Here is a 542,361-nt window from a genome sequence, read left to right as displayed (position 1 = left end):
GGTCATGGGGCAAGCATAGTACCATTAGGCCAAATTTCTGGCCTTCTTTTTTGTCTTTTTAATGCTCTGGGTTGAAGCTGGAGCTTCATAATCTCAGTACCTTTACCAAAATTAAAAAAAAAAAAAAAAAAAAAAAAAGCTTAAGAGTTTTTGAAAAGCTCAGAGGTTTAGTCCAGGACATGAGATCTCCTCAAGCTCAGTTAGAGATTAGAGGCTGATTAGCTACTAATCCAGGTCGCAGCAGCAGCCAACTCAGTGCTTTCCATTCTCCATTTACCCAGAGCTAGACCCCATGTTCAGAAAATGCCGAGGACATAGAATAAGACGAAGCAACACAAAGAACAAATGGCCAACAAACACTACACACACCGTAATCTCAGCACTGAGAAGGCAGAGGCAGGAAGATGGAAATTTGGAGGCCAACCTCTGCTACCCAGCAAGATCCTGTCTCAAAAACTGGGGCTGGGAGATTGAAAGGTGGCCCACACATATTATGCCCAGTATTGCTAAAAACAAAACAACAACAACAAAAAACCATCCAAGGCTACCTACCACCTTTTATGGTTAGCTGAGTAGTATTTGCACCAAGATTCCTTGTTTCTTGGTACAACTTTCAGTTTTGTCCTGCCTGATATCGTCCATCTCAGGCGAAAGGACCCCCAGCTCCCTGTCCCGGAGCCCCCTCCCCCCAGCCCCTTACTACCTGGCGCTGGGACCTTCCCCACCTGTCCACTCGTGGTCCTTCTGTGACATTGTGGGTCGTGACTGTGTGAGGGGGTCCCCAGAGACAGCGCCGCTGGAGGGGGTGTCTCATCCTTCTGGGGTGGGAGACTAATGCTGTGTTGTGTCGGCCCCACTCCCAGAACTCCAGCCTCCCTACCGCCTCCGGGAAGCGCAGGTCACCATCCTGAACAACTCCAGGTGTAACGACCTGTACATCTCGCTAAATCTACTGGACATCATCCAGGGGGACATGATCTGCGCCGGCGCAGAGGACGGCAGCGTGGACACCTGTAGAGTGAGTGCCTCTCCCCCAACCCCTCCCCCCCCCGGGGTCTGAGCCCCCTGCCCCCTCTCCTTTACCCGCCCCTCCTGGGTCTGCCCTGCCACCAGGGGCAGAGGCAGAGGCTGAGGCTCCATCCTCTGTGGTGGGGAGTGGATTCAAACCCAGCTCCACAGCTACCCTTCTGCTGCTGCCTCTTCACAGCCCGCCTCACCCCTGCCCCCTCACCCCCGCCCCCTCACCCCCCCCTGCCTCCTCACCCCCGCCCCCCCTCACCCCTGCCCTCCTCACCCCTGCTGCTCCCCAGGGTGACTCAGGAGGACCCTTGGTCTGTGATCTGGATGGGCGGTGGTATCAGGTGGGCGTGGTGAGCTGGGGCCTAGGCTGTGGTCGGCCCAAGAAGCCTGGCGTCTACACCAACGTCAGTCAGCACTTTGACTGGATCCAGACCATGACCCCCAGCAGTGCGCCCAGGCCCAGGCCTTCACCATCACCGCTGCTCCTCATTCTTCCCTGGGCTCCCTGGCCCTGAACGTTGGCCTGAGCCCCCAAGCCTGGAAGGTGCAGGTCTGGATCAGGCGCAGCTACATTTCCCAGGCGTGGGTCTGCCCCGCGGAGCCAGAGGTGGGCTCTGTTTTGCTTTTGTTAATAAACGCTATTAGGCACATGAGCATACAAGCTAATTTTTCAAGAAGTGTCGTCAGCTCATTGTCTTGAAAACCGCCCTGGGTTTGCCCTGACCCTGATCCTGTCCTTGGGGCACCTAAACCTGGTCCTGGTTTTGGTTCAAACCCTAGAGTCCTTCCAATATGAGATAATTTCCAAAGGGATGGCTGTGGCTTCAGGGTGGATGGGGCCTGGGAAGACAAAACTGAGCAGATCACGGCGGTGGCTCACGCCTGTAAACCTAGCTACTCGGGAGGCTGAGATCTGAGGATCAAGATTCAAAGCCAGCCCTGGCACAAAAGGACCTGAGACACTTATCTCCAGTTAACCTCTAGAAAATGGGAAGTGGGGCTTGGCTCAAGGGTACAGTGATAGCCTTGAGCTGAAGAGCTCAGGGAAGCCTTGAGCTGATGAGCTCAGGGACAGCGCCCAGGCCAAGTTCAAGACCCATGACCCACAAAAACAAACAAACAAACAAACTGCTCAGCCTGAGCTCACTGACAAGGGCACAGACACAGACCCTGCGCCTTAAGATAGCAAAAGGGCAAACCTGTCCCCCACCCAACCCCACAAGTCAGATACCTACAGTCACATGGCATGGCCAGAGCTCTGAGGACCAGGCAGGGAGGAGTGGTGATGGACAGGCAGCACTGGAGCAGGACCTGGAAGGGGACCCACTGGCCCCACTCCTTCCCTGTCCCTGCCCCACAGCCCTCCCACCACAGGACTGCTCTGATTTGGCGACCCCATGCCAGAAAGTGTAGCATCTCCCAAGAAGGAGGCAGTTTCTGCCCATGCCCAGGCAGGAAGTGCTGCCAGTTTTGAGCCACGCACTTTCTGTCTCAGCTCTGGGTGGGCTCGGGGGGCGGGGGGGACGGGGGGGGGGCGGGCAGGCTCTAGAGCCTGGGGATGCAGAGGAGGATGGCTGCTCCCAGCTGAGCTGGGATTATCAGACTGAACAATAGAGCTCAGAAGCCCCAGTGCCCAAGCGGGGGGCCAGGAAGTAGGATCAGGTTCAGAGATGACCTGTCCAGGATCCTCCGGAGGTCCCAGCTGGCCACAGCCTCCCCTCCCTAACCCGCTCCAGGTGTCCTTTTCCTGCCTCCTCCAAAGTACAGCTCAAAGCATCTTTGTTTGCAGCTGCTTAGGGGAAGCCACAGCCCCGCCTCAGCCGTGTTAATCATTCCCTGGCTGGGCCTCTGCTTCTCTGCCCTTTAAGCCCCCCAGGTCCTCCCCTGGTCCCCAGTACGCAGAGAGGGCATCCAGCGGTGACGGTGAGCGCAGGCCTCGGGCTGCTCGGGATGGGGCAGGAACGGGCAGGTGAAGGGTCATGGAAATGGAGGACAGGATGATGAAATTCTAGGACAATTCTCAGATACACCTGGCCACAGATGCCCACCTGGGCCTGGGCAGGGTAAGGACGTAGAGTCTGGGTGACAGAGACAGAGCTACAGACTCGGAGAGTGGGGCGAACTCTAGGGCTGGGCTGTTCTCTGTTCCCTACCAACTTCAGACCCGAGTCCACGCCCCGGGCAGTGCCACCCCTGAAGATAGAATGAAGGGGACCCCCTGCCTCTGGGTCCTGTTCCTGCTGTTGCTGGGTGAGTGGGGGCAAGGGCAGGGGTGCTGGGCTCTGGCCTCACCCCTCTCTGGACCTTGAACCTGAGCACTGTGGTGCATTATTTTTATTTTTCTTATGTTGTGTTGGTCCTGGGGCTTGAACTTAGGGCCTGTCCCTGAGCTTCTGCAGTCAAGGCTCTGCACCACTTTAGCCACAGCTCCACTTGCAGCTTTTCAGTGGTTGATTGGAGATCTCACTCCTAGGAACTTTCCTGCTAGGCTGGATTTGAATCTTGCTTCTCTGGTCTCAGCCTGCTGGGATGACAAGCACAGCTAGTCCTAAGTTAATTCAGAGTCAGTTCCTCTCGGAGGTCCTGGAAGGAGCCCAAGTCCCACCCTAAATCAGGTTTAAATCAGTTGACAGATGGCTCAGAGGCTGGCCCCTGGCTCAGTCTGCTCCACCTCTTCCTAGCATCTGACCTTGCTTGTTTTTTGACACTTGATCCCAGCAGAGGCTGTGAGGGTACAGACATCTGCAGGTAAGAGAGCCCCACAGCCTGCCCCTCCCGGCCTGTCTCCTCACCCCCACCTTCTAGGCCTTGTCCCTGGCCCACATTCGCTGTCTCTTTGTCCTCTCACAGCCTGTGGGCAACCCCAAGTGTCCAATCGCATTGTGGGGGGCCGGGATGCCCGTGAAGGAGAGTGGCCGTGGCAGGCCAGCATCCAGCGCCATGGGGTCCATGTGTGCGGGGGGTCACTCATTGCACCCCAGTGGGTGCTAACGGCGGCGCACTGCTTCCCCAGGTCAGCCCCCGCCCCCAAGCCCATGCAGGGAAAGCGAGGCCCAAGGAAGAATGGGGGAGGCCTTGGCGGTGAGTGGCCGGGCCCCTTCCCTCTCCACATGGTAGCCCCAACTCCTTTCTGCAGACGGGTGCTTCCCTCTGAGTACCACGTGCGTCTGGGGGCGCTACGCCTGGGCTTCGCGTCACCCCATGCAATCTTGGCCCCCGTACGCCGGGTGCTGCTGCCCCCGGACTTCTCCGAGGATGAGGCCCGAGGCGACCTGGCACTGCTGAAGCTCCGTCGCCCGGTGGCCCTGAGTGCCCACGTCCAGCCTGTGTGCCTGCCCCTGCCTGGCTCCCGTCCACCTCCCAGCGCACCCTGCTGGGTCACTGGCTGGGGCAGCCTCCAAGCAGGAGGTGAGACTGAGGCAGGAGGCTCAACGGGGAAGCCCCCGCTGACTCCCTGTGACTGGGGATCCACTTTCCCAGCCTCAGGCCAGGGCTCAACCTTCTCACAGCTGGCCCTCCTGGCCCTCTGCCTGGCAGAGGGGCCCACAGCACTTCTGCTGCACACACACTGCTGTGGGCTTCGGCCCCTCCTCACTCTCTCCCCTTCTCCTAGTGCCGCTCCCAGACTGGCGCCCTCTGCAGGGAGCCAGGGTGCCGCTGCTGGACTCCAGGTCCTGTGACCAGCTCTACCACGTGGGCACTAGCGTGCCCCAGGCCGAGCGTGTCGTCCTGCCAGGCAACCTGTGTGCTGGCTACCTCCAGGGCCACAAGGATGCCTGCCAGGTGTGTGTCCCCCCGCCTCCTCTTCCCCATGGTAGCGCCTCACCTCCCCAAACCCAGGCCTGGAGATCAGATGTCCAGTGTCAGGTTTGGGGAGCTGCCTAGAAGATTGGGGTGGGGGGTCGTGAGTACCTAAGCCTGCCTTCCTCCTGCAGGGTGATTCTGGGGGACCCCTGACCTGTGTGCAATCTGGACGCTGGGTCTTGGTGGGTGTGGTGAGCTGGGGTAAGGGTTGTGCCCTCCCCAACCGACCAGGTGTGTATACCAATGTGGCCAAGTACAGCGCATGGATTCAGGCTCGTCTCAGCCTGTGATGGCCCAGTGGTGCTCTGCTGGCTGGGGCCCGTCACTGTGGCCCTCCTCCTCCTGGCCTGTCTAGACACCCACACATAGCCCACCCCTTCCGATTTGAGGCTCAGAAGCCACCCAGCCGTCCATCCTCTGCGTCCGCTACTCCATGGGCTTCACTGAGCCTCTACCACCATCTACTCAGCAATCCTGAACATCTCACCGATGCTCACACTTCCCCCCCCCCCTGGTCCCGTAGCCTGGGATGAGGCCAGGACACTCAGAGATGGTCAACCCAGCTGGTGGCTCATCTGCTCTGAGTGCCCCTCACTTCTTGGAGGAAGGCACACAGAATGGAGACAGGAGAAGGAGCCTTTGCTATTGGCTGTGGAAGGACCAGGACCTGCAGGAAGCCACCAGGGCCTGGCAGCTGGGCCTGGCTGGCTGTACCCTCAGACTTCTGACGACCAGAAAGCCATTTCTGCCAACATGTTGGCTCTTGCAGATAAACTCCCAGCTCCAGAAAAGAAACCTGAGCCCCTCCCCCTCTCCTTACCCCTGGGATCTCATCCACAGAGTTGTGGTTTAATAAATTTGTGTTGTTTCAAACTACTACTTTCGTGGTGGTTTATTATGAAGCCATAAAAGTGAATATAGAGCCAGGGGTGGTGACATATGCCTGTAAAGCCAGCACTTGGGTGGCTGAGGTAAGATGAGAGAATTCTAGGCTAGCCTGGTGACAAAGTGAATCCCTATCTCAAACAAAAACTTCTATAGATTTTGCATCACTGAGTCCAGGTGTCCTGGGGGAGGAGCGGCCGCCCCTCCGCATCTGAGGAAACTCAGGAACCCGCAGACCTGCCAGGTCATTCCCTAGGTAGGTCCAGGCAGGTCAAGAGCTCCCAGAAGGCCCAGCCACGGGTCCTGCTGGTGGTGGACACAGTCCACTCCCAGGTAGGAACTAGGTCCTGCACCCAGGCTCGCTCTCCCTCCCTCACACGCGCACTTCTTCCTGCTTGGGACCTGGCATCCTACCTCCTTCCACCATGCTCTTGTCCCTGAGCCCAGAACACTCACTTGTTTCTTTGTTGTATTGTGTTTGTACCGGGGCACTGTCCCTTTGCTTATTTTGCTCATGGCTAGTGTATGTCCCTTTTCCCCCCTCTACCCCCTTCCTGGTTGTGGAGCTTAAATTCTGGAGCTGGATGCTGTTCCAGAACTCTTCAACTCAATGCTATTGCTCTACTACTTTGAGCCACAGCGCCACCTCCAGTTTTCTGGTAGTTATTGGAGATAATAGTCTCATGGAGGGCTGGGAGTTTGGCCTAGTGGTAGAGTGCTTCAATTCCTCGGTACCATGTACATAGAAAAAAAAACCCAGAAGTGGTGCTGTGGTTCAAGTGGCCTTGAGAAAGACCAAGGACAGTGCTCAGATCCTGAGATCAAACCCAGTACCAAAAGAGAAAAAGAGAAAAAGAAAAAAGCCAGAAGTGGTGCTAAGGCTCAAGTGGTAGAGTGTTAGCCTTAAGAAAGCCCAACGACAGTGTTCAGGCCCTGAGTTCAAGGCCCAGGACTGGCAAACAAAAAAAAAAAAAAAGAGAGAGAGGAGACCAGGCCGGAGGCCTTGGGCCTGCCATGATCACATCCAGAAAACCTAGCACAAGAGGCTTCTGAGACCTGAGCAGGGCAGGGGAGGGTAGTGGTGAGAAGCACTCAGTGCCCCTGGTCAGACCCACCCTTAGTGTAAACCACATGATGGGGTGGGCAGAGAGGCCAGTCACAGTTGTCTAGACAGTAGACTAGGATTCATACCCTGCTGTCTGCTTCTAGGATCCGTTGTGAGGACCCTTTAACTCTACTACCTCCCACCCCAATAGTGTGGTCTCCCACACGGTCCTTACCCAAGTTGCAGGCAGTGGTAGCTCTTCTCCGTCTTGGAAGCTGTGTCCCATCCGGCCAGCAAGGCCAGCCTGGGGGCAGGGAACACGGCATGCTGAAGCTGAACTCCCTCACTCCCTCAGTCACGTCTCACTCACTGGCCTGCTAACAGCTTTAAACCCTTTCCTGTGGGCCTGAAAGGCTATGAGTTGGGGGGCGAGTTGGGGGGGAGAACCAGCCCTGATGAAGGGTGTCATAGGATGGGAAAGAGACATTACAGGCTCAAGGGGAATCCAGTAACATGTTATAGCTCTGGAAGCAGGTACTGAGTGCTAACCATGGCAAGACCGCTCGTTCCCCATCTTAGGAGGAAGAATTTCTGGATGAGGCTGACTGCCCAAAGCTGCAGCACAGCAAGATCAAGAGCCCAGACTGTGTCGTCAGTCACTAGCTGGAGGCCGTAAACACAACCAGGAGAGGAGAGTGCACAAAGGTTTATTGCTTCCAGCAAGTATGGAGATGCTGGCAATCTTTCCCTCAGCCGTGTAGCTCCGAACTAAGGAAAGTTCACTGAAGAAACACGTTCACCCTGGAAACACTGACATTACCCGTACAGGCCGGCCCATCCCTGCGCACACATTTTGAGACAGTGCATCCCACATGGCATGATTTAAAATGTCAGATGGGGGGAGGAAAGGGGAGCACAAGAGTTTGGTCTAGTGGTAGAATGCTTGCCTAGCATACATGAAGACCTGGGTTCCTCAGTACCACCTACATAGAAAAAGCCAGAAGTGGTGGTGTGGCTCAAGTGGTAGAGCTCTATCTTTGAGAAAACCCAAGGGCAGTGCTCAGGCTCTGAGTTCAAGCCCCAGGACTGGCAAAATAAATAATAAAAAATAAAATGTCAGGGTGTTGGGAGTTTGGCCTAATGGTAAGAATGCTTGCCTAGCAAGCATTAAGACCCAGGTTTGATTCCTCAGAACCACACATATAGAAAAAAGCTGGAAATAGTGCTGTGGCTCCAGTGGCAGTAGAGCTCTAACCTCGAGAAAGCCCAAGGACAGTGCTCGGGCCCTGAGTTCAAGCCCCAGGACTGGCAAAAATAAAATTAAAAATAAATAAATAAAATGTCAGATGGTAACTCAGGGGAATGGCAGACTACTTGCCTAGCCAATTTACTAGTCACAAAACCTAGGATTTAACAATCCTTGAACCCACTACGGTGGCCAGAAGGACCAAAATTATATACCTGTCACTGGCTCAGACATTAAGAGATTCCTCAACTTCTCAGTTTATGCACAAAATCATGGAACTTGTAATCTGTTCACGTGACTTTTAAGGTGTCTCACAAAGGATAGATTTTTAGCAAGGACTTATTTCAGTGTGGTAAGAAAAAGTAAGCATAGGGGCTGGGAGTGTAGTCTAGTGGCAGAGTGCTCACCTAGCATGCATGAAGCCTTGGGTTCAATTCCTCAGTACCAGACACACCAAAAAAGCTGGTTCAAAGTGTCTCAAAGGTGGGCTCATGCCTGTAATCCTAGCTACTTAGGAGGCCGAGATCTGAGGATCAAAGTTCAAAGCCAACCCCAGCACTAAACATCATGAGACGCGTTATCTCTAATTAACCTCTAGAAAATGGGAAGTGGGGCCTGGCTGCAGGGTGGGGCGGTCACCTTGAGCTGCGGGGCTCAGGGACAGCGCCCAGGCCGAGCCCAAACCCCACGACCCACAAATAAATAGACAAGTAAAGCCACAGCAGCATTTCGTGCCCTACCTAGCCTTCCCCCTCGAGCCTGCTGCGGGGGGGCCTGCAGCGCTGGGGCCCGACTCGGGCCCGCACGGCCCCGACTCTGCGCTCGGGGGTAGAGTGCCTCCCTCGAGCCACGGATCCACCGAGCTGGCGGTCGGCGAACCCCGCGGGGCGGCGGTGCCCTGCGAGCGCCCTGGCACCCGGCTCGGGCGGGGTCCCCACGCCGCCGGCGGCTGTGAGCGGGCAGGGGCGGCCGCGTTCCCTTCCGGGGTCGAAGGTCCGAGGCTGGCCCTCTGCCTGTTGACCGATTGCAGTTTCCACCCCACGCCTTCCCAAGATGGCCACCGGCGTCTCTCGAGCCGCACGCGCTCCCCCCGCCCCCCGGCCCCCGCTCGGCGTCCGCGTCCCGGGGCCCCGAGAGCCCGCGGCGAGGGTGCGCCCGGCGCCTCCCGCGCCCCGCCCCCCGGCGCCCGCGGCCCGTCCGCACCCGCGCCCACCGCCCTACTTCCTAGTCGCCCCGGCAACAAGATGGCTGCTCCACCCGGCACCGCGCGAGCCACTTCCGGATTACCTAAAATGGTGGCGCCGCCGGTGGGCGGGGCTGCGCGCAGGGCATGCCGGGCCGCGCGCGGGATGCTGGTAAAGGGGCGGAGCGAGGCCGCGCCGGCGCGTCGAGCCAGAAGCAGCCGCCGGGATGGTGAGCGGGCGCGGGGGGAGGGGCGGCCCGGCCGGGCCGGGGGGCGGCGGGGGCGGTGGGCCGCGCGGGGGGGCCGGCGGCCGGGCGCTGACGCCGCCTGCTGCCCCCCAGGATGTGTTCCTCATGATCCGGCGCCACAAGACCACCATCTTCACGGACGCCAAGGAGTCGAGCACGGTGTTCGAGCTGAAGCGCATCGTCGAAGGCATCCTCAAGCGGCCACCGGACGAGCAGCGGCTCTACAAGGTGTGGCACGCGGGGGCGTCGGTTGTGCGCGTGGGCATGCAGCGGGGGGAGCGGCGGGGGTCCCCGATCGCCCCGAAGAGCCCGCCCGGACGGCCGCGCCGCGCCCCGCCGGCTCCCCCGGCTCGACCCTGCCCGGGAGGATACACGCCGACCGCGGCTAGGCGCGGGGGTCTCAGCCAGCCGGAGGTCATGGCAGAGCCCGCTCCGTGTCGCCTTGAATGCTCGGTCCCGTCGCGATCACGCTGCCCGGGCTGGGAGCCGGTCGATGCCAAGGGAGAGACTGTGTGTCTAGATAGGTCAGGCCCGCGGGCGCTCCGGGGAGCGACACCTGTGTTGTTACCTGCCCGTTTCCTTTCAAACCCACTGCGGGTTTTAGGGAGGATGGCAGCGAGTTGGGGCCCTCGTCGGGGAATTAAGCGCGTCCACGCTTGTTTACGGTTTCCAGAAGCGTGAGATCACCCAAGTGAGCTGATGGCGTTCTGGCTGGGAACTTGGGAGCGGACCTTTCCCTTCTCGAGTGTGTGAAGGGCTTTCCTCGCCGAGATCGGCCAGGATTCCCTGGTACCGGGCCCCAGGAGTCCTGCCCTATGCATAAGTGCTTTCGGTGCCTCCCTAATTCACGGAAACCTGGCAGAGTTGGGAACTCAGGAATTCCTATTTTAAGTTTCTGGAGACTTGGACAGGCACGATGGCCTGTGCAGTAGAATCTTGATGCTTGAGGCTGAGGCAGGAGGATCTCAAGCTCAGGGCGGGCCTGGGGTATGAGACATTGTTTAAGGTGATATAGTTATCAACTTTTCACTATTCAAACGAGGCTAGAGGCTCCAAATTAGATTTGCTTGGAGAGATGGTAAACATATCTCCTCTGTGTGGTTTTGATTTGAAAATCCTTGGGTGTAGTGCTGGAATCTGTATTTTACTTACTCAGGAGTTGTGATGGGCCATACTTTGGGGATGCCTGTCTTCCCTGACTATGTAAGTTGTTGGCTTAGAAGCCTGTGGGATATATCCCTCTGGGACCCCTTCCAAATTCAAGTTTTTCTCCTCAGGATGACCAGCTTCTTGACGATGGGAAAACGCTGGGCGAGTGTGGCTTCACCAGCCAGACAGCACGGCCACAGGCCCCTGCCACAGTGGGCCTCGCCTTCCGGGCAGGTAAGGGTTGAGCTGGATGGGATGTGGTCTGATAAGTGTTTTAAGATACCGCCCCACTATCAGCTCAGATTCATTAACACTTCTGGGCTTGATCCTGCACTATACATGTTACTTCCCGGTCCTGCCTAATCCCAATGGCTCTGGCCAGCCCTGTGTACAAGGTCAGTTTGCTTTTAGAAGATGAGGATGCCAAGGCAATATCCTGGGGCTGGCTAAGGTAGGATTCTAAAGCCAGACTGCATGGCAAGGTCTGTGCAGTGCATTTCTTGAGACTGGGACTGTGCCCATTTTAGATAACATAAAGAACCTGAAGTGGTCTGGTGGTTACCTGGGGCACTAACTTTCAGGATCAGATCCAACAAAGCTTGTGATTTAATCCATCCTGCCCAAGCCTTAGAAACTTGAAAAGTGGCTTTCTTCCCAATAAAAAGGGAGGGGGGGGGTTGGAGTTGTTCTTTGCCTCTGGGAATAGAAGCATAGACCTGTAATTTCACTGTTTAGATTTCCTATAGTTAAAGTTCATTAAGAAAATGTTCTAAGAGCTCATACTTAAGGCTGTGGCTCCTGCCTGTAAATCCAATCAACTCAGGAAGCTTAGATCTGAGAAAGGCGGTTCAAAACCACCCCATGCAGAAAAGTCATAAATCTCCACCTAATCACCAGAAAGGCCAAAGATGGAGCTTAGGCTCAAAGAGGTACAGATCTAGCCTTGAGCACTCAGGGACAGTACTCGGGTCCTGAGTTCAAACCCAGGACAGGGACACCCACAGACACACAAGAAAATGTCCCAGGTGTAATTTGAGGCTGGCGAAGAGTCTGTAAGGTAGGAGGGAACATGGTAAAAGTTCATTTTTTTCCTCACTGGAACAAGGGTGGGAACTGCAACCACTGTTCCAAGTGTGGAAAGCAGATAAGTTTCTTGTGCCAAGTGTTCCTGAGGTGTGATGCCAGGTAAGTTGAGGTACAGAAACTACTGGCAAGCTGGCAGGGATTTTGGGGAGGGGGTTAAACTAAACTTCCACAGCTCAGATTAGCATCAAGCATGGTCAACAAGGGCAGGAAGTTAAGATTCCATTCTGTCTAATGAGAAGGAAACCTTTGGAAGGTTTTTTACTTGCTTACTGCTTTGTAGAAATATGAAAGCAAAAACAAAACATTCTGGGTAAATAGTGACAGTGGCTTTTAGACAAAGAAGGTAGAATGAAGCATTATGGCCACTGGCTGGCTTACTGATAAGCCACTAAAAAAAAAAGAATTCCAGGTGGGGTGACAGTGGCTGTAATCCTAGCTACTCTGGAGGCTGAGATCTGAGGTTCAAAGCTAGCCTGGGCACAAAAGGACCAGAGACTATGTCCAATTAACCTGTAGAAAATGGGAAGTTGGGTTGTGGCTCAAGGGTAGGGCCTGTAATCTTAGCTACTCAGGAGGCTGAGATTGGAAGTTTGAAGCCAGCCCTGGCAGTCAGAAAAATCTTATCTCCAATAGACTACTCAGAAAAGGTTTTGAGTGCCCCTGAGGCTAAAATAAAATCCTGAGCAAAAAAACAGCTTAGGGATAGCACCCAGGCCCTAAGGCCAAGCCCAGGAACTGCATATAAATGAGGATGCAAGCCCCGCAGATAGCCAATTGATTGGGGCGAAGAGTAGAGGAACTGAAGGAGTGAGAGACATTTAAACATTTAGGCCAGCCTACCTGAGGTAGGGAGTCAGGGCTGAAGACATTTCCCTTTGAAGCAAGTGGACAGGAGCGTGGATCAAGAGGCAGGGAACCAACTCCAGCTACCCTTCCCAACAGATGAAGCCTTTGAGGCCCTGCGCATCGAGCCCTTTTCCAGCCCTCCAGAGCTTCCAGATGTGATGAAGCCTCAGGATTCCGGAGGCAGCGCCAATGAGCAAGCTGTGCAGTGAGGCCCAGGCATGCCCCAGAGGCCCACTCCCCACCCAATAAAAGAGATTTGGTGTCTGTCTGACTGCTGCCTCTTTCTCTGTACTCGCCTCCTTAGTCTAAATATCAGTGTTTTGGGGACCTTGTTTGCCAGGCTGCCTGCCCCTCAAGGGTCCTGTGGTGTCCTGGTCTGCCCTCAGCCAGTAGTCGCCCTTCTCCAGGTATTCCAGTTTAGAAGCCAGCAGCTGGAACCAGTGTCTTGGTTGGTGTGAAGGAGCTAAACTATGGAGATCTGTGGCATTTTGGTGGCAGCTCCTTTTTACCATACCAAAATACAGTCTGCCAGGTGCTGGTGGCTCATGCCTTCACACCTACTCTGGAGATGGGAGGATCTTGGTTTGAAGTCACCCCAGGAACAAGGACAGGGCCTAGGCCCTGTTCAAGCCCCAAGATTGTAAATAAAAGTCTGGACAACAAATTCCTGCATTTCTCATTTTTATTTGACAGAAAAAGTTTCTCTTGCTGTACAGATTTTAAAAAACCAAAATGCCTTTAAGAAACATGAAGAAATTTTTCAGGGGGAGGGGCCTACAACTTCATAGGGGCTCACTAACTTCAGCTCCTGCCCCTTCCAAGAGTACCAAACCAGCCTTGCAGGACCCAAACCATCAATCATCCCTTAGTAACCAGGCTAGGGAGTTAACATTTTCTTCCCCTCCCCCAACTTCCATTTGCAATCCCCCCCACCCCTGATCCCTCCCCCCACCCCAACACGAACCAGGGAAAACTCACAGAGATTAACATTTCACAGAAACAGAAAAAAATGGAGGGGAAGAAGGGAGCCCTCCCAGAAGATGCTGTCAGGGATCAAGGGGGAAACAGACAAGGACCCCCTACAGCTCCATTGGGGACAAGGGACGTTCCACGTGGCTCCAGAATATGAGGTGATAGAAACCCCAACAGTTTATGGAGACCTGCAACAGAGGAAGATCAATGTGAAAGCCTCACCCAGCCCAAGTTCCAAACTGGTCCACAAGTGCTGCCCCTAAAGACTCAACTCACCTGGAGGAGCGATGTCGTGTGGACCGAGGGCTAGGTGTCTCCCTCCTGCGTTTGTGGCTGGGAGAGCGGCTGTCCCCACGCTGGCCTCTCCGGGAAACCCGCTCACTGCTACAACACGAGACAGGTATCAGATCCCAATGTGTCTTTTAAGAAGCCTCAAGAGCTCTCTGTACAGGCGGATGATGGCTGAGGCAACGCTGGTAAAAATAGGCTATATGGAGTCTTACCTCTGCTGCTCCTGTGGTGAGGGCTGGGGCGAGGGACAGTGGCGCTCCACAGGTGAATAGCTGAGGGACCGAGAGTCCCGAAGGGAGTCTATCGGCTTCCTGGGACTCCGAGACCTGGGGAGCAGAGCATGACTCTATAGCACTACACCCTTCCAAACCCACCAGCTAGCACTCAGGACCGCCCACCCAGGTCCTGACCACCAAACCTCACACCACGCAGGGCCAGCCTCAGACCCACCTTTATCCGCACTCACCCATCCGCCCGCACACCATCCACCGAGTGCCCCCAGTGGGCAGGGCACAGGGTGCAGCGGGGGACGCAAAGATAAAAGACAGTCCCTGCCCTTGAAGGAGCTCAGTCTGGTAGTGAAGGAGGCCAGCAAAGGAGGCACACAGGCCTGGTCCCCATGTGTGGGAAGCAGCCCCGCAGGAATGGATGTGCATGGGTCTGGGGGCCCCGGGGAGGGGAGCCTGGGCTGGGTGGGGCAGGGAAGGGGCAAGGCAGTCTTCTCGGAGGTGCTGTTTGAGTGGAGTCTTGCAGAACGAGGAGCTCGCCAGGCGGACAAGGAAATCCCAGGCAGAAGGAACAGCATGTCCAAAGGCATGGGGCTCTCCTAGACTGCAAGGCGCGGGCATAGCCGGATCACAGGGCATGTGTGGGGGGTGGGCAGGAGGAACACAAGGTGGACAAGAGCATGGGGCGGGCAAGGGCAGCTGGTGAAGAGCCTCACACGCCATTCCCGCAGAGGTAGGGCTTTATCCTGCAGGCCACAGGGCGTCCCGGAAGGATTTGTGGAGTGGAGGGAAGTAGCCAGATGTGCGTTTTAGAAAGATCCCTCTGGCTACGAGTGGAAGAGAATGGCGTGGAGGCAGGGAGACAGGGAGGAGGCTGTGGACAGAGTCGGGAGAAGATGACGGTGGCCAGACCAGAGCCCTGCAGCAGCAATGGGGAGACTTAGCTAGAACCCCCAGGACCAGGCTGCACGTCAGGGGAGGGAGGGAGGGAGGGACAAGAGGAAGAAAACTAGAACCTCCCATTTCTGGCACGGGACCCACTTGGATGGTGCAGCCCTTTTCCAGAACAAAGCACCTTGGGAGCAGTGGGCAAAGGTATTTGCCCGAGTCCTCCCATACAGCCAGACACCGACGTCTCCATGAGGCACCCCAGCAGGGACCTCACCCAGGGTCCCTTCTCTGGAGATGTCACCCCCACCCACCACTTCCACCTCAGGCAAGGCAGCACTCACCTCCGCTCGCCAGGGGGTGGCTTCTTGGGGCTTGCAGGTTTGGGTAAGGCCTGAGGGCCAGGCTTGGCAGGAGAGGGGGGAGAGGAGGAAGAGGAAGACGAAGAGGAGGAAGAGGAGGAAGAGGAGGAGGAGGAGGAAGAGGAGGAAGAGGAGGAAGAGGAGGAGGAGGAGGAAGAAGAACTGGAACTGGAGCTGCTAGAGCGCCTCTTTCTTTTAGCTGGGACTGGCTCCTGAGGACGGCCTTCGCGAACAGTCTCCTTTGGGGCTGGAGTGGGGCTGGGGACCCTGTGGGAAAAGAGCAGGGTCATCAGTAGACAAGCTGCCCCAGCAGTAACCCTACCTTCCTTGGTCTGGAGGAAGGGCAGTGGGGGAGGGGTGCCTGAAAAAAGGCCTCGGGAGCACACGTAGGCAGGCCAGTGAGCACTTCTCTGGAGCAGTGGCCTGAGCCGACCCCACCTCTGCTAACACAAGCATTAGGCTGAGGCCCACAGCACAAGGGATCAAGGTTAAACCTCAAGAATATCCCTGATGGAGGAATAAGGCCCCTGGGCTCAGATGTGTAGGGTGAAGCTAGGTGGTCTCCCTGGTTGGAGAGCCGCAGCTTGGGGAGGGTCCCTGTGCATGGCAGGTGGGCTGGGAAGAGCCGTCCTGCCTGGAGGCAGGGAGAGGGACGGGATGACCTCTGAAGATCCTTCCAGCCCAGGGAGTTCCTCTTGAGGTCTAACTGCCATCCCTCCTGCTGTAAAATTAAGTCCATTTCCTCTAGTTCTGTCCTCTGTAGAGATGGAAAACTTATCATTATCCTCTGGAGAGTTAACCTCTGGAGCCTTTTATCTGTTCCATCCCACCCCCAGTAGCCCCCCACCCAGTACTCTTCTGCCCCCAGTTTGAATGTCAAAGTCCCCAAAACTCCAGGAGTCAAGGGACCGACAATTATTTCCTCCCCATTCCTGCACCCATCCCCAATACCTTCCCCACGGGTTAGAGTCTTTAAAATTCCCTCACCTTTTCAGTGCCACCTCAGGTTGGGCAGGAAGGCTAGAGCCCTCCGAGTCACTAGAACTGGAGCCAGAGGAAGATGATGATGATGAGGAAGAGGACGAAGAGGAAGAGGAGCTAGAAGATGACGATGATGAGGATGAGCTGCTCCGACGTTCCTTTGGGGGCTGCAGGGCAGCCAATGCAGAAGGCTGCTGGGCCCCAGTAGAGGTAAGTGGCTCCCCGCCCTCAGGGGCATGGCCAGAGAGCATGCCATTGTGGTCACTAGCAGAGGATGTTGTCTTTGTCACTGCCCCAGAGAGGGACTGAGACCCTGCTACAGGGGTGGCCTGACGGGATTGATCTGTCATAGCTGACGGCACAGGAGACCGTGGTCGATCCTGTGCTGGAGGGAGAAGAGATTGAGAAGGAGTCTGGCCCATTCTCGAGGCAGGGGAGGAAGCCCGCTCAGAGGTCATTCTAGACTGACTCGGGGCAGCTGGTGGTGTTCTAGACCTGGCCCGATCAAGCAAGGGGGGTGAGGTTCTGCCACTGACACGCTCGTAAGCAGAGAGGGGCACCCTGGGACTAGTGAGGTTAGCCCCAGACAATGCTGGAGCCATCCTAGCACTGGTGAGACTTGCAGAGGCCATGGCTGTAGGGGTCCTAGAGCTGGCAATATTCACAGGAGCTGTAGCATGGGCAGATCGAGGACCTACCAAGTTTGCTGGGGCTGGAGCCTGGGGTGTTCTAGAGCTAGAGGGATAGTTCGCAGCAGCTGGAGGTGTGCCAGAACCCGTGAGACTCAAAGCTGCCAGGGCAGCTGGGGTTCTGGCACCTGCTAGGTTCACAGCTGTAGCGGTGGGGGTTCGAGGGTCAGCAAGGTTCACAGCTGAAGGTGCCACTGCTGTTCTGGGGCTGGCCAAGTTCATGGCTGCTGCAGCAGTTGGTGCTCGAGAATCAGCCAAGTTGACTGCAGTTGGAATGGCAGGTGTTCTGGCACCAGCAAGGTTCATGGCGGCTGCAGAGGCTGCAGGAATCCTACTGGCGAGGTTGGCAGCTGGGGCTGTTCTGAGGCTCATGAGAGGCACTGGAGCTGGAACCTGAGACATTCTTGCAGCGAGTCCAGCTGCAGACATGGACGGAGGTGGCCGGGCAGTGCCAAGACTGATGGCTGTCAGAGCAAGTGCAATTCTAGACTGAGCATGATTTTCTGGCACCGATGTTCTTGGATGTTCAGGAATTCGTGGACCTGGACCGTCCATCATGGAGCCACCAGTTTGCTGCAGGACAGACATGGGTGTTCTAGCACTGCCAAGAGGTTCAAGCATTCCAGGTGATCTGCAACGGTCCAGAGGTGTTGGTGACATGCTAGGACGACTGAAGCAGCTCATTCTGGAACTACTGAGTGCTGCTGGAGGTGTCCGAGAACCAGAATGATTTCTTGTTGCTGGGGGAGTAGCAGAACGTGAACGGTCAGAACTACTTCCAGATGCAGACCGTCTACGGATTGCTGGAGGAGACCTTGTTAAAGACCGTTTCCCCCGAGTTGCTCGTGGAGTACGAGACCTAGATCGGCGGCGGATGGCAAGTGGTGAGCGACTTCGAGAACGCTTGCGTGGCAACAGTGGTGTTCGAGACCTAGAGCGTCGCCGAATAGCGGGAGGTGTTCGAGACCTAGAGCGGCGGCGTGTTACAGGAGACGTTCGAGAGCGGGACCTCCGCCGAGTGACTGGAGATGTACGAGATCGAGATCTTCTCCGAGTGACTGGGGATGTTCTGGATCTTGACCTTCTGCGAGTGATGGGTGAAGTTCTGCTTCGAGATCGTCTCCTGGTTACTGGAGGAGTCCTAGATCTGGACCGCCTGCGAGTCACTGGAGGAGTTCTAGAACGGGAGCGTCGGCGTGTTGGTGTTCTTGACCTTGAGCGACGACGAGTTACTGGCGGTGTTCTGGATCTGGATCGCCTTCGACTCACTGGGGATGCTCTTGACCGAGATCGTCGGCGATTGACTGATGTCCTGGACCTTGACCGCCTTCGACTCACAGGTGAGGTCCGAGACCTAGACCGGCGTCGGCTGATCAGAGGTGTCCTGGACCTCGATCTCCGATGTGTAGCTGGCGAGGCTCGAGACCGAGAACGTTTCCACGGAGCTGGTGATGTGCGTGATCTGGAACGCTTCCGACTGGCTGGTGGTGTCCGAGAACGACCTCTGCGGCGTCGAGAAGAGGTTCGGGAACTCTCCTGACGAGTAGGGGACCTTGAGTGGTAACCGGAGCCTCCCCTCCGCCTACGAGTTACCCGAGATCTAGACCGGCTCCTCTGTCTTCTCCGAGAAGTTGACTGTGAAGATCCAGACCTATCTCGCCGTCGAGTTGTTCTGGTTTTCTCCCTGCGTGAGCGAGAACGGGATCTCTGGAGTCCACGTGGTTTTGGTGAAGGAGACCGGCCTCTCCTCGAAGTTGTCTTAGTGCGTGGAGATGAAACGGAGCGTCGCCTCCGTGAAGACCTTGACTTCTCAACTGGCTCTGGGGAAGACACTGAGGGACTTCGTCGGCGCCTTGGAGGAGTTCTAGATCGAGTTTCTGGTGATGATGAAGCAGAGCGGCTTCTTCGAGAGACTCTGGCCTTCCTAGTTAGCTCAGGAGATGATCGAGAGCTGCGCCGTCGAGGTGGTGTGCGAGACTTGGTCTTCAGCTCTGGTGAGGACCTAGAGCCTCTCCGAGTAGCTCTGGGTTTGGGTGGGTGTTCTGGAGAAGAATCAGAACTACTGCTTCCTTCAGAAGGACCTCTGCCTTTGCTTGATGAGCCTGATCTGCTTTGTCTGGGAAGGGCTCTCGGGGCAGGTACTTTGGGCTCAGGAGAGGAATCAGAACCACTCTGGGCCCTGGGCACCAATCTTTGTTTGTCTTTTGCTTCGGTGGATGAGCCAGATCTACTGCGTCGAGGAGAGGGTCGAGACTTGACGTCAAGCTCGGGTGATGATCCAGAGCGACTCCTCTGTCTAAGTGGACTTCGCATCTTGGCTTTAGAATCCGGGGAAGAGTCTGACTCAGTTCTTTCATGAGGGGACATGCTGGGTTTCCCATCGAGTTCCTGAGAAGATCCAGATGGACTTTCATGTCCAGGAGGGGTCCTAGTCACAGGTTTCTGTTCAACTGATGATTCTGACCCACTTCTCTCTCTCTGGGGAGTGAGACCTTTGTTGAGCTCTGGGGATGATGGAGAATGACTTCTTGCCCTAGGAGTTCCTGGCAACACTTTTGGTTCTGGTGAAGAGTCACATTCACTTTGCCCCCTAGATGGGGTTCTAGGTACATCCTTCATCCCAGGAGAAGATCCAGAGAGACTATGCCTAGAGGGAGTCCCAGACCCATCCCTAAGTCCTGGGGAAGACCCAGATCTGCTTCTCCTAGAAGGAGTTCTCGGCAAACCATCCTTCAGCTCAGGAGAAGATGCAGAACTACTTCTTTCTCTGGAGGGCGTTCTGGGTACAGCATCAAGTACAGGTGAAGAGATGCTTTGATTTGAAGACATCCCTGCTTTTTCCACTACATCTGGGGATAACTCAGAACTGCTGCGTCTGGAGGACCTTGTGGACTGTTCTTTCATTTCTAATGATGGGTCTGTCTCCAACTGACTCAAGAAAGGTCCATTTAAATCTTCCTTAACCTCAGGAGAAAGTTCAGCATTCGCTTCTGTACCAGGGCCCGAATTTCTAAATTCTAATGGTGACTCAAAGCTATTCTCCCTGGGAGGGGAGTGAGACAGTTCCTTATGTTCTGGAGACAAGTGTGGTCCACCCCAACAAGAGGCCACTGCAGGGACTTCTGCTTCCAAAGAAGGCTGTGACTGGCTTTGGTCAAAAGCCAATGATACAACAGGCCTTTGTTCTATTTCAGGAGACTGAGATTCAAAGTTACTGCAAGCAATTTCTTTAAGTTCTGGGGAAAAATGGGGCACAACTTGGTTTGAAGGTTGTTCGGGTTTCTCTACTACCTCCATTAATTCCTCATCTTGGCTTAATTTAGGTAATGTATTATTTTGATCTCCTGTGTCTAAAGGAGACACTGCAATACTTCTTTCCCTTGACTGGGGTCTAGGTGTATCTTTTAGTACTGGTGAGGACTCAGGCCTATCCTGATCCTGCAGAGGACTTAATCTGTCTCTTGGTCTAGGAGAATGCATGGTAGCTTCCTCCTGAAGGGATAAGCCTATTCTCTCTTTTGTTTCAGAAGATTCCAACCTGCTCTGTGCCAAAAGAGATTTAGAGTCTATTGCAGGACAAGGAGAAGAGTCAGGCTGAGATCTATGCTCAGGAGACATTCCCGTTTTCAGCCTTGGACCTGTTGATATATCATTTCTATCTTGTCCCACTGGAGATCCAGTGACTGGAGATGAGGACCTGGATCGGCCACTCTTAGGAGATGTTTGAGATTTGCTCTGCAATGACACGGAGTCCAGGTGACTCTGTCTTACTTCTGGACTTGAAGTGTCAGAAGTGTGGTCTGGCGAAGTTTGGCTTTCTACTTTCTGTTGCAGAGATGAGTTGGCAAAATAGCTCTCTCCTGGTGGTACACTAGATGTTACTCCAGGACAAAGAGAGAAAGTTTCAGAGCCACTCTGTGCTGACAAGTCCTCAGAGTTTTCTTGGGGACATGGTGACTTTGATCCAGATAGACTCTGTGCTGGTGGAGTTTGGGACTTTACTTTGGGATATGGTGAGATAGACCCTGAGTGACTTTGTCTTGGCGGTGTTCCAGGCTTTACTTTGGTATCTGGTGAAGAGGATCTAGAATGGCTCTGTCTTTGCAACAACCTAGATTCCGCCTTAGAGCAAGGAGACACTGATCTGCTTTGCCTTGGAGGTGTTCTGCAAGTCGCTCTACTAGGACTTGGAGAAGAGGAACCAGAATGGCTCCTCTGTCTTAGTAACATTGTCTTCACTCTAGATTGTGGGGATGACAAGCTAGATGGGCTGTGTCTTGGAGGTGTGTTAGATTTCACTTGAGGAGAAGACTCAGAGCAGCTATGTCTTGAAGGGGTTCCAGACTTCATCTCAGGATCAGGTGATGATTCACAATGGCTCTGCCTTGGTGTCACTGCAGACTGTTCATTTGCCTGGGAACTAGTTACAGTCTCTTGCCTTGGTGGCGTTCCAGACTTCATTTTAGGATGCGGAGATAAACTGGAACGAGCTTGTCTCAATGGTGTTTTAGACTTCTGTTCAGGTGCTGGTGAACCAGAGTGACTTGGCTGTGGTGTTATGGATCTAGCTTTAGGTTGGGATGATCCAGAACGACTACGCCTAGGTGGTGTCTGAGACTTCTGCTTAGGACATGGAGAAGACCTTGAAAGACTTCGCCTCAAAGACAATCGAGATTTTGGTTTGGATCGTGACGAAGAGAGAGATCTGCTCCGCCTTGAGGAAACACGGGATTTTTTCATTTCTGGGCTTGAATGGGACCTGCTTCTTCTTTGAGATGATCTGGATTTGTTCTTCCGCTCTGAGGATGAGCCTGACCTGCCTCTTCTTTGTGGTGATCTAGAGTGTGATCTTCCACGCCTAACTAGACTTCTACTACGAGATCTTCGTCTTGCTGGTGTTCTAGACCGAGATCTCCCTCTCCGAGCTGGTGTTCTAGACCGAGACCGGCCACGTCTTGCTGGAGTTCTGGAGTGTGACCGGCCACCACGTCTAGCTGGTGTTCTGGAGCGCGACCGGCCACGTCTAGCTGGCGTTCTGGAGCGCGACCTGCCACTTCTCCTGGCTGGTGATCGACTACGAGATCTTCGTCGTACTGGTGATCGGGTCCTAGATCTGCGCCTAGCAGGCGTTCTAGAGCGAGATCTGCCTCTACGTGCTGGTGTTCTTGACCGAGACCTACGCCGGGCAGGTGTTCTGGATCGTGATCTCCTCCTGGCAGGAGTTCTAGATCGTGACCTACCTCGCCGGACTGGCGTTCTAGAGCGAGATCTACCCCTAGTGGCTGGGGATCTAGAGTGTGACCTGCCTCGCCTTCCTGACCTAGACCTGCCTCTTCTCTGGGTATTTCTGCTTCTGGACCAGCCTGGACGCTGAGGAGACCGGGATCGGCCACGCCGTTGGGGGCTTCTAGATCTTCCCCATCTCTGGGCAGAGCGTGACCTACGCCACTGAGGGGACCTAGACCGAGAGTGGCCTCTCTTAGGAGTTCGAGACCGAGATCGCCCCCGCTTAGTAGCTGCAGGACTACGGGACCTTCCCATTCTTCTGGAAGGAGTATGGGAATGAGATTTATCCCTCTTTGCTCGGCCATGTGAACGGTTCTTCGATATGGGAGAAGATGACATCTCTCGTCGGGCTGTTGAAGGAACTGCTGCTGGTTTAGGACTTTCAGGGGAGGAGCTGGCATGGCGAGAAACTTTGGTAGGTTGAGGGGATGGTGGGCAACTTTCTGAGGAAGATGACCGAGTAGGTTTCTCAGGAGACTTAAGTGGTGAACGGCCCCGGGTTGGGGAGGCCTCAGAAGGGGGATTCACTGGATCCTGACATAACTGGGTTGTTGCAAGGGGTTGTGGGGAGCCACCATGTTGCTCAGCGAGGAGCGGAGGGGGAGCAAGTGGTTCTGGGCCCATGCTGCTCCTTTCCGGAGAGGGGCTAGGTCGAACAGCAGATTTCTAAGAGTAGAAGAAAAAGCAGGGATACAGATACATAAGCACCCAAACTCTTGTTATCTCACGTAAGAAACCAACATCCTTTCCAATGAAATTTTTCTTCTACAAACCCCATTTCCTCACCACCAGCAATCACTTCTATTCAGTAACAAGACATCATACGACATAATACAACGGGAAAGATGTGAATATGTGAACAGTATGACTTCAAGAGTTATAACCAAGAAATGACAATGCAACTGACACAAATTACAAACAAACAGTATTATAAAAATGTTCTGAGAGAGGGTGGGGGGAGGGAAATGGGGACCAAGACATGAGAAAAGGTATCAATGTATATGAATTAATGCACCTTCTATCTGGCAAATATAACGTAACCTTTCTATTAATGACAATAAAAATATATGAAAAGAAAATGTTCTGAGAGCAGAGGGGAAAAAGTTTTTTTTTTCTTGTTTGTTCCAAGACCTGAACTCCAACTTCATACCTGATACTTTTGCACAATGACTGGCACTGTTACCAACTGAGGCACACTTACACACAAAAGTTTTTATGGGTTGAAAGACATTTTCTAAAGTAAGACAACCTCATCTTTGATAAATAACTACATTCAGTTAAAATAACAATATACAGTTTGACCCAATGGTAGAGTGCTTGCCTAGCATGCATGAAGACCCAGGGTTCAATTCCTTGGTACCACACAGATAGGCTGAGTCCAAGCCCCAGAACTGGCCAAAATATAAATAAATAACATGCCCAAGGGCAATGTCCACACCCTAAGTTCAAAGCCCCAGGACTGGGGGTGGGGGGGAGAGGGGGAGGATGAGACAGAGGTGAGGCTCTAGTGGTAGAGCACCAGCCACAAGCAAGAAGTATGAGGCACCAAGCTCAAGCTCTAATACAGGCAAAAGAAAACAAACAAGAAGTCAATTGCCCAAGTAGGCAAAGTACTGAAAATATGATTTGTGTGACAAGTAGAACATCCGAGCTAAAACTCATGCCTCTAATCCTAGTGGATCAAGACCAAGATCTTGAGAATCAGGGTTCAAAGCTAGGTTGGGCAAAAAAGTCCACCCACAAAACTCTATCCCCATTTAACTAGCAAAAAGGCAGAATTGGTGGGCGGGAGTTTAGCCTAGTGGTAGAGTGACTGCCTAGCATGGGTTTGATTCCTCAGTACCACGTACATATAAAAAAGCTGGAAGTGGTGCTGTAGTTCAAGTGGTAGAGCACTAGCCTTGAGAAAAGTCCAAGGATAATGCTCAAGCCCTGAGTTCAAGTCCCATGACTGGCAAAAAAAAACAAAAAATCAGGCAGAATTGGAGGTACAGCACAGCTCAGGTAGAAAACACCTGTTAGCAAATCAAGACCAAAATAAATAAATAAATAAAACATTAATAAGAGACTTGAGAATGTATCTCGGTGGTAGAATACTTTCTCAGGATTACATTCTCAGGACTAGGTGGGAAAAAATAGTTCCCCAGGATGCCTGGGAAAAGAGAAATGAAGACCAGAGTATTTAATGTGCTGGGCACTGTGGCTCATACCTCTAATCCTAACTACTCCACCAGTTAAGATCTAAATATCACTGTTCTAAAACAGCCCAGACAGGAAAAGCCTGTGAGACTATTATCTCCATCAAAAAGCCAGAAGTGGAGCTATGGCTATCAAATGGTAGGCTCAAATAGCAGCTGTCTTGAGAGAAAAAAAAAGCCATGCTGAGTTCAAGCCTCAGAATTACACTCCCCTAAAACACACACACACACACACATTGAAGTAACATAAAAGCAATAATGGGCCTAGTGGTAGAGTGCTTGCCTAGCATGCACAAAAACCAATTCCTCTGTACCACATGCATAGAAAAAGCTAAAAGTGGTGATGTGGCTCAAGTTTTCTTAAGGTCTAGCCATAAGAAAACCAAAGACAGTGCTCAGGCCCTGAGTACATGCCCCAGGACTGAAGAAGGGTGGGTGGGAGGGAGAGGGAGAGAAAGCATTAAAAATCCAACTGACAATTTAGAACGTATCTCTGGACAACAAGACAAAAATAGACAAGTTAAAGGCTGAAATAGTCAGGACTCATAAGGCACACAACAACAGAAACAATTGAAAAGACTATTCTTTAGTGTTTCCAGACTGCCAGTAGCAACATAGTAGTGTACAGCAACTCATTACCATAAGGAAAGGTAAACTAGCTTAAGAAAAACTTTTGTTCTAGCTCAAGTGGTTTAGCACTTGCCTATCAATTGAATCAAGTACCCTATATTCAATTTCTACTGCCGCAAATAAACAATTAAAATAGACTCCTTGGGAACGGGAGTTTGGCCTAGTAGTGGCAGTGAAATTACACACAGTCCAGGGTTGATTCCTTTGTTACCACATATACTGAAAAAAGACATAAGTGGTGCTGTGGCACAAATGGTAAAGCACTAGCCTTGAGAAAGCCCAGGGACAGTGCCCAGGCACACACCCCCCCCCAAAAAAAAACATTTCCCACTACTGTCTATGATTGTACATATATATGAACCACATAATAGTGATATAAAACTTGTAAAATCCAGGCTTCAAATTCAGTGAGTTATGATGCTAAACTTTGCAAATGTGTAAGAACTTGGTAACTAAGAGGAACACATCTTTTCTCCCCTTCATACTATTCCTAAAACCCAAAACCTGGCAAGGCAACAAATATTAATTCAACACATACCTCCTTCTTATCTTTGTCTCCATAAGGGCTAGCAGGCTGCTTTGTAGAGGGCTCTGGGCTGCTAGGCCGCTGTTGTATGTTGGTTGTGCCGGGTTCACTGGAAGGTGCATCTCCCTCCCCTCTACGCCCTGAAGCAGGGGAAGGACTTTGCCCAGACAAAGTAGATGTATGGGTTTTAGTTGCAGCACTTCGAGACCTATGAGAGTTAAATGAAGGATGGGGGAGTGCAACGAAGTCAGCTCAATGGACAACAGAAGTCCCCTCCCCCTCACTCCCCATCCAGCTTTTCTAACTGTACAACCCTCTTCCAGAAATGGTCTAGCCACACGACTCAAATCATTCATCAAAATGCAAATTGTCCCGTTCCTTCCATCTCATCCCAACACAATCTCCCTCTTAACCTTTTATTCACCTCCCCCAAACATCCCCACAAACCCTCCACCCAGCCCATTCCCTACCCACTTCATTCACAACTCACCTCTGAACCCACCTCCTTCAGGAAGCCTTCCCCGATTAAGGAAGCCAGGGTAAGGATTCCTTCCTCCCCCAGACACCACGAACAAACCACCCCTCCCCCTATTCTGGCAGTCCATATACATCATAACGAAGCAAAAAATAAAAATAAATAAAAAATAAAAAGACAAGGGGAAAATGTATATGTCTGTCCATCCTGTTGCTTTAGCCTGTCAGCTCCTAGAGGGCAGGGACCGTGTCTTCCGAATGGTCTGTGCAGCGCCTAGCACACCGTGGGCGCTCAATAAATATTAAATTAATTAACCCACCATTCCCTCTCCCTCCCCTTCCTGTTGGACTACCCCTTACCGACTTCGAGAAGTATCAGAGGAGGATGCAGAGTCAGCAGAAGTTGAACGGTGAGCCCGACGGCTCTTAGGAGCTGGTGTTGTACTTCGAGACCTGAGAGACCAGCACAGAGCTCATCAGGCCAAAACACTTGGCATTAGATTCTTCTCTCACATCATCTAACTCTTTACCTTCCCCTCCCCTAAAGAGGTAGTCATTTACTTACTAAGCAAATCCCTCCCAAATTTACTCACCGCTTCCGCTTCTTGTCCTTAGATTTACGTTTGCTCTTTGGAGTGGGAGACCTAGAAAATAAGGTAATGATGTTAAAAAAAAAATTACAGAAATTGAGAAAGAACTAGTCAGGCATTGGTGGCTCATGCCTGTAATCCTGGCTACTCAGTCAGGGGGCTGAGATGTGAGGTTCACCATTCAAAGCCAGGTTCAAAGCCAGCCCGGCACTTAGGTCCGTGAGACTCTTATCTTCAATTATCACCAGAAAAACCCCAAGTAGTAGAACACTGGCCTTGAGCTGAAAGAGCTCAGGGCAAATGCCTAGGCTCGGATTTCACTATCCACAACAGACCAAAAAAAAAAAAAAAAAGGAAATAATGCTAACTAAAATTAAAAGATTGAGGCTGGGAGTTTGGCCTAGTGGTAGAGTGCATGAAGGCCTGGATTCAATTCCTCAGTACCACATACATAGAAAAAGCTGGAAATGGTGCTATGTCTCAAGTTGTAGAGTGCTAACCTTGAAAAAGCCCAAGGACATTGCTCAGGCCCTGAGTTCAAGCCCTAGGACTTGCAAAAAAAAAAAAGACAAAAGTTAAAAGATTGAGCTTAAGGGGGGGGGGGGGGGGAGAAGATCACCACTACCATGTAAGGCCAAAATAACATCTTACCTGTGCTTCCTTTTCTTTGACTCAGATTCTGACCTATAGGGAAATATAAATTATACATTAAACAAAGCCCATTAACTCACACCTATGCCTGAACTCAGTATCGTAAGTCTCCTCAATCACCCCAAAAACTTCTACTTCATACCTGTGCTTCTTCTTCTTTGAGCTCTTCTTTCTCTCACGACGAGGAGAGCTGCTCTCTGACCTACTAAAAACCGGTTCAGAAGCAAGGTCATTCTCTATTTGGCTTTGTCTAGCACTCCCACTTACAGTCCGTCCCTAAAAATGTTTCAATTTTTACTAGGGCTTACCCTTAGTATTATTAAGCAAAAACAACTGTTTTCAAGCCCTAACATTCTTAACATTTGAGCCCAGACCTAGCCCAGGACTTATTCTTCATTTCTAAGAATAGTTTAATCAACAAATCTCAAAATAAAAATAGAAAATAGAAAATGCTGCTGACTATTCTTCAATGGCATGGTAGACTCACCCTTTTCCCCACTAAACACAAAAATTTCTTCCAGTTGAGAACTAAAATAGTGACTCCCTTTTTTCCTGGCTTTTCCGACAGTGGTCTCCTTGCTCCCTAAAAGAATTCTCAATAGAGAAAATACACCAAAGGATTAATCCTCTAAATACTAGAATGACTTCCCAATTTACTTACCGTCCTCTATCTTTCTTCTTTTTCTTCTTCTTTTGCTTTGGGGTTGGTGAACGAGAACTACTGGTCTCCCGTACAAGGCTAGGAAAAGTTAATAAAAGATGTGGGTGTTAAGGATCAAACGTTAAGACTTTTTCAGTCTCACAAAAATAAAACCTAGGGCTGGAAGTTTGGCCTAGTGAAGAATGCTTGCCTAGCATGCATTAAGACCCGGGTTCAATTACTCGGTACCACACACATAGAAAAAAGCCAAAAGTGGTGCTAATACTCAAGTAATTGAACTCTGTCCTTGAGAAAGTCCAAGGACAGAGCTCAAGCCCAGGACTGGCATGCATAAATAAATAAATAAATAGGGCCAGGAGATTAGCCAAGTGATAGCATATTTGCCTAGCATGCAGGAAGAGCCGAGTTCAATTCCTCAGTACCACATACATAGCAAGAGAAAGCCAGAAATGGTGCTATGGCTCAAGTGGTAGAGCTCTAGCCTTGAGAAAGCCCAAGGATAGTGCTCAGGCCTTGACCTCAAGGCCCAGGAATGGCCAAAAAAATAAAGTAGGGCTGGGAGTTTGGTCTAGTAGTAGAGTATTTGCCTAGCATGCAGGAAGACCCAGTGTCGATTCCTTGGTACCACTTACATAGAAAAAAGCCAGAAGTGGTGCTGAAGCTCAAGTGGTAGAGCTCTAGCCTTGAGATAGTGCTCAGGCCCTGAGCTCAAGCCCAGGACTGCCCCCCCCCCAAAAAAAAACTAACTAAATAAATAAAACCTAATGTTTGAGGAAACAGTTAAAACAAAATAACAGCAGGATGCTTAGAACCAGATCCTGAGTACCTGTAAGGCTTTGGAGGCTCAGGAGCTGGTTGTTTAGCCTCTCGAGCACGACGCTGAGGATCAAAAGAACTTCCATCCACATAGGAATCACTGATGCCAAAGGCAGCACGGAGTCGTTCATTCTTCTTCTCATTCAATTCTGCCAACTGATGGGTCTCAGTTACCCTAGAAGAAAAAAAGGCAAATACCTGTCAAGGATATGGGTAAAGAGCAGATGTATACTTAATTAGAAGCGGAAGCCAAACAGTCATGAAATAAGGAAGACAAAGGCAAGGAAGGATTAAGGGCAAGAGCAACAGCAGCAGCACACAATGTGGAGAACCAAAGGAGAGCTCAACACTCACGCTGGCCTCTGCCCTGGGGTCTCCTCCTTGCCCCCAGGGTTCACATCCTTCTCCAACAACATGAGTCGAAAGGTTGCCACTTTCTCCTGAATTTGCTGTTCCTCGTACCTAAAGAACAAATCCCTTCAGGGTTAAGAGCTTGACAGGACCCTTTCCCCAGCATCAGATTTACATTTCCCTCATGTGCAGAATCCCTTACACCTCTATGCACACATGCAACTTTTCACTCACTGTTAACCAAAATTTTCTTCAGTCCTGCTGACTTCCCCGCATTACCTCCCTTTTATATTCACTATAGCCCCTAGAACAGTGGGTTTTAAACATGCTACAATTGAGAGGCCTAAAGAAGAAAGTCAGTTGATAATAGCGTTTTCACTGCTCCTTCCCAATTTGAAAATGAACAGATCCTTCATTTCCTAGAATTTCAAAGGAAGGTATATTGTATAAAGGGGTACCATTGCTCAAGTTTGAAAACCACTGCTCTAAAAGGTTGTCTGAATGTACACCTTTTCCAAAACATTTCCCTACCTAGCCCAAGATATCCTCTTCGTATATTTTTTCTTTTTTTTTTGCTTTAAGGCCTCAGTCTTGAATCCATTTGCCTTTCTCTTTCCTACCAATGACAATATCTATCACTATCAGATTAGTTTTCCACTCTGTCCTTTGCAGAGCATTTTGCTCCTCTATAATCTCTCCTTTCCCATGCACATCAAGTTAATTCAGACCCCTCAAGTATTCATGCTCTCGACAGTTTCCTCACCTCCCATTTCACACTGTCCCTTAACTCTTCACTTCACTAGCTCATTTATCTCTTCTACAAATTCTCTCTTATAACCAACTCTAAGCTCCATACATCCCTCCTAATACCCAACTCTGCACTCAATCAGAGCTTTGTTCTCCCCCACTCCTTCCCTCACCCCTGCTCTTCCATCATCTCCTCCAGCTCGAGGCATCGCAGCTCCACGCGCCGCTTGCGCTCGTGGTCCAGGATGTCAGGATTAGGCCGCTTCACCAGGGCAGCCTCCAGGCGCCGCAGTTCCTCCTCTCCCTTGTAGTCTGGCCGCTCACCCCGGCGGCCCCGTACCAGGGACAGGTTGCGCTGGACGTAGCCGTTGGTGCCGCTGCCCCGGGGCGTCGGCAGCCCGATCCCGTTGTACATGGCCCTGTGCCCGGGGGGGCACCACCGCTCCTGAGGGGGAGCGGGGAGATACGGGTCAGGCCCCTGGCCTCAAACTAGCCACTTACCACCTCCCACATCACATGCCTGATCTCCTTTATTCCTAGTACAGCACTTGTACTGAATCTGCTAGCATGGGCCATACTCATTCTCAGGGTCTCCTAACACAATTCTTCCTCCTTCCAGATCATAGCCCAATCCAAACAATCATTCTCCCAATACATTTTAACAGAATTCTAAACCATTCCTCTTTAATACTACATTTCTTTTTCCCAAGGAGTTTCTCTGAAATCCATTTGACATTTAATGCACTCAAGCGAATCTTTACTGCTGTTAACATCTAACCTCTAATGAATCAAGTTAGTCATCCAAACACAACCAACACCAGACAGATCTGTGGCACCTAAAAGCACCTGCAATCCATGCCAAAGACTTCCAACAATATGCCTAAAGCTTTCAGGCTACCCTTACATAAACACAAAACCAAGACTAGTCTCTTACACAGGTGAACAAGTACACTGATTAACATAAAATATCTTATGTAGCCTTACACTCTAACCTCAGGACAACAGGAACATTAAAAAAAAATACATGAATCACTGACACTATTTGATACTTCACCTCCCTTCCTTTAATTCCAAATATTTACAGCTATCAACTAGCCTAATGTTTTACTTTAGTTTCCTCTCCAATGGGATTTACCGTATGACTTTTAACTCCTCCAAGCCTGGCTAGATTTTTGTTTTTTTGTTTTTTTTTTTAAACCAGTCCTGGGGCTTGTACTCAGAGCATTGACCCTGAGCTTCTTTGCAAGGCTAGCACTCTTACCATTTTGAGCCACAGCACAACTTCCAGCTTTTTCTATGCATGTGTTAAAGAGGAATCAAACCCAGGGTTTCGTGCATTTTACCACTAAGCCACATTCCAAGCCCTGACTTAGTATTACCTGTTTTCAACTCAATGTTCTTCAACCAAACCAGCCTTCTGTGATCCAACTGTTCCTATACTTTCCCTAAATTTACTTAGAAAGCTCACAATCACACTTTCATTAACTTTCTAAACCAATCCCCAGCTGTAGCACCTTTACTCTCCCAATCCTATCTTCCCTCTAACATATTAACTGTATGCCTCCTAATAGGTTCTACGCTCTCAACTAGCTCCACGCCAGCAAGACTCTCAAGGAGTGCCCAAACCGAGTCCATTTTCCTAAATTCATTGATTTCTCATACTTTATTCTTTCTTCTGCTATATATGTAACATTTCTTTCTCTAATGCAGATATTTTACAGAGCATAAATGTGTAAAGAAACATCGCCTCATGAAAATTCCCAAGGAATAGGCAAAAATAAGATAGATGACACAATTTGATGACAAGATTATTACAGGGCTGGGAGTTTGGCTTACTGGTAGAGTGCTTGCCTAGGATGCATGAAGACCTAGGTTTGATTCCTCGGTACCACATACACAGAAAAAAAGCCAGAAGTGGTGCTGTGGCTCAAGTGGTAGAGCACTAGCCTTGAGAAAGCCCAAGGACAGTGTGTAGGCCCTGAGTTCAAGGCCCAGGACTGGCCAAAAAAAAAAAAAAAAAATTATTACATCTATAAAGTTCCAGAAAAAAGAACTACCATATAAATGCCTAGAAAAAGATACTAAAATGCAAAAGGGGGGAGGGAGAAAAAAAATATAAGGAGATATTGAATGAAAGGAATGGATGTTGCAGATGGTTCCCAAGTCTTAAGGATGAATCCTTAAGAGAGAACCACAGCAGACTGAGGAAAAAACAAGACTAACTGTTACAAGTGTAAAAGAATGATGAAACTAAACCCAACAAAGAAGACAGGAAAACCTCTTTACATGTCAAATTAATTTCTCCACTTTCTAATTCTCACTCTTAGCTTGAACTCAGCCAAGGTGCTCCCTAAGTTTTACTCTACCACTGGAGCCAAAGTTCCACTTCTGGCTTTTTGGTACCTAATTGGAGAGAGTGACTTTCCTTCATAGGCTAACATCAAATCTCAATCCTCAGCTCTCAAACCTCCTGAATAGTAAAAACTACAGGCATAAGCAACCGATGCTTCCTTTTTTTTTTTTTTTTTTTTTTTTGCCAGTCCTGGGTCGAGCTCAGGGCCTGAGCACTGTTCTTGGACTTTCTCAAGGTTAGAGCTCTACCACTTATGCTTCAGCACCACTTCTGGCTTTTTTCCTTTTTCTTTTTCTTTTTTTTTGCCAGTCCTAGGCGTGGGCTAAGGGCTTGAGCACTGTCCTTGGACTTTCTCAAAGCTAGAGCTCTACCACTTGAGCCTCAGCACCACTTCCGGCTTTTTTCTACGTATGTGGTACCGAGGAATTGAACCCGGGTCTTCATGCATGCTAGGTAAGCACTCTACCACTAAGCCAAACTTCCAGCCCCTATGGCTTTTTTTCTATGTATGTGGTACCGACGAATCGAACCTGGGTCTTCCTGCATGCTAGGCAAGCACTCTACCAGTAGGCCAAACTCGCGGCCCTATCTCTTTTAATTTTCTAAATCCAATCCTTCCCCAGTCAGAACAAGGTCTTTTATTGCAATCCTATACCCTACCTAATGTGTAACTTTCTTTACAACAACCAAAAACAGCAACAAAAAAAAAAAACCTGACTTAAAATTCTTCAGACTGACCACTTACCTACACTTCCACACCTCACACAAAAATTCTCTATTAAAAAAGGAAACCAGTAGGTGCTAAACAAAGGGAATTAATTCGCAAGATTTTGAGAACTTTTAGGGGAGGAGCCAAAATAAATGAAAAAAGAAGAAAAAAAAGACAGCATCCAGAACAGTACTATGACATTTAAACAAAACAAACTACCAAAAACGGACAACTCTAAAATCCGGAGTCCATAAAATGAGCATGCAATAGTCACCCAAAAGAAACAAAGAATTTCTTGTTATAAAAATCACTAGAATGCCAACTAGTAAAGTAGGAAGTCATTATGAAATTAAGCTGCTTAAAAATCGGTACTAAAAAGGGGAGTAGGTAAAATTGTCCAAAAAATGGTCGTAGCTAAGCACAAGGAGCTCAGCACTATTAGGTGAATGGACTCCAAACATCTGGGACATCAATAAACAGAAACTGAAGCTTCATGTCAATTAATGTCTGAAACAACAAGCTGACAGTATTAAACAGGATTCGAAGTTCTTCCCAGCAAACAGCTTGTTACAGACCTCCCTAGCTTTAAAGACGGAATAAAAAGGAGCACCTCGCCGACCGTACCTACGAAGACGTTATTTTTTCAAGATCTGGTAGCCCCACTCCCCCAGGGAACCTCGAGGCCGTTACGAAGGACCGAGCCCGAGCTCTATTACACAGGGCCACCTAGTTCAAGGCCTGGCCCGGACCGCCAACACCTATTTTCGGCCTTGAGCGGTGGGGGAGGGGGCTGCACGGCGCCCCGCAGTCCGGGAAGCTCCGGCCGCTGCTCAGGCCCTCCCGAGGGGCGGGGAGGCCTAACGCCGCAGTCACGAGGGAGCGGGGATGGGGCGGGCAGGAGAACGCATCCGCGAGCAGGCCGCAGGCCGTGCGCCGCCGCCGCCGCCGCCCCCCCTCCCACACTCCCCTCCACTTAACAAGACCAACCAGGGCAGCAGCTCGAGCGAGCGCAGCCCCGACCGCACGTGGGAGGGGGGCGAGAAGCCGAGTCTCGCGAGCTCTCCTCCAGAGGGGAGCGCGCGAACCTGAGCGCGGGCGGCGGCGCGCGCCGTTGCCATGGGGGAGGGGCGCGCGCCGAGGGCGGCGCGCGAGAAGCACCGCAAGAGGTGCGGGGGGGGGCGGGGGTTGGTTAGGGAAGGCTGGCAGGCGAGCGAGGCCTCCCGCGCGGGCCGAGGGCCCCGCGGAAGCGCGACGGCCTGGCCGTTCTCCGCGCGCCCGGGCCTCCGGCGGCGGCCGCGGCCGCCGCCCCTCCCCCACTCGGCTCGCGAGCTCCTTCTCGTTCTCACCCGCCGCCGCCGCCTCCACCCGCCGCCTCCGAGGGGGGGGAGGTCCTGCTGCAACTGCTGCTCGAGCTCCCGAGTCCTTCGGGGCCTGGAGCCGCCGCCTCGCCTCGTCCGTCCACCCGCCTCAGCCGACGCGGACGCCTCCTCGCTGCCTCAGGGGCCGCAGCGGGCTCCGACTGCGCCACTCGCACCCCGCCTGGGCCACGCTTGCACGTCAGCACGACTTAAATGCGTCAGCACGCAACCGCGAGCGCCGCAGGGCCTGTCGGGAGCCGTAGTATGCCTGATGACGTTATGCGCAAGCGCCGCAGCCTCACCAGGAAGTATAGTTTTTCGAAGTCGCAAGGGATGTTCGAATCCGTTGACCCAAACACTTCGAGTCCCGTCGGCCATTGCGAGGGAGGGCGGGGCGAGGGGAGGGACCGGATCTTCAACGTCTGCCCGAAGCCTCCCGCCAGGGGGAGGGGCACCGGGCCTTGAGCCACCGGGAGGAACTACACCCCACCCCCACTCCACGCCGCCTTCGGCCCAGAGCTTTCTGGGAGCTGTAGTTCCACGGTGGCGCGGTACCCGTATGTAGCCTCCGCCTAGGGGCGGCAGCCATTTTGTTTCCCCATCTTGGGCCGCCGTGGTTCGTCGACCCCGGCCCTGTTGCCGCCCCGAGCGGACCCGTGGGTCTCCGCACCAAGGCCTTAGTGGCGCAGCGCGGGCCTCCGACCGGGAGCCGAGACCACGGGCATTTCAGGAACTGCCGAGCTCCGGACTCAGGGTCCAGAGCGAAGGCAGGACAGCCGGCCATCATGTCGGCCGCTCTCCTCCGTCCACCGAGGGGAGGCGGGCGGCGAGCCCCGCAGGAATAGTCTTGTGCGGGCAGGGTGGCCGGTCGGGGAGGCCATCTTGCCCCGCACACCCCGAGACGTGGCGCGGGCTGTTCCTGGGCCCGGCGGGCGGCGGGAGCGGGGCCTCTGCGGGGCCGTGTCCGGGCCCGGCCCGGGGGCCGCGAGGCGGAGGCCGCGGCCTGAGCCCCGCCGCCACCGCTGCCGGCCCCGTCCTCTCCCCGCCTGCGTCTTACCTAGTGTTAGTTTCCTCCCTTGAAGCATTGTTCTTATACAGGCGGAGGATGACAGGTATATCAGGACTTTTATTTTACTGTTGCCAGCCACAGCATCACTTGGGGCTTTTTCTGAGGCTTTCCTCCCCTGGCTGGCTTCCACCTGCCATCCTCGGGTATCACAGGGTTAGCCACCTGGGCCCAGCAATGAGCACCTTTTGTCTTCTGCCTTTTTTTTTTTTTTTTTTTTTTGTCGGTGGTGGGGCTCGAACTCAAGGCCTGGGCGCTGTCCCAACAGCAATTTTTTTCAGGCTAGGGCTCTACGACTTGAACCACAGCCTCACTTCCAGCTCTTTGTGGCTAATTGGAAATTAAGTGTCTCAAGGGACTTTTCTGCCCAGGTTGGCTTTGAACCATGGTCCTCTGAGTAGTCAGATTACAGACATGAGCCACTAGCGCCAAGCCTGATTACCTTTCTTTTTGGACAGTCTCATCCCTTCCTTCACCCTTTCTTAGTTTTTCCCTCCCTCCTCCATCCACAAGTTGTATAGTTCATTTTCAACGTAAAGTCCCGTAAATACCATTGCTACATTCGTTCAGCCTCATAATCCACAGTACCATTTTGAAAATCAGGAAAATAACATCATGCTAAACTCTATACAGTATAATGAAATGTCAACTGTTTTGTCTTTTGCTTTGTTTTGGTCGTGGGACTTGAATTCTGGGCCTGGGTGCTGTCCCTGAGTTCTTCAGCTCAAGGCTGTGACCCTAACCCTTGAGCCACAGCACCACTTCCGGTTTTCTAGTGGTTAATTGAAGGTGAGTGCTGGGGCTGGCTTTGCACAAGGATCCTCAGATTTCAGCTTCCTGAATAGCTAGGGTTACAGGCATGAGCCACCTCACCCAGCAAAGTCAACTGTTGTGATACAAATATTTTTTATAGTAAAAATTCAAAATTGTGGATACAATAGGCTTAGTTGCCAAGTCTTTTAGATTATGTGGAACAGCTCCTGACTATAATTCAGGACATCTTGTTTTGGAGAGTACAGGCCATTTATCTTGTGGATATTTTGTAGCAAAGAACCCCAATTGAAACCAGGCACTAGTGGTTCACCCATGCAATCCTAGATACTGGGGAGGCTGAGATCTGAGCTCTCCTCCAGTTAACCAACTAAAAGACAGAAGTGCAAGTGTGGTGAGAGTTTGCTTTGAACTTCAACCTTCAGACCTCTGATTCCTGAGAATCTAGGTGTGAGCAACCAACCCCCAGTTTTGTTGTTGCTGCTGCTGCTACTCCTAAGATTTGATCTCAGGGCCAGGATGCTGTCCCTGAGCTTTTTGCTGTAGGTTAGTATTCTACCACTTGAGTCACAGCTCCACTGGTTATTTGGAGATAAAGGTCTCATGGCTTTCCATCCAGGCTGGTTTTAAAAAACTCAGCCTCCTGAGTAGCTGGGAGTACAGGTGTGAGCACTGGTGCCCAACCTCCCAGCTTTTATTTAGATTTTCAAATAGTGAAACTAACATTGTTCCAAAACCCATGTCTATACAATAAGGAATATTTATTCAGCGAATGGTTGTCTTTTCATCCACAGTCCTCCCCAATTACTGCCCTTGTCTTCTTGGTAACAACCATCACTGTCATGTCTTCCTTCCAGGTTTCCTTGTGCCCGAATTAAGTAATTATATTTTGTTTACTTCAAAGCACTAAAGTTATTTGCGCTATTTTTTTTTTTTTTTTGCCAGTCCTGGGCTTGACCTCTGGGCCTGAGCACTGTCCTTGGACTTTCTCAAGGCTAGAGCTCTACCACTTGAGCCTCAGCACCACTTCCAGCTTTTTTCTATGTATGTGGTACCAAGGAATCGAACCCGGGTCTTCATGCATGCTAGGCAAGCACTTTAACCACTAGGCCAAACTCCCGGCCCATATTTGCGCTATTTTGTAATTCCAAACACTACTACTGTAAGTAACCAAGCACATGTCTGTTTTTACCTCACCTCCTGGGAGGTCTGTCTTACTGTTGTAAATTTCTTTTTAAAACAAAAAAACAGTCCTGGGGCTTGATCTCTGGGCCTAAGCACTGTCCTTGGGCATTTCTCAAGGCTAGAGCTCTGCCACTTGAGCCACAGCATGACTTTCAACTTTATCTATGTATGTGGTACTGAGAATTGAACCCAGGTCTTCATGTATGCTAGGAAAGCACTCTACCACTAAGTCCTACTTCCGGCCTGTACTATAAATTTCTAAGGTATGAATGATAGAGCAAAAGAAAGGACAACAGTTTTGATCATGATGCCAAATTCCTCTGAGGCTGTATCCTCTTCCCACTAGCAAGTATGGCCACTACCTGCTGGCCCACAGCCTGGCCTTGAGAGGGAGTACTACACTTGGGCACATCCGGGTAGAGAAATGTACAGAATACAAAGTATCTTATTTTACCTCTTTTAAGTTATGCAATTCAAGAGCATTAAGTGCCTTATATCGTACAACCATCACTATATCCATTTCCAGAATTTTTTCAACATTCCAAGCAGAAAATCTATATGCTTTATTTTTTTTTGTCAGTCATGGTGCTTGAACTCTGGGCCTGGGTGCTATCCTGAGCTCTTCAGATCAAGGCTACCACCCTATCCCTTAGCTTCAGCACCTCTTCTGGTTTTCTAGTGGTTAATTGGAGATAGAGTCTCATATTCTTTAGTGCCCAGGCTGAATTTGAACCTTGATTCTTAGACCTCAGCCTCCTGAGTAGCTAGGATTACAGACGTGAACCACTGTACCCGGCTTAAATCTATGTACTTTTTTTGTGTGTGTGCCAGTCCTGGGGTTGGACTCGGGGCCTGAGCACTGTTCTTGGCATTTTTCTCAAGGTTAGAGCTCTACCACTTGAGCCTCAGCACCACTTCTGGCTTTTCTCCTATGTATGTGGTACCAAGGAATGGAACCCGGGTCTTCCTGCATGCTAGGCAAGCAATCTACCACTAGGCCAAACTCCTGGCCCCATCTATGTACTTTTTTTTTTTTTTTTTTGCCAGTCCTGGGCTTGAGCTCAGGGCCTGAGCACTGTCCTTGGACTTTCTCAAGGCTAGAGCTCTACCACTTGAGCCTCAGCACCACTTCCGGCTTTTTTCTATGTATGTGGTACCGAGGAATCGAACCCGGGTCTTCATGCATGCTAGGCAAGCACTTTAACCACTAGGCCAAATTCCCGGCCCCCATCTATGTACTTTTAATCTGCCCTTTTCCCCTCTCCCAAGGTTCATGCATGTTGTCGTATATATGAGAATTTTTCCAACTAAATATTTATATATTTATAAATGTCCTCTCATCAATGGACATTTGGATGGTTGCTATTATGATTAATATTGCTGGGAACATTTATGTGCAGATATATATATATATATGAGATATATATATATTTTTTTTGCCAGTCATGGGCTTGAGCTCAGGGCCTGAGCACTGTCCTTGGACTTTCTCAAGGCTAGAGCTCTACCACTTGAGCCTCAGCACCATTTCTGGCTTTTTTTTTTTTTCCATGTATGTGGTACTGAGGAATCGAACCCGGGTCTTCATGCATGCTAGGCAAGCACTTTAACCACTAGGCCAAACTCCCAGCCCTTGTTTTGTCTTTTCTTTTGATCAGTCATGGGGCTTTAATTCAGAGCCTAGGCACTTGTCTCTGAGCTCTTTTGCTTAAGTCTGGCACTCTACAACTTTGAGACACAGTGCCATTTCCAATTTTCTGGTGGGTAACTGGAAGTAAGAGTCTCGTGGAGGGGCTGGGAATGTGGCCTAGTTGTAGAGTGCTTGCCTAGTATGCATGAAGCCCAGGGTTTAATTCCTTGGTACCACATACACAGAAAAATCCAGAAGTGGTGCTGTGGCTCGCTCTGGGACAATGCCTAGGCCCTGTGTTCAAGCAACAGAACTGGCAATAGGAAGAAAGGGCGGGGGGAGAGAGAAGAAAGTGAAAAGGACTGCTAACTTTTGATATTTCTATGTTAAAATATTTTTGAAAGCATAGAAAGTTTAAAGATCGATCAGACAAAACATCATTTAAAAGTTGTAAAATAATAAAATTATAAAAACTAAGTTGAAGGTCTGTGAATCCTCAATTCTCTCTGAAGAGGTTGCCTCCCTGGAGGCAGTACAAAGCAGAGGGCCTGAGTGTCACAGCCCAGCTTTGCTGAAGAACAGCTCACTCTCCAAGTGTTCCAGTCATTTTCTGCTTGAGCGTGGTGGTGGCTGGAACTCACAGTCCTGGCTGAGGGAATCTCTTAGGACCTTGTCTCATTGGTCAGGCCAGGATCCACTTTGCCTGAAAGGAGACACCACCCCCCTTCCCCAGCCCTGAATGGAGTTAGGAAGCAGTGAGGAGGGGTCTCCTTACTGTCCTTTTTCCTGCAAGTGTGTCCCCAAGGCCCATAATCCTCATCCCCCTCCCCCCCAAACCACTCACCAACCCTACCTATTACTGTGGGCAGGTAGCAGCCTGCAAGGCCAGAGGGACAATGCAGTATACATGGCAGGCCTGCCAGCCAGCTCCAGACAGAGCTTGGGTACTGACGGGGGGGGGGGGGGGGGGGGGGATGTCTGACTTTCCCGCCTGGGGCTGGCTTTGAACGGGGACCCTCAGATCTCAGCCTCCTGTGTTGCTAGGATTACAGGCACTGAGCCATGGTGCATGGCCCAAGTGGTTCTTTAAGGAACTTTATTACTTGTACTGGAAGTAGTCCATCTGCTATTATTTCAGAGCAGCTGAAAAAATAACAAAAGTGAAACTCAAGATCAGAATTCACCACACCAGTCCTTAGGCTATTTCCGGGAGGGAAATGGGTGGGGTAGAGGCAGCTACTCTTACCCTGTTTTCAGCTACTGGCACCAGATTGAGGATCTTTTAGAACTGAACAGAACTCATCTCCTGCCAAGGTAAGGTTGGAAATACTGGCTCACAGAAGCATGGAGAACCATGTCTCCAGTGTAGGGGTTTCCTGGATGGCTCATTATTGGAAATGGGCAGGGCTTGTCAGGAACAAGCAGCCCCTGGGGTGGGAGGTTCAGGCTGAAGAAGGGTCTTAGTGAAGGGGAAGCCTAGGTGAAGGGCATAGGAATGAGACCTTCTCCCCCCTTGCATGCTAATACATGCTAAGTTTGTGCATTTGTTGTGCTTGAACAGGGGCATGCGCTTAGGGCCTGGGTTCTTAGCTTCTTCCACTTCAGGCTAGCACTCTAGACCTTGAGCCTCAGCGCCATGTCAACTTTTTTGATTAACTGGGGATAAGAATCTCATGGGCTTTCCTGCCTTGACTGGCTTTCAATTGTGATCCTCAGATCTCAACCTCCTGAGTAGCATATAGGCATGAACCACTGGCCCTGGCAATGTATGGTAATTTTTAAAAATCAGACCTTGCATCTACAAGGGTTTGCAGGACCAGCCCTAGGGTATCCTGAGATTTGAGGGACTGAGAAGTGGCAGAGAAAGTGTTAAATGACAGCCTGCTATTATCTTCACACCCACCCCTGGTCTCCTGCCACCCGGTCCTCTGCCTAAGTACAGCACCCCCAGGACCCAAAGGTGGGGGCCAGGCATGCAGGCAGCAGAGGAGACCTGCTAAGGATAAGAAGTGGCAGCAGTGTGTCACCTGAGCCCAGAGAGCCAGGCTCAGGATGCTGGGTGAGAGGACACTGGGGTGCAGAGGAGGTACAGTGAGGAGCTGCCCTCTGAGGGCATACTGCTTTCCAAGATGACTGAAGGAATGAGATAGCAGGAAGCCCGGGGATGACACCAAAGAAAGGGGTCACCACCCCACAGCCTGTAGGGACCCTGACAGGAGTCAGCCTGGGTTGTAGTTTAAGGAGGGAACAACCATAGAAGCACAGGCAGCTGGGGCCTTGTGGGAGTACAGAGCTCCTGCCTCTGCTCCATCTTCCTCGCTGCCTCCTGTTAGAACTATCCTCCAGAAATCGGGAGGCACGTGGACAGCAGCTTGGTGACACCCCTGTGTAAGACAAGCAATTGACGTGAGGGATAGGAAGGGGCCCGGGCAAGACAGCAGCCCTTGGTGGGAAATGACCCCTGTGCTTCCTGAGGGTTTGGAGCACTCTCCCTCAAGCCCAGCAGAAGCCAAGGCCACACTCGGAGGACATGTGGAAGGTGGGCTGGGGTAGCACATGGTCTCCTAGCCAGACCTTCCTCCCTGCAGGACTGACCATTCTGCTGCCACGAAGATGTCCTGCGTTGTGATCTCAGTGGTGAGGATGAAAGACCCTCAGGGACCTGCTGTGGGCAGTAAGGGTGGACATCCAGCTGCTTTCCCATAGGCTGAGGCCCCAGGACACCTGAGATGGGATGTCCTTGTCCCCAAGCCTGCAGCTGTCAGGGACCACAGGGCTTCCTCGCTCTGCCTCCTGGTGAGGACCCCAGGCTGCTGGGCATCTTGCTGAGCAGTCAGAGGGAACTGGACCCTAGGAGTCACAAGCCCCCTCTAAGGACTGCCAGCGTTCCTATCTCCAGTCTGATCTGTCAGCCTGGTGCAGGGACAGAGGGAGGGGTCTCCTGGCACTGTGGGAAGTATAAAAGGGTAAGTGGCCATCTAATGCCGGGGCAGAGGGAGGGGCAGCTGGGGATTGGGGGGAGGGGGTGGCTGTTCTTCCCCTGGAGCTGGAGAGAGCCATCTCCAGGGTCACTGGGACCTTCCCTGCTCCAGTGTCCTGAGGGAGCTGTGATGGGCATAGAGCAGTGGAATCAGGGGCCCATCTTTCTTCTACCAGTCGCTGAAGATGATATCTGCGACCATAACCTTCACGGGACCTGTGGCGTGGCTTATTGCAGGTGCGGTGGCTGTGGTGATCATTGGTGGTGCCACGTACTATGTGGTGAAGCAGGTGAGTGCTGGCAGCTTTCCTCTCGATGGCAGAGCCTGGCCTGGGGTGGAACTGGAGCCAAGGTTCTCATGAGTAATGGAAGGTCTGGGGGTGTGGGGCGACTGCTCAGGTTATGTGTGCTCTAGGAATGGGGCCCTTGTGGTGCTCCTCCCTCAGCACATAGGTTCCGCTGACCTGCTTCTCTTTTTCAGGACAAGATGAAGGCTGCCTAACAAGTGTGAAGCCCCAGATTCAATCCCCAGTACCTACAGGAAAAAAAAAAATTAAGAGATGGCACTGGCATCTAGTGATGGGAAGGCCGCTGACTCAAGAACACGTGGACAACACATGATACATGTTCCAAATTTTTAAAAGTTTCATTAAACACAATTAGATGTACTTACTGTATGCCTGAGTTTCTTTCTTTCTTTCTAGAATAGACTCCAAACTGCAGGAGTCTGGGTCCTTGACACTCACCTCCAACCCCACAGGGTCTGGAGCTATCATACTGGGTGAGTCTCTCCTGAGGCCTCCAACCCCTGACAGCCCTTTGCCCTGGTTGGCCTAGAAAACCAGCCACTGGCTGTGAAGTAGGCAAAGTCCCTGAGGTTTCTCTTTTCTGCTTCCTTGGTGATAAAGGCCACAGTGGGAGCTCCGTCTTGGGGCCTCTGGGGAATCCAGGAAGTCCTCCCACATCTACAAGGCCTGCAGGACAGCTCTGTGAGTGGCCTTGGGCCAGACCAGTTCCTTGACTAGGAGTCAATGTAGAGACTAATGGGAGGGCAAAGTTCTGGAACAATGAAAAACCACCTGAAACCCAGGGCTTCCTGCTTCTTCTGGAGATCTTAAGCTGAGCACAAGTGCCTGGAACAGCCTGGGCTTGCTTCCTCCCCTCCTTACAAGTAGGCCATTTGTCCTTAAGAGCTTTGGAGTCCTCTCCTAGGGCTAAATATACTGACCCTGTCTTCTGGGGTCTTTCTCTGGGAGCCCTCACCCCTCCTCCAAACCCTCCCAGGATAGACATCTTCCCTTCCCCAAAGTCCCCCCAGACCCATGGCTGTCCAACATCTGGGTCCCAGCAGAGAAGAGTACTAAGCAAGCATCCTGCCACTGAGCTATTTCCCTAGCCACAATAGGCAATATTTTAAACGAGGTTCTTTTTCATAAGTCTTAACAATGGTTCTCTAATGTGAACTTTTTCTGTGGTACTTTGCTTTTAGAAAATTGCTTCTACATTCATATGACCTGTTCCCACATTTCTAAAAGTTGCTGAGTCTGAGTGGCAGAGGTCAGGCTGCATGCTGCTGTCTCCACCCTGAGGTGTTGACATCATAGTCTGCTCACTACGTTTTATCCACTAGGACTAGGAGGTAGCCATTAAGTCATTGTCTTGCCAGAAAAAATTAGACCCTGTGAACATTTCAACAGAAGAGAGATCTACAAGGTATAAATCGAAAGTACAGTCTTTGTATCTTATCCCCCCTACTGTAGTGCCTGCTTCCAGCAAATTCCACCACAGCCCTCCAGTCTGTTTGCTGTAGACCATTTTAAGGCCACCATGAATTGGGTGGCTTTGAGTAACAGTTTGTTCTCTCACAGTTCTGGAAGACAGAAAGACCAAAATCAGGGTGTCAGCAGTCTGGCTTCCTCTGCAAGCTCTAGGGAAATGGCTTCCTTATCTCTTATGGCTTGTCCTATCTGCTTGTAATCCCTGGAGCTGTGTCTCCATGTCTGCCTCTATACTCCATCTACATCTCCACTGTCCCATCTGTCCTCATTTCCTGTTCCCTTTGTCTTGAATAGATGCCCCTCACTGGAGGGCTGGGGCAACAGCTTAGGGTAGGGCTAGCTTGAGTATATGAAACCCACGGCACCACAGAAAGAAGACAGAAACAAACAAGTCAGGAGCTGGTAGCTCATGCCAGAAATCCTAACTACACAAAAGGCTGAGATCTGAGGATCATGGTTTAAAGCCAGCTTGGGCAGGAAAGTGCCCCAATGACAACACAAAAAGACAGACCCAAGTCTGTCTTGATGACAGCCTTGAGCACAAAAGCTGAGGACAGCACATAGGCCCAGGGTTCAAGCCCCAGCACCAGCACAAAAATAAAAAGCAGGTGAGAGTGTGTGTAGCTCAGTAGGCTGCTTACCTAGAGTGGGAAAGGCCTTACACTGGATCCTCAAGAATTAAATAAATTCAACCAGCAAAAATTAAATAAATTCAAAAGGATTACAGTTCAAGCCTGTAATCCTAGCTACTCAGGAGAATGAGATCTGAGGATTGAGGTTTGAAGCCAGGCTAGGCAGGACAATCCAAGGCTCTCAGCTCCAATTAACCACCAGAAAACTGGCGTGGCTCAAAGCAGTAGGGTGCTAGTCTTGAAATGAGGCACTGAGCATGAGAGGAGGCATGAGGAGGCTGGAAAGCCATGGCAAAAAAAAAAAAAAAAACCTAGACAAACTTGTAAAAACAAGTATTGGACATAGTTTGTGGGCAGCCAATTTTGAGACGTGAGCTTGGCATCCCTGCAATCTTGCTGACAGCTAGATAGTCTGCTTCTGTGTTTTGCTTAGCTTGTATAATACAGGAGAGTTGGAAAGGTTCCATTTAATGCATGATACCCTCCCATCCCATTTTGGGAAAATAAAAACCCCAGCTTATCGTTCCTCAGGGATGCTTCCCGGTTCCAGAGACCTAGGAATAGTCCTGACCAGTTATAAATAGCCATTGAAAAATTCATTTTGTTACCAATAAATTACCTCATAATTAAGATTTGATTTTGAGTCCTTGGTCTGTTCTCTGGGGATTTTTCAACTCATTGCAGTCTTGAGCAGAAGAGCTCAGGGACAATGCCCAGGCCTTGGGTTCAAGCCCCACGACCCACAACACTAAATTAACATAAAAAATAAATTCCAAAGGTCACTTTTGATATTCCTGAGAAGCGAAAACTACGGTGCAGCAAATAAGGGTGGAGCTGTAAACTGGCACGCCCAGCAGCCAGGATCTTCACCCCGAGGGTGGAGGGTGGTCTAGGAACTTTTCCTCGGGTCTCTCTGCACCGAGAGGGGGCCACGGCTGCTCCCAGCTTCCAGTCTGGGACGCCGGGCGGCCGACGCTCCTGGCGGGCTCCGCAGGCCTCAGCCCAGCGTGCGGCGCTCGGGCGGCCACTGGTGGGCGGCGGCCAGTGCTAGGGCGAGGGGAGGGGAGGGCCCTGGCAAAACCGCGCCCAGACCCACCCTCGAACCCACAGCACGGTGCTGCTGAAGAACTACAGGGGTCTGGTGGTCAAAAGGGAGAAGGCTGGAACAATGGCCGGGGTGAGGGGCGACTGCGCTGACGCCAAGGGCTCATGGACGCCACGGACGCCGGAAACCGGAACTCAGGCTGCGGGTCCCTCCGAGGGAACGCCCCTTTCCGACAACACCCAATCATGGGTCGCCACGCCCCCCTCGGTCCCGCCCCGTACGCCTATTGGTCGGTCTGCCAGGCCCGCGCCGCTCAGGGAAGCCCCGGAGAAGCGGCCTCTTCCGAGGAAAGGGCTCTGAAGCCCTGCTGCGCATGCTCGCGGCTTGACCCCAGCCTGAGGTGACGGCCGGAGCCGAGGCGGGTCCCCCAGCATCGAGGCCGAGGGACCCGCCGCGGCTCCGTCGCCGGAGAGGGAGGGCCCGCTGCCGTCGGTGAGGACGGGCCCCAGCGGGCGGGAGGGTCCGGTCCCGCGGATGGCCCCCCCCGCCCGGCTCTGCGGAGTCCCGGGGGGCTGGTGCTGGGGAGGGGGGCCCTGATGGGGCGTGCCGGGCTCCTGCCTCCTCTCCCTGAAGGCCCGGACCCTGGGCCTGACGCCCCCAAATCCCAGAGCCCCTGCCGTCCTCCGGCGGCGTCCGCCCCGTCCAGGGTCCTGGCGGGTCCTGGCCCGGGGGCTCTGAGGGCGCGGCCTGGGGACGGGAGACTGCTGTTCCAAGCCAGCCTGAGCAGGAAAGTCTGTGAGACTCTTATCTCCAATCGACTAGCTGAAAGTGAGCCTTGCACCAGTGATTCATTCCTGTAATCCTAGCTATTCAGGAAGCTGAGATCTGAGGATCAAAGTTCAAAGCCAGCCTGAGCAGGAAAGGCCATGAGAGTCTTTATTTCCAATGAACCACCTGAAAAGCAGAACACTGTGGCTCAAGTGGTAGAGCACTAGCCTTGAGTCAAAATAAAACAAAACTCAGCATTCAAGCCCCATGACCAACAAAAAGAAAAAGAGAAAAAGCTGAAAGTGGAGATATGGCGCAATGTTAGAGCACCAGCTTTGAGTGAAAAAGTCAACAAGAATGACTTAGTGCAAGCCCCATTGCCAGCACACATGCACACGCGCGTGCGCGCGCGCACACACACACACACATGCACACACAATGGAGGTGTGAGTGGGATTGCATTCTGTATTCCTCAGTTTGTGGTGCTTCCTCTCAAGGTTCAAAGCCACATCTCACCTGTGGGCCTCACCATCATCACATGCCCCTCCCAGTCTCCTGCCTCCCTCTTTCACTTGGAAGTAGTCCAGTGGTTACTTTAAGCCCCAGACCTGTCAGTGTGGGAATAATGTCCCTGGCTCCTGCTGTGCTGTGATGCTTGGTCTACCTGAACTGTGTGGCAAAAAGCCCGGAGCCAAGGGGCCCTTCTCCGGCAGTCACAGGAGGGGCCCTGGAGATGCAGGTGTCCTGTTACTTCTGGTGTTGATCTTGATCACCTGGTTGAGGAGTTGTCTCCCCTGTATAGTTGCTGTTTTCTTTCTTTTTACCATTCCCTCTTCTTGGAACGGAGTCACTTAAGCCTACAGACAATTCAGAGAGAGTAAGTAGTGCCACCTCCTGGAGGAGAAAGTTTATCCAGTTCTTTAAACCAGTGTAAGTTTGGAATTATTTGATTTGGGGGAGTTATACTTATGATCACCTACTTAATGGGCCTGATCCCAGCTCTGTGGAGCCATTTTTTCTGATTCTGGCATCTCTTATTTCAATGATCAGCAGGCAGAGGACTTTGAGATGGCTCCAGCCCAGCCCAGGTGTTCTCACCAGCTGAACATTCCTGGGCCACTCATGTAAGTGCCTGAGGCCCAGGCAGAGCTGACAGAGGCCAGGGCCAGACAGAGTGAGAGAGGGTGGTGCTTGGGAGATTGTTGGGGCACAGGGCTGAAGTTGTAGGCTTTTGTTCCTGACTCAGGGCACTTTTGTGCTGCACATGGGGGAGAACCATAGAGGAGGGACCTGCTCTCTGTCTCTCACTGTCTCACCATTCCATCCAGGTCTCTAAGTCTCTACTGTGCCTTTGTAATGCCTCTGTGTGTGTGTGTGTGTGTAATAGTAGTAGTATTGGTAGTTACATAGGGCTTAAAATCAAGTCTCAGATACCATCTTTTAGGCTTTTTGTTCAAGGCTGGCACTCTACCATTGGAGCCACAGCAATACCTTCTGGCTTTTTGATAACCAAGTGGAGATTATTTCACATACTTTTCTGTCCTCTTGAGTAGGTAGGATTAACAGGTATGAACCACTAGCACTTGCTTTCATTTTCTTTTATGATAGTATGTCACATTCAAATAGAGACTCTCTTTTTTCTCTGAGTAATGAACTAATGAAAAAAATTTACCTTGTGAGTAAATGTATAACGTAGAATTATTGGTGGATTTTTTTTTATTGGTGGCTCTGTGCTTTGCACTTGCTAGGTGAGTAAGTCCATCGCTTCTTGAACTAAGTTTCTAGCCCTTTTGGCTTTAGTTATTTTTGTACTCTTTTTTTTTTTTTTTTTTTTTTGCCAGTCCTGGGCCTTGAATTCAGGGCCGGGACACTGTCCATGTGGCTCTACCACGTGAGCCACAGGCCATTTCTGGCTTTTTCTGTGTATTTGGTACTGAAGAATTGAACCCAGGACTTCTTGCATGCTTGGCAAGCACTCTACTCCTTGGCTACATACTCAGCCTGTCCTTGGACTTTCTCAAGGCTAGAGCTCTACCACTTCCGGCTTTTTTCTATATGTGGTACCGAGGAATCGAACCCGGGTCTTCATGCATGCTAGGCAAGCACTTTAACCACTAGGCCAAACTCCCGGTCTATTTTCCTGTGAAATCACTCCATCCACTCCATCCTTGCTAGATTCACGAGGACCACGGACTTCTGGGGGTCTGCGTGAGGCCTGAGAGCCAAGCTGCAGGCTCAGAATGCCCTTGCCTGCAGCCAGTGAGCAGGATGGAGATCAGGAGCCTCCCGGGCCCGGCAAGGCTGTGCTGCCATCAGCCCCCAAGAAGCCCAGGAAATTCTCCAAGCTCGTCCTGCTGACAGCCTCCAAAGACAGCACCAAAGTGGCTGGGGCCAAGCGCAAGGGCGTGCACTGCATCATGTCCCTGGGCGCCCCAGGCCGTGCCACCCTGGCCAAGGCACTCCTCCAGACCCACCCGGAGGCCCAGAGGGCCATTGAGGCAGCTCCCCCAGAGCCTGAACGGAAGCGCAGCAAGCTGGACCTGGGTGAGGTTCTAAGACCAGGGGCTTCCCCTCGTTAGAGTTGTCTGTACGGCAGACCAACTCCTGTCCCATGGGTCTCTGCTGCTCCTTGCGTCCTCCCAATCCTGGACTCCTACTCCTCTGAGCACACGAGGTTAGGCAGGTGGCACTGGGGTTGTGGTACTGGCTGTGTGTTCCTTCCGAGTTCTAGATCCTGTCCTGGATCCTGACATTGCTTCCAGGTAGCCATGCCCCCTCCACATCCTTCCCTGCAGCCTGCATGCCTCCCATACCTTGACCTATCTCCATATGAATGTGTAACTGGGGCGGAGCTGAGGTCCTGGCCTTCATGGTCCACCTTCCACATGTTCTAGAGGCAACATATGGCCAGTGTAGAAGGCTTCTAGCTGGGCACAGTGGCTCACACCTGCAATGCCAGCTATGCAGGAGGCTGAGGTCTGAGGATCACGGTCCAAAGCCAGCCCGAGCACTAAAGCTGTGAGACTCTTATCTCCAATTAACCACTAGAAACCCGGAAGTGGCGCTGTGGCTCCAGGGGTAGGGCAGTAGCAAAAGAGAAAGAAAGAAAAAGAAAAGAAAGTTCCTTTGTTTCTATGGTATGCTGCACTTCCTGAGTGTACTAAGCACCGCGACTCAGAGAGGCCAGAGGCCCATGGCCTTGTGCTGGCTTTACTAAACCTTTTCCAAACTCACGTGAGGTTGTCCATGGCCTGGGAAGTCAGGGCTTTCTTCCTGTGCGTGGGTAGCCTCTGGGGCTCAGCTGGGCACTCACCTGGAGCCCCTGGACATCCCAGGGGTCCTGCCTGGGCTCCCACACTTAGGGATCCCTGCTGGGGAGTCAACAGAACCTGACCTGATAGATATCCTACCTGCCAGGCCTCTGAGTGCCGACTTGTGACCCCTGAGTCTTAGCAGCCCAGGGGTGGAGGCAGAGTCCCAGCGACCTGTGGGAGCCAGTGGGGGAGTGATACCACAGAGGGGAGGGGAGCAGCTTCTTCCCACTGACCTGGGTGCGACAGGCTACCTTGGGGCCCCTCAATAGATAGCCAGGCTTCTGCAGGGGTAGTGTTGCAACTCAGCCACTGGGAGGCCAGGCAGGCCCTGCTCTGGGGTCAGTAATAGGAAGAGCAGCAGCTTCCCCGAACTTCCTGGGAAGCTTAACAGCCTGGGTTGTCCTTGGGTTGTGAACCTTTGGGTCCCTGGAATGGAGACTATTTCTCTAAGTCAATTATCAGAGGCTTCTGGCGTGGGAATGTACCCTGCTCCACCCATCTGGACTGAGTGGTAGGGCCAGGCTAGGTAGGGGACTCACAGTGCACGCTAGCCCCTGGGGTACCCACGACCTGCCCTCCCCAGCCCTCTAGCACCAGCCTGACCCACCCGCCTCTTTTCCAGATGCCAACACTAAAGAAGACAGCGGATTGACTGGGGTGGCTCCCATCCTGCTTCCAGACAAGGCTGCTGGGCCCCTGGCCCAGTCCACTGTGTCTCTGTAACCTCAGCAATGGTGGAGCCTCGGATCTATCCTTGGAGGGCCATCACTGGGCAGGGGTGCCAGGAAGTGGGCAGGAGCTGACCACAGGGCTCTTAGAAGTCCAGGGGAGGTAGAATGGAGTTCTGTTTCTGAAAAGATGGAGCGTAAGTTACTTTTTGTAAGAAAAGACATATTCAGAAGGAAAATATAGGACCCCTATGCTGTTTACCATTGTGGACAGGTCTTTAGCATTTCAGGACTCTGGACTCCAATCCAGTCCCACCAACCTGGAGCCCTCCTCCCTCTAGCAGTCCTTACCTGCTTCCTGCCTCTCCAGAGGCAGCTCAGGGGACCCATCTTCCATGGCTTCTAACACCAGGCCTCACAGCTCTGGGCCCCTTTGACCTGGAAAAATGACCACTGAAAGCTAGTAAGTGGACATCTCCCAGGTTTCCTCTTCCTGTTGTTCTGGGTAGGAATGGGGCCAGTGGAGCTCATGACCTGAGGTTGGCCAGGCCCTGAAAGGCCTCAGACTCCCTCCTGCTGGGGTCTCCCAGGATACCAGAGGTTACCTCCCTCCCTGGCCCAAACCAGCTTCCCTCACAGATGGCTCTGGGCCTTTCCCCCAGCCTACTGGGTACCACCATACTGGGCTAAACACGAAGGAAGCAGTTACCTTCCTCCAGCCCAAGGTCAGGTCTCCTCCACAAAGAGTCCAGCCTTCCGTTCTTCACCTTAACATCCTTATTCTTTCAAAAATCACCTCTGAGTACAAAGATGCCTTCGTTCTTTTTCAGTGTAGCATGTGGATGCTTTTTATTGTCAAGTACGATGCTTTCGAAACCAGCCAGCACCTATACTATTTCTTTAGAAACTCTCAGCATATTTTCTTCTTCTTCCTCTCCATTTTGCTATATTTCTCTTACATGGAAACGTACTTTTGCCTGGAAACTTCTGCTAATTCTATGTTTAAATAGAATCCACTGATTTCTTCTTTGCTGGGAGTTTGTGTGTGTGTGCATGGGGGGGGCTGGGACACCACTCTGGTGGCCCTGGGAGGTGGTGTGGGGGTGGCAAGCATACACCTGGGCTTGAAGAATGGCCAGTAGTAATGAGCATCAGGAGTGCAGTTCAGGCAGTAGGTCTGGCAAAGCTACTGTCCCAAACACGCCTGTAATCCTAGCTACTCAGGAGGCTGAGATCTGAGGATTGAGGTTCAGAGCCAGCTTGAGCAGAAAAGTCTACGAAACTATGTCTCCAGTTAGCCAACAAAATAGATGCCAGACTTGAAGGTAAGGCTGATGTGACAGAAGAGCAGCCATGAGCAACCCAAGCAAGCCAAACAGGATCCGAGTAAAACCTACAGGGGTGGGGCTTACATCTACAATCCGAGCTTTACAAGAAGCTGAAAGCTGAGCATTGTGGTCCAAAGCTGGCACAGCTATGGAAATCTGACTCCCCCCCCCCCCCAGTCCTGGGGCTTGAAGTCAGGGCCTGTGCACTGTCCTTGAGCTCTTCCGCTTAAGGCTACCATCCTACCCCCTGAGACACAGCACCATTTCCAGTTTTCTTTTTTTTTGCCAGTCCTGGGCTTAGGCTCAGAGCACTGTCCTTGGGCTTTCTCACTGCTAGAGCTCTACTACTTGAGCCACAGCACCATTTCTGGCTTTTTTTCCATGTATGTGATACCAAGGAATGGAACCTGGGTCTTTGTGCATGCTAGGCAAGCGCACTACCACTAGGCCAAACTCCTGGTCCTCATGTCCAGTTTTCTAGTGGTTAATTGGATTTGAGTCCCACAGTCTTCAGTGCCCAGGCTGACTTGGAACTGGTGATCCTCAGATCTCAGCTTCCTGTGTAGCTCGGATTACAGGCGTGGGCCACCACTCCTAGTCTCAGACAGTTTTTGCTCAAGGCTAAAGCCCTGCCCCTTGAGCCACAGCACCACTTGCGGCCTTTTCTAAGTATGTGATACTGAGGTATGGAATCCAGGGCTTCGTGCATGCTAGGCAAACACTCTAACACTAGACTATACTCCCAACACCAGAAAGCTGAGACTCTAATCTCCAGTTAACCACTAAATCCAGAAGTGGATATGTGAGCAAAAAAGCCAAGTGATAGTGTGAAGCCCTGAGTTCAAGCCCCAACACCAACATCCACACACACAGCACAAGCAAACTAGGGAAAAAAATTAAAAATCATGAGCCAAGTGTAGTAGTATGCCTCTGTAACCCCAGCATTTAGGAGGTGGAGATAGATCCTGGGGTCCAGGCCAGTCTAGGCTCTCTACGGATTTCAAGGCCAGCCTGAACTAGATAGGCCCTGTTGAAAATGCAAGAGCTGGAGACTGGCTCAGGGGCCTGTAGGGTGGATAGGTAGCCTGTAGGTAATGAGATAACATATGGGCAACAGCTAACAATATGAAACAAACACATGGAAAACAGAATTGGATGCCACTGTCCTTCAAGCTCAAAACCCTGAGTGCAAAACCCCAGAACCACCAAGAGCAAAGTCACGCAGATCAGTTGGACTTTATTTATTTTTTTGCCAGTCCTGGGCTTGAGCTCAGGGCCTGAGCACTGTCCTTGGACTTTCTCAAGGCTAGAGCTCTACCACTTGAGCCTCAGCACCACTTCCGGCTTTTTTCTATGTATGTGGTACCGAGGAATCGAACCCGGGTCTTCATGCATGCTAGGCAAGCACTTTAACCACTAGGCCAAACTCCCGGCCCCAGTTGGACTTTATACAAATGAAAAATTTCAATGGTTCAAAGGACTCCATCTGAACTGGATCAAGTATCTGATGAAAGATGCACATCTAGGATATATAAATAATATAAGAATATATAAAGATTATATTCAATGACAGCCCAGTGTAAAAGATGCGCAGCAGGGGCCGGGAGATTGACCTAGTGGTAGATTTGCTTGCCTAGCATGCACACAGACCTGGGTTCGATTCCTCGGTACCACATACATAGAAAAAAAGCCAGGAGTGGTGCTGAGGCTCAAGTGGTAGAGCTCCGGCCTTGAGAAAGTCCAAGGACAGTGCTCAGGCCCTGAGCTCAAGCCCAGGACTGGCAAAATAAATAAAATAAACCCACAAAAGATGCGCAACGACACCAAACACAGGTCTCTCCAAAGAAGACTGACTGAAGGACAATAACTACCTCTGAAACTCAGCCTCACAGTCCCCGCCACCAACTCTGCCTCAGCCCCGCCCCCAACCTCTCCCGCCCAATCCCAGGCTGGCCCCGCCTTTTTCGTGTTGGATGGCCACGCCCCTCCGCACGTTCATTGGCTGGGCCGACCGTCAGCTCGGCGGAGGCGGCTCCGCGGTCTCACTGCGCATGCTCGCTGGAGAGGCCCGCACTGCCTCGGGGCCGCGCTCGCGCGCGCGGGCACAGAGCGCGCCCTCCAAGGGGCCATTGGAGGCGGGGAGCCGGCGCTGTGGGGTTGTGGTGGCCCAAGTGGCCGGGGCCTCCAGGTCGACGCCTGCGGCTGTAGCGGCCGAGGCCAGGGACCCGTCGCGGGAGAGGGAGGGCCGGCTGCCGTGGGTGAGGACGGGCCCTAGCGGGGCGGGGGGGGGGGGGGGTCCCGGCCGGCGGATGGACGCCCCGCGGGCGGGGCTGGGGAGGGGGTTCCGGCCCTGCGTCACGGCGCCGCCGCCTCGCTGTGGGCCGCCCGGCTTCGCCTCCTCACGCCTCGCCCCCTGTCCCCCGGGTCGGTGGGCCCCGCGATCGCCCCTCCGCGGCCCTCCCCCCGCGCGTCCCCGGGGCCCGGTGACCTTGCACCGCGCGCTGACCCCGTGAGGCTTCCAGGCTTCACGTCTGCCTGGACCTGCCGGGCCTCAAGTTTGAAAGGGAGCCGCAGCTCCCGGTCCCCGTGACGCAGGTCTATTCCATCGCTCTTCTGACTCCTTCCGTCCCCGAGAAGGGGCGACCTAGGGGAGGGTCTGAGAGCGTTAAGCCCTCCTTTCTTTTCCACTGATGGCATTTGGCGGGTGCGGATCCCCCCCCCCCCCCCCCGCATTCAGATCATCACACATAAACTTCCATTTCTGCTTTCCAGGGCCAGCATCGTTTCTGGAGCGTGGTTTAGATTTTCTGGTGAGGTTTGATTATGTTTGTCTGAGTCCTTTTCCAAATGCCACTAAATCAGACTAGTGGAAGAAGTCCAGGTCTGACGTTGGTGCTTGACTGTCTGGAGCTGGCACTGTGCGTAAGCTACACCGCTAGAGCTGTACTTTACTGGGAAATGCCTGGTGAGCCTTGGGCATTAGTTAGAAAGAGGAACCTGCCAGGTGATCCTGGCCTGTCATCCTAGCTACCTGGGAGGCTGAGACCTGAGGACCCAGGTTCAAAGCCAGCCTGGACAGGAAAAGGCTGTGAGACTCTGATCCCCACTTATCTATCAAAAAACCAGACATGGAGCTGTGGCTCAAGTAGTAGAGTGCTCACCTTGAACAAAAAAGCTCAAGGACAATGCCCAGGTTGAGTTCAAGCCCAAGACTAGCACACAGACACTCAGGAGGAACTTGCCTGCACCCATGGAGAGAACTGGTGTGAACAGACAATGAAGGATTGCTGTGCATTGTGCTGAAGAGGAAGGCCTCAGATGACAGGAAAGCAGACAGAAGGCAGGTGTGTGAACAGGTGCACAGAGGAAGCTCTGAAGACACATTAGGTCAGGAGAAAGAGCAAAACTAGCTGAGATTTTGGTCTAGGGTGCAACTATATTGTTAAGCCTTCTGTAAATACAACAGAATATGTCAGGCTCTGTTGAAGATTTTGGTCCAGCACTGCGCAGAGCACTTAGGGCACTGGTAAGAGTAGCGGTGGTGAGGAGTATGTGGGGGTGAGGGCCAGAAAACAAAAGAGAGGAAGAAGCAGGGGCTCCTGCCTCCCCAGTGACCTAAAGACCTCCCACCATGCTCCCATCTAACAGCTTCACCTCTCTGGGGAACACTGGCGCAGGAGAGGTGAGGTGGGTGGAGTCTCTCATTTTTTGTGGTATTGGAGTTTAACTCAGGGCCTCCCGCTTGCTAGTCACTGTGTCACTGTACCACTTGAGCCATCTATTCTGTTTTGTTTTCAATAGAATCTCACTTTTTTTTTTTTTAAATCCAGGCTAGCCAAGACCTCAGTCCTTCTATTCATGCTTCCCCTGTCTCTGGGTGACAGGTATGCACCGTCATACCCAGTTTGTATTGGTTGAGACAGGCATCTCGAGAGCCGCAGCTGGCTCCAAGCTGCAGTCCTCTCAGTCTCTGCCTCTGGCATGACTGGAATCACAGTGTGTGCCTCCACGCCCAGCTGGGCTCTCCCCTTCTGTACCCTTTGCGTTGCTTTGAAGCAGTGGCTTGGCTCTCAGGAAGGTATGCCTAATAGGGGACCTTTCAGCTATAACTTGAGGGGCATCTGTCTAGCAGGCAAAGTACAGGGGTGCTGCTGAATACCCTATAGTGCCGAACAGCCTCCCCCACCCCATATATACATACAACAAAGCCGTGTGTGCTCTGCACAGCAGTGGCCACTGGTGCTGGGGTTGTGAGTAGTACATCATCCTCTGGGGATCAAAACCAGCCTCCCCGGGATGACTGGCACCCAGTCTGTGCATGCATCACAGGAGGGTCTGGACCCGGGCGAGGCCCACCTCTGAGTCTCATAGTTCACTGGGCAGGGCAGAGGGCCAGGTGGAACTTCGAGATCCTGCAGGAAGGGTTTTACCTCTTCTTGTTCTGCGACAAGATCTTGCTGTGTTACACAGGCCACTTTTTGCACTCCTGGCCTGGAGTGGCCATCCTGCCTCAGGCTTTCTAGTAGTTGGAATGCTAAGCTTGCACCACTGGCTGTGCTTGACCTCACAAGCCAGGCCTTCCCTCCTCTCCTCCACGGTAATCCTAGCTACGCAAAGAACTGAGATTGGAACATTGATACTTGTTTGTTCTGTGCTAGTCTTGGGGCTTGAACTCAGGGCCTGGACACTGTTCCTGAGCTTCTTTTGTTTAAGACTAGCACCCTACCTCTTAAGCCATAGCTCCAGTTCTGGCTTTTTTTGGTAGTTTATTGGCGATTAGAGTCTCACAGACTTTCCTGCCTAGGCTGGCTTCAGACTGTGATCCTCAGAACTCAGCCTCCTGAATAGCTAGGATTACAGGCCCGAGCTGTTGGCACCCAACAATGACTGACATTTGAAGCCAACCCTGATAGAAAAGTGAATGAGGCTCCATTTCTGAAATAACCAGTAAAAATGTTGACTGGAGGCATAGCTCAGATGTTAGAGTGCCAGCTGAACAAATAAGCCCAATAAGAGTATGAGACCCTGAGTTCAAACTTCAGCATTAGCATGGGGGGAAGAGGGGGGGGAGATGATAAAGGAAAGTTGAGTTGAAGTTATAACTCTAGATTCTAGAAGCGGGTATTAGCCATAGTTCAACTGGGAAGGCAGACACTTTTGCTAAGATTTTACCTGGAACTTAGTGGCTCTCCTGGGAGCAGGTGACTAAGAAGCTAACAGGGAATTCTAGGTAACCCAGAGCGTAGACATGGCTAGAAACTGCCACTCCAGCCAGGTTGAGCCAGGGCAGGCTGAAGTGCTGGGTGATGAGGGGTACAGTGGAGATGCTGCAGGAACCCCAGCTTCTCGAAGGCCTTCATTGGCCAAGTTCACCTTGAAAACCCTGAGAGCTGAAAGTGATCGATTACAAGGAAACTGGAAGGGCTGGAATGTCACTCAGTGGCAAAGTGCTTTTCAGCAAGTACAGCATCCCAGTACCAAAAAAAGATAAGAAAGGTTAAAAAATAAAGGCCAGGCGCAGTGGCTCACGTCTGTAATCCCAGCTACTCAGGAGGCTGAGATCTGACGATCACGGTTCAAAGCCAGCCTCAGCACTAAAGTCCATGAGACTCTTACTTCCAGTTAACCACCATCAAACCACAAACGGAGCTGTGGCTCAGGATGGTAGAGCACTAGCCTTAATCAAAAGAGGTCAGGGATAATGCCCAGGCCCTGAGTTCAAGCCCCGTGAAAAACATTAGGGAAGAAAGAAAGAAGTAGCAGCTGGACTGTGGACACAGGAGCACAGCAGACTGCTTTCTGGGGAAGGTGAGCCCGGCGCTGTGGAGCAGTCTTCTTCGTGCTGTTTCCTTCAGCAGTTTTCTTTCGTACTTTAAACACCACTTAAGGGCAGGACACATTGGGTCTGGGCAGCCAGGCCTGGGTTCTAGTCCTGACTTTCACCAACTGGGCAGCCCTAGGTCATGCAGGTAAGTGCTTGAGACCACTGCCTCCCCAGGGGCAGAGTGACATGATAGTGACCCTAGGAGAAAGCCCGGGCTGCAGTAATAGAGGTCAGGGTTGACGCCACCGAATCTACTGCCTCACAGATCTAAGGCGAGGAGTCTTAGGGCAAGGCCTATTGGGGTGAGGCTGGGCGAGTCACGTGGGCAGAGGGGCAGGATGTGGGCAAGTGTCTTCACACGCACCTTCTCCCCATGCTGTGCAAAGGTCTCTGGGAACTTTGTCCCTGACACCATATTTCTGGTACCAAATTTGAACTTAGGGCCTTATACTTGTTCTGCTTGATTGCTCAGCTGGTACTTGGTGACTTAAGCCATGCTCCCGGCCCTGCTTTTTTTTTTTTTTTTTTTTTTTGCCAGTCCTGATGGGCTAAGGGCCTGAGCACTGTCCTTGGACTTTCTCAAGGCTAGAGCTCTACCACTTGAGCCTCAGCACCACTTCCGGCTTTTTTCTATGTATGTGGTACCAAGGAATTGAACGTGAGTCTTCGTCCATGCTAGGCAAGCACTCTACCACTAGGCCAAACTCCTGGCCCCCCTGCTTTTTTTTTTAGTGTGTGTGTGTGTGTGTGTGTGTGTGTGTGTGTGTTTAATGTGTACGTTTCCTTTCGTACAGTGTTTTCTGTTTCCTCACTCTCAGTCTTGCTTTTTCCTGGTTATTTTTGGAGATGGAGGGTTCATGGGCTCCCTCCCCCCCCCCCACACCCCTGGCTTTGAATTTCAATCTCCCAGATCAGTCTTCTGAAACTTGACTACATAGCGTAGTGGCAACTCACCCATCATCCCAAGTACATGGAAAGCTGGGGCAGGTAGATAGCAAGTTTGAGGCCAGCCTGAACAACTTAGCCAATCCTTAAGTCTGTAGGTAAAAGAGGATCTGGGGGTGGGGCTCAGTGGAAGAACGTCATGAGCATGCTCAAGACCTGGGTTTAAAGCCAGTATCACAGAAACAAAGTAAATCTAGTACAGGGACTCCCACACAGCTGTCACCCGGCGCCTTAACGAGTAAACCACAGAGGTCAGCTTGGAATACTGCTGTCAATCACTGCCCCTGCTGGACTTTGGATGCGACTTTGCTAGTGTCTCTGATGCGGTCTGATCCGGTGTTGCAGTTGGTCATCACATCTTCTCCACCTTCCATGACTGTGGTACTTTACCAGTGTCCAGGTCAGCTCTTCAAGGAATGATGGGCAGTGGGCAGATGGTCTCAGAGCTGGTGAGGCTGACTCTGCCCACTAGAGGGCGTCAGTTGAGGCGTCACGTTCTCTCCCTCTGTGGTTCATATGGATCTTAAGATAATTTGGGGCTCCTGGCCCCTGGCTTGGACATTTCCTAGAAATGAATTCCTGTAATACTTGGCTTTTGGTTATTGGCTTAAAAAAAAATCAGGAGCTGGGAGCCCACAATTTCTGAGCTGCCCCAGGCAAAGGCTGACCAGTTTACCTCCTTCTTTAGGACACAGCTCCTGGCCAGGGAAGAAGAGGAGAAAGTCGCCTTCTGCCAGGGAATGGAGTGTGGCTTTAGGATGCCCCTGCCTCCGCCCAGCGGGCCTGAGGGCCAGAAAGCAAAGGCCGGGCAGGAGCCTCGCCCCCAGAGAGTCACCAGTGTGATCCAGACAGTACCCAAGATCCTCACAACCTCCAGCGTGGATGGATGCGGGGTGGGCTCTAAGCCCATGGTTGGGCGCTCTACTGTGTCCCCAGAGACCTCTGCGCCCCCCACCCTCACCAGCACCCTCCCCACCCCGCCGGCCAAGGAGCAGGTGCAGACAGTCCCCAGGAAACGCAGCAGAGTGGACGCAGGTGAGACGTCCAGGCCTGTTGCCCCTGACCCCAGCACCCCAAAATCCAGCTAGGTGAGCTACGTCACAGTAGAGCCTCTTGATGTGGTCCCCATGCCAGGCTGGGGTGCCCACCCTGTGATGCCATCCCTAGGAGGGCAGAGATGGAGCCAGAGCAATGCTTCCTAAACACCTCCAAAACCTACACTACACCCGAGAAGCCAGCTGCACGGTCGGTCTGAGCTTCTGGCCTAGCAGCTGGGGGGTCCAAGGAGGCACCCCAGCCATGCAGGCCATGCCCCCTCCAGAACCCCTCACCCCACCCTGGCTGGCTTGTCTTACCCCAGAATGCTAACCCAGCCCTCTCCCCGCCCCCAGCCGCCCCTCAGCCCCTCGAGTTCCTGAGAACCCCGTTTGGAGGCCGAATCCTGGTGCACAAGGCCTTCCTGTACAAGCAGGAGAAGGCGGTGGGCGACAAGGTGTACTGGAAGTGTCGCAGGCAAGCAGAGCTGGGCTGCCGGGGCAGGGCTGTCACCCGCGGCCTGCGGGCCATCGTCATGCGGGACCACTGCCACCCGCCTGAGGAGGAGGGCCCCGAGGAGGGGTGCGAGAGGGAGGAGCTGCCCGAGGGCTGGGGGGAGCTCCCCGGTCCAGAGGGCGCTGAGGGCCAAGAGGAGGAAGTGCTGGACGGTGTGACCCTGTGGCCGCTGCTTGAGGAGCCGGACCCCATCCTCCAGCAGATAGCGAAGGAGGAGGAGGAGAAGGCCTTAGCTCTCTCGCTGCTCAGACTGCCTCTCAAGAAGCGCAAGCGGAGGCCCGGTGAGTATGCGCCCCTTCTTCCTTCCAGCAGGCAGGAACCTGCCTGTGCACATTCGTGCCCAGGCAGAGATGGCGGCTCCCTCAGGGCTGGAGGCATGGCTCAGATGGTAGAGTGCCAGCTGGCCTAGCACGTGAAGGGCCCGGAGCTCAAGCACACAAATAGAAAGGAAAAGAAAATGTCAGGCCAAGAGTGTGGCCTAGTGGAAGAGTGCCTGCCTAGCATGCATGAAGCCCTGGGTTTGATTCCTCGGTACTACATACACAGAAAAAGCCAGAAGTGGTGCTGTGGCTCAAGTGGCAGAGTGCTAGCCTTGAGAAAGCCCAAGGACAGTGCTCAGGCCATGAGTTCAAGCCCAAGAACTGGGGAATATATATATCACGATATATCACATATATACATGTATATATATATATATATACCCTAAACCAGCTGTAATCCGGGGACCCAGTCCTCCCAGAATTCTCTGATGCAGAAAGACCTGGTATGGAGGCTGGCAAGTCTGAATTGCAACAAGCCCCAGTGACCTGGATGTGGTTGAATCCAGGCAGGACCCCTAGAAAGGTTCTTCAGTGGGTCCCAGGTTCAAATTCCAGCCCCACCCAGTGGTGGCCCTGTCTGTGTCTCAGAAAGCTCGCTTAAACATTGGTTTTTCTGAGCTTTATCCCCAGGCAGACACAGCAACCTGGACTGTTAGGGAAGCTCTGGGAAGTTCTTGGCCCCCAACTGAGCAGGTGGCAGTTTGGTGAGAGGCAGATGCCATTCTTCTGGTGTCTTCATTACCAGCAACTAGGCAGTGAGATCCAGAGGCCAGATGGACCCAAGGGTCCCGCAGGGAGGGCCAGGTGGCGGGATGGGGCGGGACTTCCTTTCCGCCTTTCCGCTGGGTAAGGGACCTCTCAGGTCTACTTGACTTTCACAGTGGCACACACATGCACTTGATTTAAAAAAAAAAAAAAAGTAAACCTAAATGTCAATCTCTTTATACAACTACTTATAGCTAATAATAAGAAGAATGTTAAATAAACCCCAAAACATAAAAGCCCAGCCAAGAGTGAGCAGGACCCCTGCCGCCCCGGGGTGGAGCAGGAGGGAGCCCAGCTCTTCGAGGGTGGCTCCAGGGCTGTGCTGGGATGCACTGGTGCTCTGCCAACGCACATCCACACCCGCCACACCCAGCTTCACCACAGGCTGCCCCTTCATTTTTGTCAGTCATGGGGCTTGAACTCAGGGCCTGGCGCTGTCCCTGAGCTCTTTCCTTCGACGCTGGAGCTCTGCCACGTGGAGTCGCAGCCCCACTTCCAGTTTTCTCTTGGTTAATGCCCCGGGCTGACTTTGAGCCATGCGTGACTCTCAGATCTCAGCCTCCTGAAGGGAGGTTGACAGGCGTGAGCCACCAGCCCGGGGCCACATCTGTCCTCCCCGTTCCCATCCAGGACAGGGCCGGAACCTGGAGTTCCTGACGACCTGCTATGGGGGCCGCTTCCTGGTGTACCGCTCCTTCCTCTACAAGCGGGAGAAGGTGGTGGGGGACAAGGTGTACTGGACGTGCCGGGACCACGCCCTGTACGGCTGCCGCAGCCGCGCCATCACCCAGGGCCAGCGCGTGACCATGATGCGCCGTCACTGTCACCCTCCGGACATGAAGGGCTTGGAGGCCCGTCGGCAGCAGGAGAAGGCCATAGCGGAGCTGCAGGGCACGGCGGAGGACTTCGAGTTCGGCGGCTATCTCATAACGCAGGCTGTGGACAATCTGCCGCCTCCCAAGCCCCAGAGCAGAAAGCGGGCCAAGGCCAGCGATCAGGAGCTTCCTGCCCAGCCCGAAGCCCCGCAGGAGGCCTCTGAGGAGGGCCAGGGCGAGGACCCGGGTGAGGCTCCCGAGCTGGCCCCTCTGCGGGCTCTGGTGCTCCAGTCCCAGCCAGCACTTGGCTTCTGGACGCCCCTTCCCTGTCCCCCGCTCCGTGCTTGACCTTCCTTTCCGACTCCCTCCAGGAGGCCCCGAGTTCCTGAAGACGCCTCTGGGGGGCAGCTTCCTGGTGCACGAGTCGTTCCTGTACCGGCGGGAGAAGGCCGCCGGCGACAAGGTGTACTGGACCTGCCGCGACCAGGCACGCATGGGCTGCCGCAGCCGCGCCATCACGCAGGGCCGGCGGGTGACCGTCATGCGGGGCCACTGCCACCCGCCCGACGTGCTGGGCCTGGAGATGCTGCGGCAGCGGGAGGAGCACCCCAGCCCCACCCGGCGGGGAGCCCCAGGTACCCAGACCAGCCCCACCCGCTCCAGGCCACCCCTGCCTCACCCCTGTCACCAGCCCACAGGAGTCACAGGTCTTTCCTCCACCCTGTCCCCCTCCGCCCCCCTCCCCCCCCCCCCCGCGTCCCCGCAATGCGCCAGTCCTCACCCTGTGAGAAGAAGAGCTCTGCCACCGCCATGCTGTTCCTGGGGTCCCAGGCGCAGGGCCACCTCGCTGTGCCCAGGCCCTAGGCCAAGGCTAGGGGGACCGCGGAGGCCAGGACTCCTCCAGACCTCTTTGGTGTGGGTTCTGGGCCCCTCCTGACGGCCTTCCCACCCCTCGGCAGGAGGCCCCGAGTTCCTGAAGACGCCTCTGGGGGGCAGCTTCCTGGTGCACGAGTCGTTCCTGTACCGGCGGGAGAAGGCCTCCGGCGACAAGGTGTACTGGACCTGCCGCGACCAGGCACGCATGGGCTGCCGCAGCCGCGCCATCACGCAGGGCCAGCGGGTGATGGTGATGCGCAGGCACTGCCACCCGCCCGACATGGGCGGCCTGGAGGCCCTGCGGCAGCGGGAGCACTTCCCCAACCTGTCCCAGTGGGAAGGCCCAGGTGCGGGCAGGGCAGGCAGGCCCAGGGCCCCCGCTCCCCGCTGCCCACACACTCGCCCCTGCCCGCCCCAGAGCGCGGCCAGCCCGGGCCGCCTGGAGGGCCTCGAGCTCAGAGCAGCTGCACCCACGCCCAGGGCACCGACCCTGGGAGAAAGCCAAGGGGCAGCGGCTAGGGTGACATTCCCACCAACCACGGACATGCCCAGCCTCTCAGCCCTCCCCCCCCCTCCCCCCCCCGCCACGCACACTGGCCTGTCTCGAAGCTCCTGAGAGGCTGAGTCACTTGGCTGCCAATTAGTGGGAGAGTGGATGGAAGTCGTGGGCCCTTGGAGGTCCAGACCAGATCAGAGAGGGGACCTAGGCAGGCAAGGGCCTGTGGCAACAGGGACTAGCGTGGGGTGCTAGGGGATTGTAGTCTGTTGGCTGGGGGACAGGCCGCCCACCCCCTGTCCCTGGCACACTGTCCCCGGCACCTGAGCTCCACCCGCCCTCATCCCCTCCCAGAGCCCCTGAAGCCGCTGGAGTTCCTGAGGACGTCCCTTGGGGGCAAGTTCCTGGTGCACGAGTCCTTCCTCTACCGCAAGGAGAAGGCGACGGGCGAGAAGGTGTACTGGATGTGCCGGGACCAGGCCCGGCTCAGCTGCCGCAGCCGCGCCATCACCCAGGGACGCCGGGTAATGGTCATGCGTGGCCACTGCCACCCACCGGACCTGGAGGGCCTGGAGGCCCTGCGTCAGCGGGAGCAGCCGCCTGGCTCCCCCCAGCAGTGAGCCAGGTAGGACCCCAGCCAGGGGCCCCGGTGCCTGGGTCTCCACTCCCGGGACATGAGCTTTGTGCCTTCCTCCTTCCTTATTACTGGTCGCTTCCCTTTAAGCTGAAACCACACCCGCACCTCTCCCATCCCAACCGCTGCTTCTTTTATTCTAAGGCATTTTATCTTGTGTGTGTGTGTGTGTGTGTGTGTGCGCACATGTGAGTGCATGCACACTCGCATACACATGTGCCAGTACTGGGACTTGAACTCAGGGCCTTGAGCCTGTCCTCAGCTATTTTGTTCATGTCTGGTGCTTTACCACTTAAGCCATGCCTGCCTGGCATGCTCAAAGCCCTAGATTTCAAGGAATTGTCTGTCCTGTGTATTTCACGGGTAAAAATAATCTAGCCAAGCCTTCAGCAAAAAACCTCAGCACCCAGACCCTGAATTCACTCCCCAGACAGAGGGCGAGCACCCCTGCACGTGCCCGCGCACCATCTAGATGCTAGGAAAGAGACTCCAGGACTGTTTAACCTCCCCTTGTTACTCATTTCGGCAATATTTGAGTCTTTGGAATAACGCGTGTTTCCTTGTAATCAGGGAGGTGGAAGATAAAAATCCAGGCAGCCGAGGAGCCCTGGAGAAGCTTCTGGTCCACTCAGGCATCCCCAGCCACCTACAGCTGCTTGGCAAAACTGCTGTCACTCCTCCATGGCGATGCCTTCGCCATCCCCAGCGCTGTCCCCAGCGGTGTCCCCGGAGGCTGCTCCAGGTGTCCTTGTGTCAGCAGAAGGTAGCGCCCAAGCTGGAGGGGCTGTGGTGAGGCGGGCCAGGGCACGGCCGCCGCTGCCGTCCTGAGTTTGGAAAGCTCCGGGGAAGTCCACCTGGCCACAGACGCCATGACCCTGCTTTGCACTACAAGCACCCCGGATTTTCCAAGCATGTGACTGGAGCGTCGCGAAAAAAAAATGCTCAGAGCCCACTGCACATGTGCGGGTGGCACGGTCTTCCCAGCATGCACTGCTGCACTGGGTCTCTCAGGGTGGGCCTGGGGCCCCCTGCTGCTTCCGGAGTACAGAGCATCTGTCGGGTCTCTCCATCCTTCCCAATGTGACTGGCCAGAGGTTGGCGCCCGGGGTTGTCCATATGGCAACGCCCAGTGCACTAGGAGAGTGGCAGCCTGTGCCAGGACCACCCCCTCTCCTACCTAGACAGACCTGCCCAGGCAGTCCACCATGCTCCCACACTGTGATGCGAGGGACCGAGCGATGTCGGCCAGCCGGGGAGGGCTGCCTGTGGGCCCGTGATGGCGCAGCACCCCCTCTCTGCTCATCTGCTTCCCCATTAAACCCGGTTTGGTCTCCCTGTGCCCAGTGGCTGCGCTCACCTGACCTTCTGGATGACAGCTGCCCCAAAGCCACAGTCTCAGCACCACCTGCTCAGGATGTGACGGGCTTGGGGGGACAGTGCGGCAGGGGTGGTATCTTCTTGGCCTCCACCATCTCTTCTTTACAACCTACACTGATTTTTTTTGGGGGGGGATGGCAGTCCTGGGGCTTGAACTCAGAGCCTGCGCAGTCCCTGAGCTTCTGCTGTTCAAGGCTACTGCTGTAATACTTGAGACACAGTGCCACTCCCAGCCTTTTCTGTGTATGTGGTACCGAGGAATCAAACCTGGGCCTTTGTGCATGCTAGGCGAGCACTCCATCACTAGGCCACATTCCCAGCCCCCTACCTTGCTTTTTTTTTTTTTTTTTGTCAGTTGTGGGGCTTGGTCTGGGCGCTGTCCCTGAGCTCTTCAACTCAAGGCTACCACCCTATTTCTGAGCCACAGCCCCACTTCCCATTTTCTGGTGGTTCATTGGAAATAAGAGTCCCAGGTTCTTTTGTGCCCAGGCTGGTTTTGAACTTCGATCCTCGGACCTCAGCCTCCTGAGGTGTGAACGACCACATTCAGCCCCCCTACTTTTTATTTTATTTTATTTTTGCCAGTCCTGAGCTTGAGCTCAGGGCCTGAGTACTGTCCTTGGACTTTCTCACAGTTAGAACTCCACCACTTGAGCCTCAGCACCATTTTTGACTTTTTTCTACATATGTAGTACTGAGGAATCAAACCCAGGTCTTTGTGCATGCTAGGCAAGCACTCTACCACTAGGCCAAACTCCCAGCCCCACTCCTCCCTCCCCCCCCACTTTTTAAAATGAAAATCCCAACACACCCCTGCCTAGGGAGGCCTCAGCCTGGCTATTTAGTTATGACTCTGTTCAAGCTCCACAGGCCAGATGGCCCCAAGAGAAGCCAGCCAGCTCCCCAAGGAGAAAGCCCCTCACTGTTCCTTTGTAAGGCCCAGCTCATTGTGAGCCCACTTAAGCCCGGCAGGGATTAAGGCTGTGCTGGGCTGTGTCCGCAGAGGACAGGGGGACCTCGCAGACCTGGCCTCCGTACTCTGGGCCCTGGACCCTGCTCCAGACTCACTCTCCCTGACCAGGTCAGGCTACACAGAGTTCTCCATCCCATAGTGAGACAGGGTCTCACTGCACTGCCCAGGCTGGTCTTGAACCCTTAGGCTCAAATGATCCTGCTATCTCAGGCTCCCATGTTAGCTAAGACCACAGCCCCCATCCCCCGTGCCCCAGCCCATCTCCCTTCAGATGAAGCCAGAGACAGAGACCACAATTCCATGTGCAGAAATCCCTCTGCGCTGCCACGCGGCACGAGGTCACCATGAGCGATGCGTCTGGCATGTGCGTAGTCCACCCACAGTCCAGGGGTCTGCTGGACTCCGGCCTTAAGGGAGCCCTGATGGGTTAGGCCTGGTGGCCCCGGGCTTCACTCTGCACACTGTGTAGGCCTTTGTGCAGCCCTTGGCTTTCCTTTGGGTCACCCCATCACTCCCAGGGGAATACTGCCAAGAGGGAAGGGTCAGGGCGGCTTTAGACAGTCAACACCACAGGCCAGGGAGGGGAGCCGCTGACACCAGCCCAGCACCTGTGCACCAGGGGGGCCACGCCACGCCCCTCCCTCCCCACAGGCGTCCCCGCCGCCAGTCCCCAGTAACAGATTATTTCTGAATGGAGATGCCAAGCAAAGACTCCAATCTTCTCTGAAGCACTGGTGACCAGGGCTCCCCACCGCCAGAGCCAAGGGCCCTTCTAGAACCTTTCAGAGTCCTCAGGAGGAGGATAGTTGGGGACACTGGGCTCCCCAGATGGGCTTTCCAGCTGTCCATTTGCTACACTATGGACAGAGTTGAGCTGCAGGCCCTCCGCAGGGTTGGGGTGCCTCCGGCGCCAGCATGGGGGTCTCCACTTGCTCTTGCAGGCCTGGGAGAAGAGAGCGCTGTGAGGAAGAGGGAGAGATGGCGAGGAGTGGGCAGGGGTACAAGGGCAGAAGCGGCACCTCTTTGAGGCAGTGACAGGCCAGGGCGAGGAGGGCGAGGAGAGCCAGGACTCCAGCAGCAATGGGAATTCCCAAGGGCATTTGCAGCCCATCACCGTGCTGCTGAGGAGAGGGAACAGAGTGAGGGGCCTGCAGAGCCCGGGGGGAGAGGAGCAGAGGGCTGGGGCTCTCACCTTGTGGCTCCAAGCCAGGTCTTTCTGCAACCAGGTCATGGTGGTTTCCTCATCTGTCACCAAGAAGTGAGGCAGCTGATGTGTCCCCTGGCAGCTGGCTCAGCTCCCCCATCCCTAGATCTTACTCCTCCCCGCGGTCCCCCACATTCTCACTCAGGCCACGCCCTGCAACACCTCCAGGCTCAGCTGGTCTGCAAAGGAACATACTAGCCTCTTCTGAGCCATCTCAGCCATCGAAACTGAAACCCTTCTTTCCCAGAGGACGGGGAAGGGAGCAAACAGAATGGCCCTCTGGCACGGGGCTTCCCTCCCCTCACTCCAATACCAGGGGCTGGGCAGACAAGAGTCCCAGCCCAGCACCAAACAGCTATTTCCCGAAAGTCATGTGGATTCCTAAAGGGTAGACTTTCCAGGCGCCTGTGTCTGCGTGGCCATTGTCAAGTAAGACCAGGGCGTCCCCTGCCGGCCATTACAACAATCTGCAGGAAGAGAGCCAGGGGTGGCCAGTTTTCCCCAGCTGTGGACATTTAGTGGAATTTTCATAGGGAAATGGAAGCCGAAGGAACCCAAGAAACTTGTCTTAAGGGAGCGTGGTGGTTCAGACCTGCATTTTCAACATGGGAAGGATGAGAAAGGGAGATGGGAAGAGAATGGAGAGCCCCAGCTCTATGTGAGTTTGCAGTAAAGCCTCTGTCTCAGATAACAGAGACAGAGAGAGAGCAAACCTTCCAGCAGATAAAAGGCAAAGTTGAAGGGAGATTCCTGAAATCTGGGGCTCTCAGAAACCGGGCAGCACAGGAGGCAGTGGGAGGGGGCCATGGATGGCTGAACGTAACACATACCCATGGAGACCACCAGGTGACAGTGAAGGCACACTCCTTCCAACAGTCCACGGACCTACACAGCTTGCTGCCAGAAATTGAGAAGCATGAGATCTCTCCCTCCCTCCCTCCCTCCCCCCACCTCTCTCTCTCTCTCTCTCTCACACACACACACACACACACACACACACACACACACACTTGCTGAACTCTAGGAAGATCCCTTCCCTTCTCAAGTCTCACTTAGGACAGGTGGACAGGGAGTTTGGAGGCCAGGCCTGGTCAAACTCCCCCCCCCCAACCCCCCCGGGGACCCCTGGGTCAGTTCACTGCACACAGCATATGTCTGGTGTTTCCTTTTGTCTTGGCGCCAAAGATATGCTACTGCTCCGACAGCTGGGCTTGACTAGAAAGAAAAGTGTGGGGACAAGGTCAGGTGCCCTGACCCCACGTGGGGGTCCACCCTCCCTCTGATGGGCTCTCAAAAAGGCTGGGCCCAAAAGGCCTAGCACCTGCCCCTGCGCGGAGCTGAGCCAGAGGGCCAAGCTGATGGGCCTCTTCTCTTCTTGGGAGGAGGGGAGCCACTGGGACAAAGTAACCTGACTCCCCTTACCTACAGCCCCCCGCTTTTTTGCTCCCTACCCTACTAGACTGGGCAAGTCTACATGCCTCAAAGGAAGGGCGCTGCTCACCCACTCACGCAGCTGCGACTCCGTTCCCTCTGCTGCCCCCACGTGGCCAGTGTGTCTCCCTGCTCCCCGCTTGATTAGACAAGCCAGGGCTGCACCTCAACTCCTCAGGTCCCCCAGAGTCGGGGTCTCAGACTCCAGTGACCCTCGGCTGGTCCCTCCCCCATCTGTGACCCGTCTTATGGGAGATCCTGACCAGGGGGTGTCCGTTTTCACAAGAGACAGATGCACAACCCCACGCTTGAATCCACGCTCTTGAACCCTGTTCTACTGACGTGGAAGACGCGGCAAACACACCAGTTGATCTGCAAAGTGGGGGAGATCCGACTGTCCCCCCAGGGCCTGGGGTGTGCAAGCACATCACTGCTTGCAGAGCAAACGTGGAGTGCAGACTGCTGTGCGTGTGCATGTGTGTGCGCGTGTGTGCATGTGTGCGTGCATGTGCGTGCGTGTGTGCATGCATGTGTCCGTGTGTGCATGCATGTGCGCGTGTGTACGTGTGCATGTGTGCGTGCGTGTGCGTGCGCATGTGTGCAGGCTGTTCTTCCCGTGGAAAGAACAAAGCTGAGAACAAAGCTTACCGCAGAGACACCCCTTGCACACGGGGTCGCTGAGTCCCACTCGCCTGCCCTCACTTCCTTGGGACCAGGACTCAGCAAAGCTGCACCTAAGCCCTTTTTCGTCCACGATGCTGCCAGAGAGGCTGCCTGCCCCTCCCCCATGGTTCCTGTCCTTGCCCTGCCCTCCCCCGGGGGAGGGGGAGAGGGGACACTGGCAGGTTGTCCCCAGGCTTCCTCCTGGTGGCTGTCAGGCCATTCTGGGGAGGAAACTCCCAGTCCTGTGCTCAGCCCGGCCAGCCCGGCCACCCTCATGAAGTCCCCCAGTGCTGGACGCAGCAAACCCATGGGCTTTGAATGTCCCCAGCGCCTTCCCGAGAGGGACAGGGTTCCAGGGCCGGATCACGGCCGTGGGCATCTGGCTCTCTCAGAATCCCCACCACCCGCCCATCGGGCTTCTTCGTGGGCTCATCGGCAGAGACAGGGGAGGAGCGGCCCGGGCCGGGCCGGCGGGACGATGGGTCGGGGCTCTGGGCGGGCGCGGGCGCCGGGTCCCGTCCCCACCTCTTCCTCCTCCGGCCCCCGCCCTCCCACGCACCTGCGCTGGCCTCCCCCCAAGCCCTAGGGGCAGCGGGCAGGCGGAGCCGCGAGATCAGAGGACGGGAGTGGTCGTCGGCGGCGGGAGGGGCGGGGACTTTCCCCCCACGCCTGCCCGGGCCTGCTCCCCTCCCCCTCGCCAGGTGGGGGGCACCGCCGGGGAATTCCACCGCCCAGGCTGGGGTCCTCGGAGGGGACGCGCGCGCCGGGACCCGGCACAGCTGTCTTCCTCCCCAGACACCAGCTGCCCCTGCCCGTCCCGGACTCAAGTCCACGGTCCCTGCCTGTCTCGCGGGTGTGGGGGCGGGGCGCTGCCTGCTCCGCCGGCGGGGACGGGGGAGGGAGGGAGGGGGTGTCACAATGAATGGACGGCGGAGTGGGAGCGCCTGCGTGCCCCGGCGTCCTCCCCCGCCCCCCTCCCCCCTCCCCGCCGACCCGCGCGGACCCCGGAGAGGGGCGAGCGGGCGGGGCGAGGCGGGGGCGCGGGGTCCGGGCGGGGGCGGCGTGGGAGGCGTCTGGACCTGCTGCCTGCGCTCCAGCGCCGGGCGGGGCGCCGCGCTCCCGGGGGCGGGGAGGGGGGATGGAGGGGCGGGCGGGGAGGGAGGGCGCGCACGGGGGACGCCGGGGGCCGGCGCGGCGCAGTTGAGACCCGGGCGCGCGAGCAGCAGGGTGCGAGGCGCCGCGGGAGGGAGTGGGTGTGGAGGCCGGGGCCCGCCGGGAGCGCAGTGGTCGCCTCGGGGGTCGGAAGGGAGACGACCTAGGACGCAAAGACCTCCCTAGGAGATACGTAGACGGGAGGCGCCACCCCGAGCGAGACGGGATCCGAGGAGGGGCGGGGGGACCCCCGGCCGCCGGGGAGACAGACCCCGAGCGGCCGCGCCTGGCGGCGGGCTATGGGGACCGGGGCTCTGCGGGGCCTCCTCCTCCTCCTCCTCCCGCTGCTGCCTCCGCGCGGGTCCTCGGCGGGCAGCCTGCACAGCCCAGGTGAGTCCGGCAGCGGCCCGGGCAAGGGTTCGAGGCCGGGGAGGCGCGGCGCGCGCGGGCAGGTGCCGGGTCCGGTCGGGAGTTGGCGCCTAGTGGGGAGGTGGGGTGGGAGGAGACCCCGAGAGGTACAGACCTCCCTCCACCCCGGCTCCTGCTGTGGTCGGCAGGCCTGTCCGAGTGCTTCCAGGTGAATGGCGCCGATTACCGAGGCCAGCAGAACCACACGGGCCCGCGCGGCGCGGGGCGCCCGTGCCTCTTCTGGGACCAGACGCAGCAGCACAGCTACAGCAGCGCCAGCGACCCTCAGGGCCGCTGGGGGCTGGGCGCGCACAACTTCTGCCGGTGAGGGGCGGGGCCTGCGCGGGGCGGGGCCTGCGCGGGGCGGGGCCTGCGCGGGGCGGGGCCGAGGGCTGCGCGCGGTAGTGCGGGGTCCGTCCACCCTCCCGTCGGAAGTCGGCGTTCAGAAAAGGAGAAGGGGCGGGCGAGAAGCCCGCAGCCTCCACCTGACACACAGGGCCTGACCTCCTCTCCCGCCCGCAGGAACCCGGACGGCGACGTGCAGCCGTGGTGCTACGTGGCCGAGACGGAAGAGGGCATCTACTGGCGCTACTGCGACATCCCCACGTGCCACAGTGAGTGGACTGGAGTGGACGGCGCGGACGGGGATGCGGGTGCCCCCCTCCGGCCGGGGGTCGCGTTGGGAGGGCGCAGCCTGACTCTGCTGCCCCCTCAGTGCCGGGGTACCTGGGCTGCTTCGTGGACTCGGGGGCGCCCCCAGCTCTCGGGGGCCCCAGTGGCACCTCCACGAAGCTCACGGTTCAGGTGTGCCTTCGCTTCTGCCGTATGAAGGGCTACCAGGTACTGCCCGCGGGACCCCTCACCAGGGACCCCGGCTCCCTCTCCGAGCCCCACTCTTGAGAGCCCAACCCCACTCCCCACCCCGCGACCCCCGCCCGGCACCCTGCCTCTCGGTCACTCGGTCTCTGCTCCCAGCTGGCCGGGCTGGAGGCTGGTTACGCCTGCTTCTGTGGCTCTGAAAGCGACCTGGCCCGGGGACGCCCGGCCCCTGCCACCGACTGTGACCAGATCTGTTTCGGCCACCCAGGCCAGCTGTGCGGCGGCGACGGGCGGCTGGGCATCTACGAAGGTGCGCCCCGGGCAGGCATGGGGGCCGAGGGCGCCGCCCTAGGTGCCCGGCCCTAACCGGGGTGGGCTTGGGGAATGGGCCACCGGGTTGGAGGGGATCTGGGGCGCACGCAGGACCCGGAGGGGGCAGCGCGTGAGAAGGGGCCGGGCCCGACCCGGGGCTGGGGTCTGCTGGGACCCCGCAGGGGTGCCGGGAAGGGAGGCCCCGCTGGCCTCGGGGGGTGCTGACGGCCGCCCCGCCGCCCGCAGTGTCCGTGGGCGCCTGCCAGGGCAACTGGACCGCCCCGCAGGGGGTCGTCTACTCGCCCGACTTCCCCGACGAGTACGGGCCAGATCGGAACTGCAGCTGGCTGCTGGGCCCCGCGGGAGCCGCGCTGGAACTCACTTTCCGCCTCTTCGAGCTGGCCGACCCGCGGGACCGACTGGAGCTGCGCGACGCGGGATCCGGACGGCTGCTCCGCGCCTTCGACGGCGCCCGCCCGCCGCCGGCGGAACCGCTGCGCCTGCGCACCGCCGCGCTGCTGCTGTCCTTCCGCAGCGACGCGCGCGGCCACGCGCAGGGCTTCGCGCTGGCCTACCGCGGTGAGCCGCGCCCCGGCCCCCGGCCCTGCACCCCGATCCCGAGACCCGGGCCCCTTGTCCCCGCCCCGTACCCAGACCCCGCGTCCCCGCCCCGCACCCCGACCCAGGCCCCGTGCCCCGGCCCGCGCCCAACCCCCTCATCCCGGGCCCAAGCCCCGGCCCCGCACCCAGACCCCGCGTCCCCGCCCCGCACCCCGACCCAGGCCCCGCGCCCCGCACCCAGACCCCGCGCCCCCTCCCCTCACCCCGGGCCCAAGCCCCGCACCCAGACCCCGCGTCCCCGCCCCGCGCCCCGGCCCGCGCCCCCTCCCCTCACCCCGGGCCCAAGCCCCGGCCCCGCACCCAGACCCCGCGCCCCGGGCCCCACGACCCGCACCCCGGACCCGTGCTCGCCCCGACCCCGCGCCCCGCACCCGACCCTGGCCCCGCACCGTGCCCGCCTCACACCTCTCTCCGCAGGGCTGCAGGACGCCCCGGGAGACCCCGCCGCTGCCCCCGAGGGCTCGGCGCAGACCCCCGCCGAGCCCCTCGACGGCGCCAACGCCAGCTGCAGCCCCAAGCCCGGGGCTCCGCAGCCCGCGGTGGGAGGTGAGGGCGCCGGCGGGGCGGGCCCGGGGGAGTCGGGAGCGGCTGCCGCCGCCGGTCCTCACGACGTTCCTGTGCCCGCAGCTCGGGTCTTCTCGACGGCAACGGCCATCTCCGTGCTGCTGCTGCTGCTGCTGTCGCTTCTGCGGCTGCTGCGCCGACGGTGCGGGCGCTGGGGCCGGGCCTGAGGGCGGACCCCGCACCGGGTGCCTAGTGCCTCGGTATCCCGGGACACGGAGGGACCCTGGAGGGGAGCTGGGACCCCAGAAGGGAAGGAGCCCGGGAAGGGACTTCTGGCTTCTTGATGGGGGGCCCTTGAGGGGATCCCGCGTGGGGCTGCGAGCAGGACAGGCAGGAGGCTGAGACGGGACGGGGCTGGGGTCCAGCTGACGTCTGCCCCCTCTCTAGGAGCTGTCTGCTGGCTCCGGGAAAAGGGCCCCTGGCCTCGGGGCCTTCCCGGGGGCCCGGGAGAAGCTGGGCTGTGTGGTATCGCCGGCCCCGAGGGGTGGCCCTGCCTTGTCCCCCCGGGGACCCCCAAGCTGAGGGTCCCGCCGCAGGCTACCGGCCCCTGAGTGCCTCCAGCCAGAGCTCCTTGCGCTCACTCATCTCTGCTCTATGACTCCGGACCCCGGGGTCCGTCATCAAGATGGACATCTGAGATTCCATGCCACAGCCTACCTCGGCCTTCTCCTTTAATGGCGGCTCGGCCTGTGGAGACATTGGACAGGAAGCGTTTGGTGCTATTATGGAACCTGACCCCCCTCCCAAAGAGTGGGCCTTGATGGAGGGGCTGGCTGCTGGGTCCCGGGGGCGGGAGGAACCCGGCCCCCCTCCCAAACCGTGGACCGTGATGCCGGGGCTGGCTGCGGGGTGCAGAGGTCTTTGGGCCCCTCCGGGGCTGGTCCTGGACTGCTGTCCCCGGAAGTCACAGGTGAGCAAAGGTGGACAGAAGCTCCACCGTCGACCTCCAATAAAGGGCCTCGTTTGGTACCGGCCTCCGTTCTTCCGCGGCGGGAGGGGCTGTGCGGATGAGGGCGCGGGGTTTGGGGCAGAGTTCGGTGGAGCCTTCTGGGAGGCACAGGACCGAGGGGCGGAGGGTGGGGCAGCCGGAGGTGGGCTGAGCGGTCCGGGAGAGGCCCCGACCTTCTCCTCCGGGCCTTCCCGTCTGCCTGCTGCCGGCCTTGGGCGGGCCGAGGGTGCGCCCGGTGGAGGCGGACGATAACTGGGCGTGAGCTCGCTGGAAGCGGGCTGGAGGAGCCGGGCCTAGCCCGGCGGCTTCAGGAGCGCCAGGCATCTCCGAGGTGGGTGCGTGGCGGCGCGGGCGGAGACGGCAGCACCTTGGACAGAGCCCCGCCTGCTGGGGGAGGCGCGGTGGCGAGGGGCTGCGCCCGGGAGGGTTAAGTAGGTGTCCGAAGGTGCGACGGCCTGGTCTGCGCGCGGCGAGCTGGGCGCGCGGCGCGGGGTGCGGGCTGGAGGGTCGCCGCGGCCAGAGCCTGCGGGACCCGGGCGCCGGGGGCCGCGCCGATGCCACCCCCCGGCCGGCGAGCCCGGAACCGCGGGTCCCACGCCGCGAGCCGAGGCCGGGCAGCCCCGGGGCGGAGCCACCCGCGGACGGCGCCCATTGGCCCCGGCAACGGCTACGTCAGGAGCCCAGCGCGCGAAACGCGGGGCTGGGTGGCGGGGGCGAGGAGCCGGGGTGGAGCCTGGCGTCCGCGCCCGCGTCCGGCCGCGCCCGTTCTCCGGGCTGCGGGGAGCCGACCGGCCGCGGACCCCGGCTCTCGGTGCCCGGGGCCCGCGCCACGCCGCGCCTGCCCGGGCGGAGCCGCAGCCCCGCGCTCGGGCGCGCGCAGCGCGAGGACGGAGCGGACCGGGGCCGCGGGCGGGGGACCCGCGGGCACGCGGGCATGAGCTTCCCCGCGCCGCGACCCCGCTGAGGAGGAGGCCCGGGGTCCGGAGGCGCGCAGGCCGCGGGCGCGGCGCGGGCCATGGCGTTCCTGGCGGGGCCGCGCCTGCTGGACTGGGCCAGCTCCCCGCCGCACCTGCAGTTCAATAAGTTCGTGCTGACCGGCTACCGGCCGGCCAGCAGCGGCTCGGGCTGTCTGCGGAGCCTCTTCTACCTGCACAACGAGCTGGGCAACATCTACACCCACGGTGAGCCGCGCTCCCCTGCCCGTGCGGGGCCCGGGATCCAAAGGCCGAGCAGCGCCCGGCGCCCCGGTCCCGGGGTGTCCCATCCCCGCCCGGCCCGGGGCCCGCGGCGACAAAGCTGCCATTGTCCCGAGCCGCGCTGCCAGCTTCCGCTCTCCCGGCGGGACGGAGGGCTGGAGAGGGGAGCGGGGCGGGGGGCCGGGCCCGGCGCCCTGGGCACCCCCACCCCGCGCGCCGGAGCCGGAAGGGAAGCCCTCCCTCTCGGGCCCGGGGCCCGGCCGCCCGGCCTCCCCCGCCTCCCCCGGCCAGGCAGCCCAGCCTTGGGGCTCCGCCTGGTGGTGGCTCCTTCCCCCCCGCCGCCCCTGCAGCGCCCTGCTCCTCCTCCACGGCCCGCAGAGGCTTGCTGACACAGCCCTGCCCGTCCTTGAGCTCCGCCGGCCTCGGGGAGGGGGGGCAGCGCCAGCTGGCTTTAGTCAAGGGTCCTTCGCCAGCCAGGGACGATTGTCAGGCCTGACCCCACCAAGAGGGGGGACAGCTGGCGCCCCCCGGTGACCCCTGAGAGGACAAGGCCAGCTCTGGGGAGGAGAGGTGGGGATCCCCAAGAAGAGTCCGGGCTGGCCAACGGATGGACTCCTACCAGGCACTTGGGCTTTTTTCAGGGGCGGGGGGGGGGGGGGCAATGGGACTAGCTCCCTCCCTCTGGCCTTTCTCGTCCCTGAAGACAATAAGGCCCGAACCTCCATCCCTGTGGACGCTTGGGGGAGGTGCTCTGTAGCCTTAGGGCTGGACCGGCAGCCTCCAGAGGGACAGGCCAGGCCAGGCCGGCCTGGTGGGGTTCTGCCCTCTGTGGGGAGATAGACTACCCGGGCTCCCCCTCTGGTGTTTGCATCCTTGTGGGGTTTACCTGGTGGTTACTTGGCTTCCATCAGCAAAGTGGGGCTTGTCACCTCTGCCCCCAGAACTGCTGAGCCAGGAGGGTGAGTGAGCTATTTCCCAAAGGCTTTACCTGAGGCCGCCTGGTGCTGCATGGCAGTGGCATCACACCTGCCCTGCACCCGGGCGCCTGTGACCCAAGATCTGAAGATTTCCGTTCAAGCCAGGGAGACACATGCAAGAGCGTTACCTCAACTGACCGGCCAAAAACCAGATCGGAGGTGTGGCTCAAGTGGTAGAGCACCAGCCTTGAGAGGGAAAAGCTGAGAGCCAGAGGCCCTGGGCTCCCACACACAGAGAAGAGCTGGGCTGCTGGGCTGAGCTGCTGGACAGTGGCTGACGCCTCCCTCCTCTGCAGGGCTGGCTCTGTTGGGCTTCCTGGTGCTGGTGCCCATGAGCGTGCCATGGAGTCAGCTGGGTCAGGATGGCTGGCTGGGGGGTGCACACTGCGTGGCCTGCCTGGCCCCCCCGGCTGCCTCTGTGCTCTACCACCTCTTCATGTGCCACCAAGGGGGCAGCTCTGTGTACACCCGGCTTCTCACCCTGGACATGTGTGGGGTCTGCCTCGTCAACACCCTGGGTGAGCAGGGGCCAGGGTGGGCGGGCAGGCCGGGAGAGGGGCTGGACGGACCCCGGCTGACCCGGGTGTGCTGTGCTCTCCCTCCCCAGGGGCTCTGCCCATCATTCACTGCACCCTGGCCTGCAGACCCTGGCTTCGGCCCGCCGCGCTGCTGGGCTACACTGCACTGTCGGGCGTGGCCGGCTGGCGCGCCCTCACTGCGCCCTCCACCAGCGCCCGGCTCCGAGCCTTTGGGTGGCAAGCTGGGGCCCGCCTCCTGGTATTCGGGGCCCGCGGGGTGGGGCTGGGCTCCGGGGCTCCAGGCTCCCTGCCCTGCTACTTGCGCATGGATGCGCTGGCTCTGCTTGGAGGCCTGGTGAACGTTGCCCGCCTGCCAGAGCGCTGGGGACCCGGGCGTTTCGACTACTGGGGCAACTCCCACCAGATCATGCACCTGCTCAGCGTGGGCTCCCTCCTGCAGCTGCACGCCGGCGTCGTGCCCGACCTGCTCTGGGCCACGCGCCACGCCTGTCCTCCAGACTGAACTGAGCCAGCCCTGGGACGCCTTCCCCTTGCCAGTCTGCGAGGGCCTGGCTCTCCAGGAAGCTTCCAGAACAAGGGACTTCCCGGCTGGGCACCCTCATCTGCTCATGGTTTCCTGTGGAATTACCTCTTCCAGGCTTTGGAACTCTCACTACCCCTCCCCTCCTACCTCCCTCCAGGATCCTGTTTTGCTGTGCCAGCTGGAAGGAAACTTCCCTGCCCATGCCTCAGCTTACCCTTTGTGACCCGTGAGGCTTAGGCCAGAAGGCTTCTAGGGTTGTCTTGCCCTGACAGTTGAGTCTTCCCAATTGCCCATGCCTGCCAGCCCAGAGCCATCTCCCTGTCCCACCCGACCACAACACCTCACAGGTTCCTGAGTGAATCCGTGCTTCCATTTCTGCCCTGCATGCCAGCTCTCCCAGTGCCACGACCTCACCCCTTCTGGTCCCAAACTGGATGGAGTGAGGGTGAAGGCAGCGGGACCAGCCCCTTCTCCCAGGACCAAGCGGACCCTAGCCCTTCTTGTACCAGCTGGCCAAAAGGCACAGGATGGTGGCTGCTTGTTCTAGCAGCAGGTCCAGGAGTAGAAAGAGCAGCCCTGGACCCAGGCCCCCTGGAATAAGGCTCGTCTCCCACCTTCAGTGCCATGGTCTGAGGACCTGCCCTGCCCACCAGAGATGCGCCCACTCAGGAAATCTGCTTCACAAGTGCAGCTCCAGCCTGCTTGCCAGAGGTCCGAGAGCATGCTGTGCGCAGGGCTCAGGCTCAAGGCCAGACCATCCAGGGACCGGAACCCTAGGCAGCTGGGAAGCATCAATAAAAGGACCGGAAGTGCTCTGTTGCCATGTGAGCGGGCTTGGGTGCTCCCAAGATTCAACTTTTTATTAGACGTAGGAGTTCCCAGAGGGACCCCAGCTTGGGGGGGGGGGCGGCGGCTGAAAAGGGGTAAATAGTTAAAAGCACTGAAGCTGGGCCCACAGCTCAGGCTGGGTCCAGTGAGTCCTCAAACAGGCTGAGGAGGTTTCGAGGTTCAAAAGACGGGTAGGAACCCCGAGGAGGCTCTGTGTCCGTGTCATTTAGGTCCTGGGTGTCCCTTGGGGGAAGGAGGAAAGAGGAATGACACTTGGGACCCCCAAGGCCAGTTCTGGCCAACCCTGTCCCCAGGCTGCTCACCCCACATGTACCTGCCCTGGGGCGTGGAGGTGCTCCTAGCTGCACGGGAGGGGACGGGCTCTGGGGAAAGCGAGGGCCTGTGGGGGAGTGGGAGAAACAACCAGGGGTGACAGGTGACAGTAAAAACCCATTGCCCTCTGAGCAACAGCCTAGCCCTTCTGCCTGGCCCTCCTCCAAGGCCCCTTTCCCCTCTTTGGACAGACATGCTTTGAGCCTGATGTCAAGCGGGCTTTCGGCTCTGAAGTGTCTGGAGGAGGGAGTCCTCCGGGTGCCTGAGTGGAGCATGCGGCGTTTCTGTGCTGTGGTTTCTTAATTACTGGCGGCACCAGCACCAGAGAGGTCCTCTCAGGTCAGCTGCCCACCGGCTCTGCAGGCTTCTACACCAGGGAAGAGCCCCATTTGTGCCTGGGTGTGCACCCCGCTGGCCCAGTGGGGACCCTGGCCCCTGCCCTGCACTCCCTAGTGCCACGCTGTGCTGCAACTACTGTTCTTTGATTTTTCTTTTTCTTTTGGTGGATCATGGGGCTTGAACTTGCCCTGGGCACTGTCCTTGAGCTCTTCAGCTCATTGCTACCACCCTATGCTTGAGCCAAGCCCCACTTCCCATTTTCTGGAGGTTAATTGGAGATAAGATTCTCGGGTCCTTTTGTGCCAGGGCTGGCTTTGAACCTTAATCCTCAGATCTCAGCCTCCTGAGTAGCTAGGATGACAGGCGTGAGCCACTGTGTAGAGCTTAATTATTGTTCTGTACACAGCCACATTCATACAGGCCAGGCCATTACTGCCCAGGGGGTGACAGAGGCCAGGCTGGTCCATGTGTCAGTCTCCATGAGGCCCCTGTGTCCTCACAAGTGCAGACGGCAGGGACCCGCTGCCCTGGGGGCAGTGCCTCACCCCACTATGCTGTCCTCGTCCCAGCCACTGGAGAGACTGCTGTCCAGGAGGGGGCTGCAGGACGGCGAGCCGGGCGGGGTGGTCGGCGGCCCTGGGGGCTGAAGCCAACTTGTAGGGTGAGCCAGACTATGCCAGAGCCAGCACAGCAGCGTGAGCAGGGCCTGAGGAGATGAGAGGACAGCGCAGTGGCTGTAATCCAGGCACGGGGCTAAGCAGGAGAACTAGGAGCCGGAGATGACCTGGGCCACACTGCAAGTAGGGAAGGCAGCCTGACGTGGCCGGAAGCACGTGGGCAGCGTACCTGCCACAGGGCCCAGCCACGGCTCAGCGCGTCTGCAGCCATGCACCAGAGGACACTCCAGGGCCTCGGCTGCCTCAGCATGGGCAGGGCCAGCAGGGCCTCGGCCGTGGCCCGCAGCTGGGGATCCGGCTCCAGCATCATGACCAGGACAGAACGCAGCTCAGCAGACAGACCTGCGCACAGGCAGGGCTGGTTCAGGGGTCCGAGCCCAGTGGAACCCCACCGCCGGCCCTGGGACCCCACTCACCAGCAGTAAACTCGGGGGGCAGGTAGCCCTGGCGCAGCTGCTGCCAGCCTTCCCCGCCCCGGGGCAGCTCCATGTTGCAGGCCACTTCCAGGATGGTGAGACCCAGACTGGGAGGATAAGGACGAGGACAGAACTAACCAACTCAGCCTTGGGACAGACCCCCGCAGACACCATCTCCAGTCCCGTGCGGGGATGAAGGGTGGGAGAGGTTCTCCCATAAGCCAGGGAGATGGAGCAGGGAGGGTGGGGGGTCTGAGGAGGCCCTGGGGAGCACAGACATAACGGGCTGCAGTGGAGACCTCCAGAGCCCTACCCACAGGCACCCTGGTTTCTATGGTTACTACACTGTCACAGTCTCGCTGGCTAAGACCCAAGGTACCACCAGGGGAGGATGGCCAGTGGTTGCTAAGAACCCGGGGCCTGTGCCCAGCCACAGTGGCTAAAGGAGGGGTGGACAAGGTGAGGCCCTAGCATCTGTCACTCCCTCCTGGATGAGGTACAGCCGCCATTCCTCCTGCGAAGCTGTGAAACGCGGGGCTCCACAGGCTGGACTGCTTCGGAGCCTCTTCCTCGGGGATCTCACAGCTAGAGGGCAGGCAGCAGCTCCGAGGCCTGCGGCCAAGGGCGTGACCTAACGCTAGGCCGGCCATTCTCTCCTGGGAGTCCTTCTCTTTGGTGACCATCTACAGTGTCCTCCAAGCCCCCGTCCTCACCTGAAGACATCTGCCGCTGTTCCGTATGAGCCCTGGAGCAGCTCTGGGGCCATGTAGCGGGGGTCTCCCTCCTGGGCCTCCACAGCGCCAGTGGTACCCAGCTCTACCAGCAGCCCAAAGTCACCCAGCTTGCAGCGGCCCCGGCGGTCAAGAAAGATGTTGGCAGGCTTGACATCAAGGTGGACCAGGCCCTGGCCATGCAGGTGGGCCAGAGCCAGCAGAGTGTCCCGCAGATAGCCCCAGACCTGGGCCTCGGGCAGGCTGGCACCCCAGGCTTCACAGTGTTGCTGCAGGCTGGGCCCACACAGCTCTGTCTGCAGGTACAGGATGCCGCCCTCTTCCCAGGCCTGCTCCAGTCGCACGCAGCGTGGGTGTTTGCCCACCTTCTCATGGCCACCTACCTCAGCCAGCTTCCGGGCCCGGTCCTTGGGTCCCCGGAATGGTGACATGGAACGTTTGACTGCATACAGCCGGCCATCTTCCTTGGAGCGTACCTGGAAAAGAGGTGGCAGCCACAGGCAGGGTGGAGGGACCGTCAGCTGAGGCTGGGAGGATTTCACACTCGGAGACACTTGTCTTAGGGAGACCCTGCCAACAGAAACTGATACACTGACAAACCTCCATGGGAGGTGTGCCAGAGACCCAGCAACGGCACGGGTGTGGTGAACCCATCGTGCCAACCCGCGGACTGCCCTGGGTGCAGGGCTAAGGGAAAACCCTGGCACAACACAATGGGGCAGTGTGCTGCAGGACACAAGCTTCCCTCTGAGGACAGCTGGTTCAGGGGTCATGCTGGCATTTACTATAAGATTGCCTCTACATAGTACTGTGCCAGGGAAAGCTATTATTTTAAATGAAACGTAAATCAATGGAAAATGTGTATTTTTTTAAATGGTGGTAGGCGCAGGGTAGCTTGGAGCCTGCCTGTCTGGGGGTGTAGGGGAGGGGATGGGGTATACTCAGGCCAGCTCCAGGAGCTAGGTGAGTTTGCCAAGAACCCCTGGACAGTTGGATCAGGATGGAGAGATGTCGTCCAGGAGCGCTGTGGGCTGTGCCAGGCCCTGGACAAGAGGCCAGAGTGCATGGGACAGCCCTTGGGGGGCTTGCGTGAAGGCTTGGGAGAGAGCTAAACAGAAGAGTGCAGTCAGTCCAGGGGAGACAGACTGAGAAGCGGGGAGTGGGGGGGACACACAGGCTGGTGTCCTGTCTCAGGGAGTGAGGGATGGGATTCCTAAGATGAGCCTGGGATGTGGCCCCTAACTCACCTTGAAGACCTCTCCATAGGAGCCGTGACCCAGGCGGCTGAGCCTCTGGAAACTCTGCTGGAAGAAGGACTCTGGCCGGCCGGGGTCGTACCCAGGGCTCTTCAGGGGCTCTGATACTTTGTCCTGGAAGGACACCCTCCGGGGCTGGGGCTGGTGCCAGCCGGGAGTCCGAGGAGGGAAGAGTCGGCTGATGGGGACGCTGCCCTTGGCAGGAGGCCGGGGTGGGAGACTTCGGCTGAGGCCCCCAGGTCTCTTGAGAGAGAAGCCGGGCTCTGCATGGCGGAAGTAGGCGGGTACTGGAACAGGGGTACCACTCAGGGGCGGCGGGGTACCCTCGGTGGGCACAGGCATGGCCAGCGTGAGAGGCTGAGTGCAGAGCGGCGTGTCCTCTCCAACAGCGCCTGGCCCTGTGAGTCCAGAGCCAGGTCTACTCACACACACGGAGGCCCGGGGGCCACGGCACCTGCAGGAGTGGCAGAAGACAGGAGGTTGTACCCTTCCCTTCCCCCCCCAGCAACATCTATACCTTGGGGGAGGGGAAGGGGTGGAAACCTGACATGAAAACCATGGGGCCAGGAGTTTGGCCTAGTGGTAGAGTGTTTGCCTAGCATGCACGAAGAACCGGGTTTGATTCCTTGGTACCACATACATAGAAAAAAGCCAGAAGTGGTGCTGTGGGTCAAGTGGTAGAGCTCTAGCCTTGAGAAAGTCCAAGGACAGTGCTCAGGCCCTGAGCTCAAGCCCAGGACTGGTAAAAAATTTAAAAAGGAAAAAAAAAAAAAGGAAAAGAAAACCATGGGCTTGTATCCCCAAGTGCCTCCCCACTCAGAGCAGGTATGAGAGAGAGCAGCTTGGAGTCAGATGTCTGCATGTCCAGCCCTGCTCTGATTCCTCCCAAGGTCTTGAGGGGAAAAGCTAATTCCAAAAATAAAAAAGAAAGAAGCCCTGAGTTGCAGACGTTTCTTCTCTTCCTTTCTCTCACTCCCACAGTTGTGGCAGAGCTGATTCAGCGGGGTTCCACTCTCAGGACGGCAGCATCGAGCCCCATGAGCCTTTCCCCAAAGATACAGGAAGAATAGGTGACAATTACAACCAAGCACCGAGGTCTCTGAACATAGCAAAGGAAGAAACCTTTACCACCGAATCTTGGTAATTGAACATATGTGGCTCCTTGGAGCACTGTGGGCCAAGAAAATGGGGCTCCCTATTCTTCCAGTCAGTTAAAAGAATAGCTATCCGTGCTAAGAGTCTTAACACTCCTCACCCCGTCTCCCCTACCCCCAGCTCCACCTGGCAAACAGGCCAGGGGATCTGCTACCTGCCACCCTCAGGAAGGGTCTTCCCAGATCCAGCTGTGGAACCTGATCCCCCAAACCCCAGTTCATTCACAGAAGACTGGTTGGTAGAGGAAAGCAGAGGATCAGAGGCCACTGCCTTGTGCAGACCTCCCCAGGCAAAGTGCTTCCCTGCCCTGTCCCAGCTCCATAGCACAGCTCCAAGATCATGACTGGGGACAGGATTGACACAAAGAGCCCTGATTCTGTGTAAATATTACACATTTTGTGACACTTTAGGATGATGCCTCAGGCATGTAAGTGCTGTCACATATATGCACTAATAGATAATATAATGCCTTCTCAATTAGTTTTCTAGATCTGAGACTATTTGAATTCTGAGATTCAGCAGGGGCCAGGAGCCTGCAGACCTTTCTATCCTGGCTCCATGACAGACTTAACTTGGTGCCAGGCATAAATGCTAAGTGCTGTCATAAACCAGGCCCTGGGTCACCATCAAAAGGTCACACCAAGCACAGTTAGCTGTCCCATGGTGTCAGTGGGTGTGTGAGTAGCCAGGGGCAGAGAGGGCTGTGGTGTTGTTACAGTGTTGTAATTGAAAGAAAAAATAAGAAAACAACTTGAAGGGAAGCCACAATGTATCCAAAGATGCCAAACCTACCAGGTATGGTGTTGGCTTCAGAATCAGTCACCTGAAAAGTGGCCTGCGGACTGGGGGAATGTGCTAATGAGGAGAGGGGCACTAAGAGGGGAGGAAGGCTCTCTTACACCCTTGGGGACCCTTCAGCTGCCTCCAGGGACTTCTAGGAACCCATTGCAGGCTACCAGTGTAGCTCTGTGATGGTGCACTTGCAAAAGGCCCTGGGTTCTGAAGAGCCCCACAAACAAGAAAAGAGAGAGAGAGAAAGAGAGAGAGAGAGAGAGAGAGAGAGAGAGAGAGAGAGAGAGAGAGAGAGAGAGAGCGAGAGAGAGAGAGAGAGAGAGAGCGAGAGAGAGAGAGAGAGAGAGAGAGAGAGAGAGAGAATATCAAGGCAGGCACAGTGGCCCTCACTACTCAGGAGGCTGAGATCTGAGGATCAAGGTTCAGAACCAGCCCGGGCACAAAAGGACCTGAGACTCTTATCTCCAATTAACCTCTAGAAAACAGGAAGTGGGGTTTGGCTCCAGGGTAGGGTGGTAGCCTTGAGCTGAAGAGCTCAGGGACAGCGCCCAGGCCCAGTTCAAGCCCCCGTGACCCACCAAAAATAAATAAAAAATAAGGAGAACCCATACCCCACCCCTTCTCAAAGTGAAGAACTAGGATGTCGGGGTCTCAGCACACTGGACCGCTCCGGACCCCAATCTTAAGGCAGTTCCAGGACTGGTGTGATGTCAATTGTCACCTGAGTCCTCCCACCACTGGCCTGGTATGGGACAAGCTGAGAGAGGAGCTGGGGCCTGGGAAGGGACCCCGGCCAGGGCCCCCTCCGCGGTTTTCAGGAGCCAGGACCTCACCCTCTCGCTGGACAGGACCTGCCGGCTGGTCGCGGTTCCTTCGGCTAGACTGTGAGTTCCTCCTGGGCAGGGCAGCGGCTGAACCGGTTCGTGCAAGAGGGGGAGGAATCTGGCGAACAATCGGGGAGCCCGGCTGTCTCGGGGAGAACCGGCGGGGCAGGGGACGAGGCCCCCCGGGGAGGGGCGAGCCCTGGCAGCGGCCAGAGATCCCGGATCCGAGAGGGAGGACGGGAGGGGCGGGCGGGCGGAGCCTCCCGAGCCCGCGGGGCAGGGCCGGCCCCTGGCGGAAGGAAGGCGTGGGGCAGCCCCGGAGGGCGGGCGGACCACTCGAGGTGGGCACCCGAGGAGCGGGTGAGGGTGGACGGGGCGAGGGGCAGCCCGGGGGCGCGGGGCCGGGTGGGCCGCTCCCGGGAGCCCTCGGGGCCGGGTCTGAGCTCACCTGGGACGGCGGGGCGGGGCGTCGCGCGACGGCGAGGTCCCAGATTTCGGGTCGGCGAAGGCCACGGGAGGCTTCAGGAGGGTCAAGGGAGCCGGGGTCTGCCGGTGGCGGCTCCGGGCGCCCCGGCGAAGGGCTCTCCCGGCGGGGTGAACGGCCCGTGAACGCGCGCGGAGCCGGCTCGCGCCAAAAATTCCAAACCGGCCTCGAGGCCCCGCCCAGGACCGCCCACGGCCCCGCCCCCTCCGCGCCGGCCAGCGTGCCCGCGGCCCCGCCCCCTCCGCGCCGGCCAGCGGGCGCCGCGGCCCCGCCCCCTCCGCGTCTGCCAGCGTGCCCGCGGCCCCGCCCCCTCCGCGCCGGCCAGCGTGCCCGCGGCCCCGCCCCTCCGCGCCGCCGGAGCGCCCTATGCGCAGGCGCGCCGCGTCCCGCCACCGTTTGCGGCTGGGGCTGTGGCGGCGGTTCGAGCCTGGCCCCGGGCGAGCTGCGCCGTCGGCCCGCGTCCTCCACGCCCCACCAGTTCCCGACTGGACCGCTGAGCCGCCACCTCCACCCGGAAGCCCGCATCCCAGCCTCTCCTCTACTTCGCATTTCCTGGAGCTCGCCTCCCTAACTAGTATTTGACTCCCTTTAGCCTGCGTGGGTGCCGGAGTCCTGGGCCAGGCCACGTCCTGCGCCCAGCTGAGGCCGCCTTCGGCCGCCCTGGCCCGTGACCTTGAGGTAACGAGCTCCGGATTGGCCTCCCTTGGAAAAACCCAGCAGGTGATGCTGACGGGGCTGGCGGAGGGCCCACCCAGGCCAAGCCGGGGTGGGCCTTCCACCCCTGACAGGGTGTGCTGGGGTCACCGGGGGCCTTCCACCCCTGACAGGGCGTGCTGGGGTCCCCGGGGGGCTTCCACCCTGACAGGGCGTGCTGGGGTCACCGGGGGCCTTCCATCACTGACAGGGCGTGCTGGGGTCACCAGGGGGGCTTCCACCCCTGACAGGGCGTGCTGGGGTCACCGGGGGCCTTCCACCCCTGACAGGGCTTGCTGGGGTCCCCGGGGGCCTTCCACCCCTGACAGGGCGTGCTGGGGTCACCGGGGGCCTTCCACCCCTGACAGGGCGTGCTGGGGTCCCCGGGGGGCTTCCACCCCTGACAGGGCGTGCTGGGGTCCCCGGGGGGCTTCCACCCCTGACAGGGCGTGCTGGGGTCACCGGGGGGCTTCCACCCCTGACAGGGCGTGCTGGGGTCACCGGGGGCCTTCCATCACTGACAGGGCATGCTGGGGTCACCGGGGGCCTTCCACCCCTGACAGGGCGTGCTGGGGGTCCCCGGGGGGCTTCCACCCCTGACAGGGCGTGCTGGGGGTCACCCGGGGGCTTCCACCCCTGACAGGGCGTGCTGGGGTCCCCGGGGGCCTTCCATCCCTGACAGGGCGTGCTGGGGTCACCGGGGGGGCTTCCACCCCTGACAGGGCGTGCTGGGGTCACCGGGGGGGCTTCCACCCCTGACAGGGCGTGCTGGGGTCACCGGGGGGGCTTCCACCCCTGACAGGGCGTGCTGGGGTCCCCGGGGGCCTTCCATCCCTGATAGGGCGTGGGGGGGGGTCACCGGAGGCCTTCCACCCCTGACAGGGTGTGCTGGGGGTCACCGGGGGGCTTCCACCCCTGACAGGGTGTGCTGGGGGTCCCCGGGGGCTTTCCACCCCTGACAGGGCGTGCTGGGGGTTCCCGGGGGCCTTCCACCCCTGACAGGGCGTGCTGGGGGTCCCCGGGGGCCTTCCACCCCTGACAGGGCGTGGGGGGTCACCGGGGGTCTTCCATCCCTGACAGGGCGTGGGGGGGTCACCGGAGGCCTTCCACCCCTGACAGGGTGTGCTGGGGGTCACCGGGGGGCTTCCACCCCTGACAGGGGTGCTTGGGGTCACTGGGGGCCTTCTACCCCTGACAGGGCATGCTGGGGTCACCGGGGAGCTCACTGGGGGCCCTCCACCCCTGACAGGGCATGGGGGGGGGTCACCGGGGGCCCTCCACCCCTGACGGGGGTGCTGGGGTCACCGGGGTCTTCCAGCCCTGACTGGGGTGCTGGGGCAACTTACTGAGGGCCAGCCTTCCCAGCCAGTCTCACCCTGGGATATCCGCATTGAGGGTGGTGAGGCCCCCGGTTGGACCCAAGCCTGCCTGGGCTCCCCTCCCTTTCTGGTAGCGTGTCTGGCATCCACCGCCTGGTGACTCAGGCTGGTCCAGACACCTGCAGGACCAACTACCCGGAGCGACTTCTGCCAGCCCTTTTTCCAAGACAGGCCACAGTCTATTGTGGTTGCTAAGTGTGTGGTGTGTTGTACATTTATGTCTGTGCGCTCCAGGGGTTCCTGGAGGTCAGCTTTGCACACGGTGAGGGCCTGGGGAATGCCAGAGGCAGTGACCCACGCTGTGGCTCAGGCCAGGGCTAAAGGGGCAGGGCAGGGGTGGGTGCCGAAGGTGTCTGCCCACAGGCGCCTTGTCTCCCCTGCAGCTGTCCTCCCCACTTCCCACCCTCACAGGTGCCCAGCAGCTGGCTGAGAATCCTTTCACACAGGCAGTACCATTTTAGGCAGTGTACTTCCTGAGCCTCTGTCCTACACTTTCACAAACCCAGCTGTCCCTTCATCCTTGATCCCTACCCCAGCCCCTCAGAGTTGCTTAGTGCCCTCCCATGTCCTTTTTAGGCCACTGTACCTGATAGCCCAGGCCGGAGCTCTGCCTCAGCCTCTCCAGGTCTTGCATTCTCAGGCTGAGCCTGCCCGCATGGAACTGTGCTGGGAGTGAGAGTATCTTACACTTCAGGTCTTAAGCCGCTGTCAGTTGGTCCTGGCGGTCTGGCATTTTCCACAGGTCCATGTCAGCATCCAGGCAGCCTGGCAGTGGCTAAGCAAGAATTCAGCCTGTACCTCCTGCATGGCCCCTCTGAGTCTCTCTGTCCTCCTCCTCCGGGCCAAGCTTTCCTGGCATTCTGTTGGTGATCCCCATACATCTGTACTTCTGGGTCTCTGGGGCTGTGGAGGGGAGGCTCTAGGCTTTCTCAGGTCTCAAGGAGCCTTACTTGTCGCCTTCACCGAGCACCTAGAACATTCAAGAACAGGGCACCATAGACTCTCAGCTACTTGGGAGGCTGAGATCTGAGGACTGTGGTTTGAAGCTAGCCTGAGCAGGCAAGTCTGTGAAACTCTTTCCTCCAGTTAGCCAGCAAAAAGCATGAAATGGAATTCAAGTGATGGGGTGTGAGCCTTGAGCAAAATAGCTAAGGCACAGTACCTGTGAGGAGCATAGAAAATATCTTTCTATAAACCTATGATTAGCCATTTGTATTTTTGTACTTGTATTCATTCGTATTTTTATACTTGTACAAGGTCGGACTTGCGAGGGCCAGCGAACCAGGCACAAGCCTGTTAGCTGTCGCGTCTGGCCCCTTGTCGGGGGTCTTTCTCCACTGACCACATATTGGGTCTTTCCCTTCACCCATTAGCCAATCAGTTCAAAGCACGACAGCTTGCTAAACGGACCAATGATTAGTCACGACCCTCTTCCCAGTTTGTATTGCACCAATTGATTTGTTGCCAATGCTTGCTGGGACCTGCCCCCTACCAAAGAATGTATTAAAGGTGCTGTAATTTTGTGCTCCTGGCCTCTGGTCTGCACTCGACTATCATTGCGCAGAGACCCGAGCTCGTCAATAAATGACTCATTGCAATTTGCATTGATCTTCGGTCTCTGGTGATTCTTCCTGGGGGCTTCAAGTTTCTGGGCATTACACCTGCATAAAAACCAACAACAACAACAAAAAACAAACCCAGGGCCAGGAGTTTGGCCTACTGGTAGAGTGCTTGCTTAGCATGTACAAAGACCCAGGTTTGATTCCTTGGTACCACATACATAGAAAAAAAGCTGGAAGTGGTGCTGTGGCTCAAGTGGTAGAGCCCTAGCCTTGAGGAACGTCCAAGGACAGTGCTCAGGCCCTGAGTTCATGGCCCAGGACTGGCGCGGGGGGGAGGGGGGCAAACTATCCAAGGAGTAGACTTGGCCCTTGGAGTTGACTGGGGTTTGATTTCCTGTGTGTGGGCAGAGATAGCAATTGGGTGCAGCCAGTTGTGGAGGAGCCAGGAGGGAAGTGAGGTGTGGGGGAGCCTGTAGAGGTAGTGGGCCTCGGGTTTCCACACAAAGACTGCTTCTGTCCTTTCCTCACTGAAGGTGTCTTCTAGACCCTCACCCTGCAGGCCTGGCGGCCTCCTCGGCCAGCAGTGCCAGGAGGGGCTGCCAGGCAGGGACTGGGCCAGCACACGGGCAGGGTGTGGGGCCTTCTGGACTTGGGCCCCGGGGCTGGGGGCTGAGTCAGTGCTATCCGCAGCCAGCTTGGTGGGGTCCGCAGACTCACTGTGCGTCTGGAGAAGACTGGCGCCTGATGTCTAGACCCCCCACGCAGGCTTTCCTATTCCCTGCATGATGCCCTTCACACAGCCCAGTTCCAGGCCCTTCCACCTCCGCCCCCCCCCCCCCCCCCCCGCCAGAGCTATACCCACATCCCAAGTTCCCCTCTGCAGCCAGCCCTAGCAATCCTGCCCCACTCACCCCAAGCCACAGACCAGGACAGCCACAGCCTGAGTACAAGGTGTGTGTGTGTGTGTGTTTGTGTGACAGAGAGGGAGAGAGCAAGCACATTGGTGTCAGGAGGAGAAGCATGGCTTGGGGTCTAAGGCATAGGTTCTCTCAGAGCCCATCCTCCACTGGGGACAAAAGGCCTGTCTGCTGTGTGGTCTGGGAGGTGTCAGCATCAGAGGGGATCCCTGAGGACCCCTCCACCTGTCAGACAGCTTTTGATCCACCCTGCTGTCTCCCTCCATAGCACAATAACTTTCTGAGCTCAGTGCCAGTTCCACCCCACGTTTCTGGCTCTGACTCCCACTCTGTCTCTCCCCAGCTGTGTTTGGGCTGGGCCTAGGATGCCAGCTTACTCCTTGCCAGCTGCTGAGGAGACATGTGAGCCCTCCAGGCCTGGCGCCAGGGCCTGATCACCCACAGGGGTGGCCCTAGGAGGAGGGGACAGGTGGGAACCCTCTCTTAGCTGTCAGCACCCATGATGGATGAGGGGTATGGTAGAGAAGAGGTCCAGGGAGCCAGGCGCCTGTCCGCTGCAGGGGGAGGCAGGGAATGGACCTCCCGGGGTCTATAGGCAGAAATCCTGCCCCTTTTTGCTGGGGGGCCTGCAGAGGGCCCCCGCCTAATAGGGGTGTTTAAAGACCCAAAGGGTGCCCAGCCTTCCCACTCCACCTGGCATCATGGGCACGGGCGCCTTCCACACAGCCTTTCTCCTGCTCTGCCTGACTCCAGAGAGCCTGCAAGGCGGTGAGGGCAGGTGGCTGGGCCAAGGCAGCTGATGGGCTGGAGGTCAGACGGAACGTGGACAAGGTGCTGAGGTTCCAGATCCAGAGAGGGCTGGCACGTGGGGATCCTGGGCCGGAGAATTCGGACAGGAAGGACTTGGGGTTCTGAGGCCCTAATCCTGAGTAACACACCCTGCTTCCCCAGGGCTGCCCCAACTCTTTCCTGGCCTGGGACAAGGTAAGCGCCTCCTCTGGACACTGGGGTCCTGGTGGATCTTGCCAGCCTGTCCCCAGTGTCACTCAGCACTGGGAGCCCAGCTCCTGGAAAGCAGTGCCGTGGCCAGTCCACTCAGGGCTAGGGAGGACAGATGGAAGGGGCCTGAACTGGTCTTGAAGGGAGGACAGGCGGTGGCTGGAGAGGGGAGGGATGTCCCTGGCAGCAAGAAGAAACAGGCTTGAAGGCTGGACAGGAGTGGGGGGGGAGAGTTTGCAGGGCTCAGGGGCAGGGCCAGGGGGGGCTGGGTGTCTGGGAGCCTGGGGAGAAAGGGCCCCTCCTGAGACCCACTGTGAAGGAGCAATTGGAGGAAAGCAGGTGGGAGCAGGAGGAGAAATGCTAGGACTTCCAGGAAGGAAAACCTTACAATTGGAAGGGAGGGTGTGGGCTCTGCCCTTGACCCGTTGGAGGTCAGACGCCTTCCTCTGCACCAGCTTCTCTTGCTTGGCTGCCAGACTATGCACCTAGTTCTATACTTGCCCCTCCTGTGCCCAGTGGGGAAACTGAGCCCCAGAGAGGGACTGCGGCTTGCACACTTGGCTCTTCTTGCCCCTCCTAAGTTTTCCCCTTCTCACCAACCCCACAGGCTTCCGGAGCCCAAATAGCTACCGATGAGGTAAGACTGGCTGAGGGGTGGCTGAGAACCAGCATCTGCCCCCCCAGAAACTAGACCTCGCATTTCCCCCAAAGGTTATGGCGCCCCCAGTGGAGCAGGTGAGGGCAGAAGCGGGGAGTCTGAGGGGCAGAGGGCAGGGTACTTCTGGTCTCTCTCAGCAAAGGAGGGACAGGCAAACAGGCATGGCACTTAAGGTGGGGATCCTGGCTAGGGTGGTGATGCATACCTGTAAACCTGGAAGCTTGGGAAGCAGAGGTGTGGAGGACTGGGGTTCGAAGCCAGCCTGGGCAGAAAGTTAGCAGGACCCTATGCCAACCAACAAGCTAGCCATGATGACTCAGGTCTGTGATTCCAGCTATGTTAGAGGCAAGAGTAGAAGGGTTCCCCGGAGGCCATACAAAAGGCAGGATCCTACATGAAAAATAATACAAGCAAGAAAGGGGCTGGGGAATGGCTCAGGGAGTAGAGCACCTGCCTAGCAAGCTCCAGGCCGTGGGTTCAAATTCCAGTATGGAGAAGAAAGAAGAAAAACACGTGGGGTCATATGTGACTTCCATGTGTCCTCCAGTCACACTGTGGGGTCATATGTGACTTCCATGTGTCCTCCAGTCACACTGGGGTCATATGTGACTTCCATGTGTCCTCCAGTCACACTGGGCACCAGCTAGGGAGAGGATGGAGAGGAAAGAAGTTCAGCTCAGCTGGTGTAGACATGGAGTTCATACTGCCCCCGTGGGTATGAGCTGGGTGTGGGCTCTGCGGACCCCCTCTGCCAGGGTTGGTCACGTGCTCTCTATCTTAGCAGCGGGGGTGCTAAGCCTCAGAAGTCAGGTGAGCCCCACCCCCCCTCAGCTCAGTGTTCCAGCTCTCAAACCTTTCTCACACTCTGACCTTGTTCTGTCTCCCAGGATTCAGGAACGGGCTAGGAGCCCAACCAGGTGAGACTTGGGGTCCCTGGGAGGGTCAGCACCCAGGAGTCCTCTTCCTGCCTCCCAGAGCCTCAGAGGGGAGGGACAGCACTGCTGAAGGGTGGGAGCAGGTAGGGTGTCCTTCGGGCTTGATGGGTTCTGGCTTAGTGCAAAAGAAGAGTGTTAGGATCCTGCACCCCTATGTCAGCCATGACCCCACACCTCCTCAGCTTATCTCTCCCCATAGGCCTTACAGCTCAGAATGGCTGTGGCGGAGGTAAGGTGGAGAAAAGGGAAGCCTAGAAGCAGCATTCTGGGGGGAAGGGAGCCCTCATCCCCTCAGCTGACCCTTACCTCTTCTGCAGGTGTTGCAGCAGGTGTGACGCCCCAGAAGCCAGCTGAGTCCCTCTGGGACCCTGCCTGTCCCCCCTCATTCCTCCCTAATTGCCCCTCTCTGTCTCCCCAGGGTTTGGAAACAGGAATGGCAATGGTCTGGGAGCAGGGGCCATCCCGGGGGCTGCTGCCCAGCCAGGTGAGGTGCTAGAAGAGGGGGGGAGCTTGAGGAAGGCAGAATTGGTGACTCCTTAAAGTGGGCAGGTGGGGTATGGGGAGGTCTGATGTTGGGTTTGGGGAGGAGACAAAAGCCTCAGATACCACCTACTTCTCCCCTCAGGCCCCTCTGCTCAGAGTGGGGTCCTGGCGGGGACCCCTGGTGGTAGAGTCCCCTTATTTCCTCTATCTCTCCCCAGGGCTTGGAGGGGGCTTGAAGCCCCAGAAATCAGGTAAGTACTTGCTGTGTGCCTCTCCCTCCGAAGTCCCAGTCACCTCCTTATCCTTCCGTCTGGCTCTGTCTCCCAGGCCACCGAGTGGGGCTGGGAGCCGGTCCTTTCCCAGGGGTAGGACCCCAGCCAGGTGAGGACAGAGGATGGGCAGGACCGTAAGGGGCCCAGGACTGGTTCTGGAGGGAGGACAGGGGCTGGCCCTCCCCATGTTTTCTAGACCTGAGAATGAGTAGAAAACCCCCAGGCCTCTCTCCAGCATGGCTGGACACTCCTACCAGTCTCCCCAAATTCCTAAAGCACAACTAGCTGGGGCATCTGTACTTTTCCAGGGGTGGGGAGTTCCGGCAGGTGGGAACTAGGGTAGGGGCTACCCAGGGGTGAGGGAGGAGAGCCCAGAGTCCCCATTCTCATCCTTAGGGGAGGGGCACTGGGAGTCCTTCCTGTTCTAGGCCTGGGAGGGCCCATGACACCTCAGAAGCCAGGTAAGAGGAGGCCCTGCCCCTTTGATTGGCTGTATGGCCAACTCTTCCGGTCCCCATGTCTGCCTCGGTTTGCATTATGCTGCAGAGACTGGTTCCCTCGTGAGGCCTCCATGGCCTCACGCCCAGGTGGGGTTCCAGGCTCCCTGGGCATATTTCCTGAGAGAAGAGATGCCTGGGCCACAGAGGCCTGCCTTGGAGAGAGAATACCACAAGAACTCAGGAGGCTGAGATCTGAAGATCACATTTTGAAGTCAGCGCAGGCAGCAAAGTCTGGGAAATTCAGGTACCAACCTAGAGGGAAAAAACTCAGGGCAGTGCCCAGGCCCGGAGTTCAAGCCCCAGGATATGGTGTATACACACACACACACACACACACACACACACACACACACACACACACACGACATTGTCAAGACTTCCGTTTCATACCAGCCTGGCTCCAGCTTCTACCTCTCTCTCCCCACAGCCACTGTACCTCAGAATGGCCAAGGACCAGGTAGGGGAAAAGAGGCATATGAGAGGATCTGGAGGCTCTGGGTACTTGAGGCACCCATCTGGTCCTTATCTCTTTTTCAAGCATTGGAGGAGGTGCGGAACCTCAAAAGCCAGGTGAGCCTTGCCCTTTGCCAGGGTCCCTGTCCACACCCATCTCTCACCGATGCCTCACCTGGCCTGACCTTGCTCCTTCCTGCTCTGACTCTCAGGGTTTGGCACCAGGAATGGGATAGGAGCCTGGGCCTTCCTAGGAGGCGGATCCCAGCCAGATAAGGGCACCGCTCCCAGGTGGCCAGGCCCAGGGAGGGGAGAGATCGAGGGGGAGGTCAGAAGCCATTTCTAGTAGAGGACTGAGGAGTTGGGTGGGGTCTGCAAGTGGCTCAGCCTCTCCTGGTCTCCCCGCAGGCTTGGGAGCTGGCACGATGCCCCAGAAGCCAGGTGAACAGAGCCTGCTATCCCCATCCTATTGTTTGTGGTTCCACCCCTGGGTGCCCCTGTCCTTCAAAGTCCTCTCTGTTCACACCCCACTTCCGTTCTAGGACTCAGCAATGGAAATGACCTGGGGGCCCAGCCAGGTGAGAGTATAGAGAGGGGGTGGTGCCCCAGCCCCATCCTGGAGCCCAGTAGTCAGGCTCTCCCCAAGTGTACCCCTGTGCCAAGCAAGGCTCATGAGCTCAGGCCAGAGGCTAGGAACAAAGAGTCCACTTGCAGGCTTGACCAGGGCCAAAAGGGAAGTCACAAGATTGACTGGGCTCGTGGGGCAGTGTGGGGGCCACAGCCCCACCGGAGGAATCCAGACCTGTGTCCCCCTCCTTCGCACACACCCCATCAGGTCCTGCAGTACCCACTGGTGCAGAGGGAATGAGGGTGGAAGGGGTCACCCAGAGCTGAGTTTCTAGGGGATACGTGAAGGTGAACCCTCACCTGTTCATCTTTCCCTCAGGCTTTGGAGGGGGCAGAAAACCCCAGAAGCCAGGTGAGGTCCTCCTTGCTGTCTTCCTCTGGTCTGCCTGTGCGTCTCCCAGATTCAGATCCCCTCCATCTGCTTTTGATCTGACTCCCCAGGACTGGGAAATGGGAACGGGGTGGGGGCCAGTGCCATCCCCGGAGCTGGAACCCCGCCAGGTGAGGCCTGGGTTCTGAGAGGGTGAGGGATCCCCAGCGTGGAGGTGCTGACAGTCTCCCCTCTTCCCCAGGCCTTGGGGGAGGACTGCCACCGCAAATATCAGGTGAGACCTGCCTGTGTGCCTCTTGCCACTCAATCCACGGGCTCATCGGTTCTGAATCAGCCAGGGGCTAGACCCCAGGGGCTGCTGGGAAGGCAGACAGGACAGCAAGGCCCAGGCTGCCAAGGAAGGACACCCTAGGCATTCTGGGACAGAGGAAGAGGAGGACAGGAGAAGAATTAGCCATAGTTCTCTAGACAGCTGGTGGGCCCTGAGCTGGAGTGTTGAAGAGACCCAGAAAGAGGGGCAGCAGAATCTAGACGTGACCAGGGGTGGGGGTCCGGATGGGAGGGCCACATGCTGCTCCTTGTTTTTTTGTTTTTTGTATGGAGCTGGGGTGTGAGCCCTGGGTGGTTGAACTCAGGGCCTTCTACTTGCTAGGCATCTGAGCCACACCTTTATCTCTCTTACCTGAGACCAGAACTCAGAATCAGTACGTGACTCTTCAGTTCACTGGCTGGCACTCTACCACCAGAGGCATGTCTTCAACCCCCACAGTTCTTTTTGCCTTAGGTTATTTTTCATATAGGAGCTTGAGGGGTTTTGTTTTATTTTGTTGTTGGGGCTGGCCTCTGGACCTCCATCTTTCTGTCTTGGCCTCTTGCATAGCTGTGACCACGGGTGGACATTGATATGCTCAGCTGTCCACCCCTGCCCCTTTTTTTTTGGGGGGGGGACTGTCTCACGATGTAGCCCAGGCTGAGAAGTAGCCATTCTCCTCCCTTCACCTCCCAAGTTCTGGGATTGTAGGTGTGAACCATCAAGGTGGGGGAGGAGGAGGCCATCTTCCTCCTTGCTGGTTGTGACATCCAAAGACCCAGGCAGCCGGACGGGATCCAGAACTCCCAAGAGGGAGGTGAAGAGATCATCATAGAAGGCTGGGGACCCAGCCAAGGGAGCAGGCTGGGGAAGAAGGGGGGAAGGCCAGAGAGTGAGGGGAGGAGGCAGAGGGTCAGGAAAGATGATGGTCAATAGTGAGAACAGGACTTGGCACTCAGAAGACTCAGGGACTGGCTCCCTTGGGACAGAAAGGAAGAAAGGTGCCAGGGAAGAGTCTGACCACCTGCTGGGGTTCAGAGCCCCTTTCCTTCCCTCCCAAGGCCCTGCATCTTAAAACAGCTCTGGGCCAGTATGGGTTTGGGAAGGCCTGGAGATGGGAACCCTGGGGCCCTCACCTGCTCCCTGTCTCTCTTCTAGGCTATGGAGGAGGCATGAAGCCCCAGAAACCAGGTGAGACCTCCCATAGCCAGTCCCTGCCTCTCCCACCCCTAAGCTCCCCTCCTCTCATCCACACTCCTCTCCCTCTGTACCCCAGGATTTGGGAACAGGACTGAGCTAGAAGCCCAGCCAGGCAGAAGTGATATCTCGGGGGGGGGGGGGGGGGATGGAGGTCTGCATTCGCATGCATACAGCCTCTTCCCTCCTCCCCAGACCTAAGAGGAGAAGGCTGGTGAATGAGAGGGGGAAGGAGGGGGGTCTTGGGATGCCTGGTGTTCTAGCCTGACCCTGAAGCATCTGAGGGTGGGTCCTTACTCAGAATAGTACAAAGTAGGAGCTCTGGGCTGGCTCTGCCATTCTGGGGTGCTTTACCCACTCCCCCATTTTCCCCTAGGCTTTGGAGGGGGAGTGAAACCCCAGAAACCAGGTGAGTCTTGCCTGGTTCTATCTCTGGCTGCCATGCCCCTGTTCCCCACGGCTCCCTAGGCTTTGAGTCTGTCTGGGTAGGTTGGAGGAGGGTCCAGGCTGGGGCCCAGAAGAGGCTGGAAGCCTCAGAGACCCTGCACCCCCCCCCCATGCCATGACTGTCTCTGAGGCTGCCTCCTCCTGGCAGCCTCCACCCTACCCCACCTCTACCCATTCCCCCCCTCAGGATACAGTCACAGGAATGGACTGGGAACCTGGCCAGGTGTGTGCTGGCGGGCTGCGCCCCCGGCTGGTAGAGTGAGTGGAGTCAGTGATGGGAGGATGGAGGCTGGGATCTGAGGTTCCAGAGCAGCTGCCTGCAGCCACAGTGGCCTCTGGGAGTAGACCTGAGACCTCAGAGGCCAGGTGAGAGAACAGCTCAGGTCCCTTGGTCCTGACAGCTCTTGTCGCTGATCACATGGTGGGGGGGGTGTCTATGCCTAACTTGGAGGAGAAGCCCTTGCTCTGTGGGTGAAATGCAGCTGAGGGGAAAGAGGCCCATGGCAGAGGGGCTGGCACAGAGGGAGCCCCCCAGTGCAGCTCATTCCCCTCCAGCCCCACTGCAGCCCCTTCCTCATTCCCCACAGCTCCGAATGCCACAGCCCAGGTAGGGCACAGTTGGGGCTCTAAGGACACGGCAAGGTGGGGAGCCCCTCATCCCCTAATCCCCCACCCTCTCCCTCTCACCTGCAGGCTATGGAGGGGACATGAAGCCCAGAAACCAGGTGAGTGCTGCCTCTGCTGTGCCCCCAACCCCGAGTTCTTCCCTCCCTCACCCCTTCCCTCTGTGCTTCTAGGATTTGGGACGGGGCTGCAGCCAGGTGAGAGGTGCTCAGGTCTGTGTCCACCCCTGTCTCCAGATGTCTCTAGCACCCCAGGTTTCTGATGTGACTTGAGGAGGCACTAAAGGCCCTTTCTCCTCCGCCCAAGCCAGGGCTCCTTCTGGGGTGGAAGGTGCCCAGTCTTAGGCCCTCCTCCCTGGCTTCCACCAGAACTGAAAAGGCCCCTTGTCCTCTAGGCCTTGCTGTGCCCACAGGCCCTGCAGTCCCTATTGGTGGTGGGAGGTCTTGGGGGCCAAGGGTCTGCAGAGAGGCCTGTGGTGCTGGCATCCTGGCTTCCCAACCTGCTCCCCAGCACTTCTCTTGGCACTGGGGAGAGCATGGGGTCCCCAGATGCCAGGAAGCTCTCTCCTCTCTGTGGTCCCAGAAACTCCACACAACCCCTGAAGCCCTCCCTGTCTTCACAGGGTAGAGAAACGGGCTGCGAGCTGCAGCCTTCCTGGGTACTGGAGCCCAGCCAGGTGAGATGGCACAGCCATGGGAGGGGGAAGGGGCCAGAGCACCCGGGGCAGAGGTGATCCTGGAGGACGGGATGACACCCACCTGCCCATCACCCCTCTTCCAGGTCTGGGACAGGGCATGAAACCTCCCAAACCAGGTGCATTCAACTCTGTCCTTCTCCAGGCCACCTAACCTGATGTGCGCCCCAAGTCACCCCCTGCCCTCCTGTCTGCTTCTCCTTCCAGGGCACATGCCATGGCCCATGCTAGGGCCTGGGCGGGGTCTGAGCTGGGGAGGGGAGGGAGAGAAGAAGGCTCACTTCTGGGACAGGAGGCCTGTCTCCCCAACCCCAGGCCTGGGATGGTATGGGGAACCCCACATCCCATCTCCCCCTGCACCCCTCACCCTGCCTCTCATGTCCCCACTCTTCTTCTGCACGTTATGCCAATGGGTATGGTCTGGCAGCCCAGCCAGGTGAGGCAGGGGACCAGGAGGGAGAAGGGGGAGGACCCCATGCCCGCTTGTCCTCTGTCTCCATGCTAGCAAGGCTTTCCTGGACAGCCGTGTCTGTAGGCTGTAGCTTGGCAGGCCAGGGCCTCCTGGCAGCCAGGGCTCACTGCCCACCCCTTGCTTCCCCCCCAACTCAGGGCCTTGCAATGGGGGTGTCATCCCTCGGCTGCCCCCCAGGCCTCCCACCCCAGCCGTCCCTTCAGGCGAAGTGGGAGGCTGGGGCCTGAGGTCCCAGCCCCCACCTCCCCCAGTGCAGAATGGCAAACTCCCAGGTGAGTGTGGAGCGGGCACTGGGGAGGGCACTGGGAGCTCCTGGCCTTGACCCCATGCCCCATGCTGCCATGCAGTCCTACACTGAGGCTCAGAGGAGGCAGTGATGTCATTGTGTCAGCAGAGGAAAAACCCTGACTCTGTTCCTGAGACCCCCCCCCCACCGCTCCTCCCCACATGGTAGTTCTGTGGCAGGCTGCAGCCCCCTCGGTCCCGTGCTGGGCTCACTCCTACTCCCCAAACGTTCTTCCTCGCACCAACTCCAGCTGAAACCTCAGAAAGCAGGTGCGAGTCTGCCTCCCTTGTCTCGGTGACTTCCCGGACTCCCCAGTCCCTCTCCTTCTCCTGTCCCATGCTCATGCGTCCTAAGAGGATCCATCCTCAGTTTCCCCGCTGCCTCCTGAGCGGTCTACTCTGTGGGTGGGGACAGCTCCTTCCGTCCTTGGCGTCTGAGGAGTCGGGGGAAGTCCTCCCCTTCGCTCACCCCACACTCTTCACAGGGTTCCAGCTGCCCACTGGCTATGGACCAAGGGCAGGACTGGGTGAGAAGTCTTCTTCCTTCCTTCCTTCTACCCCCACCCTCAGAAAAGAGATGGCAAAGCGGGGCCATCTCTGAACCCCAGTCTCTTCTCTTCCCAGGCTTTGGTGCTGGCCTCAAGCTGCAGAAAGTTGATGAGCACTGCGCAGTGCCCACTTCATCCTGACAAGCTCCTCTTTATACCCGTCTCTCATGCCTCTTTTTCTAGTCACTCAGCATGTATTTGCTACTCAGTCAGCTACTGTGTTGGCTGGAACCCCACACAAGCCTATCTCAGAAGATAGAATAGTCTGAGCCAGATGGCAGGGTCAGAAATTGTCTAGTGGGAAGTCTTCCTGGAGGTGGTCGTAGAGAAGTGCACAAGAGTCTCCCAGACTTTAGTGCCCAGGCTGGCTCTGAACCAAGATCCTCAGATCTCAGCCTGCTGAGTAGCTGGGATTCCAGGCGTGAGCCACCCTTTTCCTCTTTCTTACAGGTTTTAATTATGGGAATGGTGCTCTGGGAGCTGGGCTCTTCACTGGGGCCCTCCCACAACCAGGTACCTGGAAGGCTGATATGGGGGTGGGAGAGTAAGCCAGGGTACCTCACCTCTGACCCCATCTTTCCTCCTCCTGCATTCCCTGGGGTCACTGGTTTTAGGAATGGTGAGTTAGAAGGGACATGGCCAAAGGCTGGACAGAAATAACTGGGGTCTCCTATAAAATATGGGGAGGAGGTTCTTGGGTACCCCAAATTCACACCTCCAGTTTCTGGGAGAGTTGGGCCTCCCAAGAGTCCAGCACGGGGAGCAGGGTGCCCATATCTCCCGCAGGTCAGCCGCTGCAGGCCTCTCCCTGGTCAGCCCTCCAGCCCTGGGAGGCCGGCATGAAGCCAGGATACAGATACTCAGGATTCAGGAGTCAGCCAGGTAATGGGGTGTGTGTGTAGAAGGTGGGTGCCCTTGAGGAGACATCAGAGCTCCGAGTCCAAGTGTACCCGTGACCCTGTGGAGTTGGAGGACCTATGGGGCTCAGTCCTTGCTTCCTTCTCCCCAGGGCCCTATGGTCAGCTGGCGCCCAAACTGGGCCTGGGGCCTTTTGGTGAGTGAGGAGTCTGCTGGAACCCAGGGGGAGGTTGGGTGGACAGAAGTCCTCTGGTGATCCAGGAGCTCTGGTTTGTTTTCTGGTTTTTTTTTTTTTTGCCAGTCCTGGGCTTGAGCTCAGGGCCTGAGCACTGTCCTTGGACTTTCTCAAGGCTAGAGCTCTACCACTTGAGCCTCAGCACCACTTCCGGCGTTTTCCTATGTATGTGGTACCGAGGAATCGAACCCGGGTCTTCATGCATGCTAGGCAAGCACTCTACCACTAGGCCAAACTTCCGGCCCTGGTTTGTTTTCTGTTTTGTAGGGGACCCTGAGGTGAGGCCAGGCACCAGTGGCCAGCTGGAGGATGGTTATGAAGGTGAGAGGACCCACACGATCCACCATTGTTCCCTCCTCTGGCCATACTGGGGTGTTCCCAGTGCTTTAGACAGGGCAGCAAACTCTCAAACTAGACGGTGAACTCAGACCAGAGACAGGCAAGACTCCGCAGGGCCTGCTCCTCCTTGCCTGCTCTCCCTCTTCCTAGGCTGATGCTGCCTTGGAAAATGAGGGGCACGGGAGCCAGGCCCACACCCGTCCTCAAGGCCTCTGTGTCTCAGGCGAAGGGGAAGGCGAGACCTGGGAACTTGGTCTCTGGTGCTGCCTGGCAAGGGGTCCCCTTCTGGCTGAAGTATTAATAAATGCAATGTGCGTCTATGAATGCCTCTGTGTGTCTTTGGGGTTCTGGCTGGGGTAAAGATAGCAGGGCTAGGCCGGGTGCAGTGGCTCACGCCTGTCATCTTAGCTACTCAGGAGGCTGAGATCTAAGGATCACGGTTCAAAGCCAGCCTAGGCATTAGAGAACTTGAGACTCTTATCTCCAATTAATCACTAGAAAATGGGAAGTGGGGCTGTGGCTCCAGGGTGGTAGCCTTGAGCTGAAGAGCTCAGGAACAACACCCAGGTCCAGAGTTCAAGCCTCATGACCCCCCCGCACACACACACACACACAAATAGCAGGCTGGCAGCAACCCACTCAGCATCTCACTCATTGACTCAACAAACACCAATGTAGTATTGTGCCCGGGCCCATGCTCCAGACGGGAGACACTGTGAGAACTAAAGAAACCCAACATCTGTTCTCAGGGAGGCACTCACAGCTCAGCCCCCGGAGTTTACCTTGGATTACGGAAGTCCATTTTGACATACAATGTACTTGGTCAGATTCATTCCCTCTGTCGTTTTTCCCTCTTCTCCCTCCACTTCTGCGTCCAGTCTCACCCATCCGTCATCTCCAGTCCTTAGAAACTTCACATGCTGAACACTGTCCACAACTTATCTTTTCCATAAGATAACTTAAAATACAGTTGTCCTACAGAACTCTTGACCCATAAGGGACATCACTGTGGATAAACAGCCACAAAAGGAGGCTCCAGACCGGCCCAACGCAACCGGTACCGCACCCGGCCAGGCGGGGGCGCACACGGCGCGCCTAGCCAGCCGGATCCTCGCAAGGGGAGACCGGGGACCCAGTGATTGGCATGGAGCGGGGCGGGGAGAACCTGACTGGGGCGCGCTGCTGTTTCTGATTGGCTGTTAGGGATAGATGGTGCCAGCGGGCGGGAGGCAGCAGGCGCACTGGCTCCTGATTGGCTGGAGCATCCAGTCCGGCGCCTCTGATTGGCTGGGATGGGATGCCAGCGCCGAGCCTCCACGTCCCGGGTGGAGACCGCAGTGAGCGGGGCCGTCAGGGCCCAGGGGTGGCTGGCGGCGACCAAGCTGGCTACGGGATTGCCCCGCTCGCGCTCGCACCCGCGGTTCTCCCGAGCCCGCGTCCACTCTCGGCCAAGCCGGCCCCGCGGGTCGCTGCCGCCCAGCCCGCTGCCGCACCCGCCGCTGCCCGGGCTCCCGCCGGGCCAGACCTCCGACCCCCCACCGCCCTCGGCGCTCGTCCAGGCCGAGCTGCCGCCGCTGCCCGCGCTGCCGCTGCGGCCCGAGCTGCTGGCCCCGTGGAGCCCCGGCGCCCACCTGGCGCTGCCGGAGCTGCCGCCCCAGGCCTGCGCGGCCGCGCCGCCGCCCGCCGCCCTCGCCCTGCAGGCCCTGCCGCGCCTGCCCGCGCCCGCGCCGCCGCCCGCGCACCTGCCGCTGCCGCCGCTCCCCGAGGCCGCCGTCCACGCCGCGCCGGGGCCCGTGGGCGCGCGCGGCCGCCCGCCGGTGCCGGGCGAGCCGCCCCCTCAGCCGCTGCCGCCGCTGCCCGCGCGCCCGCCGCCCGCGCTCCCGCCGCCGCCCGCGTTCCCGTGGCCGCCCGCGCTCCCGCCGCCGCCCGCGTTCCCGCCGCCCGCGCTCCCGTGGCCGCCCGCGCTCCCGTGGCCGCCCGCGCTCCCGCGGCCGCCCGGCTGACCTGCGCCCCCCGGACAGCACAGCACAGCACCGGTGAGTGGGGAGCCGGCCGGCCTGGGGCGGCCCCGGGGCGGCCCAGGTTCGGGGGAAACCACCCCCAAGAAGGGGTGTCCAGCCGTCCGCCGTGGCCTCGGGCTTCCTCCCATTTCCCTCCAGCGCTCAGGACCTACGGAAGGACAACAGGGCTCCCGACGCCGGGCCACGGTGGTTGACGCACCTTTTCCTGGCAACTCAGGAGGCTGAGAGCTGAGGAGGGTGCTTTGAAGCCAGCTGGAGTGGGAAAGTCTGTGAAACTCTTATGTCCAGTAAACCACAAGAAAGAAAGAAAGAAAAAAGAAGTGACACGGTGGATCAAAGTGTTAGAGTGTTAACTTTAACCAAAAAAAAACAACCGAGGACAAGGCCCAGACCCCGAGCTCAACCCCCAGTGAAAGGGGGGGAGGCAGGGAGGGAGGGAAGGCCAGTTTCAGTGACATGCTTCAGCCAGCATCCCTGACGCCCCATTTCCTGTCGCAAAGGGTCCCCGTGAAGGCCTTTAACTGTTTCTGTTTGGAAATGCTGATCTTCCTTCTCAAGTCTCATGGAGCCAAACTTTCTTCTGAAATCCATCCGGGGTCCCACTGGGCCTCATAAGTGTTGATAGACAGTCGATACTGGGCAGGAGGGTCACATGCAGAGGCTGTGAAGTCATCCCATGGACAGGAGTTTTCCTGGTCCGGTCTCCATGGAAACCTCCTGTCTGCAGCATTTTACTGGTTCTCCACCCCCACACTGCCAGTTTCTGTGCAGCCAGTACACCTCAATATAAAGTTCTCTTTGTTCCACAGGTAGCCTGGCCTCAGGTGACAAGGCACATGTCAGCTCCATGGGCTCTTCTGAAGCAGCTCAGGAGTAGTATCTGGAAGCCAGCCTTGACCTTGGGGAATGTCTGAGATCCCAGGACCCACCAGCGAGAAGGAGTGTATATTCGTTTTCTGTGACCAAAGTAACCAGATTGCAGGAACTGAATGGGCCTAAGACGACAGAAATTTGTTCTCTTACAGTTCTGGAGGTCAGAAATACAAAGTCAAGGCTTGGCAGGCTCTTGTTTCCTCTGCAAGTACCCAAGAAGGGCCCTTTCCTGTTCTCCAGCTTCGGATGGCTCCAGGCCATCCTTGGCTTATGACTGCACCACTCCAGTCTCTGCCCCCTCTCCCAGGCTTCTTCTCTGGGTCTGTGCCCACTTTCCCTGGTTCTCTCTCACAAGGATATCTGCCATTGCTCCAGTCACACTGGTTCACACTGATCTCGTTTGGAGAGCCTTCGTTTTGACACCAGATGAGATCACACTCCCGGGGTCCACCTGTGTCTTGGGGCCAGCCTACAGGCCATGTAGGTGGTGTCCTCTCCCCGGTGGCTGGTTCTTCTTCCTACCTATCATCCCAGAATTTCCTGTGGACAGGGAATGGTATGCTCTCCTATAATCACAACATTCAGGAGCCTAAGACTGAAGATTTGAAGAGTTCAAGGCCAGTCTGAAAAAGAGTGAGTCTGTGACTCGCTCCTGTAATCCTAGCTACTCCAGAGGCTGAAATCTGAGGATCTTGTTTTGAAGCCAGCCAGGGCAGGAAAGTGTGAGACTCTTATCATCAATTAACTACCAAAGAAGCAAAAAAATGGAGCAGCTTGGTACAAGTGGTAGGGTGCTAGCCTTGAGCACCGAAGCTCGGGGACAGGGCCCAGGCCCTGAATTCAAGCCCCATGACCCTTGTTGTGCATGCATGCACCTAGAAAAGAGGAAAAGGGACCGGGAATTTGGCCTAGTGGTAGACTGTTTGCCTAGCTTGCACGAAGACCCAGGTTCAGTTCCTTGGTACCACACACCGGAAGTGGTGTGGTGGCTCAAGTGGTAGAGCACTAGGCTTAAGAAAGCCCAAGGACAATGCTCAGGCCCTGAGTTCAAGCCCCAGGACTGGCAAAAGAAAGAAAGAAGACAAAGAGAGGCCGGGGATTTTGCTCAGCAGAGGAGCCCTTGCCTGGCAAGTGCAAGGCCCTGTGTTTGGTTCTCAGCTGCCCTCACTGCACTGGGACCTTGGGTACTGCTGGAGCCATTTCTTGGGCCAGATCCCACAGCGCTGATGGTCTGACTAGCAGAGGAAAAAAATAAGTGTCTTTCCCCACCAGTTGGCTTCCCAAAGTAAAGGAGTGACAAAGAATGTCCTCTGTAAAGACAGCTGAACCAGAGCCCCACCCCCAAGGCTGGGAAGCCAGCTCCCGGGAGAGAAGTTGATGGCTTCCACTGATAATAAAGTTAATTGTTACACCTGTCCAGGTTTTCAAGTGAAACTGCCCTTATGATTTAACAAAATACCTGTCCCTACAGTGATCCCCAGAAGTTGATGGCTTCCACTGATAATAAAGTTAATTGTTACACCTGTCCAGGTTTTCAAGTGAAACTGCCCTTATGGTTTGAACAAAATACTCCGTCCCTACAGTGATCCCCAGATCTCACCAAAAACAGTGGCCTGGGAGTGGAGCCCCCTTCCCCCAGAGACACCTGGAGTTTGGCCCTTGTGACTTCCCCAAGGAGGTCCTGGGGGGTGGGCAGCCTGTGGCCCACTACTAATGGAAAGCCAAGGGCACTGTGCTTTTTCTGCCTGGGACACAGACGGAGAGAGCAAACCAGAAGATGGGAAGACTTCCGTTCTCTTTCTAATCATCAGGTTCTGACAGGGGTCTCAAGCAAAGAGGGAATAGAGGACCCCAGAGGAAAAAGCGGTACCCCGGAGAAGGCTCTGCTGGGGGAGGAGCCTTGCCCCACTGCCTGCTGGGAACAGGACAGCAGAGACCTGGGGACTGAGTCAGTCTGGAAGTCCCATGTTCCACCAGCGCCCACAGCCAACCTCCTCAGTGGTTCTTGGGGCTGAGGATTTCGAGGCCTGAGGGTGGGTTTCACCTGAACATTTTCCTGGGCTGGGAGGTTCCAGCTTGGTTCCTCCTCCAGTGAAATGAAGCCCTCGGGCTCCTTTGGAAGCCTCCTGATGCTGCCCTAGGGTTCTTCCAGGGAACTCCCTACCCTTCCCTGTCCTGGGGCCACACTTTCCAGAAGGAAGCTGGGAAATCAGGCATGTAACTATTCTGTTTTCTTCTGTCCCACCGAGCCTTCCAGCCAGTTTCTAGGCTCTCCCAGACCAAACAAAGAGAAGTTATTTTGTTATTCACTGGGTTTGGGACTTGGGTGCAGCTGTGGGGAGATCCTTCCCCCACCTCTTTCCGGTCTGGGGTGGGGACCTGCTGAGGAGTCTTCTAGGTGGTAACTGCTTTCCTCAGCCCCACCTCTCCATATCAATGGCATTCCAGAGTCCCCATCTTAACCCTTTGGTTCCCAGGACCTAGCCGACTAGGTTGGACAGGACCCGAAAAGAGAGGAGGCCCCAACTAGGCTCCTGGGGGGAGCTGAGGGCCCAGTGTGGCAGACTCATGTCCTGGGACACTCAGGAGAGCTGTGACACAAGCCTTCTTTTGGCCTGCAGGTCCTGTCCCCGCCAGAGTGGACTGGTAAGGGGAGCACCCCATGTGTTAAAGCAGAGGACTGGGCTATGGAGAGAGAGCTTTACTGCCTGTATGCAGCCAAGACCTGGTGACAATGTTGGGGGTCCAGGGCTGTTTGTGGAACCAGTGGGCTACCCAGGCCAGCCCTGCTGCTGAACAAGCAACTGTCCCAGAGGTAGAGTCTACCTCTATCTGGGAATGCCCCAGGCTAAGGCGGGGGTGAGAAGGTCCCTGTGAGCCTGAGGGGAGACTTTCTGTTGGGCTGGGAGTACAGGAGGTGGGGTTGGGGGCCCTTCTGGAGACCCAGGCCTGCCTCTGAGGCCAGACACCTGCCCAGACCTGTGTAGCTGGATTCCTGGCGGCCCTTGGAAGGCAGCTCAGGAAGCCCACTGACTGGCTGTATTTGCTCTTCTTCTCAGCCACCTGCCACTGGCCCTCCACCTGTGAAATCCAAGCCCCAGGGGCTGCTTGTGCAGGACAAACCCAAACCTTGCAAGCCACGATCTGGCCTGGCTGGGGGATGGGCCCCAGGCCAGACCTCTCCCTCTGGGGAGTCTCAGGATAGGGCTGGAGAAAGTCCCCCAAACCACTCCACCTTCCGGACCAACTTTAGCGCCTCTATTTTTTTTTTTTTTTTTTTGGTAGGGGAAGTTCTCTAATGCAATGCTCCCATCCCTAGATTCCAGTGGAATAATCTGGAAGCCAGAGATCTTTAGAAAGGCCGGGAGGGGGTGTGGTAGTGTTTGCCTAGCATGCACGAAGATAGGGGTTTGATTCCTTGCTACCACATATACCAAAAAAGCTAGAAGTAGTGCTGTGGCTCAAGTGGTAGAGCACTAGCCTTGAGGAAAGCCCAAGGACAGTGCTCAGGCCCCAAGTTCAAGCCCCAGGACTTGGTCTGGGGGTGGGGGAAGTCCTGGGTATGGGGGAGGTGGGCTCTCAGACCTGCCCTCACTGTTGTGGGATGCTGTTGGCCAGGTCAGACCCCAGGTTGGACCCAGCCCTCCCTAGAAGAAGCTTGGGGTAAAGCCAGAGCCTTGCAGGGGTGCGATGGGCAGGGTGTCTCATCTCCTCATCTCCTGGAACACATGTGTGAACAGTGACAACCCCCATCACTTCTGTCCCTTTCCATAACTGTAGTCCCCACTAGTCTAGGTCTTAGCAACCAGAAAGGGGCTCTGGAAGTTCGTAAACATCCCAAATGAGAACATTTGTGCGAGTATGTTTCTATGAAGACTGTGAGCCCCGAAAAGGGTCTCCAATTCAAAGGGGGTCTTGGCCTTCCAGGATGGACTCTGCTACAGATCAGGGGACTAGAACCAAGCCCTGTGTGTCTTGTAGGCTGTCCCCCCCTTGAGGGGAGTTGCAGGCCCCAAGGGGGTCTCCCCTGGTGATTCAGGGGTACCTGCGTCCTCTAGGCCTTCCCTCCTGGCTTGCCTTCATGATCTAAGCCTGGTTGGCCACTCAAGCCAGGTCTGAGGCTGCACCCTCACCTGGGTTCCCTTTCTCCCCATGCTTGCTCCAGGCCTCAGTGCCTTTCCCTTTCCTGTCCTGGCCCCTGTGTGCCCACCCCCTTGTCATCCAGGTCTCTGCGTGTCCTTCCCCACCCTCACAATGGTCTCTTCATCCCCTGGCCCCTAGGGACTGGCGGCAGCGGTGGAATCCATTCTCCCAGTTTCTGCATCGGGGGAAGGGCAGGCACATCTGAGCTGGGAGGGGGTTGTCTTTCTAGGCTGTTGCCAGGGTGATGCCACCTGAGCTGGGTGCCAGGCACCTGTTGCCCAGGGAACTGTGCGGGCGGGGCCCTCCCCAGGGAGCTGCTGGGCTACTGAGCTGAGACGGGAGATAGATCAGATTCCAGACTCTTGGGGCCAGGTGGGGCTCCAAGAAGGGGTGCAATACGGTAGAAGCTGGGGCATGGTGGGATGTTGGGGGGTGGAGGGTGGGTTCAGGCCCAGGCCTTATCTATCTTCAGTGTCCAGACCCAATCCCTTGTCTTTTTTTTTTTGCTGCCCCCACCTTCCCTGTCCCTGCCTGATCTCAGTGACCCCCCCTGACCCGAAAGGCACCCCACCCCACGCACCTCAGGCCCCTCCTCTCTGCTCAGCTCTCTGCCACCCAATCACAGCCTCTCAGCCTGGGCGGCACTCCTCCCCTGCCCAACTCTTAAAACCCCGCCTGCAGCCAGTGCCACAGAGGCCCTGCTGGCACTGCAAAGGGTCCCCTGCCCAGTCAGAATCAGCACCAGCCAAAAGAAAGGACGGAGGTCTCCCCGGCTGGACATCAGGTTGGAGGGTCCAGAAGGGTCGGTGGCTCCGCTGGAACTTAACCATAGGTGTCGATGGGCGATGGGTCCCCAAGTGGACACAAGCCACTCAGCCAAGGAAGACCCACAGCTTGTATTCAGTGAGTACCATACACCTGGAAGCCCACAGATGTGAGGACTGTCCTGGACCAAAGACAGCACCAAGACCCCCAGCTGGGCCTCTGACTCCTGCTCAGCCTCAACTGGGCTGCCTAGGGCCCAGGAGATCGAACCCAGAAGCAGATGGCTTCCACCGGCCTTGAGCTCCTGGGCATGACGCTGGCGGTGCTGGGCTGGCTGGGGACCCTGGTGTCCTGCGCCCTGCCCCTGTGGAAGGTGACCGCCTTTATCGGCAACAGCATCGTGGTGGCCCAGGTGGTGTGGGAGGGGCTGTGGATGTCCTGCGTGGTGCAGAGCACCGGCCAGATGCAGTGCAAGGTGTACGACTCGCTCCTGGCCCTGCCCCAGGACCTGCAGGCCGCCAGAGCCCTCTGCGTGGTCGCCCTCTTGCTGGCTCTGCTGGGCCTGCTGGTGGCCATCACCGGTGCCCAGTGCACCACCTGCGTGGAGGACGAAGGTGCCAAGGCCCGGATCGTGCTCACGGCGGGCGTCATTCTCCTCCTGGCCGGCATCCTGGTGCTCATCCCCGTCTGCTGGACGGCCCACGCCATCATCCAGGATTTCTACAACCCCCTGGTGGCCGAGGCCCTCAAGCGGGAGCTGGGGGCCTCCCTCTACCTGGGTTGGGCCGCAGCGGCCCTGCTGATGTTGGGCGGGGGGCTCCTGTGCTGCACATGCCCCCCGCCCCAGATGGAGCGGCCCCGGGGACCTCGGCTGGGATACTCCATTCCCTCCCGCTCAGGTGCCTCAGGGCTGGACAAGAGGGACTACGTGTGAGGAGTCCTGCTCCGGGAGCCTGAGTCTCCAGCATGGCCTCCCTGAGGCCTTTTCTTCTACCACCATTCCTGCCCCCCAGAAAAGCTTTCACAAGCTCACCCAGGGCTTGCTGAGGCCCCGGCGTGGAAGCCAGCCGGGAAAGCTCGAGTGCTCTGGTTCCCCCCCATCCCACTTCGCTGCTGTGTGGATGAACATTACTGTGTGGAAGTTTCTGGAGGGCACTAGCTGCTTGCCCTCCTCGCCCTGAAATTCACCCAGGGGAACTGAAACACCACTGCCAGAGGCCCAGGCTTCTCACCAGTCCCCGCTGCTCCCCCACCCCCAGCCCAGGAATAAAAGAGCGTTTGTAAGCAGGCATCTGATCTGTGAACAGCCTCCCTCCGCGGCTGCAGGTCCTACTCTGTGCATGATCTCAGGCAGGCTGGGGCAAGGGTCAAGCCGTCTGGGCACAGCGCCTCCCCTCCGTGGGGAATTCAGCCCCCACAAACACCCAAGGCATATCTTTTTTAAAAAATGATTTATTTAGTAAAAAACAAAAACAAACTTCCAAAAAAACCTTCTGTGGGTAGGGAATGGGCGAAAAGTGGGCAAGGTTGACGGTGAGATGGGAGAAGGGGTTGTGGTAACCAGATTTGGGAGGTAGGGGCAGATAGTTCTTTGGTAATTTATTACCTGTCCTTCCAGGCCTGGGGGGGAGGCCTGATCAGAGAGGGTGTGGCCATCCCTACAAGGTTAGGTGGCTACAGCAGGAACTGCTGGGACAGGCTGTCTGGTGACCACAAAGGCAGACCTGCAAGCAGCCTTCCTTCAGGGCCCACAGCTAGCTCCAGCTGGGCTTTCCAAGATGGTGATGATGTCCGTGGTGAAGGAAGATCCAGAAAAAGCACCATTTGGCTCCATTAAGAAAAGGTTAGAAACAGCACAATGCATTGGATTGGGGGCGGCGGGGAGGAGACAGCGGGGAGTCTTTCCCATCTTGGTTAATTGTCAGGTGGGTTTAAAAAGATTATCCTTCCCTATAAAAGCAGATTAAAAAAAAATCCAAACCCAAAGAGTATGAACAGCCAGCCCTGAAGGAGCAGAGGGAGTCATCTCTTGGGTGACTCTGGCTCAGAGGCCGATGGAGCCCTCCCACCTCCATGCATGTCACACGTAATTCTTGGTGGGGTACTCGGAGGGCCCACGCGGTGGGGAATGCGGGGCCGACGTGGAGTAGCGGGCCATGTAATGGCTGGGACCTCGGGACCCTCCGGAGGGGGAGGGGCAGGTGCAGCACAGAAGCCCTCCTCCCAGCAGAAGGAAGCCTGAGGCCGCCCAGCCCAGGTAGAGGGAGGCCCCCAGCTCCCGCTTTTGGGCTTCGGCCACCAGAGGGTTGTAGAAGTCCTGGATGATGGCGTGGGCTGTCCAGCAGACGGGGATCAGGGTCAGGATCCCCGACAGGACGAAGATGATCCCAGAGATGAGCACCAGGCGAGCCTTGGAGTTCTTGTCGTCCACACAGTTGGTGCACTTGGCCCCGCCGAGGTAGATCAGCAGACCGAACAGGGACAAGAGGAGGCTGATGACGCAGAGGGCTCTGGCGGCCTGCAGGTCCTGGGGCAGGGCCAGGAGCGAGTCGTACACCTTGCACTGCATCTGGCCGGTGCTCTGCACCACGCAGGACATCCACAGCCCCTCCCATATGATCTGGGCCACCAGGATGCTGTTGCCAATGAAGGCCGACACCTTCCACATGGGGAGGGCGCAGGACACCAGGGCTTTTATCCAGCCCAACAATGTCAGGACAATTCCCAGGATTTGCAGACCAGAAGACGCCATGGTGAGGTGCAGAGGGCTGTGCTGCTGGGAGGGGGGGGGGGAGAACAAAAACAAACAAGTGTTAGGCGGTGCAGGCCCAGACCACATCCTGTGCTACTAGTTTAGTTCCAATCGCATGTATCCTGAAGTCGTCCATATGTCTCCCAATGCAGGGGATAAACATTCTCTGCTCCTTGTTTTCTGGTGGATAAACTAGGCATTTAATTAATGAGTCCTTGGTAAAATGACAGGCACTGATTTATCTCAGCAAATAAGCAGGAGGTCCTGGCTGGTTTGGGTGCAAATGACAGGTAATAGCATAAAGCTGATTCACACAGGGCAGAAAAGAATGGAAAGACATTTCCAGGTAATCTGTCTCTAGCCATCAGTTTCAGGCTCTAAACTTCTTGTTTTAAAATCAGAGGAGATCCTGACCTTCCTCGCACCACCCAAACCTCATTGCTCTCAGGAGGACACTGTCTGGTATCCCAGGCTGGCAGGGCTCAGACGCCCTCCACAAGACCTGGCAGATGGCTGGGTTCTTCACTGGAGGTGCCCACCCGCGAGGCCTTGGAGGGACAGGAGAGGCAGGAAAAATCCAAATGCGTTGTGCACCTGAGGCACCTGCAGACTACTTGTGTCCCCCGGGGGAGGGCGGGGAGCATGTTCTCTGGCAGGGGTCTGTTCAGTGAGCCTTTCTTGAACCACCCTTGTTTTGGGGAGCACAGGGGACCAGCTCTGCTCACTGCCCCGTGTAGACCGCCGTTACTCTTGGCTTTTCCAGAAGGGTTTGGGCCTAAGGCTGACGGCAGCCCAGCAGTGGGTGGTGGGCAGTTTCTGACTTCCTTCTCTCTTACCTTCCGGCCAGGTGGCCGGGCTCACGACCTCGGGCGACGCTGGCCGCCCCCTACTTCCCTCTCCACCCGACAGGCGCAGCTCCGTGCCAGGCGCGCGGTGGAAGGAGCCCCTCGGCGCGCGCTGGGGCTGGGCGCCGGGGCGGCCTCGCAGGTGAGGGGACAGCCCCACCCCGGGCCGGGCCGGCGGGGGAGGGGAGCCGGGCTCCGGTGCCTTTGTCCTGGGGAGGGGGAGGGGCGTTTCACCCATCCGGGGCCGCCGCGGGGCGCGGGCGCCCGGCCAGGTGCGGTGCCGGTCCCCGGCCCGGGGACTCCGCGACCCGCATGGCCGAGACCAGGAGCGCGGCGAGGACCCCGGCGGGCGCCGTCCCCCGCGCCGCCACGACCCCCGGCCCGGCCCGCCGCCCCCCCAGACCCGCCCCGGGCTCACCTGCGCCGGACACCTGGGCGGACCGCGGCGGAGTGTGCGGAGGGGGCGGGGGCGGGGGTCTTAAGGCCGCGTGACGTCACCGGACCACCTCTCGGGAGGGGCGGGGACCCCGGCCGGGGCGGGCGGGGCGGCACCTGCTGCGCACGGCGGTCCTCGCAGCCCGGCCTCCTCCGTGGCGGGGCGGCAGGCCGGACTGCTGCGCCACCGTCGCCGGGGTTTCGTGGGTCCCCAGCCGGGCGGCCCTCGGGAGGGCGCGAAGCCGCCCGGCAGCACCGTCCACGCGAGCCAAAGAGCTCGGGGACAGCGCCGAGGAGCCGAGTTCAAATCCCCGGACCCGCTAGGGAAAAAAAAAACACACACGCTGCCTCTCGACGACTGAGGGCGTCCGGGCTCGAGACCAGCCTGGGGCACATAGAACAACGAGGGGTGAATAAATAAAAAATACACTGCGATGAGGTCTTCACTATCTTTTATTCCAACTCCTGTCAGGAGCCCGGAGAGGGCGGAGCGCGGCTGACCAGAGACCGCCCGGGGCGGGCAGCGCGGGCCGGCGTCCCGGGGGCGGGGCCGGGCGGCGGGGGCGGGCCCGGGGGCGGGCCGAGCCCAGGCCACGCCCCGGAAGGCGGGGGCGGCCGCCTAGGACCCGCGGGCCGGCGGGCGGCGGGCGCAGACCGCGGCTGCCGAGGACGAGCGATGGCCGCGGCTCCGCTGCCCGCCCTGCGGCGGCTCCTCACGCTGGGCTTCGGGCTGGTGCTACTGCGCGCCGCGGCCGCGGAACAGGCTCCGGGTACGCGGGGTGCCCTGGGCCGGGGATCGGGGGGCCGGGCCGGGTGCCTGAAGGGCCGGGCGGTCCTCGCACACCGAGGTTTCCGGCGGGGAAGGACGAGTCGGTTTCGCTCCTCGCGTCACCCGCCGCCCCGGCCTCAGTTTCCCCGCCTGTTTGATTGGGTGGGGCGGTCTGTCCCCGAAGCCCGCTCCAGAGCGGAGTTAACGGGCAGGAAGTGGGGTCGGGGCCGGCCTGGTACGAGGTCACGGTCCGGTCCGGTCGGGGTCTCCCAGCCGGCGGGCCCCACACCTCGGGGGGCGCCGCGGGGCACGGGGGGCGGCGCCCTCTGCACCAGGTGGGTGCCCCCTTCCATCCGATGACTTCAGTGCCCAGCTATGTGGGGGGAGGGATCAGGGTCGGGCCCCGTGCCCGGGAGTGAGTCACCGCCGGCGGCGGACGGGGTGGGGGGGACCCGGTCCCGCGCCCCACTCCGCGCGGCCGCGTCCCGGTCTGGCCGTGCGGTCACCTGTGAGGAATGCCGGGGGGAGGGCGCCGGTGACTCACGTTATTCGAGCCGGCCGACCCTGACCTCAGCCCTGAGAATAGACGCGCCCGCCCCTGCCCCGCGCCCCCTCCCCAGGCGCCGCCCCCTGCTCCCGCGGCAGCTCCTGGAGCGCGGACCTGGACAAGTGCATGGACTGCGCCTCGTGCCCCGCGCGGCCGCACAGCGACTTCTGCCTGGGCTGTGAGTGGGGGGGCGGGGCCGCCGGCCAGCGAACCCCGGGAGCGGGCTGGGGTGCTGGGGTGCGGGGTAGCGGAGCTCGGAAGTGGGGAATTACTCGACCAGAAGCAAAGTGGAGAAGGGGCTCAGGTCATGGTGGGGGCACGCCCTAGTTCTAGGGGACAAAGTCTGATGTGGAGTCTGGCCTCTAGGTGCCACCGCACCTCCCGCTCCCTTCAGTTTACTTTGGCCCATCCTGGGGGGCGCCCTCAGCCTGGCCCTGGTGCTGGCCCTGCTTTCTGGCTTCCTGGTCTGGAGACGGTGTCGCAGGAGAGAGAAGTTTACCAGTAAGTTTGCCTCTGCCGGTCGGTCCACTCATCACCCCCCTCACACACGCGCACACACGCACACATGCACACACTCTATCCCCCTGCTCACGGTAATCCCATCTTTTATCTTGTAGCCCCCATAGAGGAGACCGGTGGAGAGGGCTGTCCAGGTGTGGCCTTGATCCAGTGATTGAGCTGCCAGCGTTGTGCCACTCGTCATTCATTCATTTTGGAGTTGGCCTTGGCCACTTAGACACAGCCTGCCAGCTCCAGGCTCTTCCAGCCACAGGGGGTGGGGTGGGGGTGATGAATCACCTCCCTGCCCTGTGGAGCCTTCTGAAGTGTCTGATTGCCCTGTCTGGCTCCGGGGCAGAAAAGGAGCCTCATGCTGGCTCATACAGAGACAGTGCAGTACTTGCACAAGGAGGGGGTGGGGTGGGGAGGTCTCCTGCTGCCCTGGAGCCCCAAGGCCTGGCTGACTTGAAGGGCTGACACTACCCCCAAGCACTTAATGGACTGAAATGTCACCTCAGGGCCTCAGCCCAGGGGGCTTAGGAGCCTGTTGTTAACACTAGGGGGCTGGCCCTCCATGAGGGCAGGTCCTGATGTAAATCCTCCCCCACCCCCCAAGGGGGAGGAGATATTTATTTTGGGGAGAAACTTTGGAGAGAATTTATTAATAAAAGAATCTTTAACTTTAAATGGTTAGAGCACTGCTTGATCCCCAGCTTGACTTCTTAAAGCTGGAGGGAGGGTGTGAGTCACCGCGGGGGCGGGGGCGAGGCTCTGACTCACACATTCTCAATGCCTGGAGCTCAGCCTGCCAGGACCTGGCCTGCCCTGACCGTTTTCCAGGGAAAATCTAGAGGAGAAATGCCGGCATCCAGCACCCCACCCTCTACCAAGGGCCTGGAGTTCCAGACTGAATGAAACCATAAACTGTTCAGCCATCTTTATTCATTTCTAGGAGTGTGTGTGTGTGTGGGGGGGTGAATACCTGCCTTCCCGTGCTGCTGCCCCTCCACCCAGGGTTCCATTGAGCTCTGGGTCCTCTATTGGAAAGGTCCTGATGCCCTGACACATGGACTGGAAAAGGAGAAGCCAGCACCTTGTCTGCCAGGAGTTGTCTCTTCGGTGTTGGGGCAGGAAGCAGGTGGGAAGTAGCACAGGCACCAGTACTCAGGGCTCTGTTGTGTCCCCAGTTGGTGTTGCTGGGTAGTGGGGACTGGGGGTATCCCCCAGCCTCAGCAGCCGGAGCGCCTCAGGAATCAGGTTCCCAGGGTAGCGCCAGAGAAGCAGCTCGGAGCAGGGGCTTCTGGAAAAGGAAATACTTCCATAGTCACGGCATGGAGCTGAGAGCTGGCCTGGCAGGACCGCCTCCCACTAAATCCGAGTCCTGAGGCCAAGATGGGAAACGGCACACAAGTTAGTCTGGAGGCTAAAAATAGCATAGTGAGGCAGGACGTGGGGAGGCGTGGCTCTTAGGGCAGTGTGGTCCTCCAAAAGTCCTGGCCGGCGGAGATGCCTACCTGAGTGGGGGCAGGGCTGGCGGGAAGGCCGCGGGGGGGCTGCAGTAGGGGTGGTCATTATGTAGGCTCAGTCGAGAGAAGTGGGTGGCCATGTTCTCTTCCGAAAGGAGCTGCTTGCGCAAGGGCTCCCTGGGGAAAGACGTAGGGGAAGACAGGCAGAAATATTGAGAGGGGGAGGCAGAGGTCTGATGGCGGCCAGAGGTGACAGATCTTGGGAGACCTCCCTGCCCCCAAACTCACTGCTCCTCCTTCAGACGCCGTTTGGTGCTCATGGGCACAGCTCCTCGGAGAGGGGAGCTGGGAAAAAGAGAGAGCCAGGTGCGCCCCCACCCTTCCGGCCCCTTCCTGGGGACCTGCCTTAAGCCGTCCCCCTCGCAGCCCACCTCCATCGTCCCAACCTTGGGTCGCCAGCTTCAGTGGGCCCCAGCTCAAGCCCAAGCCCCGCGGCTTGCCGCATCCGGTGTCATCCTGCAGGCCAGCCCGGGGTCTCCAGCCAAGCTCCTGAGCCCTTCTTCGCCCTCACCCCCCCCCGCACGTACCTGGCATCCAGGCCCCGAGTCATCCCCGAGGTGGCCCGCGGGTCGCGGAAGGCCCGGCCCGGGGGGCCCCGCTCCAGAGGCTGCTGCAGGATCATTAGGGCCCGGGGTCCGGAGGACAGAGGGGTGGGATCCAGGCGTCGGGGGCGGGGCCTCGGAGGGCGTGACGCGACGCTGGAGGTGTGGCCTTGGGCGTGCGTGCGCGCGCGCGCGCGGTGGTGAGGTTCGGCGCAGGCGCGGAAGGAGAGCGGCGCGTTGCTGGCTGGCGGGTTGGCTCGGCGGGGCGGGGAGGGGATCCGGCGCAGGGAGTAACCGCGGGCAGGCGGTTCTTCTAGGTGTAGGGGCTTGTTGGCATTCTCCTCGGTTCCTGGGGTATCGGGAAGCCCCAGAGGCTGCCTTCGCGTCGGGCCGTCCGGCCGTTGAGAGGACCGCGTAGAGCCACTCGCGGGCACGTCCGGAATCCCCGGGCCGAGCTGCTCGCAGAGCAGTCTGGGATTTGTAGTTCTGGGCGGGGGGAGGAATGGATCGTGCTTCGCTGCTCGCGGGTCCTCTGGGTCAGGTGAGTCGTAGCTGCGCGCGGTACCTTCTGGGGTTTGTAGTCGGTGCTTACCGGCCTCCTACGGGGTGGGTCTGGATGGTGTGGAGGCCAGCTCGAGGGCCTTGTACAGATCCTGTGTGCGGAGTCAGAGCCTAGCCTATGCTAAGTGTGTGCTCAGCAGCAGAACTGCCCTCCCTCAACCTCTATAAAGCTTTGTTTTGGGGGGTGGGGTGGGTCATGGGACTTCAACTCTGGGCCTGGGCGCTGTCCCTGAGCTCTTCAGCTCAAAGCTTCCGCTCTACCCCTTGAGCCACAGCGCCACTTCCGGTTTCCTAGTGAGTAATCACAGTTTTTAGTGCCCAGGCAGGCTTTGAACCTTGATCCTCAGATCTCAGCCTCCTGAGTACCTAGGATCACAGGCGTGGGCATCAACTGTCCATTCCGGAAACCGGGAGCCTCCCCTTGATGCTTGCTCAAGAGTTGCATTAGGCCTCATGCCTCAGTTCTCCTTACTTCCCCCGCTTCTTGGAGATACCACTGGGATGACATGAGCAGGCACCTGTGGGGGAGTGCAGGGGGCACCTCAGAAGAAGGCTGAGGAGTCTTGAGGTAGTGAGAGGCTAGAAAGCCAGGCCCATGGCAGGGCACTGGGGCTCAGGACGGGAATCTGGGCAGAAGGCTCAGACCTCCCAGACTGGCCTCATCCAGCCTCTCCCCACAGACGGAGGTGTTTCAGGCCCTGCGAAGGCTGCACATGACCGTCTTCTCCCAGAGCATCTCACCCTGTGGGAAGTTCCTGGCAGCTGGCAACAATTATGGGCAGATTGCCATCTTCAGGTACCCTGGGCCCTCGATCCCCCACTGCCTGTGCGCCCTTGCGTTTTATATTCCTGGGACTGACGCTTCTGACCCCTGGCCTCCACTTGCTGGTCTCTGTCCATCAGCTTGTCTGCTGCTCTGAGTGCAGAGGCCAAGGAAGAAAGCAAAAAGCCCGTGGTGACCTTCCAAGGTGAGGACAGCTATTGAATCTGGCTTAGGAGACCCAAGGTGGAGGGAGAGACTGGACGGACTCACACTGATTCTGTTTCCCCCAGCCCATGATGGGCCTGTCTATAGCATGGTCTCCACTGAAAGACATCTGCTCAGTGCTGGGGATGGAGAGGTGAAGGCATGGCTTTGGGCAGAGATCCTGAAGAAGGTGAGTCTAGACCCTGGGAAGGACAGGGTTACCCTACCTGAAGTTCACTTGAATTCACATGGTGTTTTCTACCGCATGCCTCCCGTGAAGTGCTGTAAGGAGCTGTGGCGTCGCCAGCCCCCATATAGGTGAGTCATGGGTCAAGACCCCCTGGGTGGAAGGCATGGTGGGGAGAGCACTGACCTCCCTCTTTCCCTTCGTCCCCAGGACCAGTCTGGAAGTGCCTGAGATCAATGCCCTGCTGCTCATCCCCAAGGTCTAAGCCCCCTATGATGGTTCTCAACCCAAGCTTTCATCTTTCCGCCTCTCCCGGTCTTAGCTGGAGGCTGACTTTCGCCCCCTCTGCGCCCCTGGGTAGGAGAATTCCCTCATCCTGGCTGGTGGAGATTCTCTGCTGCACACCATGGACCTGGAAACGGGGACCTTCACGGTGAGCAGGGCCCGGGGGCTGAGGAAGTACAGCCGGGAGGAAGCCACAGGTCTTCTTCCCTGACCGGTGCCTCCCTGCAGCGGGCCCTGCGGGGCCACACCGACTATGTCCACTGCCTGGCGCTGCGCGAGCGGAGCCCAGAGGTCCTGTCAGGTGGCGAGGATGGGGTCGTGCGACTTTGGGGTAAGAGGATAGCTGGGCTGGGGGCAAGGTCATGACGAGAGAGGCTGGGGTCCACATGGCTCCCTGGGATCTTTGTACCCACAGACCTCCGTACAACCAAAGAAGTGCAGACTATCGAGGTTTACAAGCATGAGGTAAGGGCACCGTCCACCCCCACAGTCTGTCATATTCCCTGGGCTGTCTTCATCTTTCCACTCTTCCATCCCAGGAATGCTCTCGGCCCCACAACGGCCGCTGGATAGGATGCTTGGCAACGGACTCAGACTGGATGGTGAGCTGGGCAGAGTAGGGTGTGGTAGCAGCTTTGGGCCCTCTCAGGCGAGAGCTCTTGGCCCACTCTGGCTGCGGACCCCTCATTTTTTGCCCAGGTCTGTGGCGGGGGTCCAGCTCTCACTCTCTGGCACCTGCGATCCTCCACGCCTACCACTGTCTTCCCCATGCGGGCACCACAGAAACACGTCACCTTCTATCAGGACCTGGTGAGGCCCTCTGCCTTGCCCCTGCCACCCTTGCCTGCCCATCGCTCCCCCCAGCTCCATCCCTGAGCCTCTCCCCATTCCACGCAGATTCTCTCAGCTGGCCAGGGCCATTGTGTCAACCAATGGCAACTCAGTGGGGAGCTCAAGGCCCAGGTGCCAGGCTCCTCTCCAGGGCTTCTCAGCCTCAGCCTCAACCAACAGCCAGCAGCACCGGAGTGCAAGGTGAGTCCTGCTGGGCACGTGGATCCAGAGGGTTGTGAACGTGGGCGGGCCACTCATGCCTCTTTGCCCTCAGGTCCTGACTGCTGCCGGCAACAGCTGCCGGGTGGATGTCTTCACCAACCTGGGCTACCGCGCCTTCTCCCTCACGTTTTGATAGCAGACACCCTGCCCTTTGCAGGGTGAGGTGGTTCCTTTTCTATTTTTTTTTTAACAATAAAGCTTCATGTTTCTCATCTATGCACTTGCCAAGAATGGAAACTTGAGTTGTTATAGTTGACTTATATATTACTCTCTCCAACCTTAGTTGATACATAAATACCGGTTCCCACGCCTACTCCCGGAGTAGGCCAGAGCAGGGGCCTAGTGCTAACGATAGACCTATACAGATTGGGGAAGTAGCTGTGCCGCTTGCCCCCCGCCACCCACCCGGGGACCCTGCCCCAAAGCCGGCCCCTGTTCCCAAAGAGCTGCTGTCCGCCTCTGCGGGCGCTGGAGGGGGTGGTGGGGGACCCCATGGAAATCTGGGCCTTGCTGCTCCATCAGCCAGCTGTTAGAGGGAAGTGAGCCCAGGACTGGCAGTCACGGTTGTCCAGGCCTCAGGTCCTTCGGAAGAGGTTACTGAGGAAGCCACCGGCCTGCCCCGGGCCCCGGCGCAGGGAGAAGCGGGTCGGGGCTCGGCGTGGCGTCGCCGCGCTCAGCTCCTTCTGGCGCTGGGAGCGCAGCTGCTGCCCTATCACCACCTGCATGTCGTCCTGGGGGCAGAAGGGGGCGGCTGTGTGCGCTTGCGCGCATAGACACACAGACACATACACAGACACACACCGGCCCGCCGCGGCCCCGCGCCTAGGTAGCCGTTCATTTGCATCGACTCGGCCCCGCCCCCAGGTAGCCGTTCATTTGCATCGACTCGGCCCCGCCCCTAGGTAGCCGTTCATTTGCATCGACACGCCCCAGCCCGCCGCGGCCCCGCCCCCTAGGTAGACGTTCATTTGCATCGACACGCCCCAGCCCGCCGCGGCCCCGCCCCCAGGTAGCCGTTCATTTGCGTCGACGCGCCAGCCCCGCGCTGGCCTCACCTGCCAGGCCTCGAGCTCCTGCGTCAGCGCCACCTTCTGGCGGATGGCGCGCATCAGCTCCCGGGACAGCGAGTCGCGCTCCAGCGAGACGCGGCTCAGCTCCAGCGACAGCTCCAGGGCCCTGCGGGCGGCAGGGGCGGAGAGCGGTCCGCGGGGGCGGCGGGGTGGGGGGATCCGGACCCAGCGCGGGGCCGGGGGCGGCCGGCTCACCTGTTCACCGCCTCGTCCCGGTCGGCCAGCGCGCCGCGCACGGCCTGCCCGGGGTCTTCCTGCGCGCGGAGCTCCTTCTGCCGCTGCAGCTCCTCCCGCAGGCTCCGCAGCTCCGCGCTCTGCAGCGCCACCTGCGGCAGGCGAGGGCGGCAAAGGATGGAGGAGGCTGGGGCGGGACCGGGAGGGAGCGGCCCGGGAAGTCTTCCTGGAGGAGGCCGGTTCCCGGAGAGCAGGGGCCCGGGTACAGGGGGAAGAAGGCACGGACACCCCGCGGACCTCTGCGCCCAGCCCCCCTCACCTCGTCCTGCAGCCGGGCCACTTCGGCCTCCTTCTCCTCCAGACTTTCCCCTGGGCTCAAGGGCGCTCGCTTCTTGGGGGGCTCCGAGCTGTCCTCTTGGGGCGAGGTCTGGGGGCTGGGCAGGGCCGGGGTGGGCTGCGGGCCACAGGGGTTGGAAGTCGGCGGGAAAGGACGGCGCCGAGCCGGCCCCCCGCGCGGCCGAGCCCCCGGCGTACCTGGCCGTCTCCAGCAGCACTGGCGTCCGGGCCCGGGTCACCGCCGAGGCTGTGCGCGAGCTCCGCCTGCAGAGAGGCGCCGGTCGCGCCGGCGTCGCGGAGCCGGGACTCCTCCTCCAGCTCGGACACGCGCCGCTGCAGCCTGCGCAGCGCGCCCCGCGCCTCGGCGGCCTCGGAGCGCGCGCGCTCCAGCTGCGGGGGCCGCGGTCAGCGGGGCCGCCCCGGCCCGGCCCGCGTCCTCCCCGGCCTGCGCCCCGACCCCAGGCCGCCTGGGCCGTGGTCCTGACAGGCTTCCTGTCGTCTGAGCTCTCCCCTGGCCTCCCAGCTGTCCCTCCCGCCTGCTCTGGGGCCGGCGGTCATGTTCCAGTCAGCTGCCAGGCTCCCGGTGGTGCAGCTCGGAGCCCATCTCCCAGCAACGCCCAAGGTCATCTCCAAGGACCCCACTTGCCGCCTCTCACCCTACGGGTCACCCCCCTGTGGCCCCCCAGCCCCACAAGTCACCTCCAGGCTGCTCTCCTTGCTTTCCCGCCTCAGCAGCAGCAGCTCCTCATGGGTGGTCTGCAGCCGGCCCTGGCCCTTGTCCACCTCTGCGCGCAGGCCTCGGATTTGGGCCTCCAGGTCCTGCCGGCGGCTCTGCAGCATTTGGTTCTGGAGAAGGGCCTCAAAGCTTGTGCCATGGGGCTGGAGCAGCCTCATAGAACCCTAGCCCCGTTATTTTCTGGTTCCAATAGGACCCCAATCCTTAACTCTCACCTACAGCCCCAGTTGCCACTCACCTCTGCCCGCAGGCTCTCCAGCCGTGTCCTCAGCTCGGCCTCAGCCAGGGCCTGCGCCTGCCACTGCCCCCGGAAGCCATCCAGTTCTCTCTGGAGCTCTTGCTCAGTCTGGGAGGCCTGGGGGGAGGGGAGATGGCCAGTGGCTGGTAACTGACTCAACACCATGGCAACGCACCCACTGACCCACCCCTTCCACTGGTGCCGGGGCCAGCACCACCTCTCCAGGGTCAAGGGCACCCACCTGTGCCAGCTGCTGGGTGAGCCGGAGATTCTGCTCGCTGAGCTCGCCCAGGGCCCGAGCCCGCTCTCGCCCGCTGTCCTGCTGCTCCGAACGCTGCTCCCCCAGTTGGGCCCTCAGTGCCTCAACATCCCCTTCCAGCTCCACAGCTCTGGCCTCCCACTCGGCCCCCCGTGCTGCCAGGCCCCTGCGGAGCTCATGGTTCTCCTGCTGCAGCCGCTGCAGGGTGGATAGAGTGGAGCCAACTCAGACTGTGCCAGACAGACAGACAGACAGACACAGAAAAAAGAAAGACAAGAGGCTGGGAGGAAGAGACTGAAACCCAGGGATCCAAAGGACAGCAGCAGAGAAGGTTCCATCAAGCCAGAGAAGGGGACAGAAGCGAGAAGCCTGACCCTGCTCACCTCAGGCTGCTGCCTGAACTTCTGCACCCGAGGTCGAGAGCGCCGTTTAAGGCGCCTAAGTCTGGCAGAATTTAAGCCGCGGCCCATGGCCTCACACACCTGCTGTGTCCTGGGGCTCTGAACCCCAGCTTCTGCCCAGTCCCTCTCTCTAGTTCCCTCTAATTAACCCTGGCCTGCCCCACCCTGGACTCACCTTCCCACCCACTCCCACCTGCCCTCCCCCAAACCTGTCTGACCAGCAGAAGGGACGCGCTTGGCACACTTAGATGCCCAGCTTGGGGAAGCACAGGACTCGAGGGGGCCATTGTCTGCTGGCTGGTGAAGCAGGAAGGGCCAAGAGCCACGATGACAACCACAGCTGCCTGCTCCAAATTATGAGCAGGCCCCAAGCACCAGGGTCTGCACTGCTCCAGCGCATCTGCTAGAGGGCGGCTCAGAGGTTCAGCCACCTTGGTCCAAAGACACATGGCAGATGAGTGGCATGGGATGAGGCCAGCCCTAGAGCCAGTGTTGTGTTGGTAGTTTCTGGGTTCTGCAGTGTCTGAGTAGTTTGGGAAACTCCCTTTAATATCTCCAGGCTCCAGCCTCCCACTTTCTCCAACTCCTATTCATATTGCATCTTGTTGCTATCTCCCTCCCTCCCTCCCTCCAACACTCTCCACCCCTCCTGGTCTGGGACCTGGCTGTTCATGGTTCATGGAGGCTGTTCAGGTCATCTCCTCTAGCAGATGAGAGTCTAGAGGACCATAGACAAATGGAGACATGCTTGAAGCAGGAAATCTCAGAGGAAGAGTCCAGGCTGTAAAGAAACCCAGGGAAGTGAGAGAGGAGTGGAGTGGGGTGGGGTGGGGACAGGAGTTGATGCTGGGATCGGCTCCTGTAAGGCCAAGAGGAACCAATCAGAAAAGAGGCAACGTTAAGAAACAGCCAGTGCAGCCAGGCACACGGCTCACGCCTGTGATCCTAGCTACTCAGCAGGCTGAGATCCGAGGACCGCCAATCACCATTCAAAAGCAGCCAGGCAGGAAGAGTCCATGAGACTCTTATCTCTAATTAACCACCAGAAAACCCAAAGTGGCACTGTGACTCAAAGTGGGGGATTGCTAGCCTTAAACGAAAGAGCTCAGGGACAGTGCCCAGACCCCAAGTTCAAGCCCCGGGACTGGCAAAAAGCAAACAAAACAAAACCACCAAGTACTGCTGGGTGACAGTGGCTCACGCCTGTGATCCTAGCTACTCAGGAGGCTGAGATCTGAAGATCAAGGTTTGAAGCCAGTCTACATAGGAAAGCCTGTAAGACTCTTGTTGCCAAATAATCCCCAAAAAGTCAGAAGTGGAGCTGTGGATCAAGTACTAGAATGCTATCCTGACCATAGGTACACATGTGCATGTACACACACACACACACAGAGGTTTACAGAGGCTGGGGACAGCATGTGTACATGGAGAGCCCAGTCCCAAGAGGCAGCCTGGTGGAAAGGGTGGAGGGTGCTTGTCTGGCAACACAGGTCCATGAGGGTGTTTAGGGGTCCTGAGGTGAGCTCCAGCTGCAAGTGGGTCGTGAGCCAAGAGGAGCCTGTGAAGAAGTGTTCCTACTTTGAAAGGTTTGTCAGGAGCCACTGGAGCCTGAAAAGCACTTAAGCCCTGTGGACGGCAGCGGCTGCTGCCCTCTGCTGGCTGGGGTGCGCGGTGTGATGCACTAGACCACCGCAAAACAGGACCAGTGGCTTGTCTCCAACTCAGTAGGGAAATGTGCCCAGAATTTGGGGGTTCCCTCCCTCTCCCCTCCTTTGTTTCTTCATTTCTTCCTGTGTCTGTCTGTCTACTCTTCCTCTTTCACTCGGTCTCTCTGGTAGTATTGGGGGTTTGAACTTGAACCCCTGCCTCTCTCCGGCTCTACTACTTAAGTCACTATTCCACTACAAGTCCAGCCTCTGGAATTCTTGTTTTGTTTTGGTGCCAGGACTTGGGCTTGAACTCAAGATCTGGCTTTGCTTTTCTGCTCAAGGCTGATGTGCTACCACTTGAAACTCTTCCAACTTCCCACTGCTCACTTGGAGGTAAAGTCTCATGGACATGGACTTTCCATCCGGGGTTGGCTTCTCAGACACCTGAGTAGAAAGGACTACAGGTGTGAGCCACTGGCACGGGGCCGGACTGACCTTCCCTCCCTCCCTCCCTCCCTCCCTCCCTCCTTCCTTCCTTCTTTCCTTCCTTCCTTCCTTCCTTCTTTCCTCCTTCCTTCCTTCCTTCCCTCCCTCCCTCCTTCCTTCCTTCCTTTTCTAGTCCTGGGTTTGAACTCAGGGCCTGGGCACCGTCCCTGAGCTTCTTTTGCTCAAAGCTAGCGTTCTACCACTTGAGCCACCTTGCCACGTCTGGCTTTTTCTGCGTCTGTGGTACTGAGGAATTGAACCCAGGGCTTTTCTGCTTGCAAGGCGAGCCCTCTACCACTAGGCCACACTCCCAGTCCCTGGACTTGTTGTCTTCATGACTGGACCACCCTGACAGAGGGGCTGGGCCCGGCCGGGGTTCCCTCCGGAGGCATCCTCCTGCCATCCCATCGGCCCCTGCCCTCCCCCTGTCCGGGATTCCCTGGCCTGCCCTGGCCTGGTGGCCTGCCCTGCCCCCCGCCTGCCCCCCTGCCCAGCCCCTGGCCGGCTCACTTCCTCGCGCTCCGCGTGCTGGGCGCCCAGCGTCTCCAGCTGCCGCCGCAGCTCCTCGTTGCGCTCCAGCAGCATCTTGCCCAGCTCGGCGGCCAGCAGCAGGTCCTGCTCCTTCTGCTGCAGCTGCAGCGCCAGGTCCTCGGGCTCCCCGGGCCCCGGGACTCCTCCGTCCAGCACGAAGGGGAAGAAGCCGTCCTCGGCGCCGGGGGAGGCGCCCCCCGAGAGCGGGCCCCGCGAGCCCATGGCACCTGTGGGGACAGGTCACTGCGGGCGCCCGGCCGCCCTGGGCCACCCGAGGCTAATGATCGGGTCCGCCGCCAGGCTCCGTTAATGTCCCCGGGGAGACGAGGCCGGCTGCAGAAGAAATCAGCGCCGCGACCTGGGCTGGACAGGCGGTCTCTGACCCCAGGAAGCCCTGTCCAGCTCTCCACCGCCAGTGCCCAGCCGGGATCCAGGGGCCCGGCCCGCCCCTCCCAGACGCTCAAGCCCCCCACTCCCCGGCCCCCTCCCAGGACCCCGGACCCCCACTCCCCGGCCCCCTCCCAGGACCCCGGACCCCCACTCCCGGATCCCCTGAGACCCCCACTCCCCGGCCCCCTCCCAGGACCCCGGACCCCGCCCCACTCCCCGGCCCGCCTCTCCCGGAGTCGGGTTCGGGGCGGTCCCCTCCCGGCCGGCCTCGCCTCGCGTCGCCTCGCCGCCCTCGCGCAGGACCGGAGCTCCGGCCGGGCGGGGCGCGGTAACAGGTTGTGCCGGCCGGCGCGCCGCGCGCCCGGTTTCTGTTTACAGCCAGGCCAGGCCCCGGGGAGGGGGCCGGGCGCCGAGGGCCGCCGAGGGCCGCCGGGCCGGGCTCGGGGTCCGGGCGCTCCGGGGTCCCGGGGAGGGCTCCCGCGCCGGGCGCGCCCGTCCCCAGCCACCTGCCGCCTCGCCCTGCGCCGGGACCCGGGGCGCCCGGACCGGGGCCGCCCAGCACCGCGACGCCCGGCGCTCGGAGCCCCGCGGGGTCCCCCCGACCCCGGCCCTGGGGTCCGCGGCCCCGCTGCGCCTCCCGTCCAGCCAGTGCCGGGTCCCCGGAGCCCCCCGCCCCTCGGGGCTCCCCACCTCCTCCGCGCCCCCTCCGCCGGGCCCAGGCGCGCCCGGAGCCCCGGGTCCCCGACCCCGAGCCCCCTCGACGCTCACCGGCAGGCACAGGTCCCCGCGGCCCGGGTCCCCTCTTCCGGAGGCGGCGCCAGGTGCGCGGCCGCACAGGTGGAGGGGCGGGGCCGGGCGGCGGGCGGGCGCCCCCTGGCGGCCGGGGGGAGGGGAGGGCGCGGGCGGCCGCACAGGTGGAGGAGGGGCGGGGCCGGGTGGAGGGGCGGGGCTGGGGACGGGCGGGCGCCCCCTGGCGGCCGCACAGGTGGAGGAGGGGCGGGGCCGGGTAGAGGGGCGGGGCCGGGCGGCGGGGGGGGCCGGGCGGCCGCACAGGTGGAGGAGGGGCGGGGCCGGGCGGCGGGCGGGCGCCCCCTGGCGGCCGGGGGGGCGGGCGGCCGCACAGGTCGAGGAGGGGCGGGGCCGGGTGGAGGGGCGTGGCCGGGTGGAGGGGCGGGGCCGGGCGGCCGCTCAGGTGGAGGAGGGGCGGAGCCGGGTGGAGGGGCGGGGCCGGGCGGCCGCTCTGGTGGAGGAGGGGCGTGGCCGGGTGGAGGGGCGGGGCCGGGCGGCCGCTCAGGTGGAGGAGGGGCGGGGCCGGGCGGCCGCTCGGGTGGCGGGGCGGCTGGGGTGACAAACGCAGCGTCCTGTCCCCTGGTTCTCACCCACTCCCTCGCGCTTGGACGTGACCCCCAGGCCCTGCACGCCCCGGGCGCAGCCCTGCTGTGGATCCGCCCCAGCCGGTCGTCAGCCCGCGTGGGGGACCAGCGTCAGCTGGGATGAAGACCCTTGAGTCCTGGGGCTGGGTAGAGCTGGGGTGCCCGGCTGTGGGAAAGGGGGCACCGGGACTTCGTGTCAGGGAGGTTCAGGGCTGGGCCAGGCTTCCCGCCAGCGGGGCGGAGCCCGGAGGCCTCGGAGGTGAAAAGCCTGGCACGGAGAGGATGCCCGGGGGCGCGGGGCGCGGCGACCTCCCCCTCGGCACTGCCATCCTGGGAAATAAAAGTTCAGAGTCTCCTTGAACTTCCAGGGTCACCTGCGCACGCGCCACCGCCGCACAGCTCTCCCTAGCTACCTGGAGCAGAGGACGAGGCTAGGCCTGCTTGGCCCCCTCCCTCCATCCGGGACAGAGACAAACCCACACATCTACAGCGCACAGGAGCGGGCCTCCTGGGGTCCTGGCACCACCCGGCCTCGGTCCAGATCTCAAGTCGGCCATGTGGCAGGTGCAGTGCTTGTACCAACTGGCCCATGGGTCTCTGCAGGCCTCAATTTCCCCATCTGTAAAATGGGGTGGCAAGGGATGTTAGCTTATAGGCATTACACGACTTCTATTGTCTGGGCGGCATGTGTCTGGGGGACTAGAGGTCTGGTCCCAGTTCCTCCTCCTCTCTGCAGCGCCTGAGGTCACACTCCCTGGGGCCCTGGGCTGGGAGAGTCCTCAGGGAGACAAATCACCTGTGGGTTCCCACACCTAATCCACCCACCCACCACCTCAGCTGGCCTGGTCCCAGGCACTCTTTGAACTTTTTTTTTTTTTTTAGTTTAAATTTAGGTTTGGGGCCAGAAGTTTGGCCTAGTGGTGGAGTGCTTGCCTAGCATGCACAAAGACCAGGATTTGATTCCTTGGTATCACATACACAGAAACAGCCTGAAGTGGTGGTGTGGCTCAAGTGGTAGAGCTCTAGCCTTGAGAAAGCCCAAGGACAGTGCTCAGGCCCTGAGTTCAAGTCCCAGGACTGGCAAAAAAAAAAAAAAAGGTTGCTCGGCAGGCACCACTTGAGCCACTCAAGCCCTTTCTGCTTTCAAGTATTTGTTTCTCACGTGGGGTCTGGGGGTCTTCGTCCAGGGCTGGCCTGGCCAGGACAACCCCCAGGGGTAGCAGAGGTTGCCCAGCATCGTGCCTGCTGGGTTTTGTGTTGCTTATTTGGAGACAGAGTCTTACTTCAGGCTGACCTCAAACATGCAGTCTTCCTGCCTCTGCCTTCCAGGTTGAATCCAGTTTCTCTGCAGTCCCAGCCTCCAGCTGGACTTGACTTCTGGGTTCCTGGACAAAAGCTCTGACACCTAGAAGTCAGGGGGGACCGAGTGTCCCTAGGGAAGCCGTGGAGAGCTGGGATGTTTCCAGATAAGAAGCAGGAGACGAAGCAGGGCACTGGAGACTCACACTGGCATCCTTGCTACGCAGGAGGCTGAGATCTGAACAGTGAGCTTTAAAGCCAGCCCAGGCAGAAAAATCATCTGACGCTTATCTCCAATTAACCAACAAAAACGCAGAGGTGGAGGTGTGGTTTAAATGGTACATCCCCTGTCCTTGACCAAAAAAGCTCAGCAAGTATGAGGCCCTGAGATCAAGCCCCCCCACACACACACACACGGAGAGTTAAACAGCCAGCGTTTACTTTCTCTACTTGGATATCTACCTTGACCAGCGGAGATAGGGTAAAGCTGCCTCCTCCCCAGATTTTACCACAAGACCAGTCAGAGGCTACAACACTCCACTGCTTGCCCAGAGCTTGGGTACAGAAGACAAGTCAGGAATGGCTTTTACAACGCATATACAGTCTATGAACAATGGCTAGTATTGTTTGGAGCATTTCAACCTTTATATAGCCCTGTACAGTGCTAAGAGGGACAGGGAGCATGGCCTAGTGGTAAAATGCTTTCCTAGCATGCACAAAGACCGGGGTTCAATTCCTGGGTACCACATACATAGAAAAAGGCAAAAGTGAGACGGTCACATTGACTCACACCTGTAATCCTACCTACTCAGGAGGCTGAGATCTCAGCCAAGAAAACAGACACCACCAACCACCTCTGCCTCTGTCCCCAAATACTCTTCCAGAGCCACTGGATTTCACCTGGCATTTTCTATCAAAGCCATCTACCAACTGAGCCACAGCCTCATTTCCCGATTTCTCATGGTTCACTGGAGGTAAGCATCTCATGGGCTTTCTTGTCTGGGCTGGCTCTGAACCCCCATCCTCAGATCTCAGCCTCCAGAGTAGTTAGGGTGACAGGCGGGAGCCGTCAGCGTCGGGGCTCTGGACTTTGTATGAATCTACACAGGCTTCCTCTCTGTGGTCCTCCTGCCTCAGTCTCCCTTGCGCTGGGATGCGAGGCAAGCCTAGCTGGTCCTCTGATTTTTAGGCGATACTAAGAACAGAACAAGAAAAGCTGAAGAAAGCTCTTGGGGCACTGGGAATTCTTTCAGTTTTCCCGTGTGTTTCCCCTTTAGGGGGGATGTGGTTTTTATTTCTCTTTCAGCAGACCTAGTGTACCTTTGCTGTGTCTTCAAATCTCTCTTCCTCTTTAGCAGGCACGGTCTCCCAGCTCCCTAAGCCTTTTCCAGGAAATGCCGAGGAGCTGCGTGCGAGGGTGTGTGCATGTGTGTGTGTGTTTCTCCTCGGTGCCTTGCAGCCACACTACACAAAGAAAGCCATGACATTTTGTCTGTCTGCTCTTTGGGCCTCACTTGGCTCACGTCTAGATGTTTTCCTTTGGTGGGACACAGAGTGCCCCCACCCCCTTGTGCACCTCTATATGTCACATGTCCCAGCTGGAGGCTCTGAGAACAAAGCTGTTCCCCGTTTTTCCTGGTGTTGGTGATGGAGGTCGTATGCCCGCCTTGGCTTATGGCTGCATCACATCACTCTGCCCGGGTGCCACATGGTCTTTCCTTTTGGGTCTTCTCCGAGTCTCCCTCGATTCCCCTTTCTGTTTTGTCTTACCATGTAGCCCTAACTGTCCTTGCACGTGCTACGTAGCACAAGCTGTCCCCAACTTCTCATTCGTACCTCAGCTTCCAGAAGGCTGAGATTACAGGCAGGAGCATCCCACCATTCCTCTCTCTTAAGACTTCACTTGAGGGGTTTGCACAAAAGTACGCCACCACCACAATCATAAGCTGGCACCCCCAAACTCTGCTATGCCGTTTGTCATCCACTGGCCTCTCCACCTCTAGCACTTGGCATTTTCTTTCTTTCTTTCTTTCTTTCTTTCTTTCTTTCTTTCTTTCTTCCTTTCTTTCTTTCTTTTGTCGGTCATGGGGCTTTGAACTCTTGGCCTGGGCACTGTCCCTGAACTCTTCAACTCAAGGCTACCCCCCTACCCATGAAGCCACAGCCCTACTTTCCATTTTCTAAAGGTTAATTGGAGACAGGAGTCTCTCATTCTTTAGTGCCCGGGCTGGCTTTGAACCATGATCCTCAGATCTCAAGCTGCCTGAGTACCTAGGATTACAAGCGTGAGCCACTGCGCCAGGCCTCCTGGCAATTTCTAATCTGCTTTCAGCTGCCCTGGTTTTGGCTTGAATGACCCATACAGGAAGTCACTGCAGGGATGTGGTCTCTCAGTCACCAGCACGTTTCTGGTTTCTGAGTTTCTTCTGGGCTGTGTGTGTGTGCCTGGAATCAACACCTCTGCAAGTGGAAAAGTGAGGGAAGGCAGAGAAGTTGCTGGAAGAAAAGAATGGATATCCTCCAAGCTGGAGCCTCGTGTCTCTGCCTTGGCTAGGACCATGATGAACTTTTTTAGGTGGGGATACTGGGGTTTGAACTCAAGATCTTGTATTTGCTAAGCGGGCATTCTACCACTTGAGCCATGCCCCGGCCCTCTTTGCTTTCGTTATTTTTCAGACAGAGCCTCTCACTTTCTGTCCAGGCTGGCACTAGACCATTCTCCTCCTGCACTGGGATCGCGGTGTACACACTTGCACTGGCTAATGGCTTGAGGTGAGAGCTTACTCTTTGCCCAGCCTGGCCCCACGCTGCCATGTCTTTATCTCCTAAGCCTTCCAAGTAGCGGGGGTGACAGGCACGAGCTACCGTTCCTGACCACGGAGCTGTGCACGATTCCATCCGCTTTGTCTCTCCATTCTCTTCCAGGGGAGTGTTTTGGCTTTCTTTACTTCTTTCAAAGCTGTCCCAGGGTTTGTCGAGTGACTTGGGGACACACAGGCAGGGTCTACTCAACCCACTGGGAGGGAGAGGTGGAATTCAGGAGGTGCAGGGCTCCTGGCATCTCTTGCTGCACCATCACCAGGGCCCAACTGAGGGGCAGGAGACAATGGCTATGGTTTATTGTTGGCCTGGCTAGGGAGAGCCCGGGGGAGCCTGAGGCAAATGCCCCACCCACGAGGCACCGGCTTGGCATCCACCTGCTCCTTGTGCCCCAGGCCTGAAGGCTGCCATGATGCTCCTGCTGGGTGCTTCTTGCCGGGATTCTGTGAAGTTGCCGGAGCACCGTGCTGGCCCCTGGAGTGGAGGGCATTTCTTCAGCAACAACTGGTTTCCGGTGCATGGTTTCCATTGCATCCTGTCATAGTCTAACTCCATTAAAAGGATAAAATGGCAGCCGGCGTGGTAAGACCCCACGCCTCCCTCTTTCTGCTTTGACCACTGCAGGGTCAGCTCCCACCCGGCCCTTCTTCCTCACACAGGAGGGAAATTCAGATCTACAAAGCCTAACCACAACAAAACCCCCTCCTGGGCCTCCCTGCCCCAGAGAGGGACCATCCAGGAGTAGTGAGCGGGTGGGGGACTGGAGGGTGAAGGTGTCCTTGAGTTCAAATCCAGGCCCGGCCTGGGGAGGAGGGACGGAAGGGTGCCCGGTGACTGTACTTCCTCCGTCCCCAGCTGCAGATGTGGGGTGCAGCGAGGATCTTATCACAGGACACCCACAGAACCCTGCCATCCACACGGCAGGCTTTCAGGCTGGCCCACAGGGCTAAATGCGCTGAATCATGTCCCTCCCCACTCTTCCTCTTCTTCTGATGTGCAGGGCCTGAACTCAGAGCCCTAACGCTTCCTCCGCTTTTAGCTTAGTGGTGGCACTCCACCACTTGAGCCACGCCTGGCTTTTTGCTGGTGATGGGTGCTGAATCCTTTTCCCCGGGGGGGCTCCGGGCCGCGCCCCTCCCCGCTCCGCCTCCATCCTCCGGAGCCGCCCCGGGCTGCAGGTGCGCCCGGCCCCGGCGCCTCCGGGAGGGAGCGGGCCGCGTCGACGGAAGGACCCGGGCCGGGACCCCGCGGGGACCCGAGGCTTCCTTCCCAGCCTCCCGGAAGGCCCCCGGCGCGCGGGCTGCCGGCTCGGCGGGGTCCGGGGAGGACGCGGAAGGGGGGAGGGGAGGGCGAGAAGGAGGAGGGGGGACGGGGGGGACGAGGAGGAGGGGGCGGGCCGGGATCCGGGAAGAGAAACTTGGGGCGGGGGCCCGCCGCCCGTCGAAGGTCCGGCCACTTCCCCGCCGCGCCCCGCTCCCTGCGCGCCCCGGACCCCGGCGCGCGCCCTCGGCTCCCCTCCCCGTGGACCCCGGCGCCATGCGGCGGCGGCGGCCCGGCCTCCCGCGGGGGCCGCGGCTCCTGGCGCCGCTGCTGCTGCTGCTGCTGCTGCTGCGGCCGCCGCCCGCGCGCGCCCCCGGCCCCGGGGCGCAGGCCGTGCGCCTGGGCGTGGTGAGTGCGGGGCGGGCGCGGGGGCGCAGGGCGGGCGCGCGGGGGTCCCGGGGTCCCCCTTCCCCGCCTCACCGGGCCCCTCCGCCGTCCAGGACTGGCTGACCCGCTACGGCTACCTGCCGCCGCCCGACCCCGCCCAGGCGCAGCTGCAGAGTCCCGCCCGGCTGCAGGACGCGCTCCGGCTCCTGCAGAGGTTCGCGGGGCTGCCCGAGACCGGCCAGCTGGGTAGGTGGCCCCGCCGGGCCGGGCCGGGCGCCTCGGGTCACCGCGCGCGTGTTCAAGGCGCGCCCCCCGGGCAGCCCTTTGGGGGTTCACTGGAGCCTCCTCGTCCAGCCCGGCTTGGAACTGTGGAGGTGGGGTCTCCACCTGCTCCGCAGCCTTTCCCTCTCAGCACTGACCGGACGCCGGCGCTGGGGCGCACGCTGCCCCCCGCAGCCCGCCAGCATTCCCGTGACCCTTCCTGTGACCACAGTGGGCAAGGCAGACCAGTGTGCCCGACGACATCAGATGGGGCCCAGGGCTGCCTTGGTCTCTCAGACTTGTGGCCCCGCTGTCTCGGCCTCCCTGGGTAGCTGGGATTTCAGGGCCAGTGTTCCAGCTCTGATGTTCGCTTTTACATGGTTGCTGGTGCGGTGTAGAGGGCCGGGAGTGGGCAGGACAGGAAGGAGAGGGTGGTGGCGCTGGGGGAAGGGAGGGTGGTTGGCTGGAGCAGGGATGAAGGGTGGCTGGAAACAGCTGGAGACCATGGGGGTTTGGGGGGTAGGGCTGAGGGCTCCCCTGTGGGGCAAAATGTGGAGAAGGGTCCGGCTAGCTGCAAGGCAAGGTTTGTGTGGTTCTGCACTGTTCACTCTGAACCGCCCAGGGCAGGGCCTTGGCATCACAACCTGTCTCTGCAACCAGTGTGGTTTGACCTTCATTTAAAGATGAGGTGGCGGCTGAGAATGGGGCCCCCCTAGAAAAGGGAATTCCAGGCAGACCTCACCCAGGAAGGCTGCCTGCCACACAGCCGCAGGCCTCAGAGCCTTTGCCCTGGAAATTTCATTAGACTGGGGGAGGGGGGAAATGGACGGCGTGGGGGAGGGAGACAGGTACCTCAAAGGAAGGCACCTCGCCTAACTCCAGCCTCCTTCCTTGAGGCCTCTGAGCACTGCAGGAATGGTGGGCACTGCCCACCCGGGGCATGAGCAGCTTCCAGAGAGGTGCAGAGGTTCAATCCAGGCTTCAGAGCCTGTGGCACTTGACTGAACTCTAAGCATCGGGCTCTTCAAGTAGAAAGGCTGTGGCACACGGTGTGATGGCACACACTTGTAGTTCCAGTGCTAGGGAAGTCAGCCTGGCCTGCATAAGAATCCTGATCCTGGGCAAGGAGGGAGGGGAGGGAGGGAGGGAGGGAGGGAAGGAATGGGTCACTAATGGCTCAGGCCTGCAATCCTAGCTACTCGGGAGGCTGAGATCTGAGGATCATGGTTCAAAGCCAGCCCTGAGGGGAAAGGTTCGTCAGATCGTATTTCCAATTAACCACCAGAAACCTGGAAGTGGTGCTGTGGTTCAGTGTGGTAGAGCACTAGCCTTGAGTGAAAAAGATCAGAGACAGCGCCCAAGCCCTGAGTTCAAGCCCCAGGACTGGCCCCCCCCAAAAAACAGAGCTCAGGCCCACTCCCTCCACTGTCCCCTGCAGACCCAGTGACCATAGCGGCCATGCAAAAGCCACGCTGCTCGCTGCCGGATGTCCTGGGGTCTGCAGGGCTGGTGAGACGCCGCCGCCGCCGATACGCCCTCAGCGGGAGCATGTGGAAGAAGAGGATTCTGACGTGGAGGTCTGGCCCTGTGTCCCCCACACCTACACACCCACCCCCGGGTGGGGTGGCGTGACCCCTCCCCTTCCAGCGCCCTGCTCTGTGTCCTCTCCCCAGGGTGCGGTCCTTCCCTCAGAGCTCCCAGCTGAGCCAGGACACGGTCCGCCTCCTCCTGAGCCACGCCCTGAGCGCGTGGGGTGTGGAGTCCAACCTCAGCTTCCAGGAGGTGTCTTCCCCAGAGCCCGACATCCTCGTGGACTTCGCCCGGGCCTACCACCAGGACAGCTACCCCTTCGATGGGCAGGGCGGCACGCTGGCCCACGCCTTCTTCCCCGGGGAGCACCCCATTTCTGGGGATACCCACTTTGACGATGAGGAGAACTGGACTTTTGGATCAAAAGGTAAAATCTCCCATTTCCAGGGCCGGGAAGCTGGCTCAGCGGCAGAACGCCTGCCTAGCATACACAAAGCACTACGTTCCATTCCTCAGTACCACACACACACACACACACAGAAAAAGCTGGAAGTGGTGCTGTGGCTCAAATGATAGAGCTGTAGCCTTGAGAAAACCCAAGGACAAGGCCAGGCACCGTGGCTCCTGCCTGCAATCCTAGCTACTCAGCAGGCTGAGATTTGAGGATTGAGGTTCAAACCCAGTGTGGTCAGAAGTTGACCACAGAAGTTGACATGTTAGGCTGATCACGTTGCTTAGAGCAGATGTCAATAAAATCTCCAATATGCTTGAGCACTATCTAGGTTGCTGTTTGATCAAACTCTCGGGCATCGCCAGAGGTCTGCTGGGTGCTGTGTGAGGTGGGCCGGTAGCTTCCAGAGCTCAAACAACCTCTGTAAGTCAGCCCAGGTCTCAAACAGCTGAGGCAGACCAGACATTGGTGACTGGCGCCTATAATGCTATACAGGAGGCTGAGATGTAAAGACCGCAGTCAGAAGCTCGCCTAGGTGACAAAGTCTGTGAGGCTCTTCTTTCCAATTAACCACTGAAAGCAAAAGAGCAGCGGTGGCTCAAGCCATAGAGTGCCAGCCTTGTGCAACAAAGCTCAGGGACGGTACCCAGGCCCTCAGTTCCAGCCTCAGGAACCAAAACAAAACAAAGAAGCTGATGAGACAGAAGAGGAGACTGGCAGTTACTATACACTCCGTGACACAGCATCCTGATGTCACAGAGGAAGTCCTTGAGCCTGTTTGTGCCCACAGGAGGCATCCGGGGATGATTCAGTGTCAGGGCCCTTCCCTCCGTGTGTGTGTGTGTGTGTGTGTGTGTGTGTGTGTGTGTGTGTGTGTGTTGGTTCTAGGTGGAAAAGTCTGTGAGACTCTTCTTTCCAATTAACCACTGAAAGCAGAAGAGGAGCTGTGGCTCAGATCTCAGCCTCTTGAGCCGCCACGTGACAGATGTGAGCCCGGCCGCAGTAACTTGGACTCCTCCATCCCCAGAACCACATGGAAATTGTCATGCAAGCAGTTTCCCAGGGGAAAGAGAAGCAGGAGAGGGTGAGAAGCTGAGCCAGGTTGTGGGCTCAGGCTGAGAGAGAACAGTCTAGTCCCACAGAGTTCCACAGCAGGCACACTGCGTGTGTGTGTGTGTGTGTGTGTGTGTGTGTGTGTGTGTGTGTGTGTGTGTGTGTATGGTGGGGGTAGCTCTCCACAGTCCTGTGCCATTGGTTGCAGACCGCTGCGGGTGCCTGCGAGGAGAAAGGGCAGCTAGGGCTGGTGTCAAGGCACAGGCAGGACAGAAATGCACCATGACAAGACTGTCCTGTGACAGCACACAGGCTTTGGGCGCTGATTGTACTGGGGGTACCCTGGGCCTAATGCATTCTAGGAAAGTGCTACTGTCGAGCTACCCCTGAGCCCAAGCTGGTGGGTTCTGCATCCACTTGGGGTTCCTCCATTTCTAATTTGTACAAGTTCCTCAACCTTAGCGCACTGTTTTCTCAGCTGAGAACTGGGAAGAGGGGTTCCTGGCAGCATTGTGGTTTGTGGGCTCTTTACTTGCTGGCGGCCTGGTACCCGGTGGTGCTTTCCCTGCTGCCGGCTGCAGTGGGACTGGGAGATTTGAAGATTCTTGGGGGTTGGGAAGGTCAAGTTCAGAACCTTGGAGAGCCTCAGGCTGAGAGGTGGGCAACGGGGAGGAGATGCAGAAAGGACAGGCTGAAGGCCACAAAGACCAAAAGCGAAGGAGGAAGTGGTCAGCACAGCAGTCAAGTCCAGTAAGTTACCCCATACGGAATGACCATCCGGGAACAATGATCTTTTCTCCTCTCTCTTTTTTTTTTTTGTGCCAGTCCAGGGGTTTGAACTCAGGGCCTGGGCTCTGTCCCTCAGTTTTTTTCATCCAGGGAGGTGCTCTAACACTTGAGCCACAGCTCCACTTCTGGCTTTTTGGTGGTTAATTGGAGATAAGACTCTCAGGGACTTTCCTGCCTACAATGGCCTTGAACCAAGATCTTCAGATCTCAGCCTCCTGAGTAGCGAGGATTACAGTGGTGAGCTACTGGCATTCAACACAAGTGACTTTGCTGTGGCTGCAGGCTCCCTGCGTGGGGAAGGATCCCAGCTTCCCTGGGGTCCAACATGAGAGCAAGGGAAGAAGCTGAGTTTAGATCGCCACTGGGGAGCCCAGGGTACCAAGTGCAGAGAGCATGTCTGGATGGCATTGGGATAAAGCAACAGGAAGAGGGGGCGTGGCCTGGGTGCATGGATGCAGGGACTGCTGGGATGGGAAGAGCTGCTGAGTTGAATCAAGGTTCTGCCACAGGGCAGGACAAGAGGCAGGAGATGGGCATGGGAGATGTGAACCAGTCTACCTCCCTCCCTTGGGCAGAGAAGCCAGCCTTCAGTGCATTGATGAAACAGGGTGCACGTGTTGGTCTTTGCACCCAAAGGCAGGACTGAGGCTGAATCCAGGAACAGGCTAAGATGTTTCTGGTCCATCCCAGGACAGTGATGAGAGGATGGAGGAGGGAACTTTCACACTGCCTACCAGGATTCTCCTGGCTGGGCATCCGCAGTTGTGTCATTTCCTCCAGCCGCCTAGCCTAAGAAGGATTCAGGAAGGGAGACCTCAGCTGGAAGCTCCCTGTGACCAAAGAAAAGCAAGGCAAGAAAAAAAAAATGAGCTGCACTTCATAGAACTGAGATGACTTCCTCAGAAAAAGTATAGCAAGCTGGGTGGGTCACTGGGGGGCCCACACCTGTCCATCCTAGCTACTCCAGAGGCTGAGATCTGAGATCACAGTTCAGTGCCACCCCAGGCAGGAAAGTCTGTGAAACTTATCTCCAATAAACCGCCAAAACACCAGAAGTGGGGATGGGGCTCAAGTGTTAGAGTGTCACCCTTGATGAAAAGTAAAGGACAGAGCCCACGTCCTGAGTTCAAACTCCAGAATGGCGCACATATGTAGGCATGTGTACACACACACACACACACACACACACACACACACACACACAAATGGACACAGGGCATAACAAGATGTACAGTTAGAGCAGAAGTTCATCCTCCATTTGCAGTTGGTGCAGGCACATCTGGAAGTGCTGGTCACACTGCCAGCCTGGGCTGGCTTTGAATTGCCATCCTCAGAGCTCAGCCTCCTGAGCAGCTAGGATTACAGGCGTGAGCCACGGTGCCTGGCTCACCCTCATACTTTTTTGTACCTCAGTTTTCCCCTCTGTAAAAGGAGAACAGAAGGTAGACATTTGGAAGGTAAAAGAGGTCAAGTGTTTGCTATTCCTTAGATTCCCCTCTCTCCCCCCCCAATTATTTCACTTTTTAAACTAACCATTGCCTGGGATGAGGACAAGTTGCTTTTCCTTTTTTTTTTTTTAAGTCTTTTTTTTTGGTGAGTGTACTGGGGTCTGAATTCAGGGCCTTCTGCTTGCTAAAAGTTCTACCACTGGAGCCACACCCCCTAGTCCAGAAAGTCAATGGATTACATCATTTCCAATAACCACTTTCAATGCCACTGACCCCAGCTAGAGATTTCTGCGAAGTAGATCAACCTCAGCAAGGGTTCTCAGCTGTCCTAGGTCCCTTTGGGGTGGGGCCTCTCCTGGCTGGAGCCAGAGCCCAGTGGATTGATTGGCAGGCAAAGGCTCTGTCCTGGCTGGGGCTGGATCCCAGGGGAAGCCTGCAGAGTGGGAAGAGGCAGGGAGTGAGGCTGAATGTAGAGGCAGCAGAAGACTGTGGTCTGAGAGTGCCCGCTGCGGTGAAGATGGGCAGGGGGCCAGTGTGGGGGAGGGTAAAGACCCCAGACGAGCAGAGGGAGAAGTAACACAGACTACACCTGAAAGGAGGGAAGGCTGCACAGGCTGAGTCTATGGAGAGAGAATGACAGGCACCCAGACTTCCTGCCTCAGCTCCCCTCAGAAGAGTGTGAGTCTTCCTTTTCTGAGGGAAAGCTTTCTCTGAGAGGAGAAAGGGCAACCTCCCTTGTGTTTTCTCTGTGGGTCTCTTCAGTCCTGTACTCCAGTGTTAGCAACACACACAAACAAGGCTACTCACAGATCTTTGCTGTTGAGAACTTGTACAGCAGGGGCACATCTGACACCTCAGCTACTGGGGGGCAGAGGTGTGAGAACCCGGAATTCCAGATCAGCCATGGGAAGTGGGAGACAGTACAAGCAAAAGGTGCTGGGGCATGGCTCAGGAGGTCCTATTTGCCTAGCAAACCTAGGTCCTGGGTTTAATAATGAAAGGGGGGGAATAAACACTGTTGATTGGCTGAAGGAAGGCATGACAGTCTAGCTAGGGACGACCCCTTCTGAGGGTCACCTGACCCCACTGCCACCTTGCCTGGAATGGGGGGCCTTTATCTCAGCCCACTGTCCCCCTCCCTAGATGGTGATGGAATTGACCTTTTTGCCGTGGCGGTTCACGAGTTTGGCCATGCCCTGGGCCTGGGCCACTCCTCTGCGTCCGACTCCATCATGAGGCCCTTCTACCAGGGCCCAGTGGGAGACCCTGGAAAGTTCCGCCTGTCTCAGGATGACCGGGATGGCCTGGTACAGCTCTATGGTATGATGAGCCGGGGCACCGGGAGAGACTGGATGGGGGCCAGGGAGCCCACCCGTGCCTAACTCTGCCCCACAGGAAAGCCAGCGCACACCCCGAATGCCAGGCCAACGAGAAAGCCCCTGCAGCCTCCGCCCCCGCCCCCCGCCTTGCCCCCGGACAGGTGAGTGCCATGGGCTGGGTGATCTTGAGCCACCAGTTTGTTTGTTTGTTTTTTTGCCAGTCCCGGGACTTGAACTCAGGGCCTAGGCACTGTCCTTAGGCTTTCTCAAGGCTAGCGCTTTACCACTTGAGCCACAGCACCACTTCCAGCTTTTACTGTGTATGTGGTACCGAGGAATCCAACTCAGGGCTTCATGCATGCTAGACAGGTGCTCTACCAGAAGCCCTGCCCTCAGGGCAGTGCCCCAGGGTGAGGAATGGGGGGCTCAGGGTGAGGGCTGGGGGTGCTCAGGCCTCTTTCTTTCCTCCCCAGCCCCTCCACACCTGTCCCTGATCGATGTGAAGGACATTTTGATGCCATTGCCAACATCCGTGGTGAAATCTTCTTCTTCAAAGGTGGGTGTCTTGGGGTGCCGCAGCCCTCCATCCCACACTCAGCTTCCTGCACCCTGTCAAGGTTTCCTGAGGGTGGAACTTGTCATAGCCTAGACCAGCCTGTAATCCTAGCTCCTGGGGGGGCTGAGATCCGAGGGTCTGGGTTCAAAGCCAGCCCAGGCACCAAGGCCAAGGGACTCATCTCTCATTAACCACGGGAAAACCGGCTCAGGCGGAACGCAGCCACCCTGGAGCCCGAAGCGCAGGACGAGGCCGCCGCGGGCCGGCGCTGCTCACCCCGCCGCCCCGCCCCGCCCGCAGGCCCCTGGTTCTGGCGCCTGCAGCCCTCGGGACAGCTGGTGTCGCCCCGGCCGGCGCGGCTGCACCGCTTCTGGGAGGGGCTGCCGGCCCACGTGCGGGAGGTGCAGGCGGCCTACGCCCGGCCCCGCGACGGCCGCATCGTCCTCGTGAGCGGTGAGCGGGGCGGCGGGGCGGCGGGGCGGCGGGGCGGCGGGGCGGCCGGGGCGGCCTGGGTGGCCGGGCCGGGGGGCGCCGGGCCGCGGACCGCGGACCGCGCCGAGACCAGCCCGCCCCCCCCCCCCCGCCCGCAGGGCCCCAGTTCTGGGTGTTCCGGGACCGGCAGCTGGAGGGCGCCGCGCGGCCGCTGACGGAGCTCGGGCTGCCGGCGGGGCTGGAGGCGGACGCCGCCTTCTCCTGGCCGCTCAACGGGAAGACCTACGTGATCCGCGGCCGGCTCTACTGGCGATACGACGAGGAGGCCGCGCGCCCGGACCCCGGCTACCCGCGCGACCTGGGCCTGTGGGAGGGGGCGCCGCTCGCCCCCGACGACGTCACGGTGGGAAACTCAGGTGAGGGCGCGGGCCGCGAGGGGGCGGGGCCACGGGAGGGCGGGGCCACCGTGAAGGGGTGTGGACTACGGGGAGGGGCGGGGCTACGAGGCAGGCGGGGACCACGGGAAGGGACCGGGCCGCGATGGAGGCGGGGTCATGCGGAGGGGCGGGGCCACCGTGAAGGGGTGTGGACTACGGGGAAGGGCGTGGTCATGAGGAGGGGCGGGGACCACGCGGAGGGGTGCGGACCCTGGGGAGGGGCGGGACCCTGTGCGGAGGGGCGGGGCCACCGTGAAGGGGTGTGGATTGCGGGGAGGGGCGTGGTCATGAGGAGGGGCGGGGCTACGAGGCGGGCGGGGAAAACGGGAGGGGGCCGGGCCGCGAGGAGGGGCGGGACCGTGTGAGGAGGGGCGGAGACGAATTGGTGGCGGGACCATTAGGAGGGGGCGGGGACCACGAGGAGGGGCGGAGACATGAGGAGGGGGCGGGGACCCTGTGCGGAGGGGCGGGGCCACGCGGAGGGGACGGAGGCGCTCGCGGAAGGACGGAAGGACGGACAGACGACCGAGCCCCTCAACAGCCGCCTTCCCCCAGGGGACACCTACTTCTTCAAGGGCCTCCAGTTCTGGCGCTTCCCCAAGGGCAGCGTCAAGGCGGAGCCGGACTCCCCGCAGCCCCTGGGGCCGGCGTGGCTGGACTGCCCGGCCCCGCCGCCCCCCAAGGCCACGCCCAAGCCTGGAGCCTGCGACTGTCGGTGCGAGCTCAGCGGGGCCGCGGGGCCGCGCGCCGCCCTCCTGCTGCCCCTGCTGCCCCTGCTGGCGCGGGGCGCCGCCTGCTGAGCCGGGTGCTGCTGGCGGATTCCTGCCTTCCGGACGGGGCGGACGGCCTCGGGCCCGCGGGCCTCCCCGCGGCCTGCCCGGGCGGCCGAGGCCCTGCCCTGCTCACCGGAGAGCTCGGTCCCAGGCCGAGTCCCAGCGTGACCCCGCCTCCCCAGCACGGCCTTGGCCATCGCCCCCCCCCCCCCGCCCTGCGGGCCGGGTCCTGCTGTGGAAGGACGGGGTCTCTTCCTTGCCCCCTCTCCCCCAGGGTCCCCTCCTTCCCTACCCTCCTCCAGAGCCGCGCTGACCGGCCTGACCACTCCCTGCACCTGGAGTGACTCTTGGTGTCACTTGGTGGCGGCCAGCCGGCCTCGGGGCCCCACAGGGCGTCCAGGAGCTCAGGCTGAGGGAAATGCCCTCAGAGGTGCCTGACACCCAGGCCAGCGGGACAAGAGCCAGCTGCCCCCAGCAATGCTAAGCCACCAAGGAGCCCTCTGTGCCTCCCTCCAGCCCCTCTCCAAGTGGGAAGCCTCACAGGAGGAAAATAAAAATGGTGAACAAGAGCCTTTCCTTTCTTCTGAGCAGCCAGGAGCTGGTGGGGGGCCGTGGTAGCCCCGAACTTGTCAGCTGAATCTCAGTCTGCTTTGTCCAGGAGGCTGGAATCCAGGGTTGATGGATCCGGCTGGGGCAGGGGAAGGAGGAAGAGTCAAGACACTGATAAACTCAGAAAGTCATTTGACAAGATGGTCTGAGAAAAGATAGTCCTGTGAAATGCAGATGTTTTTAAAGCTATATGTACACTGCTCCTCAGGGCCATCAGTACTTTACTGAGTCTATGCACGAAGACCCAGGTTCAATTCCTCGGTAACACAGAGGGGAAAAAAGCCGGAAGTGGTGCTGAGGCTCCAGTGGTAGAGCTCCAGCCTTGAGAAAGTCCAAGGACAGTGCTCAGGCCCTGAGCTCAAGCCCAGGACTGGCAAAAAAAAAAAAATAAAATAAAAAAATATATAATATAATATAATATATATAGCAGAATGATTCTAATTTTTAATAGTACAAGTTATATATAGTGTAGTCACATGACCAAGGTTATAACTTGGAAAGACGAACTATAGCATGGGAATGATAGTTTGCAATTTATATATCTGAAAAGAACCCTTACAACTTTGTGTGTGTGTGTGTGTGTGTGTGTGTGTGTCTGGGGCTTGAACTCAGGGCCTTGACAATGTCCCTGAGATTATTTTGCTCCTTTGCTCTCCGCTTGCACTCTACCACTTGAACCACATTCCCAGCACCCCCTTACAACTTTATCATTAATAAATAACTTGCTGGGTGCTGGTGGCTCACACCTGTAATCCTAGCTACTCAGGAGGCTGAGACCTGAGGATTCCCATAGTTCAAAGCCAGCTCAGACAGTACAGTCTATGAATCTCAGCTCCAGTTAATCCCCAGGAAACTGGAAGTGTCTTTGTGGCTTAAAGTGGTGGTAGAGCAGTAGCCTTGAGTAAAAGAGCTCAAGGACAATGACCAGGCCCTGAGTTCAAGATCCATGACTGGAAAAAAAAATGCTCACAGCTAGCACTCCGGAACTGAGCTCAAGCTACAGTACCAGCTCCAAAGCACTGCCTCCAAAATATGTATGAAATGGACAGGCAGGCTAATCTGCACCCCCACTCCCTTATTTTTTTCTTTTTTGTCATTGGGCTTGATTTGGGGCCTGGGTACTATCCCTGAGCTCTTTTACCTAAAGCTAGTGCCTTACCACTTTGAGCCACAGCTTCCCTTCTGGTTTTCTGGTAGTTAGAGATTAGATTCTCAGAGGACTTTTCCTGCCTGGCCTGGCTTTCAATTGCAACTTTCAGATCTCAGTCTACTGACTAAGCCACCAGCAACACCAGGCTTCTGACATCTTTTTTTTTTTTTTTCTTTTGTGCCAGTTCTGGGGCTTAAATTCAGAGCCTGGACACTGTCCCCGAGCATTTTCCGTTCAAGGATAGCAGTCTACCATTTGAGCCATAGCTCCACTTCTGGTGTTCTGGTGTTTAATTTGGAGATGCGTCTCATGGACTTTCCCGGCTGAGAGTAGCTGGGATTACAGACATGGATCACCGGCGGTCATCCCCCAGGTTGCTTTTTCTTCAAATGGTTCTACAGTAGAAATAAGCAGATACAAAACCAAACGAATCAGAGAGCCTAAATCATGGTATGAAATGATTGCCCCCTCCAGACCTCAGGGGTATCCCCACCTCAGTGACCCCAGCTTCTGCTGCCTCCTCACCCAACACTTGCCTGCTCCTCTACCAGGTTCAACCTCTTGCAGGCACCTGACCCCCCCCCCCCACGCCCTGCTCACCCGGCCTCCACTGGATGCTGGAGATGGCCACCTGCTGACCTCAGGCTGGACTTTACCCTGCGCCCCATCCCTACCCCAGGCAATATTGCAGATGGAAACTTTGCCTCCCTCTTTCCTGAGGCCAGCCTTGTGCTAGCTCTGGGACCCCAGCCCAGCGTGGGGGAAGGAGGAAATCATGGGCAGCCAAATCTCTCTCTCTTTCTCTTTCTCTTTCTATTTCTGTCCCTGGGAGCCTCTAGCCCTACAGGAAGAGCAAGTGCAGGTTACAGTCCTCCCCCTCCCTCTCTGCTCCTTCCTGCCTCCTCTTCTATTTTAGGGCAGCCTGGGTCTTCCTCCTGGGCATATCTCAGCTGGCCTTTGAGCTAGGAGGACCGGAGAGAAGGTGACAGTTTCAGTGGGGGACTGAACTCCTGACCACAGGACAGGCTGCAGGGTGGTGGCAGGGTCCCTGGAGAGAGCCTAAGGACTCCCTCACTCCCTGGGGAGAGGCTTAGGGTGGGTGGTGTGGTGGTGATTGCCTCTGAGCCTCTTTTCCTTTCCTCAGGAACTTCCCATCAAGCCCCTGGCTCTGGAACCCTGAGCTGCCATGTGCTACTCCAAGGTGAGTGAAAACAGGACTTCCCTATCCAGACCGGCTTTGAACTGTGATCCTGAGTGGCCTCTGAGAAGCTCTGATTATAGATGTGGGCCCTGGCACCAGGGCCCCCTGTGTACTTGATGGTGAAGAAGTTCTTTTGGTCAGGAAGTCCTGGGAGCAGAAAGAAGGGGGTCAGGCCTGGAAGCCCAGTACCAGTGTGCACACGCAAGCACGCCGCCATGACCGCCGTGTGGACAGACAGCCACCTGTCCTTCTCCACAGTACAAGTCCTGTCCCCAGGCTCTTGGAATCCGAGTAGGGGTGGGGGCTCCCCAGGCCTCTTCATCTCTCCCACTGCCCAGGACCCCCGCAGCCCACAGCTGTGTTTACACTTGTGAGAGACACACCGTCCCTGGGGGAGGCAGGTGAGGACAGAGAGGGGATCCCCAGCTCCTGGCTGGAGCAAGTTAGGGGCGAATGTGGAGAACTGAGGACAGGCAGGGAGCTGGAGACAGGGTTGAAAGCCAAGGAAGCCAGGGTGTTGTTTGAGCAAGTGCTATTTTTCCCCCAACAGGAACTGTCAAGATTGGAGGTGAGTTGGTCCCTGCACTGTGAGCCCCAGCTCGGGAGCCGGGCCCCTGGCACTCGGGTGATTCCCCCTGGAGGCCACAGTGCCACCAAGCCAAAGGTGACATGGCCAGCCCTCGCTCTTCCCTCCCCAGAATGTCCTCAGCAGAAACCTGCTAGACACCCTGGATTCTGTTCATGCCAAGAACAGCCAAGTGAGTTAGCCTGGCTATTTAAAGCAACCCTCCCCTCCTTCCCTCCCCTCTTCTCCCTCCCTTCCTCCCTTTCTTCCCTCCTGTTCTCTTTTTCCTTCTTGTACCAGAGCAGGCCTGGGCACAGGCAGAGTAGTATGGAGGATGGAGGGCTGGGAGGGGGTGGCTGCCTTGTCGTATCTCAGTCCAGGCCTCCCTCCCCCAGGCAGGCAGGGCAGGAAGGAGCCCAGCTAGTGAGCAAACATTTGAAACCATTGTGATCTAGGCCACCAAAGAGGGGGTTTGAGGGCGGGGCCCCTGGGAAAAGTCCAGGGGTCTTTCCTGTCCTCAGACTCCTAGAGAGGCTGGGCAGTCCTGCTGGGGTCAGTCTTGAGCTGACCACCACCCTGAGCATCCAGACACTGACCTGCCACCATCTCCCTAGGACTCGAGTCCTCTCCCCTCTGACGTGAGGCAGAGGTTGCATCGTAGACTGTGCTCTGGCTCTGACCCCTCCCTTGAAGATGAGGATTCATGGGCCTCAATCCCCCAGGATGGCCATGGGAACAAGGTACTGAGCTGCCTCCAGTGAGCCCTGGTGTGACTGAGGCGGGACTGGCGGGGCTGGCTGCTCTCTCTCCACCTGCGAGGATTCTCAGCAGCCAGGCCAGCCCCGAGTTCAAAATCCCTGTGCTGCTAAGAATCACCAAACCAACTAAAACAGAAAGAATTTCTTAGTCCGTGACAGTTATAAAAACCCATGGTTTGGCTAAATTAGAAATATGTTTTCATGGAATCACATGTGTAACTCCAGGGCTTGAACTCAGGGCCCACCACTTGCTCGGCAGGTGCTCTACCACCTGAGTTCTGCCTCTAGCCAGGTGCATTGTGTTTGTTTTGCTTTGCTTTGCTTTGAGACCCTATCTTGAACTCAGGTATCTACACGTTCTTTCACTGGTGGTCACTCAACAGATTTGTGACCACCAGAAGAGAGGAGAAGAACTTGACAAACATTCCAAAGTTACCACACAATTTCCCCCTCGCCAATCTTGGTGGTTTTTTTTTTTTTTGGCCAGTCATGAGGCTTGAGCTCAGGGCCTGAGCACTGTCCTTGGACTTTCTCAAGGCTAGAGCTCCACCACTTGAGCCTCAGCACCACTTCCGGCTTTTTTCTATGTATGTGGGACCGAGGAATAGAACCTGGGTCTTCGTGCATGCTAGGCAAGCACTCTACCGCTAGGCCACACTCCCAGGCCCCCTCACTCCCCCAATCTTAATGTTCATATAAAATTCGACTTCAGTGCCAGAGGAATGTTAGCAGCTTCCTTCTGTCTGGAGCAGGCCTGACCTAGCACGTCCTCCTTGCCATTCCTGTGTTCGGGGTAGATGTCATCAGCAGGCCCTACAGGGTTGTGTAGGAGCTTCTGGGGTGGAGGAAGAGGCCTGAGTGTCCTTGCTTCTTCTGCAGATAGATGACCCCAACCTGATCTTTGAACACAGAGCGGTAAGGCTGTCCCCGAGGTGTGCTGGGGGGGGGCGGTGGTTGTCCTGGGTCTCAGTCTGTTGATGTTGAAGAAGACCCCCACTCACCTGAGACCCAGGAAGGGCATCTACAGGCCTGGTGTCTCCAACTCAGCCTCTCTTCTCAGAAAGCAGAACTTGAGAGATTCCTTATTTCTGTCCGAGTTTTATCTACAAAAAATCAACAGGTAGGTGGTTTGCCAACCGCCCCTGAGCAGGCGTCCCCACCCTCAGCAGCTCCATATTGGGGTGAGGGCTGGTCTTTGGGGAAAGATGACAAATGCTCCCCTGGACTTGCTTGTCTGACGAATGGCTGTGACAGGCATTGGGGGATCTGAAGGCCGGGGAGACAGGAGACTGAGGAAAGTCCAGGGGTGCCAGCCTCTGCTCCTTAGCAATGGCAGGAGCTGGTTCAGCAGGGATGTGGACATGGAGAACAGGAATCAGAGGGGGTGCATGGGGGAAGGGGCGGGGGGAGGAGCGTGGGGACAGGGCCACCTTGTGATTCTCCCCATCAGGCCCAGTCTGACTATTGGGACAACATAATGAGAAGTCTCAAGGAGATGCTGCAGACAGTGTACAACAAGATCGTGGAGGCGCTGACCTGGATAAAGGACACCTTGAGCAACGCGGTCCAGGCCGTGTGGGACGCCATCCAGCGGTTCTTCCACAGACTGCAAGATTTCTGCTGTGGGTCCTAGGAAAGCCACATGGGGCCAGGCCTCCTGGTGCCTGGGGCCGGAAACCCTCCTCCCCTCTTGCAATGAATGCCCTTTTGCCCGGGATCGATCTTTATTTTACCTGTCCTTGCAACTTCTTATACCCAACTTCCACACTGCCCAGGCTGTTCAGATCTCCCAGTCTGGTTTTCCCTCCATAAGTTGGCTTGATGCTCTCATTTTATTGCCTTTAATAAAAGTTGCTTTGAAGAATCAAATCTCTGGTCCCAAGCCTTCTGTGACATAACAGGCAGAAAGACAAGACGGGGCAGGAGGCAAGAGATAGAGAACCAGGGGTCACAGACAGCGGCTGTGGGTCAGATGGTTCATCTGAGTTTCTGTGTTCGAACGAGCGAGCAAGGACAAGGCACATCTGTCACCATAGTGCTGGGACACTGGTCATTCACTGGGCAGCCCAGGGCTTATGTGGAAGACTCCAGGACTTCTGCCTGACGCATTGTTCTGACCGTGTCTGACACATAGTAGGTGCTCAGTAAACAATCCTGGCAGCTGGGACTATAGGGGTCTGCTGTCTTCCCATTTCTCATCCCGGGCCTCTATCTTCAGATCAAGCCCTTCCAGAGCTGTCAGGTACCAGGGTCAGAGCCCCATCTGCCCACAACAGCCTTTTAGGGGGTCGGAGACAGAGCCCTTCGTAACCCTTTCCTGCCTCAGCCAAATGCACAGGCCTGGGACCCTCAAGGCTTCTCAGTGTCCAGCAGCTGCTGAGATAAATGTATGGTGGCCCAGCCCCTGGCAGGAGGTGCAGGCAGTGGGAGGAGCTGGTGAGGAGGGAACAGTCCAGTGGATTCGCCATACTCCCCCCACCTGGGACTCTTCTCCTTGGGTCTGGGTGAGTGGCTGCGGGAAGGAATCAGACTACCACTTCCTCTCAAGTCTTGGATCACAGGAGAACAAATGTTCCCCTGGTCCCAGCCAGTTCAGTGGTAATAGCTGAACAGTGAATCTCTTGGTGACCCAGGAGGGACCATGCAGGCTCCAGCCTTTTCTGCAACTCTGGCCAGGGGATGGGATGTGGATGGTGCGTGGGGGGCGGGGGGGTGCTGCCCCTTCTTTCCTTCCGGGAAAGAATGGAAGAACAAGCTGAGGTGGGGGTGCATTGTGTAGAGGCCCAGCAGACCCTCACCTTTCACCTCTCGCTTCCTGGCCACCTATCTGATGTTTCTGTAGACTGGAGGGTTGGACTCTGACCTGAGTTTGCCCAGGGGAGCTCACCTCCAGATGCTCACCCAGCTAACTGGCCGTGGCCCTGACCCTGGTTTCCACAGCGTCAGATCCCCACCCACCTCTGCTCTTGGCTAAGTAGGGCCCAATTGCCAGCCAAGCACCTCCCTTCCCAGGAGGTCTGCAGATATCCATCTTCTGGGATGCCCCAGGTCCAGTCATGTTTGTTTTTGTTTGTTTGTTTTGGCTTGAACTCAGGCCCTGGGTGCTCTCCCTGTGCTTTTTTTTTTGCTCAAGGCTAGTACTCTCTCTCTCTTTAAGCCTCAGCACCACTTCCAGTTTTCTGGTGATTAATTGGAGATAAGAGTCTCATGGACTTTTCAGTCTGGGCTGGCTTTTAACCATGATCCTCACATCTTAGACTCCTGAGTAGCTAGGATTACAGATTACAGGTGTGAGCCACCAGAGCCCAGCTTGAGCTTAGGCCTGGGCACTGTCATTGGACTTTCTCAAGGCTAGAGCTCTACTACTTGAGCCTCAGCACCATTTTTGGCTTTTTTTTCTATGTATGTGGTACCGAGGAATCGAACCCGGGTCTTCCTGCATGCTAGGCAAACATGCTACCACTAGGCCAAACTCCCGGCCCTTTTTTTTTTTGGGAGCCATGGGGCTTGAACTTGGCCTGGGCACTGCCCCTGAGCTCTTCAGCTCGAGGCTACCACCCTACCTTTGAGCCAAGCCCCATTTCCGGTTTTCTAGAGGTTAATTGGAGTCTCAGGTCCTTTTGTGCCCCGGCTGGCTTTGAACTTTGATTCTCAGATCTCAGCCTCCTCAGTAGCTAGGATTACAGGCATGAGTGTGTGCGTGTGTGTGTGTGTGTTTTGCCAGTCCTTGGGCTTGAACTCAGGGCCTGGGCGCTGTCCCTGAGCTGTTTTTTTTTTTGCTCAAGGCTAGCACACTACCACTTGAGCCACAGCGCCACTTCTGGCCTTTTCTGTTTTTACTGTAGCTGGGATTCCAGGCATACACTACCACATCCACGTAAAGCTTTAAACCCTGTGGCTATAGTCTCCAGGTTAACTAATCCTTTCTCACCAGGATTTTTTTCCCTTAAAGTCATCTATGAGATTTGTTCTGGTACATTTTGCATCTCAATCATCCGTATTTCTCCTCATGAATCATCTTAGGCTTAGAGGGCAGATCAGAGGCCTGGTTTGTGCCTAGCAATGTATGCAGCTTTATCCTCAGCACTGGAGGAAAAAAATAAAGACTATGCACTTTCTCCCAGGTAAACTCTGGCTGAAGTTTAGCTCTTCACACAGCTGCCCCAGTGGGTCAGATGACCACATTCCGAATAGTCCTTGCAATGCAGCCAACAAAAGAAACAGGAAGCCAGCTTAAATGGGAGGCTGGGAATGCCCCACATTGTTTATTTAAAGTTTGGATTTTAGAAGAAATCACCTGACTTACAGTTACAGAACTGTGGATGTAATGTGGTTGGAAACACCAAAGGGTGGGTTGGGTAAGAGGACTGTGGGTGGTATCCGCCCTGCAGCTGGACTGGACTGCTAGGAGGTATTGCTCACCTGCCACTTCCAGTTACCAACATTCCAGAACAAGAGGCTCTCCACAACAGCCCAGAACCTGGAATTCAACACTTCATTACATGTTACTGCTTTTTGGAGGGAACCACAAGTGTTCTGTTGCCTTGTCTTTGGTCCTTTGGCTCTGTGTCTTGTGTGTATACGTATAAGTACAAGGTCTGGAACTTGGGGTGTAGATGTGGCCCCTTAGTTTTTTTCACTCAAGCGCCTGGAGCTGTATCACTTCAGCCATGTTGCTGCTTGATTGGGGGTAAGAATCTTTTGGCCTTTTCTTTGAACCACAGTTCTCAGGTCTCAACCTCTTGATTAGCTAGGATAAAAGGCCAGAGTTCCTTACATCCAGCTGTTTTCAGTGTTTTTTTTTTTTTTTTTTTTTGGTGCGTCACGGGGCTTGAACTTGGGCTGGGAGCTGTCCCTGAGCTCTTCAGCTCAAGGTGACTGCCCTACCCTGGAGCCAAGGCCCATTTCCCATTTTTTTAGAGGTTAATTGGAGATAAGAGTCTCAGGTCCTTTTGTGCTCAGGCTGGCTTTGAACCACAATCCTCAGATCTCCACCTCCTGAGTAGCTAGGATGATAGGCGTGAGTCACTGCTCCCGGCTGTTTATAATGTTGTTTAAAAAAAAAAAATTGTGGTAGGTGTCAGAGACATTGACATCTAGCCTAGTTTTTTCTTTTTCTTTCTTTTTGTCGGTCATGGGGCTTGAACTCAGAGCCTGAGTGCTGTCCCTGTGCTTTTTTTTCCCCCGCTGCTCATGGACTTTCTGCCTGGCTTGGCTTTGAACTGTGATCCTTGCATCATCTTGGCTTCTTGAGTAGCTGGGGAAGACAGGTGTGAGCCCCCAGCACCTGGCTTAAATTTGTTTGCACAGAATCTTCCACCAACTCGGTCAGGCCTAACCTCAAGCCCGAATCCTCCTCCCCCTCCGCCTCCAAGCACACACCACCCGGTCACTGCGTGCAGATGGTCTGCAGACGGGCCGCGTCGGGCAGGACCGTGCGCGCGGGTGGGGTGGCCGGGCGGGCGCGCCCGGTGGGCTCTAGTACAGCGTCTCGCGCGCGTGGGTCCGCAGGTGGCGCAGCAGGTGCGAGTTGCGGCTGAAGCTGCGGCCGCACTGCGCGCACGAGTAGGGCCGCGCGCCCGAGTGCACCAGCAGGTGGCGGAGCAGGTTGCAGCTGCGGCTGAAGCTCTTGCCGCACTCGGGGCACTCCTGGGGGGCCTCGACCTCGGGCCCCGTGTGGGTGACCAGGTGGCGCTGCAGGTGCGCGTTGCGCCGGAAGCAGCGGCCGCAGGTGTCGCAGGCGTAGGGGCGCTCGCCGGTGTGGCTGCGGCGGTGGCGGGCCAGGTTGGAGCTGTTGCGGAAGCGGTGGCCGCAGGTGTCGCAGGCGTGCGGCTTCTCCCCGGTGTGGATGCGCTGGTGGCGGGTGAGGTGCGCGTTCTGGCTGAAGCCCTCGCCGCACTGGCTGCAGCGGCACGGCTTCTCCCCGGTGTGGCTGCGCAGGTGGCGGGTCAGATCCTGGGTCTGGGTGAAGGATTTGCCGCACTGGCCGCAGCGGTGCAGTCGGGGCCCGCCGTGGGTGAGCAGGTGGCGCGCCAGGCCGGCGCGGCGCAGGAAGCGCTTCCCACACTGCGGGCACGCGTGGGGCCGCTCGCCCGAGTGCACCTGCTGGTGGCTGGCCAGCTGCGAGCTCTGCGCGAAGCTGCGCCCGCAGGCCCGGCAGGAGAACGGGCGCTCGCCGGTGTGCACGCGCCAGTGCGTCTCCAGGTGCTCGCCGCGCCGGAAGGCCTTGCCGCAGTCGGTGCATTTGTACGGCCGGCTCTCCCGCCCGGCCCCGGCCCCGGCCGCCGCAGCATCCCCGGGCCCGTCCGCGTCGTGGATCCGCAGGTGCCGCTTGAGGCTGGAGCGGCGCTGGAAGGTCTGTCCGCAGCGCGAGCACAGGAAGCCGGGCGGCTGCGCGGGCGGCTCGGGCTTGGGCTCGGGGCTGGGCCCGGGCGTGGCGGCGGCGGCGGCGGCGGCGGCGTCCGGGGCGATCGCAGGGTCCTGGGAGTGCGCCAGGAGGTGCTGCACCAGGCTGGCGCGGCGCTGGAAGCCCTGATTGCACTCGGCGCAGCGGAAGGTGGGCTCGGAGGAGTGCGTGAGCAGGTGCTTGGTCAGGTGCGAGCTCTGGCGGAAGCGGTGGCCGCACAGCTGGCACGCGTGCGGCCGCTCGTCCGTGTGCGTGCGCAGGTGCAGCTTGAGGATGGAGCTGCGGCCGAACGTCTTGGCGCAGTGCGGGCAGGCGAACGAGCGGTGGCCCGGGTGCGAGCTCAGCTGGTGCGCCTCGAGGCGGGAGAGCTTGGCGAAGCTCGCCCCGCACTCGGTGCAGGAGAACGGCCTGGCCCGCTTGGCGGCCTCAGGGGCGCCCCGGGCCCCGGCGCCCTCCGAGGCCGCAGCGCCGCCTGCCTCGGGCTCCGGCCTCGGGGGAAGAGGTTCGCGGCCCCCCGCGGGGCTGTCGGCGGCGGACTCTGCTGAGAAGACCGGGGGCCAGGCAGCGTCTTTGGGCTCTGCTTGTTTAAATTCCTCATTGTTTGCAATTCTGCTTAAAAATTCTGGGAAAGAGGCAAACAGGGGAAGCTGAGATCTTAAGTATCATGGTTCCAAGCCAGCTTGGAGAGAAAAATTACAAGAGGCCCATCTCCAGCTATCCACCGACAAGCCCGAAATGCAAAATGGAAGCGTCTTGAGTAAAAATAAAAAATAAGGGGCTGGGAGTTTGGCCTAGTGGTTAAAGTGCTTGCCTAGCATGCATGAAGACCCAGGTTCAATTCCTCAGTACCACATACATAGAAAAAAGCCAGAAATGGTGCTGAGGCTCAAGTGGTAGAGCTCCAGCCTTGAGAAAGTCCAAGGACAGTGCTCAGGCCCTGAGCTCAAGCCCAGGACTGGCAAAAAAATAAAAAATAAAATAAAAATAAAAATAAAAATAAAATAAGCCACGTGAGAACGTGAGGCAGAGTTCAACCCCAGTCCTCTTCCTGCCCCCATCCCACACCCCATACACACAAAGAAAAGGGGAAGCAAACTCGGAAATCAGCTTCCTCTAAAACCTCCCGGGAATCCACACAATGGGACACGTCTGGAAGAGAAAAGACACCCAGGACCCTGCCCCGTATCAACCTCAGGAGGCTGAGGTCTGAGGACCCCTGCCCCAAAACAAGCTTGGACAAATCTATGGGAGAGACTCATATCCTGGATCAACCAGCAACACTTTGTACGTAGAGGTATGGCTCAAGGGGTAGAACACCAGCCTTGAGCAAAAAAAACAAAAAAGCCAAGGAAGAATATGAGACCCGGCATTCAAGGCCCAGTGCACGCACACACACACACACACACACACAGTGTGTCTGGAGATGCAGGCAGAGCCTTTGACTGCCATGACAAGGAGGGGAAGGCCTGCTCACCATGGGGGTATACAGTCGTCTTCTCTGGGGCATCCTCAAAAGACAAGGTCTCCTACAACGAAAGCAAAGACCCCCAGAGTGAGAGGGAATGTGCTCTGGGATCTGCAGGGAAGCCCTTTCCAAGATTAAGTTAGGAACTCAGGGGTGGCTAGCACAGCGAAGGGCAGAGAAAGTTCTCATGCTGGAAAAGGGCGTGGGGCGTGGGATCCACTCAGCTCACCAGCACAGCTGCCAGCTCCTTATCTCGAGAGTTCTCCTCTGGCCATGCGTGGTCCTGGGCTGCTGCCATGGGGGGAGGGAAGGAGGAAGAAAATGCAGGCAGGCAGGTAACACTCCCCATCACCCAGAGCTCCTCCCACGCCCCTCCAGCCCTCCAGCCCCAGCTCCTCACTGTTCTCTTGGGGGGTGGAGTGTGTCCTCTGTGGCTTGGGGCTGAGGGGCGGCCTTGAACTTGGAGCAGATCTCCATTCCACAGACTCAGCGGGCATGGCGCGGAAGGGCTGAGTTGGTGGCAATTCACTGGGTGGGGGAGGCGCCAGGGAGGGCTCTTCGGGGGGTGCTTCTCTTTTGGGGCTATGGCTGGTGGTCTGGGAAGGCCCCTCCGGTTGCTCCAGGGGACACTTCTTGATCGCGCTTAAACTAAAATCCTGCGAAAACATGGCCGTGTTAACTCCCCGACACCAGGGTAAGAAGCTGACGAGTGCAACCAAGTGGGGAACTCAGTGGTCTCTTCTTGGGGTGGTCAGTCCCAGTCCCTGTCCCCCTCTCACCAGCGGCCCCGCGTGGCCAGTGTCCCTGGACACTCCTTCCAGCAGCAACACCACCTCCTCGCCATCCTTCAGGTACTGGCCTTGCAGCCGGCCCAGCAGGTGTGGCGGCAGCACACTGAGAAATTGCTCCAGCACCAGCAGCTCCATGATCTGCTTCTTTGTGTGCAGACCTGGCTGCAGCCAGTGGCAGCAAAGCTCCCTCAAGCGGCTCAGAGACGCCCGGGGCCCCATGTCTTCCTGGTACTGGAAACATCTGAAGAGCTGGTGGGCTACCTCGGGCCGAGGCCTCGCCTCTGGCCGCCCGTGACCCTCCTGGTCAGCAGTGTCCTCATCCTCCAGCTTGATAGCTGGGAATTGCTCCTGCTCGGAGGTGGCTGAGATGGGCTCTGTAAGCATCCTGCTTTCAGGGGGACCCCTGCTCCGATATAGGCCTCTCTTGTCCCTTTCTTCAGCTGCCACACCTGTGAGACTAAAGATGCTGGGTTAGGATGTATGTCAAGGAAGCTGAGCCCATGTGTTAAAAGTTTCTCTTTAGTGCCTCAGCTGGCTTTGAACCACGATCCTCAGATCTCAGCCACCTAAGTAGCTAGGATTACAGGTGTGAGCCACCGTGCCCAGCTTAACTTCCAGCTTTTTTGGTGGTTAATTGAAGATAAAAGTTTCATGGGCATTTTTGCCCAAGTTGGGTTAGAACTTTAATCCTAAAATCTCAGCCTTCAGAGTAGCTAGGATTACAAGCCTTTAGCCCCTGACACCCCGATACTTTATTTTTCCTACTTTATTTATTTATTTATTTATTGTCCAGTCCTGGGGCCTGAACTCAAGGGCCTGACCCTGAACTTCTTTTGCTCAAGGCTAGTACTCTACCACTTGAGCCACAGCACCACTTCTAGCTTTTCCTGTTTATATAGTACTGAGGAATCAAACCCAGGGGCTTCATGCATGCTAGGCAAGCACTCTACCACTAGGCCACATTCCCAACCCTATATGTTTTTTCCTTCTCACATTCTGGATTTTACTTTTCATTCTATCATTGGGGTAGTCATCCAAATCTCTTGTCAATTAGCAATAGAAAGAATCTCCAGCTAGGTGCTGTGGCTCATGCCTGTAATCCTAGCTACTCAGGAGGCTGGGATCTGAGGATGAAAGGTCAAAGCCAGCCCAGGCACAGAAGGACCTGAGAATCTTATCTCCAGTTAACCTCTAGGAAACAGGAAGTGGGGCTTGACTCAAGGGTAGAGCAGTAGCCTTGAGCTGAAGAGCTCAGGGACAGCGCCCAGGGCAAGTGCAAGCCCCATGACCCACAAAAAAAAAAAAAAAGTGTCTCCAGATGGCCATCAGGGGACAGTGCTTTGCAAGTGCAACCTCTCCTAGCCCAGGCCAGTGGAGCTACTTCCCCAACTCGGAGACTGGAGTATTTTGTTGAGGGGGGGGTGGAGAAAGAAGGGGGTACAGAGGCCTGGATGCCCTACACTCAGCACCAAGCACCAGGATTCCATTCAGTCGCTCTGACTTATTCCCTGCAGCATCACCCAGGAGGTTTAAGCTTTTTCCTTCTTCTCAGTGCTAAGGATCAAACCCAGGGCCTTCCCAAGTGCCAGGGGAGCTCTGGGCCGCAGAGTCGACACCCACCCCCACCGCCCCACCCCCTTGGGCCTAGGCTTCCTAGGGCAGGCCCTCACTTTTGTTATCTTCCCCAAAGCAGGGGGATGGGAAGAGAGGTTGCGGCTCATTTCCCCCCACCTCCCCACAGGGCAGGGCAGAGCAGGGCAGTGTTTTCTAGCATGCCCACACTAGCGCTACTCACCATGGGGACAGCTGAGGACCCTCAAGCTCCAGGGTCCAGACCTGGACTCCACTCTAGAAGGTATTCTTGCCTCTGGGACAGAGGTGGGAGAAGGCTACCTGGTTCTGAGTTAGGGGGGGATGGGGAATGGGTGGAGCTGGGATTTGAATGCAGCAAGCCCATACCCCACCTCGCTTGCTAATAAGCTGGCTCTCTAATGCTGAGCCAGGACTCCAGCTTGCTCTACATTTTAAGCACTTGATCTAAGTTCCTTTGCTACTTTTAATGTAGAAGAACCTCCAACCCCATCCAAGCCTCCCTTTCTAGAACCTCCTGTCCTGAATCGCAATCCTGGTTCTGTTGTTTCTCCTCCTGGCCAGCAAAGAGGCCCCAGGTTTAAACTAGTGAGTGTGGGCCCGTTTAACAGTCGTGAATGAAAGAGAGGACAGTCCCTGCGGGAGATGGTAGCGACCCCATCCCCATACTCTGTGCCTACACGCTGGAAAATTATGGGTGAAGCCCCCAAAACTTTATACCTCACTGCTCTTCCCCAAGAAGGGCGAAACTGTATTTTCTGTAACGACAGGGTAGATGGCCAGAAACCGCAAAGGGCTGAACACTTTCCCTTCAACTGTTCCTCCTGATCTCCCCAGCACATCACAGCTCTCCTGGGCTCCACTCAGGGAAACAAGTGTCGCCCCAGTTCAATGAGCACTAAAACTTGGCCCATGGTTTCACTTTGTACAACCTACTCCTGTCCTTTCTCCTAACAATGCCAACCTTGATGTCCTGGACACCGAGGGATGCAAGCAACATGGTCTAGGGCAGAGATAAAATGTTCCAGAAAATGGGCTTTTTGTTTCATTGTTTGCACATTACATGTACAAAAAAAAAAGAGAGAGAAAACTAGAGCACCAATCCCTTTTCTCAGCTACCCTCCAGCTGACCAGCACTTAACCCTTATCTGACCAGACAGTACACTGAGACTCATTCTGGCCCAGACTGTGTGCTAAATCATAAGGAGATAGATAGATAGAGATATTTATCATGAGCAAAGACCAGGGACCCCTAGCTCACGTTCACCCCCTACGCATCTAAGATAAAGATGTAGTTCTAAACCCACCGAATCTGTGAAACACAGGAGACCACAGTTCTACCCAGAAAGGAGATTTTGTCCCCTCTAACAAGAGTCACAATATCCTAGCACAAATAAGCAAATCTCAAGATCCCAAATTGCAGCCTACAGGCAGAGCCAAGCCAGGCGGCAGGAATCTATCTCTAGGTGAGGCTCTCGACAAAAAGGTTGGCAATAGGTAGAATTCAAGCAAGTAGGCCGGCCCTCCTTCCCCCACCGCAGGACAAAAGCTCCATTAACATGCATATCTGCAGGGGGTCTGTTGGGTGTGGGGCAGAAAAGAGGCCTACAATTAGGTTTGCAGCCCAGACTAATGGAACCACTCTGGTGGAGGAGCGCTATGCTGGCCACACGACCAGGCACACAACGTGAGGCCCGACAGCCGGACGTGTCCCCTTCTCCCCGCACCCACTTCCAAGTGTCTCACTTGCTCATCTTTGTCATGGAGGCTGGCAGGCCCACCTTGGGATGGTGGTACCTGCCTTCCAGGGTCACAGGACGTCCTGGGACTCTCTAGGTTCCCCCCAAGACCACCTATCTGATTGGTACTGGGGTCCTCAACACAGTCACCCACCATCATTGTCCCCAAACTCTCCCAGCCACCCTCCCCCACGCCCCCCATCACCAAGGCCTGGATTCCTCTTCTTTCTTCCAGCCTGAACCCCAGGTCTTCAACTCACCACTTCAGGTCCCCACTACAGAGGCAGAGGTGTTTGGGGGGGGGTGTCTGTGAGGGCGCCAGAACCAGAGCCAGCCTTGGCCTGCCTGGTGAAGGACTGGGGAAAATGGAACAGGAAGCTGCCTCTCCCAGTCCCATTCAGGTGTTGAGGGGGCTGCCTCGGGTTTAACCCTTGACCTCCCGGGGTAGGATGGGGCAGAGGAAAGGGCGGGGCCAAAGACAAATGCTTTCACAGGCATGCCTGTGAAGGCCTAAATATCCTTCCGAGCCAGAATACCTTGCCTCTAAGTCAGGGTTATTGGCTTTGGCATCCTGGAGCGGGCGGGGTGGGGGGTGTCCTGCCAGTCTGTCAACCATATGGGGTAAGAGTTGCTCTGTAAAGTGCCTGGGCTTGCTGATTTCTTAGTCTCTCCACGCGTGTGACCCATGTCTGCCCAGGACTGGCAAAAAAAAAAAAAAAAAAAGATGTTGCAAGATTTGCGCTGCTGCTTATCCTGGTTTTTGCGGTGGTTTTCCCCCAGTGCTGGGCTTGAACTCAGGGCCTGGCACTGTCCTTGGACACTTGTTGCTCAAGGCTAGCGCTCTGCCACTTGAGCCTCAGCACCACCTCCGGCTTTTTTCTCAGTATGTGGTTCCAGGGAATCGAATCCAGCGCTTCATGCATGCTAGGCCAACCACTAGGCCACATGCATGCTAGGCCACACGCCTGCTCCTTGGCTGCTTATCTTTAAAGTGGCTTTTTTGGTTTTGTTGTTTTTTTTTTTTTAACTCAGGGCCTTCCTGAGCTGCTTTTGCTCAAAATTAATGCTCTACCACTTGGGGTGCAGCACTACTTCCTGGTTGTTGTTGTTTGTTGTCTATTTTTGTTGGAAAGTCTGTTGGACTTTCCCTCCCAGCCTGGCTTTGATCCAGGATTCTCAGATCTCAGCGCTTTTATTTATGTTATTTTATTTTTTTGTCAGTCATGGGAGTTGAACTTAAGGCCTGGGCCCTGTCCCTGAGCTCTTTTGCTTAAGGCTAATACTCTACCAATTTAAGCCATAGCACCACTTTCAGGTTTCTGGTAGTTAATTGGAGATTCAAGTTACACAGACTATCTTGCCGAGGCTGGCTTTGAACTGCAGTCCTCAGATCTCAGCCTTTTTTTATGTAGCTAGGGTTACAGGTGTAAACCACTGGTGCCTGGCTTTTGGGGCTTTCTTTTTCAAGGCTTGTTTGGAATCACTGTCCTCAGATCTCAGCCTCCTAAGTAGTTAGGATTTACTGATGTGAGCCCCCTGCCCCCAGTCAATTAAACAAGAATTCTGGTAAGTGGTTTTTTTTTTTTTTTTTTTGGCAGTCCTGGGCTTGGGCTCAGGGCCTGGGCACTATCCTTAGACTTTCCCAAGGTTAGAGCTCTACTGCTTGAGCCATAGTACCATTTCTGGCTTTTTTTCTATGTACTTGGTACCAAGGAGTTGAACCCCTGTCTTTGTGCATGCTAGGCAAGCACTCTACCAGGAGGCCAAACTCCTGGCCCTCGGCTAAGTTTTAAGCATTATAAAAATTTGAAAAATGAAAGTAATCCATGTGAGCACACCCAGCTCCCCCTGAGCTGGTGCAGGAGTATTGTTATTTTTGGGGAGGTAAAGCAGCAGTCTCCTAGGACTTGAATGAGCTCAGGGGTGCAGGCTACATGGGACTTCCCAACGTTTTCAGAGTCTTAGGGGGAGAGAATGTGCCAGTCTTGATAGGAACCCCGAGGACCCCCTAGCCTTAAGTGAACTCTGGGGTCCCAAGGTCACAGGCTCTTGCATTAAGATTGGTCCTGCCTGTTCTAGCCACTCCTCTGAGGATGTCTGCAAAGGTTTCTTTCCAAAGTTCATCTTGGCAGTTTTCCTTTTTATGTATGTATTCGTTTGGTTGCCCTGTGGGGTGGGCATGGCGAGGACCTGCTGGCTAAAGTAATGGTCACGAGTCAGTGCTGACGACCTGGAGCCACCTCCTGGCCAAGAGCAGGTGCAGCTTGTGCTCGGAACCCCAGACCGGAACCCTCTAAGCTGGGAACTCTGTAGGCTCACTGCTGTGTGGGGAACCGGATCTGGGAGGGACTTCCTGTTGTCCCTAATCCCAGTCTCCACCCGGTCCCCCCCCCCCTAGTTCTCCCGGTGCTGGCTGCAGAAATTCTCCTCCTGGGGGTGGTGGGCCCGCTCCCTCCAGTGCCCTGTCCATCTCTACCTTGGTAAGAAGGTTGTTCTGGGCAGACACGCGAGCCTGGCACGGTGTCCAGTTTGTAGGGGAGGACATGGTCAGAGGTGCACTGTTTCAGGCTGGCCGGGTAGAGGGGGGCCTGGCTCTGGAATTGGGAAGAAGGACATGGTCCCCCGGGCAGTGAGAAGGATAGACCTTCTGAAGTGGGCTGTGACAGTCACAGGGGACTGCTGAGAGTGGGTAGGTTGGTTTCTCCATGGCCCAGAGGGGCTTCGAGGTGGGGTGCAGCACAGCACAGGGCCTGAGGACCGCAGCTGGGATTTCTCAGGCTGTGACAAGAGGGACCCTGCCAGCTTGGGTTTTGAAGGATCTCTACAGAACTCCACCCTCCTGATGACAGAGTACTTATTCTCATGTCACCCCTGTTTTTTTGCTGAGCAGGTCGAGCTGAAATGTAGAGCTCTTGGTTCCACAACACAAAGGACAGTGCACATTTGCAGTGTTTAGACAGGAGCTTAAATCCACCGTCTCAGGGGAACTGGACAGGGCCCTGTAGACTTCATTTCTGGTTGGGACTGAGGAGCTCTGAGCGGGTGTGGAGAGTTTCAGGACATTTAGGAGGTATCTGAGAAACGCTGGCTGACTTCTTTGTGTTCTCCAGGTTCCTGGCCAGAAACTGGATGGGGCTTGGCCAGCAGGAGAGAAAAACAACTTGCTTCCTTTCCTAGCTGTGAACTAGAACATGTCCGCAAATGGCAAAGGCATGACGGCTACCCAGAACAAGGAGGAAGCAGAAGAGGTATGATGTTGTCCGAGGTGAGGGAAGGATCCTGGACGGAATTTTGGATCTGTGGACCAAGGAAAGAGTTAGCATCTCTGAGAGAGCAGGGTTGGTAGATGGGTATACTGGGTCGGCACGTCACTCCTCTAGCCTCTATTATGTAACTTTTGCTTTTCCCTCACCCATATTATTTATACATATATTGTGCACCAAGTACTGGTGCCACTATTTTCACACCATAGAAATTCAAAGGAGGTGCAGCTGTGCAGTGGCCCTTTCCCAAACGCCTTTGATACGCATAGTATCCCAGACTGGCCTTGTGCATCGCCATTCCCTGCTGTTAGAAGATTTTGTGAGGTGCAGTCATAATTAACAACAACAACAATAAATTATGCATGCCATAGAACCTGTCTAGAATCTTCTAGCTCTTGCAGCAATCTCATTTAACTGGGTGGCCACTTTCTGTCCACTTTGCATCCAGTGAAGAGACTTGAGATCATCAAGCAAAGCAGGGGCAGTGCAAGCCTCGAGAAGGCCGGTGGCATCGAGGACTCTTGAAGAGACCTCTTGGGGAGCAGGAAATGCCTTCTCGGCAGCTTCTATGCTGTGGTCGTGGGCTGTTGTGTTGCCTGTGGTCTCTGGCTGCATGACTTCTTGTGGCTTTGGTCTCAAGTGATGGTAAAGCGGGCTCCTTTAAACAGCCATGATCGATTATCTTCCCTGGCTGGAGGCTGAGGTGTCAGCGTGGTCACCCCTGCCGCCCCTCCCTCACCCCCCAGGGCTCTCTGCCAGGGTCTCCCTTCCTCTTTCACCTCTGGTGACTCCTGGTGCTCTGTGGCTTGTCTCATTTCCTCTCACTTCTTTCTCTGTCTCTAGGTTTTCTCTTCTCTCCTTCCCCTCCTCCACATCCCCCCACCAGCTGTACTCAGGGCGTCAACTTGTTAGGTGCTCTGTCACTAGAGATGTTTTTGCTTTTGTGTTTTGAATAGACTCTTTACACCCCCTCCCAAACCAGATTGGACTACTCTACTCCCAATTATACTTCCTGTGTAGCTAGGATCGCTTTTTTTATTGGTTGAGATGGGGTCTTTTGAACTTTGTGGGTATGGGTGTGTGTGTGTGTGTCTTTGTCTTTGCTGGTACCAGGGCATAAACTGAGGGCTACTTACTTTTACTCACTCAACTTTTTTACTCATGGTTGATACTGTACCTCTTGAACCTTTCCTCCTATCTGGCATTTATTTGGATGTGGAATCTGATGTTTTCTGTCTAGGCTCATTTCAAACTGTGATCCTTAGATCTTAGCCTCTAGAGTAGCTAGGATTACAGGTATGCCCTACTGAAAGCCCCACCTAGAGCTTTCAATTCCTATAAGTACCTCTGTCATCAGATTTTAGGGCTTAAATCCAGGATGATTTCATTTCAAGATCCTAAACTTGATTACTTCTCTTAAAGACTCATTTTCCAAATAATTTTTCATCCTGAGGTTTCAGGTGGATTTGAGAGGATACTATTTAAATCCACTCCACTTGGTTTTCCCATGTATTAAAAATACCAGAAGCTGAGTACTGGTGGCTCACCCCTCTAATCCTAGCTGCTCAGGAGGCTGAGGTCTGAGGATCACAGTTTGAAGCCAGCCTGGGCAGGAAAGTCTATGAGACTCTTATCTCCAGGAAACTATCAGAAAAATCCAGAAGTGTTGCTATGACTCAAGTGGTAGAGCGCTAGCCTTGAGGAAAAGAAGCTCAAAGACAGAGCCTAGGCCCAGAGTTCAAGCCCCAGGACTGGCAAAAAGAAAATACAAAAAGCCCCCCAGGCCCTTGCTCACCTCCACTGTGTGAAGGGTTGCCTGGTCTCTGTCTTGTCAGCCATTGTGCTGGGGGAGTTAGGCAGCAAAAGGCAGGCCGTCCTTCAGGTCACTTGGGTGTGTGTTCCCTCAGCTGGGGTCTCTCCTGAGCTCTGCTGGATGCTGATATGGGGGTGTTGTTCCTAGGTTCCAGTTCCCAGGCATCCTTGTCAAGAAATGCTTGCCAGACGGGGAGAGGCAGCATCCCTGGGAGCCATTCACGAGTCGACACACGTGAAGTCAGAACCAGAAGAGCCTCACCCTGAGGCAACTCCACAGGACGGCAGGACTGCAGGTGCTGAGGACTGGGGGGCCTCTTAGTCCTGGCACTAAAGAAAAAGCTTGGGCCGGGAGTTTGGCCTAATGGTAGAGTGCTTGCCTAGCATGCACACAGACCGGGGTTCGATTCCTCAGTACCACATACGTAGAAAAAAGCCGGAAGTGGTGCTGAGGCTCACGTGGTAGAGCTCTAGCCTTGAGAAAGTCCAAGGACAGCGCTCAGGCCCTGAGCTCAAGCCCCACAACCAACACAAAAGAAAAACAACACAAAGAAACATAGGTGCGTGCGGGTAGGAGAGAGATGTAAATGAGGTGCCTTCCGGAATGATGGCGGCTCACCTGGGGAGGGCCCGAGACGCTCACTTTGTGTCGCCTGACGCTCCCAGGTGCCCCTTTCTGGGCCAGCTTGGGGGTGGGGTTTGAAGCGGCTCTGGGGAGCATCAGGAGGAAGTGCAGGACACACTAAGGCCTGCTCTCTCCCTTCAGCTCCCCCCACCTCCCCGACCGCCATGCTTTCCAGAGAAGGGAGGACCAGAGGCCGCCCCGGGAGGACCAGAGACAGGCAGATGGCTGCGGCACTCCTCAGTGCCTGGTCACAAGTGAGTGTGTCTGACGGTTTCTTCACACACACACACACACACACACACACACACTCACCACCAACGCTATCACCACCACCTCCACCCAACCCCTGAGCAGTGGCAGGGCCCTGCCCTCCCCACATGGCGCTCAGCCCTTCATGCGTCTGCTGGCTCTTCCTGTGAAGGCAGGAAGACAGGACATTACCACACAGCCGGGGCCCGCTGTCCGGGATGCTCACTGAGGCGCTGGCCAGGCCTGGGCCCACAGTCAGGCCTGCCCAGGGTGGGAGGGAAAGCAGAGGCGAAGAGATGGGTCTCTGGCTGGGAATTGTCCTCCAAGTGTGAGCTGGCGAGGGGGATGGTGTGGGTGCCCCGGGCTTCGGCTGTGGTCCCTGGAAGTCCTGCTCTGTGAGTGGCTCTCCTGACCCCCAGGTCTGAGTGTCAGGCCTGCCATGGCCAGGGTCCTGTCATGTGTCTTGGCATTGTCCTTCCATCTCACCATCAGCTGAGTGTTGGATGTCATTTCAGATGCCAGTAACCTTTGAGGATGTGGCTCTGTACCTGTCTCGGGAGGAGTGGGGAAGGCTGGACCATGCACAGCAGAGCATCTGCAAGGACATGCTGCAGAAGAGAAATGGGCTGGCCTTAGGTAATGCCTCGCCTCTCAGCTCCCTGCGGCCTTGGGGTGTCAGGGAGGGGCCTTGTCCTCCCCTGCTGCCTTGTTACCCCCATTACCCTTCTCCTTTCCCACTCATTGTTCATCTAGACAGCACTGTTCTCTAGAACCTTCCATAGGGATGGAAGTGTTCTGTGGCTGTGGCCACAAACTAGGGGCTGGTTGAGCACTAGAAATGGGACAAAAGAAACCGAGTTTGAATTTCTATGTGACTGTGGTCATTTGAGTTGAGTCTGTGATGGCTGGAGGACATAGCAGGGGAGAGCCTCCAGGTGCCAGTTCAGGAGTGGACAGTCCTTCCTGTTAGCCACTGCCGGGCACACCACCTGGCAGCTGGATGAAGAAAGAGAGTTCCACTCTGACCTCATAGAAAACCAGAGGCAGAGGCAGCTCAGTGTTGCACAAGGGGATGGAACCAGGGCATCATGCAACCAGGAAGCCTCTACCTCCAAGCTACTCCTGGAGCCTCCTAAAGGGATTTTTATTTTAGTGTACTTGAGACAGAACCTCTGTATCCCAAGCTTGCCTGTCTCAGCCTCTGGAATGCTGGTATTATGGGCATCCTATAGATTCCCTACCATGTCCCTCCCTAAGAGAAATTTTTTGGGCAAGGGTGGGTGTATTCTATTACGTGGCTTTGAATTCAGGGCCTGGGCACTGTCCTTGAGCTCTTTTTGCTCAAGGCTACTGCTCTACCACTTGGATCCACAGCTCCACTTCCACTTTTCTGGTGGTTACTTGGAGATAAGAATCTTACATACTTTCATACCCGGGCTGGCTTTGAACTGTGATCCTCAGATCTCACCCTTCTGAGCAGCTAGGATTACAGGCGTGAGCCACGGTGTGCCAGGCTCCCTAAAAGGACTTTTAAAGGGCATTTAATGTTGTTCCTCCATGTTGTCTCATTAACTTTTTGTGGGGGACGGCTGGCTGTTTGGTGTCAACACAGTGTCTCTCTCTGGGCAGCGTTTCCCCTAGGCAGGCCTTTCTGGGCCCCCCAGGTGCAGGTGAAGGGCGAAGCTTCCTGCTCCAGCCGGCCACCGGGATCTGGGAAGGAGAGGAGAGGCCCTGCTTCAGGTGAGCGGCTTGGCTTGGGGGAGAGCCTCTGGGGAGCCTGTCCAGGGTGGCCCTTGCCTCTGTGGCTTGTCTGCACTGTGGGTTCAGAGGCCACCAGACCCCTTCTCCTTAGGGTTCCCATGGGTCCCCCTTTCCTGTGTCCCAGAGCCCAGCCCCTGGGTCTTCAGCTCTGCCCCCCTAGTCAGCACCGAAGCTGTCTGGTTGGACACCCAATCTTTTCTCCAGGCGCTGTGGAGGAGGACGAGGCGCCGGCCAGGCCCCTGGCAGCGCTCGGGGATGGGAAGCCCATTCGGACCAGAGCTGGGTGGGCCTCGGAGGGTAACGCGCCGAGCAGGCTACCGACGGCCCCCGGTGAGATCGTGGGGCCGGCCGTGGACACGGGGCCGCCCGCGCCCCTGGAGACAGGCCGGCCCCAGCACCCCGCCCCGGCCCCCGGGCCCCAGCCCGCCGGCGAGGAGGGGAAGGGCGCCCCGGAGGGCGGCGACGGTGCGCGGAAGGCGTTCCAGTGCGAGCAGTGCGGCAAGGGCTTCAGCTGGCACTCGCACCTGGCGACGCACCGGCGCACGCACACCGGCGAGAAGCCGTACGCCTGCACCGACTGCGGCAAGCGCTTCGGCCGCAGCTCGCACCTCATCCAGCACCAGATCATCCACACCGGCGAGAAGCCCTACACCTGCCCCGCGTGCTGGAAGAGCTTCAGCCACCACTCCACGCTGATCCAGCACCAGCGCATCCACACCGGCGAGAAGCCCTACGTGTGCGAGCGCTGCGCCAAGCGCTTCGCGCGCCGCTCGGACCTGGTCACGCACCAGGGCACGCACACGGGCGCCAAGCCGCACAAGTGCCCGGCGTGCGGCAAGTGCTTCACGCAGAGCTCGGCCCTGGTCACGCACCAGCGCACGCACACGGGCGTCAAGCCCTACCCGTGCCCCGAGTGCGGCAAGTGCTTCAGCCAGCGCTCCAACCTGCTGGCGCACCACCGCACGCACACGGGCGAGAAGCCCTACGCCTGCCCCGACTGCGCCAAGCGCTTCAGCCACAGCTCGCACCTCACTGCGCACCAGCGCACCCACCGCGGCGTGCGGCCCTACCCCTGCCCGCTCTGTGGCAAGAGCTTCAGCCGCCGCTCCAACCTGCACCGCCACCAGAAGGTGCACGCGCCGGGGACCCAGGCGCTGGCCGTGCTCGTGCTGGGCGCCGCGCCCCCGCCGCCGGTGCCCACCTAGGCGGGACCAGGGCTGCGCCCCCCCTCACCCCTCCGCCGCCCAGTTTCTCCGCACTGATTGGCTGATCCCTCCCCAGCACATGGGAGCGCGCGGCCAATCAGACGTCAGGGGAGGTGGGGGTGTGTGTGGAGGCTCCAGCAGAGCCCACCAGAAGCCCCAAGACCTCCAGCTCGCCAGGGCAATGGCTCCAGGTGAGGGATTTGAAAAGTTCCTTCCTTTCTTCCTCCCCCACACCCTTTCTTCTTTTCTTTTCTTTTTGCCAGTCCTGGGGGTTGAACTCAGTGCCTGGGCATTTTTGTCCCTGACCTTCTTTTTTTGCTCAAGGCAAGCACTCTATTATATGAGCCCCAGCACCACTTATTTCTGTTTTTGTTTTTTGCTGTGTGTTACTGAGGAAATAAACCCAGGGCTTCATGCATGCTGGGCCAGCCCTCTACCACTCGGCAGAGCTCCCGGTCCAAAGTTCTTTTCTTGATGCAGGACATTCCTTAGAAACAAAGACTGGTCTGCTGGGCTCTCCACCCCTACCCATTTTTACCAAAATGGACTATTATCACACCCCCCCCCCAAGACCATAGTTGGGAAAAATGCTATCTCCAACGTTGCCCATTGCCTGCGATTTCGGGGGGACTCGCCTTGTGGTTCCACGTGGGTGCTTTCTGCTACCTGAGGACTCTAGGTCTCATTCTACAGCATCTGGTGCCCACAGCCCTCTCCAAAAGCCTGCTGCTCAAACCAGGGTCTCCACCACCTCCATGCACCGCCCAAGGCACGGAATTACTTTACGGCGCAAAAGGGAAGCCGAGGGAATTTGACGGCCTTCTGCACATTGTTCAGTGGAAACTTGGTGGTGGTGGAACGCTGACCTTAAGCCTCTGCCAGAGGGCGATGTAAGAACGGCTGTCAGGCCAGCGGTGCAGTGTCTCCCCAGAGCCGGGCTCTGGCCGCAGGCGAGATCGCCGCATGCTCTTCCCCGGCCCAGTTCAAGTTTCTGCCGACCCCAGCTCTGTATTCTGGCAGAAACTCTTGTCCTCTCTGAGAATGTACTCTATGCCTTGCTTGAAACCCGACTTGTTTTGTGTGTGTGTGTGTGTGCGCGCGTGCACGCGTGTGTGTAAGTTTCTCTTTTCTCCCTGGAAACTGGGCAGAAGTTGCTTCCTTTGCAGTTGCTACTTCTTTAATTTTTGAAACTTTAACTTTTGAAACTTACCCCTTTTATTAATTTGGAATTCAATAATTCTCTCTTTTCTAAAAGACATACAAGCTATATATGCAACCACAACCCCCCCCCCCCACTTAGGCTATTGAACAGCGTGAGCAAAATACTGAAAACACTTGCCCGTCAGCCCTGGCATCCTCGCATTTAACACTCTACAAATAGTAACTATCATGAATTAGAACTTTAGCATCCATTATCTTAGCTTTATCTTTACCAAGTGCTTCCCAGCTGAATAGACTTGACTTCCACAACAGCTGGACACTTGGCCATGTCCAAATTTTGGGGACAAGAAGGTAAACATTTGTTCTTAAACAGAAGCTATTTGGAGGACAATAGGGAAATACATATCCTCAGGTGAATCACCAAGTATAGGTCTCGGTTCCCCTAGAAACAAAATATCCAAGCGAATACTTAAAAAGTATAAGGTTAGCTACAAACACAGAAAAACGGGGACAATGTCCAAGGGTAGTGACATGAAATTTCCAACCTATAAAATACTACCCCGTGACTTGCAAACCTGGTGACTTTCATTGGTAAATGCTGAGAAGGTAGGGCATCCAGCAAGGCTGTCGACAGTGAGCCCCGCCTGTGTCAGAAATACACTCAGAGATGTGGGACTGTGTGAGCACATTGGACTGTTCACCGCGCCGTCTTGATGGTCACGTCTGCAACAGGTTCGTTCATTTCTTGTTTAAAAAGCACTATTTGGCTTTATGCACTCAACGCAGTGGAACCCGGGAGGCTGGAGCCCAGGCTCGGGCTCCAGCATCAGCGTGGCAGCCCCTCGGCCCCTCCACCCACAGGCTGGAGCGGGCGTCCCATCCACCGGCGGAGCCCAGCTGGGTGGCCTGCGTGCGGCTCGGCCGGCCCGGGGGCCTGGGTTTCGGGCTGGAGGGGAGGGGCGCGCCCGGCGTCGCTGCCTTGTGATTGGCCAGCACTGGGACTCCTCCCCGTTCATTGGACACCGGTAGTCAGCGGACGCCTTTCAGCTCCTGGTGTCTGCCACTGCGCAGGCGCCGCGCGGTTTCCCGGCGACCCCTGCGAGAACTTCCGGTCCCTGGAGCCAGCGCCGGAAATGGGAGCGCCTGGGCGGCGATGGGCGGTGTAGGTCGGGGGCGTGGACCGGCGTGGCGGCCCCGAGGGCTCTGAGGTGCAAGGCTGAGCTCCGCCTGGCCCGGAGGCCGGCGCCCCGAGGGCGAAGCTGGGCCGGAGGAGAGCTTACCGGCGCCCCGCGCGGCCCTCCCTGGGCGCCCGCCGCCCCTCGGCTTCTCGCGGGCCAGGCTGCCCGGAACAGGCGCGGGGCAGCCACCGCTTAGCGCCCCGTCCGTCCAGAGCGACCCTGGTGAGTCCTGGTCCTCTGCGAGGGGACGCCCTCGGCCCCCGGGGGACGAGCGAGGCTCGCCAAACCTCCCTGGAGTCCTGTGAAGAACAGAGGAGCGAATAAAGTGCTCAGTGTGGGGGAGAGGAGACTGGGGACAACCCCGAGGCCCGTCCGTCCGCGGGAGCTCGCGGGAGAGACACCAGGTCGTATGTGCAGTCGGGTCAAGCACGCTTCATCATCTGTACCGGTAACATGTTCATTAAACGCACGGGAGGTCAGGGGGGTGGCTGCAGACATGGGGGCATCGCCCTTAGAGGTCAGCCATGCAGAAAAGTTCACGGAAGGCTCCCTGTCAGTGAATGGCTGGGTCAGCCTGTCACGCGCGGTGACAAGAGAAAGTACAAGTAAGAACACAGTTTGGACATTAAGGAGAGAGAGAGAGATTCTACTTCAAAAATAAGGCAAAAAGCCGGGCGTGGTGGCTCACGCCTGTAACCCTAGCTACTCAGGAGGCCCAAGGCTACTCTGAGGACCAAGGTTCAAAGCCAGCCAGGACACAAAAAGGAGTCCGAGACTCTTATCTCCATTTAACCTCTAGAAAATGGGAAGTGGGGCTTGGCTCAAGGGTAGAGTGGTGGTCTTGAGATGAAGAGCTCAGGGACAACGCCCAGGCCCAGGGGTAGGGTGGTAGCCTTGAGCTGAAGAGCTCAGGGACAGCGCCCCTAAGCCCGGTGACAGACACACACACACACACACACAAAAGGAAAAAAGGGTCTGAAGGCATGGGTTAAGTATAAGAGCACCTTCCTATCAAGCTAGAAGCCCTGAGTTCAGTCCCATTGGCAGTATGAAAAGTTCTATTTTTTGTGTGTTCTTTAAATGTCGTGTGTGTGTGTGTGTGTGTGCGCATGTGTATACTGTTGAAACAACAGAACCCCCCTCAAAATGTTTCAGAAATCTGGCCAGATAGTTTTGGAATTCAGAGGTTTTCAAATTTGAGAAAGATACGGTATATCAACACTTCCAGAAGCATTTGAGGACCTCAATAAGCAAACAAAATAATTAGAAATGTTATGGTTGGCGTGTGGGTCAAATGTTAGAGCTACTGCCTGATAAGTGCAAGGTCTTGAGTTCAAAACCCAGTCAATATTGCAAAAAAAAAAAACCTTGAAACATTAGTATTTCTGCCTTAAAACACAGGAACATTTGCATTACTCTTAATGGAGATTGAAAATACTTTTGGTAGTGCTGCCAAATGAATGAGATTAGGTTTTTGTAGTCCAGAGAGTGATGAAAAACCCAGGTTTTGGATTTCAGATTAGGGGGTATGAGTCATGGCTTCATATCTCCATAGGACAGTCACACAGGGCAGGCGTTATGATAGAATCTAGACAGGTTTCAGAGCCTGTCTAGGACAGGCACTAGAGTCCCTGCCTGGTGATTTGCATATTCCAGCCCTTCCCAAATACTGCTGTTCTGCTGTTTCGCAGGTGTGTATGTCCTGATGCCAGCTTGGCCACCACTGAAAGGGTCACCTCTGGAGCCCAGGCTAAGGCCAGGGAAATGGCGACCCTCCAGGAGTCCCCCAACCCAGCCTCTGGGGAAGGAGAAGGACTTTTGATTGTGAAGGTGGAAGATTCCTCCTGGGAGCAGGAATTTTCCCAGCCGCAGGACAGCAGGGACTTGGAGGCCTGCCGCCAGCGCTTCCGTCAGTTCTGCTATGAGGATGTGGGGAGGCCGCACGAGGCCTTCAGCCAGCTCTGGGAGCTGTGCTGCCGCTGGTTGCGGCCTGAGCTGCGCTCCAAGGAACAGATCCTGGAGCTGCTGGTGCTGGAGCAGTTCCTAGCCGTGCTGCCCAGGGAGATCAGGACCCAGATGCCAGGACAGCACCCGGGCAGTGGAGAGGAAGCTGTTGCCTTGGTGGAGGACCTGCAGAAGCAGCCGGTGAAAGTCTGGCCGCAGGTGAGAGGTCCCTTCCACAGCTGGCAGCACCTCGATGGTCTGCAGGAGGCTCACAGAACCAGGGAGACACAGAGCCCGAGGGAGTGTGCGCAAAGCCACTCTGTGAAAATGTGGTCCAATATGAATGCAGTTTCTTTTTCATGGCTCCACAGACGTTCTGCAAGTGTTTATTCATGTTCTGCTCTAGGCCAGGCCTTGGGGATACAGTGATATGCTTGAGACTGCCAGACGGGTGTGAGAAGGTAAAACACCCAAGGCGGGGGATAGAGTTCTGCCCTTGGCATGAGAGGTACCCCTTCCTTCCTTGCTAAGTTGCTATGATTCTGGCCTTTGGGGGCTGGTTCTTGCTGGATTGAGTTGTCTTTGGGGACCTAGTTCCACACGGTATCATATTCTTCTCAGGTCTTTCTTGGGGCTCCGTATGGATCCCCTCCACTCCCCCTCCTCCTCACGGAGGCCTCCTTCCCAGGGACTAAACTCAGTCCTCACATCTGGTCTCAACACTCATGACGATGTTGTGTTTCCTGTGCAGGATGTGTGCTCAGAGGAGCTGGAGTCTGAAGTGGTGTTTGAGGGATCCCAGACTGAGAGGCCCCCCCTGATGGTGGGGGTGCAGCCACCTGTACCCCTGGGGCAGTGCTGCCACAGTGAGTAAAACCTCTGCCTTGGAGATGGCAGAGTGGAGCCTTTGCTAGTCAGCCACATGTGTGGTCTGTGACGCCCTGTCACATGTATGTGCATGTGTGTATTCATGTCGGTGTGCAGGGGAAACTGTGAATCTCAGTGCTAGGCCTGGGCAGACCTCTGTGAGGCTCTCTTCTTTTCTTCCAGCCCAGCTTCCTGCTCATGTTAAAGAGGCAAGAGGCAGGGAGAGCACCAACATCCATGTGAGTGTGCCGTCCCTGTCCTGGGAGGTTGTCTTACTTTCCAGTGACGCCTTCCATCTGGCCAATCCCATCCTGACCACGGCTTCTGGGAGGCCAGAGCCGGGCGGCTGAGCCAGGTCTTCTCTCATGCCAGGGACCTGTGGCCTTGGGCGACATTCCTTTCTTTTTCTCCCAAGAAGAATGGGGCTCCTTGGACCCAGCTCAGAGAGATCTTTTCTGGGACATAAAGCGGGAGAACTCGAGGAACCCTCATCTAGGTAAGTGGGTCCAGGGGGCTCTCGTCCTGTGTCCCCTGAGCCAACTCCAAAGTGGCCTGTTCCAGGTCTCCGGGAGCCCAGTGCAGTCCCGCTTCCTGCCCCTGTGTGTGGATTATGCGGGGAGTGCCAAGCTGTGCCGAATCTTGTGAGGGTGGACTCTTCTCTGACTCTCTGACTCCCCCCCCCACATCATAGTGGTGCTGTTCCTTACTCACCTGAGACACCTTAGGCCAGGGACAGAGTGAGACCACCCAGCCACCAGCTCCTCACCTTTTGGGGTTCCTCTCTAAGCAAGGCACATTCTCAGCAGTATTTGGCATGGTGTTTGTTTTTCTTTTTTTTTTTTTTTTTTGCAGTTGTGAGGCTTGAACTCAGAGCCTGGGCTCTGTCCCTGAGCTCTTTTTTTTTTTGCTCAAAGTGCTAACACTTTTTTTTTTTTGCCAGTTCTGGGCTTGAACTCAAGGCCTGAGCACTGTCCTTGGATTTTCTCAAGGCTAGAGCTCTACCACTTGAGCCTAAGCACCATTTCTGGCTTTTTTCTATGCATGTAGTACCAAGGAATTGAACCTGGGTCTTCGTGCATGCTAGGCAAGCACTCTGACTCCTGGCCTGTCAAGGCTAGCACTTTATTACTTTGAGCCATAGCACCACTTTCAGTTTTTCAGTGATTAAAGAGAAGGGTTTCATGGGGACTTTTCTGCCCGGGCCGGTTTTGAACCGGGATCCTCAAATCTCAGCCTCCTGAATAACTAGGATGACCGGTGTGATCATTGCACCCTGCTTGGTATTGTGGGATTGTCTTATTTACCTGGCCAGTGCAGCCTGGGTCTAGGGCTGGGTGTCCTTGAGTTGAAGAACTGAAACCTGTGCCCTGGGGTTCAGCGGCTCTGGGTTGGCCAGGAGAGCTGGGACAGTTTACAGCCTGGCCAGATGGGCTGGGACCGGCCATGGTCATAGTCGCAGGTGGGTGCCTCCATAGGCACAGCCGGACGCCCCAAGGGTTACAGGAGCTGTCCCCATGCCTGCCTGCTTTTCATCCTTACCCCCTTTTATGAAGGGGGGAGTGGGCTGGGCTGGAGGAGGGGACCCGAGGGTAGGGAACTTCTTCCCCAACCAGTCGTGACCCAAAACCACCTGGGACCTGAGGCACTTCTCCCGACCCTCGCAGATTTGGGGCTCAGAAGCCTGAGTGCTAAGACGGGGCTGGAAGAGGTGGCCGTGTCCCTGCCGGCCTCGGCAGGTGGAGAAGCAGGCGGCGCAGCGGCCGTGTCCTGGAGCCCTGAGGAGGAGGCAGAGGCCTGGGAGAGCCAGACGAGGCCTGGCGCAGCCCCGGGCAGGCCGCCCGCGCGCAGGCGCCAGTTCCGGGACCTGGCGACGGAGAAGCCGCACTGCTGCGCGCAGTGCGGGAAGCGCTTCCGCTGGGTCTCGGACCTGGCCCGGCATCAGCGCACGCACACGGGCGAGAAGCCGCACAAGTGTCCCGTGTGTGACAAGAGCTTCCGCAGCTCGTCCGACCTGGTGCGGCACCAGGGCGTGCACACGGGCCAGAAGCCCTTCTCCTGTGCCCAGTGCGGCAAGAGCTTCAGCCGCAGCGCCTACCTGGCGGACCACCAGCGCATCCACACCGGCGAGAAGCCCTTCGGCTGCAGCGACTGCGGCAAGAGCTTTTCCCTGCGCTCCTACCTCCTGGACCACCGGCGGGTGCACACCGGCGAGCGGCCCTTCGGCTGCAGCGAGTGTGACAAGAGCTTCAAACAGCGTGCTCACCTCATCGCCCACCAGAGCCTCCATGCCAAGATGGCCCAGCTTGTGGGGTGACCTGCCCGTGGGCACTGACACCTTGCTGCCATTCCAGCACTAGCTGGTCTCCACTGGTGGTTGTCTATTACCTGGATGCCCGTGGGAGAGACCCGGTGTGACCCCACCCAGAGTCAGCCCTCCCACACCCACCTACCTGCAATGGTGCTTTCCCTGTTTCTGCTTAGGGCTTGTCAACCTTCCTCTTTCTGGGGGCCTTAGCACTTTCCTGCTGCCAGGGTGAGAGGACAGAGGCAGGACCCAGAGTTCCCTCCAGGCTCCCCTCAGCCTCTCCTGGCTGAAGGCTTTGTGCCCTGCCCTCCCAGGTGGTTCCCTCCGCCCTGCCAGCCTGTGCCTGCCAATGGGAGAGGAGGACTGGGCTTGGTCCCCTAGATGTGATCACGGGGGCTGGTGGCCTCCCCTCTCCCTCTTCTAGGCCATGAACAGTTTATCATAGCCTCAAAGCCCCCCACCTACCAGTCTAGAGATGGTAGAGGTGGCGGTGGTGACCGGAGGCTGACCTGGAGGCTAAGAACAACTCCGGCAGTGGTGTGGCTGGCCGCACCCACAGTAGCTCTGGATCACCACTGGCTGCCGAGTCCTCTGGCACCGCGCCCCGTCTGTATCATGTGCAGAGTTCCACAGCCAGCACTGCCCAGAAGCTCAGCCCCGCAGGAATCGGAATATACGTGGGAATGCACTCTGCTCAGGGCAGTCTGTTCTTTGGGCGCTGTGGGGGTGGGGCGTCTGTCTCAGGGCCTCTTGTCCTGGTAGTTCACTGATGAGAGCCACTTCCCAGGCTGGCAGGCGGGCCGGGTTTCTGTGGATGGCCTTGAATCCTGAGACGTGGCCTCAGCCCTGGTCTGGTCAGGAGAGGGGGCAGAGCAGGCCTGGCACTGGTGAAAGGTCAGAGCAGCGGGGTGGAAGTGGTGTGACGCTCCAGCTTCAGAGCTGCCCTGTGCTCAAGGCTCTGTCCTTGCCCCCCATCCCCAGGCTCCATGGCTGGACACCTGGGTCCAGGCCAGGGCCTGCGCAGAGTTGGTGGTGCCTGGAGCTCTGTCCTTCCTCCCTTGCTGAGGGGACAGCTCAGCTCTCCTGAGGACAGTTGGGAGCAGGTCGAGACATGGTGTCCCCGTCCCTTCCTGGCTGGTCTGTGTGTGTCAGTCCCTGGCCCAGGGTCATTTCTCACCAACCTGAACCTCGCTCACCATCCTGTGTCCACAACGGCTCCTGCTTCCCAACATCAAGTTGCGGGCCTGGTTGGTTCCAGTCCAAAATATGAGGCTGGTGCAGGAGGTGCCCACACTGGGAGGAAGGAGAGCCGGGGAGATGTCTGCAGCGCCAGCGGCTGCCTCTAGAGGGAGGTGTTTAAGTGTAACGTGATCAGATAGGAGCGCGGCCCATGAGCTAAGAGGACTGGACTCAGGTTCTGGGCTCAGGTGGGGGTACATCAGTGCCAGCGGGAAAGTCACCAGGCAGAGGCGGAGCCCAGGGCTCCAGGGGGCAGAATTCCCCTGTCATAAGTAGCTGACAGAAGGCAGCTTGTGGAGTGGGCAAGTGTCAGGTCCCAGGGTGCCTGCTCTAAGACCAGTCAGGAGCTTAACTGGGCACCTGCTCCTTCCTGTGTCCTGCCCTGCAGCTGCAACCCTGCAGGTGGCTGCACAGTTGTGAGATGCACAGGACAGCCCAGGGAGGCCCCACCTCCCCAGCCTCTTCTCCACACCTGGGTGAACCCTAGTCCAGCCCAACTCTGGCCTTCCTTTACCAGGGGAAATACGGTGTGCGGGGCCTAAGGGCAGCCCTGGTATTCAGGGCGCTACTGCTTGTGCCACCTCTCCACGTTTTGTTTGTTTTTTTCCCCCTGATTCATTGGTGATGAGAGTCTCATTTACCCCTAATCCTCAGACCTCAGCTTCCGGAGTAGCTAGAAGTACAGGTCACCAGCACCGGCCTTGTCAAGTACGTCGCATGCATCATTCCCTTCAACCCAGAAGCTCTTCAAGGGCAGGACAAATCTGTTTGTCTCTGGGCCCTGGGCAGAATCGGCACATCATGGGCCTGCGCAAGAAGAGAGCCTGCCTCTGCTGGGTTCTCGAGCCTGTTCCTCAGATCTCCTCCTCCCGCAGGCCCCGGCTTCCACCCGTGACCGGGCTCTCGGGGGTGGGAGGCAGGGGTGCGGCCCCGAGGTGGACTTTCTCTGGTCCTGGTTCCCTGACCTGGGCTCTGTGGCCTGTGGAGATGAACAAGGACCAGCGCCAACCCTGGGGAGGTGAGCGGGAGCTGCTCACGGAGGTGCGCGTGGGAATCACCTGGCATTAGCCCTGCTGATGAGGAGGAAATCACCGAAACGATGACACTGGACTGCTGGTCACATCCGATCAGCAGCCGCCATCACTCGCACGGGCCACCGTCTGGGGAGCAGGGGCTGGGGCGGGGGGATTCGTTCTGCAGGGAGGGTGAGGTGGACGCAGCTGGCCTGGCTGGGGGGTCAGAGGTGGCGCTCCTCCAGGCGGAGAGCTCTGCAAAGACCGCCAGCAGGGGCTGTCCTGGGTGCCAGGCGGAGCCCCGAATGCGGCAGCACCCTGGGTGTGGCTGAGTGTGGGCCCTCGGGTCAAAGCGAGTGCGCGCGCGAGTGTGGAGCTGGGCCCGACCCCAGGAGCTCCGGCCGCCTGCAGGCCCGCCGCTCACTCCGGAGCGGGGACAGCCGGCGGCCACCGGCCAGTCGGAGGGTGAAGGGACGGGGCGAGGGCTCGGGAGGGCTCCGGGCCCAGAGCCGGCCACGGGCTGCCGGAGGACGAGGTCTGCGCGGCGTCCCGGGGCGGCCCTGGCGGGGCGGGGACGGGCGCAGGCGAGTGGGGCGGGGTGCCGCGCGCAGGCGGGGTAGCGGGGCGGGGACGCGCAGGCCCAGTGTCTTCCCACGGTACGCATGCGCGTCAGGGCGCAGCGCGCAGGCGCCTCAATGCGCTTTATGGAGAAAAAGCTCCAAAATGGGCGAGCGCAGGGCCGCGTGGCCTAATGGATAAGGCGTCTGATTCCGGATCAGAAGATTGGGGGTTCGAGTCCCTTCGTGGTCGCTGTTCGCTCTTTTTTTTTTTTTTTCTCCGCGGCTGAGCCCCAGGGACGCGTCCAGGCCCGCGGGGGTGCCGAGTGGCTCCAAGAGCAGCTGAAAGGGCTGCATGAAAATAGAACGCCGTGATCCGGCGCCGCGGCCCCCGCCTGGCCTCCCGGCCGCCCTGGACGCTGAGATCCGAGGACCGGGGTTCAAAGCCAGCCCGAGACTCATCTCCACTTAACCTCTAGAAAACGGGAAGTGGGCTTGGCTCAGGGTCGGGCGGCAGCCTCGATCAGAGGAGCTCAGGGACAGCGCCCAGGCCGAGTTCAAGCCCCATGACCCACAAAGATAAATAAATAAATAAAATAAATCACTTGTGAGGCCATTTGGAAAATAACGCTCAAAACAGACACATGTATTTTATCTATACGTGACAAAAAAAATACAAGAAGGAAGCAAGGAATCCAATAGATCACTTGGATTTCAGACGATGGAAGTGGCGACCCGGAGAGAGAAACATCCCGCCGAGCTCCACTCGAGGAGGCGCCGCGGCGGTCGGCCCCACCCCGGGCCTCCTCGACCCGTTCTCCTTCCGCCCTTCCCGCCTCCCAGGACGATACGCCCGGATGAATGCGGAGTTCTAAGTCTTCGAGCTGTTTTTCCCACTCTCCGCCTTGGCTGGTTCTCGAGGATATTCCAGAAACTGAGCTTGGGAAGCAATTCCAGAAAGTGCAGGGAACTGTAAAATTAAAATTAAAAATATATATATTAACGAATGTGTAAAAGATCCTGAGCGGCATAGGAGGCTGGGTCAAGACCTGTACCGCCGTCTGCGCGCCGGCCCCGGTGGCCTAATGGATAAGGCATTGGCCTCCTAAGCCAGGGATTGTGGGTTCGAGTCCCACTCGGGGTAGGATGGCTTGCGTTTTAAGCCTCCTTGGAGACCCTAGTGGAGTCAAAGTGCTTCTGGTGTCCCTGGCTCTTCTGATGTCGGGAAGTATCTTGCATCGATACATAGAGATAGCGAGGCCGTGGCTTCAGTTTTGTAGAGATGATGGGGACTCAGCCCGAATACCCCCTGCTTAAACATGAAGACACAAGCCAGGTGACGTCTGTGTACCCGCGGCGTGAGTGCTGGGGCCGAGGACGCACAGCTGTCCCGCGTCCTCCATCGGAACGCCCTCAGGTGACTTTCTCTTCAGTCCTTCGCCGTGGATCGCCCCTCTCCCCTCGGGGAGCACCGCCTGGAGGGTCCGCCCGCACCCCGCTCCCCGCCCCGGACTCCGCGGCGCCCTGGCCCGGCCCTGCCGGGTCCCGGAGCCCCAAGGACCGGCGTCGGGGCGCAGCGCCCTACCGGCTCGTTGGTCTAGGGGTATGATTCTCGCTTTGGGTGCGAGAGGTCCCGGGTTCAAATCCCGGACGAGCCCCGAGCCTTTTGCTTGGCGGGCGTCTGTCCTGTCTCCCTGGAGAGCCCCAGCGCACACACAGGCAGCATGGGGGGCCTTATCCAGACCCCCGGACCCCCCGCCTCTGCGCTCCGCCGCGGGTCCATCCGGTCCCCTCCCTGGCCTCAGGCCTGCGGGCTCCCGGGTATAAAGGGAAGCCTCTCCCGCCTCTCCTGGTTGCAGAGCTCAGGTCTCCGAATCCGAGGTGTCCTTCCTTCTGGCCTGCTGCCCTCTTCCCCTCCAGCCACATCGGGGTTCTGGTCTCCCCCAGGCAGCCCCAGCCACAGCCTGGCTGCCCCCTCCGTCCAGAGACCGCCGTGCGCCCCCAGAGGCCGGGCGCCTCGGCCGTCATGGACCCTCGGGGAACTTGTCTTACACCGCCTTGGGCTTCCAAGCTCAGAGGCGCCGCAGGTTGCTTTTCTGGTGTCCCCAGGCCCAGCAGATGCTGGACTCAGATTAGTCCTGGGCCCCAGGTCCGGCCAGGACCCTGAGACAAGATGTCCAGGAGGGTGGAGAGGCCACCTGCCCAGGTAGGCCCGGGTGTCTGGTTGTTCCCTCCTCCAGCAGCACTCACCCCCGCGCCCACAGACCTCTCTTCTGCCAGCTGCTGCTCAGCCTCTGGTCTGGAAGCGGGGCTCTAGGCACAGGGACAGCAGCGGGGGCTTGGGAGGGGGCTGAGACCCAGCCCTCCCTCCTCTGGATTCAGGATGCCCGGGAGGTGGAGACGGTGGGAGGCAGCCAGGGCGGGCAGGTCCCGGAGCAGGCTGTCAGGGAGGAGATGGAAGAATTCCAGCAGCATCTTTGGCGGCAGCAACCCTCCTGGGGAGGCCAAACCTAGCTGCAGCCTTTTAGGGGCTTGAGAGGAGGACTTGCTCTGTCAAGGAAACCGACTGGTAAATTTCCCATGTGGAGTCTCATAGGACGCACATGCTGGAGTATTCTCCTTGCCATGATGGAACCAGAGTCTACTTTTCCCCCTATAAACAACTGAAAAAAGAAAAGAAAAAGGGATGATTCATGGAAAAGAAATATGCACAAAATCTGCTGGTTAGGCACAGGAATGGGCAAAGCCAGGGTCGTTTCATAAAGGGAAACAAAGAGCACTCTTGGCATCTGGCTCGTTGGTCTAGGGGTATGATTCTCGCTTAGGGTGCGAGAGGTCCCGGGTTCAAATCCCGGACGAGCCCTTCTTTTGAAGACAGCGAGTGTGTGTCCTGAGAAGAACTTTCAACTCATGTATGAGGCCTTTATGGAATGCTTGCAGGCATTGTACTTGGCTGAAAGTAGTAATCGGTGGCGTGATTATAGCCAAACTGGCACCAGTCCTGTCTGTCAAGGCATAGCCTTAGCAGTCTTTGGTGTTTACAACTTGGCTGGCTTGTCCTATGGATAATTGACAACAGGGTGGCGTCTTTATTATTATTATTATTATTATTATTATTGTTATTGTTATTATTATCTTTTCTGGAAGCTGGGTGTGAATCTTACATCCTCCAGCAACGACTTTTTCTTTTACTTAGTATTTAACTGATTTAAATTAGCTATGTGGGAATATTTCACTGTGACATTCCCACATGAGTTCACAGTGTTATTAACTAATGGGTTTTGTTTCTTAAGCTGTCATTGATGAGAAAGGACAGTGGACAAACGTCAAAAAGCACTGAAATTAAAAACAGCACACCGCCCAACGTGGGGCTCGAACCCACGACCCTGAGATTAAGAGTCTCATGCTCTACCGACTGAGCTAGCCGGGCGACTACAAGGGTTTGTCGAGTCTTGTATAAATGTCAGGGAGACAAAACAATTCCAGCAGGCATTCTGAGAGGATTTGAGTGTCCCCCTCAGGCACACAGGGCCTGGCTCAGAGCTGAAGCTAATGGCTCCAGGGTAAGAGAATCTAAGGAGCAGAGATTGCACAACTTTTTTTCCCCCCTGGTTTTTATAAGTTTTATTAAATCCTTACAAAACAATACAAAATTCTGGCGTAGACAGTTGGTGTAAAGGAACTTTTGTGCTCTACCAGTTCACATGATGCTTGGATGTTTTTGCCCCACTTTTAAAATAAGTTTTGTTTTTTTTTTTTGCATTTGTTTATGTGCCTTTTTAACCACTTTGTTATTGGCCCGTCCCTTTCCATGCACCGGCCAGTCTTCACAGTAAAGGCTCTGAGCAGTCCCCAGGTCGAAATATGGAGGTGACGGGGAGGAAAGAAAAAAGAAAGAAAATGGCTCCAGGGTAAGAGCAACTAAGCAGCAGAGATTGCACAACTTTTGCAGGGAGCTGTGACGGGGTGGGGACGGTGGGGACGGTCAACCCCCACCATCACGCTGAGGACAGCGTTCAGTGCCGAGTTACCATGAGAAGAAGGAAGAAACTGCAGACAGCAGGCCCGGCTAGCTCAGTCGGTAGAGCATGAGACTCTTAATCTCAGGGTCGTGGGTTCGAGCCCCACGTTGGGCGGGTGAAGTTTTAGTTGGAGTCTATCCTGAAACAGGAAGTGAAACCTACCCCGGAGTTCATTAGCTACCTGATATTGAATGGCTTCAGATAATCCACAAACAGATCCTGGAAACCAGAGGTCAGTCAAGGTCAACCCAATAATACCCATAGCTGTCGACATACACACAAATCCCTGAAAGTCTCACTACAGATGGGCCCTTTCGATGTTTATTCAGTGTGTATGGTTTATACTGGGAAATGAATAGTGAACATGTAGTCACTTATGTGTGTCATTCTAGCTGCTGAGGTATCTGAGGACTGAGGACCCAGTCACCGCCCTGTGGCCAGGCAAATTTCCCCAAAGGGCCCTGACCTGACCAGGTAATGGAGATTTGACTCCAGCCTCTGCTTTAGAACTGGGGCGCCCTTAGCGTAGGGCGACACTCAGGACTCCTGGCTTGCTCGAGCGCCACAGGCTTGCCATTCCTCTTCTCCGCATTCAGGAAACCCAGAAGTGACGTTTTTTTGGGGAGGGTACAGAGGAATCGAACCCCAGATGTTGCACCTGCTAAGCGAGTGCTTTGCCAGTGAGCTACATCCCAGCCCAAGGAAGTTAAGCAATTTCAAATAAAAAAAAAAACCCTCAGGGCTCGTCCGGGATTTGAACCCGGGACCTCTCGCACCCAAAGCGAGAATCATACCCCTAGACCAACGAGCCGTCGGCTCTTGCCCCCCTGTCCTTTCTTCTGTCCACAGACTGTGTCTCTAGCTCAGCTGCTACAGTGTCTCTGAGCCCTGCCTGTGCCGGGGCCAGCCGGCAGAGAACCGAGATTCCTGATTTAGAGGGTGAAGACTTGGAAAAGAAATAGACAAGAAGCCAAAGATGGGGTCAGCAGGACTCCAGAAGTCAGCAACCCAAGAAGGCCGCGAGCTCAAGACAGTAGCCCCGTTGACCTCTAAATCCAGGGGCTACCTTCGCCCCGAATGGTAATCAGGTCTCAGATCACTCACGCAGAGGTGATAAAGCAATCACACATTTGTGCCACATGGTAATCAAGTCTCAGCAGAAAGGTAAAGCAATAAACCAATAACGCCAGGAGCTCCCAGACCTCACAGCCTGGCTCCAGCTTCCTAGCCATGGCGCCACACAGGGCGGCAGCTCCCTTCTTCGTGTGGTTATCTTACGCGGTGATGCAGATTCATGGCACAGTCTGACCCCACTCCGACTCCTGACACATCTGCAGGGAAGGGGGTCAGGCCTGGGCCTGGCCGGTGGCGCCGGGGCTCCTGGGCGTCGGTCTGTCTGTCTGTCCCTGCTAGCCCGGGGCTCCCTCCTCTTGAGCACCCCTTGTTCGGTGACTTTGCTGTGGACCGGAGAGGGAATGGTGGACAGTGGTGTGTGTGTCATCCAGCCCGGCTAGCTCAGTCGGTAGAGCATGAGACTCTTAATCTCAGGGTCGTGGGTTCGAGCCCCACGTTGGGCGTAGTTTTTTGGGTAGATTTTCAAGTCACTGGTCCCTTCTTCTCGTTCCTTCGGTGTTGGACCTGGAGTCCAGGGCCAAGCCTCCCTTCTCCCCAACCAGGCCTCCCCATTCCGCCACCTCTCTCCCCGCGTCAAGTCCTTCTGAAGGGGTCAGTGTCCAGTTCAGCCGCTTCCAAGGGGAGGGCTTCCCACCCACCCCTGGCCTGGACGCAGAGGGCAGAGGAGGACAGGGCAGGGAGGGGCGGGGGAGGGGGCCGGGCCAGCTGAGGGCCCCTGGACCGACTGGAGCCGGGGACGCCATGACCTGGAGACAGGGCCTGGTCAGTGGACGGGCGGGCCAGCGCCCCCACGATGCCTGCGCTTCCTGGTGGGCGTTTCCCTGATGGTGCCCCCGAGCTTGGGGTCCACCCTTCACCCAGAGCCATAGGGGGACTGCAGTCTGGCCTCCTCCCCTCCAGTCATCCCTCCTCCTCCTCCCCCTCCAGTCATCCCTCAGCCTCCTCTCCCCCTCCAGTCATGCCTCCTCCTCCTCCCCCTCCAGTCATCCCTTGGTCTACCCCCTCTCCAGCGGGCCCTCGGGACCTAGGGAGGTCCTCTCGTTAGCTCTCTATGTGCCCGGCTAGCTCAGTCGGTAGAGCATGAGACTCTTAATCTCAGGGTCGTGGGTTCGAGCCCCACGTTGGGCGCAGCTTTTTGGGTAGATTTTCAAGTCACTGGTCCCTTATTCTCGTTCCTTCGGTGCTGGACCTGGAGTCCAGGGCCAAGCCTCCCTTCTCCCCAACCAGGCCTCCCCATTCCGCCACCTCTCTCCCCACGTCAAGTCCTTCTGAAGGGGTCAGCGTCCAGTTCAGCCGCTTCCAAGGGGAGGGCTCCCCACCCACCCCTAGCCTAGACGGCAGAGGGCAGAGGAGGACAGGGCAGGGAAGGGTCGGGGGAGGGGCCAGGCCAGCTTAGGGCCCCTGGACCGACTGGAGCCGGGGACGCCATGACCTGGAGACAGGGCCTGGTCAGTGGACGGGCAGGCCGGCGCCCCACCACGCCTGCGCTTCCTGGTGGGCGAATCCCCACGGGAAGGTTTCCCTGATGGTGCCCCCGAGCTTGGGGTCCACCCTTCACCCAGAGCCATAGGGGGGCTGCAGTCTGGCCTCCTCCCCTCCAGTCATCCCTCAGCCTCCTCTCCCCCTCCAGTCATCCCTCCTCCTCCAGTCATCCCTCAGCCTCCTCTCCCCCTCCAGTCATGCCTCCTCCTCCTCCCCCTCCAGTCATCCCTTGGTCTACCCCCTCTCCAGCGGGCCCTCGGGACCTAGTGAGGTCCCCTCGTTAGCTGTCTATGTGCCCGGCTAGCTCAGTCGGTAGAGCATGAGACTCTTAATCTCAGGGTCGTGGGTTCGAGCCCCACGTTGGGCGTTCTCTATTGCTGGCATCTCTCCGGCCACATCATCTTTTCCCAGCCCCGTAGGTAACTTTTATTTAGTGCCATCTTGGCACTGCTCCCTGGGACCCTCTGTCCCCTGCCCATGGGCCCTGAGGTCCCCTCTGGATGACCAGGACGCCAACACTGAGGCGTCCGCCCTCCCGGCCTGGAGGAAGCTGCACCGGGCTTTGAAGTCCGACTTCCTTGTCCCGGGGACCGTCGCCACGTCGGTCATAGACCGGCTCGGGGAGTTGCGTGTCACCGGCTCGTTGGTCTAGGGGTATGATTCTCGCTTAGGGTGCGAGAGGTCCCGGGTTCAAATCCCGGACGAGCCCTGTTTTGTTTTCTCTCCTGGGGTGTTTAGTTAGAAACCTACAATTTAGACATGGGAGGAGTGAGCTGAAGAGCAAAAACAAAGAAACCAAGCTACCAGGCAGCCAGAATTAGAAGGTCAGCTGCTGGTCTTTCCCCACTAGGTTTTGAAGCGTAGTTCTGGGGTCTGGAGAGCCTGGGACACCCCAGAATCCCGCAGACCAGGCTGGCCCGGGAACCTCAATCCTCCCGCCTCAGTCCAGGAGGGCTGGGGTTACAGACCACTGTACCCATAAATCTGTTTAACACATCCTATATAGAATGTGGATACACTGGTGTAGACTCAACAGGAGAGCCGAGCCAGCCAGCGCCTTATCAAAGGGATGACTACCTCATAAAACCCACCACTAGTGTAACAGACAAACTCCAGCTCTCCACCACACCTCTACCTTCTTCATGAGTACAGTCCTAGCACATCCGTCCCCAGGCAGCTGTGGGCCTCCTGGACATGTTTCTGCTGGCCTGTGTGTCGTTCTCTGCTTTGCCAGGGTCCCGTTCCAGACCCGAGAAAGAGGATTTCCATCCCGGAACCTCAGTTTTACTGACGGATACCTGAGCCTCCACTTTCTCCTGCCTGGGTTAAGGCTAGAGAGATTTTCAGGAGATAAACTGCAAGCTGCAAGCTGGAGGGTGAACAGGGAAATCAGTCCAGAGTCACCCGAGAGTCCCGGAAGAAATGCCCTAGGTAATCCTCAGCCAGCATCAGAGCCACCGCCAGGCCTCACTCACACCTTCTGACCTACTTACAAGTTAGGTCACGTTTCGCCCCAGTGGCCTAATGGATAAGGCACTGGCCTCCTAAGCCAGGGATTGTGGGTTCGAGTCCCACCTGGGGTAGAAGAATCATCATGGCTAGAGTGACATTTTGTAATGTAGTACTGAGTAAAAAAAGTTGTAGGAACAACACAAGCTTGGAGACTATCCAAGAGGGAGTTGTTTTGGATGTTTCCTTCAAAATTCAGAAGAACTGGTTTCAGATGAGTGAAACCTTGCAAATGCAGAATAACACAGGCTGCCTAGTTTTCTGTATCCTAAGGGTTATTGCCAATAGTTTTAAGAATAGATTATTTTCATTCTTAAGTCTGGAATGGCTTAACTGAGAAGACAGCACTTCATTATCAGGGCTGAGCTCCAGGGACAGGACGGAGAGACAGGACAATTACCCTCTCCTCATCCTTACTGAGGCCCCAGGGAAGCCAGCCCTTTTGCAGGGCTCCTGTGAAGAGCCTGCCGTGTCCTCACCGCAACATGAACATTTGTGTCTGGTGAGTGGATGTAGGGTCTGTCTGACTCCTGAGGCTTCAGAACAAACTCTGGACAGACTCAGCGATGGGAAGCCAAGCTGCACACAGCATCGTTCCATCTATGTGAGGTGAAAGGTGGCCCTTATACGAAACCCTGGAGGGATCGAGTCCAACTCTGCCAAGCTACTCTTTGTTCTCAACCCTCAACTGCCAGTGTGGGACTGAAACCCCCTTCAGTGAATGAGCAGATAGGAGGGGAAGAGTTCTCTCAGGTACTGGTACCAAGTTCTCATTTCAGTGCTAAGAAAGGAAGAAGAAAAGTTTTCTTATCACTGACTTCAAACTTACACATCTCAGCTGATATCAACAAGAGGATGAAATGGGAGTTCTCAGGAAAATTCCTCTGGGATTTATCTCCACCCAGGATCTCTCCACTCCCCAAGACCTGACCCAGGAGTCACACAACAGGCTGCTTCAAGAGAGTCCACAGGGACCGGAAATGAGGTGGAACAATTATTTTCTGTTTGTCTCTAATGATATTCTCAGGGGTCCAGTACCCAAGGGGCCATGGATGCTATGGTAAATGTGTCTGATCTCCCCCTCCTTGGCCTCCAAACATGTATTCTTCACTTGCTCCTGGTAATTTGCAGTGTAGAGGCATGTATATAATACTTATGATTTTAATTATCTTTGCCTAAAAATTAAGACAATATAAAAATAGCAAATTCAAACATTAAAATATTAGATAGAAATAAAATACAGTATCTCATCAGCAGATGAATGCCATACTGTACAGAACAGAAATGCAATATGCCACTACTGCGGGCTGATGGAATAGAGGGCACTGAACCACAGTCAGTACTTTCAGGGCGGGCATTGGCCAGCGACTGCAGCCCTGGTCTGTCTGCTCTCCTGCACTGTGCCCATGTTTGGCATCTCTCCTTATCTCCTTGATCGCTGCGTGTAGTTGCTCTGCTGCGTTTTTTTTTTTTGCAAAATTTTTGTAAAAGTTTGATTCCGAGAACTTCAATGCCACCTTCTGAGGCATCTGGCAGTGAACCCAAGCCCCAGAGGAGGAGGAAACGTGAAACTTTCTTACCATGTCCAAGGAAAGCGAAGGCTACGTGGCCACAGGCCACCGGTATGGAATCAACTGCACTGTTCACGACATAAAGATGAGAGGATTAGGTCTAGGGCGGGGATGACTTTTAACAAGACTGCAGAGACAGAGGTCATTACCATAGGTCACCGTGAGGGCGGAGTCTGCACTGGCCCTGTGGATGAGTGACGGCAGGAAAGACTACCGGGCTGGATGCCACCACCATCAGATGAAGGCCAAGCCCAGATGTTCACAACAATGATGAGGACAAGGACAATGACACCGAAGCAGGACCGTGCAGGCCTTTTCCCACCAGACCAACCCCCTTCACTGCTAGCGGGGCGAGGGTGACAAAATTCAAAGGCACTTTGGATTCTGGAGTATTTCTGTGTATGGAGATCAAGCCGGAGCTGCGGTTTCATGTTCAAATCCATCACTGAGGAAGGGGGCTCTGAGGCTGATTAAGCTCTTCACATGGATGAGACGATGTCAGCAAGTGAAGAGGACACTGCACCAGCTGCCAGCGTGCCTGATGAGGTGGGGTCTGCACAAGAGCGGGAGTGCTCTGCCTGGGTGCGGTCTGATCGTGTCATTGTCATACTGGCATCAGTACTGCCAAGCTACGTGACTCATCACCCTCATCATTCAAGCTGCACACTTTACTATAAATACCCAGACAGAATCTCATGTTGCTAAAATCATGTAGGTTAAGACTGCAGAATGTGGGCCAGGAGTTGGACCTAGTGGTTGAGTTTGTGCCTAGCATGCACAAAGCCCTGAATTCAATTCCTCCATATCACACACACAGAAAAAGCCAGAGGTGGAAACCAGGAGTTTGGCCTACTGGTAAAGGGCTTGCCTAGCATACATAAAGACCAGGGTTTGATTCCTCAGTACCACATACATAAAAGCTTGAAATGGTGCTGTGGCTCCAGTGGTAGAGTACTAGCCTTGAACTGAAGAGCTCAGAGATAGTGACCAGGCCCAGAGTTCAAGCCCTGCAACTGATTAAAAAACAAAGCAAAACCACCACCACCACCAACAACAAAACAAAAACAACAAAAAACTAGTGTGGTTTTTTTTTTTTTTTGGCCAGTCCCTGGGCTTGAACTCAGGACCTGAGCACTGTGCTTGCGTTTTTCTAAAGGCTAGAGCTCTACCACTTGAGCCACAGCATCATTTCTGGCTTTGTTTCAATGTATGTGGTACCAAGGAATCTTCATGCATGCTAGGCAAACACTCTATCACTAAGCCAAACTCGCAGCTGACAGGTGTTTTGGTAAACTTAAAAGCTCAAGCAAAACCAACCTGATGGCCGGGTGCAGTGGCTCTCTCCTGTAATCCTAGCTTCTCAGGAGCTTGATTTGAGGATCAAGGTTCAAAGCCAACCTGGACACAAAAGAACCCGAGACTCTTATCTCCAATTAAGCTCTAGAATATGTGAAGTGGGGCTTGGCTCAAGGATAGGGTGGTAGCAAAAAACCTGATGATACCACAGAATTGTGGGATGTAAAGGCACCACTGGCCTGGCCTCAGGGCAGTATGGTCACATGACAGGCCAAAGACAATCACTACTCCAAAGACCTGAGAATTCTTGTCTTCCCAAGAGCAGGGGGAGCTGACCGCTGGACACACGATGCTGATGCTTGCTCTCTCTGTGAGGTGGTGACATCCACCGCCAATGGTCCGATAACTGGGCATACGGATCCCAGCCAGCTCCTCCCCGGCTCCAGACCCATGCAGTTTCTCTCCTAGAGAAAACTTAGCTCAGGGGAGGAACAGGTTCGCAAGGACTTGCTTACTAGTGAGACTACATGACAAAGCTGCATGATCCAAACATGTTTTGGCAAAAGAAAGGCACAAGGCAGCTGGTATAGAGTCCAACAGCTGGACACTTTTAAGGGAGGGTTGTAAAGATTTCTGGAGAATAGTGAACTTTTATTGCAAATTGGAAATGCAATTCAAATTTGGCTTAACATTACCAGTGAGAGAAAGTCTTCAACATTCAAATGCTGTACTTTCCTTGCCATTCCAGGCTACTGGCTGCACCAGCTCATGTTTCCATTCCAGATTGGGACCTACACATGATTTCTGTGCTCAAGTGTGAATTTACACGTGTGTTCTGCTTATTTTGCATGTAAGATGTGCCTGGACATTCATTTTCAATCACTCCCAGGAGAAAGTGATTTGCTTACTATAGTTCAAAACCACAAAGAAAGCTCCTGTGTGCACAAGTCTGAATGCTACCTGAGCCACATAGCCCTTAGGACTCCTCAAGCTTGGGAAATTTTTTTTTTTTTTTAAAGATTTGAGGCTTCCACCAAAATGAGTCTTGATCAAAATTTGGCTATGGTGAGCGTTTCACACGTCTGTATCTCTTATGAAGATTAGGAATTAAAAATGCGTCCTGAAACTTCAGGCAGGGACAGGACCTTGTTTCTGCTTTGGTTCTCATACGCTGAGTGTGTTCTCTCATGCCGGGTACTGTCTGACAGCCGACCGAATCTTCTCGCACAACTTTTGCAATCGTAAGGTCTCTTGGTCTCACGACTGCAGATGAAGCACAAGTTCTTCCTTGTCTGGGAAGTTTTGCCCATATTCTGGACACTTAAATGTCTTCTCCCTGACATGTATCCCTTCATGTCGACTCCGATGGGCATTCTGACGGAAGGTCTTGCCACACTGCGAGCAGGAGTATGGCTTCTCTCCCGTATGGATTCGCTCATGCTTATTGAGGTTCGTTTTGTAATGGAAGCTTTTCCCACAGTAGCTACACTGGTAGGGTTTCTCATGAGTATGAGTCCTCTGGTGGGAAATAAGGTAAGAGCTATCATTAAACTGTTTGCCACACAGGGGACAAGTGTGCCACCGCCTTGTTCTCTGGTTACTTGTCAGGGCAACGATACTGAGGTCCACGTATTTTGAGAGCTCCTCCAGTGGGGCATCATTTACAACAGTAACTAAAAGATTTCTCATTTTCCTTTGCCGTGGCGCAAGTGCGTGTCGTCGTTCTTCTTGGCAACCCGGGCGTTGTTCAGGGGATAAGGAGTAGTCCAATGCATCACCGCCCGGGGACTTTTCCCTCCAGTCTTCTTTCTGCACATCTTCACCCACAAGGTCACTCCCACTGACTGCTGAAAGAGAGAATGCAATAGTTTTGAGGGAAATGCCACCACCAGGAAGAAAAAAGGCATGCCACTTTTGAAATAAGAACCCTGAAAGTCAAACTCTGGCAGATGATAACCTGTAGTAGTTTTTTCTACTCTATTCATCCTACTTTCTCACCTAAGCAGCTGATCGTGGACTGAGACTTCTGACACTGAACCAAAATAAACATCTCCGGCCTTTGTTTCTATCAGGTATCCTGTCAGTTTCAGAAAGCTGACATGTACCTGATACCAGAACTTGCTCTGTACCTCTTCCTTTCCATTCTCTGGCTGAACATATTATTTTTCAAATTGAATTCCAGGTCAGACTATCTAGCTCACTGATAGTTTAAAGGGATTACACATGGGCTGGTAATGTGGTTTACGGTGGAGTGACTGCCTGAGGCCCTGGGTTTGATTCCTCAGTACTACATACACAGAGAAAGCTGGAAGTGACACTGTGGCTCAAGTGGTATAGAGTGCTAGCCTTGAACAGAAGAAGCTCAAGGAAAGTGCCCTGGCCTTGAGTTCAAGCCCTACAACTGGCACAAAAAAAAATAAATAAATAAAAATAAAAATGTAAAAATAAAGGGATTAGGGCTGGGCATAATGGCTCACGCCTGTAATCCTAGCTACTCAGGAGGCTGAGATCTGAGGACTGTGGTTCAAAGTCAGCAGTGGCACTAAAGACTGTGAGAGTCTTATCTCCAACTAACCACTAGCCTGGAGCTGAAGAGCCCCATGACTGAAAAAAAAATAAAATTAAATTAAAAAATAAAAATGAAGGGATTATACAGAATTCACATATGTATTTGGGGAAAAATGACTTTTTTATGCTACTGAGTCATCCTAGCCAAAACCATGTTATTTCTTTCCATTCATTAAACCAACTTTTCCTTTGACCTTCACAAGTTTTCACATAAATTTTACATAATGCTTAAGTTTATCCCTATTTACCTTGCATGCTTCCTTCCTTTGTACCTTTTAGTGACTATCCATAGCAGTTATGAAAGCTAATTTAATTTTACACCACCTTACTAAATACTCTTACTATTTACAATGAATTTTTCTAGTTACATGAGTCTTTTATCTTTCCCTCAAAGTTTAATACATCTAATTTCTTTCTTGCTTAACTAATACCAGAAACATGAAATTAAAATAATAGCAGTCAGGGACAGGGAGTTTGGCCTAGAGGTAGAGTGCTTGCCTAGCATGCATGAAGACCCGGGTTCGATTCCTCGGTCCCACATACATAGAAAAAAAAAGCCAGAAGTGGTGCTGAGGCTCAAGTGGTAGAGCTCTAGCCTTGAGAAAGTCCAAGGACAGTGCTCAGGCCCTGAGCTCAAGCCTTACAAATGACAAAAAAAAAAAAGTAGCATTTTTTAAATACAATGTTTGTGACTGACTCTTAAGTATCATATAGGGAGAGATAAGTTTGGGGAAGACAGTAAGGGAGGGAAGAAAGGTGAGAATTGAATCTCAGACCCCCAAGTAAAATGTCTCAGCAGCTGTGTCCAAGATTCAGTTATTTGGTATTTGCAGGTAAAAACTGTAATCCAAAATAAATGCCATCTCCCCCCTCCTTTTTGGTCCAGTCCTGGGAGCTGAATTTAGGGCCTGAGCACTGTCCTTGGACTTTCTCAAGGTTAGAGCTCTACCACTTGAGTCACAGGACCACTTCCAGCTTTTTTTCTATGTATGTGGTACCGAGGAATCAAACCCGGGTCTTTGTGCATGCTAGGCAAGCACTCTACCACTAGGTCAAACTCCTGGCCCATGTCTTCTCCTTTTAAGTTGTTTTTTTTTGCCTGTTTCTAACAGGGATGCAAAGCTGACTAACAAACAGGGCTCAAGGCTCTCTGCTCTTGCTTTCCTACTTTCTGGTTAAATTAAGCATTGTTTAGCTCCAGTGAAAAACTATTAGTGCTATTGTTAAAGGGTCCATTATTAGAGTGCAGTTTACAAAAAGCTCTCTCCATTGACTGGGAAATAGCTACCATAGCTCCTCATGGAATAAAACATGTGCAGGCTCTGATACATGGAACTAAACACAAAGATAAGGTGTGTACAATTAGTAACCCAAAAGCTGCAGAGATGAAGGAACATGCTTTTACTAGAGCATCTGAAAACTCAAAGGACTAGATTCTTACCTAATAGTGTCATCTCCCCAATATCCTTCTCCTCCTTCTCTGCGATGGTGTGATAAGCAGGATCCACACTCACACATTCTTCTTGAGAATGAAACACATTCAAATCCTCAAGGACTACTAACTCCTGAAAGAACAAGAGGCCAACTTCCTCTCAGTCAACTGAAGTTTCTTGGTAGTCCTACTTGTAAGACAGACAGAAAGATTAAGAGAAAGGATAACTCAATACAAGAGAGTTCCTAGTTCTCCTAATACAAGGAGAGTGAAGCTGTGAGGAATCAGAAAAAAGAGAAGAGAGATAATCAAGGGAACTAACTCTCAATAAAGCATCATATGCCTGGTACCATACGTGAGGCATGGTGGCTCATGCCTGTAATCCTAGCTACTCAGGAGGCTGAGATCTGAGGAACAAGGTTCAAAGCCAGCCCAGACACAAAAGGACCTGAGACTCTTATCTCCAATTAACCTCTAGATAATGGGAAGTGAGGTTTGGTTCACGGGTAGGGTAGGTGGGCAGCCTTGAGGTGAAGAGCTCAGGGACAGTGCCCAAGCCAAGTTCGAGCCCATGACCCACGAAATAAATAAATAATAAAATTAGAACAAAATAAAGCATCTTACATGGTAAGGCTGTAAGAACAAAAGAGGAGATGCAATGAAGACGGCAAAAAAACCAAACCCACCTTAGAGTCAGCTTTAAAACACAAAGACACTGCTTCCTGTTTTTGCCGGACTCCTCGCGGCATAATCTTCACTATAGGGTAACGGTGAACTACAGAAAGAAGGAGTTTAGTCAGTGAAAAACCTAAGGCACTATTAAAGATACTTTGCCTACATCTTCAGGCCAAGTTTTCCTTGCTCCTCTGTAAGCCCTGATAGAATTCAATCCATAAAACCACAGCCTTGGATTCATATGGGATCTTCTCAACTATGAAAAGGATTAAACTATCAACCTTTCAAATTTCCCAACAAAGTCATCATAGAAGAGCTTGAGGAGCAAAGGGTAATGATGCTTTTAGCAAGCAAAATTTTATATATATAGGTTCTGAGGCGTAAACTCAGGTCCTTGCACTCTCCCTTGGCCTTTTCACTCAAAGGGACGCTCTAGCACTTGAGATATAAGTTCACTCAACAGCTGTTGCTGGTTAACTGGAGATAAGATTCTTAGACATTTCTGCCTCTACCGAGTTCAAGCTGGGATTCTAAAATCTCAGCCTCCTGAGGAGCTAGCAGTATAGCTACTGGCAGATTTTTTTTTTTCTTTAATGGTGCTGGGAATCAAGTCCAGTTTAAAGTGATATCTCAATGTATTAAATTTGGCTCCTTTTGCTGAGTACTAGTGGCTCACACCTGTAATCCCAGCTACTTGTAGGCTGAGATATTTTAGATTAAGGTTTAAAGTCAGCGTAGCATAAAAGTTCATTAGAGTCCATCTCCAAAATAAGCAGCAAAAAGCAGGGCTAAGGTGTGGATCATAAGGCAGAGTGAGAGCCTAACAACTGCAAAGCACTGAGTTCAAACCCCAGAACTGCCAAAACAAACGTTTTTTTTTTTTTTTTTTTTTTTTTTGCCAGTCCTGGGCTTGAACTCAGGGCCTGAGCACTGTCTTGGGCTTTTGTTCTCAAGGCTAGAGCTCTACCACTTGATCCACAGCACCATTTCTGGCTTTTTCTATGTATGTGGTACCAAGAAATCAAACTCGGGTCCTTGTGCATGCTAGGCAAGCACTCTACCACTAGGCCAAACTCCCAGCCCTACAAACATTGTTTTTATATCCACTATCCTAGTTTAAATTCATGGAAGTCTATCTCCCATAGTTTAGGACCACTTTTCTCTTCAAGTGAATCACATCTTCTCACCTCTGTTCTGATGGCTTGAGCTCGTATTTTTCATAATAAGGAAGATTTCCTTGCCTTTCTGACGAGGCTGGACCAGGCTTTGCTTGGGCAAGAAGTGATAGATCACCAGCTGCTGAATGGTCTTCGACTCATCTGTGGCATCTTCAAGTTCTTGGGCCAGCTTGGAGTCTGGAATAACTCTTAGTAAAAAAGATTTCTTTTGCTTTGGGGATATAGGAACCACTTCGGTAGCCATTGTGGCTTGCAACAACAAAACCACACTTTGAGAGAGGCGGGCTTCTACAGTCACGTCTTAATACAGGAAATTTGCCAGAGAGCCAACCTGCGGACACAGAAACCACGGATTATCCACGGGGCACGCTCGCGACTACGCTTATAGGCAGTTAGGGTAAAGAACATCTGGGCTCTAAAACAGAAAAGACAGAGTGTCTGATCAAAAGGAAGAATTTTGAACATGAAAACCAAAGCTTTAAGGACACCAAGCCAGAAGGAGAAAAGGCGGCCTGAGGCCATCTTCATGGGAAGTACAACGTGTAAAGTCCACTGTGAGGAGCCGTTTAACTCATGCGTGTACTAGGAGCAAGGGGTTAAAAACTCAGGGAATCTGGGCTAGTGCTGCCGGGACAGGAGCCGCTCCGAGGCTGGCAGGGGCAGTGGAGGCCGGGCCTCGGACGTCTCGCAGGGAGCGGGGAGGCGCGGGCCCACTGCCCGGCCGACTTCTCCCCACATCCAAGCCCTGAGGAGTCGGGCAGGGGATAGCACACCGGGGCTCTCCGGGCCAGGGCCACGCCGGACGTTCTCTCCTCGGCCTCAGGCTGCCTGAGGGTGAAGCCCGGGCAGCGGCTCCGCCAGGACGAGGGCCCGGGCCCCGGACCACCGTGCCAATCCTCGCCCCGGCGGCGCTCCGCGTCCCGAAGCCAGCCAGGGCGGCCGGACGCCTGCCCGGGCAGCGCTCACCTCCACGAGCTTCACTGCCCCAGGCCACTCGCTAAAGACAGACGACCCCTGGGCTCGGAGGACGACGAGGAGCCAAGGCGCGGGAGGCAGAGCCTCACCCGGTCCCGGGAACGCTAGGGGACGCCGCCTCCATCCGCCGAGCGGTCTCCGGGGCCGCAAGGCCTGCTGGGAGGCCCGGCGCTTCCGCTGGCCTGACGTCACATCCGGCGCCGCGCGGCCAGCACGGAAGTCGGGTCTCCCCGCTGGGAGCCGGCGGTGCCGAGGCTCCGGAGCTCTCGCCAGAGCCCGCGGGAGTCCGGGCCGGCGAACGCCGTGGTCTCGGTCGGTGACTTTTGACGGGAGGTAGAAAGCCCAGGGATGGCTGGCGCTCTCCGTGGCGGCCAGCTTTCCTCCAGCCGCGGAGGCCCGTCAGGCGGCGGGGGGCGGAAGTCGGGGCGGAGGGCGGGCCGGAAGCCGGGCCGGAAGCCGGGCGTCTCCGGCCGCGGCGGGCCCGGAAGTGGCCTGCCGGCTCCTGGAAGCCCCATCTGGAGCGCCGTCCCCGCGGAGTCCGCGCGAGCCGGGTGCGCCCGGGTTCCCGGCGAGGCAGCGTGCTGGGTGGGGCTGGGGGACCCTTCTTCCCTGCCCTCCTCCGCCAGGAAAAGGCGCCAGCCGTGCCGCCGGGAGGCCCATCTCCTCAGACTGCCTCGGGTCCCCGTTTGACGCCCTGCACGGCGTCTCTCCCGCCCGCTGCTCGGCTCGCTCCCGGGCACGGAATCAGGTCTGGAAACAGTCCGTGGGCAGGGTTACCTCCGTGTGGCTCCCGTGGCCGCGTCCACCGGCTCCCTTCCCACCCCCTCCCGACACTCTCCACTGTGAATCGCGATCGAAACGGGACAGGCCACCCTTGGCCACGCTATTAACCACAGACCGTCAAGGCACCTCCTGAAACTTTTCATCTCTCCAGCTGCCTTCTACTTCCACCTGCTTAATTCCCTCCGCCACTGCCACTATTACGACGCCTGTCTCTCCACGTCCTTCCCCCCACCCCCCAGAGCTGAGGACAGAACTCAGGGCCTTGGCTTTTCCACTGAGCTAAATCCTCATCCTCCATAGCACCCTTCTTTAACCTTCATTAAAGTTTCATCTGGTCTGTTGGGATCTGTATCCTTATCAGCCTTCATTCTTGCCTTTTGAGTCCACCCTTTTCCATAACAGGATTTGCCTTCAGTCCTCCATATACATAAACATCCGCAGTATGAGCCTATTCCTCTCTTCTCTCCCACAATCTGATCTCAGCCTACCACTCCCCTTTTTGAACTTGAAATCTTCCTGCCTCACCTTTCCAAGCACTAAGATTTATATAGATAGATGCCACCTCTCCTGGATAACACGATTAAAAGAAAATAACAATAAGCTGAGTGCCAGTGGCTCATACTTGTAATCCTAGCTGCTCAGGAGACTGAAATCTGAGGATCAGCTCTGTCACAGAAGACCTAGAGATTTATCTCCAGTTAACCACCAGAAAACCAGAAATGGTGCTGTGGCTCAAGTAGTAGAGAGGTACCCTTGAGCTGAAGAGCTCAGGGACAGCACCGAGGCCCAGAGCTAAAGTCCCATGATTGACAATAAATAAAATAAATAATAGTGTTATCCTATATAGTATGAACACATTCTGCCTTGCCTCTCATACTATGATTTGCTCTTTTACCTGAGCACATTCACTAGACCTCATTTGCATCCTCCATAGTTACTTAAACATTGTAAACTCTGGCCTAGATAATTATGCCACAACACCCAACTCTACTTCTCTTTAAGTGGGGAAGATACAGGTAGAACTCCCAGTATTTCACGTTTTTCTAATACAAACCAAGACGAAATAATGTGACATTTAGAATAAGTTGTGTTTTTCCATTGGATTTCAGCTGAAAAACGTGGTATTTATTAGAGAAACGTAATACCACAGTGATCAGTGGAGTAACAAATGCAATTATGGTCAGTTTTTCTACTTGATTTATTTAGGAGGTCCATTCAGTACTCTTGGGAGTCATACTGCATTAATCCAGCCAGCCATGTAATGGTTTTGTAACAATACAGTCTGCTTATATCCTCTGTAGGTTTTCAGAATCCTCAAGACAGGGAAGATGGAGAATGAGGGATATGTCCCTGGCAGTGGGAAAGGAAAATGTGAGCAGAATCCCATCTTTCAGATACATCTGAGAGTACTAAATCATACATGCTTTTTACCTAACAGCCATGTACCATGTACTTTCTCCTCTGAAATCCACTGGGTGCCACCAACATGTGTCTTCACCACCTTTGCTCACTAGCACTAACTTACCTGTCTCTGCTATGGTTCCACAAATTCCCTGGGCATTAAGATTATGTTCGTATTCATTACATCTCTTTTTTTTTTGGTTGGTCGTGGGGCTTAAACTCTGGGCCAGGGTGCTGTTCCTGAACTCTTCAGCTCAAGGCTACTGCTGTACCATTTCAGCCCCAGCACTACTTTTGATTTTTCTGGTGGTTAATTGGAGATAAGAGTCTCATGGACTTTCATGCCCTGGCTGGCTTTGAACCACAATCCTCAGATCTTACAGCGCAAACCACTGGCTCATTGTAATATAGTAGCTCTAATCTAGTGGTTGGGGTGTGTGTGTGTGTTGGTACTGGGCTTTCATTTAGGGCCAGGGTTCTATCCTTAAGCTGTTTGCACCCAGTGCTGGTTTTCTGCTACTTGAACCACAGTTCCATTCCCAACTTTTTACTGGTTGATTGGAGATAAGAGTCTCACATATTTGGCTGTCAAGGCTGACTCTGAACCACAGCTCCCAAATCTCAACCATTTGGGTAGCTAAGATTACAGTTGTGAGCCACAGGTACCCAGATCAAATCTAGTTGGTATGCAGTTAGTGACTGTCGAATGCAAATACAAGATCAGAAGCCAGAATGGAGGTGTAATGATGAACGCTTAAGCCCCTGGCCTTCCACTCGGCAGATGGTCAGAGGAGCGGTGTTCTTTCCTCCGTCATGTGTCCCAGGGCTGAAGATAGGTTGAAGGGGCCAAGAGGAGGAGAGGCCAGTGAACGTGTAGATGTGGGATCTGGCCGTCACATTATAAAAGGAAATACCTTTAGCTGGGTAGTCTAGGAAAATGCCAACCCGTGTGGGGGGTTCTCTTATTTGCAGTCGGGTTGGGGGAATGGTGGATGCCTGGTATTCATTTCGCTTCATCATCATCATCACCCAGTAGCCATTCTCTGGTGATAGAGTCATGCTCCCCTTCCTGTTTATGGTTGTTCTGCACACTCCCAAGACCCACGCTGTCTTGTTTCCAACCTCTACCTCCCAGTAACAGCGGCCAGAGAGAAAGGTAGGAGAGCCCAGTGTGATGATGCAGCTGTCAAATCTCTCTGGGCTCTCAGGTAGCCGGTCCCCCTTGTTCCCAAGTCTCACGCTCTTCATGTCATTGGAGAAGATGAGGTTAGGGTGGGCAGTGGCTGGATCCAGGATTACGCTAGCTGCATCGAGAACAAGAATACCTCGCATGAGGGCTTTTGTGGACAGTAGTCACCTTAGATTCTACCCACCCGCCAGGTGACAGAGCAGGGCTGCTGTGATGGGGACACCGAGTCCCAGCCGGCCAACACTATTTGTCTCCATCTGAACACTTACCAGCATGTTTCTGAGCATCAGTCAGTTCCGGAACTACAGACAATGAAAGAGGTAGAGAGGAATAAGATGGTGAGTGTTCCCATCGGAAGACCTGAATGAGGCTGTCCCTATTACGGATTCTCCTGCTTTGGACCTATGTTAGGGGAGGCCCTAAGGCTTCCCAGGCACCCGCTCCCATCTATGGAGTTCACTCAGCTAACAAGGCAGGCGCAAAGTGACTTCACAGCCAGGGGGCCTGCTTTTGTTGCTGAAGTTTTTCTCTTCTCTAAATAATGGCCCCGAGTACACAGCATGGGGACTGTCACAGTAACCCCGGGACAATCACACTGTACCACCATACTCACCATTGAAGGTTTCCATTTCATAACGTATTGCTTCTAAATAGGGGAAGGGGAGAGAGCATACAGGGAAGCACAGTTAGGCCCCCTTTGTAGAAATGGATCCAGGGGAAGTTGCAGGGTCATAAAGGTCTTGGGAGATGGAGAAGGGAAACAAAGGTATTCTGGGATACCTAGGTTTCAGGTAGGAGCTGGTCAAGCTCTTCCCTCCCATCTAACCCCAAATGCACCTACCAGAGAAGCGCTGGATGCTCTTCTCCACAAACTCTGACTTCTTGTGGAGCAAGTGGATCTTTTCTTTCATATCTTCAGGTATGGCCCATGGCTCAGGGATTGTCATTGTCCTCGCCCTAGAGACAAGAGACTGGACTGTCGCCAAAGGGAGGCAGCTCTGTGGGGCAGTTTTCATAAGGTAAATGAATGTAATCTCTGGGAAGCCATTACCGAGTTCAATTGGACTGGCCTAAATTCATTCTTCCCAGGCTTCTACCCCATGCTTTCCCTCCTGCCCAGGCTCCCATTCTCCCCACACAAATCCAGGAAGGAGGAGCTCTGAGTCACACACCCAGCTCCCTCCAGGGACTGCCTCACCAAATGCTTCCCTCTAAACAGGAAAACATGGGGACACCACCAGAGATGTCTGCGTACCTTTGCAAGGTGCCGCCAATGTCCTAGGAGAGAAAAGAGGAAAGCGCTCTTGTTTACCAGTGCACTGGGTCCTCTGTGCCTCTGTGCCTCCCCCTCCTCGGCTCCCTCCTTAGTAGGACTCCCAGGTCTCTGTGCTAACTCCCATCACCCAGGCAGTAGCCCTGCCAGAGCCCACAGTGCAACGCCACTCAAACCCTGACTATTGACATCTTCTCAACAATGTCAGGAGTGCCCTGTGCCCCCAAGAGGGAGTAGTCTGGGACTTACAGGCATTATGAGTTACCAGGATGCTACCTCTGGCCTCAGGAGCCTTGCGTCTTGTCTTTGTCAGAGCTAATGGCAGCGACAGGAGCCTAATTCATTCCCCCTGGGCACAGTGGGCAGGTAAAGGACAGGTCCAGAAGCCCTCACCTGCATGAGCTCCCATTCAGATTGGTCCTTTCTGGCCTCTAGGTCTTGAATGAGTGCATCAAGGCTGTCAATGTCCCTGGCTACCAGGGTGTCGTAGGTCTCCCAGGCCCTGCTTATGGTCTGGTGCAGCTCCTCTAGCCAGGCCACAAAGAGCTGCTCCTGCTGCTCCATAAAGCAGGACAGCTTCTCCAGGTGGCACCGGATTTTCTGCTTCTGGGTTTCAGTTTGTTTCTGGGGAAGCAAGACAGGCAGATTTAGCGGCTTGAGCTGTGGAGTGAGGGTGTGTGTTCAGCCTCAGAACTCCATCTCCTAGAGGAGGACAAGAAGCAGATCTTCCCCAGCCTCTTAAAGGCTCCAGAAGTGGGAGCAGTATTGAGTGGAAACATTGTGACAGTCTGAGGGTAATGGGCTAGCTCCTAGAAATAATCTTCAGCCTTGTGTTGGAGGCTCAGTAATTTCCCCTAGAAAATTCTTGTTTGGAACCTGCAGCACCTCCGGATGTAATCCTATTTGGAGATAAGACTCCTGCTCCAGCATCTGTCTGGTGTCCTTGTAACATGGGGACTTTAGACACAGAAACACACAGAGAACACCTTCATAGAGATGGCACTGTTCCTGAGCAACCTTTCCTTCTTCCGGAGAAAAGGGCCATACTGCTGCACCAAGCACCGTCTCAGGGACCCCTGCTTGCTTCCAGCCCAAGCCCTCCATCTCTAGAAGTGGCGGGCAGGTGCTCGGGCAGGATGCTTTACCAGGAGGTTTCCATTCTTCTTATCTCCTTGCAGTCTCTGCTCCTCCCCAGATTTCCGCAGTTTCTTCAGATGGTCTAGCTGCTTCTGAATCTGCTCCTGGAGAAAGAGCACTTCATGAGACAGACGTAATTCATGCCATCGCTAGCTGGTATAATTCTAAAGGGAGAAAAGCTGCTTCCGAGAACAAAATAGAGAGCGCCATAGTCAAGAACATGAGGAAAAGTACTCAGGAAAAAACAGTGTGCCTATCACCAAGGGAAACAGAGCCAAGCAGACAGCCCCTGGGAGCCTCTGGATCCAGCCATACCTGAAACCAGAACCACAAGACTTCTGAGCAGTGTAAGTCAGTTAATTCTGTCTTTGCTGGCTTGGTTTGTATTTTTTATAGCTATTTACAGCTCAAGAATCCTGACCAGTGCGCCCATACCACAGAATGGCTGAGGAAATGAAACAAGGAGGGGAGAGTCTGATGTGTCAGGCAGAGGACACTTACCCTGTATTCTGTGGCTGCTTCCTGGATGGGGCGCACCCAGTGGCCTCGGTGCTCCTGACTCAGCCTGCAGATGAGACAGATGGCCTCCTTGTGGTCTTCACAGAAGAGCAGCCGTACCTGCTGGTGGTGCTGGCAGTGTGGGGGGGGCTGGAGGCTGGGCTCTCCGGAGCCCTTCCCTGTGAGTGCGGCCTGGCACTGAGGGCAGATGAGTGAATGGTGTTCGGTGGCCTTGGGATCCTCAGGCACAGGGGGGCAGCTGCAGGAGCCCTGTACACACGTGTCACCCTGCACGTCTCCATCTTGGGTGTGGCAGAGATGACCTGCAGCCTCCTCCTGTGGCCTCCCTGGGGAGATAGCAGTGGGAAAGTCACTTGTGTGATGGTCTACAAGAGCTCCTGGACTTAGAACACATGTGTTTCTGGAGCTACCCAGTCTACTTCCTTGTCCGTTCTGCCCTGACTTCTGTCCAAGTGAAGCAGTGAAGATGTCACTGGGACTGAGAGCTAAGGGCCAGAACTGTGACTTGAATTTTTTTCCCCCCGCTTTTAGATCCATAGTCCTTTGCTGTATATCCTATGCCTTTTCCCTGCACAGATACATAGAATATAAAAGCAAGTAAGATACGTTAATAGTATTTGCTTTGCCACCCCCTGCTGCCATGCTGAAGTGGGAAGTCCTGGGATGGGAGACCAATGCCAGCTCCTCGCAGAGTCTCCGGGAGAGTGCACAGTAAGCGTTGGTAGGGTGGGTGAGGAATGAGTGTGCATGTGGATCACTGCCCACATCCAAGTTCAAGAAGCATTAAGTAAGGCAATAAGCATAGGGGATGCGTTGCACAAAGAAGACGAATGCCTCTACCCCAGCGTTTCTCACAGTGGCTTCATAAAGGCCTGCTAGCGGGGGCAGTGGACTGAGCTGCTGGCCGAGGGAGGCCCAGGGCCCCAGAAGCAAGTAGGTAGCTTCAGGAATCATTCAGGACACACACACACACACACACACACACACACACACACACACACACACACACACAGAATCCATTCTTTCTTTCTCCCCTTCCTATTCCAGGCATTCATGTCACAGCGGAAATGAGTTTGCTAGTGGACCTTCATGCTTCTTCCCTTGTCATAGAATGAATTGCATATTTAAATGGCTGCTTCTCACCTTGCCACCCCAAACTCAGAGTTAGAACTTGTCTTTCTATTACATTGTGGTGGAAGACGTCTAAAAAAGGTGTCTTAAGCAGCTTCTGGAAACTTCAAGAAGCCTTCCAAAATGATGCTATTCCTCTTTGTCCTCCTATTCTGTTGTCTGGAATGAGAGTATCCCCCTCTGGGGCTGTGAGTTTCAGAACAAACTCTGAGTCCTGGCTCATAGATCTGTCCTGGACCACATGCATGATATTCTATGAAAGAGGAACAAATGGTTTCATTTTGTATGCTATTTGGGTTTTTTGTAACAAAAGCCCCAGCATCCTGATGACTAACTCATCAGTAGAGCAGGGGGCCGGGGGCTCACACCTGTCATCCTAACTACTCAGGAGGCTGAGCTCTGAAGATCATGGTTCAAAGCCAGCCTAAGCAGGAAAGTCCATGTGACTCTTCTCTCCAGTGACCCACTATAAAACCATAAGTGGTGCTGTGGCTCAAAGTGGTAGAGCACTAGCCTTAAGCGAAAGAACTCAGTGACAGCACCCAGACCCAGAGTTCAAGTCCCACAGACAATAACAACAACAAAAAGAGACAGGATTTCTCCCATCGTTGAACCCTCCCCTGTCAAAGACAAATGGCAATCTCACATAGTGCCTTAAGGTAATAGTGTGATGGGGCTATTTTTTATACAGTATTTTATAGATTTTCAACCAGGAGCCCCTGACACCTGTAAATTCTAGAGAAGAATCTCCTGAGGGTCCAGGAACAAATCTAAATTAGATGTAATTGATGCAACATCTTGTGATGATCTCCACCACTCCCCCCGCCTCTGCATCAATGGCCTGCATCTGATTTGCAAAGGGACCCTAGGAGGCACCCAGGTACAGCAGTGATAGAAATACAGTACACCTGTACAGGCCACCATAATCCTAAGGACCTCCTTTCTCACCTGGAGATGAGGGTTCATCTGGATTTGAGGACATCTTCACCAGGGGACTGGAGATTTCTGGTCCCCCGATTCCATTTTCCTCCCAGGATGCTGTGCATTTCTTCTCTCCAGCATTGGCAAGTGTGTTCTCGAATGGCCTCGCTTCCAGGATCAAAGAGGAACCTGGATTTCTGGAGCCTCCCTGGGTCACTGGAGCCTCTGCTTCTGTACTAGCTGCTCCCCGAGGGAAGGTTGCCGAGTCTGAAAGCACATTTCTCTCCTGTTGAGTTTTCTCCTGAGTCAGATGGATTTCTGTGTTGGGGGGTTCTCCTCCTGAGGAGATGGGAATTTCCAGACTTTTGGGTCGCTTCTTTCCTGAAGGTAAATACTGCTCAGATTTCTTGGACTCCTTTCTGCCCAAGACCCCGTTGCAGAGACCCTGGAGCCTTCCTGCAGAGCTGGCGTTCCTTCGGAGCTGGCCACTCTCCCTTCTCTCCTTGTCCCCTGCCAGCTGAGTGGGGACAGGGCTTCTCTTGGAGTTTGGCACTGGGACCCTGGACCATGGCTTGCTCTGTGTGTCCTCAGGGACCTTCGGGTCCTTCCGTTTGCTTGCACACTTTTTGGGGAGCGCTCTCCCCACCTCAGGCTGTACGGACTGTAGGCTGGATGCCACATCGCCTTCCAGACCCTCTGGTTCTTTCAGGTTCTTGGGCTTGTTCTCTCGAGAAGAGGACCATGTTGAAGTGTCCATGCCACTTTCTGGTATTAAATACTCTGAGAAGACAACCAGATAAAAGACATGAAACCATCTCACGCTCAGTGGGTTTAGGGTAGGAAGAAAGAAAGAAAATTGAAATATCGTTTAGAGGGTGTCAAAGAAGAGTTCTTGCGATTGTTTTGCAGGCCCTTTCTGCAAGTTCAGGACTCCTGTTTCCATGAGTGTTTATTCAAATGACTGACGTGTTCCCTAGGAGGAGGTATTTCAGCCACTGCCTTTCCTGACTCTATGTCACATTCAGAAACTCAGTATTTTTTTCCCCCAGTCCTGGGGCTTGAACTCAGGCCTGAGCCTGAGTGCTATCTCAAGGCTAGCACGCTGCCACTTGAACCACAGCACCACTTCCGGCTTTTTCTAAGAATATGGCTTTGTGTACTTTAGGTACACTCTACCAAGTAGGCTACACTCCCTGCCCTCAGTCTTTCTTTTTATTTTATTTATTTACTTTTTTTTTTTTTTTTTTGGTCGGTTGTGGGGCTTGAATGCTGGGCCTGGGTGCTATTCCTAAGCTCTTCAGCTCCAGGCTGGCACTCTACCACTTGAGTCACAACACCACTTCTGATTTCCTGGTGGTTAATTGGAGATAAGAATCTCATGGACTCTAGTGCCTGGTTGAACTTTTGATCTTCAGATCTCAGCCTCCTGAGTAGCTGGCATGACATGTGTGAGCCACCGGTACCCGTCTCAGTCTTTATTTTAAAAGCCTTGAGAAGCAGCCTGGCTACAGTCCAGAAAGAGCAACAGAGCATGCTTGACTTTAGATGCTCAGATGTGGTAGACAGGGTCTTCACATCCTCAACCTGGACTGTTTGGCACGAGGGTCAGAGAGGGGCCTGATCACTCACTTACCCTGGTTGGTGGCCTTGTGGAGCTCCTCTGCTAGGAAGCGCTGGTTGATGCCCCTCAGGATCTGAAGGGTTAGTCTCACGGCATACTCCTCCCCGTAGTGGGTGATCAGCAGGGTAGCCAGCTTCACCGGCCTGGCCATCTGGAGGTGGCCTCGGGGAATGCGGGAGTGATCCTTTTCCAGGTTGGTGTTCTGCAGCTTGAACTTGAACTTTTCAAAGTCATAGGGTACCAGCTCCTCCAGGGTGTTCAGAAGGTGGTCACTTAGGTTTTTGGCCATGATGGCCAAAAAGGGCAAGAGCCAGTTGTCTGTCTTCTGACAAAATAAGAACCTGGACTTGGAGAGTGAACCCTATAAAGACATCTTGTGAAATAATGGAAAACGCACAGGAAGTGCGCTGTGCCTCTGTGGGAACTGAGAGTAACAGTGAGTGCGTGGCTCCCCCCTCTCTGCAAATTCAGAGGATTCTTCGAAGGGTGTGTCTTGCCAGTTACGTGAACCTCCCTCCCCCTGAGCCCCAGATCTATCTGGAAGAGAGGTGAGCAAGTCTGTTAGGGAGGCTCAGGAATTGAAGTCCAGACCCAGATCTGGAGGAGGAAGAGAGAAGAAAGCCATGCTGGGAGCTAGCTTCTCTCATCAACCGCTTTCACTTAGGTTTTCAGGACTCGCGGACCCTCCCCTCGGCCCCAGGGCTGCCCCTTAAACTTTGCCTGGTTCTTCTCAAGAAAGCAAGTGGCTGCAGAGGGAGCAGTTGAATGCCAGAACACCAGGATTGGTGGCACCCTTGTTAATGCTGTCCTAGCAGCACAAACACCTCCAGGCACAGTACCCAGGACCACCATTCTTATCTATCTGTCTCTAGAGCTGACCAGGCCCTTGTTTCTGGGATCACATTTTCTGAACACATGTTCTAGGTTCTTTGCTGAATGCTGGAGATACCTGAGTGAGAAGACATACGACTCCCAGAACTCCCAGTCCAGCTTGGACGCTGGGGGCTTGGCTCCAAAGCAGTTGTGGATCACATGGGAAGCCAGCCTCTACTTCACTCAGGCACTGCTATGCATGTGCTTGTCCTTGTTTTGTTGTGGTTAATCCTCCACCCTTTGTTTTGACAGTCACAGGGAATGGAGAGTGTAATACAAATTACACTTACATGCTTTTTACCTAGATTCACCAAATGTTATTTTACAGTATTTTTGCTTTCCTTATTTTTCTCAACTAAGAAAACCAAAAAGATAATCATTTATTACTCCAGATACCCTAAAACCCCTAAATACTACTAATAAGGATACAACAGTATTGTTTTAATTAATCATAGTTAGGAGGTAGGAGTTTGGCCTAATGGTAGAGTGCTTGTCTAGCATGCACGGTGAGGGGCGGGGGTCTGCACCCCAGTTCGATTCCTCAGTACCACACACATAGAAAAAAAAAGTTGGAAGTGGTGCTGTGGCTCAAGTGGCAGACCACTAGCCTTGAGGAAGCCCAAGGACAGTGCTCAGGCCCTGAGTTCAGGCCTCAGGACTAGCAAAAAATAAAGTAAAACGAGTAAGTAAGCAATCCTATTTATTATAGTCAAGAAAAGTAACATTTCATTTCTAATGACAGCCTTTCTCCAGTCAGTTTCAGAGACTGAATTCATTTTTGTTGTTGTTGGCTATGGTCTTGAACTCAGAGGCTGTGCACTTGTCCCTGAGCTCTTTGGTTCAAGGCTAGTGCTTTCACTTTGAGTCATAGTGCCATTTCCTCTGAATTTATTTTAGTAGTCCAATCTCTATTTTCTTCTGTTAACTACAAAATGTCACATTTCCTCCATTTTTCCTTTTAAGACCCTGATTTTTTTTTATTATTTGGAGAACTCTTTATTAATTTCTGTAATCAGTGTAAGACCTTACATGTATATGCCTGTATAGATGAAAAAAAATAAGTTTTAACATTTCTAGACTAATACAGCGTGTGTGTGTGGGGAGGGAAGGTATGCCTAGGACTTGAACTCGGGGCTGAGGAGATTTTTTTGCTCAAGACCAACATTCTACCACTTGAGCCACAGCTCCGTTTCTAGCTTTTTGGTGGTTAATTGTAAATAAGAGGCTAGCCAATCTATCTCAGATCTCAGCATCTTGAGTAGGGACATTAAAGACAGTTCATAGAATATCCATTACGTGAGATTTATGTGATTGATTCCTTCTAAGTAGGATGTGGGTAACTCTGATGTGCCCTCAGCTCTCTCTAGTGTAATTGGATATATTCTTCTTTGAAGGTAATAAGTTCCCAAAGTCTGTGACAACTTCTGCAGCCTTCCACCTAGTAATTTTAAGGTTCACTGGTGTTCCTTTCCTAAGTCAATTTTCCCAGTGGTGACTAACAAACTGTGCTCTTTTTTGCCGAGTATCGGCATTACTTTTATATATTGGTTTTCACTTTCTGCCCTTCCCATGAAGTTTTTGTCATAACGTTGTTGTGTGGATGCTGAAAGGCATCCACCAAGAACACTTCTGCTCCAGTGTTGCTTTCTCCATAAACATCCTTTTAAAGCTCTGTAGCTGTCAGGTGCCAGTGGCTCACACCTGTAATCCTAGCTACTCAGGATGCTAAAACCTGAAGTGTAGTTCAATGTCAGCCTGAGAAGAAAATTCTTTGAGATTTGATCTTCAATTAACCACCAAAATGCTGGATTTGAAGTGAAGCTCAAGTGGAAAAGTGTCAGCCATAAGAAAGTCAGGCAAGGGAGCCAGGAGTTGGGCCTAGTGGTAGAGTGCTTGCCTAGCATGCATGAAGACCCTGGTTCGATTCCTCAGTACCACATATATAGAAAAAGCCAGAAGTAGTGCTGTAGCTCAAGTTATAGAGGAAAGCCTTGAGGAAAACCTAAGCTCAGGCCCCGAGTTCAAGCACTAGGACTGGCAAAAAAAAAAAAAAAAAAAAAAAAAAAAAAAAAAAAAAAACCAAGAAAGAAAGCCAGGCAAGAGGCTGGGAATGTGGCTTCTTGCCTAGTATGCATGAAACCCTGGGTTCAATTCCTCAGTACCACAACACCAGAATAAGCCAGAACTTGTAGTGTGGCTCAAGTGGTAGAATGCTAGTCTTGAGCAAAAAAAGGTCAGGGATAGTGCCCAGGGCCAGAGTTTAAGCTTCAGGACTGGAAAAAGAAAAGAAAAAAAAAGCCAGGCGTGACTGGGTGTTTGGCCTAGTGGTAGAATGCTTGCCTAGCATGCACGAAGATCTGGGTTTTGATTCCTAGGTACCACGTACATAGAAAAAATCTGGAAGTGTTGCTGAGGCTCAAATGGTAGAGCTCTAGCCTTGAGAAAGCCCAAGGACAGTGCTCATGCCCTACGCTCAAGCCCAGGACTGGCAAAAACCCCAAACAACAACAACAACAAAAGAAAGCCAGGCATGAATGTAAGACTCCATCTTGTGAGGCTGAGGTAGGATTGAGCCAGAGGCTCTGCATACGTGGGACACCCCATCTAAAAAAATAAATAAAACACCTGAGGCAGCAACACTCTCTCCCTGTATGATAATAGTTAGCTTTCTTCACTAATCAGGAATGTCCTTTTTTCAGCTGAGCACTGGAGTCAGAAGAGGCCACTCTCACAGCCATCTGTAGCTCACACTTGTGTGTGAGCCCCTTTGGTTGCAATAAGGTGCTGATATGTTCTGGTTGGTGGATATTTTGTCCAGTTGCCTTATTTTGATTGACACAGGGTCTTGTGCTAGTGCTTGGGTATCTCTCAACCTCGAGATCCTGCTGCCTCAATCTCTCTTACTGTAAGGATTACAAGCACGTCTAGCATGCAGTTTAGTGTTGTGCTTTTAGTTTGTTTTTTTTTTTTGTAGAACTTCCCAGTTCTAGTGGATTCTGCAAAGAATCCCTCCCTCCACATAGGACATTTCCCCTAAAAACTGAACTTTAGAATGCAGATTTTTGGTGCTGATAGCAGATGTGTCAATTCTCCAATTACCCCAGAGTGTTGACTGACGTTTTTGAGCAACGTCTGTACTGGACCCCAGAAATTTGTCCCCTTGTCCCTCCCACTTCTAGATGGAGAAACACAGAGAGGTCCAGTGATATGTAAAGTGCTGCCAATTCTTGGAGATCTCTCACACTGTCTTGGCTTGTGGGGAAACTGCTCTGGGCACCCACAGCAGGACATGGTAGGGAAAGGGGCTTTCCAGCCTAAAACAGGATATGTTGCAATCCCAGTAACAGTTTGTTTACAACAGGTTCTCTTCTGAGCCAAAAGACTTGTAGATTGCTTTGATGTCCCTGGGCTTTTCAAAGCCAAATGAAACTCACAAAAACTTTTCTTTTTTGAGGTTCTAGAACTTTATAAGCTAAATATGAGAGTAAGACTATAGCTTGTATGATGGGTTGCAGTTAACAGCAAAAACAGAGCATTGATGAGATCTTTCTTCTTGCTCCTCTGCCTAGATATTTCGAATTGTCATTGGGTAAACCCAACACAGAGACTACACAGAACCCTTTGCTTTTATTGTCATGTCGTTCACAGCTCACAGGTTCTCATAATTTTTCTGCCAGTCCTAAGTCTTGAATTCAGGGCTTGCATATTATACCTGTTTTCCTGTTTGTTTTTTTTTTTTAATTTTTTGGCGGTCATGGGACTTGCTGGGCCTGGGCACTGTCCCTAAGCTCTTCAGCTCAAGACTACTGCCCTACCCCTTGAACCACAGTGCCACTTTGGTTTCTGGTGATTAATTGGAGATGAGTCTCATGGGCTTTAGTGCCCTGGCTGGCTGTGAACCGTGAACCTTAGATCTGAGCCTCCTGAGTAGCTAGGGTTACAGGCATGAGCCATCGCTCCTGACTTTTTTTTTTTCTCCCCCAGGCTAGTGTTTAGTACTTGAGCCACAACTAGCTGTTCAGCTTTTGGTGGTTCACTGGAGATAAGAATCTCATAGTTTGCTGCCCAGGCTGGCTTTAAACTCAGGTCTGGGTTCCTGAGTATTACAGGCGTGAGCCTGGCAGATGTTCCCACTTTTATTCCATTCCTGCTCTCCATCCAGAAGTTTTCCTTTCCACTGCACTCATGTCTGTGTCATCCCCCCTCCCCAGTGCTAGTGCTTGAGATTAAATTCAGAGCCTCAGGCAAGCCTGGCAAGCACTGTACCATCCCATCCAGTCCTGTCTGGAGATTTTTTTTTAATTGGATCTTTATTTATTTAGTCATGGGCTTGGACTCAAGGCCTGGGCCCTGTCTCAGTAGCCCGGGTGACAATCGTGAGCCACCATGCCTGGCTTATGGAATTCTTTTCTTCCTAAATGAGTGTTTTAATCTCCTTTTACGGCCTTTGGGGGTTAACTGGAGGTCAGGCTCGCGGCCTTGCCATCCTCGGATCTCGGCTCCGAGCCGCTCCGCTCGGGGGGGCAGCGCTGGGACCCGGGTGCGGACCGGGCGCCGGAGGGGGCCGGGGCGCGGGGCGAGCTCGTCACGCGGCCGGCTGACGAGTCCGGTTGCTGCAATCGGCGCCGGGCCGAGCGAGGCTCCGGGCCGAGTGACGCAGGTGTCCGCTCGGAGCTTTCGTCAAACCAGGCGTTTCCGCAATCCGGAGCCGTCAGGCCAAGAACGCCTCTCCATCAGGTGGACCGGCCATCGCTAGGGCGCAGGCGCAGAAGCAGCACCGCGCTGCGGACTACATCTCCCGGCGGGCCTTGCGCACAGGGGCAGGACGACCCTCCCAAGCCGAGCAGCCCTAGTTCAGTTGCTGCTGGAAACCGCGTGAACACAGGATTTTTCAGGGGATCTTGTGACAGCGTCGCTCTCAGGCCGAAGGCTTAGTCCCGCGGTCCCACCTCTTGGTTCCAATTGGGCGATCTCTCGTCCCGCCCCTTTAGGCAAGCCGCGCCTTGTAATTGGTCGGCGTTGAGTCTGGCAAGGCTGTGACCCAATGGGAGCTGGAGTCTGGGAATGGGGAACCGGAAGTCGGTTTCGAGAAGTCACTGCTGGCTCGTGACGCCTAAGCCTGCGCGTGGAAACTTCCGCCGTGGGAGCGGAGTCTTGCGTGGGTCCCGCGGCTGCCTGGTACCGCGTCCCGCCGCCCCGGACCCACGCAGGCCAGCACTCCGGGCCGGGTTTTCCCTCCCCCCCGCCCTGGTTGAGGCGTCCGGAGCCCCCAGGCTGCTGCCGGCGGCCCGCTCTCGCTCGGAGCCCGGGGCTCCTGCCAAGAGGGGCGCAGCTGGTTTGGGGCCGAGGCTCCCGAGGGTGACGACGATGGCCTCGGTTCCGGGCCAGGAAGGTCTCCTGATAGTGAAACTGGAGGAAGACTGCGCCTGGAGCCAGGAGCTGCCCCCGCCCGACCCCGGGCCAAGCCCAGAGGCCTCCCACCTGCTCTTCCGCCGGTTCCGTTTCCAGGATGCCGCTGGTCCCCGAGAAGCCCTCAGCCGGCTTCAGGAACTTTGCCATGGGTGGCTGCGGCCTGAACTCCGCACCAAGGAGCAGATCATGGAACTCCTGGTGCTGGAGCAGTTCCTGACCATCCTCCCCCAAGAGATCAAGGGCCGGGTGCAGGAGCTGCATCCCGAGAGCGGCGAAGAAGCGGTGACGCTGGTGGAGGATTTGCAGAGGAAGCTTGGGAGTCTGCGGCCGCAGGTGAGAGCGACAGAAAGCCGTTTTAACTTCCTTCTGGCCCCGAGAACCGAGACCTAGTTCTTCAGTTCCTTATACTTGGTGTGCCCAGAGTAGACCTTACGCTCTGGGAAGAGGGCATTTTGTGGTGTCAGCTGCCTTGTTTTTCCTCCAGATTGTCCCCGTTTGAACGGTGAAGATTATGCCGTTTTCACCCGAGGCAGTGTTTGGAAATAGTTGTTAGAGCTTTTGACTGGGCCAGTTACTTGATCACTTTGGGTCTCAGTTTTCTCACTGGTAAAATAATGACGGTAAAATGGCTGTTTTGAGGTTTACAGGGAGAGCAAGAAGACACTGCTGGTTTACATTTCATGCTCAATATCTTTCTGTTATGTTAGGGCCAACTGTGTGGTCTCCTTTGCACTGCTGGATCTCCATTAATGGAACGTTGAAAATCCATGTAAAACTGAGGCTCATCAGGGCGACAAACTTTAGCATTTCTAGTAATGAAAGATAGAAACATCTAGAAAGGGACCACCTAATGAGTGAGGAACATCAAAGGAGTACAGGGAAGACATACACTGGGGGTGGAACTTTCTCCCCTTCATCCCATCCTATCTCTCTGTCCCAATGTATGCATGCATGCACACATGAATGCTTGCTTGCTTGCTTTCCTTCTTTCTTTCTTTCCTTCTTTCTCATCCTGGTGCTTGAACTCAGGGCCTGGGCACTGTCCTTGGACTTTATTTTGTTCAAGGCTAGCGCTCTGCCACTTGAGCCACAGTGCCACTTCCAGCTTTTTCTATGTTTGTGGTAACCAGGAATTGAACCCAGGGCATCGTGTGTGCTAGCTAAATGAGCACTCTACCATTAGGCTAAACTCCCCGCTCCACTTTTTTTTTGGCAGCCTTGGGGCTTGAACTGGGCCTGAGCACCATCCTTAGGCTTCTTCAAGGCTAGAGCTCTACCACTTGAGCTACAGCACAACTTCCAGCTCTTTCTATGTTTGTGCTACCGGGGAATCAAATTCATGTCTTTGTGCATGCTTGTCAAGCACTCTACCACTAGGCCAAACTCCCACTTTGTCCCACTTTGTCTGATACTTTTGGAACAAAGCAAAACAAAAATTTGAGTGTATCCCAACCCTTTCTCTTCCTGAGTCCAAAGAGATGGTCTGCATCTCTCTGCTGAAGCCTTGCCCTCAGATGCTGTACTAATTTCCACTTTCTGTTGACCCTGTTGTGATGAAAAGTGATGTGATTGGTTCCCAGGTCATAAACCAAGGGCGGGGAACAGAATTACTTTTGGAGGAGCCTTTGCCACTGGAAGCAGCAGGAGAGTCACCGAGCTTCAAGCTTGATTCAATAGAGACTGAGCGAACCCATGGCCCCAGGCTGCAGGAGCTGCTAGACCCCAGCCTCAAAAGGGACCAAAAGGCTGTAAAGGAGAGGGGTGAGGAACAGTTATCTGGGCAGGGGGGAGGGAGGAGGGGCTTTGGGCTTGTCCCTGACACTAGCCAGATGTAGTACAGATGCCCAAGAGAATTTCTGGGGCTGAGGTTCTCAGATGTATTAGGAAAGATCTAAAAGTAGTGTGCTGGGGTTGGACAGTGGAGAGGCGGGAATGTCTTACGTAGAGCCCTTTCCTGCACAGAGCAGGCAATTAGATAAATGCTGGCGGGGGCTGGACTGCTGCTGGCCAGCACAAGAGATTTCTTGCATTCCTGATCCTGTCAATTTCGATATTTATCACGCCCGTTCATCACCTTTTGTTTAGTCCTAAAATGAGAGCTTGGGTGTTAGTGCATACTGCGTTGTAGTAATCCGAGAGTTGCCAAGTTGTGGGAATGCTGTTCTCATTCTGATCTTTATTACCTTCAGCATTATCTGCTCCCTGGCTTTCTCTCTTTCCTGCTGAAGGGAACATGGAAGACAAGGAGATGACTGGGCCCCAGGTGAAGTGAAGGTTCCCGTTGACTGTCCTTTCTGTCTATAGTGCTTCTTTTGGGGAGGGGCCCTTCTAGTACTTGGATGGTCTTTTTCAGTGATCAGATGTCTCCCTCGGCTTCTTCATCTCCTCACCTATCACCTGTAGGCCTGGGAGCCTTCTTCCTCATGACATGTCTTTGTCACTCCTGGGTTTCACCCATTTAACCCCTGATTCTGCTTGATCAGTTCTTGGTGCCCATAGACTAATGGAAGTCTTGTGTTATTTCAGTTGCCTGAGGCCTTAGAGGACGTGGCAGTGTACATCTCCCAGGAAGAGTGGGGCCATCAGGGTCCTCGCAAGAGAGCCCTCTCCAGGGACACAGTACAGGAGAGCTATGAGAGCTTGGACTCACTGGGTAAGGACTTCTTTGTCAGGGTTGGTAACTGCCATTTCTGACCAGATTCCTGCCCCTTGGACATTACCTCCCAGCTGTAAGCTCTGAGTTTTGCCAAAAAATGACCACAATAGACTCTTATCAGTTGGTCTCAAGTTCCCCAAATGAAGTCAGTGAAACATCTTCCTTGTGGCACAGTTGACTTATCATAGGCAGCCTTGTACTTGAGCTCTAGCTGCCAGAGCCTTGGGCAGAGTCTGAGCTATATTTTATTTTTCTTTTCTTTTCTTTTTCTTTCTTTTTTCTTTTTTGGGCCCGTCCTGGTGCTTGACTCAGGGCCTGAGCACCGTCCTTGGACTTTCTCAAGGCTAGTACTCTACCAGTTGAGCCACAGCACCACTTCCAGCTTTTTCTATATATGTGGTACCAAGGACTTGAACCCTGGTCTTCATGCATGCTAGGCAAACACTGTACCACTAGGCCAAACTCCCAGCCTGTATTTGATTTCTAAGAGTAGAACAAATTAAGTTTTGTGTTTTTTTTTGGCAATGGTGGGATTTGAACTCAAGGCCTGAGTTTTTTTGAAGGGTAGAGCTCTACCACTTGAGGCACAGTACCACTTCCAGCTTTTTCCTTTCTTTTCTTTCTTTCTTTCTTTTTTTTTTTTTTGCCAGTCACGAACCTTGAACTCAGGGCCTGAGCACTGTCATTGGGCTTTCTCAAGGCTAGCACTCTACCATTTGAGCCACAGGTCCACTTCTGTCTTTTTCTATGTATGTGGTACTAAAGAATTGAACTCAGCTCTTTGTGCAAGCTACGCGAGTACTTTACCACTAGGCCAAACTCCCGGCCCAAACAAATGAAGGTCTGTGACCTCCTGTCTACATGCTCATTTGGTGTCCCAGGACTTCTAAGTTCTTAATTCCTTGTGATTCCTTTTGATTCCTTCTTCTGAGCTCACTTGGGTCTTCTATGCTCTGTTAGTATTTTTAGGTTGTTTTTCAGGGACAAACACATGAAAGGCACTGATGTCAACATATCACATACCAGCTTTAGTTGTCACAGCCTATAAAAATTCAGGAAGAGGCTTTGTGGAAATTTGGAAATAATGCATGTGCACAAAGTCAGCTTGTATGAAGTGTACATTACAGTGAATCTCATAGTAGAATTTTTTTTTTTTCAGGCAGTCCTGGGGCTTAAACTCAGGGCCTGAGCACTGTCCTTGGCATGCTCAAGGCTAGAGCTCTACCACTTGAGCCACAGCACCGCTTCTGGCTTTTTCTATGTATGCGGTACTGAGGAATTGAACCTGAGTCTTTGTGCATGCTAGGCAAGCACTCCACCACTAGGCCAAGCTCCCGGCTCTTCTTGGTTGAACTATTTTTTTCTTTTCTTTTTTCTTTGTCAGTTGTGGGATTTGAACCCTGGGCCTGGACACTATCCCTGGGCTCTTCAGCTCAAGGCTTCTGCCCTACCCCTTGAGCCACAGTGGTTTTTCTTATGGTTAATTGGAGATAAGATTCTCATGGACTTTGCCTAGGCTGGCCTTGAACCTCAATCCTCACATCTTAGCCTCTCAAGTAGCTAGGCGTGAGCCACTGTGCCCAGCTTCCCGGTTGAACTCTTATGGAGAGATTTAAAATGGTGCCTGCCACTGGTGGCACACTTGTGTAATCACACTTGTGTAATCCTGTCCACTCAAGAGGTAGACAAATCAGGGTCGTGGTTCAGAGGTAGCTCGATAGGAAGATCTGGGACACTTTTTTACCTCCAATTAACCACCGCCAAAAAACCCAGACGTGAAGCTGTTGCTTAAGTGGTAGAGTGCTAGCTTTAAGCAAAAAAGCTCAGGGACGATGCCTACACCCTGAGTACAAGCCCCAAGATTAGCACCAAAAGAACCCCAGAAAAGATCCTGTCAAGTAGGAAAAAGTGATAAGTGCATTTAGGTGGAAGGTATTCAAGAGAGCTTTTCTGAATGTATGAGATTTCCCAGAAAGTTGAGGGAAGTCTTAAAACAAGATTGTGAGTACAGTATGTCTGGGTATGTTGAGGTATATACCAATCAAAGATCATACCACATTTTGGTTTCATCAGGTTCATATAAAGCGAATCACAGCCATGAACTTATTTGTACTAATTCTGCAAAACAGTTACTGCTGGCTTTTGTTTCTCTTGATAGGAACCATTTCTAGGTTTTGAAGTTACTAAAAACAAACCAAACCAGCAAGAACCTCATTCTTCAGAGGTAACCAGTGGGAATAGATTAGTGTATATTCTGAGGAATTTGTGTCGGACTGACAGAGCATTCTTTAGTTCTGCCCACTGAGAACAGGGAAACAAGGTTGTTTCCCTGCTGATAGAAGAGAACCATAATGGAACCTATCTGTTTTCTCTTTCTTTTTTTTTTTCTTTTTTCTTTTGCCAGTCCTGGGATTTGAACTCAGGGCCTGGGCACTGTGCCTGAGCTTATTTTGCTCAAGGCTAGCACTCTACCACTTGAGCCACAGTGCCACTGCTGGCTTTTTCTGCTTATGTGGTACTGAGGAGTGGAGCCCAGGACCTCATGAATGTAGGCGAGCACTCTACCACCAAACCACATTCCCAGCCCTATGTGTTTCTTTAATTGTGAACAGACTCGCACATTCCCAGCCAGGAAGCTTTGAATGCTCAAGTGGAACAAGGAGGGAAGCCGTGGGACCCCAGTATCCAGAGCTGCAGGGAAGGCATGGGTTCCAGGAGCCCAGTTCCAGGTAAAGATTGGAAAGGGACAACTGTCCAGTATGTTTGCGTGTAAGGGGTGTGTGTGTCGGGGGGGGGGGGTGTTCTGTCCAGGCTTTTGAAGAGTTGGGTTTGGGGTCAGTGCACCACCACTGCCATGAAAACCTCCCCACTTTCCATCTCATGAAGAACCCCATGAGGAGGCACATGCACTTGGGTTCACTTTTCTCTTTCCTTGTTTCAGTCCTACTCAATCCAACCATTCTTTTTTTTTTGGGGGGGGGGGGTTCATATGTCTTGAACTCGACCTGGGTGCTGTCTCTGAGCTCTTCAGCTCAAGGCTACCACCCTAGCCTTGAGCCAAGCCCCACTTCCCATTTTCTAGTGATTAATTGGAAATAAGAATCTCAGGTCCTTTTGTCCCCCGGCTGGCTTTGAACCTTGATGTCAGAATTCAGCCTCCTGAGTAGCTAGAATTACCGTGAGCCACCGCGCCCTTGCCTGTACCCCTGTCCGGATCATTTCACCATTCTTAAAGGAGTTAGCTCGTGACACACTTGGAAAGGGGTTGGAAACTCCAAGTCAGAGCTGTGATTCCTTGGGCGATAGCCCCACCCCTTCCCACTTGTTTCTGTGGAGGGCTTTACTTACAAGGATTGGAAAACTGAGATACAACTATCTGGTTAGGGCTTCGGACCTGGTAGGCATGCAGGATTTTCTTTTCTCCAAATAATGTAGAAGTTTGTGTTTTTTCTCTAGCAGGGGAAGACAAGTTTGAGAATCCAGACGTAAGCTCTCAGTCTGTCTGTTCTGAGACACTGCTCCCCGGTCACGACAGAGGGGAGGTGCCTTGGAGTTCTGAGCAGGGAAGGTCTAACGACAGGGTAGATGGGAACTGGGACACTCCTCTGGAGGACAGCATGGAACAGTCCTTAGTGGGAGCCACAAGTTGCAGAGGCCTGGGGCAAGCAAAGGACCTGCAGCCAAAGAAACTGCATTTGTGTCCCTTGTGTGGGAAGAATTTCTCTAACAACTCAAACCTGATCAGGCACCAGAGAATACATGCGGCAGAAAGACTGTGCATGGGTGTGGAGTGTGGTGAAATCTTCAGTGGGCACCCACATTTTGTGTCGCTGCCCCGAGGACACCTGGGAGAGGAGGCTCATAAGTGCCTTGAATGTGGAAAATGCTTTAGTCAGAACACCCACCTGACTCGCCACCAGCGTACCCACACGGGCGAGAAGCCCTATCAGTGCAACGTGTGCGGAAAAAGCTTCTCCTGCAACTCCAACCTCCACAGGCACCAGCGCACACACACCGGCGAGAAGCCATACAAGTGTCTCGAGTGCGGGGAGATCTTTGCTCACAGCTCCAACCTCCTTCGGCACCAAAGGATCCACACTGGAGAAAGGCCTTACAAGTGTGCAGAGTGTGGGAAAAGTTTTTCTCGGAGTTCACACCTCGTCATTCATGAAAGAACCCATGAGAAAGAGAGACTCGACCCCTTCTCAGAGTGTGGAGAGGGCATGAGGAGTGAGGGTGCCCCCTTTCTGGCAAACCATGTGCCCCACAGAGTGGAGAAGAAACTTTTTGAATGTTTGACTTGTGGGAAGTGCTTTCGGCAAGGCATGCACCTCACCAGACACCAGAGAACGCACACAGGAGAGAAACCATATAAATGTACCCTTTGCGGGGAAAACTTCTCTCACAGATCTAACCTGATCAGGCACCAGAGAATTCACACAGGAGAAAAGCCCTATACCTGCCATGAGTGTGGAGACAGCTTCTCGCATAGCTCCAACCGGATTCGTCACTTGAGAACGCACACAGGAGAGAGACCCTACAAGTGTTCCGAGTGTGGAGAAAACTTCTCTCGGAGTTCACGTCTTATGAGTCATCAGAGAACTCACACTGGTTAGAAACTGGGATATCTCTCTGCCCTAGATTAGATGGTTTGTATAGAGGGGTCTTATTATTAAGAGCTGGCACTCTTTGCCCAGGTAATTGATATGAGGAAATTAAAGCTTCTTTAGAAGGAGTACAGAGGCAGCAAAGAATCATCACAAAAAGACGTTCAGACTGCAGAGTGTGAGTTCTTAAGTGAACTGCTCGGGGCCATGTGGAAATTCAGCATGCCTAAAATGCACCCATCTTCTTGATGGGCTTAATCAAGGTATGGTGTGGGTGTCTTGCTGTGTCCAGTGCAGACTCTAGCACTGTTGGGAGTCCCTGTGGCCCTTACCTTCTTCCTTACTCGGGACATTTACCTGAAACATTTGCATTCCCCAAGCCCCTCGAGACCAACCAGGAGGGACCTGGGCTGGGAATCCAGCTCGAGACCACAGAGGTTATTTGTAAATGCCGGCTTTCTTGAAGGACATAACTGGAAAAAGTCAGTTGCAGGGTCTTGGGGAAATATTCTTCCCCTCTGGGTTGGATAGACCTCCACCATGGCACCCAGCCCCCTCCCCAGTGGCCCGACAGAAGTGCTGTGCGGGCACGTTAACACACGTGTGACTTCAGACAAAAAGGAACCAGACACCGAAGACAAACAGTAAACTGGAACTTGCAGATGAGCCTAGAAATTAACAGATGAAATGTGACTAATCTACCTGTGCAGAGACTAGGCTCTCATTGTGTTCAAAAACAAAGAGCTCTGAGCCTTCTTGTTCCTGGGTGGAGGGTTCCATTAAAGATGGATTCCCTAGGGAATATTTAAAAGATGGATCCTAGAGAACTTGAGATGTCTTTTTCTTGTTGAGAAGGTTTGGATAGTAATAAATGTGTTTAGGAAATGAACGCATAAGTCTTCATTGAAGGCCAGGTACCTTGCGTGCTCTGTCCCAGAGGTTCTGAGAAGGGCGGGCACAGATCAGATAGGCTGGGGCAGAGCTCCGGGTGGGGAGGACGGCAGGGCCCCGCTGATTCAAGATGCACTGTACTCAAAACCCGACTTCCGGAACCGACGCCCCTTTGTACATCGACTTAATAAAAGTAAGTTCTTTCTAACGTGAAAGCACACTCCTCGTCACTGAGGGACCCAGGGCTGGGAGAAACACCGGAGAAGCCCCACATTTCCATGTCGGCCCAAAGCAAGTCGCTTTTAGGTGTCAGTTCGTCAAGGAGAACTAAGTCTATTTCACGAGTTAGAACCGGGAGCCAGGGCCTCGTGTGCGGTGCTTGCCTGACTTGCGTGGGTTCCTGGGTGCCGCATACACAGGCTCGGGTGGTAGAGCGCCGGCCTGGAGGAAGCTGGGGGGGGTTGTGCGCACCCCAGGGCCGCCTCTCCCGGGGGTGACAGCAGCGGGGGGTCCCTTGACGAGGCAGGAGAAGCAGCTGCGCCCCGCACCTCGCCCGCTGCCTTCCCGTCCTCCCACGGGAGGGAGAGCGAGCAGAGCGCAGGCGCGGCGGGGCGGGGCGGGGCGGGGAGGCCGCCGCGCGACGTCACTTCCGGCCGGCCGCACGAGGGCTCCAACGGCGTTCCGGGTCGGCGGGGTCCGCACCGTGCCGCAGCCCCGGGGCCTCGCTCGCCGCTGCGGGGCCTCTGCGGGAGCCGAGCTGCCTGAGGTAACCGAGACGCTGCTTTCCCTGCGGCGGCCGCGCGCGCGCGCCTGCGCGGAGGGAGGCGGCGGGCCGGCCGGCGGGAGCCCGGGCCCGGCGCGCCCCGGGGACCCCCGCCCCCGTCCCCGCTCCCGGGGCCGCGCCGGGAACGCCGGGCCGTCCTCCCGCCGGCCGGCCCGCGGGGCTCGCCCGAGCGACCCGCTTCCAGTCCCGCCGTGCCGGGCCCGGGCCCCGGCCCCGGGCGTCCACACGGCCGCCCTTCGGGCCTTTCCCGGGCCGTGGCTTGCTAGACGAGCTCTCCACCGCTAGGCTGCGCTCCTGCCTGTCAACAAAAGCCAACTGCGGTTCTTTTCCCCACGCAGAGTTCTACATAAAGATGCTTGCAGAGAGTGGCACCTGGGCTGCCTCCCGAAGAGACACTTTTTATTTATTTTTCCAGTCCTGGGCTTGAGCTCAGGGCCTGAGCACTGTCCTTGGACTTTCTCAAGGCTGGAGCTCCACCACTTGAGCCTCAGCACCACTTCCGGCTTTGTTCTATGTATGTGGTGCCGAGGAATCGAACCCGGGTCTTCCTGCACGCCAGGCAAGCACTCTACAAACTGAGGAAACATTTTTTGAGAAGAATGTGGCTCTTCCCTCCTCTCCTCCCTTTTTTATTGTCTGTTTTGCTGACAGGGTCTTAGCTCTCTGCCATTGTTCATACAGTGTAAAGTGGCAGAAAGGTTGAGGTTGAACACTACTTCTTGGGGTGAATTCTGGAAGTTTAGGAGAAGTTAAGGATACACACTGGTCTGTCGCAGTGGCTCACACCTGTAATCCTAGCTATTCAGGAGGCTGAGATCTGAGGGTCAAAGTTCAAAGCCAGCCTAGGCACTAAAGACCCTGATACTTTTATCTCCAGTTAACCACCTGAAAAGCATAAGTGGCTCTGTGGCTCAAGGGGTAGAGTGGTAGCCTTGAGCTGAAGTGCTCAGGGACAGAGCCCAGGCCCAGGTCTGACCAATAAAAAGAAACAAAACCCAGTTATTTTGTCTTTTTCTTATAGGAACAAATACACAAATCACTTGTATGGGTAGCTTTCACTCCTTCCACCCTCTTGATGCTGATTTTTTTCAATCACCTGCCTTTCCTGAATTATTTTATTATATATATATATTTTTGCCAGTCTTGTGGCTTAAACTCAGGGCCTGTCCTGAGCTTTCTCAAGGTGGCACTCTACCACCTGAGTCCCATCTCCACTTTCAGCTTTTTGGTGGTTAATTGGGAATAAGACTTCTAAGTACAGTCATGAGTCACTGGTGCCTTGTTCTGGCAGTTTTTTTCTTTTGTGGATCATGGGGCTTGAACTTGGCCGGAGCTCTTCAACTCAAGGCTCTACCTGTGAGCCAAGCCCCACCTCACATTTTTCTGGTGGTTAATTTGAGATAAGAGTCTCAAGTCCTTTGGTGCCTGTTTGGCTTTGAACCTTTATCCTCAAATCTCACCCTCCTAAGTAGCTAGGATTACAGTTGCTTTCTAAATGAGAAGGTAGCTGGGACCTTTTCTGTTTTTCTCTCCATAATTAAGTAGCAATCACTACGGTTCATGTGATTTTATTGACGTACTTTTTTTCTCCTCTCTGTGACTTTAGGAAGAAGATACTTTTACTGACTTTTGTCACATACCAGACAGGACTTTGGTTGTCAGAGGTGGCCGTACTTGTGCTATAGCAGAATGAGGAAGGTAGATCTGAAGATTGAGTATTTGGATCCTCATGCCAGGGCCCTGTGGGAGACCAGTGGGCCTGTGACAGAGCAATTCAGTCAAAGTAAAGTATCTTCTTTACAGTCATATGATTTCAAACACAGGAACTTTTACTGGCACTTCCAGAATTTTAATTATCACAAAGCAGCCGGACCCCGTGAAGCTATCAACCAGCTTCAAGAATTATGCCATCTGTGGCTGAGGCCCGAAGTGCACTCCAAGCAGCAGATCTTGGAGCTACTGGTATTAGAGCAGTTCCTCTTCATTCTGCCGAGGGAGATGCAAACTCAAGTACAGAAGCACCATCCAGAGACCATTGAGGAGGCTGTGTTCTGGGTAGAGCACTTGCAGAGGAAATCTGATCAAATAAGGAATGGGGTGAGAAGAAAGATCCCTGACACATAGTAAAATGGGATGAAGGTGGCTATCGTGGGGATGGGGCTAAGTTACTGTTGTTCCTTTAGTGAAGTTGAGGTTGGAATTGAAACACATAAGTGCACTAGAAAAGCCTGTCCATTGGTTACAGAAAGTCATAGTGTATACTTCTCTTGCTTCTAAGAAAAAGGTTTTTTTTGGTTTTTTTGTTTTTCCCTCTTAGAATAGCAATAAAAGCCAGGGGGAGTAATGTCTAGAACTCTAGTTCTTTTTTTTTCCCTTAAGGAAAAAAAAACTTGCCAGAGGCTCACACCTATAATACTAGCTACTTAGGAATTTGAGATCAGAGAATTGCAGTTTGAAGCCAGCTTGTGCAGAAAAGTCCATGAAACTATTTTTTTTTTTTTTGCTACTTGTGGAGCTTGAACTCAGGGCCTGACCACTGTCGTTGGGCTTTTCTCAAGGCTAGCATTCTGCCATTTGAGCCACAACACCACTTGTATGTGGTACTGAGGAATTGAACCTGGGTCTTTGTGCAAGCTAGGCAAGCACTCTTACTACTAGGCCAAACTCCTGGCCCGAAACTTTTTTGTTGTTGATGGTGGTGGTGGTGGTTGTGGGGCTTGAATTCTGGGCCTGAGAGCTATTCCTGAGCTCTTCAGTTCAAGGGTACCACCCTACCCCCTGAGCCACAGCCCCACTTCCCATATTCTAGTGGTTGAGTGGAGGTAAGAGTCTCACAGACTTTAGTGCCAGGGTTGCTTTGAACCTTAATCCTCAGATCTCAGCCTCCTGAGTAGCTAGGATTACAGGCATAAGCCACCAGCACCTGACAATGAAACTAATAAACTCAAGAAAAAGGTGGAAGTGTCACTGTGGCTCAAGTGGTAGAGCACTAGTTTTGAGTAAAAGAAGCTTAGGGACAAGAGCCCAGGTCCTGAATCAAGCCCCAGGACAGGCATAAAACAAAAAAGAAAAAAGAAAATATATATATATATATATATATATATATATATATAAAAAGACCCAAGAGGCACAGTGGCTCATATCATTACTCCAGAGACTTGGAGGTGTAGATGGAATTGTGGCTCGAGGCAAGTATAGGCAAAAATCTGTTGAGACCTTAACTGTAGGAACAAGTGGAGCATGGTGGTACACTCATGCCGGTTATGTGGGGAGTGGAGGGAGGAGGGTTGTGGTGTGAGGCTAGCCTAAGCTCAAAGTATGTACTGTACCTTAAAAATAAAAGCAGTGGGGGAAGGGAGTTTGGCCTAGTGGTAGAGTGCCTGCCTAGCATACACGAAGACCTGGGTTAGATTCCTTGGTACCACATACAAAGAAAAAGCCAGAAATAGTGTGGTGGCTCAGGGTAGAATACTAGCCTTGAGGAAAACCCAAGGTCAGCGCTCAGGCCCTGAGCTCAAGCCCAGGACTGAAAACTAAATAAAAAATAAAAGCAAGGGCTGGGAGTTTGGCCTAGTGGTAGAGTGCTTGCCTAGTGTGCACAAAGACCTGGGTTCAATTCCTCGGTACCACATACATAGAAAAAAGCCGGAAGTGGTGCTGAGGCTCAAGTGGTAGCACTCTAGCCTTGAGAAAGTCCAAGGACAGTGCTCAGGCCCTGAGCTCAAGCCCAGGACTGGCAAAATAAGTAAATAAAAGAAAGGATATGGAGTGTGGCTCAATTGGCAGAATCTTTATCTAGCAAGGGCTAGGCTCTGAGTTCAGATCCCTTTAAAACTGTAAGAAAAAAAAGGAGCAAAGAGTAAACAGAATCTGTGTACCAGTGCCTCATGCCTGTAATCCTAGCCACTCAGGAGGCTGAGATCTGAGGATCATGGTTCGAAGCCAGCCTAGGCAGGAAACAAAGTACTCAAGCCACGAGTGTGGCCTAGTAGTAGAATGCTTGCCTAGCATTCCCTGAGTTCAGTTCCTTTGTGTCATATAAACCGAAAACACTGGAAGTGGTGCTGTGGCTCAAGTGGTAGAGCATTAGCCTTGAGAAAGTTCAAAGGTTCAAGCCCCAGTACTTGGGTGGGTGTGGGAGGAACTATATATAATAAACTACTCAGGAAAGCCAGAAGTGGAGGATCAAGTGGTAGAGCCCTGGGATTGGCAAAAAGAAAAACAACAAAATAGGAATGCTGCAGAGTAAGTGGAAAAGAAAAAAAAGGGAGATTTTTTTTTTTTTTTTTGGCCAGACCTGGCTTGAACTCAGGACCTGAGCACTGTCCTTGGGCTTTCTCAAGGCTAGAGCTCTACCACTTGAGCCATACCACCACTTCAGGCTTTTTCTGTGTAGGTGGTGCCCAGGAATTGAATCTGTGTCTTCATGTATGTTGGGCCAGTACTCTGCAATAGGCCAAACTCCCGACACTGAGTGTACCTTTTTTTTTGTTTTTGGTGAGTCATGGGACTTGAACTCTGGGCCTAGGGGTGCTATCTCTGACGTTTTCAGCTCTAGGCTATCTCCTTAGCCCTAGGCCTGGGCATTGTCCCTGAGCTCTTCTGCTCAAGGCTAATGCCCTTTCCCTTGAGCCACATTCCCACTTCACATTTTCTAGTAATTAATTGGAGATAAGAGTTTTCTTGTTCTTTAGGGTACTTTAGGGCTTGGGGTTAGCTAGCTTCTTTTACTACTGAAAATTCTTTAGCTGGGCATTTTTCCTCTCACCTGTAATCCTAGCGACTGAGGAGGCTGAGATCTGAGGATAGAGGTTCAAAGCCTGTGGTAGAGCTCTCTAGCATTCTTTTTCCATTCTGCTCCTGCCCCATCTATTAAGGGTTTTTTAGTACAAAGGAATTTTAGTCCATTAGGATATAAAGAGGGCTAAGTATAAAATATAAATATCCTTTAGGAAAGTCCTGCTTAATTATAATTTCAAGAAGTTTCCTAAGAAGGCTTTCTTTTTTTTTTTTTTTGGCCAGTCCTGGAGTTTGAAGTCAGGGCCTGGGCACTCTCCTTGGACTTTCTCAAAGCTCCTGCAAAAGAAACTCAGGGATAGAGACCAAGACTCTGAGTTCAAGCCCCAGGACTGGCCACGAAAACAAAACCATACATGTCAAAATTAGTTGAAGTAGGTTAAACCAATCTTCATTACCTTTTTTCTATTCCCATTCCCTAAAAAACCTTTCCTGGCTTGGGGAAAATCTGCTAATAGCAAAAATGTCATTCAGTTCTTTAAATTTTAGAGAAACTATTGAGATAGACAACCACTATAGGAGGAATGTAAGTCAGGAGAAAAGGCCAGACAAGCAGTATGTGAAAAGTGTGCCTTCCCAGCCTTCTTAAGTGGTCTCATGTGGATGATAGGTTGTTGTGGTATTGGTAGAGTAGTGGCAGTTATTTCCTCTCTCCTCTTAATTTTCCCTCATATCTAAATCCTTTTGTGGCTTTCTTCCATGACTCATGCTTCCGTTTTGGATGTACACTTGTTTATTTGTGTCTCCTCCCATCTCAAAGTAGTTCTGTGGTAACAGGAAGGGATTTATTTCTAGGTCACAGTCCCTGGGCCAGGGAAGGAGACAGTGTTCTTGGGAGAAACAGCAGAAGCCCCAGGCTTCAAGTGGAAGGCAGAAGAGGCTCCACCAGAGGGCTTGTCCCTTGAGGAAGAATTTTGGAATACATACCAGGGTCCACAAGAACATCAGAGCAAGAAAACTCATAAGGAAGCAGGGCCTGTATATGAGAGGGGTAAGGAGCTTAATAATTTCTTAGAACAATCAGCAGTTTGTTCATCCTAAACATTCATAGGGCATTTTTCTGCATACGTAGGTCCATGGATCTGCCTAGACTCTAGGAACGTCCAAATCACAGAACCCTGTGCTGTGTTCCTTAGAAAAGTGAAGAGAAGAGAAAGAAAAAAAGATGCAAAGTTGGGGGCTCTTTTCATCCTAAAGAAGGAATTGTGATCAGGATAGGGTTTTTTTTGGGGGGGAAGGGGAGCATTATTGTCAGAATCAAGTGTGTATAGGGCAAAATTATATTGACCATATATTGGAGTCAGTACTTCATTTGAAATATGTTTTTCTTAATAAAGGAAATTCTATGTCCTGAGGAAAAACTGGGGAATTGTATTCATTTCTCATGACTACTAAGAAAACAACTTTGGAACTGAGCCTGAAGCCTGATAGATACTTGGTTTTTACACAAAGGTTATTTCAGACACCACACACCTCTTAAAAAGACATCCCATCTTTTCTTTTTTCTTTTCTTTTTCTTTCTCAAAGAATGAGGACCAGTATTATACAAAAATGAGCTTAGGGGCCAGGAGTTTGGCTTAGTGGTAAAGTGCTTGCCCAGCATGTATGCAGACCCAGATTGGATTCCTTGGTACAACATGCATAGAAAAAGCTGGAAATCAGGCTGTGGCTCCAATGGTAGAATGCTAACCTTGAGAAAGCCCAAGGACAGTGCTCAGGCCCTGTATTCAAGTCCTGGGACAGGCAAAAAAAAAAAAAATTCAGGATGTTTATAAAGAAATTTCCTCTGGTTCTTTCTAACCACAGCTGTGCCTGCTCAGCCGATTCTAGCCTTTCCAGAGCAAACTATCACCAAAGACTGGACAGTGGCACCTAAGTTCATATTGCCTGAATCCCAGGTGAGCTGTGATTTCCGCCTGTTAAGAGCTGCCTTTCCTTGCTACCCATGCATCATATGCCCAGGAGGGCCTCAGAGGCACCCCGGAATTAGGTGTCTTGTGGGCTATTAGGTGCTCCCTTGGCTCCTTTTTGCATTCTCACTTGAAAAACTATCTTAGTCATATAATTATGTGGGTGTTTTCTGAGAAACGTAAATGAAGAAAATTAGTCAGGTAATGATGCTTTCTGAGAAATGACTTTTGTCATTATACAGATTGAACTTACACAGATTTAGATGGTATACGTCAGTTGCTTGATGAGGCTTCAATAAGAAATGAATACATGAATCAACTTGATTATTTCTAACTACTGTGTAGTATACGTAACTACACTTTGAAACATCTCATAATCTCAGCAGTTTCATGTGAGAGGTACATTGCACTAATTTCACAAAGTAGTAGAAATTGTGCACATCCACTATCATCTTATAGGACTCTATTTGAAGCCTGTTGTATATGTCACATATTGTCAGTTCCATGGAGCTGTGACCCACCATACACTTTTAGCCAGGTAGCTGGGCAGCTTCTGTAGTGGAAAGTACTGACCTAAAATCTAAAATCCATTCTCTTCTGTAGACCTTATTGGCATTTGACGACGTGGCCATATATTTTTCTCAGGAAGAATGGGAGTTATTGGATCCTACTCAGAAGATTCTCTACAATGATGTAATGAAGGAAAACTATTATTCTGTCATCTCCCTAGGTAATGATCCACCTTCCCTTGGCATAGACCTCTGAGTGAAATACTGTCTTGCTCTTAGCTGGTTGTATCTCAGGCAGATGCTGAAGGGGAGAGAACCTAAATTGAAAGTATCTGGGAGAGCTTTTTCCAAACTTACATGCTCATATCTTTTCAATTCTTCATCCTTTCCAATTTCCTCCATAATCTATAATCTCTACTAGTTCGTAATATTCTTGACTCTACCTTCAAAATATAGCTTGGATCTAACATCTAACCGTATCTCATTTTCTTTTACTGTTTTTTACTGTTAGCACTATAGTCAAAGTAAATCTTTCCTCACATCAGATAGGTTTTTGGCTGGTGCTTCTGCCTTCACTTTTGTCCTCCAGCTTTTTTCCACATAGCCAGTGATCTTTTAAATTTTAAAAACCCTGTGAGGGGCCGGGAGTTTGGCCTAGTGGTTAAAGTGCTTGCCTAGCATGCATGAAGACCCGGGTTCGATTCCTCGGTACCACATACATAGAAAAATGCCGGAAGTGGTGCTGTGGCTCAAGTGGTAGAGCTCTAGCCTTGAGAAAGTCCAAGGACAGTGCTCAGGCCCTGAGCTCAAGCCCAGGACTGGCAAAAAAATAAATAAATAAATAAAAAATAAAAATAAAAACCCTGTGAGCCAGGCAGAGTGGCTCACACCTGTAATCTTAGCTACACAGGAGGCTGAAATCTGAGGATCAAGGTTCAAAGCACAACCAGGCACAAAAGGACCAAGTCCAAGAGATAGTGCTAAATAAATAAAGGTAAATTAACTACAATGATAATAGAAATCACTTATGCATATGATTTCTATTATCATTTTTTTTTTGCCAGTACTGGGGCTTGAACTCAGAACTTGAGCACTGTCTTTGGGCTTCCTCAAAGCTAGCACTCTACCACTTGAGCCACAGCATCACTTCCATCGTTTTCTATGTACGTGGTACTGAGGAATTGAACCTGGGTCTTCATGCATACTAAGCAAACACTGTACACTAGGCCAAATTCCTGGCCCTGGCCCTGATTGTGTGTGTGTGTGTGTGTGTGTGTGTGTAAATATATATGTATAATATATATATATATATATATACATACATACATACATACATACATACATACATGTATCCTGTGATACGGTGAAGCTCCTATAAGTCTATAAGTCAACTGTGACATAGCAAGGGATGACTGTATATATTCGATGTAAAGAAATTTCTATAGTCAAAGAAACTAGACTTACCTTAGAATGCCAGTCAGATAATATACCATAAGATTGGCCCTTGCCAAAAGCACTAATGAAAGAAAATGGGACTTTAGTATATCTTTTGATGTGACTGGTTTGTTACTAGGAAGGAAGATAGTTACATGTGCCTGAGAACTGGAATGTGTGTTACAGCAGGATCCTGTTGTTTGGTTGCCGTGGAGATGTAGGTATCTAGGCAGAAGGAGGTGGAAGTCTTCTGGAAAAGAAAGGTTTGAGAATTAATCTTCAGTGTTGGACTAGGATAGGAAACTCTGCCTCTATGCTTTATCTACTATTCTTAACACTGGCTTCATTACATCTGCTCTTACAGAGGCTGAATCCTCCTAAGGAATTATGAGGACCAGTCTGTATTCCTTGTAACCCCACTGACTCATGCTTCCCCTGTTGGGTGAACATGGTAAACTTCTGGTGGCAGAAGAGGGGAAATGTGCACTGGATCTCATTTCCCATATCTTTTCATTAGTCTATCCCTCCATGAATATCCGCATATCCCTCCATGAATACAGTAGAGTAGAAATGATTGTGGATGTACACGATTCCATTCACTTATTTAGAGTAACAGAATACCTGTAAAAGTGTTCTTTATTCTTCCTGAGTAGAATTAGTAGAACAGATTACTATTAACTTCTATTGCCTAACCCCATTTTTTTCATTTCACAGCATTATTTTTGCTTCCCAAACCTAAACTGATCTTCTGTCTAGAGCGAGGGGAAGAACCATGTGTTCAAGGATCCTCAGATCTCAAAGATGGTCGTAGAGGATCTTGTACAGGTAAATCACAGCGCAGGAGGAAGCATGTTCATGTGAACCTTTTCAGGTTCAGGGAAACCTTTCATGTTTTTCTTCTCTTTCTTTCTTTCTTTCTTTTTTTTTTTTTTTTTTTGCCAGTCCTGGGCTTGGGCTCAGGGCCTGAGCACTGACCTTGGGTTTTCTCAAGGCTAGAGCTCTACCACTTGAACCACAGCACCACTTCTGGCTTTTTTCTGTGTATATGGTACCGAGGAATCGAACCCAGGTCTTTGTGCATGCTAGGCACTCTACCACTAGTACAAACTCCTGGGCCTCATGTTTTTCTTCTACTTAAAAATAATTTCTCACTCCATTTCTGTTGTTTTCTTGTTCAGCAATACAGGTCCCTGAATCTTATATTTGTTCCAACAGGGTTAAAAGTAAAAAATGGCAATGAAAATCATCAGCCTGTATCTCTTTCTGACTTAGAAATACAAGAATCAAGAGATAAAGTATCAAAAAAGATGAAGGTAGAAGGTTCCCAGAAAGCAGCAGGCAAACAAAATCATGGTGATATACACAGAGTGGGAAAATGGCACAGAGACTTTCCAGTGAAGAAAAGAAAGAAATTTTCAACCTGGAAACAAGAGCTGCTGAAACTTATGGATCTTCACAGGAAAGATTGTGAAGGAGAGAAGCCTTTTAAATGCCCAGAATGTGGTGAAAGCTTCAGAGTTAGCTCTGACCTTATTAAGCACCAAAGAATTCACACTGAAGAGAAACCTTATAAATGTCCACAGTGTGAGAAGAGGTTTAAATGGAGTTCAGCTCTCAGTAAGCATATAACCACACACCAAGGAATAAAACCATATAAATGTTCTTGGTGTGGGAAAAGCTTTAGTCAAAATACAAATCTGCACACTCACCAAAGAACTCACACCGGAGAGAAGCCCTTTACTTGTCATGAGTGTGGGAAAAAGTTCAGTCAGAACTCCCATCTTATTAAACACCGGAGAACCCACACAGGAGAGCAGCCTTATTCCTGTAGTGTTTGTAGGAGAAACTTCAGTAGGCGCTCAAGCCTTCTTAGACATCAGAAACTCCACCAATGAAAGGGAACTTCTCCAGTGTCCTCGTTCTGAAGAAATTGACCAAGTAGAAGGAAGAACTTGATCCTTAAGTTGAGAAAATACAAAACTGAAGCATGCAATTCCACCAACAGAAAATTGGAGAAAATAAGCCTTGTGTTTCACGGAAAGGAATCAAGTTGGCTTTGCAGGATTGACCCTAGTTCTCTGATTGTACTAGTTGCTGGTTTACCTTTTTATGTTGTTTTAAAATAAGCAGTCCCAGGGCTTCAACTTGGGGCCTGCACGCCACTATCACTGAGCAACAATTTTTTGCTCAAAGCTGGCACTGTGCTATTTGGCACAGCTCTACTCCTGGCTTTTTGGTTAAGTGGCGCTAAGAGTCTCATGGACTTTCCCACCCAGACTGGATCACACTGCAATGTTCAGATCCTATCCTCCTAAATAACTAGGATTACAGGTGTGGGCCACCAGCGCCCATCACAATTTTACTTTCAACTATTAGGGAATACTTTAGGAAGAGAGGTGGTTTTTGTTTTTTTGTTGTTGTGTGGGTTGTTTTTGTTTTTTTTTTTTTTGGTGGGTCATAGGGCTTGAACTCGGCCTGAGCTCTTTAGCTCAAGGCTACTGCTCTACCCTTGAGCCAAGCCCCACTTCCCATTTTCTAGAGGTTAATTGGAGATAAGAGCCTCAGGTTCTTTTGTGCCCAGGCTTGCTTTGAACTTTGATCCTCAGATCTCAGTCTCCTGAGTAGCTAGAATTACTGGCGTGAGCCACCACGTCTCTCAGGAAAAGAGGTGCTCTAAGAACTTTCTAATTATGGAAAAGGACTGCTTTGTAATTAATTGTACCTGAAATATCAGTCTTAGCTTTATATAGCAGATACAGCCAGTCAGTAGACTTCTGTGATCACAGATGCAAATATTGTTGGGCCTGTGGGTTTTCTTCTCTGTCTCAGAAATCCACAATAAATCATTTGTAGCATAACTTCCTAAAGCAAAACAAATTTAGGATTATAGGCATGAAATTCATTCTAGTAACCATATTAGATTTTCTTTCTCTTGTTGGGCACATTAAAAAGCTAGATATTACTGTGATCCCTTACCTATCCTGGAGTTACATGCCAGAGGCCCCCCTCATAGATGAAAATCTATGAAGTAGCATTTTCTTTTAATGTATGTATATCTTTTAAGGCTTTACAAACCCCACTCTCCTATAAATCCTCCCTAGTTTCTTATTAACCTTTCCCACACTTGGTGTGTGTGTTGGTCGTAGGTCTTGAACTCAGGACTGTGTTCCTGAGCCTCTTTGTGCTCAAGGCTAGTCGTCTTATTGCTTGAGTTACACAACCACTTTCATTTTTTGAGTAGTCACTTGAAGGAAGTCTCCTGGGGAAGCCAGTAAGTCACTTGCTGGCGCAGTCTTGTAATCCTAGCTACTCTGGGGGCTGAGATCTGAGGATTGCCAGCGCAGGCTCTGAAGTCCTTGAGTCTCTTCTCTTATTAATCTCCAGAAAACTGGAAGTGGTGCTGGGACTCAAGGGGTAGGGCAGAAGAGCTCGAGGCAGTGCTCAGGCCCGGAATTCAAGTCCTACAATGTACCAAAAAAAAAAAAGTCTCGTGGGGAACTTTTCTGCCCAGGTTGGCTTTGAACTTAATCCTCAGATCTCATCTTGAGTAGCCAGGATTCCAGATGTGAGCCACCACACCTGGCTCCCATCCTTATGCTCCTAAACACTTTCTGCTCTTAAACCATACTTTTTTGTTTTTCTTTGTATTTTTTAAAATTTTTGTGGGTCATCGAGTTTGAGCTCTGGGTCTGGACGCTGTCCCCGAGCTCTTGAGCTCAAGGCTCTACCATGTTGAGCCATCGCACCACTTCTGGTTTTCTGGTGATTAGTTGGAGATAAGAGTCTCACTAACTACTCAATCCTCAACTCTCAGCCTCCTTAGCAGCTAGGGTTGCAGATGTTCCACGTTCTTGATCTGATTTAGAAATTGTATCTGGGTACTCACCAGCTTGAATGATGAGGGTGAAGAGTCACGTAGCTCTGCAATACTGATGCCAGTACTGACAGTGACACCCAGGCGGAGCATCCTGCTCTTGTGCAGACCCCACCTCATCAGGCACGCTGGCAGCTGGTGCAGTGTCTCGGCTCTGGGCTGGAGACCTATTTCTGCTAAAAGTGGAGACATAACTGATCTCTGAATGGACGGACATAGTTATGAGGAGCTACTGTTGCTTTTTCTTCAAAGGTTTTACAAAAGCACAACCCAGCAGAGCAACAATACCTGCAGAGATCGATGTCCATGTGAACTGGAGAAAGGAGAGACCAGAAACACAGGCACAGTCCAGGAAAGCAGACAGACCCATCTACAGTCACGGGGCCAATCAGAGCTCAGAGATTGGGGCACAGCACATCCGGTGTGGTGGGGAGCCTTCCCCTCCTGTCAGCCAGTGGTGTACTGTGTACGGTCTCACACTGGCACGCTTGTGCAAGCAGTATACTGTGACACACTGCCTTCCCATTGTGCACAGTGTGGTGTTCATCCACTAATGAAATATAGTACATCCTGTATTTTGATTAAAGTCTTAAATATGTAAATATACTGTGTACTGCAAAATCCTGCAATATAGCAAAAACTCCATGCTACAGAATTCTAGTGATCCTTCACCTATCACAGGATTTACATTCCACAGACCTGTATGATAGGTGAAAATCTGCAAAGTAGCAATATAATAGTGTGTGTGTGTGTGTGTGTGTGTGTGTGTGTGTGTGTGTGTGTGTATACACCTTTAAATTTTGTCAGTCGTGCTTGAACTCTGGGCATGGGTGCTGTCTCTCAGCTCTTCACATGAGCCACAGCACCACTTCCAGCTTTTTCTATTATATGGTACTGAGGAATTGAACCTTGGTCTTAGTGCATACTAGGCAAGCACTCTACCACTAGGCCAAATTCATAAATATATATATATATACACATACATACATACATACATACATATATATTGAGTGAACTGTGACCTAGCAAGGGACAACTGTATACAACGTAGAGAATTTTCTGCAAAGAAACTAGATTTACCTTAGCATGCCGGTGAGATAATATACCATAAAATTGACTCTTGCCAAAAGCACTAATGAACGGAAATGGGGCTTTAGTATCAGCAATTTATCTTTTGATGTGACTGGTTCGTTACTAGGAAGCAAGATAGTTACATGTGCATAAGAACTGGGATGTGTGCTGCAGCAGCAGCCTGTGATTTGGTTGCCATGGAGATATAGGCATCTAGGCAGAAGGTGGAAATCTTCTGGAAAAGAAAGGTTTGAGAATTAATCCTCAGTGTTAGATAAGTATAGGAAACTCTGCCTCTATGCTTTATTTTCCACGGAAAGCTCTCAAGGAGGCAGGGTCTACCACCCTGCAATCACTAGCACAAAAGTAGATTGTCTCTTCTATGGATTTTTTTTTTTTTTTTTTTGCCAGTCCTGGGCTTGAGCTCAGGGCCTGAGCACTGTCCTTGGACTTTCTCAAGGCTAAAGCGCTACCACTTGAACCTCAGCACCACTTCCAGATTTTTTCTATGTATGTGACTTCTTGCATGCTAGGGAAGCACTCTACCACTAGGTCAAATTCCTGGCCCCGCTATGGATTTTTTTTTTTCCTGGCTACTCATGGGGCTTGAGGATTGAATTCTGGGCCTTGGTGCGGTCCCTGAGCTCTTCAGCTCAAGGCTAGCACTCAACCACTTGAGTTACATCACTACTTCTGGTTTTCTGATAGTTAATTGGTGATCCGTCTCTCTGACTACCTGGATCTTCCTTGGATCTCAGCCCCCTGAGTATCTAGGATTTCAGTCGTGAGCCACTGGCGCCAGGACTTGTTTTTTTTTTTTTTTTTTTTTTTTTTTAATAGAGTTTTTTGCACTTACTAAGCAAATATCCATCCCTTTTGCTTTTGATTGTTATTAAGATACGTTTTTAGGTTTCTCCCAAGCCAACTCTGACCATGATGCTCTTCTATCTGCTTCCCCCATAGCAGATCAGACAACAAATAATGTATCATCATATTTAGCTTCTTTTGTTCAGATGAGGTCCCAGCTGGCCTTCTGCTCCCATGGACCTACTTGTTTATAACAGTGACTTAAGTTTTTATCTGTGAGGGCTTTTGTGGATATCAGGAAATGTTAAAGATATTCTCTCTTCTAAGTATATTATAAATAAAGTTCAGACCACAGGAATTTGCTCAAGATGTCATTACTACAGCTTCTGTGGGCTGTCAGTGTAAGATATGAAGGCAGAGTTAATAGGGCTAATTTGTTACTTAATCCCTGAACATGCAATATAGATAGTATATCTAATTTTATAAAAATATACCTATTTTTACAAATTATTTGTTTTTAGATGGATTTATACTAAGTCTACATTTTTTTCCCCTCTAAATTAAGAGGTAGTGACCAGGAGCATGGCTTAGTGGTTAGAGAGCCTGCCTGGCCTCCATGAAGCACTGGGTTCTGAAATTCCTTGGTACCACATTCACAGAAAAAGCCAAAGGTGGCCCTGTGGCTCCAGTGGTAGATCATTGGCATTGAGAAAGCTCAAGGACAGGGCTCAGGCCTTAAATTCAAGTCCTAGGACTGGCAAAAAAAAAAAAAAAAAAAAGAGAGAGAGAGAGAGCATTGGGGTCCAGATTGTTGTGGTGAGTAGGTGGGTTGATTAGAGCTGCTATAATGTAGCCTGGTCCATACAATATGGCCAGTATACTTGTTTCCCTTCTTTACCCTGTTTCTCAGTAGTACATGGGCTGACTGACCGATGAGAGGACCAGGTGGATTTGTGGCAGATCCATACAGGAGCTAAACACTTCTGGCGGGGTTTTGCTAAGTTGTTTTGATCCTTGGTTTTAATGCTTTATGGCCTGTGTAAGAAGAGATACTTGATCTGTGGGTCTGGAGTGCTCAGTAGTAGTTTTATTTCTGCGAAATTGATAAGTCCTATGTCTTAAAAATAGCCAGCTCTTTATCAAACATCCCATTTATTTTAGAACCTTACAACCCTCTCCCAATGACATATGGATTTCCTCCTGGCACTATATTTCTTTAGTTTGACTTAATAAGGACCTACCATGTTCAAGGCATTGTCCTGGCCATATTAACTCAGGGACGACAAATCCCTTGATGGAGTGAGGGAAAGAAGCTGAAAGTAGAGGATGGTTTTGATTTCTGCCCCGCTGTGGTAAGATTTGGTCACAAGATTGTTTTGGTCATTTGATTTTACACAGAAGTCTCAACATCTGGACTGATGAAAACACAGAAGACCCATGAGATCAAATCATTCCAGACAACAGTTCCACAATCCTTAGAGCTGTAATGGAGTTTGTGAACAATAAATGCTTGTCGAACCGTGGAGCTGTTTGTGCTGTGTGTGCTGGCCTGTCTTAATAGACTGAGAGCTTGGAGGAAGGCAGTGGAAAGTTTAGATCTCTCACTTTTTTTTTTGTCAGTCCTGGCTTGAACTCAGTGCCTGAGCGCTGTCGTTGGACTTTCTTGAGGCTAAAGCTCTACCACTTAAGCCACAGAACCACTTCCAGATTTTTTTCTATATATGTGGTACCAAGGAATCGAACCCAGGTCTTTGTGCATACTAGGCAAGCACTCTACCACTAGGCCAAACTCCTGGCCCCTTTAGATCTCTTGTCTAGATATTGTTGACAGGGTGGTCTTAGAAGCCATGGCCCCTCTAAGGAAGACCTAGCCATGACAATCTAGTCCTCCAAGATCAATACAAGCATCTGTAGGTGATCTAGGAGTTTCCCCAAGAAAAGGCTACAAAACCTTCCAACGTGTCAAGGCAAGAGTTTGCAAAATATTTCACTTTTGCAAAACCACCAACACCAGCCTAGCATTCAAATGAAAAGATCTTACAGGTTCTCATCTACTTGGATCACTTTCAGGTCAAAGAATATGGATTACTTCCTCACTTGAGAAACCAATTATATAAGGCAAATGACAGGAAGTGGCTAGCCAGCTCTGTTTTTTTGCTGGTTGTGCTTTTACGAGTCTTGAAGATTTTTCCTACCAGGCGGGCTTAAAACTGTGATCGTTTGAATCTCAGCCTTCTGAATAGCTAGGATTATGAGAAGGAACCACCCAGCTTCTTTGGATTATTTTCAAGGTAGATTCTTGCTTTATCCTCAGGCTGGCCTGGACTGCTTTCCTACTTGTGTTTCCATTAGTTACTAGAGGTGATGGGGGTCCCTGAAGCACCTAGCTATTGAATGGAGTCCCAAGGATGTTTATGCCTAGGCAGGCCTCTAACCATGGTTCCCAAATTTCTACTTTTGGGTAGCTAATATTACAAGTTTGAACCACCCATTCAGCTTTTGTATTGAGTTTGAAGTCATTTGCTACACAGGAAATCTATTTGAGTCACTGACACTGATGGAAGGTGTGTGTGTGTGTGTATGTGTGTGTGTGTGTGTGTGTGTGTGTGTTGTATCAATCTGGGGCTTGAAATAAAGGCCTGGGTGCTGTCCCTGAGCCTTCTTTGCTCTACCACTTCAGGCATAACTCCACTCTGGCTTATTGCTGATTATTTGGAGATAAAAGTTCAGAGGATTCTCTGCCTAGGGTGGTTTCAGTCCTCAGATCTCAGCCCCCTGAGGAGCTAGGATTTCAGGCGTGAGCCGTCAACTGGGTGAGGATTTTCATTTTTTCTTGAAAAAAAATTTTTTTTGTTGGTCATGGGACTTGAACTCTGGGCTGGGGCATTGTCCCTGTGCTCTTCAGCTCAAGGCTGCCACCCTAACCCTTGAGCCACAGTGCCACTTCCAGTTGCCTGAGATAAATTGGAGATAAGAATCTCACATTCTTTAGTGCTTGGGCTGGCTTTGAACCTTGATCCTCAATTCTCAGCCTCCTGAGTAACTAGGATTACAGGCATGAACCACCAAGCCTGGCTTGAATTTTTTTTTTATTATTACAAAGGTGGTATACAGAGGAATTATAGCTACCTAAATCAAGTAAACTACATTTCTTTTTGACATCACTCCTTCTCTATCTCCCAGTTTTACCCTCAAGGGTTTTTTTTATTAAAAAACATTTTAAAAACAAGCTCATGAAATTCCCCTCCTAATGTACTGTAGTATTTTTTTTTTTTTTGCCAGTCCTGGGCTTGAGCTCAGGGCCTGAGCACTATCCTTGGACTTTCTCAAGGCTAGAGCTCTACCACTTGAGCCTTAGCACCACTTCCGACTTTTTTCTATGTATGTGGTACCGAGGAATCGAACCCGGGTCTTCATGCATGCTAGGCAAGCACTTTAACCACTAGGCCAAACTCCCAGCCTGTACTGTAGTATTTTTAAAATGGTGAATGAGTGGCATTTTGTCATATCCTGTTGACATCTATTAATACAATGGTATGGTTTTTCTTTATCCTGCTTCTGTGATGGGACTCGTAATTGATTTTCAAGTCTAGAAACAGCTATACAGGCCTTCAGTAACTTCTAATGTATGTATCTTTCTAATTTGGTGGAGGTCTTTCTGGAGAGTGGCTATGCATCCTCTTTTCTGTTGGGATGTGGGTGTTTACAGAGTCCTCGGTGGCCTAGTGCCTATTTCACATGTGACCAAGTGTCCCCTCATGAGAAACCTGTTTCTACTGCTACATGCCTTTGTGACTCTTGTCTCACCTGCGTCCAGCTCATACTTACCAAGGTACCCACTTTCTAGGAGACCTAAAATTGGGAAAGAAGTTAGTTTTGGAATGTTACATCAGACAAAAAAAAGAAAAGAAAAGAAAACAATAAAACCAAACAAAATAACAGAAGTAGTTTTGTTACTTACAGATCCCAGAGAAGAAAGTGGCCTGCCTCACAGGACAGTGGGAAGTGGGGAGCCATCTCTGAGACATTCACCCAGTGACTGAAGAAAGCAGGACAAAGAGAATAAAGGTGTAACCCCAATTTCCAAGCAGTTTCCTGTGGAAATGATAGTCAGTAAGAGAAAGATTCTACACCCTTGGCTAGATGATGGCTGAAAGCTGAACATATCTTTCAGATGGTGCCCTCTGGACTGTATGTGTGTGTATGTGTGTGTGTGTGTGTGTGTGTGTGTGTGTGTGCCTGTCTGTCTGTCTGTCTGTCTGTCTGTCTATGTTGGTCCTAGGGTTTGAGTGCTGTCCCCGGGCTTCTCTGCTGAAGGCTAGGGCTCTACCACTAGAGCCATATCTTCAGTTCTACCTTTCTGATGGTTAGCTGGAGCTGAATCTCATGGATTTGTCTGCTCAGGCTGACTTCAAAACTCAGTCCTCAGCTCTCAGCCTGCTGAAAGATTTTAATAAAATGATCAAGTATACATAACAAGTAATAGTAGAAAGTAATATGGCTACATGCTGATGACACACATCTATAAATCTTAAACTCAGGAGGCTGAGATCTGAGGACTGCAGTTCAAAGCCAGCTTGGGCAGGAAAATTCATGAGACTGATTTTTAAAATTTTTTGTATTATCATTACTATAAAGGTAATACACAGAGGGGTTACAGTTTCGTAGTCAGGCAATGCATACATTTTTCCTTCATTCTCTCTGCCTTTGTTCTTCCCTTCCTTTGTTCTCGCCCAGATTTTTCTTCTCAGCCCCACCCACAGTTGTATACATTTTCAGTATAGCGGCTAATTAGTATCACAGCTGTAGTTGCTTGCTCTTTGTCCTTCATTTCTGTACTGTGAGACTCCTATCTCCAATTAATCACCTAAAAACTGAAAATGAAGCTGTGGCTCAAAGTGTACAGCATTGGCCTTGAGCAAAAAAAATGCTCAGGGATAGTGCCCGGGCCCTGAATTCAAGATGCAGTCTGGTTCAAGCATTCATGCGTGTGCGTGTGTGTGCATGCGTGTGCATGCATGTGCACGCACAGTAATATAATGAATGCCAACAAGACCTCAGAGATGATCAACATTTTGCAGCTTTGTTTCATTTATCTTTTGAGTTGGTTGTGAAAGGATTGTTTGCTTTGCAGTCTGTTAAACCTTTTTCACCATACTTTGAAGATATGAATAATTTTGACCATCTCCATGCTACACCATGTTTGAGGAAGTTTCCACTCAGAATAGCTTTCTCTCCCAGGGGAGCTAGGTTAATTGAAAACAGAGGAACTGTGTCTCTCCCCTAGGGAGTAAGCAAACTGGATCAACTTTCACAATGACTTGGTCAGAGGCTCTTGTGGCCTCCTGTCTGGGATTCATTGATGAGAATGCCAGGCGTCCCAAATGCTTCATAATGAGCAATGGTCCAGGGGGGGACACTGTCTGCTTGTAATAATCATGAGAGCAACAGCTAGTTAATGACTTGAAACTACATGATTAACTCTTGCACTTTTAATGAGCCCCAGAGTGACTCATTTATTAAAAGTTCAGTGGCGTTAATGAATAGTTGGTTTCTTGGAAGCCTAAAGCATAAAATCATAATAATCACCCTCCACCATATAGGGAGTGATTCCCGAGTCATTCACAGTGCCCTCAGAATAATTCCTGATTTACGTACCTGAGTTAGCTTAAGTAGCTTAAATAATATGTACATAAGGAGTCTAAACATTTTTTTTGGGGGGGGGGCAGTCTTGGGGCTTGAAATCAGGGTCCGGACACTGTCTTGAGCTTTTTGTTGTTGTTGTTAGTTTTAGGGGTTGAACTCTGGGACTTGGGCGCTGCCTCTGAGCTCTTCAGCTCAAAGCTAGTACTTGAGCCACAGAGCCACTTCCAATTTTCTGGTGGTTAATTGGAGATAAGAACTTCACGGAGCTGGAGCCAGAGCCAGCACGGTGGCTCACACCTGTAATCCTAGGTACTCAGGAAGCTGAGATCTGAGGATCAAGGTTCAAAGTCAGCCTGTGCACTAAAGGACCTGAGACTCTTATCTCCAGTTAATGTCCAGTTTTCCACTGGTTAATTGGAGATAAGAGTCTCATATACTTTCGTGCCCAGCCTGGCTTTGAACCGCAATCCTCAGATCTCAGCCTCCTGAATAGCTAGGATTACAGGTGTGAGCCAACAGAACCTTGCTTTGGGCTGCTTCCTCTGTTTCCCCCCCCCTTTGGAATTTACTCCATTTATTTTCTTGGTATCTATTTCCATTAATCTATTTTTCTCAAAAGTACCCACGTGGTACTTTAATACCTATGCCCTGATAGACAAGTGTGGCACAAAGTGCAGTGAAAGATCATTTACGAGATAAGAAATTTGCTGGCATCTCAGGAGGTGATCTGCATCTCAGGTAGTTAAACCAGGAATGCAAGGGGACCTGAGGTCCACGTGAGGTTTAATTCTGTCTGTCCTGTACATGATGTGTCGGCCACTGCTCCTGCTGCATTGTGGGGTGCAGCACCTCCCCATCTGCACATCTGGGTCACAGCACCAAAATGTGTCAGGGGGTGGAGGTGTGCCAGATGTTCCTCGGTACCTAGGAGACGATGTGTAAAATCAGGATGTAGCCCACATGTCAAGAGAACCCTAAAAAGTTGGAAGATAGCAAAGTGTGAGTTATTTAGGAAAGCAAAATTACATCTTGAGGGATCCCAAAAATTAGTTCCTAGAAAGCTGGGTACCAGTAGCTCACATGTGTAATCCTAAAGTGCCCAGGAAGCTGAAATCAGAACAGTGGTTCAAAGCCAGCTGAGGCAGGAATATCAGTGAAATTCATATTGCTAGTTAACCACCAAAAAAGTTGGGAATGGAATGCTAGCAATGGGGAGACTGCTAGCCTTTAGCCAAAGCTCAGGACAGCACCCAGCCCCTGAGCTCTTCAGCTCAAGGCTACTGCCCTACCCGTGAGCCACAGTGCTACTTCCACAAAAAAAACTTTTTTTGTAAGAATGCTCTTTAACTTACCCAGGCCAGGGGCCAGGAGTTTGGCCTAGTGGTAAGAGTGCTTGCCTAGTATGTCCAAAGATCTGGGTTCACTTCCTTGGTACCACATACATTGAAAAAGCTGGAAGTGGTGCTGTGGCTCAATTGGCAGAATGAGAAAAGCCCAAGAATAGTGCTTAGGCCCTGAGTTCAAGCCCCATGACTAGCAAAATAAATAAGTTACCCAGGGCCAATAAACCATACCCAAGAGGTGAAAGTTGATTTTTCTTCCTTCCTTCCTTCCTTCCTTTTCTTCCTTCCTTCCTTCCTTTCTTTTCTTCCTTCCTTCCTTCCTTCCTTTCTTTCTTTCTTTCTTTCTTTCTTTCTTTCTTTCTTTCTTTCTTTCTTTCTTTCTTTCTTTCTTTCTTTCTTTCTTTTGTTGGTCCTTGGGCTTGAACTCTAGGCCTGGGCACTGTCCCTGAGCTTTTGCTAATCACTTGAGCCACAACTTCACTTCCGTCTTTTTCTGAGTAGTTGATTGGAGATCAGGCTCGTAATGGTGCTGCTGGTTCACGCCTGTCATGGTTTCTTCTCAGGAGATCTGAGAATCTTGGTTTGAAGCCAGCTCAGGCAGAAAGTCTGTGAGACTTATCTCCAGTAAACCACTCGGAAAAAGCCAGAAGTGGAGCAGTGGCTCAAGGGGTAGAGGCTAGCTTTGAGCACAAACGAGGCTCAGGAACAGTGCCTAGGTCTTGAGTTCAAGCCAAAGGGGTGGAAAGGTTTGGGGGAGACGGGGACTACTGCCTGTGCTGACAGTGAACTGCAGTCCTCAGATCTCATTTGTTCTAACCACGGAGCCACTCCTCCAACCCATTTTACTTGTGGGTTTTTGTTTGTTTATGTTTTGCCAATCCTGAGACTTAAACAAAGGGCTTGGGCACTGTCCTTGCTCAAGGCCAATGCTCTGCCACTTTAGCCATAGTGCCACTTCTGGCTTTTTTGTGTATGTAGTAGCAAGGAATCAAACCCAGGGCCTCATGCAATGCATGTATATTAATTGTTCAAAGGGGAGAGAGAACAATAGAAGAGATCATCTAACGACGAATGTCCATTTGTGAATTACATAACAACTGCCTTAACACTTTCCAAAAATCATTTCTATCTGGGCCGGGAGTACGGCCTAGTGGTAGAGCGCTCGCCTAGCATGCACAAAGACCTTGGTTCGATTCCTCAGTACCACATACATAGAAAAAGCCAGAAGTGGTGCTGAGGCTCAAGTGGTAGAGCTCTAGCCTTGAGAAAGGGCCTGGGCACTGTGGTTGCGCTTTCTCAAGCGCTCTATCACTTGAGCCACAGCACCACTTCCAGCTTTTTCTTTTTCTTTTTTTTTTCCTTTGCCAGTCCTGGGGCTTGAATTCAGGGCCTTGGAACTATCGTTGGGCTTTCTCAAGGCTAGAGCTCTACCACTTGAGCCACAGCACCACTTCTGGCTTTTTCTGTGTATGTGGTACAAAGGAATGGTACCCAGGGCTTTGTGCATCCTAGACAAACACTCTACCACTAGGCCCCACTCCTGGCTTCTTCACCCCATCCCCCAAGAAAGTTTTAAAACATGCTTAACCTACCAAGAGTTCTTTGCCACTGGCTACTGTTTATTATCTTTGAACTCTGGGCCTGGGCATTGTCCCTGAGCTCTTCAGCTCAAGGCTACACCCCTAACCCTTATACCACAGTGCCACTTTCAGCTTTTTTTGTTTATGTGATACTGATAATCAACCCCAGGGCTTTGTGCATGCTAGTGAAGCACTCTACTGCTAAGCCCCATTCCCAGTCCTCCCCGGGCGTTCTTTTTAAGAGGTTCATTGGTAATAGAACTGTCATAGAGCCAGGCCCCAGTGGCTTACTCCTATAATTCTAGCTACTCCGGAGGCTGAGATCTGAGTCACAGGTTTAAAGCCTGCCTGGGCACAAAATTCCGTGAGACTCTTATCTCCAATTAATTACCAGTACACCAGAAGTGGTACTGCAGCTCAAAGTGGTAGAGCATTATCCTTGAGCTGAAGAGCTCAGGGACAGTGTCCAGGTCCAAAGTTCAAGCCCCATGACAAAAAAAGGCTCTCAGAGTTTCCTGCCTGGGCTAGTTTCAAACTGCCTCAGACCTCAGCACCCTGATTACAGGTGTGTGCTAGGATTATAGGTGTGAGCCACGGGTGCCCAGCTTGTGATTCAATAGGAATAGTAGTAATAAAAATCCACCTCCAAGCTGTTCTAGGCCATCAGGTTTCCTAACTTTTCCCCTAACTCCTATGTTATGTTTCTTCAAATAGTTCAAACCATTAAACTATGTAAAAAAAAATTTATTTTTGGTCTGTTGTGGGACTTGAACTCTGGGCCTGGGCACTGTCCCTGAGCTCTTCAGCTCCAGGCTAGCACTCTACCACATTGAGGCATAGCACCACTTTGGGTTTTCTGGTGGTTAATTGGAGATAAGAGTCTCAGGGACTTTAGTGCCCCAGCTTTGAACCTGGACCCTCAGATCTCAGCCTCCTGAGTAGCTAGGATGACAGGCATGAGCCATCAACGCTGGCAAGCTATGTAACCTTACAAGGAACCTGGCCAGAGACCTCTTCAGGAAGTGTTTCTGGAGGACAGGGCATTGGGCTTTACTTCTGAGGCAGCTTTCCTCCTTGCTGCCATCCGGGCTGAGACTAATGTGCTCGAACAGGAGACAGTGACCTGCCTTAGAGGTCCTGCTCCTTGATGAGGCGCATCTTGTGGTGCTGGCTGAAAGCTCCGGCACATACCACGTACAGGAAGCCCAGCAGTGGCATTTGTCATAGGTTGCCACTCACTGAGGTCACTGCCCACTGCAGGGAGCCGGCCTGCGCTGATTTTGCACGGGGCATTGTTCCACCCCCATTTCGTTAGGGTTATTTACATGGTTATTTACCTTTTTAAATCTTCTCCCTCCCCCCCCCACCACTGCTGGGTCTTGAATTCAGGAATATTTGCTCAAGGCTAGCATTCTACCATTTGAGCCAGTGCCACTTCCAGCTTTTTCTGTGTATGTGGTACTGAGGAATTGAACCTGGGGCTTCATACACACTAGGCAAGCACTCTACCTCTAAGCCACATTCTCAGTCCTTAAAACCTTAACCTGTTCTCTCCTATAAACCGGTGGTGTCGTGTAAGAAGCCTTGAAAGAGTCATCTGAAGGTCTCTTGCAGTCAATGCAGGTGAATTAAGTGGGTCTCAGTGGGGAATGGGGTGTTGAAGGGAGCATTGTCAAGATTCACAGCAACGGGTAAGTTCCCCCAGACACAGAAATGACAGTGGCTTTCTGAGTGGACCTGTGAATTTCCCAGCCCCAGGCTCTGCTCTGCTTCAGGTTCCCTCCACGGGTCCCCTCCACAGAGCGAACACTGGAGGATGTCTGGTTTGAGCATGTTCATTCAACAGTTTGCTAGAAATTATAGTCAGAGAAGTCAGGGAAGAAAAAGAAATTAGTTATCCCAAAAGGAAGATGGAAATTTTTATTAACAGATGACACAACTTTTTTTTTTTTCTTTCCCTAGTCCCAGGGTTTGAATTCAGGCCCTGGGCCCCGTCCCGGAACATCTTCAGCTCAAGGTTAGCACTGGACTAAACTTGAGCCACAGCACTACTTGCAGCCTTTTCTGCTTACATGGCACTGAGAAGTTCAGCTCTGACACGAATAAGCCCGGGCTTTCTCCTGGTTAGTGCTACACAGGTACATCTGGCCAGAGAAATAATAATGAGAAAAAGCAGGCAGGGACAATGAGGCGAGACTTCAGAAAGGAGCCTCTTCTTCCCTCAGTCAGGTTCTCTTCCCCTCCCCAGAAGCCTTCTCAGTGCTCCCTTCACTTCCCTGTTTCGTAACGTGTAGATGAGAGGGTTCACCATGGGGGTGACCACAGAGTAGAAGAGGGAAATGAATTTTCCCTGGTCCTGGCTGCCACTCTTAGCGGGAAGCAGATACCCATAGATGGCTGAGCCGTAGAAGAGGAACACGACCAGCAAATGGGAGAGGCACGTATTGAAGGCTTTCCGCTGACCCTCTGTGGAGCGGATCTTCAGCACAGCCTGAGCAATGAAGCAGTAGGAGCCGAGGATGATGCTCAGGGGAACTGCTGTGAAGAAGGTACACACTCCGTTGAGCACAGCCTCATTGACACTCGTGTCTCCACAGGCCAGTTTGATCATGGCAGGCACCTCACACAGAAAGCCATCCACCCTCCGATGCCCACAAAGTGGAAGCCGCAGAGTGAGGGTTGACTGGATCAGAGAGTTGCCCAAGCCTCCCAACCAGCTAATGGCAGCCAGGAGCCAGCACAGCCGAGGACTCATGATGGTCAGATAGTGCAGAGGCCGACAGACTGCCACATAGCGGTCAAATGACATCACCACCAGCAGGATGCACTCGGTAGCCCCTAGCCAAAGGAACACATAGAGCTGAGTCAGGCAGCCGCCGTAGGTGATGGTCTTATCTGGGCCCCATAAGTTGATGAGCATTTGGGGGACGGAGCTGGTGGTAAAGGCAAGGTCTAGGGAGGAGAGGTTGCCGAGGAAGAAGTACATGGGCGTGTGGAGTCGAGCGTCCAGGCGGGAAAGCAGGATGATGGTCGAGTTCCCCACGAGAGTCAGCACGTAAGAAGAGAGGATGACGAGGAAAAAGAGCGTCTCCAGCCGGGGGTGGTCAGATATGCCCAGCAGAACGAAGCCCTCCAAGGACCCATTGCTGCTCCCTTCCATCTCTGGGTGCCTTCTGTCACTTGAAGACTCTTTTCAGGGGAAAGCAAGGCAAGAAGCTCCTGGAGAATCTGTATCAGAAAATGGCTAAGGACTAGGTACCGATCCCTCCCTCCCTCCCTCCCTCCCTCCCTCCCTTCCTGTGTGCTGACCCTGGAGCTTGAAGTCCTTGATGATGAGGTTGCCACCTTAATCCCTCAGAAATCGAGGAGGAAAATTACTTCTGACTTTTTTTTAGATCAGCAGAGAAATTATTCCACTGAGTCAGAGATGTTGAGGAGGTGGGAAGACATCCGTTCGGAAGAGCTGATTGCTTATCTCTATGGAAAATCAGTTCATCTCTCTGTTCTAAAGTGATTACTCAGACCTGTTTCACCACCTCCTGCCAATCATGTGTTGAGCCCCTCAAATCCCATCAAGGTTTTAAAACAGGCACTGTTTCCTGTCCTTCCCATGAGTCTGGGGATCTGTAGCTGATCAGCAGGGCCAAGGTAGGTTCCTTTAGTCCTGTTCCAGGTCCACGGAGCAGGCTAGCCCAAGACAAAATCACTCAACATGTAAATGCAACAACTATTAGAATTTTTTCTTTTGTGTGGTGGAGCTTGAACTCAGCGCCTGTGCTTTGTCCCTGAGCTTTTTATGCTCATAGCTAGGGCTCTCCCACCCTGAGCTACAACACCACTTCCAGTTTTCTGGTGATTAATTGGAGACAAAGTTTCATGGGCTGAGCTGGGAATGTGGCTTAATGGTACAGTGCTTGTCTAGTATTCATGAAGCTCTGGGTTCAATTCTGTAATATCACATAAACAGAAAAGGCCAGAAGTGGTGCTGTGGCTCAAGTGGTAGAGCGCTAGCCTTTATCAAAACAAGCTCAGTTCAAGCTCCAGGACTGGCAAAAAAAAAAAAAATGCTTTGGCTGGCATTGAACTATAATCCTCTGGTCTCAGCCTCTTGAGTAGCTAGGATTATAGCACCGGCTACAAGGGCTATTTTCTAGAGTGGGAAATCAGCTTAGCAAGTTCAGGAGGAAATGAATACTAAACCAAACACCGAACTGCAGCCTCAAGCAACTTGACTGTTTTTCAAGGCCTTCTGTCTCTCTAAAGGATAGTCTATAAGACTCTTATTCCAACCACACACACACACACACACACACAAAGTCTGAAGTGGAGCTGTGACTCAACTGGTAAAGGGCTAGCCTTGAGCAAAACAGCTGAGACAGTGCGCTGAGGTCCTGAGTTCAAGCCCCAGGATCAGCACGCACGCACACGCACACACACGCACACACACACACACACACACACACACACACACACACACACACACACAGATTATGATTTTAGCACTCCCCTTTCCCTATCTGCTCTTCTCTCACTGTCTTCATTGCCCCCTCCCACTTTGCCTCCCTATCTTCCACTAGGGGTTGTCTGTGGAATTATACCTTTGCCTTCTGGATTTCTCCATCCTTTCTTCAGTGCGTAGAAGGAGCGTGTAGATGGAGATGACAAATGTGGGACTTCGGAGTAGAAAGCAAGACGAGCCACCGGCTTTTATCGTGGTGCTGGCCTAAGCAGCCTCAGTCTGCTGCCCAGGGGCCTGGCTCTGGGGACTGATGCTGAGGGACAAAGAGGGACTCATCCTCCACCTCTCCCTCCACCGCGGGCAATTAACATGAAAATGGGAAAGAGATGTCCCAGAAGAACCAACATGGCCTTCACTTGAGCTTGGTTTATTAGCATATGGTGCGACATTTCCCCTCAGCCCCCCCAGCACTCTCATTTAGTCCACTGGCCAGTTTCACCAGTCTTCACTGTTCTGTTTTCACATGTGCAAATCCACTACTTACCCTGGAGCCGTGTTCATCCACCCTGCCATGACAGATACCCTCACCCAGACCCCCATACAGCCTCCTTTGCTTTCCTGTCATTCCTTTTTTTTTGAGGGGGGGAGCGTTGCTTTTTGGTGTATATTAATTACCCTAAAGATTTTCACTATGGTATTTCAGAAAAAAAAAAAAAAAGAAGAAAGAAAGGATGCAGCTGGGTGTGGTGGCTCACGCCTGTCACCTTAGCTACTCACGAGGCTGAGATCTGAGGATCAAGGTTCAAAGCCTGTGTGGGCACAAAAAGACCTGAGAATCTTATCTCCAATTAACCCTTAGAAAACGGGAAGTGGGGCTTGGCTCAAGGGTAGGATGGTAGCCTTCAGCTGAAGAGCTCAGGGACAGCGCCCAGACCACGCTCAAGCCCCATGACCCACAAAAAAAAAAAAAAAAAGCCCGCCACTAAAGTTCCAGAGACTCTTACCTCCAATTAATCAGTAGAAAACTGGAAGTGGTGCTGTGACTCAAGGGGTAGGATGGTAGCCTGGAGCTGAACAGCTCAGGGACAACGCCCAGGCCCAGAGTTCAAGGCCCACGACCAACAAGAAAAATAAAAATAAAAGGTACTTCTTCAAACGATTCAACTTTGCTGTCTGCAACACTTCAGTTACTAGAAGAAACTCCATTCAGACATGGGTGCTCACAGGAAACTTCAGTGCCAGGAGTGTTAGCTGGTGACCAGTTGAAGAGTTCTGGGAAGTGTCAAGAAGAGTTTAGAAAGCATTGGGCTGGGCGTGGTGGCTGGGCTGAGACTACAGAGGTGAGGAGCTGCCATCCCTGCAACTGGAAGGTTTCATCTGCAAGCCACTGAGGCACCTGGTGCAACTGAGGGAGCTTGACACTCAAATTTTGGAGCATTAACACTAGCTGCTGAATGCTGGACCACTGGAGTATAAGGCCCAATACAATAAGCTTCTGGCTTTCATAGTGCATCTGATGTGGAAGGACAAAAGAAGCTGCTGGATGATACTGTGAATATTTCTACCCTAGGAGATGAGTATTTGACTATTTGGGCATTCTCGGGGAATAAGTTATTGTAAGTCACTGAATTTGATGTGTTTTGTTTTAGGCCTAAGGATTTTTTTCTTTCCACTTAAAGGAATTTTATTTTTGTTATTTTTTAATATTTTTTATTGTAATTAATAAAAGGGTTACATGATATTTGCCAGACAGGAGGTGCATTAATTCACATACATTGATACCTTTTCACATGTCTTGGTACCCATTACCCTCCCCCCCACCCCCCACCCCCCCAGGATTTTTTTTAAATTTAAAATTTAATTTTTTTTGGTGCCAGTTGTGGGGCTTGAACTCAGGGCCTGAGCACTGTCCTTGGATTTTTCTCAAGGCTAGAGCTCTACCACTTGAGCCACAACAGCGCTTCCAGCTTTTTCTACGTATGTGGTACTGAGGAATCTAACCCAGGTTTTCGTGTATGCTAGGCAAGCATTCTACTACCAGGCCAAACTCTTGGCCTCCGAAGGATTTTGAACTCAGGGCCTGGACACTGTCTGAGCCTTTTTTTGGTCAGTCTTGGGACTTGAACTCTGGGCCTGGGTGCTGTCCCTGAGCTCTTTAGCTCAAGGGTGGCACTCTACCACTTGAGCCACAGCACCAATTCTGGTTTTCTGGTGGTTAATTGGAGATAAGAGTCTCCATGGACTTTTGTGCCTGGGTTGGCTTTGAACCATGATCCTCAGATCTTAACCTCCTGAGGAGCTGACATTTCAGGAATAAGCTAATGGCACCTAGAACCTGAGCTCTAGGCAAGCACTCTACCACTTCAGCCAAAGCACCACTTTCTACTATGGTTCTAGACTAGCAATAATAGCTGACAAATGTAAAGATCAATATAAAAACAATGGGGCCGGGAGGGTAGCCTAGTGGTAGAGCGCTCACCTACGTGGACGAAACCTTGCGCTCGATTCCTTGGTACCACATATACAGAAAAGGCCACAAGTGGAAGAGCGCAAGCTTGAGAAAGCCCTACAGCAGTGCCCAGACCCTGAGTTCACGCCCCAGGACTGGCCAAAAAAAAAGGTTTTGGAGAAGAGTCAGCTGAGAAAGGAGCTCCCACGTGTAGTTGTTAGCGTGGTCCGGGTCTCAGCTTCACGCGAGGGCTTCATACACACACTCTATGGGAGACCGTGGGGCGCAGGGCTGCCCTGTGGCCGAGGTCTGTGCCCAGCCCGGGTCCCCGCGTCTTCCGTGACCCCTGGGTGGCACTGCCCAAAGCCTGCTGGGTCCTAAAGAATGAAGATGCAAGGCGAACTGCAGGTCCTTCGTGGCAGGCGGCGTGGGGGGAGCGTGGAGGGAGGGGGACCCGAAGGCCCAGCGGCCGTGGGCGTGGCGTGGCGGATGGGGTGGGCGTGGCGGATGGGGTGGGCGTGGCGGAGCGGGTGGGCGGGGCCCAGCCGGCAGCTTCTGGCGAGGCGCGTCTCCAGGGCCGGTTCAGGGAGCTGGCTCCGCCTGGGCCCCATCCCTCCGCCCGGGGCGGTGCAGACCGGGGGAAGGCCTGCGGCAGGGTCGAGGCGACCCACCGATCCATCTCCACCGCCGCCGCCGGCTCTCAGAAAGCCCCTGCTGGGGGCGCCTTGGTGATGGCGGGCGGCCAGGGCTCGAGGCCGGAAGGCTTCCAGGTGCTGACCCTCCCGGGAGCTCCAGAGCTCGCCCCGGGCACCCGGGGCTTTACGGGGGAGAAGCAGGAAGAACCCAGGGCTGTGGACACTTCCTCTCAAGGCGAGGGTGCTACCCCTTGAGCCACAGCGCCACGCCCGGCCTTTTCCCAGGAATCGAACCCAGGGCTTGTGCACACGCCCAGGCCCAGGCCACGCGGCCCGACCAGCACCCGTCAGCCTCGGCCCCACTTCTGGCTTTTTTCGGGGTGGTGGTAGGACAAGAACCTCAGGGCTTGCTTCTCTGGGCTGGCTTCCAACGGTGATCCTCCTGACGGCTGGGGTTACAAGTGTGAGCCACCCATGTCCAGCCGTACCAGTCAATCTTAAGACTCACATTTGGTTTCTGCCACTTTTCATAGCCTTTCCCCCTTCCACACTTTTTTGGTTTCTGCCACTTTTCATAGCCTTTCCCCCTTCCACATTTTTTTGCTTACTTATTTATTTATTACCAGTCTCGGGGCTTGAACTCATGACCCGGAGCTTTGTCCCTTGAGCCACAGCACCACTTCTGGCTTTTCCTGTGCATGTGGTACTGAAGAACCCAGGACTTCGTGAATGCTAGGCAAGCACTCTACCGTTAGGCCACACTGGCAGCCTCTCATCTTCTTTGTTGGTCACAGGGCTTGAAGCGAGGACCATGCTGCCCCTGAACCTCCACACTCAAGGCTAGTGCTCTACCACTTGAGCCACAACTCTTCTTCCAGCGTTTTGGTAGTTAATTGGAGATAAGAATCTCTTGGGACTTTCCTACCCAGTCTGGCTGGCTTTGAACTACAATCTTTCTATCTCAGCCTCCTGAGTAGCTAGGATTACAGGCTAGGCTCACTTTTTGTTTTTGTTTTTTTCTTTCTGTCAGATCTTGGAGTAACTTCTTATTCCTCTGCCTCTACTTCTCAGTAAGGCTCAGATCTTTTCCCAACCCAAACCTTTTCCTCCCATCCCCCAATTTCCTGTCATTGTGACCTCTTCCGCCTGTCTTGCCCTGAAGGAGATTCTGCACTGAGATCTTTGTCAGGACACCAGAGTCCCATAGGAACAGTAAGTTTCTCATGAAGACAGTTACAACCAAAGGCTAAGGACGCAGAGAGGGAGAAGCACCTTTATTTTTATCAGAAATTATGATGCATGAAAACTTGTCCATCCTACTTTATAAACTTAATCTAATAGCATGCTGTTTTTAAACTGCGGAGAACAAGTAGTCAACAAGGATGGAGTCAATGGTGAGATGGGAACACTTGAAAACATCTCTGAGGTTACACTAAGTCCCTTGGGAAGCAGATGGGGTATTTATCCAATAAGTGTAACCTTCTTTCCTTTCCTTCACTGCCTTTTTGGTGTTGGTGAGTTATAAAGAGCAGGTGAAGGTTGCACAACCTTTTGAATGTACTAAATCGCCTGTTCACAGTGGTTTTATTTATGGCATTTGAGTCTTCAAGGAAGTTTCTAGCCAGGTGCTGGTGGCTCACACCTATAATCCTAGGAACTTAGGAGCCGGAGATTTGAGGATAACAGTTCAAAGCCAGCCTGGGCAGCAAAGTCTGAGAGACTCTTATTTTCAGTTAATGACCCAAAAGCCAGAAGTGAAGCATTTACTCCATTGGTAGAGCACTAGCTTTGAGCAAAGAAGGTCAGGGACAGCACCCAGCTCCCGAGTGCAAGCGTTACGACTAGCATAAAATTGTTTTTGTTTTTGTTTTCTAAAAGACCCAAGACAGGGCTAGGAGGGTGGCTTAGTGGTACAGTGCTTGCCTAGCATGCATGAAGACCTGGGTTTGATTCTTACGGTACCATATACATAGAAAAAGCCAGAAGTGGTGCTGAGGCTCAAGTGGTAGAGTTCTAGCCTTGTCTAAGGACAGTGCTCAGGTCCTGAGTTTAATCCAGACTGGCAAAAAAAAAAAGAAAAAAAGAACCAAGGGTAGACCCTGAAGTGCTCTCCTCCCAGTTTTTACTACAATTGGCTCCTGTGGGAGAGGTTTGGCCTCAAAACCTTTCTTATTAATACCTAACTTGTCTATTTCTTTTCTGCTACTTAATCTACAACTGTTTTTATCCTTTATTATTATTTTTTTCCTTCTGTTGGTCATGGATCTTGAACTTGGCCTTGGTGCTGTCCGTGAATTCTTCAGCTCAAGGCTTGTGCTATACTACGTTGCACTACAGCACCACTTCTGGTTTTCTGGTGGTTAATTGCAAGTAAGAGTCTCATGAACTTTCATATCCTGGCTACCCTTGAATTGTGATCCTCAAATCTCAGCTTCCAAAGTAGCTAGGACTAAAGGCATGAGCCACCAGCACCCAAACCTGTTTTTGTTTGTTTCTGTCATGCTTGTTTACCCCCAGCACAAAGGCCTGGGGACCAGGCCTGCCTTGGGCACTTGGAAAATCCCTCATCTCACAGTAGCAGCAGTCATAGCTGCAGATGAGAAATCCTACCTAGATGATAAGGACATGGAATCAAGCAAACCTACCAGGATTTTGTGGCTGAGGGACACTGCATTTCATGCCCAAGCACTTCTAGAAACTGGGCCAAAACACCAACATTCCAAGTTAATTTTCTTACCTGTTCAGAAGCACCGTGTACATCGATCACCATTTTCTAGGCACAGCTCCCTCGCCCAGGTCTGGATCTTCTCCGGCAACATGGCCAGAAACTGTTCCCAAACCAGCAGCTCCCGGATCTTCTCTTTGGAATGCACCTGAAGGCCTCGGTGACTGACCACCGAATTCCTGGAGTCTGAGCATGGCAGTCACGCAGATGCAGAACTGCCTCGGAGTCAGTGCTATGCCCCTAACATGCTGGTTTCAGTCTGTGTGTCCTATATGTGCTGTTTTCTGTCTCTGTGTGTCCCACACCTAGTGGATGAGGTTTTTATCTGCCGTATTAACAGCACCCCTCCCCCTCTTTATGGCCATAGCAACATCCTTTGTGAAAGAGCCCCTCTGCCTCACTGGTTTTGGGAGCCGTATTCATGGCAGTTCTTTGTCTTGCATCCCAGGAATGGGTACAGCACACCAGGGACCATCATATTCGGAGGCCAAAGTTCTCAATTTCCTGGGAAATGCTAACATGAGACCTGAGCTCTGTAACTACCACTTACCATTCCATTCTACTACAGACGTGAGCCCCGTTACAGGAGGGCACAGCACAAAGTATTGGTAAGGTCATTTATGTAAAGTAGATTTTTTGTTTGTTTTGGTTGGTCGTGGGGCTTGAACTCAGGCCCTGAGCACTGTCCCTGAGTAGAGAGAGTGCCCCTACCACGTTGAACCACAGCTCCACTTCTGCTTTTCTGGTGGTTAATGAGTCTCATGAACTTGACTGCCGCGGGTGGCTGTGAACTGTTATCCTCAAATCTCAGCCTCCTGAGTAGCCAGGATTACAAGCCCGGGCCCCCAGTGCCCTGCATAAAGCAGGTTTGAATTACTTGAAACACTTTTCAATCTCATCTGATTTGGATTTTACAGGGGACCTGACATACCCCAAATGCAGGATGAAGACGGATCGAGCTTTCCCAACAGCGTGGATCGTTCCATTCAAAACGGCCAAAATGGTAGCCAGCAGCGGGCCTGGGGGCAGCGCGGGGTCTTGGGTTCGATTCCTTGGTACTACGCTCACAGAAAAGGCTGAGGCTCAAGGGGTCGAGCACCAGCCCTGAGAAGGCCCCGGACAGTGCGCAGGCCCCGAGTTCAAGCCCCAGGAGTGGCAAAAATGAGCAACGACGGCCAAAGCGCTTTTTAAAACACCGTTTGGATTGTCGCTCGCTCGGAGGAGCGAGACAGAAACACCAGCGCTGCCATTCTCAGCACTGCAGAGCCCAGCCGCCAGGCCGCAGGCCCGGCGGAGAACCTGCAGCCCGCGCTCGCGCGCTCCGTGCCGCCGGGCCTGGCAGAGGCTCCGCCGGCCCCTCGTGTCCCCCTCCCGGCTAAAAGGCAATCTGCGGGTTTCTCGACCACGTAGTCCATCTGCGGACGGGGAGACACAGACCGAGGGGCGCGGAGCGGTGCCTTTCCACCCAGCAGGCACCTGTGGATTGGGTCCCCGGGGTCGGCTAGCCCTGCGCGCCCCACCCAGCGCGGCGGTGGGGTCCAGGACGAGGCTGACCTGCCCGCAGGCGCCCTAGCTCGGCCTCGCCACCTCGCCACGGACGGGACCACGGGCAGGTGGCAGACACGCCGGTCCCCAGGCTCCCCGAGCGGGGGGTGCGAGTCAGAGGCAGACACCGCCCACTGCGCACGCTCGCGGCCGTGGGTCCCAGCCTACGATTCCCGTCGTGTCCTGCAACCCCACGGACAGCCTGAAGGACCAATGAGCAGGGGAGAGCGGGCGGGAGAAGCCAATCCCCTGGGGCCGGGGGCGGGCCCTCCCGCACGTGGCCCCGCCCTGCAGTGGGCGTTCCCGTGGCCAGTGGTCCGGCCCCGCCCCTGCCCCCCACCCCCGCTCCCGAGTTCCGGGTCCCGGCCGCGCAGAGGTGAGTCTGCGGCAGGTGGGCGCGGGCCCTCGGCCCCTCGGCTCCGCCGCGTCCGGAGTCAGCCCGCCGTGGCCCTTGGCCTCGCGTGGAGCGGCGCCGCCGTCCTGCCAGGTCTTGTCAGGCCCGGGCCCGCTGGGCCTGCGGCGCCTCCCGCAGCCTGGGCTCGCGACCCCGGGCTGCGAGCTGGCGAGCTCGGCGGCGGACTTGGCGCCAGCTACCTGTCCCACCGCGGCAACTTTGCCGGCCCGGCCGCGCGCCCTGCCGGGCAGGGAAGTGAGATCGTTTCCTGGTGGCCTGCCTTGACTTTCCTCCTCCAGAAGACGGCGTCAGGGGCCGCAGCCCCCTCCCAGTCCCGGGGACCGTGCTGGCCGCACAGGCCCCGGCCCCGCGGGGAACTTGGGGCGTTCGAGAGACTTCTACAGGGCCATGATCCCAAAGGCTTGACGGCGACGAGGCGAGAGTAGTGCGGCCTGACACCCCCAGAACATGGCAGCCAAAATGGAAATAACTTTGAGCTCCCACCCGCAGGCTTCCTGCAGGCAAGAGCGACACATCATAACAAAGCTGGAAGAGAAGCGCGTGCCTGGTGAGCAAAAGCCCGGCCTGGATCCCGAGCTCTCCCGCCAGAGCTTCCGCCGCTTCCGCTACCAGGAGGTGTCCAGCCCCCAGGAGGCCCTTTCCCAGCTGCGACAGTTCTGTCGCCAGTGGCTCCAGCCGGAGCTCAACACCAAGGAGCAGATCTTGGAACTCCTGGTGATGGAGCAGTTCCTGATCATCTTGCCCCCCGAGATCCAGGCTCGGGTCCGGCATCGATGTCCAGAGAACAACACAGACCTCCTGACCCTGGTGGAGGATTTTCACAGAGCATCCAAGAAACCAAAGCAGTGGGTAAGAAAGGGACGGGCTTCTGGCTATGTCTTTCCCACGTGGGTAGTAATTTTTTGGCTCAATAGTCACCCCTGCGTACAAGGGCTAGATAACTTTAGAACATGTGTCCAGCCTGTATCTGGGACCTTTTCCTGGCAAGTTATAACAGGTTTTCTAAAAACACTTGGTGAGGGCCTAATATCCCCAGAAATAAGTTTTACTTTCCCCTCCCCCTCCTCCTCTTCTCCAGTCCTGAGGCTTGAACTGTCCCTGGCACTGCACTCAAGGCTAGCTGTCTGGCAACTGAGCCACAGAGCCACTTCTGCCTTTTTCTGAGTAGTTAATTGGGAGATAAGAGTCTCACAGGCTTTCCTGCCCAAGGTGGCTTTGAACCAAAACCCTCAGATCTCAGCTTCCTGAGGTGTTAGGATTACAGGTGTGAGCCACCAGTTCCTAGCTAGTTTTATGTTTTTGAATCTCTGTGGTCAAGATTTCCCTGGCCCATTCCTCTGGAAACTGACCTACAATCAGAATTCTTAGCAGGCAGGATGCACCTGTTGGATAGGAATTGACTGGTGGAATTTCATTGGACTTTGTTCAGTTTGTTAATTGATACTGTAAAGTAGGCCAGATACTATGAAGTATCTGCCATATTGCCTTTGAATCCGGAGATTTCAGTAAAGTTCACCCAGTATCACTATTCCATCTCATCCCCCAAAAGCAGGCACCTGTTAGAGGGCTTCAGCAAACAAGGTGTGTTTTGGAAAATGAAGCCTGAAAGAGAATAGATAGGGCAGTTCTTAGATGCCTCATGCTACAGGACCTTCAGCAGAACAACTTCTTAGGGTGGTTTTCAGGGGCCCTCGCCATACTGCTTCGTGTTCCTACGGGAATTGTAACGACTGCCCCTTACTGTTGTACCATCTAGGCCCCAAGCTTTAAGGACTGCCACTGAGGATATATGGTTTGGTCTGAAACAGCCTGATTTCTCATCATTTTTGTGCCCCCTCCTTGGAGGGAGGGTCTCAGTGCTCTCCAGGACATCATTAGAAGTTCCCGAAGTAAAAGAGTACATGGGAAAGACTGTTCACATTGGTTTTTGAAGCATTAACAGATGGGGTTTGTTCCTAGGTGGCTGTCTGTGTGCAGGGGCAGAAGATGCTTTTGGAAAGAACTGGGGCTCAGCTTGGTGATCAGGAACTGCCAGACTTTCAACCACAAACTCCTACAAGAGATCTCAAGGAGGGCTTTCCCGAGGATTCTTCCCAGGAAGTGTCTCACGAAGCACCCAGCCCCCATCACTGGGAACCAGCCCCCAAACTGACTGGCACAGGTAAACATTCTGCCTCCTCATCACTATCACTCCCTCTCATCAGCAGTCCTGGGGCTTGAACTCAGAGCCTGGGCACTATCCTTGGGCTTTCTCAAAGCTAGAGCTCTACCACGAGAGCCACAGCACCATTTCTGGCTTTTCCTGTATATGTGGTACTGCGGAATCAAACCCAGGGCTTCGTGCATGCTACTCTACCACTAGGGCACACTCCTGGCAAGTATATTCAAAAAAATAATAATCTGCCAGGAGAGGTGGCTCACACCTATAATCCTAGTTACTCAGGAGGCTGAGATTGCAGTTCAAAGCCAGCCTGTGCTTATCTCCAATTAACCACTAGAAAACTGGAAGTGGCACTGTGGCTCAAGGGGTAGAGGAGTAGCCTTGAGCTGAAGAGCTCAGGGGTAGCACCCAGAGTTTCAAGTTCCACGATCAACCACAACAAAAAATAATAACAACAATAATTTTCTGTTAATGAATATGTAATAATGTAGTGCATGGCAAATGTCTTCTTTTACTCATTAGTTGACATTCAGATCTGATGGGTTTTCTTTTCCTAAACCTTTCCCTAAAAATAGGAAAGAGGAAAGGGTCTGGCTCCCAGTTGTTGGATTTTTTAAAAATCTTTTTTGGTGTTTCTGGGGATTGAAGTTATTAGGGCTTTCAAGATAGGGTGTCACTTTATGCCCAGGCTGGCCCAGACTACCACTCTCCACTTGTGCTTCCCTTTGCCACGAGGGGAGTAGGTGTGTGTTACTTGGCCTCCTGCATCTGCTTTCCCTGGATAACCAGTGTGTCCCACCACACTTAAACAAGCCTGAGCTGGCCTCAATCCACAGTCCTCTGCCCTCTGCCTCCCAAGTAGGTAGGATTATAGGCTTTTGTGCTCAGCTTCGTTCTTCTTAAGCTATGACAATTTCTAGCCAAACTTGTCAAAAGATGCTGGTTCAGTAGTTTTGAGGGAGGAGGTAGAAGCCTGCCTGCCTGCCATCAGAAGATTCTGATGCAAGGTGCCAGCAGAGGGCCACCCTTTGAGAAACATCACAGTGTATGTTGTGACTTTTTGACTCTTCCTCTAAGTGCAGAAAATGAAGCATATTGTTTCTAATCACAGAGGACTCTGGGATGAAAAGTGACAACAAGGAGAATCCGAAACCAGACGGTGGCAAAGGAACAAAGCCAGGTGCTGTGTCGGCCAGCAAGTCCAAAGGGAATGGTCTGCAGAGCTCAGAGCCAAGAGGGGCGAGCCTGAGTGAAGCCCATTTGTCTGGGAAGCAGGTCAGTCCCTCGAATGCTCAGAAGCCATTTGCTCCCCACAAGCGACATCGCAGGGAACTGGAATACAGCAGCCCAGTCAAAAGCCACCCACTGAGGGAGCTGAAGAAAAGCAAAGGAGGCAAAAGAACCCTGAGTGGCCGCTTGCAGCGTATCACTCACCAGCCAACCTACACGCCTAAGAAACCTTACAAATGTGACGACTGTGGGAAAAGCTTCACGTGGAATTCAGAGCTGAAACGACACAAGCGAGTGCATACGGGAGAGAGGCCCTACACCTGCGGGGAGTGTGGGAATTGTTTCGGGCGGCAGTCAACCCTGAAACTGCACCAGAGGATCCACACTGGGGAGAAGCCCTACCAGTGCGGCCAGTGTGGCAAAAGCTTTCGCCAAAGCTCAAACCTCCACCAGCACCACAGGCTCCATCACAGGGACTGAAAGGCTTGGTCACTTTAGGTCCCAGGGGAGGCCTCCAGCCGGTGTCGCTCCTTCCCCTCCCTTGCATGTAAATCACAGTCAGTCAGTCAGTGTGACTTACCAAGAGAGCAAGTGGCCCTCAGGGTGTGGTGTGATGTGAAGAACTGAGAAGAGGCTGCGGTGGCCTGGCCAGGCCCTGTACCTGCACCTTCACCAGGTCTGGTGGAGATGGCAGCTCTGGTATTGGGGCAGAGAAGTAGTCTCTCCCGAGTGAAGCAGCGTGAACCCAGGGAGAATCAGGACGACTCTGCAGGTGGCCTCTCCTCCCTCGTGCTTTATTTATCCTCTAACGTAGGTTAAAGGGGACATTTCAAGCAATTTTACATTTGCTGTCATTGCAGACAAGTATTTTCATTTGTTCACTTGAGCAGCTCAAGGCAGTGTTCACTGGGAAATAAATCCCCAATATTCTCTCTGCTAGGCCCCACTGTTCGTAACAAAGAATAGATTGGGAACATACATTTCTGTGAAGACAGAATTTCCATGCAGGTAGGTGGTGCCTTTAGAAAACAAAGATTGCATTTGAGGAGGATTTTAGTGGCAAAGCATCTTCAAGTTAGAGAAAATCCACACAATTGCTACAACTGCAGATCCAAGAGTTGAAGAGACCCAAGTAGTGGACGAATACTGATCTGGAGAGGTAAGAGGGAATTCTGCCTGTTCTCCCTTCTCAAGTGAGCCATTTAGCATTAAGAATGCAGTGACTGGAGTGATGTGTTTAAAATTGGATTTTAGTAGTGGTTGCACAACCCAGTGACTTTACACAAAGTCATCGAAATGGGTTAATTTTATGATATATAAATCATACCTCAATAGCCATGTTTGAAATGACAAAATATATTTATATACAATGTTATTTGTGGAAGTAAGCCTGGGAGACTCTCTGATCCCACCCCTGGTTTTCTGAAGTAGAAGGAAGCCTAATCAGTGTGTAATTCCAGGTCACCCGTGCACTTCTCCATTTACAGAGGACCGCATAGGCTGGCTGGGGCACTAGTTCCTTGTGCAGAATGAGGACCTGCTAGCATTCTTGAAACCCCTTCAGGTCAGTCACCTCAGGGCTGTAACTTGTGTTCTTTCCTTCTGCTGAGGGACGCTGTGAGAACTCTTGAGGGTCGGCGGGGACACTTCCTATATTGTTCCCTTTGCTTTTCATTTCTGCCACTCCCACTTTGTCCTCCCTGTGTTTTACAAGAGCTACTGCAGGCAGCCTGGCACAGTGGCAGATGTCTGTAATGCTAACGACTTAGTAGGCAGAGGTAGGAGAATCACTGGGTGGAGCTGGCCTCAGATCGAAAAAGTATGAAATCCAAACTGGCACTTAAAAAGGAAAAAAAAAAAAAAAAAGAAGGTTGAGGCCACAGCTCCGATGATCTCAATACCTGAGCGTAAACCCTAGGATAACCAAAACAAGCAAACACACACGTACACACTGGCCTGCACAGAGCCCCAGGCAAACTGGTGGCAAATTTGGGTGAGCCCTCCCCCTTCTAGATTCCATAGTAGGTGCTCAGCCTAGCAGCAGTCTGGCCCCCGCCCCCAGGGTACCTGACCATCCCTAGATATGTTTTGCAGTTGCTATGACTCCGGGGAGGATGGGTTGTTCCTGGCCCTTCCTGCTGAGTGTCCTCCAGTGCACACAACAGCACCACAGTCATGTTCCCAGCCAGTCAGTGCTGTTCTCAAGCTTTTAAGACCAGTGTGTAGGCTAGGAAAGTGGCCTAGTGGTAGAGTGCCTGCCTAGCATGCAGGAAGCCCTGGGTTTGATTCCTTAGTACCAAATAAACAGAAAAGACTGGAAGTAGTGTATTGGCTCAAGTGGTAGAGTGCTAGTTTTGAGTGAGAGAAACTCAAGGACAGTGCCCAGGTCCTGAGTTCAAGCCCTAGGATTGGGGAAAAAAAAAAAGTCTAGTACCTTATTTACCATTATTTTACTTGGGGATTTGGCCTATGCCCAGCCAAGACAAAGTAACTGAATGGTTGAGGTTCTTGCCATCAGAGCCAACTTCTGCCTGACTGTTGAGAGACAGTGTGACACAGAGATGTGACAGTGGAATGCACAGATCAAACCTTTGCCTTTTGTCAGCGTCTAACTGAAAGCCTAGTGGCCTTCTTCCTAGCTTCTGACAGCCCTGGAGACTCCTAGAGGGACTCCTTTCCACCTATGTTAAATCGTGGAGGAATTAGATCTTCTGCCTGCCCCATGTCTTGTCTCACAGCCATCCTAGCCAGGGCCTGTTGCTGCTCCTTGTATCTGGCTTGTCCTACCCTTTCCCTTATTCCCGGCCTATTTTACTATTGTCTCAGTAACTTCCAAGTCTTAATGATGTCTGTAGTTTTCCATTGTTGCAAAACTTGGTGGCTTAATATAGAACACAGACTTCCTTCATTGTTCTGGAGGTTAGAAATGTGAATCCCTTTCATTCGGGCCAGTCAAGCTGTGCACAGAGCTGGTCCCTCCTGGAGACTCTGAGAGGCCCTGCTCCCTTGACTTTTTCAGCTTGTGGTTGCCTGCATTCTCTGGCTTGCAGCCCCTGTCATACTTTACTTGCCATTACATCACCTTCTCCGGCTCTGCTTTCCTCTTAGGGGACTCTTGGCAGTAGATTGTGGCCACTGGGATAATGTCCCCACCTCAAGATCCTAAACACAGGCCAGAACCCTTCTGTCATATAAGGTAACATTTGCAGGCTCCAGGGATTAGGATGTGAAGACGAGGACCACAGAGTCCCACTTTTCTTACAGGGTTGGCCTGGGGATTCATTCTTAAATAACAATTCTTGCTGCTAAGTGTGTTTCATAGAACCAATGAGTGTGATTCTTCTTCCGATTACTGATCAGAAGATGTCTAAGTGTCTTTGCATACCTGTTCAGTTGTGGACCTTGAATAAATGTGGCAAAATCATGTGGACATAATTCTTTCCCAAACATGTGTGGTGCTGCCTTGCCTCTGTCAGCCAGCCTAGCTCTCCTTTGATGTGGGTCTCACTGCTAAAGGATCAGCTGCAGTCTAGTGGCCCAGATGAAGGCCCCTGGATGCAGACGTAGAGACCAGTTGTGCTCCTCACTACCCATACGGGCTCACCAGGGTCACAGCATAAATGCTGGCTGTAGCTTACGACCAGCTTTAGTAACAGAATCTCAAGAAGAGGGCCTTTCCCCATTGCCTGCGGTCTTTACCCACAGGGACCGTCCTTTCTAGGATGACAGCCATGTCAAGGTGGGGGTGTCTCCTGCACTGGGTGTTTGGTCCTTGTGTTGCCCCACGAAGACAGGAATGAAGCACTGGCATACAACAACCTGACTGAACTTTGAAAACATTAGAGTTGGTGAGGGCATGGTGGTAGAATTCCACGAGAGGAAGTTGGGGAGACATTAACATTCAAACTGTCGTGAGGGGAAGGAGTGTTTAATGATAGCATACACAATTGGTGTGGATGGGGCACCAAGTAAGGAAGACAAACAGGTAAGAGGCTAAACCATGTTCTATTGCAGAAATTTGGACTCTGAAAGACATAGAATCTCTGTATGAAACTTGAATATAGGAATTTTTTTTTTTTTTTGCCAGTCCTGGGCTTGAGCTCAGGGCCTGAGCACTGTCCTTGGACTTTCTCAAGGCTAGAGCTCTTCCGCTTGAGCCTCAGCACCACTTCTGGCTTTTTTCTATGTATGTGGTACCGAGGAATCAAACCTGCGTCTTCATGCATGCTAGGCAAGCACTTTAACCACTAGGCCAAACTCCCGGCCCGAATATAGGAATTTGTAATTCAGGCAAGAGGAGAAATCTGGGCTGACATCTGAAGTATGTGTAACCACAGAAATGGCTATGGTCATTTCAGGAGCCCATTCATTTGCCCATAATGAGCAGGGGTTAGACTCAGGCTAGCCAGTAAACGCATCAGAATCTAGCTGAAAGAAGATGCCTGGGGTGACATGTCATCCGGTTATTCAGGACGCTGATGTGGGCAGATGGATGGCAACGTAATGAGACTCTCAGAATACCCTCTCCGTAGCTGTCAGGACGCACATGCGCAGGTCTGTGTGCAGACACACAGGTCTGTGCTGTGTGGGGGGAGCGCGCATGCGTAGATCTGTGCTGGGGGGGGCGAGCGCGCATGCGCACCCGCACACGAACGCGGCACATTTGCGCAGAGTTGCTCTACGGCAAAGGAGAGAACTGGAAAGCAGCCTTCGGCAGGCGCTTGCGTGCGCATGCGTGTGCGCGTGTGCGCGGCAATGCTCCAGCTCACGCCGCTGGAGGAGGAGCGGGCAGGGTGAGAGCCGAGCTCCTCCCCTGGTCCAGCGGGGCCAGCGCCCAGCGCTGGGAAGGAAGCTCAGAGCCCAGCCGTGGCACCGCGATGCTCCGCGGGGTGAGTTCCGACGAGCACGAGCTCGTCATGGACGCGGATCAGCCCTGCGGAGGCCCAAGGCAGATGCTGCCCCCGCTTCTGTTTCTATGGAGGACACACAGGCGGTTCGTGGGTCCTGGGGGGGCGGGGGAAGAGACGCCCAACAACCGGCCCCCCAGACAGAGGACTGCGCAGGCGCGACCGGAAGCGGACGCCGGAAATGGCCACAGCTTCCGTTCCTGCCTCTCGCTGCCGTGGCACCCGGATCGGCTGGCATCGGCCGCAGCACAGCCGGCGCGGCCTCCGGAGGCCGCGGGAGCAGCTCACCAGCCCTGCCGCCGCCTCGGCCCGGCCCGGCCCGGCCCTGCTGCCGCCTCGGCCCGGCCCGGCCCTGCCGCTGCGGCCCGGCCCTGCCGCCTCGGCCCGCCCCGGCGCCGCGGCCTACGACGACCACACTGGCCATCCGCTGCCCGCGGCCTGCGTGACGGACCGAGCGAGCCAGCCCTGAGGTAGGTAGGTCAGGCCTGGAAGTGGCGCTGCACCCGCGCCCGAGGCAAGGCTTGGTTCCTTGTGTCCAGTGGCGTGAAAGGCCTGCTCGCGCGCTCGAAACCGTAACCTAGGAGTCCTTCCTACCCGCCCCGCGTGCGAATTCACTCGGGCAGCCGGGCGCGGTGGCTCACGCCTGCCATCCTAACTTCTCAGGAGGCTGAGCGCTGAGGATCGCGGCTCAAAGCCAGCCCTGGCGGGGAAGTCCGTGAGACTTATCCCCAGGTAACCACCAGAAAGCCGGACCTGGCGCTGTGGCTCAAGTGGGTGGAGCACTGGCCTAGAACGGAAGGGGTCAGGGACAACGCCCAGACCCACCGTTCAAGCCCTAGGACCGACAAAAAATAAATTCACCTCACTTTCATCACAAAATACTATTTATTACGATGAAAAATTGCACATGACATAGACACCATCAGTCTGCTCAAAGACTGTAATCTAGCACTAAGAACAATGAGAACGCACCAAGAATAGCACAGCCGCATCATTAAATAAATGAAAGTGCACATGTTAAAACATTAAATAAACGAAAGTGCATATGGTAAACATACTTCTTAGGTTCCAAACAGCAGAGATTGTACAGTACATTCTTAAAAGTTATATGAACATGTATTTATGTCGTCTTCTCCTTTTCCCCTGAACTGTTCATGCTAGGAAGGCTTTCAATTCAAAAAGACAAAGGGCCTGTAATCAGATGGTCCTTGGAAAGATGGTAATAGCTCTCCTAAACTACAAGAGTGAAGCAACAGAACTTGATACTCCAGCAATCACGTCAAAGAACTGTTACATACACATTTGCATCACTGCATCAACAACAAAAGCCACTTGGGCACTAAGTTTTCATTGTAAAAATACAGCCAACTATTCACAGCAATGGTTTTTCATCCCTGTATAGGCTTTTATGCTGTATTCAACAAACCCTAACATGACAGCAGTAATGACTAGTAACATTTGTTTTAATAACAATCTTATGGGGGCTGCCTCTATCATTTGACAAGACAGGATGAAAAGACTATATTAAAAATAGCCTGAACAACACTGGTCAGAGAAGCTTGAATACATGTAACCAAAGATTTTAGGACCAAGTACACAATAGAACAATAACTGATAATATACTTATTTCACAGTAATATTCAGGCTTTTTTTTCTATATACTAGTCATCAACAGTATTGTTACTCTCACAAGTATGTTTTTCTGTAGAATTGCTATATTTTTCTAGTTTTTATGAATATTTGGCAAAAGCTGGCAAATACAGAAAGCTGCGAATACTAAACGGTAAATGCTGAAGTAAATCACATCTGGAAAGGTGAATTTCTGTAGTAAGGTGCACAACTGCATTTGGGCAAGTTCTTTTCTTCTATACTTTCCTATAACCAAAGAAAACACAACCACTTCTGACTTTTCTATCACTCTGTTCAAATGCTGGCTGAGATCTTCTTTCTGTAGCAAATCTGCTGGTGGAAACCTCTTTTCCAGTCACTCTTTGCCTGACAGCTCTTTTAAACAGAAATATTAGAGCATATGAGATATGCCAATTTCTTCCATTGAGAACAGAAGAAAGGCAATCCTCTTTTTGAGTAAACATCCGTGTACCCTAAATTAGCTGCAGTGAAAACTGGGGAACATCTTCCATGATTCAAAGCTTGTCAGAGAAACCCGAATCCCTGTCAGTATAGTATATCCCTGTCTTATATCCTAAAAGTGGATACAGTGTGACCTTGACATACAGGGGCAGGGCACAGGGTCTCAACTTGGAATCCACAATTAATAAACAAGTGACACATAGGGGGAAAGGATAGATGAACTTGGGGTCAATCTGTTGGTTTCAGTCTCTCACTCCTGCTGCTGGTGTTAAAGCGATCACCTGCAGCAGCTGGCATCCTTCTGTACATCAACATCTCAACCTACTCTCTTGTAGGTCCGTCATCCATCCAACTGATGGGCAAGAAGACCATGAAACTTTTCAGCAATAATTCTACCATAGTAAGTACTGCATTTGTATAATCTATTTAAACAGAATGAGGTCATTCTGATAATTAAACACCATTTAAATACTGCTTTGCTATCAGTATACAATCCGTTTTGCTGTAAAGAGTAATTCCAGGGCAGGGAGGATAGCCCAGTGGTAGAGTGCTTGCCTAACATGCACAAAACCCTGGGTTTGATCCCTCAATACCACATACACCAAAAAAGCCAGATGTGGCCCTATGGCTCAAGTGGTAGAGTGCTAGCCTCAAGCAAAAAAAAGCTCAATACCTGGGCACTGTCGGTTCATGCCTGTGATCCTAGCTGTTCATGAGGCTGAGATCTAAGGATCACAGTTCAAAGCCAGCCTGGGCACACAAAGTCCATAAGACTCTTTATCTCCAATTAACTGCCAGAAAACTTAAGTGGCTCTGTTGCTCAAGTGGTAGAGTACTAGCCTTGAGCTGAACAGTTCAGGGCTAATGCCCAGGGCCAGAGTTCAAAGCCCCACAGCTGACAAAAACAAACACAAAACAAACAAAAAAATCAAGGACAGTGCTCAGGACCTGAGTTCAAGCCCCAGGACTGGCAGGAAAAAAATAAAAAGGAGTAATTCCACATTAACATATTCATAATGTCCTCTGGTTCTTGAGCATTAAAGAGCCATACTATGTAGCAATGTTTTCTTCCAGTATTTTTGTAACAGTATTTAAATATCTATATCGTCAAGAGTTTCGGTAAAAAGTCAAACATTTTTTCTGTATGTGTTTTTCTTTAATAAGCTTTCATAATGTACTCTTATGGGGTTTAAAAATTTTGGTCTGGTAGGAATAGGGAGTTTAAGCTGGAAGTCCTGCAGAGTCTTTTCTTTCCTTGTATGTGTACTTGACAAAGTACCAAGGCAGTGAAAGGATTCTGGGATGTGTGTGTGTAATAGTCATCTTTCCATCCTGTCTCAGCCTCCTTGACTCCTGGAAATGCTGTGACACCAGGGCCAAGAGGTAATGCAGTATCTAAAAGTGCACGGTCTTTGAGATAGGATACCTCGGTGTAAGTGTCAGCCTCGCCACGCTGTGACGCTTATTAGCAAAGTGCTGACCTTACCCTCCGAGGACTTCGTTTCCTGATTTATGAAACAAGTACATCCCTTCTTAGATTTAAGCTTTAGTTAGTTAGAAGCTCAAGTTTTTAGGATGCTCACAGAAAATAAAAAGTCATGAGAGCTGGGTGCCCATGGCTTCAGCCTGTAGGCTTAGCTAATCAGAAGGTTGAGATCCAAGGATCACAGCCAGCTCAGGCAGGAAAAGTCTGGGAGACTCACATCTCCAGTTAGACACCAAAAAGCCAGAAGTGGAGCCGTGTCTCAACTGGTAAAAAAAAAAAAGGTAAGGGACAGCACCCAGGACTTGAGTTCAAGCCCCAGTAGCAGCGTGTGGACCCTTGCGTGCATGGGTACACACACACACACACACACAAGCTCGTGTACGTGTATACACACAGAGTTAGGATTATTTACACCAAGTCAGGTTTTGTGTTACCGTAGAGTTCTGGAGGCAGATCCTCCTAGAGACAAGCCAGGGTTTAAGTCAAGTTCATCCAACCTCCTGGAAAGGGCTGTAATTACATCACTAAACTCCTGCAAAGCACACAAGTCACAGATGGCAGTACCTGCCTCTGCCAGGAGACTTGAGAATGGACACTCCATGGACTATTACAAAGTATCAAGCAGCCAGCCATGGTGGTGCATGCCTGTAATTACAGCTCTCAGGAAGTAAAGGCCAGCCTGGGTTACATAACAAGATCCTGTCTAGAAAAAAAAAAAATCAACTAGTTCATCGATGAGGATCCTCAACTCTCATAGAAATTTCTCTTGTAAAACAATGATCTCCTACAAACATTACACTCAAATCGTCGTAAGAAAGGTAGAAAACAGACACACACACAAAAAAATTCACTTTCCTGGACACGTGCAAAACTGGCAAAAAATAAGTTTTCCCTCTAGAACATTCTTTTTACCAAATTAAAAAAAAAACCTAAAAGAACACTAGCAATAACCTTCATTTTACTAAAAACTGGATTTTTTTAAAATTCAAAGTTCTATGGTTCGCTGGCTCATATAAATGGAATTTGATTAGTAACCGAGTTCAAATTGTGGCTCCAGTAGTCAGTGTGTATTAGTGGTATTCCTCAGTTAAATTAGAATAAGGAGTAATACTGCCTAACTTAAGGTTGTGGTGATAATTAAACATATAGTGGAATGTATGTAAAGGCCTTTAACATAGTGCCTGGCACAGGGACAGTAACTTTCTCACCACAGAGATCCCCTAGGCATTAACAAAAACTTGTAATTATGCATTTTCCTTGTGGTTTCGCCTATGAATAGCGAGATGCATGTACATTTCAAAACTCTTGCCACACGTGGTACATTTATAAGGTTTCTCTTCTGTGTGGCTCTTTCGGTGCGATGCAAGTTCTGACTCCAAAGCAAAGCTTTTTCCACATATTTCACACTTAAGGAGCTTTTCTCCAGTATGAATGCTTTGATGACAAATGAGCTTAGAGAAACAAGGGAAAGTCTTATCACAGTCAAGACACCGTAATGGTTTGAACTGGGAAAAGATACTATCTTTTTCATCATCGGAGCTGCTCTGATCAAGTTCACCTTTGCCACCCTGCTCCACCGGGGGAGGACTCGAAGACTTCCCAGAATTCTTCATGCTTGGAGTGTTCTTGCAAGCAGAGGTCTGTCTGCTGGAATTTTCATTGAAAGTCACATTTGTTTTCCCAGTAGAATATTTATCATCATGAGCATATGGAGAGTTCTGGTAAGGAAAGGTCTGTGTGCTGGAATTTTCATCCAAAGCCACATTTATTGTCCCCATAGAGTAATTTTTATCATCATGAGCATATGGAATGTTCTGGTAAGGAGAGGTCTGTGTGCTAGAATCTTCATTCAAAGACATGTTTATTGTCTCAATAGAATATTTATCACCATCATGAGCATATGGAATGTTCTGGTAAGGAGAGGTCTGTGTGCTGGAATCTTCATTCAGAGCCACATTTATTTTCCCAATACGATATTTATCATCATGAGCATATAGAAAGTTCTGGTAAGGAGAGGTCTGTGTGCTGGAATCTTCATTCAGAGCATATGGCCCAGCATCCTGGTAGGAAGATGGCATGCTCACTTTTTTGTGCCAAGCCGCATTTGTTTTCCTATGAGAATATTTATCACGGTTCTCACAAGGATCTTTCTGGTAAGGAGAGGACCGTGTTCTGTTTTTTTCATACAGAGCCACATTGGTTTTCCTACCAGAATTCTTATCACGGTTAACAAACAGATTGTTCTGGTAAAGAGAGGTCTGAGTGCTGGTTTTTTTACACAAAGCTGGACTTGTTTTCTTTTCAGAGTGTTTGTTACGGTTATCATACACAGTGTTTTGGTGAGTTGAAGTGGGTGTGCTGGTTTTCTTAAGCAAAGCTGGATTGGTTTTCTTGTCAGACTTTTTGTTATAGTTAGCATACGCAGTGTTTTGGTGAGTTGAAGTTGATGTGCTGCTTTTCTCACGCAAAGCTGGGTTTGTTTTCTTATCAGAATGTTTATTACGGTTAGCATACATAATGTTTTGGAGGGTTGAGGTGGATGCACTGTGTTTTTTACCCAAAGCTGGGTTTGTTTTCTTGTCAGACTTTTTGTTATAGCTAGCACAGGAGGTGGCAGTTTTTCGGTGAGATGAGGTTGATGTGCTGGCTTTTTTACTCGAAGCTGCCTTTTTTTTCTTACTAGAGTTTTTGTTACCATTAGCACTTGCAGCATTCTGGAGAGCTGTGGTTGATGTGCTGGTTTTCTTATGCAAAGCAAAATTTGTTTTCGTACGAGAATGTTTTTTACGGTTAGTATATGCATTGCTTTGGGGAGCTGAAGTTGGTGTGCTGTTTGTTTTACATAAAGCCACGTTTGTTTTCCTGCCAGATTGTTTTTTGCAGTTAGCACATGCAGTGCTTTGGTGAGTTGAAGTTAGTGTGCTGCGTTTTTTAAACAAAGCCAAATGTTTTTTCTTACGTGATAATTTATCAGGGTTAGCACATGCAGTATTTTGGTAAGTTGAAGTTGCAGTGCTGGCTTTCTTAGGCACAGCCACGTTTTTCTTAGAATTTTTATCACGGCGAGCACGTTTATCTCTTTTTTCAGTAGTGTGGCGTTTCTGATGATGCCGTATCAATTTTAGGAGCCCCTTAAAACCTTTCCCACATATGGCACAAGTGTAAGGTTTCTCCTTGGTGTGGCTCTTCATGTGCCGGGACAGCCGGGCTTTCTGACGGAATGTGGCTGCACACTTGGTACACTTAAACGGTTTCTCACCAGTATGGGCTTTCTTGTGTATCCTCAAGTTGGCTTTATGATGGAATCTCTTCCCACAATCACCACATTTATACTGCTTCTTCTCTTTTGAATTAATTTTCTGATGTAAACAAAGGTATTTAGTATCGCTGAAGGTTGGGTCACATGCAGGATACTGGGTAACATTTTTAGAAGGTTCAGTAATTTCTGAAAGTATTCTGGTTCCTAAATACTGAGAGAGTTCTACTAATGGGGTATGGTTGTCGATGGTAACTAAGAGGCTTATGAACCGTTTTTTGCAAGTGGAAGTACCACTTGATATTTTCCATTCAGGAAATGAAACCTCATCCTCAGAAGACTCTGGATAATCAACAAGGGATGAAGCAATGGAGTGCTTTAGGGAATGCTTTCCAAGTTCCACAGATTCTAGGCTTAACTGGTGATTAGTTTCAGTCTTGCTTTCCACTCCTGTTGATGAAAAAAAAATAATAAAGCAAACTAGACAATGCCTTGAAACGGTGCTAGGAAAGGAAAAGTTCAAGTAGTTACACAAAAGACTAGGAAACTGCAGGTGGGTTCTCTTAAAGTGCAGAAACGGATAGCCATGCAGTTCTTAAGAAATGTCCTGGTAAGGAGGGAGCAGAGAATGGTCATTAAGGTCAGGAGGACCAGTCCTAAGGACAAGCTTGGCAAATGATGACTAGAAAAATAGTTTTTCTGCACTTGGTCTGTTTGGATCTCAAGAGCTTTTCACAGTCTGTTGCTGGTGGCTCACATCTGAAACCCTAGCTACTCAGGAGACTAAGACATGGAGGGTTATGTACTTCAAAGCCAGCCTGGGCAGAAAATGAGATTCTATCTCCAAAAATCTTCACAGGAGGGATGGTTCAAGTGGTCAAGCACTACTAGCCTTGAGCAAGAAAGCCACTGAATAAGCAAAAGGCCCTGAATTGAAGCCTTAGTACTGGCCCATGCGTACATACCTAGAACTTTCATTATTTAAGTTATCTCAAGGACTTGGAGGCATCAAGTCTGGAATGGGGGGCTGGAGGTGTGGCTCTAGTAGAGCACTTGCCTAGCAAGTCAAAGTTTCCAAGTTCACACATGGGTACAAAGGAAAAATAACACACACACACACAAATATAACAGAGTTGGACACAGTGACTCACGCCTGTCGTCCTAGCCACTCAGGAGGCTGAGATCTGAGGATCACAGTTCAAAGCCAGCCCAGGCACTAAAGTCTGTGAGACTCTTATCTCTAACCACTAGAGAACTGGAAGTGGCACTGTGCCTCAAGGGGTAGGGCAGTAGCCTTGAGCTGAAGAGCTCAGGGACAGTGTCCAGACCCAGAGTTCAGGTCCCATGACCAACACACACACACACACACACACACACACATATATATGTATATATATGAAACCAACATATTTACCAAAAGTCATTTTGGTCATTTTTGGGGGCTGGGAAAGTAGCCTAGTGGTAGAGTGTCTCAGCTAGTATGTATGAAGCCCTGGGTTCAATTCCTGGGTAACACATACACAGAAAAAAGCCACAAGTGGCACTGTGGCTCAAGTGGTAGAGTGCTAGCCTTGAACAAAAAGTGTCTAAGGACAGTGTCCAGGTCCGAGTTCAAGCCCAGGATAGGCAAAAACAAAACAAAACACAGGCCACCAGCAGTGGTTTTACTATGTCTGGGCACATTCACTACTGTTTGCTTCCCATTCAGTGAAGGAGAATCAAGGTAGAGTGCTGTGTGCTGAGGGCAAATAATAGTATTTTCTCAAAAACGGCCGACAAAAGTTGGAGCTGGCAAAAACAATTCCTTATTAACAGTTTTTTTTTTTTATTAAAGCCTATAACTAGCCCTACATATCCACAGATCTTGAATCTAAGATTCAACCAGTCATATATTGAAAAATATTCAAAACAAATGTCACATGTGTAATAAGCATGTACTTTTCTTCTTTCATTCTTCCCTAAACAGTGTGGTGCAAGCACTCCTTACGTTGCATTTAACCTGTATATCTAGATGTGATTTAAAAGTCTGGGAGAGGGGCCAGGAGTTTGGTGTAGTGGTAGAGTGCTTGCCTAGCATGCATGAAGACCTGGTTTGATTCCTGAGCACCACATGTAGAAAAAGCCAGAAGTGGTGCTGAGGCTCAAGTGGTAGAGCTCCAGCCTTGAGAAAGCCCAAGGACAGTGCTCAGGCCCTGAGCTCAAGCCCAGGACTGGCAAAAAAAAAAAAACCAAAAAACTGGGAGACCATGAATATACAAATACTACACGATTTTATGTAACACATGAGCATTTTCAGAGTTTGGCATTGGGGGGGGGGGGGTCTCTATCCTAGAACCACTCTCTTGTGGATAGGAGGGGCAGCTATATTCTTCATTTGTAAAGTCCGAAGGGACCTTCCCTTCCAATGAAACAAAGTCTGATGATTGTCTCAGGTCACAGACCTGAAGTGTTTCTGGGCTGCAATACAATGCATGTGAATAAAAATAGTTGCCAGTAATTTTGCTGATTTGAGAAGGAATTCAGAGATAAAGGATGAAACACTGCTAAATATGAGCAAAATAATCGTAAAAAAAGAAAAAAAGCAAGCAGTTCCAGTGGGGCTCCAGTGGCTCATGCCTGTAATCCTACCTGCTCAGGAGCATGATCTGAGGATCATGATTCAAAGCCAACCTGAGGCACAAAAGTCTGTGAGACTCTTAATCCCCAGAAAAGCAGAAGTGGCATTGTGTCTCAAGTAGTAGAATGCTAGCTTGGATCTGAAGAACGCAGGGGCAGTGCCCAGGCCCAAAGTTCAAGCCCTATGACCACCACCACCACTACCAACCACCAAAAAAAAAAAAAAAAAAAAAAAAAAAAAAATGCTGCTCCCTAGAAACAGACCTAGATTATTATCTACATGCAATTACTTTTGAAACATTTAAATGCTATTCAGGAGGTAAATCTCAGGAGCATCAAAGTTCAAGGTAAGCGTAGGCCACACACATACAAAAAGTTACCAGAACTCCACTTCAGCAAATACGACAAGTATGAAGGTCTGCTATAATCCAAGCGTTAAGGAGGCCTTAAATAATAGGATCCTATACAAGGCTGACGCAAAGCAAAACACGTCAAAAATAATCATCATCATAATAATTAAGCACCACTGGCTCACACCCATTATTCTAGCTACTACTGAGGAGGCAGAGCTCTGACAATCACAGTTGGAAGGCAACCCAGGCAGGAAAGTTCATAATACTCTTATTTCCAATCATCAAACCAAAAACTGCAAGTAGCACTGTGACTCAAGTCTTACAAGTGCTAGCCTTCAGCACAAAGAACCAAGGACATCTCCCAGATCCTGAGTTTAATTCCCACAACTTACAACATAATAAAGCAAAAAAAAAAAAAAAAAAAAAGTGTATGGATCAGGTAGTAGAGTGCCTGCCTAGAAAATCTGAGGCTCTGAAGTCAAACCTCCAAACTGCCATTTGTTATTTTGTTTTTTTAAAAGCACTCTTGCTGAATACAAATCTGCATCTATGAAAGCTACTCAAACCTATGGAAAGAACCATCAAAAATGAATATACTGAATAAGATTCATGACCCAAAGTGGAAAGACCTAACACATAGTAAATCAGTCTCCTCAGAAATTACTGCCTAAGCAAAAGGAAAAATAAAACAATAAGCTGATCTGAATTCACCATAATGAAGCAAAAGGCAAACCCTAAAGGATCAAACTGACCAGATAACTGGATCCTAAAACAAAGTGCAAAGTGTATTTTCTAAAATACCACAAAATCAATCAACAAATATAAAATTCACAATATCCAAACATCAATAAAATTTAAAAGGCATGTGAAAGAATTAGGAAACTATAACTTAAAAAGAGAAAAATTGATTAACAGGAACAGACCCAAAAAAGGCACATAATAAAACTAGCAGAAGCCAGGCAAGATGGCTCACACCTGTAATCCTAGCTACTCAGGAGGCTGAGATCTGAGGATCAAGGTTCAAAGCCAGGCTGTGCACAAAAGGACCTGAAACGTCAAATAACATCTAGAAAACAGAAGTGGGGCTTGGCTCAAGTGTAGGCTCCTAGGCCGAGTTCAAGCCCCATGAACCACCAACCACCCTCCCCTCCAGCAAAAAAAAAAAAAAAAAAAAGCAGAAAAAAAATTGAGCTATTATATACTCCATTTAGTCAAGAAGGTAGTAAACATGAACATGACAAATAGAAGATATAAAACATGAATTATGGAAAAAATGTAACCAAACCACAGATGAAATTTATTCTAATATATAGTACATATTTGAAAAAATCATCTCAGGCTTTGAAACTTATTCATGTAAGTTTTTGTCACATTGAGACAAAAATCACCCACAGACAGGTACCAATCCACAACACCAACACGTGGAGAAGGCACAAAATCCTTATTCTAGAACAAACAAAAATTCCAAAGCACCAAAATACAGCAAGAAAAACTGCCTTACCGATCACAGGCCCATCCTTTATGGCCTCTCTGCTCAGAGGTCCTGGAGCAGTGTGTGAACTCACACATTCCTCTTGAGAAAAATGCACTGCCAGATCTTCAAATAACATTGGTCCCTGAAAGAACAGGAGAGTCCATCTCACTACAAGAGGTTAGCCTGATAGCCCCTAAAGAGCTAAAAGCATCACAGATGCTGGGTGTTGATGGCTCACACCTGTAATCTTCGCTAGTCAGGAGGCAGAGATCTGAGGATTGCTGTTCAAGCCAGCCCAGGCTTATCTCCACTTAACCACCAGGAAGCTAGAACTGGTGCTGTAACTCACCAGAGGTAAAGCAGTAACCTTGAGTTCAAGCGCAATGACTGAAACTTCTCCCCCCACTAAAAAATAAATAAATCACAGACCAGGAAGAAAAGGATGCGGTGTCAAATACTCCCCAGGACAGGAATGGGTATAAACAGGCTCTAGGGGTACAGTCAAGGTTGGAAAGGAGATAGTACTCTGATCAATGCAATTACTACAAGGCCAGGAGCATAGCCTAATGGTAGCATGCTCCGTTAACACGCCCAGGACCCTGGGTTCAATTCCTCACTACCACATACACAGAAAAAACCGGAAGCAGTGTTGTGGCTCAAGTGGTGGACCTCTAGCCTTGAGAAAGTCCAAGCACAATGCTCAGGCCCTGCATTCAAGTCCCAGGACTGGCCAAAAAAAAAAAAAAAAAAAAGAAGAATCACTTCAGGGCAGGGAGTTTGGCGTAGTAGTAAAAGTGCTTGCCCAGCATGCACAAAGACCTGGGTTCGATTCAGTTCGGTTCCTCGGTACCACATACATAGAAAAAAACTGGCAGCCAGGCACTGTGGCTTATGCCTGTAATTCTAGCTACTCAACAGGGTGAGATCTGAGGATCAAGGTTCAAAGCCAGCCCAGGCACAAAAGGACCTGAAACTCTTCAATTAACCTCTAGAAAATGGGAACTGGCGCTTAGCTTAAGGGTAGGTGGTAGCCTTGAGCTGAATTGCTCAGGGATAATGTCCAGGCCAAGTTCAATCCTAATGACCCACAAAAAAAAGAAAGAAAAAAAAAAAGCTGGGGGGGGCGGGGCTATGGCTCCTGTGGTAGAGCTCTAGCCTTGAGAAAGTCCAAGGACAATGCTCAGGCCCTGCCTTCAAGCCCCAGGACTGGCAAAAAAAAAAAAAAAAAAATCACTGCAGGGCAGGGAATTTGGCCTAGTGGTAGAGTGCTTGCCTAGCATGCACGAAAGCCCGAGCTGGGTCCCTCTGTACCACATATATACAAAAGCCAGAGGAGCTGTCGTAGCTACAATGGTAGAATTCTAGCCTTGAGGAAAGCAAAAAACATACCACTATTACTATTTAACACGTGTGAAACCTAAAATCTACTTATAGAATGACTTACCTCTTGAAATTTATTTTGGCTACTAGAGGATTTAAAACTTTATTATAAAAGTGATCACAGTGGGGTTGTAGTTACGTAAGTACATGAGAGAAAGTCTTTACCTGACTGTCCACTTCTCTTTGGACAGTGTCTCTCCCGCTCCTTCCAAGGATTGGGTTTGTTTTTTGTCAGTCCTGGGGCCAGAACTCAGGGTCTGAGCACCGTCCTTGATTTTCCCCAAGGCTAGAGCTCTGCCACTTGAGCCTCAGCACCACTTCGGGCTTCTCTACGTATGTGGTACTGAGGAATCGAACCCGGGTCTTCGTGCCTGCTGGGCAAGCACTCCACCACTAGGCCAAACCCCGGGCCCCGCAAGGATGCTCTTAGAGAAAATCCGTTATTGACCCCTCCCAGCCTCGGCCCGCGGCTGCGCAGAGGAAGCCGCGCAGAGGAAGCCACGCAGAGGAAGCCACGCAGAGGAAGCCCACTCGGCGACGGGCCCACCGAGGCCGTGCGCGCCCCCGCGCGCGCCCCCGCTCGGCGGCGCTCGGCACGGGCAGGCCCGGCCCACGGGCCAGGGAGATCGGGGCATCGCGATTCGAAGCCAGCCGGCTCAAAACAAGACTGGGACGATTCAGGGAAAGAGCCCGAAGTGAATCTGTGGCTCTGGTGTCACAGCGCCCGCCCCGAGGAAAAGCTCCGCGCCCGCGCCCCGAGCTCCAGGCCCGGGTCCTCGCGCGCGTGCACACGCACTCATGCTCCTAACAAGGAGAAGGAGAAGAAACGTCGGCCTCGTCTCACCTGGGACCCCCACGGCCGGGGCGTCGACGCCATCATTTGGGGAGAGGTCTGCTGTCCCCGAGTCGCCTCAGGACGTCAGGATGGCGTCGAGAGCGCTGCCCTCAGAGGGCTTGGGGAGGCCTCCAGCCTCCCCGCGCTCCATCCGCCTCCGGGGCCGGCGGGCACCTGCGCTGCCGCGGCGCCTCGCGGGCCTCCAGAAAGACCCGCGCAGCACCGCGGAGGCAGAGCCGCTGCCAGCCAGACTGCGACACTGGGAAGCAACGCAATGAGCTCGGCCGGGAGGCGGCGGCCGCCCACGCCCCCTCCCACGCAGCGCCGCCGGAAGCGAGGCGCCCCCGCGGAGGCCCTGCCGTCCTGGGCTCGGATTGGCTGCATATCCCACAGGGGGCGGGCCCTCGTCTGGCTGAACCAATTGGGTAGAGGACTGAAATCCGCTGTGTCCCGGGCCTTGGAGACTCGGCCGCCCCCGCGCCTCTGCATGCAGGCATTTCCGCTTCCGCCTGCGGGGTCTCCCCGGTGAGTTCCCGGAGGTTGACGTGTTCGGTGGGGTGACCGCATGACGTGATGCTTCCGAGGAGGAAAAGAAGAGCGTGCACAACTCGCCAGAGAGTCGGTAACGCAGTGTGACCCCGGGCCTCGTGGCATGCGGCTGGGGGTCTAGCCTGGGTGAGGTGGATGGGGGGCCTGAGGACACCCGCAGCCGCGGACGGGCATCCGCGGACGGGCCGCGCGCGTGACAGGTGCGGCGGGGGCGGGCCGCAGTGGGAACTGAGCCTGCGCGCCGCGGCGATGGCGATGGCGCGTGCGCGGCCGCCGGGCTGCTGGCTCATGACTAGAGGCCTACCCCGAGCTAGGCCGAGCGGGGCGCCCTGTGGCTCTGAACCGCGCTTCCCAGCCCCAGCCCTCTGACTGGCTGGGACGACGCACCAGTATGAACATCCTCCTTGCACTGTCCTGTGAACATGTCTACCATTGCGAGGCCCCGGAGTGTGGCCTAGTGGTAGAGTGCTTGCCTAGCTTGCATGAAGACCCGGGTTCGATTCCTCAGTACCACATATATAGAAAAAAGCCATAAGTGGTGCTGAGGCTCAAGTGGTAGAGCTCTAGCTCTAGTCCAAGGACAGTGCTCAGGCCCTGAGCTCAAGCCCAGAACTGGCAAAAAAAAAAAAAAAAAAAAAAAACACCTAATTGGAAGCAAACAAACAAGCATTTGGTCCCATTAGTAAACCCTGTCTCTGGACACTCTGTGCTGTTGATAGACAAACAGACCTCATCAGTTTGTCCTAACTTTCTGAGATGGAGCTGCGTGAGCACATTGTCATTCTCTTCCATTTTCTTTGGTTCTAGCTAGCCATAGAAAGTACTTTTTTTTTTTTGAACTCAGGGTCTGGGCACTGTCCTTGCACTTTCTCAAGGTTAGTGTTCTACCACTTGAGCCACAGCACCATTTGTGGCCTTTTCTGTGTATGTGGTACCAAGGAATCAAACCCAGTGCCTTGTGCATGCTAAGCAACCACTTTTACCACCTCAAGGTGGCACTCTTTACCACCTGAGACATACTTCTACTTCTAGCTTTTTGGTGGTTAATCAGAGATAAGTATTTCATGGGCTTTCCTTCCCAGGTTGGCTTTGCAGCACGATTCTCAGATCTCTGCCTTCTGACTACAGGCTGGTGCCAGCAGCACTCAACAGGACTCAGCCTGACATTTAGTAATGAACCAACTGTGTAAGTGATGCATTGTCTTTGTTTCTTGGTGGGTACTCAGGGCTGCCACCAAAGTGTGGCCATAGGCGGATGTCTAGTAAAATAGAGGAAACACCGATCTTCTTTCAGAGTTGTTAAGAATAAGAACAGCTAAAATCCCACTGTTGAACATCAGCTGTCTCTGTCAGGATCCTTATCAAATCATGTAACCACATATCTCCAAAATGCAGTGTGTCCCCATACTTGTTTTCTGTTAATGAAAACATAGTGCTGGTTCATGTAACTAAGATTTGAGGGTGTGAACTTTGTTCAAGTAGCAGAATTCAGGTCCTAACAAGCTTGAAGACCTGAATTCAACTCCAGTCTTACTACAATCAAGAAAGGAAGAGAGGGAAGAAAGAGGGACAGGAGTGTGGCCTTGTGGTAGAGTGCTTGGGTTATTCTTTGGTACCACATACACAAAAAAATCTGAGCTGTGGCTCAAGGGGTAGAGTGCTAGCCTTGAGCAAAAGAAGTTCAGGGACAGTGCCCAGGTCTAAATTCAAGTCCCAGTACTGGAAAAAAAAATAAAGAAAAGAAAAAGATAACTGGGCACTGACAATACATAAATAAAGATCTCTGGGAGGATTCTAGGAAAGTGGTATCTATGATTTCCTGGATAACTGTTAATTAAGAGTCCAAGGGAGGGCCGGGAGTTTGGCCTCGTGGTTAAAGTGCTTGCCTAGCATGCATGAAGACCCGGGTTCGATTCCTCGGTAGCACATACATAGAAAAAAGCTGGAAGTGGTGCTGACGCTCAAGTGGTAGAGCTCTAGCCTTGAGAAAATCCAAGGACAGTGCTCAGGCCCTGAGCTCAAGCCCAGGACTGGAAAAAAAAAAAAAAAGAGTCCAAGGGAAACTTCTTTTCTCACCATTTTCTTTTTTTGTGTGTAGGGGTCATGGGGCTTGAACTCGGCCTGGTCAATGTTCCTGAGCTCCACTTCCCATTTTCTAGAGGTTAATTGGAGATAAGAGTCTCAGAGCTGGCTTTGAACCTATTCTTTTTTTTTTTTTTTTGGCCAGTCCTGGGCTTGAGCTCAGGGCCTGAGCACTGTCCTTGGACTTTCTCAAGGCTAGAGCTCTGCCACTTGAGCCTCAGCACCACTTCCTGCTTTTTTCTATAGTTGGTACCGAGGAATTGAACCCAGGTCTTCATGCATGCTAGGCAAGCACTTTAACCACTAGTCCAAACTCCCGGCCCTGTCTCATGTTTTAAAAAAAAAAAAAGATCATTCTGGGGCCTGGTACCACCTAGCCACACACATAGTAAAGGCCAGAAGTGGTGTTGTGGCTGAAGTAGTAGAGTACTAGTCTTGAGGAAAACCCAAGGACAGTGCTCCAGCCCTGAGGTCAAGCGCCAGGACTAGTTAAAAAAAAAAAAAATCATTCTGTAAAGACAATATATGTGATTTATAAAAACTGGGGGAAGAAAAAAACCAAAACATACAAGAAACATACCTTAATACAATGGGATCTTTTTCACTTCAGTTGCAAAAGAATAAAGAATAACAGTCCCTAGTGGTGAGGGTGTGGGGCATTGCCCTGCCAGAGCAGTATAGAACCTTGCTGTTCCTGGTCTGAGGTCACATTGATAAAGCCTTCCCAGCAGGCAATTTTAACTTTGTCTCCAAAGACAAATGTCATTAAAAATAATTTAACCAATGTTCTACAAAGCTTTCCTAAGAAGAGACAGATGGTTTCTCCCACTTACCATTGTCCTATGTAACAATTTCCCCACCTGACAATGAACAAAAAAGCAGTACACATTCTTTGGAATCCATATCTAAAATTTTGATCTTGTGTCAAGCTAACAATATGGGGTGCAATACCCTCAAAAACTATTAGGCAAGCTGCAGCCCCAGTGATAAAGAAGATTCACCATGCTGTACAGTGAGTGTTGTGTGTTGTATTGAATATAAGTATGGGCTGATGAGGAGAGGCAGTCAATGCTGTATTGTAACTTAGGCTTTGTGCAAGATGATTTTGCAGAAGTGCAGACTAAAGTAAATTCTCTGAGCATATATTATCTGGCTAAGCTATGATGGTCCATAGGTTAGATATATTAAATATGTTTCCATTTACAATATTTTTTACTTAAAATACCTTTGTCAGGATGTAATACAATCATTGAGTCCAAGAGGATCTGTAATCAAAAAGTATGCAGATCTGAGCTGTGCGCCGTGGATCACGCCTGTAACCCTACTCGGGGCTGAGATCTGAGGATCTAGGTTCAAAGCCAGCCCAGGCACAAAAGGACCTGATACTCATCTCCAATTAACCTCTAGAAAATGGGAAGTGGGGCTTGGCTCAAGGGTAGGGTGGTAGCCTTGAGCTGAAAAGCTCAGGGACAGTGCCCAGGTCGAGTTCAAGCCCCATGACCACCCTCCCCTTCTCCTTCCCCCTCCCAAAAAAAAAATAATATGCATAGTATGCAGGTCTAGGGCTGGGAGTTTGGCCTAGTGGTAGAGTGCTGGCCTAGCACACACGAAGACCTGGCTTTGATTCCTCGGTACCACATACATAGAAAAGGCTGGAAGTGGTGCTAAGGCTCAAGTGATAGCCTTGAGGAATGCCCAGGGACATTGCTCAGGCCGAGTTCAATCCCCCGCACTGGCAAACATAAAAAAGTATGCAGGTCTGTGCATAATATTCTGGTTTTCAGTCCTGTTAATGAGCTGAATGTCTGGCACTGGTGGGTTAACTTCATTCCGAGTCCCTACTTCCCTACCTGCTTATCCAAAGTGAGGCTGTTAAGTTGTCCTAGTCATAGAGGAGATGCTTTAGAATCAACCCAGTTTGGAGTGAGAGAGAAGCCTGGGGTAAACATTTAAAACACCTTACTTAGAGAGTCTTGGGGCTTCAGAGGGGAAGGGCAGACTAGTCGTGTATGTTGTAGCTTGATGCTCTCTGTAGGCTAGAGGGGCCTGGGTAGGTTCTCTTGGAGAGGAGAGAATACAACTGAAAAGACAGGAATTGTGAGGTTCCCTCATGTCCTAGGACCCTGTGTGACTCCTTAGTGTGTAGCAGAAGATTTCTGTCTCCATCCTACTGTAGTAGGCAAAAGTAAAACAATAGCAAATCTGGTGATAATACTTGAGAGGCAAATGAAGTCAAACAGAAGTCTCAAAGTAAGGGCTCCTGGTGGAAGAGAGCTGGAGAGAGATGGTCGTTATGCCCAAGTCCCACAACTGGAGGAGTCTGCCTGTCGTCAAAGCTTCTGGTGTAGGAGATGATGTCTTTATCAAGCTAGTAGCCTACTGGATCTAGTGGAAGAAATACTTCCCCACACAGCAGACACAGTAAAGGAAGACAGAGACGTGGATAACCAGTCAGTATTCTTTCCATCCTAGCAGCTCATTCCTGAGCCAATCCCAGTCATCAGGGGATGCCTCTCCCTTCTTGCATGAGATGGGTTCATCGGTTGTAACTAAGGCAGAAAGGGGTGACCTGGGTTAGGGACCCCTTTGGAGTCAGGATTGGGGTCAAGGTCACGCACACACTGGAGGAAGGCAGGATTTTAGATGTGACCTTGTATGATGTACTTAACACCATATCTGAAATATAGAAAGCCCAGAGGAAATAGTGCTGGTTTTTCTAATTTCTTTTTTTTTTTTTTTTTTTTTTTGTGGGTCATGGAGCTTGAACTCAGCCTGGACGCTGTTCCTGAGCTCTTCAGCTCATGGCCACCACCCTACCCTTGAGCCAAGCCCCACTTCCCCTTATTTTCTAGAGATTAATTGGAGATAATAGTCTCAGGTCCTTTTGTGTCCCAGCTGGCTTTGAACCTTGATCCTCAGATCTCAGCCTCCTGAGTAGCTAGGATTACATGCATGAGCTGCCACATCCTGCTCTAATTTGTATTTAGCAAAACTTTTTAAAGTTTGAATGGAGGCATAGACAGAATACTATGTACAGGAGCATGCACACATGTATGTTACCAGCTCACCCTATAGTGCTATATATAGAACCCTGGAAACAAATATCTGGAGAGTGCTTCTCGCTTTAGTGGTCCTGTTTGGTGCCTGTTCTGACTTAAGTGCAAATTTTGATTCATTCTGTCACAAGCTCCTACATGACAGACCACACACACCAAGTAGTGAGGGCTTGGGCAGTTTTGCCTCTCCCATATGATCGAAGGGGTTCCTCACTGCCCTCATGTTCTGACAAGGAGAAAAGAGGAGGTTCCTTCCTTCCTTCTTTCCTTGCTTCCTTCCTCCCGCCCCCCCACCCCCAAGCTCCCCTGTTTTCTTTCTTTCCTCCTCCTCCTCCTCTTTGTGCTGGTCCTGAGGCTTCAACTCAAGGGGCCTGGGCTCTATTCCTGAGCCTTTCTCTGCTCAAGGCTAGTGCTCTACCACTTGAGCCACATGGCCCCTTCTGACTTTAGTTAGGTAAGAATCTCATGCCTGATCACTTTCCTTCTAGACCATTGCTAAAACCTTAAGCTTATTACCTGGTGGCAGATGAGAGTTTATGGTTACAAATAGATGTGGTAGAGTGTGTGTGTGTTTTTGTTTTTTAAAGATGGGGCTAGGAACAACATGGTCCAGTGGTAGAGTGCTTGCCTAACATGCACAAGGGCCTGGGTTGGATTCCTCAGTACCCCATACATAGGAAAAGCCAGAAGTGGCACTGTGTGTGGCTCAAGTGGTACTGCCGTAGCCTTGCCGTAGCCTTGAGTTGAAGAGCTCAGGGAGAGTGCCCCGGCCCAGAGTTCAAGAACACAACCACCAACAACAAAATTGTAGCACGCCCTCTCTCTCTCCCTCTCCCTCTCCCTCTCCCTCCCTCCAGGGTTAGGAGGTTGTAAAGCATAGGCCTTACACATGTGCGGACCACTGAAATATATCCAAAATCTAAAACTTAGGAAACCTTAGGTGACTTTTCTTTGGTCAGAATGTTAAAAGGAATCTGCTCTGTTGTTGATTCCTGGGCACTGTCCCTGAGCCTCACTGCTCATGGCTAGAGCTTTCCCCCTCGAGCCACAGTGCCACCTCCGGCTTCCTGGTGGTTACTTGCAGAGTCTCACGACATGGGTGCCCAGGCTGGCTTTGCGCTGCGGTCCTCGGATCTCAGCCCCTGAGTAGGGGGCAGGCCTGCTTGCCTGCCCGATTTACTTTTCCAGCCCTGGGGCCTGGGCGCTGTCCCCGGACCCTTTTGCTCAAGGCTAGAGCTCTAGCTCTTGAGCCTCCGCTCCCCTTAGGGAATCGAGCCTGGGTCTACCCCTCGGCCCGGCTCGGGGACGTCTGCTGGGGGGCCTGTCAGGCCCTGGGCCGGGCGCCGCGCGGAGGGAGGGCAGCTCTGGTCTCCGAGGTTTCGCCCCCACGCGGGTTGCCTGGAAACAGGGCTGGGCGCCGGAGGGGTCGCGCGTGCGGCCGGGCTCCGGGCCGGCCCTCGGCGGAGATGGCGGCGGCGGCGGCGGCGGCGGCGTCAGCGTCGGGGGGCGGTGCCGCGCCCGGCCGCGGCCAATGGGCTTCCGGGCTGCGCCGCCGGCCGGGCGCGGGAGGCGGAAGTGCCGCGGGCCGCTGCCTCCGTCCCGGGGCGGCCCCTGCCGGTTACATAAGTCGTTGCTGGCCCGGCGCGGAGCCTCGTCCCGGCGCTCGGCCGCCCCAGGATGCGCTGAGCTCCGCGAAGCCCTCGGCTGCCGTCGGCTGCCCCCGAGGTGAGCGGCGTGTGGGCCCGGGGCGGCCGCCGGGGAGGGGCTGGGGACTTGTTGCCGCCCGGCGCCCGGACCCCCGCGCCGCCCCGCGCCGGCCCGCGCCGGCTGCCCGTCCCGAGGCGGTGTTGCCCAGGCCTGGGGAGGCCCGGAGGTCAGGCCGCTCCGCGGGCCGCAGTTGCCCCTGCCAAGTCCGGGAGCTGGAGCTCCGGCCATCGCCACGGGAGCCGCAGCTCAGCTCCAGTTAATTGGAGCTGAGACGGTCTTGGGGCTGGGGGTGTGGCTGCTTTAGTGGTGGAGCGCGTGAAGCCCTGGCTGCTGGTGGCCCACACGTCCAGGCTGGCGATTTGAAACCAGCCCGGGCAGGAAACTCAATGAGACTCAACTCCAGTCAACTACTCGGAAGGCCAGAAGTGGGCCGCGAATGTGGCTTAGTGGTAGAGTGCTGGCCCGGCATGCATGGAACCCTGGGCTCCCTTCCTCAGTACCACATACACGGAAAAAAAGCCAGAAGTGGTGCTGTGGTGTCCAGTGGTAGAATGCTGGCCTTGAGCAAAAGAATCTCAGGGACGGGGCCCAGGCCCTGAGTTCAAGCCCCAGGACTGGCAGGAAAAAAAATTCCACAAGTGGCACTGTGGCTCAAGTGATGGGGCACTAGAACTTGACAAAAGAAGCTCAGGGTCGGAGCCCAGGCACAGAGTTCAAACCCCAGAACTGGCAAGAAAAAAAGAGAAGCAATATATTTTAGAGTATGTGTGTTCTAACTTTAATTTTTCCTAGTTGTAACTTGAAATAATTTGGTTTAACCACACCTACATCATGTGGAGAGTATCTTTAGATGTGACTTGTCTACGTTGCTTAGCAACAGCATACTTTTGGCCTAAATGGAGAAAAATTCCTGAATGTCAGATTTGAGGGATAAGAGATGACCCTGAAATGAGACCTGGGAGGGTGATGTTGGATCACTGTCTGTTGCGATCGCTGCCATGATGCACTGTGCAGCAAATAGCATGGCCTCTGGTGGACACAGAATCTTTGCGTTGAAGGCATAGGAAACAAACTTAAGGAGATGACAAATGAAAGAAGTCTGAGTTCAGAGCAATGCGTGTCTTTGCTTGTTGAAAGGATACCAGAATCCCTAGTTTTTGTTGAAAACAGGTCCACCTGAATAAGATTATAGCTCCCTCCTGGGCATGTCTTAAGTGCTAGTTCCTCTCTGTCATTTCCTGGAAGGAACCACGAAGCCCTTATGGTTTTGACACCTCAGAACCTTTTGCAAGAAGGCAAGCAAGACTGGTTTGGAGCTTTTGCACTGAAGGTGTTCTGCGTATGCTGTGGACAGTGCTTTCAGGTCAGCTGCTGGAGTTTGTTCAGACTAAGTTCAGATGTTGAATTTGGTTCAGCCATGGTAAGGGCCTTTGATAGTCAGGGTCAAACTCCTTCCCATGCAACGTTGGTTTTAGCAGGCCTCTGATAGAGGTTGGCTGGCAGAACTGCCCAGGGTCTGTCTGAAGCCTGCATAAGCACACTGCTGATTCACCAACAGAGTTTATATTCCGCTATGGACTCTGTGTAATCTTGGGAATGAAAGGTGGCCTAAGCGGGGAGCCAGAGCTTTCTTCCAGAAGTTGTTTGGGTTCCTGGTCAACAGGGAACACCGATCGTTGCAGCTGGAATGCCTCAGGCAGAACTGGCAGAAGCATGGCAGCCACTTGAAGATGGCCACAACTCTGAGCTGATGTGGTCAGACAGTGGGAGAGTGATGGTAAATGAGGCTCACCTCCTCTCACTCAGGCCTCATCCCATCTCTTTACTTTCAGCAGTGGCCACATGGCCAGGAGGGACCATACAACTCCCCAGATGATGGTTGAGGACAAGTAGGACCATGTCAACATACTGTTGAATGTCTCTAAATCATAAATAACTGACTACCTACTTTGCCCTAAAATAGACAGCACTGACTTTCAAACCCAGCACCCTAGGAATAGCCTGGCATTTGGGGCCCTGGCGCCAGAAATAAATGTACTAAATACAGATTTAAAGTTCAGGAAGTGAAAAGAAGATGGTTGTGGATTAGGGACACAAGAAAAAATGTTGCCTTTGATTTAACTAGAACATAAAAGATTGAACATGTTACTAAGTGTTTTGGATAAATACATGTGAATCATATATATTTCATATATGCTCTTTTGTGGTCCTGATTGTATTTATCTGTGTGTGTGTGTGTGTCAGTGTGTCAGTGTGTGTACTGGGAGTTGAACTTAAGGTTTCCTATTTCTTGCTCACAGCTGATAGTTTACCACTTGAGCACTGCCTTCAGTCCAGCATAATTGGAGAAGGAATCAAGAGTTTTCTGCCCTGGCTGGCTTCAAACCAGGATCTTCCAGGTCTCCGTCCCCTGAGTAGCTAAGAATTACAGGTATAAGCCCCAGCTCCTGTCATGGTACTGGAATTTGAATTCTAACCCTCATGCTTAGTAAGCAGGTCCTCTACCGCTTGAACATTTCACCAGCTCCAAGAAAGATACTTTGTCATCTTTAACATACTGAATTTAAAAAAATCTTCAGCTTTATTTTTATAGAATAGTTATTAGAAACCAAATGGGGTGGGAGGCATAACTCAGGTGGTAGAGTGCTTTCTAAGTAAGCACAAGGCCCTGAGATCAAACCCTAGTTCTGCCAATTAAAAAAGTGGGAGCCAACCTTGGCAAAACATCAGCAATCCTTTATCTCAATAATAAGGCGGGCATAGTATGACATATTTGTTGTCCAAGCTACAAAGAGGACGTAAGTGTACGGTCCACGGCAAAAAGCACTGGAGGTTCGGCTCAAGTAGTAGAGTACTCACTAAGTGCAAAACCCCAAGTCCAAACCTCACCACTGCCAAAGCAAAAGACCAATAATAGCCGCAAAGTAGCATTCCCATTTCATGTTTTCTCTTTCTAAATAGAATGCTTTGGGCAGCAGTGTTGAAATTTGAGCCCATCTTGAGAATAGTTATTAGAAGAAACTGGTTTTTGTTTTGTGTGTGTGTGTTGGTCATGGGGCTTGAACTCTGGTCCTAGCCGTTGTCCCTGAGTTCTTCAGCTCAAGGGTACCATCTTACCCCTGGAGCCACTTCCCCACTTCCCGTTTTTCTAGTGATTAATTGGAGATAAGAGTCTCACGTTCTTTAGTGCCCGGGCTGGCTTTGAACTGCGATCCTCAGATCTCAGCCTCCTGAGTAGCTAGGATGACAGGCGTGAGCCACCTCACCTGGCACGAAACTGTATTTTATAACATAGCAGATGGAGAATTTTTCTTCAGGTACTGAGAATTCTCATTCCACGCTGTGAGTACTGACTCCTCTTCTAGCATGATCCTGATGCCCAGGGAACTCATCCAGTACTTGTTGCTCATCTGGGAAGCAGCTTACCTCTTGAGAGCTCCTGGATGTAATAGCCATGAGGCCTGGCTCCCAGCCTCCTGTGTTCTATTGGCTGCATCCTGGAGTCTGTGTTCTTCTTCTTTGTCCTTGCTGTCCAGTTCTGACACTGACCCAGGGCGACGCAAGATGAGTGATCCTTCCTGCGGTGTGGTCTCAAACTGCTCTGATGGGGACGCTGAGAGTGACAGGAGTTCAGCCTGTTGGTGAGCAGAAAACTGTGCTACTCACCACCCGGGCAGATGGTCAACATTCTTATGCTGTTGGAGCTGGTGGGTCTTAGGTACAAGGGAATATGTTTCTGGCTTTTTTCTTGTGTTCCCCATGTGGAATGAGAGTATTCCCTGCCCAGAAAAGCTGTGTCTGTTAACCTCTAATCTGCTCCAAAATCCTCTGTATAGCAGAAGTTTCTGTGATCAGTAATGATTCAGGATAGCATCTTTGCACCCCAGGGTTGCTTCTCGTTTTGCTGTGACTCAAGCCCCCAGTTTGGTGGGTGCAGAGGAGGAATGCTGATAAATTAATTTTGATAAGTTAATGATAGACTAGATTCCCAAAATAAAATGGAAGGGGAATTTGGGGCTCAAAGGAAAGATTGAGGCTGAACCTGGATCTCAGATCTACCTGGTACTTTTTCTGTCAGAGATATAAAACACTCAGCTCGAAAGTGCAGTTCATATGACTTTTTATTTTTAATGTTTATTTATTTTTTCTAATTCACTTTACTGGTCTTTTTCTAATTTATTGGCATATATTGGGCTTGCCTTTCTATAGGTCAGGCAGTGAGTACATTTCTTTTCTCATAGTATTATCTGTTTCCTCATTCTCTTCCCTCCCATCTCTGCCCACAAGTTGCTTGGTTCACTTTCATCAATGCACTCCAGTCCTGACCTTTTTCACCCTTTTTTCTTAGATTCCATGCCCTCCCCGCACCCTCTCACAGATGTACATGTGAATATATCATATATAAGGTAAATAATTTAGAGTCAATAAGAAAAAGAAAAAAAAAGTTTCAGAGCTGGGCACTGGTAGCTCACGCCTGTACCCCCAGCTGTTCAGGAGGCTGAGATCTAAGGATCTCAGTTCAAAGCCAACCCAGGCACAGAAGTCCATGAGATTTATCTCCAGTTAACCACCAGAAAACTTGAAGTGGTACTGTGGTTCAAGTGGTAGAGTGCTAGCCTTGAGCTGAAGAACTCAGGGACAGTATCCAGGCCCAGAGTACGACTAACCAAAAAAAAAAAGAAAGAAAGAAAACGAAAAGAAAAAAGCCTTTTGTTTCCATGTCTTTGGAGTTTGTTTCAGTGTGTATATTATTTTAGATACATCATATGACTTTTAGCAACCCTGAAGCTCTCCTCAGTCCTTCCCTACTAATCACATTCTGATTGCTGGAACCATCAGTTCATTTAACCAGTTGTAGAGTCTTTACAATACCATTAATTTGTATTTGAAGAGATATAGCATAAATTATGTGTGCATTCTGTGAGCTCCCTTCAGATCATGAAGACTTGGGTTTTTACGAATGCTGTTCAGAACTAGGTGGGTGTTTGTTTGTCATTCTACAAATGACTCATTTTCCTACTACACTGAAGTTCTGGAAGAAGCCCTGGCTGCTGTGGAGATGGCTCTCTCTCACCCACAGGCAGCTGCTCATTTGCACAAATGGGCTGGGAATAGTGTTCCTTTTGACTTTCATCCCTTAGCTCATCTCACTGGCTTACAAGACAGTGTCCTTTATCATCAATGTCTTTTCCTCTTCCTCTTAAAAGCAGGAGGTTGGGGGCCAGGAGTTTGGTCTAGTGGTAGAGTGCTTGCTTAGCATGCACAAAGACCCAGGTTAGATTCCTTGGTGACACATACATAGACAAAAGCTGGAAGTGATGCTGTGGCTCAAATGGTAGAGCTCTAGTCTTGAGAAAGCCCAAGGACAGTGCTCAGACTCTTGAGTTCCTGCACCACGACTGGCAAAAAATAAAACAGGAGATGGAAAACCATTTTTCCTGGGTTGTTCAAGCTGGTACACTTTGTATCTACAGAGCCTCACATTCCTGAGCATCTGTGGTCGTCAGTTCCTTTGCACGGGTGGTGCTAAACTTCGTGCTTTGGGTAAGAAGTCTGCAGTGTCCAAGGGTGGTGTTTTGTAATGGAATGAGGGAAGACAAGGCTCTGAGACAGGGAGCTGCACAGTCGAGTGGACATTATGTAAGAAAGAAACATAAGAGGCCAGGCAAGGTAGCTCAACCCTGTAATCCTGGCTACTTGGTTGGCAGATCTGATAAATCATGGTTAAGGTCAGCCGGGATAAAAATTTTTTTTAAATTGTGACTTCATCTCAATAATTGGGTGAGATGAGGTGTTACCACCATCCCAGCTTTCTGGAAAATCACCAATGCAGGCCCGGTGCCGGTGCCGGCGGCAGCTCAGACCACCACTCAGGAGGCTAAGATCTGAGGATGGCTGTTCAAAACCAAGTCATAAGACTTTTACAACTCCAGTTAACTACCAATTAAAAAAATAAAAGCAGGGGCCAGGAGTTTGGCCTAGTGGTTAAAGTGCTTGCCTAGCATGCATGAAGACCCAGGTTCCATTCCTCAGTACCACAAACATAGAAAAAAGCCAGAAGTGGTGCTGAGGCTCAAGTGGTAGAGCTCTAGCCTTGAGAAAGTCCAAGGACAGTGCTCAAGCCCAGGACTGGCAAAAAAAAAAAAAATAATAAAAAATAAAATTAAAGCAGAAGTGAATCTGTGAGTCAAGTTAGGTAGAGTGCTAGATTTGAGCAAAAGCAGCTTACGGACAGAGCCTAAGCCCTGAGTTGAAGCTTCAAAACCAGTAAAAAAGGGGCCAGGAGTTTTGTCTAGTTGTTAAAGTGCTTGCCTAGCATACATGAAGACCTGGGTTTGATTCCTCGGTACCACATACATAGAAAAAAGCTGGAAGTGGTGCTGAGGCTCAAGTGGTAGAGCTCTAGCCTTGAGAAAGTCCAAGGACAGTCTCAAAAGAAAAGTCTCAAGCCCAGAGACTGGCAAAAAAAGAAAATCACCAGTGCAAAATGGGTAAGCTGGCTAAGTGGCCTGTGCAGTAAGTAGATTGCTTGCTTAGCAAGTACAAGGTTCTAAATTTGAACCAATAGAAAAGTGGGCAGGGGTGGGGAGTAGAGAACGCATATCGTGTATTTACAACCCATTAGAAGGAAGTTTGTGCAGAGAGAAGATTGACATACATCAGGGAAGAAGGAGATGTGGACTGGCTGGGGTGGGGCTGGCCTCGTCAAAGTGTCCCTCTCATGTAATCTTCCTCTTGACAAGGGGAGTCGTGGGACCTGCTGGAAGCAAGTCACTGGGGAGCCCTCAGGGCCTAGGGTGCTGGAACGCCAGATTCCAGTGGGGCCTGGGGCATGTGTCGCCCAGTGCAGAGGGCCCCTGGCGGGTCAGCCTGGCCTTGGCAGGCATGAGCTATGGGTGTGAATGGAGAGGGCAGGTCGTTGTGCGGCATGGAAGCCAGAGCATCTCTCAGGCCATTAGAGAGCGAGTTGGTTTTCAAAGTTAAGCGTGGCCTTTCTAGTAACCGAATCAGAGCCTCTGCAGAAGGGCAAGCTCCTTCGGTCCTGTGGCGGCTGCAGGCCAGGTCTGCAGGAAGTAGGGCCTATTTCTGAAGGCAGACAACCACTTTGCAGATCTAGGACATGAAGGGAGGAACTCGCCCTGCATAGACCTGACTTCACCATGTAAGTGAACTTTGTGTTCTGCCCGGTACAGCACGCTTGCAGGCTCACGATGCAGGGGATGCTTTTTCAGGTCTGGCAGTGCTAAGAGGACAAGGGCAACAAAGTCACAGATAGCCAAGCCTCCTTTTGGCACATTTTCCTTCATGTGGGACAGGTTCTCTATCACAAGCATGATAAACACAGCAGGGCCCACAGCGTCGTGTGTTCAGGAATGTGCACAGTGGAGCAGAGTGCCAGGAGCTCACAACCTACAATGCAGAGCCAGACCAGCACACGGCACAGGTCATCTCTGCCTCTACATCAGCACAGATCTCCTACTCTAAAGGGAGGCCAGAGACCAACTGGACAACCCCAGGGACCCATTCCTCTAGCCATGGCACAGGGGTGGCAGGGCAGGATCTCTGTATTTCACTTCCACTCTGCTGCCTGTCAGATGGGTTGGGTCCCATGAGGTATTGCACCACACTGCATTTTTTCCTTGTAGTTAAATATGATGTTTCTCATTAGAGTTTCTAAGAAATAGCATTTGGAAATATGGAAGTACTTTTCATAGGATTGCAAGAATCTGCACATCATTGTACATCTCAGTATTTCTCAGTAGAGTCAGGGTTTTTCCTGAAAGTGGAACCAGGACAAGCCAGTCCAAAGGAGGAGAATGTGCAAACTTACTGTGAATCTCTCCATTTGCTGTCAAGCTTCAGTATTGTTTGTTTGCGGATCCCGGGCTTTGAATCTCTCCATTTGCTGTCAAGCCTCAGTATTGTTTGTTTGCGGATCCCGGGCTTTGAACTCGGGGCCACAGCACTGCCCTTGAGCCTTTTTGTACTCAGTACTAGGTGTGCTCTACCAGTTGAGCCACAGAGCCACTTGTACTTTTTGAGTGGTTAATTAGAGATGGGAGTTTCATGGGGAAGTTTTCTGCCTGGGCTGGCTTTAAACTGTGATCCTCGGATCTCAGCTTCCTTGAGTAGCTAGGATGACAGGACTGAGCTACTCTAGGCCTGGCTAGAGTTTTTTAAATGTTTTAATTATGCATACATGAAAGTAATACATCCATTTAAGTGTAAGGTTCCATGATGTTGGTTCATGCATATTTGGGGGAGGCATTATGACCACAGCCACATCGAACCTAGGAAGTCTCCTCCACCCCCACCCCAGCACTTCTACTGCAAGTCCTCTGCCCCAGGCCACCACAGGGCTCAGCACTCAATGCTTCCACGGCCTCTGCGGCAGCCTCAGGTATTGAGGCTGTTCACACCCTGGGCTCTGCAGACCTGTGTGGAGGGCACCTGTGCAGAGCCCCTTCAGAGCCTGCTGCATTGTGGGAGCTTGGGGAACTAGCAAGGTCAGCCGATAGGTCTTCTGAAGTTCTGCCTGTAATGTTAGGTTCCTGCAGGAACCCTGCCGACTGGCAGCCCGGAGAAGGCCTTACACGTAGGAATGAACCTGCTCAGGACATCACGCACGTTTGCCTTGGCCCCTTGCCTTGGGTGCTGAGTTGTAAGGGCTTAATGCTGGAGCTGGGGCCCTCCGATCTCTGGACAAATAGCCTGGACTGTCTTAAAATAAGAAAGTCAGTAGCAATTTCAAACTATCTTCTGCTGTCACCAGCTTGTGTTTAAGTTGCTCCAAAATTCTATACCATTTTATTCTGTTGTAGGTTAGGCATTACCTTTGATCCTTTAGCTTATCCTCTTTCACCTACTTTTCTATCTTTCCTAGCACTGGCTTTTGAAAGGATCAGGTGTAGAATGTCACGTGCCCTTGTTTGTGGGATGTGGTTTACGTCGTTGCTGTGTGGTGGGATAATCTGAAGCCAGGCACTGGGTTCTAAAGGTACGTTGGGTTTCGGGCCCAGCGTCTTGGGCAGGAACCTTAAGGGCTTATGCACTTTCTCACCGGTCAGCATAACTGGTTTCTCCTTGGCCATCACCGAATCCTAGATGACAGAGTTGCTTCGTCTCTATACCTCATGCCTGCCCTTCAGTATCCCTCACCTGTGGACTTTAGCACCTTTCATGAGTCTTGCTGGACTTAGTCATTTCCTTTGGTGGTTTTCAAAATAATGACTTCCTGATTCTACCATAAAGTCTGCTTTTATTGACTGTTGTGTTGTTCTTTTGTAAGAAAGATCTTTTCTTCAACCACATACTTCCTCTTTTTCCTCTAATTACCTGTTCCCAACTTAAAGGTTAAAAAGTGCTGTTTCCCCTTTTGTCAGAACCTAGCACTTGGCCTTTCTTTCTGACTTTCTTCAAGCTTTCCTCCCTTCATCCTCCTTTTTTTCCTTCCTTCCTTCTTTTGAGAAAAACATAAGGAAAAACCCAGGTACGGTGGCTCACGCGTGTAATCCTACATACTTAGAAGGCTGAAATCTGAAGATCACAGTAAGCCAGCCTCGATTTTAAAGATGACTAAAGGACATTAGTCTTTTATCTCCAATTAATCACTATAAAATGGGGAGTGGGCTTGTGGTTCAAAGGGTAGGGCGGTAGCCTTGAACTGGAGAGTACAGGGACAATGCCCAGGCCCAGAGTTCAAGCCCCCTGACCCACCAAAAAAAAAAAAAAAAAAAAGGCAAAAATCAGTAGCGTGGACTGTGTACTTCCTTGGTTTAGAAGACTTGATGTCACCTCGTTTGAGCTCTTGGTGTCACTCAAGAGTCTCTGTGCTAGATAGGAAGACCCATGCTCTGGAGTGAAGCCAGTGTGCAGCGTCTAGCCGCTCACCAGCCCCAGCCCACCCCGCTGCTCCAAGAGAACGGAGCATGGAAACTGGTGAGCCATGCTGTCTGCTTTGGGCAGGCATCAGACCAGGTCTGGGGGGAGGTCAGAGGTCAGGTGGAAGAACTACAGTGAAGAGACTGGTACAAGCCAGAGAGAAGAACGGAGGAGAGAGGCAGGTCTCATGCCCTTTCCCATCCTCACCAAAGAGTGGGGATGACTAACCCCTGGAGCATTCATTCCCTCACCGGGGGCCCTGGCCACTGGTCTGCCCTGTCTGTTTCCTAGGTCAGTGTATAGAGGAGGATGTCACTGCTTCTTCTCCCTGCAGGTGTGAATGACAGAGGTGGTGCCATCCAGTGCCCTCAGCGAGGTCAGCCTGCGCCTCCTCTGCCACGATGACATAGACACTGTGAAGCACCTGTGTGGTGACTGGTTCCCTATTGAGTAAGTGATTGCACCAGGGCCTTGGTAGCAGGGGAGGGAGGAGGGAGGGAGAAGACACAGATCTTCCCTTGAGGAAGCTGGAAGAGGCCATGATGCAGAGGCCAGAGTAGACTCCAAGGCTCTGTTGCTCTGGCATCTTTATAGCCTACCTGTTTCCTCATCCTCATGTGAAACTCCCTAAAAGAGACCTACTGAGAAACTATAGTTCTTCAGAGTTTTGCACAGCATCGCCCTGAGCTTTGTATATATATCCAGAAATTCTGAAGCAGCTGTGTATCTTGTGCATGTCTAATGTAAGTTGTCAGCCTTCTTAGAATGAGGACTAGCAGGTAGCTTTAAAAACCAATGCAGCCCAAGTGCCAGGGGCTCATACCTATAAGCCAGGCTACTCAAGGCTAAGATCTGGAGGAAGCCAGTCCAATAGAAAGTCCATGAGTCTGCATCTCCAAAATTAACCAACAGAAAGCCAGGCTGGAGGCAGGGCTGCAGTAGTAGAACACCAGGCAAACAAGCCTGGGGTCCTGAATTTAAACCCCAGTATCACAGAAAAGAATAATAGCCTGGCGGTGGCTCACACCTGTGATCCTAGCTACCCAGGAGGCTGAAATCTGAGGACCCCGGTGCAAAGCCAGCCTGGCACTAAAGAACAAGAGACTCTTACCTCCAGTTAGTCACTAGAAGAGTGGAGGTGGCGCTGAGGCTCAAGGGGTAGGGCAGTAGCCTGGAGCTGAAGAGCTCAGGGACAACACCCAGACCCAGAGTTCAAGCCCAACGACCAACCAAAAAGCGAGGGGAGAGGAAGAAGAATTCAAGCTCGCACCTCCACTGCTGGAAACAGCTCAGGGAAATGAACATGTGTCCCGCTCACCTCCCGGCCCTGCGGTCGCAGTTTCCCGCAGTGACCCTTCACTCCCCCTAGCTCTCGCACCGAGCCAGGAGGTGGCGGCACCACCTGCCGACCGAGAGGCAGCAGGTGCTCAGTGCCCTCTGCTGTCCCCTCCTCTGCTCCCTGAAGAAAGCCATGCAGTCTAACCTGCTAGGTCATGACCTTCCTTGTTCTTAGAGAACAGCCCTAGCAGGCCTCTCTTGAACACATTGCTCTTGAGCTCATCTCCCTGTCCCTGTCCACCCACGAGTCTCATAGAAGTCTTTCAGGAAGTTACCCGAGTGTTGGGAGGTTACTCAGAGTCCTCAAGTCTCAGCTCACCCAGCCACGGTGCAGGCTGCCATGTGCTGCCCTCTGTGGAGACAATTTGGTTGGAGTTAGTTTTGCCTTCTCATACCTCAGGCCTGATGGAGACATTTTGGCATCATATATTCCCATTCTGGGGCTGGTAGTGTGGCTTAGTAGTAGAGTGCTTGCCTAGCGTACATGAGGTCCTGGGTTGGATTCTTCAGTACCACCTAAACAGAAAAGGCCAGAAGTGGTGCTGTGGCTCAAGTGGTAGAGCGCCAGCCTTGAGAAATAGAAGCTGAGGGACAGTGCCCAGGCCCTGAGTTCAAGCCCCAGTACAGGCGGGGATCCCATTCATATCTGGAAAGGTTGCTTTGAGAAAACTGCAGTGGCAGGCAAGTAGAGACTGAGAGGTAGGCGAGCAGCCTGGCCCCCGCGACTCTCTCCCCAGGTACCCAGACTCATGGTATCGTGACATCACATCCAACAAGAAGTTCTTCTCCCTTGCTGCAACCTACAGAGGTGCCATTGTGGGAATGATAGTAGCTGAAATCAAGAGCAGGACCAAAATACATAAAGAGGTTTGTCTGTGCTGTGCTGACATGGACGCCATGGCACCTGAGGGGGGGGTGGGTTTGCAAAGGAGCTGTGCTGTGCATTCCAGGACCGGGGTCTTCGGAGCCTGCAGGTCCCAAGCGCTTCCCCACTCTCTTTCTCTTTAGGACGGGGATATTCTAGCTTCCAGCTTCTCTGTTGACACACAGGTCGCCTACATTTTAAGTCTGGGAGTCGTGAAAGAATTCAGAAAGCATGGCATAGGTAAGGGGGCAAGTTCCTGGTCTGGGCATTCCCCAGCCCCTCACCAGTCACTCAGCCCCTAAAGGACCCCTAATCACCCCCGCTGCCCCCCGCGCCCTTCTCCCAACACATTCCCACATGCTGCCCTAGACCTTTCCACGGTAGCCTCCTTTCCAAATTGGCTACAGACGGCAGCAGCAGCAGCAGCTCCCCGAAGAGCCTCATAAGGGAGCAGGTCCCTCTTACCCTCCCTCTTGCCACACATTCACTTGTGTGTGTGGACGAGCTGTTCTGCATTCACAGTAGAAAACAAGCATAAGCCTCATTAGTGCTCATCTGATGCCTTGTCCTCCAGTTCCCTATCCCTGAACCCAGGCTCACCTACTGTCCCTAGGCTGCAGTTTACACTGCTGCTGAAAGACGAGTGTCCACTGAGGGCATTGCCACGCCACATCCACGGCCCACAGTGTTCTGCAGCCCGCCAGCTCCATGTGGTCTTGACCTTTTAGGGGCTTTAGCAATAGGAAGTGCCCATCAAGTGACCTAAACTCCCCCCAAAGCTCACAGCATCCTCCTAACTCTGTGTCCTGTACTTCTCCCTAGGGTCCCTTTTACTTGAAAGTTTAAAGGACCACATATCCACCACAGCCCAGGACCACTGCAAAGCCATCTACCTGCACGTCCTCACCACCAACAACACCGCCATTAACTTCTATGAAAACAGAGACTTTAGGCAGCATCACTACTTGCCCTATTACTACTCCATCCGTGGGGTTCTCAAAGATGGCTTCACCTACGTCCTGTACATTAACGGTGGCCACCCTCCCTGGACCATCCTATATCCTTCACTTGTGGGAGTGGTCAGGAGGTCTTGGCTCCCTGGCCCAGGGCTGACAGAGCCAGCGAGTGAGCTGAGGCAAAGGCCACGTGCAGACGATGATCCGTCGCCTGGCTGGCAGAGGCGCTGCGGCTCCCACCCCTGGTCCTGTGGATGGGGGGAGGCATGGGAGGGGTGTGGTTAGGAAAGCAGGTGCTTTCTCCAGCCTCAGCCCAGCAGGAAGGATGGGCTTTAACCCTCTTGGCCCTACTGAACCAGTAGGATGGAGTATCGTGTAACAGTGTGTGCTGGAGGTCAGCAGTACACACGGCAGACTCGAGACCCTGCCCTGTACAGACAGGGAGAAAGCTAACCACTGAGGTAGGTGAGAGACTAGGTGGCTAGACGCAGGGTTTCACGCAGACGATCATATACCACCTGCTTGCATGTGTGTTTTCAAGTGAATGAGTCTCAGATTCATTCATTCCAAAGGATTAAACAGGAAACAGAAGTGGCCCCAAGATCTATGGGTCTCCTAGCACATAGGTAAGTCCGCTCTGATGGAAGGGTGTGCTGAGGGTTGAGAGGCTGAGGGAGAGCCAGGCACACTTGCTTCTCCTGGAGCTGCAGATTGTTACTGTTCTTGGGTTCCACCATTGGTTTCCAAATTGGGGGCTCATGCAATGTGGCTTTCCAGAGCTCTGTGGAGTTTAGCAGGCCCTTAGAGCCATTTTGTGTACAGGGCCATGCATCTGAGCACGGGCCCAAGCAAGCCCTCTACCACTCAGGCCTCTGCATCTTCCTTGACACGGTGCTCACGGACTACATCCATCACCTGGGCTCAGCGCTAGCCAACCTGAGCCCCTGCTCCATCCCACACAGAATCTACCGCCAGGCTCACAGTCTGCTCTGTAGCTTCCTGCCGTGGTCTGGAATCTCTACCAAGGGAGGTATTGAGTATAGCCGTACTATGTGATGCCAGCCTGGCAGCCTCTACGCCGTGTGGAGACCGCCTTCCTGCCTGTCCGACCTCTGCTGTCTTCTGCAAGGATCTGGCAGCCACCTGCCTGTCTGTTGGCCTGCCCCAGCTGCAGGTGCTATGTGGGCTAAGGAGCAGAGCATGGGTCTTGTCTCCCTCAGGTAGGTACAAACATCAGGGTTCAGTGACCCTGGTCCCTCCAGCAGCACAGAATCCCCTAGTGATCGTGAGCACTTCCCTGCCAGCCTGAAGGCTTTGCAAAGGAGAGTGGAGGAAAGATATTTCAAGCCTATGATTAGAACTCCCATCTTCATTTTTTATTTTACTAGATAATGTACAAATAGGGTCAAATCTTTTCTGTCCATGTCTCCTGACTGCAGCTTCCCCATGCAGGAATGCCCACGATCTCTCTTGGGTCTGCCCCCACAATTGTCTGCACACCTCTTTTGTAGCGCCCACTGCCGCAGTGCTGCTCCACGGGGCATTCTCAGAGGTCCAGTGGTTGCCCTGGTGCCGTTGTCGGTGAGCTGGTTCTCCGGGGTCCATCCCCACATGCCTTGCAGGAGAGTTGGTGGCTTGGGCTGTGCTCATATGGCCGGCCCCCTGGGTTGCATACTCATGTGTGCCAGAACTTCAGCCGCACCACTCCTGGCAGGACTGGCCCCTGAGAAGGGCTTTGGGGTGCCCTGGCCCAGCTGCAGTTCATAGACCAGGTCAGGTGGTAGGGTGGTTGAGTAACCGTGGTGCCCTCATCCTGCCATGCTGTCTTCCCCACAGGCTCCCCAGCTCCTTCCTGCTTCTGGAAACATCTCTTCCCTGCAGTGCGCTGACCCTGCCTCCACACGCATCCTCCCCATCGCCCAGCAGATGTGGCTGGAGTCACTAGGGGAGGAGTGCCTCTCCACGCCTCTCCCATCCTTCCTGTAAAGCCGTGTGACCTTTGTGCTGTGCAGGAGAGACAAGTGCTGCAGCCACCCTTAACTCTGAAGATACAGAAGCTGCAGAAATAGTGGGTACAGTAAAAGGAATGCCAGGCCTTTGCCCAAGACCAGCCAAAGAAGTCTGCAGGGTGGGAGAAACCCCTGCTCCTCCACGAGAGGATGGCGAGGGGTGGGCAGAGTGGAACTGGCTCTTCATGAGAGCGTGGAGCTCCAGAGCTCGGGGCCTGGCACAGGTGGTCAGACCCTGGGGCGGCGCTCTGCTTCCCAGGGGCCCGCTACAGCATGCTTCTCGTGGCCAGGAGGGGTCAGCCTGCTTCTCGAAGCATGGTGTGCTCTGTGCAGCTGGCCTGTGCTGGGAGCTGGGCTGATCAGGGTTCACAAGGCTGCCAGGGTCTTCTGGCTGCCCTTCCCTGAGCGAAAGCTCTGAGGCCTGGCCAGGTCAGGTGGGAGGAGGAGGCTGAGCTCCATATCAGGCACGCCCATTGCTGAGAGCTGCTGGGCCCAGGGCAGGCGGGTGAGTCATGCTTCCAGCACTTGAACATCCCACCATTGTACACCAAGCCGCTTGCTGCCAGTCCTGCCCAGCACGCCACAGTGGACCTGGAGCCATTGCAGAGGGTCCTCATGGCCTGAGGAGGAAGGAGGAGGAGCAGCTGGCCAAGTGGGGACTCGATGACTGACTGTTTCCCTCCCCAACGTCTCCTGGCTCATGGCTTCCAGGGAGCTGAAGCCAGCGCAGGCCTCTGTCTGGCCTCACAGAGGGTAAGGCCCCTCATAAGGCAGACAAGCGCTGGCCCGGTGTGGGCTGTGGGTCAAGGCCACAGCCCCCTGTCCTCTTTAAATCAACAGTGATCATGTGATTTTCATTTCTACTCTGTGGTCAGGGAAGAATCTTCCAGAAGGTTCCTCCTTGGCCATCACCATCTAGCTCAGAGGCCCTGCCCTGCTTTCCCTCGTTCCTGCCCCAGATCCACTACTGCAGCACCCAGCCCAGTGTTGAGCAGATTGTAGTATTTCGTCTCATTACAAATAAACAGACCGGAGCTGGTCACGTCCTGCCTCTAGCTCCCCATTGCCACAACATGTGGGCCCTGCCAGTGGCCGGGCCCGTGGCTGAGGGTGGCAAGCTGTTTGGTCACTGCTTGTTTTAAGGTCAGTCTGGCCAGGTGGGTGACTGTTGTGCAATTAGTGCTGCAGAGGAATGGAAGTCTGGGGGAGGCTTCTAGTACCAGGCTAGCCTGTTTCTTAAAACCCAGGGGTCCTTTGATGAACTCCTGATTCTTGACTTTGAGCTGAGGCCTGGTCCCATGGGGGAACCCTATAGCTGCCCCCTCCCACCAAAAAAAAAACCCCAAAAACCCCTGCTCCCAGGTCTCAGCCACTGCCTTCTGTGAAGGCTGCAGTGCATCCTTAATCCTTATGGCATTTGCTGCCCCCCCCCCCCCCCAGTGCACTCCAGATTGCAAAACAGGGCCAGCAGACACTTCTGTCCCACCATGTGAAAGGAAATGTGTCCTCCAGAGAATCAGGACAGTCACGGCACCACTCCAGTGCTTCCGGCCAACCTGGAAGAGCAGCTGTGCCCCAGCACATGCATCTCCATGCTGGGAGGACTGGTGCCCCTGGGCCCTGCATATGCCACCCCAGCCCATACAGCCCAACAGCCCATACAAAGATCCTCACATTCGGAGAGTGGGAGGGGGGGTACCAAGGAATCAAACCCGGGTCTTCGTGCATGCTAGACAAGCACTCTGCCACCAGGCCAAACTCCTGGTCCCAACCTGCTTCTAAAATTACTGGCAGTGGTTTCTGTGGGTGCTTGTTGAGGGCCCACCACGGTGGCACCCCTTCCCTGCACATCAACCCTGCACTCTGTGGTATTGGCTCTTAAGCTTCTCTAAGTGGGAGCTGTATAGAAGCCGGTTAAGAGCCACTTTTCTGCAGCAAATGTCTTATACAAGGGTAGGAGCCTGACCAGGCTACAAATGATTCCTGCAGCCTACTCCACGGCCATGAACCAGTCAGAACAGGAATCCTCGGGGAGAGCTGGCCCGCGTTCTGTGGCAGGGCCCCAGCGAAGCCAGCTGCTGGGGACTGCTGTTGGGCAGTGTCAGGAGAGTTGACTTATAATGTGGGCACCAACTTTATCTTAGAGCACATGCTGGAGTCTTCCAGGTCTGTGACTCAGACATAGCCCTCTTCACTTGTGCCGCATTTATGGGGAGAGGGCCAGAACACGGGACACCGGAAGGCCAGGGGATGAACATAGTCTTGGTGTCCCAAGGTTTGCATTCTGGATCCCATCGTGCTCCTGTGCAGTGTTCTGAGGTGAGGTCAGCTCCCTGTCAGTGCCGGGAATCTCTTGATAGCTTTTGACAGCACTGCACTTGAGCCACTTGGCAGAAGCCTGCCCCCCTCCCCTCAGTGCCATTTCCTCGGCAGCCTCGCTGATCTCTACCTCAGGTGACAGCCCTCCAGCTCCCAGAAGCATGGGTGTGGACCAGGGGAACAGCTGCCTGTCCCCCGGTGGGAGCAAGCATGCAGACTGCTGGGCGGCCACATCCCCGCCTTCCTATTCCAGGCCTGGTCGCCCTGGGATGGGTGGAATGTCCCCAGCTCATGGGTTCTTCCTTGAGCTGCATCCTAAGTGTCAAGACCCTGGGACTGAACTCTGCAGCACCTGGTATCCTTGCCAACCTAGGAAATGCTCTGTGGTGGAAATGGTTTAGGGGAGAGAAGCCCTCCATACCACATGTAGCCTGAGTGGGAGCCACGTTCACCTGTACCCTGAACCAGAGTAGCAGCCAGGGCCACAGAGGCAGGCCTAGAGTCCGGCCACCCACTGAATTATTGGTGGCATCGAGTAGGGGTTCTGAGCCCCAGCGAGTGTGTGGAGACACGGTGGGTTGAGGGTCTACTAGCACCTCCAGGCTACTGCCATTTGGCAGGGCACAGGACAGACCCATTAAGATCAAGATGCCATGGAGTGTGCGCGTGCGCATGCTTATGTGCCCCACTCCCAGCTAAACAGCTGGGGTATTTTTCCAGTTGATAACAGATGGATGGCGAGAAGGTGCAGGCCTTGGTTTTTACTGAGATTAGACCTGAGGACTTCCCAGCCTCTCAGGAACCAGATTCTCCTCCCCACCTCTCAGGTGCAAGTGGCTGGCTGGAGTTTGGTCTGGCTGTGAGGGCATGGCCATGCTTCCATTTCTTAGACCCCTCCCATGGGATTTCTTCTCTCTCTCTCTCTCTCTCTCTCTCTCTCTCTCTCTCTCTCTCTCTCTCTCTCTCTCTCTCTGCCCCGCTCTCTCTCCCTCTCCCTCCCCCCCCCCACCTTCCTGAGTCTGGCCCAGATCCAGTTCTGGGCAGCTATGGGGGGTCATCTTCCTAGGGAGGGCTGCTGTTGGAGCCGAGCCTTTCTCTGGGGCCTGCCTCTTCCTGCTCTTCTGCCATACTTTCCCTCTGTCCTCAGCACTCCGGATCCCTATGGCCTATCAAGCACCCCAGAGCGGGTTCTCTTGCACAGCGGACACATGGACTCCTCCAAGGCCCTCCAGGATCTCTTGGGCCTAAGCCCCAAGCCCTCGGGGGGAGTGAGTTGGGAAGGGGCACCCTTGGCTGGGTCCATGTTGGCACTGGAAGCTGAGGAAAGAGAAAACAGAAGAGTCACTCAGAGGAACCCAAAGGGAGACTACATAGGAAGCTGGTGGCCTATCCTAGGGTCCTTCAAAACGAGAGAAGGTTGGAGAGGAAGGTGAATGATTCAAGCTGTAGGGACCCCCCTCTAGCCAGAGCCCCAATTTTACGAATGGGAAACTGACAGCCAGGGAGTTGCCCAGAGTCCTCCATCCCAGAGCCTTCCTTATGCTTGCTTTAACCCCAGCGGTGGCCCACCACGCTGTGGGAGTTTGATGAGAACACATCCGTGGTGTCAACCCCACAGTGGCTCAGGGACAGGGCTAGGCTCTTGGCAGTCTTGGTTTCTAGGACGTGACTTCCCATCTTGGAAGTATCCTAGACACTGTCCTTTCCGTATTCCTGATGGGAGTCTTGGAATGGGGGAAAAGTCCATTTAGAAAGTGCCCTGGGGTCTTCCCCTCGTTTCCAGCCCTGCCTCAATAGCGCTCACCTTTAATTCCCAGGCTGTCCCTGGGCTTTTGGGCTTCCAGAAGGGCTGAGTGGTGACTGTTACCTGGACCCAGAGTTCCCTGGGACAGGTCCAGGGGCCAGGCTGAGCCTTCAGGCCGGGACAGGCTACCCCCAGCCATGATCCGGCCCAGCCAGTGGCTCTCACACTGGCCTGCTGACTGCATGTGGCCTGGCAGGTAAAAAGCCAGGCTTCGGAGGTGACGCAGCCGGAAGTTCTTGGGCTTGCTTCCCTGGGGATTGGGGCACTGCTGCTGCTGGGACCCCAGGCCTCCCTCGTAGATGTTGGATGGCGTGTCTGGGTGGCAGGGACGTCCTCGGACCCAGCTGACTGCATCTGTAGGGGAGAGAGCCAGGAGGGTGATGGCCAGTCAACCCAACATTCATGAGAGTAAAACGCTGCTACTGCCTTCAAGACCAGCTCATGTGATGGGCTGTATCCCTAGCCTCTTGCCTTGGCTTGTCTACCAAATGAGCTCCGTTTCCTATCTTTACCCCATCCCTTCCTTTGTTTCCTTTTTTTCCAATTAGCAGTCAGGTATTAAAAAAAACCTAGAACCTTGGTCCCGAGATTCCTCTCCGGACTTTGACCGCTTTGTGCCACTTCTATCCTAGGAAGGGCATTTTGGTCCACATATCAGTTTCACAGTGGTTGGGTGCCAGGGGCTCACACCTATAATCCTCCTCAAGAGGCTGGGGTCTGAGGACCAGTTTGAAGTCCCGGTGAGACTCTTCTCACTCGAAAACCAAAATGGTAGAGGGGTAGCCTTCAGCAAAAGAGCTCAGGGACAGCACTCAGGCCCCGAGTTCAAGCCTCATGACTGCCAAAAAAGAAATCACTATTGGTACAAAAGACAGTGGCCACCTCAAGGTCCATATATGCATGAGTCAGAGACAATTCCCTGAAGCCATCCCAGTGGCTCTCGGCCCAGGTTAGGACAAGAGGGCATCTCTGTTGCCTCTCCTCCCCACATCTTGGCACCTTCTCTTATGCGCAGCTCAGAGAACGCACAGACCAAGGCATCCATGGAGGGCCAGTATGGTAGGGCAGGAATGGCCAGGCCTCATATGCAGTAGGTCTCTGCTCTCCCCTGCCTAGGGGATGGGGCTGCAGGTCTCCCATGGCAACAGACTCTTATGACCTCACAGTGAAGATCCTGCCCTTCCCAGGAGAGGGAGTTAACCCCGGTCAGGGTGAGATCAAAGCAAAAAGAAGCCCCTGGTCCTGTACGTGACTTAAGGATAAGCTGCATCCAACAGCTTGGGCTGTGGGAGCTGGGCAGTCGTTCTCTGGGATGACCTTTTGAGGTATCTGCTTCCTCGACTGAGAGTGTGATGGAAGATGTAATGAGACTGGGTCAGTGCTTTGAGCGTGCTGAGCAGGTGCTTCTTGTGACTACACGTGGCACTGCGTTGTTGTCCCACGCATTCCTGGGTAGCAACTAAGGATGTGGAAGAACTGAACCCATCTGATGCTGATGAAGATGTAAAATGTCACACTTATGGAACAATTTAGTAGCTACCCAGGTTGGAGGTGTGATTCAGTGGTAAAGCCTGGGTTTTAACACGTACAAGGCCCTGGTTTCAGTCTCCAGCATACACACATGCACACACACACACACGTCTAATTGTCTCTGCTCTCACAGATTCACAGATGCCATGATCTTGTACATAAGGAAAAACACTGAGGAATCCATATTCAACAAAAAGTCTGGCACCAGCTTTTTTTTTTTTTTAATCTCTTTTTTTGGTACTGGGGGATCAAACCCAGGATGTTGCACTTGCTAGGTGATCATTTTGCCACTGAGTTACATCCCAGCTTTAGGTTTTACTGATTTACTTTTATTTTTTTATTTTTTTATTTTATTTTATTTTTTTTGCCAGTCCTGGGCTTGAGCTCAAGGTCTGAGCACTGTCCTTGGACTTTCTCAAGGCTAGAGCTCTACCACTTGAGCCTCAGCACCACTTCTGGCTTTTTTCTATGTATGTGGTACCGAAGAATCGAACCCGGGTCTTCATGCATGCTAGGCAAGCACTTTAACCACTAGGCCAAACTCCCGGCCCCGTGATTTATTTTTATTACTTATTTTTTTTCCAGCCCTAGGGCTTGAACTCAGGGGAAGACTAGTGTTCTACCACTTGAGCCATAGCACTGCTTCCGGCTTTTTTCTGTGTATGTGGTACCAAGGAATCACACTCAGAGATTCATGCATGCTAGGCAAGCACTCTACCATTATGCCATGCTCCAGGCCCTACATTTAGTTAAATATATATATATATATATATATATATATATATTAGAATATTTTAACTCAAGTCCTGATCGCTGTTGGCTTTTTTTGCTCAAGGCAGTGGTCTCCCACCGGCTCTATCTCCAGCTCTTTGGTTTAATTAGAGAATTGGTGGACTGTTTTCACCTGGGCTGTGTTAGAAGCCCATCTTAAGATCTGGGCCTCAAGTAGCTAGGATTGACAGGTCTGGACCCCTGGCCTCTGGCAGTGAACCATTCAGAATTAGCTTTTTTATCTTGTTCCAGATAACAGTGCATGTTCATTTATTTTCTGTGGGTTCCAGTTATTCCAAAATCCATCTATTTTTTTTTTTTAATTGTTGGACTGACTTGGATGTGTGGCGCCACCTCATCTCTCTGAACGCCACACACCGGTTCCTTTTTCTTTTGCACGGCGTTCAATGTGCCCTACTATCGCTTTGGCATCATCGTTGCACCGTGTCGACCCAGCAGCCAGCTCTGCATGGATGAAGAAAGAGAAGCGTCTTCACATTCACAATGCCTGCGCGTGCGTGTTACCCAGCTCGAGCCTCGCAGAGGCGGACAGGGCGCCCGGGAGCCGCGCCCGCTGCTGGGGGGGGAGGGGGAGAAAGCGCGGTTGCCATGACGACGGCAGGCACGCCAGGCGGGATGACGTCACCCCTCCGTCTCCCCCCCCCCGCGCGGGGAGGGCCCTGCAGAGTGCGCGTGCGCAGAAGGTGGCTGTTGAGGACCTCGCCGAGTGCGCGTGCGCAGAAGGTGGCTGTTCGGACTTAGCCGAGTGCGCGTGCGCTGAAGGCGCCGGCCCGCTTCCCCGCGTAGTCAGACTCCGTCACGGTGCGTGCTGGTTGACAGCTCGCTGTGGATGCTTTTCTTGACTCTGACCTGGGGACTAGAGCGAATTAGTGTAGTGCACGTACAGGATCCGGGAAGGGAATGACAGAGCTCAAGAAAGTATACGGGAATCACAGAGACGACATACTGGGAAGCATCACGGGACGTTCCAAACAAACTGCCCCGTACGCCGTGGGCACATCTCAGTCGGTGCCAAATGTCCGCCAAAGGGTTGACGAATGCCTCTGGGGAAGTCGGGACGCCCCTGGCCGGCCTCCGGCTCTGTGCGCATGCGCGCGCGGAGGCGGCCTCGCGTTTCCCTACGTTTGGCCCTAGCGGCTCGCCGTCGCGAGGTCCGTGGGTTGCCATAGAAACCCGCGAGCGCCGGGCCCGCGAGGCTGAGGCGTCGGTCCACGAAGGCGAGGCGGTCCGCGGCGGTGACCTCGGCTCCTGAGGACCCGCAGCGCCATGTCTTTCCGCGATCTGCGCAGTAAGGCAGCTCGTCCTGGGTGTCTGGGGTCCGGCGGGGACTCGGGACGTCGGCCTGACCAGGCCTCCTGGGCCCGGCCGGGCCTGTGGCTGACAGAACGTTCCAGGAGCTCGTGCCGTGGGGACAGTGGTGTCACCGAGCATCGGAGATGGGGCCAGAGACCCGGATGGGACACTTTCCCCGCCACCCGTGCTCGTCCGCGCGGGCCCGAGCTAGACTGGGGGCGCCTGCCGGACGCAGGCTCAGCCGGAGCGGCTGGACGATGGCCGGCGCAGCGGCCGCCTCGCTGTGGGTTGTCTGTGGGTGTGGGCGCCAGGCCTGGGGCCTGAACTCAGGGCCTGGGCGCTGTCCCCGAGCTTCCGTGCGCCCAGCGCCATTCTTGGCTTTTCTGGTGGTTAATTGTTCATCTGAGTCTCTCCGGGACTCTCCTGCCCAGCTTGGCTTTGAACAGTGACCATTAGACCCCAGCTTCCTCAGTAGCCCCCATTGCCTGGCGTCAACGACTATTTCTTGAGGCTCTGTCCTTCCTACTTCTGGGTCCTTTGACTTATCTCTACCCCCCCTAAAAGAAAATCTTATTTTACAATTTATCATCTGTCACATACTGCACATTAGTATATGTGCTGCAAAAGCACGGTTAACCACAGTATTTTTAAGTTCATCACTGTGGCAGTCACTAAAGCTGTTGGTAGCGAAGCACCAATAAAGGAAAGCCAAGGCAATATCTGAGGTTGGCTGCTTGTTGAAAGTTAGCTAAGGGAGCTGGGAGTTTGGCCTAGTGGCGGAGAGCTTGCCTAGCATGCATTGAAGAGCTAAAAAAAGCGCCCCCATTCTGAAGCTGCAACCGTCTTGTTGTTTATATAAGCTGTGAGTGACCCAAAAGTGCACACAATTAAAGAAACAGAATTGTGGTGCCAGTAAGCCCCAGGAACTGACCTGACTGGTGCAAATTCAAGGGATGGCATTTGTTTTAGCTCCCACTGCCCTGAACTGTCCCTACCCCTACCTTATCTCACTCCAATAGCTGATCGCTGTGTTGGTGTCAATCTGTGGTCTTTGCCTTTAAAAGCCCTGTAGAAGAGCTGTTGAGGGCTTCCTCCTGGGCTCCCGCTGTATGGGAGTGTAGGACAGAGCCCGAGCTAGCCCGCCTGAAGAAAGCCTTGCTTTTGCATTTCGGAACGGGCGACTCTCGGTGGTCTCTTTCGTGGTCGTCCTGAGACTTGGGTATAACAGCATGAAGACCCTGGTTCAATTCCTCAGAACCACATACATAGAAAAAAGCCAGAAGTGGTGCTGTGGCTCAAGTCGTAGAGTTCTGGCCTTGAGAAAGTCCAAGAACAGTGCTCAGGCCCTGAGCTCAAGGCCCAGGATTGGCCAAAAAAAAAAAAAAAAGTTAGCTAGGTGCTGGTGGCTCACGCCTGTAATCCTAGCTATTCAGTAGGTTGAGATCTGAGGATCACAATTCAAAGCCAACCTGGGCAGGAAAATCTGTGAAACTCTTACCTCCAGGCTAGAAGTTGCATTGTGGCTCAAGTGGTAGAGTGCCAAGAGGCCCAGGGTCAAGGACAGCACCTAGGCCCGGAGTTCAAGCCTAAGCCCAGGACCAGCAAAAATAAAGTAGTTATCCTTCCTGAGTTCAAGCACAAGTTATCAGCACAAAAGCCAACAATAAATTTTTTTAAAGCAGTGATGTTTTTAAGTTGCCCTTTGAGGAACTAACAATTGTATTTCCCCTTTGACAGATTTCACCGAGATGATGAGGGCCCTAGGATACCCTCGACATATTTCTATGGAGAATTTCCGCACACCCAACTTTGGACTTGTGTCTGAAGTGCTTCTCTGGCTTGTGAAAAGGTTAGCGTGGCATTAGATGGTTCTGGAAGTGACATGTTTAACCTGACTGGAAGGCCAGTGCCTTAGAGCTTCATGCTAGCAACCAGCTATCCTCTCATTTGCCCAGTTTCTTTTTGAGGGACTTTCTGCCGGGTTGACTCATGTTTGTTCTTTCTGGTAGGTATGAGCCTCAGACTGACATTCCTTCGGACATTGACACTGAACAAGACCGAGTTTTCTTCGTTAAGGCCATTGCCCAGTTCATGGTTAGTTCACAGTTCCTTTGTGGCATTGTGAAATTAAGGAAAGGATGAGACCTATTTAGGGCTCCTTTGAGATTGAATACTAGAATTTACTTTCTACCACCTTCCATTGCCAGTTTTCTGTGGCATCATAGCCAAAAAGTTCTTTTCTGGAGGGAAGCCTACTTCATTTTTTGTTCATTTTTAATAAATAAGATGTTTTTTGGCTTAAAATTTTAAAAAATGGTTTAGAATAAAATAACTACCCTTTCTACTCAGTTCCTGTTTGTCAGTCATGTGGCTTGAACTCAAGGCTTGGGCACTGTCCCTGAGCTCTTTTCTCAAGGCTAGCACTTTACCACTTTGAGCCACAGATCCACTTCTGAGTTTTGAGTGGTTAATTGGAGATAAGTCTCTTGGAGACTTTTATCCCCAGGCTATTTTTGAACCAAATCCCCAGATCTCTGCCTCCCAAATAGCTAGGATTATAGGTGTGAGCCATCTGTGCCAGGTGTTCTACTTTTGATAGCTATTTGAAGTTTCTTTTCTTGCCTAGCACGCACGAAGACCCAGGTTCGATTCCTCAGTACCACAAACATAGAAAAATCTGGAAGTGGTGCTGTGGCTCAAGTGGTAGAGCTCTACCCTTAAGAAAAAAAGTCCAAGGACAGTGCTCAGGCCTTGAGTTCAAGCCCCATGACTGGCAAAATAAAAAACAAAACAACCAAAAAAAACTGCCATGGACTTTCCATCCTCATACAAGTCACTTAGATGTGTTAACCTTAATTATTAGCAGACTTTTCCCAATTACCTATATGGGATTTGATTTAGACATTTCATGGAAAGGACCTTAAACTTTGTGTGTATTTGTGTGTGTGTACATCTAAAAACAGGCCACAAAGGCGCATATTAAACTCAATACCAAGAAGCTTTACCAGGCGGATGGGTATGCAGTGAAAGAACTTCTGAAGATCACATCTGTGCTTTATAATGCTATGAAGACCAAAGGGATGGAGGGCTCTAAAGTAGGGGAGGAGGATATCAGCAAGTTCAAGTTTGATCTTGGCTCCAAGGTACGGATGAGGAAAAGTTTGTGGCTCGGGGATGGTGGTTTATTTCTCGGGCCTGAGGATGGGATGTGGCTGACACTTGCAGTTCTTTGTTGCTTCTGTGCTGAGACAGGTGGTTAGGTTGTTGCAGTAAGTTAAGTCAACTGTTTGAATAAAGCCTGCTATTTGCCATGTAGTGATCAAACACTGAGCATACAGCAAAGAAGACCAAAGGGGTTTCCACTGCTTAGCTGGGGAGGAGCGGTGGAAGCACGGGCAGTCCAGGGCCCAGGATGGAGGGCCAGGATCTTACATAGCTTGATGGGAAGGCTGCCTGGATTGGGTAGTTGCTTAGCAGAGAACTGGGAGAAGAAAGGCCATGCTGGAGAGTCTCCAGGGGAGGCAGTGACAGGCTCTCTAGCCCCTGGAAAGCCTTCTATTTGATTCTGAGGTGGAAAGTGGAGTTTTGAGCATAGACATACCTACTAAAAGGATGGTTCTAGTCAGGCCTGATAACACACATGCGACCAGAGGGGCTGAGGCTAGATGAGGGCTTGGACATAGGAGTTCAGCTGTTGGGTACTTGTCGAGTAAGCTTTCTCTTGCCTGTACCTCCTGCTGCAGGTTCAGGTTCTGCCTGACTTGATATTTACTATCAGAGAGACCAGATGTCCTGAAGTTAGTCTGTATTGCCAAAGCGTTCTTTGCAGCTCATGGGGGTGGGCTTGGGCTTGAAGGTAACAACTCATTTTAACCAACTGCTTGCCAAGTGTCTTATGAAAAACTGAGGTTTCTGGGCTGGGACTTTGGCTTAGTGGTAGAGTGCTTGCCTAGTGTGCATGAAAACCCAGGTTTAATTCCTCGGTACATAGAAAAGCTGGAGGTGGTGCTGTGGTTCAAGTGCTAGAGCACCAGCCTTGAGCAAAAATTGTCCAAGGACAGTGCCCAGGCCCTGAGTTCAGTCCTCAGCCCCGGAAAAAAAAAAATCTGAGGTTTCTGTTTTTGTTTGTCCTTAAGATTGCAGATTTGAAAGCAGCCCGGCAGCTGGCTTCTGAAATCACTGCCAAAGGGGCGTCTCTGTATGACTTGTTGGGGAAGGAGGTCGAGTTGAGGGTAAGCAATGTGCAGATTAAAAAAAAAAAAAGGGGGGGCTGGGAGTTTGGCCTAGTGGTAGAGTGCTTGTCTAGCATGCATGAAGACTTGGGGTTTGGTGGTACATACATAGAAAAAAAAAAAGCCAGAAGTGGTGCTGAGGCTCACATGGTAGAGCTCCAGCCTTGAGAAAGTCCAAGGACAGTGCTCAGGCCCTGAGTTCAAGCTCAGGACTGGCAAAAAAAAAAAAAGCAAGCTGGCAGTAGCTCACGCCTGTCATCCTAGCTACTCAGGAGGCTGAGGTCTGAGGATGAAGGTTCAGAGCCAGCCCAGGCACAAAAGGACCTGAGACTCTTATCTCCAATTAACCTCTAGACAACAGGAAGTGGGGCTTGGCTCCAGGGTAGGGTGGTAGCTCAGGGACAAGCCACCAGGCTGAGTTTGAAGCCTATTACCCACGGGAAAGACTGTTGCATTATGGAGCTCACTGGATAAGGAAGGTCTAGATGGATTTTTGTTTGCCCTCTCTCCATCTGGACCATCTCTATGTTCTAACTCATCCCCAATCATCTCTGAGATATAGACCGTTACACCAGACTCACAACTCCTAAGTGATTTGTAAGTAGAGTCGGTTTTGTTAAGTCTTGATTTTTACCTTTGTTTTCTTGCAGATGGGGTGGGATCATCCCTGAGGTTCTTAGTTCTTTAAATACCCTGGATTTGATTCCCTAGTACCACATACACAGAAAAAGAAATGGTGCTATGGCTCAAATGGTAGAACACTAGCCTCGAGAAAGCCCAAGGAGAGTGCCCAGGCCCTGAGTTCAAGCCCCGGGATTGGCAAAAAAAACCACTGGCCACCAATGGGTGGAGTGTGGGGGGAGAAACTCCTTTTCTGAAAGAGTGTGTGAATTGTTTGGTCTCCTAGGAACTGAGAACAGAAGCCATTGCCAGACCCCTGGAAATCAGTGAGACTGAGAAAGTGATGAGAATTGCAGTAAAAGACATCTTGGTAAGCTTATATGGCTTTTATTTTATGTGTTTGTGCCTGGGTCTCAAAGTAAGTTCCTGCCTATACAGGACAGAACCAGGCACACCTAGTGACAAGTAGTATTTCAAGGTGAGCCTGTTGTTTCCTTCTCAGAAATAAATGAGAGTTGTTTGTCATGATATTAAAAATTAAGTAGTTTTAATAATTTCATTGTTTTCAATTCACAGGGATGTGACAGTAGGCTGTAGTTTATTCACACCTAGGTCAGGAAAAAGGCTTGTGTTGTACTCCACCTTTCTCTACACTTGTGACTTTCTAAATTTTAAACAGCACCCAGGCCCAGAGTTCAAGCCCTAAGACCAACCAAAAAAAAAAAAAAATGGCCTCGTGGTAGAATGCTTGCCTAGGATGCACAAAGCCCTGGGTTCAATTCCTTGGTACCACATACACAGAAAAAGGCAGAACCTGGTGCTGTGGTTCAAGTGGCTGAGAACTAGCCTTGAGCAAAAAGTGTCCAAGGACAGTGCCCAGGACTGGAAAAAGAAAATCTTCACAGTCATACTCTGATGCCAGCCTACGTTCTGACTGAAATTCAATCAAGCACAAATGTGATGGTGGCATTAACTATTTAAAATACAGCAACCCGGGGCCGGGAGTTTGGCCTAGTGGTAGAGTGCTTGCCTAGCATGCACGAAGACCCAGGTTCGATTCCTCGGTACCACGTACATAGAAAAAAAGCTGGAAGTGGTGCTGAGGCTCAAGTGGTAGAATGCTAAGCCTTGAGAAAGTCCAAGGACAGTGCTCAGGCCCTGAACCCAAGCCCAGGACTGGCAAAAAAAAAAAAAAAAAAAATACAGCACCCAGTGGGCTAGGGCACTGCTTAGCAGATAGGAGGCTCTGAGTTCAGATCTCAGTACTGCCCTCCCCTCTGCAAAAAAGTTTTTGGGAAGCCGGACTGGTGGTTCACACCTATAATCCTAACTATCCAGGAGGCTGAGATCTGAGGATGAAGGTTCAAAGCCAGCCCTGGCACAAAAGGACCTGAGACTCTTATCTCCAGTTAACCTCTAGAAAATGGGAAGTGGGGCTTGGCTCAAGGATAGGGTGGTAGCCTTGAGCTGAAGAGCTTAAGGACAGCGCCCAGGCCAAGCTCAAGCCCCATGACCCACCCCCCCAAAAAAAACGGTTTTTGGGGAAGGCATGGTGGTATGCACGTATAATCTCAGTTATTTGGGAGTCAGAGGTAAGGGAATTATCGGAGGCTGATGTGGGGAAAAATGTGGCAATTTTAAGAACAAAGAAGCCTCCTTATTTGTAGCCAGTGGTCAAGCTTTTGCCAGCAAGAAGGAAGAGGAAGGCCTGGGAGTTTGGCCTAGTGGTTAAAGTGCTTGCCTAGCATGCATGAAGACCCGGGTTCGATTCCTCGGTACCACATACATAGAAAAAAGCTGGAAGTGGTGCTGAGGCTCAAGTGGTAGAGCTCTAGCCTTGAGAAAATCCAAGGACAGTGCTCAGACCCTGAGCTCAAGCCCAAGACTGGCAAAAAAGAAAAAAAAAAAAAAAAGAAGGAAGAGGAAGGACCTTCTCCTTCAGTGCCCCACAGTGTGTAGGACTGGTACCAGATCTGCTGGACAGACTTCCTGGAGAACTCTGAGTCCTAATCAGGACACTCTTCTTGCCCTGTTTCTTTGTTTTCCTGGGGAAAAGCACCCACTTTTCATGCAGGTGTGTTTCTGGGTCTATGTGACATTCTCTCCTGGAACTAGTTGGCTAAATGAGTCATTGCTGTGACCGTGTGCACATTGTTTGCTTTTGTATTTATTCAATGTGAGGTCGGCTGTCTTCACACCTGGGACCCATTGTCTCCTTAATTCCTGTTACTTGTAGGCACAAGTTCAGAAGACTAAAGACCTGCTCAATAATGTGGCATCTGATGAAGCTAATTTAGAAGCCAAAATTGAAAAGAGAAAACTAGAACTGGAAAGAAACCGGAAACGACTACAGACTCTGCAGAGCGTCAGGTAGAGGTGGACATCTGAGTGGGTAGTGAGGTTGAACAGGAAGGTGTGTTTGAAATAGAGCAGAGGCCGACACGGTGCCAATGGCATCACCTCTTAAAGCAGCCAACTACCTTGCTATAAGGAGACTGTGTCAAGAGTACACACACATGCACACACGCTGCTGTCCTAAGGCTTCTACACCCCTTTCAATATGTCTGGAAAGTAGCTTGATTTTTGAACTAGTGTGAAGCTTTCATAGCTTCTTGAATATAAGTTGAAGTATTTAAGTCTAGATGGTGTAGGCTATACAAAGCTTAAAAGCTCTGTCTCCTAAGATCATTACAGGCAAAGACCATATACTCCATCCCAAATCTTAACTGAAGTAGATTTTAGACTTTTTAGATTTTGATGACTTCTCTTTCTTCCTCCATTTTCTTCCCTTCCTTCTTTCTTTTTTTTAAATGTTTATTTTTGTCAGTCGTGAGGTTGAACTCAGGGCTGGCATGGTGCCCTGTCCCGGAGCTCTTCTGCTCAAGGCTCTATCACTTTGAGCTACAGCTCCACTTCCAGGATTCTAGAGGTTAATTGATGACAGAGTCATGGATTGGGCTGGAAATGTGGCCTAGTGGTAGAGTGCTTGCCTAGCATGCACAAAGCCCTGGGTTCAATTCCTCAGCACTACATAAGCAGAAAAAGTCAGAAATGGCGCTGTTCAAAAGGGCCCAGGCCCTGAGTTCAAGTTCCAGTACTGGCACAGAAAAAAAAAAAAGTCATGGACTTGTTATTGGGCTTGCTTTGACCTTCTATCCTCAGATCTCCTGAGTATCCTGTAATCCTGAGTAGCTAGGATTACAATCATGAACTATCAATACCTGGCTGATAATTTCTTACCTGTCAGCAATTTATCCTTTTGTTGGTCAGTACTGGAATTTGAACTCAAGTCCTCACACTTGCTTACTCTGCTTGCTAGGCTGGTGCTTTACCACTTGAGCCATGCCTTCAGCCTGGCTTTTTGCAGGTTTATTTTTGCCAGTCTTGGGCCTTGAACTCAGAGCCTGAGCACTGTCCTTGGGCTTTTCCCTAAAGGCTGGCACTCTACCACTTGAGCCACAGCGTCACTTCTGGCTTTTCTAGGTATGTGGTACCGAGGAATCGAAGCCAGGTCTTTGGGCGTGCACCCAAGCACTTCTCCACTAGACCAAACTCCCAGCCTGCAGTTGTTTTTTGTTTTTTTTTTTAAAGATTGAATCTTGTGGCTTTTGCTTCCTGGACTACCTGTGAACCTTGATATCTGGAGCTTATCTTTCTGAGTAGCTGAGTAGCCTCCAACTTTATCTTTCTTCTGACTATAACTCATTAGAAATCCATCTCATGTACTAGAGAAAAGGCTAATAGAACACTCTCTAGTATAAGCCTTAGAAGTGTAGTTTAAACAATCATGAATTATTTGCAGCATATAATATATATGTATATATACATATGTTTGTAACAATGCTATATACATACAATGTATCACGTATACACATATCTGTATAGATATATCACACATACACATGTGTATGTTTTGTAAGAGATAATGTCTTAGGGCTGGGTGTTTGGCCTAGTGGTAGAGTGCTTGCTTGGCATGCAGAAAGACCCAGATTCAATTCTTCAGTATCATACACATAGAAAAAAGCCAGAAATGGTACTTTGGCTCAAGTGGTAGAGCTGTATCCCAGATAAACTCCCAAGGAGAGTGCTCAGGCCCTGAGTTCAAGAGATTAATGTCTTACTGTGTTAACCAAGATAGTCTAAAATGCCTGTGGTCAAGTGCTCCTTTTCTTTCTATTTCCAGAGGAGTTGTGCAAGGGGCCTCCTAAAGTAAACCGAGAAAGTGAACTATAAGAAGGGAAATCCCAGTATTTATTTATTTATTTATTTATTTATGTATTTATTTTTTGGCCAGTCCTGGGGCTTGAACTCTGGGAGGACCAGGGCACTGTATCTGAGCTTCTTTTGCTCATGTCTAACACTCTCCCACTTGAGCCACAGCACCACTTTCAGCTTTTTCTGTGAATGTGGTACTGAGAAATGGAACCCAGGGCTTCATGCATGCTAGGCAAGCACTCGGCCACTATACCCGGTACATAGTCGAAGCTCATTGTCTTTGAAATAGACAAAGCTTTGTAAGTGTGAGAATATAATTCTGCACTCTGCAGTTCTGCAGTTCTCTTCAGTTCTTCTTTCTTCAGTTCTGTGGTTTTGCACTCTGCAAAGCAGTTATTTAAATGAAGGGCCTTCTTTTCTCTTTTTTTAATTTTTTTTTTTTTTTTTTTTTGCCTGGGCTGGGGCTCAGGGCCTGAGCACTGTCCTTGGACTTTCTCAAGGCTAGAGCTCTACCACTTGAGCCGCCGCACCAATTCCGGCTTTTTTCTATGTATATGGTACTGAGGAATCAAACCAGGGTCTTCATGTATGGAAGGCAAGCACTCTACCACTAGGCCAAACTCCCAGCTCCAAATGAAGGGCCTTCTGTGATTAACGGTTTCCAAAGAGAGCCATGGTAGCACCTGAAAATTTTTATTTATTTATTTATTTATTTAGGATCATGGGGCTTGAACTTGGCCTGTGTGCTGGCTCTTCAGCGCAAGGCTACTGCCCTAACCTTGAGCTAAGCTCTACTTCCCGTTTTCTAGAGGTTAATTGGAGATAAGAGTCTCAGGTCCTTTTATGCCCAGGCTGGCTTTGAACCTTGATCTCAGCCTCCCTCAGTAGCTAGGATGACAGGCGTGAGCCACGCGCTAACACCTGGAATTCTGAATACCAATTTCAAGCTGTTGCTTCCTCATTAACCTTTCTCATTTTATCTCTTTTGCTCATTTTAGGCCAGCCTTTATGGATGAGTATGAGAAGATTGAGGAGGAATTACAAAAGCAGTATGACGTTTATCTGGAGAAGTTTCGGAATTTGGCTTACCTGGAGCAGCAGCTTGAGGACCACCATCGGATGGAGCAGGAGCGGTTTGAAGTGAGGCCTGCGCACACCTGGCCGGGCGTGCTGTCTGCTCTTGGTGATGCGATAGTGTATAGATATATGAAGCTATCCTGCTCTCTGAGGATTGCTCCTGTAATTCCTACTCTGTGGAAGGCAGATGTCGATGTGCTGTCACAAGGCCCTGGTCATGAGACCTGCACAGTCACATGGTGCTCTGCCTGAGAGGGCCAGTCTGCTCTGCTGTTGCCATCTGCAATTCATAACAGTTTGCAAGTGCATTTTATTCTGCACAGATCCCCTGAAATTATAGTTCTGAGGGCAGATCTAAAAACTTGCTTGTTGCATTTACTTAAAGCAACGGTCCTGCTTAACAAATCATCCATCTCATTGTGAAATACTTTAAAAGAGGAATGGCACTTCATCAATAGGTTGTAGCATGCATGGTCCAGAACCAGCTGTCTTACTGGTTTTTCCCAGCCATCTAGTATGCCAGGTCCTATCTCAACTTGATAAATGAGGAATTCTGAGAAAAGAAATTGGATCAAGTTCTAATTGTGTGTGTGTGTGTGTGTGTGTGTGTGTGTGTGTGTGTGTGTGTGTGTTTACCAGGGCTTGAATGTAGGACTTCTTTCTGAGGTCTTTGTTTCATGACAGTGCCCTTACATTTGAGCCAGGCCTCTAGTTCAGCTTTTTGTTGATTAATTGGAGATGAATCGGTATTTCCGACTTTTCTGACTGGTCTTGCTTTGAACCATGGTTCTCAGATCTCAGCCTCTTGAGTAGTTTGATTAAAGGTGTAAGGCACCTATGCTCAGTTCCAATTACGTCCTCATTTTTTTTTTTTTTTTTTGCCAGTCCTGGGCTTGAGCTCAGGGCCTGAGCACTGTCCTTGGACTTTCTCAAGGCTAGAGCTCCACTACTTGAGCCTCAGCACCACTTCCGGCTTTTTTCTATGTATGTGGTACCGAGGAATTGAACCCGGGTCTTCGTGCATGCTAGGCAAGCACTTTAACCACTAGGCCAAACTCCCGGCCCCCATTTTTTTTTTCTGTTAGAAACCTTACTGATTAGCCAGTTGCCAGTGACTCTCATCTGCAGTTCTAGCTACTTAGGAGGCTGAGATCCGAGGACCGAGGTTCAAATCCAGCCTGGACACAAAAGTTCGTGACACTCTTATCTCCAATTAACCACCATAAACTGAAAGTGGCACTGTGGCTCAAGTGGTAGAGCGTGAGCCTTGAGCTGAAGAGCTTAGCAACAGCACCCAGACCCAGAGTTTAAGCCCCATGACCGACTCAAAAAGAAAAAGTAAGAATGAAAGAAAGACAGACAGACTGACAGAAAGAAAGAAAAAAAGAAAAGAAAAAAAATGTTTCTGATTAACCTGAAAACAGTCATTCAAAATACATCTATGGTACACTTGGGTTTTCAGTTTTCCTTTCTCATGCTGTCCCTGGTCCTTGGTCAAGGACCAGCCATCTTACAAACTGGATAAGTGAAGATCACACACACACACACACACACACACACACACACACACACACACACACACACACACACACACGTACTAGGCCTGTATGTGTACATTAGTGTGCCCAGCTTAATCAGAGCAGCACTTGGGAACTGAGCTGAGGTTGTCCTCCCTCCTGGCCGCGCCCCAGGAACTAAGCAGTTTTTTTTTCTTCCCTTGCTGACCTATTCATTAGTATCTTTAAAAATGAAAGGGGTGGCTGGGCCCGGTGGCTCACGCCTGTAATCCTAGCCATGACTGACAAAAAAAGAAAAAAAATGGGTGCAGGCAAAGCCTCAATAACGTTCATGCATTCTTTTGGAGCTCGATGCTGTCCATGCAGGCACATGAACCACGGTCAGCCCAGTTCTTTCAGCAGGGGCTGGGTGCAGTGGAAGGAGCAAGACTGAGGCCAGGTAGCACCTCTGAGCTACTTCCACAGACCCACAGGGGGCTCCAGACAGGAGCGCAGGCTTAGGTTATGATCGTGAGGGTTGCTCAGGCAAACTTACGATCCTTTCATGAATGTTCCAGGAAGAATAAAACTGTGCACCAAAGCTCATCACTTCTGTATCTTTCTTTCCTCTTCACAGGAAGCTGAAAATACTCTCCGTCTGATGCAGAACAAACTAAAGGAAGAGGAGAAGCGGCTGCTCAGGAGTGGCAGTAAGGCTGTTTCGAGCCTTGACACGTTATATTTTTAAAATACCTACATATATGTACTTCTTTTTTGCCCATCCTGGGGCTTGAACTCAGGGCGAGGGCACTGTCCTTGAACAATTTTTGCTCAAGGCTAGAGCTCTGCCACTTGAGTCAGAGCGCCACTTCCCTATTTTTCTGTGTATGTGGTCTTGAGGATTTGAACCCAGGACTTCATGCATACTAGGCGAGCCCTCTACCATTAAGCATTCCCGGCCCTAAACCACTTTTTTTTTTTTTTTCCTGCAGTGGGATATTGCTTAATACTTTGTTAATGCAGCACATTGTAGTGTTTTACTCTTCCCTAAGCGTCTACACACAAAGCCAGCATGAAATCTGATGTGTCCAGAAAAAGACTGAAGACTAGAGTTACCTTTTGCATAGGAGCCTCCTTCACAGAAGCAGTTTGACAGTAAGGATGTCTCCTTTTGCTCCTGCCAGGTAACGATGACTCCGACATAGACATCCAGGAGGACGACGAGTCCGATAGCGAGTTGGAGGAAAGACGGCTCTCCAAGCCAAGGACAGCCATGGAGGTGCTCATGCAAGGTAGCGTGGCTTCTTTTGCCGGCCCTGTTCCTTGTGCCCTCGGCAAGGCTGGGGAAGGGCTGCTCAGTCCCAGGCTCCCAGCAGACGGACTCTGGAAGCTGCTCTGCTCCAGTTTGTCCTTCCTTGTCTCTTAGTGGCTCAGTCATCATCGTCACCTCTGATGCTGGTGGTCGGGAGAATTGCTGATTCTACCTGTGGGCTGGAATGTTCGATGGAATCCACAGAAACACACCACTTCTGACCCAAGATTCTATCCTGCCTTGTGTCTTAAATTGTTCTTAAGGCTGAGAAATTAGTGCACAGAGAAGGGCTCATATGAGCATCTTTCCCTTAAAAAAAATATCCTAAGCCGGGCATGGTGACTCACGCCTATAATCCTAGCTCCTGAAGAGGCTGAGATGTGAGGATGAAGGTTCAAAGCCAGCCCAGGCATAACAGGACCTGAGACTCTTATCTCCAGTTAAGCACTAGAAAGCTGGAAGTAGTGCTATGGCTCAAGGGGTAGGACGTTGTCCCAGGGGTAGGGCAGTAGCCTTGAGCTGAAGAGCTCAGGGACAGCGCCCAGGCCCAGAGTTCAAGCCCCATGACTACCCCCCCCCCCCCCGCAAATCAAAATAAAAATCCTTCTAATTTCTGTCTTCTCTCTTGAAACTCTCCTGGAACCTTTCTCATGGCCTATTTCCACCCCGAGAGCCCTAGCTACAGCCACACATAGATACACGCCATCAAACACAGTGCAAAGACCACCCGAAACCCTTGTAACCTAAGTAGGACCAGAATGTCTATGTAATGCTTCAACTGTAGTTTCTAAAGTACATTGGAGCTCCCCGTGTCAGCAACTGTCAATCTGCTTCATTATTTTCAATGGCTGTGCCATATTCCAGGCGGACCTCGAACTCAAGGCCCTCCTGCCTCAGCCTCCCACATGTTTGAATTACAATTTTATTCCTGATAACTTTAAGGGAGTAAAATCATGATCCTTCAATCATTTTGCATTACCTTTGTGTTTCCTATGAACTCAATAAATCCATTATTGTTTGTTCATAGTTTTTATTAGTTGGACACTACTTAAGTAAACACTTTGGTCAACAGCTATTTTCTTTTGCTTTCTTCTTTCTTTTTTTCTTTTCTTTTTTGGCCAGTCCTGGGATTTGAACTTAGGGCCTGTGCACTGTCCCTTAGCTGCTTTTGCTGAAGACTAGCACTCTTACCACTTGAGCCACAGCATGTCGCCCAACTTTTTCTGTGTCTGTGGTACTGAGGAATGGAACCAGGGCTTCATGCATGCTAGGCAAGCACTCTACCCCTAAGCCACCCTTCCAGCCTCAACGTCTATTTTCTAACTTATTTTCCAAGGTTCTCATGGTTTTCTCATGCTTTGGCTTTTCATTCCAGGAAGACCCAACAAGCGCATCGTGGGCACAATGCGAGGTGGAGACTCGGATGACGACGTGAGTCCCAGCCGTTCCCCTCTGCCCTTCTGCGCCTTCTGCTTTTGGTCTGTGCTTGTAAACTAGATTAGCTCAGGAGCTACTGGCAGCCTGGGATCCATCTGTTCTTAACTAAGTGCTTTGCTCAATTCGTGGTCAAGCCTGGCCTCTGAAAGGGTTGGCCTCTATTTTGCTTATCAGTAGTTTTCTTATTTCATACCAATATGCTTGCCCTACTTTTCTTTTGCCTTCTCACTGTTCTTTCCGTTCTTGCTTTCCAAAGATGGAAGCAGCACCAGCTCTTTTAGGCAAATGCAAGACTCCCAACTCCAGGAAGCAGGTTGGTCTTCTTTTGTGCCTCATCTGTTTATGGTGTGTGTTAGCCTGCTTAGGGCCAGCAGAACCAGTGTCCAGAGTGGTGTGTCCCGTGGGATTGCCAGATCCCACAGGGAGAGGCAGAATGGCCTCAAGTCCCCAGTGCTGAGGAGGAGGAGTGAGCACCGAGGCCAGAGACAAGAAAGGTGATGAGGCGTCAACAGGCCCTTGACCTGAGAAATGAAGGGACAGCGCTGACAAACCCTCGCAGTTCCATCCTGGGGGAGGAATGTGGATCATGTGCTCTGTCCAGACTAAAAGTCGGCTGCTGGGGCCTTGAACTTTCCTGGACGGATAGCAGACTAGAGGACTTGAGCAGAATGCAGAGGGTGTCAGAGGAGAGTTGTTTCTGACAGGCAGTTGGGGCTGCACCTCCGAGGCTCTGGGCCTTTGTCCTAGTGCTGTCCCATGTGCCGGAGATGGCTGGACTGGCACTGTCCCAGACCAGCTTTTGGGGCTTAGCCTGTGCTTGGGGCATAATTCTAATGGCTGCATAGGGCTTTTTCATTAACTCTTAGCAAGGATGTATTTTAGTACAACAAGGTGAAAGTAGAGAGAAATAAAAAACAAGAGAAACATTTCCTGCTCCCCAGTCAGGAAATGGAAGTTAAAGTCTATCTCCACCGTCTCAGAGCCACAGAACAGAGTGTTAGCAGCATTCACAGCAAGCAGCTGTCGTCCAGGATGGCAGGATGCAGAGAGGATGGGGCCTTGGATTCCTCGGCTACGGTCTATAGCAAGGCAGGGAGACCTCTTTAGCAATGATTGTTGTCACAGGGAGGCTGTGGGTGTGGCCATCGGTGCACTCATCCTGCCTGAGAGCTGCCTGGAAAGCAGAGGCTGGCCTCCATTGCGTTTGCTTGTGTGCTTTTTAGAAGGAGTGCATTGCTTGCTTCCTTCAAGGAGGCAGCCTTGGGAGCATAGGGGCCAGCCCTTCGCTTTGCTACAGCTACCACACCTTCATCTGTTGGGTCCTGCCATGTGCCAGGCACTGTTACAGATGACAGAGAAACACAGCCCTGCCGTTAGGACTTGGACAGTCCAGTGGTGGCAGGCAGACATAGCTCAGTCATGGGTGTTAGGGAGAGAAGCAAAGCAGGATGGGAATATCGCCCTGTGGTGGGAGAACACCTAAGGCCGTGCCATGGGAGCAGAGGTTGGGTGGAGGAAGGTAGCAGGCTGCATGGGGGAGGCGGCGCCCATCGTGAGGAGCGGGGGTGGGGTGGAAGGAGCTGAGGCTGGGGCTGTGAGAGGTGGAGAGGCTTCACCATGTCTTTCTGCTCAGCTCTGCTCTTAACTGTAGAGCTGTGCACGATGGGCTGAGGAACCAGCATTTTTTCCGAGTGAGGCGAGGCCATGTGAAGAGTTGTATGCTTCGGTGGCACGAGCAGCCATGTAGGGTGCAGGTGACAGTGGCTCCACTGCAGGGATGACAGTAGGTTCTGGACGTGTTCTGTAAGTCCATTGCACACATGGTGTTGAAGAAGGCAAAGGAGAAGGGCACTTGGGCTGTGGTCTCATCAGCCGAAGGCACAGGATCTTTATTTCCTTAGGCCAAGAATTGAGGAGGGGTGGGGGAGGCCGGCTCGCACTCTGTGGCACGCTGCTTGTCACACAGCCACACGCTGGCAGGAAGTGGCCAGTTAAAATTCTTGGAATCAAGAGCCCGCATCCTGGAACAGCGCATTTTGCTCCTCTCAGAATGAATGGAGATCAGAAATGGAATGCTTACACCCAAGACAAGCAGGATTTCATCCCGCACTTCTCCCAGGTCAGCACCGGGCTGGCTGAGGAGGAGATAGGTCACCCACAGACAGGAGATGCCCTTGTCCGGCTGAAGGGAGTCCTGGAGTACAATGCCATCGGAGGCAAGTACAACCGAGGGTTGACAGTGCTGGTAGCATGCCGGGAGCTGGTGGAGCCAAAGAACCAGGATGCTGACAGCCTGCAGTGGGCCATGACGGTGGCTGGTGTGTGGAAGTGCTGCAAGTTTTCTTACTGGTGGCAGATGACACCGTGGACTGTTCCAGCACCCGCAGCTGTCATCCAGGGGGGCAGACCTGCTGGTATAAGATGCCTGGCGTAGGCTCGCGCGCTGTCAGTGATACTGTGCTTGTGGAAGCACGTATCTACCGCCTGCTGAGGTTCTGTTGCCGGAAGCAGCCACACTGCCTGAACTGATGGAGCTCTTCCTGCAGAGTTCCCATCAGACTGAGCTTGGGCAGAGCCTGGATTTCATCACAGCCCCCCAGGACCATGTGGATCTTGGCAGATGCACAGAGAAGTGGTATAAATCCATTGCCGAGTACCAGACAGCCTTCTACCTCTTCTGCTTGCCCGTTGAGGCTGCCATGTACATGGCAGGCATCGAGGTGGAGAAGGAACATGCCAGCGCCAAGACGATCCTGCTGGAGATGGGAGAATTCTTTCAGATCCAGGATGATTCCCTGACACACACCAGTGTGACGGGGAAGGTTGGCACTGATATCCAGGACAACAAATGCAGCTGGCTGATGCTTCAGTGTCTGCAACGGGGCACTCCGGAGCAGCACCAGATTTTGCAGGGCTGAAGGACCCCAAGAAGGTGGCTCAGGTGAAGGCCCTCTACGAGGAGCCGGGCCTGCCAGCTGTGTACTTGCAGTGCGAGGAAGGCGGTTGCAGCAGTCTGCTGCCCCTACCACCTGCCATCGTTTGGGGCTAGCCACAAGATTTACAAGCGGGAAAAGTGACCTAGAGGCTAAAAGGGCTGGGAGAGCAGTAAATTATTGTCCACCCTTAAAAAAAAATCAAGCTTGGAATCTGTGAGGTAGATGTGAGTGCAACAGGAAGAGCGGTAGCCCTGGCCTCCAGCTGCTTCTGTACTGCACAAGCCAGAGAGAGAGAGAGAGAGAGAGAGAGAGGGTCGGGCAAGGGGCCCAGCAGACGGGGGAGGAGCCGGGGCGGGAGGCGGGGCCAGCACGACAAAGTGAGGACGGCAGACCCCACTGAAGGGGCTCCTCAGGATGCTCCGGTCTTGAGGAGAGCGGTTCTGGAGTTGTGGGTCACATACACCTAAAGAGGGGCAGCAGTGGAGCAGACAGGAGGTGGCTTCACCTGAGGAGCTCTGCATGGTGGGAAGACAGCTGGAGAGAGTGGCTGGGTGAGGCTTCTGGTCTTCTGAAGAAGAAGCTACAGCATGTGTACATGCCAGTGTGAAGCCAGCCCGCGCCAGGCTCCCTGGGCTAGACGCTGAGAACCCCACCTGCTCCTCATACTCGCAGCCCATGGTGCTTTCCATCCCTCGCTGGGAGGACCCCGCCATGTTGTCCATGGCTTCCCTGGACTCCCCTGAGCCAAGCAGCACCAGTGAGCCTCAGTGCTGCCCCAAGGTGTACTTGAGGCACCCCTCGAAAGTCAGCCTGTGGGGCCGGGAGTTTGGCCTAGTGGTGGAGTGCTCACCTAGCATGCATGAAGACCCAGGCTCAATTCCTCAGTACACATATGTAGAAAAAAGCCAGAAGTGGTGCTAAGGCTCAAGCGGTAGAGCTCTAGCCTAGAGAAAGTCCAAGGACAGTGCTCAGGCCCTAAGCACTGGCCAAAAAAAAAAAAGTCAGTCTGTGGCCCAGCCTGTGCACCTCAGAACTTGAGTTACCTACTGGTTAGCCAAGGTATTCAAACTAGCGGAGCCCTCTGTGCCACCATAGCCTAATTGCTGCTCTTCCAGCTCTTCTCCAGTGCAGATGGCACTGGTTATTGAGCCACAGTAAAAAACGAAGCAAGGTCTCTTATAAAAAGATACTATACCAAGCCAGGTGTGGTGGCTCACACCTGTAATCCTAGCTACTCAGGAGGCTGAGATCTGAGGATCAAGGTTCAAAGCCAGCCTGGGCCCAAAAGGACCTGAGACTCTTATCTCTAATTAACCTATACAAAACTGGGGAGTGGGGCTTGGCTCAAGGGTAGGGTGGTAGCCTTGAGCTGAAGAGCTCAGGGACAGTGCCCAGGCCGAGTTCAAGCCCCGTGACCCACAAAAAAAGACAGTATAACAAAGCGGCCCCCTCATCCCGTGGTTTCTCTGCAGGAGGACTCGGAGGACAGTGAGGTAGACATGGACGATGACGAAGAGGACGACGATGACTTGGAAGATGAGAGCATTGCTCTCTCACCAACTAAGCCTAATCGAAGAGTCCGGAAACCTGAGCCCCTAGATGAAAGTGATAATGACTTCTGACTCTTGCCAAGGGACCCAAGCAGATCGGGAGGCTCAGATTTATAGGTAAATGGTAAGCAGAGGTGGGGAAGGTTACATTTAGTGTGTAAACTGAGCCATTGGTGCGAAAGCAGTGTTTTTTTACTTTACCTTCCTGTTTGTACTCTACAAAGCATAAATGAGAACTGAAGCAAACCTCAACAATGATTTCCTTTTGACTTCTTTTTCTTGTAATACTTGGGTGTGTGTGTGTGTGTGTGTGTGTGTGTGTGTGTGTGTGTGTGTGTGTGTTGATGAAATCCACAGGACAAAATCTTGAAGAGAAATACAGGGGGACTACATAGTTTGTTGATATTTCCTCTAAGAGTCTGGCAGGGACCTGGGAAAATGGTTTAGTGGTAGAGTGCTTGCCTAGCATGCATGAAGCCTTAGGTTTGATTCCTCAGCACCACATAAACAGAAAAAGCCAGACGTGGCACTGTGGCCCAAGTGGTACAGCATTAGCCTTGCGCAAAAAAGGGACAGTGCCCAGGCCCAGAGTTCAAGCCCCAGGACTGGCCAAAAAAAAAAAAAAAAGAGTCGGCAGACCTGGGCTAGAACTTAGTACAGGACTTATTTTAGGAATTGTTAGGTAACATCTAGCTGTTAATCACTTGCACAGTTTGGAAGAACCCAAGTCTTCCTTCATGCTACCACTAGGCCAAATTAATTAAATTGTCCTCTTAATTAAAATTTTTTGGTACATTCATTAAATTTAATTTCCTTGAATATCAGGCATCAGAGACATTCCAGATTCCAGTAAGCCTGGCAAACAGAATATATTAGTTTATCTCACCTCTCTTAAAATTTCACTGAAATGAGAGGGAGGGAAAAGAAGAAGAAATTCTGATGAGGTAAACTCAGTGAAGTAACAAGAACTAGAGCAGAAACCAGAATGGAGGGGACAGCATCAATATTCTGGGACTTGAAAAACAGATGTAGAGGGCTAAGAATTTGGTCTAGGGGTAGAGTGCTTGCCTAGCATGCATGAAGACCCGGGTTCAATTCCATGGTACCACATACATAGAAAAAAGCTGGAAGTGGTGCTGACGCTCAAGTGGTAGAGTTCTAGCCTTGAGAAAGCCCAAGGACAGTGCTCAGGCCGAGTTCAAACCCCAGGACTGGCAAAACAAAACCAGATGTAGACTTTAATGTTGGGATAGTGGAGACCTTCCCCTCATCTCTAAGAACCGAGTCCGAGATGAAAAATGTGAAAGATGAAGTTGACACCAATGATGCCCTGCTGAGTAGACACAGTAAACTCTGACCAACCTGAACGACGGGTCAGCTCCAAACTCACATTTCAGTCTGCTTTGTACTAAGCCTTGTAAATGTTTCTCCTGTGCTAGTAAGCAAGCTGTGAAGCCTTGTCAGTGGGTGCTAGAGACGTTTGTACCGATGAAGTCCCCTTTTAGTTCTAGAGGGTTTGCTTTCCAGTCTCAGGAGAGAGTTTCCTCCACATCTTCCCCCTCAGGCTCCTGCAGTGCTCAGAGCATAGCCTTTCCCCAGGGTTTGGCTATGGCAGGTTTCTGTTCTGCTTAGCTCTTTCAGAAACAGTGCAGGTCACGGCAGTAGAACAACTTCAAAGTATTGAAAGGAAGAAAATGTCAATCTAGAATTTGTAACCAGCGACAATGTCTCTTAAACACAGTAATGAAGTGGTGCTGTGGCTCAAGGGGTAGGGCGGTAGCCTTGAATTGAAGAGCTCAGGGACAGCGCCTAGGCTCAGAGTTCAAGCCCCATGACCACCCCCCCCCCCCAAAAAAAAAGTAATGAAACTGTAAGACCTGTGTTTACATGACTGAAATTTCCAAGTAATGTTACTTTTATTTTGCCAATCTTGGGCTTGAACTCAGGGCCTGGGCACTGCCCTTGAACACATTTTATTTAAAGTTAGAGCTCTGCCACTTGAGCCACAGTGCTACTTCAGGCTTTTTCTGTGTATGTGGTACTGAGGAATCGAACCTGGGGCTTTGTGTATGCTAGGCAAGTACTCTACCACTAGGCCACGCTCCCAGCCCCCAAGGAATGTTCTTTATCACAGAGGTTTTTTTGTTTGTTTTGTGTGGGTGAGAGTGTGTGTGTGTGTGTGTGTTTTCCTTTTCCTCCAGCCTCGGTTGTGTTAGGCGTTAGGCCTCTTTCACTTGAGACATTGCGTGTTCACTGGAACATTGACATGAGAGTTTTCATTAGTAATATCTCATTGGGGCGCCACATGAGCACGTGGTCTGATGATCAGGAGGTTAACTTTACTCACTTCTGTTGATGCACTTTCTTTAACGCAAGATTTTTTTTTTTCTAGTTCCGAGGCTTAAACTCAGAGCCTGAACACTGTCCTCGAGCCTCTCTGCTCAAGGTTAGCACTCTACCATTTGAGCTACCACGCCACTTCTGGCTTCTTCGATGTCTGTGGTACTGACCCAGGGTTTCATGCATGCTAGGCAAGCACTCTACCACTAAGGCACATTCCCAGCTCTTAAGGCAAGATTTGAGGTTGCTAATATAAATCTTTTCCTTTGTAAATGGGGTCATCGCATCCATGGTAACTCTTGTCTGGGCACTTTTTGTTGTTGGTGGTGGTGGTGGTGCTGGGGCTTGAACTCTGGGCCTGGGCGCTGTCCCTGAGCTTTCCGGCTCAAGGCTAGTGCCCCACCACTGAGCCACAGCACCACTTCACATTTTCTGGTGGTTCATTGTAGATAAAAGTCTCATGGACTGGCTTTGAACTGTGATCCTCAGATCTCAGCCTCCTGAGTAGCTAGGATTCCAGTTGTGAGCCACTGGCACCTGGCTGGGTACTCATTTTTAAAGATACATTTAAAAAATTGTTGTTTGTGGGGCTTGACCACAGGACATCAACACTGTCTCTGAGTTCTTCAGATCAAGGCTAGTGCTGTACCACGTTGAGCCACAGCACCACTTCCGGTTTTCTGGTGGTTACTTGGAGATGAGTCTCTTGAACTTTCGTGCCTGGCCTGGCTTTGAACCTTAATCAGATCTCAGTCTCCTGAATAGCTAGGTTACAAGCATGAGCCACTGGTGCTCAGCTTGAAGATACATTTTGAAGAATAGTTATATCTGCTCAAATTTATAAGTGACAGTTGTGGTCTTCATACGCATGTAATTGATGACTATTTTGACATTTGTTTAGGTTTTTCCCTTTTTTTTTTTTTTATTGCCAGTCCTGGGCTTAAGCTCAGGGCCTGAGCACTGTCCTTGGATTTTTCTCAAGGCTAGAGCTCTACCACTTGACCCACAGCACCACTTCTGGCTTTTTCTAAGTATGTGGTACCAAGGAATCGAACCCGGGTCTTTGTGCATGCTAGGCAAGCACTCTACCACTAGGCCAAACTCCCGGCCCCTAGGTTTTTCCTTTTAACTCAGCCAAGAAAATTTTCCACACTCAGCTTGCCTCTCTCTATATAAGGAAGCTGTAGGTGTGGGAAACCTATTAGAGGAGAGCATTGTTAGAACAACAGCATTTATTTTGCTATTGATAACCAGCATGCCATTCTACAAATACCACCGTGGCAGATATTGTCTGTGTCTGAGAGACCTGCCGTGAGTAAGGACAGGTGAAGCCTTGGAAATCTTGATCTCTCCAGAATCTTCGAATTAAACCTATGTTAATTTTCACAAAAGTTCTGGAACTTCAGGATACCCTAAAGATGGTGACTCATTTCAAAACTTTTTCAGCATAAGTGAAAAAGGCAAGAAATCACAGTTGTTTCCAAGTTGAGGCATATGGAGACTTGAGGTATAAATAAGCTGGAACATCTTCTGGAATAACTGAGCTTTCAAGCTTAGTCCCGGTCTTGTGGCGGCGGCCCCTCTCCTTCTCTGTGTCGTAGCAATGTCCATCTAACCTAGCTGGCCTGACCTCGGAGAAGGAAAGGTGCCTCTGACCTCCTTTGGTAGTGCCTTGCCTTTCTCCAGGCAGAACTGCTCTTGTGCTGGTGCCTAGAGATTGGAGATTGCCCTTCTGCTTGGCCCAAGAGGGAGCTAACTTTCCTCACATTTCCACAGTGCACATGGGAGCGTTTGTCTTGAGAGCATCTGAGATCATCCTGGCGCCCGATTCTGCAATGAGATTTCCCTGCAGACTGGAACAGAAGGGTTAGAGCAGGGCTTAGCATGGACAGGTTCCCTTTGGTAGCAGAATCATCACTGCAGCAGTGCAGGATCACATGGAGCCTTTGGCTTCCAGGCTCTCACCCAAGGGCAGGGCTCACACGTAGGGTCCTCCTTGGACCAACCCCCTGTAGAGCTGCCCAGGCCCAGAACTGGCTAGAGGCTGATTTGGGTGCAGTCTGCAGGATGAGCAAAAGTGGCCCAGAAGAGCAGACGCTGCCACATGCACTCACTTGATTTGCTGTAGCCCGTGGTTCTCAGCCAGTGCAGTGGCCACATAAATCACCTCATCCATCCCCAAGTAGTTCTCCTGGAGACTAGGCAGAGAAGAGACAGAGGGGCCGTGGGGAGTGATCGGGACAGAAGAAACACCGGAAGAGCCAACACTACCTTGGCGTTGTGGGGGACGAGCGGTGAGTAATTCTGGGGTTGGTTTGCCCGTGGGCACCATGACGATTGTGGATCTCCACGGCTACTTACTTGAGTCTGCGGAGACTGGAGTTTATCCGCAGAGCGTTTGCCAGGGCCTTGGCACCCGCCATCCCGATGGCATTTCCTCGTAAGCTGTCGGGAGGGCACAGGGACAGGCTGAGAGGCGGTGACGAGGCCCTCAGTGGAGACGAGGGGTTCTTGGACTTCCCTAGCTATAAGAGAGGAGGCCCATTCTCTCCCCGCGTCCGCCGCAGAACAGCTAGGCTCTGGGGGGTGGGGAAGGCATTAAGGCTAGTGTTCACTAGCCGGGCACACTTGACCAGAAATGGTCATAAAGTGGCCTGGGAATTTTCGTGTAAGTGGACATGTGTGTTCCAGAGATTGTCGGTGGAGACGGGAGTACTCACTCAAGTATCTCCAACGTCCTGTTCACAGCCAGGGCCTCCGCCAGGGCCTGGGCCCCCGGGCTGCCCACGGAGGCCACCTGGAGGCTGTAAAGGGAGGCTCAGTCACTGTGTGCGGGAGAGGTCCCTCCCTCTCCCGCCCCTCCTCTGGGCCCAGCCTCCCTCCATACTCTCTGCCCCTGGCTAGGGCTGAAGGTGGAGAAACCTTAGGAAAGTTGAATCCCCTGTACTCATGACAAGTGTGGATATGGAAGTTAGCAGACAGGAATTGAGTCTTCTAGGAGGGCAGGGGGCAAACACTCACGGAGCCCCCTAATTCTTATGTCCTAGAAGTTTGGTTTATTATTTGCTGCTGCTAGGAAAGCGAAGCACACCTTTCTTTTTTTTTTGCCAGTCCTGGGCTTGAGCTCAGGGCCTGAGCACAGTCCTTGGACTTTCTCAAGGCTAGAGTTCTACCACTTGAGCCACAGCACCACTTCTGGCTTTTATCTATGAGTGTGGCACCAAGGAATTGAACCTGGGTCTTTCTGCATGCTAGCCAAGCACTCTACCACTAGGCCAAACTCCCGGCCCCGAAGCACACCTTTCTTGATGGATTAATAAATAGGTGTCTAGGGCCAGCGGGGACTGGGCTTCCCCCCCCCCGCCCCGTGCATTCCAGACTTACTAGAGCGCAGTGAGGGTTGTGTTCACCTTGAGTGCGCTGGCCACGGCAGACACACCTTCATCCCCAATGTCATTCTCCTGTAAGCTGAGCGCAGGCAGGCACCTTAGCAGGCCCGGGGCCCAGGCTGGCAGCCGGGGAGGACCTGCTGGGTTTGGGCCTGCCAAGTTTATCTAGACTGCACACCAGGTACACCCTCAGTCACCTTGGCATGGCGGCCCTGCTGTGCAGCCCATGTCCTCAGAACATGCAGAGCGGGCCCGGGGCTGCATGGTTCTGAATGAATGGGCATGCAGGCAAGACAAGGGCTGTATGTGAATTACTGACAACAAAGATTTGGGATCAGAAAATACAGGTTGAAGCTCGCATGTCATGGTACATTCCTGCTTGTCAGGTTTCTGTATCACCCTCACACACCACACACACCACACACGCTTTCTAGTTGGGGGAAAATACAGGCTCTGTGGCAGTAAATGACCCACGTTTAGGTTAAATAGACCTGATATATTTACTTTAGTAATCAGGCATGGCCAGTGTGCTAGGTGTACAAGCATGGGCCCAGCCTACCCTGCTGGAACTTGGTGTGAAGACACAGTTAAATGAGCAGTTATAAAAGCCAGGGGGCAGGCTGCAAAGCCCAGCAGGGTCTCTGCCTGTGTGTCCAGAGAAGACAGGACAGCTGGCATGTCTGAGCAGCCCAGAGAAGCTGAGCTGAATCCCCCATGATGAGGACAGGGATTGGTAGTGGAGGCTTTCAGGGAGGGGCCTTAGAAGCCATGCTTGGAATCTTACACTTTGCTTTGCAGGTGCAGGAAGCCATCTAAGGTTGGGGACAATGGCATTTTGGAAAGATCTCTGGCCAGCAGTATGCAGGGAGGGCCTGGATGTGGAGGTGCCCAGTGATGCAGGTGAGTGGCCATGAGGCCTACGTGCTGTCCACCAGGACAGACAAGAGGGTGAAAGTGGGCTTGCAGTGGAGGTGAGTGCAAAATGGGCTCGTAGCTGGCTCAGGCAGGCTTTCTGAAGAGAAGGTGGCCACCTGAAATGTCTGTGGCACATGGAGGGAGCATGCAGAGTGGGGGTGGCCTCATGCTCCATCACTCAGAAGAGAGAGCTGGGCCATCAGTGCAGGGTTACCACAGCCCTAGGACAGGAAAGCTCCCAAAGAAAGAGAGCCAGGGCCACAACATATCTAAGAGCAGAGCAAGAAGGAAAAGATAAGGAGAACCATACCTGGGGAGGTGGGGGGCAGAAAAAGGTCCCCAGAGCTGTGAGAGAGGGAACCGTGAAAATGGAAGCAGATGAAGCTCAAAAAGTGAAGCCCAGCCCAGCTTAGTGGCTCACACCTATAATCCTAGCTACTCAGGAGGCTGAGGTCTGAGGATCAAGGTTCAAAGTCAGCTCAGGCACTATAAAGCCTGTGAGACTCTTATCTCCAATTAATCACTAGAAAATGCGAAGTAGGGCTATAGCTCAAGGGGTAGGGCAATAGCCTTGAGCTGAAGAGCTCAGGCACAGCGCCCAGGCCCAGAGTTCAAGCCCCAGGCCCCCCACACACACAAAAAGTGAAATGTTAGATTTCCAGGGGACCCAGCACTTGCACTCCCTGCCCTGTACCCCAGAGTCATGAAGTCTGTTCTTCCAGAAAGCGTCCTTGCATCATTATTCATAATGGCTACAACATGGAAGCTAACCAAATATTCCTCAAATGGAAAGTGGATACCTGCAATGTGTATCCATACAGTGAGTAGGATTCAGACATTAAAAATGCAAGAGGTGAGTGCAGGGATGGAACATGCTGCTTAGCTGCTCAAGGTCCTGGGTTTGATCCCAGCTCTCACATACAAAACTCTCACGTTGTGAGGCTGTGAGATGAGATTTATGTGAAATGTTCAGGGTGGGCAACTTGAGACAAATAGTTTCTAGCAATAATGTGGAAGATAAAATAGTCTGCCGAGGGATGCATGGCTCCTGTGTAAAGTGAGTGGATTTTGTGGCTTGTGGACTGTCTCAGTAAAGCTATCTAAAGAGCAGAGGGGCCTGTGGGCATGGCTCAAGTGACAGAGCTCCTGCCTGGTTTTAACAAAAACCAGATGAGGACTATGGCAGAGGCTGTGTATGCAGGCCTTGTACCCAGGGACGCTCTGGACGTCCCCCTCCCTGCGCCCCCCTCCCCGGGCCACACTTACTCTAAGCTTCTCAGGCTCCTGTTGAGCTGCAGTGCTTGTCCCAGTGCCCTGGCTGCACCAGCCTGGATGAAGTTCCACTGCAGACTGTGCAGACACACACAGGTGACCACACGGCCCAAGAAAGAGCCACAGGGGCTCTGGAGGTTCTTGGAAGCTGGCAGGGCTCCTTCAGCTCCCCTGAGTCCCCAGAGGGTCAGTGCTCACCACAGGGACGAGCTCAGATAGGCTTCGGATAGCCCCTGTGTGAGGCATGGGTCACCTCGGGCACAGCCGTGGCGCTGAACCTCCTCACACGGGCCTGCCTGAGGATCAGCCCCCGGCACAGCCTCCGGCATTGGGGCCTTCTGGAGTTGGGGACCTTGGGAGGGGTCATCCCAAGGTCAGGTTTGAAGACCCAGGGTTTAGGTGTGGTCCCGTGGCAATGTGGGAGAGTGGTGGGGTGGGGCAGAGGCAGTGGACTTACTGGAGCGATGTGAGGGCCTGGTTCTCTCCCACGGCCACTGCGATGGCCTGGGCGCCGTCGTCATGGAGGAGATTGGCTGTTAGGCTGAGAGGTGGGGAGTAGGAGCAAGTGAGTGGGAACTGCCCTGAAGCCCCCCTCTTCTTGGTCACTGGGGAGTCCCAGCTGCTCCCCGTCCTGTGCTGCGGTTATCACGTCTGTGGAGAGATCGGGTGTGCCAGGCACGTGCTCCTGACAAGCACCCAGGCTGGCCCAGGCTCAGCTCCGGAGGGGTGGTGAATGATCACAGCCAGGGCTCAGTGGAGCTGCCCGGAGACCTACCCATGGCCGGGCCGCACACCAAGCCCTCCCGGGCCAGAGGCTGGCAGCGTTTCCCGAGGTCCTCACCCAGGTACTTTATACTACCGGGGGAGGAGGGGGCAGAGCCACCACCACCGCCGGGACTGGACAACCCTTCTCCCACCCGGCCCTTCTCCAGTCCTGTGAAATGGTGAGGGTGCCCAGGGCCTGGTCTTCACCAGCCTGGAGCCTCACTGGCAAGGTAGCCATGGGCGCAAGGGAGGGCACCCCACACCCCCTGCCCCTGCATACTCCAGGTGCTGCAGGGTACTGTTCACACAGAGCGCCCGCGCCAGGGCCTGGGCTCCCTCCGAGCTGATGGAGTTTTCTCGCAGGCTAAGGAAAGAGAGAAGACACTGAGCCGCTGATGGGGCAGATGAGACCTAGCTGGAGACAAGACGTGGTGTCTAGGCTTTTTCCTCCCTTCCTTCCTTCCTCCCTCCTTCCCTCCCTCCTTCCCTCCCTCCCTTGTATTTTTGGTCAATTTTGTGGCTTGAACATGAAGCCTGGTGCTGTCTCTGAGCTCTTTTTTTGCTCAAGGCTAGTGTTCTACCACTTTAAGCCATAGTACTACCTCCTAGGCTGGGTTTTGTTTATTTGTTTGTTTGTTTGGTTGGGTGGTTGGGTGGGTGGGTGTTTTTATTTTTTTGATGGGTCATGGGGCTTGAACTCTGGGCGTGGGCAGTGTCCCTGACTCTTCAGCTCAAGCCTACCGCCCTACCCTTGAGCCAAGCTCCGCTTCAGTTTTCTAGAGGTTAATTACAGCTAAGAGTCTCAGGTCCTTTTGTGGCTGGGCTGGCTTTGAACCTTGATCCTCAGATCTCAACCTCCTGAGTAGCTAGGATTACAGGCGTGAGCCACCATGCCCGGCTCCTAGGCATTTTGTTTTTTTAAGTTCCAAAAGAAGAAGAGAAGCATAATGCCTTCCCGAGAGAGCAGAGAGGGAACAGAGCCCCTGTCTCCAGAACCAGTCTGTCCCTGATAGTTCCCCATCCCAGGCTTCCTTTCCACATTTAGTGTCCCCCAGCCAAGGGGACAGCCAATGGGAAGGAAAGCCAAGACTTACTTGAGGGAGAGTAGAGTCTGGTTGGTGCAGAGGGCCCATGTGAGCACTGCCACCCCGGTGTCACTGATGGAGTTACTCTGCAGGCTGCAGAAGAGGACGGCGCACCTTTGCATGGCTGTCTCAGGCCCCAGAGGCAGCTGCCCGCTCTAGCCTGTGACCACGGCACTGGCACTGGGTCCAACAGGGAGTTAGAGGACTGACTATTCTCGTCCTCCTTTCTTCTTCCATTGCCCTCCCTTCTGTCTGTGGTCAGGCTGGGGCAGGAAGGCCTAGCACACACCCAGGTTCAGACTCTTGCCACCTGGATGGCTGCAGGCATCCTCAGGCAAGCCATTTAGGCTCTGCCGTCCAGAGAAAGAAGTGCAGAAGCCACCCAATGAGCCCAGCCCACCTCGGCCTCTCTCCAGCTACCTGTGCTCAAGGTTACCCTGGTCTGTCACTCAAAGTCCTAGGCACAGCCGAAACCCTTAATGAAGTCAAGAGAAACGGAGCTGGTGGAAGGGTGAGACGTGAGACAGATGGTGAGGCAGAGACGGGCTCATGTTGACGGGGTTCTGGTCTGGAAATGGCGCTGAATGACCCATGGAGAACCCGGGAGTCATTGTCCCCGCCCCAAGGGTAGACAGCAGACTCACTCCAAGCTCTGCAGGACCTGGTTCATCTTTAGAGCCTCAGCCAGGGCTTTTCCACCTCCATCACCAATGCTGTTACTGGAGAGCCTGGAAATGACCGATGCTGCCGGTGAGCTGTCTTTTAGAGTCACCAGGCAGGGCCTGGGAAGTCAGAGCTCAGGGGATGCTATGTCTGTTTCAAGGGTGCCCCTTGCAGTTTGTGCTGCCGGATTCTTGCAGATCTGTAATTGCTACAAATGACTCCTTGCTACCTGTGAGAGAGTAACTTTTCAAAATCCTTCTTGCCAGGGCAGGGGTCAGAATTAAGCCACAGTGAGAGGTGTTTCTATACTTGATGAGAAGGAGGCAGGGCCTGCCCAGTCCTGAGAATCTGGGTTTCCATTTTCCTTGTCTAGGAGGGTCGTGTCCACCCAGCTATCTACGTTTCATCTATCCATCCAGTCACAAATACTGAGGAGGGGCAGTTTGACTCTTTGACATGTCTTACATGAGCTCCTTCAGGCCCCTGTTCTGCTTCAAGGCATCTGCCATCTTCTGGGCTCCTATGAGCCCAATGGTGTTGTGCTGTAGACTGTGAAAGACAAGAGGGGCCATCAGCCTAGCTGCCACAGCCATTTCCAGGCACGGGACAGCCTGGCTCGGGGTAGGAGGTCCGAGGAAGTAGCGCGTCCTCCACTTATTACTGTGCCGGGGGGGGGGGTCCCCACAAAGGTTGAGTGTAAGGAGCAGGATCAAGGGCTGCTGGGCTGATGGGAGGGGCTGCCAGTCCTCAAGAACCTAATGGGTGGGGACTTTCATGCACAGGTCTGCTCACCAGCGTCTCCCACCTCGAGACCCTCTCTGGGGAGGGGCACAGGGCTGAAAGGGAAAGACCTCTCCTACTTGATGCTAAGAAAGTACAGTCTTGACAGGGAGCATGGCCTAGTGGTAGGGTGCTTGCCTAGCATGCATGAAGACCCGGGTTCGATTCCTCGGTACCACATACATAGAAGAAGCCAGAAGTGGTGCTATGGCTCGAGTGGTAGAGCTCTAATCTTGAGAAAGCCCAAGGACAGTGCCCAGGCCCTGAGTTCAAGGCCCAGGACTGGAAAAAAAAAAGCACTATCAGCCTTCTGCCCTCCTTTCCCAAGCCTGATATCTTCTAAGGTCTTGAGGTCTTCTCTGGAAAGGTAAACCCCAAGCAACATGGTGGTCCTTTCTTCTTGCCAGTACAGGAATAGCCTGGGCATCTGGCTCTTACCTTCTTATCATAAAAGAGAAGTTTTAAACCTTTCCTGTGGAAGAAAGCAGTTAGGGAGCACTGGTAAACACCCAGTAATTTGGTCCACTTAAGACAGCATCAGGTCCTTTTACTTCTGGAAAGGATGGGAGTTCTTTTTGTTCTCACAACCTCATTGGCAGGTTGTGTATGAGGCTCACTGCAATCTGGCCTGAGACGTATTCAATAATAAAATTATTACTAAGTTAATTTCTATCCTCCGGATTGACCGGAGGGTTTTTGTTGTTGTTGTTGTTGCTTGTTTGTTTGCCAGTCTTGGGCTTGAGTTCAGGGCCTAGGCTCTGTCCTTGGGTTTTTCTCAAGGCTAATGCTCTGTCACTTGAGCCACAGCCCCATTTCTGTCTTTTTTCTGTGTATGCGGTACCAAGAAATGGAATGCTAGGCAAGCACTCTACCAGTACGCCACGCTCTCAGCCTGGCCAGAGGTTTTATTGTCAATCAATTCCTCTCAAAGTGGGTGTGTCCATTTTTTCCGGAAGCCACCAGAGGGTCAGAAAGATTCAGGAGCTGCCCACCCTTCCTTTCTTTGATGAAATTGGCAGAGGCCAAACAACAGGGAGTAAGAAGGGAGAGACAAGGAGGCAGGTTCACTCACTGTAGCACAGAGAGGGTCTGGTTGGAGGCCAGGGCCTCTGCCATGCACTTGGCACCATCATCCCTGATCCTGTTGCTCTGGAGGCTGTGGATGCAAGAGGGGATGTGTCAGGGAGGGAGAGAGGAGACTTCTCAACTGTGGCACGAATGCCACTGCAGTGGGACGCCTCTGTGGGGCAAGGTGCTGCAGGGGCCCGCAGGGAAGACCAGATGACCTGCTAGCAAGAGACAGTGTAAGCTGTGTGCCCACGTGAGTCTCAGCACTTGTCTGTTAACTGGGGCCAGGTACCATGCTGTATGAATCGAACAATAATGAGGTAATCGGTCGTCCTCTCTGCAGCTAGGAGCCACAGCGCCCAAGCACTGGTGGTGATGTAGAGACATTGGCACCCTCACCCTGCTGGAGTGGAAATCGGCCTGGCTCTGTGAAAGATAGTTCGGCAATTCCTCCGCAGGTCAGATTTATGACCTAGTAATTCCATTCCTCAGTCTATACCCAAAGGAATCGAAAACAAGTACTCGGATACTTGTACCACAGATACAGCAGCGCCATTCATAATAGTGGAGACAGACGAAATGTCCCCCAGTGGATGGGCAGATAAACTATACTCCACCTATTTGAAAACATCATCCAGTCGCTAAATGGAATGAGACACTGATAACATGGGGACCTTAACAAGTGAGACGTGAGGAAGAGCGACACAAAGGGTCTTGTTGGAAAATTCCCTTTGTGTGAAATGTCCACAGTTGCTCAGGAAGCAGACGGGTGTGAGGGTCTGTGACTGCTGGGGTACAAGGCCTCTGAGGGTGTGAGGTGTGTTGAAGTTGGGGATGATGCTTGTGCAACATGGTGAACAAATGCATTGAAGAAAACAAGAGAACACAAAAACAATGCCTGCTCAACTAAGGATCGGATACAACTACAGGCTCGTAAAAGACAGCAAGCCACGTCATACCGTGGCACGGAGATAGGCTTTTCTGTGTCTTGGAAAACACCATGACTTTAGGGATTCATAGAGGCACAAAGAGGAAGAAAGAGCTCGAGCTTGAAGCTTGCTTAGGACACGAGCTCCTGGGTCCCCAGTGCGGTGCTATCTGGGGCTCCAGGCCCCCCATTTTCAGTCGCTTCCCATCTCACAGGTGGCTCTAGAGGCCATCGTTTTCTGGAGCAGGGAGCAGGGAACCCGTACCTCAGAGAGGCCAGGGTGCGGTTAATCCTCAGAGCATCCGCCAGCGCCTTGGCTCCCTGTGGTCCGATGGTGTTGCCGCGGAGGCTGGTAGAAAGAAGCAAGTGAGAAAAATGACTTCCAGGCAGGGCAGGAGGGAAGAGACTGGAATCACACGGACTTCTTTCTAAACCATGATCCTTGAAAAGCTACCTCACGGCTTAAGAACTCATTGAGTTGGCCTAGGGTAGATTCTTATGCAGGTAAGCGAGGAAGGAATGTCCATGCCATCCCATGTGCCGGGTCATGGGGTACAGGGCGTGAGGAGCGTGGAACTGAGGGGAAGGGGCATTGTAGATTGAAGGTCAAGCGCCGTGTACTTCACGGGATCAGGAGAGAAGGCCTTGCTTCACCAGCCGGCCTGCCAGTCACCCAGATAGTCTAGCGACTATGACTAGAAGGGGTAGCAAGCCCAGAGCCTACCATGGACTGACTGGGGAGCCAGGGAAGGGTGCTAGAATCGCAAGTCGTTCCTGCAGGAGAGAGGATGGCTCAGAACCCCTCATCCCCCCAGGTGTGTCTGCTTACTCCACAGCAGTCAGGCTCCTGTTGACCAGCAGAGATCTGGCCAGAGCTTTGGCTCCTTGGTTACCGAGCTGGTTCTCAGCCAGGCTGCACAAGAAAGGAAGACAGGAGTGGTCATTTGGGAATCTGAAGAAGCCCTTGGCCTCCCAGCATTATCTGGACCTGGACACGGGGGACAGAGTGACCCCTAGAGCACAAAGCTGTGAAGGTGAGGCCCTGAGCCCGAGTGGGCCAACAAATCCTCACCCTGGAAAAGGGTGACAGCAAAATGTTTGCCTGGCCAGGCGAGGTGGCTCATGTCTAAGCTACTCAGGAGGCTGTGATCCGAGGATCAAGGTTCAAAGCCAGCCCAGGCACTAAAGACCATGAAACTCATCTCCAATTAAGTGGGGCTGTGGCTCAAGGGTTGGGTGGTAGGCTTGAGCTGAAGAGCTCAGGGACAGCACCCGGGCCGAGTTCAAGCCCCATAACCCACCAAAAAAAAAAAAAAAAGTTTGTCCGAATATTGTACACAGCTTCACAAATGCTCAGCAAAGAGTTTGGGCAGTCAGAGTCCACTGCATAAGCAACTGTATAGTCTATTATAAGGACCCCGGCCAGTGGCCTGGTGGCTCTCAAGATGAAAGGAAAAAAAATATATATATAGCATTTACCTATTTCCCAAAATACCCACATTTGCAAAATTCCTAAAAGCCCAGCAGTCAGCTCTCAAGCTGGGCTAAGCAAAGTTCTAAATACACATTTGATCCTAGCCTCCTTCTAGCACAAAACTGAAAAGGGTAGAACTGCAAAGCTAACTTAAGTTTGAAAAATGCACATCCATCAGTTCCTTGCTGGAAAGGTAAGAATACCAACATGCTAGTGGATCCGCATCCCTCTTGAGAGGAGGAAGACTAGTAGGCAGTTATGATCAAGATGCATTGGATACACAAATGGATTTGTTAACGTGGAGTGCAACTTTTTGTACAATTAACATACTAGTTGTTTTTTTTTTTTTAATTCATCCTGGCCACCTTTTTTTTTTTTTTTTTTTGCCAGTCCTGGGCTTGAGCTCAGGGCCTGAGCACTGTCCTTGGACTTTCTCAAGGCTAAAGCGCTTGAGCCTCAGCACCACTTCTGGCTTTTTTCTATGTATGTGGTACCGAGGAATCAAACCCGGGTCTTCATGCATGCTAGGCAAGCACTCTACCACTAGGCCAAACTCCCGGCCCACCTCCTGGCCACCTTGTAAATATGTATTCTCATGTTTCAGACAGATTTTGTTGCCCAGGGACTTATATATATATATAGTGTTTTACAAATAATATTTTTTAGCAGCTATGATATGTGTTTTCTAAAGAGTGATTTGTCCATTGCAAACAGGAAGGTGGCACTGAGGGCCAACCTTAAAGGGGGGGGGGGGGAAGAGCATGTAGCCATAGAAGAAATGTTTCCTTTACTACTTGTCATGTGCTAAAATTACCAGAAATCTCTGTGCCGTGGTGGCACGTACAGTGTGTAGACACGGTGTGTGTGAGCCTCACCCGGCTGCCTCTGCTCTGCTCTTACAGGTGATATGCGTTCTCAGAGTGTGCCACGGGCCCATGCACAGCGAGGGTGACGGGCGAGGGGGTCTGGACCCCATGACACAGGTGGGCTCCTGGGGTAGCCTTACCTGACCTTCTGAATGCGACAGTCCTTCCTGCTCAGCACACTGCCCAGCAGCTCCATCACGGGGTCCTGGAACTGGTTATTGTCCAGCCTGGCCGGGAGAAGCAATGGCGGTGAAGGTTCCCGCCCCCTGCAGGCAGGGTGGGGATCCCTCCCCTCCTCTGATGTCAGGGTCCTTGGGAGCCTTAGGCTTCTTTCTGGGGGGGGGGGGCAGGGGTTGGGGGAGGTCTTCCAGTGGCCACCGTGGCAACACCCCTGAACTCGGCTCCCCTCTCTGGGTCCCCCTTTGCTAGCTCTGCTTTGTAAACCGCTCCTCGGTCCTGAACGAGCCTCATCCGTATGTATTTTCTCCCTGCTGGCTAAGGCCCAGAGCAGTGGGCAGAGCATGGGCTGAGAGGGCAGCCTGTGGGGCTCTCATGGGGGTGAACTGTGTCCCCAACCCTGGCTCGCCCCGGTTCCTCTAGGATGTGACATTATCCAGAGGTGGGGCACTGGATTACGGCAGTGTCTAGGCCAGTGTGGGGTGCGCTAGTGGAGGCCAGGGCCATGAGAGGCAGGAGACGCACAGCCATGGGGACTGGCAGCCTTCCCCACGTCATGCCCTCCCTTCTGGCCCTCAGAACGCTGAGGAACGCGTCGCTGTGGTGTGGACACCCGGGTCCCAGAGCAGAAGGGGGAGCAGGGACCAGCCCTGGGCCCTCCTGCACTGTCCCGCACCCTGCCCCAAGTCCTCACCTGAGGGTCTGGCAGTAGAGAAGCTGGGGCAGCAAACTCTGGAGCACTCCCTGATCCAGGCACAGGGACAGCTCGGTCTCTTGGGAACACGTATCCGATACTTGCAAGAGGTAGGCCAGGGCAGCCCGGTGGGAGGGACCGGTCAGCTCGGCCAGCGCCCCGCTCTGCATGGCCTCCTCCACGCTGCGGGTCAGCTCTGTGTGCCGCAGCTCGTGGAGGCAGTGCAGGATATTGACCGAGCGAGCGGAGACTGCAGTGTTGGGGTGCAGGCACCCCTGCAGGAGCTCTGCCACCTGGGCTTGGTAGGCCTGGTGTTCACCTTGTGGCAGCAGAGAGCTCGCCAGCAGGGCATTGACCCGTGGAGACAAGAGGCCCGAGAGGAAGCGCAGGAATACATCCAGTCTTCCGTCCTCGGCTTGCATGGCCCGCTGGGCTGCGCCCCGGAAATGCGCCAGGAAACCCAGCCTGGGCCAGGACATACCACTCTCCGTGAAGAGATCAAAGATGGCCCTCCTGGATGCGCTGTAGTAATACGTCGCTGCCACAAACTCCTGTAGGGACAAGTGGTTGAAGCAGTAGGCCACCGCGGAGGCCTGCGTGTCCTCCCGCTGTAGGAAGCAGCTACACAGGGCGCCCTGCAGCAGGGCCAGGTCCACACCAAACGCCTTCATGTCCTGCTCGTAAAACACGTACTTCTTCCTGAGCAGCCCGTGGAAGGCCAGCCGACCCAACGTCCCTACCACCTTGCGAGCACTGTGGGCCACCTGCTCAATCCGTGGGCTCGCCTTGCCCTTTTCCTGGGCCTCCCCCCCAAGAGCCATCCTGAAGTACCAAGAGTACAGTTCACACAGGGTCTGCGGAGGAGCCGGCCCCGCGTCCTGGAGGGCCAGTCTGCTGCGGTACAGGTGACCCAGTGCTACCCCCGTGAGTTTGCAGAACGCCGGGACAGTACACATCACATACAAGGCCTTGTTCCTCTGCACCTGGCTGAGGACCTGGCCCAGGAGGGCCTGATCCCCGGGGAGAGTCTGCTCCAGACACGCCCGGATCTCTTCCTCAGTAAAGCCTCGGATCTCCGTCATTCTGTCCACCAGGCCTCCCGGGATCTGGCCAGCTGCGCTGGGACGGGAGGTGATCCACACGGAAACCTCTGGGAAAAGGTTGCCTCGGATGATGTTGGTAATCAGGTGGTCCACCTGAACGTCCTTCTGCGGGTCCGTGCAGGCCACGGTGTTAGAGAAGTCCAGGGGCGACTTACACTCGTCCAAGCCGTCCAGGACCAAGAGGACTCTGGCTGGGGCCTCCCCGACATTTGGGAAGACGGAGCCCACGAGTCTGTCTGCAGACAGCTTCTCGTGGGTGTTGAGGTCCCGGAAGGTCAGGGGCAGCACCAGTGAGAAGTCCTTGCCCACCTGTCCGTGAGCCCAGAGGCGGACAAAGTGCCTTACCAGGGTGCTCTTGCCCATGCCGGCCACCCCGACAGTGATGGAGATGCGGGGCGGGATGGACACTCGGGACAGAGGCAGGAAGAGCCTGTCCAGGGCGATGGTCCTGGCCGGGCCCCAGCCCCCTCGCGTGGCTTCCACCTGCGTGAAGTCGTGCTCCCTTTGCTGCAGGTCTGTCAGGCCGTCGAGCAGCAGCAGGCTAGCCAGCCGCTGCGACGAGCCACCCAGCTCCGGGCCACTTCCTGCCCTGCTCAGCAGAGCCTCCCGGTACCTCTGGATCCGAGAGTCTGCAGGTCAACAGGCCAGGGGGCAGGGCAGGTGAGGGCCACGAGAAAGGGGAGAGGGCCCCCGTGCGCCCCTCCCTGGCCTCCGAGGCAGGTCTTACCATGGCTGTGAGGTGCCTGTGGGGAGTCCGGCGTCCTGTCCCGGGCTGGTAGGTTCTGACCAAGCTGACTCCCTTTCCCAGCCAGCAAGTCCACGAGGGCCTTGACCTGCTCAGCCGGGGAGCTGGCACCGTGGATCTGGTTGGCCTCCCCACCTGATCGCATCTCCTGCTTCCTCATGGAGTCCTGGATCATGCCCGGGAACTATGAAGACAGGACCCACAGCTGCCGCCTGCTGTTGCCTCCATACAGCAGCCCGACGGGTGAGTGAGCTCTGAGATCAGGGCGGGAGCCCCTTCTCTTCCCAGCCATGGCTGGACCACCAGCCCCCCCTTCAGTGGAGCTTTTTGGTCCTAGACAGTGAGAATTGTGAGGGTAGAGGCCAAGGGGACTGCACCTAGGGCTCTCTGTCACTTACCAGCTGGGAGACCCTGGGTGGGGTGTGTCACCGCTCTGAACCTTGGTGTTCTCATTTGTGACCTGGAAACGGTGGCAAGGGTGTCAGCAGATTTTCTCAAAAGGAGGGAGGGAGGAATGACATTGCCAGTCTGGAAGAAAATATAATGCATGATTCTCCAGGTAGAGAACATTCTGGAACAGGCAAAAGAGTGGTGATGAGGAGGTAAAGCTAGGCCTGCCAGGGCACCTTATTGAGATCCCGCCTCAAAATCAAAGTTTCCAAAAGGGCTCTAGATGAAGCTTAGTGGTAGAGCATTTGCATAGGAAGTGTTCTCCCTGCATTTCTGCAGAATCCTCCTGGCTCTTCTTACTCTTTTATTCTTCTGAGCATCAAACCTGCCTTTCCCAGACAACAAGTCCACAAGGAGTACGGATGCACACTCTCTGGGACAGGACCCCGCCGAAATGAGCACTGAGCCTGCCTTGACACATACCACAGTGCTTCTGCCTACCGTTCAGCTTCCTGTCTGTATGAGTTAGACTATGCTAGGGACTTCCTGGGTGGGATGTGAGGTTGTGATCTTTTGGTGCCTGCCTTCTTCTGTCATTCATTCTGTGTCCTGTCTTCGGTCCTCACCCACGTTGGTGCTTCATTCCTTTCTACGGCTGAATAGTGTCCTGTGGTATGTATAGACAAGTTTGTCTGCATCCCGTGCTGGATACATGGGTGGTATCTACCTTTTGTCTCTGGTGAACTATGCCGTCATGAACACGGTCGTACCATCAGCTATCTCTTGGCGACTCTGTCCTTCGTTTTCCCCGAGTGGGATTGTCGCATCATTTCATCATGCTATGGTCGCGCTTGGCTTTTTGTTGTCCTTTTCTTAATTTTCTTTTTTCTTCCTGAGAGAGGGCTTTGCCATGTAGCCTACGTAGCATCGAACTCACATCCTCCTGCCTTAGCTTTCCACGTGCTAGGATTGTAGGCAGGGGCATCTGGCTTTACAAAATCCATGGTTAGGGGCTGGGCTATCAGGAGGACGAACGGGTGGACATGGTTGTGGGTTGAGGCAGGACCTGCCTTGTGCTGGGAGCGGGGTCCCTAGCCCCACTCGATCCCAACCAGTCACACATCTTTCTCCCTACCCTCCTTCAACGGAAAGTTTCCAGATTTAGCACCATAAAATACAAGTACACAAACCAGGCCCCAAAAGCTCTCGCCTGTCATCCTAGCTACTCAGGACGATGAGATCTGAGGATCATAGTTCAAAGCCAGCCCAGGTAGAAAAGTCTCCCTGAGACTCTGATCTCCCGTTAACCACTCAAAATCCAGAAGTGGCACTGTGGCTCAAGTGATAGAGTACTAGCTCCGAACAGAAGAGATTCAGAACAGTGCCCAGGCCCAGAGCTCAAGCCCCACAACTGATAAAAATAAATAAATAAAAAATACAAGAACACTTGTGAAATCTTACTTTTAAGCAACAAATTTTTAGTATAGGTATAGCCCTTAAAAAATAAAAAAATATATACATATTATATATATTATATATATATATATGTTGCTTCACTTCTGGTTTTTTGGCGGCTTATCGAGGATACAAATCTCACAGACTTTCCTGCCACAGTCCTCAGGTCTTAGCCTCCTGAGTAGCTAGGATTACAGTAAAAGTATAGATCCCTAGCAGCTAGCTTTGGCCTCAGCCCCTTGGATTCTCCTCTACCCTGACTCCTCGCCTTTGTCCCCCTGCCTGGCTGGGACTGGGAATTCCATGTGCAGTCATCTTGAGGTGGTCCTTGTGCCCTGGCCTCTGAGCGCCAGGGGAGGAGGAGGAAGAAGTAATGTCTTCGAGACATTTCGGACCACACTGACCTGAATCCTGATGAAAGGGCAGGTGGCGGGGCTGCAGGGTGCCAGCCTGCAGCCCAGGCTCAGGAAAGCTCACACCCCCAGAAGGGAACCAGCAGGAGCCCTGAGGCCCAGAAGCCTGGCCCCTGTAGCCAATACCCCTGTAGCCACCCCCCACTCACCCCAGGAGGCACCTGTATCTAGAAGGCCTCTTGTGTTCTCCCCCTCCCGCTCCTGCTCGGAGCCCTCCGGGACCATGGGCTAACACTAGGTGACATGGGACAACAGCTCCAAGCGGGCACGGTGCCTGGGAGCTGGGCTTTCTCCCCGGGCCTGTGCTGGGGCGCGCGTTAATTCAGTCCATGCTGTGTGCCGCTCTAGCTCCAGTAGCTCCCAGCACCCAAAGGAAAGCTTCCTCTAGTTTCCCTCCCTGCCCAGAGGGGCTCAAACCATAAAAGTCCCCATCCTTCCTGCCAACTGTCCCATCTCCCTCCCCTGGCCCTCTGAAGCGGCTTAGACTCTGCTTACCTCTGCGTCCTTGTTGCTGTTGCAAGGATGCCAAGACTGGGAGGCCAGGGGACTCATGTCCCCACCCCTGGGCTGGGCCCTGCTCCTGCAGGCCCTGGAAGCTCCCTGGGGCTGAGAAGCCCGGTCTGAGGGGAACAAGGTGACTCACCACACTGACCACTCTTGGACTACGGGGCAGCAGGCAGACGCACCACCTCCTGCCATCCTCATCACGCTGTCCCTGCAGCCTCGACTCCTCACCTCTTCCTGTGTCGGGCTCCACCTCAGCCTTCCTTCCTGTCTGATTTCAAAAGCCCACAAACCTCCCAGACAGATTGCTGAGCTGAGTTCCCCTGAGCTTACCTCTGGCTCGTCACCACCCCGAGTGTCAGTGGAGAGCCACACTGGGGTCTTGATAGTAGACCGGGCATCCCTTCAGCCAGGAAGCTCAGGAGACAGTGCTTCGGTCTCAAAGCTGCACCACAGGCCGCCTTCCACCTGTTACAAGGAAGTGGCCGCCATCTGCAGAGGGTCACTTTTAGGTGGGCTGGCGGGAAACCAAGTGGGCATTCAATTAACTCAGCACCTGGCCTGAACGAATGACACCTTTAACCCATCTGTGTCCCGCAGTGTCTTCCTGTGAGTCCAGACCACCTGAACACAGGTCCCCTGAGTCCTGAATGAGGCTATTTACAGCTGCCAGGAAGTTGCTCTGTTGGGGGGGGGGGGACCTCTGCAGGTTGTCAGTATTGACAGGGAGAGTGAGAACATGGTCCAGACAGAACACAGAAAAGTTACCACAAAGGCAGCGTGTGGAACACCTTTTGGTGATAGGGAGCAACTCACTCTGCGGTCAGGGAGGGAGGGAGGAGTCAGGGAAAAGGGGAGCCTCAAGTGTGAATTTTCCCAGCAAGCCAGGGAGAGTAGGGCTGTAGAGCCCAGGAGACCAGGGACTTTAACTGGGTGGTGGACTGGATGTGGGGCAACCTAAAGTGGCAGACTGGGCTGGGCCCGGGGTGAGGGGTGCTTGTCTATAATCTCAGCATGTGGGAGGCTCAGCCAGCAGGATTTTCAGGCTATTCTGTTAGTAAGTTCCAGGCCAGCCTAGGCTAGCGAGATGCTGTCTTTAAAAGAACCTGTGAGTTTAAGTAGTCCAGTGGTAGAAATGCTATTTCAGGACATTGTTGTTGCCCTCCCTTCCAGCTGTGTCTTCTGAGAACCCCAAAACCTGTTGGGTGCTGGGAGGACACGGGATGGCCCCTCAAGAAGCCTTGGGAGGCTGCAGGCAGGCAGAGCCCAGAGCAGCAGCTGCAGCCTCAGCCGTGGGGTGCAACGGTGTCTGAAACCAGGAGCCCACAGGATGTTCAAAACCACAGGGGTTTAATGAGTCTGTCATAAGCAACAGGCCAGAGAGACTCACCCTGGCTCCCATGGGTGACAGCAAACACAGTGTCTTGCATGGAACATTCTAGATCCTTTTCCCATTCCTCCATCACAGGATCTGTCCCTCAGCCCTCAGACTTGATCTGTGGGGTGTGTGTGTGTGTGTGTGTGTGTGTGTGTGTGTGTGTGTGTGTCTGTGTGTCTGTGTGTAGCAGCTCTCATTCTAGGGCTATTCACCACAGCTGTAGTCAGCTATGGTATCAGGTATTGACCTGATCTGGCATGTTCCATGGAAGAGACCGTTTGCTTACTCCCTTACTCCCTTGGCTGGGCCAGGGGCTCCTTGTCCAAGCTAAGCTTGTGCTTCTCTTTTAACTCTTTTGAAGAGACAAGCCCAGAGCCGGGCCACAGGAAGTGGACGGGCCACAGGTCTGGTCTCACATCACAGTGAGGTATAGATTAAGTTGTATCTCTAGTGTACACCTGTTCAGCTCCAGGGTGTGGTGGTTTCTTTGTTGGTCGTGGGGCTTGAACTCAGGGCCTGGGCACTGTCCCTGAGCTCTTCAGCTCAAGGCTAGTGCTCTATCACGTTGAGACACAGTGCCATTTCCAGTTTTCTGATGGTTCATTGGTGATGAGTCTCGTGGATTTGCGTGCCTAGACGGGCTCTGAACCGCGGTCCTTAGACATCAGCCTCTATGAGGCTGGCCTCAACCCCTCACTGAGCCCTGAACCCGTTGCCAGGCAGGAGTGATGTGGGGGCCCCTGTCCTGGAGGACAGGATGGCCAGACCACTGCCCTGCGTTCACCCTCTAGCATGGCACATGGAGGCACCCTAGAGACATGTGTGGCCCTGTAGCCCACCTGAAACCATCTGCCTGGACCCGAGGAATCGAACCCAGGTCTTCATGCATGCTAGGCCAACCTCCTGGCCCCTGGACCCATAACTTTTATTTTTGGTGCGTCTTGGGCTTGAATTCGACCTGGGTACTGTCCCTGAGCTCTTCAGCCCCTACCCTTGAACCAAGTCCCACTTCCCGTTTTCTAGAGGTTAACTGGAGATGAGTCTTTTGTGCCCTGGTTGGCTTTGAACCTTGATCCTTAGATCTTAGCCCCCTGAGTAGCCAGGATGACAGACATGAGCCACCGTACCCAGCCTGGACCATAACTTTGTATGGCCAGAGAACGTTAGAACCTACTCCATGTTGGGGACCGGCCTGTGCTGGAACCCTCTAGGTCTCCCACCTCACTGTGGAGCAGGGGGGCTGGGGTTCAGTGCCTCTTGGTGTGTGGGCAACATGAAGAGTGAAGGTATGTGTCTGTTATCTAAGGACCAAAGAGAAATGGGAGAGTCAGAGAAATGGGAGAGCTCGGGGCTGCGTCACTTATGAGTGTCGACACGTCTGTAGTCTTTTATTGCACATCATAAAAACCAGCTGCACGTATTGGAGGGGACCAGGTCACGGCTCCCGGCGGAGGCGGCTTTGGCACATGCCCTGTCAGCGCGGGGGCTGTCCCCGCTGGAGTCGGCTGTGATGACGGCGTGGGGCGGGCGCCTGTACACCTGGCCTGCCCCCCACCTCAGTGCACCCTGGGGCAGTTGTGCTTGGCCTAGCAACCCACTGAGAGATGGGGAGTAATCAGGCCTTGTGCTGACCGAGCGAGGGTAGCTCCTAAAGGCCCAGCTGGTGGAGAGCAGAGGCAAGGGTGCAGGGGCGTCGGTTGTACGGGTGACAAGCCTGGAGGCCTGACCCCCGCCCGGGTCCGGGGCTCTCCTCACCCAGACGCCCGTGGAGTGGAGCTGTGTGGAGAGGGGCGGGTGGGGCCTGTCAGTTCCTCTTCTGTCTCTTCCTGAGCTTCTCCTTGCGGGCGGCGGCGGTGGTGAAGGTGATGCAATGGCTGTCCAGCGTGTCCAGCAGCCTGGTGGTGGCCACCCGGAGGCCGTCGCGCTTCAGCTCCGCCTGCACCTCTGCCAGCTCCACGGGCTGGTACAGCAGCACCTTCTGGTACAGGGCTGGCGTGGAGCGGACGTGGCGTCGCAGCGCCTCCTCCAGGTCTGCCGTCTGCACGGCGGCCTGCGATGCGCTCGCCTCCTCCCCTTCCCCCACAGACTCCAGAGCTGCTCCAAACTCACAGGAAGAACTGCAAAGAACAGATGACAAGGGGGAGGTGTCACAGAGGGAGGTTCTGAGGGCCGGCGGGACAACTCCTGGGGCAGCTGCGGGCCCTGGGCTCCCAGCGGCTGCGTCTGCAGCGGGGCTGCCCAGAGGCCCCTGCTGGGTTGGAGAGCCAGCTGGAGACGGGCCCTGCTGGGAGAGGGAAATGGCCTCCAGGGGACAGTGCAGGTGCTGACCCTGTGGCTTCATCTGCTTTACCTCTGTGAGCTGAAGGAGCTGTCACCGCTGTCCACAGAGGTGGCCACTGACTCCTGGGAGCCGAGGAACTGGGTGTCACCATCAGGACCTGGGGAGCTGGGAGGTGGCCTGCTCAGGAGGAGGTCGCGTTCACTGGGCTGCGGCACACAGTGCTGGGGGCCCTTGGTCTTCGTAGGCCCCTTGGGCCCTTGGGCGTGGCCTCTGGTCTCAGTGGTGAGAGTCTGGCTGGGAGGCGCCTCGGGGGGCACCTGTGAGGGCTGCATCTCACCCTCAGACTCCGACTCCACGGTCTGGTGCGTATACTGGAAAATCTCCTTTAGTTTTAGAACCATCTGGCGTTTGGGCAATGGGCGGACTCCAAACCTGCGCAGAGAAACCGGGCAGCGTTCACTTCGACACTGTGGCTGCAGCCCGTGGCCACCACAGTGGAGCCTGGAGCCCCGTTTCCCAGAGGTGACCTGTGTCTCATTTGTGGGCTTCTGGGGTGAAATAATGTAGAAACTTAATGCAGAAAGCCAGGCAGGACGTCCCCCCTCTCACAGCCAGCTATGGGCCTCGTGACCCCCTGGCTTACCAGGCCCAGTGACGCACAGGACAAAAAAGACCAAGTGTCAGAAAGCCTTGCGGGCACCCACCTGTCCAGTTCCTTCTTCAGCACTGGTGTCTCCATGATGGAGTACCTTGGCATTGGAGTTATAGGCACTTTGGGGGGCAGGTTCTTCCGATTAGCACCTTCTGGGTAAACACAAGCAGCACAGGTCTTAAGTGTGAGGGAGATGGGTTTGTTGTCACTTCCAGTCCTGGAAGTGTCACCAAGAGAAATACAGTACTGAAAGACCCCACCAGCTCTGGACAGCTCAGGGCAGCACCTCCCCAGGGAAGATGGAGAGTGACCAGTGGGCACATGAAGAGGTGCCACCGTGGGCGTGTCAGCCAGACCACACACTAGCGTGGCCGGGAGAAGAGCACAGGGCCGAGTGTGCGGGTGGGTACCCGGGACCCTGCCTGTGCCCGAGGCGCAGGTGAGATGCTTGAGCTCAGGACTGCTGCTTCAGAGATGTTCTTTGGTCAGTCATGGGGCTTGAACTCAGGGCCTGGGTGTTGTCCCTAAGTTCTTTTGTCCAAGGCACTCTTCCACTATGAGCCATAGCCTCTGGTTTTTCAGTGATTAATTGGAGATAAGACTCTCATAGGGACTTTTCCTCTGGAGTAGCTAGAATTACAAGTGTAAGCCACTGGTACCTGACCCAGAGATTTTTTTTTTTTTTTTTTGCCAGTCCTGGGCTTGAGCTCAGGGCCTGAGCACTGTCCTTGGACTTTCTCAAGGCTAGAGCTCTACCACTTGAGCCTCAGCACTACTTCTGGCTTCTTATTCTATGTATGTGGTACCGAGGAATCAAACCCGGGTCGTCGTGCATGCTAGGCAAGCACTCTACCACTAGGCCACACTCCTGGCCCCGAGTTTTTTTTTTTTTTAATAAGTGTCCAGGTGAATATTTAGGTGGAGACTCGGCAGGCTGAGGACAGGCTGGCTGGCTATGAATAGAGGCCTGATAGCTGAGTCTCCCCTGCTGTGGGGTGGGTCTGGAAGGCCTCGGGCGTGTGGAGCACCGCCCCCCCACCCCCCAGGCCTCCAGGCACTTACCTGGTGTCTCTGGCCTTGCTGGTTTCTGAGTCTGGGCATTTGGTGACTGGGCTGGAGAGTCCTCCTCTTCCTCATCCCAGTCCTCCCACAGAGCCGGGTTCAGAAAGCTCAGCCGGCTGCTTCCTGGGGAGCTGGCCCGTGGGGCCCGCTCTGCAAGCTCTCCCTGGGCAGTGAAGCCCCTCCGGTTCGGGGTGGTATCTAGGAATCCCAGGGAATAGCAGCTACCACTGTCCAGGGCCCCTCGGGCCCGACTTCTGGGACTGCTGGTGCTCAGAGGGCCGGTCCGCTCCAGGTTCAAGTGGTCAATTGGAATTGGTGACAGAGGCTCAACTTGCCACGAACAGTGACCCACTGGAATTGGGGGGTGGCTGTCCAGCAGGGGGCTGCTGTTTGCCCGGTAGGAGGCCACCCCCTCCTCTTCTTCGCTGTCTCCCACTTCCACCACCTCACTCACGGCAAGCTCACTTGGCTGGCCCAGCCCGGGTGGACAGGGTTTCTGGTACTGCCTTGTGAAATCAGAGCAGCCTCCCGAGACAGGACTCGGTGCCAGCAGAGCGCGCCCGTGGCGCCTGGGGAAGGGGCAGGTGACGGGTGACCCGCCGGGCACGACGGTGGAGAACTCGGCAGCCTGCAGCTCAGCCCCGTGCTCTGCGGAGGCCTCCCCTGCCCCCGGGGGCCTTGACCTGAGGCTTGAGATCTGGGTCTGTGAGGAGCAGTCACGGTGCCTGTTGGCCAGGGGGGTGGCAGGCACCAGCCACGAGGCGTCTGTGGTGGGGTCCTCCTCAGCGCTACTCTCCTGGTCACCGAACAGCTCAGGGGTCCCCCTGCCGCCCACCGTGACCTCCCCTTCCTCTCCTCTCACAGGGCCTGGAGAGCTTTCCTGGTCTGCGTCCACATCAATGATGGAAAACAACTCCGAGGACTTGAGGCTGGCTTCTTGCACATTCCTTCCCGGGGAACCTTTAGAAACGGACTTTGTTTTAGAGTGCTCCAGCTCCAGCTCCTCATCTGAGTCCAGTAAAAGGATGACCTCATCCTCTTTGTTCACGCGGGATGGAGGACTCTGGAACCTGGAACTCAAGTGGTCAGATTTTGACTGGGTCAGGTCAATGGGTTGAGAATTTTCTGGGGAAATCTCAATGCTCTTGTTTTTGCCTCTTAACCTGGAACTCCGTCTTTTGCCTTTCTGGTGGCCTGGCTCCTTAAGTAATGTGAGAGAGCTCTTGTCCCTCTTTCGCTTTGAGGGTTTAACAGGAGATGGCGACCTTGGGGCCATCTTGGAAATGCCCTGGTGTGAGTGGGTCATTGATAGGGAGGAGTTGCTTGTGTGGGGAGGGTGAGGCTGTGACTGGTTGAGGTGGTGGCCCTGGTGTTGCCGCGGGGTCGGGGGACAGACCGTCTCTCCCTCCGACTCCCCAACGCTGTCACTGTGCTCATTGCAACTCCTGGCTGTTTGGGACAGTTCAAAGAATTCATCTGGAGTCGATGCAAGGAGCTGCTCATACTCACGGACGGAGATTGGGAGTGAAAGGGAGCCACCTTTGCTCCCTGCCTGGCAGCCTGCTAAGGGGCCCCCGCTGCAGGAGTGGGGGTGGCCCGGCATCTCCCTTGGTGCCTCTTGCTCACAGGTCTCATCTGAGCACTGGTCCTCGAGCAGAAAGGGACGCTCTGCGTTTTCCCAGCGGGCTGGAGTCTCACCTTTTTCTGGCCAGTCTGACTCGATTTGTTCTGCCTTTCCTAACGTTTCGTTCTCCTGGATGCCTGGCTGGGAAGGTCCTGCGCCTGGACTGTCCTTCCTGGGCAGGCCAGGGTCCTCGTCATGGTCGGCTGCTTTTTCCTCTTGGAGCAGCTTCCGTTGAGTTGCTGCAAATTCATAAATTTCTTCCATTTCCGCTTCATTCACCTTTTCTCTTTCTTCTTCATGGCCCTCTAACTTCAGCAGAGTCTCTGCTTCCTCCTCTTCATCTCCCCACACGGACCTCAGGAGTTCTTGAAAATTCTCTGCTCTGCTCTCACAGTTCTCGTCTTCCTTCTCCTGTGCTTCACACTCTGTCACGACTGGCACTTGTTCACACAGATAAGCAAGGTCACTCACACCAAACCTGCAACAGGAAAACTGGGTTAGCAGAGCTCTGCACAGAGGCTCCCGTGGGCCCTGGGGCCAGTGGCCTGCCCGGCGTTCACGAGCGGGAACAGGTGTGCCTGTGGTGGCCTTCCTCCCCCGTCTTCACCCCGTCTTCACAAGCAGGAACCCCACAGCTGCCAACATAAAAGAGTGTCAACGAGCTGGTCAGTGCATCTCAGACCCCAGAAAAGCGGCAGGGGCAGCGCTGACTGGGATGAACGAGGCTGTGCCCCAGAGCCCCCGGGAGCCCTCACAGGGACTGCCCAGGAAGTGGGCAGCTGGGGCACTGAGGCCACTTGTAGAGTTGGCAACCCTGCAAGTGTCCGTTTTGGCTGACTTCAGCTACTATGCCTTGGGCAGGGTTGCTGCTGGCTATGAACTTGGGACTACAAGGTATAAACAAGACTGGAAGGCTTTATTTTTATTTTTTTGTGCTTGTACCGGGGCTTGCCAGGCTGGGAGCTGTCCTTTAGCTTCTCTGTTCAAGGCTAGCACTCTATCCCCTTGAACCACACCTCCATTTCCAGCTTTTTGGTGGTTCACTGTAGATAAGAATGTCAGGATTTATCTGCCCAGGCTGGCTTTAAACTGTGATCCTTAGCTCTGAGCCTCCTGAATAGCCACGTTTATAGGGTAAGTTGCTGGTGCCTGGCTTGGAGGTCGTTTTGATGGGCCTCAGTCATCTTCTCTCCCTGAGTAGTGGCCTGACAGTCTGTCACGGACACTCAAAAGCTATGGGGGAGCTGGGAGCGTGGCCTCGTGGTAGAATGCTTGCCAACATGCACGAGGCTCTGGGTTTGATTCCTTGGTACCACAAACACAGAAAAAGCTGGAAGTGGTGCTGTGGCTCAAGTGGTCGTGTGCTAGCTTTGAGAAGGCTCAAGGACAGTGTCCAGGCCCTGAGGTCAAGCCCCAGGATGACCCAAAACAAAACAACTGTCAACCTGAGGGCCAGAGAGTGCAGGTCTGGAGCCAGGTGGGACGGCAGGTCTAGGTCAGCGGCGTAGAGATACTGCAGGAATGCGTGGACGGCTTCGGCCCGCACATTGCTCAGCAGGACGCGCTGGGTCTGATCGCCGTCTTCCACAGCCGAGAAGCCTTCACTGTTCACCTGAGGACAGCACAGGGCGCAGATGTGCACTGACTACAGCTGCCATGGCTGTGTCCGTGCAGTAGCTGCCTCATAGACACACCGGGCCCCAGGAACAGAGTGGGCCACCCTTATGGCTTTTATGCCCAGCATTCTGCAGGGTGGTCCTTTTCAGAGTCATAGTGGAGTACGTGTTCAAGGAATACCTGATTTTCACTTGCCAGATGTGTCCTGGGCTCTAGAGCCTTCTGACAGAAACATAATTGTTTGTGGAGTTGTTATAAGTCAACAAATTGGAGGAGACCCTAAATCTTGGAGGTCTGTAGTGACCATTCATAATGATGCAAACGGAGGAGAAGAGGAACAATGCTGGGGGAAAGGGTTTTCATTTAATGGAACTGAAAATCGGACATTTCCCAACCCCGAGGCTATTTCTTATTTCCTTTTCTCCATGGAAGCAGAACATAGGAAGCAAGCTCTGGGTGGAGTGGAGGTGGGAGGCGGAGGCCAGGTAAGCATGGGCCAGGAGGGGCCGGGCAGAGGCGGTGGGCAGCGCCCGGTCTCCACCAACCCACATACTTACATACTGAATGAGCAGCGGACACCGGGCATACAGGACAAACTTGTGGGCATAAAGCATGTCCCCGCTGTCCATCTGGAACTGGACGTCGCTCAGATGTGGGTTGTTCACCATGGTCCCAAAGTCAGAGATCAGCAGGTCGCGGGAGTGCTGCGGGGGGCAGAGGGAAGCTCCAGCTGGCTGCGGGGCCCTGGACGGGGTCCAGAGCCAGGATGCTGCTCCTCTGCTCCAGAGAGTGCCCACGTGGTGGGGGGTCCCTCCTCTGGTTATGTTGAGTGCCCAGGCCCTGCGCTGGCACTGTCGGGCTGTGGGAGTGGCATCCCAGGTGGCCCTTGGGGTGGGGTGCTGGTCCTCACGGCTGATACCTCCAACCTGGGAGACCGAACTGCGAGTTGGGGCCAGGAAGTCCCTACCGAGCGCCAGAAGTGGTGCACGTGCCCCCGCGAGGCAGCCACCCGGCCATCGGATCCTGCTGGACTCCCAGGACAAAGCTAGCGTTGGGTGACCACAGTGTCCAGAGGCAGCAGGACAGCAGTCTTTTCTACCCTGACAAGGGGATGGGGGTGAGGGCACTGGACTATCAAGAAATATCAGCCCTGTGGAGAGCAGAGATCGGGGACTCAGGGCAGCACCACGCCAGGGCAGCGCTGACAGGCTGCGGGCGGCCCACGAGCCCGTCCTTACCGAAGCCAGGCTGCTCCTCTCGAGAGGCTTCTCCCTGGGAGCCAGGACAAACCCCGTCAGTGGAAGTTGGCTGGGCAACAAATCCAACCCTGGGAGAAGGATTTGTACATTAAATCAGTGTCCTGCCTGGCAGCTGTCATTTGCCAAGCAGACAACACGAGAAGGAAGGCTTCGCTGGACCCAGGCGCCTGGGAACCCCAGGGTGCAGGGGCGCCTTCATTTCGTGCAGGTTCCTCCAACCAAGAGGGCAGACTCAACCAGGCTGCCTCTGGTTAGGAAACTGTGGCAAGAAAAGCAACGCACAGGGTGTGCCCCCTCCACGTGTGGCCTTTGCTGTGACACACATCCTACCAGAGTCCCACCTGGAAGGTCTTCTGAGCCGCTGGGTAACGGGCTGGCACTCAGCGCCTCCTCTGCCAAGTCCACGAGGTCCTGGAGAGCCTGGTGCTCCCTCTGGCTGGCTGACGGGGGCTGGTCCCGGCCAGGACCAACAGCAGGACTGCTCTGGAGGGCAGGCGGCCTTGGGACACTGGGTTGTGACTTCTCAGGTAGCACCAGTGGCATGGCAGGCTCCTGAAGGAAGTTGGAAAACTGAAATGACTGAGCAGCAGCACAGGAAACTTCTCCCACCACTGCGTCCTCAGGCGTCCGTCATGGCCCAGGCCTGTCTGTGGCCACCGGGTCTATACAAGTTTACCAGAAAGTCGGAGGAGCCCCTGAGAGTCCCTGCCCGCCTTAACCACGAGAGCCATTTGGTTGCTCCCAAAAGAAAAGATGTACAGCCGGTGTCCCTTTGACATCTTCTACTTCTTGGACTCTCCGCCACCCAGCTGTGCCACCTGCCGTCCGTGTGCGGTGTGTGTGCCAGCTGGGAGAAGCGGGACTCACCTTGGTGGCCTGCTGAGGCACAAGGAGAGGGATCAGGCCGGCCGTGTAGAAGGACTCCATGGCCCAGGCTTTGGTCAGGGCACTGCCCTCCCACAGAAAGTTCTGCTTTCCTTCAGGAAGCTGCAGGCACCAGCCTGCCTTTTCCAACTCTTCCTTGAGAATCCTGCTGGCAGGAAGTGGGGGTGTGCTGCCCAGTTCCATCTCTTCTGCCAGGAGCTGAGCCACGCGATCCTCGATCTGTCTACCAGTGGTCTCCGAGTCCTGGACTATCAGCTGTGGTGGGGACTTCAGGACTCTCTTCTTGCGACTCTTCTTCTCTACAGATAAACAGAAATGGCACAGTTAGCAGTGGATCTGTCCACACAGCCCAGAAGCCGCCAGCATTAACTCTGAGCCAGGCAGTGCCACGTACCCGTGCCCAGCATCATCTGCTCTGAAAAAGCACTTTCCAGTCTTAGTGCAGGCACATCAGGACTCTGCTCCATCTCAGACCGGGACAGAGCCATGGCCGTCAGCACGTCTTCAGACAGAGGCTCTGGCTTCACCTTCTGCCTCTTCTGTGGCTCCTTGTTTGTGGCTTTTTTCCGTTTTAGACCTCCAGTGTAGTGAAAGCTAAAAGGCAGCCAGAGAAAGTCAATAAGGGCTTGTGCTGAGGCCCGGCCTGCTGTCCTCAGAGTGGAGAGAGGGAAGGGATCAAGGCGACACACAGCCACAACTTTCTGGGATCTGTACTAGGGTTTGAATTCAGGGCCTTGTACTTGCTACTGTTTGAGCCACATCACCAGCTCAGAAGCCATCAACCGCTGTGCTGATTCCGTTCCACAGGAGCCCAGGCGATTCTGGGCCAAAGGTTTTCAGCCAAGGCCTGACATGGGAGGGTCTGGGCTGTTTCCTGACACATGGAAAAGGCTGTCATTCATATCTACACAGCCGAAGACTCCAGTGAAGCCACCAATCCACAACTCTTAAGTTGGCTCTTGGATACCCAGAGGATTCTGTTCACTGAAACCACAGGCCACCCTGGCCACACAGGCCACTCAGGATCCTTCCCCTCGGGACCTCTCCTTTCCTGTGGGCCATCAATTACCAGCTCTGGGAGCTGATGACAGCGCCTTGACCCAGGGAGTCTGGCAGAGAGGAGTCTCTCGGGCTGGAGAGGACCTCCACTACCTGCATGAGACCGTGAAGGAGGAGGGCATGGTGGAAAGTAACTGAGAACAGACTCAAGGTTCCCTACACTGCAGGTGCTTCCATGTCTCTGACTTTGCAAAGCCTCAGGCTCTTCCCTGGACTGGGAAGGCCAAACATTCTTAGGTGAGGCTGCAAATCTAAGCGAGTCCCAGCTCACAGCTAGCTTTCTGAGAAACCTGCATGCTAACCACAGCCACCAAGAGGGAAAGAAGCAGACGCTGCACTGAGGCCGGCACCCTGCCTTAGTGAGGAACAGTGCAGAGCCTGGGTGGAGGAGGCGTTTAGACCCACATGTGTACGCTTCTGTCGGGGAATTCTCGCCACCCAAGTTGAAATATTTGAGCGTGGCTTAGCAGAGAAGGTACAAGGTCCCCTGGAGGGTGTCCAGTTTCTGTAGCTTTCTATGAACCAGCCTTCTGGAAGGACTCATATATATCTAGCTTCACTGCTTAGAAGCATTTTTAAAGTACATGTATTTAATCTGAGAGGCAAGCAACTGGCTTAGATACAGTCTGTTGTAAGGTTTCAAGGCTTCCAGTCCCATGACACTTTTGTGCAAATGCTAATTCTAGAAGGCTCTGGGGCTAGGAGTATCCTGTCATCTAGCCTGTGGCCCAGCCCAGAGACCCACATGCCATGCGCAAGGCCATTTCCAGAAAAAGCAGCCATGACGCTTGGCCTTCCCTTTGCTCTCGCTAGCTGTGGAAAGACTTCCCAAACCTAGAAAGGCCCAGGGCCCCACAGGGCCCTCATTTGCTATACAGCTGTGTTAACTCAGTGTCCTCAGTACAAGGGAGAGGGTGAGTGAAGCTGATTCTGTGCCACTGTGTGCCTGAGTTTGCATGCCAAGGGCTTGTTTCCCAGCTGGAGAGACTCTTAGCATGTCTGCATTAATTCATGCAAATTAGAACAGTAGCTCAATTCTTGTTGTGTTTAGCCAATACTTTTAACACTGCTGAATAATCTGACATTAACAGTATGAAAACCAAACAATACTAAGTTGGAAATGGAGGTTAAAGCAAATGCCAAATCTGGTTAGGGAAGCTGTCAGATTGCAGACCGATAATATCTCACCCCCGTACGCACGCACACATGCACGCACGCACGCTCCATCCTCAATCCCTTCAAGGCCGGACCTGATTTTCCCCTGAAATGTTGGAAGGACCTTCCAATACTACAGAAAATTTTACTAAAAAGTATAGCTTAAGCACAAACGTCGCATTTGCCTTGTCTCACCTGGGGGCAGGAGGGCTGCTGCTCGCCCTGGGCTGAGCTGCCTGCAGCCGCACAGCCTGCAGCAGGAGCTGGGGCCCCACCTCCATCTTCACCGCACACTGCTTCAGGTGAGTGCTTCGGCTTTTGGGGGTGAGGAATGGTTTGCCACAAATTGGGCATTCCGGGATCTGGGGTGCACAGGACTTGCGTATCCTTTCAGCCTCATCCAGGCACCTGGAGGAAGGCAGCACATGGGGAGCGGCTCCTGGGCAGCGTGGCCCCAGGCTGACCCCCTCACCGTCTGCATGTCTCCTGCAGGCAGGGCTGGACACTTAACTCGGTCTCTGTGAGCAACGGTGGCAAGAAAGAACAAGGACAAACACTCCAAAGAACTAAAACCAGAGGTCCACAGCAGCTCTAATCACGAAACCAAAAGATAGAACTAAATGTCCACCAACGGATGAAGAGGATAAATACCTTCTATCCATAAGACGGGCTGTTATTCAGCTGCAAAGAATGAACAACACTGATACATGTCACATGGGTGAATCGTGAAAACACTGTAAGTGGACAGACTACTATGATTCTGTCTAAAGGAAGCTTCCAGAATTGGCAATTCCAGAGAGAAGTTGGTTGGAGGTTTCAGGAGGGAGGGAGGGAGGGAGGGATATCAGGAGAGCCTGCTAAGAGCGGTGAGGTTTCCTTTGGGGGAGATAAAAACAACAAAAATACAGAAGTGATGGTGGCAAGGTTGCACAACTTTGTGAACATGTAATAGCCATCAAAAGATCAACTGTGCACTTGAAATAGGTGACATGTGAGCGCATCACGCCTCAGTGAAGCTGTGTACAATGGCAGTGAGGGCATCCTCACCTGCAGGGTAGCGTGGGGTGTGGGGGGGCTGGACAGTGTTCTACCTGTTCACATGCTGCTCCCTGCGGGTCACGGTCATCGCTGAGAGGTTCTTGTGGCACATCTGGCAGAAGAACAACCCCTTCTCCTCCAGGCCGTCATCACACGTGGAGGCAGCGCCCTCCCTTCCAAGCTCGAGCTGCAGGGCCAAGGCCACCGCAGCGTCGCTGTCTGTGGCAGGGAGTCCGGGCCCAAACCCTGCAGAGAAGCATCCAAGATCCATGAAGACAGGCCCTGGGGAGCCCAGAATACTACTTCCCAAAGGTCAGCACACACAGATTGCCTAGGAAGCTTGCTAAATGTAGGTTCCAAACTGGGTGCCGTGGCTCAAGTCTGTAATCCTAACCTGGGAGGCAGTGAAGGAGGACTGCACGTCAAGGCTGGCTCAGGGAAAAAGTCTATGAGACTTTGTGTCAGTCAGCAACTGGGTACAGTGGTGTACCCAGGGTTTGTCATTCCAGGTACAGGGGAAGCACAGTGGGCAGCCTAACAAGAAGCCTGTCCAGCACAGGAATGGCCCCTGGCTCCTCCGGTACTGTAATTCCTTTCTGTTTGGAAGACAGACCAAATTCCCCATGCCACCATACCGTTTCCTGCCGTTGGCTCCACGCGTGGGCTCTCTGGGCCTTGTTCTTCCAGGGTGGGCCCCAGGGTGCTCTGTTTGGGAGCATGTCTCAGACGCTCAGGGTCTGCTCTCTTGAACTGCTGCATCCGCTGGACAGCCAGCTCTGCAGCACGGCATCTGGGTGGACTGGGCTTGGCTGGGGTCACAGGGGATGCAGCAGACTGGAAGTCACCTCCGGGAGCACTGTCTGCAAGGAGGGAAAGCATCGACAGCAGCTGTTCTCTCTGGAGAAAGAGACCGAAGTTTCCCCTAGACCTAAGTGACACTCAAGTTTCTACGGGGTTCTTTGCCACTGTGCTTAGACTTCACTTGCCTTGCAAGTGGTAGCAGGATGGATGGCTCGTTAGAAATGAGTGATTGGGGGGTGGGGAGCAACTGCGAGTAGCTTGGGGTTCTTTTGAGGGTGATGAAAATGTTCTAAAGTGAGGCTACAGTTGCACAACTCTGAGTGTACTAAACACAATGGACCTGCAATACTTTGCGTGTATTTAAGGAATGTGCAAAACATCTCAACGAAGGTAGCATTGCAGAAATACTCATGACAGATGCTTGTCTCATTCTAGATCAGTTCTATGACGGCCTTCCGGGGCGATCGGGAGCTATCTGAGGCGGAATGTCCACCTCACAGTGGACGCAGGCCAAGGCCAACACGAAGGCCAGCAGTGGCTCAGCAATATTCCTACTTGAACAGCTCCTCTGGAGCTGCAGCCTGGAGTACAAGCATGACTTCAGATCAGGAAGTAAGAGATTTAAATAAACTCAGTGCTCAAACACTTATAGTATATTTGCCATGCAAGGATGGTTCTCAGTTCTGCGTGACAAATTTATGGCATGCTGTGCCAAGAACAGCTGGGCAGAAGAGCTGGGTTACACACACACACACACACACACACACACACACACACACACACACACACACGGGAATAAAAGAATCAAAGGTCTCTCTGCATACCCTCCAGGGCCTTCTCAGCAGCCAGACCAAATTGGCTGGTCCCTCCCAATGCAGCCACTTCGGAATGATTTTAAGAAAATATGCGAAGTGGCATTATTTCATATTCGTGTAAACCTGCCAAGTCTACAATGCAAACATTCTTAGGAAATTCTCAAGCAACAGAACGCTCTAAGCATAGACATGAGGAAAACTCACAAAGGGGTTGTGTTTTCTATGACTGATGAGCAGGCAAGCTGTGTGCCAGGGATGGCTGCATAGTTTTCTTGGCCTCATCAGCTCCACTCTGCAGGGTCTACAGCTGGTCAGGTACACACCACCTCTCAGTGTCCATCAGAAAGTGGATACTTACAGGAGCCCCTGCAGTCAGAGTCTGCACAAGCCTCTTTCACAATAGAGTGCACTACATATATAACCCATGCATATCCTTCCATCTTTTGTGTGTGTGTGTGTGGGGGGGTGTCATGGGGCATGAACTCTTGGCCTGGGCACTGTCCCTGAGCTCTTCAGCTCAAGGCTACCACCTTGAGCCACAGCACCACTTCCCATTTTCTAGTGGTTAACTGGAAATAAGTCTCACATTCTTTCCTGCCCAGGCTATCTAAGAACCAAGATCCTCAGATCTCAGCCGCCTGAGTAGCTTGGATTACAGGTGTGAGCCACTTCACTTAGCTCCCATTTTCTTTAAGTTACCTCCCCTTGCATAGAATTCTGACTACAATGTGAACACTAGGTAGACAGCAGCTGTGCTGTCTTGCTTAAGGAATAAGGACAGGAATAAAGGTGGCACATGTTAAGTACATAGGTAAGCTTTTCTCAAGTATTCAAGTATTTTCTACCTGAGGTTGGTTGAATCCTCAGATCCAGAACTCACAGATAAAGAGTAGTGGCTAGAGTTGCAACAGACTTTTTTTTTTGGGGGGGGGGGGAAGGGGCTGCCGGTTCTGGGGCTTGAACTCAGGGCCTGGGCACTATCCCTGAATTTCTCTTGCTCATGGCTAGTGTTCTACCACTTGAACCACAGCGCTACTTCTGGCTTTCTCCGCATATTTTATTGGAGAGAAGAGTCTCATGGACTTTCCTGCCCTGGATAGTTTCAAAGTATGAGCTTCAGATTTCAGCCTCCTGAGTAGACAGGATTACAGGTGTGAGCTACTAGTACCTGGCTTTTCAGAGTTTTCTGATCCCTGTTTTAAAACATAGATCACTTCTGTTGTTCTCTCTGGGAAGTTCTGGCAATAATTTTTGCCTGATTACCTGTCCGGATGCTCTGTGCTTTTTGCCACAGCACAGGAAAATCGGGAGCAGGAGCAAGCACAGCTTCTTCTCCATTAACGGGGAGAGCTGGTTCACTTTCCTGTGATTCAACTGCTCCTTGCTGTTCAGCTGTAGTTGCCTCGCTGTGTGAAGGTGGCTTCTCCACAGTGCCTTCAAAAGTCTTCTTGGTACGAGGTTGTTTGGTCTTTTTCCGTTTGTTTCTTATCTGAGTGCTGCTTGAGGCCTTTTGTGTTTTCTTTTCTCCAAATACTTCTTTTGTTCCATTTTTTTTTACCCTTTGGAAAAAGCTGGCACAAAGTTCTTTAAAATCCTCATCAGACTCATCCATCATCTGACCAGTTTTAAGGCTTTCAGACTGCTCTTTAGGGGAGTGAGGGCCAGTCTCGGGGCATATCTATAGCTGAGAAACCCAACCTGTGCATAAGCGTGTTAAGCCTCACCCTCCCGGCTTCCCCTCTGCTTTTCACTCAGCCACTTAACTTGCACAACTGAGCAAAAAGAATTGTATTCCTCTCTGCAATTAAATATCTTTCTGCAAATTGAATCCACAGTTAAACAATAGGTTTAAAGCTTTCCTCTGTTATAAGTTCATAGCTGAAGAGTATCTGGTCCAACAGCTGCCTCTGAGCTAGAATGTGTGTGAACGTGGCATTTAGATGATTGTCCAAAGTCTCCATTTCCCATAAAGGATGTGGGCTCACTCAACTTCACATCTGTAGAAAATCAAAAGCATCAGAGTGTAGCTAGACAATTGTCAGTTTATGTTATCCCCCCTCCCCCAGGAAGGTACAAGACTATGTGAGATAGGGCAAGTCTCCAGAGTAACAGTACTGTCAAATGTGTGGCAGGCCTTGGTTAACACAGACCTGTCAGACCACAGAGACCTGCGTCTCATATATATATCCACAGGCAGGAAAACAACGTGCAGCATGAAATCTGGAGGACTCGGTGAAGGGAAGCTGCTGCAGAAGCAGGATGATCCCCGAGTCCAGGGAGCCTATCTCCTTACTCTGGCCTAACACCCCAGCAGAAAAGGGCTGCAATGGTTGATAAGCCCTGAACATACACGGGGAGAGGAAAGGCTACTTTTCTCCACCCTCTTTGGGCTACAGATGACTACAGTGAAGCCTTTATGTAATGTTTGGGCCTCATTTACAGCTTAGTAGGGTTTGGGGAAAAATAAACATTGTAGAGCCGGGAGTTTGACCTAGCGGTAGAGTGCTTGCCTAGCATGCACAAAGACCTGGGTTCGATTCCTTGGTACCACAGACATAGAAAAAAAGCCGGAAGTGGTGCTGAGGCTCAAGTGGTAGAGCTCTAGCCTTGAGAAAGTCCAAGGACAGTGCTCAGGCCCTGAGCTCAAGCCCAGGACTGGCAAAAAAAAAAAAAAACAAAAAAAAACCCCAAAAACAATGTAATGATGGTAGCAACACCTTTCTCATGTCAAATATAGTAATTGCAATCCCCACTGCCCCAAGAGATCTGGTTACTCAGTTAGTTTTCCAGAACTGGACAGATATACCAACCTAGAATCTGCTTTGTAGGGTTGGCTGTCTTTTCCTGCAGAAGCTTCCTTTAATGTGTGTGTGTGTGTGTGTGTGTGTGTGTGCTGGTCATGAAGCTTGAACCCAGCGCCAGGGTGCTGCCCCCCAACTTGTATGAAGTGCTCACCAACCATTTGCTGAATTCATGAATGTCAAACCACTTGAGGGTGGGGTGGGGTGGGGTGGGGGACAGAGGTGGGGGGCGGAGGCGGAGAGAACGGCCGAGCAGGGTGGGGAGGGTCTGACGACGGTCCCCCTCCCGCCCGAGTCAACGGAGGCCCGCGGGGGTGGATGCCAACAACGGCCGCTGCGAGGCTGCGGGCCACGGGGGCGGCGCGGGACCGCGGCCCCGGCCGACCCGACCCTCCCGCTCCCCCAACCCCACCACCCGCGGAAGGGGGACGGGGAAGAGCAGTCGAGGACCCCGGCGGCCCTCAGGGCAGCCCGAAGACGCCGATCGCGGGAATGGCCCCGGGCCGGGCCCAGGTCCCCACCGCCGCCCGCCGGGCCCGAGCCCCTCTCCACCCGGCGCGGCTCCGCCGGGCTGCGGGCCCAGGGGTCGAGAGAGGAGGCGGGAGAGGAAGGCGCTGTCGCCCCAGGAGAGCGAGGACCCGGGTGACAGTCCGCCGCCTCCAGGGCGCGGGTCGGCAGCCCGAAGCCCGACTCCTCCTACCTCCGGCGCCGCGGCTTCGTCTCAACGGAGAGCCTCGCGCCCGCGCCTGCGCCGTGCGTGCGGCCCGCCCGGGGACGGCTCGTGCGCATGCGCGGCGCGGCCCCGCCGGGTGGGGGAGCCCGGGCGTAACCGCTTTCCCTTCGTGCTCCGCGGGCGCGCGGCGGCGAGCGTTTCCGCACGGCGCGGGGCGGGGCCGCGCGGAAGCGGCGTCTGGCTGGTTGTGTGAGGAGACGCGCGCGGTTCGAAGTCGCGTAAGTGTTGCCGGAATCGGGACGGGACGGGGCGGGTGCGGAGTGCGCCGGGTGTGGTGGGCCGGGGAGGCTCGCAGGCCCTGGGGACGCGCGGCCCGAGGGCCTCGGGGATCCTGAGGACACCGGCAGTGTGCGCGTGCGCGCGGACCCGCCTCGGCCCGAGGCCCCGCGTCCGCCCGAGGCCCCGCGTCCGCCCGAGACCCCGCGTCCACCTAGGTCCGCCCGAGGCCCCGCGTCCGCCCGAGGCCCCGCGTCCGCCCGAAGCCCCGCGTCCGCCCGAGGCCCCGCGTCCGCCCGAGGCCCCGCGTCCACCTAGGTCCGCCCGAGGCCCCGCGTCCACCTAGGTTCGCCCGAGGCCCCGCGTCCGCCCGAGGCCCCGCGTCCACCTAGGTCCGCCCGAGGCCCCGCGTCCGCCCGAGACCCCGCGTCCACCTAGGTCCGCCCGAGGCCCCGCGTCCACCTAGGTCCGCCCGAGGCCCCGCGTCCACCTAGGTCCGCCCGAGGCCCCGCGTCCACCTAGGTCCGCCCGAGGCCCCGCGTCCACCTAGGTCCGCCCGAGGCCCCGCGTCCGCCCGAGGCCCCGCGTCCGCCCGAGGCCCCCGGCCTTGGTCTCCGGAACTGCCCCCGCTGACCTCGAACTCGAGGCCACCCTGCGCCCGTTCCCCGCTGGACTGGGGGGGGGGTGGGCGTGCCATCGCGACCAGCTAAGATGCTGCGCTTGAAGGCTGTCCCGACGGCTGCAGTACTGCTCAGATGGGGGGCAGCGGCCCCGGCCGGGAAGGAATCGGAGGGGTAGAGCCCGAAGGTTGGTCGTCTGAGCACGACTGCACTGACACCGCAGAAGTGAAAAGGAGTAGGTTTGGGAAAGGAAAATGGGGCTTGAACTCGGCCTGTCCCTGAGCTCTTCATCTCAGGGCTACCACCCCACTCCTGAGCCAAGCCCCACTTCCCATTTTCTAGAGGTTAACGGGAGGTAAGAGTCTCAGGTCCTTTTGTGCCCGGGCTGGCTTTGAACCTTGATCCTCAGACCTCAGCCTCCTGAGGAGCTAGGGTTACAGGCGTGAGCCTCCATATCCGGCTACGTTTTTGTTGCTTTTAAGGTTTGATGGAGCCGAGATGAGAAGGGAGGATGAATGGGGTCGGGCAGTTGTTTATTTGCACCTATGAAATACAACAGTGACACCTGTGGGCAGATATGTGAAGCAGGCAGGGTGAGGGCATTGTGGCAGGGGTGGAAATGTCACAGCGAAGCCCTTCTGTTGGGGTATGCTAACAAAAAGAGAAAATGTGCTGAAATTTAATGGTTTTCCGTTTATTCAAAAGACTGTGGACCTGTCATCACAGGTCTCAGGGACAGTTTGGGGGCTTGAGCTCGGTCTCTTGCTTTCTGGTGGTTTACTGCTCACAGCCTGAGCTCTACTACTTGAACCACACCTTGATCTGGCATTTTCCTGGTTAATTGGGAGATGATGTTAATTGAAGATAGAAAACTTTTTTGCCCAGGTTAGCCTCAAACCTTGGTCTTTTCAGATCTCAGCCTTCTGAGTGACCAGGATTATAGCATGAGTGAACCAGTGGGACTTGGCTGTTTTTTACAGGCTCGTGTGTGCTGAACATTCTGGATAAAAGGGATAATAAAATAAAATACGTGGCCCTATCTGGTGGCATTTTTTGTTGTTGTTTAGGTCGAGGGCCCCCCCCCCACTCTGGGCCAGGGTGTCGTCCCTGAGCTCTTCAGCTCGTCTACCGCCCCACCCCTTGAGCAAAGGGGCCACTTCCAGTTTTCTAGAGGTTAATTGGAGATAAGAGGCTCAGATCCTTTTGCGCTGGGGCTGGCTTTGAACCTTGATCCTCAGATCTCAGCCTCTTGAGTAGCTAGGATTATAGGCATGAGCCACTGTGCCCAGCCCCTTACCAGCATAATTTTTTGTATGTTAAAATGTAATATTCAGAACATTTTAAACATGGGGCCAGGAGTATCACTTAGTAGTAGAGAGCTAGCCTAGCATGACGAAGCCATGGGTTCAATTCCTGTGTATCACATACACAGAAAAAGCCAGAAGTCGCACTGTGGCTCAAGTGGTAGAGCGCTAGCTCTTGAACAAGAGAATCTCAGGAACAGAACCCAGGCACTGAGTTCAAGCCCCAGGACTGGCAAAAAAAAAAAAAAAAAAAGGAAGAAATTTAAACAGGGCATAATAACCTACACAGGGTCTTGGCTGGGACAATGTGAAGGCAGAGATGGAGATGACTTCTCTCCAGTCAGATTGAAAACGAAGTCTTTGAATCCTGTCTAGAAAGTCCTTTCCATGTTCCCTCCTAAATCCCAAATCTGGCTGTATTTAAATAAATTGAGTTAAATTGAGAGTTTCTTTAAACCTGAGATTCTCATCTGAATCATCTGTGTAATTTTTTTTTCTTTTTGGCCGATCCTGGGCTTGAGCTCAGGGCCTGAGCACTATCCTTGGACTCTCTCCAGGCTAGAGCTCTACCACTTGAGCCACAGCAACCATTTCTGGCTTTTTTCTATGTATGTGGTACCAAGGAATCAAACCCTGGTCTTCATGCTTGCTAGGCAAGCACTCTACCACTAAGTCAAACTCCCAGCCTATCTGTGTATATTTTTCTTTTTTTATTGTTATTGTAAAGGTGATGCACAGAGCAGTTAGTTACATCAGGTAGTTAGTCAGGTAATGAATAGAATTGTTTATTTATTTATTTATTTATTTATTTATTTATTTATTGCCAGTCTTGGGGCCTGGGCGCTGTCCCTGAACTCTTCAGCTCAAGGCTACTGCTTACCCCTGGAGCCACAGAACCACTTCTCATTCTCTGGTGGTTAATTGGAGATAAGAGTCTCATGGACTTTAGTGCCCGGGCTGGCTTTGAACCATAATCCTCAGTTCTTAGCCTCCTGAGTAGCTAGGATTACAAGTGTGAGCCACCGTGCTTGGCTTCAGGGAGCCAGCTTTGTAATTTTTTTTTTTCCACCGGAAAGTCATAGACACTGTTTTTAGACCAGTCCTGGGCTTGGACTCAGGGCCTGAGCACTGTCTTCAGGTTTCTCAAGGCTAGAGCTCTACCACTTGAGCCTCAGCACCACTTCCGGCTTTTTTCTATGTATGTGGTACCGAGGAATCGAACTCGGGTCTCCGTGCATGCTAGGCAAGCACTCTACCACTAGGCCAAACTCCCGCCCACTTATGGCTTTTTCTGTCTGCAGAACAGAGGAATCGAACCCGGGTCTTCATGCAAGCTAGGCCACTCTACCACTAGGCCAAACTCCTGGCCCCCATATTCAAATTCTTGATCTGATACTTCCACTCACTGGTTGGTCCTCCACCACCTGAGACATGCCTCTATCCCTGTAAGGGTTGGTTCTTTTTGTTGTTGTTACTGAATAAATCTTGGGGAGTTCCTAATCTTTGCCCTTTGGAAGTTTTAGGGATGATTTTGCTGTCCTTTAGATTAGACCAGTACACATAACCGGTATCTACTAAGCAAATTCTGTAAGCCAAGTGTAATAGCAGTGGCTTTACTCCCTGTAACTGGAGGGTGCCAGCTGGGCAGAGGGAGCTGACTGTACTTGGTTCACATGATTTTTTTTGTTGGTTATGGGCTTGAACTGTGGGCTGGAGCTGTCCCGGAGCTCTTTGCTAGTGTTGTTAGCCCTTTGAGCCACAGCTCCACTTCTAGTTTTTGAGTGTTTAATAAGGGTCTGATGGGGGCTGGCTTTGAACTTCAGTCCTCAGATCTCAACCTCCAGTAGCTAGGATTATAGACGTGAACCCCTGGGGCTCAGCAAGTTCACGTGATTTTATTTAATGAGAATACTAGTGCTGTTGTTGGTTTGCCAGACACTTAACCCAGAACAATAAAGGAACATTTCAAATATTAATAGATGAGGATTGGTATAGATCATTTCTGGGTCCAGGGAAAAAGGCAAAGGCTGGATACAGCACTGTTTTCTTAAATAGTTACTTTTTGAAGACTTGATACCTCTTACGGAGTTGATGTATTAAAGAGTTCTAAGGAAGAAACGTGTCGGGCTCTTGCCCAGGCACTGTGGTCCCATTGTCAATTACAAAGCCAACACTTGTACAGTTCCTCCTCCTCTGTCCTGCAGGGGTTGAGGAGAGGACAACTGAACAAAGAAACTGATTGTCATCTGTGTTAGCTTTTATTTTTGTGAAATTTTATGTCCTTTCCCACCGAAGCTGTTGAAGGCAGCGGCAGATAACTGACAGGTGCATGGGTGTGTCTGGGTTCTGCTGGGCTGCTGCCCTGCCACTGCCCTTCTACTGTTTCTCTGCCTGTTTTGCCAGTGGGTTCTGACAGAGCTACATGGACACCCCTGGCTTCATTTTGATGTTTTAGGGGCCAGGAGTGTGTCCTAGTGGTAAAATGCCTGCTTAGCATGCATGAAGCCCTGGATTCAAGTTGTTGGCACCACATTCACGGGGAAAAAACCCAGAAGTGGTGCTGTGGCTCAAGTGGTAAAGTGCTAGCCTTGAGAAAGCTCAAGAACAGTGCCCAGGCCGTGAGTTCTAGCCCAAGGACTGGCAGGAAAAAAGATACACAGTTTTTTACTGTCTATATTCTGTTCTTCTTGAGGTAACCAGTGTTAAAGTCAGATGTGTTTGTACATCTCAACACTCTTACAAATGTATACAGAAAGCCCTTTCAGCCTGGTATCTCTTTACAGAAAGAATTGTATGTCATACACTTGGTATTTCCTGTGACATCATGAGCATGTCTGTCAGTTACTAGAAAGCTATATTCCATACATAACCAAATAGTCCTCCATTTGAAAATGAAAATTGTTCTGTAGCTTTAAACTCAGGGCCTCAAGTTTACTAGGCAAGAACTTTATCACTTGACTCATGGCCCCAGCCTGTTTTGCTTTAGTTATTTTTTCAGGTAAGAGACTCTCTCTCTCTCTCTTTCTCTCTCTCTCTTTCATTTCTTTTCTTTTTAACCTGAACCACAGTTGTCCTACTTATACCTCATGTAGCTGGCATTACAGACATACACCACCATTCCAGATTTTTTGTTTCAGTATTGAAATGAGGGTCTCACTTTTTGCTTGAGCTGATCTTGAGTCCTTTGACCTTTGCCCTCTTGAGTAGCTGAGGCTACAGGCATGACCTGTCATGCTAGGCCTGGGTGTATGTGTTTTTATTTCTATTGAAAAGGCTCTAATTGCTTGGTTAAAGGAAGGTGTTAAATATTCTTCCCCCCACCCCAGTTGTGGGGTTTGAACTCTGGGCCCCAGCACCATTCTTGAACTCTTCAGCTCAAGGCTACCACTCTACCACTCTACCACTTGAGTGATCCACAGCCCCGCTTCCAGTTTTGTGGTGGTTAATTGGAGATAAGAGTCTGGTGGACTTTTGTGTCCCAGCTGGCTTTGAACCTTGATGCTCAGATCTCGGCCTCCTGAGTGGCTAGGATTATAGGCATGAGCCACTGGTGCATGGCTTAAAAGAGTTGTCAGGGACAATGGCCAGTGTCAGACTGACCGACCGAAAGGGGAAAAGAAAGAAAGCAAGCTGGGGGCTGGGAGTTTGGCCTAGTGGTAGAGTGCTTGCCTAGCATGCACCAAGACCCGGGTTCGATTCCTCGGTACTACATATACAGAAAAAAGCCAGAAGTGGTGCTGAGGCTCAAGTGGTAGAGCTCTAGCCTTGGGAAAGTCCAAGGACAGTGCTCAGGCCCTGAGCTCAAGCCCAGGACTGGCAAAAAAAGAAAAAGAAAGCTGGGTATGGTGGTGCCTACTTTTTATCCCAGCACTAAAATGGCTGAGATAGTTTGAGACCAGTCTGGGCTACACAGCAAGACACTACTATCTCGTTTAAAAAATATGTATAAACTGGGCATGTGGCTCACACCTGTAATCCTAGCTACTCCAGAGGCTGAGCTCTGAGGATCAAGGTTCAAAGCCAGCCCAGGCACAAAAGGACCTGAGACTCATTTCCAATTAACCTCTAGAAAATGGGAAGTGGGGCTTGGCTCAAGGGTAGGGTGGTAGCCTTGAGATGAAGAGCTCAGGGACAGCACCCAACACACACAAATACACACACACTCACTTACACATATGAGTATAAACACTCCCTCTCTGCGTCGGGAGTTTGACTTCACGAAGACACAGGTTCTATTCCTTGATATCGCATACATAGAAAAAGCCAGAAGTGGTGCTGTGGCTCAAGTGGTAGAGCTCTAGCCTTGAGGAAGCCCAAGGACAGTGCTCAGACCCTGAGTTTAAGTCCCAGAACTGGCAAAAACAAACAAAAACCTATCTATGATACCCAGCTTCCCAGTCCCCTCAGAATTTAATATTTCACATATATTCAGTGTTCATGCAAAAATATATAAATGAAGATCCTGTTTTTGTCACAGTGCAAGTAATTAGACAGCACATTGTGCCCATTGATCTTTTGCCATTTAATGAAATACTTTGGAGATTATTCCTCACTTCCTATAAATGACATTCTTTTTTTTGGGGGGGGGGTTGGTTGTTTGTGGGGATTGAACTCTGTGGGTGCTATCCCTGAACTCTGTCACTTGAGCCACAATGCCACATTCTGTTTTCTGGTTGTTTAATTTGAGATAAGAGTTTCATGGTCTTTCATGCCTAGGCTGGTTTTGAACCACGATCCTCAGATCTCAGCCTCCTGGGTAGGTAAGATTACAGGCATGGGCCACCACATCTGGTTCTTAATCATATTCTTTTTAGCAGTTGAATTGCATGGCATTATCTAAATGATCATTTTAATGGTGGTACTGTGTGTTTGAACTCAAGGCACGTGCTTGCTGGAGCTACACCCTGCCCTTTTCTGGTGCTGGTTTTTAGGTAGGGGCTTGTGTTTTTTTGTGTAGGGCTGAATTCAGACTGTGTTTCTCCTACCTATGACCTCCCAAGTAACTGGGATTATGGGTGCATACTATCTACCTGGTTTATTGGGTAAGATAGGATCTGGTTAACTTTGTGTCCTGAGTAACCTTGAACTTATATCTTGTAAATCTCTTCTCCTGAGTAGTTGGGGTTATAGATATGAGCCTGCCTGGCCTCCACTAGTATCATTATCTTATCAGTTACCCTTGGTAGGCATTGAATAAAGCTGCACTGAAAATCCTTGATATACTTTAATTCATTAACTGTGCATATTATTTGTCTTTAATTATTGAGGGGTAGAAATTGGTCTTTGTGGCTTTGATTGTATTTCTTTTATTGAGGAAGTGATCCTTTCTCTGACTGGCAGTCCTTGCTGTGAAATCTGCTTTACTTGACATTAGCCACTCCAGCTTGCTTGCTTCTTTCTTTTCTTTTCTCTTTTGTTCATTCGTTCGTTCTTTCTCTTTATGGGGCTTGAACTCTTCCTGGGTGCTGAAGTCTTCAGGCTCAAGGCTACCACCCTGGGCCCAGGCCCAGGTCATAGGGTCATAGGGCTTGTACTCTGGGCCTGGGCATTGTCCCTTAGCTCTTCAACTCAAGGCTACCACCCTACCCTTGAGCCAAGCCCCACTTCCTGTTTTCTAGAGGTTAATTGGAGATAAGAATCTCAGGTCCTTTGGTGCCTGGGCTGGCTTTGAAGCTTGATCCTCGGATCTCAGCCACCTCAAATCTCAGCTACCTCAGATCTCAGCCACCGGCTGGCTTGTCCTTGGACTTTCTCAAGGCTAGCACTTTACCACTTGAGCCACAGCACCACTTCTGGCTTTTTTTTTCTATGTATGTGATACCAAGGACTTGAACCCAGGTCTTTGTCTAGAGTGCTAGACAAGCACTCTACTGTAATGACCAATTTTTAGCCTGAGTGACTCCATCTTAGTCTGAGTGACTCCATCTTATTTGAACAACCATTTTTGTTATATATGCAAACGTAAAAACTAACCTTGCCTAAAAAAGAAAACCAAAGCAAAATTTAAGTTCAAACAGACCTGACCATGAAAAGACTAAAAATTACTTACAAAACAGTTCCAAAAAACCAATCAGTTTCCAATAACAAGGCTGGGACAGGCCAGGTGGAGCCATCCAATCAGTAGAAGCACATATGTAACTGTACAGTTTGTAACCAATCAGCCTTTAGCAGCTGCATAACTGTGGTAAATTTGTGGTTTGCAGTTTTGCCTATAAAAGTTAGCCTGAGAGGCTGGGAGGGGTTGTTCTCTCTCCATAGAGACGGCCCTGATCCTTCAGTGTAATTCTCCATATGAAATAAAGGTTTGCTTAACTTTCACTTTCTGTCAGTCTCGGTCCTTTGATTTAGGATCCCAATAATGGGGAACACCCCAATATCTACCACTAGGCCAATCTCCCAGCCCCTTGCTTTTCTTTTCTTTGGTACTCAGTACTGGGGTTTGGCCTCAGTCTTGTGCTTGCTAGCTGGGTATTCTACTGCTGAGAAGGGGCCTTGTTTCCTGCTTGGTTCCTCAGGGTTTGGTTGACAGCGGACAGTGTCCAGCTTCCCTCACTGGAATGGAGTTGCTCAGACTTCACTGCCCAGGCTGGCCTGGAACTTGATCCTCTCACACAGTAGGAAAGGCACATACCACCAGGCCTGGCTAGGGTTGAGGAAGGGGTCTTGGGAACTCTTTTGTCTGTGCTGGCCTGTTCTCTTCTAAGTAGCAAGGATTACACATATACCTTGTATTTATTTATTTATTTGGGGTGGAGGAGTCATGGGGCTTGAACTCTGGGCCAAACTCCCAGCCATGTTTTTGAGTTTTTATGGCTTCTGGTTCTTGGCCCTGGCTCCTATGCCTGTCTGTAGGGCCAATTCCAGTGTATTGCCTCTGTACTGAAAGTCCTTGCTGTGGAGCCCAGGGCACTGGAGGAGAAAGGCCTTGGGTTTTGTGTGCTTGGGTTCAGTGTGCTTTGCTTAAGGATTTTTTCTGACTCAGAGGGCACTGGAGGAGAAAGGCCTCAAGTTCCGTGTGCTTTGCTTGAGGACCTTTTCTGACTCAGCCTGGCCTTGTGCAACACGGGGCAGCTGTAGAAAGGCTGGCAGCGTTCAGGTGAGACCAACAGTATTTCAGAAAAACCTAAGCACTGGCTGAAGGTAGAAGGGGCTATGAGGCAGAGAGAGAGGCGGACAGATGGGGGTGGTGCACCAGGCAAACTGCGCTGGACGTAGAGAGCACAGGAGGAAGGGGCTTTCCTCTACTAAGCTAGGCACAGGTGGGTTTCAGCTAACCAGAACGTACTTGGCTTTTCTCAGCAATGGCTGACATGTTCGCATCAGTGGCCAGAACAATGTACTTGGTTGTTCATGACCTTACTTACCTTGCAAGGGTGTGGGGTGCATACCAGGTCACCCGGCTGGCACAGTGGAGGGTTTTAGCAAGGTAGCTGTAGTCAGGCCAGGCTGGATCTCTACCTGTGGAAACCTCTGCCCGCAGCACCCTAGTGTCGTCTTAGCCCTGTGACGGATGGATAGCCCAGGTAGCTCTGGGCCCAGCCTTGGCCCAGGGCAGCCGTGAACCTCAGCTTCCAGCGGACAGCTGTAAGCTCTGAAGTATCCCACTGACACATCTCTTCTGAGATGGTCTACGGCATTCTTTTTTGTTTCAAGTAAATTGCCTGTTATAGTTAATAGTGCCCTGGGTTCAATTCCTTGGTACTACATACACAGAAAAAGCCGGACGTGGTGCTGTGTGGCTCAAGTGGCAGAGCACTAGCCTTGAATAAAAAGGGTCTAAGGACAGTGCCCAGGTCCTGACTGAGTTGAGTTCAAGCCCTAGGACTAGCAAATAAATAAATAAAATACTATATGAGCCAGGAATCGGTGGCTCATACCTATAATCCTAGCTGATGAAGAGACTGAGATCAGAGGATCATGTTTTGAAGCTAGCCAGGGCAGGAAAGTCCATGGGACTCTTATCTCTCGTTAACTATTCAAAAGCTAAGTGACACAGCCCAGTGGGCATACGCGCACGTGCATAAGCCATTGCTTGTTCATGTGTCACACACTCTCTCTCCCTCTTTCTCTCTTCCTCCTTCTCTCTCCCACTCCCTCATTCTCTCCCTCCCCCGTCCTCCGCTACCCCCTCTCTCTCCAGCACTGCTTTTGTGACCTAGAGGGCAAAATTCCCAGAAAGGGAGCCTCCTGAGCTGGCCATGAATGCCCAGCGGCCCTTCTCCAGGCCATCAGCTGAGCCGGGACAGGCCTATGCTTGGAGCACTGCTGAAAGGAGTTCCTTGGTGGCATGTGGTTTTCACCATTAAGACCTGACTGATGAGGACACACTGGCTGTGACTTTGAAGTGCACACAGGCAGCTGAGGCCCCTGTTTGAGTCCCTGATGCTGTCCAGCCTGGCGCTCCCATGTTGTCCGCCCATCGATGGCTGAATGTCCATACGGCTGTGTCGCACGGACCAGCCTTGGCCCGGCATTAACTCATACCTCCCACCTGCCCATTTCAGTGGTCTTGGTGATCAGGAGGTACTGCGTGGGGACTGAGGAGGAGCAGGTCACAGAAGGCAGCCTGTGGAAGACTTAGAAGCCCCCTGGCCAAAGGCCTGGAGCTGGCTAGCAGCCATGATGAGGATGGAGCTGGTGGAGATGAGCCCCTTCTGCCCTGGGCAGAGCTGAACCCGAGTGCCCTGGCAGCTGGGTATGCAAATACAGAAGGCTGCAGCAGTGTGCCAGGCAAGGGTCCCTAGGTCAAACTCCCCGAGCCGAGCGGGAGGAGGAGCGAAAGGAGGCCAGAAGAAAGCTGGAGACTTGGGCAGTTTCTTAAGCATTGCTGATGGAACGAGCAAGGAGGGGAAGCGGGACATGGCAGCTTCCTGGAGAGGTTGGAGGCTGTCAGGAGGAAGGGCCCTAAGAAGTAACCCGGGCTAGGCCTAGTGGTAGAGTGCTTGCCTAGCATGCACGAAGACCTGAGTTCAATTCCTCAGCACCACATACATAGAAAAAAAGCCAGAAGTGGTGCTGAGGCTCAAGTGGTAGAGCTCTGGCCTTGAGAAAGCCCAAGGACAGTGCTCAGGCCCTGAGTTCAAGCCCAGGACTGGCAAAAAAAAAAAAAGTTCACAGGGAATGGGAATCATGAAAAATGAAATGAACCAGTGCATGGCTCACACCTCTAATCCCAGCTATGTGGGAGGCAGCGATTGGGAAAACCATGGCTCTACGCCCACCTGGGCAGAATATTAATGAGACCCTGACCCCCTGACCCCCCCATCTCATTCAACAAGGTGGTGAGCATCTGATATCTCATACCTGCAAACTGTCCATGTAGGCAGCACAGCTGAGAAGACTGAGGTCTGGGGCTGGCCTGGGGCATTTAGCTAGGAAGGGAGACCCTGTATGAAAAGCAGAGCATTCTGTAGTACATGGAGTGCCCGGGGTTGAGCCCTAGGATCACAAGAGATTGGGTCACTAGAGCCTACCACCAGTGGCTCACGCCTGTAATCCCTGCTACTTGGGAGGCTAAGGATTATAGTTTGAAGCCAGTCAGGGGAGGAAAATCTATGAGTCTGTCTCCAACAGACTACTCAGAAAGGGCCGGGACTAGCCTAGTGGTAGAGTGTTCACCTAGCATGCATGAGGCCCTAGGTTCAATTCCTTGGTACCACATACTCAGAAAAAGCCAGAAGTGGCACTGTGGCTCAAGTGGCAAAGCGTTGGCCTTGAGCAAAAAGTGTCCAAGGACAGTGCCCAGTCTCTGAGTTCAAGTCCCAGGACTAGCAAAACAAAACCCCAACCAAACAAAAAAACCCCAACTACTCAGGAAAGACCACCGTGGCTCAAGTGGTCGAGTACTAGCCTTGACCACCAAGAGGCTCAAGGACCAGCACCCAGACCTTGAGTTCAAACCCCGGGAATGGCAAAAAAAAAAAAAAAAAAAAAGATTAGGTAACTAAAATGCAAGTGAAATGAAGGCAGAAGTGTTGTAACTGAGCGTTCTAGTGCAGCAGAAGAAAGGTGGTGGAAAATCCCCACAGCCCAGCCCACCCCCCCCTCCTGTGCACCTTCATCCTTGGGCCAAGGTAGGGACACTGTCTGCCAGAAAGCTGTTCTTCAGGGGGATGGAGGTGCTTTTTAACTAGGGGACGCTTCGCTGTGGCCCCAGCCAGGAACTTGGCTGTCCTAGAACCCATGGCTTGCCCAGGAAGTGCCTGGCTGCCCCCTGGGGTGCTGTCCCCGCCATGCTTTGCCTTCTGTTTCCATCCCCTAAAAACAGAGTGCAGCAAAGTGGGAGGTGGTTCTGGAGTGGGCGGGGGCACCACACAGCCTGCTGGGAGAGCTGCCTTTCTGGTCTTGAATTTCATGCCATTGAATGCCAAGCAATCCTCTGGCACGCACACTGGGCTTGGCATGGCTGGCCAAGCGAAGCGGCCCAGTTGTCCCAGGCCTGGGCAGTAGGAGGCACGGCATTCCGAGGAATTTTCCATGTCCCTGAACCCGGCAGGGTGAGGGCCAAGGGCAGCAGCTAAGCTCAGGGATGCCCGTCTCCTGTGGGACAAGAAGGTACAGTCACGGCAAGGACGTGGCGGTTGTGTTCATTTCCCAAGGTGCTGTGTCCACTGGAGCAGCACGTCCCCAGCCGCTGTCGCCACAGGCAGTTTGGCCACAGTGGAACGCTGGTGCCCAGGGGCATGCGCAGTGTGCCTGCAGAATTGTGAGATGGTTTTCTGTGAGGGGCAGTGGACAGCCCTGGAGGTGCTTGGCCGCACCTGGCGGCTTCTGTGCTCCCCGAGTTCCGAGTTCGGGGCTGTAGGCACCAGGGGCCTTTGCCAGACCGGTGATATGCCTTGGCTTCATGGAGCTGGCGTTCCAGTGAGGAGCTGGCTGAGAGGGAGTGTAAACAAGGAAGTGACAGACATGGCGTTAGGTCTGGATTAGGTGCATGACAGTTGAGTTGACATTGGAAGAACACCCTGCTCCCCAGGTGGAAGGCGCTCAGCTGGAATGCAGAGAGGGGTCACTGGGTTTCCTCTTAAGGGCAATGAAAAACTGGTGACAGGTCTTAAAGTGATCTTATCACACAGGTGTGATTTTATCACACAGGCGTGACCTTATCACACAGGTGTGACAGGAGTGTGGGGGTGGTCTCAGGAGGCAGCTGAGAGGAGTGGTGACGGGCCCAGTTCACAGTCTGCCTGTTGCAAGGCCAGGAAGAGTGGGGAATGGCTGGGGCCAGCAGGTGTCCTAGGGTCTCAGCAGCCTGGCCATCTGGATGGTGGGGCCAGCACAGTGGACAAGAAGACGGCTGCAGCCTGGGTCCATACGACTGTTAGGACTGTCGATGTTGGAGTGGAGGCCTCCACAGCAGCCCCATTCCGGACAGAGCCCCTGCCTCAGAGCTCTCGGGAGAGGAGGAAACACAAAAGGCTTCTGGGAAGCTGGGCACCCCTGGCTCATGCCTGTAATCCTAGCTACTGAGACCTGAGGATGGAGGTTCAAAGAGAGCAAGGAGTCCAGCAGCTGAGTCTTAGCTCCAGAAAGCCAGAAGTGGAGATGTAGCTCAAGTGGTAGAGCACTAGCCTTGAGAAGAAAAAACAAAAACAGCTCAGGGACAGCACCCAATTCAAGCCCTAGGACCAGTGTACACATAAAGACTCCCTGAAGCTGGGCACCGTGGCTTCCGCCTGGCATCCTAGCTACTCAGGAGGCTGAGGTCTGAGGATCAGGATTCAAAGCCGGCCAGCCAGCCGGGGCACCAAAGACAGATGAATCTCCAGTGAATCACTAGAAAACAGGAAGCGGGGCTGCGGCTCAAGGGTCGGGCGGTAGCCTTGAGCTGAAGAGGTCAGAGGCAGTACCCAGGCCGACCACAACCCCCCCCCCAACCCTGACCTGCAAGCTGATGACTGCTGTGATATTAACCCCCCCCCTCCTCCTCCAGCTTCTCGTCCAGTTTGTGTTCGCTACCTATTCTTGCCCTAGGAACTCACGCTTCCTGTCCGTCCAATCCTCCCCTCCTTTCCCCTCCCCCTGGAGCCAGCCTGAACCTCTGCCTCTTGAACTAGGGTCCACCTTGCCAGACCCTTAGAACTTCCCAAGCTGCAAATCTTGATGTTAAATTATTTTTGGAAATGTTTTTGTTTTTCCAGTCTTAGCGCCGTCCTTGGGCTTTCTCCCGGCTAGCATGCTACCACTTGAGCCACAGCAACACTTCTGGCTTTTTCTTTTTTTTGCCAGTCCTGGGTCTTGAACTCAGGGTCAGAGCACTGTCCTTGGGTTTTTTCCTCGAGGTTAGAGCTCCACCACTTGAGGACAGCACCACTTCTGGCTTTTTTGTTTGCTTTTTTTGTTTATGTATGTGGTACTGAGGAATCGAACCCATGTGCATGCTAGGAGAGCACTCTATCACTAGGCCAAACTCCTGGCCCTGGAAGTGTTTTTGTGCATGCCTGCTAATCCTGGGGCTTGAACTTTGGCCTAGCTGCTGTCCTTGAGCTTTTTTGTTTACCACTTGAGCCACAGTTCCACTATGGTTTTTTAGTGTTTAATTGGAGATAAGCGTCTCATAAACTTTCCTATCTGAGCTGGCTTTAAACTGCTATCCTCAGATCTCAGCCTCTTTATTAGGTAGGATAATAGGTATGAGCTACTGGTACCTGACTTAATCAGGAGGCCAAGATGTAAGGACCACAGTTTGAAGCCAGCTTGAACCTAAAAGTTCAAGACTTTTATTTCCAGTTAACCACTCAGAAACTGGGACTCAAATTTGTAGAATGCCAGCCTTGAGCAAAGGAGCTCAGGGACAAGATAGCACCCAGGCCGAGTTCAAGCCCCATGGTCAACAAAGAAAAGCTTTTCTTTTTAATATTGTTCTCTTCAGATGCTTCATTATAACTAGCTTAGTTTTTGATTTGTAGAATTTAAAGCATTAATTTTGGGGAAATTCCTACCTACATACATAGTAAGAGGATCATTCTTCTACCCTCCACCTGGCCTCAGGGCAGCATTTTTCTACAGATCTCCGTCCATGGCTATTTTACAAGCCACCCCAGGGCCATTCCCAGAGCGGTGGGCTTAGCCTTATTCATTGGATCTGTGTCCTGATTTCCCCCATTGCTACTTAAATAGCTGGCATGTCAAACCAGTGTGCTTACATGATCAAAAGACTGTCCCGCAGAAGAAGGCCCAATCTGTAGCCAATAGGTTCTTTGTCTCCTTCAGTTATCTGCCCTGGAATTCATGGGGCTTGAACTCGGCCTGGGCACTGTCCCTGAGTTCTTCAGCTCAAAGCTACTTCCCATTTTCTAGAGGTTAATTGGAGCTGCATCTCGGGTCCTTTTGTGCCTGGGCTGGCTTTGAACCTTGATCCTCAGATCTCAGCCTTGTGAGTAGCTAATCTTACAGGTGTGAGCCACCGCGCCTGGCTCTGCCCTGGAATTTCTTTTACTCGTATGCCTGCATGCTTGTGGTCTGCGTTGTGCTGTGTCCTCATGGTGCTGTCCCTGAGACTCTGTCCCTTTTGTTTGCTGTGGGTCTTTAGATTCGAGGTATTCAGCTTCAGCACTGCTTGCACAAGGACCCCTGATGAGGAGATGGCTGCTCTTCAGCTTCTCTACCGCCCCTCTCCTGCTCTGCCCCCAAGTCTCTGACAGCTACTCAGCACCATCACACCGCTGGAACGGGAAGGCAGGGTGAGTAGTGCTTCCTGGCTTGCACCTGGAAGCTCCACAACTGCTTTCAGGAGTGAATTTAAGCCGTTAGACCAATCATACGTGACAGAATGCCGGAAAAGGAGGACGAATGTGCCTTGTCTTAGCCGTCCAGGGTTCCCCAGCACACGGTGTGCATAAAATTCTGTGATTGCTTTCACAGCCTCATGGCCAAAAGAAGCCCCTCACAGTTGTGGCAGACTAACTCAGTATAATCAGGGCTCAGCCAGGCTGCGTTAGGCCTTCAGGCCTGAGTCCCGACCTGGCTGTCAGGTGGAAGGAGAAGGGTAGGGGTGCCTGGCCGCTCCCAGGAGAACTGGGCAGATTACACCCCACAGTATGAGCCAAACAGTGCCAGCTAAAGTTGTTTTTGTGTATGCTGTGGTGTTGAACCAGGCCCCCTCTCTGGACAGCGGCTGTCCATGGAGGGCTTCTGTCACAGGACTGAAAATGGCAGTCACAGCAGACACCTGCAGCCTTGTTTGGGAGCAGGGTAGACCTGCTTGAAGCCTTAGACAACTGAAAGATGGGCCCCACACCTTTGCACAGGCTTGGGATTGGCTCACAGCTAGAAGGGTGGCTGCTGGCTGTCCCCAAGATGCTGCCAGGTGGAGAGGCGCCCTGGCGCTCCTGCGCCAACTGGCTCTCCTCGCCTGCTCTATACCTTACCTTTGCTTACTTGAGCTGGCTGTCATTTCCCTCCCCCATCCCGCAGACCACTCTTAAGGTTCTTGAGCCTGTCCTGCCTTCACTTCTCTGGCCCTCAGCCCCTTCCTTCCTCCGTGGCATGCTGCCCTTGAAGAGCCCACTGTCTCGACAGTGCCCACGTTAGTCTCTGGAATTGGTTTTTTGACCATGAGGACTTTGGTGTGATTAAGGATGCAAATGTTAGCCTGGCTTATCTGATCCCTACATGCAGTCACATGGATTTTGTAGAGAAAGGCATGGAAGAGGACACACGACCACGGGGAAAGAGACTGGACTGGGCTGGATGCAGCAGTTGAGTGTTGAATGAGGCCACCCGAAGCTGGAAGGAATGCTCTCCAGAACGGTAAGAGATGGGAAGTCTTGAATTTGTGGCAACATGTTGTAGTAGCTCCAGGAAATGAACATGAATGGGAAGCTGAGGATTCTGCAAAGGAGACTGGCCACGCACTGGTGGCTCACGCCTAGTTACTCAAGAGGCAGAGATCATGGTCCAAAGACCTGAGGATCACAGTTCAAAGCCAGCCTGGGCACAAAAATCTGACACATTCCAATGAACCACCAGAAAACTGGAAGTAGTGCTGTCTCAAAGTGGTAAAGTGCTAGCCTTGAGTGGAAGAGCTTAGGAACAGTGTCCAGATCCCGAGTTCAAGCCCCATGGCAGACCAGAAAAAGTGACTGGGCCAAAAGCCTGGGGCTAGAATCACAGCCTTTCATTGGCCCCAGGAGTGCCTGCAGAGCCCTGTCCAGAGCCTCTGTTGCGCACCTCACAGTTGGTAAATCAGGAAGGTAATCAGTCTTGGATCCCATTTGCAACATGTTGCTTGGGATACGGCCTGGCCTCTCCTATCAAGGTAACCTCAAGGCTAGATCAGAGGCATCCCCGGGGAGCGCTCACACAGGCTGGGCAAAGGACACTTCCAGGCATTTTACAACCATGTGTAAACATGATTAGTATCAAGTATCAAGGAGCTGTGTCTGCTGAAGTCAGCACATGCCAGCAGCCCGCCCACTACCCCAGGGGAAGTGCACAAGGCAGTGCCTTGTTCTGGGTTGTCAGCTGGAGGGTGCACACCAGGCCTGGGAGGTCACAGGTGCCTGAACCTTTAAAACCCGGGCTGAGGGTGTGCTTGGCACTGCCTGTGCAGACACAGAGCCTGAGCCCACCTGCTCGTTCTGCTTCTCTCCTCTTTGGGCTCTCTGCTTTGTAAAGGACACCTAAGAGTATTCCAGACTCTTGTCTGCAGAGACGACCGGTTCCCAGCCATTACCTCAGGTGAGCGCTACGTTTGTTCGCTCACCAGCCCTGGGGAGTCAGATAGGCGGCTTAAAGCCCTGCAGGCTCAGGGCCGGCAGTTTGGCCTAGTGGTAGTAGTGCTTGCCTAACATGCACGAAGACCGGGGTTCGATTCCTCGGTACCACATATACAGAAGCCAGAACTGGTGCTGTGACTCACAGTGGCAGAGCACTAACAGTGCTTACGAGGGCCCCCAGGCCCGTCCTTGAAGTTAGCGCTGTGCCGGAGTTCAGACCCCGGAACTGGCCAAAGGAAAAAAAAAAAAAAAGCGGGGGGGGGGGGGTAGTTTAACCTTGTGGTAGAGTGCTTGCCTAGCATGCACAAAGAGCAGGGTTCGATTCCTCAGTACCACATACATAGAAAAAGGTAGAGCTCTAGCCTTGAGATCAAGTCCAAGGATGGTACTCAAGCCCCCGAAATGCCCCCAAAAAAGAAGCTGTTGGAGGCTCTCGTGGCCAGTCTTATTTGCTCTCTGAATGGCACAGGGGAAAGGACTGAGCCCCCAGCGCTCCCAGCCGACCCAAGGCTGCAGGGCTATCGCACTGACTGCTTATCTCTTCCCATGGGTCACCCCCCCACCCCCCCAGGATGAAGGGCATTTCGGTGATGGGGACGCTGGTTGTCCTGGCCAGTCTACAGCAGGTAGCTGTGTCTCTGAGGATCGCAGCCTTCAACATCCAGACTTTTGGGGAGACCAAGATGTCCAATGCCACCCTCTCCAGGTACATTGTGCAGGTAAGCCAGGGTTGTCTTGCTGACTGTGGCAGGCACATAAGGGTGTCCCGTGCCTTAAGAAAGACTCTGATGCTAAGGAGAGGACAGCTATCAAGGCTCAGCTGTCTGGCCTTGCCTCGTAGATCCTGCGTCGCTACGACATTGCCCTCGTCCAGGAGGTCAGAGACACCTACCTGGTAGCTGTGGGGAAGCTGCTGGATGAACTCAACCGGTAGGTGACCACTTCCAGGCACAGCCTCCTCCCTTCATTTTGGGCAGCCTAAAGGTCCCCTCTGTGACCCCAACCAGAGCGTTCTTTTGTTCCTTTCAGGGACGCACCCGATACCTATCGCTATGTGGTCAGTGAGCCCCTGGGACGCAGCAGCTACAAGGAGCAGTACCTGTTTGTGTACAGGTGAGCCCAGGGCTGTGACGCGGTCTGAGCCGGTCGGTGTTGTAACAAGAATGCTAGGCCATTTCCAGCCAGGCGGCAGCCCAGACTCGAGCTCACCTCCTCCCACAGGCCCGACCAGGTGACAGTGCAGGACAGCTACTACTACGACGATGGCTGCGAGCCCTGTGGGAACGACACCTTCAGCCGAGAGCCTGCCATTGTCAGGTTCTCCTCTCGGTTCACAAGTGAGTACAGTGCACAGCTCTCATGCTCCACCTCCACCCTGCGCTTCAGGCAGCTCTTCAGTGTGTCTGCTCTTCTCAGGGGTCAAAGAATTTGCCATCGTGCCCCTCCACTCAGCCCCCGCTGAGGCCGTAGCTGAGATTGATGCTCTCTATGATGTCTACCTGGACATCCAGAAGAAGTGGGGCCTGGAGGTGAGGCGGTGGCCCTGGGGTCCTGGCTTCCGGTGGTCCTTCATCCCTGGGCCAACAGGTAGCTGTTTCCTTTTAGGACGTCATGTTGATGGGTGATTTCAACGCGGGCTGCAGCTACGTGACTCCCTCGCAGTGGCCCTCTATCCGCCTGCGCACAAGCACTGCCTTCCAGTGGCTGATTCCTGACACTGCAGACACCACCGTGTCCTCTACTCACTGTGCCTACGATAGGTAGGTGGGACCCTTCCTGGCACCCGGCCTGGCCATGTCAGTAGCCCTCAAGAGTTGTGTGGAGGCTGCTGGTGCACGCTGGTGCAGCCTGGGCACACTGACCTGAGGAAACCTTGTCTCCTGGGCCCCCTTGCAGGATCGTGGTTGCCGGAGAGCTGCTCCAGGGTGCCGTCCTTCCAGACTCAGCTGCTCCCTTTGACTTCCAGGCCGCATACAAACTGAGCATCCCACTTGTAAGTGCCCTTTAGATGGCGGAGGAGCCTGGGGAGAGCTCCAGGGGAGGAGGGATCGTTAGTCACCCTGCCCCTCCCCTACAGGCCAAAGCCATCAGTGACCACTACCCTGTGGAGGTGACACTCCAGTGAGCCGAGCTGCCTTCCTCGGGACATACGAATGCACAGAAAGTGTGTAACACGTGGATTGAGAAATACCTTTTAATGGAGGTAAATAAAGCTAAAGATGGTGGCAGTCTCACTTGTGTCCGGGTCTTTCTCTTGTAAGTTCAACCGTCAGTGCTTCTCTAGGGCTTTAACAAGAAGATCATTCAGACGGCCGACCATGGGCCTCGGGTCGTCCACAAGCCCTGCTGCTATCATGGCATTCTCGTAGATCTAAGGAAGGCAGGGAGGAGATGGTTAGGAAGGAAAAGTAGCTTCCCCGCTTCCAAGTCAGGCCTGGCCAGCTCCCCTCACCTGATCCACCAGCAGCTGGGCCAGCTCCGGCTCCCCTTCTCTCAGCTGACTGAGCTTCCTGATCAGCGTGTGCCTGCCGCGATGAAACACCAGGAAAGAGAGAACACTGTAAAAACTGCACACAATGAGTTGAATCTGGTGAGCCACGACTCCATACCCAGAAAGTCCAAGAGGACCAGAATTACTTAATATGACAGCAAACTTAGAGTGGCTGTACGTTGTCCCTTTCCTTGTTTCTAACAGCGCACACACTTTTTAAAAGGGACAAATCTGAACCAAGAAAGGACTACTAAGAAGCTTTTAGGATCAGCTCAATTATGTAGGGGAAAATACAGACCCAACACAGCCAGCATTTCACTGAGTGAAAATGTACATCATTTACAATTTTATGGAACCAACTTAGATTCAATTTTTTGACCAAAAAAACATTATAAAGATACCTGTTCTCGGTATCTTCGATAAGTCCAAGAACCTAAACCAGATTTAAATAAACCTCATTCAGCCAAAGAATGCTATAATCTTATTGTACAGGTAGCTTAGGCCCGTAATCCTGAGACTTGCAGGATCAAGGTTCAGAAGCTACAACAATTTCCTCCTCAAAGAAACCATCACACAGCTAATAACTGCACAAGGCCAGGCCCATCATGACTGTCTCAGCCTTGGGTAACAAAGAGTGGTAACCCTGCCTCAAAAAAAAAATGTGGAGGTCGTAAGAGCACAGTTGAGAAACACTATCAAGATGTGTGAGACAAACTCATGACAGAAAGGGTAACACAGCTCAGTGGACTGGGAAACAAGATGAAATTGCACTTGCCTTTCCACAGACAATTTAAATTCAGATGGCCAAAACCATATACTGTTAAGATTTCTTATTTCTAAGTTCCCACAGAGCATCTAATGAGTTTAGTAAATAGTCAAATAATGGGGGGGTGCCAGATACTGTTGGTTCGTATCTGAGATCTAAGGATCATGGTTCAAAGGTTCCAGCCTAAGCAGGAAAATCTGTGAGACTCTTAGCTCCAGAGTGGGAGAGCTCAATTCTTAAGCTGTCCAGCCTTGAGTCCAAGCCCCATGAATAGTAACTCACATGGGTCTGAAACCCCCACACATGCAATCTGTAAGAGTTCTTGGCTGTCACAAAGAGCGATCCTGGCCTGGGAGTACCTGGGGTTGATCTCCAGTGTGGGCTGCAGCAGCTGAGCGCGCTCCTCCTGGGTCTTGGCCAGCTGCTGCATGCGCAGGAAGTGGCGGGCAGCTCCCATCTCCAGCACAGTCACCATGGCAGGGTGGGTGTCCAGGCGGAAAGTGACCTGCAAATAAAGCCAAGCTGGAGAGGCTCAGTGCTGGAAAGGCCCGGGATGGCTGTCTTTGGTGGAAGAGAAATTCCTCAGAACCATGGGTCACAGCCAGGACACAACTTCCCATCATGTCCAGGAAGGCAGCAGGGAATCCTGCCTTCTCCCCAGGACCCAGAGATTCCCGGCAGTGTCAAAGATGTCTACGAGGCATGTGCTTTCACTATGCCAGTGTACGCCAAGGCCCTCGGGGCTGACAAGGCACTACTTGTTGCACCATTCCCAAGGCAGGCTGATTTTAGTCCCCAACCCCTCACATGTGCTGCGACCCTGTGTGCTGATCAGCCTGGGGACGAGTTACCCAAAGCCTAGTGGAGTGGGAGTGAACTCACGACCTGGGTGCCATCCCTCAGCTTTTTGGTGGTGAATTGGGAAATTGAGTCTATGACCTTCCTCCCCAGGCTGGCTTCCAACCGTGATCCTCAAATCTCAGCCTTTAGAGCAGCTACCATTTGTAAAGCAGTGGTGTCATGTGATCCACTCTGCACACTGTGGCTCTGATGTGCTATATACCCCTAATTCCTTCTCGTTGACCCTCACCTTGGTGCCTCCTGTGGACCCCTCCCGAATGTGGCCATGAGACCTTGGCTCTGAAGTCCACCACAGCCCACTCTAGGGAGAAGGCGGCACCCTGGGGCTGCACGAGGCTGCCCCCACCCCATGCCAGTGCCCTAGGCTCTGCTGCTCCCTCGGTCCTGAGTTCTCTACTGCTTGGGGGGATGGGCCAGGACTCGCCCACCCTGGCAGGACCCTGCATGGCTGCAGAAGCAGGTCCCACAGCAGCCTGTGGTGGGTGCCTCACCTTCACGCTGGCGACTCGAGACCCCAGTGCATTCCTCATCCAGGCCATCAGCTCCTCCGTCTCCTTCTCGGTCAGGCGCTCACTGGCTGCAAAGGAGTGAGTGTGAGCAGGCCTGGAGCCACCATGCAGCCTCCGCACCCACACAAGGGAGAGGCTCTTGGAAGCACCCCGTGGTGGAGAGAAACCTCGGGGCGTTTTTGGGTGCCTGTGGCTGCTTGGTTCTGTGAAGGATGAAGGCACTGGAGACAGAGCGCCTTCAGGTTTCTATGAACCGCTAGGAAGCTCCACGCCCCAGGCCCTAGCCCACCTGCTCTGCCCGGCCTGGAGAGGGGCAGAGCCAACCTGGGGACGTGTCCTCGAACTTCTCCTCCTTATAGTGGTCTACAACAATGTCCGTTTCCACCGAGATCAGCTTCTTCTTGTCAAACTCGCGCAGGTGCAGCAGGGTGAGCTCGTCAAACTGCTCGTAGCAGAAGAGCACCTGGGGACGCCCCGAGCCCCGGTCAGCCCCGACACTGAAGGAGACCCCTGCTGGGGCCTGCCTGCCTAGTCCCCAGAAGCTTCTGAGCGGGGCTCTGTTCCTGCCCACCCTCACCTCCCGAAAGACAAGGCTGGCTGCAGACACAGGCCTTTCCTGCACTGTCCCGAGCAGAAGGAAGCACGAGCTCACCTCTGTGTTCTTCCGCTTCATGGCCTCATAGTAGGGCGAGTGCTCGGCCAGGTGGCGGCTGGGCGCGCACAGGTAGTAGATGCTGCGGGTGCCGGGCTGCATGCGGCTGGCATACTCGGAGAGGCTGGTGAGGCGGCCGGCGGGCAGTGCCGAGGACTCGTAGCGCAGCAGCTTCGCGATGTCTTCCTGCACACGCGAGGCGGTCACGGCGGGCACGCTCACAGGCCCCAGCGCCTTCCTGCCCAGGCCGCCCGAGCCTGTCTAGGGCAAACGCTGCTCCCCAGGGTCTGCCACAGGCCATGGGTGTGAAGGCAGCGTGCCCCGCTTCCCTCAGCGCAAGGGGGCCTGAAGCAAGCCCTGCACGCCGCATGCAACAAGCTGCTCCTCGGAGCCACCTGGTCTAAACCGCTGTCCCCTCTGATGGCACAGAGGGTAGGAGGCGGCTCTGGAACCCGGGGAAGGCAGGGTGACCATGCTGTGCTGGACTGAGTGGAAGTGGGGCTGGGAGAGCACAGCCGTGCCCACGGGACAGCGTCCACGCTCCCATCTGGCCCTTGCTGGCACAAATGCATGGAATGGGGACATGCTTGCAAAGCACGTGAGAAAGCGCCAGCACATGAACACTGCAGGGTGCGAGTGACCACACGTGGCATAAAGATGGGGCAGCAGTGCCACGGGGGATCCTGGTCCCCAAGGCCGGCCCCGCAGGCCTGAGCCTTGCGCAGTAACAGGGAGAGGGGCTGAGGAAGTGACTGGGGCCCGCTCTCTCCTCGCTTGCCAGCCACCATGAGGTGAGCTCCCTCTGCCATGCAGTCCAAGGACCATGGATTAAGTGTGCGCTTTCAAAATGAATACTTCCGGGCTGGGAGTTTGGCCTAGTGGTTAAAGTGCTTGCCTAGCATGCATGAAGACCCGGGTTCGATTCCTCGGTACCACATACATAGAAAAAAGCCGGAAGTGGTGCTGAGGCTCAAGTGGTAGAGCTCTAGCCTTGAGAAAGTCCAAGGACAGTGCTCAGGCCCTGAGCTCAAGCCCAGGACTGGCAAAAAAACAAAAAAACAAAATGAATACTTCCCCCTGGAAGCTTCCTCAGCCACTCCATCAGTGATAGGAAACTGGCTGACATGAACAGGGGGTGTGACAAGCCCAGAGAAGCCAATGAACAATCCTTGTGCATCTGCACCCCACTCGTCCCACGGCCCGGGGCTCCCCTTCTCCCCTGGCCACGATACAGGGCAGTGCCATGATGTGAGCCTGTGTACAACCAACACTTGAAACGGGGAGCAGAGCAAGTCTCCCCCACACTGCCTTGCCAGGGACTGCGAGACACGCCGCGGGCCAGGCAGTGGGCCCAGCGGTCCCTGCACTGACCTGGCAGCAGGGGCGGCCACGAGAAGGCAAGCTCACCTTGACCTGCTGCTCGGCAGTGGTCACGATGCCCTCCCTCAGGAACAGGCCGAAATCTTCAAAAAACTTGGCGTATTTCTCAGCATCTTTCCTGCTCTGGTCGATGAGAAACTTGATGACCCTCTGCTGCAGAACATCTCGAAGCTTCCTTCAAAGTAGAGTGAGATGGGGGGAGCAGGAGCTCTGAGCACCGGGGAAGTGTGGGAATGACAAGCATAGCACTGGAGCAGGAGGGAGGGAAGTGGACCGCGTGGTGCCACACTGTCCCCTGCAGGCATCGACATGCACGGATGTCCCCTGGGGAAGAGGATCAGTGACACTCAAGCCCAAGTCCACTTGTTGCCTATGGCTCTAAAAAATGGTCAAGAGTGCCAAATGGATGGAGGAGAGCACTCCCTGGGGTACATGGTATGAATACACTCAGCATTCCGTGCACGAGGCTCGGTGGCCAAGCCACACCCCAGAAAATCACCCCGGCAGTCCCAGCATGAGGCAGAAACCTGGACTTGGCATGGATGTGTACAGAGGCTGCGCCGCAGCTTCTCAAGACAGATTCTCCACGACTTATGTGAACCTGACCCACACAGCTGTTCTGAAAAGCTACAGCAGGTTGCTGCCTGCAGGGCCCTTCATGGTTCGGGGCAGCGGCGCCGTTGGAAACCTCACCTAGGCTGGGAAGGTGCTCAGTGGTGGAGTGCTTGCCTAGCATGCATGGAGCCCTGGGGTCAACGACTCTAATACATCCACAGAAAAAGCCAGAGGCGCCGGCACAGTGGCCTCAGGCCTGTGATCCGAACTACTCAGAAGGCTGAGATCTGAGGAGCGTGGTTCAAAGCCAGCCAGGGCACTAAACACTGATCCTGAGATTCTGATTTCCAATTAACTACTAGAAAACCAGTGGTGCTGTGGCTCAAGGGGTAGGGCAGTATAGCCTTGAGCTGAAGAGCTCAGGGACAGCAACCAGGCCCAGAGTCCAAGCCCCATGACCAACAACAACAAAAAGAAAAAAAGCCAGGGGTGACACTGTGGGTCAAGTGGTAGAGTGCCAGCCTTGAGAAAAAGGAGGGAAAAAAAAGCAGTGCAGGGACAGTGTTCAGGCCCACAAGTTCAAGCCCCAGGACTGGAGGAAAAGGAAAAATAAAGACTAAACCACTTAAGCTTTCCGTCTCCCCTCTCCCCCTTCAGCCTGGGCCAGGACCCCGGTCTGTGCAGGGTTGGAGCCGTGGTCGAGGAGGACACGAGCAAAGGCTGTGAGGCAGCAAGCCTGAATGTCTGAGCCACACCGGGTGACCAGGGCCCAACAGGAGCAACGTGGCCAAGGCAACGAGCAACCTGGATTTGGGTCTGCCAAGTGGGTAATCACGTAAAGGCTAACAAAGGGAGGCTCGTCACTGCCTAAAGGGCCTTCGAAACACCAAAGGGAGGAACACAGAATGTCCCAGAGTCAAGTACTATCATGAGCTGGACAGATAACAGCCAGGCAGGGCGGCTCAACCTGTGACACCACCTAATCAAGAGGCAGAGATCAGGAGAGGTTCAAGAACAGGCTGATTCCCTGGCAAATACTTGAGACTGGCCAGACACTGGTAGCTCACACTTGTGAGGCTGAGATCTGAGGACTGTGGTTCAAAGCCAGCTCAGGCAAACAAACATGACATTCTTATCTCCAAATTAACTAGCAAACATCTAGAACTGGCCGTGTAGCTCAAGTGGTGGTAGAGTGCTACAGGTGAGGAAAAAGAGTAAACACATCAGGCCCTGAATTTCAGCCCCAGTATCCACACCAAAAAAGTTAAAGACCACCTAGAGCTGCTGGCTCCCACCTGCAATCCTAGCTACTCAGAAGAACGTCTGTGAGACTCTTCATCTTCAATTACCTACCAAAAAGGCAGAGCTGTGGCTCAAATGGGAGAGCACTAGCCTTACACCAAAATGAGAAGAGCCCAGGCCCCGAGTTCTAGCACCAGGACCGACATCATCCGAGCAGGAGAGCCTGCTCTCCTCTCAACACAAGCCCGCCCGCCACGTACCGGATGAGCGCGCTCTCCTGCAGCAGCTCGCGGCTGAGGTTCAGGGGGATGTCCTCACTGTCCACCACACCTGAGGGACGGCACAGGTCACGCTCCAGCTTCCTCCTGGCTCTTCTCCTCACCACACGGTCTTGTTGGGCCACGTGTGGCACGAGGCAGGGAGGGTTGTTCTGGCCCTCCTCTACACCCCGGGTGCTTGGGGGCGCGCAGGACTTGGGACACTTGGCAAACATGTTCTAGATTTTACCTTAAAAGTCCCAAGCCAGAGCCAGGCGCGGTGGCTCACGCCTGTAACCAATCCTGGCTACTTAAGAGGCTGAGATCTGAGAACTGCAGTTCAAAGCCAGCCCAGGCATTAAAGTCCATGAGATTCTTATCTCTAACCACCAGAAGACCAGAAGTGGCGCTGTGGCTCCAGGGGGTAGGGCAGTAGCCTTGAGCTGAAGAGTTCAGGGACAATGCCCAGGCCCAGAATTCAAGCCCCATGACCCCCCTCCCCCCCCCACACAAAAAAAGTCCTAAGCCAAGGCCAGGCACTGGTGGCTCACATCTGTAATCCTAGCTGCTCAGGACACTGCAACCTGAGGATCTTGGTTCAAAGCCACAAAGGCAAGGAAGTCTCAGACAGTTACCTCCAATTAACCACCAAAAATACTTGAAGTGGAGCCGGGCGCTGTGGCGCACGCCTGTAATCCTAGCTGCTTAAGAGGCTGAGGCTGCTCTGGGGCCTGGGCCCCGTACCTCGAATGAAGCGCAGCCATTTGGGCAGGACGTCCGTGGCTTTGGCCTGGATCAGGACCTTGCGGCTGTACAGAGAGACACTGGAGCCCAGCTCCCGGCTCACATCAAACATGGATGGTTTCTGGGGGTGAGGAAAGGGTGAGGATCATTGGTCTGGGCAGAAACCCCACCCCAACCACAGGAGGCGGAGCTGTTCTCCCTAGGGCTGAGGCGATGACCTGGAGGACAGGATAAGGTCAGAAGAGGAGCGCTGCTGCCTGCCCACCTGTCCTCCAAGGGCCTCTGTCCAGAATCTCCCACGAACCACAACTGAACGCTGGTGGGAAAGGGTGAGCTCTGTGGCACTGCTGCTTCCCCCGACCCACAGGGACATAAAGGTTTTGTGTGTCCCCAAGAATCAAGCAAGGGCTGGGAGTTTGGTCTACTGGTAGAGTGCTTGCCTAGCATGCACGAAGACCACATACATAGAAAAATGCCAGGAGAGATGCTGAGGCTCAAGGGGTGGAGCTCTAGTCTTGAGAAAGTCCAAGGACGGTGCTCAGGACCTGAGCTCAAGCCCAGGACTGGCAAAAAAAAAAAAAAAGAATCAAGCCAAACCACAGGCCAGGGGCCAGCCAGCAAATCCACAGACCAAATCCATGCTCAGGGGTGTTTCATTTTTAACTGGGTGGAGAGAGAACTCAAAATGAGTATTTTATCAAATGTAAAAAGGTTGGGCTGGGAATATGGCTCAGTGGTAGAACGCTTGCCTAGCATGCATGAAACCTGGCTTCCATTCCTCAGTACCCCATGAGCAGAGGAAGCTGGGAGTGGCACTGTGGCTTGAGTGGTAGAACTCTAGTCCTGAGCATAGAGAGGCCCAAGGACAGAGTCCAGGCCATTGAGCTCAGGGCCGAGGACGGGAAAGAAAGAATGAGGCGGGCATGGTGGCTCACGCCTGTAACTCAGGAGGCTGAGATCTAAGGACTGTGGTTCACTAAAGGCCTTGAGACTCTTATCTCCAATTAAACACCAGAAAACCGGGTGGTATTGTGGCTCAAGGGGTAGGGCTCCGGGACAGTGCCCAGGCCTAGGGTTCAAGCCCCGCAACCAAAACAACCAACCACAAACCCCAAACCACCAGGGATAGGAATTTAGATGCTGGAGTCCACAGCTCACTGCACGCACCTATGCGTTCTGAGGTGTGGACTGAAGCTTTTCGTTACAGCTCCAGGGACTGTGACCACAACAGGTGCTCTGTCCCCAAAACATGCCCACTGGTGTCTACACTGCCTCCGTGCTGGGGTCAGTAATGGTGTGGGCTGAAGGACGAGGTGCCAAGGGGCAGAAATCTGGCATTCTGAACAGGTCTCGGCCCGGAACCAGGGACGATCCTGCCTGCTTCCCTCCCAGTGGAGGGGCGGAGGGTGCCGAGGCTCATAGCGCTTGGGAGTGAAGGAGCGTGGCAGCCCGGGGCCCGTTCCACAGGGTGTTGGGGGACCTCCCACAGTGTCACCCTGCCCCGCACAGCTCCCACACCTGCACTGAAGACGCCAGGGTCAGGTGCCCGGGGGCCCCTGCGCTCCACCCCGAGGCCCCGGCTCTTCCTCAGCACCCGGGGGCCGTGCAGGGCACTCACCGTCTCGGGCACGTAGAAGATGCTCCGGATGTTGAGAGGGGCGTCTGTCTTGTAGTGCAGGGTGTAGCGGGGCTTGTCGTGCGCCTGGGCGATGTAGCGGTAGAACTCCTCGTGCTGGGAGTCACTGATGTCCTTGGGGTCCAGCATCCACACAGCCTGGACGCGGGCAGAGCGGGGAGCATCACGTTTACAACACGACTAGAAGAGCATGCACCCTGACTGACCCTGTGCCAGGGCCAGGGCTCCCACATCTCCATCTCCCCCTCCAGCACCTGGGAAGCTCCACAACAGCACGTCCCCTCGCCCCCACCCCGGCACAGAGGCAGGGGAGGTCCCTCAGGGGCCAGTTGAGGGTGTCTGCCCACAGGCAAAGCAAGGTGACCAGCAAGATCCCTGCGACCTAAGAGGCACCGTCCCCCTCCCCGTGGCAGAACCACGAAAAAACCAAGTTCAGTGGAAGGACTGGAAGCACGACACGTCCACCAGCCTTTCCCGTGGACTGAGGCAGGCACATCTCTAGCCAGCCCGGCTGCCAGGTTGGGAGAGGCTTGCTCGCATGCGTGCCCTCTCCCCTCTCTCGCGGAACCTCTCATGCCTGCCCTGCAGGCAGCCCAGGTCCACACCTGCAAGGCGTTGATCCTCCTTCCGTTGAGGTACAGCGGGAAGCTGATGAAGTTGCTGTACTTCGTTACCACATCTGCAGAAGACAGAGACAGTGAACAGAAGCAGGCAGCGCCCGTCCACGCTGCCATCGTGTCACGGTGTAGGGCCAGGGCTACAGTAAGAACATGTCCTCCCCAGCCTGCACAGTGGGAGCAGAGAACCAGAGAGGAAAGCAGACTGCTAAGAGTCTAGGGCCCAGGACACCACAGGGTTGAGGTTTGGCTGTGTGCTAACCAGGAGCCAAATAGCCCTGAACCCCAGGAGGGGCTCAGCACTCCCCGTCAGCTGCCAAGACAGCCAGAGGCCGAAAGCCGGGACACCGGCCAGGAAGAGGAGCCACGAGAGCACCAACAGACACCTCCACCCAAGTCTACCAAGACCGAGGCCAGCACGGCCTCCTGCAGTGTTCCTGCAGTGTCCGGGGAGTGGGGTTCGACCACACTAAGCACCCAAGGTTCTAGAAGCCCTGCAGAGACAGCACAGACGACTCTGCCAAATGCCATCTTAAATACTGATCTAAAATAAAAAATTGGAAGTTGCTTTGTTATTGTTTACGACAGTTTTGTTTTTGTTTTTTGCGCCAGTCTGGGGCTTGAACTCAGGTCGGAGCACTGTCTTTGGGCTTTCTCAAGGCTTGAGTCACAGCACCACTTTCAACTTTTTCTATGTTTGTGATACAGACAAATCGAACCCGGGTCTTCCTGCATACTAGGCAAGCACTCTACTACTAGGCCAAACTCCTGGCCCATGACAGCTTTTTCTTAAATCTGAAGTAACTTGCTTCTAAGGTCCTTTCTATTTTTAAGCACTGTAAATGCTAATACATTCTAATTTTTAACTGCCTGTTATGTTGAAATAAAAACAAAGAAAAATGAGAAACACAGGAACAAGCAAGGGCTGCGCCCCATGTCAGCTGGCTCTGTCTCCATCCGCCAAGGCCCTGGAATAAGTCCCTGCCCTCTCCCAGGCACCCTGGGTCCCTCACCTCGCACGCGGGCCTCGCTGGAGAACTCTCTACAGTCTGATTTGAGGTGGATGATTATTTTGGTCCCAGCTCGAACTCCTGAAGCTTCAGCAATTTCAAACATTCCAGAGCTAAGACACAGGAACAGGAAAGACAGGTCCACTTTTACTACCTAAATCAATCTGAGTGTGGAAAATCCAGCCACTCCTGGGATTTTCACAAGCAGAATCCAAGCAGAAAGGAGACCAAAAATATCCTCTTCTTTGTTTTTTGAGATGGGGGAGGTGGTCTTACTGTGCATTCTAGAGTGGCCATGGACTTGATCCTCTTGCCTCAGCCTCCCAAGTGCTGGGTTCATAAGCACGTGTTACCACAGGCCCAGCGGAGCTCTTTGTGCCACCAGACGGACACAGGGGCAGGGACAGTGCACTGTGGAACTGTGCACGCCTGGCTCCCTCAGGAGTCCTGCCCGCCTCAGACTCTCCTGGGCCTATGTGCCTTGGAGCACCAATGGGCACGGCTCAGCACCTCCAGGGGCAGCTGGTGGTGGAGAAGCGCAGCACGGGGGAGGCCGGAGGGGTCTTCTGCTGCCTGACCACATCTATCCACAGTGGGGGCTGCTTTCACTGAATTACAGAAATCTGTTTGGAGCGAGGGAAGAGGCAGCTCCGGGCAGGCCTCGTGCCCCAGACACCGTTCTCAAACTGACTTCAGCCAGCAAGCAGCAGGCAAGCCCCCTGTGCATCAAGACAGGGGACACAGGACAGAAGCCCGGCAGGGAGACAACGCTGCTCCCGCCAGTGAAGCCCTCCAGCCCTCGTCCTGCTGCAGGTGACTGACTAGGTAGGACCTGCAGGTGTGAAGGAGGCAGAGGAGCTCAGCAGGACGCCCGAGGAAGGCGAGGCCTCAGTCCAGCGCTGCACAGCAGCGACCAGCCCCAGGGACCAGTTGAGCCCCCAAACAGACTCAGACTTCAGGCCAACAACCCAGAAAATGCTGGAAAAGGCAGAAAGTCTCTCCAAACTCAGTGGTAACTGCCAACATGCAAGTCAGGTGACACAGGACTCCAGATGTCCTCAGGGCCAGGTGCTTGCTTACCCGTCTGAAAGCCACTGGTAACCTGGGCTCCCCGGGACTGCGGAGCGGGAATAGACCTCGACTCTGTCGGCCACCATGAATGCTGAGTAGAAACCCACTCCAAACTGCCCAATGATCTTGCTGCTGGCCTCCGCCTGGTTCTGCAGTGCTTCCAGAAAGGCCTGCAAGGACAAAAGGCAGGTCCGAGGGAGGCTGCCACCACCGAGCTGGGAGCCCACAGCTGTGGGACTACCATCTGCCTTTTTTTTTGCCAGTCTGGGCTTACGCTCAGGGCCTGAGCACTGTCCTTGGGCTTTCCTCGAGGCTAGGGCTCTACCACTTGAGCCTCAGCACCACTTCTGGCTTTTTTCTATGTATGTTGTACCGAGGAATCGAACCCGGGTCTTCGTGCATGCTAGGCAAGCACTTTAACCACTAGGCCAGACTCCCGACCCCATCTACCTTTCTCTCCACATGCAAGAGCCCTGCAGATGCTGACAGTCACCCCAGGCGTGCAGTAAGAACTAAGCAGGACCGCTGAGGTATGGGGTGAGAGTGGGGTGCGGTCTCACTGAGGGGAGGCGGCTGGAATAAGCATGCGCAGCCTGCAGGTCCACAGGCCAGGGTCTCCTGCATTATCTCCAGATTCCAAGCAGGGGCAACTTCGCAGACACAGCAGTTAGCGCAGCACCCCAGGACTGACAGCCCGGCTGCTCAATCCTGTCTATGAAACGGGGCAAAGTTGATCCCACACAATTCTTCCCTGTACTTGGAATAATATGATGAAATCAAGTACTTACACAGCTGTCCACACTACCTCCTTCTCAGGAGTCAGAGATAATCCAGAAAGACCAAGGCGGGGTGGGATGCCTGACACAGCAGGTGCCTCGTGACCTGAGCTGAGAGAAGGCGGGGTCTGCTCTGCGCAGCACTGCAGCTCCAGCTGCTCGAGATGTGGCCAGTGGAAGTGAGGAGTCCACTTTTTTTTTAAATTTTTTTGCCAGTCTCTGGGCTTGAGACTTTTCCTTTGAGACTGTCCTTGGACTTTCTCAAGGCTAGAGCTCTACCACTTGAGCCTCAGCACCACTTCCGGCTTTTTTCTATGTATGTGGTACCGAGGAATCGAACCCGGGTCTTCATGCACGCTAGGGAAGCACTTTAACCACTAGGCCAAACTTCCGGCCCCAGGAGTCCACTTTTATATCTTATATGCAGCCATGTACACTGAGCAGCTACCACACAGGGCAGAGTGGATGATCCTGAAAACTATCCAAGAGCATCATGGGCAGGAGTCACACTGATGCTTAAAAGTAGGAATCTGTGAGTTACTTTACACTAATGCCGGCACCACGTAAACTAATGACACAGAAAGCACTCAGGCTCCAGGAGAGGCAGTAGGGGCCAACAATGTCTGCCTTAGATTGGAACAAAGGCCGGAGGTGACAGCTGACCATGTCTGCAGGATTGTCACAACCGTAACCCAATAGCCCACATAAACTGCTGCACTACAGAAATCAGGGCCCACGTTCTTGCCTTTTTTTCTGTTGGTCATGGGCTTTCACCCTGGGCTCGGGCGCTGTCCCTGAGCTCTTCAGCTCAAGGCTACTGCCCTAAACCTTGAGCCACAGTGCCACTTCTGCTCTTCTAATAGTTAATTGGAGATAAGAGTCTCACAGACTTTAGTGCCCGGGCTGGCTCTGAACCATGATCCTCAGATCTCAGCCTCCCAAGTAGCTAGGCATGAGCCATCACACCCAGCTTGTCCTTGAACTTTCTCAAGGCTAGTGTTCTACCGCCTGGGCAACAGCTCCACCTCTAGCCTCTTCAGCGTGTGTGGTACCAAGGCCTCAATCTTAGGGTTTTGTGCATGCTAGGCCGGGCACTCTACCAGTAGGCCACGCCCCCACCCCCCTCAGCTCATTCTTGTGAATGGCTCTGCCTGGGGTCTGGGTCCCGCCCAGGGAACTCAGACAAGGCAGAGTGCAGGCTCACAGATCAGCATCGGGAGGGACTGAGGTGTGGCTCAAATGGTAGACCTCCAACCACAAGCAAGGAAAGTGCCAGGAGGGGAGCAGCATATTGTGGATTCAGGATCTGAACCTGCCACCAGCAGCCTGCCGCTCTGTGCAACACACTTCAGCCTGTTCATCTGTGATGTAAGAGCGCAATTCGACACTCGGAGGCTGGAAACGCTAAGGTGACACGCAGCGCTGCAGGCAGGCTTACCTTTGACCCCGACCTGGCGATGGTGCCCAGGTTGGACACCAGCTCCTCCTGCGTCATTCCCATGCCCGTGTCCTGAGGAGAGAGGAGAGTGGCAGGCACTGAGCCGGGGCAGCGGAGGCAGGTGTGGGGACGGCACAGGACCAGGAGTGGTCTCAGTGGCACCTGCCAGATGGAGTCTCGGACACTGACCACACACCCATCACATCAGCCCAGCCTCAGAGAGAAGTGGAAGTGATGACCCGTGGCCGGGCGCACGCTTAACGCGAGCCCCAGGTACGCGTGCTCAGTGGCCCTGCACAACGCGGGATGCCCAGGCTCCACCTCCAGCATAAACCCTCCCCCCCACCCTGAGAGGCAGTGCTGGCCGCACCCCTGCCTGGCTCTGTTGCTGGTGCTCCTGAGCGAGACAGCAAGTGACATAAGAACCACGATCCAACAGAATAATGCATGAATGAGCAGTAAGTTTAAAATCATTAGTTATTAAGTATAGTTTACGTTGACATGTTTACTTTCATACAACTTTTTTTTTTGCCAGTCCTGGGACTTGGACTAAGGGCCTGGGCACTGAGCTTTTTCAAGACTAGTGCTCTACCCCAGCACCACATGCGGCTTTTTCTGTGTACGTGGTACCAAGGAATCGAACCTAAGTCTTCATGGAGGCTAAGTGAATATTCTTTCAGTAGGCCACTACCAGGCCACAGAACTCCTAAGGAAAAGGTTCATGTTAGGAGGATAAGACAGGAGAAAAGTTTTTGTTTTCAACTCTGATAAGATAGGAGTAAGTTTTTGTTTCCAACTCTGTTTCTTTCTAAATTGATCTATAAACTCATTACAATGTCAATAAAAAAATCTCTCTAACATTTGTAGAAAATGACCAGCTTTATTCTAAAGTGCAGAGTGAAGTAGAAAAACCTAAATATTTTGAAAGGGAACAAAGATGAAGAACTCACATTAGCCAATTGTAAGACTTGTTACAAATCTGCAATCATGTAGAATGAAGTGTCCAGAGCAGAAGCATGCATAGCGCCACCTGCCCCTCACAGATGCCGGGACCACCAGGCCTTACTTCATGCCACCCACAAAAATCCTGGGGATTTAGACCAGTGGAAGAGCACTTGACTGGCAAGTGCAAGGCCCTGGGTTCAGGCCTCAGCTGTGGGGAGGGGCGGGGGGGGGGGCGGTGTCCAGGGCTGGGGATGTAACCTAGTGGCGGGCCTAGCACATTCAAGGCCCTAGGTTCATCTCTGACAGTGCAAAAGGAAAAAAAAAATACGTGAAATAGATCACATATATAAATGTAAAAGCTGAGGTTAAGAAGCTTGACTTTGAAAGTCAAAAACTTCTAGACATCACTAAAAACATGAAAGCCTAAAAGGAAAATAAGGATAAAGTTTGCTATTAAAATCTTGGGCTTGGGCCTAGTGGTAGAGTGCTTGTCTAGCATGCACAAAGCCCTGGTTTGTTCCTTGGTAATATATACACAGAAAAAGCGGAAAGTGGCATAGTGCTAGCCTTGAGTGTTCAAGGACAGTGCCTAGGCCCTGAGTTCAAGCCCCAGGACTGGCAAAAATCAAACCCACACACCTCTTGGGCTGGGTGTAGCTCACAGACAGAACATTTGCTCTTCAAGAGGTACTGGAGATCAGAAAAGCTAGCCATGGACTGGGAATAGTTTTACATTTCCTTCTCCTCTGCCTGGTGGTGTGTTTTCCAATTTTCTTGTGATGGCCAAGTGATAACTTAGCAAGTGAAACGGGAAGGCGTCTGCACGTCACAGAATGCAGAGCAAGTGTTGTCGCCCTGGCTGCGCAGGTTAGAGGGGCTGCCACTCACCACGCCGGCTTCGTCTGTGAGGTAGGAAGACAAACATACCTGGATAGTGATAGTGCCTTTATCAGCATCGGTCTGCAGGTGAATCTCCATCTCAGGCAGTGCCTGGCCATCAGACACCAACTTATGACGCAGTTTTTCCAAGGCGTCACTGGCATTGGAGACAAGCTCCCGAATGAACACCTAGGGATGGGGGGAGAGGAAGAAGGCGCTGTCCTGACATCTGCCTGGTGAACTTCACTGACACATCTTGACAGTCAGAGCCTGCCAGATCTGCAGGCTCTGCACACAGACCTCTTGCGGTGGCCAAGCAGCCCCCTGAACATGGGCACCTCCCCGGCACAGTGTTCTGCAGCACACCAACCCCTACGGCTCTTTCATTCTAGGGTTTTCAGTTCAGCCTGAAATGATACGTCCATCTCAGAGCTTAGACTTTAAGAACCACCCTGACAGGTGGCGGTGGTTGACAACTGTAATTCTAGTTACACAGGAGACGGAGATCTGAGGATTATGGTTCTAAGGCAGCTTGAGCAGCAAAGTCCCCCATGAAACTCTTGCCTCCAATGAACCACTCAAAAACCAGTGGTTGGGTGCTAGCCTTCAGCACAGAGAGGCTCAGGGGCAGTGCCTAGGCCCCGAGTGCACGCACGCCTGCACACAAAATGGGGCCAAGAGCGTGGACTAGTGGTAGAGTGCTTGCCTAGTATGCATGAAGCCCTGGGTTCAATTCCTCAGTATCACATAATACAGAAAAGGCTGGAAGTGCTACTGTGGCTCACATGGTAGAGTTCTAGCCTTGAGAAAGCCCAAGGACAGTGCCTCAGCCGAGTTCAAGCTTCAGGACTGGCCAAAAAAAAACCAACACACACACACACACACACACACACACACACACACACACACACACACACACACACACACACACACACACACACACACACACACACACACACACTATAAGGGACCTTTTCTTACCTATTTTCTTTTGTGTTTTGATGCCAGTACTAGGACTTGAGCTCAGTGCTTAGACACTGTCCCTTAGCTTTTTTGTTCTAATGAATACTCTAGTGCTTGAGCCACTACATCACTTCTGGCTTTTTGCTGGTTAACTGGAGAAGTCTCAGGAATTTTCTAGCTTGTGTTGGCTTTCAACTGCAATCCTCAGATCTCAGCCGCCTAAGTAGCTAGGATCACAGGCATGAGCCATGTATATCTGACGTCTCAGTCTCTTACATAGAAATAACAAAACATTCCTCCAAACATCCATCTCTCTGCTCCATGAAGAGACTCACAGATTCATTTTGGCTTCGTTTCATCTACCAGGGGCAAACATCAGAGCTTCTACCTTTCAGAAAAAGGCTCTGGTGGGCCAGTGTTCAATTCCTTGGTATCACATACATAGAAAAAAAAGCCAGAAGTGGTGCTGTGGCTCCAGTGGTAGAGTTCTAGCCTTGAGAAAGCCCAAGGACAGTGCTCAGGCCCTCATTCCAAGCTCAGAACTGGCAATCAATCAATCAATAAAGAGAGTGAGAGAGAGGAAAAAAAAGGAAAAGAAAAGCTCATGACCAACTTTTCCTCTTGCCTCACTTGGGGTAGCAGGAGTACAGGAGGGCGCTACACGCTTAGCCCCCATCCCCAAGGAAATTTTACAAAAGAACTAAAAAGTTCTCTTCCCATTGCTGATGCCACAGACCAGGCAAAGGAGGCAAATAAACTGAGATGCCAGCACACAGCAGCGCCAGGGAACCAAAGGGCAGGCCAACAGTACAGAGACTGACCAATGTACAGCCTCACGTCAATGTTTAGAAGGTTTTAAAATACTGGCGAAAGGGTGGGAATGTAGCGTAGTGGTAAAGTGCTTGCCGAGCATGAAGGAGGCCCTGGGTTTAATTCCTCAGTACCACAGAAATGAAAAAAGAATAAAATATCTGCAAAATTAAATTAGCTCCTAGAGTTGATCCAAGGAACTGTCTGGAATACTTATCTGTGAAGCCAAAATAGACTTTGGTAAACATACTCTGATTATGACTGGGGCTTGTTGACAGTCTAACGCACCTAACAGGATGATGTAAGAACAGTTTTGCTACAAGAATTCTTGCTAGCCTTGTTAATGGCAAATGGACACCTACCTCTTTTTCTGAGTACAGGGAACGGGCCACAATATCTAAAAGCTTCTTTGTCTCTGCTTGGAACTCGTGTTTGGAGACGGAACCTGGTAATGAATCACAAACAATGAAGCTTCCTTTCATTTCCGTGGACAACATGCCATATACCAATCAAATGTGTCTAAGGCTCACCCCCCCCCCCCCCCCAGTCCTGGGCTTGAGCTCAGGGCTTGAGCATTGTCCTTGGACTTTTCTCAAGGCTAGAGCTCTACCACTTGAGCCTCAGCACCACTTCCAGCTTTTTTCTATGTATGTGGTACCGAGGAATTGAACCCGGGTCTTCGTGCATGCTAGGCAAGCACTCCACCACTAGGCCAAACTCCCGGCCCCTGTCTAAGGCTTTAAGAGATGGGTGTCTGGGCTGGGAGTTTGGCCTAGTGGTTAAAGTGCTTGCCTAGCATGCATGAAGACCCGGGTTCGATTCCTCGGTACCACATACATAGAATAAAAAGCTGGAAGTGGTGCTGAGGCTCAAGTGGTAGAGCTCTAGCCTTGAGAAAGTCCAAGGACAGTGCTCAAGCCCTGAGCTCAAGCCCAAGACTGGCACAAAAAAAAAAAAAAAAAAAAAAAAAAGAGATGGGGTGTCTCTGTGAGCCCTAGCTGGCCCTGCCTACCACACACCGTGGCTTCTAAGGGTTTCTGCACAGGAACCAGGAAGCCATGAGGAAAGTGGACAAGAAGCAAGCTCGCAGGGAAGGGCCCCAGGGTAGGGGGAGCCTCTCTCAGTAGCAAGAGGCTCATGGAGAACAAGCTCTGCATGCTGGAACCACCGAGGTGAATTTCCCAAAGCATTCAGTGCTGAGAATTAGGCCTGCCTCAGCAGCCAGACCACAGCAGATTCTCCAAAAGAGCTGCGTTCTGATCAATTATCCGAAAAGCAAAAGAATAAGACAGCCTCACTTCTCTTCTTCACAAACGACTCTGTTGTCATCTCATTAAAAGCCAGAGATGGAAGTCCTGGGCCTGGCTCTGGAGATAGCCTTTTGGTACTCAGAACTCAGTCCTTTACCAGCTGGGCCATTACTCGGTTTCCATCCAGCTTCCGTGATTACTAGCAGATGTGCTATTGCATTGCCACTCAGCAGATTCCTAGGTGGCCGCCAGAGGGGGCAAGACCAGGACAAAGCCGAGCATTCCCGACTGGGACGGAAATGGAGGCCACACTCCGCTGGAGCTAGCTACTCCAGCCATCCCACCTCTTCCTGGAAAGCCGCCCTTCCCGAGCCACAGCCAGCCCAGAGGCCCACCCCATGCCATCCACGCACCCTGCACGGCCTCTGTGCTGCTGATGATGGAGTGCAGCGCCTCTTCCTTCTTGTCTTCGGCAGCCTGCGTGCTGTATCGCTGTCCCACACAGAGGCTCGAAGCCAGACTCTGCCCGGGACTCCTGAACTGCACTGGGGTCCTCTGAGGACACAGAACTGGCTTTCCTGAAAAGACAGCCATGCATAAAGAACTAGTACTCAAAGGCAGATGGCCTTACCTGTTCCCATCTCAACTGTCCACAGAAACCAATGCAGAACGACACTGCTGCTGTTTCACTCCACACATGTCAACGTCAAGGGCACTTGGCTGAAAAACAGCTGCGGTGCTGTTCTGACATTAGCCAGGAGGGCACTCACATTTGCCTGCTGCAACTTCCTGCTCATCCTGGTGGGAACAAGGAAGACAATGGCTCCCCACTGGATGCCACATCCCCAACACCCAGGCCACCAGAATGAACCCAGTGCCTGGAGTTGTCCAGTAGACACTCATCGTATGACAGTGTCAAGAACATAGGGTCAGTCAGAACACCACATATGACTGACAGAAATGGACACAGGTGCCCATCAGATAGACTCTTCCCTGCAAACATGTAACTGATGGAAAGGAATGATGTACAATGTCCCAAAATAGGTGGACACTCTTAAAAACGAATACATCAACTTTTCGGCTCAAGCCACAGCTCCACTCCTGGTTTTCATGGTAGCAAACTAGAGATAAGAGTCTCACAAACCTGGGGCCAGGAATGTGGCCTATGGTAAAGTGCTTGCCTAGTATTCATGAAGACTCAGGTTCAAGTCCTTGGTACCACATACATAGAAAAGTGGTGACGTGGCTCAAGTGATAAAGCTCGAGCCTTGAGAAAGCTCAAGGACAGTGCTCAGGCCCTGAGTTCAAGCCCCAGGACTGCTCCCCCTCCCAGAAAAAAATTCTCAAACTTTCTTGCTTAGATTGGCTTTACACTGTGCTCCTCAGATCTCAGCCTCATGAGTAGCTGAGATTACAGGCATAAATAAGCCAACCAGCACCTGACCTGAGACTATCTCCAATTGACAATCAGAAATCCAGCAATGCTGGGACTCAAAGTGGCAGAAGACTAGCTTCAGTGAAAGAGCTCACGGTTAGCACCAAGGCCTAGAGTTCAAGCTCCATGACTCACAGAAGAAAAAAGGAAAAAAAAGTCTCTGGTTAAGCTGAGTGTACCAGAAAGAAAGAAAGAAAGAAAGAAAGACAGACAGACAGACACACAGACACAGACACAGACACAGACACACACGAAAGGGGGGCGCAGGTATATCTGACTAGCCAGTGCAACTTCATTATTTCCTAAACAATTCACCAGGCTGGGAATACCACAAATTCAAGTGGATTCTTGTGAAAGCTCAGTAGGTATGGAAGTTGCACCACAGGGACCCCTAAGAGTAAGCAAAGGGAAAAGGACAGATCAAGGAAGAGGAAAGGGAGGTCACAGCCCAGCAGTGCCAGCGTTAAGAGTGTGGTCCTGGTGAGGTTCTTTCTGTAAGATGAAATCAACTGGCCAATGCTTAAGCCCCATAGGAATCTGAGCTCTACTGAGCTGCTAGCACTTGCTGGGACCCTTATCCTCAAAACTTCCATTTCTAACACTGAAGGTTCAGCTAAGGAGCACCTCCGGATTTTATCCTGCCAATGTCAACCCTCAAACTGGCAGGGCTCAGCTACTCTGGTGATCATGAATCACTTAACACCCCTCTGCCGGACTGTACAACTATAGTCACAGCTACTCTGGGGAGACCAGCTGAGTGAAAAAATAAACAGTGCCCCAGCCCTGAGTTCAAGTCCCTGATATAAAAGGAAAAGAAGGAAGGGAGGGAGGGGAAAAAAGTACGCTGAGCTCAAGGGTGATACAGGAGCTATGAAGATGTGACACATCCCAAATGTGAAGGCAAAAATGCTAAAGTCTGCCAACACTAGCCCAAGAAAAAAGGGTGGGGGGGGTTCTGGATTTCCTTTTTTTTTTTTTTTAATATTTTTTATTGTAATTAATAAAAGGGTTACATGATATTTGCCAGATAGAAGGTGCATTAATTCACATACATTGATACCCTTTCACATGTCTTGGTCCCCATTACCCTCCCTGGATTTTCTTTCTTTTTTTTTTTTTTTCTTGCCAGTCCTGGGCTTAAGCTCAGGGCCTGAGCACTGTCCTTGGATTTTTCTCTAGGCTAGAGCTCTACCACTTGAGCCTCAGCACCACTTCTGGCTTTTTCTAAGTATGTGGTACCAAGGAATCGAACCCGGGTCTTCGTGCATGCTAGGCAAGCACTTTACCACTAGGCCAAACTCCCGGCCCCATCCCTGGATTTTCTTTTGCCAGTCCTGGGGCTTAAACTCAGGGTCTGGGCGCTGTCCCTGAGCTTCTCTGACTCAAGGCTAGCACTCAACACTTCAGCCACAGCACTACTTCTGGCTTTTTTTGTTTATGTGGTACAGAAATCAAACTCAGAGCTTCATGCATGCTAGCAAGCACACTACCTCTAAGACACATTTCTAGACCAAGTTCTGGAATTACCTCCTGTAATCACATTCGTTGTTCTCCCTTACGTACATATCACATATTTTCTCTTTCCTTCCTTCCTTCCTTCCTTCCTTTTATTGGCCAGTCTTGGGCCTTGAACTCAGGACCTGGGCACTGTCCTTGGGCTTTCTCAAAGCTAGAGCTCTACCACCTGAGCCACAGCACCATTTCTGCTTTTTTTTCTTTTTCTTTTTTTTTTTTTTTTTTTTTTGCCAGTCCTGGGCTTGAGTGCAGGGCCTGAGCACTGTCCTTGGACTTTCCTCAAGGCTAATGTTCTACCCTGAGCCACCGCACCACTTCTGGCTTTTTCTACTTATGTGGTACCGAGGAATCCAACCTGGGTCTTCGTGCATGCTAGGCAGGCACTCTACCACTAGGCCAAACTCCCGGCCCTTCTGCCTTTTTTTCTATGTATGTGGTATCGAGGAATCGAACCCAGGTCTTCATGCATGCCAGGCAAGCACTCTATCATCCAGCCCTCTTTTTTTTTTTTTTGCCGGCGCTGGGGCTTGAACTCAGGGACCGAGCGCTGTCCTTGGGCTTTCTCAAGGCTAGCACTTCACCACTAGGCCATGCTCCCAAATTTTCTTGACTAAGTTCACCCATCACTCAATCCACGGTCACAGATATCTCACAAGTGACAATGTTATGGGCATCTGAAACACAACAGGCTGAAGAATAGACTCAAGCAATGCCAGACCCAGAGGAAAGATATGAAGGGAAACAAAAATCTGAAAGCTTTGGAAGTGGTGCTGTGGCTCAAGGAGCAGAGCACTAGCCTTGAGCTAAAGAGCTCAGAGACAGTGCCCAAAGTTCAAGCCCCAAGATTGAGTCCTCCCTATCTCCCTCCTCCCCAGAAAAAAAAAAAAATCTGAAAGCAGAAAACTGATGTATCTTCAAGAGCGAAGTGACATGGTGCTTTCAGACCATGAACTACAAATATTTGTAGACACCTTATAATAGAAAAAAATGCCCTTACTCTTCCTGGCAAAGAAAAGCCTAGGGTTAGCCACAGAAGAAACACTAATCAAACTGACAAGACTGTTAATCTATAACACCAGTGCTAGAAGACAGACAGCAACTGTCTCACATCATAAAGAAAAATAGTTTTCACCTGGAATGCAATAACCATCCAAACAAGTATACAAGTATGAAGACAAATGAGAAATCTTAAGACACAGTGGGACCTAGAAACTGCACCCCATACGCTATTTCTGTAAAAATAATGGGGTACAGGTGGTAAAGTAAAAAATAAATCTACAACAGCAGCTCCAGAATTACTTCCACGAAGGTAATGATGAGTAAACCAGTAAAGTTTACGGTTTTCTTAACTGCTAATACTGTTATTTTAATTGGCATGTTGAAATTAAGAAAAAAAAGCTAAAATGTAAAGTTCAAGCAGACAAGATTTAAGAGCTACTCATAGGAGATTCGTGCAGATACAGAAAAGGCTGTTACACTAGCAAAAAAAAATATTCTTATTCTCACTCATATCCATGCAGGTATAAATCAAACAAGGCGTCTCTTATGTCTACTGTGAAAATACACCCCAACCTCTACGGGAGACACATCCAGTGTTAAAATACTACAAGCAGTTTCACCGCCTGCTCACTGTAACGTAACTAACGTGGGAACATCAGCTAACACTTTAAAAAGTTCTTAAACATCAATTCGAAAATCAGAACGCGCATTAAGTATTCACTCATCATCGCATGGAATAAATCTGAAGTAATCCCGACTGCCGAGTACACGGCTTAGTGAAGTCTGGTAGCTCACAACACGGAACTCTCGGGTAACCACTTGGAAGGCCGCTGGACACGAAGACCGAAATGAAAAGCTGTGTGGGGAGACCGTGAGCGCGGAAAATTCCACAGCACCGTGGCATTTATTTACGATAAAAACAAAGCCTGCTGCACGCGTGGGCCCCGGCGCGGGCGGCGGGCCGACAGGAGGGGAGGAAGCGGAGGGGAAGGCGCTCCCTTCTCCATTCGCCGCCCCGTTCCCGACCTTGGGGGGCACGGAGGCCAACGCCGGGGGTCCACCCGGATTCCGGACACCCGTTTTAGGGTTGAGTCAACGTTTTCACACCAAATCCTGAGCCTGAACCGAGGGCACGCGGAGCCCGGGGCGCAGCGGCGTCCGATGAGCGCGAGGACCGACGCCGTCCCTTTGAGAAGCCGGGCCCCGCACGCGAACGGAGGGACGCCGCGGCCCCCGAGGCCCAGGCTGGGAGCCCGACCCGCCCGGCGGAGCCCGACCCGCCCGGCGGAACCCAAGCCGCCCGGAGGAGCCCGTGCCGCCCGGAGGAGCCCGAGCCGCCCGGGGGAACCCGACCCGCCCGGCGGTACGGAGAGAAATGCCGTGAGGAACCCAGCGCCCGCGCAGCAGGCGCCGCCGCCGCCTCACGCCCGCCTTCCTCACCTGCCGTGGAGGCCGTCAGTGCCGGAAGCCGCAAGCGGCGGCCCCACATCAACAGAGCTCGCAGCTCACGAGCCATGCTGCCGTTCCCGAAAGCCCGCGCGCTGTCTGCAAGGGCGGGACTTCCGGCGGCGCGGGGAGGTGACGTCACGGCGCGCGACGGGCTGCCCGAGGCGCTGCCTGTGCGAGCTCCGCACTGCGCGCGGACCCTCGGGGCTTGAGTGTTGGACCTCCGTGACCTTGCGTCTCGTCAAGGGCGACCCGGGTCCGGTGCTTGGTGTCCCTGGCGGGCTGCACGTCGGCGCGAGCGTCTCAGAATGGGAGGGGGGGGCAGAGTCGGAATGCGGAGGCCGCCGGAAGGTCCCGCCTAAACCCAGGGGCTGAAGCCCGGAGGGACGGGGTTCCAGCCCCGACGCGGGCACCCCGGACGGGCACGCGTTCACCAGGGCCGCCGCGACGCAGCCCAGTCGTTCCTCCCGACTGCCTCCCTTTCGGCTGGCAAATCCGACTATACCCTTCCAAGTTAGGCAGATTCTGCCGGATGATTCTGGGGCCCCCCAGGCTTGCTGCACAAACGAACGGGAAGGCTGAGGCGGAGCTCGGGGGCAGAGAGATTTCTTACCCCGCCACCCACCCCACATACACGGAACTCAAAAGGCGGATCCCGGAGAGTGCGGCTCAGGTCCCACGGCGGAGTGTTGGTAGAGGGAGTACTGAGCTAGGAGTGTGGCTTCCTGGTACAGTGCTTGCCTACTGTACATGGAGCCCTGGGTTTGATCCCCTGGCACCACATCTGCAGAAAAAAACGAAAGTGGCGCTGTGGCTCAAGTGTAGAGTACTAACCTTGAGCAGAAGACGCTCAGGGACAGTGCCCAGACACTGAGTTCAAGCCCTAGGACTAGAAAAATAATAATAATGGAAAAAAAAAATAAAGAGGGAGTCCTAAAATGCTTCCAGATTAATCAGATCTGTAATGCCAACCATGTGAAAGGAAGAAAAGGTATAGCCCTGGCAAAGGCATGAAACCTTCTCTGAAAATTTTACAGATGGGGAAATATTTCAAGTGATAGACCTTGGCTAGAATAAGGAGACTCCGAGTTCAAGCCTTAGTTCTCCCAGAACCACCAAATCAAAAGATTGCCCCAAGTTACTGACTTAAGAGACGGAGGAGCTAGGAAAAGAATGAGCAAATCTGAGTGGAAAAATTGGAATTCACTCCTGGATGACTCCAGCAGCCTCATAATACCCTCCTCCATGCTACGGCTACTTTCACCAGCCCAACATCCCTACATTGGCCAGCCCCTGCCCCCTCACTGATATCAACAGCCTCCCAGGAACTCTTAGTCTCAGTTCATTCTTTTTGCCTTTGTGAACACTCCCTGTATCACCCACCCTGCCTGTCACCACACTACAGACTGCCTATAGATGTCCCTGTAGCTACACCCAGGGGGATTTCGTAGAGGTTGGGCTCACATTTCATTAGGAAATCATCCTTTCTGTGAAAGCTTCCAGTTTGTCTATGAGGTCCTAGCTCTGGCTTGGAGCGAATTTTTTTTTTGCCAGTCCTGGGCTTAGGTTCAAGGCCTGAGCACTGTCCCTGGATTTTCTCAAGGCTAGAGCTCTACCACTTGAGCCACAGCACCACTTCTGGCTTTTTTTTTTTTTTTTTTTGCTATGTATGTGGTACTGAGGAATCGAACCCGGGTCTTCGTGCATGCTAGGCAAGCACTCTACCACTAGGCCAAACTCCCGGCCCATTGGAGAGAGATTTTAGGAAAGAAAAGTGGTTCTGCGGGAAGGGGACAGATGAGGGCGGGATAGGGTCAGTGGAGCACAAAGCTCTCAGGTTCCAGGAAGACCCATCTGGGTCTGCTCTCCTATATCCTTTCCTTGGCCAGAAAACTCCTTGGGACTCTGCGGGTCAGGGACAAGCAGCAGCAGCTTCCCACAAAACTCCCAAGGTCCCTGTGTGCTCCAGTCTCAGCTGAAATTCAGCCCTTACTGGTGACACCAGTTCTGATTGTCTAAGACTTGTCAAATTCCGATACTTCTTCCTAGACCTATGAGGTTCCATTTCCCAGCTTTGGGAACATGGGAACTACATTCTAGCCCTTGAGTAGACATTTTTCCTAATCTTCCATCCTCTCACCCTAGGAAGGAACATAAAAAACTGTCTTCATCTCAGGAGCCCTCATCTGTCATCAGCGGTCTTGAGAACAGGGTTAGACATAACAAGGAAGGAGTACTAGGGGGCAGGATAGAAAAAGCACCCATGACCCAGAAGGTGAGTGGAGCCCCTCCCCAGCATGCTTTGCACTCTGGGTTCAGATTCCTACCTGAAGGTTTCTGAACATCACTGTCTTCCCTCAAGGATCCTTGCTCTCTGATTGTCATGGATACAACCAGTTTTGTTTTGTTTAAATAGATCTGTAAGGGATCTCTGTGGGCAAAGAGCCATGGGATGAAAGATGAGAGAAATGCCATTTCAGTCACAATGCTTTTCTCAGCACTGTGTATGGGTAGACACTAGGGTTGGGCAACACTGAGGGGTCAGCCTCAGCCTGAAGCTGGGAAGGTGGCTTAGTGGTAGAGTGCTTGCCTTGTGTGCATGAAGCCCTGGGTTCCATTCCTCAGTACCACATACACAGAAAAAGCCAGAAGTGGTTCCTTGGCTCAAATGGTAGAACACTCGACTTGAGTAAAAAGCTCAGAGACAATGCCCAGGCCTAGAGTTCAGGCCCCAGGACTGGCAAAAACAAAGGTAGCTAGTGGCTATGAGTTTGGCCTAGTGGTAGAGTGCTTGATCAGCATGCACGAAGACCTGGGTTGATTCCTCGGTACCACATACATCGAAAAAAAGCCAGAAAGGGTGCTGTGCCTCAAGCACTAGCCTTGAGAAATCCCCAAAACATCCCTCAGGCCTTGAACTGAAGCCCAAGGACTGGCAAAAACAAAAGACAAAAAACAAAAACACACGCACACACACCAAAAACAAAGTTAGCTAGTACATACCAAACAGGCAGACCTGTTAGCATTTATGGTGATACTCTTGCTTTTCCCAGTGGGCGTGGTGAACTTGACCTGGAGAAGTTACCAGGCTAGGATTCTCTCCTCTGCCCTTGATGGTTTCTGAACTTCATCGTCACTGGCCCATTGATTTTCCTCCTGACAGCTAGGGTAGAATGAATCTAGGTAAACATGTCATATACTCTAATGCTTTTCTTATCTTTTCCTTATCCACCTAGGGAGAAAACTGGGGAATTCACTCACGTTTAAGGCGGAGGTCTTTGCTCCGGGTCCAGGGCTCCTTGCCAGGGTAGTGATGTCAGGGGGCTGTTTCTTGGTCCCCTAAATCTCACAGAGGCCACCTTTTTGTTGGTTGTGGGGCTTAAACTCTGGGCCTGGGCGCTGTCCCTGAACTCTTCAGCTCAAGGCTAGCGCTCTACCACTTGAGCCACATTATCACTTCTGGGTTTTCCGGGGGTGAATTGGAGATGAATTTCACAGACTTTTGTGCCAGGGCTGGCTTTGAATGGAGATCCTCTCAGATTTCCTCCTCCGGAGTAGCTAGAATTACAGGCATGAGCTACCAGTGTCTGGCATATTTCTTAATAGCATATTTCTTTTTTTGAATTTTTTAGTGAAGAAAAAAAAAAGATCATGGGGTTGGAAGTGTGGTCTAGTGATTGCTTGTCTAGCATGCATGAAGTCGTGGGTTCAATTCCTCTGTACCACATACACAGGAAAAAGTCAGAAGTGGTGTTGTGGCTCAAGTGGTCAAGAATAGTGCCCAGGTCCTGAGTTCAAGGCCCAGGACAGGCAAAAAAAAAATCATAGCCAGTACATTGCTAACCAAATCCTCTATGAACAGAGGGGAGCATGTTAGCAGTTCTATGGACCATTAGAATCAGCTGCAAGGTACCTGTGGCCTGTGGGCCACCCACCCTTGACTTATTACAGTGTACAATGATGTAGTTTTTGGCTAGTGGAGGGAAAATAAGTATCTGTCTCCCTAGGGAGATAAGTCTTTGTGGTCTCTGGACAACTTTATCCCCATTCCTACAAATGCCCATACAGGATGACTACAGATCCCCTTTGTACCCAGCACACTGTCCTATGTTAAGAACGTCCCCATATGAGCCATAGCACCACTTCCAGTTTTCTAGTGGTTAATTGGAAATAAGAGTCTCAAAGACCTTAGTGCCCAGGCTGGCTTTGAACTGGGATCCTCAGATCTCAGCCTCCTGAGTAGCTAGGATTACAGATGTGAGCCACTTTTTTTTTTTAAACTCTATGCCATGTAGTACTAACCTTATGTCTTTTCACTGGAAAAATCTTTGGCTCCATTTTACAACCAAAAGAAATAGAAAACTTCACCTCCAACTGGCGCAGAGAAGCAGAAGTTATCCACAGATTTCATTCGGCTCAGCTCTTAAATGTTAGACTCTCCAAGACAGTCGCAAAACCCATCCATGCTCGGTATAGACAAACTCAACTGGGATCTCTGGCCTTTCAGGGACTAGAGCTGAGCTAATGCTAAGGGTCATTAGCCAATCGGAACCATCTTTGAATCCAAGCAGTTTTACCAGCTTTTATTATAAACACCAGCACATTTCAAGTTCCCTCTTTTTGATCACAAATATAGGACTTTTTCTCTTCTCCTCTCAAGTATACAGCATGAGACACAGCGTCTGGGCTCTCCAGCTCTTACAGAAATTTCCTTAGGACAAGTTTAAGGTTAGTAGTATCCATAGCCCACACCCTTCGCCACATCCATTGACACCTGGATGGACAGTTGCATAGGATGCAGATTCCAACAAGGAAGAGGTTGGTACATAGAGTTTTGAATTCCAGGATAACCTGAAAAAGATGTCTCCACTGCCCACGTTAAATGGCCTGCACAATGGCGAGCACCACCTCTGAGCGTGAGCTTGGAACAGCTTCTCCAGGGCTCCGGTTCCACTTCTGGTTTGAACACATGGCTCAGGAATCCCCCATCGGCAGAGAAGGGGATTCTGAAGAGGATCGCAAATGTGCAAGTTGAGCAGGATGGCAGGTTCTGGAGGCAGAGGACAGGGTGGAGATGGGGGTGGGTCGGGAATGCTAGGTGGTGGCCTTACCTTTACCTGGTTTATCAAATCCACATAATTAAAATCGACTCAAAACTCTGTGCTAATACTACATTGCACCCTTCCAAGTAGTTCTTGGAAAGTTTCCTCAAATTTAGATTCCCAAATCCAGTATGATGTATTCTGAAAATACTTCTGTGAACGTTTGGGTCAAAAGGGAAGCTATCTGGGCCATGATTTCTACAGTTAACACCTCAATCCCTACCCCCACCTAAAACCACCCCTTTGGCTGGAAGACAGGGATTACAAAAAGTTCCAGGGGAGGGGGAAGAGGGAGCAGCAGACCAGGGGGCTACCTTCAGTCCCCTGTGGATGGTCCTCTACACTGGGTTTGCAATCTTTTTGAGTCACTGTACTCAGTAAGGTCACCCACAGCTGGCCTAGTGGTAGGACCATAGAACATCTGTTCCAGGTGGCTCATGGCCTGTGGGGGCCTCACTGAGGTCCCAGAAGTCAGGTGGATGGAGGCGCCCTCCCTACTGGACAAAGGGTTTGGGGGGGAAGGGGGTCAGGAGCCACCTGAAGTTCCATGAGCACCCTTTTGCATCGAATCTGGGGTTTGTGTATAGAAGGGGGAGGGGCTGCCTGAAGAAAGAGCAGGAATCCTCCCCAAAGAGACAGCTGGCTACAACAGGAGGAAGGACAAAGGGCTGCCTCAGAAGCCCCGCGTGGCATGGACAAAATTCACCTGTGAGCATCCAATACGCACGGCTAGTGCCAAGCTGCCACCTGTCTGGGAAGGAAGGTGGCCAGCCTGGCACGCTTCCCAGCTGCCACCCACAGTGCCACCATGACCGCAGCCCCAGCCTCTCCACTCTGAGCGAACAATCAGAACCATGTCTTACAAAGAACAGACTCCAAAAATATATATAAATAAATAAAAACCTTAAACATTCTTACAGGGATCTTAAAGAACAGAATACATATTAAAAACTTCAGTAATTTATATCAATTTTAAGCGATACTTTATATACAATGGGAAAAAAAACACATGCATAGTCCAAATACAATGTTGAAAACAGCATTTTCATAACAAAAAAACCCCGAACACTAAGTGTTAATACCATGTACATGAATTCAAGAAGGACCACCCTTTTTGTCTGTTGCACACAGTTTATTTAACAATATGATATAAGAAATGAGTTGGTACTTTACCATTCTATACAGTGATTGAATCTTCAATTTTCTTATTTATAGTAATTATAGCGCTTGCATGATTTACACTAGAATTGCTTTTCCTCATTTCAAGTTTCACATAGAAGAAAGAAATGAATGCTTCTTCTCTATTAGCATTAGCATGGTCTAAGGAGACTGATCATCCCTATTTTTGTCTAAAACCAGTTTTATCAGAGAAACAAAGCAACAATTTCTACATCTGCAAGACAAGAGTTTGGCTTAAGCCAGCATGTATAGATAGATGTGTGTGGGTGTGTACGTGTGTGCACGCCGGAGTCAATTCCTATCGTCCAGGGTAATACTTGGAGATGCCCACAGAGTTCACTATAGAAAAAAATCTTCCCGCAACATCAAGACAGTTACCGGGATACATTATAAGATGCATTAATTCAGGAACCAGTTTCCGAATATTATTTTTCTTCTCATTTTCAAACATAAATGTTTAAAGTCTTGAAAATACAAATAAAAAATATGAATATAATGAACTTGTTTTTCCCATTAAAAAAAGGCATGAGTCACCAGCAATGTCGACAAAAAGAATCCAAACGACCCCTCCCCCCAAAACAAAAACAAAACGGGGAAAAAAAAGAGAGAGAGACCAGATATTTAAATCAACTGGTTTTTAACAAAAAAATATATTCTTTGTATTGTTTCTTTAAACATCAATCCACCCTTCCATAGCTTGGAAGTCGCAGTTCCATCCAGGGATAAAAAGATTAGCCTAGATGCCTGAAGTTTCAGTACAAAAGGTCCAAGAATGTGAAAGGGGAAAAAAAAAAGTGATGCTCTCATAATGCTACAAACCCTCCACAAACTTTTCTAGCGTGTCTCCCGTGGTGTCACCGACCAGAGCCAGTTCACTGGACAGGGCACCCCTACTGGGCGTGTTCAGCTGAGGGAGCATTGCACTCTGTTCAGGGTTCCCCAGATGTCCCTGATCCATGGAGCTGGCCATGGTGACTGAAAGTCCAGGATGAGGAGAACCAGTCTGGGGAGAGACGTGGTGTGGTGAAGGCTGGGGCTGTATCCGTGGTGATGGGCTGGAATGTGGAGGCTGGGACTGGGGCCGTGGAGACTGGACAGGGGCTGGAGATCGCACCTGGTTACTAAGGGATGTGGCGATCTGCTGGCCAGGGAGATGGGAGGCCTGTGGCTGTCCTGAGAGCATGTGCTGCTGGGGGCTCATGGGGTTCGGTTGGCCTGGGGACCCGATCTGCTGCTTCATCTGCTGTTGTTGCAGAATCCGCTGCTGTAGGGCCTGCTGGATATTGGGGGTACTGTCGGCCCCCAGCCCAGGTTGCCCCATCTGGCCAAGCTGTCCCATCTGAGCGGCCATCTGGCCCATGGAGCTGCCCTGGATGGGGAGATGCTGCTGCATGCGCTGTTGCTGCATGGCTGGGGCGTAGCCTCCAGGTCCTTGTGGCTGCTGAAACTGGCTATGCCCGGTCATGCCCCCCGCCATGCTGGCGCTGTTCTGCTGCTGTTGTTGCTGCTGCTGCTGCTGCTGCTGTTGCTGCTGCTGTTGCTGCTGCTGTAAGAGCTGCCTCCTCAGCATCTCTCGGTACTGTGGATTCATGCTTGCCATGTTGGGGTTGTGACCTGGGTTCATGATGTTGAGGGCCTGTCCCTGGGGGTTCAGGCCTCCCATTGCCTGCTGCTGTGGAGGCACACCAGGCCGTGGCACACCAGCTTGCATGGCATTCAGGTTCTGCAAGCCAGGCTGCTGGTGCATGCCGGGCTGGGGCTGGAGGCCGGGCTGGGGCTGGAGGCCGGGCTGGGGCTGCATGCCGGGCTGACTGGCCACATACTTGGCTGTGCGCTGTTTGATGAAAGCTGCCATGAGCTGCGGGTTGGATTTGAGGATGTTCAACACCTGCTGCTGCTGCTGAGGGGAGCTGGGCGACTTCAGGGTCCGTAGCAGGTCTTGCAGGGCGCTGGGTGAGATGCTTCTGGGTGGCTGGACATTGGGCATCCGTGGCCCAGCCACCGCTGGTTGAGCCTGCATGGACATCACAGGCCTTGGCATGCCTGGCATTGGTTGCTGCTGGGGAATGGGTGCCTGCTGCCACTGCCCAGGTGGCATGTTGGGCATCACAGGCCCGCTGACCTGGTTGGGCCGGGGCACATTCAGGGCCATCTGGCTCCCAGGAGTCCCCATGCCTGGGCGGCCTGGGGGCATGCCATTGTTGATGTTCACTCGGTACAGGTGCTGCTGCTGCTGGGCCTCACGCTCGATTTGCCGGGCAGCTTCTACCGCGGCAGGTGGGGGCTGGGCAGGGGGCGGGGGGGCCGGCACCTGGTTGGTGGGCTTCCCTGTGGACACGGATGTAGGAGGTTGAGTCCGGGCCACACTGGGAAAGCCGGCTGGTGACATGCTCACTGGCGAGGGCTGGGGCTGGGGAGGGGGCTGTGGCGTCTGGGGCGTGCTGGGCTGCTGTGTGGGGGTCCCAGGCGGTGCTGAGGTAGGAGAAGGCAAACTCTGCTGAGGCACATTGCGGGTGTTCATGGTGGCCATCCGCCGGCGCATGAGTTGGGCCTGCTGCAGGCGGTGCTGAATCTGCTGCTGGCGGAGCTTGTGTTTGATGTTGAGGCAGAAGGGCACAGGACATTTGTTTTCTTGGCAGTGTTTGGCGTGGTAGCAGCAGAGGGCAATGAGCTGCTTGCACACAGGGCAGCCTCCGTTGGTCTTGCGCTTGCAGCCCTTCGTGTGCTGCACGACCCGCTTCATCTTCTGGCAGGATGGCAGCGAGCAGTTGGCATTGCGGCACTGGCAGGCGTGCACCAGGGACTGGATGCAGCGCTGGATGCTCAGGCGCCGGGACTCCTGGGGACTCTTGGACTGTGGCTCGCCCTGGCTGCTGCCCTCATCATCTAGGCCCAGGCCCCACTTCACCATCTTGTGGGTGTGGCTCTTTGTGTTGTAGCAGTTGATACAAAGGTCATAGTCCTGCGGACAAGCAAAAGGAATGGTCAGCAGAAGCACAGGTCCAGCACAAGCGGTCTGCACACGGGCCTGAGCAAGCTCATGCCTGAATGTAATGTCTGCCAAAGTTCCCAGGCAATGGACACTGGACCCTCCTCCTTCTTTGCTTCCTCTACTGAGAAAAAAGAATCAGGGCTCTACCTCTGGAAGGCCCAGTGAGTGCAGACAGAAGAATGCCACAGCGGGGCCGGGAGTTTGGCCTAGTGGTTAAAGTGCTTGCCTAGCATGCATGAAGACCCGGGTTCGATTCCTCGGTACCACATACATAGAACAAAGCCGGAAGTGGTGCTGAGGCTCAAGTGGTAGAGTTCTAGCCTTGAGAAAGTCCAAGGACAGTGCTCAGGCCCTGAGCCCAAGCCCAGGACTGGCAAAAAAAAAAAAAAAAAGAAGAATGCCACAGCCATTTAATTATTTTTTTTTTTTTCGTCAGTCCTGGGACCTGAACTCAGGGCCTGGGTATTGTTCCTGAGCTGCTTCTGCTCAAGGCTAGTGCTCTATCATGTGAGCCACAGCTCCACGTCTGCCCCCTCCCCTTTTTTTTTTGGCCAGTCCTGGGGTTGAGCTCAGAGCCTGAGCACTGTCCTTGGACTTTCTCAAGGCCAGAGCTCTACCAGTAGAGCTGTAGCACCACTTCCCGCTTTTTTCTATGTATGTGGTACCAAGGAATTGAACTCTGGTCTTTGTGCATGCTAGGCAAGCACTGTACCACTAGGCCAATTTCCCAGCCCCACGTCTGGCCTTTTCTGTTTATGTAGTGCCAAGGAATCAAACCCAGGGCTTCATGCATGCTAGGCAAGCACCCTTCCTAAGCCACATTTCCAGCCTTAGAGCCATCTTTCTTTTTTTCTTCCTCGTCAGTGTGGTGCTTGAACTCTAGAACTCTGGGCCTGGCCGCTGGCCCTGAGCTCTTCAGCTCAAGGCTATCGCTCTACCTCCTGAGACATAGCGCCAGTCCTGGCTTTTTAGTGGTTAATTGGAGAAAAGAGTCTCATGGACTTTAGTGCCAGAGCTGGCTTTTACCTGCGATCCTCAGATCTCAGACTCCTGAGTAGCTTAGCATTGGTCCCTACAGCCATTGTTCTAAGCATAACAGGGCACGTGGGACTTCATTCTCAAAGAAAAAGGTGTGGCCAGGAGTTTGGCCTAGTGGTAGAGTGCTTGCCTAGCATACACAATGACCTGGGTTTGATTCCTTGGTATCTCATACATAGAAAAAAGCCAGAAATGGTGCTGTGGCTCAAGTGGCACAGCTCTAGCATTGAGAAAAGTCCAAGGACAGTGCCCAGGTCCTGAGTTCAAGGCAAAAGACCAGGAAAAAAACCCAAAAAAGCTAAAACAAAAAACCCAAAAACCCCACATAATATAACATATTAGCAAATTAAAAAGAGGATGGAGAGGGGCTGGGAATATGGTCTAGTGGTAGAGTGTCTGCCTACCATGCATGAAGACCTGGGTTTGATTCCTTGGTACCACATGCACAGAAAAAGCCAGAAGTAGTGCTGTGGCTCAAGTGGCAGAGTGTTAGCCTTGAGCAAAGAATGTTCAAGGATACTGCCCAGGCCCTGAGTTCAAGTCCCAGGATTGGTGACAAAACAAACAAACACAAGAGGACAGAGAAGCATTGAAAAGTGGATCAAGGTGGGAAGGCCAGACAGGTACAGGGCAGAATTTAGCCTGTCCAGAACATGTAAGCCTCACACAAATCAGCACCAAATTGCTTTTAGTGGAAGGCAGCAAGCTGGCCCTTGGGACTTGCTTGAAGGATTTAAAACCCTGACCACAGGTATATGACATGCTATGGGGACGACACAGGGAACCCCTAACCCTGATCTGGAATCTCCAGGAAGCAGGAATCCAGCACCTCCCTATGAACCTGCTCTGTAGAGTGTGCCTGTGGGCTCCTACAGTCAGACTGCCTCAGCTCAAGGTACCCGGGCCAATGGGCCAAACATGAGTTGGGACGAAGACAGCAGAGCTCCTTATCCTGAGAAGATCAGTACAAATTTTGCTGCACAAAGATACCAATTCACTGTCATGGGTGCTAGGTGGGACTCTGTACTGTTTGCAGCTGTGGTAAGAGGGAGGCCTACCTCACACACGGTACAGTGCCAGCGTGTTTCCACATGGTGTTTGCACTCATTGCATGTGTAGACGAAACGGTCCTGACCCTGGGTGTGCAGCTCCACCAGCATGCACAGTGTGGACCACTTAGAGCGGCGCAAGGAAGAGAACTCCCAGTGTTTGTCTCTGGCCAGCGTGAGGAAGGCATCCCGTCCATCCATTAGGTCGCAGCTGAGCAGGGGGTCAGGGTCCACGATGGGGGGCAGGGTGTTGATGACAGGCCCAGCATGCAGGTGAATCACAAAGAAGACCTGCAGAGAGGAGCTGCATTAACTCCAAGAGGGACAATGCAGGCAGGCACAGGGCCACTTCTGCCTGCAGAACAGGAGAGTGGCTGATGCTGGCACTAGCTTGAAGCCCAGGCTCCTCTCAGTAACATGGCATGACCAAACTGGCCAGTTAGGGCTTCCAGTTTCCAGGTGGCCCTCCTCCTCACCACATTCTCACAAAAGGAGCCCCTGGAAAGCCGTCTTTGTGCCTTCTGCCTCCTCTTGGCAGAGAAAGAATTGCTGCTGCTCATGGGCCCAAAGCATCCCAGCCCCTCCCACCTGGCCTGCACGTTACCTCTTTGTGCTTCTCCATGGTGGCATAGAGCTTCTGGGACAGGTCATTGGACACGTTGGGCATACTGGGCTTCTTCTTGTTTGCACGGCTAATGCTGCTTTTATTCTTGTTGGTCTTCTTGTTGTTCTTCTTCTTGGCGTTCTTGCTGTCACCCTGACTTCCCTGCAATCACATGCAAGGTTGTCAGACAAATGCACAGATCCCAAGCTGTGAGGTGCCAGCGAGCCCGGCCTAAGTCAAGGAACTGCCAGGCAGACTGAACCTGCAAACCTGCACCCAGGCCATGGGTTACCTTCAGAAGATGTCTAAGGAACACTCAGAGGCTGGAAGCAGTGTCTGTCATGTTACCATCCCTCTCAAGGGAAAAAATACTCAGGATGCCATTATCTAACAAATGGAAGGCGGCACAGTTCTCTCATTGCTCCCAGTGTTCCACTGGCTGCTGCACATGCTGCGTCCTATAGCTTTTTCTCTGCTTTGAGAAGGGACCTGAATATAGTGTGTGTGTGTGCGCGCGCGCGCGCACGTGCAGCAGGAGGCACAGAAAGATGTGAACAGGGAAAAGCTGTGCTGTGCACACTATGGGGCTTCCTCTTCCTCTTATGAACTGTATCAGGCAAGAAATCTTCTGGCGCTTTCCTGTTAGGTCTGCAGCCCACTGTTAGTGCTCTAATTACTGGGCTCACAGTTCAGGCCAAAGGCTCTAATGCTCCTAGCTCTGGAAAGAAACTGGTTTTCACTCATCCTGAACTTGGGGGAGTCTTTAAAGCAAACCAGAGCAGGAGCAGGTTTTTTGTTTTTTTTTTTTTGTGCCAGTCCTGGGGCTTGAACTCAGAGCCTGGGCACTGTTCTTGGAAATTTTTTTGCCCAAGGCTAGTACAGTGCCATTTCTGGCTTTTTCTGGGTGTGTGGTACAAAGGAACTGAACCCAGGGTTTTGTGCATGCTAGGTCAGCACTCTACCACTAGGACACACTCTCAACCCTCTGATAATGTTTTCTGTTTCTTAGTCCCAACATTCCAGGTTTGCCATCACATCATGTCTAATCAGCAGAGGTGGATAGGAAGGACATCCGTGCCTGTGTGCACACGCATTCAACACACGCATTCAACACACGCTCTAGGGAGGAGGACGCAGCACCCAGCTCTCTCTTAGGCCACAGCAAGAAGAGGCTAGAGGCCCTGCTAGTAGAAAGAGAAGACAGAGGAGGCATGACTACATGTGATATGGGGTTCTGGATAGGACCCTGGAGCAGAGATGAAAGTCAGAACAAAGTGTATCGATACTGGCTCATTCACTGCAACCAATGTATTAACAATATGTAGGATTTAATAACAGGAGAAATTGTATACAGGTGATAGTAAAACTTTGCTCAAGGGGCCAGGAGTTTGGCCTAGTGGTTAAAGTGCTTGCCTAGCATGCATGAAGACCCGGGTTCGATTCCTTGGTACCACATATATAGAAAAAAAGCCGGAAGTGGTGCTGAGGCTCAAGTGGTAGAGTTCTAGCCTTGAGAAAGTCCAAGGACAGTGCTCAGGCCCTGAGCTCAAGCCCAGGACTGGCAAAAAAAAAAAAACTTTGCTCAAGTTTTCTGTTAACCCTGAAAATGCTCAAAACATAAAAGTGCATTTTAATGAAATGCTTGGACACTGATTTTGCGCCCATCTGTAATCCCAGCTACTCAGGAGGCTGCGATTTGAGATCATGGTTTAAAGTCAGTGCAGGCAGGAAGGTCTCTGGACTGTTATTGGGGAACCACCAGAACACCCAAAGTGGTCCTATGGCTCAAAGTGGTAGAATGCTAGCCTGAAGCTGAAGAAGAGATCAGGGACAGCGCCCAGGACCTGAGTTCAAGTCCCACAACTGACATGCAGCCCCCTCAAAAAATTCATGAAACAAAATTTAGAATCTGCAGTTAAATAATAGTTTTTTTTTTGATACTAGTGGTAGGGGAGAGGATAGTACTGGATTTGAACTTAGGACCTCATGTTTGTGATGCTAATTCTCTACCCTTGAATCACCCTTTCAGTTTTTTGTTGTTGTTGCTGTTTTTGTTTGTTTGTGGTTACTGATTATCTACATGGGCTGGTTGGTTTTGAACCCTGATTCTCTAGACTTCAGTGTCCTGAGGAGCTAGGATCACAGGTGTGTCATCAATGACCAGCACCCCTCTCATTTTTTTCCCCCCATTTGGAACAGTAGACTTTTTCCCTTGGAATTTTACCTGTGCATGCTGGTCTTCACTGTGGTACCCCATCCCTCACAGCTAAGGTGTACACATGAAGTTGTAGCATCTTTACACCGACACTACTATGAGCTTTCCCCAATTTCTGGGAAGTTGAGAATCTAATCCCCTGTGTGTGCCCCCCCACCCCCGTCCTGGGTGCTATCCCTAAGGTTCTGTGTTCAAGGCTAGCACTCTGCCACTTGAGCCATAGCTGTTTCTGGCTTTTTGGTAGTAAATTAAGGCTGAGTCTTACAAACTTTTCTGCCAGGATGTATATGGAAAACAATCCTCACATCTCAGCCCTCCTGAGTTACAGGTATGAGCTACAGGCTCTAAACAACAGCCTGATTTTTAATAGAAAAGAAGTATACCTCTGCTCTAAAGTAACCTCACATCCTAGGTACCCCTGAGGAAAGGGCATTGTTGTCTCCATTTAACTGGACACACAAAATGAACAAGTCTACCTGCCCACTTCTTTTTATCTTGTTTTCTGAACCAACCACAATTAAGGACATCCCTCATGCACAGCCAGGACCAGAAGAGGCACCAGTCCCTGGTGCCTGGAGGCCAGGCACTGTCTCCCCAGTATAATCTAAGGTGCATGGTGTGCGTGAGGTGAAGCTGCTGATGCCACACTACAATGTTATATATACCAACTCTAGCCCAGCCAAGTCTCGAGCATCAGTCTCCTGCCTTTGGGGGCATTCCGAGGCATTTCAGTAGAGTATGTCCTCAGATCTTTTTTTTTTTTTTTTGCCGGTCCTGGGCTTGAGCTCAGGGCCTGAGCACTGTCCTTGGACTTTCTCAAGGCTAGCACTCTACCACTTGAGCCTCAGCACCACTCCCGGCTTATTTTTTACGTATGTGGTACCAAGGAATTGAACCTGGGTCTTCATGCATGTTAGGCAAGCCCTTTACCACTAGGCCAAACTCCCAGCCCCTCCTCAGATCATTTTTAACCTCTCCCAGGCTACAGCAGAGGCAACAGTAACAACACAGTGATTTCAGCCCTGTAGGAGGCCATCTTCGATTTTGGCTTTTTCCTCATATGCTACAAAGACTGCTTCCAAGTTTTGAGACTGCAACTCTCAAAGATTCACTGTACATTTTACAGCTACATCTCAATTTCTACACCATCCTGTACTACTCAAGATAACTTTATAATGCTTTGCAATTTCAACATAGCAATGGGAAGATTCCCCAACTCCCCAGTCTTCTCTCATTACTCCTCCTGGCTGGGGTTCAGGCTGCACTGTCTGGAACACTTGGACACTCACCAGTGAACAAGCTGAGTATAAGAAGGCACATACAACATGCTACACATACAACATGCTGCACATACATTCTACAAAAGTCAGGAACAAAGCATGGCAACTGAGGGCCTTCTGCGTAACTCTCTTGTGCACACCTCCACTCTCAACAAGATACCTTCCCCTTACTTTCCTTCCCTTACCTACATGTTGCACTGAACAAAGCCCCAGGTCCAACTTCTGTTGTGGATGGTGTGGAGAAAGAACCCGGTGGTAGGGTGTGTGTGTGGGGGGGAGACATGTGAAAGGGTATCAATGTATGTGAATTAATGCACCTTCTATCTGGCAAATATCATGTAACCCTTTTACTAATTACAATAAAAAAAATTTTTTTAAAAAAGAAAAAAAAAAAAAAAAAAAAAAGAACCTGGTGGCATGTACTCCCTCCCCAGCGCTAAGAAGAAGCAGTAGGAAGACTTGGGGAGGGCTTGTACCTCAGGGGTCTCACTAGCTGCAGTGCTCTCTTCTTTTTTCCTCTCTTCTTCTTCTTGTTCTAGCTCCTTGATGCTCTCTTCCAATACATTGGGCCAGAAATCTCCTTCAAAATATGGCAACTCCTTGGCACTTGTAAGCCTGTCTTCATTTGCTTGCTTGAGTATGTCCTGAGAGAAGGCAAAGCACAGAGATGAGATGAGGGTCTACAGGTTGCTGGGGACCTTACCAAGGGCCACCAACTCCAGTGGATGCATTGATGGTACTGCTCCAATCGACAGCACAGATGTGTCTCCATTTTCTTTTTGCTGCAGAGCTAAGGACCAAACTCAGGGCCTTGTTCTGTCCAGTCAAGTAGCTTCCACTGAACTAAATCCATAATCCTTCCACTTTCACTCAATGGTTTAAGCTTATGACTAAACTTAAACCACACCTCCACTTTCAGCTTTTTGAGTTTCACACACTTTCCTGTTGAGGATGGCTTCACACTGTGATCCTCAGATCTCAGACTTTTGAGTAGCTAGGATTACAGGTATATGCATGAGCCCAGTTGTTTTTGCTTTCATCTTTGTAGATGAACCTAATTATAAAGTATGTGACCACAAGAGAAAAAGATGTCAGTTGGCTGCAGCAAAGCCTTGCTCCTTTAGCAGGGAGTACCTTGTAGTCGTGAATGATCCGCTCGGCAAATGCTTTGTCCAGCATCTTCTTGTACCACTCCTGCAGTCGCTTCGGCTTTGGGATTTTCTGGTCAGGGGGATGACAGTGGAAGATGTAGTCGTCTCCTTCACTTGGGGGACAGGCCCATATGTGCCCTGTTACATACCTGCAGCAGGTCAGACAGAAGGAGTGATGAGTTAGTTGTGCTTTTCTTTCAAGGAATTACAGCTGAAGAATGGGACAGAAATATGAGGAAAAAAGGAAACAAGGGCTGCAAAGCAGTCCACTAGGGGTTAAAGGATAAGGTGGACTCTTTTACTGCCTGCACACTATCTGAAGCATTTTATTTATTTAGCCAGTCCTGGGGCTTGAAATCAGGGTCTGGGCATTGTTCTTGGGCTTTCTCAAGGTAAGCCCTCTACCACTTGGGCCACTGTACGATTTCTGGCTTTTTCTATGTACATGTTACCGAGGAACTGAACCCAGGTCTTCTTCATGCCAGGCAAGCACTCTAAACTAGGTCAGACTCCCAGCCCTACATGAAGCAGTTTACTCTCAAAAGTGTACACCCAGGTCGGAGTCAATGTCACAGATGACCCCTGAACTTATGAGAGAGCCTGCCAACTAACCCACTGGCTTGGCAAGACAAGTGAAGCACTGAATTTGTCCATTACTTCCTGCACACTGGAAAAAGTTTTGTTCCATCTCTCTTGAAGGTTAACATAAAAAAAAATCTCATTCATTGCGTTCAAGACACTTTGCTCAAATGTAACCTTTTCACATTTGAGAAAGGAATGCAAGTGATCTGCAAAGGCAGGCAAATAGCTTGTACTGTGTCCATTCAGGACCGGACAGAAGCAGATCTGTATTTGGAAGGTGTCTCAAGACATTTCTAATTTTTATGTTAGAAATAAAAACACATAAAAACTTTAAATGAGGGCCGGGTGTTTGGCCTAGTGGTAGAGTGCTTGCCTAGCATGCATGAAGACCTGAGTTTGATTCCTCGGTACCACATACATAGAAAAAGCCGGAAGTGTTGCTATGGCTCAAGTGGCAGAGCTCTAGCCTTGAGGAAAAAGGGTCCAAGGACAGTGCTCAGGCCCTAAGTTCAAGCTCAGGACTGGGGAGGGGGGAAAGGAAGGAGGAACAAACCAAAAATCAAACTTAGCCGGACATAGTGGCTCACGCCTGTAATCCTAGCTATTCAGGAGGCTGAGATCTGAGGATCAAGGTTCAAAGCCAGTCCAAGCACTGAAGTCCAGAAAACTGGAAGTGGCCCTGTAGGACAGGGCATTAGCCTTGAGCTGAAGAGCTCAGGGGCAATGCCCAGGCCTAGAGTTCAAGCTCCATGACCAACAGAAAAAAACAAAAACACCCATCTTATTCCATAAACATACAGACAAGGAAAAGACTAAATAACTTAATCCAAAACTTACCCCAATTTCTTCACATATTCTAGGTATCCAATAAGGATCTCATGGTAAACAGCTGTCCGGAGGCAACGGGGCCGGAAGAAATGAATACTGTCCAGGTAAGATATGTACACACGCCTGTGGGTGGGGTGGAGGTGTCATTTTTAATATATGGTATCTTCCAAACTTGAATCCAGCATCCAAATAGCCACCAAGAATAAGCTGCTTTGATAATGGTTATAGTGGCCACCCAACAGGATGTGACAAGACCCTAATCACAGTCCCGGCAACCATCCAAGTTAACAGAAATCATTTTGTTGCAGAACAAGAGAATGGCCCAGCACATTCCCAAGAGGGACAAAGGAAGTCTAGGGAAAATGGGCGGGCGAGAAGTCACTTCCAAGAAGCTTTCACTTCTAGTTCAGATAGAATCTGAACTAACAGGGTAGAAATACTATGTGACCAAGTACATCCAGCTGCTGCCCACCCCCACCCACGCTACTGTTAGAAATCCGATCTGATGACACAAAGCAAGACTAAAGCCATGATACTCATAGCAGAAATGTGCCACCAAGACCCTTTATACCCCACTCAGTCAATGACCAACGAAGTTAATTGGTTTGGCTAGTTAATTGTGGCTTACTTTAACCCAGTAACAAAGTATACAGTTCCTCTAAAACACCTAATTCTTGTTCATACCCAAAACAATGAATGACACACTCAAGGACGCAAGGGATAGAAGACTACCTTGTATTTGGCGGAGGACAATCAGAGCCATATTCCTGCACGTGCATTCCAAAAAAGCACACATCCACTCCATCAATTTCCTCAAAAGCAAAGAGTGCTTTGGTTCGATATGGGAAAGATTCTGACATTTCCCCTGAATCCACAAACCTGGAATAAAGCCCAGAGGAAGGGTTAAAATGCCATTGTTTACAAGGTGAAGAAGGCTCCGTCACGCCTCGGGACGATGACCAGAGCAGACTCACAGCTGTGCTCCAGCTCTTCCTCCTCCTCAGAACTGTACACTCGGGCTGGCTGCATGTGCTAGCTGCCCTGAAGCCTTCTTAGCCCTGCTCAGGGGGCATAAGGGATCATTCCCCCTGCATTTTAGAAGGAGAACACACAAACCGTGACTTCATCCCAGGCTTGACCTCCACAGTCTTGTCCGAGCTGGCGACTACTCTGACAAAAACTTCTCCGGCTTCTGGATGATTCTGTCGTCGCAAAAACTTGTTCACTCGGTCTTCCAAGTGGTTTCCCAATCGTGTGGTCTGCAGTCCTAGAAGTCCATGTGTAGGGAGAGGGCTTAGAGAGGAATGCTGGAATTTGGGACCCATTCTTTCAGCACAGTGCGTTTTTCAAAGAACTAATCTCTAATTACAGAAGGTGTCTGGTCTGTCTGGTTGCCACTTTTTTTTTTTTTTTTTAAATGAAAGAAAGTGGACTGTGGGATCCCGAGCACTCTGCATCCTGAGGACAAAATGTCTGCCCACATTTTCCTGCCTTTTTACTTTTTTGTGTCTGGTCTTGGGGCTTGAACTCAGGGTCTCATGCTCTTGCACTCATGGCTGGCACCCAATTCTACCACTTGAGCCTTTCATATCTTTTCTAACACTAAGGGAAAGAAGAGCCCAAATCCGACAATCCTATAGTACTAGGTCAGAGGAAAGCAGGCTGTGTCTTCCTCCTCCTGGCCTCTTGCTTCTGACCCTGGGACTGGCAGCTGGGAAGTAGCCTGTGAGAGAAGACTTGTTCTAGCTCTGCTTGGCTAAGCAAAAGCCTCCTATAGGGCAAGCTGATTTCCCAATCATTTCCCACCGACTGTCACCAGCCTCTTGCCCAGAACTGTACTTCGGAAGCTTTACCAGTATCTGGTCATGGTATACCCTTCAAGAGAGGGCGCAAGTTCAGCTTATGACTGAAGTCTCCTCCTAGCACTACCTAGTCTGAAATAGCATGGAACATTCCAGGGCCAATGACTCAACTTTATGAGCGCTCTAGTTACCTAAAGAGAGGCAGAAAAGACTCAGGGTCAGTCTTAGGCAGTTTCACTGCTACCACAACAAGATGGCCTGTCCTAGACTGGCTGCGCAACTTTCCCTATTGATTTAGAGCCAGTCCCAGGTGACCATAATGACAGTTAATAGGGAGTTAAAATGTTAGCCACAGTACAGAGGATTCCTACGAGAGGAAAAAACAAACTACAAGGACTTTTGTTATCTTTTTTTGGGGGTGTGAGTGCATGTGTTTGTGCCAGTCCTGGGGCTTGAATTCAGGGCCTGGGTACTGACTGTCCCTGGGCTTCTTTTGTTCAAGGCTAGCACTCTACCACTTGAGCCACAGCACCACTTCTGGCTTTTTCTGTTATAGGTGGTACTGAAGAATCCATCCCAGGGCCTTTGTATGCTAGGCAAGCACTCCACCACTGGGCTACACTCTCATCCCTGTGAGATAAGAGTTTTTTTTTTATAGCCCTGCACATAGTAATGGAATTTTTGAATACAATTTAAAAGAAGTTTTCTTCTCTATTCACTTTTAAATTTTTTCTACATTAGTGAGGAATATAAGAAGTAAATTTGTGGGGCACAGTGGCTCACGCCTATAATCCTAGCTACTCAGTAGGTTGAGATCTTGACAATCAAGGTTCAAAGCCAGCCCGGGCACTGAAGAACCTGGAGATTTTATTTGGGATCTTAGAAGAACACTTATTCCTTTCTAGGTACCTAGAAAATTTAAATAATCTTGATTTCAATGTATGTGAATTAATGCACCTTCTATCTGGCAAATATCATGTAACCCTTTTATTAATTACAATAAAAATATATATAAAAAAATCTGCAAGCCTATCAAAATAAGGGAGTGAATTAGATATATATTTTCCAGCTAATGGACACCCACACTCCACAAAGCTGAGAAGTCAAGGCTGAATCGTATACTTAGCCTAATGCTCCAGGCTAGGTAAGAGCATTCCCAGAAGCAGAGATGTGGTACACAGAACCTTGTGGGGGCACACAGAACCTCTGTGCGGAAACCCTTGAAGAAAATCCTCAAGTTCTCATTAAGGAGTGGTTTCCAAGCCAGGCAACTGGTGGCTCACATCTGTAATCCTAGTTAATCAGGAGGCTTAGATGTGAAGATCACAGTTTGAAGCCATCTTGGATTTAAAAAAAATTATGAGACCCTATCTCCAATAAACACTCTAAAACAGCTGGAAGTAGTGCTAGCTCAAGTGGTAGAGCACTATCCTTGAGCAAAAGAAGCTCAGGGACAGTGTGTAGGTTCTGAGTTCAAGCCCCAAGACAAGTCATGAATGAATGAAACAGTTTCCAATTCAGTCCCTTGGCCATACTCCTGGGACTCTGGAGCCCCATCTGTGTGGGGTATGACTTCTAAGCAACTACAGCAGGATCTGGTGTCAAATGTTCTCTCACAATGTACACAGTTTACCTTCAAAGCTTTCTAAACTTTTAGTCAAAATATTGAATGACCAGGCTTGGAGTTTAGCCTAGTGGTTAGAATGCTTGCCTAGCATGCACAAAGACCCAGGTTCAATTCCTTGGTACCACATACATAGAAAAAAGCCAGAAGTGGTGCTGAAACTCAAGTGGTAGAGCTCTAGCATTGAGGAATGACCATACAAAGTGGCATTCATGTAAGGATCCAAATGATTTAATCCAAGAGAAAACGACAACCTTTGACAACTAAGCTCAAACATGTTGAGAGGTATGAGAGAAGATATGTGCAATCCAGGAAACACAAATCATCTACAAACTTACTCTTAGCACTGAATTTGTTTTCTTTTCGAGGTCTACCAGTTTTCTTCAAACAGTTGTCACATACAAAGCTGCAAAATAAATAATGGGTATGATCAGATTATGTTACCACACCAATGCAACATTAAAATATTTCATTGGCAGTTCAATTACATTATTGTATAAAGTGAAAAGCCAGACAGTTTTGATTCTGTAATTGCTAAAGCAGGCAAACACTTAAGGCTTAAATTTAGAACCAACTACCATCTTTCTTACTTGCTGAGCTCTTGTTGACAACAATGTAGAAGACATGGCCATCACGGCCGTGATTTGCCTTTTCCCTGGGATCCTAGGAGTTACTCACCCTGAAGGCCAAATGATGTCATAGTGCAAAACACAAATCTGATGCATCTTCCGGCCACATTCCTTACAATCAACAAAACTGGAAGACAAGAAAGTGCAGTCTTACACAGTGTCACAGAGATGCAAGTCTGTACTAGAACCTGAATGTTTTCTGAGTCACTTTTTGGGGGTGGTTAATCGGAGATAAGAGGCTCACAGACTTTCCGGCCTGGGATGGCTTCAAACTGTAATTCTCAAAATTCAGCATCCTAAGTACTAGCACACAGCTCTGGGTCACTCTTGATTATCTCTGACATTCACTATATGACTTATTTTCCCTACAAAGAAGGGATCAAGACAATTTCTATTGAGAGAAATAGATCTTCTTTTCTGTTGTTTGGAGATAGGGTTTTGCTATGTAGGTCAGGCTGGCCCTGAACTTGTTATGCTACTGCTTCAGCTTCCCAAGTGCTGAAATTGCAGGCGTGTACCACTATGCTCAGCCAGTCTTTCTCTTTTTATTTGTACAATTGCTTAACTTTCCCCTCCAGTCTCCCTTGCAACCAGTAGTGAAAGTTTATTTACTTTTGGTGCCATTCCTGGGGCTTGACCTCAGGGCTTGATGATATCCCTGAGTCGTATCTGCTCAAGGCTAGTGATCCACCACTTGAGACACAGGTCCACTTCTGACTTTTAAGGTGGTTAACTGGAGACAAGAGTCCCACGAACTTTCTTCCCGTGGCTGGCTTTGAACCACAATCCTCAGATCTCAGCCTTCTAAGTAGCTAGGATTATAGGTGTAAGCCACCTGTGTACGGCTATTATAGAATTTTTTTTTAATGTTGCACAGCCAGGAACCAGTGGCTTAGTCCTGTATTCCCAGCTACTCAGGAGGCTAAGATCTGAGGATCATAGCTTAAGGCTAGCTTGGACAGGAAAGTCTATAAGACTCTTGTTTTTTTTTTTCCTTTGCTTCACCCGTCCTCCCACTCTTTCCTGAGCTCTGTTTCTGAGCTTCTTGGTGCTCAAGGCTGCTGCTGTATCACTTGAGCCACAGGGCCATTTCTGGCCTTTTCTGTTTATGGGTACTGAGGAATCAAACCCAGGATAATTCAGGTATAATAAGCAGCCACATTCCCAGCCCAGGGACTCTTATCTCCAACTATCCAACAAAAAAATAAGTGTGTGTGTGTGTGTGTGTGTGTGTGTGTGTGTGTGTGTGTGTGTGTCCTGGGAATGTGGCTTAGCAGTCGAGTGCTTGCCTACCATGCCAAAGCTGTGTTCGATTCCTCAGCACTACATAAACACAAAATGCAGGAAGTGGCACTGTGGCTCAAGTAGTAGAGTGCTAGTTTTGAACAAAAAGAAGCACAGGGATAGTGCTCAAGCTCTAAGTTTGAGTTTAAGCCCCAGGACTGGTGCGCGTGCGCATGTGTGTACACGTACGTACACACACACACACACACACACACACACACACACACACACACACACACACACACACACACACACACACACACACGGCTCAGGCCTATAATCCTAGCTACTCAGGCAGTTGAGATCTGGAAGTAGTAGTTACTGTGACTCAAGGGGTAGGGTGGTAGCCTTGAGCTGAAGAACTCAGGGACAAGGTCCAGGCTGAGTTCAAGCCCCACAACCAAAACAGAAAAACAAACAAAAAGTTGGAAGTGGAGCTGTGACACAAGTGATCAAGTGCTAGCTCAGGGCCAGTGTCCAGGTGTTAAGTTCAAACCAGAACTGACACCTTTCCCCTCTCCTCAAAAAGTAAATAATTCTGACATTATAACACCCCCTCCTCCTCGTCTTTTTTTTTGGGGGGGGGGGGCGGTCCTGGCACTTGAATTCAGGGCCTGAGCACTGTACTTGGGCTTTTCCTCAAGGCTAGAACTCGACCACTTGAGCTACAGCACACTTTCGACTTTTCTATGTATGTGGTACTGAGGAATCGAACCCGGGTCTTCTTGCATGCTAGGCAAGCACTCTACCACTAGGACAATCTCCCGGCCTCCATTATTATACATTCTTAAGTCCCGTACTTTCTCTAGGTGATTTTGCACACTGAGTGACTCAGGAGACACAAAACAATTCCTTCTGTGCTATAAACACAGACAAAAAGCTTTAGGAAACAGATAAAAAGCTGACAGGTAATGGGCCAGAGGCACAGGAAATAAAATGCCTGCTCCAAGTCCCAGAAAGTGGACAGACAGCACAATCGAGTGCACTGGTGCAGCAGGAGTAGACCTATACACGCCCGCAGAAACATTCTCTGTAACACGCTGCACAGCCACAACTCACAATGGGACTCTGTGCCCCCAGGAACTGCCTCAAGAGGCTTCCCATGTCAAGAAAGACACTATACAAGTCAAACTTTCACCATGTTTGGCTCACTGACTTACCCCCACTGTAACATCTTGGGAAGGCTTAGGGCAACAGAAAATAATGTGGCTCAAACTTTCCTGGCATATGACCCAAGCTCTTAGTAATAACTGCTGTCTTGTGCCCCTCTATTCTAGGACCACAGGTGGTGTTCACGCCTGCGGCCACCATGTCCCTTAACTGAGCTGTTCTGTCGTGGAAGGAAGAGAACACACCCAACACTGAATATCCTGTGTTCTGCCATTCTTTTGTGTCTAGAATGTTGTCCTTCTCCCTAGTTACTGCTTCTAAACGAGTATCACCTTTCCTAGAAAGCTGAGTGGTGATGTCACTTCGCCTATGCTAGGGACCCTCATCTCTAGGACTATTACACTGTACCTCCTATTGTTTGCACTGTGGTTCATCTGCAACTCCTATCAGACCAAGGGAACCCCCTTTTTCATCCATGTATTCTACTGCTTGGCATCCAACATGTGAATAGATCTGAAACTGAAAAGTGAATATAAGACACTAAAAAGCCATGTGAGGGAAGAAGAAAATGTAACAAGGTAAAAAGTCCGGAACAGTATCCAGTTGTTATTGAAGGTGCAGGTGGGTGCGTGGCAAAGTCTCCATCAGCACTAGTATTTCTTTAATCATACACGTGGATTCCTGCACTAGTGAAGACAAGTAAAACTAGATTTCCAAACGTAGCCTACAAGTGCTACAGCACTTGACCTGTTCAGAGCTAGGAAGCGTGAGGCCAAGAGGGCAGGGCGTGCTTCTGCACCTGGGGCCTATCTCATGTCTCAATCCCTATTTCCCAGACAGCCAATATGGCTGGAGCCTACACTGTCCAAGCAGCAGCCCTCGACAGGTATTTATGTTCAGAACAGAAAACAGTGAGTATCATGAGGCCCTGGTCTTTTCAGAAGCTCAAAATTTAGAAATGTAACATTCTCATCACCAAAGAACAGTGGCAATAACACGAGCTCCTATTATGTGTTTATAGGAAAGGTTTTCTTTCTGACACATCCAATGCAATGACATCAGATGCTCTCCACAAAATAGTTCTGCCTGTGGGTCTCTAGAGAATCTAGAATCTATTCTAGAGAATAATGAAATGTTCAAATGAAACTAAAATGCCCAACTATGGGGCAAGGACCTGGTCTAGTAGTGGTAGTGTGCTCGCCTAGCATGCTCGAAGCCCTGAGTTTCATTCCTGGGAACCGCATACACAGAGAAAGTAGGAAGAAGCACTGTGGCTCAACGGGCAGAATGCTAGCCTTGAGCAAAATGCGTCCAAAGACAGTGTTCAGGTCTGGAGTTTAAGTCCCAGGACTGGCAAAAAAAAAAAAATCAAAACAAACGTCCATCTAAGCTTTCCATTATTAAAATAATTGCAGAACATGTAGGAGAGACATCTATTTTTGAATTTTAAAGTATTTTTGAATTTAAAATAATCTATATCTAAAGGACACCTTCACAAAAGAAATCCCCCAGGGCAATACATTCTACTGAATTCTCCCACAGCCCTACCATAAGGAGTAACTTTCCTGATCTGAAACCCAAATTAAGAGTGTGTGTGTGTATAGTATCTATAATACATATATATATATACACATATGTATACATACATGTATTATATATATGCCAGGTGCGGTGGCTCAAACCTGTAATCCTAGCTACTCAGGAGGCTGATATGTGAGGATTAAGGTTCAAAGAAAGCCTGGGCACAAAAGGACCTGAGACTCTTACCTCCAATTAACCTCTAGAAAACGAAAAGTGGGGCTTGGCTCAAGGGTAGGGTGGTAGCCTTGAGCTAAAGAGCTCAGGGACAGTGCCCAGGCCAAGTTCAAGCCCCATGACCCCCCCCACACACACAAAAAAAATGTATGTTGTGTGTGTATGTACGTGTGTATGTGGAGAGAGAGGGAGGGAGAAGGAGAGAGATACTCACGGTTCAGGGTCTAGGGTGTCATTTTTCTTCTTCTCAAATTGATCCTTGGAAATTGTTCTTTTTTTAATTAAAAGGAAAATATTAATCAGTTAAATTTATTTGCTGCATATTAACAGGTTGGAGTATTCTATATCTAGTTCTTTAAATAATAAAATATGATTAACTACAGTCTCAAATATATACGACAAAATACATATGTATAATCCTACAGAAAGCACTACCAGTTATTTTTTCATATATTTTATTAGTTTATTTTATTTCTTGGAGCACTTCCTCACATATGCTACCAGCTTTATCAAATTAAAACTAGTCTATGCCGGTTACATTGTCCAGATTCGAATGTGTCCATTTTCATTTAAGTCTCTATATAGTGAATGATTACTAAGTTTGACTGATATACCACAATTAAATTACAACATTTTACAATATAGCAATGCAGGGTTCGTCACATACACAGGGATTCTGTCCAAATTCTGAAAAGGGCTGGGCTTTTGGGTTTATGTATAGTCCTTTTGTTATGAGCGTACATATCAATTACTTCTGACTTGTAAAAAATCTTAACTGATATGCAAAAAAAAAAAAAAAAAAAACAAACGTTAAAAGTTGGGGACTGGGATGTAGCTCAGTGGCAAAGCGCTTGCCTAGCAAGTGCAATGTCCTGGGTTTGATCCCCCATGCCAAAAATGAAAAGACAAAAAAAACAAAAAACAAAAAACAAAACAAAAAACCAACAGTTTAAAAACAAAAACAAAAACGTGGGGTCAGGAGTTTGGCCTAATGACAGAGCGCTTGCCTAGCACGCAGGAAGACCTGGGTTCAAGTCCTCACTACCACATACATAGAAAAAAAGCCGGAAGTGGTGCTGAGACTCAAGTGGTAGAGCTCTGGGCTTGAGAAAGTCCAAGGACAGTGCTCAGGCCCTGAGCTCAAGCCCAGGACTGGCCCCCAAAAATAAAGTTATTCTTAAATGTCAAAGTATTTTTTAAAAAAACCTTAAAAGTTATACAAATGGGGCGAGGAAATCATTTAATATTCAACATATGCACTTTGTATGCATACATTATACCAATGAACGGAGATAACAAGAGAAATAAGCAGAATTTTAGTCTGTGGTTTGAATAATGGCAAGTGAATGATAGTAGAAATGAGCAACTTGTGGCCAGAAGGAATGGAGACTGGAGAAAACTGTCTCGAGGAGAGAGACCACAAAATGCGAAAAGGTTGAGGCAGATGTGGGCTTTCTTGGGTGTTTTAAATGTATAAATGAGCCAACCATTTGTGCTTTTCCAATTTCTTGCCATGTTCTGGCTATCGTACTTTCATGGGTAACTAACTGTAGGAGGTTAAACACTGGGAGAAAGGCTAACCAATGTAGGATGATTTCATTTAACCCACTTGTTCCACCTTGATTCAAGTGAGCAACGAACCAATCCACCAGTAAAGAGGTCAGAAAACAGGGAAAGAGAAACCTACATTAGCTTAGTCACTTAAAGGGATGGGGCTTTACTTTGGAGAAAAACTCCAAAACAAAGGATAGGGTATGTATACTACTGCCATTTCTGTAACTAGGGCTACCTGAGTTCTCAGGTGTTAACTCAAAAGTTACGGTTTTCTTCCATTAGAAGAAAAATGCCATTAGAACAAAGAATTTTTTTGGTTTTATTGTATGAGACTGGGTTTCACTGTAGCTCAGGCTGGCCTCAAACTCATGATCCTCTTGCCTCAGTTTCCTGAGATGATAAGCAAAAGCAATGTTTCCTCACTCTTTTTAACATTTTTTCATTGTTATTATAAAGGTGATGTTAATAAAGGCGTTACAGTTACACAGTCAGATAGAGAACATTTCTTTTTGTACAATGTCTCCCTTCCCCTTTCACTAGTCTTTTCTTTCTGATGGTGCTGGGAGTTTGAACTCAAGATCTTGTGCTTGCCAGCCATGTTCCCTAACAACTGAGCTATTTCCCCCACCCCTCCTCCTCAAGCCCTGAGCTGTAGTACAGCTCCTCCAATCACCCTTTTTTGAACAGGGCATTAGGCATTGTATTTATGTCCAGGCCAGCTTGAATCATGACCTTCCTATTTACAATTTCCAATTCTCCAAGAGGAATGACCTTTGCTACTGTGCCCAATTTTGTAATTGGTTGAGATAAGGTCTTGTAAACTTTCTTTTTTTTTTCTTCTTTTGCCTAGACTGGTAAAAAACCACTATCTTCCCAAGTAGCTAAGAGACTACAATGCCTAGTTGAAAGGTAATTATTAATAAGACAAAATGTCAAGACAGACTAGTGAATACAGTAGAGGCTATAGTACCACTGTCTTGAATGGAGAAGAATGCAGAGGTGGCAGTGCTGTTTGGCTAAGGCCATCTATATGTTTAACGATGTCTATACTCATACACCATGTTTATATGAAATGTGAATATAGTTAATAATGCATAAAACACTGCATAAAATTCACAATGCTAGTGGGACACGGTGGCTCACTCCTGTAATCCTAGCTACTCAGGAGGCTGAGATGTAAAGGATCAAGGTTCAAAGACAGCCTGGGGACAAAAGGACCTGAGACTCTTACCTCCAATTAACCTCTAGAAAATGGGAAGTGGGGCTTGGCTCAAAGGTCAGGGACAATGCCCAGGCCCAGAGTTCAAGCCCCTCGATCCACACAAAAAAATTTTTTTAATTAAAAAAAAAAAAAGTCACAGTGCTCTATTTTGGCTTACCCTTCAGTCATGGACAGGAAGGAAGTATGACAAGATGGTACTTACGTCTGTGGTTGTGAAGGGTCGTCACCCAGGGTCACATTCTCGCCCTGGATCTCTGTGAAACACTTCTCACAGAAATGATACCTGTCAGCAAGAAGGCCATACTTGGGTGAACTGGTCCATCATAACACACAGCCACCCAAGCAACGAAGCCACCAATCAGAGCAGGGCAGAGCACCACGACGAAGGGGGGGCGTTGTTGGTTGATTGATGGGTCAGTGAGGACAATGAAAGGAACGGGGAGCAGGTGGGGAAGGGAAGGGTTAGAGAACAAGGAAGGGAACAAATAGCACAGACACAGAGGTAAGACGCAAACACCAGACAACACAGAGCAGAAAGCCAAGGCAAAGCATTGATTAGCATTCGGTCTCACTGCACGCGTCACAGGCCATCATCACTAACAACGACAGGCTTGATCCAACTCCAAGATGCGAATGCTCTCAAGGAGTTGTTAATACTACGACTGCACAGAGCCTAAATTTAGGAATCTCAATTTTGTTATAAAGTCAAATATAACGCCAGTGTTTGAGAAGGAAATTTTTAACTTTGAACGAAAGTCTTTTAAAAGGAAGTTAAACTGCAATAGCTTTATTTTTCAAAATGGAAATTTATGCTTGACAGCAATTCAGAGATTCTATTTCAGTATTAAGCCAGATCTTTAAATGTGGTAATGCTGAGTACTCAGAACTAGTTTTAATTTTTTCCTGTTATTTTTTTTTATCATGATAATCACTCAGTTAATTGTGTTACAATACAAATGAAACCAAATCCACATTCTAGACAAACATTTAACAGAAATGCAGTCAGGGTCAGAGACTTTCCAGCCATTTATTAATAAAAAATTGTGAAAAATTGATATATTGTATAAACAATACAATATATGTGACTCCATGAATAATCTTAAAGAGTTTTAAATTTAACTTCTAAGCTTTGATTTGAATTTTGGTACTGGGACCAATCAATCATTCATCAATTTTGAGATACTTAGTGAATGACTGTTCTGACTTGGTGACAATCCAAGTTAGCAAATTTAGAGTTGATTTTTAAATGGTACAATCTGCATTTGAGAAATTATCCATCACCCCAATTGCTGACATGATAATATAGAGCCTAGGCTCATGCTGTTAAGTAAGAACAGTTAAAATAAAACTATTAAATGTTTGGAAAGGACATGAATGAAAAAAATCAACAAAAACGTAGGCAAATGCTGCATAAACAAGATGAGTACACAATACTGCAAAGTAAACAAGCTGAACGAAGGTGAACTGCACAAGCAAGAAAGAGAAGCATATGGTAGCAACGGCAGCACAACAAAATACAGTTTTAGTGCTCAGAACTATGGCTACAGGATGCTGAGAAGGATTAGTACTGCAGACACTGACAGGATGCAAAGCACCGCCCTGAACCCTGTGCCACCAGTGAACCATGCAGGGTGAGCCCCTGTGCTGCTCTGTAACCCTGCACAGGGTCAACCACTGCACAGAATGAATCTCTGGAAAGCTCAGGGTGAGCGGCAGCAGTTGCAGACTCACTCGCTCACTCATTTCCTCATTCATTCACTCAGTCACTCAGCTACAGACTGAGATGTGGGCTATGAGAAGCCCCCACACATCCCAATGTGAATCTTAACACATTAAGCATCTTGTCTGCTGGGTTTTACTAGCCAACACACATGGTAAATTTAAAACATCATACTATAGATTACGAACATGTCTTGATTAACCCATTTTTTTTATCATTTGCCAAAAACAGGGCAGATTGTAATGTAATGACTGGATCGGCGACAGTATATTTTCAACAATTTCAATAAATTCTATTGAAACTAAAAACTGACTAGGAACAGATTAACATTGTTTTAAAATATAGCATATAACAATAAACTATTAGCAATGTTCTGATCATTCACTATTTTGTAGATATTCTTGTGGAGCCTTAAATTCAGGGACTGCAGAAGATTTCGACATTTAGTAGGCTATAGTCTTTACTGGCAAATATCGAAAGTATAATTTGTAGTAACCAAAACAACTTGCAAAAAACATAGACATTCTCTCAAAGATAAATATTTCCCTTTAAAAAATAAAGTTCAGAATTGAGAGCTACTTCATCAGTTATATATCCAAGTACAATGTTGTTAAGGGCCCACAAGAACTGGCCACACTCTGAAATTAAATTACCATCATAATTGAAAGTGTGTCTAGCCAGGCATGGTAGCTCACGCCTGTAATCTTAGCTACACAGAAGGCTAAGATCTGAGGCTCAAGGTTCAAAGCCAGCCTCAACACAAAAGTACGTGAGACTCTCATCTCCAATTAACCTCTAGAAAACGGGAAGTGGGGCTTGGCTCAAGGGTAGGATGGTAGCCTTGAGCTGAAGAGCTCAGGGACACTGTCTAGACCCAGGGGTAGGGCGGTAGCTTTGAACTGGGCCAATGCCTAGGCCAAGTTCAAGTCCTATGATCCACAAAAATAAATAAATAAATAAAAAGAAAGAAAGAAAGAATGTCTAAATGGTTTGAAAATGCTGGCCAGATTTTTTGCTTTGATTTATATAAGAAGTGAGAATCATAAACTCAAAATTTTCCAATGGTGGAAAATAATGCAGAACAAAGCATTGATGATTTAAAAGGCAGTTCCTGGAATGGCTAAGGAAACACAGCTCTACGTGTGACCAACTCTCCCTTAAAAATCCCAGGGCCAAAAAGTGGGAGGGGTAGAATATGCATAGACTTTAGTGTTTGTCCTAAAGCACTGGCAGAGAAATTAGAGGATTCAGCCTGTTTTGAGGACGTGGCCCAAGGCCTCATTTCGCCGTCCTTCAAAGAGAAGACAGTATAGATAAAGGTGGAACCATTTATGAGTTACACCCTAGCCATGGCTATCAGACCTTACTGCAACTATTAATTACTTTTTTCTCCCTAGAAATAAAAGTTTAGAAATTCATGTTTCAGCTCTAAGAACCTATATGACATTCTGCCTTATTTGATGAATATGGAATTGCAAATAAGTACTTCATATAATCTGATGATAATGTATATCTGGGTTGCTCAAACTAGCTCCATTTTACTGCATAAATTATCTGTAGGAGTAATTTAATAGATGGAGTAAGTTTTCAAATGCAGATTGTTTTCATTAATGTACCAGTTTATATACACAGTTAGGATATCTATAAATAATCCCGGTTGGAAAAGATGTAGAAAATTTAGAGTTTTCAGTTGGAAACAAGTGAGTATGTAATTATACATCACTTTATAAATTACAGTTTCACTTGTAAAATGGTTTAAATAGTCTATAGGATTTCTAAAGTTCTCAGTGCCCAAAAGGTTTAAAGCAAATAAAAAAAGTATTCAAGAGAATATAAGTGTTTATAAATAGTCAAAGCTGAAATAAAACGTTACAATTAGGTTCACAAAGAACTGGGCCACTATTTTCTTAGAAAAAGCCGGAAGTGGTGCTGTTGCTCACATGGTAGAGATCTGGCCTTGAGAAGGACCATAGACAGTGCTCAGGCCCTGAGTTCAAGACCCAGGATTGGCCAAAAAAGAAAAAAAGAAAAAGAAAAAAAAAGAAATACAGTATGCTAGCACAGCATTCTAGAAAACTCAAACTTACGTTGAACCTTGTGAAATGTATCCTTTATAGGTCACAACTCCATTTGAGTTTCCATTTAAGATAAATATACTCCTCTGATTTAGTAAAAGTGAAGTTTTACATAACAAAATTTGATTTTCCACAATGTAAAGCAGTCCAGCGTTTGCACTTAATTGATGACTTCTTCTGAAATGGTAGTAATGTGCCTTTATCCTACCAATTCTATTTAATTTTAACTACTCTGATAAAAATCAGCCAAAGACCCAGAAATGGTGAGGGCAACAGTGAATGGCCACATATACTTAACAGAGATAGTGGTAAATACTGTGCTGCTTTGTTTGGATCAAAACTGTGCCGGGTAACATTGGTAGCATTTGTCTGGTATAGTTGATATTAAACTCTCTTAAAAAATACTGGAATTTTATACATTACATAATGGTCTTTAAAATATATGTGCATTATTCCAGTGGATACTGCACAACCTGAGGTTGTCAGGGAAGATGCTGTTGTGCTCATGACTGGGATATGCTTCACTATGGGATATGCTGAAAGTCACAGGAATAAAACTATAAAAGGTAGGCCTGGCACTTCTGGTAAAGTGCTGCTGTCGCTTGCAATCATTTTGGGAGAGATCCATTATAAAGGGAATATGATAGAATTTTAAACTTCATTTTGAGGGATTAGGATGTTAACTAAAGCGGTAAAGCACTTACCCAGCAAATAACAAGTCCTGGGTTTGGTCCTCAATACCAAAAAAGGACACAACAAACAAACAAAAAACTCCATTTGTTTGAAAAAAGAGATGTTCAAACAGAAATTTAACTCCTGTTTTCATCAGGAAGGTGGTACAGCTCTATCAGTAAAGATGCCTCTGAACTGTACTGAAAACCAGAGGACCACACAAGGCTTTGCATTCTTTTCTGGAAACATTTTTGTGTCAACAGGTTTTTTTTTTTTCCTTAGTAGGATATTCATGAAAGTTATTATAATGAACGAAGTCAAGTAGTAGGGCACTAACCTTGAGAAGGCCCAAGGACAGTGCCTAGGCCCTGAGTTCAAACTCCAGGATGGGCAAAAACAAACAAAACTCCCAAATTTGCGAGGCCTGTCTATATACATTTGAGCAAATAAAGGCTCTCTTTTTCTGAGCTATTAGGACATATGCATTTACTATGACCAAAATAAGAGCAAAACAATCAAACCATCAAACCTTGATAGTGATATTTAAAATTTGAACCTTAAGACAAAGAACAGATACAAATCTTCTTGGTCACATAAAAGTTCCAGCTGCCAGTTCACAAAATGGATTTGATACTATGGAATTCAAACAAATTCACTGCTTGTACTTCAAGCCATGAAGCCCTACTACCATGGAAATGTGTGGTCATTGCACAATGGAAGCAAGGACTTTAATTTTCAAAATAGCCCCAAACCTGTAAAAATGTCTTGTATTTTTTATATATACAGCATATGTATATGTGTATATATATATGCATACATACACATCATAGACAAGAATAAATTCTACTTTCACGCTCCTAGACAGGAAGAGCTGTTCTATTCTCTAGTCACCCTCACATTCCCAAAAGATGGAGACTGTTTTTCAAGCGGGTCTACCATTCTCAAAATCCTGAAATAGCCATCCTAAACAGTTCCTCCCACCGCCCCCCCCCCCCCAGGTTATGGGGGTGGGGAGGGTGCTGTCTTACTAGGTGGCCCAGGCTGGCCTCAAACTTCCACATTTCTTTTTGGATAATGCCCCCTCTTCCCTGCCCACGTGTTGAATAGTTCATTTTCCACAGAGTGTCTATAGAGGACCATTGCCTACATTTGTTCATCCTTCAGGAGAGTTGTTTTTTTTGGTCAGTCACGGGGGCTTCAACTCTGGCCTGGGCACTCTCCCTGAACTGTTATGCCCAAGGCACTCTACCACTCTGAGCCACAGCTCCACTTCTGGTTTTCTGATTGTTAGAGATAAAAGTCTCACACACTTGCTGCTGAGGCTGGCTTTAAACCATGATCCTCAGATCTTGGCCTCCCAAATAGCTAGACTACAGGCATGAGTCACCAGCACCTGGGTTCTATTCTAGAAAGACTGTAGTTAGGAATGAGTATACCTAATCTAAAGTGCAGCAAATAGTTCTGAGATTAAAATTTTACACTATAAAAGTATCTGAGGGCCAAAAGTTTGGCCTAGCAGTAGAATGCTTGCCTAGTATGCAGGAAGACCTGGATTCAATTCCTCGTTACCACATACATAGAAAAAAAGCTGGAAATGGTGCTATGGCTCAAGTGGTAGGGCGCTAGTCTTGAGAAAGCCCAAGGACAGAGCTCAGGTCCTGATTTCAAGCCCTAGAACTGGCAAAAAAAAAAAAAAAAAAAAGTATCTGTATGACCAAGAAGCACTGTGACACTTTCACTGGAATTCCAGGAAGGTCTACAATTCAATAAGCATATCCATATCTTAATCTAATGTCTTCCCTGAACCTCCTTAGTGCAGAAAATTGTTTGATGCTTACCTATTCTGATAGCTGTAGTAGGCTGCATCTCGAGGAATTGTACACAGCTGCTTCCCATAGCAGCACAAAGTCTGTGGAGAAAATTCATACTGCAAAAACAAAGGAGAAAAATACTAAGAGCATATTCCACTGTCTTTTCTGAAATGATCTAGTCAACACAAGAGTGAAAAATCAGCTAGTAAATTATTTGCTAGTTTATTATGCAATTTTTTTCTGTAACTATTTCAAAAGCGGTTTGGATTAAATGTGTAGCTCTGGCTCTAAGAGACAAGAGGCACAGAGAGACAAAATGGGCAAGGGGAAGCCAGAAAGAGTGAACTCCAAGGTCAGCCCAATCAGCACCTATAGCTTTGATCCTGAGATTGCTTCAGACAGTCAACCCTGTCACGATAGCCCACATAGCACCCGAGACCTTCTAAGCACATTCTTGTGGTGACAATGTGCAGTATCCCATCTTGGTTTTGGATTAATCAGGAAATTTCAATTTCCAGAAAAACAAAAAACGTACCTTGCGTCCACAGCAATATCCAAGGGACTGCATGACAGGGTCAATTTCTTGCTCAAAGACTTCTGCAAGTTTACTGCAAAACTTATAGACCCGGGATGTCTTACGATTGTACAGCCAGGCATTGTTGAACATTAGCCAGACATCATCCACATACTGCCAGGGTTCTTGGTACTGCCCCGTATCCAGCTTCCGCTTGATGGTAGAAAGGTCCATGGGATTCTTCACAATGTCAAAATAATCCTTAAAAACAAAACAATCTCAGTCTACTGTAAGGGTGGGGAAGGCTTTTCTCTGCTAAGAGTCATCTGGATATTTGCAACATTATTTGTGGGCCACACAGAATTATCAACCTAGGCAGAGGGGCTGAAAGCAACTGAGAAGCATATCAAAAGCAGTCATCTATCCCATCAGGTATCCAATGACTTCATGGGCCTTCTATGTATAACTCTACCCTTGGTCTAGTGAAACTATCACATTTCCAATGCTAGCCTTCTCTAGTGCTTTATCTAAAAAAACATAATAAAAACTAGGAAGTATCTGAACAATTTCCTTTTTTTTTTTTTTTTGCTAGTCTTGGGGCTTGAGCAATTTCTTGGACAATTCCTTAGGCTTTCTCAAGGCTAATACTCTGCCATTTGGGCCACACACCACTTCCAGCCTTTACTTTGTATGTGCTACTGAGGAATCCAAACCCAGGGCTTCATGCATGCTAGGCAAGCACGCTACCACTAGGTCACACTCCTGGCCCTTTAATTTCATTATAATTCCTTGGTACCACATACACAGAATAAGTGGTAGAGCTCTAACCTTAAGAAAGCCCAAGGAGAATGCTCAGGCTGTAAGTTTAAGACCTACGACTGGCAAAAAAAAAAGGAAGAAGAAGAAGAAAGAGTAACATGTAACATTCCTTTGATTTGACATATTAAAAATGGCAAATGATGGGGCCAAGAGTTTGGCCTAGCGGTAGAGTGTTTGCCTAGCATATACAAAAACCTGGGTTCAACTTCTCCGTACCATATATATAGAAACGTTGGAGGTGGTACTGTGGGGCTCAAGCAGTAGAGCTCTAGCCTTGAGGAAAGCTCAAGGACAGGACTCAGGCCCTAAGTTCAAGCTGCCCCCCCCAAAAGGGCCAGTGATAGGTTTAAATATGATTAAATTACTTTAAATACAAAGTAAAAGAAAAATGTTTAAGTTTTAAATGAGTATTTTAATTATTTGATTTAAAATAAATTTATGAGCATGTATTTCCACAGATTCACTTTGGGTTAACACAAAATAATTTTTTTGTTTTTTGTTTTTTTTTTGGTGTCAGTTTTTGGTACTTTAAATCAGGGCCTGGGTGCTGTCTCTGAGCAAAATCTTTTGCTCAAGTTGCATTCTACCACTTGAGACAAAGCACCAATTCTGGCTTTTTCTGAATAGTTTATTGGAGTCTTTCTTGCCCTAGTTGGCCTTGGAACCATGATCCTCACATCTCAGCCTCCTGAGTAGCTAAGATTATAGGCCTCCCAGTGCCTGGTTAATAAATACAATTCAAAGATTAATATACAGTTGTGAATTGAGCTCAATAGCGGAACACCTGTCTGTGGTTTGGTTCCCAGCACAAAGTACAGACAAACCTTGAGGGGCACTATTGCTCACAGAATGTACGAGATCTGCACTGCTTTCCAAGATTTCCTGGCTTCGTAATTACAAGTATCTTATAATTAATCTCCCCCCCCTTCCCCCCCCTCACCAGTATTAGGGGCTTGAAGTCAAGATCTGAGCACTGTCCTTTTTGGCAATCAATTAGAAATAAATTATCTCATGCATTTTCCTCCCCTGGCTGATTTTGAACCAAAATCCTCAGAAGATCTCGGCTTCCTCAGTAGCTAGGATTATAGGCTTGAGCCACTGGAACGTGGCCTTTTGAGGGTGGTACCGAGGCCCTGAACTCAGTCTCAGTGCCTAGACATAGTACCGTTCAACATCTTTTCCTCAAGGCTCAGCTTGCCTTCCAGTTTTTGGTGATCAACTGCTGATCAGTGTCTTAGATTTTCTTGCGTGGATGGTTTCAATCCCAATCTTCAAATCTCATTCTCCTGAGATCAAGGTTCACAGGTATGAGCCACCTAGCTCAGCTAAACTTCACCAATTCTTAGCCTTAAGATCCCAAATGTACAACAGACCTGGGGATTATGGACTAGACCTGAGGGTGCTGCACTTGAGTCACAGTTCCACTTAGCTTTTTTTCTGCTGGTTAATTAGAGATAAGAGTCTCACAGACTGGCTTCCGATTGTGATCCTCAGATCTCCTCCTGAGTAGCTAGGATTATAGAAGCGAGCACTAGCACTTTTTTTTTTTTAATATTAGAGGAAAAAATCTTCAAATCACAGGTTATTTTAGCCAACTTTAAAAGGTAAAAGAATAGATGCTCAAAACTAAAAACTATACTTCTAGTAACTTACTGGAATTCCTAGGAGCTGGGGGTCTACAGGCTGACGAAAGGGTAGGGATTCTGGATCCTGTCGATAGAGCGCTTCTAGGGTTGGCATAAGTGCTTGGCGTAGCTCCTCGGGTTTAAAAACTGCAGAAAACAAAAAAAAAAAGAAAAACAACAGAACAAGACATTAGGTAGTAAGTGCTCAGTCAAGTTTGAGCAAGAAGCCCTGAATTCAAGCTCCACTGTTAAACAATCAAAAACAAGGCAAAACGATTCCATTCACATCCAAGCTGGGAAACCAAAGCTACAGTTCTCAAGGTGCGTGTAGTTCAGAGAACCCTGGAAAATCTGTGCTGTCCAACGTGGTACTCATTAGCCGTATGTGGCTAGTAAAATTCCAACAAATCAGTGTTACACAAAATAAAGTTAATTCAGTTCCTCTGTTACTTCTATCACCTCAAGTGGTCAACAGCTACATGTGGCGGTTGCTTAAAATGGCCCCAGGTCCTTTTTCTAGAGCGTTGTGGTCAGATCAAATTTATTTCCCTAATAACTAAAATGTACCATGTTAACATGTGTACAGATACAGCAAACATAATGGTTAAATTAAGTCATTAATATTAGGAAGGCCAAAAATGAAGAAAACCAAGGATAAAAGCTAATACCACCAAATTCTACTCAAAAGCTTTTTGTGGGCCCCTGTGCTCCATACTCACAAGAAAAATAAAGGTGGCCAGTCAATTAAGAAAATCCTCAATATCTGCATACCCAATGCTATGGACATGGTAATGGAAATATAAACATAAATATATAGATATAAAAACCTATGACTCTATAGACATAATGTTTTATTTTCTAAAATTAATATGTTTCTATGACATACAAACCCTTAGCCTAATTTTGATTAAGTTCTAAATACTAAGTCCCCGTGATTGTAAATAGAGATTCCCTTCTTGAACACTCGTTTGTTAAACTTATCATTTAAAACATGATGTAAAAATCAATGTTAATAAAGAAAAAAAAAAAAAAAAAGAAGAAAGTCCTTAATGGCCAGCAATGGTACTCTTATCCAATGTCAACCTCTGACACGTGCCTCTCGGTAGTAGGATGACAAATTTGCACTGGTATTGTGGATAGCTGGCCTTAGAGCGGATACCTGTGCCAGCACTAGGGCTAAAAACAGCAGAGGGAGCTGCCACCAGGGAGGCTGACCTGCAAAATGTGCACTGGTAACAGATGCACAACTCCTGATTGCTCGGTTATGGGGTGTGCAGGTATTTTTTTCAAAAATGAACTAAGCGAACAAGGGACAAGGAAGGATGCAAACCTGCATCTGCTACCCGATCTCAGTGCTTCTCAAAATACTGTTACAAGTGAAGGAGGAGGACATTAAGGAATTGGGGGGGGGGGGGGTCCCTTTTGTTTTGGAGGGCTTTTTGTTGTTTGTTTTTTTTTTTTAAATATCACAGAATGAAGCATGTCAACATTTGGAATTGCTCAGGGATTTCAGAGAGCCATTTTCAACTGTGGGAGGATGGAGGCAATAAAGATAAAAAAGGGAGAGAATCCATTTCATCTTTTAATCCTTGGTGTGGAGGCACAGTAGAACTGTAAATTACAGAAAACACATACTTTTTTTGCGTGGCTGTGAAGGTGATGTTGACTGAGAGGCTGTGCCGTTGGTGCTGGTCTCCTCCTCTTCTTTAGCTTCCACTTTTACTTCGGGTTTCTTCTCTTCCACTTCCATCGGTTCTGATTTCTTCTCTGCACTGTCTGCTTCTTCCTTAACTTGGGAGGATCCTTGCAAATCTTCCTCCATCATCTAGAGAATCAGAGATGACAGATGAGTAGCACATACATTTCTACCTAACACAGCTTTTCTAGGCTTCTAAATCTAGACGAGTTTGACACACCTTCCCCTAGCTGGGTTATTTCTCATTCCTTTCTCTCTCAGAGGAGGGAATCAATTATTTGTTGTCCACTGAGTCATTTCAGTACAGTGCCTAGGCAATTACAGACCTAATTTAAAATGGCCAAGCATTTCACATGTTCAATATAGTCACACCCCCACACCCCCGCACCCATTCCCCCCCCCCTTACTTAGCGTAAAACAGGAATATCTTTGAGGGCTGGGAATGTGGCTTAGTGGTAGAGTGCTTGCCTAGCAGCTAGCATGAAACCCTGGGTTCAATTTCTCAGTTCCACATAAATGGGGGGAGGGGGGGAGAAGCGTGTAGGGTGCTGCGGGGGGGGGGGGGGGCGCGAGGAAGGAGGCTACAAAAGGATGCTGTGACTAAAGTGGTAGAGTGCTAGTCTAGAGCAAAAGAAGATCAGGGAAAGTGCTGAGTTCAAGCCCCAGGAATGGCAAAATAAATAAATGAAGGAAGGAAGAAAGGAAGGACGGAAGATAGATCTTTAAATTTTATAGCAAGGATCAAAAGTCCCTCTTCAGGGGCAGGTAGTGAATACATTTGTAATTGGAAAGCCTGTGTCCCATCTCACAGCTGCAACCAGGGCTTATGTACTGACTGTTGCCCCACTGATGCATAAGCGTAGGACTGAGACAGCTCAGTTTTCCAGAAAAGTCAAACATCTACTTTAATTTGAAATTTCATGGTTTTTAAAATATTGTAGAGGCTAAACACATTTTTCGGCTGGATGAAGCTCACAGTCTGCTAATGTTCAGCTTCTTCCACAGGTTAATTAGCTAATGAATTCATTATCCTTTCTATATAATAGAAATGGAGGCCAGCAAAACAAAACAAAACAAAAAAGATTATAGGCTAATTCAAGAATCTCAATCAACAGCTGGAAGTGAAGCTCGTGTGGCTCAAGTGGTAGAGCACAAGGCTTGAATGAAAGAAAAACAAGGAAGCACAAGGCCCTTAGTTCAAGCCCCAGCATTGACAACAACAGCAGTAAAAAGATTAGTCAATGTACTGTTGAACTCACATGGAAATAAGACTACTACAATAAATCCAGAGGCACCTGCAGAAGGCCTGAGGACCTGAGGTAAAGATTTTTTTTGTGGGGGGGGGAACGGGCACCAGTCCCAGGGCTTGAACTCAGGGCCTGGGCACTGTCCTTGGGCTTTCTCAAGGCTAGTGCTCTACCACTTGAGCCACAGCACCACTTCTGGCTCTTTCTGTATATGTGGTACTGAGGAATCAAACCCAGGGTTTGGTGCATGCTAGGCAAGCACTCATCACTAGGCCCCACTCCTGGCCCCTAGGTACAAATTCTATACATAGCGAAGCATTTACTGCTGGGGATTAACACCTACCTCAGGTCGAGACTCTCCCTTAGATTCACCAGGATCCGGCTCGGAGTCTTCAGTCTTGACCTCTGCCTTCATTTCCAGCACTGGTACATCAGGGCCGGGCTGCTGGGAATTGGTCTCGGCATTGGTCACTGAAGGGGGACTGGGGACCCTGTTATCAATGCTGGTTGCTGCCTGGGAAAGCTGTGAGAACATTAAAATCAATCACCTTTGTAAATCAGACAACACAAAGGGCTTTTCACCCTTTTGCTTATCTAATTTTCAACATCTGGTTAACTTTTCTCGGTAGTAACTTAACAAGCCTCGACTCAGGGCACTGCAGAACAGTGACAAGGAGGGAGCTCTACAGAACACTGCATCAATATCACTTTCTGCCACGAATGCAGAGATGGGAAAACAGAGCTTTCTAAATTATAAAACTGTTTTCTCCCAAGTTGTCTAGCTAAAATATTTTATCATTGATTCTCTTTAAAAAGGCTTTTATGATGTAAAAATCAACATTAATAAATTCTTTAATAAAAAAAAAGGCTTTACATACTGAATTATAACCAACCAGGTGCTTATGGCGGGAGAGGAATCAGCTGCCAGTAATAGAAGAATGTCTAATGGGCCTGTGTTAGTGGCAGGATAGTGATGGTGGTAAAGGAAGCATACAGCAGAAGAGACCATTAAAAATACATTGTAAAAGTCTTAACCAAGAAACTGCTCCCCAACCCTTCTGTTCTCCCTGTATGAGGTAGGAGGGACTGGAATCAGTGGCTCTCTATGTTAGGTAAGCATACTACCACTTCAGCCACGCTCTCAGCACCATAATAAGGCCAAAGATTAAAAAACAAACAACAAAATTAAAACAAAAAAACCCCAGAGATTTTGTATGAGGGAGGAGAAGGATGTCCTGAGAAATGGGGGCAGGAGGGGGAAGGGAGGGGATTAAGAGACCTTATTTAGAAAAAATTACAGAAACATATGTTTTTATAGGTAAGCAGAAATCATGTTGGGATTCACTTTGGTATTTGGTAAATATGCTCAATACCTAAAAATAAAGTTAATTATGAGAGTGGAAAGGCCTAAGATAAACTTATAAGAAAATGACAGTAGATGGGTGAGGCAGTTCACATCTATAATCTTAGTTACTTGAAGGTTGCAGCTAGCCTAGGTTAAAACAAGTTCAATAGACAACCTCAATAATAAAGGCTAGACACGATATGATAGTGGGCATCTTGTTTTTTGTTTTGTTTTGTTTTTAGCTATAGCTAGAAGCTTAAATAGAAAGATAGCACAGTCTGGGACAGTTCATGCAAAAGTGAGAGCCTGGGGTCTACTTTAATTTAAAGTATCAATATCCTTTAATAAAAAAATCCATTTTCAAGAATTTATCCAGGGGTAGGAGTTTGGCCTAGTGATAGAGTGCTTGTCTAGCATGGACAAAGACCCAGGTTCAATTCCTCGGTAGCACATACATAGAAAAAAGCCAGAAGTGGTGCTGAGGCTCAAGTGGTAGAGCTCTAGCCTTGAGAAAGTCCAAGGACAGTGATCAGGCGCTGAGCTCAAGCCCAGGACTGCCCCCCCCCCCAAAAAAAAAGTGAGAGCCTATGCCAAAAATAAAGCAGCTGGGGGCTAGGGCTAAGAGTGTGGCTTAGTGGTAGAGTTCTTGCCTAGTATGCATAAAGCCCAGGGTTTAATTCCTCAGAAAAGGCCAGAAGTGGTGTTACATATACAGAGAAGACCAGAAATGGTGCCGTGGCTCAAGTGGTAGAGTGTTAGCCTTGAGAAAACCCAAGGACAGTGCTTAGGCCCTAAGCTCAAGGCCCAGGACTGGTAAAAAAATAAAGTAGCTGGGCACCAGTGGCTCATACCTGTAATCCTAGCTACTCAGGAGGCTGAGATCTGAGGATCATGGTTCAAAACCAGCCCTGGCACTGAAGTTCATGAGACTCTTAACCACCAGAAAACCAGAAGTGGCTGAAAGCGGTAGAGTGCCTGCCTTGAGCTAATGAGCTCAGTCACTGTCCAGGCCCAGAGTTCAAGGCCCATGACCAACGCCCACCCCCCCCAAAAAAGTAAAAAGGACAAGAAACAGTTCAAGTGGTAGAACATTTGCTTAGTAGATATAAGGTCCTTAGATCCAAATCCAGTATCACCATAGAAAATAATACTATGATCCCAGCAAAAACTTGGGAGAGGGATATAGGCAGTATGGGTATAGAGATTCTGGATCAGTACGAACACCTCAGCCCAGAGAACACCTGTTGGGGCACAGCCAGCAGGCATGGGCCAGGGGACATGAAGCTATGATTCTGCCACCACCAGTTCCATCCATGAACAGTGAGTCTGAGTCACAGCACTACAAACCTGTTCTGCCAATTCCTTCAAACAGAAAAGACTGTAGTTTGAAAAAAGGTTTGATGGGGGTGGGGTGGGAGAAAGGAGACTGATTAGAGGGGTGAGATTGACTGGGATATATTGTAAACATGTGGAAATGAGGCAAGTTCTTACCCCTGTATAACCAAAAAAGAAAAAAGTAAGGCTGATCAGCCAGGTTAAGGGCAACACATAGTGATATACTACATGATAAATAATGACTTCTGCAAACTCCTCTCATCTGGTAAGTCATGTCCTACCATACATAGCCTTGGGGACAATGCTAAAAGCTCAGTGCTATTCCATCAGAATACAGACACTTCAATATTGAATGTGACTTAGTGATAGAGTGCTTGCCTAGCATGTATGAAGCCCTGGGTTTGACTCCTCTCATTGGTGCTGTGGCTCTGGTGGTAGCATGCTAGCCTTGAGTAACAGATGTTCAGAGATAGTGTCCAAGCCATGAGTTCAAGCCCCAGGACTGGCACCAAAAAAAAAAAAGAAAGAAAGAAAGAAAGAAAGAAAGAAAGAAAGAAAGAAAGAAAGAAAGAAAGAATACCGACATTTTCTTGGACTGAAGAAAACAAACACAGAGGCTCACCGGTGTGCCAGGAGGCTGGGTGTGCACAGGTGTTGGTTGCTGCTGGGATGACTGAGGGGTAGCTACAGACGAGGGCTGAACTGGGGTTTGAGGCTGTGGGGTCACCTGGGCCTGCGCTGCTGCCTGGACTGTAGGGGTGCTCTGGGCTTGGGCAGCACTGGGCACTGAACCAGGAGTTGGGGTGGGAGTCTGCCCAGAAGACGACACTGGAGTAGATGGCTGAGCAGGAGCTGCTGGCTGGGGAGGCGTCATCCCAGGAGGGGTTGGGTGCTGGAGAGCAGGCATGCCAGCAGCTGTGGAAGCAGGAGGTGGTGTCGGGTGCAAGGGTGACTGTGTCACTGGTGGGCAAGGCAGCTGGCTGGTCTGGGGCCCCAGCATGTTGAGAGGGTTAGGAAGAGCAGCACCAGGCACTTGACCCTAAAAGAAATGGAGTATATTAAAAATATCTCCCCAACTAAACATATGGCAAGATACTCGAAGAATTATATTAAAATTGAATCATAGTTCCTCAATGAGATCTGTTAATTTCATGGGGATGTGCAATCTATTTACAGGCAAATATTCACAAGCTATATACCTATAGTAAGATGCATTTTTTCAAAAAACTTTACAAAGGTTTCTCATACTTTGATGCCTGTAATCCGATCTGTTACTCAGGTGACTGTGATATGAGGATCACAGTTTGAAGTCAGCTTTGACAGGAAAGTCTGAGACTCTTTTTTTTATCTTTATTTTTTGTGGGTCATGGGGCTTGAACTCTGGGCCTGAACGTTTTTGAGTGATTAAATGGAGATATGAGTCTCAGCTTGAATGAGTTTGCACTCCCACCAGCAGTGTAGTAGTGATCCCTCCTGGCCACATCCCCTCCAGCATCTGTTGTTATTAGATTTCTTGATCCTGGCCATTCTAACTGGAGTGAGGTGGAATCTTAGAGTTGTTTTGATTTGTATTTCTTTTACGACCAGAGATGTCGAGCATTTCTTCATGTGTCTATAGGCCATTCTTATTTCTTCTTCAGAGAAGACTCTCTCTTTAAGTCTTTGGCCCATCTTTTGATGGGATGGTTGTTTTTTTGGAGATTAGTTTTGGAGTGATTCAATCTTTTGAGCTGTTGATATATTTTAGATATGAGGCCTTTGTCCGTTGTATGGTTAGTGAAGATCTCCTCCCATTCTGTAGGCTTCCTAATTAATTTACTAGCTATGTCCTTTGCCATACAGAAGCTCTGCAGTTTAATGCAGTCCCACTTATCCAGCCTTTCTCTGATTTGTTGTGTTTCTTGGTCCTTATTAAGAAAGTTTCGACCTGTGCCAAGGAGGCCTAGTGGAAAGCAGCATGGCAGTTCCTCAAAAGACTAAACATAGAGCTCCCCTATGACCCAGCAATTCCACTACTTGGCATTTACCCAACGGTCCAGAAACAAGGGCATACTAAATCCACTAGCACAACAATGTGCATTGCAGCACTATTTACCATAGCAAAGATATGGAACCAACCCAGATGTCCCTCAGTTGATGAGTGGATCAACAAAATGTGGTATTTATACACAATGGAATTCTATGCTGCTATCAGAAAGAATGACATCTCCCCATTTGTAAGGAAATGGAAAGACTTAGAAAAAATCATATTAAGTGAAGTAAGCCAGACTCAAAGGAACATAGGCTCAATGGTTTCCCTCATTTGCCATAATCAGTAGAAACCTTGGACTCTTCTTGTTTTTTTTTTATTTTTTTCCAGTCCTGGGCTTGAGCTCAGGGTCTGAGCACTGTCCTTGGACTTTCTCAAGGCTAGAGCTCTACCACTTGAGTCTCAGCACCACTTCTGGCTTTTTTCTATGTATATGGTACATAGGATTCGAACCTGGGTCTTAGTGCATGCTAGGCAAGCACTCTACCATTAGGCCAAACTCCCAGCCCCAACCTTGGACTCTTCTAGCAGAGATTTGCAATAGAGTAAAACCTAGATACATAAGGCCATACAGTATGACGCTAAAATAAAGGACCTCTAGGATATAGAAACAAAAGCCATATAATGAGTGATTGTTGTCCTTAATGTACTATGTTATCTCTCATCTTTTTTGCTGTCCCTTGGTTATCTCATATTGTTACAGTATTTCACTCTGTTATCTGATATATTGGATATATGCGTATTTGGTTATTTGAAATTGGATAGGAAAGGGGGGGAAACAAGATGAGGGTGGGGGCTGGGGGGAGGGAAATGGGGACCAAGATGTGAGAAAGGGTATCAATGTATGTGAAGTAATGCACCTTCCATCTGGTGAATGTAATGTAACCCTTCTATTAATTACAATAAAAAATATACAAAAAAAAAAAAGTCTCAGGGTTTTTTGTGCCTGGGATTGGCTTTGAACTGCAATCATCAGATCTTTGCCTCCTAGGATTATTGGCGTGAGCCAGATTCTTACCTCCAAAAAACTATTCAGAAAAAAGGCCAAAAGTGGCACTGTGGCTTATTGGTAGAAGCACTAGCCTTGAGCAGAAAGCAGCTCAGGAATAGAGCTCAGGCCCTAAGTTCAAGCTCCAGGACCAGTGCCCACACCCAAAAAAAGAAGAGGAAAAAAAATGAGTTATTAAAGGCACAAAAAATATTTCAGTATAGTGCTTCTCAAATGAGAAGATGTTTCAGAGGTATTGTTAGATTTCTCAAAAAAAGAATCTGAGGTTGGGTGCTGGTGGCTCATGCCTATAATCCTAGTTACTCAGAAGACTGAGATCTGATGATCAAGGTTCAACCCCATCCCAGGCACTAAAGTCCATGAGACTCTTTTTTTTTTTTTTTTTTTTTTGCCAGTCCTGGGCTTGAGCTCAGGGCCTGAGCACTGTCCTTGGACTTTCTCAAAGCTAGAGCTGTAGCTCTTGAGCCTCAGCACCACTTCCGGCTTTTTTCTATGTATGTGCTACCGAGGAATCGAACCCGGGTCTTCATGCATGCTAGGCAAGCACTTTAACCACTAGGCCAAACTCCCAGCCCCCCATGAGACTCTTATCTCCAATTAACCCCTAGAAAAGCAGAAGTGGCGCTGTGGCTCAAGGGTGGTAGGCTTGAGCTGAAGAGCTCAGGGTCAGCACCCAGGACCAGAATCTAAGTCCCATGGCTGATAAAAGAAAAAAGAAAAAGAATTGGAATCATTGTTCCAGGCTAGAGGCTGGCCTGTTACTTGAACACAACCATACCCATTCATTTATGTGTTACCTGCGGCCACTTCTGCACTGCAACCACAGAAATGAAAACTAAGACTACAGACCAGAAAGATGAAAATATTTACTATCTGGCCTTTTACAAAAATGGTGTCACAGAACTATAATCCAAGCAACTCAGGAAACTGAGGCAGAAGAATCTAAAGTTCAAGGATAGCTTGGGCTACAAAGAAGACATTTGTCAAGAAAAGGAGTAGAGGGAGGCTTGCTGATTCTCTGTTCCAGAGGAATGTAGTATTATAGGAAATTAAAACTTAAGCATTTAGTGATTAAATCTAATATGTTCAATGGACTCATTATGTAAAAAGTGAAGACATGTTCTGTTTCATCTCTGCCATCAGATGAGTGGTGCTCCTCCACCAGAGACTCCCACTGTTCTGATGCTGGGCCAAGCAAGACATGGACTCACTCTTTGAACAAGTGTAAATGGCAGTCATCTTCAAAAGAGGGAGTCAGCCTGCATAAGCAAGTTCTTGAGGACAACACTTAGCTAGCTAGCTGACATGCTCTGAGGTAGCTTACTTCTGTCTTTCACTCATTTGAATTAGTACAATACCTTTCATATTAATAAATTAACACATGAACTTTATCTTTTCGGAAAGATCTGACCTATTTTAGACGCATGTAGATTTTTGTACACAATTAGTAAAAGGGAAGAGCAATAAAATAAATGAAAAATAGTTTAGTTTTAAATTTAATAACTAAAACCATATTCAAAGCTGGACACAGTGATTCACACCTGTAGCCCTAGCTACTCAGGCAGAGCGCCTGCCTAGTAAGAAGGCCCTGAGTTCAAAAGCCCAGAACTGTTAAAAAAGGAAAAAAAAAATAGAGCTCTTTTATGACTCTATTGACATCTTTTATTATACAAATTAATGGTTATCTATGACATACAAACCCATCAAGCCTAATTTTAATTATGTTCTAAAATCTAAGTGCCAGTGATTATATATAGAGATTCCCTTCTTGAATACTTGTTAAAACTCATCATTTGAAATATGATGTAAAAATCAATGTTAATAAATTCTTTAATAAAAAAAAATCCCCTTACTGAATTCTGAGCTTATTAATGATTCTATAGCTTGATGATTCCTAGGCCATAAGAGACCAGTAGCAAGACACAAAAGCCCAATGATTATGAACCACGGTTCAGGGATGGCTCAGGCAAAAAATTGGAAACCCAAGTAGGGTGCTGGTGGCTCACCTGTTATCCTAGCCACTCTAGGGGGTAAGATCTGAGGATCATGGTTCAAAGCCAGCTCAGGCAGGAAAGTCTGTGAGACTCCCAACTCTATTATCTTCAATTAATTACCAGAAAACCAGAAGTGAAGCTATACCTCAAAGAGGTACAGAGCTAGCCTTGAGTATAATGCCCAAGACCTGAGATCAAGCCCCATGACTGGAAAAAACAAAAAACAACAAAACCGGAATCTCTACCTGATAAAAAGTCAAAGTGATAGGGATATGGATGAAGTGCTAGTGCACTTGCCTAACAAAAGCCAGGTCCTGAGTTTAAACCCCAGTATTGGGGTGGGGGGACAAGAAGACAGACAGACAGACAGACAGACAGGCAGGCAGGCAGGCAGGCAGGCAGGCAGGCAGGCACGCACACACACACACACACACACGAATATGGACAAAGACAATAATAATCAAAACCTCAAAGATCCAAATATAAGGTACAAAACTTAAAGAAAAAACATTTTAAAAAGTAAAATCAAACCAGGAACTAGTAGCTCCTGTTATAATCCTAGCTACTCAGGGGGTTGAGATTTGATAATCATGGTTTGAAGCCAGATTGGGTAGATAATCCCTGAGATTATCGCCAATTAATCAGCAAAAAACTGAGAATGGAGGTATAGTTCAAATGGTGGAACATCATTCCTTGAGTGAAAAAACAAATGGAGAACATGAGGCTCTGAGTTCAAACCCCTGTACTGGCAGGTGGTGTATGTGGATGCACGCACGTGCACACACGCACACACACAGACACACACACGCACTGTTTGCATTAAGTCCCACCAAAGAGAATCCCAAACAGATGAATAATTATAGAACAAAGATGAAGAAATGCTGATACACTTAGGTAATAAACCACAAAAAAGCTGCTGCCCCCGCCCCAGAGTGAACATACCTGTGACACTCCTGTCTGGGCCCCCGGCTGCCCCATATTTACACTGTTCACACCCATTGCCCCACTGGATGATGGGAACTGGTTCTGTGTCAGAAACTGGTTCTGAGTGGGTGGCTGGGCCATCATGTTGTTGGCATGTGCACTCATCATGTTCGGAGGCTGCGGCATCCGAGACGGAGAAATAGCCATCTATGAAACAACAAACATCAGGAGAGCTGCGGCAGCGACACGGCATGGTTGATGAACAGAGCGAGAAGAGATATAAACTAAATAAAGAGATGTAAGTTAAATGAAGACCAGTCTTCATTTAACTCCTCGCTCCTACCCTCTTTCCTATATCTTCTCAAGCAATCTCTCAAATACACCAACTGTGAAAGTCTTTTGAACAGCAATAAATAGCATGCTATAAATTAAAGTTTAAGTATCCCCTTTGTCAGTTCTCTGGTTTTTGTTTTTTTTGTTTTTTTTTTTTTTTTTGCCAGTCCTGGTCTTGAGCTCAGGGCCTGAGCACTGTCCTTGGACTTTCTCAAGGCTAGAGCTCTACCACTTGAGCCTCAGCACCACTTCCGGCTTTTTTCTATGTATGTGGTGCCAAGGAATCGAACCTGGGTCTTCATGCATGCTAGGCAAGCACTTTAATCTCTAGGCCAAACTCCCGGCCCCTCTGAAGTGTTTTGAAAACATCCTCAGGAAGGCAAACACAGTCAACAGACAGGTAATTTCTGCCTGGCTTCTGAGGTCAGTTGCCTTCTCCACCTGAAGATTATCTTTCTCCTTATGATGGGCTTGTAATACCAGTTTTTAAAAAAGCACTAACCAAATCATCCTTTATTATTGCAGTAACAGATATCTTTAAAAGTGAGGCTGGGTATCTTGTGGCTCACACTTGAAATCCTAACTACTCAGGAAGCTGAGATCTGAGGATTGCAGTTTAAAGCCAGCCTGAGCAGGACAAGTTCCCCATGAAACTCTTTTATCCAATTAACCACCAAAAAAACCTGGAAGTAGTACTATGGCTCAAAGTGATAGAGTGCTAGCCTTGAGTGAAAAAGCTCAGAATAGCTCTCAGGCTCTCAGTTCAAGCCCCATAACCAAAAGAAAAACAAAAAACAAAACAAAACTCAAAAAGAACAAGTAGCACAGAACCCTCAGATGCCCATGAACCTCTCCCTGCCCAGCCCCCTGTCTCTCTGCCAGTTCTGGGGCTAGCACTCTACTACTTGAGCCACAGCATCACTTCTGGCTTTTTCTGTGTATGTGGTACCGAGAATTGAACCCAGGGATTCGTGCATGCTAGATGAGCACTCTACCACTAGGCCATACTCCTGGCCACCCATGAAATTTTTGGGGGGCGAGGGGGTGGGGGGCAGTCCTTGGGATTAAATTCAGGGCCTGGGCACTGTCCTTGGTTACTTTTTGCTCAAGCACCACTTCCAGCTTTTTCTGTGTCTGTGGTACTGAGGAATTGTACCCAGGGCTTTGTGCATGCTAGGTGAGCACTCTACCACTAGTCAAATTCCTCCCCCTGCACCCCCCTGCCCCCCGCCATGAACATTCTCTACACAGAGAATGTTCCTCATGGGACAGGGCTGACAGGAGAAGCACTTACCCCTGGAACTGAGGCCATGCTATTCATCTGGACAGGGTGGTTCATGGGGGAAGCAGCACGTGGACCCAGAGGAGCTTGTGGCAACTGGACATTCCCCAAAGACATTGGGTTAAATGAATTCATCCCTAGAAATACAGTGCCATTTCATCAGGAAAAGCAACAAGAAAACAATTACAAGTCATTATGTATTTGCTAAGTAAGGTGGAACAGAGTCAAGCATATGACAGTCCAGTGAGAGAAGCCCACTCAACTCATCAAAGAAGATGGCGAACTAACAGACTTTTCCCTTTCCAGGGAAAATGACATCCATGTGGCAAGGGTTGCACAATAGGGCTGGGAGAGGTAAGGTAGGAAAAATGACATGTAGGCAGATCATGATGAAGTATAGTTGATGCGTTCAAGGTACCAAAGGTACAAAGCAAGCAAGGAGATGCTGTGAAGGCCAGAATCTCAGTGTCCTTCCAACCTCAACAACCACTGGAGCAGGAGATTCCCAAGCTGCAGAGCTGTTTTACACTATGGTTAGAATCTCTGTCAAAACACATCGGGAGGGAGTGCTTAAAAGTGCCCAAGAGCCAATGGGTCTTGTCCTCAGCCTCTGATAATGTACAGAAACATCACACTGCTGGTGGAGAATGAATCAGCTAGAATTATCTCCAGACCACAGTGGCTAGTTAGATTTCAATTTTTTGTGCCAGTCTTGAGGCTTGAACTCAGGGCATGGGCGCTGTCCCCGTTTCTTGTGCTCTAGTCTAGTGCTGTACCACCTGAGTCATGCTACCACTTCCATTTTTTTAAATTGTTTTATTGTTTATTGAAGATAAATAAACAGTCTCATGGACTTAGCTATCAGGGCTTGCTTCAAACTGTGATCCTCAAATCTCTCAGCCTCCTAAGTCGTTATGATTACCAGTGTGAGCCACCAGTGGCTACTTAGTTCTTACTTTCTACAAAACTTGTATACTGTGTGCTCTAGACAAAGCACAGTTTAAGTTAGTATTCACACCAACACTACAATCTAACAGAATCCTTCAAGGAATTTCTCAGGAACAGTTCTATTTCTTGTACTACCTTCGATGACTACCTTCAAAGAACCAAGGGCTAAAAAGACTCAAGAAGACCTCCCAGGAGGCCTATACATTTTCCCTTCTTGAGAAGTATGTGCAGGTACTAAGAAAAATCACCTAAGGAAATCCACATTCACAAAGAACTACACTTACTAGAGAGGCTGGTAAGTGCTTACCTAGAAATGAAAACTTTCAATCATCTGCAACTAACCAGCTGTCTAGCAGCCTCGTCCTGTTGTGGTCCAATTTCTCTGACTTCTTGGTTGTTTCATTTCTCAACTACAATCCAGCCAAACAAGACCCTGTTGAGTTTATCCTATTGTCTGTTTGAATAATATCACTACAACTTTCAACAACTTCCATTCTCTGCCAAACTATTATTGCACTAAAGCCAGACCTTACTTTTAGAATCTATATAACACCATGACCTCACTTCTCATGCCATAGAAATGTCCTTACTGTTCAGGTCTCAATCTGTCAAGAGTTTAAAGGCATTCAAATGTCCTTTGGCCCTGAATTCCGCAACAAAAATGACTCTAGAATCTAAAACTGAGAAGGACCCTATAAAGCATGCTCAGATAGTTGCCATCTACCAACCTGGTGCAGGTTTCTGCACACAGTCTCCTGAAATGACACCACGCATCAGCATGACTTCAAGGCCAGGCATTCCTAGAGCCATACAGCACTTCTTCTGCATCCCCACCAGTGCCCCAAACTACAGGACTGAGTTTCCTATGCTTTCCTCTGAGCACTGAGAAACGCACTGTTTCATTTACAGTGCTGCTTTTCGGAACTTTTTCTCTGGTAATGTCCACTTGTTCATTAAAAAAAATTTTCAACCCTACTTCTAATCTCTTTGGAGAGCATTCCTATATTGTCTAACAGATTCACACTACCTGAGGACTGAATGCTTAGCAAAAAGGAGTTATTCAGGAGCTGAGATCTGAGGATCACGGTTCAAAACCTGTCCAGGGAGGAAAGTCCATGAGACTTTTATCTCCAATTAACTACTCAGAAAAAGCCAGAAATGATGCTGTGGCTCAAGTGGTAGAGTGCTAGCCTTAAGTACAGACAAGCTCAGAGACACAGCTTCTGCCCTGAGTTTAATTAAGTCCCAGGAATAGAACAAGTATGTTCCTCCCACCCACTGGCAAAGGCGATACAGATACACACAAAAAGAGGAAGGGGAAAATGTGGATGTTGTGGTCTTTGGAAGTTAAACTATAACAAATAGTTAAAATACCTTGCGAAACCTGCATGCGATTTACTGGCAGGGGGAGAGGTCCGTCTACAGTGGAAAATAAAAAAATGCAAATACCGGTTATTTAAAATGATCTTTGATTTTGCAACATGGAATTTCCTATGAAGGACTTTAAACTTACAGGGGAAACCTAACCCAAAAGCACCATGTTCTGATGCCAACACACACCCTTTAAGGAGCTTTCCTATGAAAGGCCGCGGGCCACTACCATAAAAACAATTTTCAAGTGTTGATTTTTGGAGGACATAATTCTATATTCTATATTGGTACGTATCCCAAACATATGCGTGTACACACACACACACACACACAGAGGCAAGCAGGCTAAGGGCCGGCAGAAGAAGGAAAGGTAGTCCTTACTTGGAGGTCTCACAGACTGAGCTGGTGGGATTACAGGAGGCTGAGCCCCGGGGGCTGGTAAAGGTGGCTGGTTACCCAAGATGCCTTGCTTATGTAAACGCGACCTCCGTTTTTCTTCTAGCTCTTTCTGTATTTTATAGATTTTCTCTGCTAATAGATGATAATATTCATCCTAAAAGGCAATAACATTCAACATCAGGCAATTAAAACTGTTCAAAACAAGTGATTTGTTTTGTATGTCTTGATTAACAACCAATGCCCTGTGCTTGCTATGCACGTCATATCATCGCTTGAGCCATACCCCATACCCCACCTTTCTCCTTCCACTGCTTCTGAGATTCAAACTCGGGCTTGCACACATGCTAAGCTAAGCTGGTGGTCTACCACCGAACTATATCTGATCTCTATGATTTTTTTTTTTTTTTTTGGTGCCAGTCAGGGGTCTTGAACTCAAGGGCCTGAGCACTGTCCTTGGGATTTCTCAAAGCTAGAGCTCTACCACTGGAGCCACAGCACCATTTCTGGCTTTTATGTATGTGGTGCTGAGGAATAAAAATCCAGGGATTCGTGCATGCTATGCAAGCACTCTACCACTAGGCCACACTCCCAGCCCTCTGATCTCAGTTTCTGAAGTACTGTAAGTAAAAGGAAGCACTTAACATACTTAATAAGGATCTTTTTTCCATAATTCCTAGTGATGCCAGTGTACCCTTGAACTGTGACTTCATTGGACTTACGACTATATTAAGCTCATCAAACAGTGCCTATATGCTATTATATACCTTACTGCATAAAGCCTTTTCTTGAGTATTTCTGGACACTGGCAAGAATAGACTATAAGTACTGCACCCACTATAAATATACCACAGGCATACTATGACTTATGCATCTTTGTGCCTCTATAGTGTGACTCCAATAGTTAAACAAGAACGCTGTGCAAGGATCTTCCGTCTTCCGGGGCCATTTCCCTAGTCAGGGTCCCTTCAAGTGGAGTCCTTCAGATCAGAGGTTCCCCCACTTCTGGATAACAAACCAGACAGAAGTGACGCTTCCACGCTAGAGCACATTCAACCCCTTCCTGCTGACTTACCCTGCTGTTGGCAGACTCATACATGTCTCCCTCCACTTTCTTAGCGTAGGCAACCAGGTTCTCCATGCGGCGATCCTTCAGAGCTGCGGGGTCGGGGGTTGGGAAGATGGCTTGGACACTGAAAGGATAATACACTCTATCAACCTACTTTCAAGGTGGTCACGTGAGAATGAACAAAACCAGGATCATCCAGATGGAATAACTGGGGTAACTCCAAATCTCTCCAAGTCCCTACACTTCAACACAGTCTTTTTTGTGTGTTGGTCACGTATAGGTCATTTTTAAAATACGATTTTAGACGCTTGTTTAAAGTATTTGTTTTGAAGAAGATCAAAATAGGGACAAAAACCTCCAAGAAATCTATATGACTAACATCACCTTCAACTGAGAAAGCTTATTTTGAAAAGTTAACTTTCTATGCAACAAACTGTATGAGGCCATTTATACGCAGTCAAATTCCCCCAGTCTTTAGGAGTCTCGACAACTATCGTTTTGAATTAGAGAATAAGGCCAAGCTCTTCAACTAATCCTGGAGCTCGGAGGTTCAGCTTCCGCTCTGGCTCCAGCCCTTCTGTTCTCTGCTATCTGTACCCACGGAGGACTAAGGCTAGGGAATCCCATTTGCGCAGGCTCTAGCAGGAGTGCTGCTTTCTGACGAGGGTCCCTCTATCCCTGACCGGGGAGGGCAGGGTGGTACACACAGTTTATGCACTAGATGGCTCCGCAGGTCCTGAGTAACATGTTCATGCCAGCCCTTGCGAGCCCCGCTGCTGGAAGGAGGTGCTGCCGTGGGCATCGTGCTGAGGCTTCCAATAGTACCAGAGCTTGAGCCATCATTCATCAGTGGGCTGAGGGGGGCAAAAAGAAGGACACTTTATCCAGCTATTCAAGTGACTGTAACACACGCAAATAAAGCTCTCTTCTTCAACGATACGTAACTTAAAAAGTTTAAGTTAACAGAAATAAAAATTCAAACCGTGTTTATCCTGTCGACTATTGGCTTCCGTTACTGATGCTTGGCCTCACACTCTCGTTTGGTATTCTCACTCAAGGCTGGCAACCTTACTCCTGGACCCATACCGTCACTTCCAACTTTTTGTTGGTTAACTGGAGATAAGACTCTTGATTTGTCTGCCCAGGCTGGCTTTGAACCTTGATCCTCAAATCTCAACTCCCTGATTATAGCACACACACAATTTGCCTGGGTGGGTGGGGAGGCCCAAGGCTGGGATTCAAAACTCCGTAACTGTGCTTCTGCTCACTGGGTAGTGTTCTACTCAGTGAGCCATGCCTCTGACCCCTGTATTCATAATTTTTAAGGAGAAAATTGACATTCTTTTCTGAAACCCTTTTCTGCCAAGCACTGACAAAAGACCCAAATGATTGTGGTCCTTGTCTGTTCTCATGCCCACCTATCCCTCAGGCAAGAACTGACTGAAACCTTAATCTTACTTGGAAGCCCCCAAGGAAGTTGGAAGAGCTGGTTCTGAAATCAGGTTTGGCGGCTGCTGATCTGTCGTTATTCCCCCTGCCGGAATGTTCATTGGGTTGTTTCCTTTGAAGACAAAGAAAAAGTCAATTAATTAATATATACTTCATACTTCCTATAGGACACAAACAAATCACCACATAAATAAGCAATTCATATGGGGTACAGTAATAAAAAAAAATACAAAAAGTATGACAGGGACTTTTTGAACTGAATCTTCAGTAACTCAATTCAAATTCCATTGTTGACTCCTTCTCACTATACTTTGTGACAAAAAATAAAGCATGGGGCCAGGAGTTTGGCCTAGTGGTAGAGTGCTTGCCTAGCATGCACAATGACCCAGGTTCGATTCCTCGGTACCACATACATAGAAACAAAAGCCGGAAATGGTGCTGAGGCTCAAGCGGTAACAGCTCTAGCCTTGAGAAAGTCCAAGGACAGTGCTCAGGCCCCGAGCTCAAGCCCAGGACTGGCAAAAAAAAAAAAAAAAAAAAAAAATAATAATAATAAAGCATGATCTGGAGGCTACTGGAACCTTAAGTTTATTCAACTGCTGTACAGAAAATTATAAACAGCTTATTTGTAATGTCCAAAATTGATTCTGCTTCATCAACATCAAAACCTAGCCAGCGAGGCTAACCTGCCGCATACATTTGCGTTCATTTTTATTTTTGTTTATGTATCATAAAAGAACAATCACAAAAAAAGTAGAATAAAAATGAAGAGCTGGACACTGGTGGCTTACACCTGTAATGTTAGCTACTCAGGAGGTTGAGATCTGAGGATCCAGGTTCAACGCCAGCCCAGGCAAGAAAGTCCATGAGACTCTTATCTCCAATTAACTACCAGAAAACCAGAATTGGTGCTGTGGCTCAAAGTAATAGAGCACTAGCTTTGATCTGAAGAGTTCAGGGACAGTGCCCAGGCCCAGAATTCAAGCCCCATGACTGAAAGATGCATGGACAGATGGATGGATGGATGGATGGATAATGATGGTGGCAGTGGTCATGGCTGCCTGGCCACAGGTAGGAGCATATTGGGAGATAGAGTAGGCCTGTGTCTGGCAGGAGTGTGCCTGTGTCTGGCAGAACTGGTATGAGAAACAAAGATGCAGCCTTTCCTCAGCTGCCTGAATAATAGAGAGTTTTGGCTGGACACTTTGAGTACACACTGAGATAGCAAAGAGCCAGGTAAAAAGTACAGACTTAGCTGTGACCCTCCAGCACAATGTTCTGCAGGTACAGATGGGGAAGACAAGTTTCACAGGCAATCCACAACATGGGACCTAATTATAGTGCATATCAGGGTGGCATACTCTTTGACAATTCATTTTCCTACTGACTACCCCTTCAAACCACCTAAGAGTATGTATGTATGTATGTATGTATGTATGTATTTATTTATTTATTTATTGCCAGTCCTGGGCTTGAGCTCAGGGCCTGACCACTGTCCTTGGACTTTCTCAAGGCTAGGGCTCTACCACTTGAGCCACCGCAACACTCCGGCTTTTCTGTATGTATGTGGTACCGAGGAATCGAACCCGGGTCTTCGTGCATGCTAGGCAAGCACTTTAACCACTAGGCCAAACTCCCGGCCCCCTAAGAGTGTATTTATAACAGGAATTTGTCCTCCAAATTTTAACAGTAATGGTAGCATTTGTCTTGATATTCTGAGATCACAGTGGTCTCCTGTTTTAACTATTTCAAAAGTTCTCTTATCCATTTGTTTACTTCTACACAATGACCCCGTAGTGGCAGAGATTGCATAGATCTATAAAACAGAGAATACCTCGAGAATGGACTCAGAAATATGCCGTGTGATACTACCTTTAAGACAGTATAACTTGCATTATGGCTGGAATAAACTTTAAATTACTGGTCCTCTTTTGATTTCTTATCCTGCTGTTCCCCTATCAGACTTCATCTGTTTTGTTTTGTTAATTTTATATTTTCTATACTTCCCTCCATGTATGTACATGTTAATCTGAAAAGATTTAAGTTCTTCCAGTTTTGGACAAGAGCTGGTTTTAGAGACTAAAGTAGTTAAAAGAAACAGTTGTCCAGGATTAATTTTTTTTTAATGGAGCACGTGTATCATGTGGCCAATTATCTTTATTCTGAAGTTGATTAGGAGACTAGCAAACATTCCTCACTACTCTAACTTGCTGAAGAAACCGTCTGAGAGAGAAGGAGATGGATGCTCAGTTGTCACATCAAAGGAAAACAACATTCTCACAGCATCCACTCTTGTTTAAGCCTTCCACTGTTAGAGATGTAAGGCCATACGATATACTTTATGCTCATAACTTACATGGCTGGAGAATTTGTACTGAATTTAGAGCATCAGCAGAAGAGAAAATGTGGTGTAATTTATGCATGTCAATAAAGGAATGACCTGTTCTTCTTCTACAGAGAATGAAAATTCAAACTCAAATACCCTTTGTATTCCGAGATAGGGTCTCAAACACTTTATATTTCATTTATCTTCCAACAGAAGATATTCCTGCTTGAACCCAGGGCCTGGGATCTGTCCCTGAGCCTCTCTGCTCAAGGTTAACATTCGACCAACTGAGCCACTGAGCCACTTCCACGCTTTTCTTTTTCTTTTCTTTCTTTTTTTTTTTGTGGGCCACGGGACGTGAACTCAGCCTGGGTGCTGTCCCTGAGCTCTTCAGCTCAAGGCTACCACCCTAGCCCTGGGCCTGGGCCTGGGCCTTGTCCCCAAGCCCCACTTCCCATTTTCTCTAGGTTAATTGGAGATAAAAATCTCAGGTCCTTTTGTGCTGGCTTTGAACCTTGATCCTCAGATCTGAGCCTCCAGTGTAGCTAGGTGACCCACTGCACTTGGCCCCTTTTCTGATTATGTGTTACCGAGGAATCAAATCCAGGGCTTCATACATGCTAGGCAAGCATTCTACCACTATGCCACATTTTTAGCCCCGATGCACTATTTTTAATAAATGATACAATGTGTTAATGGATGAGTGGTCAACTAATAGCTCTGCTAGTAACTGATTTTTCTCCAATAAAGTTGTATAGATCAATAAGATAGCTGCCTAGATGAATCAGTACGGGACACAATGTTTTGTAAACAGAAACCTGTTTTTTGTATATACTGTTTGGATTTGCTTCATTGTCTGACATCAAAACATAATGATAAGTTCAAAGAGTGAATGTTTTGACACGTTCAGTTAAAGTGTAAATGCTCTTACCTTCTTTAACATGACCTGTGCAGATTTAATATGTGATTTAAATAGTGTAGCTTTAATATGCTGCACATGATACTGGCAGCCCTAAATGGACTTGGGACCAGCAGTTCTGGAACATCTGGAACTTAATTATTTTCCAGGTGCATGCCCTATCTAAAACTTTATCATGTATAAATTGAGCGGTGGGGGGCGAGTTATAGCAGGGTCACAATTTACAAAATAAAGTACTGTTGTTATGGGAGTTGTCATGAGGCTGTGTTTAAAGTGACTTAACCCATGAGATATTGGTCATCCATGGATGGATTTGTTCAGTCCTTTACATCAATGAGCATTTAAATACAGCAGATATTATTTTAGGTGATTTAACATGAATGAATGAAAGTCAATGCTATTGAAAAAAAATATATAGCTAGATATATAGATATATGTATATACATTCAGAAGGCAACTAGTCTACAATCTTTGTATTAAAGTAAAAAGAAGTTAATAGTATTGTCCCAAATTATTCTATCAACAGGGGCAGAGTCAGACAGAACTTGGCTAGTTTTAGAGATCTAACCCATTCTCTTGACAAGTATTATTATTATTATTTTTGGTCAGTTGGTGGGACTTGAATTCTATGCTTGGGCGCTGTCCCTGAGCTCTTCAGCTCAAGGCTACCATCATACCCATTGAGCTACAGCACCATGTCCAGTTTTCTAGTGGTTAATAAGAGTCTCACAGACTTTTTAGTGCCCGGGCTGGCTTTGAACCGTGATCCTCAGATCCCAGCCTCCTGAGTAGCTAGAATTACAGGTGTGAGCCCCTGTGCCCAGCACCAAGTATTTTGACAGTTACTAGGCAGTTGTTTTCCATGATGTTAATTTTCATTTCAAGGTGTTTTGTTGGAAGAGCTGGGACTGGACTCAGGGCCTTGTGCACGGTAGGCAAGAGCATTATTTGCCCTGACTTTACAGACAGTACTATCGCTCAACACAGTGTAAACCTGAGGCATCAAAGACTGTCAACTCACAGAAACAGGTTAAAACAATATACAAGAATGTAAAAATTTGTGGAGATGTGTGAATAAATGGTCAGAGGCTTGCAAAGAATGGTCTGGTGTGAGAAGAGGACATGTCATCTATTAGAAGGTGTGACATTGGAAGGTTTTTTGTGTTTTTTTGTTTTTGTTGGTCATGGGGCTTGAACTCTGGGCCTGGGCATTGTCCCTGAACTCTTCAGCTCAAGGCTACTCCCTTACCCCGAGCCACAGTGCCACTTCATTGGAAGGTTTTTTTTTTTTTTTTTTACAGTCCTATTGCTGACAAGTTTGAATCAAACCAGCTACTTGTGATGGTGGGTGAACCAAAATCAGGACATGCCACGAACCAGCAGATACTATCAATTCCTGATCAAATAAACAGTCTATTTAACAGTCTACCAATTATAGCACAGCCTAATTCTACCTAGTGATATTTTACATTCTGAGCCACATGGATGTCCTTTATGAAAACTGCCTAGACAGAAGCAGCACAGCAGCAGCTAAACACTGCTTCACCCTGTTCTTTCTACAAGCTTGGGCATCTTCTTTTATTGGACATTTAAGTTTTTCCTTAGGTTGTTACTGACTTTGAAGTAAAAACTAGAACTAAAAACAGCCTTGGGTTCCAGTAAGAGCTGTCATTCTTCCAATGTAGATGGTCAAAAGGAATTCTTGGGTGCACTTCCACCTACCCAAGGGGTTGAGAGTCCTCATCTGCTGGTGGGCTGGAGGCTGTGCTGGTTGCTGGCCAGGAACCTGAGGCTGCAGCTGCGTCTGGGGCTGGTTCATGTAGGGGAGTCCAAGAGCAGCATAGGCCCGCTGCATGGAGCTGGGGTCTATGGGGTTTGGGTTACTTAAAGAAGTAGCATTCTGTTGCCCTGTCCCAACAGAACCAATTGTATTTTGTATTCCACTAGCTGGAGACCCCAGGATGGCTAGAATAACAAACAAACAGATAGGCAAAAATGATAAGTAAAGGGAAGAAGCTCACACATGATTATAAAATTAAGAAGCAAATAAAATCTTATAAAAGACCTTGCATATACATCATAAAACATTAAAACAAAACCATCATGGAGGTAGGCTGAAAGAATATTATCCATATACTCTTTTGGGAAGTAAAGCACAAAAAAGCTGTTGAAGAAAAGGAATACAGATTACTAAATAAAAACTAGTATGTATTATCCTTAATCTTGACTTTTCTAAGAAGTCAGTTCCAGGGAGTGGCTAATTGATTGATTGTGGTCAGCAGGCATCTCTGAGATGAAAGAAGAGCCTTCTTGTAGTTTCCTAACCAGGCCCTTCTTCCTGCCAACCTGCATATACAACTCTGGGATTAGCAGAGATGACACCTAGTAAACTAAGCTATTATTAATAAAGCTACAATGCAATCCCCTAAGCAATTGTTTCTTGAGACAGTGTCTCAATATATAACCCACATTATCCTAGAAGACTGTCAAGATCTTTAGTACTGGGATTTCAGGCATGTACCATCTAACACAGTTAAGTAAGAAAAACATACTTCCTGGGCTGGGTTCATGGACTAGTGGTAGAGTGCTTGCCTAGCTTGCACGAAGACCTGGGCTTCATTCCTCGGTACCACAGACGTAGAAAAAGTCAGAAGTAGTGCTGTGGCTCAAGTGGTAGAGCTCTAGCCTTGAAAAAGCTCCAGGACTGGGGGAAAAACTACTTCCTACTCAGCATTACAGCAGGCTCTCTCCCTATTGAACCTGCTCAAGCAATACCATATTTTGCTGGGCACTAGTGGCTCATGCTTTTTGTTGTTGTTGTTGTGGGACTTCAACTCTGGGCCTGGGCATTGTCCCTGAGCACTTCTGCTCAAGGTCACTGCCCTACTCCTTGAGCCATAGCACTACTTCACCACTTCCAGTTTTCTGGTGGTTAATTGGAGATAAAAGTCTCATGAACTTTAGTGCCCGGGCTGGCTTTGAACCACAATCCTCAGATCTTGGCCTCCTGAGTAGCTAGGATTACAGGCTTGAGCCATCGTGCCTGACTACTTATGCTTTTAATCATAGTTTGAAGCCAGCCTGGGCTCAAACATCTAAGAAACATAATCTAATGAACAAAAGTACTGAGCTGGAAGCATGGCCCAAGTGGTACAGTATCAGCTGTGAGCAACAAAAGCAAGCAGGGGTGTGAGGCCTTCAGTCCAACAACAGTACAAGCACAATGTTTTTTAAAAAAGGAAAAGAAAAAGGAAGACCCAAGACCTACAACGCCTGACTGACTACAGATCTGCTAAAACGAATCGCTGCTATTCACAACCTACACGGAGCCATCAACAGCTACTACCGACGCCCACAAGTGGGTTGCAGAGTAGCTGTCCCCTGCGGCTGGCTAACTCCAGGAATTATTCATATAGACATAAGAAAGCCATTTTAAATGGCTTTCAAATTAACTGATAACTACAATTTCCATTTAAAAGTTACACGCACACACAGCACAGTTCCTTTCTGTTAAGTGGGTGTGTGTGTATGTGTGCGCGTGCGCGCGCGTCAGTATTAGGGCATAAACCCAAGGCATGAGAACTTTCCCTGAGCTTTGGAACTCAAAGCTAATGCTCCACTTCTGGCTTTCTAGTAGTTGGGGATAAGTCTCACACCAGGCATCCTAGCTAATCAGGGGCTAACATCTGAGGATCACAGTTCAAAGCCAGCTAGTCACTCAAAAAACAAAAATGGCATTGTGGTTCAATATGGCAGAATGCTAACCTTGAGCTTACAAAAGAGCTCAGGGATAGTGCTTGGGCTCTGAGTTCAAGCCCCATGACCAACCAAGGAGAGGGTGTATGTGGGAACATTCTCACAGACTTTTCTGTCCCATTTGTCTTTGATCTATGATCAGACTTCAGCCTCCTGATGCCTAGATGCATAGCATATCATTTAAAAATTATTTCATTATTATTATTATTGTTGTGTTTTAAAGAGAGGTTTCCATTTCCTAAGTCAGGTAATGAGTATGTTTCTTTTTTGGGCAATGTCACCCCTTCCTTTTCTTTCCCCCAGTTTACCCATCCTGTTCCTGGCCACAAATTACTTAATTTTCCACGTAGTACACACTGAATGACTGCATTTGTTCATCCCTCTTTCCTCCCTTACTGTGACCTCCCTCCACAGCTCCATTCTAAAAAGAAAAAAGAAGAAAAAAAGTAAAACCGCCACAACCAGTAACAACAACAAAAAACAAACCCATGTTTCCATTTCCTGGACTTTGTTTCCTTTTTTTTTTTTTTGGTCAGTCATGGGGATTGAACTCTGGGCCTGGGTGCTGTCCCTAAGCTCTTCAGATCAAGGCTAGTGCTTTCTACCACGTTGAGCCACAGCACCACTTCTGGTTTTCTGGTGGTTACTTGGAGATAAGAGTCTCATGGACTTTAGTGCCTGGGCTGGTTTTGAACTGTGATCCTCAGACTGGCTGGAATTTATTTTGATAAACAGTATTTTAAACATTCAGGAGTTACACCTTTGGGTTCCTCTCCTAAAGTCATCCTCCTTAGTGTGTGTATGAATGCCCAGAGTCCTGTATAGATTATCATGTCCAGTAGTATTTTAGAACTAACTAGACTCTTTATCTTTTTTTTTTTTTTTGGTCGGTCCTGGGGCTTAAAGTCAGGGCCTGAGCACTGTCGTTGGGCTTTCTCAAGGCCAGAGCTCTACCACTAGAGCCACAGCTCCGCTTCCTGTTTTCTCTATGTATGTGGTACCAAGGATTCGAATCCAGGTCTTTGTGCATGCTAGGCAAGCACTCTTACCACTAGGCCAAACTTGTTGGCCCATGATATATAATTGTTGACATGCAAGTTACTATCACTAAGAGTCTTTTCTTTAAAATTCAAACCATTATGAGTAACAGTAATGTTCTTACATTAAAACATTGGTCAAAAATATAATAAATAACTCAAATTCGTTTTCAGAGTAACTCAATGAAATTGAAATGTGTTAAAAAAATTTCAGTACTCATTCCATACTGTTGGCTTTTCTGATAATGATATTCAGAACTCAAGCATATTAACACTAATTAGATATAATTACACAATCAAGTACCATACTTATTATAAATGAAAAACAATTCCCAAGGTAAATCTTATAATAAATATGTAGATAGTTGTCTACATTTTTAATAGTTAATATTACCTGAAACTTTAAACATATCTTATCATAGTTCAGAAACCAACACATGAAAGCATTATTCTTATTATTTTATTTATTTATTTTTTGGTGGGTCATGGGGTTTGAACTCTGAGCCTGGATGCTGTCCCCGACCGCTTCAGCTCAAGACTACCTTCTAGCCCTTGAGCCACAGCTTCACTTGCTCTTTTTTTTAGTGGTTAATTGGAGATAAGAGTCTCATGTTGTTTAGTGTCCAGGATGGCTTTGAACTGCAATCCTCAGATCTCAGCCTCCTGAGTAGCTAGGATTATAGGCATGAGCCACTGTGCCTGGAATAAAATGATTATTATTTTTTAAAGGAAGTGCTAATGATACTTAAAAAAAAAAAAAGAGTTCTAGGGACAGAATGTAGGACCTTTTACTTGCTAAAGCAACTGTTCTACCACAGAGCTATACTCCTACCCCAGAATAACTTACTTTTCTATCACTTCGTAGTATAAAGAAGAATACTATAACTGATAGACATATTGATCAATCATGGCCAGGAATTTAAAGAAAAAGTATCTATGGCCTTCCCTTTCTGAGTAATAGATGTGCTTTGTTAACCTTTTCCCATATTCTTTCACCCACACTTCCCCAAATAACATTAATTCAGTCAACCCCTCTACTTTAGGAAGAATGCCACTCTTAAGCTAAGGCCAGTTACAGAGAAGCCAGTATGTCACCCACAAAAGGCTTCCATAGCAGCTGTTGAACTCAGTGTCAAAATGTCAGTGTATACATGCATGTACACATGTACACTATGTATACATTATTTTTATACTGTCATAAGTAGATGACAGCTTGGCATTTTTAACAATTCAGAAACAAGGAAAATAACTACAAGCAGCAGACTGACACTGAAACACAGCCTATCATGAGACCTATATAAATACTACAAGATGCTACAGCACTGACAGCTAGATGGAGAGCACAAGGGCTTATACCGCGGGAGCCATGGCTGACTGACAGGGGAGATATGTAACTAACACATAATAAACCTTTGTACAGATGTAACAATGAAATCCCCCTGTGTATAACTAATAAAAGCTGATTTTGGGGGGGTTGGTGGGGTCTGATTCTGGGCCTTGAACTCAGGGACACATCACAAAGTAGACAAGGAAATAGGTGAGATATTAAAGCAAAGTTAGAGGAAGGACTGCTGAATAGTTGTAAGTTTGGGTCTATACTAGAGATGACCCTGGTCTGCATCCCTGCATGACTCAGAGCTGGGAAAGCTTGGAGATTACCTGCACCTCTTTATAGAGTTTGAATCTTGCAATCATCCTGAACAACCCATTCAAACCTTAAATATGTATACCAAGTACACCCCAGAATTCATTAAAAATGTAAATTATAACACAGAAGGATGGGGCCCAAAGGTCTACATTTCTAACAAATGACTGAGAATCCCATATGCAGCTCAGTACTCCACTGTGAGTTACCAAGAGCCTCACCGATTCTGGTAGAGGAACCTGGGACACATGCCACACAAATATCAGTGCTGATGGAAAACAAGTTTTTAAAATTTGAAAAACTGAGTATTTCTATTAAAGATGCTTCACTCAGGATCAGTAATCACAGAGCTTGCAGGAAAAAAATTTGAAGAAAAATAAAAATCCTAACCATTTCTGAGTTTCGTTTCAAAGAAACAAAGGTGATTTGGAAAATGGTCTTCATAGTACTTCCACTTCAATTACAGAAGTTCAAATAATGGGGCCGGGAGTTTGGCCTAGTGGTTAAAGTGCTTGCCTAGCATGCGCGAAGACCCAGGTTCGATTCCTTGGTACCACATACATACAAAAAAAAAAAAAAAAAAAAAAAAGCCGGAAGTGGTGCTGAGGCTCAAGTGGTAGAGCTCTAGCCTTCAGAAAGTCCAAGGACAGTGCTCAGGCCCTGAGCTCAAGCCTAGGACTGGCAAAAAAAAAAAGAAAAAAAGAAGTTCAAATAATGGGATGCATGCCAGCCAACGAGGTGCACATGACAGAGTCATGCCAAAAAGCAGAGATGTGTGCTGGCCTAGTGCCTAGTGCTCACACGCAGGTCCAGTGGACTTCAGCAGTACACTGCAGTCTTTGGAAGCTCACTTCAGCCTACCTCACTTGCACAGGAACCTCTGGGTCCAATCAGATCCGCTCTTCACAGGCTACGTGTTATGCCAGCATAGGTTCTTTCGTAGCTATTACATCTCAACTGAGCTCCATCCAACCGCACCTTGCTCTATGAATGAGTCCAGGCACAGGCTGTACTCCTTCCAATGACTGCGCTGAAGCGCTGACTTCATTGGATCCTTTCCGTGAGACCACCATCTCAGTTTCTTATTGGTTTTCTGAGGCAGGATCTCACCATGGTATAAGGTAGGCACTTGGATTGTAGGGGTGTGCACCACACCTCACTACATTACATTGAATGCTTCTAGAATCCAAGCTTGGGTTACTGGAGGATCAGATCCCATTCTTCGCTCGGAGTTCATAAATCAAGATTAACACATCTTAAGCACAATTTGATTTAGGAGAAAAACACCTACAGAAAGGCTATTGCTAAAATGCCTGCACTTACTACTCTATACTCAGTACAGGTCTAAAGTCAAATGCTACATACAAATGCAATTTAAGAAGCACTTAAGCCAGGAGTTTGTGGCTCATGTTTGTAATCCTAGCTACTCAGGAGGCTGAGACCTGAGGAATGCAGTTAACAGACAGCCCAGGCAGAAAAGTCAGTAAGACTCTTAATCAGGAATTAACTACTGGAAAAGCTGGACTGGCCTAAATAGTAGGGTGCCAGATATGAACAGGAAAAGTCAAGTGGAACACAATGCCCTAGGGTCAATTTTCATTACAAAAAAAAACCCAAAAAACAAAAACCCAGATCAAACATTTAAAAAGAGCTGTCAGACCTGTTGGCTCTTGTCATTAACCCTAGTTACCCAGTAGGCTGAGATATGAGGATCACAGATTGAACCCAAATTGGGCAGAAAAGTCTGTGAAACTCTCATCTTCAATTAACCAGCAAAACAGAGCTCATGCCCTGGCACTAGCAAAATAATAATAATAAATATGTACATACAAATATTTATATAAATGAAACACTAAAGATAAATTATATAAATATACAATATAAACAAATAAAATTCATATAAATATGAAATAAGATAAACAAAAATAAAATTCCTAGCTCAGCTAGGAACTGAGTTGAAGTCTCAGGACTAGCTTTTAAAGTAAAAAATAAAATATAATAAAAATATATAAATTAAAAACATATAAAGAGCTTTCATTTCTCTCATTAAAAAATGACCAAAACTTTTTTCACAGAGTACATGCCTTCTCTGTAACATTTATGATCAAATCACCCTAGAAACACTTCACAGTATGACTAGTAAAGAGACTGTGGTTTACCACTTGAGAGGGCATGCATCAAATCTGTTTTCCTAATACTCAGGCAGTTATAAAGATGTTAAGAAAAACCACATACATGTCTTTTCTTTCTTTTTTAAACAAAGCCATGTACAGTATTTCTTCTTCCTTTTTCTTTTCTTTTCTTTTTGTTTTTTTGGTGTCAGTCCTAGAGCTTGAACTCAAGGATTGAGCTCTATCCTTGAGCTTCATTTAATCGAGCTACAGTTCCACTGCCAGCTTTTTAGTGGTTTATTTAGAGATAAGTTTGTTTAGAGATGTTAGCGCCGGAAATTTGGTCTCGTTGTAGAGTGCTTGTCTATCATGCATAAAGACCCAGGTTCGATTCCTTGGTACTACATATATAGAAAAAGCTGGAAGTGATGATATGGCTTATGTGGTAGCACTCTAGCCTTGAGAAAGCCCAAGGACAGTGCCCAGACCCTGAGTTCAAGCCCCAGGTCTGGCAAGAGTCTTTTGAACTTTCCTGCCCAGACTGGCTTCAAACTGCAATTCTCGATCTAAGTTTCCTGAGTAGCTAAGATTACAGCCGTGAGCCATTCGTACCCAGTGTACATAAGTATTTTTAAAAAACAGAAATCACGAGCCGTGGCTCACGCCTGTACCCCTACCTACTCAGGAGACTGAGATTTGAGGATCACAGTTCAAAGCCAGTCCAGGCACGAAAGTCTGTGAGAATCTTATCTCAATTAACCACCAGAAAACTAGGAGTAGTGCTATGGCTCAAAGTGGTAGAATACTAACCTTGAGCTGATGAGCTCAGTATAGCACCCATGTCCACGATTCAAGCCATACAACAACACTCCCCCAATCAACAACAACAACAACAACAACAAAAGCCTAACATCCTCGCTTATGTTTTAGGAAAATAATATTGTACAAGCACAAACTTGACAATGAAGTCACAATATATTAACACAATACCATACAGCATTAAAAAAAAAGTTTTTGCAGTAATTTGGAGAAGTATGCCACTAGAACTATTATCATTCCAAATAATCTGGCTCCAGAAGACTTAATCTTCCAGAATTTCGTTTTAATTATATAAAATATGCCCAGGAAAATCTATGTACCAATTTTTTAATACCAATTTTGGTCAAAGAATAATATAACTTGACTTAAGAAACTGAGAAACTGAGTTTTAAAAGAAACTTACTGTGGGAGTGTGGCTCATGTGGTAGATGCCTGCCCTGCAAACATGAGGCTCAGTCCTGCCCAAAGAAACCCACTGGGATTCCCATGCATGGAGGAAAGGCAAAGGACCCCAATACTCTAGACTTTTCTCAATACAGACAGACAAGGCCAGTTCCCAAGTGCCAGCTTCAAGGGAGAGCTAGACTTGGCAAGAGGAGAGTGTGCAGCCAGCTCTGGCACTCCACTGTAGGCAATTCTCAGAATCAGAGCTTCCCATCACTCACAGCCAGGCAGGAAGAGAGCAGCACGTGTTCCCAAGGCTGTAGATGGTGGCCCTGAGAATGATGATCAAGAAGTATAAAGAATGTAAATTTAGAATACAACTGAGGAGCAAAGATGGCACAGATGAGATGGAGAAAGATGAGGAAGACTGTGCCATGAGCCTGAAGGGCATTTCTTAGCTGTCCCAATGAGAAACACTCCCAAAGACTATTGAAATGACAGAAAAAGAGCTTAAAACTGGGAAGAAATGTTCTGGTTTTTTACTGTTTTGATGCCTACAAATGGTAGGGACCCACAGGGGCCTCCCAAATGAACAGAGACTGGCATAGAATGGATCATCCTAAGGATTACACAGATGACTCAGAAGACAACAAAACAATGGGAATGAGCAGGATGCGCCAGTCCTGGAGCAGAGACTCTTGACTGAAGCTGAACAAAAATGGTTAGTTTTTTTTTTTTTTTTTTTTACAGGTCTGGAATGGCATCTCTGAGTAGGAGGAAGAAAGTTCACAAGTGTCTCTCCATGTAGGAATCATACACTGACCAACCTAACAGAGCCTTTGCTATTTGCTTGCTTGGAGAAGGGATGTCTTAATTCCAAAAGAAGTACTGTTCCACCTCCCCATATCACTGCCACCATAAGTGACACAGCACTCAACTCCTCGTATCTGGTAACTGAGAGAAAAAAAACATCTTCATACCGGCTATCTGATGCATTGCACTCCAAGTGCAAGCATGCATGCAAGGTGGGGCCAGGGAGAGGGTAAACGAGGGCCCAACTTCACTAACAAGTCTCCTACAGGCTGAGCTTGGCTACAACTGGACCTCTGTCTGTACTACCTTACCCTGCCCTTTGCAGCTGGTAACCCCTTTAGAACATATTCTAGTCTCCTCTCCAAGCTTCTCTGCCCCCGTGCTCACTTACTTTGTTGGTTTCGCTTGTCACTGGCATTTTTCAAAGGGAGGCAAACAGGACAGTCATGTCGTGTGCAGTTCTTCCAATGAGAGATGATTTGTCGTGAAGATGCACAATGGGCAACTATGACCAGAAAAACAACGAGATGTTATTTTTCTATCCAAATCGTCACACTTTCAATTACACCTAAATTATAATGCCAGATTCCATAAGAAAATGGTAACAAGTGTAACCATAACACAGTATAGGCATCCTCAACTCACAGACTGCTTTTCAAAAAGTTTGTAAGTTGACTGTCAAAAACTCCAAACAAAAACTTCCCACAGAAGCAATGTTATGAATGATGGGTGATTAAGGTTTAGCCCACAAACAAAATAAAACTATTCAATCTGAAATATTGAACTACAATGAAAAGTAATACAAATTAGTTCTTCAATGTCAATATTTGAAATAAAAGCATTAGATTGTACCTAAAGATGAAAGCATCTAAATACTTCAGTTGAAGAAATAGAGAAACAAAAGACAAGTGTGGAAATTCTGAAAGAAACCAGGGTGTTTATGGTAAAGTACTGGAAAGGATAACCAATGCTGGCTATTCTCTACTTTACCTGTTCCAACCTACTCATGATCAGGATTACTCTGGGGACTCACAAGTGACACAATGGGAGAGAAAGACAAGGGAGAGATTTTCCCCAAGGCTTAGAAAACGAGTAAGAAGAGAAGGAAAGAAGATAAAGATGACAGAGAAGGCACAGTTGTTCCTGTGAATAGCTCACACAGTGTAACTGAGGTGTCTGGGAAAGGGATAAAGGGAGCACATGATGTGCCTACGGATGACGCGGTGCCCAGTCCCCCATGCTGCTGCCAGTTATCCAGGACCACTTGTTGTCACTGGAGTATCCTCAAGAAGGAGGGCGGAGAAGCAAAGCAGTGGGCAGCTGCTGGTCTGACTCCATGAACAACCATAAGACAGATGCTAGGTTCAGAAAGGGGCATGAGCCTGTCTGTGCATGTACTAGTCACTGCCCAAAGAAAATCACAATCTAGACATTTACCACCAGGAGTGCTCAAGAAGAGATCAAGCCTTCCATGACAGGAAAAGAACTCAGGTCCTAACCTGATGCAGAAGAAATTCAAAGTTATCAGAAAACCAAACTGCCTTTCTCCTCAGCAGGTGAGCCTTCCACAGGCAGCTGAGTGCTAGGCCATACCAGAAAGGGTGAGTACAGAAGATGCACACACAAGAAGTGACCACAAGAAGAATAAAGGCACATTCCACCCTGACCATGGCCGCTAGTTCAGAAAAGAGCACTTACCTTGGCAGGCTTTCCCAGCCTGACAATGTGTCATATGATTCAAAACATTTTTCATGGTTCGACAATGTGGGAGAGAGCAGGCCCGAACCTCTCCATTTGCTTGTTCTCGTCTCTGACATTTATGAGCATGAAGCAGTAGAACCAGCTGCTGCTGTATCAGTTTGCGTTTTTCAGGGTCTGCTGTAGGACCTGTTGCAATTGCTTGTGTGGGTACAATACCCACTGATGTTTGCATCTGTGACTAAAGAAACAACAACAACAACAACAACAAAAATACCTTAGCAAGCTTTTAGAACTTCAATTTATCAGAGCTACCTTCAGCTTTGTTTCTGAAGTGGTATCCTGAAGGAGAGCATACACACTAGTTTCATTATGGTTGCTATCTCTCCTAAAAGAATACAACAAACCCATCTAGTGCTATTTGAAGCCTATCTATCACATCTTAAGCTTTTCCTTGAGCCTGACACTAGTGGTTCACTCCTGTAAATCTAGCTACTCAGGAGACTGAGACCTGAGGATCATAGTTCAAAGCCAGCATGAGCATGAAAGTTGGTGAGACTCTTATCTCCAATTAACCACCAGAAAATCAGAAATGGCTCACTGTGGTAGAACCATAGCCTTGAGCTGAAGAGTTCAGGATAGCTCCCAGACTGTGGCACCGAGGCTCAAGGAGTAGGATGGGAGCCTTGAACTGAAGAGCTCAGGGACAGTGCCCAGGCCTACAGTCCCCCACAACAACCCCCCCCCCGCAATTCTACTCAGGCATATGACAAGTTTAATTCAAAATATTTTTGGTAATCTGCTTTTAAAAAAAAAGAAAGTAAGAGTTTCCTTGACTTCAGTCTGAAACAACATGCCAGAGCATACCCACCCCCCGCCCCACCACCACTTTTGTCGGTCATGGGGCTTGGACTCCTACCATTTTGAGCCATAGCACTATTCCTAGTTTTCTGGTGGTTGGCTGGTCCTCATATCTCAGCCTCCTGAGTAGCTAGGATTACAGGCGTGAGCCACCAGTGCCCAGCTCTTTATTTTTATTCTTTTGTGTGTGTGTGTGTGTGTGTGTGTGTGTGTGTGTGTGTGATTTTCTTTTATGATACATTTAAACAAATAAAAACGAACACAAATGTATGTGACAGGTTAGCCTGGTCACTAAACAACAGGAGACTCTTACCTCTAATTAATCACTAGAAAAGGGAAGTGGGGCTGTGGCTCAAAGGGTAGGTCAGTAGCCTTGAGATGAAGAACTCAAGGACAGAGCCGGGGGAGAATTCAAGCCCATGACTCAGAGAAACAAAACAATCTTAGGGCTACAAGTTTGGCCTAGTGATAGAGTGCTTGCCTAGAATGCATGAAGACCAGGGTTCCAATTGCTTGGTACCACGTACATAGAAAAAAAGGCTGGAAGTGGTGCTGCTGTGGCTCAAATGGTAGGGTTCTAGCCTTGAAAACGCCTAAGGACAGTGCTCAGGCCCTGAGTTCAAGCTCCAGGACTGGCAAAAACAAACAAATAAAAGACAATTCTAGAGCTGGGTACTGGTGGCTCACCCCTGTAATCCTAGCTACACAGGAGGCTGAGACCCGACGATCATGATTCAAAGTCAGCCCAGGCATGAAAGTGCATGAGACTCTCACCTCCAGTTAAAACCCCAGCAGAAAACTCTAAGTGGCACTGTGACTCCAGTGGCGGAGCCGTAGCCTAGAGTTGAAGAGCTCAGGGACAATGCCCAGACCCAGAGTTCAAGCCCCACACTGACCAAAAACAGAAACAAAAACATAATCCTGGGCCGGGAGTGTGGCCTAGTGGTTAAAGTGCTTGCCTGGCATGCACGAAGACCCGGATTCGATTCCTCGGTACCACATACATAGAAAAAAGCCGGAAGTGGTGCTGAGGCTCAAGTGGTAGAGCTCTAGCCTTGAGAAAGTCCAAGGACAGTGCTCAGGCCCTGAGCTCGAGCCTCATGACTGGCCAAAAAAAACAAAAACAAAAACATAATTCTATGGCTTTTCTCTGCGACTTCTCAAATTACTACCGTAGAAGTATGTGTGTGACAAAGTCTAGCTGCTAGCAACAGCACAGGAGAAAAGAGAGCTGAGCTGGCTTTTTTAGGGCTTGACCAATGACCACATGCATGTCACATATCCAGTAGATGGGGTATGCAGTGAGGATGGACAGAAGAAGGCAATAACCCTCAATATTCTAAATTAACAAAGTTCTACTTCATGGCATAAAATATCCCTTTTCACATTAACATCTCAGATAGGTCCACAGACAGTTCTTATTTCACAACTCAGAACACTCGGTGAGAGAAACAAGACAAGCACAATCATCTATCAAGTCAGATATCTCTCAACTCATCAGCACAACACAGTCTTTACAAGACAAATGTCTTTCTTGACTATAACACGGATAGCTTCAACCAATAGTAAGGATTAAGAAAGCCAACATCACGGGCATGCGGCCTAGTGGTAGAGTGCTTGCCTAGCATGCGCAAAGACCAGGGTTAGATTCCTCAGTACCACATACATAGAAAAAGCTGGAAGTGGTGCTGAGGCTCAAGTGATACAGCTCCAGCCTTGAGAAAGCCCAAGGATAGTGCTCAGGCCCTGAGCTGAAGCCCCAGATCTGGAGAGAAAGAGAAAGAGGAAGAGGAAGAGGAAGAGGAAGAGGAAGAGGAAGAGGAAGGGAAAGGGAAAGAGGAAGAGGAAGAGGAAGAGGAAGAGGAAGGGAAAGGGAAAGAGAAAGAGAAAGAGAAAGAGAGGGAGAGGTAGAAAAAGAGAAAGAGAGGGAGAGGGAGAGGAAGAGGGAGAGAAAGAGAAAGAGAAAGAGAGGGAGAGGGAGAAGGAGAAGGAGAGAAAGAGAGGGGGAGGGGGGAAGCCGAGGGGGAGGGAGGGGGAGGGGAGGGGGAGGAGGAGAGGGGGAGGGGGAGAGGGGGAGGGGGAGAGGGAGAGGGAGAGAGAGAAAGAGAAAGGCTGAAGCTCAAGTGGTAGAGTGCTAGCCTGGGGAATGCCCAAGGACAGTGCTCAAGTCCTGAGTTCAAATCCCTGGATTGGCAAAATAAAAAAAGTAGGTCAGAGCCAGGCGAGGTGGGCCATACCTATAATCCTAGCTACTCAGAAAGCTGAGATCTGAGGACTGTGGTTCAAAGCCAGCCTGGGCACTAAAGGACGTAATACTCTTATCTCTAATTAATCACTAGGAAAACAAAATAAAATGGGAAGTGGGTTGTGGCTCTAGAATAGGGTGGTAGCTTTTAGCTGAAGTGCTCAGGGACAGTGCCCAGGCCCAGCTCAGGGAAAATATCAGGCCCTTTCAAACCCCAGGACTGGCCAAAAAAAGAAAAACCATCATCACTGACTTTCAAAGTTCTGGAAAGATGAAATGATTCATAAATAAATTCTCTCCTTCAAGGAGAGTTAACTTTATCTATACCCATTCTACTGTAAAACTTATTTAGAGAGGTGCTGTAAGAAATGTGGATTATTGGGGGGAGGAATTTGGCCTTGTAGTAGAATGCTTGCCTAGTATGCATGAAGATCCAGATTTGATTCCTTAGTACCACATACATAAAAAAAAGCCAGAAGTGGTTCTGTGGCTCAAGTGGTAGAGCTCTAGCCTTCAGAAAGCTCAAGGCCCAGGACTGGCAAAAAAAAAAAAAAAAGAAGAAGGAGGAGGAGGAGGAGGAGGAAGAGGAGGAGGAGGGAGGGAGGGAGGGAGGGAGGGAGGGAGGAAGGGAAGGAGGGGAGGGGAAGAAATATGGATTATATTCCTGTCACTCAATGGCACACTTCCAGTCAGAGTTTCACTGCAATCATAATGAAATCTGCGTGTAGAAGCCCCCACCAGGAGCTACAGCACTGACAGCCAAGGATAACTTACCATATTTGGCACATTGGTGACTGACGTATTCTTGATGTCTGTAGGGAAGGCGGGCAAACTGTTAACCAGGCTTTGTTTGCTGGGTAACTGAGGGTTCACTCCAGTAGCTCCCATTTGCTGCCCTCCAGTTTGACTAAAGGGTTGTCCAAATGGACTTGTATTACCAGTCATTCCCATCTGAAAGAAAAACAGGAAAGATTAGCTGTCATGACACAATCCTATATAAAGGGTCCTCAGAAATGTTTGCATGATCCAAGATGTAAAAAATTATCTTCTAGGGCCAGGAGTTAGTGGTAAGAGTGCTTGCCTAGCGTGCACAAAGACCAGGGTTCGTATGTATGTATGTATGTATGTATGTATGTATGTGCTGGAAGTGGTGCTGTGGCTCCAGTGGTAAAGCGTCAGACTTGAGAAAGCCCAAGGACAGTGCTCAGGCCCTGAGATCAAGCCCCACGACTCGCCAAAAAAAAAAAAAAAAAAAGTTATTTTCTGTGAAACTTTCAATGATAAATTACAGGCTTACAATCAGTTTACAGTTAGAACTGTGAGAAGCAAGCTGCTCAGAAGACTAATGTCATGGGCAGAAGGCTAATAAAACTGTTCCACAGCTAAATGCCATCCTAGGAGAGACAGTGTTCCTCCTACCCATCCCCCACCCCCACACTCCCTGCCTTAGGTCCTCCTACCCAAAAAAGATCTTTCCAGAGGCACTGACCCTGGAACTCCTTCAACTTACTCCTCAATTATCTCAGAAATGCTTTGTTCCTTTTTGAACAAGTTTCCATTAGTTTCAAACACACAGTAAGAATATTGGCATTGAAAAGCTTTACTAACTACAATTTGCTTTAAATAAGTTAGTAAGGCAGGCAGTTGTGGTGAGAGGAACCACACAGCAGCAAGTAATCAGTGAATGCATAATCTCTAATATTATATGTTAATATTACACATAATATTAGAAATTTCCCTTAATAAAGTTTTTCTTTACTTTTTTTTTTTGTCAGTCCTGGTTTGAGCTCAGGGCCTGAGCACTGTCCTTGGACTTTCTCAAGGCTAGAGCTCTACCCCTTGAGCCTCAGCACCACTTCTGGCTTTTTTTTATGTATGTGTTACTGAGGATTCGAACCCGGGTCTTCGTGCATGCTAGGCAAGTACTCAAACACTAGGTTAAACTCCCGGCTCAAACTTTTCTTTAAAAAAAAAAAAAAAGTATACTAGGCACTGGTAGCTCATACATATAATCTTAGTTATGCAGGAAGCTGAGATCTGAGGCTCACAGTTCAAAGCCAGCATAGGCAGGGAAGTCTGTGAGAGTCTTCCATTTAGCTCCCAAACAGCCAGAAGCAGAGATATGGCTCAGTTGTAGAGAACTTTGAGCAAAAATCTCAGAGACAGTGCCCAGGCCAAGGTTAAGCTCCAGGACGGTACACTTGTGCGTATGCACACATACATGTGCATACAAATACAAATACACACACACACACACACACACAGGCACACCCCCCCCCCAAAAGTAAAGTGAAATAAGATACAATATACAGCAAAGCGAAATTTCGGAAAGAGAAATCCTATGTTCTATCTCCACAAGGCCAGCCACTGAACCATGCCAGTTTTCACACATGTGTGAGAATCCCCAATGCAATCAATATCCTGATGCTTATCTGTCTCCTCTGGGGAGGAAAAAAGAGAAACTAAAGTGTGTGAGTTGCCTACCTCTTTTTTTCAAAGTTGAAATTCTCAACTGGTTGCCTTAACATTTCTGGTATCTTGTTTGATTTGATGTATATCTGGAAAGAAGAGGTCTGGACAGGGGGACCCTCTAGAGCTGAATTTCCATTTTAGCTTTTACCATGGATTAAAGATATAGCTCAGTGGCCGAATGTTTACCTAGCATGTACAAGGCCCTGGGTTCAATCTCCAGCACTGCATGTGTATACATACTTGCAAACACCAAGTTCTACTTAAGTAAGCTCTACCTCAGCAACTGTCACACCAGGGTGCCCAGTCTAACTTACAGCCTTGCTATAGACTCAATTTCTTCTCCTGAAAGGTGAATATATTTAGTAAGACAGACCAAGTAATTTTTGTCAGCTCTGAAAATCTAGACTGGAAACAAGTCAGTGTGTAATGAACTAAACTCCATTTCTGCTGAAATGTCAGTATAAAGTAGCATAACCAAAAAGGTGATTCTCATACACAGGTCATTTCATTCAACATGGTATCTTCACAGATAATCTTTTCCACTTTTCTAAAAGTAAACCCATGCCAACCATCTAAATGTTTACCCTATGTATACTTTTGTGTTTAGATTTCTAATCAAGGCAAAAAGTAACTGAGTAAATAAAACTACATTTCTGATTCCCAACTTAGTTCCTTTAATTGTAATTTTAAAATAACTCAGAAGGAGTTGGGGTACAGCTCAAGTGATAAGACTACCTAAGTGTAGGATCTAAATTCAAACCCTACGCTCCCCCCCCCCCCCCCGAAAAAGAGCCAGACACCAGTGGCTAACACCTATTCTCCCACCTACTCAGAAGACCGAGATCAGGAGGATTGTTCCCGTCTTGGCCAGGCAAAAAGCTCCCAAGACTCCACCTCAAATACCAGCTTAATCTGGAGCCATGTACCTGTCACCCTAATTACTTGGAAACATACACAGGACTGTGGCATAAAATGAGACCCAATATCCAAAGTAAAGAAGCAAGATGGGAAGCTGAGGGCGTGACTAGTTAAAATAAGGCCAAAGAGGCCAACACAGGCCACTTAAAGAACCACCAAAACCAATTTCCAGGAAACAAGCCTAACTGTCACCTAAAAGATTAGGTAGAACTCAAGGGCAATACTCCGGCCCTAAGCTATAGTTTTTAAGGTTAAGCTATGTGTTTCCATAATTTACTTTTTTCTTCCCCTGGTCATGGCACTTGAACTCAACTTGGGTGCTGTTTTTGAGCTCCTTTTGCACAAAGCTAGCACGCTACCACTTAAGCCACAGTACCATTTCCAGCTTTTTCTGTCATTAATTGGAGATAAGAGACTCACGGACTTTCCTTCCTGGGTTGGTTTCAAATCACAACCCTCAAATCTCAGCTTCCTGAATAGCTAGGATTACAGGCATGAGCCACTGGTGCCCAGCTCATAGTTTACATTTCCGAATGCTAATTCTGTACGTATTCTCACACCTGCAATAGATCTATGTTAACACATATACTTTATAGCACCAATGCTCAAATGAACCTCCAAGTAATCTTTTCAGTAAAATTCTGATATTACTGATATTCTATCTAATTTTCCTACAGCTCTTGTTTTGTGCTCTTGTTCTATCCTTATTAACTATATCCTTTCTACCATTTAAGTCAAGTTCAATCTCAGAAAATAGAAAAGTTAATTACAGGATGCAGGAGTGTGGCCTAGTGATAGAGTGCTTGCCTGGCATGCACAAAGTCCTGGGTTTGATTCCTTGGTACCACATACAAAAAAAGGCTGGAAATGAATCTGTGACTCAAGTGGTAGAGTACTACCCTTGAGAAAGTTCAAAGACAGTGCCTAGGCCTTGAGTACCAGCCCTAGGGCTGGCAAGAAATTTAAAAAAAAAAAAAAAAGGAAGGAAGGGAGAAGAAAAGAAAAAAAGAGAAGAAAAAAAAATTAACTAAATCAAGAACCAAAAAAGAGCCAGGTGCTGGTGGCTCACACCCATAATCCTAGCTGGAATCTGGAAGATCACACTCAACAGCAGGCAGGCATAAAAGTTTGGGACTGATCTCCATTAACCAGCAAAATGGCAGACTGGGAGCATGGCTATAATGATAGGGTGCTAACCACGGGCAACAAAGCCCAGCAAGAGTGTAAATCTCTGAACACAAGCCCCAGTACTGTGGCACAATGTAAAGTAGAGTCAAAAAAGGAAACTCTCCAAATTAAATGTATTATTTAAGTGATGTCTTACAGCTCTACTAAATTTCCCCATGAAAAAGCATTTTAATCAAGTTCGTCAATCGATCTTTCAAGAGTCTCCCCCAACCCCATCCACTGCCTCGTCTTTTCTCCCCTTCCCATTTATGTCTGCTGTATCGCTCTTCATTGGGAGAATGAAGAAAGTGCCTATGAGTAAAGAAAGAACACAGGGGGCTGGTGGGAAGGAAAGTGGGATAAGAACATAGGAAGGGGTAATAAGGTTGGAGAAGTAATGTACTCACTGCCTTCCAAATGTAACTGTAAGCCCTCTATACATCATCCTGACAATAAAATTTTAAAAAGAAAAAGCACCACTCAAAAACAAAAACAAAATCCCAGAAAGATGCAGTAGATAAGGGCATACTACGTAAAGTGAGCAATACAAGTTCTACACCAGAGCCCAGCCACCCTCAGGGATAAGCCCTAAGTATTAACCCGAGGATGGAAGCGCCTGTAGGCTGAGGGAGGCCCATACCAGTATCCCTGATACCTACAAACTCTGGTGGTCATGCTCAATCATCATCTAAAAGCTGTTCAGGTCCTGAGCTGTCAGGCACATGAACAACAGTCACCAAAAGGGCAAAAGGAAGAATATGGTGATTCTATGCTGACACAGTTACAAACAGATAATGAAAAGTTCAAGGCACTACATAACCCACAGCATTGTCTGTCACAACGTATTTATGTGATGTATCCAGAATCTATGGACACAAAACCAGGAAAAAGATCTTGCCTTTATCCAATATTCTTTTTTTTTCCCCCAGTCCTGGGCTTGAGCTCAGGGCCTGAGCACTGTCCTTGGTCTTTCTCAAGGCTAGAGCTCTACCACTTGAGCCTCAGCACCACTTCCGACTTTTTTTCTATGTATGTGGTACCGAGGAATCAAACCTGGGTCTTCGTGCATGCTATGCAAGCACTCTACCACTAGGCCAAACTCCCGGCCCCCTTTATCCAACATTCTTTTACCCTGTATCCTAGCACAGACTAGGAGTTTAGTATTCAGAAAGAACCAAATAAATAGCACTTTAAAAAATCACCACCCTAAGCAGTCCATAGAAACAAGAGTTCCCATATATTTGCCCGAGAAGAAAGACCATCAAGGATACTGGACAAGTCACCAAAGCCAAGATAAAATGCCATCCAGGGCAATATTGCCTGAAGGGCACTAGGAGAAACATCATCTTTTTTTTTTTTTTCCTGGGGGGCGGGGAACGATCCTGGGGCTTGAAATCTGGACCTGGGTGCTGTCCCAGAGCTCTTCAGCTCAAGGATGCCACCCTACCTCTAAAGCCACAGTGCCACTTCCAGTTTTCAGGTGGTTAATTGGAGATAAAAAGTCTCACTGACTTTTGTGCCCAGGCTGGCTTTGAACCTTGATTCAGATCTCAGCCTCCAGAGTACAGGCACAAGCCACTGCACCTAGATGAAACAACATCTTTCTATCTGTTAACCTTTGTTAAACTTCTAAGTACCTAAGTTACTAGTTGGAATACACAGGCACTCCAAATGCCATGCTGAAAGGTTAAGCAAAACAAGATCTTCTTCTTTCTGCTTCCTCCTCCTCCTCCTCCTCCTTCTTTTTTTTTTTGGTGCCAGACCCAGGGCTTGAACTCAAAGCCTATGTATAATACCTGAGATTCTGTGCTCAAGAATAGTGCTCTACTACTTGAGACATATCCACTTTTGTCTTTTTGGTGGTTGACTGGAGGTAAGAGTCTGATGAGCAGTTTCTGAGTTCAAGCCCCAGAATTATCAAAAGAAAAAAAGAGGCCAATATATAATTGGCTGGGGGCAGAGTCTAGCATGCATGAAACCCTGGGATCAATTCCTCGGTACCACAAATTCAGATAAAGCTGGAAGTGGTGCTCTGGCTCAAGTGGTAGAGCATTGGCTTTGAGCAAAGGTGTACAAGGACAGTGCCCAGGCCCTGAGCTCAAGCCCCAGGACTGATTAAAAAAGAGAGAGAGAGAGAGAACATCTTTACTGGGGAAGGAAATGTCATTGGGGAAGAAGAAGCTTGTCTTTGAACCCACTCAACCTCACAACAAAAACATGAGACCTCATGCACAAAGTCTCCTTCCAGAGACTCTAATAACACGTGACAACAACTACAACACAAATGAATTCCACTGATTTTCATTTCCAGGTGGCTACTTGAAACGTGTGCTTATGAGAAGAGTTGGACCACAACGCAGCAAAACACTCCAGGGGACACAGCGTGAGACCAGTTGGAGGAAGAGGACAAGTGGACATAGGCTGCTACCCAGAACCAGGAAGATCTACGGAAATGTTTCCAATGACAGCAAGCACTAAGCGTGATGAGGCTTGCTTTCTTCTTCCTTTTTAAACTCAGGGCCTGGACACTATCCCTGAGCTTCTTTTGCTCAAGGCTAGAACCCTACCACTTGAGCCACAATGCCAGCCTGATGTGGTTTTGTGGAGACCACTAGGAACATGCCCCATCCCCCCCTGCAAATAAAAGCTAACTTCAGTTTTTTCACATCTTGACATAACTTTTTTTTTTTTATTGGAGGGGAGAGTGTCAGTCAAGAGGCTTGAACTCTAAGCCTGGATGCTGTCCCTGAGCTCTAGCTCAAAGACAGTGTGCTCTATCACTCGAACCATTGCACCACTTATGGCTTTATGGTAGTTTATGAAGATAAGGAGACTTTTGTGCCCAGGCTGGCTTTTTAACTGTGATCCTCAGATCTCAGCCCCCTGCCTAACTAGGATTACAGGTGTGAGTCACCAACGTCTGGCTTGACATAACTTCTTATTTATTTAATTTAATTTTTCCTGTCAATTGTCGGGCTTGAACTCTGGCCTGGGCTCTGTCCTTGGAGCTCTTCAGCTCAAAGCTATTGCCCTATACCTTGAGCCACAGTGCCACTTCCGGTTCTCTAGTGGTTAATTGGAGATAAGAGTCTCAAGGTCTTTAGTGCTCGGTCTGGCTTTGAACTCTGATCCTCAGATCTCAGGCTCCTGAGTAACTAGAATTACAGGTGTAAGCCACCATGCCGGCTTTTTACATAAATCTCAAAACCATATACATCAGAGTGCTCACAAGAAGCAGGGTCAGAAAACACACAGAGAAAAAGATCTTCAACAATAACCTTAGTATTTAGCTTGGTACTCTGGCAAGTCAAGAGTATTAGCTAAAGCTTATCATTTCATGGAGGAGTAAAAGATCACATAGAATCCTCAGGTATACAAATTGGGTTCTGGTATCCCATGCCTATAATTCTAGCTACTCAGGAGGTTGTCACCTGGAGGAATGTAGTCTGAAGCCAGCTGAGAGATACGCATCTTGGAGATTCTTGTCTGAAATTAAACAACAAAAGCAAAACTGGATGTATGGCTCAGGACTGGATGTATGTGTCAGGAGTAGCAGCCTGAGTGAAAAAGTCAAGTCCCATTATTAAAAACAAAAACAAGCTGGGCTGTGGTGGTTCACACCTGTAATCTATTCAGGAGGCTGAGATCTGAGGATCATGGTTCAAAGCCAGCCTGGCATGAGAAAGTTCATGAGACTTGTATCTCCAGAAAACAGGAAGTGGTACTGTGGCTCTAAATGGTAGAGAACTAGCCTTGAGCTGAAAGTTCAGGAAGAACGACCAGGTCCAGAGTTCAAGTCCCACAACTGACCCCCCCCCCCCCAAAAAAAAAGATGGGGTCAGGAGTTTGGCCTAGTGGTAGAGTGCGTGCCTTGCACGCACAAAGACCTGGGTTCAATTCCTTGGTACTACATACATAGAAAAAAGTTGGAAGTGGTGCTGAGGCTCAAGTGGTAGAGCTCTAGCCTTGAGAAAGTCCAAGGACAGTGCTCAGGCCCTGAGTTCAAGCCCAAGACTGGCAAGAAAGAGAGAGGGGGGGAAAGAGGGAGGGAGGGAGGGAGGGAAGGAGGCAGGGAGGAAGGAAGGAAGGAAGGAAGGAAGGAAGGAAGGAAGGAAGGAAGGAAGGAAGGAAGGGGAAGGGAAGGAAAGCAAGCTCAGAATGTTCATAAGCACTTGGGAATGTGGCTCATGCCTGAGATTAAAATAGTGGGGAATATGAGGCAGAAAGACCACAAGTTTGAGACCAGCCTAGGTTACACAGTGAAGTCCAATCTTTTTTAAACAAAAAACTAGATATGTTGATGCAGGCTTGTAATCCCATCTTCCCAGGAGTGGGACCCAGAAGAATTGTGAGTCTAAAACCAGTCAGGCAAAAGAATTAAAACTCTGTGTGTGTGTGTGTGTGTGTGTGTGTATACACACATATATGGACATATATACAAACACACACATACGTGTATACATGTGCATATATATTTTAATGAGAGGGGGGAGGGGGAGGGAGAGGGAGGGAGGGAGGGAGGGAGGGAGGGAGAGAGAGCGCGCGCGCATGCGCTTATAGTCCCATAACCCTAACTACTGGAGAGGCTGAGCTTAGGAAGCCTGCAATTCAAGAGCAGATGGATGAGGAGATTCTCCAGACCCTCTTCCTCAAGGGAAGATGCTGATGTGGAGAGCACTCCTGTGATCCCAGCCACTGTGGAAAGCTGAAGCAGGCCAACTGTGCAACGTGGGCTGGAAGCAAGGCTTTACCTAAAGAATAACTAGCTCAGGACCAGGAGCACGGCCTAGTGGTGGAGCGCTTGCCTAGCATGCATGAAGCCCTGGGTTCCATTCCTTGGTACCACATACATGGAAAAGCCAGAAGTGGTAATGTTGCTCAAGTGACAGAGCACTAGGCCTTGAGCAAGCTCAAGACAGTGCCCAGGCACTGAGTTCAAGCCCCAGGACTGGCAAAAAATTAAAAAGAAAAATAACTATCTCAGAAAAGTGTTGGAGGCATGGCTCAGTGGTAGAGCGCTTGCCTAGAAAATAAGAAGCCCTGAGTTAACATCCTAATACTAACAAAATTAGAAAGAAAGAAAGAAAGAAAGAAAGGAAGGAAGGAAGGAAGGAAGGAAGGAAGGAAGGAAGGGAGGGAGGGAAAAGAGAGAGAGAGAGAGAGAAAAAAGAGCTGGGAATGTGGTTCAAGTGATACAGTGCTTGTCCAATATGCTCAAGATCCTTGGTTCAATCCCCAGTACAAAATGAAAGGCAAGTTATTCTGGCCTAGCATGAACATGAAGGCACACCAGGCCCGGGCACCGAAGTTCATGCCTGAAATCCCAGCTACTTGAATGTCAGACTCAAATAACAACCAAAGTTAGCAAGACCCCATCATCAACAAGGTGGGTACTGTGATGATTCACACCTATACACAGGAGGCTGGCGATAGGTAAGGAGGATCTCAGGCCAAGGCAGGTCCTAAGCAAAAACGTAAAAACATAAAGGGCTTCGGACTGTGGCTCAAGTGTTAAGAGTAACTGCCTGGTGAGCATGAGGTTCTGAATTCAGACCCCAGTACCATAGGGAGGTAGGTAGAGAACCAATGCACCTCCTGCACCAGAGGGACCATTCATTTGCCATGGCTTAAGCCTAAGCTGACATATTTTCCAGCATCATTCCACACATGCTGGGATATGCTTAAAACTGCAATTCATTAATTCATATGCAGTATATTTAAAAAATACAATTTAGTGCACAAAGAACAAAAAATTTTTTTTAAGAATTTAAGGACCAGAGCCGGGTGCAGTAGCTCTTGCCTGTAGCTACTCAGAAGCCTGAGATCTGAGGATCATGGTTCAAAGCCAACATGGGCACAAAAGGGCACTAAAGACCAAGAGATTCTTATCTCTAATTAATCACTAGAAAATGGGAAGTGGGGCTATGGCTCAAGGGTAGGGTGGTAGCCTGGAGCTAAAGAGCTTAGGGACAGTGCCCAGGCCCAGTGGTAGGGCGTAGCCTTGACCTGAAGAACTCAGGGACAGAGTCCAGGCGCCGGAGTTCAAGCGCCATGACCACCCCCAATCCCCCAAAAAAGAATTTAAGGACCAGAAATATTCTCTTCAATGGTATAAAGAATCAGAACTAGCCTAGACCATGGCTAGATCATGTGCAAAGTCAAAGCATTTCTGTTGGCAACCTACCACTGCTGGAAAAAAGCCAAGGAAAGCAGTTTTCATGGAAAGGCATGGCTGTATGTATTCAGCTGTCTACTATCACCCACTTGCTCCTGGAACCCTTCCAGTACCTCAACTTGGGAAGGAAAACAGGCTACCGATAACAATGCCACAACCAGTAGTCACTGGCCATTGCACTCCTGCTGAGGTGCACAACTGGGCAAGAGCATAAGCACAGGCAAGCAATCTACCAGCCCTTGACTCAGCATGTACTGCCCCACCTCAGAAGCACTGCTTTACAACTCACCAATGAAAATGATGAAAAGAGCAGGCAGAAGAGGTCACAAAGGATCATAGTATGTGCAGGTATCACAAGAATTCAGAGCAAGGAAAGATGGGATCGAGCCTGAAAGAAGGCTTGAAAGAAAAGAGGCAAAGGAGTCTGGTGTGATGGCTCATGCCTGTAATCCTAGCTATTCAGGAGGCTGAGATCTAAGGATCAGGTTCAAAGCCAGCCTGGGATAGAAAGAAAGAAGGGGGGGCAGGAGGAAGGGGGAAAAGGAAAGAAAAGAGGGAAGGGGCCTAGGAATGTGGCTTGGTGGTAGAGTGTTTGCCTAGCATGCAAGAAGCCCTGGGTTCAATTCCTCAGTACCACATACACAGAAAGGGCTTTGTGGCTCAAATGGTAGAGTATTAGCCTTGAACAAAATAAGTTAAGGGACAGAGACCAGTCTCTGAGTTCAAGCCCCACAACAGAGAGAGAGAGAGAGACAGAGACAGACAGAGAGAGAGACAGAGAGAGAGACAGAGAGACAGAGACAGTGTTAGCCAGGTGCCTGTGGCTCACGCCTGTAACCCTAACTACCCCACGGGCTAAGATCTAAACATCACAGTTTAAGGCAGCCCAGGCAGGAACGTTCACCAAGTTCTACACCCAATGAACTACTAAAGACGGCAGAAGTGGAGCTGTGTTTCAAGTGGTACAGTACCAGCCTTGAGTGGAAAAAAGCACGGGAAATATATAAACAAGTATATATTCATGGAGAGTGCAACATCGAAGTACTTAGCAGTAATTAGGGTTTCTTTTTTAAAATTTCTATATTATTTACAAAACCTATACAAAATACTGTTTTATCAAAGGAAAAATTATCCTTTAAAAAAGATATTATCAACTCAAACATTCTGTCCATACATGATAACCCACTGTAGGACTGCACAGCCATTCTTAAAACATTAACCGAAGTTGTCATTAGATACTGAATGCAACTAAGTAAAACCAAACTGATGACTGTCAGAGATTACTCCTGGATGTTAATTTATATCAAATACACCCTGATTGTAACACAAAATGTCACACTTGACTCTACAGTATTATATGTGACCAGAACCAAGTGAGTGAACAAGGCTCAGTCACTGCTATCAGGTATCTACCACTTGTCTTTGCAAAGGCAGGGAGGATACAAAAAGTTGTATGCAGCTCTAACAATTTATGTTTCCTGTTTCAGCAGTCTCACAGTTGCCTCTTGGTACAAGGAAAGTACAATGATTCCCACTATCTGAACTCTGGTTCAAATTCAAGCAGAAAGAGATGTCACATTAAGTTCGATTTGGTACCTAAGCTCTGGAAAGTCACAAGCAAGAGGTTAGATCAGAGATTTGCCTGAATGTGTGTAGTTCCCAAGCACAGACAGCAGGGCCCTACTGTAATTGTAAAGAGCCTGTAAAGGAGCAAACCTTCTCATTAATGAGGTCACTTGGCAGCTAGCTATCACATGGCCCACCTGCTCAGCTCAGCACTGTCTTCAGGACGGTAGAAGTTAGAAGATTGTGGCAGCCAGGCGCTATGTGTCAAGCCTGTAATCCTAGCGACTCAGGAGGATAAGATCTGAGGATCGGGGTTCAAATCTGTGAGACTCTGATCTCCAATTAACCACTAGAAAAGTGCAAGTGACACTGTGGCTCAAGGGGTAGCACAGTAGCCTTGAACTGAAGAGCTCAGGGACAGTGCCCAGGCCCAGAGTCCAAGCCCCACGATCAATCCCAAAACAAACAAACAAACAAACAAACAAACAAACAAAGGTTGTGACACATGACTGGGAAAGTGACGTCTATTAGCCATCTTCTAGAAGGGAGGTCCTATGAGGTGATGGAAGCGGATAACATACAAAGGCCAAGTTCTCCCATCCACAAGGCAGAAAACACAGAACACAGGAAATCAGTTATGGGCTGCTAACAAAAATCTCAAGGGGGACGTGGATCAAGAGGCCACAGGTACAAAACTGCTCAACTACTACTCAGTTTGTCTTCATCTACTCCAAAAATTTAAATGTTCATAACATCACAAGATGAGCAGACATCTGGCTAAGAGGTATATGGACAGACCTAGATCCTAAAGAAAAGGAACAGGGGCCAGGAATTTGGCCTAGTGGTAGAATGCTTGCCTAGCATTCACGAAGACCCAGGTTTGATTGTTTGGTACCACATACATACATAGAAAAAAGCTGGAAGTGGTGCTGTGGCTCAAGTGTTAGAGCTCTAGCCTTGAGAAAAGTTGAAGGACAGTGCTCAGGCCCTGAGTTCAAGCCCCATAACTGGCAAAAAAAAAAAAAAAAAAGGAACAGGGGAACTAGAAGACACAGAAGTGAGCTGACTATTAATGATGATAACTAGTTTAAAAGTTAAGCAAGGCGAAAGCTGCTTAAGTTTCTTGAAATTCTTAGGAGTTATGCTTGCTTCCACAGCACATATACTAAAATTAGAAAGATAAAGAGAAGATTAACATGGCCCTGCGCAAGGATAACATGCAAATTTGTGAAGCATTCCAAATTTTAAATATTTTAACAAAAAAAATTCTCAGGACTTAATCCAACAGTTAACACCTCCCACCCCCTTAAACCCACTACGGAGGTAGTAGCATCTTGACCAACTGGAAAGCAAAGCTGCTGAATCGGCAGCTTCTTCCGTTCTGAGAGGACTCTAAGCAGATGTGCTATAGATTTACAGAACAATGGGTTCTACAACCTCCTCCTGGTCTGACCTATCTTTCTGGCCCTTCTTTACCTCCCCATACCTCATCAGGATGCCTGCTCAAGGTTGAGATTAGACACTACTGCCAACGATTCACAAGAGGCACCATGAGTTCCTGTTACTGAGGGAAGAGCATGTAGGAAACTGCAAATCTTAAGGTAAGTTCAAGATCTCTTTCTGGGGCCAGGAGGATGGCCTAGTGGTAGAATGCTTGCCTAGCATTCACGAAGACCCAGGTTTGATTCCTTGGTACTACATACATGGAAAAGGCGAAAAGTGGTGCTATGGCTCAAGTAGTACAACACTGAGATCTGAAGATCACAGTTCAAAGCCAGCCTAGGCAGAAAGTCTATGAGACCTCTTATCTCCAATTAACTACCCCCAAAGCCAGAAGTGTGCTATGGCTTAAGTGGTAGTAGAGTGTTATCCTTGAGAAAGAGCTCAGGGATAGTGTCCCGGCCCAGAACTAGCATTACGCATGCACATGCACACACACACACACACACACACACACACACACACACACACACACACACAGAGTGAGGCAGAATCCCCTGAAATAAAAAGATTTTTCTATAGCATGAAATCAGGAAGGAAAGAGACTAGCAGTATATTTCTGATACAATTCAAAGTTAGCAACTTTGTAATTCCAAAGTTAGTAGATGATGTCTGAAGAACCATGTTATCTATCTCACTTGCCTTATTCTGGGAAGAATTCAAGATGGTCTGCTTTCTAGCTTATTTGTTTTTGTTGTTGTTGTTTATTTTTGCCAGTCCTGGAGCTTGAACTCGGGGCCTAAACACTATCCTTGGACTTTCCTCAAGGTTAGCTCTCTACCACTTCAGTCACAGCACCACTTCTGGCTTTTCCTACATATGTGGTACTCAGGAATTGAACCCGGGTCTTCATGCATGTTAGGCAAGCACTCTGCCACTAAGCCAAACTCCCGGCTCCTAGTTTCTTCATTCTAAACTTGGGCAGAAAATGCAAACAATAATATGGGTCATCATAAGCACATGAAGCTTCCACTTAGGAAATCAGGCAATCAATGTGACTGCATTTTTCAAAAGCCATGAACTTACAGTTCCACATTCTTATTCTTAAGTTTGTAATAATATGCCCATGCACACACATAGTGTAGTAGGATCTTGAAATCACCATCCACTGATAATTATTTAGACGTTGTGAAATAAAGTCACCAGCATTCAATTCTTGGTTCTCCTCGGCACTGGTAAGATTAAGAGTGCTCTAGATGCTTGTCTCAGACTGCTCAGCTCAGTAGGAGCCCTGTACTACGTCCACCTCAAAAAGAAAGTGGAATTTTAACACACATACAAGTTGAATACACATCATAACAAGTAAATCTAAGAATCTGGATCAAAGATGCTTGAGAGAGGCCAGCCAGCAGCTCATGCGAGTAATCCTAGCTATTTAAGAGACTGAGAACTGAGGAGCTCAAAAAGCTGCCAATGGAAGTATGGGCTCAAATGGTAGTGTCAGCCTTGAGCTACAAAAGCTAAGCAAGAGGGTGAAGCCCTGAGCTGAAACCCCAACACCAGCAATAACTAATCAAATAAACTTGAAAGACATCCAATTTGTGAGCAATGTAGTGTTTTTTGTTTTTGTCTTTTGCCAGTCCTGGGGCTGGAACTCTGGCCTGGGCACTGACCTTGAGCATTTTTGTTCAAGGCTAGCACTCTGCCACTTGAGCCACAGCACTACTTCCGCCTTTTTCTGTATATGTGGTCTGAGGAATCGAGCCCAGGGCTTTGTGCATGCTAGGCAAGTACTCTACCACTAGGCCCCCCGTTCGTTTTGTTTTTGTTTGTTTTTTTAAGACTGTCTCATCATATGTATAGTCTAGGTCTGCCTCAGCAGACATATATGAGTACATACACAGGCATATACTTTTTTCTTTTCTTTTTTCTGTTTTTTTTTTTTTTTTTTTTTGTTAAGTTGGTCATGTTATTTGAACTTGGCGTGGACACTGTTTCTGAGCTCTTCAGCTCAAGGCTAGCATTTGAGCCACAGTGCCTCTTCTGGTTTTCTGGTGGATAATCAGAGATAAGAGTCTCACAGACTTTTGTGTCCAGGTGGCTTTGAACCATGATCCTCAGACCTCAGCCTCCTAAGTAGCTAGGATTACAGGCGTGAACCACTGGTGCCAGGCTGTTTTTTAAAATGTGTTGCTCCTGGAACCCTGGAACTGCTACACAATAGAGTAGGAGAAACACTGGAACTCATAGGCACAGGCAAAAACTTCTTGAACAGAATCTCAGGGTCTCAACAGATAGAAGAGAGACTCAACAAATGGGACTACCTAAAAATAAGTCTGCATAGACACGGCATAGCTACTTAAGTAGAAAGACAGCCAATCAACAAGGAAAAGATATTTAGCAATAATATATCAGACAGATGCTTACTATCCAAAATCTACAGGGAACTCAAACTAATCCCCCACAAACCCAACAAACCAATCACTAAATGGGCAAGGGAACTTAAGAAAGACATCAAAAGAAGAGGCTAACTTGGCAAAGAAACATGAGAAAATGTTCATCATCCATAGTCATAAAGGAAATGCAAATAAAAACAACTCTAAGATACCACTTTTTTTTTTGGGGGGGGGGGTAGGTCGTGGGGCTTGAACTCTGGGCCGGGATGCTGTGCCTGACCTCTTCAGCTCAAAGCTAGTTCTCTACTACTTGAGCCACATGGCCACTTCCAGTTTTCTGGTTGGTATTGGAGATAAAGAGTGGCTGGGCTGGCTTGAACCATGATCCTCAAATCTCAGCCTTCTGAGTAGCTAGGATCACAGGCATGAGCCACCAGCACCTGGCTCAGAGAAGTTGCTTCTTTGTTTTATTTTTGTGGGTCATGAGGCTTGAACTCTGGTGCTGTCCCTGAGCTCTTCAGCTCAAGGCTAGTTGTCTACCACTTTGAGTTACAGCACCATCTCCTAGTGTGGTAATCTTGAACGATCTGAACAGGCAGGAAAGTGACTCAGAAAATTTATTCCCTGTATGAAACAGACTTATAGGGCTTTATTAGCTATGAGATGACAAGAGATCACATTTGCAAAACATACCCAGCACAATGGGCATGTCCCTTCCTGCTCTCTCTTTTATCCTAATTCAAAAAATATAAACACAATAATTATTTTTTTTTCTTTTTGGCTGGTCCCTGGCCTTGAACTCAAGGCCTGAACACTGTCCCTGAGCTATTTTTGCTCAAGGCTAGCACGCTACCACTTGAGCCATGGTACTACTTCTGTCCTTTTTTGTGTATGTAGTATGGAGGAATCAAATCCAGGGCTTCATGCATGCAAGGTAAGCCATATTCCCGGCCCTAATAACTGTTATTCTTGTTCATAAGATCATGTCGAAATTTTATGCTATAGGCATGTATTATTTTTGAAAAATGTAAAAAAAATTACACAGTAATGAACATATATATATATATATACATATATAAACCTTATGTTTTAACTTGGTGACAGATGGACAACAAATTACTGTCTACAGTGAGTATAGCTCTTTCCAAAATATAGCAAGAACATTTTGGAAGAGCCAGTCCTTGCAGTTATGCCTAGGATCTGCTAACAAGAAAAACAGAGTATCTCTACACTGAACTTACTCTGTGGACAAATCAACAAACTACATAGCAAATGGAAATATACAATCACCATGGGCCAGCCACTGCACAACAGCATGTATGTTCACACCATCAAAACAGAGCATACCCCACAGAAACATCATCAGCACCTGCTCCAGCTGAATGGATCCTACAGGTAGCATAGTGCTGGGAGACAAGTCTCATCAACCAGTATCAAGGCTTGTTGGCTACCCCAGGGACTGAACTGTGACTCCCAAAAGATCCTACCTAAGGAGAATGGAGCCTCAAAACCTGCTCTGAGAAAGCTTTAAAACAGCCTACAAAAGATTCAACCAATCCATAGCTACTGCCTGCTAGAACAACTCACCCAACATCAAAATGCATTCAACAAGTCATCCACAATGACCTCTACATAGACTGATATTTACATAGATATTACATGATATTCTGCCACTTGCAGAAAAACATGTAACAGTCTCTATCCTGTCTATCCCACTGATAATCTTTCATTTTTTGCTTTAAAAGGTTTTAATTAAAAAAATACTTCGCCGGGCATGGTAGCTCACGCCTGTAATCCTAGCTACTGAGGATGCTGAGATCTGAGGATCACGGTTCAAAGCCAGCTCAGGCACTAAAGTTCTATTAACCATCAAAGAACCAGAAGTGGCCATGTCACTCAAGTGGTAAGGTAGTGGCCTTGAGCTGAAGAGCTCAGGGACAGTGCCCAGGCCAAGTTCAAGTCCCATGACCCACCAAAAAAAAAAAAAAAAAAAAAGGGCAAACTGGAGTTTATTCTTACAATAGGATGAACAACAAAAATAAATAATAACAAAATAACAACCCTACTGATTCATATACTAACATGCATGAAGCTCACAAAAAATTATTTACAGGGCCAAGAGTCTGACCTAGTGGTAGAGTGCTAGAGTGCTCCCTAGAATGCACAAAGTCCTGGGTTCAATTCCTCCATACCACATACACAGAAAAAGACAGAAGTAGTGCTCAAGTGGTAGAGTGCTAACCTTGGGAAAGCTCAAGGTCAGTCCTCAGGCTCTGAGCTCAAGCTCTAGGACAAAAAATAGTAATAAAAACAATTGTAGGGCCGGGGGTTTGGCCTAGTGGTAGAGTGCTTGCCTAGCATGCAAGAAGACCCAGGTTTGATTCCTCGGTACCACATACATAGAAAAAAAGCTGGAAGTGGTACTGAGGCTCAAGTGGTAGAATTCTAGACTTGAGAAAGTCCAAGGGCAGTCTTTAAGACCCTGAGCTCAAGCCCAGGACTGGGGGAAAAAAAATTGTAAGGGGCTGGGAGCATAGCTTAATGGTAGGTAGAGTGCTCACATAGCATGCATGAAGCCTTTGGTTTGATTCCCCAGTTCCACATACACAGAACAAGCCAGAAATGGTGCTGTGGGTCAGATGACAGAGCGCTAGCCTTAAGCAATAAATAAAAATAATAGGGGCCGGGAGTTTGGTCTAGTGATAGAATGCTTGCCTAGCATGCACACTCAAAGACCCAGGTTCAATTCCTCAGTACCATATACATTGGGGAAGGGAGGAGGCCCAAAGTGGTGCTGTGGCAAAGGGTAGAGCTCTAGCCCTGAGAAAGCCCAAGGATAATGCAGAGTTCATGCATTGGACTGGTAAATAATAATAATAATAATAATAATAATAATAATAATAATTAACAGGGCTGGGAATTTGGCTTAATGGTAGGGTACTTGCCTAGCATGCATGAAACATTTCTCAGTAACCACATAAACAGAAAAGGCCAGAAGTGGTGCTGTGGATCAAGTGGTAGAGTGCTAGCTTTGAGCAAAAGTAGCACAGAGACAGGCCTAAACCCTGAGTTTAAGCACCAGCAGTGGCAAAAATAAACAAACAAACAAATAAATGTAATTTACAGTCAGGTACCAGTGTCTCAAACCTGTAATCCTAGCTACTCAGGAAGCTGAGACCTGAGAATCAAGGCTCAAAGCCAGTCTGGGCACAAAAGGACCTGAGACTCTTATCTCCAATTAACCTCAAGAAAATGGGAAGTGTGGTTTGGCTCAAGGGTAGGGCAGTAGCCTTGAGCTGGAAAGCTCAGGGACAGTGCCCAGGCTGACTTCAAGCCCCATGACTTGCAGTTCAAAGCCAGTCTGGACATGAAAGTCTATGAGATTCATCTCCAATTAACCACAAGAAAACCAGAAATGGTACTGTAGCTCAAAGTGGTAGAGCGCTAGTCTTGAGCTGTGCTTGATTTTTTTGTTGTTGTCTCAAACTACAAGCCATGTGTTTGGGTATTATCAGAAGAAAAGTAGAACATTCTTGGGGCCGGGAGTTTGGCCTAGTGGTTAAAGTGCTTACCTAGCATGTACAAAGACCCAGGTTTGATTCCTCGGTACCACATACTTAGAAAAAGCCGGAAGTGGTGCTGAGGCTCAAGTGGTAGAGCTCTAGCTTTGAGAAAAATCCAAGGACAGTGCTCACGCAAAAAATAAAAACAAAAGAAATGTAGAACATTCTTTTCCCACCCCCGCCCCCAACTCCCCAAACCTAATTTTGCTCTTGTTGAGATGGCTTTTATTTTTCCTATTTTAAATGTCTTCTCCTCTGGTATGATAATGCACACTGATAAAGCCAGTGCTCAGGAGGCTGAGACAGGAGAATCACAAAGAATATGAGCAAATATAAATTTATGAAGAAACATATTGTATATGTGTGCTGGTCCTGGGGCTTGACTTCAGGGCCTGGGTGCTGTCTTTGAGTTTCTGTCTCCCTCTTCTACTTCAAAGACAGCATTCTTCCACCTAAAAGACAGTTCTAATTCCAGTTTTTTGGTGGTTAATTGGAGATAACGTCTCCCAGACTTTCCTGCATAGGCTAACTTTAAACTGCTATCTTCAGATCTCAGTCTATTAAGTAGCTAGAATTACAAGCATAAGCCACCAGTGCCCAGAGAAAAGACATGCTTAATAAAGATAAATTGCCTACAGAATGACAAGTATCAGAACATTTATATCTAACAATATCCAGACTGTTAAAAATTTAGATGAGCTATTTACTCTTGGTTAAGAATGAAATTTGAACAATACTTTTTTCCTTTTTTGTTGGTCATGGGACTTGAACTCAGCCTGGGTGCTGTCCCTGAGCTCTTCAGCTCAAGGCTACTGCCCTGGCCCTTGAGCCAAAGCACCACTTCGAGTTTTTCTGAAAGATAATTGGAGATAAGAATCTCATAGACTTTAGTGCCTGGGTTGGCTGTGAATCACAATCCTCAGCTCCTAGCCTCCTGAGTAGCTAGGTTTACAGGCGTGACACCACTACCCCCCCCCCACGCCCAATCCAGCTTTTGCACAGTATTTTTGTGAAATATTTGGTAAGGTTTATTTCAATTTAAAATATCAATATCCTTTCATAAAAACTCCATTTTCAAGAATTTATCCAGGGCTGGGAATTTGGACTAGTGGTAGAGTGCTTGCCTAGCATGCACAAAGACCCGGGTTCAATTCCTCAACACCACATAAATAGAAAAAAGCCAGAAGTAGTGCTGAGGCTCAAGTGGTAGAGCTCTAACCTTGAGAAAGTCCAACAGTGCTCAAGCCCAGAACTGGTTTAAAAAAAAAAAATTATCCAGTATGGCTGGGAGTTTGGCCTAGTGGTTAAAGTGCTTGCCTAGCATGCAGGAAGACCCAGGTTTGATTCCTTGGTACCACATACATAGAAAAAGCCGGATGTGATGCTGTGGCTCAAGTGATAGAATGCTTACAGGATTCATGTCCTATAAATTACAACAGCACAAATCAGGTTACTACTCCAACATTATAAAGAATGTTCTTCAACACAGAAAATGACATGATTTCCCACTTGTATTGCTAAGCGGCAGTGGAGTTCTCCAGATCCTGTGTGATATGTGAATGCCACTGAGCTTGACAGCTAATGCATTTTAAAATTCTGCATAAATAATGATTTTAAAGAAATCTCCTTGAGCTGGGTGTCAGAGGTTTATGCCTATAATCCTAGCTACTCAGGAGGCTGAGACCTAAGGATAGAGCCGAGGCCCAGAATTCAAGCCCCAGGATGGGCAAAAAAGAAAAGAAAAATAAGTCTCCTTTAGATCTCCAAGATTATTCAAGAATGTGAGACCAAGCCAGGCACTGGTGGCTCACACCCGTAATTCTAGCTACTCAGAAGGCTAAGTTCTGAGGATCAAGAGGATCTGAGGATCTGAGTTCAAAGCCAGCCCAGTCACTAAAGTCTATGAGACTCATCTCCAATTAACCACCAGAAAACTGAAGTAGAAGTAGCACTGTGCCTCAATGTGGTACAGTACTTCAGCTCAGGGATAGCACCAAGGCCCAGATTCCTTAAACTGGATAGCGTGGAGTAAGTAGAGTGATGACTCAAAGGTAGAAATGTCAATATACTCAGGAGCCATAAACCCATTAGAAACTCCATTTCAATTATACTCTAAAATGAACAGTCCTTCCCCGCTACCCCCAGACTCTTCTTCCAGTAACAAGTAACACTGAAATTTATGGTTGTATTCCTCACTTCTTCCATTTCAAGAAATAAATGCAATTATAACATGGGGCTATTTCTCTTAAGTGAAAAAGAAAGGTACAGTGCTTTGTACCAGTCACCCATGCTTTCAATCCACCTGAGGGAGAAATTGTATCCTACTCTTCTTTTTTTTTTTGGACGGGGTGGGGGTAGGGGTGGGGATTGGCCACTGGGCTTGAAACTCTGGGCCTGGGCACTGCCCCCTGCTCAATGCTGGTACTCTACTACTTGAGCCACAATGCCGCTGTTCCTCCTGCTGCTCCTCCCCCTTCTCCCCCACCACCTCCTCCTCCTCCTCCTCTTCTTCTTTTTCTTCTGGAGGGGTGGTCAAGGGGCTTGAACTCTGGGCCTGGGCGCTATCCCTGGGCTCTGCAGCTCAAGGCCACCGCCCCACCCTTTGAGCCACTTCCCATTGGAGATAAGAGTCTCGTGTTGTTTAGTGCCCCGGCTGGCTTTGAACCTGAACTGCAATCCTTAGATCTCAGCCACCTGAGTAGCTAGGATCACAGCGTGAACCTCCATGCTTAGCCCACAATGACACTTCTACTTCCAGTTTTCTGGTGGTTAAGTGAAAATAAGAATTTCCTGGCTTTTCTTGCCTGGACAGGCTTTGAACCAAGATCCTTAGATCTCAGCTTACTGAATAGCTAAGATTATAGGAGTGAACCACCTAGGCCTTGGAGGGTTGTACAATCACAGGCTTCCTAAGCTCAGAGTTCCAGGCTCTACCCCAGGACTCCAATGTTAGTAGGTCTACCTTTCTAACAAGCTCTAGGTGACTCTGAGCTGCTAGAGTCACCTGCTACTGTCTTTCCAGGGAGACCCAAGGGCTCTGACCAACCTCTCTCCTGTGTTAAGGAGCAGATAACTAAAACATCTTGGAATACAACTTCTTTGTGAGTAAAATAGACAGGAACAGTATACATTATTTCTAGGTAAATGAAGAAAAAAAGTATATACACAAGACAAAGTACTCTATCAGCAATGAAAAGTGAGATAAAAAGCACTAATTATCAGATCTATAAACTAATGCAACAAAAGGCTTATTTTTGGCAGAAGTTGCCTCTTTCAAGTTCCCTATTTTTACACATGTTCTTTACGTTAAAAATTGATGGTCAGTGATACATGCTTATAATCCTAGCACTTAGAATTCGGAGATAGGAGGACTATAAGTTTGAGGCCAAGCTGTGCCACAGTGAGACCTAGACTCAAACAACAGCAAAAAGAACTATCATTTTAGAGATATGGGCAGAAATCTTTATCCTGAAAAGAGGAGCTCTAAATAATCTGTCTCTTCCACATATGCATGTCATGCGTAAAAGCCCAAGAGAGGGACAAACAGAGCATTTTAGTTAGAGGATGAAGCCTCTACTTCAACAGTCATGTTCAAGCACTTACATACCTTGGTCATGCCTCCTGCCTGTGCTGTGTTCAGTCCCGTGTGGCCAGCCATTTGCGGGGAAACCTGCGTTAAGGTTTCAGCCAACACACTGCTAGTGGCTCCCTGCATAGCTGGAGCAGGGTACGGCATTCCAGCTCCCCTTCCTCTGCCAGCAGTCCCAAGAGATCCATTCATGACTTGGGCCTGGCCTTGTTGGGCCTGATTCATTAAGCTATGGCCAGAGTTACTATTGAGAAGGCCCGGGTGGGTCTGGTTAAAGTTAGCATTCATACAGATCCCAGGTCCAGTCTGCGACGTCGCAGGGGTACTAGTCACCAACCCTACTTGCTTTTGTGCTTGCGGATTCAGTGCCTGGGAAGCCGGAGTGGTGGGCCCAGATGTGCTGGCTGCCTGTTTGGGCAGGGTGGTGGTTGATGAATCACCCTGGTTCAGAGGGCTCTTGCCCATGGCACCCAAGCTGGCCATGTTTGTACTATTTGGCTGCCCTTGAGCCTGGCCACCAAGGCCCTGATGCACAGGACTGCTGGCGCTCACATTTCCTATTCCCGGGTTGATACTAGAGCCGCTGCCCCCTCGAAGAAGCTCCGACAGTTGTTTATGTTTGGAAGCAGCATCTGGAACCAGGTTCCCACTGTTTAAAAGGCTTAACTCTCCTCCATTGGGGATCAGCTCATCAGGAAGATCATTTTCCAAGTCAAACAATGATCCAAAATCTAGAAATTAAACAGAAATGAAAATGAGACACTAAGCAACTATAATATCTCTCCAACGGTCATAGATCACTACAATCTTAACCTAACGGGGCATTTAACAGAGAATACTAGAGCATCTTAAGAATATCAAAATATTTCAAAACTTGAAGGAAATAAAAAGTATTTTGCAAGCTCAAAAGATGGAAACAATTAAACAGAGGTAAGAAGGGGCCAACCCTACTATATTCTATTATTTTCTAAAACAATAAATAATGTGGTGTGAGGAAAAGCTCAGGTATACAAACAGCTATGGGGAAGGTTAAAAATCTCATTAAATTAAATGCTAAAATACTTTTAAGAATGGATGTGCGGAGGCTGTGAGTGTGACCTAGTGGTAGAGTGCTTGCCTAACATGAATGGAGCCCTAGGTCCAATTCATCAGTACCACACACACAGGAAAAGCGTGAAGTGGTGCTGTGGCTCAAGTGGTAGAATGCAAGTCTTGAGCACAGAGAGACTCAGGGATAGAGCCCAGGCCCCGAGTTCAAGCCCCAGAAGGGGGAGGGGGGCGGGGGAAGGGACTGAATGAGTTACGTAACTAGTAATTTGGAGAAATCAATGTTTGACCTTAAATGATTACGTATTTAAAAGTTTCTGGCTACAATAGAAACAAGATTAGTGATTTCTCAAAATGTTAATACCTGCCAAAAAAATAATAATATACATAGGAACTAAAAATAGCTAAAAACAAGTAATAGCTAAGACATCTGTATTACATGAAAGGAATAAAGGTTGATTATACAGATTATACAAAACAGATCACTTGGGCTGAGACTATGGCTTAGTGGTAGAGTGCTTGGCTAGATGCATGAAGCCCTGGGTTTCATTTTCCAGTGCCACATAAACATTAAATGCTAGAAGTGGGACCGGGAATTTGGCCTAGTGGTAGAGTGCTTGCCTAGCATGCACGAAGACCCGGGGTTCAATTCCTCGGTACCATATATATAGAAAAAAGCCGGAAGTGGTGCTGAGGCTCAAGTGGTAGAGTTCTAACCTTGAGAAAATCCAAGGACAGTGCTCAGGCCCTGAGCTTAAGCCCAAGACTGGCAAAAAAAAAAAAAAAAAAAAAAGCCAGAAGTGGCACTGTGGTTCAAGAGGTAGAATACTAGCCTTGAGCACAGAGTGGCTCAGGGACAGATCTCAGGCCCTGAGTTCAAGCCTTAGGATTGAAAAACAAAACAAAAACTCAAAAACCAACCAACCAAACAAACAAACAAAAAAGATCATCCTTCCTGGTCAATGAACAAATGAAAATTAAACCAATGCTCTTTTTCTGATTTATGTCTAATCTTGTGTTATCTATAGTCCCTTTCCGTGTAGCCCTCATTACACAGCAAGCAGATTGCACACACACATGCAAAAACAAGGTCTATAGAACTATGTTCACAATGGTATTACTTGTGACATGGAAAGAAATAATAAATACCCCAAGGCAATTTAGTGTGACAGAGATAGACTGGTCTAGGACTACCTACACTTGAGCTCTAGCTTTGTCTCTCACTCCCAACTTACCAGTAGGGATAACCTTGAACAGGTTACTGGGTCTTTCTGTAACTCAGTATTTTTCATATGGAAGCTAGGGATGGTAGTGGCCCTACACGCCTAGGGGTAGGAAAAAACTGAAAGTAAGCAGTACCTACATAGGTGATGAGTACCTACTAAGCGTCAACTCTTATTATTACTGTTATTTAACGAAAGAACGCTTAATCAATTATTAGATATAGACTGTTGTATCTGTTAAGTAATCACGACTGGAGAAATGAAGGAATGTGTATGTAATAGAGAAACATGAAAATGCAGAGTAAGATTAGAGCAATGGCTGCAATATCACATGTTAGAAGTAAAATCAGTCATATGGGTATAACAGTATGATGTTAGATACATATGACTTTTTAAATTTTAATACATCCACCTATTATCACTTCCCCCCTTTATAATTTCTTCTTTCCGGTTGTGGGGCTTGAACTCAGGGCCTGGGTGCTGTCCCTGAGCCTCTAGCTCAAGGCTGGCACTCTATTACTTGAGCCACAGCACCACTTCCCATTTTTGAGAGGTTCATTAGAGATAAATCTCACAGGGACTTTTCTTCCCAGGCTAGCTTCAAACTGCAATCCTCAGATCTGGGCCTCCTGAGTAGCTATGATTACAGGCATGAGCCACCAGCACCCAGCCCCTTTAGAAAGGTGCTTTCAGGGGAGCAGACCATATTATATGCTTATCTAACATCTCCCTTTCACTGCTGACAAACCTGTATGATACCCTGTGAAAGGATAGGGCCATTCCTAGCCATGGGACAGCAGGATCAGGTAAACTAGGCACCACTCTGTCCGCCCAAAGCATTTTGAAGAAGGTTTTCTTTTCTAATAGTGAGGTATGTTCAGAAAATCTTCTCCATCACCAGGTTTCATTACCGGCCTGGAGCAACCCCACCTTGTAAACAGGAGATGACCTTCCACCATTGTCACACTAAGGATAGACATAAAAAGGGGAACCAACACAAGCTGGTAAAGTCTAAGCTAAGCTGCTATATTGTTTACTCTTTGGACCTCTCTACCTTCTAACTTCTTATGTGAAAAGAACATTACACCACATTAGCCGGAGTTGACCCTAATTGTAGCTGAAAGCATCCTAGCATAACCATCATGTCTGGAAGTTCAAGATGTAGGTGTGAGCCACCAGCCCCAAGGGGGCTTTTTGACCAGTCATGGGGCTTGAACTCAGGACTTGGGCACAGACCCTAAGCCTCTCTATACTCAAGGCTAGTGCTCTACCACCACTTGAGCCACAGTGACAATCTATGCTTTTTCTGACTAGTTTACGGGAGATAAGATTCTCACAAACTTTGCTGCTTGCGCTGGCTTTGTATCACACTGCTCAGGCCCGAGTAGCGAGGACTGCAGGTGTCAGTCACCAGAGTGGGCTCCCAATGGACTTTTCAAAGTCTCCCAAAGTACTTTTCCCAGGAGAAGAAGGGAAAAGCCAAAGAACAGTAAATGAACCCAGACAAAGTCACAGAAAGCCACTATTTAGGCAAATTCAGAGTCATGTCAGAGCCCTAACTTGGTCAAGAACAACAGAAAAGCTGAACTCAGGGTTTGAATACTGACGTAACTCCTGGCCATATGTCTTCATGATAATTGCTCAATCTTGTCATCCAAGATCCTTATGTTCAAAGTGAAGACAGTATCACAGGTTACATAGCAAAAGTTGGACTTGGATACTGTGTGCCATAGGTTGTGTTCTGCAAGAGCCTACAGAACTATTTTCTTACCAATTATACAGGCAATTTGTATAGTTGTGAACTATACTTCACTTCAGGTTTTGGTTTTGATTCCTCCGTCACATCTTGTCTATCTTGATGACTGCTTCCATCCTATTTCAATCCACATCTGAAGCTATTTGGGTACAGTAAGAGTTGACTAATTCTCATAACTTCATCATAACCACTTAAAACTAGGTGTGGCTTTTTAAGAAGACAAGATGTGCATGTTTTTCTCACTTTCCCCTATACTCAATGTAAGAAAACAGACAAGAGTGAAAAAGGCATGCCAGGATATTGTGAAATGACATAGCTACACTTTCTACATGCCAGTGTCTCAACAAGGAGGTTGAGCAACTGCAATGTGAATCACTGAAGTTCCTAAGATTCAAGACTGAGAAGTAGTCCCATTTCAATCCCACCAAAGTCCTGGCATCTGCAACACTGAGGCCATACAAGACGACCAGGAGCCTGTTTCAGGCCCATTACTTTCAGCAAGAGTCTTTCTGGTCACACAACAAATACAAAACAACATGAGTCTCTCTTAAACTGCTAGGCAAAAAAAAAAAACAAAAAAAAAAAAACAAACTGATAGGCAAAAAAAACCCTTTTTTTTCTTCTGGGGCTTCTTGGCCTCCAATCTGGAACCCATTCCCTTTTACTACGCTAATCTAAGAGAAAATGAGTTTTAGCTTCCCAGTTTCTATCACCCTCATGCAAGACCCAAATGAAGAAGAAGAAAAAAAAGCTAAGGACTAGAACAGTGATGATCACATCAAGGAAAATAACAAAGGATATTTCTAAATTAGTCAAGAAACCCAAATCAGCACACACAGATTCTGCATACGTGATGACCACTTTGGAACACTGAAAGACTTATTACACATGAACTATAAGACCTAGTCTTATTTATTATGATTAAGTGTAGTGATGCATCCGTTTATCTCAGTACTTAGCAGACAGGAGGACCACAGACCACCATGGACTATTAGCAAGACCCTGTCTGGAAAAAATAAATTGGTATTTTATCTTAAACTAAGAACAGACTACTATTGAATACGCATAGGGAAAAAAAATCCTGGTGTTTTTTTTTTTTTTGAGGGGGGGCAGAGTGCTAATAGGGTTTGAACTCAGGTCCTTGCAGCACTTGCTAAGCAGGTGTTTTACAAATGAACCTCATCTCCAACCTCTAACACTTGCCATTTTACAGAACCAAATACCAAGATGATCCAAGCAGAATGGCACATGTCTACAGTCCTAGCTCCTCAGAATACAGGCTGGAAGTCAATAATAAAAGACTAGCCTGACCAAGAGAGTAATGCTTGTTTGGCTCCTCCCACCCACCCCACCAAAAACAACACAAAACACACACACAAAAAAAAACACCACACATGGGACTACGTGGCTGGGCAGCAATACAAGTTTAAAACCACTTGAAGCAACTGAACAAGACCCATCTCAATAAAAAAAAGTAAAATGAAAAGAATTGGGAATGTTGACTGTTAAAAGTGAGACTCAGCTGGCTGCGATGGCTCACGCCTGTAATCCTAGCTACTCAGAAGGCTGAGATCTGAGGGTCAAGGTTGAAAGCCTACCTGGGCACAGAAGCACCTGAGACCCTTATCTCCAATTAACTTCTAGAAAATGGGAAGTGGGGCTTGGCTCAAGGGTAGGGCAGTAGCCTTGGGCTGAAGAGCTAAGGGACAGCACCCAGGCCCAGAATTCAAGACCCATGACCCACACAAAAAAAAGTGAGGCTCTAAGCTAGGTCCTCAGAGCAAAAGTCGGGGAGACAGCTGGGTACCAGTGGCTCATGCCTGTAACCATAGCTACTCAGGAGGCTGAGATCTGAGGATCATGATTCAAAGCCAGCCAAGGCAAGAAGGTCTGTGATAATCTTATCACCAATTAACCACCAGAAAACCAGAAATGTTATAGAGCACTAACCTTGAGCAAAAGAGCTCAGAGACAATGCCCAAACCCTGAGTTCAAGCCCCATGACAAAAAAAAAAAAAAAAGTGGAGGAGGCAGGTAAATGGCTGAATCAACTTGCCCAGCCAAGTCAGGTATGGCTCAAAAATGTAATCCTAGCTAACTTGGGAGGCAGAGATCAAAAGATGGCAACACTAGGTCAGCCTGAGCAAGAAAAGAAGTTCAGGAGACTCCATCTCAACGAATGGCAAAGTAATGTCTGCCTATTAATCCAAAGACAGAAGCACAAAGGCTGGGTGCAATGGCATGTGTCTAACATGAAAGACAAGCAGAAGGCATAAATAAAAAAGATTTAGGCCAAGCCTTGGTGGCTTATGCCTGTAATCCTGACTACTTAGGTGGCTGAGATGTGAGGATCACAGTTAGAAGCCAGCTGGGGCAGAAACCAGCCCCTGAGACTCTTATTTCCAATTAACCACTCAAAAACCAGAAGTGGCAAGGTGGCTTAAGTGGTAGAGCACTAGCAGTGAGCAGGAAGAGGCTCATGCACAGTTCCTAGGCCCTGAGTTCAAGCCTCAGGGACTTGGAGTGGGGGTGGGGAGCAAACACTTCAGTCCAGGCCAGCTGAACATAAATCAAGACCATAAGAAAAAGATTGGAGTACAAAAACAATGTGTGAGAAGTCTATCTGGTGAATGTAACTGTAACCCCTCTGTACATTACAATAAAAAAAGAAAAGAAAAAGACTGGAGTTGGGCCAGGTGCGAGGCCTAGTAGGAGCCTGCTTGCCTAGAGCCACATACACAGAAAAGGCCAGAAGGGGTGCTGTGGCTTAAGTGGCAGAGGGCTAGCCTTGAGCAAAAAGTGTCCAAGGACAATGCTCAGACCCTGAGTTCAAGTCCTAGGACTGGAAAAAGAAAAGAATAGAAAAGAAAAAAATTAGAGTAAGCAAGTGTTAGCCTAGCAAGTGCAAGATCTTGAGTACACTCCCCAGTATTACCCCCTCTTGGGAAAAAAAAGTCTTGCTTGAAAACAGTGTTAAATACATCAGCTAAACAAATCATGCCTTTCTTTTTAGATATTCTTTTCTTTTTTTTTTTAAAGCTAATCCTGGAGCTTGAACTCTAGGCCTAGATGCTGAACCTAAGCTTTGGCTCAAGGCTAATGTCCTACCACTTCAGCCACAGGGCCACTTCTAGCTTTTCTAAGCAGTTTTTTGGAGATAAGCATTTCATAGACTTTCCTTCCCAGGCTGGCTCCAAACCATGATCCTCAGATCTCAGCCTCCTGAGTTGCTAGGATGACAGGCATGAGCAACTGGCAACCAGTTAGTTTCTCATCTGTCTTTTTTTTTCCCTCCCCCCTCCAGTCCTGGGCTTGAGCTCAGGGCCTGAGCACTGTCCTTGGACTTTCTCAAGGCTAGAGCTCTACCACTTGAGCCTCAGCACCACTTCTGGCTTTTTTCTATGTATGTGGTACCGAGGAATCGAACCCTGGTCTTCATGCATGCTAGGCAAGCACTCTACCACTAGGCCAAACTCCCGGCCCCTCTCATCTGTCTTAAGACATTTTTTCGGCAACACTTGGGAGGATGAGGCAGAAGGATTTCAATTCCAGGCCAACCTAGAATTGTATCTTGTGCCCCAGATTCTCTTTATTAACATGACTGATTTATTAAAACATGGACAAACCATTTTACCATACTTTATTAGCCAGAAGAATGAACTGTTGCACTCTATACTCTCAGATCAAGTAGTTGAAATTATACTGTGCACTTCACAATGTAACTTGCAGTGTCATAAGTTCTGTGAAACCAGAGATGTCACATCTAACTTAGTACCTGGCCTAAATTAAAAGAGACTATGCAAAAGAGAACATGTAATTGTAAATTACAATGAGGATCACAAAGGTTATTATAAAAATAATAATCAACATTTATGGCTACATTCTGAAAGCAGAAACGAAAAGAACAAAAATTAGAAAGTGAATTCTGTTGGGGTATTACACTGTGTAGCCTTTTTTTGGGGGAGGGAGGGTGCAGTCCTGGGGCTTAAAATCAGGGCCTAGGTTCTGCCCCTGAGCCTCTTTTGCTCAAGGATAGCACTCTACCACAATGCACTTCTGGCTTTTTCTGTTTATGTGGTACTAAAGAATAAAACTCAGGTATTCAGGGAGGCTATGGAAGCACTCTACCACTAACCCACCTTCCCAACCCTGGCTCTCCATATATATATATATATATTATATATATTATTTTCCAGAGAATAATTCCGATATTCTGGAATCTAATACCCTGGGGATCCCTACTTAGTTGCTACAACCCTGCATCAAAGAACCTCAATTTTGAGGCTGAAGCAAAGACTAATAAATGCAGAGAAAGAAATGGAAATGTGAGAAATAAACTACACAGAAGATCAGATACTGTTAAATATGTTTGTATTTTTGAACTCCTTTCCCATGAGTATTTCCTATTCCCATTCACTCCTTATTTCTCTCCAGCATTCTTACTTCCTGTGAAAAATGTTCAGGTCTGTATTCTCTAATTTTTCAGAGTTCTTTGGCATTACTTGAAACTCTGACTACTCAAATGCTTTCTCTTAAATCTTTCCAAAGCTCAAAATTTCTATTCAGCCCTCTAGATAGTCATACAAAAAGAACATTAATTCCAGTTACTAGTAGATATAATGTAAGGTAATACATATGTTCATCAGCTGAATTTAGCTGATTCACAAAGCAAATGTGAAATATCAAAATATGTTGTACATGACAACTGTACTATTTTGTCAATTAAAAGGGATACAAAAACTTGAACAATGACAAGACTACATTCTAAATAAATGTCTACAGGCAAAAGGGTAGACACATATATAGGGCAACTATTCTTAGACCTGGAAACTACTTTCTCAATGTATAACAATATATTACTAATTAGATACAACACAGGAAACAAGCTGCTTGAAGAACCAGACTAGACATTAAATCAGACCACTATTACTATTACTCCTCCTCCTCCTCCTCCTCCTATTGCTACTACTATAACTCTTCCTACTACTACTATTACTCCTCTTCCTATTACTCCTCCTCCTCCTATTATTATTATTCCTCCTCCTACTACTATTATTACTCCTACTCCTATTACTGTCACCATTGCCATAGCTTCCCTGCCACAAGCCATGCTTCTTCAGAGAAACAGTACTGTCCCAGAGCAATGAATGAAAGAACTGACCCGTGCACTTGTGTATATGGCATTCAGCACAGGGCCTGGCTTGCAGTAAGAGCCTAATGAATATTTGTCATTATTATCATCATCACAAGGTGACTGAAAGCTGAACAAGATAATAACTGTCAAGGACCTGGCATCTACCCCTAGAACAGCACAGGCATTTAACTATCATCAGGTTTCCATGGTGTAGCCCTGAATATCCTCAGCTTAAATGATTTGTGGCAATTCTGGTAGGACTGAAGCCTACCTGGCCTTGTGAATGATTATGGAATAATATCAATATATAATGGAATAGCTCTCCAACAGTGAAGAATGAAAACGAGAGGGGGGGAAGAGAGAGGAACCTGTTTTATTAGCATTTACAGCATTATAAGTAATTTTTATCTAGGCAATTAAACAGATTCCCAAAGGACTTCTTTTTTTTTTAACAATGACTGCTAGGAAATGATTTAAATTCCTTCTAGAAATTTCTATAATTCAGGTTTCTTTTATGCAGATACAATACCTCGTAATTAGCAGGATAATGAGGGCTTACCTCACCCAGAGCATGAATGAGCAGAATGGAGTATCCTCGGCATCACTAATCTGAAGATGGGCTTCCTTAGCTACAGTAGCTTAACCCTCTATACCCCTCCCCACAGTGGGGATAAGTCAGTGCTGAGCCTTCCTCTGTACAGGACTGACTCACAGGGTTTATTTAAAATGCAAACAAAAGCCAGCCTTCTTGAAGGGTTATAATGTAATTGAAGAATTCCACCCATTAGCAGGGCATGGTGGTTCACACCTGTAATCCTAGCTACTCGGGAGGCTGAGATCTGAGGATCAAAGTTCAAAACCAGCCCAGGCACAAAAGGACCTAAGACTCTTTTTTTTTTTTTTTTTTTTGCCAGTCCTGGGCTTAAGCTCAGGGCCTGAGCCCTGTCCTTAGACTTTCTCAAGGCTAGAGCTCTACCACTTGAGCCTCAGCACCACTTCCGGCTTTTTGCTATGTATGTGGTACAGAGGAATCGAACCCGGGTCTTCATGCATGCTAGGCAAGCACTCTACCGCTAGGCCAAACTCCGGGCCCGGACCTAAGACTCTTATCTCCAATTAACCTCTAGAAAATGGGAAGTGGGGCTTGGTTCAAGGGTAAGGTGGTTGCCTTGAGCTAAAGAGCTCAGGGACAGCACCCAGGCTGTGTTCAAGCCCCATGACCCATAAAAAAAAAAAAAAAAAAAAAATTCCACCCATGGACATTAAATGGACATTAAGTCACAACCCAAAGTTGCTAACACCCATCATATTTTCTGATCAAGAGGACTAGCAGACTAAAGCAATCCAAAAAGAACTTCACACAACATGAAAGTGAAATTTTGGAGAGAAAGATTAGTGAAAAGCCAGGAAAGAAAGTTTCAAATAGACAGTAATGGAAAACAACAAGCTAAGTAATCACTGCTGCTCAGATGTTGTACTAAGTTTCAAGGGGGGAAAAAAATGTAAGGATTCCCTGAAGAGTAAAGGATACTGGTAGAAAAAAAGGGAAAAGGAGTGGGGAAGGATGAGGGGAGGGGAAAAAACACAATTATCACACCAAAGCACAGCATACACCCGAAAAAATAATACAACCAAATCTTATCTTCTAATAATAAAATGCTATATTGAGGTCTATTAGATAATTCAATTTCTTTTTCGCTAGTTCTGGGGCTAGTGTCTGGACACTGTCCCTGAGCTTCTTTTGCTCAAGGTTAGCACTCTACCACTTAAGTTAAAAAACAATTTCTGGCTTTTTCTGCTAATGTTGTACTGGGGAATCCAGGCTAGGGCTTCATGCATGCTAGGCAAGCACTCTACCACTAAGCCACATTTCTAGCCCTGATTCAATTTCTTAAATCCAAATTTATATCTAAATCTAAATTGTAGGACAAATACTCATATTACAGAGGATCCTTTTTTCATTTTTTTTGTCGTCATGGGGCTTAAACTTTGGCCCTGGGCGCTGTCCCTGAACTCTTCAGCTCAAGGTTACTGCCCTACCCCTGGAGTTACAGCCCCATTTCCAGTTTTGGTTAATTGGAGGTAAGAGTCTCAAGGATGTTGGTGCTGGCTTTGAACCACGATCCTCAGATCTCAGGCCCCTGAGTAGCTAGGATTACAGGCATGAGCCACAGTACCCAGCTACAGAGGATCCATTCTTGAAGTGAAAACCTGCCTACAGGGGCCAGGAATTTGGCCTAGTGGCAGAATGCTTGCCTAGCATGCATGAAGACCCAGGTTCTATTCCTCAGTACCACAGACACAGAAAAAAAAAAGCTCTGGCCCGGGAGTTTGGCCTAGTGGTAGAGTGCTTGCCTAGCATGCATGAAGACCTGGGTTCAATTCCTCGGTACCCCACATACATAGCAAAAAGCTGGAAGTGGTGCTGAGGCTCAAGTGGTAGAGTGCTAGCCTTGAGAAAGTCCAAAGACAGTGCTCAGGCCCTGAGCCCAAGCCCAAGACTGGCAAAACAAAAATCTGCCTACAGAGTATACCTACATATTTAAACTGAATCAACTAAGCTGTTTGAAGTAAGGAGGGCTCAGAGTTTGGTCTAGTGGTAAAGTGCTTGCCTACTATGCACAAAGCCCTGGGTTTGATTCCCTAGTACCACATACACAGTAAAGTTGGAAGTGGTGCTATGGCTCAACTGGTAGAGTGCTATCTTGAGAAAGCTCAAGGACAGTGCTCAGGCCAAGATCAAGCCCCAGAACTGTGCCCCCCTTCCTCTCCTCCCCTGCCAAAAAATATAGTAGAAATGATAAAATTTACTTCACAGGATAACTTACTATTAGAAGTCTAGCACTTTATTTGTTCACTCTCAAATACACTTCAGGGCTATGTGGATATTTACCATTTACCTTCTACTTAAAGAACCCAATGTAGGGGTTCTCAGTGGTGCTGTGGCTCAAATTGAGAAGCCCAAGGACAGTGCCCAGGCCATGCGGTCAAGCCCCAGGACTGGCAAAAAAGAAAAGGAAAACAAACAAAACAAAACAAAAACAAGTCAAAGAAAAATCAAAGCTAAACCAGACTGAAAGTTCTGACTCCTGGAAATACAGGCCAACCTCTTCTCATTCTAACACACTGAAATCATTTGCAGACTGCTACAACTAAAGTTTCCTTTATATGTATGCAGGCTGCCTCCTTAACCCTTAAGAATGGAGAAAACCCAACAGAGGCATAAAAATGGAACAGTAATTGACGACAGTAATTGGCCTAACAGCCCTTCAACTATCTGGGGCTGGGGTAGCAAACAGAGCTTGTTGCTCATTGCTCTTGTGGAGAGAGAGGCTCTGGGACCCCAGGGAGGTGATATAATCTGTTGCCTGTGTATCCACCAATCAACTGCTGAGATATAGGATTAGCCATCCTGCCAAGAAAGAGTATCCTTCATAGCTGAGCATAGTGGCTCCAACTACTTGAAAGGTGGAGATATAAGAATGACAGTTCCAGGCCAGCACAAATAAAGAAAAAAGTACAACCTTAACTCAAAAAATAGGCTCAACATGGTAGTTAAAGCCTGTACACTCAGCTATGAGAAGTGAACAGATTTGAAGTCAGTCTTGGCCAGAAGCTATCACATTAAACACCCTATCTGAAACGTAACTAACAATAATAGGGCTGAGCACTTACTTGGCAAGACATGCCCCAAAAGAGAAAGGGGGTGGGTGGGGTAGAGAGACAGTCTTGGAAAAAGAGGAATATGGGGACTCAGTCACAATATGATTCCTGAAGAAAGAAGAAAGTCCTTAACTTCTGTGGCCTCATAGCAATAAAACCAAGGAGGCACCAGTGGACCAGGACCTTTGGCCAAATGCTAAGAGCTATAGCTAGCATAAAGCAGCACCAGGTCAGGAGAAAGGATAATGGGAATATTCTGGAAATAAAGCACTTATATCAGTATATACATGTGTAAAGACCCAACCCGGTGGGGTGGCTCATCTAGTGGTTCACACCTATAATCCTAGCTACTCAGGAGGCTGAGATCTGAGGATCAAGGCTCAAAGCCCACACAAAAGGACCTGAGACTCTTATCTCCAGTTAATCCCTAGAAAATGTAAAGTGGGGCTTGGCTCAAGGGTAGGATGGTAATCTTGAGCTGAAGAGCTCAGGAACAGTGCTCAGGCCCAAGATCAAACACCACCACCAGGAGGAGGAGGAGGAGGAGGAGGAAGAGGAGGAGGAAGAGGAAGAGAGGAGGGAGGGAGGGAGGGGGGGAGGGGGGAAGGGGGGGAGGGAGAAGGAAGAAGGAAGATTAAGGAGGAAGGAGGAGGAGGAAGAAGGAAGAATAAGGAGGGAGGAGGAGGAAGAAGAAGAAGGAGGAGGAGGAAGAAGAAGGAGGAGGAGGAGGAAGGAAGAAGAAGAGAAGAAAAGAAAGAAAGAAAGAAAGAAAGAAAGAAAGAAAGAAAGAAAGAAAGAAAGAACTCTTAGTATCAAGGGGTATATGGCTCCAGGAATCCATCGTTTAGGAAAAACAGAAAATACTCAGTATATAGAAAGCATATAGAATTTAATGCTGAACTGTGAAAGCTGGATTCATCTTTCCCATTCTGTTGGGCAATTTCTGCTAAACATATACACCCCTTCAAATGCCAACTTTTGCATTATCATCTAAAGTACATAAACTTTTCCCTAGCTTTTGGGAAATCATTTACCTTTTATGTTCATAAAATTAAAGGTAGAAAAACATTCAGTAGTTTATAATGACTTAAACACAAGTAATGATAAAGTAGACAGCCTCTCTACATCTACTGAGCTGCATAATGAATGTGCAGAAATCTACAATTTTTGTTTTTCAAGTGTCTTTTGATATTTTAAATTGAGTTTGGCCCAAGTGTGGTCAAAAGCCAATTTAGAAAACTGTGAGGGCTGGGAATGTGGCTTAGTGGTAGAGTGCTTGCCTAGCATGCATGAAGCTGTGGGTTTGACTCCTCAGTACCTCATAAACAGAAAGGGCTGGAAGTGGTACTGTGGCTCAAGTGATGGAATGTTAGCCTTGATCAAAAGAAGCTCAGAGACAGTGCCCAGGCCCCGAGTTCAAGCCCAAAGACTGAGGAGGGGGGGGGGAATCTGTGAATAAGGCAGCTTACTATCTGTAGGTTATTTGAGAATAAAACCCAAGAAATTAATGTATTAAATCTAAAACTAGCCCATTAAATTAATGACAGTAGATCAGGATCTGATGGCTGAATGCCTGCAATCCTAGCTACTCCAGAGGCTGAGATCTGAGGACCAAGGTATGAAGCCAGCTCGTGCAAAAAATTTTTGTGAGACTTTCATTTCCAGTAAAGTACCAAAAATGAAAAAAGTGGAGCTGTGGCTCTAGAGATAAGTATTTGCTGTGAGCACAAGAGCTTAGAGATAGCACCTAGATTCCAAGTTCAAGTCCCAGGGAAGAAAAAAGTTCAGAGAGCCTGGGGCCGGGAGTTTGGCCTAGTGGTAGAGTGCTTGCCTAGCATGCATGAAGACTCGGGTTCAATTCCTCAGTACCACATACATAGAAAAAAGCCAGAAGTGGTGCTGAGGCTCAAGTGGTAGAGCTCTAGCCTTGAGAAAGCCCAAGGACAGTGCTCAGGCCCTGAGCTCAAGCCCAGGACTGGCAAAAAAAAAAGAGTTCAGAGAGCCAAGCACTAGTGACACTCCTATAATCCTAGCTACTCAGAAGGTTGAAAGTGGAAGATGGTGAGCTCTGAAGATAGGGCAAGCAACATGAAGAGATTATCCTCAACTAATCACCAGAAGCTGGAAGTAGAGGTATAGCTCAAGCAATAGAGTGCTAGCCTTGAGCAAAAAAAAAAAAGCCAAGTAAGGGAAAAAGCCTTGAGTTCAAATCCCAATAGAAGCAAGTAAGTACGCACATGCGCGTGTGCGCGCGCACACACTCACACAAAGTTTTTGAGGGGCTAGGAGTGTGGCCTGGTGATAGAGTACTTGCCAGCATGCATGGTTCCTGGGTTTGATTCCTATGTACCATATACACAGAAAAAAACAGAAATGGAGCTGTGGCTTAAGTGATACAACATGAGCCTTGAGAAAACCCAAGACCAGTGCCCAGGCCCTGAATCCAACCCCTAGGACTGGCAAAAAAAAAAAAAAGCACTCAGGAGCATATTATAAAAGGGAAAAATGATCAAAAAAAAGGGGGGGGGATGATCCCAGGATCTCCAGTTCCTCGTTCCCAAAACATTCCTCAGAAATTCCCTCTGGAAACTTTCAAATCCAGTCTTGAATTTTACTACCCCAGCCTGCACCATATAAAGCTCTTTATACTTCCTCACCGCTGGGGTGACAGGTACACACAGCCATGTCCAGCTTTTTATCAGCTGAGACAGGGTCTCTTGAACATTCACTTTTTGCTTGGGCCAGCCTTGATCTTGATCCACCCAATAACTGTCTCCTGTGCGCCTAGGATTACTGTGCTTGCTCCTTCTAAAACTTCTTTACTTGCACACAAATTGACATATAGCTTGTATTTCTAAAAAGGGCTAATTCTGATCTTTGTTTTCCACCCTAACTTTTTATTTCATACTTTGTAGCACCCATTTTTGTTACAGTATTCACCTCCAGACAGTTGGGGTAGGTTGGGGGGTAGGAGTGGGAGTAGGAGGTAGGAGTGGTACCTAATTACTATTCCTCATCCTTAAAATGACTTAATCCTTTATTGCCTACTAGACTTTTGGGGTTCTATTCAGGATTTTACAATCTCAAAATTAATCTAATTAATAAAAAGGTCTGTGACTGAAATGATCTGTGTTGATGTAAATGTTCTCAGAAGGCTTACCAAGCAAAAATCTGATTTTTACTGCTTGGTGTAGGGTTGTTCAGCTAGATATTCGTACATCAACTACTAAAGTGAGTAACTAAAAAAATTCGTTTTTCTTTTCTTTCTTTCTTTCTTTTCTTTTTTTTTTTTTTTTTGTGGGTTAGGGGGCTTGAACTTGGCCTGGGCACTGTCCCTGAGCTCTTCAGCTCAAGGCTACTGTCCTACCTTTCAGCCAGGCCATCTTGAATCACGATCCTCAGATCTCAGCCTCCTGAGTAGCTAGGATTACAGGTGTGAGCCAGCAGCGCCCAGCTGTTCCTGAGATTTTTCTGCTCAAGACGAGTGCTTTACCACTTAAGCCACAGTTCCATTTCTGTCTGTTTCGTGGTTTAAGTGGAAATAAAGAGTCTCACAGACTTTCTGGCCCAGGCTGGCTTAGAAAAATGATCCTCTGATCTCAACCTCCTGAATAGCAAGGACTACAAGCATGAGCTAGCTACTAGTGCCTGGCAAAAGATACCCCTTTTAAAGGAACTTTGTCTTTCAGACTCCAAACATCTTAAAAAACTTGAGAAGCAAATATTCTTAGAGAGATGCTGCCCAATACAGTGGCCACTAGCCACGTAAGACCATGTACTTAATATTTTTACACTTAAAATTTGCATCACACCAGTCACATTTCAATTCCTCAAGTGTCATGTGTGGCTCCCAGTTCCAGCCTAAGCAGTGCAGCCACAGAACACATCCACTACCAGAGAGTACTACTGGACAGCGTGAGCCTCCAAATTACCACCAATTTTACCTCTAACAAGGAAGAGTCCAATTCCTCTCTGCTGTTAAGGTAAGGAAGAGTCCAATTCCTCTCTGCTGTTAAGGTATCTTTTTTCCTCACATGGTGGGGACATGAGAGCTAGACTTCTCTTTCCTTCACTCGAAGGGTACCTGAAGGTGTTTCACAAGAAGTTCTACTGTATAGATCTTGATAAACAAAACCTAATTCACACAGAAGTAGAGGCACAACCAAAATAACACTGAAAACATATCAATATTTTAAACCTTTTGCAATTCTTTAATGAAGATCTAAGTTTTGGTGTAAATCAGGAGAAAAATTATATAATCCCAATGGATCATTTTTACTAGTTAAAACAACATGGCTAGGAGTTTGGCAGCTTGGTGGTAGAGTGCTCACCTAGCATGCACAAAAACCCAGGTTCCATTCCTTGGTACCACACATATAGAAAAGGCCAGAAGTGGTGCTGTGGCTCAAATGGTAGAGCTCTAGCCTTGAGAATGTCCAAGAACAGTGCTCAGGCCCTGAGCTCAAGCCCAGGACTGGCAAAAAAAAAAAAAAAAAAAACCACCCATAAATCACCCCACCTAAGATAGTGAAGAGAATGGAATTTCCACTGCCAGGTTTCCCACAGTAGGATTTTCAGGAAGAGAACGTCTTAGAATGAATCTGGCTTCCCTCAAGGTCCACAGGAGCTGATCTCAAGAGGAATGAAGTCTCATGTACCTGTTTTTCAACCAGCCAACCCAGAAAGTCCAACAGAGAGCCCAAGACCATTTCTCTCTCCTACTTCTGCTTTCTAATATAATTTTCTTGTACTTGGTCTTTTTTTCCTTTTTTTTGCCAGTCCTGGGCTTGAGCTCAGGGCCTGAGCACTGTCCTTGGACTTTCACAAGGCTAAAGCTCCACCACTTGAGCCTCAGCACCACTTCCAGCTTTTTTTTCTGTATATGTGGTACCAAGGAATTGGACCTGGGTCTTCGCACTCCACCACTAGGCCAAACTCCTGGCCCACTTTTTTTTTTTTTTAAACTAAGTCCTAACCTAAATCAAGCCCTTCAAACAATAATCAGAAAGTGACAGAAAAACAGTCCCCCACACTTTTTTTTTTTTTTTTTTTTGCCAGTCCTGGGGCTTGAGCTCAGGGCCTGAGTGATATCCTTGGACTTTCTTAAGGCTAGAGCTCTACCACAGTACCATTTCTGGCTTGTTCTATGTATGTGTTAACGAGGAATCAAACCTGGGTCTTCATTCTTGCTAGGCAGATACTCTATCACTAGGCCAAACTCCTGGCCCCAACAGTCCCGTTTAATTACAGTTCAATTTCCAATAAAGAAGAGTGGAAATGCAAACACAGATCCAGTACAATAAGTCACATTATTGTCTATTTTGTAAGACCTCTAAATCTCAGCTTTCTTCATTCAAAATGAAAAGTGCACTAGGTTTGGTGTAAGTGAAACAGGCAGGGATAGCAGAGAGCACACTGGCACAGGTTCTGAGTCAGGCTGTCACTCCTATCATCCCAATCCTTACTGGCAGGAAGGCAGGCAATGCTGCTCTTCTCCCACACAATTAAAACAATTTGAGCTGCCTCAACCTGTTATATATCAGGCAGCACAGTAGCTAACACACAAAGCTAACCAAGTAAGAAGTAGAATACAATGTCAGGGTAGGGGCGGGAATCCTTTGCCCCTCTACTTTTGTCTGATTCACTTCCCTGCTCCTTTCATTTATACATGCACACAGGACAGGCACCTAACCCCCAAAGCTGTAAAGTGAAGCCCCAGGGCTGGGAACGTGGCTTAGTAGTAGAGTGCTTGCATGCATGAAGTTGATTCCTGGGTTCCATCCCTCAGTACCACATAAATCAAAAAGGCCTGGTGTACTGCTCTGACTCAAGTGGTAGTGTGCTAGCCTTGAGCAAAAGAAACTCGGGGACAGTGCCCAGGCCCTGAGTTAAGCCCTAGAACTGGCAAAACAAAGTGAAGTCCCAGTCACTGAGGTGCCGGGCTAGGAATTAGACTTCTATGTCCACTGTGAGCTGGGAATCCCTCCCCCAGTACCACACTGATGGCTCTCAGTATAAAAAGCTCTGACATTTCCTTCAACTCTGAGTCATGCTTAGAAGGTTCTACTTTTAATCAGGTGACAAATACTCAAAATATTTTAATCCAAAGGAATTGGGTCAAGCTCTTATAGTCCATAATTGTCAAAGCAAACCCTAATTATTAGACAGATCTTGATAGCTCCTTAGTGCATCATTCAGTTCATAATCAAATACCAAAATCTGCTGCTCTATTTAAATGTTGTCTAAGCCTTCTCCACATGCCATCATAAAGAAGAGCTTATTTTTCTACCCATTTCATTGGATTTTCTAACCAATAAAGTTAAAATATTTATCACTAGTGTCATTGTGAAAAGAAAACTCCAAACTATTTAGGGAGAGATAGTGAAGCCTTTGTATTTTGCCAATCCTGGGTCTTAAACTCAGGACCTGGGTACTCTCCCTGAGCTTGCTCAATGCTAGCAATCTACCACTTAAGCCACAGCACCACCTCCAGTTTTTTGTGTGTATGTGGTAACAAGGAATCAAACCCAGGGCTTCATGCATACTAGACAAGCACTCTACCACTAGGCCACATTCCTGGTCCTGATTATTTTATAATACAAAAGTTTTAGCCAGGTGGCAATGGCTCACACTTGTAATCCTAGCTACGCAAGAGGCTGAATTCTGAGGATCATGGTTCAAAGCCAGCCCAGGCACCAAAAGTCCCTGAGACTCTTTGTCTCCAATTAACCACTAGAAAAATCACAGTGGTACTGTGGCTCAAGGAAAATGGCAGTGGCCTTGAGCTGAAGAGCCCAGGGACAGTGCTCAGGCCCCATGACCGACCCCCCCCCCCAAAAAAAAAATAAACAGAAAAACTCAGATGTGCTGTGGCTCAAGTGGTAGAGCACTATCCTTGAGCAGGGACATTGCCTAGGCCCTGAGTTCAAGCCCCAGGACTGGCAAAAATAAATAAATATAATCTATGGCTGAGAGTTTGGCCTAGTGGTAGAGTGCTTGCCTAGCATGCACAAAGAGCTGGGTTCAATTCCTTGGTACCACATACAGAGAAAAACCTGAAAGTGGTGTTATGGTTCAAGTGGTAGAATGCTACCCTTGAGAATGCCCAAGGACAGTGCTCAGGCCCTGAATTCAAGCCCCAAGGCCAACAAAATAATAATAACAATCTATACTGCACCAGAATTATACAACCCCATTAAGCAGTTTACTTTGTGTTTTATTATGGGTGATTTGAATTTAAAAAGCAGATTTAGGTACAGATATAAAAGAAATATCATGGGCTGGGAGTTTGGCCTAGTGGTTAAAATGCTTGCCTAGCATGCATGAAGACCCGGGTTCGATTCCTCAGTACCTCATACATAGAAAAAAGCCAGAAGTGGTGCTGAGGCTCAAGTGGTAGAACTCCAGCCTTGAGAAAAGTCCAAGGACAGTACTCAGGCCCTGAGCTCAAGCCCAGGACTGGCAAAAATAAAAATAATAGAAATATCATCTGTACACAGTAAGGTAAGGTATGTACAGAAAGAGGGCAGATTAAAAGATTTTCAGATAGTAGTTAATAGAACACTTTGAGATGGAAGAGGAAATTCAGATGTGCCCATGAGGAAGGATTTTTCACCATTAGATTTTAATCATTCTTAGTGATAGCTCAACTAAGCATTCCTTTGATTAATGAAAACAAAACACAAGGGAAAATGTCACATGGGATGATATCCAATTTTTTCTTAAGTTTTAAAAGAAATACTCTTAAAAACAGAAACCAACAAAAGACTTGCTTTCTGAATTTAGAGCCAGAAAACATCCTGATGATGTTTTTTAATCACTGCTGTTCTCTATATTGTCTAAAAACTAAACGGGGAAAGGAAGAGCTGGAAATGTGGCTTGGGGGTAGAGTACTTGCCTGGCATGCATGAAGTCCTGGTGTCAAGTCCTCAGTACCACATAAATAGAAAAGGCCCGAAATAACACTGTGACTCAACTGGTAGAGCACCAGTCTTGAGCAAAAGAAGCTCATGGACAGTGCCTAGACTCTTTAGTTCAAGTCCCAGGACTGGCAAGAAAAGGAGAAAGGAGGATAGGGTCTGGGTGGGGAAAGGGGTAAGGAGGGGAAAGTTTTACTTCTAAGTCTTCCATGCATCTAGTGTTCTTTCTTTCATTTATTTTGTTGGTCATGGGACTTGAACTCTGGGCCTGGGTGCTCAAGGTTACTGCTCTACCACTGGGCTTGGGCGGTGTCTGAGCTCTTCAACTCAAGGTTACCACTCTACCTCTTCAGCCACAGCACTACTTCCCATTTTATAGTGGTTAATTGGAGATAAGAATCTCGGGTTCTTTAGGGCCCAGGCTGGCTTTGAACCGCAATCCTCAATCCTCCGATCTCAGCCTCCTGTGTAGCAAGGATTACAGGGGTGAACCTTCACGATCGGCTCTAGTGTGCGAAGTACCCTAGCACAGATCCCTTCCGGGAATGTCCAAGCTCAATGGCAAAGTCTGTCTACTTGTCACAGAACTCCACAAAGAGGAATATGCAAAAGCTCTAAAAGATACTGGTGCTATGGCTTACATTTCTGCCTCAAGGGGAGAATTTTCCTGAAAGCTAAGTTGAAGACTGAATATGGAAGAGGGGATCTCTTCCCCAGTTAAAGCAGATTTATCCATCCCACACCAGACCCAATAGATTTCCCAGGACAATGCTTACAGAAAAAGGCCTCAGCGCAGGCTGAAGAACACAGGACACGTACTGGAATCAGAGCACATACCTAGGAGTGTTAGCTATCTGGAAGGCCATCCGAGAACAACCAGAATAAGACTTATGAGAGTAGTGACATCCAAGGAAATGACTGTCACAGGCAAGGTACTGTTCCCAACCTAGAAGGCCAGGAAGGTATCAGAGCTTCTAGGCCACCAAAAACTCATGGCATGCCTGTTTCCATCCCAACTCTCAGGGCCCACCTTCCGGTGTCCTTTCCCAGTACTTAGGCCTAGGCTTCTGAACTGGTAAATAAATGCTGCTCTCTTAAGCCAGGGGAAGTGGCTCACGCCTGTAATCCTAGCTACTCAGGGGGCTGAGATCTGAGAATCACTGTTCAAAGCCAGCCCCAGCACTAAAGAACGTGAGAGGGAAATGAGGACAAAACCATGAGAGGGGGTATCAATGTGTGAGAAGTAATGCACCTAGTATCTGGTGAAGTTATCTGTATCCCCTCCATACATTACCTCAATAATAAAAAAGAAAAAAAAAAAAGAACATGAGACTCATCTCCAATTAACCACTAGAAAACCAGAAGTGGCGCTGAGGCTAAGGGGCAGGGCAGTAGCCTTGAGCTGAAGAGCTCAGGCTGACAGCGCCCAAGCCCAGAGTTCAAGCCCCATGACTGACACAAAAAAAATGCTGCCCTCTTTGGATTACCCTTTCTGAATCAGGAATTTTCACACTTGTTGCACTTTGTAATCTTTTTTTTAAGTTTTGTCCTAAATCTTATTAATGCAGGTCTAAGCTACTAAAAGGCATCTACCCAAATCCTCTCTATACATACTCTCCATATATACATATCTATATACACTCTCTCCACATACACACACACACACACACACACACACACACACACACGCACGCACACATATGTACACACACATACTCTATATATACTCTTTTCATTTTTTACTTTTTAAGCCAGTCCAGGGGCTTTAACTCAGGACCTGAGCTAGCTTTCTCAAAGCTAGCATTCTAGCACTTGAGCCACAATACCACTTCCAGCTTTTTCTACGTATATGATACTGAGGAATCGAACCCAGGTCTTTGCGCACACTAGGCAAACTCTCTACCACTAGGTCAAACTCCCCGCCCTCTATATATTCTCTCTCTATATATCCTGTATAAACTGCTATTGCCTACTGGATATTTCAAATGGAATTATAATATACACTCTAAGGAACAGAATAAATATTCATTTACTTCTTAACTAGTTCGTGAAATATGCTTAAAAATTATAAAATGTGTTTAGAACACATGACGTAACTTTAGCTTCTTAAAATTTAATAGTCCTCATGTTCCTATTTTTAAAAATACAAGTGAAAATGGAGGCAGAATCAATAGTATTGATTTCAGAATTCCTGCTATGTATCCAGTAAAAGGCTGTACAACAGATGTGCTTGCACATGGGCCTCTGTGGACTCATGCATATAGCTATTGTTTCCACAACTACCAACAAATAGGTCTTGATCCAATCAGACAAGCGCTCCCAGGTAAGTCCTGTAAGGACAATATATATCCTTATTCCCTAATATTTCCAGTGTCAGCAACTCGGTCACTGAGTAGATGCTTCAGAACAGGCCCTTCCTTACTTACTCTGCCTTTCCATTGGGAATCACTGACATGAGAATCATTATGATCCTATTAACTGATGAAGAAAGGCAAGTACTAATGGCTGGCAAAAACTGTCCCCAAAATGTTCTGGCCTGAAACTCACCTAGCTCAGCTGGGTTGATCACTGAGTAGCAGCACTTGAATAGGAAAATCAGGAGTAAAAGAGAAATGAAGAGCAGATCAAAGAGTGGTAGCAAGTTAACTTTAAATGCAGTCTTGGGAGAAACCCATGAGAACTTTGAAGGATAAAAACTTCACATTCTTTTATCTATTGCCTCAGTTTCCCAAGGGCCAACGGTACTGGATATTGATTGTAGCATCAGGAGAGCTGCTGTGGGAAAGCTCAGGTAGACCAGCATCTGGTTTCACAGGAAAGACGCTTCATTCACTACAGCCATGAGGTGACAAAGCAATGGGGATGAGAACAGTGTGGGAGCTACCCAGGTAAGCAAAAAGTAAAATAGCCAGTGAAAGAACCAAAGAACCGTTTTTCTTTTTAGTCAGTCATGGGGCTTAAACTCTGGGCCTGGGCATTGTCCCTGAGCTCTTCAGCTCTAGTCAAGGAACTTTTAGTGCAGGCCCTTGAGAAAGGGGCTAGAATTTATATTGTTCCCTAATCTTGTAAGCACTAGTACTCTCTTTTTAATGTCATCCCTGGATCAGCAAACTTTTTCTGTAAAGGGCTGGAGAGTTCACGTCCTCTTTCAGCTTTGTGGGCCATATGGTTTCTTGTCCCAACTATTGTGCACTTCCATTTTGGAAAGACCATAAACAGTGTGTAATCTAATAGCTGTGGCTTACTCTCAGAAAATTTCAGTGTAAAAACCTAACCTCTCAGGAGACTGAGAACTGAGGATCGCGGTTCAAAGCCAGCCTGGGCCCTAAAGACTGTAAGACTCTTATCTCCAATTAACCCCTAGAAAACTGGAAGTGGTGTTGTGGCTCAAGGGGTAGGGCGGCAGCCTTGAGATGAAGAGCTCAGGGACAGCGCCCAGGCCCAGAGTCCAAGCCACATGGCCCCCCCCCCAAAAAAAAATTTAGACCTAAGCCAGCAGCTCATAATCCTAAATTCTCACAAGGTTAAGATCTGGAGAATGACAGTTCATGGTTAGGTAAGGAAGAAAAGTGCTAGACCTCATCCCCAAAATAAAACACAAGAAATACAGCTCAAGTGCTAGAGAGAACCGGCCTAGCAAGCCTAAGGCCCTAAAACACAAAACAGCAGCCTTTTTGTAAAAATAAATAAATAAATAACAAAAAGAATTGATTCGAAAGGTAAATAACAAAGATTTCCAATCTTCTGATGTACCTCTGAAGAATACTTAGCATGATAGCACATTGCCCAACTCGTAGTAGAGATGAATTCTCACCATTCTCCCAAGCTATTTGTCTATTTTTTTTGGGGGGGAGGGCGGTGAAGGCAGTCCTGGGGCTTGAACTCAGGGCCTAGACCACTGTCTCTGAGCTGCTTCTTTTTGTGCAAGGCTAACTCTCTACCACCTGAGTCACAGCACCACTTCCAGCTTTTTCTGCATATGTGGTACTGAAGAATCGAACCCTTTGTGCATGTTAGGCAAGCACTCTACCACTAGGCCCAACCCAAGTGTACTTTTTTTTTTTTTTTTTTTGCTAGTCCTGGGGACTGAACTCAGGACCTGAGAGCACTGTCCTAGGGCTTTCTTTAAGGCTAGCGCTCTAACACTTGAGACACAGCACAGCACCACTTCTGGCTTTTCTATGTATGTGGTATCAAGGAATCGAACCCAGGTCTTTGTGCATGCTAGGCAAGCACTCTACCACTAGGCCATACTCCTGGACCCTCATCTATTTTTTATAGCAAAAGAATCTAGAAACTTTGATGAAAAACCTAACTTCCTTTTTAGCTAGGAATTAGCAATGAGGTAAAAATAACTTGACCATTTCTCAATTATCCTCTACAGTAAACAGGAACATGAACCCACAATTTTTTGGGTTTTGTTTGTTTTGCCAGTCCTGAGGCTTAACTCAGGGCCTGGGCAATATCCCTGAGCTAGTTTGGCTCAAGGCTAGCACTCATCACTTGAGCCACAGCACCATTTCTGGCTTTTTCTGTGTATGTGGTACTGAGGAATTGAACCCAGGCTTCATGCACGCTAGGCAAGCACTCTATCAGTGGGCCACATTCCCAGCCCTGAACCCACAGTTTTGACTGAGAGTAACACCAGAACCTAAGGGAAAGGGGGTCCTGCTCCACCCATGCTAGGAAGAACAGTCTGCTTTCCCCTATCCAAACTGGTTATAAACTTTATGCATAGACTTTTAATTCCCTGGCTGCAGTAGTAGTGCTACTAAAATTTCCTAAGTATCACAGTCTCTGGGGTCTAGTAAACTCTAGTAAATTCAATGTTTTTGTTGTAGATTCACAAAATAAATACACAAACTGTTACTTTTACCATCTAGATTTAGTTCTGGTTTTGACCTTTTTAGCTAGTTTGGGCAGATCAACTCTCTAAATCTAGATGCTCACCTAAAAACAGCAGCAATGGGGTGCTCCTGGTCCCCTGAAGACAGTGCAAAGATCACACTGAGATAGTGATGAGAAAAGCACTCTGATCTGCAGTAAAGTACTGTACATGCAACAAGATTACTTATATTTACCTTAAGCTTTCTTTATAACACACACCTCAACTGCATTCAAGAACAGCTTCATGGCTGGAGCCAGAGTAGTCCTAGCTGTTAGAGGCTAATACAGGAGGCTCTCTGGAGCCCAGGAATTGGAGGCCAATCTAAGCAATAGTTAAGACTGAGTCTCTTAAAAAACACAGAGCCGAGTGTAGTGGCTCACATCTGTAATCCTAGCTACTCAGGAGGCTGAGATCTGAGGATCACGGTTCAAAGCCAGCTGGGGTATAAAAGACTGTGAGACTCTAATCTCAAATTAATCTCTAGAAAATGGGAAATGTGGTTTGGCTAAAGGGTAGGGTGGTGGCCTTGAGCTGAAGAGCTCAGGGACAACGCCCAGGCCCGGAGTCTAAGCCCCACAACCAACCAAAAAAAAAAGAAAAAAAGAAAAGTTTAGGGAAGAGAGCCTAGGGCCCGTGACCTACCTCCAGCATCCCCCCCCCAAAAAAAGTTAACTTCTTTAAAAACAAGCATTTACAGTAGAAAATGGAATCACAAGCACTTGGAGCCATCCATATACAACACAGGATGAAATATACTTATGGTCAAATTTCAAAAAGAAACTTGGGAACTTTTTTTTCCCCAGTCCTGGGGCTTGAATTCAGGGCCTGAGCATTGTCCTTGGGCTTTCCTCAAGACTAGCACTCTATCTAACTAACATAACTCACTTGAGCCACTCACCACTTCTGACTTTTCTATGTATGTGGTACCAAGGAATCAAACTGGGGTTCTTCATGTACGCTAGGCAAGCACTCTACCACTAGGCCAAACTCCTGGCACTGGAAACGTTTTACTCCTTGTACACAAATTTTGCCATAACAAAGTTGATAAAAATAAAAGTTGATCATATGCCTGTATGGCAATTACTTATTTCCTCTACACTGTGCTATGATAAGTCCCTGCTACTGAGAGGCACTAGTATGCTGCTGTTTCAATTTAGACATATGTATTAAACAAGTTTCCCAAGCACACAACTGAATATTAGTAACAAAAAGTCTCCACTTCTTACCAAGGGTGTCAAGAAAAAGAAGGTACATCTGTGAGCAAGAGTTTAAGGCTTCAAAGTAAAACAAGAAAACGCCACTTCACTACCGTCCTGTTACAGTTAGACTGTGCCACTTCAGAGTGCTTTATTAATGGGATGAGAGTACTACTTCTCCTTCCTCCTTGTACTCTCTTCCTGTCACCGGTGACAATGACATTACCATTCAGATGGTGCCTGGCCCTACTTCAGTGGTTTATTTATATGTGGATGTCCCCTCGGTGGGCTTCTTATAGCATGCCAGCAATACCCTGACTAACAGGCTCCCCAAAATGAGGACATTTCCTTCTGAGTCCACAGCTAAGACACTGATGGCTTCCACCAGCCCCCTCAGTTGTGCTCAGCATCGCAGGCTCAAAGGCCATCTCTTCCTTCACCTTCCACCCTTCACTTCTTCCAAGACAGAGCTCCCTCCCTCAAAAGTGATTCTGCTCAAGGCAAACACTGTGCTTTGTATGACCCAGTATTCTCCTGGAGGTCTAAGATCCATCCTCACACTAAAAAATGTTTAAATAGATTGAGTCTTTCAAAAATATTATTCTTAGGTCTCTCCATACCATCTAACCAAATGCCTTTACTCCTTTGAATGTACTTGATGTAAACACGTTAGCCTCTTATTTGCTTAATACATATCCTTAAGATCTCTCTCTGTCCATCTCATTACTGGCTATCTTAAACTACTAGTTACTCCAGACAAGGTTTCACCTTGTTTAATGTGCTCAGTAATGATCCGTTCCTCAGCAGTCCATGCTAACACACCCTTTCATGATGATGGGATGCTGGTGACCAGTAACTGAGGACTCCAATATGACAGACCTCTTTTTATTTGGACTAAATTACTTTTTGTTCCACATTTGGGAAAGTAAAAGTGCTCCTGTCCTTGTCAAGAGCCAAAAGTGGGAAAGGAAAAGTGGCTAGAGACAATCCTTTTTGATAAGCTGTGTTGTGATTACCAGCCTGTTAATATCTGACCATCAAGTAACAAACTATTTCAAAGAAGTCCATCCTTTGGGCTCCATAGATACAGTAGTACAAGCCTTAAGTCTTCTTATTAATTTGTCTGTGCTTTTAAGGGAAAAAAAAATTGACAATAACTTCATTCAACAACAACAAAGCTGCGAAGCCATTCAAGTTACCAGTGTTAGGAACAAAGCTTCAACACTGATTGCTTGATATAATTTATATTTCATGATTAAAGACTTTTCACTCCAACATGGCAAGATTAACAAAGCAAAGGAGATCTGTTCAATGAAAGAGTTCAAACTGTTGTCATTTTCACATTTCTCAATTCAATAACCTCGATCTACAAAATGAATGTCAAACTCAAATTTTAATTAGTTAAGAACAGGGATTTCGCTATACCTAAGAATCACTACTCCTTCCCACTAGTGAACACATTTCACTTCAACAAGAATTTCCTTAAAACTTAAAAAATCTCTCTGTTTCTACACTATCAATATTCCATGCTGCCTTTCATGACTGGTTTCCAGGAACTATATTCAAATTTAAGTCACCAAAATTTAAGTTTTATTTCAATGGTAGGAGATTTCTTTTTTAATTACTGGTCAGTTGAAGAAATAGCTCCATAAGTTAAACGACTGTGTCTGGGGCAAATCGGAGGGCCGCAATATAATTCAATTTGGACCCAGTCATCAAAAACTGATTTTCAGATGCCACTACTACGAGCCCACAGGAGAAACGCTAGCTGCGCTGAGACGGCATTGTTCCCAGCAGCGATCAAGTTTTTACTGCAAAGGTGAGCTTAAAGGGGAAACAAAAACAGTTGGTAATGCTACCATGAAGCAGCCTAGAAGACCCCAGAGTTACGGAATGAACAGCCAGGTCTCCGGGACGCCCGATATAACCTAAGACAATTTCCAGCGAAGTTCTTTCACGCGGAGGGGAGGTGATTTAGTCAACATACGGCTCCATTTAAAAAAAAAAAATTGTAATGCTTACTTTACTTCACACGATCTTTTTGTTCATCTAAAGGAAAAAAAAAAAATCAACGCGAGCTCCAGGGAAAGGCAGGAGCCCAAATGGGTTGAAAAATCTCCCCAACTTTCTTTGGAAGTTACCTATGTAAATTAAAACGCACCCCAGCAACTTTGATGATGACATCTTGTGAATGAAGTTTGGGTGTTTGGGGGTGGGGAAAAGAGGAGTAACGAGATGACGAGAAGAAGAAAGAAGAGAGAAAAAGCAAGTTTCAGAATAACTGCTAAACGCTCCCCGCAAGGAACACATTCCAAGAAACTTCGCAGCCGCAACTCACAAGCCCTGGGCGGCCGTGTCCTCCACCGCGGCGCGGAGGGACGGGCGGCCGGGCCGGAGCCGCCCTCCCGGGTCCCCGCCGCTGTCAACCCCGGCCGGCCACGCGTGCGGACGCCCGGCCGCACCCCCCACACACACCCCGCTTCACTCCTCCTCCCCGGAGCGCCCGGGCCCGCCGCGAACCGGGCTGGTCCCCGCCGGGGAGGCCGGCGTCGGACCGCGGACCGCCCCGGAGCCTCCACGCCCGGACCCCCGCTCCCCGCCCCGCGGCGGGCGCTGACAGGCGCGCCGGGCTCGGTCTCACCTGTGCTGTCATTCGCTGAGAAGCCGGGCGAGCTGAGTTTGGCTCGTTTCGGGTTGGGCGGTCCGTCCAGCAAGTTCTCGGCCATCTTCACCTGCTTCGCGGGAGGCGCCCCGAACGCGGGCGGCCGGCCGGCCGGCAGCAGAGGCCGACGGGGTCCGGCCGGAGACTGCGAGCGAGCGAGCGAGCGAGCTCCGGAGCGCAGGAGCGCGGGCCGGGCCGGGCCGCGGAGAGCGCAGGCCGGGTGGGGGAGGCGGCGGCCAAATCTCAGCCTCAGCAACAGCGCCCCGCAGCGCTCACCGCCCGCCCCCGGCCGCCGCCGCCGCCGCCGCCGCCGCCGCCGGCCGCGGCCCCCTCATCCCCTGCCCGCCTTCCGAGCGCGACACTCCGCGGCGGGGGCGCCCAGGCGGCCCGGCCGCCCCCCCGGGCCCGGCTGGCAGCGACGGCGCCCGGCCCGGCGGCTCAGGCGGCGCCCGGGAACATGGTGCCGCCGCCGCCGCCGCCGCCTCGTCCCCCCCCCCCCGCGCCCCACTTAATGAATTCGCCCGCGGCCCGACGACCAGGGGGCTCCGGGCTCCGACGCCCGCCCGCGGCCCGCCGCCGCCGTGAGGAAAAACAATGCGCCGAGCGGGGCCGCCGCCGCCGCGCCGCGGCCCCCCCACCCCGTGCCGCCGCCGCCGCCGCCGCCGCCGCCGCTGCCGCCGCCGCCGCCGCCGCCGCCGCCGCCGGGCTCCGGGAGGCCGAGCCGAGAGCCGAGCGGGGCCGCCGGGGCGGGCGCCGAGGGCCGGGCGGAGCGGGCCGGCCGGGCGGAGCGGGGTGCGCGGGCGGTTGTGGGGCCCGGGACCGGCGGGGCCGAGTAGATCGCGCTCGAAGCCCCGGTCGGGTCCGCGACAAGATGGCGGCTGTTGATTCCTCAATTAAAAAAAAAAGAAAGTTTTTTTTCTTCTCTTTCCAGAGCCTGAACGGGGAGGGGGAGGGGGCGGGGCACGCCGGTGCGTCACCCCCCCGCGGCGTCACCACGCACGGCCCCCGCCCCGCCCCCTCCACCTGCGCCGGCCGCGCCGGAAAGAGCCGAGCGCGCTCGGCGGGCAGAGCCGAGGGCGCGGCGGCGGCGGCGGTGCGTGGGGCGCTGGGCGGCCGCGCCGGGGCCCGGCGGACCGAGCCGCCGCTTCAGTTCCGGGGCCGGGCCGAGTCGGCGCCGGCCCCCGGCTCCTCGCGTCCCTGCCGGGGACCCGCCCCAGTGACATCGGGCGAGGATCACCGAGAAGCCCGCGGCTCCGCAGGATACGGCCCGCCCTCTGGAAACCGGGGCAGCCGGGGAGCGCAACTTCCCCCGAAGTCCTCGACGGCGGGGCCTTCTCCGCGCGCCCGACACCTGTGGGCTGGGGCGCCCTCCCTCCGTCCCCGCCCGCCGGGCAGCCGGGGGGCTTTACCTGGAGACGCGGGGCCTCCCACCCACGCCGCTGCCCCGTGGTCGTCCCGCATCCTCAGTCCCCGTCCCGTGGCTTAGCCCTCACTGGAAGAGTTGCTTGGCTCCACGTAGCCCGGAGTTCATGTCCTGAAATGAAAGAAGGAGAAAAGAAAGCAGGAAAATGTCCAGAACCAACGGGAGAGAACACACTTAAGTACATGAAATCCGCTTAAGACAGGTGTGTACACGTGTGTGTGTGTGTATGCCCGTGTTCCAAAGTTGGTTGCCCACGCCTCTTGCCTGTCTGGCCTGGTCACTATCAGAACCCCACACCCACTCAGCTACTAGGTGGTTCTCAGCAGTCAGGCCCTTCTGTACTTGTGTAGATCCCAGCAAGTGCTCGTAACACATGACTCTGGCAAACCATTCATCCTCCAAGACCTCCTGCAGCAGGAAACCCTTCCAGTCCACTCCAACGCTCCCAGCATCACTTCTGGGCAAACTCTAAGAGAAGGCATATAACACAACTCCTCCTCTCACACCCCCATCCATTCACATTTTTATTTATTCATCAGATATCTTGAGACTCTCCCTAAGGCATTGCCACAGTGCTAATTCCCTGGGCAAAGTATAAAGAAATCCCAGTACACTCTATTCGAAGAGTTAAAAGTCACAAGCCCTGGGAATCACACTGAAATATTCACTACTCAAGAGGAAGAGGCCGGAGGATGGTGAGTTTGAGGCCAGTCTGGGCAAAAGATAAGGAGATCATCTCCCAAAAACAAAAGGGCTAGCTAATCGTAGCTACTTAAGGAGGCTGAGATCTGAAGATCTCGGTTCAAAGCCAGCCTCGACACAAAAGTCCATGAGACTCTTATCTCCAATCAATCACTAGAAAATGGGAAGTTGGTATCCCTGAGCTGAAGAGCTTGGGGACAGCACCCAGGCTCTGAGTTCAAGCTCCAGGACCAGTACCTCCCCCCCCCCAAAAAAAATGGTGGGGGGGCACTTAAGATTGTTCCTCAAATGGTAAAATGCTTGCCTAGCAAGCAGAATGATTTCCCAGGAAAGACAGGAAGTACAAAGCATCACAGAGGGACACGGGGCGAGCTGCACACTTATGCCTGAAGTTCTGGCTGGCTGGCTGACCACAGGGCTTTGAGCCCCAGTGAGAGCAATGGCTATGTCTGAGTCACAGTACAGTGTCCCGCCAGAAGAAGATATGTAAATGTAATGAATGAGAAGCTGTAGCTCAAAAGGTAGTGTGTTAGCATGGAACAAATAACCCTCAGGGGCATGCCCGGACCCCGAGTTCTAGCCCCAGGACTGGTATCGGGGGAAAAAAAAAGGGGGGGAATAAAAACTCTCAATGAATGAATAAATGAACAGTGTCAGACTCCCTGAGTCCTACAGGTCACTGCGATTAAGTGGCTCTACATTAAGCAGTGCCAGACTATTGCCCCATAGAGTGGACAGGTGTCCAGCCACAATAGAAGCCTTAGCTAGGGCCTAACCGGAGAGCAGCGAGGACACCATGGAGGACACCTTTCCCCTGAGCTCCTTCATAAATGGTTCACACAGCAGGGTGTGCAGGACCTCAAAACACTGCCTTGGTACTGAGCAGCTTTGAGTCACATTTCACACTGAGGGCCCCAGTCCCCACGACATGGAGTGGATATGTCAGGGCCAAGCCTGGGTCACAGGTTTTCCTACTCTTCTGCCTCGCCTCCCCAGGCCCACACTGGGGAAGAACCAGTATCTTCATTAGTTCCCCTGGCACTTCCTGGCATCTACCTGCCCTTTTCTCTTTCTTTCTTCAGTCCAATCCTCTTGGAGGACCCTGA

The 542,361-nt window shown here is 51.1% G+C and overlaps 35 protein-coding genes, 4 long non-coding RNA genes, 13 other non-coding genes and 2 pseudogenes across 89 annotated transcripts in view; 35 read left to right on the top strand and 19 right to left on the bottom strand.

The window, feature by feature from the left end:
• Prss41 (serine protease 41) overlaps positions 1 to 1,692 on the top strand; it is a 5,212-nt gene extending 3,520 nt beyond the window's left edge. Inside the window, exons 5-6 of the mRNA XM_090324681.1 lie at positions 864 to 1,018; positions 1,311 to 1,692. Of these exons, the coding sequence (XP_090180807.1) occupies positions 864 to 1,018; positions 1,311 to 1,535 (380 nt within the window). The 3' untranslated portion in view covers positions 1,536 to 1,692. The remainder of the gene's footprint in view (positions 1 to 863; positions 1,019 to 1,310) is intronic.
• A 1,278-nt stretch (positions 1,693 to 2,970) lies between these two features.
• Prss33 (serine protease 33) lies at positions 2,971 to 5,114 on the top strand. The gene is made up of 5 exons (XM_090324680.1): positions 2,971 to 2,989; positions 3,871 to 4,033; positions 4,157 to 4,428; positions 4,634 to 4,803; positions 4,956 to 5,114. Exons 1-5 carry the CDS (start codon positions 2,971 to 2,973, stop codon positions 5,112 to 5,114), a joined length of 783 nt encoding a protein of 260 aa, XP_090180806.1.
• Positions 5,115 to 9,325: 4,211 nt separating this feature from the next.
• On the top strand, positions 9,326 to 12,783 carry Elob (elongin B). The gene is made up of 4 exons (XM_090324743.1): positions 9,326 to 9,413; positions 9,525 to 9,659; positions 10,709 to 10,814; positions 12,609 to 12,783. The coding sequence occupies exons 1-4, from the start codon at positions 9,411 to 9,413 to the stop codon at positions 12,719 to 12,721; spliced, it is 357 nt and encodes a 118-aa protein (XP_090180869.1). The 5' UTR covers positions 9,326 to 9,410; the 3' UTR covers positions 12,722 to 12,783.
• Positions 12,784 to 13,176: 393 nt separating this feature from the next.
• Positions 13,177 to 34,463, bottom strand: Srrm2 (serine/arginine repetitive matrix 2). Of its 8 annotated transcripts, none has more exons than XM_090324710.1 (15): positions 34,261 to 34,463; positions 30,026 to 30,297; positions 29,109 to 29,216; positions 28,765 to 28,929; positions 27,939 to 28,016; positions 27,420 to 27,479; positions 27,278 to 27,310; positions 26,630 to 26,680; positions 26,397 to 26,489; positions 25,575 to 25,770; positions 16,240 to 22,874; positions 15,235 to 15,519; positions 13,988 to 14,101; positions 13,761 to 13,868; positions 13,177 to 13,672 (listed from the first exon to the last, which is right to left on the bottom strand). In XM_090324710.1, exons 2-15 carry the CDS (start codon positions 30,265 to 30,267, stop codon positions 13,663 to 13,665), a joined length of 8,178 nt encoding a protein of 2,725 aa, XP_090180836.1. In that variant the 5' UTR covers positions 30,268 to 30,297; positions 34,261 to 34,463; the 3' UTR covers positions 13,177 to 13,662. The 8 variants fall into 8 exon arrangements, with proteins under 8 accessions (XP_090180836.1, XP_090180835.1, XP_090180833.1 ...); XM_090324709.1 differs by having other exon boundaries at positions 13,761 to 13,865; positions 27,420 to 27,482; positions 34,261 to 34,461; XM_090324707.1 differs by having other exon boundaries at positions 27,420 to 27,482; positions 34,261 to 34,460.
• Positions 34,464 to 40,163: 5,700 nt separating this feature from the next.
• LOC150042291 (uncharacterized) lies at positions 40,164 to 42,569 on the top strand. The gene is made up of 4 exons (XR_016533635.1): positions 40,164 to 40,235; positions 41,510 to 41,558; positions 42,078 to 42,191; positions 42,383 to 42,569. It is a non-coding gene; the product is annotated as an uncharacterized LOC150042291 (long non-coding RNA).
• A 3,110-nt stretch (positions 42,570 to 45,679) lies between these two features.
• On the top strand, positions 45,680 to 50,402 carry Flywch2 (FLYWCH family member 2). 2 transcript variants are annotated; one of them, XM_090324738.1, is made up of 4 exons: positions 46,920 to 47,001; positions 47,175 to 47,248; positions 48,300 to 48,668; positions 50,061 to 50,402. In XM_090324738.1, the coding sequence occupies exons 3-4, from the start codon at positions 48,365 to 48,367 to the stop codon at positions 50,159 to 50,161; spliced, it is 405 nt and encodes a 134-aa protein (XP_090180864.1). In that variant the 5' UTR covers positions 46,920 to 47,001; positions 47,175 to 47,248; positions 48,300 to 48,364; the 3' UTR covers positions 50,162 to 50,402. The 2 variants fall into 2 exon arrangements, with proteins under 2 accessions (XP_090180863.1, XP_090180864.1); XM_090324737.1 differs by lacking the exons at positions 46,920 to 47,001; positions 47,175 to 47,248 and adding an exon at positions 45,680 to 45,848.
• Positions 50,403 to 53,518: 3,116 nt separating this feature from the next.
• On the top strand, positions 53,519 to 64,999 carry Flywch1 (FLYWCH-type zinc finger 1). 4 transcript variants are annotated; one of them, XM_090324716.1, is made up of 9 exons: positions 53,519 to 53,692; positions 54,207 to 54,244; positions 58,892 to 59,238; positions 59,595 to 60,035; positions 61,470 to 61,901; positions 62,026 to 62,289; positions 62,614 to 62,877; positions 63,381 to 63,651; positions 64,231 to 64,999. In XM_090324716.1, exons 3-8 carry the CDS (start codon positions 58,944 to 58,946, stop codon positions 63,644 to 63,646), a joined length of 1,962 nt encoding a protein of 653 aa, XP_090180842.1. In that variant the 5' UTR covers positions 53,519 to 53,692; positions 54,207 to 54,244; positions 58,892 to 58,943; the 3' UTR covers positions 63,647 to 63,651; positions 64,231 to 64,999. The 4 variants fall into 4 exon arrangements, with proteins under 4 accessions (XP_090180842.1, XP_090180843.1, XP_090180845.1 ...); XM_090324717.1 differs by lacking the exon at positions 54,207 to 54,244; XM_090324719.1 differs by lacking the exon at positions 62,026 to 62,289.
• Positions 65,000 to 66,661: 1,662 nt separating this feature from the next.
• Positions 66,662 to 67,350, bottom strand: LOC150042288 (uncharacterized). Its single transcript, XM_090324744.1, has 3 exons — positions 67,203 to 67,350; positions 67,030 to 67,128; positions 66,662 to 66,953 (listed from the first exon to the last, which is right to left on the bottom strand). Exons 1-3 carry the CDS (start codon positions 67,239 to 67,241, stop codon positions 66,783 to 66,785), a joined length of 309 nt encoding a protein of 102 aa, XP_090180870.1. The 5' UTR covers positions 67,242 to 67,350; the 3' UTR covers positions 66,662 to 66,782.
• A 3,409-nt stretch (positions 67,351 to 70,759) lies between these two features.
• Positions 70,760 to 74,150, top strand: Kremen2 (kringle containing transmembrane protein 2). Of its 2 annotated transcripts, none has more exons than XM_090324728.1 (9): positions 70,760 to 70,850; positions 71,018 to 71,192; positions 71,391 to 71,482; positions 71,584 to 71,708; positions 71,961 to 71,997; positions 72,246 to 72,578; positions 73,038 to 73,166; positions 73,248 to 73,326; positions 73,572 to 74,150. In XM_090324728.1, the coding sequence occupies exons 1-9, from the start codon at positions 70,760 to 70,762 to the stop codon at positions 73,780 to 73,782; spliced, it is 1,272 nt and encodes a 423-aa protein (XP_090180854.1). In that variant the 3' UTR covers positions 73,783 to 74,150. The 2 variants fall into 2 exon arrangements, with proteins under 2 accessions (XP_090180854.1, XP_090180853.1); XM_090324727.1 differs by having other exon boundaries at positions 71,844 to 71,997.
• Positions 74,151 to 74,891: 741 nt separating this feature from the next.
• Paqr4 (progestin and adipoQ receptor family member 4) lies at positions 74,892 to 78,187 on the top strand. The gene is made up of 3 exons (XM_090324732.1): positions 74,892 to 75,314; positions 76,603 to 76,824; positions 76,914 to 78,187. The coding sequence occupies exons 1-3, from the start codon at positions 75,149 to 75,151 to the stop codon at positions 77,345 to 77,347; spliced, it is 822 nt and encodes a 273-aa protein (XP_090180858.1). The 5' UTR covers positions 74,892 to 75,148; the 3' UTR covers positions 77,348 to 78,187.
• Positions 78,186 to 92,416, bottom strand: Pkmyt1 (protein kinase, membrane associated tyrosine/threonine 1). Of its 3 annotated transcripts, XM_090324722.1 has the most exons (11): positions 92,282 to 92,416; positions 91,617 to 92,054; positions 87,862 to 88,245; positions 84,729 to 84,837; positions 81,940 to 82,402; positions 80,675 to 81,168; positions 79,962 to 80,068; positions 79,715 to 79,887; positions 79,414 to 79,574; positions 78,531 to 78,596; positions 78,186 to 78,439 (listed from the first exon to the last, which is right to left on the bottom strand). In XM_090324722.1, exons 5-11 carry the CDS (start codon positions 82,288 to 82,290, stop codon positions 78,328 to 78,330), a joined length of 1,464 nt encoding a protein of 487 aa, XP_090180848.1. In that variant the 5' UTR covers positions 82,291 to 82,402; positions 84,729 to 84,837; positions 87,862 to 88,245; positions 91,617 to 92,054; positions 92,282 to 92,416; the 3' UTR covers positions 78,186 to 78,327. The 3 variants fall into 3 exon arrangements, with proteins under 3 accessions (XP_090180848.1, XP_090180847.1, XP_090180849.1); XM_090324721.1 differs by lacking the exons at positions 87,862 to 88,245; positions 91,617 to 92,054; positions 92,282 to 92,416 and adding an exon at positions 85,168 to 85,341; XM_090324723.1 differs by lacking the exons at positions 78,531 to 78,596; positions 87,862 to 88,245; positions 91,617 to 92,054; positions 92,282 to 92,416 and adding an exon at positions 85,168 to 85,341.
• A 16,389-nt stretch (positions 92,417 to 108,805) lies between these two features.
• On the top strand, positions 108,806 to 109,896 carry Cldn9 (claudin 9). The gene has a single exon (XM_090324735.1). It carries the CDS (start codon positions 109,104 to 109,106, stop codon positions 109,755 to 109,757), a length of 654 nt encoding a protein of 217 aa, XP_090180861.1. The 5' UTR covers positions 108,806 to 109,103; the 3' UTR covers positions 109,758 to 109,896.
• Positions 109,897 to 110,903: 1,007 nt separating this feature from the next.
• Cldn6 (claudin 6) lies at positions 110,904 to 111,575 on the bottom strand. Its single transcript, XM_090324734.1, has one exon. It carries the CDS (start codon positions 111,573 to 111,575, stop codon positions 110,904 to 110,906), a length of 672 nt encoding a protein of 223 aa, XP_090180860.1.
• Positions 111,576 to 113,498: 1,923 nt separating this feature from the next.
• On the top strand, positions 113,499 to 115,356 carry Tnfrsf12a (TNF receptor superfamily member 12A). Its single transcript, XM_090324739.1, has 4 exons — positions 113,499 to 113,625; positions 114,245 to 114,349; positions 114,538 to 114,672; positions 114,789 to 115,356. The coding sequence occupies exons 1-4, from the start codon at positions 113,532 to 113,534 to the stop codon at positions 114,842 to 114,844; spliced, it is 390 nt and encodes a 129-aa protein (XP_090180865.1). The 5' UTR covers positions 113,499 to 113,531; the 3' UTR covers positions 114,845 to 115,356.
• Positions 115,357 to 115,591: 235 nt separating this feature from the next.
• On the bottom strand, positions 115,592 to 116,946 carry Hcfc1r1 (host cell factor C1 regulator 1). Of its 2 annotated transcripts, XM_090324742.1 has the most exons (4): positions 116,723 to 116,946; positions 116,424 to 116,480; positions 116,184 to 116,312; positions 115,592 to 115,969 (listed from the first exon to the last, which is right to left on the bottom strand). In XM_090324742.1, the coding sequence occupies exons 1-4, from the start codon at positions 116,815 to 116,817 to the stop codon at positions 115,834 to 115,836; spliced, it is 417 nt and encodes a 138-aa protein (XP_090180868.1). In that variant the 5' UTR covers positions 116,818 to 116,946; the 3' UTR covers positions 115,592 to 115,833. The 2 variants fall into 2 exon arrangements, with proteins under 2 accessions (XP_090180868.1, XP_090180866.1); XM_090324740.1 differs by lacking the exon at positions 116,424 to 116,480 and having other exon boundaries at positions 116,723 to 116,893.
• Positions 116,947 to 117,187: 241 nt separating this feature from the next.
• Positions 117,188 to 120,006, top strand: Thoc6 (THO complex subunit 6). 2 transcript variants are annotated; one of them, XM_090324729.1, is made up of 13 exons: positions 117,188 to 117,278; positions 117,979 to 118,094; positions 118,202 to 118,266; positions 118,352 to 118,455; positions 118,546 to 118,583; positions 118,663 to 118,711; positions 118,814 to 118,885; positions 118,966 to 119,068; positions 119,153 to 119,202; positions 119,277 to 119,339; positions 119,437 to 119,547; positions 119,635 to 119,769; positions 119,843 to 120,006. In XM_090324729.1, exons 1-13 carry the CDS (start codon positions 117,240 to 117,242, stop codon positions 119,921 to 119,923), a joined length of 1,026 nt encoding a protein of 341 aa, XP_090180855.1. In that variant the 5' UTR covers positions 117,188 to 117,239; the 3' UTR covers positions 119,924 to 120,006. The 2 variants fall into 2 exon arrangements, with proteins under 2 accessions (XP_090180855.1, XP_090180856.1); XM_090324730.1 differs by lacking the exon at positions 117,188 to 117,278 and adding an exon at positions 117,335 to 117,423.
• Positions 120,007 to 120,033: 27 nt separating this feature from the next.
• Bicdl2 (BICD family like cargo adaptor 2) lies at positions 120,034 to 126,892 on the bottom strand. Of its 2 annotated transcripts, XM_090324724.1 has the most exons (10): positions 126,829 to 126,892; positions 125,650 to 125,897; positions 122,586 to 122,801; positions 122,345 to 122,461; positions 122,070 to 122,216; positions 121,569 to 121,760; positions 121,354 to 121,488; positions 121,056 to 121,186; positions 120,846 to 120,966; positions 120,034 to 120,521 (listed from the first exon to the last, which is right to left on the bottom strand). In XM_090324724.1, the coding sequence occupies exons 2-10, from the start codon at positions 125,890 to 125,892 to the stop codon at positions 120,366 to 120,368; spliced, it is 1,458 nt and encodes a 485-aa protein (XP_090180850.1). In that variant the 5' UTR covers positions 125,893 to 125,897; positions 126,829 to 126,892; the 3' UTR covers positions 120,034 to 120,365. The 2 variants fall into 2 exon arrangements, with proteins under 2 accessions (XP_090180850.1, XP_090180851.1); XM_090324725.1 differs by lacking the exons at positions 125,650 to 125,897; positions 126,829 to 126,892 and adding an exon at positions 123,666 to 123,781.
• A 6,196-nt stretch (positions 126,893 to 133,088) lies between these two features.
• Positions 133,089 to 143,090, top strand: Mmp25 (matrix metallopeptidase 25). The gene is made up of 11 exons (XM_090324679.1): positions 133,089 to 133,220; positions 133,313 to 133,445; positions 133,612 to 133,788; positions 134,899 to 135,037; positions 135,134 to 135,417; positions 139,875 to 140,051; positions 140,127 to 140,211; positions 140,524 to 140,606; positions 140,907 to 141,059; positions 141,197 to 141,454; positions 142,031 to 143,090. Exons 1-11 carry the CDS (start codon positions 133,089 to 133,091, stop codon positions 142,273 to 142,275), a joined length of 1,866 nt encoding a protein of 621 aa, XP_090180805.1. The 3' UTR covers positions 142,276 to 143,090.
• A 1,794-nt stretch (positions 143,091 to 144,884) lies between these two features.
• On the top strand, positions 144,885 to 146,555 carry LOC150042277 (uncharacterized). Its single transcript, XR_016533637.1, has 4 exons — positions 144,885 to 144,989; positions 145,152 to 145,208; positions 145,759 to 145,776; positions 146,388 to 146,555. It is a non-coding gene; the product is annotated as an uncharacterized LOC150042277 (long non-coding RNA).
• An 829-nt stretch (positions 146,556 to 147,384) lies between these two features.
• On the top strand, positions 147,385 to 148,392 carry LOC150042276 (uncharacterized). Its single transcript, XR_016533636.1, has 3 exons — positions 147,385 to 147,446; positions 147,592 to 147,651; positions 147,982 to 148,392. It is a non-coding gene; the product is annotated as an uncharacterized LOC150042276 (long non-coding RNA).
• A 3,560-nt stretch (positions 148,393 to 151,952) lies between these two features.
• Zscan10 (zinc finger and SCAN domain containing 10) lies at positions 151,953 to 155,577 on the bottom strand. Its single transcript, XM_090324715.1, has 5 exons — positions 155,182 to 155,577; positions 154,803 to 155,058; positions 154,632 to 154,693; positions 154,425 to 154,463; positions 151,953 to 153,584 (listed from the first exon to the last, which is right to left on the bottom strand). The coding sequence occupies exons 1-5, from the start codon at positions 155,575 to 155,577 to the stop codon at positions 152,010 to 152,012; spliced, it is 2,328 nt and encodes a 775-aa protein (XP_090180841.1). The 3' UTR covers positions 151,953 to 152,009.
• Positions 155,578 to 164,373: 8,796 nt separating this feature from the next.
• On the top strand, positions 164,374 to 167,805 carry Znf205 (zinc finger protein 205). The gene is made up of 4 exons (XM_090324726.1): positions 164,374 to 164,476; positions 164,987 to 165,107; positions 166,101 to 166,211; positions 166,437 to 167,805. The coding sequence occupies exons 1-4, from the start codon at positions 164,387 to 164,389 to the stop codon at positions 167,435 to 167,437; spliced, it is 1,323 nt and encodes a 440-aa protein (XP_090180852.1). The 5' UTR covers positions 164,374 to 164,386; the 3' UTR covers positions 167,438 to 167,805.
• A 2,258-nt stretch (positions 167,806 to 170,063) lies between these two features.
• On the top strand, positions 170,064 to 175,584 carry Znf213 (zinc finger protein 213). 2 transcript variants are annotated; one of them, XM_090324859.1, is made up of 6 exons: positions 170,064 to 170,224; positions 171,468 to 171,939; positions 172,472 to 172,586; positions 172,771 to 172,826; positions 172,960 to 173,083; positions 174,252 to 175,584. In XM_090324859.1, exons 2-6 carry the CDS (start codon positions 171,541 to 171,543, stop codon positions 174,899 to 174,901), a joined length of 1,344 nt encoding a protein of 447 aa, XP_090180985.1. In that variant the 5' UTR covers positions 170,064 to 170,224; positions 171,468 to 171,540; the 3' UTR covers positions 174,902 to 175,584. The 2 variants fall into 2 exon arrangements, with proteins under 2 accessions (XP_090180985.1, XP_090180984.1); XM_090324858.1 differs by lacking the exon at positions 170,064 to 170,224 and having other exon boundaries at positions 170,935 to 171,939.
• Positions 175,585 to 177,881: 2,297 nt separating this feature from the next.
• On the top strand, positions 177,882 to 177,954 carry Trnar-ccg (transfer RNA arginine (anticodon CCG)). The gene has a single exon. It is a non-coding gene; the product is annotated as a tRNA-Arg (tRNA).
• Positions 177,955 to 178,772: 818 nt separating this feature from the next.
• On the top strand, positions 178,773 to 178,845 carry Trnar-ccu (transfer RNA arginine (anticodon CCU)). The gene has a single exon. It is a non-coding gene; the product is annotated as a tRNA-Arg (tRNA).
• Positions 178,846 to 179,287: 442 nt separating this feature from the next.
• On the top strand, positions 179,288 to 179,359 carry Trnap-ugg (transfer RNA proline (anticodon UGG)). The gene has a single exon. It is a non-coding gene; the product is annotated as a tRNA-Pro (tRNA).
• A 1,133-nt stretch (positions 179,360 to 180,492) lies between these two features.
• Positions 180,493 to 180,564, top strand: Trnap-agg (transfer RNA proline (anticodon AGG)). Its single transcript has one exon. It is a non-coding gene; the product is annotated as a tRNA-Pro (tRNA).
• A 494-nt stretch (positions 180,565 to 181,058) lies between these two features.
• Positions 181,059 to 181,131, bottom strand: Trnak-cuu (transfer RNA lysine (anticodon CUU)). Its single transcript has one exon. It is a non-coding gene; the product is annotated as a tRNA-Lys (tRNA).
• Positions 181,132 to 181,764: 633 nt separating this feature from the next.
• On the top strand, positions 181,765 to 181,837 carry Trnak-cuu (transfer RNA lysine (anticodon CUU)). The gene has a single exon. It is a non-coding gene; the product is annotated as a tRNA-Lys (tRNA).
• A 625-nt stretch (positions 181,838 to 182,462) lies between these two features.
• On the bottom strand, positions 182,463 to 182,534 carry Trnap-ugg (transfer RNA proline (anticodon UGG)). Its single transcript has one exon. It is a non-coding gene; the product is annotated as a tRNA-Pro (tRNA).
• A 693-nt stretch (positions 182,535 to 183,227) lies between these two features.
• On the top strand, positions 183,228 to 183,300 carry Trnak-cuu (transfer RNA lysine (anticodon CUU)). The gene has a single exon. It is a non-coding gene; the product is annotated as a tRNA-Lys (tRNA).
• Positions 183,301 to 183,912: 612 nt separating this feature from the next.
• On the top strand, positions 183,913 to 183,985 carry Trnak-cuu (transfer RNA lysine (anticodon CUU)). The gene has a single exon. It is a non-coding gene; the product is annotated as a tRNA-Lys (tRNA).
• Positions 183,986 to 184,633: 648 nt separating this feature from the next.
• Positions 184,634 to 184,706, top strand: Trnak-cuu (transfer RNA lysine (anticodon CUU)). Its single transcript has one exon. It is a non-coding gene; the product is annotated as a tRNA-Lys (tRNA).
• Positions 184,707 to 184,976: 270 nt separating this feature from the next.
• Positions 184,977 to 185,048, top strand: Trnap-agg (transfer RNA proline (anticodon AGG)). Its single transcript has one exon. It is a non-coding gene; the product is annotated as a tRNA-Pro (tRNA).
• An 801-nt stretch (positions 185,049 to 185,849) lies between these two features.
• On the top strand, positions 185,850 to 185,922 carry Trnar-ccu (transfer RNA arginine (anticodon CCU)). The gene has a single exon. It is a non-coding gene; the product is annotated as a tRNA-Arg (tRNA).
• Positions 185,923 to 189,871: 3,949 nt separating this feature from the next.
• Positions 189,872 to 195,573, bottom strand: Znf200 (zinc finger protein 200). Its single transcript, XM_090324861.1, has 5 exons — positions 195,535 to 195,573; positions 194,578 to 194,899; positions 193,402 to 193,490; positions 192,725 to 192,848; positions 189,872 to 190,562 (listed from the first exon to the last, which is right to left on the bottom strand). The coding sequence occupies exons 2-5, from the start codon at positions 194,810 to 194,812 to the stop codon at positions 189,973 to 189,975; spliced, it is 1,038 nt and encodes a 345-aa protein (XP_090180987.1). The 5' UTR covers positions 194,813 to 194,899; positions 195,535 to 195,573; the 3' UTR covers positions 189,872 to 189,972.
• A 464-nt stretch (positions 195,574 to 196,037) lies between these two features.
• Znf263 (zinc finger protein 263) lies at positions 196,038 to 219,410 on the top strand. 4 transcript variants are annotated; one of them, XM_090324850.1, is made up of 10 exons: positions 196,038 to 196,291; positions 199,108 to 199,254; positions 199,836 to 199,935; positions 201,368 to 201,673; positions 211,383 to 212,136; positions 213,384 to 213,564; positions 213,993 to 214,066; positions 214,330 to 214,456; positions 217,072 to 217,188; positions 217,916 to 219,410. In XM_090324850.1, exons 5-10 carry the CDS (start codon positions 211,456 to 211,458, stop codon positions 219,073 to 219,075), a joined length of 2,340 nt encoding a protein of 779 aa, XP_090180976.1. In that variant the 5' UTR covers positions 196,038 to 196,291; positions 199,108 to 199,254; positions 199,836 to 199,935; positions 201,368 to 201,673; positions 211,383 to 211,455; the 3' UTR covers positions 219,076 to 219,410. The 4 variants fall into 4 exon arrangements, with proteins under 4 accessions (XP_090180976.1, XP_090180975.1, XP_090180977.1 ...); XM_090324849.1 differs by lacking the exon at positions 196,038 to 196,291 and having other exon boundaries at positions 198,966 to 199,254; positions 201,385 to 201,673; XM_090324851.1 differs by lacking the exons at positions 196,038 to 196,291; positions 199,836 to 199,935 and having other exon boundaries at positions 198,966 to 199,254.
• Mefv (MEFV innate immunity regulator, pyrin) lies at positions 198,448 to 205,807 on the bottom strand. The gene is made up of 10 exons (XM_090324863.1): positions 205,531 to 205,807; positions 203,925 to 204,677; positions 201,828 to 202,171; positions 201,335 to 201,430; positions 200,583 to 200,813; positions 200,172 to 200,194; positions 199,758 to 199,873; positions 199,530 to 199,562; positions 199,186 to 199,218; positions 198,448 to 199,031 (listed from the first exon to the last, which is right to left on the bottom strand). Exons 1-10 carry the CDS (start codon positions 205,805 to 205,807, stop codon positions 198,448 to 198,450), a joined length of 2,490 nt encoding a protein of 829 aa, XP_090180989.1.
• A 1,213-nt stretch (positions 219,411 to 220,623) lies between the features above and the next one.
• Positions 220,624 to 239,223, top strand: Znf75a (zinc finger protein 75A). 4 transcript variants are annotated; one of them, XM_090324856.1, is made up of 7 exons: positions 220,624 to 220,723; positions 222,348 to 222,838; positions 226,334 to 226,529; positions 227,345 to 227,436; positions 228,052 to 228,178; positions 230,106 to 230,216; positions 239,107 to 239,223. In XM_090324856.1, exons 2-7 carry the CDS (start codon positions 222,431 to 222,433, stop codon positions 239,184 to 239,186), a joined length of 1,014 nt encoding a protein of 337 aa, XP_090180982.1. In that variant the 5' UTR covers positions 220,624 to 220,723; positions 222,348 to 222,430; the 3' UTR covers positions 239,187 to 239,223. The 4 variants fall into 4 exon arrangements, with proteins under 4 accessions (XP_090180982.1, XP_090180981.1, XP_090180980.1 ...); XM_090324855.1 differs by lacking the exon at positions 239,107 to 239,223 and adding an exon at positions 230,664 to 231,431; XM_090324854.1 differs by lacking the exon at positions 239,107 to 239,223 and adding an exon at positions 230,607 to 231,431.
• A 6,400-nt stretch (positions 239,224 to 245,623) lies between these two features.
• Positions 245,624 to 246,902, bottom strand: Or2c1 (olfactory receptor family 2 subfamily C member 1). The gene has a single exon (XM_090324990.1). It carries the CDS (start codon positions 246,870 to 246,872, stop codon positions 245,934 to 245,936), a length of 939 nt encoding a protein of 312 aa, XP_090181116.1. The 5' UTR covers positions 246,873 to 246,902; the 3' UTR covers positions 245,624 to 245,933.
• Positions 246,903 to 256,070: 9,168 nt separating this feature from the next.
• On the top strand, positions 256,071 to 262,766 carry Znf174 (zinc finger protein 174). The gene is made up of 3 exons (XM_090324860.1): positions 256,071 to 256,789; positions 257,900 to 258,101; positions 259,213 to 262,766. The coding sequence occupies exons 1-3, from the start codon at positions 256,388 to 256,390 to the stop codon at positions 259,809 to 259,811; spliced, it is 1,203 nt and encodes a 400-aa protein (XP_090180986.1). The 5' UTR covers positions 256,071 to 256,387; the 3' UTR covers positions 259,812 to 262,766.
• Positions 262,767 to 264,607: 1,841 nt separating this feature from the next.
• Naa60 (N-alpha-acetyltransferase 60, NatF catalytic subunit) lies at positions 264,608 to 299,318 on the top strand. 9 transcript variants are annotated; one of them, XM_090325041.1, is made up of 9 exons: positions 264,608 to 264,708; positions 266,665 to 266,729; positions 279,361 to 279,464; positions 287,424 to 287,554; positions 295,340 to 295,455; positions 297,081 to 297,210; positions 297,352 to 297,448; positions 298,031 to 298,265; positions 299,064 to 299,318. In XM_090325041.1, exons 5-9 carry the CDS (start codon positions 295,346 to 295,348, stop codon positions 299,218 to 299,220), a joined length of 729 nt encoding a protein of 242 aa, XP_090181167.1. In that variant the 5' UTR covers positions 264,608 to 264,708; positions 266,665 to 266,729; positions 279,361 to 279,464; positions 287,424 to 287,554; positions 295,340 to 295,345; the 3' UTR covers positions 299,221 to 299,318. The 9 variants fall into 9 exon arrangements, with proteins under 9 accessions (XP_090181167.1, XP_090181168.1, XP_090181170.1 ...); XM_090325042.1 differs by lacking the exon at positions 279,361 to 279,464; XM_090325040.1 differs by lacking the exons at positions 264,608 to 264,708; positions 266,665 to 266,729 and adding an exon at positions 278,084 to 278,351.
• Positions 265,111 to 278,027, bottom strand: Znf597 (zinc finger protein 597). The gene is made up of 3 exons (XM_090325049.1): positions 277,739 to 278,027; positions 275,542 to 275,656; positions 265,111 to 271,521 (listed from the first exon to the last, which is right to left on the bottom strand). Exons 1-3 carry the CDS (start codon positions 277,772 to 277,774, stop codon positions 269,060 to 269,062), a joined length of 2,613 nt encoding a protein of 870 aa, XP_090181175.1. The 5' UTR covers positions 277,775 to 278,027; the 3' UTR covers positions 265,111 to 269,059.
• Positions 299,319 to 303,492: 4,174 nt separating the features above from the next.
• Positions 303,493 to 305,461, bottom strand: C36H16orf90 (chromosome 36 C16orf90 homolog). Its single transcript, XM_090324875.1, has 3 exons — positions 305,296 to 305,461; positions 304,297 to 304,650; positions 303,493 to 303,809 (listed from the first exon to the last, which is right to left on the bottom strand). The coding sequence occupies exons 1-3, from the start codon at positions 305,339 to 305,341 to the stop codon at positions 303,652 to 303,654; spliced, it is 558 nt and encodes a 185-aa protein (XP_090181001.1). The 5' UTR covers positions 305,342 to 305,461; the 3' UTR covers positions 303,493 to 303,651.
• A 20-nt stretch (positions 305,462 to 305,481) lies between these two features.
• On the top strand, positions 305,482 to 327,045 carry Ift38 (intraflagellar transport 38). 4 transcript variants are annotated; one of them, XM_090324874.1, is made up of 12 exons: positions 305,482 to 305,621; positions 309,649 to 309,760; positions 309,921 to 310,005; positions 310,875 to 311,054; positions 312,048 to 312,143; positions 313,051 to 313,134; positions 315,001 to 315,134; positions 317,978 to 318,119; positions 320,190 to 320,262; positions 320,737 to 320,844; positions 322,240 to 322,295; positions 326,710 to 327,045. In XM_090324874.1, exons 2-12 carry the CDS (start codon positions 309,660 to 309,662, stop codon positions 326,857 to 326,859), a joined length of 1,209 nt encoding a protein of 402 aa, XP_090181000.1. In that variant the 5' UTR covers positions 305,482 to 305,621; positions 309,649 to 309,659; the 3' UTR covers positions 326,860 to 327,045. The 4 variants fall into 4 exon arrangements, with proteins under 4 accessions (XP_090181000.1, XP_090180999.1, XP_090180997.1 ...); XM_090324873.1 differs by having other exon boundaries at positions 305,482 to 305,670; XM_090324871.1 differs by lacking the exon at positions 305,482 to 305,621 and adding an exon at positions 305,831 to 305,847.
• On the bottom strand, positions 306,932 to 307,830 carry LOC150042251 (uncharacterized). The gene is made up of 3 exons (XR_016533647.1): positions 307,565 to 307,830; positions 307,317 to 307,474; positions 306,932 to 307,062 (listed from the first exon to the last, which is right to left on the bottom strand). It is a non-coding gene; the product is annotated as an uncharacterized LOC150042251 (long non-coding RNA).
• LOC150042250 (farnesyl pyrophosphate synthase pseudogene) lies at positions 324,144 to 325,531 on the top strand (annotated as a pseudogene).
• Positions 327,046 to 330,390: 3,345 nt separating the features above from the next.
• Nlrc3 (NLR family CARD domain containing 3) lies at positions 330,391 to 348,011 on the bottom strand. Its single transcript, XM_090324881.1, has 19 exons — positions 347,805 to 348,011; positions 345,450 to 345,579; positions 345,034 to 345,235; positions 343,204 to 344,935; positions 342,473 to 342,559; positions 340,822 to 340,905; positions 340,258 to 340,341; positions 339,069 to 339,152; positions 337,682 to 337,765; positions 337,198 to 337,281; positions 336,563 to 336,646; positions 335,749 to 335,832; positions 335,161 to 335,244; positions 334,698 to 334,781; positions 332,512 to 332,595; positions 331,848 to 331,931; positions 331,489 to 331,572; positions 331,242 to 331,325; positions 330,391 to 330,980 (listed from the first exon to the last, which is right to left on the bottom strand). The coding sequence occupies exons 3-19, from the start codon at positions 345,224 to 345,226 to the stop codon at positions 330,890 to 330,892; spliced, it is 3,195 nt and encodes a 1,064-aa protein (XP_090181007.1). The 5' UTR covers positions 345,227 to 345,235; positions 345,450 to 345,579; positions 347,805 to 348,011; the 3' UTR covers positions 330,391 to 330,889.
• A 2,701-nt stretch (positions 348,012 to 350,712) lies between these two features.
• Slx4 (SLX4 structure-specific endonuclease subunit) lies at positions 350,713 to 367,040 on the bottom strand. Its single transcript, XM_090324884.1, has 16 exons — positions 366,941 to 367,040; positions 364,703 to 365,436; positions 362,459 to 362,683; positions 361,877 to 362,069; positions 360,981 to 361,193; positions 358,966 to 359,165; positions 358,554 to 358,870; positions 358,010 to 358,238; positions 357,666 to 357,754; positions 356,985 to 357,131; positions 356,256 to 356,422; positions 353,187 to 355,288; positions 352,177 to 352,276; positions 351,542 to 351,904; positions 350,971 to 351,308; positions 350,713 to 350,927 (listed from the first exon to the last, which is right to left on the bottom strand). Exons 2-15 carry the CDS (start codon positions 365,052 to 365,054, stop codon positions 350,996 to 350,998), a joined length of 5,010 nt encoding a protein of 1,669 aa, XP_090181010.1. The 5' UTR covers positions 365,055 to 365,436; positions 366,941 to 367,040; the 3' UTR covers positions 350,713 to 350,927; positions 350,971 to 350,995.
• Positions 367,041 to 367,046: 6 nt separating this feature from the next.
• Dnase1 (deoxyribonuclease 1) lies at positions 367,047 to 386,999 on the top strand. The gene is made up of 12 exons (XM_090324883.1): positions 367,047 to 367,191; positions 382,645 to 382,795; positions 383,750 to 383,864; positions 384,732 to 384,794; positions 385,404 to 385,551; positions 385,674 to 385,762; positions 385,862 to 385,945; positions 386,054 to 386,169; positions 386,249 to 386,361; positions 386,438 to 386,592; positions 386,729 to 386,825; positions 386,910 to 386,999. Exons 5-12 carry the CDS (start codon positions 385,405 to 385,407, stop codon positions 386,955 to 386,957), a joined length of 849 nt encoding a protein of 282 aa, XP_090181009.1. The 5' UTR covers positions 367,047 to 367,191; positions 382,645 to 382,795; positions 383,750 to 383,864; positions 384,732 to 384,794; position 385,404; the 3' UTR covers positions 386,958 to 386,999.
• Positions 387,000 to 387,012: 13 nt separating this feature from the next.
• On the bottom strand, positions 387,013 to 411,163 carry Trap1 (TNF receptor associated protein 1). Its single transcript, XM_090324882.1, has 18 exons — positions 411,074 to 411,163; positions 406,098 to 406,262; positions 404,797 to 404,879; positions 402,710 to 402,850; positions 400,838 to 400,909; positions 398,633 to 398,793; positions 397,556 to 397,665; positions 396,531 to 396,604; positions 395,908 to 396,063; positions 394,290 to 394,410; positions 393,549 to 393,618; positions 391,519 to 391,666; positions 390,112 to 390,297; positions 389,784 to 389,922; positions 389,442 to 389,527; positions 388,449 to 388,594; positions 387,285 to 387,357; positions 387,013 to 387,203 (listed from the first exon to the last, which is right to left on the bottom strand). The coding sequence occupies exons 1-18, from the start codon at positions 411,147 to 411,149 to the stop codon at positions 387,102 to 387,104; spliced, it is 2,109 nt and encodes a 702-aa protein (XP_090181008.1). The 5' UTR covers positions 411,150 to 411,163; the 3' UTR covers positions 387,013 to 387,101.
• A 4,484-nt stretch (positions 411,164 to 415,647) lies between these two features.
• Crebbp (CREB binding lysine acetyltransferase) lies at positions 415,648 to 539,259 on the bottom strand. Of its 3 annotated transcripts, none has more exons than XM_090324898.1 (31): positions 539,110 to 539,259; positions 509,661 to 510,373; positions 487,131 to 487,307; positions 483,251 to 483,491; positions 481,944 to 482,057; positions 472,710 to 472,952; positions 467,752 to 467,854; positions 467,001 to 467,147; positions 466,300 to 466,417; positions 465,210 to 465,381; positions 464,832 to 464,876; positions 462,522 to 462,646; positions 460,913 to 461,101; positions 455,561 to 455,977; positions 452,602 to 452,781; positions 450,951 to 451,140; positions 449,344 to 449,462; positions 446,893 to 447,132; positions 446,385 to 446,473; positions 440,282 to 440,392; positions 437,518 to 437,574; positions 433,204 to 433,281; positions 432,864 to 432,931; positions 430,216 to 430,366; positions 429,832 to 429,978; positions 429,109 to 429,222; positions 427,673 to 427,838; positions 427,015 to 427,182; positions 423,044 to 423,205; positions 422,449 to 422,730; positions 415,648 to 420,322 (listed from the first exon to the last, which is right to left on the bottom strand). In XM_090324898.1, exons 1-31 carry the CDS (start codon positions 539,192 to 539,194, stop codon positions 418,172 to 418,174), a joined length of 7,362 nt encoding a protein of 2,453 aa, XP_090181024.1. In that variant the 5' UTR covers positions 539,195 to 539,259; the 3' UTR covers positions 415,648 to 418,171. The 3 variants fall into 3 exon arrangements, with proteins under 3 accessions (XP_090181024.1, XP_090181025.1, XP_090181023.1); XM_090324899.1 differs by having other exon boundaries at positions 440,282 to 440,362; XM_090324897.1 differs by lacking the exon at positions 481,944 to 482,057 and having other exon boundaries at positions 440,282 to 440,362; positions 539,110 to 539,209.
• Positions 468,796 to 469,608, top strand: LOC150042244 (ubiquitin-conjugating enzyme E2 D3-like; annotated as a pseudogene).
• LOC150042243 (U6 spliceosomal RNA) lies at positions 499,796 to 499,901 on the top strand. The gene has a single exon (XR_016533657.1). It is a non-coding gene; the product is annotated as a U6 spliceosomal RNA (small nuclear RNA).
• Positions 539,260 to 542,361: the final 3,102 nt, after the last annotated feature.

Source organism: Megascapheus bottae, chromosome 36 (assembly GCF_031878675.1).
Source record: "Megascapheus bottae isolate mThoBot1 chromosome 36, mThoBot2.hap1, whole genome shotgun sequence".
NCBI classification, from domain to species: Eukaryota; Metazoa; Chordata; class Mammalia; order Rodentia; family Geomyidae; genus Megascapheus; species Megascapheus bottae.
The sequence above is the reverse complement of the archived record's forward strand: the minus strand, read 5'-3'. Positions and strand labels throughout refer to the sequence as shown.

What these genes read in the sequence shown, in the direction of transcription:
- Prss33 (XM_090324680.1), top strand. An exon ending in GGGCAGCCTCCAAGCAGGAG is followed by an intron (nt 4,429 to 4,633) that starts GTGAGACTGAGG and finishes CCCTTCTCCTAG; the next exon opens with TGCCGCTCCCAGACTGGCGC. An exon ending in GCCACAAGGATGCCTGCCAG is followed by an intron (nt 4,804 to 4,955) that starts GTGTGTGTCCCC and finishes TTCCTCCTGCAG; the next exon opens with GGTGATTCTGGGGGACCCCT.
- Elob (XM_090324743.1), top strand. An exon ending in ACGAGCAGCGGCTCTACAAG is followed by an intron (nt 9,660 to 10,708) that starts GTGTGGCACGCG and finishes TTTTCTCCTCAG; the next exon opens with GATGACCAGCTTCTTGACGA. An exon ending in GGGCCTCGCCTTCCGGGCAG is followed by an intron (nt 10,815 to 12,608) that starts GTAAGGGTTGAG and finishes CCTTCCCAACAG; the next exon opens with ATGAAGCCTTTGAGGCCCTG.
- Srrm2 (XM_090324707.1), bottom strand. Translation starts at nt 30,267, where the DNA reads ATGTACAACGGGATCGGGCTGCCGACGCCCCGGGGCAGCGGCACCAAC. An exon ending in GAGCCTCCAAAGCCTTACAG is followed by an intron (nt 28,017 to 28,764) that starts GTACTCAGGATC and finishes AACTTTTCCTAG; the next exon opens with CCTTGTACGGGAGACCAGTA. An exon ending in TCAAAGAAGAAGAAGCACAG is followed by an intron (nt 27,311 to 27,419) that starts GTATGAAGTAGA and finishes ATTTCCCTATAG; the next exon opens with GTCAGAATCTGAGTCAAAGA.
- Flywch2 (XM_090324737.1), top strand. Translation starts at nt 48,365, where the DNA reads ATGCCCTTGCCTGCAGCCAGTGAGCAGGATGGAGATCAGGAGCCTCCC. An exon ending in GCGCAGCAAGCTGGACCTGG is followed by an intron (nt 48,669 to 50,060) that starts GTGAGGTTCTAA and finishes CCTCTTTTCCAG; the next exon opens with ATGCCAACACTAAAGAAGAC.
- Flywch1 (XM_090324717.1), top strand. Translation starts at nt 58,944, where the DNA reads ATGGAGTGTGGCTTTAGGATGCCCCTGCCTCCGCCCAGCGGGCCTGAG. An exon ending in GAAGCGCAAGCGGAGGCCCG is followed by an intron (nt 60,036 to 61,469) that starts GTGAGTATGCGC and finishes GTTCCCATCCAG; the next exon opens with GACAGGGCCGGAACCTGGAG. An exon ending in GTCCCAGTGGGAAGGCCCAG is followed by an intron (nt 62,878 to 63,380) that starts GTGCGGGCAGGG and finishes ATCCCCTCCCAG; the next exon opens with AGCCCCTGAAGCCGCTGGAG.
- LOC150042288 (XM_090324744.1), bottom strand. Translation starts at nt 67,241, where the DNA reads ATGACCTGGTTGCAGAAAGACCTGGCTTGGAGCCACAAG. An exon ending in ACCTGGCTTGGAGCCACAAG is followed by an intron (nt 67,129 to 67,202) that starts GTGAGAGCCCCA and finishes TCTCCTCAGCAG; the next exon opens with CACGGTGATGGGCTGCAAAT. An exon ending in CCTGTCACTGCCTCAAAGAG is followed by an intron (nt 66,954 to 67,029) that starts GTGCCGCTTCTG and finishes CTCTTCTCCCAG; the next exon opens with GCCTGCAAGAGCAAGTGGAG.
- Kremen2 (XM_090324727.1), top strand. Translation starts at nt 70,760, where the DNA reads ATGGGGACCGGGGCTCTGCGGGGCCTCCTCCTCCTCCTCCTCCCGCTG. An exon ending in GCCGTATGAAGGGCTACCAG is followed by an intron (nt 71,709 to 71,843) that starts GTACTGCCCGCG and finishes CTCTGCTCCCAG; the next exon opens with CTGGCCGGGCTGGAGGCTGG. An exon ending in CTGCGGCTGCTGCGCCGACG is followed by an intron (nt 73,327 to 73,571) that starts GTGCGGGCGCTG and finishes CCCCCTCTCTAG; the next exon opens with GAGCTGTCTGCTGGCTCCGG.
- Paqr4 (XM_090324732.1), top strand. Translation starts at nt 75,149, where the DNA reads ATGGCGTTCCTGGCGGGGCCGCGCCTGCTGGACTGGGCCAGCTCCCCG. An exon ending in GGGCAACATCTACACCCACG is followed by an intron (nt 75,315 to 76,602) that starts GTGAGCCGCGCT and finishes CCTCCTCTGCAG; the next exon opens with GGCTGGCTCTGTTGGGCTTC. An exon ending in CTGCCTCGTCAACACCCTGG is followed by an intron (nt 76,825 to 76,913) that starts GTGAGCAGGGGC and finishes CTCCCTCCCCAG; the next exon opens with GGGCTCTGCCCATCATTCAC.
- Pkmyt1 (XM_090324722.1), bottom strand. Translation starts at nt 82,290, where the DNA reads ATGCCTGTGCCCACCGAGGGTACCCCGCCGCCCCTGAGTGGTACCCCT. An exon ending in CCTATGGAGAGGTCTTCAAG is followed by an intron (nt 81,169 to 81,939) that starts GTGAGTTAGGGG and finishes CCTCTTTTCCAG; the next exon opens with GTACGCTCCAAGGAAGATGG. An exon ending in ACCTCCACGCCCCAGGGCAG is followed by an intron (nt 78,440 to 78,530) that starts GTACATGTGGGG and finishes CCTTCCCCCAAG; the next exon opens with GGACACCCAGGACCTAAATG.
- Cldn9 (XM_090324735.1), top strand. Translation starts at nt 109,104, where the DNA reads ATGGCTTCCACCGGCCTTGAGCTCCTGGGCATGACGCTGGCGGTGCTG.
- Cldn6 (XM_090324734.1), bottom strand. Translation starts at nt 111,575, where the DNA reads ATGGCGTCTTCTGGTCTGCAAATCCTGGGAATTGTCCTGACATTGTTG.
- Tnfrsf12a (XM_090324739.1), top strand. Translation starts at nt 113,532, where the DNA reads ATGGCCGCGGCTCCGCTGCCCGCCCTGCGGCGGCTCCTCACGCTGGGC. An exon ending in GGCCGCGGAACAGGCTCCGG is followed by an intron (nt 113,626 to 114,244) that starts GTACGCGGGGTG and finishes CCCCCTCCCCAG; the next exon opens with GCGCCGCCCCCTGCTCCCGC. An exon ending in CAGCGACTTCTGCCTGGGCT is followed by an intron (nt 114,350 to 114,537) that starts GTGAGTGGGGGG and finishes TCTGGCCTCTAG; the next exon opens with GTGCCACCGCACCTCCCGCT.
- Hcfc1r1 (XM_090324742.1), bottom strand. Translation starts at nt 116,817, where the DNA reads ATGATCCTGCAGCAGCCTCTGGAGCGGGGCCCCCCGGGCCGGGCCTTC. An exon ending in CGGCGTCTGAAGGAGGAGCA is followed by an intron (nt 116,313 to 116,423) that starts GTGAGTTTGGGG and finishes GTCTTTCCCCAG; the next exon opens with GGAGCCCTTGCGCAAGCAGC. An exon ending in CCAGCCCTGCCCCCACTCAG is followed by an intron (nt 115,970 to 116,183) that starts GTAGGCATCTCC and finishes TTCCTTTTCCAG; the next exon opens with AAGCCCCTGCTCCGAGCTGC.
- Thoc6 (XM_090324729.1), top strand. Translation starts at nt 117,240, where the DNA reads ATGGATCGTGCTTCGCTGCTCGCGGGTCCTCTGGGTCAG. An exon ending in GCCCGTGGTGACCTTCCAAG is followed by an intron (nt 118,267 to 118,351) that starts GTGAGGACAGCT and finishes TGTTTCCCCCAG; the next exon opens with CCCATGATGGGCCTGTCTAT. An exon ending in CCCTGCTGCTCATCCCCAAG is followed by an intron (nt 118,712 to 118,813) that starts GTCTAAGCCCCC and finishes GCCCCTGGGTAG; the next exon opens with GAGAATTCCCTCATCCTGGC.
- Bicdl2 (XM_090324724.1), bottom strand. Translation starts at nt 125,892, where the DNA reads ATGGGCTCGCGGGGCCCGCTCTCGGGGGGCGCCTCCCCCGGCGCCGAG. An exon ending in GCAAGGAGAGCAGCCTGGAG is followed by an intron (nt 121,761 to 122,069) that starts GTGACTTGTGGG and finishes CGGCCCCCGCAG; the next exon opens with CTGGAGCGCGCGCGCTCCGA. An exon ending in AGGAGCTCGAGGCCTGGCAG is followed by an intron (nt 120,522 to 120,845) that starts GTGAGGCCAGCG and finishes TTCTGCCCCCAG; the next exon opens with GACGACATGCAGGTGGTGAT.
- Mmp25 (XM_090324679.1), top strand. Translation starts at nt 133,089, where the DNA reads ATGCGGCGGCGGCGGCCCGGCCTCCCGCGGGGGCCGCGGCTCCTGGCG. An exon ending in GCCCGAGACCGGCCAGCTGG is followed by an intron (nt 133,446 to 133,611) that starts GTAGGTGGCCCC and finishes TTTCCCTCTCAG; the next exon opens with CACTGACCGGACGCCGGCGC. An exon ending in CGCTGTCTCGGCCTCCCTGG is followed by an intron (nt 133,789 to 134,898) that starts GTAGCTGGGATT and finishes TGTCCCCTGCAG; the next exon opens with ACCCAGTGACCATAGCGGCC.
- Zscan10 (XM_090324715.1), bottom strand. Translation starts at nt 155,577, where the DNA reads ATGCTTACAGAGCCCATCTCAGCCACCTCCGAGCAGGAGCAATTCCCA. An exon ending in CTCCACCCCCCAAGAGAACA is followed by an intron (nt 154,694 to 154,802) that starts GTGAGGAGCTGG and finishes CCCCCATGGCAG; the next exon opens with CAGCCCAGGACCACGCATGG. An exon ending in ATGCCCCAGAGAAGACGACT is followed by an intron (nt 153,585 to 154,424) that starts GTATACCCCCAT and finishes TTAAGATCTCAG; the next exon opens with CTTCCCCTGTTTGCCTCTTT.
- Znf205 (XM_090324726.1), top strand. Translation starts at nt 164,387, where the DNA reads ATGCTTTCCAGAGAAGGGAGGACCAGAGGCCGCCCCGGGAGGACCAGA. An exon ending in GAGAAATGGGCTGGCCTTAG is followed by an intron (nt 165,108 to 166,100) that starts GTAATGCCTCGC and finishes CTCTCTGGGCAG; the next exon opens with CGTTTCCCCTAGGCAGGCCT. An exon ending in GAGGAGAGGCCCTGCTTCAG is followed by an intron (nt 166,212 to 166,436) that starts GTGAGCGGCTTG and finishes TCTTTTCTCCAG; the next exon opens with GCGCTGTGGAGGAGGACGAG.
- Znf213 (XM_090324859.1), top strand. Translation starts at nt 171,541, where the DNA reads ATGGCGACCCTCCAGGAGTCCCCCAACCCAGCCTCTGGGGAAGGAGAA. An exon ending in GGGAGAGCACCAACATCCAT is followed by an intron (nt 172,827 to 172,959) that starts GTGAGTGTGCCG and finishes CTCTCATGCCAG; the next exon opens with GGACCTGTGGCCTTGGGCGA. An exon ending in CTCGAGGAACCCTCATCTAG is followed by an intron (nt 173,084 to 174,251) that starts GTAAGTGGGTCC and finishes CGACCCTCGCAG; the next exon opens with ATTTGGGGCTCAGAAGCCTG.
- Znf200 (XM_090324861.1), bottom strand. Translation starts at nt 194,812, where the DNA reads ATGGCTACCGAAGTGGTTCCTATATCCCCAAAGCAAAAGAAATCTTTT. An exon ending in CTCAAGCCATCAGAACAGAG is followed by an intron (nt 193,491 to 194,577) that starts GTGAGAAGATGT and finishes TTCTTTCTGTAG; the next exon opens with TTCACCGTTACCCTATAGTG. An exon ending in TGGGGAGATGACACTATTAG is followed by an intron (nt 190,563 to 192,724) that starts GTAAGAATCTAG and finishes TCTCTCTTTCAG; the next exon opens with CAGTCAGTGGGAGTGACCTT.
- Mefv (XM_090324863.1), bottom strand. Translation starts at nt 205,807, where the DNA reads ATGGCCAAAAACCTAAGTGACCACCTTCTGAACACCCTGGAGGAGCTG. An exon ending in GAGCATCCAGCGCTTCTCTG is followed by an intron (nt 199,563 to 199,757) that starts GTAGGTGCATTT and finishes TCCCCTATTTAG; the next exon opens with AAGCAATACGTTATGAAATG. An exon ending in TGATGCTCAGAAACATGCTG is followed by an intron (nt 199,032 to 199,185) that starts GTAAGTGTTCAG and finishes TTCTCGATGCAG; the next exon opens with CTAGCGTAATCCTGGATCCA.
- Znf263 (XM_090324850.1), top strand. Translation starts at nt 211,456, where the DNA reads ATGGGGAACCGGAAGTCGGTTTCGAGAAGTCACTGCTGGCTCGTGACG. An exon ending in TTGGGAGTCTGCGGCCGCAG is followed by an intron (nt 212,137 to 213,383) that starts GTGAGAGCGACA and finishes ATTGGTTCCCAG; the next exon opens with GTCATAAACCAAGGGCGGGG. An exon ending in TTCCAGGAGCCCAGTTCCAG is followed by an intron (nt 217,189 to 217,915) that starts GTAAAGATTGGA and finishes TTTTTTCTCTAG; the next exon opens with CAGGGGAAGACAAGTTTGAG.
- Znf75a (XM_090324854.1), top strand. Translation starts at nt 222,431, where the DNA reads ATGAGGAAGGTAGATCTGAAGATTGAGTATTTGGATCCTCATGCCAGG. An exon ending in AGGGCCTGTATATGAGAGGG is followed by an intron (nt 226,530 to 227,344) that starts GTAAGGAGCTTA and finishes TTCTAACCACAG; the next exon opens with CTGTGCCTGCTCAGCCGATT. An exon ending in TCGTAGAGGATCTTGTACAG is followed by an intron (nt 230,217 to 230,606) that starts GTAAATCACAGC and finishes TTGTTCCAACAG; the next exon opens with GGTTAAAAGTAAAAAATGGC.
- Or2c1 (XM_090324990.1), bottom strand. Translation starts at nt 246,872, where the DNA reads ATGGAAGGGAGCAGCAATGGGTCCTTGGAGGGCTTCGTTCTGCTGGGC.
- Znf174 (XM_090324860.1), top strand. Translation starts at nt 256,388, where the DNA reads ATGGCAGCCAAAATGGAAATAACTTTGAGCTCCCACCCGCAGGCTTCC. An exon ending in CCAAGAAACCAAAGCAGTGG is followed by an intron (nt 256,790 to 257,899) that starts GTAAGAAAGGGA and finishes GTTTGTTCCTAG; the next exon opens with GTGGCTGTCTGTGTGCAGGG. An exon ending in CCCCAAACTGACTGGCACAG is followed by an intron (nt 258,102 to 259,212) that starts GTAAACATTCTG and finishes TTCTAATCACAG; the next exon opens with AGGACTCTGGGATGAAAAGT.
- Znf597 (XM_090325049.1), bottom strand. Translation starts at nt 277,774, where the DNA reads ATGATGGCGTCGACGCCCCGGCCGTGGGGGTCCCAG. An exon ending in CCCGGCCGTGGGGGTCCCAG is followed by an intron (nt 275,657 to 277,738) that starts GTGAGACGAGGC and finishes CTGTTCTTTCAG; the next exon opens with GGACCAATGTTATTTGAAGA. An exon ending in AAAGGATGGGCCTGTGATCG is followed by an intron (nt 271,522 to 275,541) that starts GTAAGGCAGTTT and finishes TTTCATCAACAG; the next exon opens with GAGTGGAAAGCAAGACTGAA.
- Naa60 (XM_090325044.1), top strand. Translation starts at nt 295,346, where the DNA reads ATGACAGAGGTGGTGCCATCCAGTGCCCTCAGCGAGGTCAGCCTGCGC. An exon ending in ATTCAGAAAGCATGGCATAG is followed by an intron (nt 297,449 to 298,030) that starts GTAAGGGGGCAA and finishes ACTTCTCCCTAG; the next exon opens with GGTCCCTTTTACTTGAAAGT. An exon ending in CACCCTCCCTGGACCATCCT is followed by an intron (nt 298,266 to 299,063) that starts ATATCCTTCACT and finishes CACGGTGCTCAC; the next exon opens with GGACTACATCCATCACCTGG.
- C36H16orf90 (XM_090324875.1), bottom strand. Translation starts at nt 305,341, where the DNA reads ATGGATGCCTTGGTCTGTGCGTTCTCTGAGCTGCGCATAAGAGAAG. An exon ending in TGAGCTGCGCATAAGAGAAG is followed by an intron (nt 304,651 to 305,295) that starts GTGCCAAGATGT and finishes TCTCCCCTACAG; the next exon opens with ATGCAGTCAGCTGGGTCCGA. An exon ending in GGACAGCCTGGGAATTAAAG is followed by an intron (nt 303,810 to 304,296) that starts GTGAGCGCTATT and finishes CTCTTTCCTCAG; the next exon opens with CTTCCAGTGCCAACATGGAC.
- Ift38 (XM_090324873.1), top strand. Translation starts at nt 305,649, where the DNA reads ATGGAAGATGTAATGAGACTGG. An exon ending in CAGACTCTGCAGAGCGTCAG is followed by an intron (nt 315,135 to 317,977) that starts GTAGAGGTGGAC and finishes TGCTCATTTTAG; the next exon opens with GCCAGCCTTTATGGATGAGT. An exon ending in CATGGAGGTGCTCATGCAAG is followed by an intron (nt 320,845 to 322,239) that starts GTAGCGTGGCTT and finishes TTTTCATTCCAG; the next exon opens with GAAGACCCAACAAGCGCATC.
- Nlrc3 (XM_090324881.1), bottom strand. Translation starts at nt 345,226, where the DNA reads ATGATCCAGGACTCCATGAGGAAGCAGGAGATGCGATCAGGTGGGGAG. An exon ending in AGGAGCCTGAGAAGCTTAGA is followed by an intron (nt 332,596 to 334,697) that starts GTAAGTGTGGCC and finishes GCCTGCGCTCAG; the next exon opens with CTTACAGGAGAATGACATTG. An exon ending in AGGACGTTGGAGATACTTGA is followed by an intron (nt 331,573 to 331,847) that starts GTGAGTACTCCC and finishes CCCTCCCGACAG; the next exon opens with CTTACGAGGAAATGCCATCG.
- Slx4 (XM_090324884.1), bottom strand. Translation starts at nt 365,054, where the DNA reads ATGATGGATGAGTCTGATGAGGATTTTAAAGAACTTTGTGCCAGCTTT. An exon ending in GCAGATGATGCTGGGCACGG is followed by an intron (nt 358,871 to 358,965) that starts GTACGTGGCACT and finishes GTTTATCTGTAG; the next exon opens with AGAAGAAGAGTCGCAAGAAG. An exon ending in GTCCGCTGCTCATTCAGTAT is followed by an intron (nt 356,423 to 356,984) that starts GTAAGTATGTGG and finishes TGCTGTCCTCAG; the next exon opens with GTGAACAGTGAAGGCTTCTC.
- Dnase1 (XM_090324883.1), top strand. Translation starts at nt 385,405, where the DNA reads ATGAAGGGCATTTCGGTGATGGGGACGCTGGTTGTCCTGGCCAGTCTA. An exon ending in TCTCCAGGTACATTGTGCAG is followed by an intron (nt 385,552 to 385,673) that starts GTAAGCCAGGGT and finishes CTTGCCTCGTAG; the next exon opens with ATCCTGCGTCGCTACGACAT. An exon ending in CAGTACCTGTTTGTGTACAG is followed by an intron (nt 385,946 to 386,053) that starts GTGAGCCCAGGG and finishes CTCCTCCCACAG; the next exon opens with GCCCGACCAGGTGACAGTGC.
- Trap1 (XM_090324882.1), bottom strand. Translation starts at nt 411,149, where the DNA reads ATGGCTCGTGAGCTGCGAGCTCTGTTGATGTGGGGCCGCCGCTTGCGG. An exon ending in TACCAGTGGCTTTCAGACGG is followed by an intron (nt 397,666 to 398,632) that starts GTAAGCAAGCAC and finishes CCTGTGTCTTAG; the next exon opens with CTCTGGAATGTTTGAAATTG. An exon ending in CAGGAGAGCGCGCTCATCCG is followed by an intron (nt 391,667 to 393,548) that starts GTACGTGGCGGG and finishes TCTACTTTGAAG; the next exon opens with GAAGCTTCGAGATGTTCTGC.
- Crebbp (XM_090324898.1), bottom strand. Translation starts at nt 539,194, where the DNA reads ATGGCCGAGAACTTGCTGGACGGACCGCCCAACCCGAAACGAGCCAAA. An exon ending in ATGAGTCTGCCAACAGCAGG is followed by an intron (nt 465,382 to 466,299) that starts GTAAGTCAGCAG and finishes ATTGCCTTTTAG; the next exon opens with GATGAATATTATCATCTATT. An exon ending in AGGGAGAGTCTCGACCTGAG is followed by an intron (nt 451,141 to 452,601) that starts GTAGGTGTTAAT and finishes CTGATTCTCTAG; the next exon opens with ATGATGGAGGAAGATTTGCA.